Here is a 539,251-nt window from a genome sequence, read left to right on the forward strand (position 1 = left end):
TACAAGAGTCAGTGTTTACATTTTTTTACATTTTATTGTTACAAGGTGTGAGTGCATTGCATACTGCTACATATAGGGCTCTGTAGTGAGAAATGGTCAGAGTACCCTTGTCAGCACCAGGGTATAGTTAAAAGACCCCACAAAACACACAAGCATAATAACTGGACTTTGGAACAATGTGCACCATTGACCTGTACCACCTTACAATTGAATTATTTCTCCAGGAAGTCCCACAGGGCAACAAGTCACAGTGTGTCTTGTTGACAAATTGATATTGCACTACACAGAGGTACAACTTATTAGAAAGGTGGTCATAATGTTTTTGCTCAACATGCTCTTAATTCAAACATTATGTTTATATCATGAAATCAACACACACATACACACACACACACACACACACACACACATATATAGTACACCTGTTCTCTGATTAAACATGTACCACTGTTTTATCTTTTTGACTAGTTTTGGATTTTTGTACTGATTTGTACGGATAGGAAAGAGTGACAATATGGCAGAGACAATTCATTATCAGTGTCTTCTCAAAGTATTCTATTCTAAAAGGATGAAGCCAATTAACTACAGTATGGTCCAGTTGTCCTGGTTTATTTATCATGTCAATATCAATTATAATAATAGTTACAACTTGTGCACTGCCTTAACATGTAATGAAACCCAAAATTTGCTCATATCTGTATACTCCTCTTTACATACCAAGATAAATAGTGTGTGGTGTCCACTTTTAGTTTCAAACAAAGATTTAATTTGTGGTCACAATTGCCATGAATGTATGAACATTTCAATAGAGAACATAGTGTGGGTTAACGTCCAGAATTTTCAGTTTTCGTGAATGTCTAATATGTTGGATTGAATGTAGATGGATAAGGAAATCTGAAGTAGAAAAGGCCCCTAGTTTGAGGATACAAACAACTGAAGGATAAGACAGTTTTAAAACAAAAGCGGAAAAATAGTGGGTAGCAAAAAAGCAAACAGCCTATTCTAAATTATTTTGCAGAGGAACATATTTTGTTGCCAATTTCTCCAAGCGGAATCTCCCTTATTCAGCCTGGGTGGCTTATTCATCTCAAAACTCAAACTTTCTGCCGGAAGCATAGATGACAGTCGTGACAGTATTTTCCTTTCTTACAGGGAGCATTTGAATGCGCTTGACACAAACAAAATCAATACCCAAGTTTCTTTCTTATGCCTACATATCTCATATTTATTTGGCTGATGCTTTAAGTGCATTACATAATGTCAATTCTTACAAGGGCCGGTTTCCCCTGAGCAATTTAGGATTAAGTGCCTTGCTCGAGGGCACAACTGTGGCAGCTGGGGACTGAACCCTGAAATGTTTCTGGCTACTGCTTACTTAAACAATAAACAAATATGCATTTATGTAATGGGTGACAATCATGCCATTTCTTTTGATTTCACATATTGTAGTCTGTAGAGATTGCATTTAGTTTCAGCCAAGTGTTTAATTTTGTAAACAAACAGAGTTTGCAAAGTCCCTTTAGCAGTACCATTTGTTCTTCCTTTTTATGCATCAGGTGTTTTTTTTTCTGCCCACGGAATATCCCAAATCACTAGTAGCCTATTTGGTGCGAGCAGCACCTTCAGAGAGACAGCATGGATATCACAAGCAGATCTTGGAAAATGCTTGCACCTCTGTCTCTTCTCTGTCCTGCTGATCCTGTGCTCAGCTAAACAGGCTTTGGTTCTCTTGGGGTTCTGGATGTGCCAAGATGTACCGATTGTAAGAATTGTGTTCCCATAATAATCTAAAATTAAAACTCCTTGTAAAAGGGGGACACTGTGGCGCAAATGTACGCTGTAGGCGTATCACACTTCTTCATCGGAAACTTCATCTCCATAGAAAATTTGCCAGCGTAATAGGAGCATAATTGTCTAAAATTATTTCCTGTGTCTATCATGACTGCATTCCTGCTTCTTTACAGAGCTGTTAATGATGTTGATTGTTTCAAACAAAAAGTATCCTTCAGATAACAGTGCCAATGAAAGATGATTGATATGACCCATATCGATTGTGACATATATGATATTCTGTTGTCAAAATCTAAGCAGTAACTCGGAAAACTGAATAGTAGCCTTTCAAGCTGAGGCTGTCTCTTAGACAACCTGCAATAAATTGTCACAAATTAAGAATGAAAGTGTTACTCTATTTTTACCTCATTCAGTCAGAAAAATGTCCAATCACTAGGCTAGTAATTACAATGGAAACCTTTCTGCCACCTACATACCTTTTGTAGACCAGTTATTGACCTTTTAGCTTGTTGTTAACGTTTTGGCTTGAAGTTTGTTTTAACAAAAACAAAGAAAAATTCTATGACAAATTATAATGCTGAGAATCAAAAACTGATAATAGAAAACTACAGTATAATAACTTATATACAAAGTAATTAATTTGATAAATTAATATTTAATATATATTCATTTGATAAATTAATATTCATTTTTCACATTTGATGTTTTTAATGACTCTTTGAATGACCATTGATGGAAAGTAGTGTCCTACATGTTTTTGCAGAAATGTTTGTAATCTCTGCCAGCTGTTTTCATTCTCAGAGAAGGTCTACAGTGAACTACGTGCATACATGTTGTGACTCAAAACTTGCAACTCCTCTTTTTCCTGCACTCAGGTTCTGTGTCTGTGTAAAGGAATATGTTTAGCTCTATGTTTAGCAGTGGCTCTATAATTGGGGTCACCGATCCATCCAACACAGTGTAGGGTAGCGTTCTGAGAGTGTTCGTCTTAGCTGGCAATTTTGTGTCTTATCCCTGGTTTCCACCACACACTCCACCTACAAACACATGAAAATCATTATCACACACATAAATACTGAAGATTGAGCAATAATCCCAGCATGTTTCTCACATTGCTAGTGACAAAACACAAAATACAACTCTGATAACGCATGACAGCAGTAGTAGAAATGGCCCTGAAAGCAGTTCTTGTAGAAAAAGTCTAATTGAACACACTGGTATGTTTTGTTTGAGTGTGTGTAATGGGTTGTAATGGAATGCCTGTATCTTTAAAGTGAACCATCACATCAGTGCTGCAACGGATGCAATTTTAATTAGTGAGGAGGCTGGACTTTTGAAAGTTTGGTGTCTGTGATGGCAAGGTAAGCAGCAGGACTAAGGATGTTTGGATTGTTTGTCTCGCATTTTTGTTCCCTTGTTCGCTCCTTCCCGTTCTGTGCTCCTGTGGGTGGCAGCTTGTGTATATCAGTGGTTTTCTACAGAAGGTATACAGGGGGGAAATAAGTACTGAACGCGCCAACATTCTTTTCAGTAGGTCTACTTCCAGTGAGGCTATTCACATGAAATTTTCATCAGACGTTAGTATTAACTCAGGTCATCCACACATATAAAAAAATCCAAACATTAAAGTCTTTAAGTAGAGTTATGTGTAATAACGTGGAATAACAAAGGAAAAAAAGTATTGAACACAAGAAGAAGCAGTACACCAAGGCAAGGAACGAGCTGAAATCTGTAAGTAGTTAGAGAGTAATTATCCCTCCTATGTGTGCAAATAAAAAACAAGCTGGGTTAGTACCATAAAGCTTTTCCGTTACCAAGGTGTCACAGTAGAAACACATGTTGGGTAAAAGCAAAGAGCTCTCCCAAGACCTTCGCAACCTTATTGTTCATATCAATGGTTAACAGGTGCATTTCAAAATTTCAGAATCTTAAGCAGCATTGGGGCCATTATCTGCAACTAGAAGGAACAGCACTGCATCATCAACAGGCCATGCACAGGAGCTCCTCACAAGATTTCTGACCAGTGTGACAAAAGGATAGTTATATTAGAAGAGTAGCCGAGAGCCAAGGACTATAAGGAAAAAGCTCCGGAAAGACCACCACTACCATGGCCTCTATGCACGCTCACCCCACATAACTCATCCAGGTGGCGGAGTCGACATGTAAAATTCCAAACTTTACCCTCGCCCTACTACATGTGCTTGAAACAAACCACCCTATCGTGTGGTTTCTGATCCCCAAAATAGGGCCCAAAGTGTGTTCATACTGAACACATCCAAAGCTCTTGAGACCAGAGGCTGTATTCACAAAGAATCTTAAGGCTGAAAGTAGCTCCTAACTGGAGAATTTAGAAGAAACGGACCTGTCACTCATTATTGTAGGGGACGTTTTTGGCATCATTCCCGTGTTATAATCATCAGCTTCTGTGCGTCTGAGGGGGTTGTTGGGTAGCTAGAGACTGATGGGTGGTGACTGAAGCCAGTGTAGCCGCACCGTTCGTGATCACCATGTGGGGGAGGGGGGCAATAGCTTTTGATGGTGGGGGTGAGTGTTGCACTGAGAGTGAGGGGGGAGGTGTGGGTTGGGCAGGCAAGCAAGAGCAGTGTGGTGGACAGACCACTGCCATTGGAGCTGGAGCAGGGCAGTCAAACCTGTTGTAGAAGTGGTTCAGCTGGTTCGCCCTGTCCAGATCTCCCTCCACAGAGCTGCTGCTCTTCCTGAGGCCAGTGATGGTCTTCATTCCATCCCATACCTCCTTCATGTTGTTCTCCTGCAACCTCTGTTCCATCTTCCTTCTGTAATCCTCCTTAGCCTCTTTCAGCTTGGTTTTGAGGTCCCCCTGTACGCGCCTCAGCTCTGCCATGTCCCCCTCTCTAAACGCCATCTATTGAGAAGGGTCTTGGCATTGCTGGTTATCCAAGGCTTGTTATTTTGAAAGCAGCGTACAGTTCTCATGGGAACAACAATGTCCATACAGAAGTTCAGGTAGTCAGTTGTGCAATGTGTGTGACCTCCTCTAAGTCCTCTCCATTCTGTAACACACTCCAGTCAGTGGACTCAAAACAGTCTCTCAAAGCTTAGAGTGGAATGTGACACGACAGAATGTCGCGTAGTACCAGTGGATCACCACCGTTAGGCTAATGAACAAATACTATGCTTTGAATGTTTCATTGCGTGGGGGGGGGGGGTGCATACCATAGCATTCATTCCTGCAGGCGCCCCTGTCCAACCATTGTCATATTCCTTAATAAAAGTTGGTCTCAGCAGCTTTGTGAATAGGTTTTAAGAGAAAACTCAATTGTGATTTAGGAGTATTCTTAGAGGTACGATAAATGCTTTGTGAATACGGGCTCAGATCAGGAGATGTTTAAGGGCCTAATTCCACACCCACTCAACAATGGTTCAAAATGGATGCTTTCAGTGTAATAAAGTCAACTTTCCATACTGCTGCCTAGAAATTTCATCATACACATTAAACATCCTACCTGGATTACATGGACCGGTACCTAGTGGCGGAACTCTTTTAGCCAATTAGCTCATTAGTTGACACAAAAACAAAAAACAGCTGCTTAAAAATGACCTAAACCGTATTTATTTATAAATTAAATTAATTCTGGAAAATAAATATATGTACATACATAGTACAAATAAATCTAAATGGCAAATATTTGGTCTTTTCCACCACTGTACAAGAACAAGCCAATATTAAATGTAATTTGACACTAAAACTACACTTGAACTAACTTAAAATGTGAACCCATCTGAAACCAACTTCAAAAGCTGTAGTGCTTAAAAAGGTCTTACCTGGGTTTTAAAGAGATCTGCTTTGTCACTGTATCTCCTGTTACAAATATCCAACAACCTACAAGGATATCAGGGAGAAAAAATTGTTAGAGTAATAGTTATGTATATACAAGTGAGTAATGGAATATTGTGCCTAATGCAGTAACATTCTCTTCAAATGTTTCTCTTATTTTTCTGGTAAGAGAAAAAAGAAGAGAAGTCAGCTCCAGGCCCCAATTTGCTCTTGCTGAGGTATGCATAATGATGTATCTTACTTGATCAAACTGAAGGTGTCGATTATTTGTTATTATTATTATTATTATTATGAGTTGGCCTATTACCACTACCTGCTTTAAAAATAAAGTTGCTGGCCCCAGCCATGATGCGACTGGCTGGGGCACCTGCACCGTATGCCGGTGACCCGGGTTCGATTCCCGCCCCGTGGTGCTTTCCGGATCCCACTCCCGACTCTCTTTCCTACTCGCTTCCTGTCATTCTCCACTGTCTGTCATTAAAAGGCATAAAAAGGCCAAAAAAAAAAAAAATATTTTATAGCATAGCTAGATAGATAGATAGATACTTTATTGATCGGATGAAGGCACACCACCTCCAGCTGAACCTCTCAAAGACTGAACTGCTGGTCCTCCCAGCTAAACCTACCATACACCACGACATCAACATCAAATTTGACTCCCTGTCTGTTTCACCTACCAGGACTCCAGGAAATCTCCAGGAGTTGTTCTCGACAACCAACTAACCTTCTCAGATCATGTTGCCTCAGTCGCCCGGTCATGTTGTTTCGCACTCTACAACATACAGAAAATCAGGACTTACTTGACTCAAGATGCTACTCAACCTCTGGTTCAGGCAATAGTGATCTCACGACTTGACTACTGCAACACCCTCCTGACAGGTCTCCCAGCCTGCGCAGTGAAACCCCTTCAGATGATCCAGAACGCGGCGGCGCACCTGGTCTACAACCAACCCAAAAGGGCACGTTACCCCGCTGCTCATCCAGATACACTGGCTACCTATGGCGGCCCGTATCAAATTCAAGGCTCTAACGCTTGCCTACAAAGTAGTCTCTGGTTCTGCTCCCATCTACTTGAATGCCCTCATACAGACATACGCTACCTCCAGACCGCTGCGCTCCTCAGACGAACGACGTCTGGCTCTACCACCGCTCAGGCCAATCCAAACTTTTCTCATCTGTTGTTCCTCGTTGGTGGAACACACTACCAGTTCCTACAAGGGCAGGGACATCCCTCTCCATTTTCAAAAAACTCCTGAAGACCCAGCTCTTTAGAGAACATCTCCTCTCATAGCACCACTTACAACAAGTCTTGCTGATGCTAGCACTTACCTGCCGTCTTGAACTGACACTCAACTGTTTAAAAACAGCACTTACTGATGCACTTATTCTTACTATACTCTATAGTATATTGTCCTAAAATTGTTGAGAGAATTGCTTTAAAACTTAACTGTTACCATGTTGTTAGTCGCTTTGATTAAAAATGCGTCAGCCAAATGTAATGTAATGTAATGTAATAGATGATAAACTACACTGTAAAAAGTAAAACATTGCTGTTTTTCATTTGATATATTTTTTTTTCATTCCAATAGCCTAAAATTATTAGATTGTTATTAAATTTTGCAATTTGTATGTGTCTTTCAATCTATTTTCTTAGATTGATACAATATAAATTTATAACAATGAAATTCAAATTATATATTAGATCAAAGGACTTTTATTCAAAGCATGATTTGCACATGCGCACACATGAAAACTTGAGAGAAAGTTCTGGAAGAGACCGAAGGCAGTCGTGGTCGTTGAGGGTTATCTGCTGAACAGTGCGAACACGACATGTTTGTCAGGTAAGAGAGGAATAAACCAAAATTGCACATCTGCGTTATCCTTGCCCTTTATTTCAGCACACACACGATCATTTTTATAAGGTGACTAGTTCAGTTTTTATAAGGTGACTTCCTTTACTGATAGCCAGGTTAGCTAATGGCAGTGACCGTTAACATAAGCGTTTACAGGCTAGCGCGACCTATATAGCATAATGTAATGTGGAAACTTATTCAGCATTTAAATACTTGAATAACGTCATATCATTTTAATGAACAGACATGCAGATTAGAAGTTATTATAACGTTAATTTTGACATTAGCGGTATAGCGTCATGGCGCCATTTTACAGCTAACGTTAAATAATAGCAAGGAACATGCTAACGTTAACTTAACGTAAGGTTCGGACACTGTTAGAAAGGCCGCCATAACGTTCCTGCAGGCGCTGAAATTAAATGCAGCAGCAGTGGAGTGAGAATGAGACTTTGTGTGCCTCGTGTGCACAATTTATTAAATGTCAGTAGGTAGGGTGATTCATGCATGACATTCAATACTGATTGCACTGATTAGTTCTGAGTCTTCCTTATACAAGACATGCCTAATGTAATGCTCCTTATGTGATGAAAAGATGACAATTTCATAGTGGACTGGGAAGAACTAGGTCTAATTAATTATGTGCTGGTGAATTTGGCCATTTACTACCACATCCTAACAGATTTTAAATTTGAGTTGTGCTCCAATCCGCAAACTAAAGATACCTCTGTATTTCTGTATCATGTTTACTTAGTTATCCATTTATGTGGAAATGCAAAGACTGTCAGTTGTATGTTTAATGGTTGCTCTTACCAAACAAATCTATATGGAGCTTTCTACACGCATAGATGGAGAAAACACATCCCCTACACAATTAAGAGATTTCAACCCTGAAGCTATTCACAGATCTGAGAGCCCTCTTTTGGAGTTTGGAAAAAGGTGATGCTGAGCTAGGTGATGTACTATATGAAGATTAAACATTTGAAGAGCATACTGTAACAATGCTAACTATGTTGTTAACCATGTTACTTAGCTAACTTAGCTAATATGCTAACAATGCTAACTAGCTACAGTTGGGGGGAGTCATAGTTGATGACAACTGACAGTTGGAATGGCTGAACAGTTAAAAAGTTGAGTCATTTATTAAATTGTTTAACAGTGAATTATTGTAGTGAGGACTTTTATTTTGAAACAGTGTTGGGCAGAGGAAACAGTTGAACAAGATATGTAGTCTTAAGAGAGCCAGATTGTATGCTTAAAGCCTGAGACTGGCAGTTGCTGCAGGTGGCCTGAACACCTGGCACAGGATTCTAATTGCTTAATGGCCGTATTGTGATATCTTATTCCACTGCTTGGTTGAATTTTTTTATTCCGGTGTCTCTTTTTCAAGAGAGCCCTAGAATTTGTAACATTATGTTAGACAGCCAAACGCCAACGACTTTAGGTCTCTTCACACAAGTATGCTACATGATTATTGTACAAGTGGGTGCCATCTTGGGAAAACAGTCATGTGACAGTTCAGCTCATGTTGAAAATGACAAATTTGACTATTTCATGGAAAATATATGTTCATTTTTAATTTGATACCAGCAACATGTTGGGACGGGGATAACAACATGCTGGAAAAGTTGTGTAATGATAAAGAAAACCAAAGGAGGAATGTTTCACAACTAATTAGGGTATCTGGCAACACGATTGGGAATGAAAAAGAGCATCCCAGAGAGGCAGGGTCTCTTAGAAGTAAAGATGTAGGAGTATTCATTGTAAACCTGTGTGCACAAATTGTGTGTGTCATTGTATGGGCTCAGGAAAACCTCTGATAACCATTGTCTATGTGCACAGTTTGATACTCAATTCAAAAACTGCAGCCACAATTGTAACAGCTAAAATTGTATTGAGGCATGACACAGAAAATACCACCGTCTTATCTGGGCCTGAGCTTGTTTAAAATGGACTGAGGTAACATGGAAAAAGGTCCTGTGGTTAGACCAATCAAAATGTACCATTATTTTTGGAAGTCATGGACTCATCTGGGCTAAATAGGAGAGGGCCAAGTATCCAACTTGTTTTAGTGCTCACTTCGAAACCAAACATCTATGACGGTGTGGAGGAGCATTAGTGCCTAAAGCATGGGCATATTGCACATTTGGCAAAGCACAATCAATTCTGAATGATGTATACAGGTTTTAAATAACATATACTGCCATCCAGGCAATGTCTTTTCCAGGGAAGACCTTGAATATTTCAGGAAGACAATGCCAAAATGAATTCTGCACATATTTAAATAGTATTTCTCCATAGAAGAAGAGTCCAGGTGCTAAGATGGCCTGTCTGCAGTCCAGATTTGTCAAATGCATAATGGAATGAAAAACATGACTAAGAATGTCCCATACTGTTGAGCAACTGAAATCCCATATCGGGGAGTAAAGGGACAACATTTAATTCTCAAAACTCTAGCAAATGGTCTCCTCAGTTCCTAATTTACAGAATTTTGTTAAATGAAGAGGTGAAGTAGCACAGTGGTAAACATGCTCTTGTCCCAACGTTTTTTTAAACATGTTGCTGGTATCAAATTCAAAATTAACATATATTTTCCATGAAATACTCCAAATTTTTATTTTCAACATTTGATATGTTGTCTATGTCCTTTTTGCTGCTAAATTTGGGTTTACGAGACTTGTATATTGTCACATTCTGTTTTTATTTGCATTTTACACAACATCCCAACTTTTTCTGTTTTGGGGTTGTAGTTGGTAGCAATAAGACACCTGTGTTTTTGGGATCGGTACAGGATATTCTCTTGGCTGTGATTGCATGTGGCACTCAGCTTTAGTTTAGCTTTTATATGGCACTCAGCTTTAGCTTTATAGTATTATTACACAACTATTTAATGTGTATGAGACAAATGCTTTCTTTGTTTAATGACTGCATTGGTACACTTACCTAATATCTTCACGAGCTAGCATATCTAGCAATTTGGCCAATTCTCCAGGCCATTCACCAATATGTACTGTGAATCGGCTGACACGATCATCTAAGAACAAGGCCCGGTCCACACAATGTCTCACAAGGTCCAGCTCCATGTTAGCACTGCTGACAACTATTGTTACCCTATAGGAGAAACACAAAAGGAAAATATTTTATACATCACAACATACGCTAGGATTGACATCATTGAACTTAGCTTGATCCATGGATTCCAATAATAACACATTTTTGAAAATCGAGCATACTGTACAGGTTAAAGTTCTGTGTGTGAATGCACAACCTGTTGGTGGTGCTAGAGCGCTCGAGTTGTAGACATGAAACATGGTGAAATACCAGATAATTATATGGGCTACCATAGATTCCCATGACTGAAGAAAGATGATGCCTAATAATAATAAGAAGAAGGAGAAAAAGTAGAAGCACTATGGGTGCCTTCACAGCTTCTTTGCTTGGCCCCCAATAATATAGCTGCAAGTGTCATACAACAATTCACTACCATCTGATGTGTACAGTATGTCTGATGTAGGCACATGTGTATGCCTTATGTATGCACAAAAGAGTTTATACGCACTGGAAGCACATTTCTCTTTTTTCTACATCATGTCACTATGGCATAGACACACTTTTCACATGCATATAGCATTATGTAATGAAACATCTTGTGACATCTGGTCTTCATGATCTGATGCATAATAATACATAATTACCTCTCTGCAACTGCAAGCACTTCAAAATAGTGTGAAAATGCAAAACTCCTGCATTCCCTCCAATATGATTGACTTCGTGACTGCGTGGAGATACACTAATAAGTAAATGGTGTATTTTAATTGCGCCCTCTTAAGAAAAGACCAAGCGAGAGGTCACTGTTATGAGTTCCAGTGTCTGCTGTAGCTACGCGTTATATCCATGTTACCTTGGTTAGCAAATAAGGAGAAAGATCAAAAGATAACCCAATCGTTGTATATTGCAGTCATTTTGTAGATACAGTACACAACATCCTTTTGTGTGGAATCAGAAAAAAAACAAGTGATCACTTGATATGACTATAAGCTATCACCGTACTAAATTGGCTTTGCTGACTGCTTTGTAAGAAAATAATTTAAATCCATCATGCACCCATATGCACGTATGCGTCAGTCAAAACTTGCCGGAGGATTTTTCCGAAGCTTGCGACTGTGTAGGCACTGAAGGGAGCTTTACAGGTCAATAACTAATCACTGCTGTTAACTAGCAGTGGAGGACAGCTAGCTAACTTGCTAACGTTAGATAACGTAAGTCACACAGAATTGTGAGTTTTGGGGTTACAATAACAGCGTTTTTAGAATGTACAGTGTCTATTTTTTGCTAACTTTCACATAATCCAAGCATAAAAAAGGTAAATAAATGACGTTTATCTTAAATTACAGCCATCTAGGACCATCTATTTGATGATCTGATTTATTTTGAGAACAGTCTTTCTTTGCTCATTAGCATAACCACAGTTTGATTAGCTGGCACTTGTGCTGCTGCTTGAAACGTTATACATTTCTGAACTTTTGACTGGAGTAACATGAGCAAAGCGACGCCACACTCCCACAATTCTGTTCGGCAAAGCCTGATGTCAGCCGATGAAAAGTGAATGAGAAGCGTCAACGTCGAAGCCTCCACTGCATACATGTGACAAGGGCGATACAGTTGTGCAGAGTTGTCGCGGGAGAATGTGAAGATCTCCGGCCCAAAAGTGGAGGAGGTACATGCATTCCAAGGACCAGCGCGCAACAGAAAGACTGAAAACACAGTGGACTGTAAGTTCTGTGGGAAATTACGTGAGAAAAGCAAACTGAAATGCCAAGCATAAGAAGTGCAAAAAAATGTGGCAAACAAAAATCATTTTGCAGCAAAATGTAAAGCAAGTAAGCAGCAGGAAGAAAGGAAAAAGACAAAGGTGCACAATGTAGCAGAGTTTGAGAGCGATATACATTATGTTCTCAGTGTTACTGCAGAAGATATAAAGAATGTGAGTGCAGTGGACTCCAGTACAACGCCAGAACACACAGCTTTTTGCTGGCATGCTCTTATGAAAAAAAATTGTGAAATTCCAAATAGACTGTGGTGCTACTTGCAACATCATTCTGATTGATCTGCTTGATCCAAACACAAAACTGAGGCCACTGGGGAAATGTAAACTGAAACTGAGAAACCCAAGAAACCAGAAACTGTACCAGTTGGAATTCCAGGTGGTGGACAAAAGTAGTACTGTGCCACTACTAGGCAAAAGAGCCAGGGGGGCCATGAAACTGATCAAAATGCATTACAAGAACATTCTGGCAATTGACAGCATTGTCACAGCATCACCAGAAATTAAGCCTACGAAGGGCCATTGTCAAGTCAAGTCAAGTCAAGTTTATTTATTTAGCGCATTTCATACACAGAGGTCATTCAATGTGCTTTATATAAACAAAAGCAAACAGTAATAACAAATAAAAGCCTTGAAGGGCAATATAGTCAAAGAATAGTTCAAAAGGTAAAGATCATAATAAAAAGAAAACGCACAAGGTAAAATCATTTAAAAATAATGAATAATTAATACGACAAAAAAAGCAAAAAGTAGTAAAAAAGTAATAAAATATTGACTTAAAGTGTGTTGAAACATGATACCGAGTGTGAACGTATGTCTCATAGCTCATCTTGGCTTGTCCCCTGCACTCAGAAATCTGCCATCTTGAATTTAGCCACGATAAGTCGAGCGACGAGTACGAATGAACAGGTATGATAAGGGATCAGATTCCAAACATAATTCAGTAGAAATGCATGGATTTCAGTAAATTTGTGTGTCATCTGCATAGCTATGGTATAAAATCAAATTATTTTGGATTATTTGTCTAAGTGGGAGCATATAGAAGTTGAATAATATTGGCATCAAGATCGATCCCTAGGGAACACCACAGGTCGAGGACGTTGGTGTTGAGGTACAGTTTCCGATGGCAACAAAGAAGTTCTTTTATTGTGGATATGATTTCAGCCAGTTGATAACTAGGCCTGTAAATCCAACCCAGTGTTCTAGTCTGTGTAGTGAAATATTGTGATCAACAGTGTCAAATGCTGCACTAAGGTCCAGTAGCACTAGGACTGATGTTTTACCTGAATCTGTGTTGAAGCATATGTCATTGAAAACTTGAATGAGAGCTGTTTCAGTGCTGGGATTTGCCTGAAAACCAGACTGAAAGTAATCAAAATACCCATTTGATGTTAGGGAGGTGCTTAGTTGATTAAAGACTACTTTTTCAATAATTCTGCCAATAAAAGGTAAATTGGATATGGGCCTGTAATTGTTTAGTATGGAGGCATCCAGGTTATTCTTCTTGAGAAGTGGCTTTACAACAGCTGTTTTCATTGACTTAGGAAAAGTGCCAGACAGCAGTGATACATTTACAATTTGAAGGACTTCTGTCGCTATAAGGTGAAAAACAGTTTTGAAGGTAGGCAGGTTCTAAGACACATAAGTATAAGTATAAGTATAAGTATAAGTATTTATACGCTTTTGATCCCGTCAGGGAAATTTGGTCTCTGCATGTATCCCAATCTGTGAATTAGTGAAACACACTCAGCACACAGTGAGGTGAAGCACACACTAATCCCGGGGCAGTGAGCTGCCTGCTACAACAGCGGCGCTCGGGGAGTGAGGGGTTAGGTGCCTTGCTTCAGCCATTCCTACTGGTCGGGGTTCGAACCAGCAACCCTCCGGTTACAAGTCCGAAGTGCTAACCAGTAGGCCACGGCTGCCCCAAATGTGGAACATGTAGAAGAGCTGAGATTCTGTACACTCTCTTTTTAGGAGTTTAACCGCTGGATTTTGCTTCCATGGTGCTTTCTGTTTGTCCTTAACTTGAATTGTAATGGAGCAATGTCTTCCACAATGTTTGCCATTTTTGCATTAAAGTGATCAAATAAGTCGTCTACTGAGTCTGACAGTTGTCCTGACATCTGTGAAAGGGCTTGCTCAAAGAGAGCACTGGTCTGATCATTTATGATTCTCCTTTTTACCATCATAGCTCTGTTTTGAGTGTGTGGGGACATAGACACATGAAAGAACACACAGAAATGATCGGATAACGCCAAGTCTTTAACAGCTGTAGGGACATTGAGACCCTTTGTGATAACAAGGTCGAGGGTATGGCCGAGAGAGTGTGTTGGCCCCTATACATGCTGTGTTAGGGAGAAAGTATCGATTAGTGCCTTGGCATAATTGTTTTCAAGATTATCCACATGCAAGTTCAGATCCCCTGATCAGGGTTTCCGTTGTCCGGTAATTACCGGACATTGGCCGGAAAAAAAATGAAATGTCCGACAAAATTAAATCTCTCCGGTCAAATTGTCCGATTGAAATTGGCTAATAATCCCGTCCCCTAACGCAATCTGAATTTGAGAATAAGCCTTAATATGTAAGCCTATATTATACGTCCTCTGGCTATGTTTTTAAATGAACAGGCTCGTTTGAAAAGTAAGCTATTAAACAACACGCAACAAGCCTATGCTGCATTTCAAATAGGAAGCGCACGCTTAAAACGTCCATGTTAAACAACGAACAAATGTGTGAGGCGGTTCAAACATGGCCAGGCCCAGGCAGACTAGCCTTAAAAGTTGGATGATGATAAATTGGTAACGTCTGAAGCCTCAGATGTCCGGTCAGTTCCACCACCACCAGATAAAAAGCAGAAGTGTCGGGCATCTGTCGGAATCAGTGACATTGGAAGTGGAGTTGCAAGGGTTGCGGCCGCTCCAAGACACTGTCATTCTCCGTGTACACTGGACATGCAAAGTGTTCTTTACCCAAAGCATACAGTAGGCCTATGCGTTCTCTGTCTATGATCTGCAGGGTTAGGGCCTCCTCGACGAGGCGATTACTGGTCCGAGGCGATTACTGGTCCGAGGCGATTACTGGTAATTTATTGTTATCAAATAAAGAGGCATAGCATTAGGGGGTAGTGGTGTGAGCGCTCATTCTTGTGTGTGCGCATCTGTGTAAGTTAAACAGTCACCACTGGAGATAACGTGGGTAGCAGCAACAAACAACGTAGCCTTTTTAAAACAATGAACGAAGCGGACTCTTGCTGTCCATGAAAAAATACTGGCTAGATCTTGTTAGGCATGTTTAAGTTAGGCTAATGAACATGTTGCATTCTATACAGCCTGATTATGTCATTCTTTAAGCTACATAGCCTGTATCCAGTTTTCCTCAATTTGACTAATTAAGAAGGGATAATAGGATATTTGACCGGCATATCATCAAAATGTCCGGAAAACGAGACCTCTGCCGGTCACTTTGACCGGCACTTTTTTTTTTCTAGCGGAAACTCTGCCCCTGATATAATAAGACAGTCAAACTCTATGCAAATGAATGATAGCAGGTCACCTAGCTCTTAAAAAAAAACTTTTAGCTGAATGTTTTGGAGGCCACCTCTTTTATTTGCTGTGGTATCACTCAAAAAACTGAAATTTCGGGGAGCTGATTCGATGAGAGTAGTAGCACTGTTGATCTAACCATGTCTCAGTTAAAAGTAAAAAATCAAGGTTGTGTGTGCAAATCAGTTCATTAATTAAGAATGATTTGTTTGAAAGTGATCTGATATTTAGGAGTGCTAGTTTTGCTGTAAGTGTTGGGGAAATATGATCCACCGGGGAAATCTGAGGTTGTTGTGGTACAGGTAGGAGATTTGACTGGTTTACCCTGTAAGCTCAATGCATTTGTCTTCTATTACTTGTCAATACATGAATAGAGAATGTCATGGGCTTACTGGGTCCTGACATGTTCTCAGTACTACTGTCAGTACCATTTCTATTGCAGGGACCCTGTGAATATCATACAACACTGTCATCATATAATTGTCCCCTGCTGCTGCCATCAGTATTTTCCACTGCACATTCTGTGCTGCTGCTTAAGAGATCCTTTTGAACGGGGAGGGGGAGGGCAAAGGGGTGGAGGTGCCCTGGGCTTGGTGCTAAAGATCTTGGGCTAGTAAAACACTGCATGGCTACTGGTAGCAGTCTCTCTATTCTTGCAGGGAACATCATGTGCTTGGGTGGGGATGGTGATGGGTATTCAGGGGATCCTGCGGAGTTTGATTGGGTGGTGGGATGATGGGGTGGGGATGGTGATGGGAGTTTAGGGGGGTTTGTGTGGCCTGGGGAGTTTGATTGGGTGGGGAGGTGATTGGGTGTGGGTGGTGATGGGAAATCAAAGAGGTTGGGGTTGAATGTTGATCCAGAGTCTCTATATGCCTGCTGAGGTTCTGGGAAGTTTGTTGTGGACACTCCACTTTCAGCAGGTATTCCAGTAGTGTATTCCATGTTGTTGTGTCTTTGTGGTGGCAAGGAGTTGACGGAGGTGGGGAGGGGTATTGGTACTGGTGTTGCATAATGACCCTTCCTTTCTGATAGCCTCTCAGCAGCTTTGATAGGTGCTATCTCCTCATGCTCATTACATCCATTTGTTTGATGAGATTCCAGGGAGTTTGATGCCATCTTATCTTGTCCAGTGGACATGGCTTGGGCATTGTTGAGCAGGTTCTCCAAGGTCTGCATTTCAGTGGAGGCTAGCGGGTGGTTACCAGAGGGCCCCACAGCAGGAGGCGCTGGGTATATCTCTGTTTCATCTGTATATCTCTGCCTGTGCAGAGTGTTTTGGTTTAGCTGAGTTGTTGATTTCATTAGCTTGTTCCGTCTGCATGGCTACTGAGCGCTTATCAGAGGCTCGGCTCAAGGTTGGCAGAAAAAATGTTGGGTGTAGGTGATAGTTTTCGGTTAAGATCTTGGGATCCAGGTGTTTAAACTGAATAGTCTGGTACATACAAAGCTTCCCTATGCTGGGAGTGGGCCACTGATGAAAATTTGTATTCCAAGCTCATACCTGTATAGGGCCGAGAAAAGTTCCTTGAAATCTTCTTGGACATACAGCTGTTCTTTGTAAATGTCATTTGCTCCAACATGCACAATGATGCGCTTGATAGTTACATATTTTGACACCAGTTCTGCAAGTTTGATTTTTGTGACACAAAATTTGGGGAACAACATACAATCATCCTTTCCCCATTTAAAAGTCTCACAGCATGTAACAGATAAAGGCAGAGTATAGTTACATCTTCACTGGTGATTGCTGCCTTGAAGGAGAACTGCAGGACCTACAACGCAGGGGAATCATTGCACAAGTAGAGTGTATCACAAACTGGATTAATGGGATGGTAGTCGTCCAAAAGCAGACTGGAAAGCTACGGGTATGCATTGATCCGACACCTTTGAACGAGGCCCTGAAGCGCATTCACTTTCCACTTTAAAATACTGAGGACATACTCCCAGATCTGCCCAAAGCCAAAGTGTTTACAATACTGTATGAAGATGTCAAAAGCGGCTTCTGGCATGTCAAGTTAGATGAAGAGTCATTTGCTACACCATTCGGACGATACCAATGGCTGAGGCTTCCAATGAGAATAAGTCCAGCACCTGAAGTATTTCAGCAAAAGCTCACACAAGCGTTGAAGGATCTGTCGGGTCTGTACATCATTGCAGACAATGCACTGGACAAGGTGAGACACCAGACAAGGTGCAGCGTGATCATGATGAGAAGTTGAGACTCTTTCTCAATAGATGCAAACACAAGAACATCAAACTGAAAGCAGACAAGCTTAGACAAAAGGAGGCTACGTACATAGGACACATCCTCACGGTGGATGGACTTAAGATAGACCCAGAGAAGGTGCGTGCAATCGAACAAATGTCAAAACCTACAGATGTGAAATCTGTTCAGAGGCTGATGAATTACCTGGCCAAATTTTGACCTCATCTTTCAGACCAATGTCAGGCACTCAGCAAACTGACAAACAAAAACATAGAATGGAAATAACAGCATGAGGAAGCACTCTGCAAACTCAGAGACTATTTCCAACACTAGTACTGAAACACTACAGTCCAGATGAAGAACTGACTGCGTAGTGTGATGCCTCAGACACAGGTCTGGGCGTGGCACTGGTTCAGAGGGGTAAGTTCATAGCATTCACAAGAAGAGCACTCATAAAGAAAGAGGGGCTATGCCCAAATAGAAAGAACTCATAGCAGGAATTTTCAGTTTGGAGAAATTCCACCAGTACACTTATGGTCGCAAAGTAACTGTATAGAGTGATCACAAACCGTTAGAAAACATTGTGAGAGCTGATTACTAAGTGCTCCGAAGCAGCTTCAAAAAATGATGATGCACATACAAAAGTATGATGTTGATATTGTGTACTTACCAGCAAAAGACATGGTGTTAGCAGACACCTTGAGCCGAGCTTATCTTTCTGAGTGTTCGTCCTATGGCTCAGTGGAAGCAGAAATAGAGGCTGTTAATATGTTACAGCATGTGCCCATCTCAGCAGATTGCCTCAGTGTCATCCGTTCTGCAACAAAAGAGGGTGAGACACCGCAGGGTCTCATTGATACCATACAACTGGGATGGCCAAAGAACAAGACAAAAATGTCAAGTGATATTAGGCCATACTTTTCTTTCCAGGATGAGCTGAGCTACTAGGATGGAATAGTGTTCCAGGGCAAACGGGTTGTAATACCTGATGCACTAAGGAGAGACATCAGTTGCCGCTTACATTCCTCTCATCTTGGGGTAAAAGCATGCCTACAGAATGCTAGAGAGTGTGTATACTGGCTGGGCATAAATGACCAGATCAAGACTTATGTAGCCAAGCGCGATATTTGCAGGTCAGCAGATTATAAGCAACAAAAAGAAACACTGATCATACATGATATGCCTAACAGACCATGGGCTAAGGTACGGACAGATCTGTTTTCCTTTGATGGTAGGGACTCATCTCATCACTGTAAATTACTATTCAAATTTTTGGGAAATAGATTCTCTCTCAGACACAAAATCTACAACTGTGATAAGAAAACTGAAAGCCCACTTTGCAAGACAAGGTATCCCTAACATTGTCATCTCGGACAATGGACCACTGTACACCCCATATGAATTTCAATTCAGCCAACGTTGGGGATTCCTGCACATGACCTCGTCACCTGGCCACCCTCACAGCAACAGCAAAGCAGAATCAGCTGTCAAAACAGTCAAGAGGCTTTTGCTCAAAGCTAAAATGGCCAGACAGGATTCTTACCTTGCTCTTCTTGAACACTGTAATGTACTGTCACAAGGCCTGGACACCAGTCCAGTACAAATACTTCTCAGCCGCCGCACCAGAACACTGCTGCCCACAAAAGCAAGCCTTCTACAGCCAAAAGTGGAACAGGCGCAGAAGGGTCTGGAAAGTAACCAACAGCGCCAGTGTGCCTGCTACAACAGATCAGCCAGAGACCTAGATGCACTGAACCCAGGGGACTGTGTGCAAACAGCCACTTGAATCCCACACAGTCCGGAGACTAGGCAAGGTACTGAGGGTTGTAAATGCAAGAGTATACAATATTCAGGTGCAATCTGGCGGAGTCCTTAGGAGCAATAGGGAACACCTCAGGCATGTTGACAGGCAGGCTCTCAGTGAGCCTATGGATATAGAGACTGTTATGCCTCCACACACTGTCCCTGAGACATACAAAACCACAGACACAGGTGACAGACATACCTGGTGACAAGGACTCACCTGTGATCACTAGAGCTGTGGTGAAGCCATAACGCTACAAGGACTTTGTGACTTAATAATTAATACAACATAGAAAACAAAAAAGGGGAATGTTCATGTATGAAAAAAAATCAAGGTTGATTGAATGTATGAAAACAAAATCTAATGTTGATGTATACAACATGTTTCTTCCTGTTCACACTATAGCTTCTCTCAGACCTTACTGCTTTGGATTATGGGCTATGTAGTTGCTCTGGGTTAGTTATGTATTTTCATCATCATTATTATCAGGTTGAAATAATTAGCACAATCCATGATTGGTGTGGTGGTTTGTTTCATAAACATATATTGTTTTCTGAAATATAATAGCCTAATATTTTCAGAATGAATTCTGATCTAAAGTTATTGCAAAGATCCTTTTGAACTGTCAGTCAACATGCCAGCCAAATACATTTTCTAATTCAGTGGTAGACTGATTTGGTTACTGTTGCTATGTCTAACAACCTTTAGCTAACGTCACAAGTTGAGTTTAGCTCAAGTGAACAGCAGCCTGTTAAATGTGCTGTACAGTTTTTCTTGTATGTATGGAACCCTGGAGAGGTCATTGCAAGATATTTTTATTGTATATCCAGAAATCGTGCTTTCATTTTACTAAATTGTGCTATCAATTTAGTGAATTGTGTACTTAATTGTACGCACAATTTACTAAATCATGCACATGTGTTACTAAATAGTGCGCTCATTTCACTAAATTGTGCTCTCATTTAAATGTTTGACAAATTTGGGCACAATTTACTAAAAGCGCACAATCTAATAAAATGAGACCTCAATTTACTAAACGAGAGCACTAGTAAAACAAGCACATTATATATACAATCTAGTAAAATGAGACCACCATTTAATAAAAATGAGCGCACAATTTAATAAAATAAGTGAACATTCTCAATATATTCAAAAATATATTGCAATGACACCTCCCGGGTTCCGTACCTATGGAAGCCCATTTGCGCCACATAAAAAAAAAAAAAAGTCTGATCTATGATATCTCATTATTGTGAGATACTATCTCGTTATTCTGACATAGTATCTCATTATTCTGACATAGTATCTCGCTATTGTGAGATAGTATCTCGTTATTGTGAATTCTTAATGTAAGTTATTTACTTAGAACCACTGTATTGAGTGTTGTCAGAACCATGATGTTTACCAACACGTAATGTTCAGAAACGAATGGCATTTGTTGATGTTTATCAGCATTTTTCGTTGGTTTCCTTAATCAGTAGTTCAGGCGCCTCGAACAAACTCCAGAGCTAATGTTAGCCTGCTCCTGGTTTGCTAACGCGCATAATGTGTAGACTTGACGGAAACTGTATATACATTTCATATAGTCACAATGGGGTAATGATTTTGAATTTTTTTTTATGTGGCGCAAACGGGCTTCCATACGTACCTATGTTTGCCTCATGCAAGAAGAGTTTGACAGAGAGATAGCCTGGATGCAGATCATGAAAATCGTGGGCTATGTAATCCAAAATTATTTATTTCTAGTATACAATGTTAGCCAATAGCATGGTGAAAAGATATTCATTATCCTAATGTTAAACACGCTTGTTTGGTTGTAACCAATGTCTGTCATGAACCCAACTATAATGTTTTTTTTAATAATAAACAACATACCTTCTCTTTAGGCAATGGCAGGTCAAGTAGGACAAAATAGGCTACCCTACAATGCAAAATGTGAAAGAGACTCCAGGGTGCTTTGTGTTCACAATACACAGACTAGGCAAAACACGCTGCAGACTTCAAAGCAAACCGTGTCGAGACTACCTACCAAGGTGGTCTCAGTTCAATTCGCTTTAGGGGGTCTGAGTTCGGTTGGTGTGTTCACATAGGCCTATGCAGGAAAAAATGCTGAGTCATCAATCTGAGTTCGTTTAGAAGGCTGAAAGGGACCAAGTGTGATTCATCTCTTCACCTCAGTGCTGCTCGGAGACGTGTGTCGATCAATTTGAAACACTAGTCATACGTCAGCACAGGTGCTAAATGTAGCACTAATCATCTAAGCAGACTTCCATCTGCATGAAAACATTTAACTCACAAAGTAGAAAAAAGACGTTTTTATAAACAGAAATTATATTTTGTGTGGACATATTGTTAAAAACCCCAAAATGTATGTAATTGATTAGTCGACAGTGCATGGAGGCAGTGATTCGGAAACTGTGCCATCACAAACACTGGTGTGCTTGGGTGGGTAAGAGCCAGATGTGTTTAGTGTTGAAGTCTTTCTTCAATGAGTAAGACCTGTGTACTAGAGCCCGACCGATAAAGGATTTTGAAGGCCGATACCGATACAAATATTTGTTGATTTAAAAATCCGATATTCCGATATATATATATATATATATATATATGTTTTTTTTTTTTTTTCAGAAACGCGCAACAAAACATTAACAGATTTCCCTAACATTAGTTATTTGTAGTTATTTATGAGTATTGACTAAAATAATACGATAATGCATTTCAAAAACAAACTTGTTTATTTTTAAATAATATTGTCACAGAGGAACATCAAAATATATTAAAGTTCTGATAAATAAAATGTATAAAAATAGAAACTTAAGATATGAAACTTAGTCTTTTGAACAAAAACACAATAACAACAACAACCAAATCAAAGTTACCAGTATTAAAAGACTTAGTAAGCTTCATAAATATAACTTTGAACTAAGACTTAATAATTACAAAAAATAATGATGACATTATTATTATCATCATCATTTGTATTATCATTAAACAAGATAAAGGTTTGAGTGTGCGTGTGTAATAATTAGTCCCTATTGCCTTATAAGCTACCTTATAATTACAATGTCAGTTTGCTTATCCCTTTACCTGCACTTTTAAAATTATTTCCATCAAGCTACATCAAACCATTTTCAATCATTAGTTGCTGCCTGCCTTCTAAAACCTACTATTTAGTGATCTAAATCCATTATGTAACTTGTTAATGCTGCGGCTGAACGACAGTTTGAAACGCACACTTGGCGTCATTGGATTTCACACGTGTAAAAGAAAAGCTAACTTTTATGCACAAGCTACGTTTTGCACAAGCTACGTTTGATACTTTTTCTCTGTCTAAATGTTCACTCCTCGCACGTCTAACTTACATTTTACAATGCAGGGACTGTAACTACAGATATACTAGTTATAAATCATTACTTTATTTAGGCAGAATAAGTTCGTTGTGGTTTCCAAGCTCATTAATGTTAACGTTAGCGGTCTTCCACTGATATTCATGGCATTAGCTAGCTTTGTGGTTAGCTAGTCTATGATGAGCCCTAATTTAGCAATGGATAACGCCATACTGCAAATTGTAAAACATACGCTTTCAAAATAACAGGCCGGGGAGAGATGATACGTCTCACTGCTATAACTGTCACGCTATTAAAGAAATACATCTTCAGTCACATTGGCAAAAGTTAAAAGGACAGACAGTCAACTACACTGTAACAACGTAACGTAATTACTAGCTAATTCCACTTCACTCTCGGCTTATTTAACAGCAGAAAAACTGGACATTGTTTTCACAAATTTTGTCATGCTTATTTGAGTCAAGAGAACTGATGGGAATGTTCTTTTAATTGTTATTTCAAGCAATGTATGTCTCGTGACCAAATCACCATGAACATACTTCACTGATGATCTCACTCGCGGATAACTGGTTCTCTCTGCCCGACTCTGGCTGGATCAGCAGGTTGCAGGATGTGTGGCGCGTTATACACGAGTGTTGCCAGCAGGGACGGTGTAGAGTGCCCTCTGGTGGACAAACTATACAACGCCAACACTCATGACATGGTTGAAGGGTGTTTCGTCCGTTTTTATTTTATTTTTAAAATGTTCATTTATCGGCCATTATAAATGCCGATACTGATAGTTTGGAAAATGCCTAATATCGGCCCGCCGATAAATCGGTCGGCCTCTACTGTGTACGCTCTCTCTCCTGTGCGCATGAAAACTGTGTGCGTGTTGTAGATTTCTTTGTAGTAGCCTACTTTCTGCTTTCCTTTCGTGACCTCATCACTTCAGTATGTTATTGACTTTATATAGAGAGGGTTTAGAGAGAGATCCGTGTTTAGCTGTACCACTAAAACAATAGGCTTTGTCAGTATACTTCTAAAATTCTATTCAGGGCTACTTAAAACATTCGGGGCTGAAGCACCGGCAAAATGGCCTGTTGACGTCCATGGGTACAGTCCAACAATGGATTCTGGCATCTATCAAGACTGCTAAAAAGACTGAATTTTCCAGACTGATAGTCTTACCTTTTACCTTTAAGTTCTGGCAGCAGCCCAGCTATGATAGCTGCCAATCCCATGGCTCCCTCCATGTCAACCATGGATCGTTCATACTCCTGAAACCTCAGCATAGCGACCAGGGCATCTTCCTCTCTGTGTGAGAAATAAGATTGTCAATGTTTTTAGAGCAGTAATAGCTGGCAACAGTAGGTATACTGTATGTAGATAGAAATGTGTGAAGTATTTGTACATACATACAGTGGATAATTGTCATTGGATGAAAGATCGGCACCTTCAGCTTAATCTCTTAAAAACTGAGCTTCTGGTGTTTCCAGCTAAAACAGCTATTCCCCAACAGATTAACATCCATCTTGACTTACAGTACCCTCTAGAATTATTGGCACCTCTGCTAAAGTTGACTAAAAACCGGTATAAAAATTAATCTGATTTATTGTAATCTCACAATGAAAACAATTAGGAAAAATCCAACTTTGAACTTTGTATTCTTTCGTCAACTCAGACGAAATAAGCCACCGGATTTCAATAGAGGGGATGCATCCCCTCTAATAACTGTTTTTCATTAGCCTGGAAATCCAGACCCATCTAGAAATATTTAGGGTCTTAGCCTAGAAATCTAGACGCGCCCCTAGCGGCAGCAAATTACATTTTGCTGCCCCTAGACGCGCCCCTAGCTGCCAGGGCTAGTCTAGCAACTCTCCGTTGGTTTGTGAGCTCCAGAAAATTGAAACTTAATCAGGCCAATGAAATTGTATAGAGTCGTTAGGTGGGCTTACATGTAACATAATGATTGATGGCAGAGTTGCAACAGTTTGGCTTGAATTCCCTGCTACTTGAAAACAAATAAGATGGATGTTGCTGCTGGCGAACAGTATGACACGAGTTAAGCTTTTATTAAGTTGGCAAACGTTTGAACTAGCCAACTAGCTCCGCTGGTGGGAAACGCATGGGACTCATAGCGCTGCCGCTGTCCTATTGCGTGCAGAGGGAATTTGAAAGACAACTGATTATCCCGCCCCTCGGACTGAGCACTGCGAACGGTGAGTGCCCAGACCCTACATTTTAATGTGGGTCAGGCTATTAGGGTCTGGCTATGAGTAATGAAAATGGCCTAACTCGGGGCGGCACCTAGCATGCATTTGAAAATATCACTGGCAATTGGATAACACTACAACCAATTTTTACTGACTAATTCCGGACTTCGCCGTCACAGCGCTGTCATCATCTGTTAAGCTCGCCTCTGGCCCACCTATATCATATAGACTGATGTTATTGGTGCAGCTCTGCTCCAAGAGCATGAGCATCATTACTGATTGTCAGAGTGACTCGCTGAGCAAATTCAAATTGTGCTCTGGTGAGAACTCTGGATTTCCAGGGTAGTTTTTCATTACAGTTTTAACACTATCATTGCTAACAAATTACATTTCTAATTGAAGGCATGTATGATAAGTCAATAACTTGACCATGTGGATAAGTAGACCCATTTTATCCATTTGGTCCTGTGCAATCTCAGAAGCCTCACAAGCAATGATTGTCACCTTGGTAGCATCTGCTTTATCTACTCTGAGTTCATTCTTGTCACTAGAGCATAATGATGACATGATGATGACATACTCTACACTGGCATCTAAGTATAAGTATAAGTATATATACTTTTTTGATCCCGTGAGGGAAATTTGGTCTCTGCATTTAACCCAATTGGTGAATTAGTGAAACACAAACAGCACACAGTGAACACAGTGGGCCACGGCTGCTTGTCTGAATACAGCATGTCCTCTTTCCACAAGATCTACTTTTTCTAAAAAGAAAACCCTGTCATTCATGGCTCACTAACAGTATCCAAGTTCAAGTAGTTTATTGTCATGTACCAGGGCTCCAGACTAACTTTGTTCACTAGGAGCACAGTGGCCCCCAACTGAAAATTTTAGGGGCGCAACCAGAAAATTTTGCTAACCAAATATTTAATTTCCACTGTAATACTAATACATCGAGCTGGCTTTTGAATTTGGTGAATGGTAGTTCCTGCTTAGCAACAAAGTAGGCTGTATTTTGTGGGGGGGTATTGGTGTGTATGTGTGTGTGGGGGGTATGGTGTGTGTTTGGGGGATATAGTGTGTGAGTGTGTGTGAGGTGAGTGTGTGTGTTGGGGGGGGAAGGGGAGGTTGGTGTGCATGTGTGTTAGGGGGGATTGATGGGGTGTGTGGGGGAGGGGGATGGGTGTGTGTGTGTGTGTGTGGGGGGGGGGGGTTGAGGGGGTGGGTAATGGAGTGTGTGTGGTGGGGGAGGGGGGGGGGGGTGATAAAATGGTGTGTGTGTGTATGGGGGTTAGGTGGGGGGAGAGTAATGGGTGTGTGATGGGGACATTCAGGCCATCACAGATTACAAAACTACTAACTCCACCCCCCATGTCACCGACACCTCCCTGCCTGATGAGCTGAACCATTTCTATGGCCATTTCTATTTCTATTTGATAGGGACAACAAGGAGATGGAGGTCTGTCGATCAAGGCTGTGGTCTCTGCAGATCACCAGTGCCCCTCACACTCTTCACCACCGATGTGTGTGCGGCACTGAGCAGGACTAATGCACGTAAGGCTGCTGGTCCTGATGGTATCCCCGTACGCATACTCAGGGCCTGTGCTGTGCATCTGACTGATAACTGAATAATATCAGGATAGGATAGTTAGCATCCCATTGTTTACTAGCTGACACTAACTAGCAAGATGCTACCATTATGTTTATTTGTTATCTCGAACGGTTTTGTTGTAGTTTGTGTAACAAACACATGATTTGTGCATATTTTTTTTTCTCCTTGCCACCTTCAGTCTTTTCTCAAAGAAAGCTTGACGACTTGTTGAAAAATGTACAGCCACATGTCGAGCAGAGAAAAAAACAAGTTGCTGGATGTGTGAAGGGTGCTGTTACCAGTTGGCATACAAGCCATGTCAGGTTTTACTGCACCAAACTGCTGCTGGTTGTCTCTGTCATTACAGGTATTGGCAGCGTGGCCAGCGCACCTATCGGTGCTAACTGGCCTATGCATAAAGGGCACGGGCGTTCCCCTGCTGCGGGGCTGCTGTTTTTTGGGCCTTCGTGGGCTTTTTTGGATGGCCTAGTTTTCCTTTGTCTGTTTTTGCATCCACAAATTTCACTTCTCAGTCCATATCACACTCATGCACTTTCGCTGGTACACTGACTCCTTAAAATAATGACTTGGACATCTTTGTTCGTTTTTGATTAAGTTTTTTGTAAAATAAAATAAGTACAAGTTGACCCTTGTCCTCCTTTGTTCTGGTTATGGCCTTTGAGCCAGGCCGTAACACTATCCATAGATACAAATAATCAATTCTAACCAGCACCAAATCGGCCCTGCTCTACTCCAGGGCCAACCTGAGGCAGTCTGGGCCACAGTCCCAGTTCAGCCTTAATCATGGAAATCCAAGGTTTTACCCCATAGTGGAAATGGGCCATCTGTGTCTCTCTCCATTGAACTAGTAATAGTGATACAAGGCATCTTCCATCCAACTTTCTCTTCATCCATCTACTTCAAACCATTCATCCATCCATTCAACTATTTGTCTATCAACATTCATTAAATTATCTGTCTATCAACATCAATTATACCATGTCAACCTTGCAACCACCTTAGCAACCAACATGATTACCCTAGCAACCAGCATAGCAACTGCTTTATTTGGCATAGCAACCACCATATGTACTCTAGCAACAACCTAGCCACCACCACTATAATGTCAACTTAGCAACCACAATATTAACCAACATGACTACCATAGCAACCAGCACAGCAACCACCATATGTACCCCAGCAACAACCTATTAACCACCACTATAATGTCAGTGTGTAATGTGAACTGAGCAGCCACCATAGCAACCAACATGATTACCATAGCAACCATCTTAATTACCCTAGCAGCCAACACTATAATGTCAACCTTGCAACCACCATAGCAACCAATATGATCATCCTAGCAACCACTTTATTTGGCATAGCAACCACCATATGTACCATAGCAACACCCTAGTAACCATCTTAATTACCCTGACAACAACCTAGCAGCCACCACTACAATGTTAACCTAGCAACCACCATAGCAATCAAGATGATTACCCTATCATCCAGCATAGCAACTGCTTTATTTGGCATAGCAACCACCATATGTACCCTAGCAACAACCTAGCAACCACCATAGCAACCAACATGAGTACCCTAGCAACACCATTGTATTTATCTGCATGATCTGTTTTTACTCTGTAAGATACTTTACATAATATTTTTGGGTCAATGACGTATAAGGCCTTTGAGAGGCCCATTTTTAAAATACTTGAAATAATAATATATTTGGCTATTTTCTAAACATTTGGAGTGTAGTCTACACATGCATGTGTGTGAAAACTTCAAACAAAGATATTTTTACTACAGAATTGAATATGGTTGGTTACCCCACATGACAAGTGGTCGCCACACATGATGAAAAACAGCAGTCAATTAAGACTATTCAATGATTTTGATAGTTAAAACACATTTAATGAAATTTTATGAAGAATCAGCATATCCATTTCATTTGACACATTTCATAACATTAACAGTTTCCTCACTATTAGTCAGGATTAGGAGTGGGCGATATGGACAAAAAATAATATCTCGATATTTTTTGTGATTTTGACGATAACGATAATTAGTCTATCCTTTAAAAAAATTTGTAGAAGTCTGAATTACTTTACAGCTCATTATTTATGAATAGCATCAATACAATAATAACCAATAACCTATCCTGTGACTTTTTAACCAAATCAACCAATGCATTGTCACTCTATGACACATTTCCAATTTTGCCCACTTGTGTGGCAATGGCATGGTCTAGCCAGCTACATTAAAGAAGATGACTAGGCCTAACAGTTTCCCAAGAGAAAGTCTGAAGCTGAAGTTCCTTTCAAAAACCTTTACTTAGGATTCACTGTAAAACTAAGCAGACCAACAGAGTACATCTAAGTTATTTCCTTTGATGTTTTGTTTTAAGAGAAATCATGTAGGCTAGCATTCCAAGTTACAGAATAGAAACTAATGCATTAGCTTATGGCTAATGTATATGAGAAATCCCATAGAGATGCTAACGGTTAGCATAATCGATACACGTAGATATTTAGAGCGAACTTCCGTCCATTTACAAAAGGGTTACATGAGAAGAGTTCTTTTTTTACAACTGACTATTAAAATACTCAAAGGCAAATGTTTTCTCTCCATATAATACACAAAAATGTGACTGTATCATTAATGCTACGTGAACAGAAGTAGCTGCACAAAATCCCAAGTAGGTTACGTCTGGATCTCGCTACACAAAATTAACATTAGGCCTGCGTGTGACAACGTGGACCCACTAGCGATCATGTGACACTTGCTCTGCTGCAACGGGGCTTCTCTTGGATACACCTCCTGGATTTAGTGAATGTATGGGGTTTCAATGCGTGATTTTGAGTGTTTTTTTCCCCATAAGTAATTTAAATACTCGATAATGTAAATTTGCACATCGTTAAAACAACAATCACGATATTATCGCAGACGGTATATATCGCCCACCCCTAGTCAGGATATTAGGCAAGATAGTCAGCTCTTGATACAGGATCCGCATTGATCCGCTGCCTGTAGCGAGCAGTCTTTTCTTTGCTTGTTAGTGGGGCCATCTAGAAAAAAAGTATATTTAAACATACACAGAGTTAGAAAAGGAATTAGAAAAAGTAGAATGAATGCTTAATATTCACACATTTCTCTGATAAAAACATAATAATCAAAAAGAAGTAAGCTTAGTCCTCTCTGAAGTAGGATGGAAATTATTGAAATTTAGAAAAAATATGTGGTGAAATGTAGAAAGTTATTTAAAACAACTAAATGCATATAATGAATGAAAACATTTGCATACAGAAACTACAAATACATGATATGTGTTTTCTATCATTTAAGCAATCAGTGGCGGTCGCCCCACATGATGCTCGGTCGCCCCAGATGATGTTTTCAAGTTTAATCAAGTATAACAGGCTAATGCTTAGCTATAGAACCCAAGCTAGCTTCTTCTCACCACATATCACTGAAAAATTTATATTAAAAATAAAGATTTGCGTATAAAACTTATTATTTACAGTTTTAGGTTGGTCGCCCCACATGATATCAAAATGTGACGTATACACTGCAGCAGTTTTAAAGAGGATTTGTTTGTAAAAATGAGAGTGACTACTCACCAGCTAGTTGTCTCTGTGGGACCCTCACCATGAGGCTGGCTGATGCAACATCCTCTTTGAGATGATTGACAAAATAAAAGTCCCTTAATTGTATTTTCTTGATGGTCGCCCCAGATGATATTTCAGACAATGAACATCTTCGGACAAGATTTGTTTGTTTATTATGATTGAAATGTGTGTACAAATGTTTCATAACTTTGTCAATCAATGGAAAACAAGTTTAAAATTATGCCAAATAGGGTAAGGATTATATTTAAATTATTTTAGTTTGATTTAAAACCAGTTGTCCAAACAGAATTCAAGGCCGGACGGTCGCCCCACATGATGTTTTCACACTTCAGATGGCAGAAAATGACCAATAGCCAATTATTTTTAAAGAAATAAGAGTGGGCATATGTATAAGGGAGGTGGTAGACATACATGTTATAATTTTATTCATTTTAATGTTTATTAATTGGTAAAAAGTTCAGTCGGACAGAAAAAGCAAGCGTCACGTCTTTGACCCTTTTGCATTTTCATGCACTGGTAATTTCTTGGAATTGATTTTCTAGTTCTAACTAGTATTATTATTATTATTATTATTATTATTATGCTTAATGTAGGCTTTTCAACTTTAAATACACACACACACATTCTCATATATATGCTTATATATATATATATATATATATATATATATATATATATATATATATATATATATATATATATATATATATATATACATATATATATTAGGGCTGTCAAAATAATGTGTTAATTTCGATTAATTAATTACAGAAAGAAAAACGTGTTAAAAAATGATGCCTGATCAATCACATTTCGTAGTGACATTTGACCCAGTGCAGTCTGCCTACAGTGACTGAGGGTAGCAGATGAGAAAGCATTGCTTGGTCCTGTGAATGAAACATTTAGCCTACATTTAAAAAAATGCCCAGACCACAGGAGAATCATTCTCTATTATTTTCTGCAGTAGGCTAAGGAATTTCCGTTGCCTACCATAGTAGTTTGTCAAGTCTGAAGTATCACATCAATGCAAAGCAATCCGGAGGTAGGCTACCAGTTAGTACACCTCTTGATGATAATAATGCTAGATGCCATGGCCTTGTGCAAAGTTAACTTTGCAAACATATTGTTTAGGCTGCTTAGCCTACCCTATGACCGACTAACCAACTAACCGATGAACTCCCTTACTAAATCGACTAAATTTGTTGCACACTTGAAACAAAATGTCTTCACAAGTATGTTGAAGGTGGTTACATGTATTACCATTCCAATAACTTCACACATTACATTTCTGTTCGCACTTGTACTCTGCTTTTCTTTGTGTCGTTTTTTGTGTGAAATGATGAATGCGGATTTGTGGATCATCCAACATGATCCACAGTTACACAAGCGCTAGTTACACAAGCGTTAGTTTCTCGATGAAGAAGCAAGCCTAAGCATGACTAAAAATAGTTTGCTTCCGATGCATGAGTCATATTTTATAAGTTGACTAGAAGTACTATTAATGGTATAAGATTCAGTTTAACCACATCTAGAAAAAAATAAGATCGATAGTCAGTCAGACTGATATCCTGGTCATCTTGGCCAAATCCAACATAATATCAACATGGTCTTTCCATCTCTCACCTTGACTGCTTGTGAGAAACCTGGCTCCCATCCTTACAGATGGTCCAGAACACAGTGGCATGTCTGTTTTTTGATCAATCAAAAAGTACAGTACACTGCTCATTGGCCACGAGTAATGAAAATGGCCCAATTCGAGGGGCGGCACCAAGCATGCATTTGAAACTCTCACTGCACGCAGTTGGATAACTCTATGACCAATCACAACAATTCATCAGTGTCAGGGATGGACTGGGATGAAAAAAAAGGCTCTGGACTTTTTCCAAATAGTCCTTCTTCGGTGCACACACAACCCAGCTGTATCTGCATTATATGACTGTTTAAAAAAACTAGCTAATGTCAATGAAATGATTAAACACAACAGAAATACTGAAAAGCTATGCTAATCTGTTGCAGTAAGAGTTCATTGGAGAGCATGTTGCATTAATGGCAATATTGTAGCCTTTCCATTGTTCCTTGTGCCTATACAGCATTATTGAAAACATGATAATGTTGATAGTTTTTTATGATGATAATTGGCATTGTAGAACTAGTGATATATTTCATTAGGCCCAAGTGAAGCACATTAATTTTGAAAGCAAGACACCTCTTGGCAGATGAGCCATTGAGCCGGGCCGACAGGTGTTGGACATTCTGGACTTTTCAGAACATCCAGATGGCCAGTCTGGCCTTGCACTCAATTGTGGGTCGCTTAGGATAAGGTAAGGTAACTCATCTTGGTAACTCAAACTTTTCAAACACAGCTTTAATATTGCTTTCTCTATCACCTGTTGCATAAACAGTGGAAAGTCAGAGTAAATGACTGAATATGTAATACCTCACTGTGACAACTTTGTTCACAAGCTTCTTGGCAAGCTGGAAAGAGTTTGTCCCCATGGAATGTGCTACCAGATCTGAGGAGCAGAAGATTCGTCAATGATATCACATACAATGTAATATTCAAAATGGCCATGAAATCCTTAATTCAATTTAAATTGTTTTATTTAAAATGAATGTCAACGCTTGTACTAATATTCAATTTTATTCAAGTGTATTTATAGCAATTTATAGCGATTGTCTGAAGGTGCTTTGCACCGCCTAGAGCCTGAAGCCCCTAAGACGAGCACTACGATGACCGGGGCAAGGAAAAACATCCTTATAAGGAGGATCGGGAGCAGAACATCAGCTTGCTTGGGACCACCCAGGTAGAAAGATAGAGATATAACCCTATCTCTTCGGTAGAAGGAAAGTAGAGTTCATACACATACAGTGCCTATAAAAAGTACCCCCCCCCGCCCCTTGGATATTTCCACCAAGCAATTGCATAAATATTCACCCCCTTCAAGTCAGCATTGAGTAGATGTACCTTTGACCTCAATTAAAGCATCTGCGGGGAGTCTCCGTGGATAGGTCTCAATTAACACTCTGTAAAGCGCCATGAGGCATGTGTAATGTTTTAGCGCTCTATAAGTGAAATTAAATTGAAATTGAATTAGGCTTGCACATGTGGATACTGCAATTTTACTCAATTTTTCTTTGCAAAACTCAAGCTCTGCCAGGTTAGAGGGGGATTGGGTGTGAACAGCCCTTTTTAACTCCAGAACATTCAAACCATTTCTGTATAGTTTTCGCTGTAGGCTCATTGTTTTGCTGGAGAGTAAATCTTCCCCCAAGTCGTTTCTCTTGCAGACTTCAGATTGTCCTCCAAGATTTCCATATATTTTGCTGAATTAATTTTACTTTTACCTTTACAAGCCTTCCAGGTCCTGCTGTTGAGAAGTATCCCCACAGCATGATGCTACCACCACCATGCTTCAAATTAGGGATGGTGTGTTTTTGGTGATGTGCAGTGCGGTGTCTGACAAAAATAGCATCTAGTCTGATGGCCAAAAAGCTCAATTTCAATTTCAAAACAAACCTTCTTCCATTTGACCTTGGAGTCTCCCACATGTCTTTGGGCGATCTTTAGTCGAGATTTAATAAGAGCTTTGCCACTCACCCATAGAGCTTTGACTGGTTAAGAACTTGGGCAAAAGTCGCTGGGCCCCTGAAATCCTTCCATCCGTCTGTGAACAACGCTGCACTTCCAATGTCTGGTCAGAAAGATTGCTCAGGCCACTGGGTCTACTCTGCGGGAGATCTGCTGCTGACCTGCGAGCTACCATGCTAGCATTTAACTTTAGGTGTCTGGAGTCTGGATTGAGGAAGGAACTCCGATAACAATGAAGTAATGAAACAACAAACTGTCAAAGCCCACCGAGATCGCCCATGACTTCAGACTGTTCTGTGCTTCCAGTGCTCTCCAGACTGCCAGTAAATCCTCTGGGTTGGTCTGTTATATGGACACAGCTGTGCTCTGTTTCACACAAATCATCATTGCCCATGTGCATTTTTCAGCTGGTTGGATGCCAGCAATTGGACATTTTTTATATATATATAATTTTATTTATTTATTTTACTTTTTATTATTTGTTAATTTTGTTTGTCTGTCTGTCTTGTATGTCTTGATGACACGGTTACGCTGGCAATTACGCCGCTCTGTCTGGCATCTTTTGTCTTGTGTGTTAATGTCTTGTGTGGAGCGCTTTGGGTTGCACTTTTGTGAAATACGCTATATAAATAAAAGTGACTTAAGTATACTCTTTTGATCCTGTGAGGAAATTTGGTCTCTGCATTTATCCCAATCTGTGAATTAGTGAACTGATCTCACATTGTGTTCATGGGGAAAAGTTCCTACTGAAACCAGTGCGAAATTGAAAAAAGCTTTGTTTGAAATCAGAGACATTCCCCCGCCCTATTTTCCCCTGAATCCAGGCATATTCCTCTAGACTAACTATCCTATAACTCCCAAAAGTGACAAAAAAACTCCAAACTCTTATTATTTACATGTTGTGACTTGTGTAGTTACAATGTGCACAAATACCAATGTAAAAATGAAGCACAGTAATTTTAAGCAGATTACATACTTAGAACTATTGTAATGTTGGCGCAGCACCACTATCTTGGTGCAATCATTTGCATGCAGCACCTGAAAAGCCCTGTAGTAACTCGTTTCATATTTAGATGTTGCATGATGAGTGAACATATTAGGCTTAGGCTACTGAATACATCTTGCATGCCTGTTCTTTGCCACTTGTGAGTGTCCGACAGTGTGTGGTATGCTGTATCCTGTGCAAGAATGTTTTGGGGTATCATTAAAAAAAGAAATTTGAAAATGATGAAGAGGTTGAGTAAGATAGGCTTATGACGGATATAAGCTAAATAATTATTTAGGCTTATGACAGATAGATTAAGACACATGCTCCATATTATAAGTAAGTATACTGTAAGTATATATATACTCTTTTGATCCCGTGAGGGAAATTTGGTCTCTGCATTTATCCCAATCCGTGAATTAGTGAAACACACTCAGCACACAGTGAACATACAGTGAGACGAAGCACACACTAATCCCGGGCCGGCGCAGTGCTACAACAGCGGCACTCAAGGGCCTTGCTTAAGGGCACTTCAGCCGTTCCTACTGGTCGGGGTTCGAAGTCCAAAGCGCTAACCAGTAGGCCACGGCTGCCCCAACTAGCCGACTCAAAAACTTACAACAGCATCAGACATGGAAATATATAAAAAAGAAAATGCAAAAATCGGCTTCCATAGATACGGGAATCTAAAGAAATCAGGTCCTTGGATGTCCAAAAGAGCCTTTTGGGCTACCATTAGAGTTCTAGTTCTTGTCGGACTTAGCAATAGTGAATAAGGGGGCAGGACATAGTGAAGGGTCACTTGGATAGATCTAACCAATAAGATCAACGAAATATATGAATCCCATAGGGAATGTACAGTTGTGTTTATAAGTTTACACACCCCTGCTAAAGTTGATCTTAATGCCTTAATTTAAAAAATGCGGAAAAATCCAACCTTTAAGACACCAATTTTCTTGAATAATGTATCGTAAATAAATAAATGCTATTTATTTAAGTGAACACCAAAGTTTGACACCAAAAGAATGTGGTGACACATGAATAGAAAGTTAAAAGACTGGGGGTCCTGCTTTGCTTATTGAAATTGAATTTTGATACCTTTATGGCACAGACTTTGTAAACAAAATGTTAATACAAGTGTTGACATTTAACATAGTAAATAATTCACAAAGGATTGCATTACAACAACAAACACATGAACACATACCTCTGTAGAGCTTTCTGTTTGGGTTGCCATAGAGATCCTTAATTGGAGAGTCCGTTTTAAGAGATTGGAGTAAGAGGGGAAACTCCTCTGGTTCTACTCCCTGTTAGTTATGACATTATAAAGCAGAATTGTAATCATGATGAGCATAATTACATGTTCGACTGAACAGAATGACAGAAATGACATTTTGTATATCCTTCACACAATACTGTAGCACCTTTGTGTGATCCATGAAATTCTGAAAGATATTACCTGTACTTTTCTAATTTCCAAAATGTAAAATATCTCATGTGTTATATCAATCTATATCTCCATTATACATTTTATAAAAAATAAATGTTTTAGTTTTCATACCCGTAATGATAAGAAGCAAGCACACTTACTATGACTGATATGTTGGGATTTAGATGCTTGATTGCTGCAGCTGCACCTGCCAGGAGGCCACACTGCCCACCTGCAGGTATGATAACTGCATCCAGTTTGGGCACCTGCTCATAGATCTCCATACCCACTGTGCCCAGTCCTGCCAAGTACACTGCGCGGTCATCCCTACAGGAATGAATTAGAGATTATCACATCTTGCATTGTATAATGGTAGTATGTATCAGTGTGTGGTAGTGCGTGAATATGATGGGCTCACTCCTCAAGGCAAAGGTAACCATTCTCATTTGCCAAATGGTGCGCATGGTGCTGAGAGTCATGCGCTGTGCTGCCATATGAAATCACCATGGCCCCATATTCACGGTACATGCGTAGTCGAGACTGGGAGCTGTTCGCTGGCATGATGACAAACACAGGAATCCGCAGCTCAGCAGCATGATATGCAACTGCCAGGGAGAAGTTACAGTCTGTGGCCACAATAACACCTTTCCTCTGCTGATCCTGTGTGAAAAGAATGGGAAAATAATGCATAGAGGAGCAAGAATAATGACTTGTTCTGCACTTATCCAGTGCAGTATTACAGATGCAATATGATGGATTTGAGCCCACTTACAGTATCCTCCAGAATTATTGGCACCTTTGGTAAAGTTCACTAAAACTCGTTTGGTGATTTATTGTAATCTCACAATGAAAACAATGAGTGGTGTTCGTTGATGTTCCAAAACAAGTAGCGTAGTGAAATACAGTTTCTGTCGCGTTTTATTTGGCATTTTGTAAAATCTCATTGATTTCTGTTAGAAGACTCATTGCATGTTGATATTACTGCGCCACCGTCTATGCTTCAGGTTCAAATATTGAGCGGAAGTTTATACGCGGTTGTGAGGTGTCTGAAAAAATAGTTCCACAATAGCAAATAAGACGGCTGGAAATCATACATTGCGCCAATATATTTGATTTTAATAATCAACGAACACCACTAACCTCGGTGAGTTGCACAGTTTTGAAAACGAACGTTAAGGGTTGTTTTAGGACATGTTTGAGTAGTCAAAGGCGATTCAAAAGCGAGTCAGAAAAGTCGAGACAGGACCAATCGTCAACTCTAGTTCATCCAAAACAAACCAGAAAAGGGACTCAAAGTGCTAAATACCGGAATTTTCCTTTAAGTGCTCTCATAAAGTTTTATGTTACCCCTCGGCCGCTGCGTTCCTCCAAGGAATGCCATCTGGCACTGCCACCCTCACACCCACGGCAAACCAGACGTTTTTTCATCTGTGGTCCCCCGATGGTGGAACGTTTTGCCAAGTCCCAACTGAGCAGGGGCATCCCTCTCTATCTTCAAAAAATTCTTGAAGACACTACTCTGTTTCTGGTGTCTTCTTTTAGGTCTTTTAGTTTATTGAGGGGTTTGTTCACTTCCTGGTTTCCATGTGCTTTGTTCTACTTCCTGTCCCTATGTTTGTCATCTGTTCCTTTGTTTCTTTGTCCTTGTCCTTTTTTCTTTGGTCCTTGCTCACTCTTCGTTTCATCAGACCAGATGTTTTTACTTCTCATGGTCTGAGAATCATTCAGGAGCTTTTTGGCCTCTGCAGGGTTGCCAACTCTCACACATCTGGCGTGACACTCACGCTTTCAGCACCAATCTCACGCTCTCACACACACGCAAGAAATGTCACGCCAAATCCATTCTTTTTTTTTGTTTTGCAATCCGTTCATTTTTTGTTGATGACTAGACTAGACCACAGCATTTCTAAATGACAGGAGTTAGACCAACAGCAGGTAGGTCTAATATCTGCCTACAACGTTCTCAGCGCTGTTGTTGATTCGCTGACTACAGTATTTTAATCTGGTCCGCGACACCTTCACAGAATGCTGCTATTTAGATCTATGAGGCAGACGGACACAAAGTGTGGCCGCCCATTCTTCTCTGTTGAACTACTCATGAAGTAGCCTAGTCATCACACAGACATCACATGAAATAATTTTTTCTCATCTTTCATACGGTGCTATAGCCATTTGCATTTGCTGTGATAAACGGTTTGCGAGAAAATGTACTTTCAAGAAATAATCATATTACTCTACAGCTCTGCACTCATCTCAATTCATATAGGTGGAATGTCTCACAAACTTTTCGTTCAACACATGACCAACCATAAACCAGAATAAACAGCAGACCTTACCGGACACAAAGGTGCAATCCAATGCCCTGTACAATAAGCCGTTCCAGAGTAATCCGGTTTTGAAATGGTAGCAAATTTCTATATGGTTCCAACTTTGGGCCAACTTTGGGCTTTTAGTAGGATGTCCAGTTCACATTGGGAGGGGTTTCGTTATCAAACGTGGAGCGCATGGCGCAACAAGGTGTTCCTAGGTTTTTTAATCAGTCATATGGGTGGGTTTGGGGTGTAACATCATTTTAACATCAGTGATAACATGGGCCGAGGGAGACAGCATGTCTGCCTATTCGGGCAAGTATCTCCATCTGGCCAGGGCCGGGTTTTGTACACTGGTTGGCACCTGCCACGTTGGCATGATTGACGTTTCTATGTTTTAGTATAACAGGCTTTGTCTTAGGTTTTGACACGGAGACGGATCGAGGAAGCGACCCGAGGAGCATCTTCTGTCGGAAGGCTCAGCAGCCGCTTCTAATAACAACCACAACTGTTAGACTCTGCACAGTTTTACTGTTTGAGATTTAGCCTGTGTGCTGTTATTCATTGTTGTACCATCCATCTATATTGCTGATCCTGATCCCGCCGTCAAGCTTTATTGACCATCTTCAATACAGACATTAGAACTAAAACACAACGCAACAACCAGAGAATCTAACACTTTTAACCGTCATTACCAATTTGCAAATGATGGTGAATAACTACTCATTATGAGATGTACAGTATTTCGTAATATCTTTATTCTAATTATGTTTCCCATTGTAACTGTGCAATTTGTAATGCTTTGCATGGACGTGCGCTGGTGTGCGTTCATGAATGATAGAAGGATGGTGCGTGCACCTGCCAATATGACTGTTGACATGCGCTCTTAAAATAGCTTATGAACAACTCGCCATTGACTTCTGACCAGGTTTAGGTGGTGTATGATAGCGATTTTTAGACAACGCGCCAGGCCCCTCCCTAGGTTGTTAATTGCCACACCCCTGGGCGCAATGCTTAAAAAATAAACGTGCAAAATACCGAATTAAACTTTGCGGGTGAATAACAAACTTTACGCCATGCGCAGGTGCCCAAAATACAGCCCTAAGTGTCTTAAAACTGAGCTGTGCTTAAATACCTATATATCTGTAAATATTAAAATCAGAGGATATACAGCTCATGGCGAGTTTGTCTATGTAGCCATAATGATTTATTTTCACAAAATGCTAAGCATGCATGTATTTAAGTGTCTTAAAAAAAGTGTGCTTTAATTGATCAATGCATGATTTCATAACAGGCCAAATAGAAAATAAATGTTAAATGTTAAATATAGCCTAAATGTAATATTAAAATTAGATGATATAGGCTAAAAAAAGTTGAGTGGCTGGTAGATTTTGGAATCCGCCAGCCACAATGGTAGGTGGAAAAAATATTTTATTTCCATCCCTGATACATACGTACACTCATACACACATTCATATTTGTAAGTCTCAATCTGTCCATTTCATCATTTAAGGGGTTATTTGTAAAAAAGTTCTACCAGCTGGGCATGCCCGCGGACCCCCCTAGAATTGCTGAGCTACTATCTTTTTCAGGGGGGCCCTTTTATGTCTGTGCCCAGGGGCCCAGTGGCTCATAATCCTTCCATGCCACGGGGTAAAAACACTGGTCTTGTTTTCAAGTGCAATCAATAAATGAATTGTACAATTTGAAGAAACTTTTCCATTATATTAGTTTTTTTTTACATAAATCAGGGATTATACATAGCAAAAGAGTCAGGGGACAGACATTTTTTAAATTAGGTTTAGGGAAAATGTTTACACAAACTCACTATGACTTCACAAAATCTCACTCCAGCCAAACACCCAAAGTTGGCAACCCTGCCTCTGGCAAAAAAAGGCTTTCATCTGGCCACTGTACCATAAAGGCCTGATTGGAGGAGTGCTGCACGGATGGTTGTCCTTCTTTACACTCTCTTCTCAAAGGAACTCTGGATCTCATTCAGTTAAGAAATGTATCTAAAATCAAGCCTTTCCTGACATTTGTGGACTTCATAACTGCCTGCCTCCCTTTCCCACTTGCAATTGGTTAAAAATGCAGCAGCTCGCCTCCTAACCAGTGTTGTGTGTAACGCGTTACAAAGTAACGAGTTACAGTAACGTAACTACTTTTTCGAGTAAAAAGTAGTGTAACGCGTTACTACTGAAAATTTGGTAACGTAACGTAGTTCCTTTTTCATATCGGCGCAACGTTACTTTTCCCAGGGACAGATTTGACAGCGACGCTGCTTTCTCAGCTGCGTGCTTGCGCAATAGGCACAAGCTCCACACGGCAGCCTACGTGACAGAGGCTGGTAGCATGAAGTGCAATTATAGCTCCACACAGTACGTGACAGAGGCTGGTGGCAATGAAGAGCAATCATAGCAAGCGAGACACAGCCAACGCTAACTTCTGAGGGATGGAGGTAGCCTATTGACATTACTTCGAACTCGTTGAAACTAAGGGGAGGAATGTAAGTGTTAGTATGTGAGTTGTAGCCTAGCCTACACTGTCCCCTGATTTTGTCTACTGCCGTTAACTCAACTGCCAGCCTATTAATACGATTTGCACTAGCTTTGCACCAAATTTCGGAGGAGCGCCTGTTTAATGAAAGAGTATAAGGCTATAAAATAAGCCCTCATATATTTTGTGTTCACCTATATGCCTAAGATGTAGTAAGGCTATGTTATTTGATATTGTTACATAGGACTTTAGTGGTGGTGTTGAAGCCTATAAGCCCAATGTTTTCTTGTCAAGTGCTCTGTTTGTGGCATTTTTTATAATAAAGAGCACAAAAGAAATACCTGTTATGTCCTCCATAGTAGAACTTTATGTAGGCCTACACATTTAGGAACAGATATTGGGTTCTGCCCAAAGTTGACGTAACTCTTTATTCATTTAGGCTAGGCCTTTTTATTCAGTTATTCATCATCTTCTGTCCTTCGCACTACTTGTGTAGCGCACACATTCTCAGACCTGTCACCTGTCACTCATCATCGTAAGGGAGGTGTTTGGAATCATTCCCGCGTTACAATCATCAGCCAATCAAGGTGGTCACTTCAGTCAAGCTCGTGCATGAGTAATGACGTCATCCATAGCAACGAAGACTCACTCTTAGTTTAGGAGTTGTCATTTTTCCTTACTAAGAGTAGGTCTGAAAGGCTTTGTGAATAACTTTTAAGAGAAAACTCCTAGCTAAAATCTTTTAGTGCGATTTAGGAGTACTCCTAGTGGTAAGATAAACGGCTTTGTGAATACGGCCCCTGATCTTTTTCTACTAACTACCCACCCCACCCCACACACACATTAGACTGGCCCCGTCTCTACTAAATCCCATCTCAAACCCCACTTCTACTCTATAGCTTTTAACTCAGTTTAAGCTTTCTTTACCCCCCCCCCCCCCCCCACCACCACCACCACTACCATATTTTAGATTTTAGATTATTGCCTTGTATTTCTTTTTGTTCTGGTTTTGTTTGATTTTGTTTTTGGTTTCATTACAGTGCATGAAAATGCGCTATTCTGTTATCCAAAGTCTTCTTCTTCTTCCCACCAAATGTCTGCGTCTAATTCAGCTTCAACCGTTTAACATAGAAATTTCATTCATACTTTGTAACATAGGTCTTGAAAAGGACACTTGAGCAATGTATTTTTCACTTTTGTAAACTTTATACTTTTTGAGATATTAACAAAAAACAAGCTTATTTTTCCCCATAGACTTTGCATTGGCACTATGACATCACAATTGGGATAATTAAATTGATTTGCACCTGTATCAACGGGCAGCTGCTCAACTAGACCCAATCAAAGAGGCAGTTAAACTGATTGCACCTGTATCAACTGCTTTCTGCTCAACTAGGCCAACTCTCTCAGTGTCTCTCCATTCTACAAGGATATAAAGCACATTCCATCCAACTTTCTATCCATTCATCCTCTTCAAACCATTCACTCATCAATCCATTAAACTATCTATCAACATCCATTAAACAATCTGCCTATCAACATCCATTCAACTTTCTGTCTATTAACATCCATTACACTATCTACATTCAACTTTTAAACTATATACTCTGTCTCAGGCTTTAAGCATACAATCTCGCTCTCTTAAGACTACAGATCCTGTTCAACTATTTCCTCTGCCCACTGTTTTAAAATAAATGTTCTCACTACAATAATTCACTATTAAATAATTTAAACTACTCAATTATTTAACTGTTCAGCCATTTCAACTGTCAGTTGTCATGAAATATGATTGCCGCCAACTGTTTCCTCTGCCCACAACTGTTTCCAACTAGAAGTTTGTTTTGCATTTTATGTTAATAGCATTTTCATGCACTGGTAATTTCCTCGAAATTACATTTTCCAGTTACAGTGCATGCACTGTTCTGTTATCTGAAGTCATCTTCTTCTTATTATTATTATTTTTCTAACCAAAATTTCTAAGTTCTATGCTAAGTTAGCTAAATGTTGTTTACATTGTTAGCATAGTTAGCTAATTAGCAACATTAGTTAAAAAAAATTAACTTCAGCCATTCCAACTGTCAGTTAACTTGCATAACACTGTCAACTTTTATTAAGCTTTGCAACCACCATGTCTATCCTAGCATCACCTTAGTAACCACCTCTGCATTATCTATTTTAACTATACATGATATTTTACATCACAACTTTTGCATTTTCATGCACTGGTAATTCCTCGAAATTACATTTTCTAGTTTATCATTATTATTTTAATTTAGGATCTACTTTGTATTGTTATTACTATTATTTTATACTACTATTTTACTATCATTTTATTTTACAGGACTTTGGACATTGACTAATGACAACTTCAGTAAACATTAGTAATACAACAACACAAAATTTCACAATAACAAGTGGGATTGAAAGTAAACCTACAGCAGTCTTGTACAATGCTATGTACAGTAGACACAGTTCCACAAAAACCACAAGTTACAGAAGCTCAATGGAATCTAACATCCTTGCGCAATAAATATGACAAATTCCAACCCCTCTAAAAAACGTTACAAAAAGTCTGTCTGTGCTTAATGAATATTCCATAATAAACAGTTGAAGATGAATGGGGGGAAAAAGAAAAAAAAAGATTTTCTAGGGGTGGCAACAACAGTGGTATATAATTTTTGCTCTAATGCATAGTTGTTTCTTGATGAAGTAAAGGTTACATTTTTCCAATAATAATAATAGTGGAGGTGCATAAGATATTTACCATATTTGCTAGACTTGTAGTCTGTGCCGGCTATATTCAAAAATTGACAATGATTTAAAAAGAAGTTTGTGTGTAGCCTACCTATTCCATGTGCTTCATTAAACTAAAAAATATAACAGTTAAGTGATATAGCTTATTTCATCCAAGATGGCTTCATTGAGTTGTGTCGACTTTTCCAATCACTATGTTCTGTAAATAAATAAAACGAGTAGGCAATCTCTTAATCCTGGCTGGTGATGGCATAAGCCTATTTGGACACAAACAACTCTAGCTAGGTAGTCATTTGGCTGCTGATTCTGAAGCAGAGACTTGTCAATTTACCTGAAAGGTCAATACTTTATAACTGACTTACTGGTTTTAGGGAGGTAAGGAGGTGAAGTACTCCTCTCTCTTTCACAGATCCAGTATAGTTCAGGTGTTCCTTTTTCATGAAGATCTCCATGCCATATTGCTTGGACAACCTAGAGTACTGTAAGACAGAATAACATACTATGAGGCTTTTTTATTATGTCATTTGCTGCATTTGAAGTTATATGCTCAAGTGAGTTTAGAGAGGTTCAGATAGTAAGTGGCTCAAAAGCTGAAAGAAAAGCTTGTTTGACGTATTTGCTTGTATCACTGATATAATAGCATGCATGTTATGCTTTTCTCGTGGTCTTTAGATATAGGCTGCTTTTAGTTGTATTTACATTCATATTGTTAAGGGATCACAGTATAGTTGAATCAGAGGTTGACTTACTGTGCATGGCGTCTTTTGCACCCCTGGCTGAATTTTAAATGCTGCCATGCTAATCTCTTCAAAGCGAAGGTACTCGGCAGGAAGGTTGATTGTGGATGTGCACACACTGCCACACTTTTTGCTCGGCTTGACTGGGCACATTAGTTGTATCTCTGGTGCCTTCGCCACCTTAGATTCAGAAAATTTTACATCCCCATTGAGGTATTCCTCTGCACCAAAGTCCTTAAGACGTTCAGGACAAATGAGTGTAGGTCGACGGCCCACAGCACCATTGCTGACGGGGCATTTCTTCTCACAATGACCATCTTGGGCTGAGGTAGTTATTTTCTTGGGGCTTAAACGCTCTTCCTTGCTGTGATTGTGAGATTTTGAAATATAGAGATATTAAAATTTATGACACATATTTGCTAAATGCATATGCTTTGTGTAGACAACAATGTACACTATAGTATACACACAACCTTTACCTCTCAAAGTATTGTATCAAGTAACAAATAGCATGCTACTTTGACAGCCTGTAGAATGCATGAGAAAAAGGAGAATCTTGGGTATAAAGCATTATACCTAATTTAAAAATTAAATAATATACCATAAATGCTGTTGTAAAGTGACCCATATAATTGTGAGGAAATACAAAATCTACTGGGCTAACGAAAACTACACTACAAAAGAGGATGTCTGAATACACATGCTTAGTAGATCGGTGTCCTTCTATTGTCTAATTATATGAAGTTTAACTGCTTACAATACAGGATAACCCTTGCAACTAGTTGCTCATCATTCCAGAATTCATCATCATTCTAATTTAAAAATGTTTTACCATCGCTGGTCAATGAGGCTTTATACATTTAGTTACAAATGTATGTACAGCTGAGAGACAGCTGAGTTTGTATGTACATCGGTAGAGAACTACATTGTTAGCTCCGGTAAGTGAACCATTTGAGGAGCCTTATAGTCTATCTCAGAACACCATGGATGCTTGGACTTTTCAGTTGCCACTCTGAGAGATCTCTGGTTTCCTATCTTCAAAGTCTCACTTTCGTATCATTCATTTATTTTGACCTGTGTCTTAGAGACTGAATATTGTTACCACTTCCTCTACACATCAATGTACAGATCTTTGTTTTACCCGAACTGTCTGATCATGTTTTGTCTGGGTATCTGGATAGAAAGGCAATGATGGTACATAACCAAATTAAACACATCTACTATACAAGTCAATAAAAGAGTTTTGCACTCTGGAACTCAGTAATTGTTTTGGGGTACTATTAACAGAGATGTGTTGGCCTCTGGCCAGTACCCTTGAGGGGTTTGGGAGAGGTAAGATGTTCAGCAAAGGATACAACAGACTTGGTTTATACAGATATTTAGGAAGTGGTGGTTCTTATTCTTCAAATAAGAATAAGAAGAGAGGGAGGAAGAGGACACTGGGGAAAATGTACTAAAGAAACTAAAAAGGAGGTTTCTATGTTGATTATGTAATCTCTGGCAAACTATAAAACATTTAGATTTGGAGCAGAAGACAAGAGGAAAGGATTCTGTGTCTGTTTTCTCCCACCTTTGCCAGAAGGGGTCATACTCTTCATTGTCGCTGAATTCCACTCGCTTTGGTGACCCATCACCGATATAATTTGCATAGAAAATCTGAGCAGCGAAATTCATCCTGGAGTGCCGACTGTCCTGTTATACTGTTGTTGTCCTTGGATTTACACTGTGGTATGTTTCTCTGACTAACTGTCGTGTATGAGTACCACAGTTGCGAGCAGTTGGAGTGAACACACTTTCACTGTGTTGCCTCGGTCCCCGTGTAACACTATTTAAGGAGGGATTACTCATAGGTACTTGCTAGTCGGAGTCCTAGTCCAATTGGTCCTCTTGACTTCTATCCACAGATATTTTTATCCCAGACTTGGATTATACCCCGGTTTTACAACCTCTGACGTGTGTTAATCAGACTCTCTAAGGGGATAGATTGGGACTTAATGTTTATCTAAGGAACAATGACCTACAGCTACTGGCAGAAATGCAACAGGATCAAAGATGAGACCACTGAGGCTGGAGAACGTAGTACATACTGTAGATTTTGAGCAGAACCTGTAATTGAAATATCAAATCGGTTCATTAAAATATTGTCATGACTTTTATTACCTCCAAATCAGCTTAAAGTTCCAAACTTTTATTATTAACTTTATTAGTGACTTTTATTACCTCCAAATCAACTTAAAGATGTGAACTGACTTTTAAAGTTTATAAATCAATCTAGATCACATAGGCATTCTCAGTAGGATTTTTTTTCTCAATAATAAATCCAACAATACTACGTATTGTGGCAACATTAGATTAGTACAATAGATTTCCAGTAGTTTGTATCATCAACTGAAGCCCACATTCTAGCAATGCTTCGAAGGAACATATTGACAGGTTGCAAGTACACAGAGATAGCTGAAGGGGCAAAGCCACTGGAGCAGTTTTAGGATTAACAGGCTTAAAGGCCGTGCTTAAGGACAATGGCATTAGTTGTCCTTTGTATTCCCTTGTTATATTCAAACCTGATTCCTGAGTCTTCAATTGAACATTTCCTTAGCATCATTGCAATTTATCAGTTTCTGTTTTGTACTAAGCTCATTAATTTATAGTACACAATTCAACTAAAATGTCTTCAAATAAAGCTTATAGAACAAAAATTATTAATTTTCAAGGGGTCTAAATCTAGTTCTGTCTGTTCTGTTTAATTCAGTTACATGTTTTTAATTAGTTAATCATTTGGGATGTATTTATAGTATTGTGGTTTTTGAAAGAAAAAAATGGTGTAAAGGTCATGAAAGCAGTGCTGTTAAAGGAAAGTGACATCTATTTAGGAGTCTTACAGCAGACGAGCAGTTAGACAGCTTACAAGATTTCTCCAGACATGAGCAGGGTGAGATTTACTGAGGGGGGGGGGGGGGATCTCGCCCCTTCTGGTCTTCATATCCCCGTCTCTGCTTAATATGTATCCCCAATGGTGACAGCATTAGTAACCGATATAATCATAGTCCATAAACAGCAAATAGTCTTCCAGTCTGGGTGCACTGGAATACCCACAGGACGCCCCCCCCCCACCTCCCCCAGCATTCTAAATCAATTTTATGCACTTATTGTTATGTAGCATAGTCATATTATACACCATCTCAAAGCTTTGAGTCTTAGGAATCCATACATGACAACCTTGTTCATATTTGACATATGTCAAATAGGGCTGCAGCTATCGATTCTTTTTGAAATCGAGTATTCTAGTGATTATTTAATTGATTAATCAAGTAATCGGATACAAAATAATTTTGCGTTATTAACTCATTGAATGCCGAAAACGTAATATTACGTTTTTCCTTCCCATGCGTTGAGTGCCAAAAACGTAATATTACATTTTTAGTTTTTTTTTTAAAAATTACTCTAATACACCTTATATGTGATTTTGGGAACTCTGTGATGAATGGAAATGAAATATATGACGATCGAAAACTCATGAAAACGCACAATCTGGACATTTTATCTGGACATTTTATCATAACTCGGTTGCCGCTTTGGGTCGAATCAGTGATGCATGCACGTCAGCTCAAAACCAGGCCATTTTCGTGGGTCTATCACTAGGTGGCAGTCTCGCTAGGTCACTTCCTGGAAACTTTACAGGCAACACTTAATTTTTCATGAAAGACGTTATATCTCCATTTCTAGAAAAAAAAAACAGCGATTTTGATTAAAACTAGCTTGGGATTTCTCAGGAACAGAGGCGTGTAGAAATACACGGTTTGCACCAGAGCTTAAAGTCTCACCTTTCAAACGAGCCATTGTATGTGTTCATAGCTATAACACAGAATATGCTGTGGCTGTACAAAAATCATCAACAATGGTTGCTGGCACTCTAGGACAAAGCTTCCGAAAACAGCTTGGCATTCAATGAGTTAAGTGCAATGTATTAATAAGCACAACAAATGTCATGCTGTAAACTAGCCCTAGTCACTTAAAAGTAAATTACAGTGCAGTTATACTACCGAACAGTGCATTACAGTAGTATTTTCATGTTCAAAATACTGCATTTCTGCAATAAAGTACAGTAGGCTACTATGCAGTACTATGCAGTTTTTTCGTGTCTAAAATACTGCATTTCCAGCATTAGAACTGCACATATTTCCTCCTAAACTGCAGTTTTGATACTCAGAAAACTGCAGTTTTGACACATGAACTAATGCAGTTATTTTTTTGTAAGGGCAATAATGTCTGGGGTAGACCTATAACAAACATAAATCGGCACCTATGATGAATGGTACTTCAAGTATGTGTTATTTTAGATAGATTGCTGCTGGGCTATATGTCTTGGTTCATGTCAGTTAACAACTCATTGCCGTCATGGTGAAGCGCGTATCTCGCGGTTATGGAAATAGCATGCACCATAGACATAGTGTCCCGCCATAGACATTTAGCATTATAGGCTGTTTTGCATCCATTACAAACAAACATGCAATGTGAACGTCTGGGATTGGGGAGAGCACTAAATGCTCTACTGAATAAGCATAAAGTCAAACCTTTAAATGAAAAAAAAAACGCTAATGAAGTAAACTTCGTTTATCGCCTGTAACTCCATGATAACAGGACGTAACAGGAAGGCATTTGGCTGAGCAACGGAGGTTAATATGCTCTATATTTTGTCCAAATGATGTCTGTCTATCATCGTTGCACTCGGAGAAAAACAGGAATATTTCATTTGTCCCGCGTTTCTTCTACGGCTGCAAACGGGATTCACTCGCAGTTAACCAAATATTTCTTTATTAGGGCAGGGCAGGCATATTTCTGGCAAATAAATTATTTCTAAACCAGTCTGCTAAAGTCTGTAGTGAAGTCTGTCTAGGGTTTTCCAGGCTCCATTTCTTTTTACGAGATACCCTGCTCACCAGAGCCATCTGGCGGTTGTTTGGGTTGTTGCAGCGTTGATGCAGCGTCACTGGAAAAATACAAATTAAAGTCGTGTGATCCCGCTTGAGGTCACGTGCGGATACTCGAGTGAAGCTGGCCAATTTGAAGTAATGCCCACTGTATTTGGTGAGGTAGCCTAACCTAACGCCGGGTGCGTGTATGCGAGAGAGGGAGAGAGAGATGAGTGTGTGTGTGAGTTTTTTGGTGTATTGCTCACTTGCAATTTTTTTTTTTTTTTTAATGCGACAGGATAGTGGAGAGTGACAGGAAGTAAGTGGGAGGGAGAGTCGGGGTGGGATCCGGAAAGGACCACGGGGCGGGAACCGAACCCGGGTCGCCCCAGCCAGTTGCGTCACGGCTGGGGCCCTCACTTGCAATTTTACATGAATTAGTTTACTAATTAAGGTTTTCACAACTTTCACAACATATCGACTCATGACATTAGGTTACAGCCGCTACAAATACCATACATTCTTATTAGCTAATACATTAATTCAGCTAACATCTGGGCAGTTGGCTACTTTTCCGTAGCTCTCCCCAGCCCCCCTGGAAATGGGTTTTAAACCTCTGGACTACCTATGCACATTTGAACAATTTAGCAAAACATTCTTGCAATGGTTTCTAATTAAATTTGAAACAGATTCATTCCACTGTCATTCACTCTATGACTGTAAGACATTCTGAATATACCAAACGAGATTAAAAGATATGGCCGTTGTGCAATGCCAACCATGGAAGGCGAGGACATACAAATAATGGGTGTAAAAACATATATTGGTGACACCAATGAGAGACAGCATTGCCTGCGCTTAATTCAGTTTCAGTAGGATTGCGCAATTAAAGGAAGTACAGATAAGTAGGACAGTTGGGACAGTTCAAATTTATTTTATATTTTTATTTTACATTCATAACATATTTTCATTAGAAAAGATTGGTGACCTCCACCTCCTGCTCCTCCCCTGACGTCCCTGATAAGGTGGCCTAGTCTCAAGATTGGTCAATAGTTATAAACTTGCAGTGAAGTTAACCTTGTGTTAGTGTGTAAAATACCATTACTAGCATGCTAATTGTTCCTTAATAATAAACTGCTCCACTTCATCAATCACCTAACACATTAACTTTACATTGATGTTGTTTAAAAAACATAGATGATGAGACAATAGAAACAGCAAATATTAACATGATGCAATTCATAGCATGGTTAGGAGGACAGCAGCATGTGATTTGTGTGGTTATGCCCGGCTGCTTTGGGCCAAATTCAAGTTACCATGGTAAGTTACCATATTTAACCATTAAACGTTGGTTCTCCCTACATTTACCATTTAGCATTAACGTTGTGCTCACTTTTTTGATGGATTGAGGTTTGTACTCTGGCTGGGCCACTCTAAAATGTTGATATTATTCTCTGTTAACCATTTCTTGCCTTGTTTGGCTGTATGTTTTGGATCATTGTGTGGTTTAATGGTCCAATACAGGTCTCTCGGCAGACTGCCAGATCTACAGTATTCATCCAAAAATCTTAATGTAGCGCCTTGTCAGAGTGATGGCAAATAATCGTTCATTCCTCAAAACTCAGGTTGCTGTTAAAAAGGTGTGGTATAGAATCATTGTGGGGACATGGAGAGGCTTCTACCACATTGTCTTATAACCTACCTTTAGCCATGTCAGAACAAACAACATTAAATCAATATTTTCCAGGGGTATGAATCATTTTGTTCTGTATGCTGAAGATGCTGATACTATTTTGTTTCATCATGGTGTAGGTAATTTTTTTATGGCAAAGCATTTTTATGCTTATGTCAGCCAGTGTGTTTTCTGTCATTTGTTGGAGAAGCTTTAGGCTTATTTATTAGTGACCAGATCATGGTACCCTAAACTCACATTAACAGTCTACAGAGTATGCTCTCCCAGGTTGCATTGAGAATGTTCAACTGACTTTCCTGAGGGGTATTCCATCAACCTCGCTAAAGGCTAAACCTGGCTTATTTCGATAAGTCTCGCTAATTTTAGTGAGAGTTCCGTTCCATTAGTGTGGTTTATGTGAATCCCAGCTTGGTAACTATGGGAACTTATGCCACAGAACTAACCTGGTCCGTAGCAGGTTAACGTTCAAGCTTAATCAAGCTCTGTTGCAAAAAAATCCCATCAGTCGGAAAACGAGTCCAAAAAGATGGTTACATTAACTATTCTATTCAAGTAGTAGAGTAAGTAGAAACATTTTTTTCCGACAGTCACCAAGCATTGATTTACATATTCACTAATTCCAAAGAATTTATGAAAATTATGCAACTTAAAATGTTTAAACTTGACATGTGTTTTTTACCCTTTTTACCTAGGAATCTTGCTACTCTGCGTGTTCTCAGGTTCGCTTATAACCTTGATAATGGCATTTTTAGTTATACTCTTGAAAGACATGAAAGACATGTCCTACTATTGATAAAGGGTCATGCACATTTGGTAGCCTGTTCAGTGACAGTAAATAGGCTATGCCAGTGGGCTACATTATATATCTGATGCAAGCCAAAGGTATAATTATGTAGCCTGTATAGGCTACTAATAATTAAAATAGCTTCATGTGTTGATGATTGTTCATGAATGTAAAATCAACTGTGTGCTACACAGATTAAATATAAAAAAACAGATTAAAAGCATTTGCATTTTAGATAATTATATTTCACAAACACTCCTCCTGCTCAGACATTCTTGATATGGTGGCTCCTCTTTGTCACAAGCGTCCGAAATTTAAATCTCAAGTCTGGTTAGATGATGCCTCCCACTCACTCAGGCAGGCCTGCCGGAGAGCTGAAAGGAAATGGCTAAAAGACCGTCTTACAGTCTCCCATGACATTTTTAAATCTACTTTAGCATCCTTCCAGGCAGCCGCCAAAGCAGCCAGAGCTAAATACTTCTCTGATATTATTAATCAACATGCTAACAGACCCAAAATTCTGTTTCACACTATTAATCAAATCACCAACCCTCCACTCTCACCGGCTCCCTTCACAAGTATTGATGCTTGTGAAAAATTTAAGAAATTTTTCATTGATAAAATCGAAAACATCAGAGCACTGTTCTCTCCCCCTCCTCTGCCTTCCCCCCAGTTAAGGTGTCTTCAGGCCCTTTATTTACTTTCAGTCACTTTGCTGATGTATCGCTAGCAGATCTCAAGGACATAGTCCTCTGTATGAAACCCACATGGTGATGTTGTCCCCTCTCCTATCTTGAAAGATGCCTTTGATGTGTTGGGCCCTTCCATACAGCTAGTTATCAACTCCTGTTTGACATCTGGTGCTGTCCCTGCCTGCTTTAAGCATGCGGTGGTCCAACCCCTGCTTAAAAAGCCCAATCTGGATGCAAATTCTTTGAATAACTACCGCCCAATCTCTAAACTCCCTTTCCTTTCCAAGGTACTGGAGAAAGTAGTGCTGGCCCAGTTGCTTCCCTTCCTGACTGAGCATAACATCCTTGAGCCCTTCCAGTCAGGTTTTAGAACACTCCACAGTACTGAATCGGCTCTGCTAAAAGTCACCAACGATCTGCTTCTCGCTCTAGATTCAGGTCAAAATGCAATCCTGGTTCTATTGGACCTCAGCGCAGCGTTTGATACTGTGGACCACAACACCCTCCTTACCCGTCTTGAGGACTGGGTAGGTATAAAGGGGACAGCACTACTTTGGTTCAGCTCCTACCTCAGACACAGAACCTTCTCAGTATCCCTTGGTTTCTCCTCTTCCTCCTCAGCTCCTGTTTCCTATGGGGTCCCGCAAGGCTCCATTTTGGGCCCTTTACTGTTCTGTTTATACATGCTCCCCCTTGGTGACATCATCCGGCAATATGACATCTCTTTTCACTTCTATGCTGATGACACCCAGTTATACCTGCCCTTACGATCTGATAACTCCATTCAGCCTCTTCTAGATTGTCTCCAGGATATTAAGTGCTGGATGAATAATAACTTCCTTCAGCTAAATGATAATAAGACAGAGGTCATAATTTTTGGTCCTTCTAAAGCTAGACCCCTGATTGAAGGAAAATTAGCCAACCTTTTGTCAAGCCACATGCCAAAAATCTAGGTGTCATCCTTGATTCAGAGCTCTGTTTTAAAAGGCAGATTAGTTCTGTTATCAAGAGTCGCTTCCATCAGCTGAGAATTATTTCCCATCTCAAACCCTCTCTGTCTTCCATGGACTTAGAAACAGTAATTCATGCATTTGTTACATCCCGGTTAGATTATTGCAACTCCCTTTATCTTGGTCTCCCCCAGTCCCAACTTTCTCGTCTGCAATTGGTACAAAATGCAGCTGCTAGGATGCTTACTGGCACCAAGAAATACCAACACATCACCCCTGTTCTGGCCTCCTTACACTGGCTCCCCATTAGCTTTAGGGTCCACTTCAAAGTCCTTCTGATTGTTTATAAGGCATTACATAGGTTGGCTCCCTCATATATTTCAGACCTCCTCCATCCCCTCTCAGCATCCAGGTCCCTTAGATCTGCCGACAAGGGTCTTCTCTCTGTGGCCCGCACCTGCCTCAAGCAAAGAGGCGATAGAGCTTTTGCGGTAGCAGCCCCTCGTCTGTGGAATTGTCTGCCCCCAGATGTTAGACTGTCTCCCTCCATCACCACTTTTAAATCAAGACTAAAGACCCACCTTTACTCCTTGGCCTTCCCTGCTTCCTAGCTGTCCATCTCTCTCCTCTCTTCTTCATATTCAAGTGTCTTCTGTACTGTTGCTATTTATTTGTTTAGGGCTGTCTATTTGTCTATTGTATTTCTGTATTTGTCTTGCTTCTCTCTGTGCTTGCCTTTTATATTTTGCTTGTTCTGATTTGCTTTTATTTTTTTTATTTTTTAGCCATATCCTCTGTGCAGCACTTTGGTCAGTGGAAACTGTTTTAAATGTGCTCTATAAATTAAATTGACTTTACTATTTACTTTACTTTGGCAGAACTATGAGACTCATAGGAGACAATAGGCTATATTACGTTGATACCAATTTCTTTTATGACCACCTACACCTAGACAATAATTTGGAGTGAACCCTTTTAATCTAAGAACGTAGGCTATAGCCTATAATTTTGAATAGCCTATGCCAAGTTTGTTTTGAGTTTATACTATTTATTCACTTGTTTTGTTCAAGAGTGAAGACAAACTCGCAATTGATTTCAAACCTTGATCATTGTTGTTGAAATTTGCTTTCAGGTCTAATTTTTCCAATAAATGTAGGCAACTATCTAATTTTTTTCTCTTGATGTTCAATTTGATGACTTTCGATGACAATCCTGTACATTGTAAATCAAACAGAAATCCTGTAGTATTGCCTTAATTTTACAACATATATCCTCAGCTATGCAGCTAACTTGAGTTAATGGAATGACTTCAGCCCCAAGTGAAAGTCTACGCTAGTTCAAGCCAGGCTGTTTCTGTTAAGTGCCGCCTTCATTGACTGGGTTGATGGAATACCCCTCTGTTTGAGTAACAAAGCGACAATAATATTTATCAAGTAGAATGTTGTATTGAAAGTATGCCTATTCAGGAGTCTACAATAAACAAATAAACTATATTGGATATGGACTATAATAAAATGCATGCCAATTACTGCTGGTGTAAGACAGGAGTTTAGATGATCCAAATATGGAGGATGAGAATGGTTACACATACAGCACCCTCCACATTGACTGGCAACCATGGTACAATTCAGTGAAAAGATGTGTAGTATATAAAAAAACACCATTTGGTGATTTATGTTAATCTCAAAATGAAAACAATGAGTAAGAATCCAACTGAGAAAATAAATATTGGCAAAATGGAATTGAAGCTTGTTTTTAATGAAGAGTGTCCATGAACTTTCAACATGGAAAAGACAAAATTCAAATAAATGGGGAAGTGCTTTGACCTCTTTAAGTCAGGAGATTGTAATAAAATATAGGTATATGGGTAAAATGCCCATATTCAGTTATTAGTGGGTTTGATCAAGCAAGCCCACTATTGTTCTTCTTAAGTATACATGGGTTATTCTATAATTCAGGGTACATTTCAAGTGTAGAAAGAAACCAAAAAAATGTAATGAGTTTTTATAATTAAGACTTCAAGTATTTATTTTTAAAAAATTATGTAATAACAGAAACATCTGTCAACTCTGTTAGAGACAAATTACAGTATATATATTTAGCAAATGTGATACATTTTTAAATTATGCCTTCCCTATGATAACTTTTGTCTCTACAGTCACTATAGCACTTTGAATCTGATAAGATTGCTACTTTTTGTCCTGAAATAATAATAAAAGTTTCCAAGAGGTGCAAACAGAGTTGACGATAACAGAGTTGACATTTCACATCATTTTGTGGCTTAGCTCCACATTCTAACCTCAAACTAGTTACTGCATGGTATGTATAAAACCAGAATGGCTTTTAATCATATTATTGTTTTTTAAAAATTGAGTGAGAGTTTCACTCCAATAACGCAGAACAGAGTTGACAAATAATTTTGTCCATTTTGTTCAAATTAATGACGGAAGAAGCTTAACATATCTCACAGCCTTTCCAAAGTTTCCTGTCCGAGGAATTGACATCTCTCTGTGTAGGCATCATGCTTCATATTCAAAGTCTGTGTAGATTTTAAGCAGTTTTATAACAAAGTTTACAAGAACTTTGAGACGGACCAAAATTATATATTTTTTAAACTTAAATCTTGCATAATACAGATAATAATCATAATCAATAATAATTGCATAATCTCCAAAAAATAGATTGTTAGACTTGATAACATCATGTTTAGTCAAGTTGAATGCATGACTCTGTAGTCGGAGACAGTCAATAATATGGGGTGTATAAGTAATTTAGTTAATATTTTGTGAATAAATTGGGTCTAAAATAAATATAAAGCAATGTTACTGGTGAAATGGTGTTTTATTAGCATAATTGTTCAAAATTGATTCCATAAAGATTATTTTTTTTGATAATAACTAAATCTTTATCATGGAGACGGGAAATGTACCCTGAATTAAAGAATGACCCACATATTATTCTATCCACCCACTTTTTGTGCGGACTACTGCTCCTAGAGCGTTTGAGCTAGCAACATGGTTCCAACTCTAAATGTTCAGGCCCGAACCGGTGTATCCTGTTCAGTGATGCCAGTAACGCATTACTTAGTAACACGTTACTCTATTCTGACCTCTTTTTTCGGTAACGAGTAATCTAACATGCTACTATTTCCAAACCAGTAATCAGATTAAAGTTACTTATCCAAGTCACTGTGCTTTACTATTTTTGTCATATTCCTTAGTAAAAATATATAATATCTGCGGATTCAGTGTAGACAAATAACACCGAATGCTACAAGATATTCGCTTGCTCGGATCCGGTTAGGACACGCTGTAAGTCTTGATTGCTTGCACCTGGCAGAGTTCTAAGCCATATGGCAGCTGCCTAATTATGAAGCTGGGCTAGGCTGGGCTGTCTGTGTCTGTGAAGACGTGTGCATGTAACTTTTGACCCGTATGTCCGATTTTCAAAAATGAGGTACCATTGGAATCCTTGAATGAAGCAGAGTTCCGTGCCTAGCCAACACCAGTTGTAAAGGTCATGTAAAACATGTCCAATCTTTTTTTAAAAGCCAATCTATGTCAAACAGATCTTTGTAGATCCACAGTAGACCATGTACATGACCTGTATACACATGGTTTGGCTTTAACCCCAGCAAACAGCATAGCAACCACATTATTTAGCATAGTAACGACCATATCTACACTAGCAACGCCCTAGCAACCATCTTAATTACCCTAGCAACAGCCTAGCAACCACCACTATAATGTCAACCTAGCAACGAACCTGATTACCCTAGCAACCAGCATAGCAACCACGTTATTTAGCATAGCAACCACCATATGTCCTAGCAACGCCCTAGCAACCATCTTAATTACCCTAGCAACAACCTAGCCACCACCTCTATAATATCAACCTAGCAACCACCATAGCAACCAACATGATTACCCTAGCAACGACCATACCAACTGTTATTTTACATAGCAACCACCATATGTACCCTAGCAACGCCCTAGCAACCACCCTAATTACCCTAGCAACCACCACTATAATATCAACCTAGCAACCACCATAGAAACCAACATGATTACCCTAGCAACCACCACAGCAACCATGTTATTTTGCATACCAACCCCCATAAGCACCATAGCAACACCTTAGCAACCACCTTATTTACCCTAACAACGCCCTAGCAACTATGCTTATTACCCTATTTAATTAATTACCCTAGCAATAAACTACCAACCACCACTATAATGGGACCCAAACATGCATGATTAAGCAACCAGCATAGCAACCACTTTATTTATGTGTTTTGGCTTATTGGATGTTGCGTTAATGCAGACAACTTTTGATTTGTGTGCCCAATTTTCAAAAATGAAGTACTGTTGCAATCCTTTTGGCGACCTGCACCTGATCAAGCCCACTCTTGCAGCTCCTTGGAGATGCATTTCTAGTTTACAGCTAGAGTTGAATTATTACATTGCAAATTATGATGGTAAGAGAGACAACATGTCAGTCTCCAAAACTTCAGGGGTGGCCTTACTCTAATGGATGATCTAAAAGAGATGCCAGGGGAAAGACTTTCTTCTAATTTAATTAGAAGTGTAAATGACTGGAATTGCTAAATGCTCTTGGGATTTTGCCTGGAATCATGTTGTATGATCAGATAAAATTAAATGTAAAATAAAATGTAGCTTTTTATCTAAAAACCCTAAGGTGGATTTGGTGTAAATAGATGGATGGCTAGAGATGACTACTGAAAATAAATGTAATGCCTGATAAGTATGCTAGTGGGTCTCTGATGTTCTGGGGCTGTTTTCATTCTAAAGGCCCTGGTGATAAGATATCATGGTCACCATGATATACCTGGATATTTTAAATCAATCAAAATCCATCTGTCTCTGCCAAGAAAACAAAAGGAGTTATGATCGGATCATCCAGCAGGTCAATGAACCAAACCATGCATTCAGATCAACACAAAAATGGTTTACTGAATACAAAATGCTTCTGCCATTACCCCTTAGAAAAAGAAAAATGCAGAAGAACGAACCTAGGAATCTGTACAATCTGGAGAGATTATGTAGAGAGAAATGCCCTTAAATCTCTTTTTTGTATTCTCCAACTTTAAGGTATATCATAGGAGGCATTACAAAGTATAAAACACTGGGATTCCAATAATTGTGGCAAATGTGTCTTTGGTAAAGATATTTATTTCTATATGAGGTATCTTTTTTCTCAGAATAACTCTATATAATTTTACACAACTTCACCAGGGATGCCAATAAATGTGGAGGGCTCTGTATACATTTAGTATGTGTGCTCTGTGTTATGTTGACTATACAGTTCAGTTCCACACCAGCCTGGGCTTGAATCAGCAAACTTCCAGCACCACAGATTGGGAGGTGGGTGTGCTAGCAATGGAAATACAATAAATCTAAAAAAAACTTCAGAAGTGACCTCAATAATAGATTATTTGTAACCCAAAAGCCTTTCTTATCTAACAATTATATTCATTATATTAATTCCAGAAACATCTGTCTGTATGTGTATTTGTCTGTGTGTCTGTCTGTCTCATATCTCTAAAACCATTCGCCGGACTAATATTGATACTTGGCAGGTATCTTGCTAAGGGTAAAAGTGAATGCAGTGTCGAGTTTGATGTTGCTTGGATGAAAAATGTGGGTCATTGTCACTGCGTCATTCCATGACAAATCATCTAGAGGTTAACAGGTCACCCTCTCAGAAAATGTGAGAAAAAAAAGCCCACAGGTGATTCTATTGTGCTGAAATCCCAAATATTATGCCTGTCTCATCATATATAGTAAGTCTGAGCAGGTGCAAATCTGATTTGACACAGAATGACCCCATTGTATAAATGATAAATCACCAAAATATGATTTTTTATACTTCAACTTCACTGGGGGTGTTAATAAATGGAGGGTGCTATACAGTTGGCTTAAGCAACCTAGTATACAAATAATGTGGCATTACCCAAGATATTTTGGAAAGCAACTGTCATTTTCATAATGTACATATTGATCCTACCTTAATTAACCATATTTGGAGAGAACTAACTGCTAAGATGCATTACAAAACTTGTTGTAATGTCCTTCAGAGAGAAGACATAGCTTTGAAAATACATTGAAAAATACATTAAATTGGGGGAGCTGTGGAGCAACTGGCTACAGGGCCCACACCACATACAGCCCCAAGTGCCCACGACCGGCTCATTTCCCGTTGCCACCCTATCTCTCTTTCCCACTCGCTTTTTCTCCTCACTGTCCTGTCATAATAATTGCAAAAAAGCCCCCAAAATTCACTTCAATTGTTTTGGAGAGGCAAATGCTACCACAGTTAATTTCCTAACAATTAACTCAAAATGACCAATGGAAGGCAGAACATTATATGTACGATATGCGAGTACGAAATGCGAGATGCGGGACAAAGGCTCAGAAGGCTTTGAAGTACAACCCAAAGCAGCATAAAACTAAGCTAGGCTACCAGGCTATTTTACTTTTTGGAATAAAACAAAACATTTAACAGGGTTTATAACACTTCATTTCTTAATTTCAGTTTAATATCAGTCTCCCAAAGACCTTGTGTAGCTGATCAGCCCCTTAAGAAGACAATACCTTGTTTTCCCTAGATATTAAATAATTTATGTCATTATCTCAGGAAAATGTTTTGTTATCTCAAGATAATGACAAATTACCTATTAAATTTAATGTTAACATTTAGCATCTTAGGGCCTCCATATATCCAAACAAAGCCTATGTATGTATAGTGGTTACATGCATATCTCAACAATATTCCTATCAAATTCTTATAGAAAAAGCAGACAACTATATAAGCTACAATACTGTCAGGAGTGCAAATCTCTCCCATCTACACTGAGCTTGCACAGACTTGAGATTAAAACATTGATCATTTAAAAAAATAAAGAAAAAGAAAACATTGGGACTGCACACAGTGACTGCAAAGAAAGTGCATTGTTCAGATGCAAGGTGGACCTCATGCAGGTCACATAATTGAAATGTCTGTCTCAATATTGCTTAGTATGTGACCCCTTTACAAACATGTATTAGATTTTGATAAAAATACATCCAATTACAATGCAAAAAAGCAGGAAATCAATATTGACACACTAATACTAGGCTATCACTGCAAAAAAACTGTTCAACAGTTTAATAATTGAACTGCCATGCCTTTATAAAAAACAGGACCTCATTCTTTAAACCTAAAGCTGCATGGCACTACACCATAATATGTCATGCTGCCCAGGTGTTGGTATCCTGCATAGCACTTTATACTATTTTTGAATATACATCAAACTGTATTGCATAGAAATTCAAGCATACTGCTATAAATGGTCAGTGTGGGTTTCCGCCATAACATGATAATGCTACTGAGATAGGACATGTTATGTTAGTGCACTCTATACTCTACAGTTTGTCTACTGAGAAATTGGTAGGAGTGCTTCAGGCATAGAAAACACATGATTGGAAGGCTGGGTGGTGAACTGTGCAGGGTGCTAGCAGCTACCAGTAGAGGAACAAACAGATCCACAAATGTTGAGTTTGGAGGTCTCTGCCTCAGGTTCCAGTTCTGTCTCTTCATCCTCTGTGGCTCCCACATCTACATAATCATTTCCATCAGCTTCACCTTCTGGTCCACTTTCTGACAGATCCTCTTGCCTCTTCTTCAGCCTAAGGGAAATTACATATACACACATGCACAATTAGTTTTTGGAAAATGAAAAAAAATAGCTTCGTTGACACCAGACCCTTCTCAGTTGAGATTGAGAGTGGGTCTGGAAAGGGTTCATTGACTTCCAGCAGGGGCGTAACTAGCAGTGAAATTAAACTTAAATTGGTGCATTAAACTCTTACCAAATTGTTACCGAAGTGCAGCAATTTTGTAAACAAAGGTTTTAAATACAGTTGTTTACTCAGTTCCAAAGAAAATACATGTCCATGCGGCTTAGTGATTGTAATTATGTTTAGAGACATTGGAAATGGGCATCAATGGCCTCTTGACCAGACAGACCTGCAGAGCAAATCCCAAATTTGGCAAAGGTTTGTATGGTTAGAAAAAAATGGAAATGGAATGGAAAAATGGAAGGTTTTGGAAGGATTTGATTTTGCTTAGTTAATAAGTGCTTTTGCAGGGAGAAAGGCCCTCATTTTTCAACTGAGCGTAGAAACCAGCGTAGATCTGAGTGCAGAAATCATTTTCCAATGGGGTTTCACGTGTGACTCATGAAACCTTTGTATCACTCCAATTTCAGCATAAGAATAAACATTTGTTGGTAAATACATTCATTACAAAATCATACGACACCTGCCATTTGTCTGTTGAAAAAATAATTAATTTATGACTGTTGTGTTGTGCTTTCAAAACAGAAAGTAATTCTCTCCACATAGCCTATGGCTATCCTAAGCCATCAAATGTGTCAACATAACAGACTACATTATGGCAAGTAGGCTACAAATGTGCAGGAAAAGTCTTAGGTCCAAGATATTCCATGAATTCAACTCTTCCACTTTCTAATCTTAGGCTTTTACCTGGCATGCCCTCTAAATAATCTATTAGCAGTGAGGTCACTTTTGAAGATTTTTGGGGGGACTTGGGTTACCCCTTCTGTAACTCTCTGGTTCTTATGGAATTTTTTGAATATTACCATCCTCCATACTGTGTGTATAACCAGTGCCGCCGCTACCACCACGCGCATCACGCACTGTGTGTAGGGCACCAAGGGACAGAGGGGGCACCAAAATGTAGCCAATAAATGGCTTTACTGTAAATTGATTTTTAATCTTCTTAGATAATGTTTACAATGGTAATATACACCAACAGCATGCTACATAACAATACTTTTCGGGTTCTCTCTCAATCTCCATTAAGATCTAACTTCAATGTTATGCTAAATCCATTAATTGGGAATGCGTCTGAGCACACATGAGAGAGTGGCAGGTTCTGGCTGGCTTGTCATTGTTGATAATTGATAGCTACTTTTTAATATAAGAAAGGAAATCATGAAGGCAACAAAGACGAGGGTAGAGGAGATTGCAGAGTTATCCGATTCCCTCTAGCCCAGAGGTGGCCAAACTATACGGCCCACCAGCCGAATCCGGCCTACCGAGCTCATTTAACCATCCAAATGATTTCTAAACGGGTTTATTACGTTGAAATAGTTGCCAAGTTCCCCTTTAATTGGGAGCGTGCATGAGAGGGATAGAGAGAGTGAAAGGTTTTGACTGGCTTGTCATTGTTGATAATTGATATCTAATTTTTAATATAAGAAACTTTGAAAAGGAAATCATTAAGGCAACAAAGACGAGGCTGGAGGAGATTGCGCAGTTATCCAGTTCCCTCTAGCCTACTGGCCCGTTACAAACTGTGAGAGCCAGGGCATTTTGATATTTTGGCTGCATTCACTGTGATTTGGAAAATGGACAAAAATATAATGTGGTCTTTGCCTTTGTGTAATGGGACTGGTGAGCCTTGAAGTCAATAATAATTTGTTTCCCTTAAACTAAGCATTTACATGAACAGTATGCACAGTATGCCGAAACACATTCCACTCAGATAGGTGGCTACCAGGCTCATATAGCACTTTTAAACAGAAAATGTCTAGCTAGCTGTTTATACCAACTTAATGTCATGCCTATTGCTAATATTGTGCTAAATGTGGAGTTTGTGGACTAGCCATATTTGGATACTAGGAAATATTTGAATGGAGCTGGCAAAAAGATCATTATGAGAGTTGTGTAGACACTCTTAAAGTGACAGCGCACCAGGGCCGTAGTCACCATAGACATTGAGGGGGACATGTCCCCCCCAATATTCAAATACGACCAAAATGCCCCCCCCAATATACGGACATAGAAAAACAAAGAAAGAATAAAACGCTATACTAGGCCTACAGGAAACCAACACGCATCTGAAATGTAATCAAACGTAAATAACGCACAAATTAGTGACCTATGAGAGTAGCCTACACTCCTGAGTGGTTTGTCCTGCTGATTTTCCGTTTTCCGTGGCGTGCGCTATCAAAAGCTTCCATTTACTGCACCCTACTGCGGCGAGGTTGTGCTGTCAACAATATCGCAAAAGCTACCGGTATAATTTTCACAAAACTTCTTGGAAAGGTGTAGCACAGGCTAAGGAAATCCCATACATGTTTGGAGCCGATCAGATTGAAAGGGAACATTTTCCATATTGTAGCCTATTCTCGCTATGAAAGTAAAACATTCTATTTTAAATGATGAATTTGTGCAAGCCTGTGTCATTTCTTTCACGTCTTTCAACATAAAATAATGCATTCATATGCTAGTAGTAATGCCAGAAATTACCGTTTATAGGCCTCTTAGAAATGATTGTTGCATCTTGCATATTACTTAGATGCGCACTCAATCGCGCATCCATGCAGGCAAAACGTGATCAAATGTGGCGACGGCACACAAGTTGGAAAAAACGTTTACAATACGTGATAGCCTACAGTTAATGTAAATGGTGGACAATAACCAAAGAAAGGAATTTGCACCTCCAATCACCAATTAAAGGCTGTAGTAGGCCTAGTGTTTCTACATGTTGGCACAAAACATCATTTCTGTCAGAAGCCAGTCTATAATAATGCATACGGGGTAACATGAGGTGAGTCAGACAGAAGAGGGGCCTGTCTTAGTAGCCTATTCCTGAACCCTGTCCATTTCAAACTACGTTTTGTGTGATTAGCCGCCAGCATAATAAAATCTAAATTAAAAGACAAAATCTTATTAGGCTCCAAACCTATGAGTCTAAGCCTTAGTTTAAAAAAATCTTCAGGTGAAAAGTAATAAGTCAAAGAACCACATTCTGTGTAACATAGAGGTTATCATAAGATACTCTAGTTTGTCATTTCTTTTAAAGTATACATTTTGAACACAAATGGAGTCACGGGTCCAGGGATGGATTACTGAATGGGCTTACTGGGCCCAAGAGCTCAGGGGGCCCTGAAGCCCAAGCCTCTGTGTGAAGTTGCTTCTTCTCCACCCTTCTCTTTTCACAAAACTCACCGGGGGGGGGGGGGGGGGGATCTGTGTCCAGGGGTTCATAATCCATCCATGCCATGCCTATGTCCGTCAAAAGTTTGGAATAACCTAATTGACTGACCTAACGACTTGTGTCACGGGGTAGAAAAGTAAGGGAAAAAGGGGGGAGGGAACCAAAACAGGGAAACCTGGGTTTACATGGGGACTAAGTCTGGATGCACTCTTTGTTTACAAAGTGGGTTCAGGTGTGTAGCGGGAGAAAAACGGGTTGGTGATTGGTGCATGGGGTGTATGCATGGACTTTTAAGCCTCCAGTTGCAGTCGAGAGGAGGAGAGGGGGAACGCAGAGGCACAGGATAGCCGAGCCCCACAGAAGCGTGGCTGGACTGCAGACGGGCCTGTTCGTGAGTAGAGTCGGCAAGGATCTGCACCGGTTGCTCGACGAAGTTGGCTGGAATCCGCTCTTGTGAGCACTGCTACATCGGATTTCAGGGGGGTGAAAACGTTCACCCCTCGCAGAGTTAAGTTGCTGTTTTCTTCTGCTACGTGTGTGGTCATAACATAAAGGAATTATCATTGCCACTGCTAATCAGCTGCTTGTGACGAAGCGTTGACTCTGGTGCCGTAACTAAACATCCCCGTGACTGTAACAACTTTTCCGGCTACTAAGAACTTTGATCGTCCTGTGACTGAAACTAAAAAACCCTCTGATTGGACTACTGTAACCCCCCTCTCTACGACAGTGAAATTGTTTGTGCCTTGACTGAAACTTTGCTCTCCTGAAACCTATTGACTAAACTCCAGTGTCTAACTCCTCCCTCCGGTGTGACGGATATTGGCAGGTCTTAGACCCCGCCCTGTTTGGTGTGCCTGTGCTCTCTACTGCTCCTTCTCTATTCCCCATGAGCAGGTGTTGGTGCTCAGGTGTGCCTGATTGGCAGGATTATAAATCGCCTGCATCCACAACAGCGACCCGGCTTCCTCCTCCTGGCATTTGGCTTTCGTTGTCCTTCGGCTGTTAAACCCCTAGACTGATTTTGCATGACACTTTTGGTTTCCTTCCATTATACTGACTTGCACTACACCACGTCATCATTTAGTCTCTGTTAAATTTACCTTTATTTAATAAATTATCTTTATTATTATGGAATCAGCGTGTGGCCTCCCCATTAATGTTTCATGCATCGAGCCGGCATGTCACACCGGCCTCCACCGGCTTTGCTGCTCTGCCCTCGTTTGGAATGAACTGTGGTCCAGCGTCTGGCTGTCATATTGAACTAGCTAGTAGCCTAGCCCTCCCACGTAGTAGTCTCTTTTGTGGTGACTGTGATGTATATTGTGCAGTGATTATTATATAGAGGGGAGATGGGGTGTGCAACTGTTTGTGGTGGCTGTGAGCTATATATTGTGCAGTGATTAATATACACAGGAGGTGTTGTGTGCAATTACCTGTGGTTACTGTGTGCTGTGCTGTGACTTACTACTGGACTGGTAGGCTGGGCAAGCCAACCACCACCTAGCAGCTAATTATCTGCCCTGTTACAGCAGCGACCAACAGGAGGGGCACCGGCTCATGGGCTAACTCCACCCACGGCCAGTGGGGGAGAATCCGAGGCACGACAGCGGCCAGTCGTACCTCTTACTGTATATCTGCATTATTTGTTTTTACTCTATGATATTTATAATATCATATAGATATGATGCATAATATTTTTTGCATTTTCATGCACTGTATTTCCTTCAGGAAATGCTTTTCTAGTTACAGTGCATGAAAATGCACTGTACTGTTCTTCCTAGGCTTCTTTTTACAGTGCATGAAAATGCACTGTACTGTTATTCCAAGGCATTTTATTACAGTGCATGAAAATGCACTGTACTGTTCTTCCTAGGCAACAACTTCTTATTATTATTATTCCGCTTACCACTTTTTCCGTACGCTATTTCTCTTGAACAGTTTAACTTAGAAACTTCATTCAAACTTTGTAACGTAGGTATTCAAACGGACGAAGCTGCTATGTCTTTTCAACTTTGAAACTTTTTAAACTATTAAAGAAAAACTTTTTAAAAATCCCCATAGACTTAACATTGCCGATTGTGACATCATAATACGGCCGTTAAGCAATTAGAATCCTATGGCAGGTGTTCAGGCCACCTGGATCAACTGCCAGTCTCAGGCTTTAAGCATACAAACTGGCCCTATTAAGACTACACATCCTGTTCAACTGCTTCCTCTGCCAAAAACTGTTTCAAAATAAAAGTCCTCACTACAATATTTCACTGTTAAACAATTTAACCCTTTAAACTACTGAACTTTTTAACTGTTCAGCCATTGTAACTGTTACTTGTCATCAACTATGACTCCTACCCACTGTAGCTAGTTAGCATGGTTAGCATGGTTAGCATGTTAACATTGCTAACATTGTTAGCATTTTAAGCAAAGTTGCTAAAAATGATTAGCTAAGTAACATGGTTAGCATGCTAGTTAGCATAGTTAGCATAACTGCTAAAAATGATTAGCTAAGCTAGCTAAGTCACATGGTTAGCATAGATAACATGCTAGTTAGCATAGTTAGCATAACTACTAAAAATGATTAGCTAGGTTAGCTAAGTCACATGGTTAGCATAGTTAACATGCTATTTTTGCATTTTCATGCACTATATTTCCTTCAGGAAATGCTTTTCTAGTTCTTATTCTTCTTCTAACGCACTTAATGCAGCTTCAACCGTTTAACGTAGAAACTTCATTCAAACTATGTTACGTAGGTCTAAAGGCCCGTACACACCAAGTCCGATTTTTCGGACGAAATATTCGCACGAAATTACGCAGGCTATTAAACACATGTATTCTTATTAGTCTGTACACACCGAGGACGAAATTCGTTGCGATGAGAAAAACTTTCGCAATGGTCTCGTTTCATGCGAAATTTCGCATGCGAAAAAGAGCTGTTGACCAATCAAATAATGATTTCGCAGAGTTCTAATATGATGAAACAAATATAGAACGTCACTGAAGAAAAGGCTAAAAAATGGGTGAACAACTAATCAATCTTGTTTGTCAGTACCCTGTCCTATATGACAAAAGCCACCAAGATTATATAGATGTCAACCTCAAGGACAACATCTGGACGAAAATAGCAGAAGAACTGGGACATGACGATGGTAATGGTTGCCTAGCAATAACATACAAGTTGCCTCCTATGCTAGTTAACTAGCTAGGTTACAATAGCCAACTTAAACCAACCTGAAGTAATGTCCTGGCTATTGTTTCTGTTCATATTAAATTAAACCACAATATAGCTATGCATTTCCAGTTATCTCGTTACATTGCGAGATCGTGAGATACACCACTGATTTGTGTGCTGCAAAAATGTAGGCATCTAGCAGCTATAACGTTAGCTGATGATCCTCAAAACTAGCGATTTGTCTGCTCGAGCTCCCTGACCATTTCTCCTTGCAAGATGTTGTTTTATTATGCTTTCAGTCTCAGAAGTGAAGAAACTGTGGCGCAACCTTAGAGACACGTACATGCGGAATAAGAAAGAGAACCCAGGAACAAGTGGACAGGCAAGCAAAAAAAAGAAGAAGTGGAAATTTATGGATGCCATGTCATTCATTGAGTCGTCACTTGAACATAGAAGGTATCTCATGTTATGTTCTTTAACAACCAACCACTTGTTTGTAATGTTTACTCTAATTTATGTTATGTCATGGCCCCTTTGTTATTTTTTCTCAGTCGCTATGGATGATTTCTCGAATCATCATTAACGTTTGCACAACATTTAGGTTTAATAAGTTTGCAGTATTGCACCAGTAGAGGGCGCTCGCATTACAGAAATCAAGCCTGTTCCAGTAGCCTTAAATCCTGCCCTCTTTATTTTGTGCAGAACCAAACACTTCTGAGTATGTAATTTGGCTACAGTTAACTTAAGCACAGATTATTCCTACGCCAGGGTTATTAGTGAAATACAATTTAATTTTCATCATTTTCTAAGGGCATGTTTTGGGATTAATTGCTCATGTATTTTTGACACAGGGTTTCAAGTAACATTCAGGTTGAACAGAGAGAGGAGTCAGACATTGTGGACGTAGACGTTGTACAGACAGAAGGTGATGACTGTCAACCAACCCCTAAACGAAAGCGTAGCCAGGGTGCCACTGGTAGCAGCTTTATGGAGAGGTACTTGGAGAGGAAAGAGACAAGAGAGAAAGAGAGGGAGAAAGTACGTGAAGAGGAGAGAGACGCGATTTTTTTTGTTTTTGGCTAGCTTGGCTCCAGCTCTGAGGATGCTACCTGCAGAGAAACAGTCACTGGTTAAGATGAGGTTCCAACAAATTCTGCACGAGGCAGAATTTGGCCAGATGACCAGTATGCAACCACAGATTTTCAACGCTGGGCAGACACACATTTATGGGGAACATCACACATTTTCACAACCAGCCAACACATACATGAATTTGTGATTAAATAAATGAATGAGTTGAGAGTAAAATATTGTCATGTGAAATAATTTTCTGATCTTATTTATACTGTTACTGTTAATTGTGACTTGGGTTAGAGCATGGCAACATGACAGGGAGACCAATTGCAGATTGCATACAATAAGCACATTTATTACACAAAGAAATAAATTATTAACAAATCAAATATGAAGTATGCAACGGTGCATGATCACAGCAAGCCACGGTGCACTTTGTAATATTGGCTGCGTGTTTCCCCTGCAGGAGAGGAGAAATAGCGGCATAGTGTGTCCCGATTGTGCATGGCTAGGACAGGTCCACGGTTCCCTCGTAGAGGTGGGATGGGCTGCAAAGCAGGGCCCACAGCTACATCACCTTCCTCATGTTGCTCATCCTCTGCTGCTGCCTGGCCTGCATCTTGTCGTAGGTAGTTGCAGAGGACACATGTGGCCTTGATCACCTGCAGTAACAAAGAATAAGGTGTAATCAGTAAACTTGTCTAATGACTAACAAACATCTATTTTATTTTTAACTGATATACTGTGCAATATTTTACCTGGTCTACTGTATCCGGTGCCACCCGCAATCGCCGTTGGTATATCTCCCATCTCTGTGTTAAAATACCAAAGGCATTTTCCACCATCCGGCGGGCACTGGAGAGGCGGTAGTTAAAGATTCGCTGGTCTTCTGGTAAGCGTCTCCCTGGATATGGCTTCATGATGTACGTCCTCAGAGGGAATGCATCATCTGCCACTATCACATAGGGCAGATCTCCCAATTCTGGGGCACCAGGTAAGGCAGCAGGTGGAGGGACATGCAGTGTGCCTGCCTCAAGGCTTTTGCCTAGATTAGAATGAGCAAAAATTCCTCCATCGCTGTTGCTACCAAACGCTCCCACATCCACAGCAATGAAATTGTAGTTGTCATCAACTAGGGCTAGCAAAACCACTGAAAATGCGCCCTTGTAATTGAAGAATGATGATCCAGATCCAGCAGGCTTCTGGATACAGTGAGTCCCTGTTAAGTTTGGACGGGTTCCTTCAGGAATCACGCACCCCATTTTCTCAGCAGAAATGGCACAAACTGCAGTTGACACAAACAACCACAAGGTGTCACTTTGGAGTTCTGCCACTACTATTTTTGATACGACTTGACTTACTGCTTCCATGATGCATTTTCCAAGTCAGTAGAACAATCAGAGAAAGCTGAGCCATTACCAAACATATATGATAATACAATAGCGTGAGTTTATATATCTTATACCCTATTTGTCACGGTTACTTATAGATTTGATAGTGTAACGATAAGCGCATGAGACTTTCAGCGGGGACACGGGAACTTAAATTGATCACGGTAGTTTAAGCTTACACTTGACAAAACATTCTAATATGAAAATGTAGATGCAATTGTTGTAAGATGGTGCAGCTCCTTTAAGAAAGCACCGTGTGCAGGGATGGAGAGAGAGAAAGCGAGAGGGGATATGTGTTAGAACTTAGATGCGTGTGGAAAGTGCTGTTGAGACTAGAGCGAGTCATATTCAAAATAATGCAAAAAATAAATCCGCAGATAAAACCAATTATCCTCATTCATTGCAACCGCAGCATGCCTGCTTGCCGACGTTCAAGCGAAAAAGATATCAAAGCACCTTTTGCGTTTGAATGTAGCACGAATTTAAACAGCTTGACAAATGATTTAGCTAATTGATTATAGCCTGTACAGCAATTGTTGAACATTTACCTGTATCCCCTGTTAAAGTGTTCGCCTTTGTTACACTATTTGGTTTCATGATGTAGCCTATGATAAACACCATATGGCCAAATATGTGACTCAGCTAATGTTATAGGCTATACAATTTCCCCTCTTAAAGACTGGAAGAAGAAGCTGGTGTACCTTATTAGACTAGGCTACTATTAAAATGCACTGACGGTAGCCTTGGCTATGTGTAAAGTAAGCTATCGCATGATTTCATGCACGTAAGTTCATGCATCTGTCAAGTTCGTACAGGGCCTCGCACCCCCTTGCGACGGCCCTGCAGCTCCTCCTAAGACAGCGAGGAAAAAGTTAAAATACGCGATAAACCCGGGAAAAGTTGACAGGTTTGTTTCGGGCCCAGTGATTATTTGTGAAATTGTGCAAACGACAGCCTTTTCAAGGCATTTCAAGGAAGGAGTCGTAGCATGCAAGCTCCCAAATTGACCCAGTAGACAGAAGGCATCAATAGCCTAAATTGTTGGGACTGGGGAGGGTCATGCGTTTTTTCTCAATCACTTTGGAGGGTCATAGAAAAATGTCTTGCTGTGTGCGCCTGGAAAGACAATAAGATGCTTTCTGAATAGCACAGCGAAGACGGCTCTGGTCATCCCATACCCTTCCACCACTTCCTGTAGCCTACCATTATGACTTTGCCGTTTTGGGACATTAAGCTTTTTCACGTTAAGCCCCCCTCCCCCACCCCCTTCTTTCACAAGCAGTGGGGGAGCGCGGGGCACAAAGTAACACTTTTTGGTAGACAAAGGAGGGTTCTCCGCGCTTCTGTCGTTTGGCCACAATCCGGTGCAACCAGGCCAGGACAGATATTTTAGAGCAGGGGTGTCAAACTCATTTTCATAGAGCGCCACATCATTGAATTTATAGGTTACTGAGGGCCACATAATCGGCGAACATGTGCATGGTGCAACCATGAAATCGGTATTGCAGTATGGCTTATTCAAAATTGGTGTGTAATGGTCCACCACTTTAAAACAATGTGGCTGAAATAAAAAGCAAACAGCCTACAACAGTAACATTTTCAAATGCAACTTCTAGGCCTACAGTATTAGTTAACAACTGATCAATATGCATTCATGGACTGACATTGATGAGAATAAACTGCAGTCAATAATGTGCATAACAATGTCCATAACACATATCACCACTAAAATTAACTGTGGCTAAGAAAGGTACTGTGTGTGTGTGTGAGAGAGAGAGAGAGAGAGAGAGAGAGCTATGGTAGCCTACGTACACCCACCCACCCCCACCCCCGCAAAAACAAATTCACGTGTGTACAATATTTGTCCGTTTCCCGGTTTTAGGTCCGTGCATTGCAAAAAAAGGAGCCCACATAGCATAACAATATCCACATGCAATAATACAACAACAACGTCTACGATGACCTATTCATTTGGACAAATTGATACAGCCCTATAGCTAAAGTTACCTTTAGTTTTGTTCTAGCATACGGTGACGTCTGGCTTCAAACAGCTGTAATCTAATGTTCTGACAATTGCCTACCTTGTTCTTGCCCATCTGGAATAACTCCTCTAGCTTTGCTGTCTCCATCCTTTCTGTTTTCGTTGTTTAAACTTGTGATATCCATAACTAGTGAATTAGCCCAACATTGTGTGCTGATAACCATATATAGATAGCCGTGTAAAAGAAAACAACAAGTAGCCTAGTTATGTGCCTGCGTGCGTATTCTGTCTTTAAAGTTTAATAATGTTCTGCACCTTTTACTAAAGAATAAAGAAAATTAAGAAGACATCTGAGCTGCACCGGCGTCTCTCCTTCTCTCTAACACTTTTTGGCTTTGGCTAAATATTTCTAAAATCATTTGAGTTTCACTAGTCACATGTTTTAACAAGCAACACTTCTTATTGAACAAATAACAGACGTGTGTCAACCAATATAGCAACCAATAAGTTTAACCTAGCAACCAGCATAGCAACCACCACAACTTACCTAGCAACAGCCTAGCAACCACCTCATGTACCCTAGCAACAGCCTAGCAACCATGTCAAATACCCTAGCAACAGCCTAGCAACCACTTCCACAGTTATAACCTAGCAACCGATATAGCAACCAATAAGTTTAACCTAGCAACCAGCATAGCAACCACCACAACTAACATAGCAACAGCCTAGCAACCACCCCATGTACCCTAGCAACAGCTTAGCAACCATGTCAAATACCCTAGCAACAACCTAGCAACCATTTCCACAGTTACAACCTAGCAACCAACATAGCAACCAATGAGTTTAACCTAGCAACCAGCATAGCAACCACCACAACTAACCTAGCAACTGCCTAGCAACCACCTCATGTACCCTAGCAACAGCCTAGCACCCATGTCAAATACCCAAGCAACCACCACAACTTCATCCTATCAACCACCATAGCAACCAACAGGATTACCTAAGCAACCAGCAGAGCAACCACTTAATTTGGCATAAAACCAACATATTTACCCTAGCAACACTATTGCAACTATATCTGCATTATTTGTTTTTACTCTGTATGATATTTTACATCATATTCTTTGCATTTTCATGCACTGTATTTCCTTCAGGAAATGCTTTTCTAGTTATTATTATTCTTCTAACGCAGCTAATGCAGCTTCAACCGCTTAACGTAGAAACTTCATTCAAACATTGACGCGTAGGTCTTAATTAGGACATGTGGGCTTTGTATTTTTCATCTTTGTAACTTTTATACTTTTTAAACTATTAATTAAAAACTATCAATTTCCCCATTGACTTAACATTGCCCTTTATGACATCACAGCAATTAGAATCTTCTGCCAGGTGGCCAGGCCACCTGGATCAACTGTCAGTTTCTCAGGCTTTAAAGGTCCAGTATGTAGGAAATAATGGAAAATAAACTGTAACCATTCCAAAAATGATCACCATATGTTGTCAGAGTGAGGAAACACGATGAATTGAAGTAATGGCTTATTTGACAACATTATTCTAACCCGTGAAACCCCGTAAAACCCATGAAAAAAAAACAGTTACGGGGCGGAATCTCTTGGAATTTTCGTTTATGTTTTGAACGATTAATTGTAGAATATCGTATTAATAATGGGCTAGCGCGTCCTCCTATTTGGATTGCCAAATTAGCAAAGGCCAACTGTCAACAGCTGTCAGTTGTAGTCATGAACACCTACAAGAGGCAGGCAAATTTCCAAAATTAAAACAAGAAACAAATTAAGTGGACATCGGAGGAGCTTCCTGAGATGGTGACGTCTTCGTCAAACGAAGAATATCAAGTCTGATGCAGAGCTGGCCATATTTCTCCACAACAGGTAGCCTATGCTAAACTTAATCTGCATCGCTAACTTCAGCTAAATATGTTACGTTGGTTAGAGAGGAATTTTTTGTTTTCACTGTTTCCGTAATGTGTAGCTGGGTCATGGTTGGAGAAACGTTAAAGCAGCTGCAGGTCAACTAACGTTAGCTAAGTTTTCATTACATCTGGCAACCCAGAAGAGGCTCGCGTCTGGTAGTCTTGAGAACGTTCACCAGTGTTTTGATTTTGGCCAGCAGAACGTTCGGTAACAATCCTACAAATCGCACCTTTAAGCATACAGTATCATTCTATTAAGACTACATATTCTGTTCAACTTAAACTATCCACCTATTTAACTGTTCAGTCATTCCAACTATAATAAACCTCATCTACCTAGCAAATAATTTAACCATTTAAACTATCTACCTATTTAACTGCCCAGTCATTCCAACTATATTAAACCTCATCTACCTAGCAAATAACTTAACCTTTTAAACTATCCACCTATTTAATTGTTCAGTCATTCCAACTATATTAAACCTCATCTACCTAGCAAATAACTTAACCTTTTAAACTATCCACCTATTTAATTGTTCAGTCATTCCAACTATATTAAACCTCATCTACCTAGTTCAGTCATTCCAACTATATTAAACCTCATCTACCTAGCAAATAATCTAATATTTCCTTCAGGAAATGCTTTTCTAGTTTGGATAGCTCTTGTACTACATATTCTTCTACTGATGATGATGATGATTATGATGTTGATCTAAGTGAAACAGTCGTGAGGGACAAGATCACTGTCACTGCCGAAGTTCGCACTGGTGCTGTTGGTGCTGCTACGTACACCATTTCAGTAGCAGAAGCTTTGGGTGCAAACGAAACCAGTACGTGAGTAGCCCTAACACAATACCTAGCACTAGGCTACAGTTATCAGTGACGACCCTGCGTTATGGCCAGACACCGTAAGAGATGCAGAGCAAGTTGAAATCGTTAAAAAAAGGCCCTGTGCAATTAAGAACTTTGAATTCCCCAAAAATGCAGATAAACCACCCAGAAGATTCACGGTTGAACATTATTACATGATCATGAAAAATGGAGAAAAAATAGAAACAGAAAATGGCTAGTTTATTCGGTCAGTGCAGACGCTGTTTATTGTTTTGGATGTCGGCTTTTTGGAAGATCAAACACCTCACTTAGTTCGCACGCACACACTCACTCACTCTCTCTCTCTCTCCCTCTCTCTCTCTTCTACACTCTATTCTCCCTCTCTGTGTACACAGCCTACACAGACAGACTCTCATACATAGCTACAAAGAGTATATTCACACACAGAGACCCCAAACCCCTAGCCTTCTCTCTCTCTCACACACACACACTCACACACAGACACACACCATTCATAATTGTAATTAGCCTACTTTCAAAGGTTTTTACTAATGTTTTTTGATTGTCATCTTTGGCAATAAATATTTGTTGTATTTGAGTATGTCTCAGCGTCCCATTATTACAGAAAAAAAGTGTGTTTTAGTTTTAGGGTTGTGGTGTGTGTGTGTGTGTGTGTGGGGGGGGTCGGAGGGGCCTCGGGATCTTTTGCCCTGGGCCTCAAAGTGTCCAGGTCCGCCCCTGGAGAGAGATGCACATTTCATCAGTCATTACTTTGAGTTTGTCAACTAAACATGACAACATTAAGGTACATTGTACATTCTGTACTGGCGACAAAGTGCTGTCTAGCTAGACGTCACAAGTCTCCCGAAGTTTTGGGAGTCTCCCACATATTGATAGCGGCTTCCTGATGCCCACAAATTACATAAAATCTCCCGGAACCTAGAGCGAACAACAGCACGGAAGCCAGACCGGACTTCAAATCGCGTGTGCATATGAGTTTAACGCGCACACAATGAAGAGGGAGAGAGAGAGGAGTGGTGCGTTTGTGCCTGAAGCGGCATCCAAGACAGAGAGCATCCTGGTCTGTTTTGCTAAATCAACCAATCAGTTTTCAGTGTAAGTGTGCTTATATCTCTTTTCTCCCAAACTTAATTAATCAGTTCAGTCAGTGTATCTAGGAACAGGAGCGTCATGGCAGCGTCAGTGCCCCTCAAAAAGGAAGATTTAAGACCCATTTCACATCAGACTACACAAAAGTGTACCCAATTGTCTCATAAGATTAAAACATAATGATAGTCTTGCACACTGCACTGTTTGTAACAGCGACTTTAGCATTGTTCACAGCGGGTTAAATGATTGCAAAAGACTTGTTGAGGTGAGTTTAACAAGTGTAATTTCATTTGCATATTACTCAGGCCTATACAAGATGGCTAATTGCCAAGGCTACATGAAAAAAAAAAATCTACATATTTTACTATAACAATTTCTATCAATAGGCCTTCCTTATTTTGGTGTTGGTATTATTGAACAAACATCTGAATTTCAGTATCTAAGTAGGTTAGGTTGGGATTTATGCTATACATGGCTAACATTACTGTTAAAATGCACTTCCAGTATAGTGAGTATTGGCAAAACCGGTTATCATTTTTATGTTGAGGCGGTGGGGGTGTTGTCGGCAGCTGCTGAAAGTAACTAATAAAGTAACTTGTAATCTAACTTAGTTACTTTTAAAATCAAGTAATCAGTAAAGTAACTAATTTACTTTTTAAAGGAGTAATCAGTAATCAGATTACTTTTTCAAGGTAACTGTGGCAACACTGGTAGCAAGCACGCATTTTCACATCAAAGTACGCCACTACGACCTTTTACTTAAAACTAGGCAAAAAGGAGCAGACATCCAACTTCTCCGGAAACCTCCTTGAGCATGTACAGCGGGGGAAATAAGTATTGAACACCTTAACATTTTTTTCAGTAAGTATACTTCCACTATTTGCATGAAATTTTCACCAGACATTAACTTAGATAATCCACCTATATAAAAAAATCCAAACACTAAAGTCCATATGTAGAGTTATGTGTAATACTGAAGAATGACACAGGAAAAAAGTATTGAACACGTCTGCTGAAATTTCTTAAATACTTAGTGGAAAAGCCTTTATTCATAATGACAGCTTCAAGGCATTTCCTGTATGACGAAACTATTCTGGTGTGAGTTTGGCCCATTCTTTTAAACAGATAGTCCTTTAATATTGAAGATTCCAGGGCTTGTGAATCCTGATCTTTAGTTAATTGTTCAAGTTTTGAAGTGCATCTGTAACCAGTTGCACTGATATGTTTTGCAACAATAAGGTTGCAATGGTCTTGGGAGAGCTCTTTGCTTTTACCCATCATGAAATGTTTCTTGTGTGACTAACTACTTATAGATTCCAGTTTGTTCCTTGCCATTCCTTGCCTTTGTGTACTGCTTTTTCTTAGTGTGTTCAATACTTTTTCCCTGTGCCCATGGGCGGACTGGCCATCTGGCATACCGGGCATTTTCCCGGTGGGCCGACGCACCTTTTGGGCCGATAGAATAGGCTATAATTTAAGCATTTTGGCCAACGATCGGCCCAAAGGAAGGACAATCAGCGGCCCATTGGTTACATTTCAATATTGACACTGGACTGATCCAATAACAGCTCACGTCAGGCCCCACCCCTCCCATTTTGGCTCAGAGCCAGGATTCTGTGAGCGTATCAAAAGTTAATCGAAGTTGCCTACACGAAATTGCGGCGGGTGCCGGTAGTGACAATTTTGCAAAATTAACACCAATGTAGAAGCTTCAAAAATACAATATTGCAAGTAGGCTAGCATATGTCAGCAACATGTTGAAGTTCGTGGAGTTTGAATGAGGATGTAAGCAAGCATACAGAGCAAGGGACAGTGGGCAGGTGGAGAGTGCGAGCCTAGTTTAGGCTACATGATAAGAACTCAGTGGTGGAGCAGGTAGGCTGTGACATGCCATGCTGACTATGATGATTATGATGACTTATTAATTGCGATAATGTATATTATATGATTATATTATATGGTAGCCTACTGATAACATAGTAAGGCCGTGCTGTGATTATAATAACAAATAGCGCAACTTAAATTTTCTAAATGAATGATTTGCAAACCCGGACAGCAAAATAGTGTCAAATCGACGTTAATTGTTGGTCAGATTGATCAGTTTCTGTCAGATGCCCAAAATTCAACATCGATGGCATGAGTGGTGGTTGGTCTCTCAAAGTAGAGAAGGGTTCTATCTTGGAAGGGTTATCATGGTAAAGAAGGGCTAAAAGACTGTAGACTGACGGAAATGTAGTTTACAAAACGTCACGTCATGCACAAGCCTACTAAGCTACAGTATAGGCCTACGATAGGCTACTGGAAGACACTAAAGATAATTAGTTCATGTAGCTGTACTGTTCCAAAATGTACCAGCAATGTAGGTAGGTAGTATAGCCTACAGGAATAAAATATTTCCAGCAACAGCCCTGTTTATTTTGTGTTGTTTCAGTTGTCCCACAGTGGTAACTGGTATAAATTACATTAATGTCTAAACAATCTGGGTAATTTAACTCTTTACATAGGCTTCAGTCATTTTTGGTGCTGCTGTCAATTGTAGCCCATTGAATAATTTGAAATGATACTTTGAATTCAAGCAGAAACTCTTCTTTAATAATTGCTTGTTAGCCTACTTGAATATGGAGATCATATGCTCCATGCCTACCTCTGATCAGTCAGAGAGATAACCAATGAGGCCTACATCACTCTCCATGACAGCTAAAAATATATGCATATTTAAGGGTAATGCAAAGATTTTGCATTTAATTAGGTGTGCCCGACTGATTTGAGGGCCACTTGGGCCAAATATGCCTGGGCCGATTTTTGGTCCCAGTCCGCCCCTGCCTGTGCCATTCCACTTTTTTACTCATAACTCTACTTTTAGACATTAATGTTTGGATTTTTACTAATGTCCAGTGAAAATTTCATGTGAGTAGCCTCACTGGAAGTATACTTACTGAAAAAAAATGTTGACATGTTCAATACTTATTTTCCCCGCTGTAAATTAGAATCTCCCGCAAATCTATTTCATGCAAGGATGAAATACAGAGAGAAAGTGACAAGTGAGAATGACAGATATATACATGATATAGATATATCATGTATATATCTGATATAGACATGAACTGAACAATACTAGTTAGATATTATCCTGACTGTCATCAGGGCACCGTTTATTTTAACAATATCATCGCGCTATATCATTGGTATGAAAGAATATATTTATTATTATTATCTGAGGTGGCGGAACTGCGTTCATCCCTGTCCCCCCCCCCCCCCCCCCCCACTTTAACCCCTGCCTGTAGCACCCTGCAAGAAGAAAATAATAAATTCAAGCCACTTACTCTGTTTTCTTGATCCCTCTGCCCTGGTCAAATGACATTGAAGGGTTTGTTTACTATTAGTGCCATCAGAGAATGCTTCGGCTATTTCCAGAAGAATATTGTTGTAGTGACGTCATGGTAATTTTTCGTATATATGGCGAACCTGTGGCTCTTCTTGTGCGGCTCAGCTGATGTTCTCTTTTCCTTTCCTTGGATTTAAGAGTTTTCTATTTTTGAAATATATTTCTGATGAATCAAAATGCATTTCATTATTTCACTGTAGGCCTAGGCCTACTGCCAAAAGTTAGGCTATGCTTAAGTTAAAAATTATTTTACTGTCATGTGATGGATCTAGCCCAAAAAGAAACATAAGCAGGAAACCGTAGCCTAAGATAAGGAGGAACACAGGCCTTTCTACCAAATGTTTGTCTTTTTGTCGCATAATCTTTCTGGTAAAACTGTCAAGGTGTCTGTAACCAAAATAACACTGTAAAAAACATGTTCTACACATTAGTTTGGTACTTGGTATGCCAGACTTAACTGTTGCATACAGCTTCAAAAACCTGAACATTTCCCAAGAGTTTCCCAATGCCACTGACCTCCACAAGTAGGCTACAAGGTTAAGGTAGGCTATTTAAACATCAGCCCAAGAAGCCAACACGTTTTTTATTTTTGTTCATTTTCTTTTAGAAAATTAACAGAGCACTTGATGGTCACATTGGCACCATATTAGCTGGAACACTTCAACATTGCTCATTCAATCATTCAGTGACAGGGAATTTGTGATGTGTCAGACATTGTTGTTGCTACACTCGCTCCTGAAAATGGTAGTTTGTAGCATCTGTCACATGTCCCGCTTTATATGAAAAAGAGAAGAGCTATTTAGACTATAACCCTATGGGCTGTATTTTGGGCACCAGCGCATGGCGTAAAGTTAGTTTTCCACCCACGCAAAGTTTAATTCGGTATTTTGCATGTTTATTTTTTAAACATTGTGCCCAGGGCTGTGGCAATTAACAACCTAGGGAGGGGCCTGGCGCGTTGTCTAAAAATCGCTATCGTACACCACCTAAACCTGGTCAGAAGTCAATGGCGAGTTGTTCATATGCTATTTTAAGAGCGCATGTCAACAGTCATATTGGCAGGTGCACGCACCATCCTTCTATCATTCATGAACGCACACCAGCGCACGTCCATGCAAAGCATTACAAATTGCACGATTACAATGGGAAACATAATTAGAATAAAGATATTACGAAATTCTGTACATCTCATTATGAGTAGTTATTCACCATCATTTGCAAATTGGTAATGACGCTTAAAAGTGATTAGGGGAGAGGCGAGAGACACGTATGGAGCACAGCTGAAGACGCACTGTCACTAGATATAAGCAACTCCTCTGCAGGATAAATGTTGTTTTATTCAGTCATTTGAGCAACATTAGGGTAAGTGTTGCTTTTTCCAGCCTATGTTTTCGGTGGTAACCCATTGTCCGTCAATAGTGAAAGTAACTGCATATAACTGTCTTGTCGTTGACTGACTCCTTGGTGAAGTTAGTTTCACTTTGCCAATGAGTTCAAATAATAGACAAGTGCAAATGCAAAAGAAGGCTATGCTAGGTTTTAGTAAAGCATGGTTTAAGAATGACTATTCCATATGGTCTCGCAAGTAGCCTCCTTCAAATGCGCTGTTGAATGCCAAAATACCGATACATTTATTTGACATATCGCGCTTTGCGCCGTTAAAGGGAATGAGAGATGTCATTCTCATTGGTTTAAAATGATGTTACGCCCCAAACACACCCATATGACTGATTAAAAAACCTAGGAACACACCTTGTTGCGCCATGCGCTCCACTTTTGATAACGAAACCCCTCCCAATGTGAACTGGACATCCTACTAAATTTGAATAGACTTTTGACGAGTGACGATGCACTTTAGAATGTCATGATGGGGCCCTATGTCTCATTAGGCCTACAGTATAAGTTGCTGTTGCTGTTGTAGTGTGGGCATCTTTTTTGTTGTGCGGCTCTTTTGAGTGTTTTTTTGGCTCTTCATGCTGGACTGGTTGGCCACCCTTGGCCTATAGCCTCTCTCACTGAACTTGGCTCTCAAATGTTGCATTGCTTGGCAACGGGAGATGCCAAGGCTAAGATTTTAACTATTTAAGTGGGCGGAGGTAGCCTGGGAGAACCCAGATGAACCTGTTAGCAAATATGAATTTGGTCAGTCTGGCAAGGAGGCCATTGACACCCATTCCAGTTTTCCAAAAACCTATAAACCAATTACAATTACTTATCTGGCATGGGGCGGGCTTTATATGATGACAGATAGAGCAGTGTGTTCAATACAACCAATGCATGCACTAATGGCCAGGGCCGCGTTAACCTATTGGGCAGCATGGGCTGCAGACCAGGGCCTCGGCCAATGATATCAAACTTTTGAATGGAGTTGTCTTAAACCTGTAAGTAGCTTGTCTTACAAGGATACAACGATTGGATTTGTCACTTACATAGAGATACAGTACTTTGTAAAACATGTAGTGAAATGGCATTTAGCTGCTCAACTTTCTTGTGCAGAGGTATTACTGACCATTTATAAGTATACAGTAAAGAAAAAAGAACTTAATAGATTGAGAAAGAGGATAAAAAATTGTGTGGCAAGTCTCTGATGCTGCGTTCGGCAGAACATACCCCTCTCTGTACAGCACTGCAGACACGAGCTGTACAGTTCCCATACCAGGTGATGATGCTACCTGTTAGAACACTCTCCACTGCTGAAGAGTACTGAACACTGGTGTGCTGTTTTTAACAGTTGAGAAGTTAACAAATCCCCTCAATTAGCACCTGAACTTATTTCAACTAATAAATGCAATGAGCATCTTTCTTCAAAGGTAAGTGATCAAATCAGACCAAATATATCTTCTCAAATACTAACTCAACATCTGGAACTTCCAGTTCCAAAGGGAGGGAAGCCTAACTTGACTTAAGAGTTTAGATTGGACTATGAAACTATGGAAAGAACGGTACAGAATCTCAACTCTTCCACATAGCTTAGACACTCTGCCTACCAATTTCTTTAAAACTTTTTTTGGTAACACTTAAGAATAATGTATGGTAGTAAAGCATGTATATTACATTAGTTAATATAATAAGAATTAGTCTGTTGTGGAAGGCATTCAGCTAATTTCAGGTTCCGGAGAAGATTTCTACGTTGGCAATGGAGGTAATCATAAGGACATCAAAATGGGTTGTTGGATGTGAAAAACTGCAGAATGGCACTCGGCTACCTCCCATCCGAGCTTACATGGATGACATGACAACACTGACAATAACGGCTCTGTGTACCCATCGATTGTTAGCCAAGTTGAATGACAGTCTGAAATGGGCAAGGATGAAAGGGAAACCTAGAAAATGTAGAAGTGTATCTATTAAGAAGGGGAAGCTCGTGGAAGAAAAGTTTTACATTGATAAAGAGGTGATTCTACCTATTGTGGAAAAACCTGTAAAGAGTTTAGGCAGGTGGTACAATTCCACATTGAGTGACCGAGAACAGGTTGTGGAGCCTAAACAATTAATTATTGAGGCTACCCATTCCATCGATAAAACCTTCTTGTCTGGCAAGCTTAAGTTGTGGTGCTTACAGTTTGGGCTCTTGCTACACATCAAGTGGCCCACATCAAGGAAATGGCTTGGGGTGCGTTGTCTAAGTACTTCAGCATTATTTGGAAAGGGAATGTTGGAATTACCAATGATCAGCTTGGTGCTAGACCAGCTTAGAGATGCCTTTTTCACAGTCCAAGGATCCAGTCATCAGGAACGCTGCCCCTGCAATTAAAACAGGTCGAAAGTGGAGTCCACGAGAAGCAGTGAATCATGCTCAAGGTGCACTGCAACATCAGGATATTGTGCAGGTGCAGAATAGAAAGGGAATGGAAGAGCTGGGCTTGGACTTGGTACCAGTTGCAAAGCATTGGGCAAGTCCACAGCACAAGAGAAGATACAGATGATGACCAGCTTGGTTCATGAACAGAGCAAACTAAACGTTCCAACAGTGGAATCTCAAGTGAACCAAAGACAATGGATGAACTGGCATGGTGTTGAGAAGAGAAAAATCATCTGGAAGGAGCTATGAGCCATGGATGCTAACCAAATTAAATTTATTGTAGGAGCCACTTATGATGTTCTCCACAGAACCTCAGTCAATGGGTGGGTGAAGACGCAAGCTGTAAGCTATGTATGGGGCATGACTCTATATAGCATATTCTTTCTGGTGGTAAAACCAGCCTGACCCAAGGTCGCTACACCTGGAGACATAATCAGGTTTTAAAATTACTGTGGGTTAGCTTGAGAACAAGAGAGTTGAGATTAATTCTATGTCAGTGTAGCCAGTTGCATTCTGGCTCTGTCTGTCTCCTCCTGCTTCCCTTACACACTGGTCTCTGCTAACGAAGGGGGCGGGGCAGGCACGTAGCTTATCCATTCATTCAGATCCTGGTATTAGGCCATGGTATAAAGGAGCCTAGTAGGTCGGACTATCTTCCTCTCTGTCTCTCTCACGGTTTGTCCCTGGGTTTCACGCAGGAGCCTATCGCCAGGTATGTTGCAATTTGGCTGCATTGGTCAAGCTATTCATGCCTAGTCTTAATACTTTACCCTTTCCATCTGTAGCTCTGCGTCTCCCTTACTCTGCCGTGGCTGTATGGAACCTGACCTGTCCGTAGCATTAGATAACTCTTCCCTGCAGGTATGCATTTCAAAATATTTATTATCTCCCTTTATTAGCCTTACGAAGTCTTAATAAGTCTTAATTATGTATGCCTGCAGCTTATGACGACGGCACGGCATGTCTGTTTAAGCGTTCTTTAGGCCTACTGGCTAATCAGTGACTACAAGTGTTGGTATGTATGAATCCAGAATGTTGTAGCTTTTTGTGTGGCATTTGATACACTGCAGATCTAAGTGTTGACTATTTATGTTACAGGTAGCATGGCTTCGTCAAGTTTGCTTGTTTAGTGCGGTCACACTGCTGTCTTGTCCATAGTATTAGTTTTCACTCATTTTTGTGTTTACGTCATCACAGTTCCTCCGCGTTGCGGTAGTTGACCTGTTTGCGCTGCTCTTTGTGTTTGTTTGGGATTTCCCAGGCGGGTTGGTTTGTTTGTTTGCTGGTCTGTTTTGCTTTTACTTTTGCGTGTGTAACCATTTTTTTTAGTTTGTAGTGTATCTGCATGCCTAGCCTCTATCACAGCGAGGATTATTTCCCTGGCTCAATAGCTTTACATCCACAGTTTACATCTCTAATTTGTATAACCTACATGCTGGTGTTTGTGGTTACTGTGCATCTTTTGATCAGTTTATGTGTTAGCAGGCCTGTGGGTTATCTTTGGCGGGGGGTAGCTAGTCACCTGGTGGCGGGCTTGTGAACTTCACTTTGGAGTGTACTATGGAATGTCGGTGGTGGCTTGCTGTGACAGGGGTGTAACACTTTTCTGCAGTGAGAGTGCACGTGTGGACACCTTCCCTGATAGTCTGCTTCACCCCATCCAGGTAAGCCCCGCCTGCCAGTATAATTTTCTGTTTCATTTTTGTGCGTGCACCAATTCTGCGTGTGTTAGAATTGGTTTTGCTACTTAACTAATGTCATGCATCCTACACGACAGTAAAAGATACAATAAGAACACGATAATAAAGTAGATTTTTATATTTTTCTAACCCCTGCCAGTTATTTTCAGTTCCAGCAGCATATCACACCACACTCCCCTCTCCCCCTCCCCAACAGTGCTTTCAATAAACGGACATTTGGTTTGATTGGAATTCACGTGTCTGCCTTTTTGTATTTGAACCTGTGCATATTGATGACTAAACTGGTATCAGGATACTTGGTGTATTGTTCTGGGGTCCCTGGGCATTAGGTCCAGGGTGGCGTAGTCGACACAAACACTTTCCACGATTGATCCGGTCACATCAGGAAATGACAGGGGCTGTAGAAATTTGCTTGTGCATGAGGAGCAGAAAAGTAGCCATAGGGCAAATACAAGCAATGCAAGAAAACAGGGCAAAGCACAAGAATGGAAAAAACTTCTGGTGGATGTTGGAAGGCAACTGCAAGTTCCACATTGTATTGTCGTGATTACAAACTATTCCCTTTGAAGATGTGATTGAGGAACCCTTTGAAAGGAAGAAATCAAAGTATGGAGATAGGTGCTAGAGGCTTTGTAGCGAAGTCAGACACAACCCTTCTGCTAGACTGGTTTTTGAGAACGGTCATTGAAAGGAGCTGTAAAACAGTTATTGGATACTGCTGAAAAAGTCAGCCTATGGCTGAGGTGCTCACAGACTACTCGGGATCATGTTGTAGCCGGAATTGACTTTGTTGTTTTGTAGTAGTTGAGTTTGTAGTAGATGTAGTTTTTAGTAGTTGCAGTTTGTAGTAGATGTAGTTTTTAGTAGTTGCAGTTTGTAGTAGTTGTAGTTGGGTATGTTGCTGATAAGATCATAAATGGCCACAGCAACAAAGAGGAATGACTGAAGTATTTCTGATATTGCTTGGTATGTTTATGTTACTGGGATGCCAGATACCACTGGTGAGCCTTCTGGAGGTGTCGTGGGCCTAAATCAATGAAATGCCTATGAAGGAAGGTGTCTGCTTGATAACCCCATTGAAATGCTCTTGAAAGCTACTCTGTTCGTGATGTTTTTGTTAGTGATTTGTGATTTGTTAGTGATTTTGATTTTGACAGTAAATAGACTTGGTTGTTGACTGGCCACTGTGTGAAATCCCCAACCTATAGCACTAGGAATTTAACTGTGTATATTTGAAATGAACTAACTATGAATACATTACTGAATATTTATATCAAAACCAACCAGGGGTCCGTTAACCAAAAGCATATTTGCTCACTACGATAGCAACTACCTTGGTAGTGTCACTGCCAAATGTTAGTCCGTAGATTTGAGTTACATAGATTTGAGTCCTATTAGTACCCCGTCTGGTACAAATCTCAATGTATGCTATTCGTACCCCGGTGCACACAGCAATGTGTTCTATTAGTACCTTGTCTGGTACAAATATCAGTGTATGCTATTTGCACCCCTGTGCATTTAATCTGGAATATTGATCACACAATGTAATTTTTTTTTAAATTTAAAAAAAAAAAAAAAAAAAAACAAGCAACATGTTTTTTTTGTTGTTACATAACAGAGTGTGAATAGCTCAGCTGTGTAATATACACTCTGAATAAGGTATGCTGTTTGCATCAATGTACAGTTAAAAGTGGATGCTATTCGTACCCAGGTGTTCATAGTACTGCATGCTATTTACACCCTGGTGCAGGAACTAGTTAATTGTTGCAATCAAAACTTCCATTTGAGAACCGATTTCTTAAATTGCGCGCCTTCTCTCCAGAGACGTTGGTACACATGCACACTCACTCCGCCAAAACGCATCACACGGGAATCAAACCCCGGTCTCCCACGTGCCAGCCCTTGCCTGTGACCACTGCACTATCTGCTTCGACAAGAAGTCAAGGTTTGCAGGCAAACTTATAGTTTATAGGCCTGAACGTCATATTCACAAAATTTCTGTTAGCTAACAAACTGATGGCTGTATGTGTTCACTGAACAAAGATTATGAAAATAAAACACAACATTTCCATCTCAACTTTAATTTTAACAGATATTAGTCCTTAAACCGTTCAGAATTCTTCACTTTCTGCTGACGAAAAAACGAATGTCGGCCAACGCGAGCAACATGTTTTTGTTGTTATGTAACAGGGTGTGAATAGCCCAGTTGTGTGGCCAAGGCTATTCGTACCAGGGGTACGAATAGACACTCCGTTTTAATTTTGGAAAGTTAAAAAATAATGCAAATGAACAAAATAGCTATGTGTTTACATGTTCATAACTTAATAGGATAGCTGACGTTAGCTTTCAACTCACCAGAATAGCTTCCTTCAAATTAAGAACGTCCTCTTCGAAATCTTCCTTGCTTTTTCAATCACAATGTTTTGTACTTGTGACAGGAATCCTTCATTGCATCTAAGTAACTAATAATCATATGTCATAACTTTAAAATTAGACCATCTCCATCTAGCCTAGTCTCTGTAACCGCGAGCGGCGATTATGGCCCGAGCACCTATGGTTCTGCGACCTTTCGTAGCCTAATCCAACAATACACTTCTGTTCTGACTCACATGTGGCGTGTGAGTGTGTGTGTGAAATGCACACATCTGATATGGGTGCTATTTTATTTTGCAATATTTATACATTGAAAACACTTACTCACTTCCTGTTGAGTGTGATGTTTTACACTGACGGTATTCACTAGGTGACCCTAGACCATATGCAAGTATGTGTTGCTGTGGCCTAGAGGATGATGAAGCAGTTGAACATCCATGTCCAAGTGCTATGTCAGAACACAACGCCCATCAAGGCACATTATGGTGCTTGATATGAAAAACGAGAATGATGAAACATTTTTTCTGCCTTAACACCTAAACCAGTGTGGCTCAAATAAGATGTCTGTGTAGCGCTCAATTGTCATGTAGGCTATCTTGCATGTTCTATTAACAACTTTAAAACATTTACAAATCATATGTTAATCACTTAGAGACATATATAAATGTTTTGTTTATAACTAGACTGCATTTCCGGCGGGAACTGTGAAAGTGTGCTTTCCCTGTTCCGATAACCAACGTGAGCAGACAGTGGCATACGCTATGCTGAACCTGGCTTGATCCAGGCATTGTAACAGTGCCTTTCAGTGTTGGAGCAGTGGCAATACCTCAAAAGCTCTAGGAGATGGCTATTCAATTATTGGCTTGCGGGTTGAATGCGGTTTGTTGGATTTTACCTTTGGGCCTGCCTTCGAATTTAGCTTCTATGACAGATCAAATCAATAAAATAAAATTACAGCAGTGATTGGCTGCAAAAATAAATACGCGTCTTGCGCCTCTCAAACTGGGCTATCAGGTAACCTACAGAGGAATTGAAATTATGAAATATGACCAAGGCATTAAAAAGCTGCTTGTTTGTCAGGATAATTTTTCACTGATTTATTTTAAAAAATATGAGCTATGAGTGTGAATGCTATATATTCCATACCACAAATTATGTTTTACTGGTTTATTTGACAAATAATCTATATGGATTTGCTCTATAAAGACCTTATGTCTGTTTGGGATTGTTTTGTGAGCCTGGGGTTGTTTTGAGAGCCTATTGATGTAGCCTATCTCAGATGTATCTCAGAATAAAGGAATACTTCATATTACTCTAAACCACCGTCTGTAAATCAACTGTATACTACTGTCTACATTGCACTATATTTTTTGACCTGTCTCTGTATATTTCATCACCTTTCTATACTGTGCCTCACATTGCAACACAGCTCAGATCTTTGGTTGCTATGAAGGCCAATCGTTCTAAATGGATGGTTGCTATGGCCAAAGGCCAGTTCTATCTCTGCCGTTGTCAAGCGGGCATATCGTAGAATTCTGATTAACCTTATCTCATTTGAAACATCTCTATTTTACTTAGCCCACTTCCATACAGTGGGTCCCATTAAGAAGTGGCCACTTCATTCGCGCTTACCGTGATTCACACAGCAGCATTATTAAACTAGAAAAGCATTTCCTGAAGGAAATACAGTGCATGAAAATGCAAAAATATGATGTAAAATATTATACAGAGTAAAAACAAACTATATTGGTTGCTAGGTAGATGAGGTTTAATATAGTTGGAATGACTGAACAGTTAAATAGGTGGATAATTCATATAGTTAAATGATTTACTTGGTAGATAAGGTTTAATATAGTTGGAATGACTGAACAGTTAAATAGGTGGATAGTTTAAATGGTTAAATTATTTAGGTAGATAGTTGACGATAACTGACAGTTGGAATGGCTCTAATGTTTGCTAGCAGTTATGCTAACTATGTTAACAAGCATGCTAATATGCTAGCATGCTAACTATGATAACCATGTTACTTAGCTAACTTAGCTAATAATTTTTAGCAGTTTTGCTAAAAATGCTAACTAGCATGCTAGCGCTAGCATGCTAACATTGCTAACCACGTTACTTAGCTAATCGTTTTTAGCAGTTTTGCTAAAAATGCTAACTAGCATGTTAACATGCTATCATGCTAACTATGCTAACCACGTTACTTAGCTGACTTAGCTAATTGTTTTTAGCAGTTTTGCTAAAAATGCTAACTAGCATGCTAACATGCTAGTGTGCTAACTATGCTAACCACGTTACTTAGCTGACTTAGCTAATCATTTTTAGCAGTTTTGCTAAAAATGCTAACTAGCATGCTAACATGCTAGCATGCTAACTATGCTAACCACGTTACTTAGCTAACTTAGCTAATCGTTTTTAGCAGTTTTACTAAAAATGCTAACTAGCATGCTAACATGCTAGCATGCTAACTATGTGACTTAGCTAACTTAGCTAATCGTTTTAAGCAGTTTTGCTAAAAATGCTAACTAGCATGTTAACATGCTAGCATGCTAACTATGCTAACCATGTTACTTAGCTAACTTAGCTAACTAGCTACAGTGGGTAGGAGTCATAGTTGATGACAAGTAACAGTTACAATGGCTGAACAGTTAAAAAGTTCAGTAGTTTAAAGGGTTGAATTGTTTAACAGTGAAATATTGTAGTGAGGACTTTTATTTTGAAACAGATTTTGGCAGAGGAAGCAGTTGAACAGGATGTGTAGTCTTAATAGGGCCAGTTTGTATGCTTAAAGCCTGAGACTGGCAGTTGGTCCAGGTGGCCCGAACACCTGCCATAGGATTCTAATTGCTTAACGGCCGTATTGTGATGTCATAATCATAATGTTAAGTCAATGGGGAAATTTTGATTAGTTTTTAATTAATAGTTTAAAAAGTATAAAAGTTACAAAGTTGAAAAATACATAGCACCCATGTCCTAAGTAAGACCTACGTAACATAGTTTGAATGAAGTTTCTACGTTAAACGGTTGAAGCTGCATTAAATGCGTTAGAAGAAGAAGAAGAACTAGAAAAGCATTTGCTGAAGGAAATACAGTGCATGAAAATGCAAACAATATGATGTCAAATATTATACAGAGTAAAAACAAACTATATTGGTTGCTAGGTAGATGAGGTTTAATATAGTTGGAATGACTGAACAGTTAAATAGGTGGATAGTTTATATAGGTAAATGATTTACTTGGTAGATAAGGTTTAATATAGGTGGAATGATTGAACGGTTAAATAAGTGGATACTTTAAATGGTTAAATTATTTAGGTAGATAGTTGACGATAACTGACACTTGGAATGGCTCTAATGTTTGCTAGCAGTTATGCTAACTATGTTAACAAAGATAATAATGTTAACCAAGTTACTATGCTAACTAGCATGCTAACAATGTTAAAATGCTAAGTATGTTAACCATGTTACTTAGCTGACTTAGCTAATCATTTTAAGCAGTTTTGCTAAAAATGCTAACTAGCATGCTAACCATGTGACTTAGCTAACTTAGCTAATCATTTTAAGCAGTTTTGCTAAAAATGCTAACTACCATGCTAACATGCAAACTATGCTAACCATGTTACTTAGCTAACTTAGCTAATCATTTTAAGCAGTTTTGCTAAAAATGCTAACTAGCATGCTAACATGCTAACTATGCTAACCATGTGACTTAGCTAACTTAGCTAATCATTTTAAGCAGTTTTGCTAAAAATGCTAACTAGCATGCTAACATGCTAACTATGCTAACCATGTGACTTAGCTAACTTAGCTAACTAGCTACAGTGGGTAGGAGTCATAGTTGATGACAAGTAACAGTTACAATGGCTGAACAGTTAAAAAGTTCAGTAGTTTAAAGGGTTAAATTGTTTAACAGTGAAATATTGTAGTGAGGACTTTTATTTTGAAACAGTTTTTGGCAGAGGAAGCAGTTGAACAGGATGTGTAGTCTTAATAGGGCCAGTTTGTATGCTTAAAGCCTGAGACTGGCAGTTGGTCCAGGTGGCCCGAACACCTGCCATAGGATTCTAATTGCTTAACGGCCGTATTGTGATGTCATAATCATAATGTTAAGTCAATGGGGAAATTTTGATAGTTTTTAATTAATAGTTTAAAAAGTATAAAAGTTACAAAGTTGAAAAATACATAGCCCAATTGTCCTAAGTAAGACCTACGTAACAAAGTTTGAATGAAGTTTCTACGTTTAACGGTTGAAGCTGCATTAAACGCGTTAGAAGAAGAAAAATAAGAACTAGAAAAGCATTTCCTGAAGGAAATACAGTGCATGAAAATGCAAAAATATGATGTAAAATATCATACAGAGTAAAAACAAACTATATTGGTTGCTAAGTAGATGAGGTTTAATATAGTTGGAATGACTGAACAGTTAAATAGGTGGATAGTTTAAATGGTTAAATTATTTAGGTAGATAGTTGACGATAACTGACAGTTGGAATGGCTCTAATGTTTGCTAGTAGTTATGCTAACTATGTTAACAAAGATAATAATGTTAACAAAGTTACTATGCTAACTAGCATGCTAACATGCTAGCATGCTAACTATGCTAACCATTTTACTTAGCTAATCGTTTTTAGTAGTTTTGCTAAAAATGCTAACTAGCATGCTAACATGCTAGCGCTAGCATGCTAACTATGCTAACCACGTTACTTAGCCGACTTAGCTAATCGTTTTTAGCGGTTTTGCTAAAAATGCTAACTAGCATGCTAGCATGCTAACTATGCTAACCACGTTACTTAGCTGACTTAGCTAATCGTTTTTAGCAGTTTTGCTAAAAATGCTAACTACCATGCTAACATGCTAGCATGCTAACTATGCTAACCATGTGACTTAGCTAACTTAGCTAATCATTTTAAGCAGTTTTGTTAAAAATGCTAACTAGCATGCTAGCATGCTAGCATGCTAACTATGCTAACCATGTTACTTAGCTAACTTAGCTAACTAGCTACAGTGGGTAGGAGTCATAGTTGATGACAAGTAACAGTTACAATGGCTGAACAGTTAAAAAGTTCAGTAGTTTAAAGGGTTGAATTGTTTAACAGTGAAATATTGTAGTGAGGACTTTTATTTTGAAACAGTTTTTGGCAGAGGAAGCAGTTGAACAGGATGTGTAGTCTTAATAGGGCCAGTTTGTATGCTTAAAGCCTGAGACTGGCAGTTGGTCCAGGTGGCCCGAACACCTGCCATAGGATTCTAATTGCTTAACGGCCGTATTGTGATGTCATAATCATAATGTTAAGTCAATGGGGAAATTTTGATTAGTTTTTAATTAATAGTTTAAAAAGTATAAAAGTTACAAAGTTGAAAAATACATAGCACCCATGTCCTAAGTAAGACCTACGTAACATAGTTTGAATGAAGTTTCTACGTTAAACGGTTGAAGCTGCATTAAATGCGTTAGAAGAAGAAGAAGAACTAGAAAAGCATTTCCTGAAGGAAATACAGTGCATGAAAATGCAAAAAATATGATGTAAAATATCATACAGAGTAAAAACAAACTATATTGGTTGCTAGGTAGATAAGGTTTAATATAGTTGGAATGATTGAACGGTTAAATAGGTGGATAATTTGAACGGTTAAATAGGTGGATAATTTAAATGGTTAAATTATTTAGGTAGATAATTGACGATAACTGACAGTTGGAATGGCTCTAATGTTTGCTAGCAGTTAAAAGATAATAATGTTAACCAAGTTACTTAACTTAGTTAACTTAGCTAATGTTTTCATATTTAGTAGTTATGCTAACTAGCATGCTAACATGCTAACTATATTAACCATGTTACTTAGCTAACTTAGGTAATCATTTTTAGCAGTTATGCTAACTATGCTAACTAGCATGTTAGCATGCTAACTATGCTAACCATGTTACTTAGCTAACTTAGCTAATCATTTTTAGCAATTTTGCTAAAAATGCTAACTAGCATGCTAACATGCTAGCATGCTAACTATGCTAACCATGCTACTTAGCTAATCATTTTTAGCAGTTTTGCTAACTATGCTAACTAGCATGCTAACCACGTTACTTAGCTAACTATGCTAACTAGCATGCTAGTATGCTAACTATGCTAACCATGTGACTTAGCTAACTTAGCTAATCATTTTAAGCAGTTTTGCTAAAAATGCTAACTAACATGCTAACTATGCTAACCACGTTACTTAGCTAACATAGCTAATCATTTTTAGCAGTTTTGCTAAAAATGTTAACTAACATGCTAACATGCTAACTATGCTAACCACGTTACTTAGCTAACATAGCTAATCATTTTTAGCAGTTATGCTAACTATGCTAACTAGCATGCTAACATGCTAGCATGCTAACTATGCTAACCATGTGACTTAGCTAACTTAGCTAATCATTTTTAGCAGTTTTGCTAAAAATGTTAACTAACATGCTAACATGCTAACTATGCTAACCACGTTACTTAGCTAACATAGCTAATCATTTTTAGCAGTTATGCTAACTATGCTAACTAGCATGCTAACATGCTAGCATGCTAACTATGCTAACCATGTGACTTAGCTAACTTAGCTAACTAGCTACAGTGGGTAGGAGTCATAGTTGATGACAAGTAACAGTTACAATGGCTAAACAGTTAAAAAGTTCAGTAGTTTAAAGGGTTAAATTGTTTAACAGTAAAATATTATAGTGAGGACTTTTATTTTGAAACAGTTTTTGGCAGAGGAAGCAGTTGAACAGGATGTGTAGTCTTAATAGGGCCAGTTTGTATGCTTAAAGCCTGAGACTGGCAGTTGGTCCAGGTGGCCCGAACACCTGCCATAGGATTCTAATTGCTTAACGGCCGTATTGTGATGTCATAATCATAATGTTAAGTCAATGGGGAAATTTTGATTAGTTTTTAATTAATAGTTTAAAAAGTATAAAAGTTACAAAGTTGAAAAATACATAGCACCCATGTCCTAAGTAAGACCTACGTAACATAGTTTGAATGAAGTTTCTACGTTAAACGGTTGAAGCTGCATTAAGTGCGTTAGAAGAAGAATAATAATAAAATGCCTTGGAAGAACAGTACAGTGCATTTTCATGCACTGTAATAAGAAGAAGCCTAGGAAGAACAGTACAGTGCATTTTCATGCACTGTAATAAGAAATTTTGGAAGAACAGTATAGTGCATTTTCATGCACTATAATAAGAAGAAGCCTAGGAAGAACAGTACAGTGCATTTTCATGCACTGTAATAAGAAGAAGCCTAGGAAGAACAGTACAGTGCATTTTCATGCACTGTAATAATAATAAAATGCCTTGGAATAACAGTACAGTGCATTTTCATGCACTGTAATAATAAGAAGCCTAGGAAGAACAGTACAGTGCATTTCCATGCACTGTAATAAGAAGAATTCGGATAACAGTAGAGTGCATTTTCATGCACTCTAATAAGAAGCCTAGGAAGAACAGTACAGTGCATTTTCATGCACTGTAATAAGAAGCCTAGGAAGAACAGTACAGTGCATTTTCATGTAATAAGAAGCCTAGGAAGAACAGTACAGTGCATTTTCATGCACTGTAATTAATCTGTCACCATATACCTATGCCAGGGGCGCAGCTACCAATTTTTTGAGGGGTATGCAACAACAAATTGGCGCCCCCCCCCCCCCCCCCCCCCCCCCCCCCACCCAAAAAAAACCCCACAAACAACTAAAGTAAAACAAAAGGCCAATAATGTATTACATATTATTATTTTTTAAGAAATTCTGCCGATTTGAACTTGAAGTATTGTTAAATGTCGCATTGTCACTTTAGTGTTCGAGTGCAACAATGATTAGACATAGGCCTATATCATGTGGACAAAACATAGAACATATTAACCTACGTTGCTCAGCCAAATACTTTGCTGTTAGGTCCTTATCACGGAGTTACAGGCGATAAATGCGATGGTCAAAAGTAGCCTAAACGTCATAGCGGTTTATTTATTTATTGTAGGCCTATTATTAAAGTGTTGTTCTAAACATTTAGTTGTTGCATCTAAATGTTCAACTTCATGCTTATGCACTAGAGGCATACTAGGCGCTCTCCCCAATCCTAGACTTTCACGTTGCTTGTTTGTAATGGATGCAAAACAGCCCATTGCTGAATGTCTATGGAGGGACGAATGAAGCTGTCCTCCCGACCACCCCATGTAGGCTAGTAGCCTACTTGCACACATATGCACACAAAGTGCATAAATAAAGTGCATGCACACATATTCTCTCACGGGATCAAAATAGTATGCTTAGGCTATACCTGTGTTTCTAGCCTCCTATAGGCTACGTATTGCAGGTGAGACATGGAAAAGCAGTTTTAGAAAAATTAGTTTTGCCATGTTATCCTATGGAGAGTGACGCCCGTGGGTCATGAAGGGCAGTTATTTGGATGAGCAGTGGCCTTAACCACGTAAAACAGAGTGAAATAACATTTTGTATAGAAACATTATATCATTGGATAGGCCCTACATATATTTTTCTAGCTGTTTAGCCTAAACGGCATAGTATTTCCATAACCGCGAGACAGCACTTCACGATGACGGCAATGATAGTTAACAGACAAGACGCAATCTATCTGAATATCTGCAATCTATCTGAAATAACACCTATTTGAAGCCCATTTTTCATGTAACATATTGTGTATTAGTGTAGGCTACATAGCTTAAACTGTGTAGGCTATGTTTAAACCAGTGGTCCCCAAACTACGGCCCGCCACCTCATTTTGGGTGGCCCCCCAAAACATGTCCGTGGCATATAGCAACCGGCCCGCACAGTAGTACGACATCATCAAACTATAACCTCCGAAATTTCAACCATTCATTCTCAGTGCTCAAAGTATTCTAAAAGTGTATCAATGAATTGTTAATAACTAACTAACTTATATTCAAGTAATTTTTCTGGGACTTTCTGGGATAATTATTTTTATTTGTTCAAATGTTGAATGGTGGTCATTTCAGACCACTTCAGCACTTCATAAAATTCTCATAGTTTGAGAACTTTACATTTTCAGAGTTCAGAGTTCACACATTTTTAATGAAATATACTTTTGCGACTACCTGCTAATACTTTTGGGAATGCAAAAGTATTTTTATTAGTATTATTTAATTTGAGTTACATTTTACACTGATATGGCATGATGGCAATATAAACACAACTAACAATGGTATTAAATGGCAAAAGCCTATAGATTAAATGTAATGGAATATTCAACTAAGGTAGACTGCTGTTGTTCACAGCACTAAGCTATTTATGGTTACTGATATACTCCGAGTCTCTGGCCCTCTCTTACAGCCAGGCATAGTAAGCTGGCCCTCGGAAGAAAAAGTTTGGTTGGTTTACTGGTTTAAACACTGGTTTAATCACTGGTTTAAACAGTAGGGCCTATTGAGATTAAAGTCGACATTAAATTTCAACTTTATTCTCGAAATGTCGAGTTTAATGTCGACATGTCGACTTTAAAGTCAACATGTCGAGTTTAATCTCGCCATGGCAAAAATATTTTTTCTCTTCATGTGTGGCCCTAATACTCCGTCGTACATTTCCCCTTTCTTTTTCTATTTTAGCCCCCGGCAGCTTTTTTGCTTTATCCATCTTTTTCCATACACGAAAACTCACTACTCGTACCTGCTCACTCAGCGCTCACGACGCCCCCACTCCCTCTTCTATGTCAAAATTCTATGATAGAATCTTATGAGATAGGGCGCCTACTCTAGCCTGTTAGTCCTCTAAAATGTTATTTAACATTGAGGAAATGCAGAAATGATTTAGAAACGTACAACAGTAGCTACATATAGAATACACCAAATATATTATTATTATTATTATTATTATTATTATTATTATTTTTACCATTGCTTTGGCGCCCCCATGGTTCTGCGCCCCTATGCGCCGCATATAGCGCATACCCACTATTTGCGCCACTGGCCTATGCCTACGTTTGCAAAGAAAACATTTTAATTTGATTCACATGAAACGTTACATTTAATGTACATGTTGACAATGAGTAGGCTAGTTCTGGTTGTTGGTGGTGTTATTGCATCCTTTAGTTATGCCTACAATGCAAGTTCCCTCGCGATTGGAAGCTCCTGTAGACAATAGTAGACGCATTTCAAAACATCGCGTTAGGAGTCCTTGCCACTTCTTTTAAGCTGTCACAGACTTAGGTGCTACTTTTAGGGCTAAAGTGCTTCGTGAATTACTGTTAGTAAAAAAAATAGCAGTCCTAAAGTTACAAGTGACGAAGTTACGAGTGCAAGCATCTCGTATCAAATGACCATGGCATTACGCTAAACAACATAAATCCCAATTAGCAACATACATCTCCTCCCTATAGCTAGCCACACAAGAAATTAATGATACTAAATCTCTGCCTAGCATGCTTCTCCGCTTAGCATTCTAATAACAGAAGGGGCACATTTATGTTGACCACTACAACATGACTCATTATGTCTGTAACTCTATAAAACACTTACTTTCATAAAGGAAGCACACCATCCAGCACATACACATGGAAACCGATATTTTAGGTACTTGGCCACGAACTCAAACCGTGTCTCTCTGAAGCTCTGTTCTAGAATCTTTGCTCTGAAGGCTGCGTTGCTAGGCAACATCAAATAAATGAAACAAAAAGGTATTAAAAGTGTACGTGTGATTACGAATGGATGTGTGTGGTTTGCAATTAGAATAAACAAGAAATAACATTTCCAATAATTTCCCATGATAAATTACATAATATTTGCACCTTCCTTACTTGTGAAGCTCACACCGTATTTCAAGTACACTAGTGAAATGTAATACAACTTTGCCACCTAGCGTTCAGATGTAGGCTATTTAACATTAACGTGACATTGCTTGCTTATTCTTTCGTCAACTCCATGCTTTTAGGAAAACAATCTTTTTATCATAGTTCCCTCTTCAATGAGCGATTACCAGCTCGTTTTTGTAACAGAGATAGCTGTTTATTGTCCCTAGGTTTACAGAAACACCTATTCATATTAATACATAGCCTATGGAGTGCTGCCGACCACTGCTGATTACGGCCCAGAATGCCTTGCATGTCTTTACAACAAAACAACACAGTAAAGCCTAAATGCCCGTAAACATATGCATTTGCATACTTGTAACATTTTCAATAATACTCTCCCATCATGATATTTAACAATAATGAAAAATTTAATTTGAATACCGTCAATGTCAAAATAACTGTACTACGTCAGCAATAAATAGCTAATGTTCTCCTTACCATTTCAGTTCATAAGTCCATACTATCCCATGGCAGAGCAAGGATTTCATGATTGGGCAAGGTTGCCCGGAGACATTGTGCATACTTGGAAGGCATTGTGATAGATGTACCAGTACAACTGCAAATGTGGAACTCCAAATACGGGTGGGTGGTTTGCCAAATGCGGAAAACTTTTGGAATGTTTTCTTTTTTTTTTAGCTTATGCACCCTCACATTGGAGTCCCGAGTTCAAATACAAAATTTGGTATCGATATGTGACAGTGTTCCTGAGATATGGACAACTTCCTGTTTCGGAGCTTCGCCGCCGATTTCGTTTGGCTGTGATGGGCAAACGCTTTCGAAAATCTAAAATCCTTCTGGTAACTTTTGTGAGGCTTGGTCCAAGGATAATGTACGTCAAGCTTCGTGGCGTTCGGACCAAATTTGTGACCTGTGAAAATTTAGTTTCGCTTTCTGTTCAATCCAATATGGCGGACGAACGACACGCCCACCTGACGTCATCTTCGCGAGCAACTTACACCGGTACTGACCAGACGCTTTAAAGTTGGAACGTTGTCTCTGTCTCAAAGGGCCTAGGCGCTAGAGCTGACAAAAAATTAGAGAGATGGGAAAAATAAAACTTAAGAAGAACAATAAGTGTGCTGCTTTGCAAGCACACTTAATTAGTTTATTAACTAATGTATTATAAAAGCTTTAGATATGTTATTGTAAAGTGTTTTTCACCTCATAACAGTAGAAGTGCCTCACATTGTAAATGTATCATTGCTGTCTGGCACATTTCCTAAGTCCCTGAAAAAAGCTGTTAAAAAGCCACTTCTCAAGACCTGGATGCCTCTGTGCTAAACAATTACAGTCCCATATCCAATCTATTATTGGCAAAATTATCAACTAACCACCTTCTTAACATCAAATGGGTATTTTGACTACTTTCAATCAGGCTTTTGGGCAAATCACAGCACTGAAACAGCTCTTATTAAGGTAAAATGACCTACCTCTCAATACAGATGCAGGCAAAACATCTGTCCTAGTGCTATTGGACCTTAGTGCAGCATTTCACACTGTTGATCACAACATATTACTACACAGACTAGAACACTGGGTTGGAATTATATGTATATTGGGTCCAATAATATCTACAATAAAAGAGCTTCTTTGCTGCCATCGGCAACTGTACCTCAACACCAACATCCTTGACCTGTGGTGTTCCCCGGAGTCAATCTTGAGGCCACTATTATTCAACCTTTACATGCTCCAACTTGGACAAATCATCAAAAATAATTTTATTTCCTATCATAGCTATGCTGATGACACCCAAATGCACTTTGTGCTCTGTCGCCAAATGACTATGACCCCCTTGAATCTCTATGTCAGTGTATTGAGATGTTGAACAAAGAAAAAAACAGTATATTTGGTAAAAAAAGGAAAGACTTGCCACAAATCTTGGTGTCATAATTGACATTGATCTAAATCTCAGCAGCCATATGAAAGCAATAACTAAATCAGCTTATTACTACCTCAAAAATATTTCCAATCTTAGAGGTCTGATGTCAAAACATGACTCCAGAAAAACTAATTCATGCATTTATCTCCAGCAGGGTTGATTACGGCAATGGGCTTTTCACAGGCCTTCCTAAAAAGACTATCAAACAGATTCACATGATACAAAATGCAGCAGCTAGGGTTCTCACGAAAACTAAAAACTCCAACCACATTACTCCAATACTTAAGTCCATGCACTGGCTTCCAGTAAGTCACAGAATTAATTTAAAAGCACTACTGTTTGTTTATAAATCCCTAAATGGAACGGGTCCTAATTACGTATCAGACATGCTTCTTCAGTACAAAGCTCCCAGACCTCTCAGGTCTCAGAAACAAAACTTGTTAGTAAAACCCAGTTGCTATGCGGTTCAGCTCTGGAACCGACTTTCGGATGACATAAAAAAGGCCCCAACTGTAGACCGTTTTAAATGTAGACATAAAGGTGCTCTAAGCGATGCCACACATTTTTTAGGCTAAAACATTTTTTGTCACTTACAGCAAACATCACCTCACCATCTGCTAGCTGTCTGTATCCTGAATACACTGTAATAAACTCGATCTCTGTGGACAGCCCAGGCTCCAAAAACGGCAACAAAAAAACAACCTGGGCAAACCTAGCCCATAAACACATAACAAACTGTTCCAGCAAATCACAGATGAGATGCTCGTTTAGGAGAGTTTCAATTGCACAGGAGGGAGGTGGAGGAAGTAGCGAGCTAGCTCTCTGTTTTGTTTGAATGTCTACAGAAGTGACATTACCCAGCATCGCTTAGATGGAATGGATTGGATTGAATCCACTATCTTGAAATCTCCTGGCTTCTTCTTCTTATAACCTTTTCTTTTTACCTTTTCAAGAATGAATGCAACTCTAACCGCTTACAGCTGCATACAGTACAATCAGGCGCTCCCTAAACTATTCCTACACATCCTGTAATTAATCGCTTTTGAACCACACTGCTCAATTCTCTTCAAGACGGTGTCTGCTTCGTCCAACAAACTACGACGAAACAGACGTTTTCCTACCACATCCAATGTAAGTTACAATTAATTTGTATTTTTTCTATTCGAATGGAGTATTTATGTGAAGTATGTTTTTAACGACTCAGCTAGACAAGTAGCCTAAGCAAGCAAGCTGCCATTCTCTTTCAGTCGAACTACTCGGCGTTAACCAATGGGAATACATTCCACAATCACGTGATCGCAACTGAAGTCCTCTCACAGGTCCTGCATAGGTTCTGTTGGCGCAAAAACGGCTCGGCTATAATAAGCCGCCGCGGCCAACCACAATCACTCTTTCATTCTTCACCTCCCCTTGAGTTAAATCAATTGTTTAACTCAAGGGGAGGTGGAAAATGAGTGTAATTCCCAAAATGGTGGAATATCCCTTTAAGCATTAATGCATGTTAGCATTGTTTTCATTAAGGCTGAGTGTCCTGTGAAGCCAACAGTTTACATCATTCTCTGAAAATAATTTCATATCCAAACAAAATTGGTAATACAGGCCCATCTGAAATATTTCTGACTGATTTGATATTGAATTGAGGCCTTGTGAATCAGTGAAGATACCCAGCCCTAAACACAAAGGCAGTTGTTGAGACAAGTTAGGTGGAGTAACATAAAGGATGGAGAGACAAGAATGGCAGAGTCTGACAGCAAGCGATGTCTGAGGTGTTCATACTTCTCCCGATTGAAGATCACAAATTCTTGCTGCACAACTTCAAGGCACTCCTGAAGGTAGTCACTCTCCTGAACAGACAGCAAAAGACAGACGAAGTTAATCTGAGAGAGAGAGAGATGGAGAAGGCCGAAGACAGAGAAAGCAAATTACTCAGCATTGCTAAATAATTCATTTATTGACAATTAAGTACATCTCAATGTCAGGCTGCTGAGTAGGTTGGGACCCAAATGCATGACAAGAGGCTTGAGAATACATCCAAACACAATTTTACTTTCCAGAATCCAGGAAACATGGGCAACATGACAAAAACATAATGACGAACCAAAGACAAAGACAACCATAAGACCTTAAATACACAGGAAGGTAATTAAAGGACACAGACGATAGGGCACTAATCAGACTAATAACTTAACAAGACTCAGGTGAGGGGCGGAGACACGAGACAGGGAACAAAGCCACATGGCAATATAAACAAAGGAACACATGGCACAGGACACAGGAAGTAACAAAGACAACAGGAAGTAAACAAGAGAACACAGCAAACTACAAACTAAGAGTCACAAAAACCAAAACACAAACTCCAAACCGTGACAACATATCCATACAACCAATGCAAACAGTGTTGTGTCACAATACCAACATTTCTGTTTCAAAACTAAGGCACAAATATCTATATAGATATTTCCAATTCCTTTTTTTTTGATAGCATACCTTGAAAACATTTTGATGTGACAGATTAGATTATCATCTAGGAATAGATTGTAGGCTTTTACAAGTAATGTGAATACTGCAATTTTTTTTATAGAAGGTTAGTCACACAAGGGTGACGAGAATGTTGGAAAATTAACTCTCTGAAGAATGTCAATACATGGAATAGAGTACCAAAGCCATGACATGGTGTTGCCAAGGCATCAATTTCACTGTCACTGTTCACTGACAATCTAACTATAGTGGCAACCATAGCAGTGGATTTTTTAATCTATTTAAACTTTTCTATGAAGTTAGAATATTTTCATCCGTAAAAGAGACCTGCATTTAACTTAATAGCCTGTGTTCAAAATCCTTTAATTCACTGATGTGTCTTGGCTTTATTGAGTCATAACAGCCGTCAGCCTTTGATAAGACGTGAAAAAAAAATCTACTGGGATTTTGTTTATTAGTATTACACCTGACAGGAAATCTGTATTATGCTGAATTGCTTCCTAGTTGGTGAAACATGTTTAAACATGTTAGCTTACATTTAAAAACAACGCGTGAGGTATAAATTATGACATATGTCTACATGCAATGCCATTGATGCCACAAGTTTGTTTAGATCCAGTGAAACTTCCGTCATGGAAATGGTAGGTCACACTTTAGTACTCTTTTGTTGTGGAAATGTTCAAAACTGCCCTGCTGAAGTATTAACAAATCATATATAGAATTTGTAGCCTACCTACCAAAACAGAATGGTTCACATGAAGCTGCAAATAATGCAATTAGTGAACTAGGGTATTTTGCCAGATATGTAAAACCTTATGCAAGAAATCTTGGCTTTCTACTTGACCCTGATTTTAAATTGGAGAAACAGATTAATGCTGTTGTCAAGTCATCTTTTTACCACCTTAGAATCTTAAGTAAAGGCAAAACTATGTTTTCTTTCAAAGACTTTGAGATATTGATTCATGCCTTTATTTCATCCCGCCTGGACTACTGTAACTCCCTTTATTATGTTGTCACTCAGTCCACTCTATCCCGACTTCAGATGGTGCAAAATGCAGCTGCTCACCAAGTCTAGAAAGACACAACATATTTCTCCAGTTTTGAAATCTCTGCAATGGTTACCAGTGAAATTTAGAGCCTGAACTTTTTTCCCTGGGAGGTAAGCGGGCCCCTAAACCAATATATATATGCCCTGATCAACATAACTGTCAAGCGGGATCAAGGGGCGTGCTCCCCTGGGAGAACATTTTGATAAATAGTCCCTTAAATGATAGATTCTGGTGACTTCTGTGGATATAAATGGACATCATTCAGACATGAGCCATTATTCAGACATCATTCAGACAAGCCTATATTACAGTAGCATCTTTGTGTAGAGCACCAGAGCTCCTGGGACCCTGGGCCTGGTAGGCCTGTTCATTAATCCATCCCTGCTTTTAACTAGTCATTTACCTGAATACTTAGTGCTTGCATAGCATACATAGACTACAGATACTACAGCCATACGAAGAAAGTTCAGTGGGTGGCAATTATAATACTCCAAAGTAAACTAGGAATTGATTAGTAGCCTAACCATTGACTAAAGGGCATGAACAAGGAGACATTCATTTTTCTACAAAATATGCATCATTTATTTTAAATATTTTTGAAACAGTGCTGAGGCATTTGCAACATTAACCTTTTTGCTGGCAAGGTGCTGTTTTCACACTGACTGCCTGCATCCTCGTCATAAAATCGGACCAGTACATTTAGAATCTTATCCATGCTTTTGTCTGTGGCCTCATCCATGTTAAGTGAAAACAAGTTATTCTTAAGCTTGTCAGACAGATTTCTTTTAAATTCTGTCGAGATGCCGAAAGATGGCCCGCATGCTAAGGGCGAGTTTATCCTCACTAATTTCTGACACAAAGTGATGAGTGGATGAGCGATTGTAAACGACAGATCAAACTCGGCAATGAAGGAGCACAAGCAAATTTTTAAATCAGCCATGCGATCGGTTATTGAGGGTCGGATATCTGCTGTGGCTGTTGCCCCCGGCAAACTTGAGGTGTGTTGAATTGCTAGGACAGCTGCTTAGGGTCTAACTCATGCCGTGGCAGCACTTTATTCCCACTAGTTCCATATAATATTTTTCTTGCGCACAAAGTGCAAAAACATGCTCCTGGTTGCCGAAGTTTTACACTCCAAAGGGCTTTTCGTCTCTACCCACCTCCTCTATCCAAGACCAGCACCATTTATTCTTTATACCTTTATCGACAAATTTGGTGTCTTCCCTTGGCTTCATGACTCTGGCTACGTTTTGCGTTGCCAGTGTGGGAAACACATTCGTAGTGTATGGGAAACACAAAACAAATTTGCACGTGGAGTGACTGCTGAATTAATCTGATTGGCCAAAACCCAAGACCACCTCCTACCCTATTACCGATTGGCTTAAGTAGGCCTCTCAGATCTTGGGAATTTTGGGAATTTTTTTGCAGACATGTCGGTAGGCCTACGCCGGAAATCCGACGTGGCACTGGAGCGCTATCAGGCCTGTGTAATGGTGTGTGAGTGTGAGGGGGGTGTACCTGTATGTAGGGGGTGAGGGCAATTGACGAGAGATAGAGAGAATATATAGATAAATAAATAAACTAGATGTACCGCATAGTGGTACAAAATATGACCGCCGCTCAGTCCTGTACATCCGTTCCGTGAAAATAAATCACACTTCAATTTGTCTCCATATTTTACTCCATCCCCCACTCTTGAAACTTTTGTGTATGCTTGTTTGGCATGCCTGAGTGTGTGTGTGCGGCTGCACAGAAAGTAGCCTACTGGTGCTGAAAAGGTGAATAGATTGTAGAATAGCCAAAGAAGATGTAGCATTGTTATAAAACCTTTAAAATCTCTAAACAATCACAAGTAGGGCAGTTCATCACAGTTCATCCATTGCAACTGGATTGATGAAAGGTCACTTACACCTGTAGGCTACATTGTATTTGGGAAAAGCAAAAGGTATCAGCATAATGTTATTTATTTATTTATGAACAAAAACATCTCTGTCAGTTCCATGCCGTTTTCAACAGCTATCAAAAACAAAGGTCATTTTTGGATGGATGGAGTTTTTGTGAATGTTTCTTCTTCTACATAAGATTTTAGTCATCTTTAGTTCATGTAATACTTTATTGTCAATGCACAAATTAAGTAACAGTAGTCTGAAACGTTATTGTTAATGCACAAATTAAGTAACAGTAGTCTGAAACGAAATGCTGTTTTACATCTAACCAGTGGTGCAAATAACTGACATGTCCAAATGGGCCTTGATGAAATGCGTCGCTAGACTGTTCATACACATTTTAACGGGCCAAAGTTGAAGAGCTGTTGTCCGTTATTGTTCGTGCAAATATAGGCTGATTCATGTTCCCTTGCATTGTGTAACTGAGGTCCATGGCTAGTCTGGCTTTCACCAGACCAAGCTCAATCTTTTAACAAATCAAAAAATAAATAGCGGGCAGATCAGGCTGGGTTCACTCAGCCTAGTCCATAGGCACCCGATATTGTTTAATTTTCCGATTGAGATATCCACGCTCTGGCTATTCTAAATGCAAAAATGCATCAGGGAGTTATGACAAAACTGTAACTAACAAACTAGATCCTAATAGAAAGCTGTTAGCCTCCCTAAGCTACAGGTAGGCTTATAAGGTAGGCCTATTTACAACATAAATTGTCAATAGGCTATGCTGGCGACACAAATAAAATCTCCTTTGGAAAACAATGGCTTACACCTTACAGTATCAAGCGGACTTAAACTGCCATATCGTGGCGAAAAGTTGTAATAAAATTCACGCAGCTCCATGAGTCAAGGAAAGCGCGAATGAAGTAGCCACTTCTAAATGGGACCCACTACACAGTAGCTTCAGGTGTGTTGCTAAAGCAGCCATAGTGAAATTAAGGTGTCATTGTTTGGATACTTCACACACACATGCTTTTTAATTTCACAGACTGCAACTACCAAGCTGGAATCAAAGCACATCGATTCCCCTCTCACACCCTGCACGCACTTCAAACAAGTAAAAAGGCGTCTCAGTCTCACGCATGTATAGGCAAAACTGTATCAGACCGGTGTAACGTTGGTAAATCTTCCATTGCACAGAATGATTTTTGTAGCACGTGCAACAAATGACAGTCGAAAGATACAATTACAGTGCTGCTATCAATTTGCTTGGTATAACCGCATTTATAGTTTTCTACAAATGCAATCAATCAAATTGGCCTCCATCACTCAACCAACGCTAACGGTAACATTACCTAGGTCCTTATTGATATTAAAAGATTAACGTACCTGCAGTAAAAACCAAGCATGTCCGATAAACATCCTCAGATTTATTTCGGCTTCAAGAAGAAATGGGAATTACATTTCATGTGAACATCGTCCTATCCTTATTAGACGTTCTCTGCGGTAAACTACAGTCCTTGTAGGAAGCGTCCATTGTTTTTCCAACCCACTTTTAACTTCCAACAAAATTACGTCTCACTGCAACGATGCACCATTTAGTGGACAAACGACTACTTATCGCCAATACTGGAAATGCAGCCATGATGATGATGAATATTTATTTTGGCTTTCTTTTAATCCTACTGAATTTGTAATTATGTATCGGCCGTTCTAATACCGATAGTATGTGGGTGCCTGTGTGTGTGTGCATATGTATATGTGTGCACCGCCAGCTACAGGCCAATGAGTGTACAGTCACTAAATGTACACATAACCTAATTTTTTTAGACCCCCCCATGGATGAAATTCTACGAAACTTGCCATACCCCCAGAGAATGCCAGGTCAATCATACACATAAAATTTGGTGCAGTTCTGAACATCTTAACTGAAGATAGGGGCGATTAAAGCAGAATAATATTGCATTTTCATTTTTTACCGGGGGGGAGCAAATCACAAATGAGTGATTATGGGCCAGGTTGATGTGGGCCCTTGAGACCAACATACCATAAAAGATTCTTCATCCTCAGTGCCACGGTTCAGGTAGTTATTTAGGAAAAACTGCTTTTTATGCGGTTCGGGGGGCCCAGCACGGAGGGGGGGGGGGAGTGGCCCCTGGGGACGAAACAAACATTTTCCGTAAAAGTCTAGTGGGGCTACATACCCACCAAATTTCATGTGCCCCGGTGTTTCAGTGTCCCGGGTATCGTTGACCAAAAATTCAGGAAGTAGATGACGGGGAAAAAAAAAAAAATCCCTATATGACCGCTTCGCTAGCGGCGGTCATAATAAATTACAAATACAACAAACCCTGAGGAGGTGTAAGGTTGATTAGGTATGAGGAAGAGAATAACAGTTCAGCATCCTGGTGGCTTGTGGATAAAAACTGTCTCTGTATCTGGTGGTACAGGTCTGCATGCTCTTGTACCTTCTACCAGAGGCAGCAAGTGCGGTTCGAAACCGTAAAAACTAATTTTGTATGACATTAAAAAAATATGTTGATTGCTGTATACATTGATGTATTCCCCATTGCAATAAGCAGGAATGTGTTTTTGCACCCATTAATTTGTTTGTATTGAAATTAACATTCTACTTCCAGGTCATACCTTGAAAGACACCAATGATGGCACAATGAATCATGTGATGTTACCATCATAGTAACGATGGCCACACTGATTTTCTACCTCATTGGAATAAAAAAATCATAGTCTACTCTACAAAAATATATTTGAAAGTATTTGTACTGTAATAGACAACAGTATAAGTGAAATATAAGCACAAGGTTGCAAACACCAAATTAAATTGGTGTTAGAGCAGTTACAGTTGTTAGATACAATCATGGGCGTAGGTTTAGATGGGGACAATGGTGAATAGTCCCCATCAATATTTTGAGATGACAAAATTGTCCCCACCAATATTTGAATTTTTTAACTCGTTTGTACTATTTCGACTGATTCCAACGGCCAGGACGACAGTAAAACAAACTCTGTAATTTAATTGGCTGAAACCGAAGGGGGGTTCTCTGACACACACGTGTGAGTGTCAAAGCATAGAATACTTCGCTTTGTGGTGGCACTAGCAGACAAGCGAGCGGGTGAGTTGATGACAAGGTTAGAATAAGTTACCAGGGCTCTCTGCCAATACATACCCCAAAAAAGGCCAGGCTAAAACATTTTAATATTGCCTTTGCCTTTCAGCATGTACATTATTGACCCTTTTTGTGCTTTGTAGAACCACAGAAAAAAAGGGGCATACAAAGCTTTTTCATTAGGGCTACGGAGAGTTTTGGTGGCTGCTTAGACAGCTCACATCTCCTGCCTTAAATGGCCGATGGCCAAATTCACACCCCTCTGTTGATTTGCTCATGGAGTACTCTTTATACAGATGTCACATCACAGCACAGCATGTGAAACAGCAGAACCTACACTTTCCAATTATATTATTATTAGTGCTGCCACTAACAACTAATCTTTCGACTAATCTTTCGATTAGTCGACTAATCTAAACGACTATTTTTTTAAAAAAAATCAAGTGTTTGTTGTTTTGTTGTGTCCGTTTTATTTTGAACTCAACTAAAGGGAAAACATAAAATACATATCACCCTACTTTTGTTAGAAGCTGTAAGTAACTGTACTGTAAGTAAACTGTTAAAAAAACATTATGTATAAAAAAAAACACCCATTTAAAATGCTACCTTCATATCTAATGTCAGACCTTTGATAGACTTTATTTGTATGCCAGTGTTGCCATGGACATAGACAACTTCTTTGACCTGAGGCCCGGTCATGGCATACTTTGGGGTCATAGGGCCCACCTACATGAACCCACCCCCCATCAAAAAAAAATGTTACGCTGGTGCTGGTCCGCGCTGCCCATAGTTTGAGAAACGCTGGACTTTGAAAGGCGACAGGAGTTGAGGACTTTGCAAATGAGCCTAACATCAGCATGTTCAAAACAAGTACGCTACAGGTACTTTGTGCGTCTTACCACATAGGTTACCTTACCTCACTTTTTCAGTTGGCTTGAACACTAAAAAAATATGCGTCGTGACTTATTGACCATGGGAAATGACGCGCACCTTGATTGTTGATATCACGGGCGGCGGCATGTTCGTTTTAACGTTTTTTTTTGTATGAATGAATTACAGTAATGACACGCCGTTGCGTTGTCAACGTGAGACACTTCACTTCATTTATTTCAATTTCCACAATACTATATTAGTCAGAGTCTGGACTAGCGTAACCTACTAGCTTAGCTCCCCCCACTTAGCTCTGCCTGATAATGAATTGCGCTGAAAGCAGGCAGGCACGCAGCTTTGCGTTAACACTTGTGTGCATAGCGGGGTTTAAAACATGACTGCCAAAGTTTAACCCTTTCGTGCCCGTGCCGAACATTCCATTTTTGGTGCTGGATGACCTCCTTACACAAAAAACCTTATTTCTTGAGTATAATACATACCATCAATGGGATATACATACCATTGTAATCAGAAGGGTCAGTTCTATCAAATGATGTAAAATACATATGGTAATGTTGATATAGTAATGAACAGTCTTTGAAAATCCTCTCCAAATGTATACCGAAATTCGTTAAAATTGAATTTCATTCGCATAAAAATGAATTTTCATCATATTTCTATATGAGATAGAGAAAAATATAGAGTGTATGACATGTGCAGCAAGTTGTGGGCTATTTAACAAAAAAGACTGAATTGGAATATCATTAACCTTTCAAAAGTTATGATAAATTAAGTGATAAGTGTAAAAAAATGCAGGAAACGAGATTTAGAATGTTGACAGAATTCACATTCTCTTTCTCACCAAAAACATAAAAGTATGCATAAAAACTAATAATGAAGTCAGACACAATGGTTTAGATTTATTTGGTCCATAAGAATAAACCATTTATTTGTATATAAGCAAATGCTACAGTCAACAATAATGATATATAAAAGAAAAACATGTACCTTACCAGTAATACAGGAAGTAAGTATACTGTATATTTATTGAAGATCAATTCTGAAGAGACATAGAATACATTTGATTCAACAGATACAACTTCCTTATATAAATTAGTGTAATATGAAAATGATATACATCTATAAAATGTATTATTTATGAAAAGCTAGGAATACAATCAACTTCAACATCACTCAAAAATCAATGTGTCTAAACATTTGAAAGTGGATTACATAGAACAAGCCTGTTGAGAACAAACACATACACATATAAACACAAACTCACACACACACAGAGGAGGATAGGGAAAGGTGGGGTGGGGAACCTGAAGGTTAAACACAGAGGACCTATGACTCATAACGAAACGCATCCCCTTCTGTAGAATGTCAAATCTGACAGCAATTTTGTTTACCAAAAAAGCAGTCACCTACCGCTAAACTCCAGGCCATACAAGCTACTTTAGTGTTATTATGTATTGTTTTTATAACAAAGCCAACCATTTTTCTTTGGCTCCTGCTGTACAGGAATATGTACTTGATGAAAAGATGACAGTAGTAGTTGGAGCAGCTGAAGGCGAGGCTGAAATTTTGACGGAAATGCCTGCCAGCTGTTGTGATAGATTTTTGCCAAAATCTTTCTGGCTGTAGCTACCGAACCTAGGTTCAACACCAGATTCTGCATTGCCAAACTTGAAATAATAAGAAACTACTGAAACAGCAATGTCAATGGAGAAAAAGTGTACACAATATGTATTTCTCATTTGGTCAACGCTCCCTGATCCCTTCAGAGACTTGGTTCCCCAGTAGCAATGGATATTAGGGAGGGAAGTGAAGTCCCATGTCAATGATCAATCCCAGAAAACTGTGAAACTCTTCTGGGGTCTCTTCGTCCCATGCCCCTGCACTGTGTGTTTGCATACAACGGCCTACTAAGCACAACCTCCCACCCGTTCCGGTTGGTAAAACCACATATGCCTGGGACAACAACATAAAAATCAACATAACAAGTCTATTTCAGTGTTTTAGTGGCAGTCTACACCACCCTACGCACGCCACCTAAATCTATACCTTCTTCCTCCATCCTCACATGGTCTTCAACATTGTGAGCGCAAGCTCATCAGCAGTCAGCCACCTCTTCAGGCCTGCAAGGAGGTCTGTGTAGGTCTTGTCATCCTCCATCTGAAACAACAGTAAAATCATACAAATGTAATACATTTATTAATTAAAAAAATAAAATCACAAAACTACATATGTGTGCACATACATACACAAGAAGAGGTAGCCTAAACTATTGAAGCATTTTGAGTAACTCAAAAATATTTAGAAGTATGAAAAGTCATTTTATTACACATGGGTTTAGCTACCCTAAATCTGATTGCCTGGCTGGCATTAAGATAAAGACAGATTACATTTCACCTAGTAACTAACTGCTTAAATGCAATAATGACATTTCTGACATATGTGATTTCACATCATGTTTTCTATAAAACTACATATTGAGAAGAGTAGAATATCAAGTCATGCCATCTTAGAAAATGTTGAGACAAGCACGTCTGATGTTTGGCATTTAGAAGCAAGGTAAAACAGTTCACTACAAACTGCCTAGCGAGGTAACAACCCGATGAGAGGCAATACGTTAATTAGCACTACATTTCTGACAGAATCCGTGATTTCACATCTTGTTTTCTACAACTACATATTGAGAGGAGTAAAAATATCGCTCAACTTATTTCATGTAAGAGAACGCAACTTAGAAACGCGGCGCCCATTGATTTATTCAGCTTTGGTATGCTATACTGACTTGCCAATATAATGCTTACCTAACAAGCAAATTGGTACTAGAAAACAAACTTACTTACAGGTTATATACTAACAGGTTTTTAAATGAAATTGTCAAATGAAAATAACTGATATAAAAAGCAAACGAGAATACTGCAAGCAGTTCAGAGTAATGCAGCTAGCTAAAGTTACATGACGATGCACTTAGCCCCCGCTATGCCATAATGTTGACGCTGATGAGAAAGCATATTACTGTCAAATAACATGATTTTATGACTACAAATTAAGATTAACCATAACTAGAAACGATGTAAAATATATATTACCTCAGTTTATCCAGCTGTGTGGTTTCCAGTCGAGGTAAACTCCAACGAAGTGCAGGTGGCATCTGGCGGTCCATGTTAAAATGTACGACTGAAGTGAAAAGTTTTTTTCACGACTCATCTTCAAGTATCCAAAACATTTCGCGCCATAAACCCCTTAACCAATCATATCAAATTGAAGCTTATGTTGTCAGCATTACGGGGAAGATTTCAGAAATAAAATCAGTCATTGGACAGCTGAGATATTAGATGATTGGTCATCGTTAAAATTTTAACGAAATTAGAATGGTCGGGCTTGTAAGGGTTAACATCCAAAGACAGTCATTGTACTTTTCAAGAGTTAATAACATAGAGTTAATATAACATTACAGTGAGCCGTTTGAGACCAAAAATAAATAGGCGGTCAATAGTAAAACGACTCTTCGACTAAAAAAAATTGCCGTCGACTAATTTTCATGGTCGATTAGGTCGACTAATCGCGGCAGCACTAATTATTAGCGGCTAAACCATTGTTTCCCAATCTTGGAGTCTTATCTCACAATTGACCAGTATATTACATAAAATATACATTACATAAAAAAATATGAAAACCCCCATGTTAAGTAACTTATCAGATTCTTCATTACAATCTAGCTATGTAAAAATAAACTTAGAATCAAACTTGTTAACCATGATGATCTAATGTGGGTTAATGCTTGATCAATGTTCCAAACAAAGTAGCAAAACAACCAAGCAAGTTAGCAGTGTTTGGAATAACACGTTACAAAAGTAATGTAATTACTGTAAATGAAGTGGTCTTTTGTTTTTATACAATTTCGCCAACAACACTGCAATATCAGCAGAGGAAAAAAATTCTGCGCAAATAGTAGAATGTTATCTCCTGTTACTGGGTGAAGATTGGACCATACATTTGCGAGATGGACATAGGCCTATGCTCATTATTTACAGTTTGTCAGAGACAAGGATATGAAGAACATCATAGTTAAGTGCACTTTGTGTGCGACACCGAAAAATCTCTCTACCTCATGAAATAGCACAAGTAATTTAACAGTGGTGCCAAGCTAATCTTTTTGATTCTTGATAAAGCATAAACTATGCTCTTCTAATGTATGCCAGCTTTGTGCTGTGAAATCGAATAATGGGATATATTTATGCAAAAAAAGATTGTGTAGACTTGTTACGTCTTTAGGCTTTAGGTTAGGGCTCTCTATTGATTTTAATGAGTAGGCCTAAAGTTACAGTATTTCTATCTCAATTTACCAGACTTTGACCTTTTGTCTGTTTTTTCTGGCTATGATTGTTTGTTGTATTGGGTCATGAACCATCACTGCGCCTATTACATTCTACTGTTGTTAGCCTTAAGCCTAGCTTAGTCATTCATTATGCTATACCAAATTGCCCTCCACTGGATGTGTAATGAGCTGCATTGAGCGTAATAAGCTACATTAAAATGTCAAATCCATATTTTTAGTTATTTTGGTGAAAGTAACCTAAAAGTAACGCAGTAGTAGTGTAATGCCTTACAATTCAGAGACAGTAATATTATAATGTAACAAACTAGATGTACTGCATACATCCATTCCGCGAAAATAAATCACATTAATCAATTTGTCTCCATCTTCTACTCCATCCCCCACTCTTGAAACTTTTGTGTATGCTTGTTTGGCATGTGTGTTTGCGGGCCGCACAGAAAGTAGCCTACTGGCACTGCAAAGGTGAATAGATTTGTAGCACTTGCCAAAAAATGTGTAGCATTGTTATAAAACCTTTAAATCTCTAAACAATCACAAGTAGGGCAGTTCATCACAGTCCATCCATTGCAACTGGACTGATGCACCTGTAGGCTACATTGTATTTGGTAAAAGCGGAAGGTAGCGGCACAATGTATTTATTTTTTTATTATTAAACAAAACAATACCTGTCAGATCCATGCAGTTTTCAACAGCTATCAAGAAGAGAGGTCATGTCATGGATTTTTGTGAATGTTTGTTCTTCTACATATGCAAGAGTTTAGTCATCTAGTTCATATGATATTCAACTTTATTGTCAATGCACAAATTAAATACCAGTAGTCTAAAACAAAATGCAGTTTTACCCAGTGGTGCAAATAACTGACATGTCCAAAAGGGCCTTCATAAAATGTGTCTCTAGACTGTTCATACACATTTTAACGGGCCAAGTTGAAGAGCTGCTGTCCGTTATTGTTTGTGCAAATATAGGCTGATTCATGTTCCCTTGCATTTTGCAACTGTGAGGTCCATGGTTAGTCTGGCTTTCAGCAGACCAAGCTCAATCTTTTAAGAAATCGAAAAAGAAATTGCCGGCAGATCAGGCTGGGTTCACCCAGCTTAGTCCATGGTAGGTGCCCGATAGAAATATTGCTTAATTTTGCGATTGAGATATCCACGTACTGGCGCCCCCTCTGTGACATTCGCCCTGAGTTTCAGAGCTATTCTAAATGCAAAAATGCATAGAGGGAGTTATGACAAAACCGTGACTGTTAACAAACTATAAGCTATATAAGGTAGGCCCTATGCTAGGCCTATTAGCCTACACAACATACATTGTCACTAGGCTATGCTGGCGACCCAAATAAAATCTCCTTTGGGAACCAATGGCTTACAGTATCAAGCGGACTTAAGCTGCCACCTATTGGCGAAAAGTTAATAGTTTTGCATATCAGTAATACATTTCACGCAGCTGCGTGAATCACGGAAAGCGCAAATGAAGTGGACACTTCTAAATGGGACCCACTGTACAGTAGCTGAAGGTCTGTGGCTAAAGCAGCCATAATGAAAGTGTTATCATTGTTTGGATACTTCACACACACATGCTTTTAATCGCATAGACTACAACTACCAAGCTGGAATCAAAGCACATCGACTTCCCTCTCACACCCTAAACACGCACTTCGCACAAACAAAAAGTGTCTCAGTCTCATGGTATAGCCATAGGCAAAACTGTATCGGACCGGTGTAACGTTGGTACTAAATCATCCATCGCAAAGAATGATTTTTGTAGCACGTCCAATAAATATGTGTAGGTACAGCCCTGCCCTGGATACATTACATACATTAGTGTTTGGGGATGAATGTTGACTCATGCTTTTTGAGACTTTGAGCAGAAATGTCCCAGCCCGGTGTTTAGGATGCATCATAGACAGGTTATCTTTCAGGTACCGTATTTTCCGGACTATAAGTCACACTTTTTTTCATAGTTTGGCTGGCCCTGCATCTTATAGTCAGGTGCGACTTATATATGAAAAAAAAAATTTCTCTCGCTCTCATGGAGGTGGCCAGCCGAGTAGTTGTTCTGCTGCCAGCTTGTGCCAATATATCGCCCAAAATGCTTGATTGCATTGTATTCTCCACATTTTTAGCTACATTTTCATGTACCACATCAGCATTTTTGTTCAGTGAATCTTTTGTAAATTGCTTCACAATTAGCGCGGGCACTCGTCAGCAGCCTTCGGCTTGCCTCTTGCCACTATTCACTCCTTCGTCTTCATTAACATTTCCTGTAGAATTCTCAATATTTTTGGCCTCTATGTGTCCAGTTACATCTGTCTGTTCTTGGATTTTGTGAAATACATTTCTAAATATCACCTGCTTGCTGCAGCTTTGGTCTACACGTCCTATGAAAACCGGTCTGTGCACGTCTTTTTAAAACGCATCTTTTTCTCTCTCGTGGGCATTTAGTCTGCTGTCGGCTTGTCACTCCACATCGGCCAAAATGCTGGATTGCATTGCATTCTCCACATTTTTAGCTACATTTTCATGTACCACATCAACATTTTTGTTGTTTTGTTGTTGTGAATCTTTTGTAAATTGCTTTACAATTACTGTCGGGCCTATAGGCCGATCGTCTGGCTTGCGCTTTGGTCACATCCTTTTAAAACCGTCTTTTTCTCTCTCCTGAGCATTTAATCTGCTGCCAGCTTGTGACTCCACATGCTTGATTGCATTGTATTATCCACATTTTAGCTAAATTTTGGTGTAACACATGGCATTTTCTTTCAGTGAATCTTTTGCTTTACAATTAGGCCTATCCGGCCCTCTTCTTGGCTGCCTTCACTCCTTCTTCGTCTTCATTAACATTAATCTTTTTGGCCTGAATAGTCCAGTTACATAGTCTCTGTTTTTGGTTTTGGATTTAGTGAAATACATTTCTAAATAAATGTGACTTATAGTCCAGTGCGACTTATATATGTTTTTTCCTGTTCATGACGCATTTTTTGACTAATGTGACTTATACTCCAGAGTGACTTATAGTCCGGAAAATACGGTATGTATTTTCCATTAGAAAACCATCACGTTAGCGAACGTGTTGTGGCTAACTCACTTAGCTCCTGCTAGTAGCCTAGGTTATGGTCAGAAGACAATGAGATGACAGTTGAAAGATAGAATTAGCCTAGTGCTGTTATCAATTTGCTTGGTAGCCTATAACTGCATTTATTGTTTTCTACAAATACATTAAATTGGCCTCCATCACTCAACCAATGCTAATGGTAACATTATTTTACCTACGTCCTAGGCTATAACTTGTATAAGATTAACGTAGCCTACCTGCAGTAAAAACCAAGCATGTCCAATAAACATTCTCAGATTTATTTCGGTTTCAAGAAGAAATGGGAATTACATTTCATGTGGAAATCATCCTACCCTTATTAGACATTCTCTGCGGTAAACTACAGTGTTGTCCTTGTAGGAAGCGTCTATTGTCTTTCCAACCCACTTTAGATTAACTTCCAACAAAATTACGTCTCACTGCAACGATGCGCCATCTGGTGGACAAACGACTATGTGACGCCAATACTGGAAATGCAGCCAAATGAAGATGAATATTTGGTTTTCCTTTAATTTGTAATTATGTATCGGCTGTTCTAATTGCCGATACCGATGTGCGTGCCTGTGTGTGTGTATATGTGTGCACCACAGGCCAATGAGTGTACAGTCACTAAATGTACACATAACTTAATTTCTTTAGACCCCCCCCATGGATGAAATTCTACAAAACTGGCATACCCCCAGAGAATGTCAGGTTAATCATACACATAAAATTTGGTGCAGTTCGGAACATCTTAACTGAAGAGAGGGGCGATTAAAGCAGAATGATATTGCATTTTCATTTTTTACCGGGGGGGGGGGGGCGGGGGTGCAAATCACAAATGAGTGATTATGGGCTAGGTTGATGTGGGCCCTTGAGACCAACATACCATAATAATTTCTTCATTCTCGGTGCCACGGTTTAGGTATTTATTTAGGAAAAACTGCATTTTTTGGGTTTCGGGGGGCCCAGCGCGGGTGGGGGGGGGGGGGGGTGTGCTTGGAGTGGCCCCCGGGGACCAAACGATTTTTTTCCGTAAAAGTCTAGTACCCACCAAATTTCATGTGCCCCGGTGTGTCCCGGGTATCGTTGACCAATAATTCAGAAAGTAGATGACGGGGAAGAAAAACAACAAAAAAAAAACTTTGACAATACCTATATGACCGTTTCGCTATAGGGATGTTCCGATCAGATATTTGGATCGGATCGGCCGCCGATATTAGCAAAAAAATGCATATCAATATGGGATCGGCCTACACGGGAAAATCCCGATCCGGACTCCCAATCCAGTTTATTTTCAAAACTCCGGTCCGTGTTTTCCAGCGCACCGATGTAGGAAGGCTAATCCATTACAGTTTTTTTCAGCTTTTCCGCCCAAATCCGGTCCGCGTTTTTCAGCACACCTACATGTAGCGACCTGTCCAGCATCCCACTTGTCTGTGCTGTGCATGTTCCACTAAGAATTTAAAGTTAAAGTTATCGAGCAAACATTTCATGTCACAGTTGAATTAATAACCTATAGCCTAATGTTAACCGCGACCGCGAGTGTCCGCGAGATCCTCTTACATTATTAAGGCTCTTATGCATGTTGCTGCTGACAGCTTTGCCTGTCTAACGAATGTTATCTCCGCGATTTAAGATTGTTTGTGTAATGTATAGGCATGGCACGCACTTTAATTTCCCTATTTTTACAATCGGCTAGCCTAACAAACGCATTTCATTTCAAAAAGCAACCTGGTCAATCGCTAACAACTAAGTGCACCTAGGCCTACAACTCTACACATCCAAAAGGGTAGAAGCTTCCAGTATGCTATCATAACTTTTTTGTACCGTTTAGTCTGTGCATCGGCGCAGCCTACGGCGATGTGAATTAGTGACAGCTGTTGTCGCGGTAAACTTAAGCTCCTGTCTCTAAATAGTGTAGATAGGCCTACTTGCTATGTTGCTTGATTTTCTGTAATACTGTAAATGCAGCCTGTAGCCTAGGTTACTTCAGCAAACCCAGACCAGTTGTGGCATCAGTTTCGCTTTTAAAACGCAACAGTGAGAGGCTTTTTAGCGCATTCTCACTTATCATTGATGAGCACAGGAGCAGGCTGACACCTAAGCATGTTGAAATGATCACCTTTGTGAAGAAGAATCTCCCCATCATGCTCAGACTGCAGCCAGGGCAAACAGTAGAAACTGAAGGGAGTATGGAGATGGAGCAGTAAAGTGTGGAGGAGATAGCAATAGGCTACTGTAGAAGGCATGACAGTTATTTGGGGTGTTTTAGCCAATTCAATGTGTGTGTGGTAATTTGACTATTTTCTACTCAGGTTTTGTGTGTGTTGCTTTTATATATAATTTTATATTGTTTACAATATTGTTTACACTGATGGCTTTTTAAGCCTTGCTTACACTCTTGAGCAGAGCACTGATGCCAATTCAGTTTGTGTGGTTAATTGACTATTTATTTTCTACTCACACTTACAGCAGAGATGAGATGCACTCTATCTCACTCCCCTGGGCTAGACGGTTTATCATTCTGTTCATTCTGTTCATGTCTACAAATGAACTCTGGATCTTATTCATAGTGATCATTGGATCCTTGATTACCTGTCTAACCAAGGCCCTTCTTCCCGGATTACTCAGTTTGGCTGAGCGGTTGTTCCAAATCTTTAGCCTGGAAACCAGACTCTCTGACTTCGCAGAGAGTCTGGCCTAGATCCATAGGCAAACGTTTATTTCCGGGTGGGAGGGCACAGTTTGAGGTTTAAAATCATTGGAGTTCCTTTGAACCACTTTAAACCAATCACTAACAACCGGCGTTTCGTCATACAGAGAAGTTTCTCTGCATCACGCTCATAACAAGCAAGCGTGCATTTTATCAGCAAACAGTCACACGTTTAATCTGCGTAACTCTCGCCAAAATGCATTATATGGTGTTTTGTGAATGTACCCAAGTCAAACTTTCATATAAATGCATAAGTACGTCCAAAGCGCCACTTCTAAGCTTGTATGCGTTGTCGTTTTCGGGTGAAATGACCTTTTGAATGGGAATCCTATAGGGCCACTTTTTTGATACAATCGTGTCAAAATCGCTATTTTTCAAACACTAAGAAGGCTCAACACAACATGAAACTTTGATCGAAGTATCATCAGTGTCTCTACACATGAACTCGAGCATTGAGAACATTGTTGGTGTACACAGAGTTTACTAAAAGAAAGGTTTTGAACAACTCACTTGTTTTTTCTGCTCGCTGCCATCTTGCAAGGAGTGAGTTGTCCAAAATCTTTCTTTTTAGTAAACTATGTGTACACGAACAATGTTCTCACTTACAACTGTTAACAAATATGCTTGTAAGTAACTTAAAATGCTGCTTATTAACACTTACAAGCTGCATGTTAACAGCTAGTTAATGTTAGTAATGAATGTAATGTAATGTAAGTAATGAATTGTTAACTGCGTATTATACTAAAGCGTTACCAAATCATCTTTTGGAAATTGTTCTTAATGCCTTAAGTAAAAAAATGAGGAAATATCCAACCTTTAAGGACACCAATTTTATTTGTGAATGAATAATGTATCATGAATAAATAAATAAATGTTCTCCCTTAAAATACAGGGGTCATAAGTATTGTTACCCCTATGTTAAATTCCCATAGAGGCAGGCAGATTATTATTTTTAAAGCCCAGTTATTTCATGGATCCAGGATACTATGCATCCTGATAAAGTTCCCTTTGAAATTAAAATAGCCCCACATCATCACATACCCTTCACCTAACCAGTGTTGCCAGATACAGCTGATTATGTAAAGCCCACAACTCCTTAGAAAACCACCAAAATGCACACAGAACCACCAAAATACTTGAGTTAGCCTATTAGCTGGTTTAATTTGCATTGAGCTCAATGAGCATCAAACCAGCTAATAGGCTAACTGAAATAACAACATATTTTGGTCAATACTCAAGTATTTTGGTGGTTCTGTGTGCATTTTGGTGGTTTTCTAAGGAGTTGTGGGCTTTACATAATCAGCTGTATCTGGCAACACTGGTTGTTGGGATAGGAATGTTGTGATGGCTTGTTCCTTAAAATGGGCCTTACAGGACTAGTTAAAGACACACCTTATAGGTTTTACAAAAAGGTAAGGAGAAGCAAAATAGTGTAGGCTAAGTCAATTTTTTATATTTTGGATTCTTCAGAGTAGGGGCAGCCTTGGCCTACTGGTTAGTGCTTTGGACTTGGAGGGTTGCCGGTTCGAACCCCGACCAGTAGGCACGGCTGAAGTGCCTTTGAGCAAGGCACCTAACCCCTTACTGCTCCCCGAGCACCGCTGTTGTTGCAGGCAGCTCACTGGATTAGTGTGTGCTTCACCTCACTGTGTGTTCACTGTGTGCTGAGTGTGTTTCACTAATTCACGGATTGGGATAAATGCAGAAACCAAATTTCCCTCACCCTTCTCAATTGAGATTAAGATTGAGCTACGGCTTTCAGCAGGGGCGTAACAAGAAATGAAATTAAACTTAAATTGGTGCATTACCAAATCGTAGGTGCATTACCAAATCGTTTCAGAAGTGTAGCAATTTTATAAATTAAAGTTTTAAATGCAGTTTTACTCAATTCCAAAGAAAATACACGTCCATGCCGGATTATCAATTGTAATTGTGTGCCCGGGTTTTAGGAACATTGGAAATAGGCGTCAATGGCCACTTAGTCAGACGGACCTGCACAGCAAACCCCAAATTTGCCAAAGTTTCGTATGGATATTCCCAAGCTAGCTTTGTACACTTATGGAGTTCACTCAACCAGCTATATTTACCAATGTTATCAAATTGAAAATGTATTTCCTTTGTTTATATTCTCACTTGCATATATCGCACATTTCAAAAGATGCTGAAATTTTGCACACATGACCACTTCACTGATTGCTAGTGCCGTTTGCTAACTTGCGTCGCAACCCTCAAATCCATCACCCCTTCAGCTGCATCCTCGACCCTCTCGATCACCACCATGGACTGCAACACAGCCCCATTAGCAACCTCCCCTGCATCAGGAAATACAGGGCCCTCCTCTACCTCCCCCATCATATCAACGTATGTTTCCAGGAGCCAGGTAAAGAGGCAGCTGGAGAGTGTGTGTAAGCCCCAGGGTCCTGAAGGCCTGTGCAGAACAGCTAGGCGGGATTCTACAGTGCCTATTCAACACCAGCCTGTGTCAGGGGAAGGTTCCAGTGCTGTGGAAAACATCATGCCTTGTTCCAGTACCCAAGAAGTCTTCTCCATCAGTCCTCAATGATTACAGACCAGTGGCATTAACATCACACTGCATGGAAGTGCTGGAGAGATTGGTGTTGGCACACCTCAGACCTCAGGTGACCACCTCAATGGACCCACTGCAGTTTGCCTACCAACTTGAAGTTGGTGTTGAATATGCCATCATCATCACCTGCTTCAGCGAACCCACAACCACCTGGATGAAGCTGGTAGTGCAGTGAGAATAATGTTCTTCAACACCATACAACCTGTTTTGCTAAGAGAGAAGCTACAAAGGATGCAGGTGGAGACATCCATAACATCATAGATTGTTGATTACCTGACGGAAAGACCACAGTTTGTACGGATGGGAGGATGTGTGTCCGAGAAGGTGGTTAGCAGCACAGGAGCACCGCAGGGGACTGTACTCTCTCCTTTCCTCTTCACAATATACAGTGGGCAGTGCTTCGACTTAGCCAGCTTCACTCGTGGTCCGCACGCGGGATCACAAGACTTTAATTTGTATTTTTCCAGTGACGCTGCAACGACGCTGCAACAACCCAAACCGGTAGATGTCTCAAGTGAGCAGGGTGTCTCGTAAAAAGAAATGGAGCCTGGAAAACCCTACACAGACTTCACTTCAGACTTTAGAAGACTGGTTTAGAAATAATTTAATAGCTAGAAATATGCCTGCCCTGCCCTAATAAAGAAATATTTGGTTAACTGCGAGTGAATCCCGTTTGCAGCTGTAGAAGGACACGCAGAACAAATTAAACGCAGGACAAATTAAACATTCTGGTTTTCTCCGAGTGCAACGATGATAGACAGACATCATTTGGACAAAATATAGAGCATATTAACCTCTGTTGCTCAGCCAAATGCCTTTCTGTTACGTCCTGTTATCACGGAGTTACAGGCGATAAACGATTTTTGATGGTCACAAGTTTACTTCATTAGCAGTTTATTTTTTTTTTTCATTTAAAGGTTTGACTTCGTGCTTATTCAGTAGAGCATTTAGTGCTCTCCCCAATCCCAGACATATAGCCCAGCAGCAATCTAGGGACTGTTCATTATTTATTGAAGGGGCCACCGGAGGGATTTTGAGTGCTTCAGTCAAAAGTTGCATGACCCTCCCTTGCCTGCTAGAAATTGTTCAATGACCGTCCGACAGAATTGTTAAAAAAGACATGACCCTCCCCTGCCAATTGTCGCCGTCTTCCGCCCGCGCTGCTTTGCTGCTCTGCGTTTCGTTCATGTCAGTGACTGACGCGAGAGAAGCGGGGTCTGTGTTGTGTTGCTTTGCGTTCATTTATTTTCATTAGGCATGCCGTGCCGTGCCGTCCACAGGTCTTCAGTTCTGACAAAGCCGAAATTACTCCTTTTAAAACAATGAGTGCAGGAAGCGCGTTTGTATGGTTATATACACCCGACACTAATATTCAAAATGTTGAAAACTATTTCGGCATAGCCAAAGCAGTTTAATTAAATGGAATGTTAGTTGTAAACAAACAAGCTACTTGGTGGGCTTGGCCTCACAGATGCGCTCGTGCCTTAGATGGCAAGAAAAATCTTCACGATATAGGCCTATTAACCCTTAGAACCCTAAGCTGTTTTTAGGGTATTTTCACTACCTTTATTCATAAGGATTTATTCTGGTCATTGTAAGTGCCACACACACATATTATATATTGTTTTTTTCAGCAGAGTCTAGGCTATCCAGATCCGATCAGTTCATGTATTAGTACTGGCATTGATTTTATTTTGATTTTTAAAGAATTAAAATATAAAAATCATATTATAAAAATTATTATATTTTGACCTGTATCTCACCACAGCAAGCTCATAGCTCTACATGCATTTCATGTGTGTGTAGGGCAGACTGTCCTGAAACGGGCAAATATAATTGCCATGTTGGAGGGATACTCTGGGGCTGAGCAATTTACAGAAATATGTGGTGTGTGATTTACGGAAATAAATGCCATTTTTTATTTAGCAATGAAAAATGACCATTCTGTGCTCCATATCTGTGACACGAACTGATCTGACCTGACTTGACCCAAGTTTGCCTGTTAGCATGTGTGACTATGGTGTATGCACTCATGATGATTCTCAACTTTTTACTGCATTGCCATGAACAAAGTAAAGGCAAAAAAGGTGTTTCTTTGTTGAACAAATTGGGATGCAATGTGAGCCTTGAATTGGATGCCATGCAGGAATTTGCTAGGATCTCAAAACCGGATTATGAACATGTTTTGCCATAGAGAAACACAGGATAGAGTTGGATTATAAACATGCTTTGCCACAAAAACAGACAAAAACGTGGGGTAAGTCCAGCTATATGAAGTTATTATTTTGCTGTCACTTCATCAGTTTTATAACCCAGAAGGAACCATGGCATCAAATGATAGCTCTGTGTCTCCTCTTTCATCTGACATACGTGGCATATCTATCCGATCACGGGTCCGCGAGTAATTCAGACGAGAGTAATGGGTGTGCAGCGTTGGTTTGTGTACATGACGTTAATATTTTGCAGTCACTTCGTCTGTTTTTATAAGCCAGAAAGATCGATATCCATGATACCAATGGATAGCCCTGTTTCTCCTCTTTCATCTGATATGCTTGCCATATTTATGCGATCATGGGTTCGCGAGTAATTCAAACGAGAGTAATGGGTGCGCAGGTGAACGCAGAGAAGTATAGACTGTAAATATGATGCAATTTGATTTAATTTCATGATTTCTTTTAATTTTCATACTTGATCGTACAGACAAGTGCGTAGTCTCTTTGGAAAGCCCCACTTCTTCTCTGTCATGCAATAAAGGTTTCATCTCGTTGCGATGAACAGTCGCGGAGCAATGTAACAGAGAAGAAAGGGTGTGTTTTTTGACGCACTTTGCGTCAATCGGGTTCTAAGGGTTAACTGACCACCCGATTCACGTTGGCTAGGGGGCAGGGGAGCCATCAGACATTTGTGCCCAGTTAATCCGGCCCTGCCCCCAACAAATCCCACCTTCCCACCTCTGTGACAGCTTAAAAGAAGTCGAGAGGACTCCTAACTCACAGACCTATTCACAAACCTGCGGCATTCTGCCGTGTTTTGAAATCCTATGCAGCTACAGGAGCTTCCAATCGTGAGGAAGCAATTTTGCATTGTAGGCATAACTAACATGCAATAACGCCACCAACAACAACCAAAACTAGGCTAATCATTGTCAACATGTAAATTAAATGTAACATTATTGTGAATCAAATTAAAATGTTCTCTTTTGCAAACGTAGGCATAGTAACAGAATAATTTAATAATGTTACAAAGATACTACATCAATCAGTATGTTTCATTAGGCTACTAGGCTATTTGTTTTGCCTTACTCTTGATTCATTTAGGCTAGGCCTTTTTATTCAGGGGCCGTATTCACAAAGAATTTTAAGGCTAAAAGTAGGTCCTAACTGGCATTTTACACCTAAAAGTAGCACCTAAGTCTGGGACAGCTTAAAAGAAGTCGAGAGGACTCCTAACTCACTAAGACCTATTCATAAACAGCTTTTTGTGGCATTTTACGTTGCGATGTTTTGAAACGCGTAGCCTATGCGGCAACGGGAGCTTCCAATCGCGAGGGAACAATTTTGCATTCATAAAAGGGATGCAATAACGCCACCAACAACAACCAAAACTACTCATTGTTAACATGTAAATTAAATGTAACGTTTCATTGTGAATCAAATTAAAATGTTCTCTTTGCAAACGTAGGCATATGGTGATAGATTAATTTAATAATGTTGCAAAGGTACTGCATCAATCCATAGGCCTATGTTTCATTAGGCCACTAGGCTATTTGTTTTGCCTTACTCTCTATTCATAGCCTGGGTCTATTCATTTAGGCTAGGCCTTTTTATTCAGTTATTAATCATCTTCCGTCATTGCACTACTTGTGTAGCGCACGCATTCTTCGACCTGTCACCTGTCACTCATCATCAGAAGGTAGGTGTTTGGAATCATTCCTGCGTTACAATCGTCAGCCAATCAAGGTGGTCACTTCAGTCAAGCTCATGCATGAGTAATGACGTCATCCATAGCAACGAAGACTCACTCCTAGTTTAGGAGTTGTCATTTTTCTTTGCCAAGAGTAGGTCTGAAAGGCTTTGTGAATAACTTTTAAGAGACAAGCTAAAATCTTTTAGTGCGATTTAGGAGTAGCCTACTCCTAGTGGTAAGATAAAAGCCTTTGTGAATAGCCTACGGCCCCAGTTATCCATCATCTTCCGTCCTTGTGTAGTGCACGCATTCTGAGACCTGTCACTCATCATCGTAAGGGAGGTGGAATCATGCCCGCATTACAATCATCAGCCAATCAGCCAATCAAGGTGGTCACGCTTGCCTATTTACACAAATTAATGGTCGAATATTACTGATGATCATTGTTATTTAACATGCAGTGTGCGTAGGGCACCAAAAACATCTTGCTCGTAAAAAAGCACCATACCGCACATTGTGGCGGGTCTGTTATTTAACCTACTGACTGTAGGCTGCGCAAACCACAGGCCTTTATTTTGGGCAAGCCTGCATTCGAGGCCTTCTGTTGAAGAATTTTATATAAAGCCTGCACTAACAGTAATCCTCCTGCCCCTGATACCACAGCTGTGGATAGTGTGGAAAGTTCAAGTAATAACACAATCCAATGTGTCTCAATTGTCCCCCGCTGACCACCTCACACATTTCTCTAGATTTTGCAACGAACTTACATGACGCAATGCCATAAAATATGCCAGTTTTAGGACACAGAATAATGTTTGTAATGATACCAGTAGGCCTACGTTTAACAGTAACAAGTGTAATGAGCTATTCATTGTCGAAGGTCATGGTGAAGTGAAATTCTTACTTTGGAAAACAAACATTTGCCGATATCATCAGAATATTGCAACAGATTCTGTGTGTTCTGGACTGCAGGTAACTTGTTAAGCCAGTGGTTCTCAAACTTTTATTTCATTCCCCACTTTGATCAAGGGGCATGACTGATGATAGTGGAGATAACGTGTTATCCCGAGGCCTTTGCAAGTCAGCATCTCCGACGGTAGTCTACCCTATTAAAAATATACGTTTTCGATGTCCCAAACGGAGAGCCATACTTGGGAACATGATGAAGTTGGCTATCCAACTGTCGTGTGTTAAATTATTGATTAACTACTATCTTAATCTTGGAATATGGGGAGGGAAGTGGCACGTCTGCAGAAGTCAGCCAAATATGAATGTAATTCTGCGGCGTAAGCAGATGTATTTGTTTATTGTACAGAAAAATAAAAATGACATGTCAAGCAGTCAATTGACTACATTGCAGTCAAGAAGTAGGGCAAATTAACGTGGGTCATAGTTGTCTAGCCTGGGGGCATAGGGGGCAGCCGTGGCCCACTGGTTAGCACTCTGAACTTGTAACCGGAGGGTTGCCGGTTCGAGCCCCGACCAGTAGGCGCGGCTGAAGTGCCCTTGAGCAAGGCACCTAACCCCTCACTGCTCCCCGAGCGCCGCCGTTGAAGCAGGCAGCTCACTGCGCCGGGATTAGTGTGTGCTTCACCTCACTGTGTGTTCACTGTGTGCTGTTTGTGTTTCACTAATTCACCGATTGGGTTAAATGCAGAGACCAAATTTCCCTCACAGGATCAAAAAAGTATATATACTTATACTTAAAAACGTCGTTAGATAGTATTAAATCGCCAACAACATTGTTTTTGGGGGCAGCCATGGCCTACTGGTTAGCACTTCGGACCTGTAACCGGAGGGTTGCCGGTTCGAACCCCGACCAGTAGGCACGGCTAAAGTGCCCCTAGCAAGGCACCTAACCTAACATGGACTGTTAACACTCAATATGTTCTGAAGAAGTCCAGACAACGACTCTACTTCCTTCGTCAGCTAAGGAAATTCAAAGTTTCTACATCCATCATGAAGGCCTTTTACACTTCAGCGGTTGAGAGTGTTCTAACTGGTAGCATCATCACCTGGTATGGGAACTCCACAGTTAGAGATTGTAGTACTCTGCAGAGAGTAGTGCGCTCAGCTGAACGTACTATAAGAACTCAACTCCCTGCTCTACAAGATATCTATTCCAGAAGAGTACTCCTAAGAGCCCAAAAGATTCTGAAGGACTCTTCTCATCCTAACAATGGATTATTCCTACCGCTGAAATCAAGAAGACGCCTATGTAGTCACAAAGCCAGAACTGAGAGACTCAGGAGAAGTTTTTATCCCCAGGCCATCCGAACTCTGAACTCACACTATACTGACTTTGCACACATTCACTCCTCAGCACTCTCAAACATTTCCCAACTCTGAACTCACACTATACTGACTTTGCACTCATTCACTCCTCAGCACTCATGACCCCCCCCCCCCCACACACACACACACCCACACACACCTACAAGACTTTTAGCACTTTTACACTTTTACATCCCTCTCCCTATGCTACAGACCTTTTATTTATTTTCTTATTTCATCACACGTCAAAACACACACACACACACACACACACACACACACACACACACACACACACACACACACACACACACACATATCTGACTTTCTCCAACTTTTGCACACTTTTTATTTATTATTTTTGATTTCTCCTCCATCTACCCATGTCCTTGATTGCCTAGCCTTTCTTCCCCCCCACCCCACCCCACCCCCATCCCCAACACACACACTTACATCATCACTGTCATCACTTCACATACATACAGCACTCCTCTACATACTTGCTGCACACTGCCCCCCCCCCCCCCCACATACACAGCACATTGTCTTCAGGATCTTCTCCAACACACATCCTCTACATACTTACAGCACACTACACACACACTACACACACACACACACAGTCACTGCTCCACTCCCGCCCACACACACATCTTCACTGTCATCACTCACATACATTACATACAGTACTCTGCTTGCAATAGTAAGTCCCTGACCCCCCCCCCCCCCCCCCCCCCAACACACACACTTACATCATCACTGTCATCACTTCACATACATACAGCACACTGCTTGCTAAAGTAAGCCTCCTCTACATACTTGCTGCACACTGCCCCCCCCCCCCCCCCCCCCCCCACATACACAGCACATTGTCTTCAGGATCTTCTCCAACACACATCCTCTACATACTTACAGCACACTGCCCCCACCTACCCACCTACACACTACACACACACACACACACACAGTCACTGCTCCACTCCCCTCCCGCCCACACACACATCTTCACTGTCATCACTCACATACATTACATACAGTACTCTGCTTGCAATAGTAAGTCCCCCCCCCCCCCTACATACACAGCACATTATTTCATCAGGAAGCTTCTCCAACACACATCCCCAACATACTTACAGCACACTGCCCCCCCCCCCCCCCCCCCCCCCTCAATACACAGCACATTGTCTCATGAGGAAGCTTCTCCAACACACATATTGCACACTGCCCTCTCCCCACATACACAGCACACTATCCCATCTCCCCTGTCATCCCCCCAACACACACACCAAGACCCCTGGCAGTTGGGTTAGCCCCTTGAGCCGTGGATCTGCCCAAGGTTTCTTCCTTGGTAAGGGAGTTTTTCCTTGCCCCTGTTGCTCTTGGGTGCTCCTTGTTGGTGCCCCCCACCCAATCCCAATCCTCCCCCACCTTTTTTATGCAGCCCTTGCCACTTAATCTACTAAACCCCTCTTCTACTGCACTTTTTACCCCCCCCATTAATGCACAAATAGGCTGACACCAGACATAATTTCACTGCATTTCTTACTTCCAGTAACTATATGCATGTGACAATAAACTTCCTTGTATCCTTGTATCCTTGTAACCCCTCACTGCTCCCCGAGCGCCGCTATTGATGCAGGCAGTTCACTGCGCCGGGATTAATGTGTGCTTCACCTCACTGGTTGCTGTGTGTGTTTCACTAATTCACGGATTGGGATAAATGCAGAGACCAAATTTCCCTCACGGGATCAAAAAGGGAATATATACTTATACTTTTGCAGAAGCTACAGATTAATTCTTAACAGTTATTTCTCTACTGTCTCAATTATCACACAAGACACTGTTTTGATTTGCGTAGTTGCGTTACCCCCCAACACTGACAGCAAGATATTTTTCCGTTTTGTGGAGCGGCACCGGTAAGCTATCAAAAGCAGATTTCGATTTTCGCTACCACCGTGTAGTCAAGCCTTAAGCCATACCCAAGTAGCCATAATCGAGGTAATGTATGTGTAGAGACGAACATTTTCTGTTTATTTTTTCTCCCATTTTTCATGGTCATGTAATAATGTTCAACCGTGATCTTCTGAGTGGTTTATCTGCATTTTTGGGGAATTCAAAGTTCTTAATTTGCACAGGGCTTTTTTAACGATTTCAACTCGCTCTGCATCTCTTACGGTGTCTGGCCATAACGCAGGGTCGTCACTGATAACTGTAGTGCTAGGTATCGTGTTAGGGCTACTCACGTTACTGGTTTTGTTTGCACCCAAAGCTTCTGCTACTGAAATGGTGTCCGTAGCAGCACCACCAGCACCAGTGCGGACTTCGACAGTGTTTCACTTAGATCAACATCATAATCATCATCATCATCGTCATCAGTAGAAGAATATGTAGTGCAAGTTTGAGTTGCCGGTGGTGGTGCATCGGTGCCACTGCTGCTGCAGCTAGCATTAGCTACACCACCCAGCTCAGCAGATGTTGTTGCATCACTATCCAAATTACTTTCTTCTGTGGGATAAATTGGTTAATTTAGGCAATTTCTTTTCTGCTGCTGTCAATCGCTCAACTCCACACCTCACCAAGACCTCGTTCAGACTAGCTGCTGCTATGGTGACAGGAAGTGGACTTGCAGTCATTTGATTTTATGATGAGTTTATGAGCAATCATGAGGCAAAATATATATTTTTTTCTATCTTTATTATGGATTAGAATATATTGTTTGGATGCGGTGATCATTTATTTTAAAAAAATACAGGGATGACGAGGCCCCCTGGTGGCCGAGGCCCCAGGCAATTGCCTGACCATGCCTAATGGCAGGTCCGCCCCTGTGTACAGTGGCAGAGCGACGCACAGTGGCTGAAAGTGGTACTAAAGCTTCACGCAGCTTTACGCCTCGTAATGCGCGACTGAAGTGGCCATTTGAAAGCGATGCCCACTGTACACCTCAGACTTTCAGTACAACTCTGCAACCTGTCATCTGCAGAAATACTCTGATGACTCTGCAGTTGTAGGCTGTGTGAAGGATGGGGAGGATACTGAGTATAGAGAACTGCTGAACAGCTTTGTGGCGTGGTGTGGAAACAACCACCTACTCTTAAGAGTATGGCCAAGACCAAAGAGATGGTAGTGGACTTTAGGAGGGCTAGGACAAAGAACACTGTCTCCATCATGGGGAAAGGTGGAGGTAGTGGAAAACTTGAGGAAGCTTAGGTCTTTTAATGTGTGCAGCAGGATGTTGAACATGTTTTACCAGTCTGCTGTTTTTAGTACCATTTTCTTTGCAGCCATCTGCTGGGGCACCAGTATCAGGGCAAATGACACCAAAAAGCTCAACAAGTTGATTAAAAGAGCTGGCTCTGTAATTGGAAGTACACTTGAACCCCTAGAGTTAGTTGTTGAGAGAAGGATGTTGCAAAAGCTCCTTAACAATATGGAAAACACCTCACATCCACTGAACGAACTATTGGTCAAACAACAGAGTGTTTTCAGCTGGAGGTTGCTCCAACTTCACTGTACAAGGACTGTTATAGAAAATCCTTCCTGCCCACTGCCATAACTATTTACAACAACTCCCCTTTGTACCGTGAGAGAAAAATCTTATGCTGAGAGACAATGCAGTTCACAACCTTTTTAACAGAGACTATCCAACTTGTATATATTTAACTTGTATGTATGTATGTATATGTGTGATATATTTATATTAGGGCTGTCAATCGATTAAAAAATGTAATTTAATTAATTACACACTCTGTGATTAATTAATCTAAATTAATCGCATATATAATTTTTCCTGTGACAGTATTTGAAATATTTAAATTCAAATTGAATCATTGAATAATCAGCATTAGTGACATTAAAGTTCAACAACTCTTTTATTATTATTTTCACTGTTCAAATAATGGCCATAATAATCTTTGATATGACCTAATATGCTGAGAAAATAAATTCAAAAGTGCTTCGGGAAGAGGTTTTTTTTCACTACAAGGCATTTCAGGCCACAGATATAACCTAGGGGACACAATGAAAATAAATTAACACTCCCCTCAATGTCAACACTATTTCTTTGCATTGAACTCCAGTGATATTCAAATTCCTTGCTGCAGACATTGCAGAGGACTTTATTTTAATCAACACTTTATATTTTTAACACCATCAGGCCAATTTTTAAAAGTAAATGTTCCAATCAATGATCTAGGCAGACATTTTCTTCTCTCTCCTTAATTTTACAGTCTAATGGTTACTGACTAGAAGGTCATACGGAATCGATTAATCTGCACTATTTTTTTTAATCAGTTATTTCTCAAATGAATTAATCGAAATGTATATTATTATGACCGCCGCGCAGCGAAGCGGCGGTCATATAGGTTTAGTCAGATTTTTTTCTTTTTTTTTCTCTTTTTCGCATGTCCAAGTTTCCGTCAAGGATTCCTGGGACACTGTATGACCAGGGTACACGAAACTTGGTGGGCATGTAACCCCACATGGATAGCATGGAACCATCATTTTTCGTTTTGATCTGTAGCCCCCCCCGCTGGACTGGACCCCCCGAAAGGAGGGTAGGGCAGACACAGTTTTCTGTGAATATCTTGAGAACCGTAGGGCCTAGGATGACCAATTTTTTCCGTATGTTTGCCTCCAGGGGTCATCTTAACCCATTCCATGTGCACACATGTGCATAAACAGATACACACGCACACACATACATTCACAGTAATCATACGTATGACACATACTCACACAGTAGACATGTACGCATGCATGCACATGCACAAACACAGGCACATACGCAGGCACACAGGCACATACGCAGGCACACACACAAGCACGCACACACACACAAACACACACACACCCACACACATAAACATAAACATGTACACGCACACATGCACACAAGAATTTCTCAGAATTATGAACAGGCAAGATGGGGGTGGGGTTGTATAAAATGAATTTTACATGTGAAATCTATGAACTAATCATGTTTTGGTACTTGTTGTCTAGCAGATACCAGTGAGAATTGAGTGTGGATAATGTAATTTAGTGAGACAGTTAGAATCATATAGGCCTTTCAGCGTGATTTATTTTTGTGAAAAAAAAATGTGCTGGACTGGGCGGCGGTCATATTTTGTACCGCTCTGCGGTACATCTAGTTAATTGCTGCTGTAACACCATAATTTCCCTCTGGGGATGAATAAACTAATCTATCTATATCTATCTATCTATCTAACCTTGGTAGTTCGCTCCGTCATTCTTGGATTTGGTGTTTCTAGAAAGGGTAGTTCGAACTCTCAATCGCAAACAAGGACGCAAAGTTTGTTCGTTTGAACTACTGCCCCTGGGCAGTCGCACTTATGTCGTTCCTTGGTAGTTCCAGTTGGTGTCCGGAGCGCCTAACCAAAAATCACAACCGCCTAACCAAAAATTATGAAGTGGGTGTTCTCGTGACTCAATGATTGATCTATTCTGTAGCTTAATTTTGATTAAGAGACTGACTGACTCCTCTACTCCCCTCATTCTTGCTATTCATGTTAATTTGTGGATTCAATTGTTTTCAAGGATGTCATGTACCTATTGGCATTGGTCTCTTGATGTAGAGTAACCATATGCATAAATATTTATGGTCAAAATCTATTGTTGTGTCTCGTAGGCCTACTCTTACTCAGAAGTGAAAAGGAGAGATAGCATGCGAACTCCGGCCGAGTGCGCAGAGCACTGACGCGCTGCCATTAAGCCACGTGACAGTTAATAAAATTTGCGATACCCTGAAATTCGTTTAGGCTATATATTTTTCCCAACATAGATATTTAACAGAAATAATGACACATATTGGTCAGCTTAAGTAAAATGTTTTATATGCTTGCAATAGGTTTAGGTTTTTGCTGATGGCAATGACAACGGCAGCATTAATCACTCTGTTTAAATTAGAAAAATGTCGACATAGGCCGTGGCAGAGAATTTCTAGGGGGTGGGGTATTACACGTTGCCACTGCTTCCACCAATGATATGTATCGATGCATCATCAATAATGTTGTTGGAACTACGGTGTTCGAATGCCGGAGGTAGCGAATTGCGACACAGGTACGATGCTTTCTGGAAACAGGTGTAACACTCCTTGTTTGGTCGCAAGTTGCGTTGTACCACGGTAGTTGAGCAACGTCGTTACTAACTTTTCTAGAAACGAGCCCCTGATTGGTAGGACAAAGCAGGGTACAACATTTTGTCTCCAGCAAGAAACCCCAGTCTGCTCATTCAAATGTGAAGACTCATTAAAGTGTCAAACATAATACCACATGACTCACACCTCATCCCACCCCATTTCATTTCATCAAGTGGAGACAACACTCACTGATTGCGAGTCTTTGCTGTTGTCCCTTGATCTGTTTTTAGCCAGACGCTTTTTCTTCTTATGAAGAGGTCTCGACTCCAGAATCATCTCTTCAAGTTCAAAGGTTGGATCACAATGCAGGCGACCTTTCTGCAGAGGCAAAACACATAATCAGAATCCTATGACCAATAAACAGTTTGTGGAAAGCATATCCTCTCTATTGACACAAGACCATTTGAATTATACATTATGGCATTTAATATTTTTTTTCTTTTTTTTAATATATCAATAGTAATTTAGGTGCCACCATTACTGCTATCAGGTAACTCTTACCTGCCCAGAGCCTTTAACTGGTAATGTCTGAGGTGTGCACGGAGAAGTTAGCTTTAGATAGTTCCCATGTAGCAAAACCCATGCAGTCAACTTCTTAACAACATCAAAGGTCACAGTATCCGCTCAAAATCTGACTAAATAAGTATGTAGGGCAAAAAGTCAAAATTTCAGGCTACTTTGTTACCCACAGTTTGGTAGATGCAAGTATTCCATATCCCATATTTTTCCATGAAGAAAACAGTATACTCCCGGCACTACTATATTGATACAATATGCCTGCTTTTCTGTAGTTCAACCGCACCAGTCTATACACACACACACACATACAGTATATATATATACTGTATGCCATATTGGATGTGATCAAAAACATCCAAAACATTGTTTTCACTGGTCACTAATTTTGTCCATTCTTTTGGCACTTTGGCACAGATCTTCAGACTAAGCCTCACTAAGCCTCACAAAATACCAATACAGTCAATCAGCAACATATCTCAGCAACACTTTGATGTATTCCTGATTGTGAGGACACAGACTTTGCATCATTTTGTGTCTGGGGGGTTCTGCAATAAGCAGGAATGTGTTTTTGCAAATACCCAATGATTTGTTTGTATTGAAAACAACATTCTACTTCCAGGTCATACCTTACCAGGTCATATAGTACATTTCACGAAATTTGGAACAGATAATCTTCAGACTAAGCTTGTAAATAGTCCTAATATAAGGTATATCTATATTTCAAAGAGGAATACAAATAACTGGCGGATGACGCTGCTTTGTTTCTAAAAGATAAATATCAATTTGGACCAGCCATAGAACTGATTAATGAATTCTCCAAGGCTTCTGGTTAAAGAAATCAACGTAATGCTTGTTAATTTCACATGGAAAAATAAGAAACACTTAGAAGATACTGTCAGGACCCAGAAAAGAAGGAGGGTTTTAATTGTTAAATTTCATTGACTTAAATAATACATTTAAAGGTGCTCTAAGTGATGCTGGGTAACGTCAATTCTGTTGACTTTCAAACAAAACAGAGAGCTAACTCGCTACTTTCTCCCCCTCCCTCCCGTGCTGCTCCCGTGCAATTGAAACTCTCCTAAACCCTCCTTAACGCGCATCTCTCATTTGCTGGAACAGTTTGTTATGTTTTTATGGGCTAGGTTTGCCCAGGTTGTTTTTGTTTCCGTTTTGTTCAGCCTGGGCTGTCCACAGAGATCACACTTTTTTACAGTGTATTCAGGACACAGACAGCTAGCGGTTGGTTAGGTGATGTGAATGTCTAAAAAACGTATGGCATCGCTTAGAGCACCTTTAAGGTTAAATGGTTGAAGGAATGTCTCAAAGCTCCACAATCTATTTGTTTTTTATTTCTTATTTTATTTTATATAATATTTTTTTGAGGTCTTCACTTCTTACTCTCTTGTAATTATATAGTCTCGCCAAACTCCCGATAAAACATTCTGCATTTTTATCAACAAGCTCTCTGCATGGAAGTTATGTGACTCCCATAACTTTTCTCCACACAAAACAATTGTATGGAATAATGAAGACATAACAGTAAGTAATACATCTTTATTTAAGCAAAACATCTTTATTAAGGCCCCAGCTGTGGCGCAACTGGCTGAGGCACCTGCACCGTATGCCGGTAACCTGGGTTCGATTCCCGCCCCGTGGTCCTTTCCGGATCCCACCCCGACTCTCTCTCCCACTCACTTCCTGTCATTCTCTACTGTCCTATCTGATTAAAAGGCATAAAAAGCCCAAAAATATACTTAAAAAAAAAATGGATTGATAAAGGAATTATTTATTTATTTATTATTTATTTATTAATGATCTTTTGACACTGATGGAGCACTGCTGAGTCATGGATGCTTCCTTTATACCAAATTAGGGATACGATATTCTCGTCAAAGTAAAACTCTAAACTAGATAGATAGATAGATAGATAGATAGATACTTTATTGATCCTCAAGGGGAAATTCAAGAAGATTCAACTAGAAGAGAAGTTCAACTAGAAAAGAAGTATCCAGCTGTAGCCAGCATGACTGACGAGTCTGACTAAATTAGCTTAGAGGATGCCCCAGCCACTTTTAATTTTTGTGTAGCAGCATTTTGGATACCTGCTGGAAACAATAATACCAAAGGTCCTTGATTACTAACAAGATAGAGCATCATTCGTTACTATGGGAGCAAAACGGGACAGTTCTGGTCTGCATAAGTGGGATTGTCACCTTATGTCACTAAATAAACATTCTCTCTTAACAAGCAATAAGAGCAGATAAATATAATTGTGTTTACAGTGTTATTGTCTATAATCATGTATGATACCAATCGCATGACGATTTGGGAGGTTTCAGAGCTCATCTGCCATGTTGTCATCCTACGCTATCGGTTGCCATGGGCAACAGCGACACAAAGACAGTGACAGAGCAGGAAAGACGGCTTGAGAAGTTATCATGGTGTTTAAACTGAGAAATTAAAAGGAAGTTAAGAAGTTGCCTTGACTTTCCCCCCCATAGATATTGAGGAGTTAAGTTTACCATTTTAGAAAATCTGCTTAGATGATTGGTCACTGTTGTAAAGATCATGCTAGTAATCCTCACGGTTTCCTCATGAAAGTAGAAGCTAGCCAGACACAGCTGAACCAGAGAGGGTTAAAGCGGAGCGAGAGGCGCAAACGTTCGACAACTTCCGCGTTCGATTATTTCAAGGGGGAGGGGGGAAAATCCCCCTTTATGCAGACCAGAGTAAGCCCTCGCTGCACTAATGTCAATGGAGACTTGTGGAATTTTACCAATAAATTGGCCCTTATCAAAATAGATAATTTTTTCCAATAGGATTCTACAGGATTTCTTGATATTCCAATAGGATTTGTATGTTCATTGTTACAATCCTATAGGATTACAAACTTGTCCAATAGGATTGTAAAATTCCAATAGGATTTTTAAATAAGATCAACATTTCTTATAGGATTTTTACCCTGTTAAGTCCTGTAAACTTCAGGTTGTCTAATTCAATGCAATTAAAAAAAAACGTATGCAAAAGGGGTCCTCTTTATTTATTTATTTTTCTTTCTTTCTCTATTCTACACTGCTAGTTCTGTTCTACGTTTTATGTCATATGCCCATTTTCCTAAATTAATAATATCTGGGAAAGTTCAGAAAGGATTTTAATTTTCAGACGGCCAACCCAGGCCGAACAGATTTTGGTGGTGATCTGAACACCTGGAATTTATTGCATCAGTGACCCTTGGGCAGAGCTAAGTCTGCGCTCTCTGAGTGCTTTTCTAGTTTATTTATTATTAAAACAGTAGACTATTTCAAAGAATATCATGTTAAAACCTGATACCTTTGGTTAATAATGATTAAATCCTATTGGAATAAGTCCTATAGGAATAGAAATCCTATAGGAATAAAAATCCAATAGGATATATCGAGTTCTGTGCTTTTAAAAAATCCAATAGGATTCCTGTAGGATTTTTTTGTTCCAAAATATGATAGAAATCCTTTAGGATTAGTCCTATCAGAATCCTATGGGATTTTTTGGTAAGGTACTGCCAATACATTGCACATATATGTAAGCCTACATGTTGTGTTCTCTACAGATGGAGACGAGTCTCCGTGCAGAAGTATTGCATGCCAGGTTTCAAAAGTTACGATCTCAGTCCAATCGTTAGCAGCTCCATCACAGCAAGTTATGGTCCATCCTCAAAGGGAAATGACAGTGTTCGTTGTGCAATTGAAGCTACTCTTTCACAACGATCCATAAAAATAGTTTTAAAAATAGTTTTCATTTATGACACGGATCAGCACGAATGCACGCCAGCCAGAGGAAAAAAGCCGGAGGAAAAGAAGCGACATGTCAGACAAAAAGCGAAGTGTGGTCTGGAGTTATTTCTCCCCAATAGACAAACTGACGGCAAGGTGTCAAGTTTGTGATAAAATAGCAATTTATTTAAACATTTAAAGACGACGCACCCAGAGAGCCACACCGAACTTGGAAAAAGACAGGCTGCTGTCAGAGTCGAGTCTCCTACGCCACCCGCAGTCCGGCAGAAGACCCTGCACGAGAGTATACCAAAATTGGTCTTTTTTCTTTTTTTGAGAAATAAGAAAAGTGAAAATATGTACGTTTTTGTTTATTTTTTGTTTTTGTTTTCATATTTAATTTATTTCATTCATATTTATGTTATTTATTTTATTTTGTATTTTATTATGCATTGGCCATAATAAATTTTGTATAAATGGTCTGTAATTGACTTGTGATTTGTCTTAAATGTAATAATATTTTTTACTGACAAAAATTGCCAATAAGTATCGGTATCGATATCGATGAAAATGCAAGAAAAAGTATCAGTATCGTATCAAATTCTAAAAGTGTGGTATCGCCTATCCCTAGTAGCCTCATCTTTTTCCATGTGGGGAAACAAAAAAAACTGCAAGCCATGGTTTCTAAGGTTTCCATGACAATCAGTGTGACGCACTGGAGCAGTTTTTCCACACTGCAGTGTCTTCCAGGCATCTTAAAGTAGTGCAGAATCACAACAACTTCTTCTGCTAACAACACAGACAATGAACGCGTTCTAACCATAGGTTCTAGCGGGTATCCTGACAACATGGCGGATGCAGTGATATCGGGAGTGGGGCGCTGTGTCTTGACGACATCTCCTTATTCTCAATACAAGTGGATGGCTAGCTACAGCTATGCGCTAACAAGTTACTAGCAGTTAAGGGACTTCGCTTAAACTTAAAAGGAACCATATGTAAGATTGTGGCCAAAACTGGTACTGCAATCACTTTCAAATTACTGTAGAGCGTTGTATCCCCTCCCCCTCCCCCCTGACTCGAGGTTGCCAACCCGGAATGCTGAAACACTACTGACTTTGTGATTAGTAGATAGGTGGAGGGTCATTTTAAACAATATTGTTTTCAAACTGAAGAATGTGTCAATTTGAAGGAATGTGTCCCATAACATGTTGTTTTCTATATAAATTATTCATTCATATTGATGCAAATAACTTTCTTCAAAGACATACAATTGCTCCATATGCTTTTCTTCAAAGATTTTGATTGCTTCAGATACACCATATATATCTACTACTTAAAACAGCCATATGGATGGTCAATAATTTCACAATATTAATAAAGTACTGTAAACACAGTCCAAAGACGAGCACAGTAAAGAGTGTTTTTTTTTTTAATTAGTCTACCTTTTAGAGAATGTTAATTTTGCACAAATATGCAATACATTTCAATTTAATGGTCCTTGACTTGAACATTTAGTTTTGGCCCGGGGAAGAATTTGGCCACCCCTGCTCTTACTGAAATGTGGATTTAGACCAGAGAATACTGCCAGATCTGCACACCTGTTTTCCCGCCTGATGACTCTACCGTATCAGATTGTATTCCTGCATGCCTTAAGGATATTTCTCTGAGCATGTAGCCTCAATCACAAAATCATGTCGGTTTAACCTTTTTAACATTAGGTAGATCAGACCTTATCTGAGAAAATATGCCACACAACTTCTTGTATAAGCCATGATTCTTTCGAAACTAGATTTTTGCAATTCATTGTTAGCTGGCCTGTCTGCTTGTGTAGTGAGACCATTACAGGTGAATGCAGCAGCACTAAGAGAGGAGTTACATGTGTCTTCTTTAATACAAATCCCTCACTCTGGCCTGTAGGAGACTTGGCCATTAAGGACTTAGCCACACGCTAAAAGGCCACTTTCAAGACTCTTTTCCTCGATGGTTTCTTGTTGGTGAAATGAGTTGCCTAGTGGTTTAAAGACTCATCTCTTTAGCTTACATTTAATTAATTATTATTTTAAATGTATGGTTTGTATATTTATGTTTTTCATTATTATTGATATTTTATATTGTTATTGATATCATTGGTATCATACTTTTTTCCTTAGCGTAGACTTACCATTTTGTATAACAAAAAAACTGTAAATTTTTAACTTTAGTAATGTTCATATTCTGTAAGTCGCTTTGGACAAAAGCGTCTGCTAAGTAACCATGACCATAACCATCAAGACATCTCATGACGACCATGCTGGATTTTATATATATAAAAAAACTCCAAAGAGTTTACACAGGTAACAAATTTAGTCCGTTCTTAATGAAATTTGGCACAGACGATCTTCAGACCAACCCTCAAAAATTTAATACCGTTTTGATTTGCGAAAGCGTCCATTCAATACAGTCAATCAAAATCTGTGGCTAAGCAGCCAAACAAAACAGATTTCTCAGAAACACACTGATGTGTACCTAACTAACTTATTCATTTATCATATAAACAGACCTTACTGTTCTGTACTGACCAGGGGTGGATAGTAACGCGCTACAAGTAACGCACATGAGTAAAAACGGTACTTCTACTTTATTGAGGCAGTAATCTACTCTTTACTTTGTTACATTTTCAATTGCCTTTCGTTACAAGTACAAGTTTATTATCGGAGGAGAAAGTATCTCGAGGGATAAAAGTGCACCTCTCCCTCGGTGTACAATGGCGTGGGAGAAAAGAATCAGGGCTTCAGAATGCATTGCTATATTTTCCCGCGATTATAAAAGTAGCCTAATGACTGGCCTACCGGTATGTAGAATCAATCAGATCACGTTGTAGCCTACTACACGGAAGTAGATGTTCTATATATTCCATTCTATACAGTATGTTCTATCTAACAGCTCAGTTAACACAATGACGTCCTGCCAGCTGCTGCATCTTCTGGTGAGACAGCGTAGCAGTGAGATGAGTAGTATGACATGACGGAAATTTTCGCCTATATTATTTGTGGCCAGCATCGTTCAACAATCATGTTGGACAAGGAAGGTAGAAGCAAAGTAAAAGCCTCAGAAATTGAGCACACAAGTTTGAAAAAACCTAGCATTCGTTTATGTAGCCTCAATGTTGCAGGACATGACAAAGACGGTAGGCTGAGAAAACAGATAGCATACTCTGTCACTCTGTCCAAGTGGATATGCCTAGGCTATATGTAGCCTAAATGTAGGTCTACCCATAATATAGCCATTGTTTTTAGGTTACTGTATGTTCTGTATGGTGAAGTTATAACCAGACTTCTATCAATGCAAAGCAGAAGAATCAGCTGGCAATGGATTTAAAGTGACTGCTTTTCAACCCGTAGCCACTTAATGTATATTCTGGCTATGACAAGATAGCCTACACAAGTGTGTCAGATATTAAAGTAGGCCTATATTAAATAAACTATATTTGTAATGGGCTGTTAAAATATGTTTGCCTATATGATTAGCCTACAAAGAAGGAGAAAAGCAAATAGGCGTAAGGTTAGGGCTACTTTTAAAGGACCATCAAAAATATATATAAGTATAAGTATATAGACCCTTTCATCAATAAAAAAAAAAACAATGCTTGAACATTCTATTTGGGCCCCAATCTACTTCCTCTACATTAAGATAACATATGGAATGTTAAAAAGGAAGTCTTGTGGGGCCAACTATGATGCTGATAATAGAACTCTCTTGAAAGGGTCCATATACTTTTTTGATCCCGTGAGGGAAATTTGGTCTCTGCATTTAACCCAATCGGTAAATTAGTGAAACACAAACAGCACACAGTGAACACACAGTGAGGTGAAGCACACACTAATCCCGGCGCAGTGAGCTGCCTGCTTCAACGGCGGCGCTCGGGGAGCAGTCCGACCGACCTGCCGGTTGTAAACTTACGTTAACACAGACGATTTTTTTTTACTTAAATAAAACCCTGTGGCGTCATCTCTACACCATTGGTTTACGCACACACTATGGCTATACACACTATGGCTATACGCTTCGTTTCATTCACACAAACATCTCGACTCAACGCTTATTACTTGGCACGAAGCTCTGGAAGAACTGTGCCCAGATATTTTCCCATTCTTTCTCCCCTCTAGTCTAACGGTGACCGTGTTGAAGAATTGAAATTGGTTGTGGTCTATTCAGCATTTCTCAAAATATGGGCTTAACCCAGATTCGAACTCTTGGACATGGGGACTGATAACTGCTGCGTAAAGGCGGCTGTCATCAGCCGGCCTTAACGCACTGCGCCACAGAATTGACGGCGTGGGTGAATAGGGATAAATAACAATAGAGTACACAACTGTTTCACCAGCACATTTAAATGACTTGACTAAAACCGTGCATAACTGGAGGTACACCTGTATCTATCTGAGCAGTCTGTATGTCCTCATTTTGCGAATGCGAGGACGATATGAGTCTGTTGCATTTCGTTAGATGTCCAAGTCACGCATAATGTTTGAAAACCACTGGCTCGTAATCACAATAATTTAACACACGACAGTTGGATACTTCATCATGTTCTCATGCCTACATTTTGGTGAGTAGCATAGAGATCGTTAAAACAATAAAGTATGGCTCTCCGTTTGGGACATCGAAAACTTATATTTTTAATAGGGTAGACTACCGTCGGAGATGCTGACTTGCAAAGGCCTTGGTATAACACGTTATCTCCACTATCATCAGTCAATGCCCCCTTGATCAAAGTGGGGAATCAAAGAAAAAGTTTGAGAACCACTGGCTTAACAAGTTACCTGCAGTCCAGGACACACAGAATATTGCAACAGAAAGTTGCCTTTATAATCAACTACTATTTGTTCCAACAGCATTCAAACAAAGCCTTTATAAAAGTGAAAAAAAAAATATTCCATAAGAAGTAAAATAAAATACTGTTACTGTAGTAACTGTATCCCAAGCTTCAGCTCCCCACGTCTGTGACAGGCATACGTGACACCGCTAAATTCTCAGCTTGTTTATACCCCATGCTAGGCCCATCACTGTGGGGTGCGGTAGCCTACTCTCTACGATTTAAGTTAAGCAATATAACCATACAAATGTTTCAAAATTAGTAATTTCGGCTTTGTCTGAACTGGCCATTGTAGGCTACGTAAAAAATAAACAAGTAGGCCTATCCCCTTTCCAATGATATCGGCAAATGTTTGTTTTCGAAAGTAAGAATTTCACTTCACCATGCACCTTCAACAATGAATAGCTCATTACACTTATGTTAGGCCTACTGTTGAACGTACTGTAGGCCTAACTGGTATCATTACAAACATTATTCTGTGTCCTAAAAACTGGCATTTTATGGCATTGTGTCATGTAAGGTCGTTGCAAAATCTAGAGAAATGTTTGAGGTTGTCAGCGGGGGACAATTGAGACACACATTGGATTGTGTTATTACTTGAACATTCCACACTATCCACAGCTGTGGTATCGGGGGCAGGAGGATTACTGTTAGCGCAGGCTTTATATAAAATTCTTCAACAGAAAGCCTGCCTCGAATGCAAGCTTGCCCAAAATAAAGGCCTGTGGTTTGCGCAGCCTACAGTAAGTAGGTTAAATAACAGACCCGCCACAATGTGCGGTATGATGATTTTTTTACGAGCAAGATGTTTTTGGTGCCCTACGCGCAATGCATGTTCTTAAATAACAATGATCATCAGTAGCCTAATATTCGACCATTATTTTTGTGTAAATGGGCTATGCATTGGGTTAGACAACAGGGGCCATATTCACAAAGCCTTTTATCTTACCACTAGGAGTAGGCTACTCCTAAATAGCAATAAAAGATTTTAGCTTGGAGTTTCTCTTATTAAGTTATTCACAAAGCCTTTCAGACCTACTCTTAGTAAGGGAAAATGACAACTCCTGAACAGATTCTGGAGCTGAGCGCTCTAGAATCTTTGACTAAGAGTGAGTGAGTCTTCGTTGCTATGGATGACGTTATTACTCATGCACGAGCTTGAAAAATCGAAAATTTCATTTGTGAAATGTGATTCTGCATTTGTGGATCACCAACACACGCATTCTTCACTTTCCAAAGTTACGTGTTTTTGAGACGTTCTTCACATGAAAGTCACACAAATCCACACGTAAATAGGCCTACTTTAATTCACCGGCACACAGAAATCGCAATCCAGTAGATGGCGACATCCACAAATATTTCTTGACTTGCATTCGTGTTTTGACATCCACAAATAAAAAAATCACATTTGTAACTTGTAAATTGGTTTTCACAATTGTAGATGTGTATTTGTAAATGAAATGGCATTTGTAAAACTAAAAATTGCCTTTGTGAAATCTAATTTTGCATTTGTGGATCACCAGCACACACAGTTTTCGTTTTCACATTTGTGGATCAGCATTTGTGGATCACGTATTTTTGAGACAAACTTTGCGCAGAGAAGCCACCCAGATCCACAAGTAGCCTGCTGACACTTTCTAATCCAGTAGATGGCAGACCACAAAGACAGTCCCTAGATTGCTGCTGGGCTATATGTCTTGGTTCATGTCTGTTAACAACTCATTGCAGTCAAACGCGTAGCCTATCTCGCGGTTGCATCCATTACAAACAAACATGCAATGTGAACCTCTGGGATTGGGAAGAGCACTAAATGCTCTACTGAATAAGCACGAAGTCAAACCTTTAAATGAAAAACACTCTTTAATAATCAAAAAAATAAACCGCTAATGAAGTAAAGTTGTGACCATCAAAAATCGTTTATCGCCTGTAACTCCGTGATAACAGGACGTAACAGGAAGGCATTTGGCTTAGCAACGGAGGTTAATATGCCCTATATTTTGTCCAAATGATGTCTGTCTATCATCGTTGCACTCGGAGAAAACCAGAATGTTTAATTTGTCCTGCGTTTCTTGTACGGCTGCAAATGGGATTCACTCGCAGTTAACCAAATATTTCTTTATTAGGGCAAGGCAGGCATATTTCTGGCTATTAAATTATTTATAAACCAGTCTGCTAAAGTCTGTAGTGAAGTCTGTGTAGGGTTTTCCAGGCTCCATTTCTTTTTACGAGACACCCTGCTCACTTCAGACATCTACCGGTTGTTTGGGTTGTTGCAGCGTCGTTGCAGCGTCACTGGAAAAATACAAACTAAAGTCGCGTGATACCGTGTGATCCCGCACGCGGACTGCGAGTGAAGCTGGCCAAGTTGAAGCATTGCCCACTGTATGCTCTCCAGAACTCCATTTGGGTGGTGATGTAGTGTGAAATCAACTTTAAACAGAAATATCTCTGTGGTGATGTAATCTTTGTCTTGGCTAAGTTAACAATAAGGCATTTACAGGTAAGCACCTTATACATAAGTTATATCTTTGAGAGAGCTGAGAAAAGGTCTCTAGATTGTGCTTACATTAGGAACAAAGCCAGCATCCACTTTCTTCTCGCAGATAGCATCCCAGTCTATATCTGAGAGGTAGGGGGCAGTCTGCATTTGGGCCAGGCTAGAGAAGCGATGTTCAGGGTTCACAGTCAGCAGCTGAAAAAATTAAAAGAACAACAATAACAATAATAATAATAACTAGAAATGCATTTCCTGAAAGAAATACCTTTCCTGAAGGAAATATCTGTGCATGCAAAGTGGTTGCTAGAATGTTGCTATGGTATTGCTAGGGTAGTCATTGTGGTTGCTCATGCTGATTGCTTTGGTGGGTGCTAGATTGACATTATGCACAATCACATTGCAATGTCTTTTGGGATCGGTTCTCACTCAGTTGAGTTCACGGTCCTGCATTTAGGTCATTCAGCACAAACGAGATGAGCCGAGACATAGACACGCAACATGATTTACTCCCTCCCAAACATCTAACATAACTACCAAGACAACATTACTTGTACTTATGCTAGTACTTTCCCATTGCTAATATGGATTCCCATGAGGATAATCTAATTAATGCACTATAAAGTGCAATGGTTTATGGGGATCGGTTCATCATTTCAACCAGCCGAGAACCACAACAACTGTTTGATTACAGACACGCACCACATTATACAATGGTTAGGTCCGGTCGAACGATTTATTAATTTCTGATTGGACGAGAGGTATTCTATGAGTCATCAAGACTGGCAATATCTCAGGACATCCCCACTTAGGCGTTTTACAGCTCGTAACCACTTCACTCTTTTAACTGAACTGTCTGATGCGAACATTCCATTCATTCATAACAAAAGAACAGTGATTTTTGTCATATTTGAGTGAGAAAATGTTTAAATAGAGATTAATGTGAATGTTCCATTTAATATGAGACGATTGATTACCTGTGTCACTCAGTCTCCAGTCTCGTGCCTACGACCTAATCATAGCCATGGTGATATCTCCTACCAACCCCACTCTCACGCGTGCCATAATGCTTAATTATTACCAGTTTATATGCTGTCACAGCCTTTTATTTACAGAATATTGCATTGAAACATTACAATAACTTATGGAATTGGCTCAAAACCTGTTGATACAACATTCAACCAACAGTTTATTGAAATGAGATGGCCTAGGCATGAAGTATGCTCTGAGTCCAGAGCCGTATAGATTTTTCAAATTGTCTTGCTTTGCGAACATGTTCATGAAAGGCATACTAAGGACAGGAGAAGTTCAGTCATTCTAAACATCAGACTCCTACAGGATGTGCTGCCTAAAATAGCCTACACTGCACACAGACTTTGAGCAGCCCAGAGAAATCTATACATGTTAAATGTATGCAATAATACAAAATAATTGAGAACAATCATTCATTCGAATTACAAAATAATGAGTTAGTATTTACTCATCTATGCAAGTCCTTCCAACTTATGGTGATTGAGGTGACTTTTAGCTGCTGCTCTTTTTCTTATGGGCCCAGCTTTGCCCTAACCTGACAATAGCCAGATGAATGTCGTTCCGCTTAGCTCCGCCTAGCTTCACTCACATCCATCTGGGACCTCTTCCATTGAGAGTGATTTCTGCAACCGACTTTATGGTTCAGCCAATCAGGACGCAGGGCGGGAGTTTCATAGATGTGACATAGCGTAGAAGCGACTGTGAGACTGTTATTAGCGTCACGGGTTGGCTTCGATGTGAGTGGTTGAAGTAGCACATCAATAGATGACGGACAAGTGGCTTATTCAATCATATGCAAGCATTTTTTGATTAGGCCCAGCCTTCTGAAGCAACACTTCAATGGATCGGTTCCAGATGGATGAGTGGAGCTAGGCGGAGCGAAATTCATCTGGCTATTGTCAGGTTAGCTTTGCCCATGACCCATTTCAGATAATTTTATTGGCTACAAATTCTTTTTTTTTTTGACCTGCTATAACAAGTTGTCACTAACATGTCAGATAAGTTACTTTCAAGAGATGGTCATTTCAAAGGCAGTTGAATACTTGTATTCTGTGATTAGACTATTTCTTTCCCTGATTGTTAACATAATTTCAAAGCCGCATGAAGAGTTAAGGGCAACAACTGTAACAATTCACCCCAATATTCAAAAGAACTAATTGCTACCGAGGTCATGGGCGGATCTAATAAGCAACCTTAAGAAATCATAGGCCTACTAGCTCAATGCAGATGAAGGCCTCAGTTTAACTTAACTTAAACTGGCAGAAGTCAATGATATTGCCAGATTCAGGACAGTCTGCTCTACACACACATGTAAGGCAAGTCGAGCTGCCAGCTTGCAGTGGTGAGATACATGTCAAAATATAAGAATTTGTATAATACCCTTTTTGTATTTTTATTATTTAAAAATCTAAATTAAATCAATGCAAGTATTAATACATGAAATTGTGGCAGATTTGGGTAGCATAGACTCTGCTCAAAATATAGCATGTATGTATGGCACTTGCAATGACCAGGATAAATCCTTCTAACTAAAGGTAGTGAAAATGCCCTTAAAACAGTCTAGATAATCCACCCATATAAAAAATCCAAACATTAAAGTCTATAGGTAGAGTTATGTGTAATAAAACGGAATGACACAGGAAAAAAGTATTGAACACGCCTGCTGAAATTTCTTAAATACTTTGTGGAAAAGCCTTTATTCGTAATGACAGCTTCAAAGCATTTACTGTATGACTAAACTAATCAGTCACAGCATTCTGGTGTGATTTTGGCCCATTCTTTTAAACAGATAGTCTTTTAATATTGAAGATTCCAGGGGTCCCTCCTGTGAATCCTGATCTTTAGTTAACTTCCAAAAATGTTCAATTGGATTGAAGTCAGGGCCTTGATTTCCTTTGCTGAAACCAATTGAGAGTTTCCTTTGCTGAATGATTTGGATCATTGTCCTGCTGGAAGGTCTAGCCATGTCTCATCCTCATCATCCTGGTGGATGTAAAGATTCTCCTGGAACAAAATTACTCCATTCCTTCAACTGTATGACGTCTGCCAGCGCCATGAGATGAAAAAGAGCCCACACCATGATGCCACCACCTCCAAACCTCACTGTTGGTATGGTATTTAAGGTGATGCACAGTGCCATTTCTCCTCCAAATATGGTGTGTAGTATGACATCTGAAATACATTCTCTCAGTAAACTTTCAACGAGCTTTGACATGTTTTTCTTCAGCAATAGAGTCATGCGGGATGAGCGTGCATAGAGGCCATGGCGGTGGAGTGCATTACCTATGATTTTCTCTGTAACAATTGTACCTGTTGCCTCCAAGTCTTTCTGGAGCTTTATCTGAGTGGTCCTTGGCTCTTGGGCTACTCTTCTGACTATCCTTCTGACTTTCTGGTCAGAAATCTTGCAAGGAGCTCCTGTACATGGCCAGTTGATGATGTAGTGATGTTCCTTCCACTTGCAGATAATGGCTCCAATACTGCTTGCTGGATGATTCTGAAGTTTTGAAGTGCATCTGTAACCAGTTCCATTGATATGTTTTGCAACAATAAGGTTGCAAAGGTCTTGGGAGAGCTCTTTGCTTTTACCCATCATGAAATGTTTCTTGTGTGACACCTTGGTAACAAAAAACTAACCCAGCTTATATCAAATTTTACAGATAGGAGGGATAATTTATCTAACTACTTATAGATTCCAGTTTGTTCCTTGCCATTCCTTGCCCTTGTGTACTGCTTTTTCTTAGCGTGTTCAATACTTTTTCCCCTGTGCCATTCCACTTTTTTACTCATAACTCTACTTTTAGAGATTAATGTTTGGATTTTTATATATGTGTGGATTACCTAAATTAATACTAATGTCCAGTGACAATTTCATACCTCACTGGAAGTATACTTACTAAAAAAAATGTTGACGTGTTCAATACTTATTTTCCCCACTTATGTTATGTTACTTATTGCGGTAACACTTTATGGTAAGGGTACATGAATTCATGCATGAATTAATTCATGATTTATGTATTACTTCATTCCTTAACTCATTGAATGCCAAGCTGTTTTCGGAAGCTTTGTCCTAGAGTGCCAGCAATCTATACCATTGTTGATGATTTCTGTACAGCCACAGCATATTCTGTGTTACAGCTATGAATACATACAATGGCTTGTTTGAAAGGTGAGACTTTAAGCTCTCAGTGGGTGCAAACCATGTATTTCTACACGCCTCTGTTCCTGAGAAATCCCAAGCTAAACAGTGGCTAGTTTTCATCAAAATCACTGTTTTTTTTTTCTACAAATGGAGATATAACGTCTTTCATGAAATATGAAGTGTTGCCTGTAAAGTTTCCAGGAAGTGACCTAGCGAGACTGCCACCTAGTGATAGACCCACGAAAATGGCCTGGTTTTGAGCTGACGTGCATGCGTCACTGATTCGACCCAAAGCGGAAACCGAGTTATGATAAAATGTCCAGATAAAATGTTCAGATTGTGCATTTTCATAAGTTTTCATATATACGATCATCATATATTTCATTTCCATTCATCACAGAGTTCCCAAAATCACATATAAGGTGTGTTAGAGTGTCTAGTTTCGTAATTAAAAAAAAAAAAGCTAAAAACGTAATATTACGTTTTTGGCAATCAACGCATGGGAAGGGGCACTCAATGAGTTAATATCTCATGAATCTAGTGTTGTCACGATACCAAAATTATGACTTCGATACGATACCTGCCATAAATATCACGATGCTCGATACTGAAACGATACTACAGCGAAATCCTTAGATATCTGGAAAAGAAAGGACTCATACCTCCTCCAAGTGTATTGAGTCATTTGTGTTGAATTCGGTGCACTTTTGTAGTGTGAAGGTCAATTCTGGGTTCTAAACTTCCTACATAATTATTATTTTATAGTCAGTAAAATAATAGGCCTACTTTGTGTGATTAAGTCCTTTTATTTTTTGTTATAGTTCATTTACATTGTGTTGTGTTTTGCCAATACAGTAGCTTTAAATAGCCAAACTAGGCTAGATCAAGGTCAGTGTTGAAATTACTGCATGCAAATCACTGAATGCTATGCAGAGGGGCCTAATCTTTAGGCCATCTGATGTACAGTATAGGCTTCCCTAGGCCTTCCCGTGTTCATGGGATTTCTTTGACAGTTGCAAAGGGAAAAATGTGAGGATAGTCTTCTTTGCGCCCAGTGTACAAGTACGACGTTCCAACCACTCAGGTCTTCGTCAGATAGGCCTACACCATTACCTGTTGCAATATGTCTGTGTGCATTCCTACATTCCTACGTCTATTTCTTTGATAACATGATTTGCTACAACGTAACAATAAGCCGCTATTATTATTATTAGGACTCAACACGCTTTGGTGGTATTATATGCTGTGGGCTTTAATTAGCGCATTTCGGGTAGCCTATCCTACATCTGGGCAATACTTATTGAACAAATTGCAGTCTACATGCCATGACAAATATTACCAGCAGTACTGACCGAACATGAAATAGATTGTTTACAAGTTATGGTAATGTTATTCTGGCATGAACATTGCGCTTTCATCACGTTAGCACCCTATGATTACAGCTCATTATGTCTCGTCAAAATGATTACAGCTGATGAAGGAAGGTTCGCTTTATCCCAGAGAACCTTACTCGTTTCACTTAGGCTAGACTAAAACAGAAGAGAAGAACTTGGCACTAACCATGTAGTCGTGTTTTCTATAGCATATTCGTTAACCTGCCGTTCTTTGAACAAAAATGTTGTCTGCGAGGTGTTTAGCCAAGTTCCATGCGTAGCCTACTGCTTTTAAATGACTTTGAAACATATTTCACAAACGGGCCTCTGTGTACCTGATGGCTTGCCTTCACTATTCGCGATGTATCCGAAATAGTTGCAGATTTCACTTCACCTTTTGTTTTATCCACAAGGCCGAGGACGGTCGGCAAAGAACTACTGTATGTTGACGTTGGCTGCGCACTCACTCACTCACTCAGAGCTGCCTGCTTGACACGCCCACTTGCCTAGATGCATGCAAGGAGCAATGAGAGCAGCAGTTCACGCAGACACAGAACGTTAATTAGTATCGATTCTAAAAACGTCGGAAATCGTATCGTTTTTTGAGTGAAGGCATCGTGATACCTTTTTAGTATCGATACACCGTGCAACACTACATGAATCATCAGGAATTTACATGAGTTCATAGTCTGTCATTCATGACCTCATACATTAACAACACATCAACTAAAGCATTAAGTATGGTGAGCACATCATTATGATTTATGATTTATTAAGAATGATCATGATGATTTCTTTTTCTGCCAAAAATGTAGTCATCACTACTCAAATTCTGATTTGAACACAACTTGTGCAGTTCTCTAAACACATGCCAAAAATGTAGTCATCGCTACTCAAATTCTGATTTGAACACAACTTGTGCAGTTCTCTTAACACATGCCACATGGAATGAAGTAATGCATAAATCATGAATGAATTCATGATAATTCATGTACCCTTACCGTAAAGTGTTACCCAGAGAGGGTTAAACAGTCAAAACATATGTTTTCCCATGAAATTTGAAAGTGTAGACTGTTTACTGTCGAATTATGTGAAAATGTGAAATTCGACATTTTAACTTGTATGTTTGTTTATCATGGATTTTCTCAAAATAGCACCGAGCGCAAAGCGACTGGTTTTGCCTTGCAGGGTCACATTTGCTCGTGAAACTCTCCTTTAGAGGCACATTTCTCTAATTACAGACAAGGTAAGTGTTCCGTTCTTTGGTATTTCAGTCATTTATGTCGTCAAACATTATGTCATATAACGTTAGCGTTATGGGTCACAAATAGCTAAACTAACATTATAACGTTAGATAACGTTAACATTAGTGAAATAGTTGCTACGTTGATATTTATTATGTAAGGAAATCCACTGTTAATCAATGTTAATATGTCATCAAATTTACAATGACCGGTTAGCTGTAGGTTTCGATAGCTAACGACAATCAAACGTAACGTAACGTTGGCTCCCAGCTAAGCACTAACGTTACATTTGTTCATTACTAACCAGCAGCGTTTTAACTAGAACGTTAACATAAACCAGATACTATGGCTCTGGTCCTGTTCAACATCAGGCCACTTTCCACAGGTGTATAAAATCAAGCACCTAGAATAGATTATGAATGCAGACTGCATGTTGCTTGATTATACTGTGTGACGGGACCTGATGAAACCCATGATTCATGGGTTTCATTCATGGCATGAATACTCATTGTTGATGGTCATAACGTTATAGCTTCTACCTTTCACATTTTAGTTAAAGCTAACAAATATACTCCTGTTTTTATTTTACCAATTTTTTTACGTTGTAGCCTACACCGCTTGTTTGTGTATCAAATAGGCCAGGCTATGTTTTCATTCCCCTAGTCAAAAAAATGCTAAAGGATTCCAATAGAAACAATCCTATCATATTTTGGAACTGGGAATCCTATAGGATAATCCTACTATGACTCCTATAGGATTTTGGTTCCAAAATATGATAGAAATCATATAGGATTGTTTTCGTTCGAATCCTTTAGGATAATCCTAGTGTGAATCCTATAGGATAATCCTAGTGCGAATCCTATAGGATTTTGGTTCCAAAATATGATAGACATCCTGTAGGATTGTTTTTGTTCGATTCCTATAGGATAATTCTTGTACGACTCCTATAGGATTGTGGTTCCAAAATATGATAGGGATCATTGGAATCCTATAGGATAATCTTAATAATACTCCTATAGGATTTTGGTTCCATAGGGGTCCTATTGGAGTGTTTCTGTTGGAATCCAATAGGATAATCTCAGAGGTGTCAAAGTAGAAACAGTACAGGTGATTTCACTAATTATCTGATCCACCTGTCTTAAATGTTGTGCTAATTAGAATCAGCTAATTAAGTGAATGGTGGAAAAAAAAATGATGACAATTACGGATCATCATTCATTTAGTGTTGAGATGTTGTTCATTGAGTGAGATACAGTAAGATCCAAATAGCATAGCCAGAACAAATGAAACACATTTTAATTAAATGTAATCTACAAAGAGATCGTATCACAGTGAAAGCTCATATTTTGTCACTATAGCAAATAGCCTATATCGGTCCTTTGTCCAATACAGTTGCATTATCAGCCCTGACCAAAACCGTTCAGGAATTATTTATGCTAAAGTGGAACGTGCTTAATGTTTCATTCTCCCTCCTTTTCGGCCCGAATGAAACAGCATGAGAGAGCATGAACCATATTGTTTCTCCCGTTTTGTATTTGCCAAATTTGTCTACATTCAAATCACAGCCTACTTCCAGGCGCGCGGGAACATATTTTTGACTAGGGGTGCGGAATAACAAAATAATCATGGATGTCCGACGATTCCTCCCCCAGTATATGATTCGAATTTAGACAGCTAAATACGCCATTTCACCGCCATGTATGAGTAGGTCTAAGAGTGAGAAGTTTTATAATGCCCTGGGCAGCCACATTCCACTGCAACTATGCGCAGCACTTGCCACTCCGACTCATCAATAAAAATTGTGCGCGCACACACCAGTCCCATAGAAGCGCACTTGACTTTACATCATTAACCTATTTCAGTAGGTTATATAGCCAGAGAATGTCCGTAGACGGGCTCTGATATAGCCTAGTCTAAGGTAAATTCCTTTTCTGACTTCTTTCTCTTTATCGCCATGGCATTTAGCAGGGGCGCCAGCAGGAATTAATGCTATGGTACGCACACACACCCCCCCCCCCACCACCACCACCCCCGCAAAAAATGTTTCACTCGTGAACAATAGGCTATTTGTCCGTTTTAGGTCCGTGCATTGGTCAGTCAGCAAAAAAGTAGCCTACATAGCATAACATCCACGTGCAATAATACAACGACAACGTCTACAATGATTTGGACAACTTGATACAGCCCTATACAGGCTAAAGTTACCTTTAGTTTTGTTCTAGCGTAACGTGACGTCTGGCTTTAGTGCAGTCTAAGTTCTGACAAGCACACCAATTGCCTACCTTGTTCTTGTCCATCTGGAATAACTCCTAGCTTTGCTGCCTCCATCCTTTCTGTTTTCGTTGTTTAAACTTGTGATATCTATGATGAGTATTGAGTTAGTGAATTAGCTCAACATTGTGTGCTGATAACCGTATATAGATAGCTGAGTAAAAGAAAACAACAAGTAGCCTATTGCGTGCCTGCGTGCGTATTCTCTCTCCTGCTCAAACAAAATGTGTGCACGTTAATTTTGATAACGTGTTCACTAACTTTACGTAATAGAAAATGGTAAATAGCCTGGTGGCATGCAGCTAATGGGATACTGTGCATAGTTGGGAAGGAATGGTAGGCCAATTTGGTGTGAATACACGCACACACAAGGGAAATGTTCTCTCGCTGTTGAGTAGCCTGATGGTACGCACAGTGCGTAGGGACGTACACCTGAAGGCGCGCCTGGCATTTAGAATAAAGAATAACTTTAGCGAACCGTTCTGGTTTTGTTGCCAGCATAGCTTACCATCGGCCTATCCACAAATTTTAAACACAAGGGATGAATTTAACGATGACGAAGTAGGCATAGTTTATATTGGAAAAAAAGTTATACAATTTGGAACTCTAGCTTTTCCCGACCGCAGTCTTTTAATGCCATCTAATCATAACGTGCACGCCATACTTAAGCCCATATCACACCCAAGATTTGCCACGAGATGAGCAGCAACTTGATGCAACATTCTAAAACCTTGCAACTGTGACCAGGGCCCAGTTTCCCGATAACGACGGAGACACGCTCTTAAGAGGGTTTTCTACGATTCATCTTACGATCGTTCGTTTGGTTTTTCCGAATGTTTCCCGAACATGCTCGTAGCGTGAACGCGCGTGCACTGCTCTTAAGGGGAACTGTCAACGTTAATAGTTCTGGGCCCACTTCCCCGATAACGACGGAGACACGCTCTTAAGAGGGTTTTCTACGATTCATCTTACGATCGTTCGTTTGGTTTTCCCGACTGTTCCCCGAACATGCTCGTAGTGTGAACGCGCGTGCACTGCTCTTAAGGGGAACTGTCCACCGAAGCAGTGCTGAATATATCGCGACTCTGTTCGTAGGCGGAAGACACGTGTCTACGGAAGGAAGTGTCCTAAATAAAACAGTAATTTTCTTTCTGAAATTAATGCATATCTCCGTTACCACATCTCCTTTCACAACAGCATGCTAAATTAAAAAAATATTTTGGGATGAAATGTAGGTGATTTAATTAACCTTCGTTGTAATTGCTCACGTGAGATGACTTGTTTATATAATGGCCACAATCAACAAGGACGGTGTTGGAGAGAAGAAAAGCAGAGCTTCAGGCCCGATGAGGTGCGCCTCCTAATAGAGGAAATAGAGGCGCACAAAGGTGTTATATTTGACCGCTTCAAAGGTGCCCACACCAACCTGCAAAAGCAGAAGGTGTGGGCACAAATAGCGGAGAAGATGGCCGCTGTGTCGGGGACCAGGAGATCTGGAGCGGATCTCCGCAAAAAGTGGCAGGACTTTGCCAGTCTTGCAAAGAAAAAGGCAGCTGCAAATAGGCAACAAATAGCAGCAACAGGTGGAGGCAGCAGCTCTGCACCTCCCCTTACCCCCGAGGAGGAGATGGCCCTGGGTATCCTGGGGACAACTGCGTCCCTGGGGGGGTCGATGTGATGGGGGGCATACATCCACAGCCAGGGACCTCGACGGAGCCACCACCCCCATCCCAGGAACCCAGGAGCCCCCTCACTCCTGCTGCTGCTCCTGCTGCTGCCCCTGCTGCTACCAGCTGCCAGTGCAGCCACGACCTGGTGCAGCTGGAGAGGGAGAAGCTGGGCCTGCTGAGGGAGCTGTGTGGCCTGACCAGAGAGGCATCCAAAAGGGATGCCGAGTACCAGCAGCAGGTCCTGTACATAAAGAAGGCCAAGTTGGACCTGCTGGCTCGACAGGTGGCACTGGAGGAGGAGAAGTTGGCTCGGCCCACTATCTCTGTGCCTATCATCCTCCCTGAGCAGCAAGGTGATACGTAATTATTTAATGTATTGGGAATGTGTGAATGACACATCAGACATGAGCAAACTGTTTGGAGTGATTGGTCTTTACGTTGTGAATGTAATTTCACATGCATACTCTTCATCTCTTTCCAGGTGGTCCCAGTGAGCCCCACTATTAAATTGTGTATTGCACCACACACTGTGCCTTCCATGTCATCATTCCATATTCCAGAATATTACCTAGTTGTTAAGAGCCTACAAGGTGTAAGGACATCAGTGTGGAATGTTATGAGCAAATCACATTGAAATGTCTAAATGCTTAAAGGGTGCTAAATGCCTGCCCATTTCCACTGTGTCACATGTGAAACATCAGTCCTCAAAGCATACATTACTAATATACAGTTCCAGTAATCATTTAATGAAGTCTTCTTTGTTGCATGTGTCTGAGGGCATAAAGAACATGGCCAAACACTGCATGCAACACACAACCTTTACTACTTACATATCCATTATATTGCCTGGCATGTTCCAGTGGCCAGAGGAATTAGGCAAATGAGTCCTTTGCATACAATCATCATGAAGTGCCTTGATGTGAACCACACACAAGCCTAATGGCTCATCACAGTCACCTGTGCACTGGTGTGTGACCTGCTGTGGACATGAACCCTCACATATAAGCCAGTGTGTGTAATTACTCCTAATTGTTGTGTATCTGATGACATCCACATGATGCATCACAGCCTCAACACCAATCATCGTTAATCATCCACATGTTTTGCAGATTACTATATGGACCTATATATACAATGTAGGCTTGCAGAGCAAACCATGGCTGGAAGACAGCGAGTGCTCGCGCTCCGTGCGCAAGAGAGACAGAGAGAGAGAGAGAGAGGCAGAGGCGTCCCCGGAGTGGCCTTGTGCGACTTAACGCCGCACTTCGAGTAAATCACGATCCCCTCGAGGTGTACAATGATCGGGCGATCATTGATAGGTACAGGCTGCCGAGGGAGGTCATCCAGCAGCTCCTTGAGGCCACCAGCGAGGACCTGAGGCGCGCAACCAGGAGGAACTTTGCGCTCACAGCGCAAACGTAACTCCTGGCCGCCCTCAGGTTCTATGCAACAGGGAGCTTCCTGCAGGTCGTCGGCGATGGCCATGGCCTATCCAGGACGTCTGTATCACGGGCTGTGCAGGCAGTGACGGACTGCCTGCTGTGACTGGTGCCTCTACACGTTGGCTTCTCCACCAGAGAGGAGATGACGGCGATCCAGGGGCATTTCTTCCGGGAGCATCAGATTCCTCAGGTGGCCGGAGTGGTGGATGGCACATTAGTGCCCATACTGACACCCCACGATGATGGTCACATCTATATCTGCAGGAAGGGGTACGCGGCCATCAATTGCCAGCTGGTGTGTGACCACCGGGGCATCATCCTCGACGTCGTGGCGAGATGGCCGGGCAGCACGCACGACTCTTTTGTTTTCAGGGAGTCTGCTGTTGGTCGGGAGGCAACTGCGTCGAGGGGCGTCGCTGTCTGGTGACTTCTCGGCGACAGTGGGTACCCCCTCCGGCCATACCTCTTCACACCTGTGGTCAACCCTGAGGACGAGCATCAACGTGCCTATAATGAGGCCCATCGTCTGGCCAGAAGTGTGGTAGAACGCACCATCGGGCCGGGGGACTCCTCTTCAGTCCGGCGAAGGCCTGCGTGGTGATCTGTGTCACTGCAATGTTGCACAACATTGCAGTGCGGGCAGGGCTTCAGCCGGATGGGCCAGACGAAGAGGAGGAGGCTGAGGCTGATGAGGGGGGCCGTGATCCGGACGACCAGCCTCAGCACTACATGGCTGGTTTTGAGGCCCGCCGTGATGTGACTTTTTTTAATGTTTTGGGTTGCTCCTTTCCCCACAGTCACAGTGTCACCAATCACCACCAGCACACTTCGCATCCTCCCTATGTTGCTTTTGCCACTGCCCTTCCAACTTCTCTCCTACACCGTCTGCACAAATCTCTCCCTTCATATTTGGTTCTCCGTCACATTCTCCTGTTGCCTGTTTTGTGTTTGTTTCCATTTTTTATTTTATTTTTCATTTTATTTTTTATTTTATTTTTTACATATATATAATTATATATATTGGCCGATCGTAATATAGGACAATGTTTTTTTCCCTGCAACACACTATGACTTTAACAACATTGGTATGAATGATACCTGCACTAACCACCTAGGCCTACCTAAGAACATATATGAACTCACACAAGTGAAGTCAGTTTAGTTATGCAGCGGACTTTATTTGCTGACGTCTTCACGCACACGCCTCAGTGGAGTCACCAGTAGGAAGATCGGTGACATTACATAGACACATGTAATGTCACTGATCTTCCTGCGGGTGACTCCACTGAGGCATATGCGTTAAGACGCTCTTAGCCAGTAACGAGTACTCTGGAGCACTTGTAGATCTACGAGTGTTTTCACGACGCTCTTAAGCTACGATGGTTTCGGGACACAGTCGGCAAATCTTAAGACGTTCGTAAGAGGGACTTTACGACGCTCTTAGGCTTAAGATGCTTTCGGGGAAGTGGGCCCTGAAATATCCTCTGATTTGATGGTGATGTCAGGTGACTGCACGTCACAGCTATAGGCCTACCGTTCTACACATTAATTCACATAAATACGAAAATAGAAACACTTTGACATCTGCATGTAAGCATCCCAAGTAGGTTATATACCACACACAGACATAAATAATTGTAATTATTTAAGATTAGATTGTTGCACCATGCAATACTTTTTCGCTGTGTCACTTAAGAATACGTTTGAAGATAAGAAAGAAGTCGAGTAAGAAAGTGAGGAAATGTGTAGGCTTAGATTTTGATGCAGTAGGCCTACAGTCTAAACCACATGTTCCTTTCTCTGCTTGTACCCTTATAGGCCTAATAAAATATAGCCCTCACTTAGCAAAGATAATGGCAAACTATTCTGGCAACGTCTCGTTTCATAACTTGATTGCATTTTTGTCCGCTTTTCATCACATTATTATGACCATTAAATGTACGCTATGCTATTTTGCACGCTAAAATCTGATTCATCACAGGTAAACACAATAAAGAATGGGAACGTAAATTGGATTATGTATTCTAAGTTGTAATTCCTCTGTATGTCCTGTTGGTGACCTCAGTGAGAAGTACTGTTAAGACGCTCTTAGCCGGTAACGAGAACTCTGGAGCACTCGTAGATCTACGAGTGTTTTCACGACGCTCTTAAGCTACGATGGTTTCGGGAAACAGTCAGCAAATCTTAAGACGTCCGTAAGAAGGACTTTACGACGCTCTTAGGCTTAAGATGCTTTCGGGGAACTGGGCCCAGGGCCCAGTTTCCCGATAACGACGGAGACACGCTCTTAAGAGATCGTTCGTTTGGTTTTTCCGACTGTTTCCCGAACATGCTCGTAGCGTGAACGTGTGTGCACTGCTCTTAAGATGCTCTTAAGGGGAGCTGTCCACGTTAATAGTTCTGAAATATCCTCTGATTTGATGGTGATGTCAGGTGACTGCACGTCACAGCTATAGGACTATCGTTTAAACTTCGGATCTAGGCCTACACATTAATTCACATCAATACGAAAATAGAAACACTTTGACATCTGCATGTAAGCATCCCAAGTAGGTTATATACCATACACAGACATAAATAATCAGACCTCTCAAGTCTCACGCATTGAGTGTGAGACACACGCATTTCAATGACTTCACACGATCACACGCCACACATTGCATTTCTCACTCTGAGAAATTATTAACTTGCCCGCACAGAAATTTCTAAGGGCTATATTTTACAAACGTATCACAACGTTGCTGTCTGTGCGCTCATTCAGCTCAGAGAGCTGCTGTTCAGTTACTAACCTATGGGCCAATCAGAAAATAGGATTTCTCAACCAATCAGGAAATAGTTTTGTTTTGATGTGGGTCCGCAACGTGGAGACTGCTGGTCCGTGGAGTCGTGGAGTGAAATTAGGCGCGGTGCTTCGTCTGATAATTTGCTACGCAGTTGATCAAGATACCGCGGACCGACAAAAAAAGAAAACAAACGTTTCTGCTATCAATGTCATTAAACATGGAGCCATATAATAAAGTGGTAGTATGAGCGTTCATTCAATGCAGGCGTCTGCACGAGAGAAACTGAAACTAATCGATAACGTTGGTATCAAAGCTCCGCTTCAACCTGTTGAATGCTATTTAATTGTTTAACGACACTTAATAGAACAATGTTGATTTTTGGAACTTCCATAGAAACAGAGCAGAGACTGTATAGCACTGAGCATTGTATAGTCAAATTTGAATATAACGTGGCCAAAAGCTATTGTTAAAGATCAACAGATCAGTGATTTACGCCTATCTGCTTGCCAAAAAAGCTGGTATTGTGTTTCCTGAATCCTTACATTCAGGCATTCAAATTAAACTTCATTAAAAAACATGTATTTTTTTCTCCATTTCCTACCAATGTATGATGGTTGCATGAGGGAAACATCCCAAAACAATAGCACCCACATAATTGTTGCTGTTTTGAGAAGTATTTCTTTTCTTATGCAAGCATCATGTAACCATGCAAAAGCAATGAAACTAATTATATCTTACATTAGTAAAGCAGTCCTCTGATGTGCATGTCACAAAACATTTAAGTGAAAGTACATGTATAACAATATGGGCATAATAATGATTGTGATAATGATAATGACAATTTGATTTGGAGGGAGTGGGGTTGGGTACGTGTAGATGAGCTCTATGACCCCAAAGTCTGCCATGACTGGGCCTCAGGTCAAAGAAGTTTGAGAAAGGCTGGTCTACTGTACATAACCTGCATCAGATTGAGGTTTGCAGTGATGCGCCTGAAGGCACGGGTTGAGGACCCAGTCAGTTACGTCACAATATGCACATTTGTTTAAATTCATACCTACGTAATCACCATGACCAAAATTTTACTTTTTTTTTTTACTTTGAATCTTGGAAAAAAAAAAATATTGACCTACCTACCGACCCATTTTTTTTTTTTTTTTTGGCTGTTACTGCAAACAAGAATATTTTTAAGGATGGCCTCATGACTGTGAAAATGGCTGACATTGAACCATAGTGCTTTAAATGGGAGCCCCCAGTATCAGTCATCAAGGCATCAAAATCTGCCACAAACACTTACACAACATCACTCATAAACACACACACACACACATGGATAGAACCACCACTGTTCAAGAGACCATTTTGGGGCTAAATGTGCTGTTTCTCATTTGGTTGTTTTCTGTTTGTTTAGAGCAGAATGAGCCACTGCTGTTCAAAGGGCCCATTTGGGTGAAATTATTATTATAATTTATGTTATTATTATTTATTATTATTTACTATAGGGTTCTAGAATAAATAAAATAGTGTGTTTGAAATAATGGAATTTGTGCTCTCTCATGAAGCTGGGTCGATGGGACATGGGGAGGGTGGGTCTGTTGATGATCGGGGGGAGGGGGCGTGGCGCCACGAGTAGTTCAAGCAGATGTAGGACTTTCATGTACTTCAATCGGGGGGGGGGGCGTGGCACTGTGTCAATGCCACGCCCCCTCCCCCCTGAGAAACAAAGAATTAGTCCACACGTACAAAACCGATCTTTTTTTCCTCCGTCTTCCCTGAAACCGCATCAAGAATATTTGCGTCCAAACGGATCCATCTCAACACGACTCAACACGTTACTTCATACCCCAGGCCTATAGGTGGCACTGTTTCTTTACAGAAATTGACCAAAGTTTGTGCTTTACAAACAGACAGAATAAGCTATGACAAAATGGCTAGTGCAAGGAAACCAGAATTGTTTGTGTGGACTGATGGTGAACTGTCAACTGTAGTCAACTGTAAAACTAATAAACTTTATTTTACGGTTTGTGAAGGGTGCAGTCCCGTCCTTTATATGGCTAACGCAGGTAGGCCTACTAATCACCTTTACTTTCTTTGGTTGTAGTCCGTGATTCACATTAGTTTTGGCTATCACTAAACGCAAGGCTTACCCAAGTTCTAGGCTATTCTGTCGCCACATTTATAATATTGCTATAAAACCTTCGTTAGTAACAATACGTTGCCTGCATCAAATCAAATCGCGCATTTGCAATCAGTGTGCTACCATCGGCTTAACGTGAGTTCTAAGCGTCTTTGTATGCTTATATCTGATTTCACTCGACTGTGAATGCATGTATATATGTTGTAAGACATGTAAAATAAATGAATGACACTGGCACTACACACAAATTAATGTAGCCTGAACTTACACCGCACTTTCCTAATAACTTAAGTTCTCTCGCGTCACTGACAGTAGCTAGAATGCATTAAAAAAAAACGGGAAAAACAGTGTTCAGTCCACCAAGTCATAAGCTATCGGCGCTGCGCAGCACCAGTTGTGATATTTACGGAGTGTAATTGTAGGTAATGTCATGTATGAAAACTAGTATTGTTAGGCAATACTATAAGGCCAAGTCCAGGGCAGCTGAGGTGACATCATCGATACGCAAGCAGGATGTGCGGTTTCGCTGTCTAAACGAATTCAAACGGGCTACGGTTTCAGATTTCTCCACTCTGGGACCAGGTTTCAGAAAAGTGCGGTTTCGGGCAGTGCGTTTACAGGATTTGTTTGGACGCTCGGCCAAGACGAAGCAAAACCTCTGCGTTTAACCTAAAAAGCGTCTCCGTGTGGACGGGCCCAAAGTCTCACTCCTTGCAAACTTCAAAACTTGAGAGCCCTGTAAATAATTGTAATTATTTAAGATTAGATTGTTGCACCATGCAATAATTTTTCGCTGTGTCACTTAAGAACATGTTTGAAGATAAGAAAGAAGTCCAGTAAGAAACTGAGGAAATGTGTAGGCTTGGATTTTGATGCAGTACTAGGCCTACAGACTAAATCCTTTCTCTGCTTTTACCTCATAGGCCTAATAAAATATATCCCTCATGGCAAACTATTCTGGCAACGTCTCGTTTCATAACTGGATTGCATTTTTGTCCGCTTTTCATCACATTATTATGACCATTAAATGTAGGCTATACTATTTTGCACGCTAAAATCTGATTCATTAGGTAAACACAATAAAGAATGGGAACATTGGCTTATGTATTCTAAGTTGTAATTCCTCTGTATGTCCTGTTGGTGACCTCAGCGAGAAGTACTGTTAAGACGCTCTTAGCCGGTAACGAGAACTCTGGAGCACTCGTAGATCTACGAGTGTTTTCACGACGTTCTTAAGCTACGATGGTTTCGGGAAACAGTCGGCAAATCTTAAGACGTTCGTAAGAGGGACTTTACGACGCTCTTAGGCTTAAGATGCTTTCGGGAAACTGGGCCCAGGTCTCTACTGGAGACCGGTGTTACATGGCAACTGGCACCCATGTTAACTGGCTGCGTTGGTGATGTTTCACGAGTGATGACGTTTCTTTGACAGAAGAAATGTGCTTGCAGATTTGTCACTTTCTGATGGAAACTGGAGACGATCAAATACAAATATGCATGACATATTTAAATGTCAAAATTGTCTGTAGTACGCTACATGCACTGAATATGCCACCAAAAAAATACATACCTAAACAGCCTAATGACTCCACGTGGGTATCGAACCTGCTTCCTAAATGAAACTGCTTACATGATAACCATTCATCTACATACTTGTGCCACGAACCAGCTGATAAGTCACATTGAAATTTACTTGACTTAGTCTATACAATTGACCGATCCCAAGCCCCACCTCCCATTGTCAGTCCCATAGTTACTGTTGCTAAGTCGGACAAGTTTGCAGGAAAGTGTGTGAGAACGCGTGTTCAACGTGGGGACGCAGCACCCCCATTTAGCCTAGTGTAACAGTGTATGCTGGATTTCTGGGCGTCAAGTAATATTGATATATTCAAAAAACAGAGGCCAGAAAGGCCTTCAGTATGCGGAAGGACACATTCACAATGTCCGCTGTTATCAACAAGGTGGAACACCACAAATCGAGGACAAACCAATCCGGTGTTACGGATCTTAATGGGATGCACGTTAACTGGGGATAAACAATTAGCACGTTATCACGAGCAGGTAGTTTACCTTATTTGCTGCAGATGTGACTCTGATTCAATAAACAGGTCTGTGCAAACATATGGTGTTGACGTGCCATAACAAAATCTAACCATATTTCAAGGATTAATTGAAGATGGGACCAAGTGCTGCAGATCCAAGTTCCCACGCAACTTGGGAGAGTGGCTAGCCTATAAGCAGCTCATGTTGGGGAGGTGGAGAGATAGCTTCGCTTTGGTAGGCCGATAGCCTACTTATTATTTTGAATGGCTGCTTTAGAAGGAAGAGTTCAAATAAACATGATACAAGTGTATTGAAAAGAAACCACTAGATCTATCCGAGTTTAAACCTACCACGCACGACATATCTGCATGGCAGGCAGACGCTATCAAGAGCAATTGCAGACATGATTTGTCTTGCATAAGACTTCATTAGTGCCCGATTAGGCTAAATGTGGGCAATGTAGTAGGCCTTTGGCGATTTCGAGACTGCATAGCCTATACAGCAAAGCCTAGTTTTGAATCGGCACATGATTTGATCTTTAGAAGACTATCTCTCGTTCAGCCATCAATAATGCATTGCAGTAGGATATTGCGTTTGTTGAAAAAATGATCGTTAGCTTATTTCTTTGAACAGTATTCTATCCCAAGTTAAACATGGCAAGGTAGCCTGTGCCTAAAAGCTGAAAGTATTCTTGTTGTGTGTAAGGCGATACGTGATTGAGTAGGCTATGAGTATGAGTGTGCGAGTTCAGTTCCTACAAGGTATACTTTTTTTTCGTAAGCTTATGTTGTCGTTTTAACAGTGGAAACCAGGTTTAGTTATGTTTTTGTGTCTAGTTATGAACACAAATAAAGGGAACATTTTCGTACACACTCAGATTTATTTACTGAAAAGTAGCAGCCTATCCAAAGTTATGCAAAGTTAGGCCTGTGTGTGGTAGCGTTTCACACGGTCAGGATATCGGATGTCACTTCTACAAGTACCCAGGCATATATTTTAACCTTTTTGAGCTCTTTAGTTATTTAGTTACTTAGTCTATTTGCAAAAGAAGCATTATAGCATTCGCATTACCGGCGTATTGTCATACAGAATGGACACTAGAAAATTCAAAATTGACCGAGGTTGACCGAGGTCCTCCGAAGTCCTCATTGTGACATAGTAAAAGGGGGCGGGGCTTGGGATCGGTCAATTAGAAGAAGTCAGCTGATGATTGTAGCAAGTTAACACGGCTGATGGTGTTGTCTTGCTACAGCAGTTGCCTAAGCCAGTAGGTCTTCAAAGAATCATGGTTAAGTTTTCAAACATTTCACTGACTGCTGGTCAGGCTCTCTGTGGCCACCTAGTATGTGTAGCCTAAATTGAGGAAGCGTTGCTGGTCTAAAAAGAAATAATAATAATAAAAAAAACCTGTGAGCGGGAGGATTGAACCCATGTCGACTGTGTGAAAAAGTAATGTGGAAGCATTAACCCGTTGCGCCACAGGAGAAGCACTAACTTGCGTTTTAGGAAATAAAGTATCAAAAAAACATCAAACCCATGTTTACATGTCAGCAACATTAACGTTAATAGCCTATAAGCCTAAGAGTTTTGACTCTCCCTGTGTGCAAATTTTGTGTAAAATATGGACTTCTCCTGCCCATTGCAGTGTGCGTTTCAATGCCTGTGTTTCATGAACTGAATTCTTAAAAGAATAGGCTGGACAAAAGGATACACAATTAGGCAACACATTTTTATTTGATTTATTTGCTGACGTTCATGTGGCTCTACAGACACTTCAGGTAGGGGTGGCCACAGCCTAACCTCAGTGGAACGTTTGTAAACCTTAACCACGATACTTTGAAGGCCTACTAAATGGCTTGGGCAACGGTAGCATGATAACATGGTAGCCAGATAACATGAACAGCTATGTTAACTTGTTACAATTATAATAACGTTAGCTGACTTCTTTTAATCATACAACTAAAGTCAATTTCTGAGAGAGCTGTCAGCTAGTTTGTGGCGCAGGTGGATAGACGTCGGATTACCAAGTAAGCAGGTCAATCAATTTATTCGTGGTTCGATACCCACGTGGAGTTAATTTATGCTATTTAGGTGTTTTTTGGGTGGCATATTCATGGTCCAGTGCATGTAGTACTACATACAATTTTGACTTTTAAACATGTCATGCATATTTGTGTGTGTCTCTAGTGTATCAGAAAGTGACAAATCTGCAAGCGGCCACATCTGTCAAAGACTCGTCATCAATCATGAAACATCATCAACGCAGCCAGTTAACATGGGAGCCAGTTGCCATGTAACACCGGCCTTTAACCCAAACCTGTAGCCACGCCAGGCGTTTAAAAGAGACAGGCGTCTCTTAGGGACTCTGTGATTATTTGAAGTTTTACGGTAATCTAAGGACTAAGTATTTTAAGTAAGGAGGAATTAAGTTGGCACAACTAACACAGACCCATAATTATCAGTAAGGCACACTTAAGTTGGTACAACTTACAAAAACAAGTATTGAGCATGACAGAATTAGAAACCCACTTATGGTCACCCACGAGCCAATGTGACACCAAGTTGACCTTAGGCTAAATAAAAGTTATTTTAACATTTGTCTAAGTCAACTGTTACACACAGGAAGCTAATGTTATCCTCAGCTCATGTTAGCCATCTGTGCCATCAAACTTACCACATTAGATAAGGTTAACGTTAGCTGCTAGGTATCTAGCTAGGTAACGTATTAAGCAAAACTGCATTGTTAACTAGCAACATACCTTACAGTCTACAGTTCTCTCTACAGCCATTAGGTTAGAAGAATCTAATTTAACTTAACTTACATGACTTCTGAAAGAAAGTTAACTTACAGCGAATTTGGCTAAAAAGTTTGCGTTAGCTACAATGCTAATGCTATCCTTGCTAGTTTGAGCAGAACTCTTCACCTACATGTCATATATTGTATCTTAAGCCTTATCAAAACGTGTGAATATTTAAAGTTTAAAATATTACCACAAAGTTGGTAATAAAAAAAATCAGCTACATTACCTTTCTTATCTAGAAACATCCACCCAACTTTATCTGGACTGAGACGAATGTTATCAAACATGTGTTAAATAGCCTAATGAGCAGCAGCACCAACAGAATCTTTTACAATGCAGTGAAATTGGAATCCTATTGAAATAAAGAAATCCTGTACAAGTTCAAGCCAAAAATCCAATAAAGGCAACACAATCCAATAAGAAAGTTGGTTATCAAGATACTTAGTATCAGAATGATCCGTCCTTACTCATATGATTATCAACAGCAACAACAAACCCTTTGCCTACAAAGTTTTCGAAGTTGTTTACGTTTTATATTTAAGAAAATATGATTAGCTATCAACTATCCTTAAACTGAAAACAATAACCCGACAAACACGGGACGTCCCCCGGACCTTATGCCGACATTCACAACGTCCCCGATTGGTCCCGAACGTCATGTTCTCTAGCGGACGTTCCGGTGACCTTATTGACGTCTGGAGCAAGTTATCGTTTGGTTATTGCGTGACGTCCGGTGCAGGACTTTCTGGGACGTCACCGTCAGGTCCCTCGGATGACATTTGCATTTGGTCATTTCAAATACCTCCTAAGGACCCGACAATAACGTTATACCGGGGACATGGGGGGGACGTTTGTTTATTCACACATGGCAGCGGAGTTAAGAGCGCACTGGCTACCGCCTGCAGGACGGAGACATCACATCCATGCACGACTTCACGTTACACGTCTGGGGTATCTATCTAAAGTATCTATCTATCTAGTCTCTAGCAGTAGCTGCATTAGCCTACCATAGTCTAAGGCAACATATCATACAGTTTATGAAGTTGTGCGTCTATGAGCAAAGTAGAACCATATGTCTACTTTGCTCATAGACGCACAACTTCATAAACTGGGAAAAGGGTTGTTAACGTTAAACTCAAAATGTATGTGCTACATAATTCAGCATGTCTGCGATTGTATAACGTAACAAACTAGGGAAGGGATTTTATCAAATTCATGTTCGCTGATGTGATGCTTGGTGTAATGTTAGCAAAGTCACTGTTCTTAGCTTGTAGCTTAGCCTACAATGCGCATTTCTTCAGATAACTGTCATTACGTGATGCATGTATAGGCAGTGGTTTATTTAACGTAGTCACGTACTTATTATCTGTTTTATTTTCAGAAACACACACACACGGCCGAATTGGGACTGAACCGACTTTTGGATCTGAATACGATGCAATAAAACTAGAGAAATGTTAAAAACAGACCACGTAGCATTTGTTTAGGGTTGTCTAGCAACAGAAGTGACTACTTAATTTAAGTAAAGCAAGTGTAAAGCAAAACGATCTAGCTCTACATTGCCGAAGAATTAAGGATACTGCTTCTTCATGACTTGTTTAAATGTCTTTGTAATTTATTTGACGCATGCTCGCGTTTAAAAGTGTCACGCATAGCTGTCCCCGATGTTACAGCAGCTCCTTGTGGAAACACCAAAGAGTGCACATCCGATGAGATTTCTGACGAGGAGCAAGCTCTCTGCCTCACCAGAGCCTTACTGTTTATTAATAAAACAATGATATAGAATAGAAACATCTGGAATCTATTTATTTAATCTTAAAGTTGGCTACAAAGATCATTCATAGCCTAGAGAAAACAATACATTTGTCTTTATCTGCAATGTTCCAGGAAGATAGGCTTACATTTATAGGCTGTCCCTGTTTGATCACAGGTCCAAGAAAACGAGTGGATATAACGTCAATGCATTCTAGTTATGTTTCATGTAGCCTACTTTATTTCATGTTGAGTTTTGCTTCCCAGCATGCATTGCATATTTTTAGTATTTTTGGCTATTATTAGTTTTTAATATTTTGAAACAATATGGTCTGAACAATTTATCTTAGGCTAGCCTAGGCCTACTCTGATGATGTTTTGAACAATATGCTACGGGATATGCCCATTAAAACGTTGTATTAGTTTATTAAGAAAATGACACCGTAGATGTGAAAGCAGCACATCCTAGCCTGGTATAAATGTTCATGTCTACTCATCATTAGTGTAATGAATTCGGAGGATGTGATTTCATACATGCGTGAAAATATGAGGTGAGTGAAGTTGATTGTGTAGTTGTAGATCAAGTCATTAATTCGTGTTCATATTCCGTCTACCTCTCTCCTAGCAACGCTGAGACACCAAATCGCAGAAATATAAACGTTGCGCGCATAACGTCACGGTGACCATTACAGGACGTCCTTTGTCTTTTAGGTTCTAGACCAGACCAGTGGTGATGACCGTGTATGACATTATGCGTGTGCCTGTCTGTGTGCACACCTGTCAACCATACATCTCTGACAATGTTGCTGGCAACATGCCTACTAACATACATTCTTACAAACATGTGACCATATCTCAACATATCTGTGCACATACCATTTAAAACAACACCAAAGAACTTTCCCTCTGTCGTACGCATGTTATTTGTTTATCCAGCACCGCATCAGATGCAAGTCAAATTTGTAGTTTCTTATGTCTCATTCCATTGAACTACAGGTCCGCTACCCGATCTGGCAAACTTACATAGTGCGGTTATAGCCAATAGAGGGCCGCGAAGCGAATGCAGAAGTGCCCTGTTACAAGTTGATGAGGCCATCCTTAAAAATATTCTTGTTTGCAGTAACAGCCAAAAAAATAAAAAAAAATGGGTCGGTAGGTAGGTAAATATTTTTTTTTTCAAGATTCAAAGTAAAAAAAAAAAGTGCAATTTTGGTCATGGTGATTACGTAGGTATGAATTTAAACAAATGTGCATATTGTGACGTAACTGACTGGGTCCTCAACCCGTGCCTTCAGGCGCATCACTGCAAACCTCAATCTGATGCAGGTTATGTAGACCAGCCTTTCTCTTCTTTGACCTGAGGCCCAGTCATGGCAGACTTTGGGGTCATAGGGCTCATCTACACGTACCCAACCCCACACCCTCCAAATCAAATTGTCATTATCATTATCACAATCATTATTATGCCTATATTGTTGTATGCACTTTCACTTAAATGTTTTGTGACATGCACATCAGAGGACTGCTTTACTAATGTAAGATATAATTTGTTTCATTGCTTTTGCATGGTTGCATGATGCTTGCATAAGAAAAGAAATACTTCTCAAAACAGCAACAATTATATGGGTGCTATTGTTTTGGGATGTTTCCCTCATGCAATCATCATACATTGGTAGGAAATGGAGAAAAAAAATACATGTTTTTAATGAAGTTTAATTTGAATGTCTGAATGTAAGGATTCAGGAAACACAATACCAGCTTTTTTGGAGAGCAGGGGCCTGTAAGGGAGCTTAACCTACCCAGATGTAACCCAGGGTTACTTTGTTAAACCAGGGTTGACAAAACCTGGTTATCTTAAGTGGTGTTAATCGGTACTACGACGCTGATTATGAAGTTGATTTGTTGAGCCGGGGTTAACCTCATTGGAGTTTGTGCGCGTTCACATAAAAGGGGCGGGTTGCAGCGCAAGTCACCACTTTCAATGATGACGCGATCACCTTATTTTACGGATGAATTATTATGACAAGTTATGAGGAATTAAAACCCACTCTACGACAAAAATCAAATATGTGGGCAGTGAACAAAGCAAGGCTGTTGGCAATGTATTGCAGATCGGGTAGCCTAAATGCCTAAAAGTAAAGTTTTATTCCCACATGTTCTTCAAATATGTGTTACGGAGGATTAGTAGCTTGCGGAATGTCTGAAATGAGTTGAAATAATTAAATAGCCTATTTTGAGTTCATAGAAAGGCCTAATGATGCAACCCAATTCAGAAGTGGGCATATAGATTACAGTAATAAGGATAATTGAATGTTTAAGTAGCCCCCATTGACTGATTTAGTGTATGCCTAATACTGTGAACATTTCAGATGCAACACCATTGCCAAACGCACATGGCAGCAGGTGAAAATGAAACACAAAAACATTATTCAGAATAGTAGGTTTATATAGTTATAGCTTGCATTAATATTTCTTAATTATGAAAACATGTAGGCCTAGCTTATAGCCTTGGCCTCTGTTTTACAGCTAACAAGAAAAAGGTGTCTTTGAACACTACTGTAGGAGGAAAGGCACCAGCGTGTTTTACAGTAGCAGAAGAGTTGGCCATCGCAAATAATAGTGGAAGGCCGATTATGGAGGGGGTTGAGGGAGGCATTCGGTCGGATTCTGGTGCTGTGGAAATGTGTAGCCTTTATGTGCAGGGCACAGTAATATGACATTCAATTCAACAAGTTTGTTAAAATTGTGATTTTAATTTATTAGGCCTACTGTAGGCTATGTCCGATTTATTTTAGGCTATATCTTGCTCAGATTTTCAGCATACTGTAGGCCTATGTCCGATTTATTTTCGGACATACAGTATTCTTGCATCACCGATGGAATACATGAATGTCCACGTACGGGCATTGCTATGAGACGTCTTCCTAGATCATCTGACAAAGATAACGAATTCCCTTGGCTGACAATATATATTTTCATAGAGAATATCGTCCGGGTAGGCTATATATATTTTCTGTCGGTCTCTAAAACCCCTCGCCCTGCGAAGAGAGTCCCTCACGATTTGTGCTCCAATGTCGTATGGATCATCCAGGTACGCCGACATGTCTCGGGAGAAATTGTTAGTGGAGGGGTGGTACTTATAAAGGGTGTGGTTAACGGAAACCTCGGGTTAACCAAGAACATAACCTGCTCGGAGCAGGTTTGAAATGCAGCGTAAATTGCCATGGCAGCATACCTCGGTTAAAACCTATCCATCTTTCGTAGTACGGGTTAATCGAGAAGTTACGCCACACGTGATCAAGTTACTCTCCAAGTTACCCAGATAAGCCAATAACCCCGCTTTGTAGTACAGGCCCCAGATAGGCGTAAATCACTCATCTGTTGATCTCTAACAGATAGAAAGAAGGCTACAATAGCTTTTGGCCACGTTATATTCAAATTTGACTATACAATACTCAGTGCTATACAGTCTCTGTCTCTCTGTCTCTCTGTCTCAGTCTCTCTATTAAGTGTCGTTAAACAATTAAATAGCATTCAACAGGTTGAAGTAGAGCTTTGATACCAACGTTATCGATTAGTTTCAGTTTCTCTCGCGCAGACGCCTGCATTGAATAAACGCTCATACCACCACTTTATTGTATGGCTCCATGTTTAATGACATCGATAGCAGAAACATTTGTTTTCGGTCCACGATATCTTGATCAACTGCGCAGCAAATTATCAGACGAAGCACCGGGCCTAATTTCACTCCATGACTCCGCTGCCAGCAGTCTCCACGTTGCGGACCCATATTTTGGGTGGGAGATGTTTGTGCATGTGAATGAAATGAAGCGTAGGCCATAGTGTGACATGCGTAAACCAATGGTGTAGAGATGACGCCACAGGGTTTTATTTAAGAGAGCCTACGTTTGTATGTAGGCAATTTATATTCACAATACTTAGGCCTACGAAAATAAATAGTATTAAAAACAGTATTAGTAAAAAAAATCGGTCGGTCTTGACGCAAGTTTACAACCGGCAAGTCGGTCGGACTAAAAGGGGAAAAAAAAAATATTTGGGTCGGTTCTAAATTGACAGGGTCGGTCGGGTTACGGCAAACGAAAATATTTTTAAGGATGGCCTGAACGACTGAAACGATTTTGAAAACATTATTTTAAGGTACAAAAAACTCTTTGGTGTTGCTTTAACCATACTGAGACTTATCCGAGATCTACACTGAGACATTCTGAGAACTGTATTGTTGTGTGAGGACTATACTGATTAACTATATGGAACTTGTATACCTGTGAATCATATTTGTCAACCATTCATACCTTTGAATCATACCTGTGCTGTAACATCTGTGAAACTTAGCTGTGCTGTTAGAACTCATCTGAAGGGCTGACTCTTTTATTCTTCAGTATATATCACCATCAATGTGACCTATTACCATTAACTGAGGCCTCTAGGTGTTGCTGCCAGTTCAGAATTAAAACTGATAAATAGATCTGTCTAGGATGATATGATTGGCATCATCAAGTTCTGTAAGAATGCAAATTCAGTAGACATCTGGTTTCTCCCTTATCATTATTGGTTAACTTGATTTATTTAGATTTTTTACAGTTACAAAATCCATGCAAAGATAGAATCAGTAAATATCCGTATGCATGTAAGATATACATATGCAATTTAGATTGACAATACAGTCAAATACCAAAAATAAAACAAAATCAATAAAGAAAGACAATATTATCTGATTTAGACCTAGATAATTTGACAGTGTCAGGAAGGACACCAAACAAGGCCGCGACGGGGCATGGCTCTAATTGTATCTGCAGCACGTCTAAGACAGAAGAAAATACAGAACATCAGTATGTATACAAAGAGGGTCATGTCCAAAACATATGCACCAAAGTGCCACGGTCCTGACGGCATCCATCACAAATTGGATCTGTGTTGGGATAAACACGGGATAGTCTGGCCTTGGTCCAGTACACACGATGTAAAAGCTTACATTGAATCACCCCATGCCTAGCACACACTGAAGATGAGTGGACACGGCCAAGAATAGACCCCTAGGCCAGTGTCAAATCCATCCCCAGATCTTGGGACCAGAGGGTGAAAAGGGATTGGTCAGGAGGAGAACCTAGAGATAGTATAACTCTAAACAGTGTGGATACCAGCCCCTTGATTAAGAGGGGCAACTTAAAAATCCTATCAATAGAAATATCTGCAGGCATATTAGGAAAATCTGTGTATATCTTTCTATAAAAGTGTCGTACTTGTAAGCACTTAAAAAAATGAGTACGGGGAAGCTCACATTTCTCAACTAGCTGTTCAAATGAGGCAAATACACAATCTACAAACAAGTCCCTAATTATGACTAGGCCCTTCTGGTGCCACAGCCTGAAACCACCATGCTCCATAGAAGGAGGGAACAGTGGGTTGTAGCTAAGCGGCATGTGGAGAGATGGAGTTTTGATTCCCAAATATTTACAGAACTGTTTCCAAGTACGCAATGTGGATGTGACAAGTGTGTTCTTTCTACTGTTAGAGTTTTTTAATAGAGGTGAGCAGGTGACTAGTGCATATAAAGTGTCAGGTGCACTTGAAAGGGTCTCCATCCGACACCAAGCCGGGGATTTCTCTTGATCTGCCCGCATCCAGTACATGACTATTTGCAGGTTGGCTGCCCAGTAATAAAATAAAATTTGGGTAAAGCCATCCCTCCATCATTTTTAGATTTTTGTAGGAATGTCTTGCGTAGCCTTGGGACCCACTTGTTCCAAATGAATTGTGATATTACCACATCCAAGCGGTGAAAGAAAGATTTAGGGATAAACACTGGGATACACTGAAAGAAATAGAGAAATTTAGGGAGGATATTCATTTTTACTGAGTTTATTCTACCAGCTAGCGATAAGGGCAGTAATGACCAGCGATTGAGGTCATCCCTAACACGTGAAAGTAGAGTTTCAAAGTTTATCTTGAGGAGATTATTAAATTTAGGAGAAATTGCTACGCCCAGGTATTTAAAGCCATCTTTTGCCACTTTAAACGGAAGTTGTGACAGTGAACTCAAGGGGGTAGTTTGGTTAACAGGAAAGACTTCACTTTTGTCAAGATTGAGTTTATATCCTGATATAGCTCCAAAGCGTGTTAAGGTCTCAAGAATATGTGGCATAGACTCAATTGGCTGCGAAATATATAAAAGGAGGTCATCCGCATATAAAGAAACTTTTTGTTGTATGCCATAGTGATACGATACCCTTAAAAGTCGTTAGGTTGCGGAGTGCAATAGCCAGCGGTTCAATTGCCACTGCAAAAAGGAGGGGAGAAAGGGGACAGCCCTGCCTAGTACCTCTAAACAGTGGAAAGCATTCAGAGAAATTACTATTTGTGTAGACTGAGGCCAGAGGAGAGGAGTAAAGAAGCCGCACCCACGCAAGTTCTGATGTTCTGTCTCATTCATGAGTTTCGATAAAAACATGTTCTTCCTCTTTTCATGTTCTTTCTAGATCATGAGCATCGATAAAGACATATTCTTCTTTTCTGTTGCTCCTCTTCATGATCTTCCTCTCCTCATGTTCTTCCTCTCTTCATGATTTTCCTCTACTCGTGTTCCTCCTCGTCATATTCTTCCTCGTTCATGAGTTTCTTCCTCTTTTTCATACTGTTCCTCTTTTGCTCATGTTTCTCTCTTTATAATGTGCATAATGTTTCTCTTTTCATTTTGGGTTTTGATGAGGGCATGTTGATGTACATGTTGTGAATTAATAGGTTGGCTGTCAGCACAGGGTGAGGGTGAAGTGCCAGCTGGTCGAAAACAAAAAACAGAAGAGCATTTAACACAATACCATAAAAGTACCTGAGAGCCCAGACACGCAAGCAGTTGCAATATGGCAGAGGCGTGAGCATATATTTTAATGCAGAAAGGGGACGTGGTTTCCACCATTGTAAAACGCCCTCTGAGTGCTGATTGGCTGAGCAGCGTTTTGGTGACGTCCCAGGGAGGAGGCGCTCCGGGGACAGCCAAGGGCGTACTGTATATACAGTGGGCATTGCTTCAATTTGGCCAGCTTCCCTCGCTGTCTGCTTTCCACTTTACTTTAATTTGTATTTTTCCAGTGACGCTGCAACGACCCAAACAACCGGCAGATGTCTCTTGTGAGCAGGGTGTCTCGTAAAAATAAATGGAGCCTGGAAAACCCTACACAGACTTCACTACAGACTTTAGCAGACTGGTTTAGAAATAATTTAATAGCCAGAAATATGCCTGCCCTGCCCTAATAAAAAAATATTTGGTTAACTGCGAGTGAATCCCGTTTGCAGCCGTAGAAGAAACGCAGGACAACATTCCGGTTTTCTCCTAGTGCAATGATGATAGACAGACATCATTTGGACAAAATATAGAGCATATTAACCTGCGTTGCTCAGCCAAATGCCTTCCTGTTAGGTCCTGTTATCACGGAGTTACAGGCGATAAACGATTTTTGATGGTCACAAGTTTACTTCATTAGCGGTTTATTTTTTTGATTATTAAAGAGTGTCTTTCATTTAAAGGTTTGACTTTGTGCTTATTCAGTAGAGCATTTAGTGATCTCCCCAATCCCAGACGTTCACATTGCATGTTTGTTTGTAATGGATGCAACCGCGACGCGTTTGACGGCAATGAGTTGTTAACAGACATGAACCAAGACATATAGCCCAGCAGCAATCTAGGGACTGTTCGTTATTTATAGAAGGGGCCACCGGAGGGATTTTCAGTGCTTCATTAAAAAGTTGCATGGCCCTCTCTTGTCTGCTAGAAATTGTTCAATGACCCTCCGACATGAAAAAAGACACGACCCTCCCCTGCCAATTGTCGCTGTCTTCCGCCCGTGCAGCTTTGCGCCACGAAGACACACTGTGATAACGTTCTTAGATCAATCTTTCCCGGGAGCTTGCATGCTACCAGTCCTTCCTTTTCAAATGTGTTGCACCTGTTTGCACAATTTCACAAATAATCATATGTGATTAATAATGTGACAAATAATCCCTGTGCACGGGGACCGAAACAATGCATGCCAACTTTTTCCGTGTTTATCACGTATTTTAACTTTCCCCCCGCTGTCTTGCCGTTTTAATATTTTCTCGTAGAATATACCATATTTTAATACTCTCATAACTCTCATAGGCCCTGCCATCGGGCCTGTCTCTGTGTTGCCCTGTTGCTACCCCTTTGCCCTTACAATGAAACAGATGTCTTCAAATCATCGTTTTCCTTGCTTGAAGGCGAACTTAGAGTGATGTTAACCTATTTAAGTTTAACGGCGTGATTGTCGTGAGAGCAAGATTCATTGGCACTTGCATGTTTGGCCGTATGTCTACGTGCGCACCTGCCTACCATCAGGCTACTCAGCTACTAGAGAATATTCACAAGTTGGCCTACCATAACTTACCAACTCTGCACTGTAGACCCTAAACTGGCTATTTATATTTTTCTGTGAAATAAGCAAATGTATTTGTTCAACTTTATGAAGCAGAATTACGCACTAGGCTACTTGGAACGCAACATATTTTTGTTTGCGCAGGAGAGAGAATGACAGCGATTAACAAATTGCACTTGTTGCTGTTTACCAAAAAATACTATATATTTTTGCAAACAACAAAAACAGAAAGGATGGAGACAGCAAAGCTAGAGATTGGGCAGGAACAAGGTCAATTGGTAGATATGCTTGTCAAAACGTTAGGAGCTGGATGTGGATGAATGAAGCACAAGTATGCTTTACTAATGTTAAGCATGCACGCTGTTTAACGTTACACGGTATACTAAAAGTAAGCCAAAGGTAAATGTAGCCTTTTTAGGGCTGTGTAGTTGACCAAATTACTGTAATATAGGCTGTTAGGCGTGAATAAAGTAGGCTACTTTGTTGCTACAACCCTTTCGACGTTAATGGGGACGATGTTGACATTTTCCCCTATTTTGGGTGAGAAACATCTCCCTTATTTTCAATGTTCAATGTTGACAGCTATTGAACGAAAGAGAACGTAATATGGCGCCAGAAATCACATTCCCTCTAGTGCCTATGTCCCTCAGTCCCCATTGAGTCTCTACGAAAGCCGCAGCGTGAGGCCTTTATCTTGCTACTCTGCAAGAAAGAAGGAAATGAGGGGTAAACGTGGTGTGCAGAGAGGGGTGCCCGAAGTGTGAAGACTGAAACTGAGAGCTACATGGAAAAATATGCACCTAGGCAACTTTGAAATGTTGCTGTTTTCATGATTATAAAATTTGGGTGACCCCCCCTCCTACACTAAAAAAAAGTTGGGTGACCCTCCCCTCAACAAAGAATAAAATGACCCTCCCCTATTTTCCTCCAGTGGTCCATTCCATAAATACCGAACGGTCCCCTGTCTGCTAAATGTAATGTAATGTAAAATAACACATACTTACAATGAGTGCAAGCCGCGCGTTTGTATGCTTATATTGCTTGACAGGGGGGATCCCAAGCAGCTTTCAGCCATAAGGCTACTTTGAGAACATTTCCTAATTCACCCGACACTAATATTCAAAATGTTTTTGTGGCATTTCGCCATGTTTTGAAATCCTATGCGGCTACAGGAGCTTCCAATCGTGAGGAAGCAATTTTGCATTGTAGGCATAACTAACATGCAATAATGCCACCAACAACAACCAAAACTAGGCTACTCATTGTCAACATATAAATTAAATGTAACATTATTGTGTCAAATTAAAATGTTCTCTTTTGCAAACGTAGGCATAGGCATAGTAACAGATTAATTTAATAATGTTACAAAGATACTACATCAATCCGTATGTTTCATTAGGCTACTAGGCTATTTGTTTTGCCTTACTCTTGATTCATTTAGGCTAGGCCTTTTTATTCAGTTATTCAGCATCTTCCGTCCTTGTCTAGCACACGCATTCTCAGACCTGTCACCTGCCACTCATCATCGTAAGGGAGGTGTTTGGAATCAGACCCTTCATCTTATCCATGACAAATGCATAGTCCTGTAGAATAGAGTATTGTTAGAATACTATTGAGCTGTGGAGATTAGCGCACTAGAATACTACTGTTAGAATACTGTTGGGTTGTGGAGGTTAGCACACTATAATAGGGTATTGTTAGAATACTATTAGGTTGTGGAGGTTAGCACCAGTGTGCGATTTGTAGGGGGGATGGTGAGGATTTCCCCCCCTCTGGTTTTCCTATCCCTACCTCTGCTAAATTATTTTTATCCCCGGTGGGGACAACATTTATCCCCCTCTGCCCTTCATATTGATTAATGCTACTTCATATAAGTAAAGTGCTGCAATGTGAGAACAGTCTAGTAGGCTAGCCTATATAATAATCTGACATCAGAAACGTACCGTCACCGTCAGCACTCATGCTGCTGTGCTGGCACAGTGGCTGCGTGATAACTTAATTTGGCCTTGATCGTGCAGGACATTTCAGAATGTCGAGTGTGTAATCCATCATAAATGGCTAGTTTCAATGGAAAAGTTGGCTGGACAAATGAAAGAATACGAGAAGGATTCAGTGAAGCATATAGTCATATTTTAGAACCCTTAAAATTAGAAAACTGATGCAACTGAGATGGAGGACAACTGCACGTAGAGTAGAACGTAAAAGCCTATTGTCCGAAGGAACTTACATTAAATGAGGAGATATTTGCTGAATGTCACAAAAAGTGTTACAGAAATTGCTTGGCATCGCTTATTCAATGGCTCTCTATCGAAACACCTGTAGTTTGCGGAGGACGAACGAGAAAGCACTTGTTTGATAAATCAGCCAGTAGCCTAGGCTAGGCCTAGTAGACAAATAACATTCAGAAATAATCTGTACTGCAAAAACGAATGTTGGTGGGTATTTAAACTATCTAGCGGGTGTTTCAACAGCTGCAAGAAATAGAAGCTTCATGGTCTTTATGTTCTGGTTCGTAAGTTATTTTCATGAAACTTCAAGTTGCCCTATAACTTTACTCTCTAAACTCTTCACTGCACTGTAGCCAATTAACTGACAGTATGATAGTAGGCTATTTATTTTCTGTAGGCTACAATAAACACATTTATTTTTTCAACTTTTGCAATATTACGCACTTGGCTACTGAACGCAAATCAGCAGGAGAGAGAATGCACGTAGCCTACACAACTAACACTGTTAGCCAATTCACTAACTTAAGACTTCAGTGCCATCATATACAACGTTTTTTTGCACAACAAATACAGAAAGGATGGAGGCAGCAAAAGTAGAGGAGTAATTTCAGATGGGGCAAGAACAAGGTGAATTTGTATGCTTGTCAAAACGTAGTCCTACCCTGCATTAGAGGAGCTGATCATCATACCAAACACACACGCTGTTTAAAGTCATACACATACACACGGTAAACTAAAACTAAAATGTTACAAAGGTGGCAAAATTAATATAGGCTATTATTAGCCATGACATTACTAGGCTATGAATTGTTCGTTCATTTTTTTTAATTTTTTTTTTTGGGGGGGGGGGGGTTACAAACGTATTCAAAATCATCCCCCCCTCTGGTTTTTACACAAATCGCATCCTGGTTAGCACACTATAACGTTACAGCACAGGGTAATCCTAATTTTATGCATCACATTTATTCCAATCCAACTCAAAAGTTTTGAACAACACAAAGTGAAGGTTTTATCCAGATCAAAACCAAGAATAGATTATGTGATCTAATCCAATTTCAGGATCCTTGTTTCTCTTTGAACAAGCCATTTTCAAGATTTGATCCAATCCGATAGCCGAAATCCGGTAACTGAAATCCGATAACCGAAATCCGATCACGTTTCTTTTGAACAATTGGGCCCGAACAATCAAAGTATACATAAAACTAAAAAGCTATGCTACCTCATGTTCGTTTTGCTCGGACCCCGCAAATCACCGCTTGCGGTTATATTTATTATTATTTTTCCCGTCTTCCTAATTTTTTGTCAGCTCTGGCGCCTAGGCCCTTTGAGACAGAGACACCATTCCAACTTTAAAACGTTTGGTCAGTACCGGTGTAAGTTGCTCGCGAAGATCTTGACTTCAACGTCAGGTGGGCGTGTTGTTCGTCCGCCATATTTGACTGAACAGAAAGCGAAACTAAATTTTCACAGGTCACAAATTTGGTCTGAACGCCACGCAACTTGACGTACATTATCCTTGGACCAAGCCTCACAAAAGTTACCAGAAGGATTTTTGATTTTCGAAAGCGTTTGCCCGTCACAGCCAAACGAAATCGGCGGCGAAGCTCCGAAACAGGAAGTCGTCCATATCTCAGGAACACGGTCACATATCGATACCAAATTTTGTATTTGAACTCAGGACTCCAATGTGAGGGTGCATAAGCTAAAAAAAAAAGAAAACATTCCAAAAGTTTCCATCATTTGGCAAACCACCCATCCATATTTGGTAACTATCACCTTTCACATTTGCAGTTGTACTGCTATCACAATGCCTTCCAAGTATGCACAATGTCTCTGGGCAGCCTTGCCAAATCATGGGATCCTTGCTCTGCCATGGAACAGTATGGACTTACAAACTGTAATAGCAAGGAGAACAGTAGCTATATATAGCTTACATAATAGAGTTGTTTTCACATTGACGGTATTCAAAGTAAATTTTTCCTTATTGTTAAATATCATGATGGGAGAGTATTATTAAAAATGTTACAAGTATGCAAATTCATATGTTTACGGGAAATTAGGTTTTACTGGGTTGTTTTGTTGTAAAGACATGCAAGGCATTCTGGGCCATGTAATAGACAAACAGTGGTCAGCAGCGTTAACTTGATTTCCATGCATATTAATATGAATAGGTGTTTCTGTAAACCTAGGGACAATAAACAGCCATCTCTGTTACAAAAACGATATTGTTAACGTTCAAAAACGATATTGAACGACCCACTGTATGGAAGTGGGCTGCCTGATTTACAAACGGTGGTTTAGAGTAATATGAAGTATTCCTTTATTCTGAGAACCATCTGAGATAGGCTCTCAAAACAACCCCAGGCTCACAAAACAATCCCAAACAGACATAAGGTCTTTATAGAGCAAATACATATAGATTATTTGTCAAATAAACCAGTAAAACATAATTTGTCGGATGGAATATATAACATTCACACTCATAGCTCATATTTTTTAAAATAAATCAGTGAAAAAGTATCCTGACAAACAAGCAGCTTTTTAATGCCTTGGTCATATTTCATAATTTCAATTCCTCTGTAGGTTACCTGATAGCCCAGTTTGAGAGGCGCAAGACGCATGACATTATTTTTGCAGCCAATCACTGCTGTCATTTTATTTTATTGATTTGATCTCAGTCATACCATTCACGCATTCAACCCGCATTCAACCCGCAAGCCAATAGTTGAATAGCCCTCTCCTAGAGCTTTTGAGATATTGCCACTGCTCCAACACTGAAAGGCACTGTTACAATGCCTGGATCAAGCCAGGTTCAGCATAGCGTATGCCACTGTCTGCTCACGTTGGTGACCGGACCAGGGCAAGCACACTTTCGCAGTTCCCGCCGGAAATGCAGTCTAGTTGTTTTTAACAATCTCTATGCTACTCACCAAAATGTAGGCATGGGAACATGATGAAGTATCCAACTGTTGTGTGTTAAATTATTGTGATTACGAGCCAGTGGTTTTCAAACATTATGCGTGACTCGGACATCTAACAAAATGCTACAGGCTCATATCGTCCTCGCATTCGCAAAATGAGGACATAGGCTACAGACTGCTCAGATAACAGGTGTAGCTACCTCCAGTTTTGCACGGTTTTAGTCAAGTTATAGGTCATAGTTGTCTAAGCCTCTAATGCGTAGCCTGTTAAAAACGTCGCTAGATAGTATTAAATTGCCAACAACATTGTTTTCTGCAGAAGCCTACGCAAGGCTACAGATTAATTCTGAACAGTTATTTCTCTACTGGTTCATTATCACACAAGACACTGTTTTGATTTGCGTAGTTGCGTTACCCCCAACACTGACAATAACGTAGATGTACAGTGGCAGAGCGACGCACAGTGGCTGAAAGTGGTACTAAAGTTTCACGCAGCTTCACACCGCGTAAAGCGCGACTGAAGTGGCCATTTGAAAGCAACACCCACTGTAAGGTAGAGCACAGCCAGCGGAGAGTCGGATCAATCTCAGCGAGGGTACCAGCTGGTAACATTGCCTTCACCCTATTGCTTGACAGCTCAGTTCAGCCATTGTTTGGATTGTGTTTTCATTGCAATACAGTGAATAAAAGATCAACAGTTTTAAGAGAACTCTGTCTGCGTGGTCTCCTTCGGACGCTTGATTCCAGAGTGCTAATTGGTGTTTTCAGAAGGTTGATTGATTCCAGAGTGCTAATTGGGGTTTTCAAAAGGTTGACTGATTCCAGAGTGCTATTTGCTACAAAGTCTAGGAGAGTGAAATTTTCCACGACAACTGCTAGCGCGCTGATGAGTTTAGCAGCCCGAGTCAGCACTGTAGCCTCTGTCCATCTTCAGAACTAGTACATGTTGTGTTTTTTTAGGAACCGCCCGAATTAAACGGCCGTGGACGAGTTAGACCAGAGAATGTCTAGACCTACGTAACATTATTCCTAGAAGTAACATGTGTCATAAGAAAACAAGTTAGGCATTCTCTTTAACAGTCTATATTGTGGGTATACCAACCTACTAAGGATATTGTTTTTACATTGAACTGAAACTTTCCATATTTAGTAGAGTCAGATTTATTAGGTTAACAGGGGTTCTATAATCAATTGTTATATTCCCAACAGAGTGCGGAAAGCTTCACGATTTCCTTTGGCCACTTCCAGTTCCCTCTTTGATTCTGAAAAGTGACTTCATTACAGTAGGAGGGTGAAGAGACTGTGGTCAGGGATGACTGGGGTTAACGAGGATCCCCTTGGTCTTTCTCCTGCAGCGCTGGCTGTAAAGGTCCTGAATAGTTGGTAACTCAGTCCTTGTAATGCGCTGTGCGTCAAGATGTCAAGGGTTGCCACCTCTGCTCTGTAAGCTGTCTCATCATTACTCGTGATACAGCCGATTATGATGGTGTCATCAGCAAACTTAATGATGGTGTTTGAGGTGTGAGTTGCCATACAGTCATGAGTGTACAACGAGTACAGCAGGGTACACACATCCCTGTGGGGCACCAATGCTGAGGGTTAGAGTGGAGGAGGTGATGTTACCCAGCCGTACCGCCTGTGTCCTGTCAGTCAGGAAGTCAAGGATCCAACTGCACAGGGAGGAACTGGAGTGGGTCTAATGTAGAAGACAGGGAGGATGTAATATGATCTTTAACTAACCGCTCAAAGCACTTCATAACAACAAAGGTGAGAGCTACAGGAAAATCTTGCATATCGTACCTTTACTGTGCTATAAATGTGGCACAGACAAACAATGCTAGAGTTTGTGGATTAGCCATATATTGAATGGAGCTGGCAAAAGGTCATTATAAGAACCGTGTAGACTCTTAAAGCCCTTAAAGTCACAGTACACCATTTGTCCAGGCTGCACCAGGCTGTTTTTGTTGCAGGTTTTGGAGCCTGGGCTGTCTACAGAGACCATGTTTTTTACAGTGTATTCAGGGGACAGGCAACGAGCATATTGTGAGGATATGTTTGCTGTATGTGACAAAAAATGTTTTTAGCTTAGAAACCGTGTAACATCGCTCAGAGCACCTTTAAAGAGCATCAAAAGTGGTGGTATTTAAAGCAAATGACTTTTGTTATCATTGAAATGTAAAAAATACATTATTATCCGTTACCGTTATTATCATTTTTATTGGGGGGGGGGGGGGGGGGGGTATGGGGGACTTTAATATTTGGTTTACTAATGTCCGGTGAATTTTTTTTCAGTAACATATGGGGTAACGCTTTAGAATAACATGTGCTTATTAGGTATTAACAGTGCATAATAAGCAGTTAACAATTCATTACTAACAGTTAGTTAACTGTTGTTATCCTTTTATTAACATTAACTAACTGTTAACATGCAGCTTGTAAGTGTTAATAAGCAGCGGCCATTTTTTGGCGGTCATTTCAGAGTTTGAGATTTGCATTTGAAGGAGAAAATAATCGTGTTTCTGGTTCACGGTAGCTTTGTGGCCATGCACCAAACTCTCTTTTTTCAACAATGCCAAGGTAAAAACGTTTTCCCATTTTAAGGGTTAGGGCCAATGAACAAATGCAACCACATGGAGTGTAGTCCATAGACTGTGCTTTATGTCGATAGGAAATGGCAATGCACTTTTATTCTCCATAGAGTATTAGAATCGTAATTGGGTTATATGTGTATGGCAGGATTTGTCTGGAAATCATGTTTGCACCTGTCACTGTTCATTTCCTATTCCTTAACCAGTTTCTCTACTCACCTTCCTCAGCAATGACACCAAGTCCTTTGGCCAGGTTGGACAGTACTGCACACTAACCGTACTAAAGAGCTGCATTAGAGACTCCACTGAATCACTGGCATGGATTTCATAAGGTCTCTGTAATAAAGACAGTGTGAGTGATTAAGAGTGTGTAGCACAGCAGACAGTTAAACAATGAGAGAGATGGTGGCAATTGGTCTTACCCATCCTCTGAGAACCTCAAAGGCTGTCACACCTAGAGACCACCAGTCTACTTCAAAGGCGTAGCCAGTCCCTCCACTCACAAAAGACCTGAAGATCTCAGGGGCTGAATTAATCCAAATGGGAAAAAACATATTTAGAGTATGAATATGAAGTCACAGAACAACAGTATTGTATGTAGATCACAACTGACCCATGTAGGGCTTGGTTCCAGCTAAAGCTGTAGCTCTTTCTTCATCTTTGATGATAGTAGCAATGTTGAAATCTGTTAAATGAGCATGCCCTGAGAGACAAGAAAGAGAGAGAGGGAGAGAGAGAGAGAGAAAGGGTATGTTCAGACTTCTTTTTCCACTTTTGCAGTTTTTAAAAAAAATGCCATCGTTGTTCCAAAAAGCAGCTGGACCACAGGTCTCAGTTATCCGCTTGTGATTGGTCAGCTGTAAAAAAACAATGTGACGTAGGGTGTTTTTCCGCTAGAAGTTGAACATTTCTCAACTTTAAAAGCAGCCCTGAGCTACAGAAAAAAGAGACCTGCAATCACGTTTTAAAAGAAGCCGAGGACTTTTTTGAAAACACAGTCTACTCCATAGGATTATAATGTAAAATGGACACCAGCAGCTGCAAAAAATATGCCTAGTCTGCATGTACCCTAAATATGCTAAGATTAAAATAAATATATTGCAAGTTTACTAGACAAGTGCTATTTTTGAGATATGTGCATCCTAGAGGCATTTTTAGTAAAAGTTGGGAACAGGACTTTTTAACATAATTAAGGTGTGCTGAATCCAGTTAGCCCTATTCCCAAGCTGAATTTTTAGTTTTTGACCATCTAATTAACATAAACAAAATGGAAGCCAAAATGGCGATTTTGGACACTTTCTTTGGGTGGACGTCATTATACCATGTAAATGAATTGACCGATCGCAAAACCCCGCCCATCGAACGCAGATGAGCCAATGGCAGTCCAGTAGCTCCGCACATGTAGACATACTCCTTCAACTTCAGTTTACGGCTCCATAGAAATGCCTTAGGAGTTTTATGGGATTTTATAGTGATTTGAGTTGAAAAGCACGGCCAAACGACATGTGGGATTAAGGCAACACCGACACACAGAATAATGCCTTTCACTCCTGATTACATTTAATTTAATTATGTTAAAGGAGAATTCCGGTGTGATATTGACCTAAAATGTGTTGAAACATGATACTGAGTGTGAACGTATGTCTCATAGCTCACCTCGGCTTGTCCTCTGCACTCAGAAATCTGGCGCTAGTTAGCCGATGCTACCAACAGTTTTTCGATGGGGGTGCGACTTTAGGTCAATATCACATAAACTTGAGCAACGGAGATGTATATATGGATTTCTATGCAACGTCACGAAAACATGCGTGCGCAACCAAGAGGCAGAAAGCACCATAGAACAGCATAGAGCAATGCAAAAGAGCAAAAGAATAAAATGAGTTTTTGTGCTGAAAACTGCACCAATTCGAAATCACAATGGTTAGAGAATGTTAAATATGTTCAATATCCCTAACGGAATGCATGTCTTCGCCAAAAATTACGTTATGTTATATTAATAATGCAAATGAACGGCAAACTTTGAAATATAGTCTGATGATGAGATGTTATTATCATTGAGACAACAGGGGTATACACAAAAATCCGATTGTATCTTACAGCAGCCGACTATTTAGGTTAAGTTTATAACGTTGTGGACGGCCACCAAGCGTCTTCTGCCCCACGGCTGCGAGTGCATCTAGTTTTGTTAGTAAACGGGAAACCCGTGTATAGTGCTTTGGATCATGTTGTAGGCTACTTTAAGGGGAGATGGAATCGCCCTTTATTGAGCGCATCACAGCACGGGTCTTAACCTGCTTTATCATGGACCTGGCTGGGAAATGTGACAGGCCCATAAATCTGAAGCACTTCACACACGTTGTGGCACGTGGTATTATCTTGTAAATTAGTTTAGTTGAATTATGAAGTAGAAATTGTGGTCTAAAAGGAAAGATAGAAATAATAACCTGGTTAAAAGGAAAGATAGAAATAATAACCTGGTTGGCATAAATTACACAAACATATTGTGTAACATAAATAACACAAATCACTTACTTTACACAAATATGCATACATATGACATCTCTGTGTAATGTACTAAATATTTCCTCAACTCAACAAATTCTCAGGCAAGACTCTGTTACCATACTGCCCTCTACAGGTCAAACACAAGTAATTTACGTATGCAGGATTAAAGGGACACCAGGCAACGTTTTCGTGTTAATTAATCATCTTCGTAAGTCGGTATATGGTTAAATGATTCATTACGGGGCGAAAAAAGGCTCTCTCGCCCGCCCCTACTGCCTGTAGGAAGAATATCCCACTTGCAAGTTCGGTGTATCCTACCCGCCGACCGAAGCAGGATCAGTTTACAGCACAGAGGCAGGCTAACGAAACGCTAGAGATTGTTGCAAACGTGTGTATAATGGCAGAGCCGGCGAAGAAGCAGCGAAAACCCTTGACGGAAGACGCAAAGAAAAGGAAAAGAGCTTCAGCCTGAGCGAGGGGGAGTTTCGTAGAGAAAAAGCATCAAGCCTGCCTGGTGCCCCTTTAAATGCACATTGCTAGTCGTACACTTAAGGTGCTAATGGGCAACATCATGCTTACAAAGAAATGATTCACGAAGATAACAGCTACTACATTAACATATGAATTGGATTACCCATTTACTATAAAAATTGGAAGCATTTGGATGCAAATGATTAATGTTAGACTTCGAATACAATTCGATTAAGCAGATATAGGCATCATCTCCATTTACACATGGCTATTGGCTAACCAACAGGATTATATTACAAACGAACTTTCTACAGCATGGAATGCTTTCAAAGACCAACGGAATCAACTTACAGTTCATCATGGACGCACAATATCGATTTGGAATGAAAGGTCAGTAAATGATAATGTTATAAACTGCTAGGCTAATTTATTACTATGAAGACTTAATGGCCAGCAACAACTTCGGAGATCCTCCACTTGCTGAATCACCCGCGAACATATGAACTTGCACGTCATGCACATGCGCAACTGCAGGGCCTTCTGTCGCTGTCAGTGGCCTTTCTAACAGGAGTCGGCATTCGCCTGATGCTGCAAAACAGTACATCTTGAACAGTACAAACTGAAAAACAGTAGACTAACAGTCAATAAAAGTGGACTGTCAGAGCAGCACAACATTAAAGCCATGGTGAGTGTCCTGTTCGCTCTTAAACTTTCCCTCAGTTGGAGCATCTACCTAGCCACTTTGTAAATGTGTTAGAATTTGTACTTTAAAGAACATTTTGAGCGATCACATAGCCTACGTGCAATGTTGCGATATTAACAGTATGTGCAATTTGCTTTTGAGCAAATTGCACATACTGAGCATCTTACAAGAACATTTTGAAATGAATGGACAGACACAGTGAAGCCTAGTGTAGCCTAGGCTTGCTAGTGGTGATGGTCTGTAAGCCTATATAGGCTACTTGTAGCCTAGAAATCTAGACGCGCCCCTAGCGGCAAATTACATTTGCTGCCAGGGCTAGTCTAGCAACTCTCCGTTGGCTTGTGAGCTCCAGAAATCGAAACTCAATCAGGCCAATGAAATCGTGTATAGAGTCGTTAGGTGGGCTTAACATAATGATTGATGGCAGAGTTGCAACGGTTTGGCTTGAATTCCCTGCTACTTGAAAACAAATAAGATGGATGTTGCTGTTGGCGAACAGTGTGACACGAGTTAAGCTTTTATGAAGTTGGCAAACGTTTGAACTAGCCAACTAGCTCCGCTGGTGGGAAACGCATGGGACTCATAGCGCTGCCGCTGTCCTATTGCATGCAGAGGGAATTTGAAAGACAACTGATTATCCCGCCCCTCGGACTGAGCACTGAGAACGGTGAGTGCCCAGACCCTACATTTTAATGTGGGTCTGGCTCGTCAGGCTAGGCCTCTTGTATTGTAGCCTATGCAACGCTATTCTATTACAATTCTATTATTCTAAATGTTGTGTGCTAGTCTATTCAACGCTATAGGCTATGACCGCTATGCTCTTGCACAGTGAAGCCTAGTGTAGCCTAGGCTTGCTAGTGGTGATGGTCTGTAATAGCCTATTTAGGCTACTTGTATTATAGCCTACGCTATTCTATTAAAAAAATATTCTAAATGTTGTGTGCTAGTCTATTTAACACTATAGGCTATGACCGCTATGCACTTATTGCGCTATTTCTTCCGCTATGCGCTTCTTGCACTATTTTCCCCATCATATTGTTTCAGTTATCCAAAAGGCTTGAAGGAAGCTTATACCATTGTCCAATGTCAAGACCCTTCTTAATAGGAAAAAGATGGCGTACAGAGAGGGGGACATGGCAGAGCTGAGGTGCGTGCAAGGGGAACTCAAAGTCAAGCTGAAGGAGGCTAAGGAGGACTACAGAAGGAAGGTGGAACAGAAGTTGCAGGAAAACAACATGAAGGAGTCATAATAATAACTAGAAAATGTAATTTCGAGGAAATTACCAGTGCATGAAAATATAAACATACTGTATATTAACATAAAATGCCAAACAAACTTTTATTTGGAAACAGTTGGCAGGAGTCATAGTTGATAACAACTGACAGTTGAAATGGCTGAACAGTTAACTAGTTTAAATAGTTCAATTATTTAATAGTGAATTATTGTAGTGAGGACATGCATTTTGAAACAATTGTGGGCAGAGGAAATAAGAGTCTTAAGAGAGCCAGATTGTATGCTTAAAGCCTGAGACAGAGTATATAGTTTAAAAGTTGAATGTAGATAGTGTAATGGATGTTGATAGACAGAAACTTGAATGGATGTTGATAGGCAGATTGTTTAATGGATGTTGATGTATAGTTTAATGGGTGGATGAGTGAATGGTTTGAAGAGGATGAATGGATAGAAAGTTGGATGGAATGTGCCTTATATCCTTGTAGAATGGAGAGACACAGAAAGTTGGCCTAGTGTAGAATTCTGGGGTATTCTTACTGTATTTTGATGTGTTCATATGTTACTTCTGTGTGTAGTATACAACAGGGAGAGGTCCATATTATTGTACATAACTGTGCCTTAGGCCTGTGTACCAGCAGGAAGGTCATACAGGCCGATGTTTAAGAACATCCGAGGAACATCAGTGATAACATGGGCAGAGGGAGACGGCATGTCTGCCTATTCAGGCTAGTATCTCCATCTGGCCAGGGCCGGGTTGTGTACACTGGTTGGCACCTGCCACGTTGGCATGATTGACGTTTGTATGTTTTAGTATAACAGGCTTTTTCTTAGGTTTTGACTTGGAGATGGATCGAGGAAGCGACCCGAGGAGCATCTTCTGTCGGAAGGCTCAGCAGCCGCTTCTAATAACAACCACAACTGTTAGACTCTGCACAGTTTTACTGTTTGAGACTTAGCCTGTGTTCTGTTATTCATTGTTGTACCATCTACAATAAATCATCATCTAATCGCCGATCCTGATCCCGCCGTCAAGCTTTATTGACCATCTTCAATACAGACATTAGAACTAAAACACAACGCAACAACCAGAGAATCCAACATTTGGTGCCGTGACCCTTCTCGCAAAAGGAGAAGAAACACGACAACATTTGGTTATCATGACCCGACCGCAAGAGGAGAGGGAAGACGAACATCCAACGGGTTCAAAGAGACTTCGGGGGCAGATTTTGGATTTTGAACATCTGTAAGAAGAGTCCATCTTGGCACCCTGATTGACGTGACTGAATCCCAGCTGGAAGCCTGCCAAGAGGGGAAACACTGCTGCACTGCGCACCCTGCATGCAGTGAAGACATTCTGACCAGGTGAAAGCAAAAAGTCTTTACTCCTTTATGCGGGAAAAAGAACCAAAGTAAAGCTAATTTATTAGATAAATTAGAAATTAAAAGCTGCACATTAATGAGAGTATTGAAGTTTGTGTCATTAAGAGTTTTGACAAGTAACATACCAATATCAATGATTGATGAGCTCTAGATGTCATTTGATATAAGAAGTTTTCTGGAAAAAAGTAAAAGGTCAAAGTGTACACATATTTTGGGTAATTGGATAGATTTGTGAACGAATTAAAAGAAGTAATCGATTAACTACGGACAAGCTTGGGGGATTAAATCTTTTCTTTTTCTGTACTGCCATTACATGTTAAGCTGTGTGAGTTTTATGAGATAAATGCTGTGCGTGTGCCAATGAGAAAACAGGAGTCATTATTTGCTGAGTGAACTGTGTGGTTGTTTCTCAACGGTCTTTGTTTAGTTTAATGGCCTAGGACTAAACTTAGTGCTACAGTGATACGGAAAGAAGACGAAATCACCAGAGTGGGGTGTTTTGGTTGTGCAGTATTTGAAAAGTGGGATGGGGTTTCCACCTATGTTTTTTTTGTTGACTTCGTCAACTGTGAATTTAACGAAAGATCGTTAAAGGTGTGAGTGAGACATTCATTTTTATCGTTGTCCAGCCGTTTTGGGAGAAAAGAAACAGTCTGAGTTAAGTGGAACTGACACTGGTAAAATTTATTGTTGTGGCTTCATGCTGTGAGTAAAATAACTTACCAAGTGTCAGGTTACGGAGCGAGAGAGATAGAGAGAGAGTGTTTCCTTTTCCCTGGCGGGAGCAGCTAGCGTGTGTGTGTGAGTGTGGAAAAAATAAAAATAAGAGAGAGACAACTTGTGAACAATTGAGAGGCGAAAAAATTACTAACCAAATTTTGAAAGTGCAACGTTGTCACTATATCACTACCACATCACGGAATATTTAAGAATATATTTAAAAGGATCACGTCACTGCATGAAACACATAGTACAATTAATATTTAATGATTTGATATTAGCACAATCCAGATATGGTTCTTGGTAGGAAAACTAAGTTGCAGGCCTTAGCTGAGATACAAGACTATGTGTCAGATTGGATGGCAGTGAAATTACAATTGGGCAAATTTGAGAAAAAATTACAAAGGAAAATAGAGAAGTTGGAATTAGAGATCCGAGACAGGATTTGGAGAACAGAGATGGACAGACGTGATTTGGAGGAACAACTCATGGAAGCGGATGTGTTGCCAGAACAGAGTGGAATGAGGCGAAGAGGAGTAGTCTCAGAGGCCCACTCAACGGGGGAGGAGCCAACTCCTCCCATACACACCGGCACCTATTGTGGGCGGGGGTCGCAACAGGCAACCAAGCACCCGCCTCAATCCGACTCTGCCTGACTTGGACTCAACAGCGCCATATGCCATGGTGAAGACATCTAGAAGTGCAGTGGACATTGATAAAGACAGCTTCATTGGACAGAATGCTGCTGTTATGGGAACCCCACATGGGCCAAGAAACAGCACCCCACCTGACCAACAGCCAGCAGGTGACACAAAACAAATCATTCTGGCCCCATCAGCAGCCACTGCTTTCTACAATCCACAAAGACAAGGAAGAACATCTGCAACCAACCATCATCAAACTGCTCCACTCCAGTATGGCTATCCACAGCCACTAGCCATAGCTTCAGTACCCCCCCCCCCCCCCCCCCCCCCCTCCTCCATTGTTGTTACCAATGCCACTGGCTACAAGCCCTTACCCACCTGTCAACTCTTTCCCTACCCCACCACCACCACCCCTACCCCCACCTGTCAACTCTTTACCTCACCCACCCCCACCTCCCTCACCCCCACCTGCACCAGTAAATGATGGGGCATCTACATCAAATGCTGCCCAGGGAGCGACTGCTCCGGTAACAAGGCCAAAGACAAAGAAAACCAGGCCAGCGATGGAGGACTGGGATGCCTGGGATGAGTCAGCTGACGAGGCACTCATATGTGCTGTGCGCACAGTAGCCACCACCGACGGCGTGTCTGTGCTTTACCAACCAGAAGGAACTGACAACACCCTCTATGCTACTGCCTTGCTTGAAATTGAATTCATGATTGATACTGGTGCTGAACTTAAAGTCTTTTCATCCGACCTATTGAAGAAACACGAAATACCTCTGTCAGGCATCATCAATACAGCTGGTGGACCAACCGGAAAAAAATTCAGTCTGAAGCAGACAGCCCCAGTCACCATAGCCATTGGAGAAGGAGATGGAGAAGTCTTGTGGAACCTGAGAAGGCTAAAAAGAGAGGATCTCCTGGAACATCCTGCATGGGCTAAGGGAAGGAATGACTGTGGACTGTTGGAAATGGAACCTGTCAGACTGACTGGAAAACCACCTCCATGTGTGAAACAATGTCCCATCAAGAACGGACAGATTGTGGCAGAATTGTTGGATGCAATGCAGCTGCCAGAGGAACTGGCAGTGATCAAAGTAAAGGCACATACAAGGCAAGACACCATTGAAGCAAGAGGCAATGCAATGGCGGATGCGGTGTCAAGAACAGCCGCAAGAAAAAGAGAGGGAGGAGATAACGAAACGACTAACGAGAATGGACACGGAAATGGAAACACGGACGGATCTAACGGTAACAGGAACATTTTTGAAAATGACAACGAGAAATGCATGATGAGAGTGACAAAGAAGGTCAAGGAAACATCTGAAGAGGGAAAACGGGAAAGTTTGGCCAACATCATTGACATGCAGAACAGCTCGAGCCGAGAAGAGAAATGGATTTGGATTGAAAATGCGGCGAAGCTCCATGATGACAACTTGTGGAGGTTTGGAACACGAACAGTGGCTCCAGAAAGTCTTCTACCATATCTGACGGCGCAAATTCATTCACTTGGACATGTGGGAGTGGAGAAGATAAGGAACAGATTCATACAGGTCTGGTGGTCACCGAAGTTCACAGCAACGGCCACAGACATCGTCAAGTGGTGTGTCATCTGTCGGCAAAACAATCACGACAAGAAGGTTAAGTTGCCAATGCTGAAGACACCAGCTCCACCAGGACTATTCAGAGTTCTCCAGATAGATTACATCACTCTTCCCAAGTGCAAAGGCTACCGAGAGATGTTCTGGTTGTCCTGTGCAAGTTCTCCAGGTGGATTGAGGCATTCCCTGCACGATCTGGAATTGCACTACACACTGCCAAAGTCCTTGTGAAAGACATCATTCCCCGATGTGGATTGCCATAACATAGTCGGCAGTGAAGGTCCAGGGTGAGAGAAATGTGGATACATGCAAGCCATTTGCAAACTAATAGAACCGCCTGAAACATGACGCGCTTGGGTAGGGTACGAATTCTATCTGAGTTTCCGCCGATCTTCTTTTAGGGGTGAGGTGTGAACTAGAGGGGGGAAGATTCACGGGAGACTTTTTTGACAGGGAATTTATGACGTCGGGAGAAATGAAAGGTTAGGGATCCGAGAGTAGAATCTTTCTTTGAGAACCCGAGCATGCTCAGAGTGCTGTGGTAGTGGACTCTTCTTGACACAAACTCATGTTATGAAAAATTATAGACTTAGATAAGTCTTATAATTGATTTTGATGATTAAATATGTGTAATTACTGATATATGAAATGTTTAATCTGAGGATACAATTACAATTGCCGATTTTTGAGAATGATTACAGTTAAGCTAGATCAAGAGGGGGGAGTAATCCTATAGTCCTGGTTCTAAAGGTGGGTTTCTGGGGACACCCGTAAGGGAGCTGAACACGCAGCAACGGGTTAACCGGGGACTCACTGGGGGACCAGGGTTGGGAGGATGCTACACCCCTATAATAGATTATATACTGTTGTTTTCATGACTATCCTTCAACTGATACTGCTCTTTCTTTTCACTTCACATGTGCCTATGAGGTTGCCGGGAGCCACAGACAACATCTGGGACAGAGACTTTGCCTTTGAACTGAACTGTTGCCGGCCGGTTTCCTAAACTTCCAAAAGACTTTGTTTTCCTTTTCTTTTGACTCTTAGAATGTGAGATAATCATCAGCAACATAATCAGTGTTTAAGTTTTCTTTCAAGGTGCCTGCACTTCTTTTCCTTTCCTTAAAGTGCCTGAGAGGTAATGCTTGGTTTGTTATCTGTTCTTTAGACCACATCAGACTCCTGTTTATTTGTTTTGTATGATCTATAAAAATCTGTGTTTTTGATTGATCAAGAGGGGGGACTGTAGAATTCTGGGGTATTCTTACTGTATTCTGATGTGTTCATATGTTACTTCTGTGTGTAGTATACAACAGGGAGAGGTCCATATTATTGTACATAACTGTGCCTTAGGCCTGTGTACCAGCAGGAAGGTCATACAGGCCGATGTTTAAGAACATCCGAGGAACATCAGTGATAACATGGGCAGAGGGAGACGGCATGTCTGCCTATTCAGGCTAGTATCTCCATCTGGCCAGGGCCGGGTTGTGTACACTGGTTGGCAGACGTTTGTATGTTTTAGTATAACAGGCTTTGTCTTAGGTTGACGCACTCTACAAGAAAGGGCAGAGCAGGCTGTACTTCCTGAGGAGGCTGCGCTCCTTCAATGTGTGCAGCAAGCTCCTCAGGATGTTCTACCAGTCTGTTGTTGCCAGCGTCCTCTTCTATGCAGTGATATGTTGGGGAGGAAGCACAAAGAAGAAGGATGCGGGGTGACTTGACAGGCTGGTAAGGAAAGCTGGCTCTGCAGTGGGAGCTGAACTGGAGAGCATCACTTCAATATCTGACAAAAGGACCCTGAACAAACTGATCAACATCTTGGACAATGAGTGTCATCCACTCCACAGCACTATTGTTAAGCAGAAGAGCCTGATCAGCTGGAGACTTCGCTCACTGCCTTGCGCAACAGACAGACCGAGGAAGTAATTCATCCCCAGGGCCATTGAACTGTTCAATGCATCACTTAAGGGAAGAGGAGAAATAGACTTCTCCGCATAGTCTGTCTGCCTCTTCACCACCTCCATGTCTTGAACTGTCTGTCCACTAGCCACTTTACCATTGTCTTCTGCCTCACTGTTTGCGTGCTTTATTAGCACATATGCACAACCCCTCCCTCTATGCCACAGCCGAACTGTGACCACACTTATACCTTTTTTAATATAGTTATTTATACATAGATATATAGACTTTATTCTTGCACTGTTGCACTGTTTGACTTACTCGTTTGACTTACTCATTTGCACCATCACCATGACACTCATTCACAAAGAGCACCTTACCTTACCTTATACACAGAGGACCTCAGGCTCAGTCCTGTGAATAATGATATATTCTTATAAGAATAATAGTATATTCTTTATCTTCTACAGTCCTTATTGCTTAGTTGTGTTTTTTATATTATATACTTTTAATTACTTTTTCTGCTGTTAGTGAATGTATGTGCATGTTGTCTGTATGCTACTGTGACCTTGAATTTCCCCTAGGGATCAATAAAGTATCTATCTATCTACCTTATGTAGCTTAGAAAAGCTAACAGCTTTCTATTAGGATCTTTGTTAACACTCCCTCTATGCATTTTTGCATTTAGAATAGCTCTGAAACTGGGGGGACGAACACGTCGCAAAGGGTACGCCAGAGCGTGTATATCTCAATCGCAAAATTAAACAATATTTATATTGGGCGCCTACCATAGACTAGGCTGGGTGAACCCAGTCTGATCTGCCTGCGATTTCTTTTTCGATTAATTAAAAGATTGAGCTTGGTGTGGTGAAAGCCAGACTAACCATGGACCTCAGTTGAAAAATGCAAGGGAACATGAATCAGCCTATTTGCATGAACAATAACGGACAACAGCTCAACTTCGCCCGTTAAAATGTGTATGAACAGTCTAGCGACGCATTTCATGAAGGCCCTTTTGGACATGTCAGTCAGACGCGGCTCGTTCACTTGGGCAGGAGGGGCAGAGCCCTACTAAAGATTCATCCACTAGAAAAGTAGATCCACAAAATATTTTTTTTTTAAATAAAATGTTGTTTGTTTATTATTGTAATCAGTGGCAAAGTACTCAAACATGTTACATTTTTGTATGATTTGCAAAGAAATTTCGCAAAGATCTTGATCATATCCGTAGTTGTTGTAGGCCTACTGTAACGTTACATTTAATTTCTGGTAGGACAGTGACGTCACTGCCCTAAAGAAATTGAACAGCGCCTGCTGTTTGTCTATGTAAATCTGTCGACCGATAATGGAACTGCAGCTAGAGCGCGGTTAGTAGAAGGTCGGGTGGGCAGATCATGCCACTGCCCACCCTATACGACGTCAGAACTTACTGCCTACTGTACTGTAGTAGCCTATGCCTACTGTATTAGTCCGCACAAAGTTTGATGAGGTCAGGCAGACAGTTGAAAAATGGCAAGTGAACAGCGTGTGTGCAATAGTGTGGAGTTTTTCTTAAAAGACTTGAGTTTGTAGTTAAATTAGCTATCAAAGACCTAGGACCTGATCAGCCCGACATTAACATCGTATACCAACAAACAAAGGACAAGAGTCGGTCATTTAATCGGACATTTTCACGTTCGTGGTAGGCCATATTTCTGATAAGAAGCTCTGATTGTCCTGAACGCAATAAAATGTTCTGTTTTCCATGCTTGCTTTTACGATCTTCTGGAGGACAAGGGGATGTTTGGAGTAGGCTAGTGTAAGTGTGTGTGACATGAAACATTTATCAGAGAAGGCAAAAAACATGAGGCTAGCATCTGAGTTGTGCAAATTAGCCATGCTGGGGAAAGCTAATATTGCAGCACAACTCGATGAGGGCTACAGTGTAAGTGCGAAATTGTGTACGAGTTTGTTCACCTGAGAGTGACACAGATAAAGTAAGACTGATTGCACAGACATTTGATGGGGCTAGTGTCATGAGAGGAGTGCGTAAGAAAGTGCAAGACGTGTACCCTAATTGCTATGCACATCAATTGAACCAGGTGATGGAAAAGGCTGCGTCAGCAGCATCCTCAGTGCGTATCTTCTTCTCGGATTTTTATGGTTTCTCCGCTTTTTTCACAAGATCTCCGAAAAGATTTAAAAGCTTATTTTGGAGTGTTTCAAAATAATTGAAACATCTGGGGATATTAATACAATCTCAGTTAGAGAGGCTAAAGGGTTTTCTTGAATGCTCTTAGATCCCGAGTTTTTATTCCTTAGACCTGTTCTACAGAATATTTACCTTTTTAATGAATAGCCTACTTTTAATTTACTTTTTAAAGTTGAGCCGGCTCTTGAACACAATAATTTCGTTACTTATCATTTCTTTTATGAGTAGGCCTACATGACCATAAACAACGTGAGCTTGACTATGAGAGCTGAGTGGTGTAAGGCGGCGTGAAGCCTACACTTGGAGCTCCAGTGGAATTTTGAAGTTCTCCACTGATCTGAGCTAATGAGCTGATTACCGGTACCTAGCCTACATTGTAGGTTTATTTGTCTGGAATCTCAACATTTTAAACTTCACTTCTTATGAATAAAATAACATTAAGTAGGCTAACCATAGGTTAATAATGCATTAACAAAGCGGTATTTTGACCGCAAGTGGTAACATTATTGGATTCCATTCCAGATTTCGCTCATAGCCTAGCCATAGAAAGAAAGAGCCGTAAAAATGAACAAAATCTCTGTGGACCGCTCTTAGTGTGCGTCCAGCTGCCGGTGACCTATAACTATGCCAATTTTTTTTTCTAAACTTGATCATCAGACTCTGCCCCGCCTATTTGTCAACCCAGGAGCCGCTACTGATGTCAGTTATTTGCACTACTGGTTAGATGTAAAACTGCATTTTGTTTTAGACTACTGGTACTTCATTTGTGCATTGACAATACAATACAATATGTAGAAGAAATTCACAAAAATCCATGGCATGACCTCTCTTCTGTTGAAAACTGCATGGAACTGACAGGGATTGTTTTGTTTATTAATAGATAAATAAATAAATAAAACATTATGCTGATACCTTCTGCTTTTCCCAAATACAATGTAGCCTACAGATGTACATGACCTTTCATCAGTCCAGTTGCGATAGATGAACTGTGATGAACTGCCCTACTTATGATTGTTTAGAGATTTTAAAGGTTTTTAAACAATGCTACACATTTTTTGGCTAGTGCTACAAATCTATTCACCTTTGCAGCGCCAGTAGGCTACTTTCTGTGCGGCTTTCATCCGCTTTCATTCATTCATGGAACGTGTGCTGTGCTGTAATGGAAACCTTATTCCATATAGCCAAAGAGGTCTACGATAGTCTAAATTTAATTATTTGTTATTATTATGCATGATTTACTTTTTTATAAAATGCATAGGCTGATGCCTATTGCTGATGCAGCAACAATTGTGTTTAAATGTAGGTTACTGCTTCAGCCTCTGGCAAGCTCAGAAGGGGGCGGCAAGCGACTGGTAGCTTGAGAGCGACGTGTTGGAGACTCATGGTGTAGGACAATGACTTTTCATTGGCAACAATATTAAACCAACCAACAATATAAACTATTAAGAAGAGCTCTTTTATGAGTTAAATCGAAACAATGTAGGCAATTATTACTGTCCTTTATTTGTCTGAATCTGAGGCCCGGCTATAAATAGAATCCTGGCCATAATTTGAGGATTTAGGTATGCACGTGTGTTTCAGGCATAGTGCAAGCACTGATCACTGACAGAACTTGTGCATTTGAGAGTGCTCTCTTGCGGCTGTAGACGGTAATGTTTCATATAGGGTTCAAGTCAGTTAATATGAATTAACATTTAAAAACATGTTCAATTATATATATTTTCACATATAAGTCACACCTGACTATAAGTCGCAGGACCAGGCAAACTATGAAAAAAAGTGACTTATAGTCTGGAAAATATGGTACCAAGATGTGCATCAAAAGTGGATGAAAAACATAAACCGAGATGGCTTCAAGCCAAACAAGAATTACTGACACATTATAGTACGAGTTCACTGCCTGTGAAAGCCTCACAACACCTTTTAGTGTGATGAGCTCATCTGCGATGGCATGCAGTATCTGGCTAATCCATCCAGAGCTCATGTTTTTCTGACCTTCAATCAGTGCCCTGTAGTTTGCGTTCTGAAGCTCATGACATGCCATAAGATTAATAAAATAATCCTGAATACCTGTAAGAACATGTATTTTACTACTACAACTGGTCGTGGCTAATAGTTATTTGTAACATGTGAAGCTTGTGAACATATTAGCAACACAGCTAGTAATGGCAGCGTTCGGTTTTATTGTCGTCATCAATTAATACACGCTTAATACATTATGTTGTCAATAAATTACCTTCATCGGTAAGTTTTGGCCACAGCCTGACATTTTCTTTCATGAGCAAGATCTCCTATTAGACATTCTCTGACAGGATGCTTCCATTGAAAAGCCATTAGAGGGCACCGGCAAGTGTCACACCGTCACATTCCGCAGGCACACAGTAATGGCAGCAGGCAAGATGGTGGTGTCCATAAAGTTTGCGGCGGATTTGTGTATAGAATGCATTCTAGTTGTTGTTGTCTAATTATTAAGTTGACAGCTATTTAGAATGATAAAAGAACATACAATTACAACATTTGTCACACATTGCATTACAGATCTGGATTGTGATTCCAATACAGTTTACAAACAGACTGCAAACACTTTCAGCTTGGATTTGGACAGCCTTACCTTGTTCATCCAGTAGGATATTATCAGGTTTGATATCCCTGAAAGGAAGAGATATGTAGTGTCAGGATGAATACAGTGTGCTTCCTCCCTTTCAAATGTTCACCAATATTGAATAGGTGCAGTAATTTTAACTGGAAATTAGGTTTGAAATATAGGCCATTCTGAGATCACTAAACTGGCTGAACTTTTCATCACTAACATGCTCTTGTCCAATCTGTAGTCCAATTGTAAAAAACTGTTTTAGCTATACCTCATATGCATTGTTACGTCCAAAGATCTAAACTATCTTAGTTTAAAAACAAATGTTTCTGGAAAGTTTGATCACACACTAAAAGATGGAAGGAAAAAAACAAAGAGACAATTTTATTCAATTAAAAGAGAATTTAATATTGATCATATTGAAATCCCAGTTAAAGCAGAAATCTGGTGAATTTTCACCTAGATCTGCTTCTCGAATTCACTCTAGGGGCATGTCCATGAGCCCCCATGCACATGCCCCCAGAGTTGCCGTATTTCTCCTTTAATATCTGGTCCAAAATATTTGACATCAGAATTGTACCTATTATTTTATATAGAAGTGAAATATTGGGTTTTGACAGAAGGGACAAACATTAGAAGCCCTCCAAGCCAAATTCTGTAGAAAATGTATAAAGTTTTGTGTTTCATGTTTTTTTTTTTTTTTTCGCACCACAGCAAAATAGCCTAGTGGAGGGCAAGAGGAGGAATCGAGTCCATGGATTGTAATGGGAGCCACAGCTGGCTAATTATACGACAGAAATACACATTGATATGGTCAGAAGAAAAAATATACGTGCCTCATGTTATGTCACAAGAATGCAGCGTCGTCATCGCAGACGTGGGCATTTGCGGCTTTGGCCATGGATTTCGCAACGCCTCTTTAGATGAAGTAGTAGAATAATTATCACAGAAGCTATAGTGTATATTTAGATCATTCAAATCTTTAAATTTGGGGTAAGGTTGGTAAAGCCTACTTTAGTTTAGGTTTGCATCTGGTTTATGGTCAGCGACAAGGATGTCTTTAATGAACAACGTCAACAAAAATAGAATTATTATACAATATATAAGAGCAGCCTTCAAAAACAATGTTTTACATCATGCAATGTCTGAACGAACAGTTGGTCAAAGTTGGATACTTTGCATTGCCTCTTATAAAAAGAGGATTTGCAACATTGAAACACTGTCACGCCAACCAATAGCAATGCTATTCGTTTTTTATTGAATTCAAATGATAAATGCATCACCGGCACATCCGGGAACTTTGCAGTACGTTTCCGCCCCCTTTTGGGGGGAAAGCAGACAGTTGGATTGAATGGAAACCTATGGCACTGCATCGACGTAGGGAATGAAAAAGGGCTTATACTTAAATCTTTCAGCAAACATGAATAAAAATACTTATCTGGAATGTTGTCCCTATCGTCCTACTTTTAAGCGGGCCTACCTACAGGAATACAATTGGGCTACAGATTTTCTACAGGAATAGCATGTTTTGAAAAGGCACTAGTTTGTATTCATTTAAAAAGACACTATGTAAAACTACTTTTTAATAACTCAAAAATAAAGCATGTAAGCAATTTAAATAAATAAATGAAAAATAAGCCGGCATAGCATACAATCTGGCATACTGATCGCATGATGAAATTGCAGTGGATATTTTACAAAAACTATTTATTAAGAATAATATCCAACATGTTCTTCACCTAAAACAGGCTCACATTTTAGACACATAGAAATATATTTAGAAACAACTGAACTACATTTAAACTGGCTTTAAACAAGTCTACCTACAGTGCAAAACACAAAAGATAATATATATATATATATATATATATATTTTTTTTTTTTTTTTTTTTTTTAAATGTCCTTGATATACTTGATCAGGAGCCAGACCATAATCCACTTGCTATTTTTGTGAAATAGCTCCATTAGTTTAATCAAAAGGTCTCGAAAAAGTTGACAAACTCTTTTAAATACCCTGAGCATGTCCGCATGCATCAAGGCATCAACTGGATGATAAATGAGTGCAATTCACACATGTATGCATGAATTACCATAGGAAATGAATGTGGATAATGTTTGGCCCATGTTGCACATTAAAGGAGTAGTGATACATAAATTACTTTTTCTAAAAAAAGAAAGAAAGAAAAAATAAAAGGGAAATATGAGATGGTCAAAAACAAGTTAAAGGAAGCGATGTCATACGTTTTGTAGGTTAAACATTTTTTTGTCACAGCAAACATCATCTCACCATCCACTAGCTGCCTGTGTCCTGAATACACTGTAAAAAAACACAATCTCTGTGGACAACCCAGGCTCCAAAAACAGCCACAAAACAACTTGGGCAAACCTTGCCCATAAAAACATAACAAACTGTTCCAGCAAGCCACCGACGAGATGCGCGTTTAGGAGAGTTTCAATTGCACGGGAGGGAGGGGGAGGAAGTAGCAAGCTAGCTTTCTGTTTTGTTTGAACGCCAACAGAAGTGACATTACCCAGCATCACTTAGAGCACCTTTAATTGAAGAATTCATGGATTGCTGGATGAATGATTACTGGATGATGAAATTCATTTATTGCAAAGATCCTACTGGTCGGTTACAAGTCCGAAGTGCTAACCAGTAGACCATGGCTGCCCCAAACACTGCCCCAAATTTTCCACAATTTCCGCTTAAACTATACACTGTCTTCATGCCCTGTGGCATCAGAGAAATTTACAGACACAAAAGACAGAAACTGAAATACTCTCTGGACTCCGAGGATTCAGGAAATGTATGCTTTACCCATACTACTTCATTGTGGGGAAAAAACATGGAAAAAAAGTTGTACACACACAAATAGAACTATTGTTATTAAAATTTTCATTTAGGCTAGGTCTATATTTTATTGTTTGTAACTGATCTGATTGAATTTGATGGAGAATTACACTCTTTTTACATTATAAATGGTGTGCAACCATACAGAAACAACATTTTTCACATGGCAATATTATACTGTACATATTTTTAGGGCCCTATTTTCCGACCTGGCGCATGGCGGGAAACAGGTTATTATTCCTGCGCAAAGTTTATTCGTATTTTGCACTTCTCTTTTTTTGAGCAACATGCCCAGGGGTGTGGCAGTTAACGACGCATTACGCCACTGACCAAGAGAAACCTGGTCAGAAGTTCATGGCGAGTTAATATGTTATTTTAAGAGTGCATTATCAACAGTGATATGGGCGGGTGCACAATGCACCATGCTTCTCTCATCCACAAACACGCACCAGCGCACATCCATGCAAAACATTATAAATTACACGATCACCATGGGAAACAGAATTAGAATAAAGATTTTACGAAATACATCTCACAATGAGTAGTTATTCACCATCATTTGCAAATTGGTAATGACAGAGAGGCAAATATGAGCTGAACAGCTAAAGACGTCATCAGATGTAGGCAACCCCTCTGCAGGATTATCGCCATTCGAACATATTGGCTATGTTTTCGATGGCAACCCATTGTCAGTCAATAGTGAAAGTAATTAACTGTGTATAACTGTTACGGCGAGCACAATGTGTGTAGGCTATAGGCTACTCTGCTAGGTTTTAGTAAAGCATGGTTTAGTGAAATAACTGTTCCATAGGGTCTGGCGTGCAAGCAATTTCCTTCAAATGTGCCGCTGACTATGAAAATACCGATGCGCTGTTTAAAGTTGCACCCCTATCTGTTTAAGGGAATGACAGATGTGTGCCAAAAAACACACCCATGACTGATTAGGTCCGCGGAACAAAAAACATGCTATAGGCTACGAAGCAACTGCATAGGCTTTCTCTGTCTATGATCTATGGTCTATGATCTTCAAACTATGAGCCTCCTTGATGAGTAGATTGGTGGTCCACTGAGCCACGAATTTAGGTCTATATGAAATGTCCCACAACTTTTTTTCCATGATTTCAGTTGCTCAACAGTATGGGGTATTCTTAGTCATGTTTTTCATTATGCACCTAATTTGACAAATCTGGACTGCAGACAGGCCATTTTAGTACATGGACTCTTCCTCTATGGATAAATACTATTTAAATATGTGCAGAATTCATTTTGCCATTGTTTTCCTGAAATATGCAAGGTCTTCCCTGGAATAGATATAGCCTGGATGGCAGTATATGTTGCTCAAAACCTGTATACATCTTTCAGAATTGATTGTGCTTTGCCAAATGTGCAAGATGCCCACGCTGTAGGCACTAATGCTCCTCCACAACGTCATAGATGTTGGGTTTGGAACTGAGCACTAAAACAAGTTGGATAGGTTGAATACTTGGATAGGCCCTCTCTTCTTTAGCCCAGATGAGTCCATGATTTCCAAAAAGAATGGCAAATTTTGATTGGTCTACCCACAGTACCTTTTCCCATGTTACCTCAGTCCATTTTAAACAAGCTCAGGCCCAGATAAGATGGTGGTATTTTCTGTATCGTGTCTCAATACAAATTTGGCTGTTTTTGAATTGAGTATCAAACTGTGTACATAGACAATGGTTATCAGAGGTTGTCTTGAGCCCATACAATGACAGGTGTGGAAACAGGTCTGGTGTTGATGCAGTGCCATCTGAGGTCGATGTCCAAAAGACCACAACCATCCAATGCATTTTTCAGCTCCATCCCTTGTTTGCAAAGATTTCTCTGGATTCCCTGAATGTTTCAATAATATTATGTCCTGTAGATAATGAACATCCCAAATACTTCACAATTTCATCTTAAGAAGCATTACAATTACACTGTTTCATCATTTGTGCACACAGGTTTACTTCTAAGAGACCCTGCCTCTCTGGGATACTCTTTTTCATACCCAGTCAAGTTGCCAGTTACCCTAATTAGTTGAGAAACATTCCTCTTTTTGTTTTCTTCATCAGGGGCAGCCGTGGCCTTTAGGGGCAGCTGTGGCCTACTGGTTAGCGCTTCGGACTTGTAACCGGAGGGTTGCCGGTTCGAATCCCGACCAGTAGGCACGGCTGTAGTGACCTTGAGCAAGGCACCTAACCCCTCACTGCTCCCCGAGCGCCGCTGTTGTTGCAGGCAGCTCACTGTGCCGGGATTAGTGTGTGCTTCACCTCACTGTGTGTTCACTGTGGGCTGAGTGTGTTTCACTAATTCACGGATTGATTGATTGAAACCTTTATTTAACATTCTCGGGATTACATTGAGGGCAACCCTCTTTTTCAATGCAGCCGAGATACAACAAGGGCATGAGCCAGTCGAGGCTGTGGGTAGTCTGACCAATAACAACAATAAAAAACCAGGCTAAACTAGAATATGCATAGATATACATTCTTACATCACACATATCATGTCAACACAGACACACACACAAACCTGCATACATACCCACAAGCTATAGTACAAGCATATTCACAAGCTATAGCAAATGTGGATAGAAACACACGTATATCTATACACACTTTATAAGGAAGACAATAAAATAAATAAGTAAATAAAACCAGAATTAGTAAAGATAGAATTTAGAGAAAACAGTTACAAACTGGAGTGGGGAGGTTTGAGATCAAAGCCTTAAATTGCTCTAAAGGTATTAATAACTCGAGTTCCAGGACATGGGGGCATCAAAGCAGAAAGCTGACTTACCCAGCTCGGTGCGAGCATTGGGAACTGTCAGTAAGAAATAACTGCTGGAGCGGGTCTGATAAGCACTTGAGTGGCAATTTAATAATAAGGAGATGTAGGACGGGAGTTTACCTATGATGACTTTATAAATAAACTGAATCCAGTGTTTAAAGTGTCTCTCAGTAAGCGAGGGCCAGCCAATTGTGGCATACAATGTTGTTAGATTTTAGTGGTTTTCTGTATGTCATTCTTTTGGTTCTTTGTTTAATACTGCAGAAACTGCGGGGACAGGATGTTTATTGTAAGCAGACATAATGTTGTCACCTTACAATAGCAAATGGTGTACCTAACTAATTGTTCCCCTACAAGACGTCTTAATTGAATAAGGCTATATCACTGCCTGTTTCCCCCCCTCCAATTTGACTTCAGACGTGAATGTATATTCTGGTCTTATAATTATCCAGAAGTTTCCCAGATCTTGGCTTCAGTTTCTTACCTTGGCTTCACCTTGCAACACTGTGCTGTGCTGTGCGTACAACAGGGTTACCAGAACTCTGTTGTTACATCCAGAATAAAGAACTATTCTTTCGCAAGCCAGCCTCAAGTTTTACCTGCTCTTAACTACACTGGAATCTACTCGGTCAACTGTGTCTCCATTTGGAATTAAGGAGACAATTTTAATAGCATTCTTCAACGTGCAGTGGTGGGTGTTGTAAGAAGCACTTGTGGCAAACCTGATTGCTGAGTGGTATATAACGTCTAGGATTTTGAGAGAAGACATAGAGGCATTCCTATAAATGATGTCGCCATAGTCTAGAACAGGCATGAAAACGGACTCAATAATCCTTTTCCGACAGGATAGGGGGAGGGAAGATTTGTGCTGATAGAGAAACCCAATCTTTTGTCTCAGCTGCTTTGCAAGGCAGTCAATGTGAAAAGAGAAATTACGTTTCTCATCTATCCAGATGCCCAGGTATTTGTACACAGGAACCTGTTCGATGTTACTATCACTTAAGGTTTTCAGGTGGAGAACACTGGGGTCTATGCCTTTTCCTTTGGAAAAAAGCATGAATTTAGTTTGGTTGGGATTCAAGACTAGTTTGAGGCTCAAAAGAGACTCTTGCAAGGCATTAAAAGCCAGTTGCAGGCTATCAATTGCTAAATTGATAGTATCTGCTGTACAATACAGGATTGTGTCATCGACATAAAGATGGACATTACAGTTGTTAAGAGAAGAGGCTATGTCATTAATGAAAATAGTAAATAGGGCTGGCCCTAAAACAGAGCCTTGTCAGAGAACAGAGAAAGTCAGACTTAGTGATTCCTGTTTTTACACATTGAAACCTGTTGCTAAGATAGCTCCAGAACCAATTACGAGCATTAGAGTCAAAATCAATATCTATTCGTTTTTGCAAGAGTAAGACATTATCAACGGTATCAAAAGCTTTCGTCAGATCTACAAAAAGAGCAGCAGTGTTTTTTTCTGTCTAAAGCAGATATTATATCATTTAAGACCAGGGTTGCAGCGGTGATTGTGCTGTGTTGAGCTCTAAAACCAGACTGGTGGGGAACTAAAACAGAGTGCCCTGTAAGAAACGCCTTTAATTGATTATTTGCCAATGATTCTAAGATTTTTGGACAGGGTAGTTTGGAGATAGATTTTTATCCCCACGTCCCCATGTAGGGGAGTTACATGAGCCATCTTCCAAACTTGGGGGAAAGTAGCAGAAGAAAGAGAGATTAAAAATAAAAATTAAAAATAAAAAGTTTGTTTTTCTGCGATAAAAGGGGCAGATACCTTTAAAAGAAATGGGTCCAGGTTGTCTTCACCAGTGGAACACCTACAATTCATGGCATTAAGTGCTCTAAGGACTTCAGCAACAGTAATGGGTAATAAGGAGAACTGGTCAGTATAGTCTAAGGCGTTCTACATACTCGACGCACCCGACCGGTAGCGCGACACCGTGACGTCAAAATGACGTAGATCTTGCTGGCGCGCCAGGATTTTAGCCAGGTAGCGTGAGGTAGCGCACCACTCATTTTTTTTCATACGAGCGCGACAAAGCGGAAACAGGAAGATGGACTAGTTCGAGGGCAAGCGAGAGTTGCAGTGTTTTGTTACAGTCGTGAATTTGTAATAGTTTGCTGGATAAGTTAATAAAGTTACCAGCGAGAGTTGCAACACATGGAATTAAGAGGAAAGAATAGAAATGATTTATTTTCAAACAAAGGATATCTATTAAGGCCTGAACAAAATCTCTTTCCACTTCAGGAAATTACACAAACTCAGCCAGCTGCTAGCTAGCTAGCCAGCTAACTAAACTGTTTAAATTATTAAAATTTCCCTCGAGATGACTAAAGTATCTATCTATCTATCTATCTATCTATCTATCTATCTATCTATCTATCTACCTGTGCACACACCTTGGAAACTAGATGATAATGATGGTGGTAGTTGTGAATAGTAGCATCCAAAGTCTGAAGTACCATCACAGAGGCTAGCTAATAGCAGAGCCCATTTACATTCTCTGCTACTAGTGTTTCTTAATGCAGCTTCTTCTGCTGTGTAACGTAGTTAGCGTTAATCTTTTCACAACAGCGACACCTCTGTTCAGGAGAATATTGCAACTAGTGTCGTGACCACGACGTGCGAGTATAAATGGTTACGCCGCTTCTGTGACGTCACATTGTCGCGCTACAGGTCGGGTGCGTCGAGTATGTGGCGCACTTAAGGAGTCGATATTGAGAGAGAGAGAGGGCATCATCAGAGCTGGGATGAAGGTTAAAAGGACCAGATAAATTCTCATTAAAAATGAGCCCAGCTACTGAAAAGTGCTTGTTAAAGGCTGAGCAAATATCAATAGGCTCAACAAGAGTACAGGTATCAGAGATCACAGAGGTGGGAATAGAGATTGTACTACCATTTAAACACTCGAATGATTTCCAGAGAAGCGTAGGATTTGAGGAGGAACTGGAGAGCATACTAAGATGGTAATTAGATTTATCTTGTCTCACCATAGCTGAGAATTTATTTCTAATTTGCCTAAAATATATCCAGTCAGAAGCTGCATTAGTGCGCCTTGCGTGTGCCCAAGCTTTATTCCTGGCAATAAGCAAGGTAGATAGTTCTGATGTAAACCAAGGGTTTGATCTGTTCTTCACCCTAAACTTTTTAAGGGGGCATGAGTATTGGCAATAGAGTTAAAAGTAGTTATAAAACAATCCAGAGCTATTGATATTGCTATTATACAGGTCATTTATAAAAGCCTGTTCATTGAAGTGTCTCAGGGACCTTTTAATGACAAAACGAGACGGTGCTTTTTTGAGATGGGTATCTCTGATGCAAACAATGGGGCAGTGATCACTGACCCCTGGGTCAAAGACCCCAGTTGCAGTAATTTTATCAGGTCTATTAGAGAAAATTAAGTCTATAGTAGTTGACTTGGAGGGGTTTAGGAGGTTAGGTCTTGTAGGTTCAGAGATGAGTTGGGTGAGATTAAGGCTAGTGGCGACCTCTTTCAAGTGACCTGAGGCAGCCGAGGACCAGTCAATATTAAAATCCCCTAAAATAATAGTTTCACTTTCAGCATAGGAGGATATTAGGTCAGCCAACTGATCAAGTGACTTGATAGTGGCTGAGGGTGGTCTATAAACCCCTATAATAACCAAGGCATTGTTATTCTGCCCATAAAAGACTTTTAGAGCAATAAACTCAAAGCTATTTTTCACTGAGACTGAATAAAGGGAATGTGAACTAAAACAAGACTTCGTATAGACAGCAACACCACCACCTCTACTAGGTCTATCAATTCTAAAAATATTAAAATCATTCAATGCCACCTCTGAGTCATTTATGTCACTCTTCAGCCAGGTCTCGGAGAGGACCAAGATATCAGGATCAGCTTGGGAGACAAGAAGCTTTACATGGTCCAGTTTCTGTGGGTTAAGCAGGCTTCTAATAGCCTGACGAGCCAGACCCACATTAAAATGTAGGGCAGGGGTCTCAAACTCAAATGAGCTGGGGGCCACTTCTTCCAATGTCATCTGATAGGAGGGCCGGCTATTTCTGAAAATGCAATGTTCTTTTTTTCAAATACCACACAAAACTGCAAACAGAAAGTGCAAGTGTTTTTATCTAGTTTAGATAAAAACACTTGCAGACACCTGTGCTAGCAACCTTAGCTTATAAATATAATAATGATAAAATAAATATTAATACAAATCATAAAACAAACAAAAAGCATAAAAACGGGTATGTGTGTGTTTCACACCAAATAAAAATATTTTCCTCTCATAACTTTTCTAAACCTGGCAAACTAGGCGTCAGGGTTAAGAAAGCAACACCATTGGATTTTTATATCAAAATTTCAAAAGGCCATGGCTTGAAAGTGGTCAGAGATAAAGTCCTACTGTAAATGTAAAAATCTTTGAGTATAAACAAAAGTTTATGAAGGGGGTAAATGTACCCATCACTGGATGGCAAGCACCTCAAATTATGCACCTTTCAGTAAATACTGGATGAACATATTTGAGCAGGTTTACTTTCCTTTTTTTATATTACCCACATAACAAATTAACAGGAAAACACCTAAGATGTATATGGTTTAGTGATGTATTACTAAATCACAAGGCCTACAATAGAGTATTCTGGTCAAATCAGTTCCTATCGCGGGTAATCTGAGTACGCAGAAGTTCGCATCATATTGCGGGTAGGGTTGCCACCTGTGTCTGACAAAAATCCTGGACATTTTGACCATCCAATCGACTTTTTTGTTTGTAAGCAACGGCGCCTTTCGCACATCTAACCCAAGATAAAAACCGTCATTCTAAGCGACAATTGTATAGCTAAAATTAGTAAGAATGACAATTTCTAGTTATTTGTTTAGTTAATTGCTTTATTTAATAGCAGACCTTTATTATTTTGTTATATTTTCAACAGTTTTTAGTTGTGGACACTTGGGGGCAGTATTGAGAAAAAAGGGGGAATACATAATTAGGTTCTGCTTTTTTGCTTATGTGGAATAAACTTTCCTTTCTCTGTCTCTCCTTGTCCCACACACTCTCCGTCTCCACCTTACCATTTCTAATGAACCTCCACGGTGCGTGCCCCCACCACCACCACCCATGTTATGCTACGTCATTTTTGTAGAGCCAATAAGGCTGTGCATACGTTTATGGATGTAGGCACGCTTTAGTTAAACTGAAATACACATGTTGCGCATCATGTACAAAATTCTGGGACATTCAGTGTCCAGGATTTTTATTTTTATTGTCCTGGACAGACCATGAAAATCCTGGACAAGTGGCAACCCTAATTGCGGGTGACTTTGTAGTTCTTTAGAGCCCTGTTTCTACTAGCCCTGCTGTCTGCACCACGTCCATTACGGACACTTTCATCACGATTACCACTGCAACCTCCAAGCTATGTTGGGCAGAGGGTCGAAATAAGCATGGTATGCTTAGTGGACACCGTCGTATACACGTAAAGACGCACCTCCATTCACAGACGCACTGTAACTATCACTGTCAATAGACGATCGATCATAATCTCCAAAAGGATATTCTCCTTCAGAATCAGAATAGGTGAATAACATAGCCTACCTAAGACTTCATCACACGTGAACGTTTTTCAACATTAGGTGTAGGCCTATTTCTGCTTCAATTTGTGCAAAACTATGGCCTGCATCGCTTCCGCGTCATTACAAATGCACGTCTTTGTGTTTCTCGCGTGTAATACAAGTATTTCCTGAAAACTTTGCGCAGCGATTTTGGGTTTGAATCAAGCTCTGGATGTCTAGCACATAGTGGAGCAGAGTAGGCTACAAATGAGATTTGTCACCGTACTTGGATCTATCGTCTATTTTAATCAGTATCGTTGTTTGTCGCAATTAAAAATAGCCTCAAGGGCTATTACATTATTATTTTGACATACGTCGCGGGCCGAAATTGGGCCGGATTTGGCCCGTGGGCCGGGTGTTTGAGACCCCTGATGTAGGGTCTGGGCACTCACCTTTCGCAGTACTCAGTCTGAGGGGGCGGGATAATCGGTTGTCTTTCAAACAGCGCTAGTCCCATGCGTTTCCCACCAGCGGAGCTAGTTGGCTAGTTCAAACTTTTGCCAACTTAATAAAAGCTAAACTCGTGTCACACTGTTCGCCAACAGCAACATTATCTTATTTGTTTTCAAGTAGCAGGGAATTCAAGCCAAACCGTTGCAACTCTGCCATCAATCATTCTGTTAAGCCCGCCTAACGACTCTATACACAATTTGATTGGCCTGATAGAAGTTTAATTTTGGAGCTCACAAGCCAACGGAGAGTTGCTAGACTAGCCCTGGCAGCAAATGTAATTTGCTGCTGCTAGGGTGCGTCTAGATTTCTAGGCTAGGCTTCTAATGTTCCAATGAATAAGACCAAGGCCTTTTCTAGCACTAAATGCCAGAGGGTAAATTAAGGGAGAGTCAGGAGGCTGATTAGAGGAGTTTGAAAGAGGTGCAGGTAGTGATAAGGGGGAGAGAAGGGGGGCACAAGTGGAGTGAGTCATAAGCCAAAGGCTATAAAATGTATCAAATTTGACAGTAATTGCATGACACCTGCCTTACTCAGACAAATACCATCTCGCTCATACAGATCAGGTCGGGTCCAAAAATAATCAAAATTTCCTATAAAATTATAACCAGCTGCCAGACAAAAAGTACGCAGCCACTGGTGGAGGCTGAAGAGACGTCTGAAACATTCTGAGCCTTTTGACGGAGATGGAATGGGACCAGAGAATATACAACTCTTTCCTAAGTTCTGGATGGTACAGCAAAGCATTTCAAAGTCCTGGTGCAGCTTTTCAGACTGTCTATCCATGACGTCATTTACCCCAGCATGAATAATGACATGTTTAACTGAGGGGTGTTGATCTATAAGCAGGGGAATGATGTTAATGAAATCCCCAACCTTACCATTATTAAAGGAGAATTCCGGTGTGATATTGAAACATGATACCGAGTGTGAACGTATGTCTCATAGCCCATCTCGGCTTGTCCCCTGCACTCCAAAATCTGGCGCTAGTTAGCCGATGCTACCAACAGCTTTTTCAATAGTGGTGCTTCGGCATTGGGCTAGCCATGCAAATAAATCACTGTTTTACACCATTTATGAGGCTCAATGTATCTCCACACTTCATTGGTAGACTTCCGAGGGCCCTGACATTTAAAACGAGACATTGAGAACTTTGAAAAAGCAAAAAAAGACACAGTTAAATGCACCTCTAATACGCTAGGATTTAAAGACGTCATGAATCATTCACCTTCTTTATCCAAATGCAAGCAGGGTGCGATTGGTCAGAAAAAAAAAAAACAATTAACATTCCGGATATAGAGTCAGTCTTTTCCATTCAAGGCTACGATTTTGCTGTGAGGATGACAAGCAGGTGTAGTGCACATCTGTTTCTCTTGCTCCCGTATCTCGGTCCGTTCATGTCCTCCTGCCTTAATTAATCCCAAAAATCGCTAGGCCACCTGAAATATTGGCTGATTGAACAACGTTATGCCCATGCATTAGCTATAGCGTCAGTTGTGCACAAAATAACATAGCCTAATGAGCATGGTGCCTTCTTCAAACTCTTACCTTCTTTTGCCTTGGCTTTGTGCGTGTTACTGAGTGATGTTTGTGGACATTGTTTTACAAACAGCCAAGTTTTAGCCTATTTAATATTTGCCACTATGTTCACTCTATATCCTGAACAGAGAAGCTGAAGAAGCTAGCCTAGAAATCTAGACGCGCCCCTAGCGCCCAGGGCTAGTCTAGCAACTCTCCGTTGGTTTGTGAGCTCGAAAATTAAACTTCTATCAGGCCAATCAAATTGTGTATAGAGTCGTTAGGCGGGCTTAACATAATGATTGATGGCAGAGTTGCAACGGTTTGGCTTGAATTCCTTGCTACTTGAAAACAAATAAGATGGATGTTGCTGTTGGCGAACAGTGTGACACGAGTTAAGCTTTTATTAAGTTGGCAAACGTTTGAACTAGCCAACTAGCTTCGCTGGTGGGAAACGCATGGGACTCATAGCGCTGCCGCTGTCCTATTGCATGCAGAGGGAATTTGAAAGACAACTGATTATCGCGCCCCTCGGACTGAGCACTGCGGACGGTGAGTGCCCAGACCCTACATTTGAATGTGGGTCTGGCTCGTCAGGCTATGAAGAAGCAGTAATAAAGCCAATTTATGTAGGCCTATTTGTGTAATTCTTTGCACAGTGCTGTCTAAGCATTCAGTGAACAGAGTAGGCTACCCAATATATTGCAGACGCGCACCTGAACAGCAGTCGTTTTGGATGCGTATAGCCTAGTTTCAAGCAAAAAATACGCCACCCAATGTCAGTATATGTTCTTACTTTAACTTTCACGAGTTGAGTCATACCTCTCCTGTGTTGGTACGTGCACTCAAACGCTCTGGTGCGGCACGAATGTGTTAGCATGTTGCTATGCTAGCGGGCTCAGACGTAGCCAGACGTAGAAGTAATCAAAAACATCCACGTTTTCCCGACTTAAATACAGTTGCACAAGTAGTTGATAAAAATGTCTACGGTCACACAACATGAAACGTGGCGATTTTCCAAGCGAATAAACAGGAGAACTACAATGTGTGGCGCAATAGCACTTGGGAGTACTTCGACCTAGCGTAGTAATATTAATTAACACCTAATTGTAGATCCTATCCACCACAGAGTTTAGAATCCATGCTTGATCGACCCCTCAGCCTCCCCCTCCCCTCTGAGCAAGAGAGGCACACACACTAGAGATGCGCTGATGGGCTATTATTTCAACCATAACTGCATAGCAAAACTTATCATCCATCAGCCATCCATCAGCACCAAAGATTTTTGACCAATTTTCCAAACCGCACCCACCCACCCATCCGCTGGTTGTTTTAATGTATATGGGTGATGCAGCGCTGCTGACGTGAGGCTAGAAATCTCTTGCCTGTTCTAGAAAGACTGATCCAATGCAGCAAATATATTAAAAGGCTAAAGTCCTACATTGGCTATGCTGTAGCCTATCCCCAGAATATCAGCAGCAAACTCAGTCTCTGTCTGCAATTAGAAGTGAATGCTATTTGTACCTAACCTGACTCTCGCCTAGCTCCACTCATGCATCTGGGACCAATCCATTGGAGTGTTGCTTCAGAAGGCTGGGCCTAATCAAAAAATGCTTGCATATGATTGAATAAGCCACTTGTCCGTCATCTATTATCCGTCATCCCTCAGCCTTTTATTGGCCTGACTTTTGCACTATTATATTGACTGTCTATTGTATGCACAATTGCACAATTTAAACCAAATTTTGCTGCTCTTATTTCTTCATTGTATGTGTCTTCTTATTTACTTTTTATATACGACATTACTCAATTGGTCAGTCTGCCGTTCCCTCTTTCCCTGTTCCTCCAACAACGGTTTATTCGCTTTCTGCTTCTTTTCGCTGGCTCTGCCATGACAAATGCCTGAGAAACTCCTGAGGGTGTGAATAGCTCAGCTGTGTGGACTATGCTATTCGTACCAGGGGTGCAAAAAGACACTCTGAATAAGCTATGCTGTTTGCATCACTGTATAATTAGAAGTGGATGCTATTTGTACCCTGGTGTATATAGTAATGTGTGCTATTTACACCCTGGTGTGTGAACTAGCTAATTGTCGCAATCAAAACTTCCGTTTGAGAACTGATTTCTTCTTCAAATTGTGCGCCTTCTCTATAGAGCAATGTTGGCAATGTCTGTCTCCTGCTGAATGTATAGTGTGTTTTACTAAGTGTACTGTCTACTTGTATTGTCCCTGTATATGTTGTTTTTATGTCTATGTTCTCTTGTATACTCTCTCTGTTTGATGTTTTTATGCTACTCTTATGTGTATGTCCTCTTGTCTTATTGGACAGTGTCCTTGGGTGACTTGAAAGGCGCTTTAAATAAAATTTAGTATTATTATTATTATTAGAGATGTTGGTACACATGCACACTTACACTTCTACTTATCTCTGCCAAAACGCTTTACACAGGAATCGAACCCCAGTCTCCCACGTATTAAACCATGACATTCACCACTGACCTATCTACTTCCATGCCCAGATAAGAGTTTGCAGGCAAACTTACTGTATCGTTCATATGCCTGAGCGTCATAATCACAAAATTTCTGTTAACTAACAAACTGATGGTGGTATGTATTAACAAAGATTATGCAAATATAATACAACTTTCCACCTAAAACTGAATTTGAACAGATATTAGTACCGAAACCTTTCAGAATTCTTTACTTTCTGCTGACAAAAAAAATAATGTCCACCATGATTTCTAGGCACGTGAGGAACGTGATTTTGTTGTTATGTCACAGGGTGTGAATAGCTCAGCTGTGTGGCCAAGGCTATTCGTACCAGGGGTGCAAATAGACACCCCATAAATTAAAATAGCAAACAACCTACTGTACCTGTAATAAATACTGTATGTGCAAATGCCGTCATGATCTGAGAGCAATTGTCAATATGTTTTTATTATTATTTTATTATTATTGGGCGCCTAGATGCTTTAAATGCTGACAATGTGCCATATGTCTTCGACCAACAAGCTGCTTGTCTCAAAGTTATGGCTCTACAATGTAGCAGTATGTTTTTAAATAGCCTTTTTTGTGAAGAATGTCCCACAGAAATGGTGCCTATGTGCTCTGCTATGTAGCTAGCTAGTATCCCTAGCATGTGTAAGCAGGTAGGCTTAAAAAGGGAATTTGAGGAGTTCTCGCTAATAATGTGCATTACAAATAGTCAGGCATGGATTCACGCACAGGCATTAAAAGCTGCAGTCTAGGGGCCCCATCTGTGCCAGGGCCCCTGGATTGGTCATCAATGAAAAAAAAGCAATGAATGAACTATTAAGCAGCTGATTGGATAGAAATGGCAAAGTTCATGAGGTAAATTAGTTTCCAAATTATATGCCATAATTCACTGGTAGGTAGGTTACCACAGCAAAATGTTGGAAAGATAATAGCCCATGAAAGTGGAACACAAAAAAGAAAAGTACGAAGACAAAGGGCACAGCACCAAAATATACTTAAAAAGATTCCTAAATTGGCAGGATATTTCAACACTGCTTCAACACAGTGTTTGAGTAGACCACATGAGAAAGAGGCAGAGAACTGTCATGCAAGGGATGCTAACAATGCATCCCATAAACCCCATAATCACAACAGTGTTTCCCATACATTGACTAATCTGTGGCGGGGCGCCACAAAATAAAAATCGACCGCCACAGATTAGTATTCTATGTTTAATTTAATTTAAATTAAATATAAGGTCAAATCCTTGCATTGCCATTGAGCTGCGCTTTTTACGCACGCAGCCTTTCCTTGTCCCGCCCCGCTCTCTCTCGTAGCCCGCTGCCACTCCTCTGCATGTGCATTTAACAAAATATTCACGATTGTTGAAGGATTGTTGTTGCCACATAGAAGCATTGCATAGAAGACGTCTGGCTAAATTGCTATTAAATCCGCTTAGCATCGTGACCATGCTGCACAAATTCGTTCAAAACTGCTGCATTGAAGTGAACTCTGCTAAGGTCTTATCACAACATAGTAGGCTACATTGAAGAGACTAAACTAAGTTAAGTTATGAAATCAAGCAGTATCTCAAAGCTAACGTTAGAATACTGTTTGGATGTCGAATTTAGCATGCTTAGCCTACTTACAGCTGCTTGTCAATTTTGTTGAAGGGCTCATTTTATTGACTCTGACACTGAATGTTTGCAAAATCCCGATGTAAATGGAAAAGTGTTTTCCAAAATTCAAAAGTGCTTGTCCCAAGGAGAAGTATGTGAATCTTTATTTTAACTATGTAGAAAACTATGAATTGCATCCACACATCAGCAGCCTTTCAACTGTGTTACAATTCGCCTTATTCAGCGGCCATTACGAGTCTGAGGGGTACACTTGCCATTACACCTCAGTCCAGCAGATGGTGGTGGTAATGCACTCCGTTTGCAAACTGCTGAATAACAATTCACTGAAGAAGAACAGGCCAGTGAACCCTTCTTTAATCGGTGAGATTTTTTTGGCAGTTTGCAAACGGAGTGCATTACCACCACCATCTGCTGGACTGAGGTGTAATGGCAAGTGTACCCCTCAGCCCCCCCCCCCCCCCCCCTTGTCCAAGTCAGCTACCGCCACAAATTGAATCCAATTCTGTGGGAAACACTGCACAATATTGTATTATTCTGAAGGTCAACAGTCAGAATATTAATGTTCATGTTCATAATCTGGTAAGAACACTAGCCGTGCCAACGACAGCGACAATGTTCATGCCTCAAATTCAGCTCATTCCGAGGAAGAGCGACTGTTTATGACTTTGTCTGTAACAATACTAGCAGGGAGCGCTCTTTTTCAAAACTGTGACTGGATTGGATTTTACTCTCTGAGAAGAAAAACTTCTAAAGGTAGAAATATGTAGCCTAGGCTATGTTCATAACTGCTGTGGCATTATTGCATTTGATGTTGATAATTATATACTGCTAGCATATGAGATCATGTGGTTTTGTTTTATGTTGTTGCTGTAAGAAAATTGCTGTTTTTAAAGGATGCTGCCTGATGTGAGTAGGCCTATTTGGTGTTCACTTGTTATAAGGACGTTGTCTTATGCAATGATATGTTTGGTGGTTCAATGGCTGCTATGTTAGTATGTTACTTTATGTGTTAACTTTGCTCTGTAAGGCTGTTGGCCCATGACCACCCGCCTCTGCAAGCAGTGCATTACTTCCCACCCCTGCATACGTGTCACACTTAAGCGGAAAACTTCAGGTGGTATATGCAACCGGGCATGGTCTTTTATTACTGTAATTAGTTTTTCATTCTTTTACCCTTTTAATTCCTTTCAGTCTTGTCCATATCACAATGTATTTACCTAGACTGCTTTTAAAAATTTAAATACAAATAAAAGTTCACTTGACTTGACGTAGGTCAGATAACCTCTTTTTATACATACTTTACTTCTAATGACTTTTAAAGAGTTATCAACTTCCAAGAAATAAAAATGTACAGTAAGTGCATATACCTGTGGATGATGTGTTGGCTCTGCAGATAATCAAGGGCTAGTGTCATCTCACAGAGGTAGACCTTCACTGCATCCTCACTGAACTGCACATTCTGCTGCAGATGGTAGCGCAAATCCCCACCCAGCAGTAAATCCACCACCATGAACATATCTTCTTCATCTTGAAATGAGTACCTGTGACAGAGGACCATGGCAAAGCACACACACATTCATGCATGTGTACAAAGACAAACACAGACACACCAAAAAACTTTGTCATGGACATGCATTTAAACAAGATTTTTCCTGATCCTTTAACACATAACCACACAAAAAGGGCTCAATTGAATGGTTGGTTACTTCGTAGCAGGGACGTGCACTGGGGGGTTGCTCAGTTCATTCACTTCCATTCAGGCACCGAAAGTGAAAGTCAGTAGGGGAAGGGCACTCTGTTTACGTGGCTGCATCGCTGCACGCGACACCGGCACCTGAGCTGAGCCTGCATGAGCGGCCCTAGAAGGAGATTGTCGCGGTTGTCGGGTGAGACGACTCAACGTTGTCGGAAAAGGTGGGGTTTTTTCAGGTCAGAGCAACTGTCCCTCAAATTTCCTGTGCACGTCCCTGCTTCGTAGCCTTGTGAAGAGACTATATTTCTACTCTGTTACATCTTCTAATTTACGGGGCATATGATCCCCCTGCCTGTCAACCTCCATTTATTTAAAGGACTACCACAACCCACACAAGATAAAACGTGCACAAAATGTGTGCATTCGTAAACCCAAATGCGTGAACTAATGCACATCTGTGAAATATTTTCTCACACATAAAATTATATAGATTGCTATGATCATTTTATTACACGAGCACAAGTCAATCAATACAACTGCTTGAATCTGCTGCTACGAGTCTCAGCTGTTGTCTTCCTGACAGATTACCATGTCCATGCACCATGTCTGGCTGAGACAAATGTAGCCAAAAGGATTCATATGTGCAGAGCCTGTCTGCGTATGCATGAAAAAATGTGATTTCGTTAGAGTTGCTGCTTCTGGTTTCGGCCGTATTAACCCAAAATGTAGAAAATAATAGCCTAATTTAGAGATCTTTTGTCTCAATACTGATTATGAAGTTGTGACATATTACCAAGCGGCAACATTCTAATCTGAACAATGAAGCCTACCTGGAAGTTCGAAAAACTGCAATACATCGAAAATCCGCTAGGGACTGGTCCCAAAAGTGAGCAAATGTTAAAATGTCCGTTTTCACAGCGTATACATGTTTTTAAAGCCTGGTCCCATGGACTTTTATTGTACTTTTCGGTAGTTACCCAGTGCCTGACAACTGTGAGGGGGGTGAATTTCATTAGTTTAGATCACATTTAGATATAAAATATATGAAGAATTAAGGGCTTGATTGATGGCTGACGTCGAGGCATACAGCAGCAGACGTTGCCAGCTGAGTGGAAACCCTGAAACTTTGACGTCTCAGCCATGATTCTACACAAAGTTACCACATCCTTTCTGAACATCTTTATTCAAAAAGCTGACATAAAATGGTTTGTTAAGCTATTAATTGAAGCCTACTAACCGACACTTTCAGAAGACTTCGTTCCAGTTTTTTCAGGTAAGTGACATTCATTCCACTACTATTTCACGTAGCACTAGATACTAGCATTATTTAGCATCGAGTGGTGGGCACTAACGTTAGGGTACGTTAGCGTCAAATCACCTTAAATAAGTTAATGTCAAAAATGATGACCGAACGGCAGAAGCACACACATACATTTAGTTAACTTTAGTGAAAAGTTAACGTTAGTGAAAACCATTGTGCTCCCGTTATGAGTTAGCTTAACGTTGGTCATACTAGCCAGGTGTGAGTAAATGATCAGACAGCTGTAAAAAGTTAACATTAGTTCACAAACATACTGGGGCAATAAAGCATGTTCTCGTCAAAAAACCTTTTGTAAATATGCTCTGTGGGAATGCTTAGTCCATTGACAATTTATACAGTCTTTGGGTTGTCACGTTTAAGATAAAAAATGTTTGTTCATGTGATAACTTCAGCCGAAGCATTAAAAGGCTTGTTGTCGGCTAGCTGAGGCAAAATTGTGAACCGCTATGAACCATTATACTTTGAACATGGAGCTGTGATAACACCAAGGGCGCGGGAAGGGGGGTGCTGAGGGTGCTGCAGCACCCCCTGCTGGCAGGAGATAGATTTTTAAAATTTGTTATATAGCCTATATTTTTAAATAATTACTAATTCGCTGTCTGTCATTATTTATATTTGTGTATGTGAAATGATGAGTCAAATAGCAAAAAAGGGTTATGGATTGGTTGGAATATAGGCTACTATAGTACTACTACTAGTTAGAGATCAACGTGAACGTGAGTCAGTTACTGTAAGAACCGTAGCGTGGTTTCAGCTATGTGATAGCCAGAGAATGTCTAATCTGTAAACGGGCTCTGGTGGTAGCGATCAAGTGTGTAGGCCTACGATTGATATAGGCCTACATATTCTATGCGATTTACACGTTCAAAAAAGCATGGATAAACTGAAAGAAACTTTAATTGTGTTGTACAGTTTTGCAAAATTAATAAATTATAGCTAGTGAAATAATTTCACTAGTCGCAAATAGAAATTATTAGGACACATTCTTGCTGTGTAGACGACACACTTTAGGCTATTCAGGAATTATTTGCGAGATCATTGCAGCCTGATTATTAGCCTATATTTAAAGCCAAACATCTCTGGTGTGGTTTTGATGATCAGAAAAGTAATTTTCCTTAGCTATACTGAAATAGGCTAATGATGTCAAGTGCGCTTCTGTGGGGTTAGGGTGGGTGCAGTGGAGTCGGAGTGCTGTCGCGGAACATTGGAATTTGTGGCTGCCCAGGACGTAGATAGATAGATATAGTTTATTGATCCCTAAAACTTCTCTCTATCACCCGCACACCGCACTAAAATGATGTATTTAGCAGTCAAAATCCGAAACATGTCCAGGAGGGGAAAAATCGTCAGACATCCATTATTTTTGTTATTCAGCACCCCTGGTCAAAAATAGGTTCCCGCGCGCCTGGATAACACGTGATAGCTAGTCACCATAACTGGTGTTAGTTATAACTGACGTTTGAAAGTCTTATTGATGCCATTTATTTGTTAAACACAAATTTGAACGAACACTTCTTGTCTATGCAAAGTTTCCCTGTAGGAAAGGGCTGGAGAGGGCTCTGGACTCCTAACTTCAATTCTCGTCTGTGCAGTCGACACTCAGAAGCATCACTTCAGCACTGATTCCATGGTTCTTTGACATTTTTCATACATTTAAATGGAGCAACTACTACTACGATGTCTGGAATATACAACTACTGGTTGTATATCCCAGACATCGTTACCATATACTAAACAAACATGAATGCATTTCAGACATTTAGAGTGGCTTTGTGAGCAGTCCAGGGCACATCTGTGCAATAACTATCAAAATAATTATCATTAGCATCTTTTGATAAGTCACACAGGGAAAGTAGTTGTATTATGCCTTCAAATCAGCAGGTTTTGGTTGTATACAGATTGCATAATTAAACAATATAGCACCAGTGGCTGGCTACTGTTTGACTGGACCTTGGCCTAACTGTTAATAACTACCTCGATAGGGTGTAGATATGAGCTTACACTGTTTCACTGAAAACACAAAAATACAAGAAATAGTTATTCTACATTACTTTAAATACACCGCATTTGTTTTTGCTTATTGCCCGCATAAACAGGGCATGTGCAATAGTTGAATACACGTGTCCTGTCCCCATTCAGCTAAGTGTTCTGTGAGTTTGTTGTTCATTATAAATATTGGGAGTGAGTCTGCAAATCTTACTTCGTTGTTGTCATATATTGCCTCCACAATCTATGATTGCCACATAAAAAATAAAAAAAATTTGCTTATTTGTGAGCACTTGTTCATAGTTTGCAGTAAGTTCAAAGATGTGACATATGCCAATATTTCTGTTTGCAGATCTGGAACAGTTTGAAATCCTACCAGATGGGGCACAAGTAATTGTTGAGCAGTGGCAGCTTCTGACTTCTAGGACTTTGTTCACCAGCAGAGCCCTTGATCACCACCTTTATTTACAGCATTTGCATCTGTCAGTCTTTAAAGTGATCTAATATGTATTGACTATGTATAGCTTACTACATTTTAGTTTTTGTTATTTTAGTTTCACAAATTCAGTGGTTACCTGTAATGCTCAAAGTATACAAGTAAAAATTCACCTTTACTTCTGCATCTGGGTCTTCAATTCAACCTACTGACTGAAGCTGAATGATTTGTATAAATGTTTTTGAGAGCACAGGCAAAATTGGTTTGGCATGAGTTTTAAAGGGACACCAGGCAAGCCTGATGCTTTTTCTCTACGAAACTCCCCCTCGCTCGGTCTGAAGTTCTTTTCCTTTTCTTTGCATCTTCCGTCAAGGGTTTTCGCTGCTTCTTCGCCGGCTCTGCTATTATACACACGTTTGCAACAATCGCTAGCGTTTCGTTAGCCTCCCTCTGTGCTGTGGATGCAGGATGGAAACTGATCCTGCTTCGGTCGCCGGGTACGATACACTGAACTTGCAAACGGGATATTCTTCCTACAGGCAGTAGGGGCGGACGAGAGAGTCTTCATTCGCCCTGTAATGAGTCATTTAACCATATACCGACTTACGAAGATGAGTAATTAACACAAAAACGTTGCCTGGTGTCCCTTTAATGTAATTCACAGTTCACAGAAAAGTTCCATAAACATTTCCAAATGCAAGTTCAGTGCCATCAACAGTAAGTTTGCTTTCTGAAAGCAAATGGGTTTGGCATAAGTAAAGGGTAGGTGTAACAGTCCATCAATAGACATAAAGTGAAATGTACTGTATAGTCTCAATGGGTTCAATATCACCACACCCCAGCCAAACCACTTCACCTGGACCTCTAGTCCCAGGTTAGAGCCCATGGACCTTCTTGCTGCCTTCTCCCCATGGTGAACTGCCAAAACAGAAAGGTAAACATTTCATTAGTCATACCTATATATCTTACAAGTTTATACAATAAAACACAATAATGCAAACCAACAATACTTGTTGTAATCAACAAAAGTACAGTTGTTGTACAATGCTGTAGTACTGTTGTGCGATTTGAAATGGGTCTTTAGTGACAAAGTACACTAATATTGGCATTGTTATGCCAAACACCAGACACTGTAACTGGATTTAACGTTTTGATAATAGCCAATAAGGGGGGATAAGGCAAGCTAACCGAACATGAACGTTGGATCGTGAAATGGCCACCGATGACCAATTTCAAAGTCATCTAAGCTACCACTGACAACTTTAGAGCAATATAGCGATTTCAAAACGATATTAAGAGTTAATCAAAATAATTAATGATGTACACCCTACTAAGATTTTGTTATCAATTCACACCACATGTTGACAGAATAGGCTACAGCGAGCTGGCTGATGTTATCGTAAATTAACGTTATCATATGCATAGCATATGAGATGGGTAACGTAATCACAAAACAATAAAGGCAAAGATACATTTTTGTCAGTATGAGTTGCTGAACCTATAACGCTAAACTGCTAAGTTACTCTACGTGCGTTGGTGAACCTATAACACTAAACTGCTAAATAACTGCTAAATTACGTTATTTTACTGTAACTTAAGCAAGGGAGGGATAGCTAACGTTAGTTTATTTTACCTAGAAGCTAGAAGCTGCAAAAGCTCTTCATTCTCAACTTTTCAACTGTTCACCCGAATATTACCTTTTTAGCATACAAAATTATAAAGTGTCTGAACATGAACTTCACGTTAGCAGATTAAACTTACCAGCAAATTATGTTACAGCAAAGTCTGTGCCAGTCCATCTTGTAGTAGGCCTAAAGTTAGATAGTTGAGGTTGCTTGGCTGACGACGAGGCGGGTCCACCGGCTGGCCCAGTCTCAAACAAAGCCCCCGCCCTTTTACCCATATATGGATTGGCCAAGATGTGGGCGGGGTTAGGATTTCCCAAGATGGCGCCGCCCATACCCCCCATAAACGGCTTCATAACCGTTCTTCAGAAAATCTATGAGTCACAGACGCTTTGTCCATATTTTTTACAGTCTATGCATATTACCTATAGCCTACTGCAGAAATGTTTATAGCCTATTGCTTAAGATGGCCATCGCCAACCTGTCCCGGTGAAATAACTTTCATTTGGAGCAACGTTCAATATTGCTGATGCCATTTAAGACAAAATGTAAAGAAATCAGATGGTATTAAAAAAATGTAATTACAGTGCATGAAAATGCACTGTACTGTTCTTCCTAGGCTTCTTATTACAGTGCATGAAAATACACTGTACTGTTCTTCCTAGGCTTTTTATTACAGTGCATGAAAATGCACTGTACTGTTCTTCCAAGGCTTCCAAGGTTCTTCCTAGGCTTCTTATTCTTCCTTCTAACGCAGCTTCAACCGTTTAACGTAGAAACTTCATTCAAACTTTGTTACGTAGGTCTTACTTGTGACACCCGGGCTTTGTATTTTTCATCTTTGTAACTTTTATACTTTTTAAACTATTAATTAAAAACTACTCAAAATTTCCCCATAGACTTAACATTGGGCTGATGACATCACAATAGAGCCTAACAATAGAGGCATAACTGCTAAAAATGATTAGCTTAGTTAGCTGAGTCTCATGGTTAGCATGTTAGCATTGATAACATCGTTAGCATAACTGCTAAAAATGATTAGCTAAGTTAGCTAAGTCACATGGTTAATATAGTTAGCATTGTTAGTATAGTTATAAGCATTTTTTTAAAACATTAGCTAAGTAACTTGGTTAGCATTAGTATCTTTGTTAACATAGTTAACATAACTGCTAGCAAACATTAGAGCCATTCCAACTGTCAGTTATCGTCAACTATCTACCTAAATAATTTAACCATTTAAACTATCCACCTATCCAGTCATTCCAACTACATTAAACCTCATCTACTTAGCAACCAATATAGTTTGTTTTTACTCTATGATATTTTACATCATATTTTTGCACATCACATATTTTCATGCACTGTATTTCCTTCAGGAAATGCTTTTCTAGTTACAGTGCATGAACATGCACTGTACTGTTCTTCCTAGGCTTTTTATTACAGTGCATGAAACTGTTCTTCCAAGGCTTCTTCTTCTTCTAACACGTTTAATGCAGCTTCAACCGTTTAACGTAGAAACTTCATTCAAACTATGTTACGTAGGTCTTACTTAGGACAAGAGTGCTATGTATTTTTCAGCTTTGTAACTTTTATACTTATACTTTTTAAACTATTAATTAAAAACTGTTCAAAATTTCCCCATAGACCATTCCATCTATATGGACAGATTCCATATAGAGCCGTTAAGCAATTAGAATCCTATGCCAGGTGGTCAGGCCACCTGGATCAACTGCCAGTCTCAGGCTTTAAGCATACAAACTGGCTCTATTAAGACTACACACCCTGTTCAACTGCTTTCTCTGCCAAAAACTGTTTAAAAATAAAAGTCCTCACTACAATATTTCACTGTTAAACAATTTAACCTTTTAAACTACTGAACTTATTAACTGTTCAGCCATTGTAACTGTTACTTGTCATCAACTATAACTCCTACCCACTGTAGCTAGTTAGCATGTTAACATTGTTAGCATGCTAGTTAGCATAGCTAGCATAACTACTAAAAATGATTAGCTAAGTCACATAGTTAGCATTGTTAGCATGCTAGTTAACAGAGTTAGCATAACTACTAAAAATGATAAGCTAAGTTAGCTAAGTCACATGGTTAACATAGTTAGCATGCTAGTTAGCATAGATAGCATTTTGATAAAACTATTAGAAAACATTAGCTAAGTTAACTAAGTTAGCATGCTCTGAAAATGATAACCAAAATGATTTTTCAGACTTGTGAGGTCTGCTGTTCAGACCCTGAAGGGATTTGTTTTCTGTTCATTGCTTTTTGTGAGAGTGTTTCTACTTATCTCAGTAAGGAAAATAAATCAAGAGCCTATGTTGAGTACAAATATGTCTTCTGAAGGCTTAAACAGAGCCCAGCCAAAAACTCCAATAAAATTTGTATCAACTTTGAGGGACAGCTATGACCATGCAGGATTATCCAGACCAAACGTGACGATTTTGCTACCTACTATTCCTATTTATGTACCAGCATGCAAAATTTGAGCCTTCTACATGGTTTAGTTCTTGCGCTGTGGGCTTGTGAACTTTGACAAAAAAAAGAGGCCGAACAAAATCGACACCCCCCTCCCCCTGTAAAACTGGCTGTATCTTGGAAAGTATTGATCTTACATAAGAGTAATTTTACAGTGTGTCTCCTGGGTAACATAGGTACACCTGGTAATTTTTTCAGAATTTTTTGAGACCTAAGTGCGTGGGCCCTGGTTGAATTGACGTGGAATGACCCAACAGGGAAAATCAAAAACACAATACCCGTGCACTATTAGGCTAAGTTGCTATCACTAGAGCTCAGGTATTTACACTTCAGTCTAATTTATGTCTTCTTGCCATTATTACATTGACATTTGTAGGCCTACAGTGATGTTTTGTTTAATTACTTGCTGTTTACTTAGTGTTTTGTATGTCTTCCAGAGCACATCCTCATGTCTGGCTACACAGCTTTCTAGCCTACATTAGGTCATCACGTTAGAAGCAAAGGTTTGTGATCTAACTTTTATTGTTGTGCTAGTTAGTTTCTAGAAGTCTTTTTCTAGTAGGCTAATACAGGTTCTTATGTGCTCGTCAGTGTTTGGGAAAGTCAATTCATGGGTTTCTTCAGGTCACTTTCCACAGGTGTATAAAATCAAGCACCTCGATTATGAATGCAGACTGCATGGTGCTTGATTAATACACCTGTGTAAATGGACCTGATGAAACCCATGAATTGCATAACAGATAGAATTGATATTACCGAATGTCTTCTTGTGGGTGTGCTACTTAGTACATCATACACCTTACCACAGTCATTAAAATATTTTTGTTTCCATTGTGCCAGTACAGTTTTGTGTGAGATAGTGAATGTCCTGTGTACTATTAGTATCTTGTAACTTGACAGTAATACACATTTATTTACTTTAGATACCCAAACAGAATACTTCATGAAAAGTATGAGTTGATACAAGCACTTCGGATACACCATGGGCATGGGGGCCTGCTACCTCTACTCCCATCAAGCCTGTTCATCCAAGGCCAGCTAGAAGACCTAGGATTGATCAAGAGGTCTCGAGGCATGTTGTAGGCTTGAGTTATTGTCAATCAAAGCTGGGGTGCCTGACGGACTAAGTACCTTTTTGGAATCTCGCCCCAGACAACACAAATCAACCTCACAAAAGAGTTAGAGGAAACCGTGGAAGGGTGGAAGGAGGCGGACACCACTCTCAGTCACTACCAATCACAAGGAGCCAGTTGAAGCATCGGCAGTAATCAATAACCGATTATAAAAAATTGTGCAGATTAATCGATTCCGTATGACCTTTGACTCTGAGCCGTTCTAGTCAGTAACCATTAGACTGTAAAATGAAAGAGAGAGAAGAAAATGTGCTGCCTAGATCATTGATTGGAACATTTACTTTTAAAAAAATGGCCTGATGGTGTTAAAAATATAAAGTGTTGATTAAAATAAAGTCCTCTGCAATGTCTACCAGAGTTGCAACGGTTCAGCGTGAGTTGCAACGGTTCAGCGTGAATTCCCTGCTACTTGAAAACAAAGAAGATGGATGTTGCTGTTGGCGAACAGCGTGACACGAGTTAAGCTTTTTTAAGTTGGCAAAAGTTTGAACAACTAGCCAACTAGCTCCGCAGGTGGGAAAACGCATGGGACTCGTGAGCTGTAGCCAGTGTTGGGAGTAACACGTTACAAAAGTAATGTAATTACTGTAATATATTGCTGTTTGCAGTAACGCGGTAATGTAAGGCATTACAAAAAAATGGGTAATATTTTACTCGGTACAAACTTCAGTAATGCGCGTTACAATGCATTTTAACTCGAAATTAAGTGGTGTTTTGTTTTGATGCATATTCGTAAACAGAGGAGAAAAAATCTGCGCAAAATAGTAGAAGGTTATCTCCTGATACTGGTTGAAGATGACTGTGGCTGCAGCAGACTCGAAGTCGGACTCTATATGCGGGATGGACATAAGCCTACGCTTATTATTTTCAGCTTATCAGAGACAAGGATATGAAGAACATAATAATTATGTGCACTTTGTATGCGTAACCGAAAGATCTCTCTATGCCTCGCAAAATAGCACAAGTAATTTAATGAAACATCTAAAGTGGTGCCACGCTAATCTTGTTGATTCTTGATAAAACACAAACTATGCTGTTGTAGTGCATGTCAGCTTTGAGCTGTGAACTTGAATTAAAGAGAATATAAAGGGATAGAAATGCAGAAAAAAGATTGTGTAGCCTGGCAGTGCCACCGCTCCCACCACGCGCATCACGCACTTTGCTTAGGGCACCAAAGGACAGAGGTGGCACCCAAATGTAGCCAATGAATAGTAGCTTTACTGCAAACTGTGTTTTACTCTTCATCAATAATGTTTACAATGTCAAAAAGTATCAAACTTGCATGTAACATGGTGTTGGTGCATTTTGACATTGTTTTCTCAATATCCACCACGTAGTACTAGTAGAATGGAATTGGTCGGTCTTCAATAATTCATTTTCCAAGCATTCACATGAAGCACATGATATGCCGAGTCGACTGAAACGCATTCCATTCAGATAGCTAGGTGGATACCAGGCTCATAATTCAGTTTTATTTGCAAAAACAAATGTGAAGCAACATGTCATTGCAGACTTCCATTTCCAAAGCAATGAAGGCTGCTTATAACAACTTAACATTGTGCTATCAAGGTAACTCAAACAAACAAGGCTTGTAAACAAGAGCTGGCAAAAGGGCATTATGAGAAAACGATCAATGTTCTTAAACTGACAGTGCACCATTTATAAGTAAAACAGCATTTCTTCAGAAATTAATGTTTAAAAACACACATTAATGGTCTGTAAATAATAGGCCTTTTATTTTACTTTAGGTGTTATCATGTAAATGTCACTCACTCAAAGCCACTCACTTAGGGCACCGAAATGGCCAGCATCTTGACTTTGTCTTTATTAAGCTTTGATTTACAATATAGTAGCCTCTTTATGGATTTTAATGAGTAGGCCTAGGCCTTAAAGTTACAGTACCAGACTTTGACCTTTTGTCGGTTTTTAACAAAATTCTGACTATGATTGTTCCTTTTATTGCATCATGAGCACTGCGCCTATTGCATTCTACTGTTGATAGCTTTAAGCCTAGCTCAGTCATTATGCTATACCACATCTCCCTCCATTGGAAGAGCAATGAGCTGCATTGAGCATAATAAACTGCATTTAAAATGGCAAATCCATATTTCTAGATATTTTGGTGAAAGTAACTGAAAAGTAATGCAATAGTAGTGTAATGCCATACCATTCAGAGACAGTAATATTATAATGTAAGAAATTACTTTGAAATGACAGTAATAAGTAATAAATAATACATTACGATTTTGAAGTAACTTGCCCAACACTGGTTGTAGCGCTATCCTATTGCGTGCAGAGGGAATTTGAAAGACAACCGTTTTCCCGCACCTCGGATTGAGCACTGCGAATGGTGAGTCCCCAGACCCTACATCTTGATGTGGGTCTGGCTCGTCAGGCTAGAATTTTTATACTTCTTCGATACTTTTTAAAAAATGCATTTGATTTGGGGGCCCCCACCACCTTGATGTCATCAGTAATATTGAATATACTGTAGTGTGATCATTCACACCAGTGGCCATCCTAGATTCTGCTTGTCTCTCTCGACACACACACACGGAAAATGATGGCTTATGTCATATGTTTCTATTTCATATATTTTGAAATTCATATATAGTGTATTTACAGTACCCTCCAGAATTATTGGCACCTCTGCTAAAGTTGACTAAAAGGAATATAAAATCATCTTTTGGAAATTGATTTTAATGACTTAAAAAAATAGGCTAGGGTAATAAGCATTGTTGCTAGGGTAATTAGGATGGTTGCTAGGCTACATATTGGGGTTGCTATGCTAAATAACATGGTTGCTATGGTGGTCGCTGGGTGTTGCTATGGTAATTAGGATGGTTGCTAGGGTGTTACTAGAATACATATGGTGGTTTCTATGCTAAATAATGTGGTTGCTATGCTGGTTGCTAGGGTAATCATGTCGGTTGCTATGCTAAATAATGCAGTTGCTATGCTGGTTGCTAGGGTCAAAGGCAAACCATGTGTATACAGGTTCGCCCGGCAAGGGCGTAGGTTTGGTCTGAGCTTTGGTGGGGACCCCCCCCCCCCACAAAAAATAAATAAATAAATAAATAAATAATTAAGTAATGTATGATGCGTGCCTGACTTTAACTTTGTATTATGCATTACCTACTGATGCATATGCAGTAAAACATTTAGTCAAAACATCATGCAGTAGCGGTCCGTGACAATAAAAAATAGAGGGGCTTTAGTGCCAAATTGCTAGCCACGCCCACATGTTATGTTTTTCTAATAGGCCTAGGCCTACTAATTAGCCGATGTAAGATACATTCAATCCTACCTGGAATTGGGCCTATTAGTAATCAAGAAGGCTTCTAATAAACATAGATGGTGAGTAGCCTACACCTCTATAAACATGTCAGCCAGCAGCAACATAATACAATGCAATATATCAATAATGGTAACCCCAGTGTGTGCTACAGAACCATCAACAAACAAAGTCTGAAAATTGTAGCCTATATAGGCTGCACAAAGTTGACATAGCCTACTTAAGAGGAAGAGAAAAAAATATGAGATGTGAGGAACTGTTTTAGATAGAAATGTTTGTTGCTGAAACAAAACATTAGTCCAAATAACTTTTCTTTTCAAAACTATTGTTTCAGTTTATTAACCATAGCGCAGCACTTCGCAGAAAACCAGTGCAGAAAACAAGCGCATGAAAACAAAATCGGCTGAGGAGCATAGAAAACTAGACAGTAAAGATATTTTATTTTAGAAACTCCTGTTTCAGTTTATCACGGTATCATCCTACCAACCAGCGCAGAAAACTAAATCGTCTGAAGCGCACAGAAAACTAAAAGGAACATTTTGGCATGGCATGCTTCTTGGGAGCTAAAACAAACGTAGCCCATTGAAAGGCAAGATTAATTAGCCTAAATAGCCAACCAAAACAAGTCAAATATGAGCCTACAGGCCTAAGCCACACTGAGTTGTCAGATCACAGTTCCATCCTCCTTTCACCTCATTTATAAAGGAACTTGGCACGGCGATCTTTCAAATACGCAAATCTCTCGATCACAGTTTTATTGAAATCGGGGATAACACGTGTCAGCTTTTCAATTGACAACATTGCCAATGAATTTAGTCTGTCCTGTGTCATGGTGTTTCTAAGAAACGTCTTGATTCGTTTAAGTGTGGAAAAGCAGCACTCAGACTCCACGGTTGTCATGGGCGTAGTGATCAGAATACGAAGTAGCTTCGAAGTTTCAGAAAACACATCCTGCAAGTTGTTGTTATTAAAAAACTGAAACAATGCTATTGCGCTGCTGCATGTTCTGAAGTCAGGGTTCTCGTATATGAGAGAAAGCTCTGTTTGCAGACGTGGTTTGCTCAACATTGAATATGCATCAACTGCCTTTCCCAATACTGTTGTGGGGAAGTCTTTTGAGTATTCAGGAAAACGCTCACTGTCAAACAAAACAGCTGCGGCCAAGTGCCCAGTAAAAGCAAATCTATCCCTTGCATTGACAATCACTGTGTCGCACACCTCATTTCTTACTCTCTGCAAATTTGTAGCGTTTCCTCGTCTAGGCCCTGCATCAATATATCGTGCACAAATTGAAGGCACGGAGTCGCAAACTTTTGAAATAGAGCTTACAAAGTTTTCTGTTATTGTGTGTGTATGTACAGCATCAATATTTCTCCTCTGAAGTTGCGCAAAGAGTGTGTCTACACGGGACAGGATGCTATGGAACAACTCTAGGAAGTAAAGAAATGATTTATCCTCCAGCATTCGACAGAAACCTTTTGCCTCTCTGATTGAGATTGTATCAAAGTCTGGAGAGGCTTGAATAGTGTCAAAGCATTCGAGCAAAAGATCCTTGTTCTCATACACTGTACTAACTGCACGACTATAGAAGTTCCATCGCATCTGAGATGCCCGGGGCAACCTCCTTGCTAATGCCGTCCAAAGTAGCGCTTCTCTTCGGAGAGTGTGAGAAATAGGCCGAAAAGCCACTGATGTCAGAAAAGAAGCATCGCACAGGTGTAATCGATGAAATAGCCTGTTGCCTCACCAAATTCAACTGCTGTGCGTAACAGTGTAAGAAATGAGCATTTGGATAAATGTCCTGAATTTTCATCCTCACTCCACCTGGCTCCTCGCATTACACTCGCCCCATCAAATGTCTGCGCTATCAGCCTATCCCTGTCCGTCTCCTTATCAGGTGAACAAACCACATTCAGCTGTTCCAGCAGTAGCCTACTTTTGAGATGGCCTCTGCAGTGGTGCCTCCAGCAATTGCCTTGAAACAAAAAAAACTCTCCTGCACTGTGTTGGCTGCATCTATATTACGAAATACAACAACGTGCTGGCAATGAGTTGACACATCGGTCGTTTCATCGGCCTGTATTGCCATGAATTCTGTGTTTTTCAGGTCCTGTATAATGTGTTCCTGCATAATGTCCAGCATACAGTCCAGTAGTTCATTCTGAATATGGTTGGACGTACCTTTGAACACCGTTGCTTTCTCTAAGCTCCCGCATTGCACTGTCCAATGATGCGACAAAATCTACGAGGCCAAGGAAGACACCATTGTCTGATGATTCAGACTCGTCATGCCCTCTAAGAGACAGCTCGAATGCTCCACAGAATTGTATGCAATCTATGAGCTCTGACAGAATATGTCGATTTTGGTCTACCTCCTTATTGTGATTCCGCACACTTACATGGTAGCCATCGTCAAGCTGTGCAGCTATATTAACTTGACCTAACATGGCTAGTTTCATAGCACACTGTAAATGTGCTTTGCTTGACTCATGTTTCTTGGATCATTCTGAAAAGTGCTTCACATCACTCACACCAGTAGTCCATATATCCCCTTGTCCTGAACTTGACCGGAACAGGCATGTAAAACAGAATACTGCATATTCCTTGTTGAGCAACCACTTAGCCACTTCTTTTTCTGATACCAGGTTCGGGAAAAGGTCCTGGTGTAAATCTTCCCTCTGTCATTAGTTTTCTGTTATTTTAACGTCTGGTCTGTCTGGGCCAAGGTTCTTGAATGCTAACTTCTCCTCTACTTTCAGATGTCAAATGGATTTTTAATAATGAACTCTACAGTGTTTGACACAGCAGGTGCTTGCCATTTTGTTTATCTGATTATGTAGGCTACGTTAATGTGGTGGACTAATGTGTGAGTGTTACAGTGCAACAAAATATGACCGTGGGGGCAGACTCATTTCTGCCCATATGAGCCGCTGTTAGCGCTGACTGCAGTTCCGACAGAGTAATACCATAAATCTACTGACGAACGCGGTTGTTGAGCTGTCTTGTCCCAATACAGCACGGCGAATCAAACTAAGAATATCTTTTAAAACTCATGTAAACTTTCAAGGATCAGAAATAGTTTAAAAAAATGCACAGAAACATGATAATAATACATAATACAACTAGAAAAGCATTTCCTGAAGGAAATACAGTGCATGCAAAGTTGTTGCTGGGTTGGTTGCTAGGGTAATTATAGTGGTTGCTATGCTATAAAGTGGTTGCTAGGCTGTTGCTAGGGTAATTATAGTGGTTGCTATGCTATAAAATTGGTTGCAAGGTTGTTGCTAGGGTACTTAAGGTGTTTGCTAGGCTGTTGCTAAGGTAATTATAGTGGTTGCTATGCTATAAAATTGGTTGCTAGGTTGTTGCTAGGGTACTTAAGGTGGTTGCTAGGGTACTTAAGTGGTTGCTACACTGTTGCTAGGGTAATTATAGTGGTTGATATGCTATAAAAGTGGTTGCTAGGTTGTTGCTAGGCTATTTAAGGTGGTTGCTAGGCTGTTGCTAGTGGTTGCTATGCTATAAAAGTGGTTGCTACGCTGTTGCTAGGGTAATTATAGTGGTTGCTATGCTATAAAAGTGGTTGCTAGGTTGTTGCTAGGGTATTTAAGGTGGTTGCTAGGCTGTTGCTAGGATAATGATAGTGGTTGCTATGCTATAAAAGTGGTTGCTAGGTTGTTGCTAGGGTAATTATAGTGGTTGCTAGGTTGTTGCTAAGGTACTTAAGGTGGTTGCTAGGCTGTTGCTATGGTAATTTTAGTGGTTGATATGCTATAAAAGTGGTTGCTAGGTTGTTGCTAGGGTATTTAAGGTGGTTGCTAGGCTGTTGCTTGGATAATGAAAGTGGTTGCTATGCTATAAAAGTGGTTGCTAGGTTGTTGCTAGGGTAATTATAGTGGTTGCTAGGTTGTTGCTAGGGTACTTAAGGTGGTTGCTAGGTTGTTGCTAGGGTACTTAAGTGGTTGCTACACTGTTGCTAGGGTAATTATAGTGGTTGCTATGCTATAAAAGTGGTTGCTAGGTTGTTGTTAGGGTATATAAGGTGGTTGCTAGGCTGTTGAAATGTGTAAATAGTAAAAAAAAAGTAAGAATAGTTAAAAGTTATTGAAATTGGGAGAAATAGATAGATAGATAGAGAAAGTGAGAGAAAGTGAAGAAAAAGAAGTGAAAGAAAGTTGGGATGAGAAGTGAGCTATTCAGTTGAATGGAGAGGGACACAGAGAAGAGGTTCCATTCAAGTTGCTGCAGGCAGTCAGTGAGAGAGCACAGGTGCATTCTATTTCCTTAATAGCCTATTATGATGTCATAAAGGCAATGTTAAGTCTATGGAGAATTTTAAGTTTAGTTTCTTTAATATCTCAAAAAGTAAAAGTCGTAGAAATATGAAAAGTCATAGAACGAAAATTTAGAGCAAGAGCTACGTGACGAAATTTGAACCAAGTAATAATAACTAGAAATGCAATTCCAAGGAATTACCAGTGCATGAAAATGCTAAAGTTGTGATGTAAAATATCATGTATAGTTAAAACAGATAATACAGAGATGGTTACAACGGTGATGCTAGGAAAGACATGGCGGTTGCATAGCTTAATAAAAGTTGATAGTTTAAAAGTAGACTGTTTAAAAGCTGAATGTAGATAGTTTAAAAGTTGTTGATAGACAGTAGATAGTTTAAAAGTTGTTGATAGACAGCTAGTTTAATAGATAGTTTAATGATAGTTTAAAAGTAGACCATTTAAAAGTTGAAGGAAAATAGTTTAAAAGTTGTTGACAGACTGGAAGTTTAATGAATGTTGATATTCAAATAGTTTAATGGCTGTGTATAGGTACATATTTGACGATAACTGAAAGTTGGAATGGCTCTAATGTTTGCTAGCAGTTATGCTAAGATTTTTAACTATGCTAACCATGCTACTTAGCTAATGTTTTATAGCAGTGCTAGCAATGTTAACCTGCTAACCATGCTACTTAGCTAATGTTTTCTAGCAGTTTAATGAATGTTGATATTCAAATAGTTTAATGGCTGTGTATAGGTAGATATTTGACGATAACTAAAAGTTGGAATGGCTCTAATGTTTGCTAGCAGTTATGCTAAGATTTTTAACTATGCTAACCATGCTACTTAGCTAATGTTTTATAGCAGTGCTAGCAATGTTAACCTGCTAACCATGCTACTTAGCTAATGTTTTCTAGCAGTTTAATGAATGTTGATATTCAAATAGTTTAATGGCTGTGTATAGGTAGATATTTGACGATAACTAAAAGTTGGAATGGCTCTAATGTTTGCTAGCAGTTATGCTAAGATTTGTAATTCTGCTAACCATGCTACTTAGCTAATGTTTTATAGCAGTGCTAGCAATGCTAACCTGCTAACCATGCTACTTAGCTAATGTTTTCTAGCAGTTTAATGAATGTTGATATTCAAATAGTTTAATGGCTGTGTATAGGTAGATATTTGACGATAACTAAAAGTTGGAATGGCTCTAATGTTTGCTAGCAGTTATGCTAAGATTTGTAATTCTGCTAACCATGCTACTTAGCTAATGTTTTATAGTAGTGCTAACAATGTTAACATGCTAACCATGCTACTTAGCTAACTTAACTAACATTTTCTAGCAGTTTTGTTAAACATGCTAATTATGTTAGAAATGCTAACATGCTAACTATGTTAACCATGTGATTTAGTTAACCAAGCTTATCATTTTTAGTAGTTATGCTAACTAGCATGCTAACTTTGTTAACCATGTTACTTAGCTAACTTAGCTAATATGTTTTAGCAGTTATGCTAACTATGCTAACCATGTTACTTAGCTAACCTAACTAATCATTTTTAGCAGTTTTGCTAAAAAAATGCTAACAATGCTAACATGCTAACTTTGCTAACCATGCTAACTAGCTACAGTGGGTAGGAGTCATAGTTGATGAAAAGTGTTGACAGTTGATGACAAGTTAAAAGTTGTTGATAGACAGCTAGTGAATGTATATAGTTTAAAAGTTTAAAAGTTGAATGTAGATAGTTTAAAAGTTGTTGATAGACAGCTAGTTTAATAGATAGATAGATAGTTTAATGATCGTTTAAAAGTAGACCGTTTAAAAGTTGAATGTAAAAAGTTCAGTAGTTTAATGGGTTACATTGTTTAACAGTGGATTATTGTAGTGAGGACTTTTATTTTGAAACAGTTTTGGGCAGAGGAAACAGTCGAATAGGATGTGTAGTCTTAATTGACCCAGATTGTATGCTTAAAGCCTGAGGCTGCAGGTGGCCTGAACACCTGCCATAGGATTCTAATTGCTTAACGGCCGTATTATGATGTCACAATCGGCAATGTTAAGTCTATGGGGATTTTTAAAAAGTTTTTCTTTAATAGTTTAAAAAGTATAAAAGTTTCAAAGTTGAAAAGACATAGCAACCCGATCTGTTTGAAGACCTATGTTACAAAGTTTGAATGAAGTTTCTAAGTTAAACTGTTCAAGAGAAATTGCGTGCGGAAAAAGTGGTAAGCGGAATAATAATAAGAAGAAGCCTAGGAAGAACAGTACAGTGCATTTTCATGCACTGTAATAAGTCAGAAGAAGCCCGTGGAATAACAATACAGTGCATTTGCACGCACTGTAATAAGTCGGAAGAAGCCCGAGGAATAACGATACAGTGCATTTGCATGCACTGTAATAATAATAAGTCAGAAGAAGCCTGTGGAATAACAATACAGTGCATTTGCATGCACTGTAATTAATATAAGTATGAATTGACATGCAACAATTATTTATTGAGGAGTAACTACTTTTTTGGGTGGATGATTTTTTTAGTAGGGCGTTGCCCTACCTGCCCATATGAACCGCCCGTGGCTGACACCATGTCAAATTTACCTGTAGCCCTGAATCTTCCCTATCTGAACAACAACCTGGCTGGGGTTCCTCTGTCACTTTATAAATAAAATATTGATGTCATGAGCAGTGACATAGCACGACTCAAATCTCGAAGAAGACCAGTAGTATTCACTAGGTCTATAACTAGCCTATAACTAGCTAACACTAAAAAATCAATTAACCACCATGTCCTTAGGGACTGTTTGTTATTTATTGAAGGGGCCACTGGAGGAAAATAGGGGAGGGTCATGTCTTTTTATTCTTTGTTGAGTGGAGGGTCATCCAACTTTTTTTGTCTGGGGGGGGGGGTCACCCAACTTTTGTATTCATGAAAACAGCAAAAAATCAAAGTTTGATTGTTGATTTCTGTCGCCATATAACGTTCTCTTTCGTTCCATAGCTGTCAACATTGAACACTGAAAATAAGGGAGATTTCCTGGGTTTCTCACCCAAAATACGGGAATGGGGTTGGAGCAACAACTTGGAGTGAATATACAAACAGGGGAAATTCTTTGTCTACTCGTAGCTGAGTAGCCTGATAGGTATGGCGATAGAAAAGTGTACTCGAGCGATAAAACATGCATATGGGCGTATTATATTATTTCACACTCGTAAATATTCACTGCGAGCGCGCAAATACTCTCTGCGCGCACCCAACCCACATTTAGAGGAAACTGCTCCCCGAGCGAGGAAAAATATGCTGCGAGCGAGGAGGAATCTGACCAGCGCTCACTCGAAAATCACTCAGCTCTCTCGAAGTTGATTTCTGCTCGCGCGAAGTGAATTTCTGCTCTACTTGGGGGCGGTAACCAGGTTTGGTACTAGCTCTGCTGTGATTGGCCGTGTTTGAAGAGTGAAATTTGATTGACAGCCCTCCTCAGTCGAAGAAGACAACCAGAGACGAATCTTCGAGACAGACAACAACGGCATCTGGCAGTGGGCAGAGGTTTCTTCAGGTAAGAATCCCGTGGCTGAATTTGGGCATTTGTGATGACCGAAAAACTGTGGCTTGTGTCTGTATGTTTCTGAGAAATATGTTAGTGTAGCTTAACTTCAACATTCGTCTTCTTTGTATAGTCTAGAACGTTATTAAGTAATGTTAACCGCTAGCGACTAGGTAACGTTAACTTTAGTTAAGCTTAGAAGCTAGCTCCATGTCTGGCTGGCTGCTGGCAACAATTAGAAGGTCATTAGGCTAACTGAACTATTGTAAGGTGAACGTGCATATTCTGTTTGTTAAATTAGAGAAAGAAACATTTCTGAGAAATATGTTAGTGTAGCTTAACATCAACATTAGCCGTAGTCTAGAACGTTATTACTTAGTCTGTAATGTTAACCGTAGCTAACGCTAGCGACTATAATGTTAACTTTGAGATTTGATTGACAGATCTCCTTTCAGAAAGCCCGGGAAGTTCCTGAAAGGCGTTTCAACTCTGCGGCTGAGCAGGCATTTTTCAGGTAGGATAACCTGGATTGAATCAAGTATTTGCAATAGATGAAAATATGTTTCTGAGAAATATTTTGTGTAGTGAAGTAAACTTAATAATCACCATTAGTCTTTGTGCATTCTATCTAGCTAACGTTAACGTTTCAGGTCTTTAGGCTAACTGAACTATAGGTGTACCTGATTCCATGGTACTTTGACATTTTTCATAAAAAATGTTTTTAAATGGAGCAACCTACTGGATTCAGTAGGCCTAGCTGTCTATTCCAGACATGGTTAGCATTCTGATCAAACATGAATGCATTTCAGACATTTAGAGTGGCCTTTTATTGTGAGCAGTCCAGGGCACATCTGTGCAATACTTGTCATTACATCTTTTCATAAGTCACACATGGAAAGTAGTTGTATTATGCTTTTAAATCAACAGGTTTTGGCTGGATACAGATTGGATAATTAAAGAATATGGCATCAGTGACTGGCTATTGATTGACTGGACCTTGGCCTAACTGTTAATAACTACCTCAATAGGGTGTAGATACGAACTTACACTGTTCCACTGAAAACACAAAAATACAAGAAATGGTTATTCTACAGAACTTTGAATACACCAAATTTGGTTTTGCTTATTGCCTGCATAAACAGGACATGTGCAATAGTTCATTATAAATATTAGGAACATTTCTTTATCTTAATTTGTGAGCACTTGTTCATAGTTTGCAGTAAGTTCAAAGATGTGACATATACAAATAATTCTGTTTTCAGATCTGGAACATTTTGAAATCCTACCAGATGAGGCACAAGTCATTGAGCAGTGGCAGCTTCCGACTTCAAGGACTTTGTTCACCAGCAGACCCCTTGATGATTACCTTTATTTACAGCATTTGCATCTGTCAGTCTTTAAAGTGATCTAATATGTATTGACTATGTACTAGCTTAGTACATATTAGTTGTTGTTATTTTAGTTTCACAAATTCAGTGGTTACCTGTAATGCTCAAGATATACAAGTAAAAAAATCACCTTTACTTCTGCATCTGGGTCTTCAATTCAACCTACTGACTGAAGCTGACGGATTTGTATAAATGTTTTTGAGAGCACAGGCAAATTGGTTTGGCATGAGTTTTAATGTAATTCACAGTTCAGAAAAGTTCCAACATTTCCAAGTGCAAGTTCAGTGCCATCAACAGTAAGTTTGTTTTCTGATATTTAAAGAACAGAAATGGGTTTGGCATAATTAAAGGGTAGGTAACAGTCCACCAATAGACATTTGAACAAACAAACAGTAAATATCAGATTTAACTAATTGAGAGCAGTGGGAGTTAAGAGGGGCTCAAACATTCACGGCATAGGAGATACAATTCCCTAGCGGTCATGTCCGGGTCACTCTGGTCAAGGAGGGCCTGAACATCTTTCCTTTGTTCTTCGCTCACCGGACAGTCAATGTGAGGGACCACCATCACTCCTTCTGCCTCACCATTGTGGTCCATGGCAACATCCCAGTCGATGTCTGGCTCCTCAATGTCCTAGAAGAGAAGAAGCAGAATTTTACAGGCTGATAGTCTATCCTTCCAGAATAGGCATCTGACATAATAGTACTTGTTTGCATAGAACGATCAATTAATGTGTTTTTTCCAATTTAACAAACAGAATATGCACGTTAACCCTACAATAGTTCAGTTAGCCTAATGACCTTCTAATTGTTGCCAGCAGCCAGCCAGACATGGAGCTAGCTTCTAAGCTTAACTAAAGTTAACGTTAGCTAGTCGCTAGCGGTTAGCATTACTTAATAACGTTCTAGACTACTACAAAGAAGACGAATGTTGAAGTTAAGCTATACTAACATATTTCTCAGAAACATACTCAGATGAAATTTGACACAAGCCACAGTTTTTCGGTTATAACAAATGCCCGAATTCAGCCACGGGATTCTTACCTGAAGAAACCTCTGCCCACTGCCAGATGCCGTTGTTGTCTGTCTCGAAGATTCGTCTCTGGTTGTCTTCTTCGACTGAGGAGGGCTGTCAATCAAATTTCACTCTTCAAACACGGCCAATCACAGCAGAGCTAGTACCAAACCTGGTTACCGCCCCCAAGTAGAGCAGAAATTCACTTTGCGCGAGCAGAAATCAACTTCGAGAGAGCTGAGTGATTTTCGAGTGAGCGCTGGTCAGATTCCTCCTCGCTCGCAGCATATTTTTCCTCGCTCAGGAAGCAGTTTCCTCTGAGTGCGTGCGCGCAGAGAGTATTTGCGCGCTCGCAGTGAATATTTACGAGTGTGAAATAATATAATACGCCCGTATGCATGTTTTATCGCTCGAGTGCTTTATGGCACTTTTCTATCGCCATAATAGGCAGGTGCGCACGTAGACATACGGCCGAACACTGCAAGCGCCAATGAGTCGTGCTCTCACGACAACCACGCCGTTAACTTAAATAGGTTAACATCACATTACCGAAGCTGACATTATCCAAAACTCCATTTCTCCGACGAGCGGCAATTTAGGAGCTTGCATGCTGCACTCCTTCCTTCTCAAATGACTTGGAAAAAGCTGTTTGCACAATTTCACAAATAATCACAGGGACCGAAACATACCTTACATGCCAACTTTTTTCGGGTTTATCACGTATTTTAACTTTCCCCCCACTGTCTTGCCGTTTTAATATTTTCCGGTAGAATAGGCCCATCCCATAATACTCTCATAACATTAGTCCTGCCATCTGGCCTGTCTCTGTGTTGTCCTGTTGTTCCCCCCTATGCCCTTCCAGCGAAACATATGTCTTCAAATCATCGTTTTGCTTGCTTGAATGCGAACTTAGAACAAAAAGTTGGCATGTAAGGTATGTTTCGGTCCCTGTGATTATTTGTGAAATTGTGCAAACAGCTTTTTCCAAGTCATTTGAGAAGGAAGGAGTGCAGCATGCAAGCTCCTAAATTGCCGCTCGTCGGAGAAATGGAGTTTTGGATAATGTCAGCTTCGGTAATGTCAGCTTGGATAATGGCAGCTTTACAATGACTGAGGAAGCCTAGAGACGAGTCCATAGCAACCAGTTCATGTGTTGAATTTGTTATTACCCATTGTCCTTTGTTGAATGGTCTCAATGTTTTATTGTTTTATTTCATGTGAATACTATTTACTAGAGAAGTAACTTTCAAGTAGGCTAATGCAGTTATGCCTATGTCAGTGTGTTTTCATAGCGCTAAGGAGCGCGGGCGGAAGACATTGACAATTGGCCGGGGAAGTCTTTTTTTTTAAATACTGTTGGAGGGTCATTGAAAAACGTATTGCAGGCAAGGGAGGGTCATGCAACTTTTGCCTGAAGCATCAAAAATCCCTCCGGTGGCTCCTTTCATAAATAACAAACAGTCCCTTATTCAAGTTCACCTGCTGCTATGAGTGACCCTGCCACGCCACTGCTGTCTGATGAAGGGAGCGGCTGGGTTGCTTTTTCTGTCATCTGACAAAGTAACAAATCGATTGCCATTATGAGTGAGAAAACGGTTGCAAACAATGTTTTGCATTCATGTTCTATCTCCACCACGTCAAGCCCATAATGCATTTGTTTTCACTGACATCCTCGTGTTTTTGCCATTTTCCTTCATTTCAGCAAACATTTATAGCATTGCTGATTAAAAGCATGTTGTTTTAGTACACAAATGTGCTATCGCGATATAGCTGGTATTTGGTCGATTCCAACGTCCATTTAATAGGCTATACATAATAGGCTAGCACTGTCAACTAAATGTGTAAAAGTTTCTGGCATTTCTATGCCTTGAACTAGCACATAATATTATGACTTAGGCCTACACTTTGTTTCTTGAAATAGCTTGTGTCCTCCACCTTTCTTTTCTTGCCCGACATCCTCGAATCGACAGCCAAGCAGAGATTGTAGAGCTAAGATCTTTGCAGCCAAGTGTGCCAAAAACTCCCGTTTCAACCTGAATATTGGTGGGGACATTTCAGTCATTATTTGATATTGGTGTGGGCACGTCCTTTCGGACCCCACGCAAATCTACGCCCATGTCGCACGGTCACATCTTCAGACATCCCAAGTCTCCCGGAAGTTCCGGGAGTCTCCCGCATATTGATAGCGGCTCCCCAAGGGGGCAGGCGAATTCCCGGAAGTAGAAGAATCGACGTAGGCTGGAGGGACCACCTCTCTGCTAACTCCCATAGAAGTCCATTCATTCTAGGATTTTTTTGAAATACCATAACTTCATATAACATATATCCTGTGCCGATATTGTAGCTTCTGTGTAATCCACATAAACACTACAAAGGCAAAACAGACTCCACTACCTCGTCCGTAACGTTGGTTACCCGTAAGAAGAATGGTTAGCTTGTTCGGTTGGAGGGAAGCTAGCTTTGACGTAATCTCTCTTTCGCGCCGTAGGGAGATAACCGTATTGTTTGGATAAGAAGCTCAGTCCACCTTACTATGACGGTAACTCATAAGCAAACCCTAGCATACACGACCGTATGTTAAGGTAAAGCATTACACAGAGGCAACCTAATAATAATAAAAAAGTAAACCTAATTTTTTTTAAAAACGGCACTAATCATTACAGAGGTTTTCGATGGATTGACCGTAGGTCGGAAAAGTGGAAAGAAGATTAGCTTCAAGGCTATAACTTTTTTGTTTTGTTGACTGTTTTTGAAGATGATCATGTATGGTAGCTTCAACATTAACACGACTTGGTGAGGATGATATTAATAATAATACATAAATAAATGTTTAACTTTGATGACTTTGAAGGCGAAGGAAGTGTGAGAAGAATTTCTGTGTATCTATCATATGAGTTACAAGATTCAGTTCGATGGCTAACGTCACGAAGTTAAGTGTGAGTCTGCGCAGTACTGGGGGGACCAACTGAAAAATCGTTCTATTTGACTCAGTGCCCTCCCATTGAAAACGACGGAGTCTGTTCGTCCATTTCTTTTACTGTCTATGCGGCTCCCTGACGCCCGCAAATTAGATAAAATCTCCCGGAATCTAGAGTGAGCGATCAAGAGCGCGCATGCGAGACCGCGTGTGCATCTGAGTGTAGCGCGCACACGAGGGGAGAGAGAGAGAGAGGTCGTGCGTGTGTGTGTGAGCGCATCAAAGACAGAGAGCATCCTGATTGGCCTGTTTCGCTAAATCAACCAAGCAGTTTTCAGTGTAGGCGGGCTTTTATGTCTTTTCTCCCGAACTTAATTAATCAGTTCAGTAGAAACAGGAGCGTCATGTCAGTGCCTCAAAAAAAGGAAAATGTAAGACCCATTTCAAAGTGTAGGCTACCCTTGTCTCATAAGAGTAAAACATAATAATGGACCTAGTCTTGCACGCTGCACTGTTTGTAAACAGTGACTTTAGCATTGCCCACAGCGGGTTAAATGATTGCAAAAGACATGTTGAGGTGAGTTTAACAAGTGTCAATTCATGTGCATATTATTCAGGCCTATAGCCTACTAGATGGCTAGTTGCCAAGGCTACATGAAAAGACCAAACTACCAAAATCTACATATTTTATTTTCACAATTTCTATCTATAGGCCTTCCTTATTTGTTGTACTGACATTATTGCATAGGCTAAAGTTTTTTTTTTTTTTTTTGGGGGGGGGGGGGCTTCGTGATGCCTCCTCCCTGAAATGACTTTTTGCAAGTTGGGATGTCTGCATCTTTAAAGCCAATCCATGTGTATACAGGTCATGTTTTTAGTTCACCTGCTGCCAGTGTACAGACCCCTTGTTCATAGACAGCAGGTCACTACTCGTACCATTAAAAAGTGGTCTACAGAGTCTGAGGAGGCTCTGCGTGACTGTTTTGAGAGGATTAACTGGGACATTTTTTTATGAAACATACAGGGACGGTATCGATAATCTTACTGTCTGCATTACAGATTATATTGTGTGTGTTGTCTGTGTTGAGAAAACTGTATCCAGTAAAACTGTATGTTTTTGCAAACAATAAACCCTGGATTATCCCCAGCATAAAAGTTCTCCTCAGGGAGAAAAAAAGAGCATGTCTGGAAATAGGTATGAACTGAGGACTGTGCAGAGGGAGCTGAGGAGGGAGATTAGGAGGAAAACTGAGGAGCAGCTATTACAAAAGGATGTCTGTGGGGTGTGGAGAAGTCTTCAGTCTATGTCTGGCCATAAAAAATACCACTCCCCTGGCCATCAGGGGGCAGTAGTGGGCAAATGACTTGAATTCTTTTTTTCTGCCATCAGTGTCCCTCACTGCTCCCACAGTTGACAACACTGGCCCAAAGTCCCTCCTCCCTTTCTGTCCCCATCCCTGTATCACTCTCGTTCCCTCGAGTCTCACCCTCCAACTCTCATCTAACCTGCTTCAGGATATCCTTCACCCCGACACAGGTGACACGGCCCTTTGGGGTACAGGGAGTGCTTTTAAGGACAATTTTTAATTCTGTAGTGGCGTCAACCATTTTTTACAGAGTGGTTTGTTGGGGGGGCGGGGGGGGTCTCAGCTGCGAACAGAAAAAAGATAAATAAGATTATTAAGAAGGCAAGTGCTGTGGTAGGGTATGAGCTGGACTCAGTAGAGGTGGTGGGAGAAAGGAGGATGCTAGCAAAACTGAGATCCATGTTGGGGAATGAGCAACATACTACAGTATGTGTGAGACTGGCAGCTTTGAGTAGCTGTTTTAGGCTACGTTTATACATGGCCGGCTATTTTCATAAACAGACATTTCACCCTCTCCGTTTTCAAAAATAACATAGTGCACACCTGTCAGTTTTCAGAGAAGTTTTCCAGTGTATGCCGTCAAGAACATGCCAAACCTGTCGGTGGCAGTGTAAGGAGAAGCTCAATCCCACGTTAGCCAATAAAAATCCCGAAAATAACAACAGAAACAAATCACTTCCTATTTCTCTTTTGAACTGTATTTGCAAATACAAACAGGCCAAAAGCGTTTCCACAAATGTAAAAATGAGTATCACCTTTATGACATCCATGATCAGTAGCCAAACAAACTGTAAACATAGGGCACTCACATGACATTAAGCATTTTCTGGAGTGTAATGTGACGTTTGAGAACCTAAAACCCTGTTTCTCCCAGTTGACATGACAACACATAACTGGCGTTATCAGAAATCTCCACTTTGGCCGGAAATTTTAGAAATAATCATTTTCTGTGATAAAAACGGGGTTTTCGTGTAAATGAGAGGCCAAAAAATGCAGGGAAATATCTGCGTCTTCCCTTTGTGTAAACAGGCTGCTTCATCCCACATGTGTGAAGGAGAGATATCGTAAGTCCTTCATTCCAACTACTGTTAGACTGCACAACATGGGCTGCCCCAATAGATCACAATGCAGAAATGTTAAGAAATGTTTAAATGTGTTTTGCAAATTCCCGGATTCTGCTGAATGCCCTTATCTTTTAAATGATTCACTATTTACCTGTATTTATTACCCAGTAACGTAATGTAGGATGTGCAGTTATTTATTTATCTTCTTCCTCTTAAATCCTGCCAGGGCCCTAGGTATTGGTATAGGTATAGGTATGCCCTTCCCGCTGTGAAATCTCTATTTTAATTGTGTGTTTCCAATGGCATGGAACTCAGCTTCATCCAAGGATTCCAAAGTATCATACAGGTCAAAAGTTACATGCACACACCTTCACAGACACAGACAGACAGCCCAGCCCAGCCCAGCCCAGCTTCATAATTAGGCAGCTGCCAGATGGTCACAATCAAGACTTAAGCCCACCACACACGGCCGGCGATGCAATAGTCAAACGCGACGGTGGAATAACTGATTAATTTTGATTAATTAATTTGAGAAAAAATAACTGATTAAAAAAAATAATGCAGATTAATCGATTCTGTATGACCTTTGACCCTGAGCTGATGTAGTCAGTAACCATTAGACTGTAAAATTAAGAAGAGAGAATAAAATGTGCAGCCTAGATCATTGATTGGAACATTTAAAAAAGAGCCTGATGGTGTTGATAAAAATGTCCATATCACCTGAGTTCATCAACTCTAAAGTCGCACATCAATGCAAAGTAGTGAGGGGAGTGTTTATTTATTTTCATTGTGTCCCCAAGTTAAACAATTGAGTTTTACCTTTCCCCAGTTCATCCAGCCGTTCTCTGAGTCTGACAGTAACACTTTTAGAAGCTCATTGAATCAGATTAGACCGTTAGTTTACAGGAGAGAGAGAACGGCTGGATGAACTGGGGGAAAGTAAAACTCAATTGTTTAACTCAAGGGGAGGTGGAAAATGAGTGTATTTCCCCTAATGGTGGAATATCCCTTTAAGAAGAACAATAGTGGGCTTGCTAGATCAAGGGTAATGGGGTGTGTGTGGGGGGGGGGGGGGGGGGGGGGGTGAAATGGTGTGTATGTGGCAGAGGAGGCTTCTATAAGACTACTTCATCAAAAAAAGTAAAAAACAAAACACACAAAAAAATCTTACAATAATCCCAATTTTACTCCTTTGAAAAAGAAATAGTCACTAACACGAGCTGTTCCTGAAATCAATTCTGTGAGTGACAACAGCGCCATCGATCACCCGCGGTGGAACAGAGAATTACAGTGAATCAGACTGCTTCACCAACTTTTCGTTTTGCTTCACTACCATAGATATCTTTCCCCATTGACTTCAATGTAAATGGAGTGAAACCCCAGGCGGCTCGTTGATTTTTCCTGTTTCAATTGATCCTTATGGCAGATAAGTCCCACCCGTGAAGCAAATGCCAAGTGGATGTTTAGTTTTGCAGAGAAGGAAGGCAGTGGCAGAAACAAACTGGTTGGTCAAAAGTTAAATGCCAGAGCAGCAGTCATGGTATAATTTCTTAATGTGAATTTCTTAAGTGAACGCTGCATATGCGCAGCTTATTCTTTGTTATATGCATAACGGTTCAATCTAGTGTCAAGGAGCTGGTATCCCAGAGGCAAGAATGTATCTCTTAATAGGCTACTGAATTTGACATTGCTTAGAGCCTCTAATAGTTTATATATATATATATATATATATATATATATATATATATATATATACACTCTTTTGATGCCGTGAGGTAAATTTGGTCTCTGCATTTATCCCAATCTGTGAATTAGTGAAACACACTTAGCACACAGTGAACACAAAGTGAGGTACAGCACACACTAATCCCAACGCAGTGAGCTGCCTGCTATAACAGCGGCGCTCGGGGAGCAGTGAGGAGTTAGGTGCCTTGCTCAAGGGCACTTCAGCCGTTCCCACTCGTCGGGGCTCGAACCGGCAACCCTCCGGTTATAGGTCCGGAGTGCTAACCAGTGGGCCACAGCTGCCCAGGTTGTTGTTTCAAGATGTTGTGGACATCAACAACTTGTCATTAATACACTGCAAAAACTGCTTATCTAATACAGTCTAACCAAGTGTTATTCATCTTATATCATGATCAGAAAATATAGTTGGTATTGTTTTCAGTATATAGAGACTTACCTAGTCACTAATTAGTGCTAAAGTGGAGATGCTCTTTTTTGGGGGCATGACCATAGATAGCCTAGTCTTTGCAAACAATATGTCTAACAAAAATAAGCAAACTTATAATAATAATAATAATAATACATAAACCTTGTTTACTGTCTTGTCCAGTATTACTGTAGGCCTACTACACCTCATGTGTGGCCTGTACTTTGAGATGGTAGTAAACAGGTCTTGATTTCTCAACAAATTACTGTCTAGCTCTCTGACTAATCAAACAACATAGCTTTTGTTTATGCCATTGTAGACAGTTAAATGTAATCATGTGTCTTATACATGCACCAACTTTGGGCAGGTGTGTTAGGCGCAATGTCATTTCCGGGGGGGTCATAATTTCATACCACCAGGGGGGGTAATGGAGTGTGTGGGGGAGGGTGGTGTACCTGTGTGTGTGTGGAGAGGGGGTATGTTGTGTGTTTGGGTGGGGGGGTGGGTTGTTATGTAAGGGATAACGGCCGCCTCACAGCGGGGGGGAGTTGCCTCCGCCCAAGTCCATTAATTCCGTATAACTGGACACACCTCGAAGGCCGTTATCCCGCTTATCACCCGGTTGCCACTGTAAAGCAAAGGAAACACGCAGTTCCGTTTAAAAAGAAGCTCACTAGTTCAGCTTGTTGTAGGCTACAACTTTCGTTTGCCCTATAACAGCGATATCATGGACACTTAGGTTGTTTACAGTTGATTCCATTGTTGTGAAGCCTCCCTCCAGGCTCAACCATCGTCCTACTATCGTTGTTATAGTTACCATTCATAAGCATTGATATGGAACGGCGATTAAACTTTTTTTTTTACCAGATCTACTTCATAGGTGTCCCGTTATTCAGAATTAAAAGCCACCCCGCCAGCCAATCAGAAAAGAGTATTTCTTCTCCGGGTGATAAATGACCTTATTCGGGTTATGGCATCTGGAATAAGGTGTTTACATGACTCATCCATAATCGGAATATTGCCATTATTCCAAAATAAAACCGGAAAATGGTGTGTATGGAATCGTAGTCATTAGTTTGTTCTCCACTCCCTGTATCCACCTGCAAACTTAAGATAGAGTGATAGAGCATTCCTCTAGAACACTTTCCTGGATGAAATGAACTCCACCACATTCACCTGTTCACCACCTATGCCTATGACATTTAGGCTACCATAGCTTAGGATTTTGCCCTCCTGTGATTTTATTCTTAATTGTTTTGTAAAGCTACCTTGTATACTTTGACAGGCTATATCAATCTAAGTTGTTGGCTTATTTCACATGATAAACATACCTAGTTTTCTTATTCAGCTGTATGTCTGAGCTTCAGGTGTAACCATACTATACCTTTAGCCTCAGTTTAACAGTCCTGGCTGAGTTTTTTGTGAAAATAAGTCATAACAGCATTTTGTCTGCACATTTGCATCTGCAGCAAGTATTGCAACATATAAAGTTGTGTTTGACTAAACTTAGTAGCCCCATCAATTTCTCTGGTCACTAGCTGCCCACTACTGTTTTACAACAGAGTAAAGTGCGGGGGAAAAGCACAATTGGGTATCATTACTGGCAAATGCATCAGAGCTTGAGAAAGTTATACATCTATAATAATAATAATAAAGCTTTATTTGTATAGCACCTTTCATACACAGAATGCAGCTCAAAGTGCTTTACATTTGAAGCATGTAACACAATCTAGACTGGATTACTGTAATTTTACATTTACAATTAACAAATTAATTTAAATTTACAGCTAGTGCAGATTGCAACTACCAGATTACTGACCAGAATGAGGAAGAAAGAGCACATCACCCCAGTGTTAACAACCTTGCACTGGCTCCCAGTGCATTACAGAATCCAGTGGCATACATGGTTTTTAAAGCTTTAAGTGATCATGCTCCAGCATATGTGGTGCGCATACACTCTCTCGAAATCTTTAATGTCTGTGCCTTAAAGGTCCAGTATGTAGGAAATAATGGAAAATAAACTGTAACCATTCCAAAAATAATCACCATATGTTGTCAGAGAGTAAGGAAACACGATGAATTGAAGTAATGGCTTATTTGACAACATTACTCTAACCTGTAAAACCCCGTAAAACCCATGAAAAAAAATGAGTTACGGGGCGGAATGTCTTGGAATTTTCGTTTATGTTTTAATCCATCATAAATGCATCAAATTCAAGTCTCTAACGCTTGCCTACAAAGTAGTCTCCGGTTCTGCTCCCACCTACTTGAATGCCCTCATACAGACTTACACTACCTCCAGACCGCTGCGCTCCTCTGACGAACGACGTCTAGCTCTACCACCGGTACGCTCAAGCCAATCCAAACTTTTCTCATCTGTTGTTCCTCGTTGGTGGAACACACTGCCAGTTCCTACAAGGACAGGGACATCCTTTTCCACTTTCAAAAAACTCCTGAAGACCCAGCTCTTTAGAGAACATCTACTCTCATAGCAACACTTACAACAAGTCTTACTGATCCTAGCACTCACCAGCCGTTTTAAACTGACAAGTAACTGTTAAAAACAGCACTCACCGACGCACTTATTCTTACTGTACTCTAATGTTTTTTTTAAACTGTCCTAAAATTGTGAGAATTGTTCTAAAAACTTACTGTTTACCATGTTGTTAGTCGCTTTGGTTAAAAAGCGTCAGCCAAATGTAATGTAATGTAATGTAATGTAATGTTTTGAACGATTCATTCTAGAATAGCGTATTAATAATGGGCTAGCGCGTCCTCCTATTTGGGTTGCCAAATTAGCAAAGGCCAACTGTCAACAGCTGTCAGTTGTAGTCATGAACGCCTACGAGAGGCAGGCAATTTTCCAAAATTTAAACAAGAAACAAATTAAGTGGACATCGGAGGAGCTTCCTGAGATGGTGACGTCTTCGTCAAACGAAGAATATCACGTCTGACGCAGAGCTGGCCATATTTCTCCACAACAGGTAGCCTAGGCTAAACTTCATCTGCATCGCTAATTTCAGCTAAATATGTTACGTTGGTTAGAGAGGTATTTTTTGTTTTCACTGTTTCCGTAATGTGTAGCTGGGTCATGGTTGGAGAAACGTTAAAGCAGCTGCAGGTCAACTAACATTAGCTAAGTCTTAATTACATCTGGCAACCCAGAAGAGGCTCACGTCTGGTAGTCTTGAGAACGTTCACCAGTGTTTTGATTTTGGCCTGCAGAACGTTCGGTAACAATCCTACAAATCGCACCTTTAATGACTGTTTTGACTGTCCTATCTTGGCTTACAAAAAGAGAACTGTGCCTTCTCTATCGTTGCACCTTGGTTTTAAATGTATTATATGAATAAAAACCTACCTAACCTACTTTAAACATACACAACTAATGACTGAGTAAGACTTAGGAAAGGCATACAATGCCAATGTGATCTGATTTTTTGGAAAGTCAGACTACAGGTAGAGGTCACTTGGTACTGTGTAACCTAAAGAGCTGCGTAGAGCTGTACTGAAATAATCAGGCCAGGATGACAAATTATCTCAGGGAAATAGAGGTAGGGTGAGAAAAAAGGGGGAGACTGGATATTTGTTTGAAAGTTGACAGTGCCCTACATAGACTTTGAAACTGGACTTTATCACAAGACACATCTAATTCCCATCAGTGTTTCTCTCCATCTCTTGCTGTGTATGTATCTGTAAAACCCAATCCCCATCCCACATACCCCACCCCCTCTCTCTCACACACACACACACACACAGCATCATCTCTCTGCTGGCCTTATTTTTGCAGGTTCACACTTTCTGACCTTGAATTTTGGCAAAGTTGCTGGAAACTGGGACTATTTCTACCTTTAGTGGAATCATTCAAACTCTGAAGTATAAAAACTGTACATGCAGATCAATGTGATGATTCAATGTTCTTTAACTTGAAATAGAAATTTCACAGGATGATAAGTCCTCTGACTGTGGTAATAGTTAACAATCATGGGTTCCTCTCAACAAATGACAGAGGATCTAAATGAAGTTATTTAAATGTAATTTAAAACTGTCAAAGACAAAATCACTTCACTATCTGACAAAAGGACCCTGAACAAACTGATCAACATCTTGGACAATGAGTGTCACCCACTCCACAGCACTATTGTTAAGCAGAAGAGCCTGATCAGCTGGAGACTTCGCTCACTGCCTTGCACAACTGACAGACTGAGAAAGTCATTTGTCCCCAGGGCCATTGAACTGTTCAATGCCTCACTTAAGGGAAGAGGAGTGATAGACTTCTCTGCATAGTCTGTCTGCCTCTTCACCCCCTCCATGTTTGGTACTGTCTGTCCACTAGCCACTTGTACCACTGTCTTTATGCCTCACTGTTTGCGTGCTATATTAGCACATTAGCACATATGCATAACCCCCCCTCCATGCCACAGCCGAACTGTGGCCACACTTATACATTTTCTTAAATAGTTAAATATATAGATATATAGACTTTACTTTACTTTATTTCTGCATTGTTGCACTGTTGGACTTACTCATTTGCACTATCACCATTGCACTACCACCATGACACTCATTCACACAGAGCACCTTAGAGCACCTTATCATACCTTACTATGCACAGAGAATCACAGGCTCAGTCCCTGCCTCAGTCATTGCAAGCGCCTCTGATTGATTAATCACCACTATGTGGATACTGTTTTTAGAATTGATTTAGATTAAGTGTTAGCATAATTTGTATTTTTGTAATTTGTATTTTAGTATATTTTTTATATATTGTATTAAGTGTTAGTTAGTATAATTTGTATTTTAGTATATTTAGCATATTATTTATCTTCTACTGTCCTTACTGCTTAGTTGTGTTTTTATATTATATACTTTAATTACTCTTTCTGCTGTTAAAGAATGTGTTTGTGTTGTATGTATGCTGCTGAGACCTTGAATTTCCCCTGGGGATCAATAAAGTATCTATCTATCAGATCTGAAAGACCAACAAAACTTTTTGATAAAACAGCATGTCTGCTTGATAAAAATTGAAAGCAAATCCCCATTATGTCTCACTGGTAAAATAGTATGAGAAATGGCTGTTCTAGTCACACAGACAACTTGTATAAATTGGAACTGCTTTCAGTGAAGTGTGCTCACGAGTTGTTCACCTTCTGTCATTACTAGATGCTCTTGTTCACACTAAAACCAGTGGCAGTCCTAGCTTGTATGATGCCCTGAAAAGTTTCGGAGGCAATTCATGGTGTGATTGACTTTAATCTAGTAATTGCGTAGTTGTCCACTTCCCCGCTCCAGTCGGGAGACCTGACGTACTGTAAACCTACCGACCTCTCTTACTTCTTCTTCTCAACAACCACTGTGTGTAAGACCTCAGCAGCTAGCACAAGCGCCTGCACAGAATATAGGGCGTCCAGTCCCCACAAGGTGACATACGATTAACTGAATTAAAAATACACTCGCCACCACAACACTTTGAACTGCTGATTTTTTTTTTTTTAAATTCAGGTGAATATAGCTGCAATTTCTATTTTTAGCTTCTTTCTCGATGGCAGTGCTGTAGGAGCCGGCTCCACATGACAGGGCGCAACATACTGCAGCAGCGTCCCCACAGTTTGAGGATTCCTATTTCCTACTATCTCAAATAGGAGAAACCAGTAATCTTTGTGCACACTGTTAGGAACTGTATTGCATGTCAAGCCCAAATAAGAATGTCTATGGCAGGTGATATACTGCATAATATATATATATGCAGCAGTATATATATATAAAAAAAGATTGCTAATGGCCCACAAGCTGCTCTTGGCCCGTCTCTGCTGGCTACTGTTATGGAAATAAGCCGTCATTGATTCAGTGGATTATAGGGAGGGGAGTGACGGTGTTTTTTAGCACGTCTTCTGAAGCGCAAAAGTCAGCCTCATATGAGGGGGATGGTAGGCTCCAGCACTGGGGTTGGTGGCTCCCATCTGAAACAGTTTTTAAGTTAGGTACAACAGCACATTATTTTGGTGGTCCCAAAATTATTTTATCCCAAAAAGTATTTTTTGAAATAGGCTTGAAACTAGAATATACGCATCCAAAACGACTGCTGTTCGGGTGCGTGTCCGCAATATATTGGGTAGCCTACTCTGTTCACTGAATGCTTAAGGCTGTGATATGCTCCTCCGTCACATTTGCGCGTGTGGAAGACGTGCATCATTTTTGATGCTTACACGAAGCATACTCCAATTTCTGTTGTTCTGAATGCACGTTAAATCATTAAGGTTAGCGCCTGCGCACTACGGGTTAACTGTGATACTCTGCCCCACCAACTGGGGGCGGTACGTCGAGCCTGAAAGTAGGACACAACCACCAAAGAAGCCTGAAACGCCTGAAGAAAAAAGAACGTGGGATGTGCGAGCACTGAACGAAGGTAGAGCTAGGGAAGGAGTGTTCCACACGTAAGTGCAAAAGATGCGGCTGTTAGATGAGGAGAAGCACCACGAGTACTTTCGCCTGTCTGCTGGGAAGTTTGATAAGTTGGCCCATCGCATCGCTCCATTTAATCATCCACCAGAACACACACAGCACACCTGTTGTTATAGCTGAGAGACTTGCTTAAAGCTTACTTGCTTATTAGACTACTTATGTGACTCGGTGCCGCAAGGGCAGCTCGGGCAGCAATGTTGGTGCGATACAAAGTAAAGACATTTTTCTAAACACAGCAGTGCCCTGGTAAGAAAGAGTTGTGCGTACAGATGTCCTCAATTAAATTTGTATTGAGTCTTCACACCTGCCTCATACAAAAAAGTATGAACCAAAAACCAAAACCATGAACCAAAATAATGACGTGTCAATAAAAGTTTTGAAGTAGCCTAACTCTTTGTGTTCATAATGTTAATGTCTCACTGTGATAATGGGTGCATCTAGAGCGAGAGATAGCCTAGCCTCACATTCCTTCAATTATTATTATGATAACGCATTATCCGGTGTTGACAGGCGAGTTTCGAGATTTGAGTTCAGCATTGTTCAGGAGGAGGTGATAATGAGTGCACCTGGGAGAGGTAGGCTACATTCCTTTTATTATTATTATCATTATTGATAACACATTATATAGGAACAGGCGAGAATGCATCTCGATCAACAGTGTTACTGAGTTTCGCCAGGGCCTTGTAGATAGATACATTTATATGGTTCTGGGTTTCGCGATTTGATTTCAGCATTGTTCAGTAATAGGTGCTAGGCTACGCTCATTTTTAAAAGATACATTTAATCCAAAGTCAAGTCAGCTCTCTATGCAGGGAGTAGGCTGTCACTTTTTATTCGAACATGACGTGAAATATCTGTAGTCAAACTATAAATAGGCTAAACTATTTGTTTTTTAGTGCCATGTGTAGCGCATTTCTACAGTCTATGATTAGTTTGTTTTTTTATTTTATTGTTTGCCATCTCATCCAGTGCTCTATGATCCAGTGCTCATGACCAAATCAAGCCAATAATAGCCAGTAGCCTAGCCACAATAATGACTGGAGCCAGAGCCCATGCAGCCACCATTTCGAAAATGGAAGATAACGCACAGAACGGTCAGCCTGAGCGGACAATTACGTCCCCAACTAATCTAAAATGTGATGTCTTGAAATATTTTGTATAGCTAATGCATGGGGATAACGTTCAATCAGCCAATATTTCAGGTGGCCTAGCGATTTTTGAGATTAATTAGAAAGTTTGCTGATCACCACAGCTTGCATCTAAATCTGTAGGCATTTTGGTAGGCCCATTGAGTCGGGCACCCTGCTTGACAAATTATGCACTCAGTCTCCCCAAAATAAACACAGGCAAGAGGACATGAACGGACCGAGATAGGGGAGCGAGAGAAACAGATGTGCGCTACACCTGCTTGTCATCCTCACAGCAGAACCGTAGCCTTGAATGGAAAAGACTGACTCTAGAATCCGGCCTTTCTGCAGCTTACAGTATCAATCACACTACCGCTTGCAACGCCAATGAATGCAGTCCGCCGCCCTGTTTACCGGCAATGCTACAGAGGACTTAAGCTGCCATCTCGTGGCGAAAAGTTACACAAAAGTAATACATTTCACGCAGCTGCATGAATCACAGGAAGTGTGAATGAAGTGCCCACTTCTAATATAAATGGGACCCACTGTAGCATATAACTGTCGTGCCCCCCCCACCCCCCAATTATCTTCCAATTATTTTGCTGTCCATCAACCTGTGCATCTCATAAATGAGGTTATAATGCATTGGGTGTTGTTTCGAACTTCAGTATCAACTTATTCAGCCAAAGAAACACAATCTTGATATTCTCAGAAGTTAATTTGCTCTGCCAATGCGTGTGCTATTTTTAGCTCATAGGTTCGGGCCAGCTTTGGTAAAACGGAGTTCGAGGAGATGGAGGGAAAATGACACTCTGCAAGCTCTTATTATATGTGCTATGCAACCCCAAAATACTGATGTATGCAAGTTAACACAAAGAACCTTGAATCATTTTCAAACTGTCCACCACATATGTTGAATTTTGTTCATTGATTTATTTGCTTTAGCATACAGTTAGCTATCAATAGGGAACATAGTCTTCCTAACTTACTAACCCCGCCTTCATAACTGTTGCTACTTGCTATTGCTATTGTAACTGTTGCTACTTGGTTTGACTGTAGATGTAGTAAGCATTAAAACTCCTAATTCTGATCCTTGAAAAACACCTCAGTCAACAAGTAGGCACAGTAGAAGGGGTAACATTGGTAACTTTGCCGTTCATATTACCTATGCTAGCTTTTGAAAACAAATTGCTAATCGTGACATTATGGGAACAGCACCAGCATTGCAATGGGCATGTTACCTAAGGTTGAATTCCAATCACGGGTCCTTATGCTGTATTCCCTATACCCACTGCACAGGGTGTAGATTCACAGGGAACTTGATTTCTAAAATTAGAAACGCAATTCCAAGGAATTACCAGTGCATGAAAATGCAAAAGTTGTGATGTAAAATATCATGTATAGTTAAAATAGATAATATAGAGATGGTTACTACGGTGATGCTAGGGTAGACATGGTGGTTGCATAGCTTAATAAAAGTTGAGTTTAAAAGTAGACCGTTTAAAAGTTGAATGTAGATAGTTTAAAAGTTGTTGATAGACAGCTAGTTTAATAGATAGATAGTTTAATGACAGTTTAAGAGTAGACTGTTTAAAAGTTCAATGTAAATAGTTTAAAAGTTGTTGACATACAACAGAAATGTTAATGAATGTTGATATTCAAATAGTTTAATGGCTGTGTATAGGTAGATATTTGACGATAACTAAAAGTTGGAATGGCTCTAATGTTTGCTAGCTGTTATGCTAACAATTTTAACTATGCTAACAATGTTAACTATGCTACTTAGCTAACTTAACTAATGTTTTCTAGCAGTTTTGCTAAAAATGCTAACTATGCTAACAATAATAACATGCTAACTAGGTTAACCATACTACTTAGCTAACTTAACTAATGTTTTCTAGCAGTTTTGCTAAAAATGTTAACTATACTAACATGTTAACTATGCTAACCATGCTACTTAGCTAATGTTTTCTAACAGTTTTGCTAAAATGCTAACAATGTTAATTATGCTAACTATGCTAACCATGCTACTTAGCTAATGTTTTGTTAAAAATGTTAACATGCTAACTATGCTAACTAGCTACAGTGGGTAGGAGTCATAGTTGATGACAAGTGACAGTTACAAGGATACAAGGAAATTTATTGTCACATGCATATAGTTACTGGAAGTAAGAAATGCAGTGAAATTATGTCTGGGATAGTGTGCTGTGTATGTGGGGAGAGGGCAGTGTGAAATATGTGTGTTGGAGAAGCTTCCTCATGAGACAATGTGCTGTGTATGGGGGGGGGGGGGGGGGGGGGGGTCAGTGTGCTGTAAGTATGTTGGGGATGTGTGTTGGAGAAGCTTCCTGATGAAATAATGTGCTGTGTATGTAGGGGAGAGGGGGGGCGGGGTCTAGGCATTACAAAGGCTGAACAGTTAAAAAGTGCAGTAGTTTAAAGGGTTAAATTGTTTAACAGTGAATTATTGTAGTGGGGACTTTTATTTTGAAACAGTTTTAGGCAGAGGAAACAGTTGAATAGGATGTGTAGTCTTATTTGACCCAGATTGTATGCTTAAAGCCTGAGACTGCAGGTGGCCTGAACATCTGGCATAGGATTCTAATTGCTTAATAGCCGTATTGTGATGTCACAATCACAATGTTAAGTCTATGGGGATTTTTAAAAAGTTTTTAATTAATAGTTTAAAAAGTATAAAAGTTACAAAGTTGAAAAGACATAGCAACCTCATCCGTTTGAAGACCTACGTTACAAAGTATGAATGAAGTTTCTAAGTTAAACTGTTCAAGAGAAATTGCGTACGGAAAAAGTGGTAAGCGGAAACTCCCCGACGCACAGCGGAGTTGCCTCCGCCCAAGTCCATTAATTCCGTATAACAGGACACCTCGAAGGCCGTTATCCCGCTTGCAGAACCGGACAGTAACTGAGTACACTGAATACATCACCTTCAGCTTTCCGTCAAAGTCAACTCCATGGTCAGATTTAGATAAGAGACGAAACCATGGACGAAACAATGGATGAAGACGCAGCAGGTCTATCCCGGGAACGCCAACCTGTGGCCCCACCTCGCCAGACTATTTCAATTTTCTGAACAAGTTAATGATAGTTTTTGCTTTAAGTGTTTCAATTACAAAATAATATTTTGTATTTGAAATACATATTTTAAATACATGTATTAGAAATACTGCCCATCCCTGGCAACATGGTAAAAAGATGAAAATGACTTGATTTTACTTTCAATTCCTTTTACATTCTCCAAGGTATTAACATTTTTCATAACTCCATGTAGGACGTTTCTGTACATAAATGTAAGCACTGTGTCAGTAGTAATATTTAGAATATTTAGAAAATGTAGGCTACTCTTGTACTCTTGATACTCAAGTACTTTTAAAAACAAGTACTTCAGTACTTTTACTTAAGTAGACATCTGACTGTTGCCACTATAGGCAATAGTATGCCTTTAACACGCAAAGGAAACAAGCGGTTCCATTTAAAAAGAAGCCGACTTGTAGAACTTTCTTTGGCCCTAACAGTGATCGCATGGACAGTTCGCTTGTTTACAGTTGATTCTTGCGAAGCCTGCTTTCAGGCTCAACCGTCGTCCTACTATGGTTGTTATAGTTACCATTCATAAGCATTGATATGGAACAATGATTAAACTTTTTTTACCAGATCTAATTCATAGGTGTCCTGTTATTTAGAATTAATAGCCACCCACCAGCCAATCAGAAAAGAGTATTTCTTCTCTCCGGGCGATAATGGTATGTAACATACAGTTATGAATTGGGGGGTTTCCACTACAGGAACTCCGGGATAGTTTCTGTGTGTCTCCACTGTTGGAACCCCTCTTTAAGAAAAGGTTCCAAGATTTTCTACAGGAGTGAAACAAGTACCTACCTAAGCCTGGCCAGAGACTTTATAATGAGGAGACAGCACTCAAAAAATTCTCCATAGAGATGCATGGGGTTCGTTTGTAACGCCAGTTGTCTACACATATATCTCACATATCCCGCCCCTTCCGCGGCAAAAAAGTCGACATGTGAATACGTTGTGCCAATCATGTGGTGTTGTGAATACATCGTATCAATCATGTGTTGTGATCTCGCTGCTGGAGCAAGGTTGGTGTCGTGAAATCTTGCGCACGCCGAAATAGATGCCTGATAAGTGCCCCAAAAGCATTGCAATATGGCAGCTGAGTGGAGGGACGTGCCTAAAAGGACTTTGGCCTGGCAGTCTAACGTGTCAAAGGCAACATTAATGTGACAGGTCTATGAAGGCCATGTACAAAGGCTGCCCTTGTTCACAACATTTCCCTAGAGTTGGTGCACTGGGAAAATCATGTCTGTTGTACTGAATGGCTGGTCGGCGGAGAGGACGGGCGTACAGGTGGCGTTGGCTCTGGAAGGGGAAGCGCTACAATTATTAGAAGACCTGCCGCCGGCAGAGGAAGCAAGCTGGACCGCAATCGAAGCCGCTCTGCAACGACGATTCGGCCAGAGAATTTTCACCAGCGATGTTAGAGAGCAACTTGCTTCCAGACAGCGACACAAGGACGAGAAACTGGGCAAGTTCACGGCTGACCTGCAGCTGTATTGCCGGCGGGGCTACCCAACGTACAGCCAGAGTCTACATGAAGAGATGGCACTGGAAGCGTTCGTGAGAGGCATCCACCCACAGTGGCTGAGAGAACACCTTCGCCTGAGCGCCCACAGCTTGCTGTACGCGGCACTCGCGGAAGCCAAACGAGTGGAAAACATCTTCCGCACATCAAGTGAATACTTCGAGACAAAGGCTTGACCTCCTTTTTACATCCTGATAACAACCATCATAGCAACCACTACCTTAATGTCAACCTATCAACTGCCTTAGCAATCAACATCAATACCGTAGCAACCAGCATAGCAACCACAATGACCATCCTTGTAACAGTCTAGCAATCATCCTAGTGTAGGAAGAAATTGTAACCTTAAGGAGATGTGTGTGCAGGGGTATAAGTGTCCTGTCTATATTTACAAAAAATAAATGTAATTAAATGTATTAAATTTATTCAGTTACATTTCTGGTCTTTGTTTGTGAGGAAGTTATTCATAGAAATATACAAGTGGACAGAAATTGAGATGATATGTTTCTGACATCTACGGTATTCCTTTTTCAAAGTGTTTTGGAAATAAGTGCTGGATCTGTTGAGATAGAGGAGGCCCTGAGAGGGAGGTGCCATCTTCGCTAATAGGGTTAGGCGCCGAAACACGTTCTAATATGGCACCGGTGCCGACGCAAACGGTAGTAACGGCATCGAATAACAACGTGGATTTCGGTGCTTAAATTGCGTTTTATTTTTTATACGAGGCATCACTGCATTTTATGCGCCATCTCTAACGTCTTGCTCTGATAGCAACACATACAGATACAGTTAGCTAACATAAACACTGGATGTATAAACCAGAGGGGTGCACCCCATAGGCGAGTGGACAGTGTTTGACAGCTTGCGTGAGCCCAAGTAGCTTACTTTAAAGCGATATCGCGAGCTCCTGTCAATATCTAGCAGTGGGCCTAACTACACACAAGTAAAAGGCTATGAAACAACATCAACAGTAGCCTATACACATTATCCATGCTAATGCGCTAACTGGCATTTATTTGAAATGTTATCAGCAAAGTTGTAAGGTGAAAACTTTATTTCACGGTGTGTTCTAAACAACATAATGGCGTATTAATCTTTCATATGCATGAGGCCCATATAGCATCACAATGAATATGAAGATCATGTTAAAAGTTAGCTGGCAATAGGGTTGGGCACCGAAACACGGTTCTAATATAACTGCATCGAATAACAAAGTGGATTTCGGTGCCTCATTTCGGTGCTTAAATAGCGTTTTTTTTTTTTTTTTTTTTTTTTTAATAGGCATCGCTGCATGTCATGCGCCATCTCTAACGTCTTGCTCTGATAGCAACACATCCAGATACAGTTACCCAACACAAACACTGGATGTATAAACCAGAGGGGTGCACTAGGAGAGTGGATGGACAGTGTTTGACAGCTTGTGTGAGCCCAAGTAGCTTACTTTAAAGCGATATCACGAGCTCCTGTCAAAATCTAGCAGTGGGCCTAACTACACACAAGCAAAAGGCTATGAAACAACATCAACAGTAGGCCTATGTTACACAATATCCTTGCTAATGCGCTAACTGGCATTTATTTAAAATGTTATCAGCAAAGTTATAAGGTGAAAACTTTATTTCAAAGTGTGTTCTAAACAACATAATGGCATGATATTAATCTTTCATGTGCATGAGGCCCATATAGCAATGAATATGAAGATTATGTTAAAAGTTAGCTGGCAAAAACATAAATATGTAGGTTACATACCTGATGTCACTGTCACTGAGCTGTCAAAGAGGCTACGAAACCATCTCCGTACGTTATCGCTAATTAAACTCAGCTGACTGGTGTTAGCGCATATCCCATAGTTGCTGTTAAAATGGCTAGCAGGCTAGCGTTGGGAATCTAAACACTTCAACACCGACATGTAGCCTAACATGTTCAAAACTATTGCGTGTTATGGGGGAAGACATGAAACTTCTTGAAGCATTTGGGAACACACTGAATTAACTGGAAAGTAGAGTCCCTGTAGATTAGCTTGCTTGCAAATGCCGTTGTCCATGACCTGGCAGTTTTATGGCAAGCGGTTTTAACATACCTTATGGCAAAACGCCCACACTGGGTAAACTTGAAAGCAGAGCTTTAGCCTACCATTGTGTGTGCATGCATGGCAAGCTGTTTTAACATTTAAATGTATTATTCGTAGGAGCAATGAGATATTGTAAATTGAATATGCCAGTTCAATTTCATGTTCAAATTTGTCTTATCAACAATAAAAAAAAGCAATTCATGCTTTAGACCATTTTAATTTAAAACATTTTAAAAACAAAGTACCGGTTCAGGCACCGTTTCGGCACCAGCACCGTTTTAAAAGTATCGATTTAGCACCGGTATCGGATAAAACCCAAATGATACCCAACCCTAGCTGGCAAAAACATAAAGGTTCCATACTTGAGGTCACTGAGCTGTCTAAGAGGCTACGAATCCATCTCCGTACGTTATCGCTAATTAAACTCAGCTGACTGGTGTTAGCTCTTAGCCATAGTTGCTGTTAAAATGCCTACTAGGCTAGCGCTGGGAATCTAAACACTTCAACACCGACATGTAGCCTAGCATGCTCAAAACTATTGCTTGTTATGGGTTAAGACATGACATTTCTTTAAGCATTTGGGAACACACCGAATTAACTGGAAAGTAGAGTCCCCTGTTAGATTAGCTTGCTTGCAAATGACGTTGTCCATGACCTGGCAGTTTTATGGCAAGCGGTTTTAACATACCTATGGCAAACCGCCTACACTGGGTAAACTTGAAAGCAGAGCTTAGCCTACCATTGTGTGTGCATGCATGCCGTTTTAACATTTAAATGTATTATTCGTAGGAGCAATGAGATATTCAATTTACTATCAATATAACAGATCAATTTCATGTTCAAATGTGTCTCATCAATAAAAAAAAAAAAGCAATTCATGCTTTAGACCATTTTAATTTAAAACATTTTAAAAACATAGTACTGGTTCAAGCACCGTTTCGGCACCGGCACCATTTTAAAAGTATCGATTTAGCACCGGTATCGGATAAAACCCAAACGATGCCCAACCCTATTCGCTAAGAAGGTTGGCGCCTTCCCTTTTAGTTTAATAGGGTTAGGTCAAAGTTTGGAGAAATGCCACAGATGTCGGTTGTTAACCCTTTGCAGACTGTGGCGAACATTCCATTTTTTCATACTCGATGGCCTTATGGCACAAAAAGGCTTATTGTATGATTATGCTACATGACAAAGATACAATATACCCACCACTCTAATCAGGAGAAATAGCCCTTCCAAATGGTACAAAATATAATTAATAAGTTTGAGGAGAACATACATAATTTTTAAAAAATATCTTTAAAATTCAACCCCAAAACACGAAAATATCAGTTTGTCAAGATTAATCTAATTTTTCTCCCAATTTCTATTGTATATAGAGAAAAACATAAGAGTGTATGGGAGTTTCACAATTTTGTCCTCTACTGAATGATAAAAACAGAATCAATGTGTCACCTTTTGTTCAAAAGTTACGATAAATTTATTGGACCTTTGCAGACGGCACGAAACATTCCGTTTTTTCATACTTGATGCCCTTGTGAGACAAAAAGGCTTATTGTGTGGCCATGCTACATGACAGAGATAAGATATACCCACCATTGTAATCAGGAGAACTAGCCCTTTAAAATGGTACATATCATAGTTAATAAGTTTGAGGGTAACACACAATGTTTTTAAACAAAATCTTCAAAATTCAACATCAAAAAACATGAAAATACCAATTTGTCAAGATGAATCTTTCTTTTCACCTAATGTCTGTTGTAGATATAGTGTCCAAAGGATAGCCAGTGTTGTGTTCTCCTCAGTGAAAAAAAAAAAACAGAATCAATGTATCACCTTTGGTTCAGAAGTTATGATTAATTTACTCATAACAATAACAAGTTTTAATTTCCCGGTTTGGCATCTGACCTAAAAATACAGATATAATGGTCATGTAAAAAAAATAAGCTGTTTTACCATCAAAACAAGCTCAATATGGGATGTCTTACTGTACTCTGAAGAGGCTAAATCAATTGTGGGGAGGACAGATAAAGGCTGAAAGACAGACTAGCTGATTGTAACTGCTTCTCCGTGTGCTTCATTCTACTATGAAAACAAGAATAGAGACACTGGCACATGTGTTAGGTTTACGAAAGGGGAAATAAATCATTTTATTTAGAAAAGTCTTAAACAATGTGATTAAATAACCAGGAACAACAACTTAATTAAATAACCAGGAACAAAAACTTAAAATAACAAACATATGTTTACAAACATGCAGTAACTATTAGAACTACAAGAATGACAAGACAACAGTATAACAAAGATCAACAAATCTTACATGGTGAACAAAACATCAATTCATACTAACATTCACACACATATATATAAACAATTAAAACGTTAGAAGAAATTCAATACATTTAACAATCATACAGCATATAATTCGATACAATATATAATTATCCATATCATTTGCCCCACACATAAGGTGATACACTAACGCCACATTCACACCAGATCCGTGGTGTGTGCATTGTCACAGCTGTGGCATGGTTGTTTGTGTATGTGTCCATCTAAGCCTAGCAGACGATGGGGTGTAAATGCTGTTGGTGTCTCTGTCTGTGTTGGAAGGATAGGCAAAGTGTATGCTTTCTACCTGACATGGGACTTGACCAAACTCAAAATAAAGAAATTGTCAGATAAGAAATATAGAAATTGAATTACAAATCTAACCAAACTATTATCACTATAATCCCTCTCATTATTATTATAAGCAACACTCTTATCACAACCAGAAATGTGCTTGCGCCCAGATGGACGCACACACACACACAAACATGCTTACCCAGCTGAGGATGATGGAAGATTATCTCCTCCTGTAGCACATCATTGTCTTCTTCATCCAGAAGCTACCCATCCATGTCCCATGTCCATGCCATCTTGGTCCTTGGGGTCATATTTGCCATCAGCAGTCGGCTGCTTTCACCCCAGTTGCACATACTTCTCTCCCTCCATCTAAAATAACAAATCACAGGTCTGATAGTGAATAGTTTGTTTAGTTTTATTTTACATTACTTCCACATAATCTTAATGACTCTTTTCACTAAAAGCATGACTCTTTTCACTAAAAGTATTATTGTCACTGGAGGACTCCAATATTGCTTGGAGAGGTAACATTAGTCTCAGAGCTCACTACAGTAAGTGTTATTGCCTTGGCTAAACCATACATAGCATACCAGCTTACAAGCAAAAATTGATTTATTAACATGAGTCAGAAGATATGACAGAAAACATCTAAACAGCGTATGCATACACATCGTGCATAGGCTACTGCAGTTGCGTAAAGACAAAACACCCCCTTAGAAAATAATGTGTTGACGAGTAGGCTTGGGTGTATGAGCTCCCATCATAGTTAGCCACCCAAAAACCTCATAATCGTAGCAGCCAACCTTACAGCCTAAAAGCTAAACAATACTAAGACACATTTATAACAAATCTTCAGTCATGTATTCATGAAAACAGCAGTCAATGAATAAAATCTTTACGTTACACCATCGGTGATCAACACAGTCTTCACGTCGGTAACGTAACATTAACGTTGTCATTCATGTCAGATGTTTCTATCTAAGTAACTTGGCTACAAACAACTGTAAATTGTGCTATACATGAAGAAATGAAAGGTTTATTTGACAATAAAATACCGATTAGGTCTACTTGACATAAAGTTGGCAGTCATGAAGCACGGGAGTGAACTTTATCGCGACTACGCGTCAAGGACATGTTGCAGCCTCTCCTGATGCTAACGTTACCTAACTTAGCTAGTTTTCTATCAGATGACAAGCAAGCAACATCGTTCAAAATAGAACAAATCGTTAAAGTTTCAGTCTTAGTAGGTCTGTAATCTTGGTTGACATATAGTAGCCCCCCAAAAGTTTGCTAAAGATTATGGTGTGCTAAAATACCAGCGGTCATCAGCTGAAGTGAACACACACACGCATTGTTACGGCCATGCATACAAGGTCTAATTACCAGCAAAATAACTTTTAAAAACATAGTAATAGTAATAAGTAATAACATGGATAACAAGTAATAATAACATAAAAATACTTGTTTTTACCTCAGATGATCCAGTAGTTTCTCCTTTAGACGACGTCAAGATCAACGATGCATAGTGCTTCCTGCTGTTTTTCCTCTAGTGGAGGGAGACGTCAACTTTTGATTTTTCCTTCACGTAGTAAAAGAAATTCGCGCCACAAATCCCTTAACCAATCATATCGCCAGAAAGCCTATGATGTGACGTTTTTGAGGAAGTTTTCAGTAATAAAATTGGTTGGGGTAGAGTTGGTAAGTCCCGCCCTTTCCGCTATCCCCGCTGGACCTCTAGATTGAAAAATCGTTAATGCAAGTTAATGTGAGAAAATAATTATTTTCTGGTCCCGTTTGAATTTTGCCATGAATGTGAACATATGTTGTCTGTGAATTTTTAATATAAAATTTCGTGTAAAGAATGCTACAATTGAGCGGGTAGAAGGTTGATGCTGTTAAACTTTGCGTGAGAGCACTTTGTGGACTACAACTTTCCGCTAGACGACAGATCACTAGTTTCCCATAACAACCATCAGTTGGTCGAGATGTAGAGGGTTATTAAGATCGACTTTGAACACAGTGAACCATACAACTTTACAATCACACTGTATCGTAGTGTTAATGTGTTGAGTGAAGCTAGACATGTTTCAAATATTTTTGTTACCATGTGTGTTTATTCCTGCCGTTACAAAAACTAGCATCTCAGTTAATGTTAGCGATTAGAGCTAGCTCACACAGGCGACATGTAGTCTTTTCCACAACTGATACCCGAAGAATCATATAATATACTGTCAAACTCGTAACATGAAAAATTATATTAAAAATTCACAGACGACATATGTTCACATTCATGGCACAAATCAAACGGGACCAGAAAATAATTATTTTCTCACATTCACTTGCATTGACGATTTTTCAATCTAGAGGTCCAGCGGAAAGGGCGGGACTTACCAGCTCTATGGCGGAGTTATTAGACTGAACGTCATCGGTACTGGGGTACCGAAATTAGAATGGGCCGTCTGCAAAGGGTTAAGGGATACAACCTTGTGTTCACTGCTGAGGAGTTGGGTGATGTTGTCATGGAATGATTGACATACCACAAATGGAGATGTATGCTGGACTGATGGGTATAAGATGTGTGGCTCCTAAGGATGGGCATGATTAATCGACGATCAATAGTTGATCATTAAGAATTTCATCGGTCACGTTAATTTGTTGTCAAATAAACTAATGCAGGTTGCGTTACATAGTGTGTCTTGAAGCAATGAAATGAATTTCACTGTGTGGTAGCAATTAAACATTATACCACCCAGGGACAATATTTGACGCTATAGGCTACTCAGTTACCTTTTGATTTATGAAGAGTTCACGGTGAAGTGTGGCGTGGGACCATTTTATCGTTTAAAAAAACGATAACGTTAGTTCACTGCAAACACTGCAATGTAATAATCGATGAAATAAGAGCTCTTCTTAATATTTTATATTGTTGGTTGGTTTAATACCTTGTTGTTAATGAAAAGTCGTTGTCCTACACCATGGGTCTCCAACACGTCGCTCTCAAGCTCAGTCACTTGCCATCCCCTTCTGAGCTTGCCAGAGGCTGAAGCAGTAGGCCTAGGCTACGAGTACTACATTTAAACACAATTGTTGCCACGACTGGAGGCATTCCAGCCTACGAATTTAATAAAGTAAATCAAACTCAATTTAGGCTACTTGGCTACGCAATAAGGTTTCCATTACAGCACAGTGCACATCAAAAGTGGAGCGCATGGCGCAACAAGGTTTTTTAATCACTCATATGGGTGTGTTTGGGGCGTAACATCATTTTAAACCAATGAGAATGACATCCGTCATTCCCTTTAACGGCGCAAAACGCGATATGTCAAATAAATGCATCGGTATTTTGGCATTCAACGGCACATTTGAAGGAGGCTGCTTGCGAGACCGCATAAAATAGTCATTCTTAAACCATGCATTACTAAAACCTAGCATAGCCTTCACGCATTTGCGCATCTATTATTTGAACTCATTGGCAAAGTGAAACTAACTTCACCAAGGTGTCAGTCAACGAAGACAGTTTTATGCAGTTACTTTCACTATTGACTGACATGGGTTACCATCGAAAACATAGGCTGGAAAAAGCAACACTTACCCTAATATTGCTCAAATGACTGAATAAAACAACATTTATCCTGCAGAGGAGTTGCTTATATCTCGTGACAGTGCGTCTTCAGTTGTGCTCCATACGTGTCTCTCGCCTCTCCCCTAATCACTTTTAACCGTCATTACCAATTTGCAAATGATGGTGAATAACTACTCATCATGAAATGTACAGTATTTCGTAATATCTTTATTCTAATTATGTTTCCCATTGTAATCGGGCAATTTGTAATGCTTTGCATGGACGTGCGCTGGTGTGCGTTCATGAATGATAGAAGGATGGTGCGTGCACCTGCCAATATGACTGTTGACATGCGCTCTTAAAATAGCATATGACTAACAACTCGCCATTGACTTCTGACCAGGCTTAGGTGGTGTACGATAGCGATTTTTAGACAACGCGACAGGCCCCTCCCTAGGTTGTTAATTGCCACACCCCTGGGCGCAATGTTTAAAAAATAAACGTGCAAAATACCAAATTAAACTTTCCGCGGGTGAAAAACGAGTTTTACGCCATGCGCTGGTGCCCAAAATACAGCCCATTGTCTTTTAAGAAAATGCAGTCCATTTTTCGGTTCCAGCAGCCAACAACCTCAGAACTGACCCTTCAGGCCTCTCAGGAGGATATCCACCCACTTCAAAGACAGCAGGAACGCACAAAGCCTATGGCAGGGCATTCAGGCCCTCACGGACTACAAGCCTGCGCCACAGAGCTGTGAGAGCAACATCCCTCTGCTCAACAACCTGAACCGCTTCTTTGCTCGCTTTGAAGCACAAAACAGCACCTGCCCACAGAAGACCCATCCCCCTCTACATGAGCAGCCCCTGTGCCTCTCTGCCGACAGCGTGAAGAGGACACTTGCTGCTATCAACACCCGTAAGGCAACAGGTCCAGACAACATCCCAGGTCGTGCGCTGAAGGACTGCGCAGGGGAGCTTAAGGATGTCTTCACAGACATCTTTAACACTTCCCTGAAGCAAGCCATCGTCCCATCATCAGCTGTAAGGATGCTGAACTCTCTCCCTCCTCTCCCCCCTCCACCCTCAGCTACATAACATCCTGGACATTGGACCCACAATGGCCGCCTGCACTACTCCACTTGCACACTTGCACACTTGTACACTTTACAACTTGTTGTTGTCCTGAAAACACAACACTTCTGCTGCTCTTACATAACTTGCACCACTATGCCACTTTCTTTCTTACTTAGGTCAAACAGAACTACCCAGGCCTTTTATTGGCCTGACTTTGCACTAGTATTTTATTGACTGTCTATGCACAATTTCAACCAAATTTTGCTGCTCTTATTTTTTTCATTATTATATGTGCCCTCTTATTTACTTATTTACTTACTTTTTTGTTTACTTGAATGTTATGTTTGTCTGTGGACTTAAATTGGTAAAATATGTCTTGTCTTCACCGTGGGATAGTGAGAAACGTAATTTCGATCTCTTTGTATGTCTGGAACATGTGAAGAAATTGACAATAAAGCTGACTTTGACTTTGAGGAGGCGCAGGCCTTCTAACCTAGCGACCACCATAGCAACCAGCATGATTGCCCTAGCAACCAGCATAGCAACCACGTTATTTATGCGTTTTAGCTTATTGGATGTTGCGTTAATGCAGATAACTTTTGATCCGTGTGCCCAATTTTCATAAATGAGGTACCGTTGGAATCCTTGGATGAGGCCGAGTTCCATTAAGGCGAGACACTACAGGTGAATAGGGTAAATTTTTAAAATAATAGACATCACCATGAAACTTACACAGTTGATTACTTACACAAGTATGAACAAAAAATGTATTACAAGTTTTTGAAATTTGAATGTTTAATTATGCAAATTAGGCATTATCTCATTAAATATGCGCAAATTTGCATATATTTTCGGTAGATAGATCTGAACATATGATAAAGCCAGGTACAAAATTATTTTTTCATTTTGTTTGCATACAAGATGAAAATAAAATTACAGAGGGATTTCAGGATATCTGCTTTCATTACCTAGGAAATCAGAATATACTGTCCATAGCCTTAAAAAATCGATTTTTGCCATATATTTTTGATTAAAATGTCACATAAATCAGGCCAGGAATGATTTATTAACAAATCCCTCTGTAAATATCTTCAGAATACTGCTAAGTGTATATCTGGAAAGTTTGGTGTACATAGGTGCTACATAGGCTGAGATGTTTCTACTGGAAAATGAGAAAAACACCTAAATGTGTAAATCGGGCTTTGTTGTTGTAGTAATGTGAAAGACTACATGCTAAGGTAGCAAATTAGCCCAAAATCTCGAAATTGACCAGTGCATGAAAAAACGATGTTTTCACCTGCCGTGTCTCGCCTTAACCTGACCCTAGCCAGATGAATTTCGTTCCGCTTAGCTCCGCCTAGCTTCACTCACATCCATCTGGGACCTCTTCCATTGAGAGTGATTTCTGCAACCGACTTTATGGTTCAGCCAATCAGGACGCAGGGCGGGAGTTTCATAGATGTGACATAGCGTAGAAGCGACTGTGACACTGTTATTAGCGTCACGGGTTGGCTTCGATGTGAGTGGTTGAAGTCGCACGTCAATAGATGACGGACAAGTGGCTTATTCAATCATATGCAAGCATTTTTTGATTAGGTCCTGCCTTCTGATGGAAGGCTGCTTCAATGGATCGGTTCCAGATGGATGAGTGGAGCTAGGCAGAGCGAAATTCATCTGGCTAGGGTCAGGTTAGAGTTCCATGCCCCTGATCAAACCCACTCTTGCAGTTCCTCGGAACCGCAATTCTAGTTATTACAGTGCATGAAAATGCACTGTTCTGTTATCCGAAGTCTTCTTCTTATTACAGTGCATGAAAATGCACTGTAATGTTCTTCCTAGGCAACTTCTACTTATTATTCCGCTTACCACTTTTTCCGTACGCAATTTCTCTTGAACAGTTTAACTTAGAAACTTCATTCAAACTTTGTAACGTAGGTCTTCAAACAGATCGGGTTGGTATGACTTTTCAACTTTGAAACTTTTATACTTTTTAAACTATTAAAGAAAAACTTTTTAAAAATCCCCATAGACTTAACATTGCCGATTGTGACATCATAATACGGCCGTTAAGCAATTAGAATCCTATGGCAGGTGTTCAGGCCACCTGGATCAACTGCCAGTCTCAGGCTTTAAGCATACAAACTGGCCCTATTAAGACTACACATCCTGTTCAATTGCTTCCTCTGCCAAAAACTGTTTCAAAATAAAAGTCCTCACTACAATATTTCATTATTAAACAATTTAACCCTTTAAACTACTGAACTTTTTAACTGTTCAGCCATTGTAACTGTTACTTGTCATCGACTATGACTCCTACCCACTGTAGCTAGTTAGCATGTTAGCATGCTAGTTCACATTTTAGCAAAACTGCTAAAAATGATTAGCTAAGTAACATGGTTAGCATGTTAGCATGCTAGTTCACATTTTAGCAAAACTGCTAAAAATGATTAGCTAAGTTAGCATGCTAGTTAGCATAACTACTAAAAATGATTAGCTAGGTTAGCTAAGTCACATGGTTAGCATAGTTAGCATGCTAGTTAGCATAACTACTAAAAATGATTAGTTAGGTTAGCTAAGTCACATAATTAGCATAGTTGGGATGTTAACATTGTTAGCCTGTTAGTTAGCATAGTTAACATAACTACTAAAAATGATTAGCTAGGATAGCTAAGTCACATAATTAGTATAGTTAGCATGTTAACATTGTTAACATGCTAGTTAGCATAGTTAGCATAACTACTAAAAATGATAAGCTAGGTTAGCTAAGTCACATGGTTAACATAGCATTGCTAACATAGTTAGCATGTTTAGCAAAACTACTAGAAAACATTAGTTAAGTTAGCTAAGTAGCATTGCTAGCATAGTTAGCAAAACTGCTAGAAAACATTAGTTAAGTTAGCTAAGTAGCATTGCTAGCATAGTTAGCATGTTTAGCAAAACTGCTAGAAAACATTAGCTAAGTTAACTAAGTAACATGGTTAGCATGTTAGCATTGCTAACACTGCTATAAAACATTAGCTAAGTAACATGGTTAGCATAGTTAAAAATCTTAGCATAACTGCTAGCAAACATTAGAGCCATTCCAACTTTCAGTTATCGTCAAATATCTACCTATACACAGCCATTAAACTATTTGAATATTAACATTCATTAAACTTCCAGTCTGTCAACAACTTTTAAACTATTTACCTTCAACTTTTAAACAGTCTACTTTTAAACTATCTATTAAACTATCATTAAACTATCTATTAAACTAGCTGCCTATCAACAACTTTTAAACTATCTACTGTCTATCAACAACTTTTAAACTATCTACGTTCAGCTTTTAAACAGTCTACTTTTAAACTATCAACTTTTATTAAGCTATGCAACCACCATGTCTATCCTAGCATCACCGTAGTAACCATCTCTGTATTATCTGTTTTAACTATACATGATATTTTACATCACAACTTTAGCATTTTCATGCACTGGTAATTCCTTGGAATTGCATTTCTAGTTATTATTATTATTACAGTGCATGAAAATGCACTGTTTTGTTATCCGAAGTCTTCTTCTTCTTCTTCTTCTTCTTCCCACCAAATTTCTGCGTCTAATTCAGCTTTAACCGTTTAACGTTCAAACTTTGTAACGTATGTCTTGAAAAGGACACGTGGGGAATGTATTTTTCACTTTTGTAAACTTTATACTTTTTGAGATATTAATAAAAAACAATCTTATTTTTCCCCATAGACTTATCATGGGCTGATGACATCACAATGGGCTAATTAACTTGATTTGCACCTGTATCAACTTCCAGCTGCTCACTACTAGGACCCATCAAAGGGCCAGTTAAACTGATTGCACCTGTATCAACTGCTTTCTGCTTAACTAGGCCAACTCTCTCTGTGTTTCTCCATTCTACAAGGATATAAGGCACATTCCATCCAACTTTCTATCCATTCATCCTCTTCAAACCATTCACTCATCCACCCATTAAACTATCCACCAACATCCATTAAACAATCTGCCTATCAACATCCATTCAACTTTCTGTCTATCAACATCCATTACACTATCTAAATTCAACTTTTAAACTATATACTCTGTCTCAGGCTTTAAGCATACAATCTGGCTCTATTAAGATTCTGTTCCTATTTCCTCTGCCCACAACTGTTTCAAAATAAATGTCCTCACTACAATAATTCACTATTAAATAATTTAACTATTTAAACTACTCAACTATTTAACTGTTAAGACATTTCAACTGCCAGTTGTTATCAACTATGACTCCTGCCAACTGTTTCCAAATAAAAGTTTGTTTTGCATTTTATGTTAATATACAGTATATTTATATTTTCATGCACTGGTAATTTCCTCGAAATTACATTTTCTAGTTATTACAGTGCATGAAAATGCACTGTACTGTTCTTCCTAGGCTTCTTCTTCTTATTCTTATTATTTTTCTTACGCACTTAATGCAACTTCAACCGTTTAACGTAGAAACTTCATTCAAACTATGTTACATAGGTCTTACTTAGGACATGTGTGCTATGTATTTTTCAGCTTTGTAACTTTTATACTTTTTAAACTATTAACCCTTTAGGCGCCAGAGGTTTTTTTCCGAAACAATCAATTTTGACATCTTCATTTCAAAAGGCTATATCTTAAAAGTGATAAGAGATAGAGACTTTCTGTAAATTAGAGAAATATTAAGGATGACCCAAAGTTTATGTAGAGATTAAATGTTTATATCTAATTTGCATATTATGACGTCATATGGTGGCGGCCATTTTGGATTATAGAATTTTCATGAAAAGTCGCATGTTTGAATGATAAAATGCACCACTTCTTTCCCCCCAAAATGTCCCTCACCTTCTGTATGCTATATTGCACAATACTGAATGCTCAGGTAAATAGTAAGTAGTGAACAAACTGTGTAAATCATTACTAATAAATGGCCGAAACAAACCAAATGCATGTAGCGGTAGACTGGCCTTTTGCTGTAGAGATTTTCCATTTACTACATACAGTAGGCACTCTGATTCCATGTATGGGGCACATATAGATTATTCAGATGACACACAAACACAAGTAGACAAGACCTGTTTAGTTCAAAAGCTCATTTGCCACGGCAAGGCACAGATCAGGAGTGAGATGACGAGACAAGACAAGAGACAATGTTAGTATTGTTTTTCTTTTTGTTGTTTTTGATGTTTTTTTTCTTAGCTGACAAAGAGACACACATCACAAGGACATGAACACACAAAAAGGAACACATAGTGTATGTCCTAAATGATCAGGGAAATAGATAGCAAATCAACAGTGTAAATCATTACTAATAAATGGCTGACATTTTTTTTTTTTTATGTAGCAGGCCTTTTGCTGTAGAGATAATGACTCCCTATCCATACAGGGCCGGCATTCCCATTATCTTGTGATAGACTATGCATGACCTAATGTGTGTGTGTGTGTGTGTGTGTGTGTGGGAGAGGGAGAGGGAGAGAGCGTGTCACCACCTTCACCATGCGAGCAGCATGGCCAGATCTGCCTCGCGCGCGCCGAGTGGAGAGAATTTGCGCAGCTCGGACTAGGCCTACGGTCATTCTCATTGCGACTCCCCACACTGCCACTACGTTCCCCCCTAACTCTCCTATGAGCACTTCGACCTCGTCTAACATACCCAGTCGCATTAGACAAAGGCTCCACCACGTTACTGTCGCCGCGATTGTGGAGAGGCAAAAGACAGAAGCTAGCGCTATTAGGCTACCTCCAGCCTTGTTCGCCACACCACTAACACCCTGCTAACTTCCTGATGAACGCTCCGAACCCGTGAAACATTATTCCCACCAGTGACATTGGGCAAACGATTCAACGTTTGTGCTTGGTGTAAGCTAAACTATGGAGTAAACTCTCACTTTGTCCAGCTGCATCATTGAAGGCAGGGACGCATCTGAAGCCTCACTAAACGAATCACCGTCATTTCCTGAAGGCAGATATTCCCCTTCAGAATCAGGGTCCGCGAATAGAAGACCCAACACTTCATTTCAGGTAAACTTTTTTGATGCCATTAGACGATAATCTAATGCAAATACTCGCTAACGTTGACAATATCGCTCTGACTAAGTGGCTCACACGCACACTAGCTCCGGTATTGCACGTACTAATTCAATGTGCTGTAGCTCAAAAGTTTTGTTTAAACCATGACCTTTTTCGGACTCGGGGATGACGTATGACATGTTTGCCACCTAGTGGAGTGGATGTCGAACGAAATATGACACCCTATTTGACTAAATCGGCCGTTTTATTCAGTACCGCATCTTGTCGAGTAAACTCGACAGTGGCGCCTAGAGGGTTAATTAAAAACTAATCAAAATTTCCCCATTGACTTAACATTATGATTATGACATCACAATACGGCCGTTAAGCAATTAGAATCCTATGGCAGGTGTTCAGGCCACCTGCAGTCTCAGGCTTTAAGCATACAAACTGGCCCTATTAAGACTACACATCCTGTTCAACTGCTTCCTCTGCCAAAAACTGTTTCAAAATAAAAGTCCTCACTACAATATTTCACTGTTAAACAATTTAACCCTTTAAACTACTGAACTTTTTAACTGTTCAGCCATTGTAACTGTTACTTGTCATCAACTATGACTCCTACCCACTGTAGCTAGTTAGCATAGTTAGCATGCTAACATAGTTAGCATGCTAGCATGTTAGCATGCTAGTTAGCATTTTTAACAAAACTGCTAAAAATGATTAGCTAAGTTAGCTGAGTAACGTGGTTAGCATAGTTAGCATGTTAGCATGCTAGTTAGCATTTTTAGCAAAACTGCTAAAAATTATTAGCTAAGTTAGCTAAGTAACATGGTTAACATAGTTAGCATGCTAACATGCTAGTTAGCATAATTAGCAAAACTGTTAAAAATTATTAGCTAAGTTAGCTAATAATTAGCATTTTTAGCAAAAAAACTTGGTTAACATTATTATCTTTGATAACATAGTAGCATAACTGCTAGCAAACATTAGGGCCATTCCAACTGTCAGTTATCGCCAATTATCTACCTAAATAATTTAACTATTTAAAATATCCACCTATTTAACCATTCAATCATTCTAACTATATTAAACCTTATCTACCAAGCAAATCATTTAACTATATAAACTATCCACCTATTTAACTGTTCAGTCATTCCAACTATATTAAACCTCATCTACCTAGTTCAGTCATTCCAACTATATTAAACCTCATCTACCTAGTTCAGTCATTTGAACTACATTAAACCTCATCATGTTGGTTGCCAATTAGCACATCATCTGTTTTAACAATATATTTCACACCATATGTTTTGCATTTTCATGCACTGGTAATTCCCTGGAATTGCGTTTTCTAGTTATTATTATAACCTTTTCTTTTTACCTTTTCAAGAATGAATGCGACTCTAACCGCTTAATGTACAGACATGTTGAAATAACCGTTCTGAAGGTCTGGAGTGGGGCAAGAGAGTTATTATTTCAGATTTTTTAACAATTGATACTTTTTGAGAAATAGGGGATTAAAAAGGTTAAAAAGCTCATTCCCCCCCCCCCCATAGACTTGATTGGCTGTGATGTCATAATGGCCTAAAGCCAGCTGCGCTCGTTAAGCTCCCAGAGTAGTTACCGGGCTCAGAACACTGGCACAGGTATCACCTGTGAATCCAACTGTCTCAGCTTCTAATGCATACAATCTGGCGCTCTCTAAAACTACACATCCTGTAATTAACTGGTGCGCATGCACAGTAGCTTTCTCCTAGCGTCATTGACAGTACAGACCCCTTTACGCCATCCTCTTGGAGAAAGTTTACGCTCTTGGTTTCTGCTTCTGGACGAAACAGACATTTTCCTACCACACCCAATATAAGTTACAATTAATTTGTGGTTTTTATTCGAATGGAGTGTGTGAAGTCTGTTTAAAACGACTCAGCTAGTTATCTTCTAATCAAGCAAGCAAGCTGGCGTTAACATAAACGTTACTTGTTAGCAACAAACTCGTAGTTTAGCTGCTACGTCTAGAGAGGACGTTAAGTTTAACTCTAGCTAATTTGATAATATTGGTATTATGTCGAGTAAGTTCATAACTTTATTAAGCGATAACCAAGGATTCAGTAGGTAAGTTATTTTATGTTAGCTAAGACCTCGGGAATGTTTTAGGGTTGTGTGCAGTGGCGGCGGTAGTGCTAAGCCATCACACTCAAACAGCCTAAACCAGACATACCTAGGCCTAGCCAAATTTATCCTGGCTGTAGATAAAGCAGGATATGAATTTCCCAACATTTTGCCAGATTAGGCTAATAGTGGTTTACTGAGGTTTAATATCAATTGAAATACCATTGAAATCATACATCCTACAATAAATATTAAATTACAGTGATCAGTGTGCGGTGATTTTTGATCTTTCACTCTTGGATTATACTTACCTGCCTCACCTGCACCTGTTCAACTGAAGGTTTGTGCACAGGGACACCTATGGACTTTGATTACCATTGAAATCACGTTGATCTTTAGTTTGGTTGTAATTTCAACATTGTTTCAATATTCATTTTAGTGGAAATACCATTGAAATCCCGCTGATCTGTAGTTAGAATTTCAACGTTGAACGCTTCAATATTAATGAAGGGTGCAAAAGTTATGTAGAATCAATGTTGCAGTGCGACGTTGATTCAATGATTTTAACGTTGACAAAGTAGCCTAATGTTGATTTAACATAGATTCAATGACTAATTGCTATCTGGGTGCAGAATGAGCAGTCATCAACACCAACTGAAGGCCCGTTTTGCAGGTAGCCTATTGCATTGCATACAATTAGGCTTTCTCTGAAGGCCAGCTTTCGTGCTTATGCCACAACTTCAGAACGGCTTGACATAGGCTACATGCTTCAAATTTGGTGTGAACATTTGTATGGACCCAATGATGGAAGTCAAATGTCAAGGTCAAACCCACCTTGAGTGTGATATCTCAACGCCACACACACAAGGTTTTTTGGTAAGAGGGTTTGTATGAACTCAACGATTAAGCGATTCAATTTTTTTATTTTTTTTAGGAATCTCCCCACCAACATTTAGCCAGCAGCTTTCCATCCACTATTGTAATTCCTCTGGCATTACAGTTCTAGTTTAAGTAATAATTCAAAAGAATCCATAGATTCCAGTGATTTTAGTAAAGCTAAGGAGGGTTTACTGAAATCATTGGAACCTATGGCCTCGAGGGGCTAATTGTTACACAGATCATAGTCAGCTGACTAGGCGTAACCCAGTGTGCCGCGCATCATTTAAACACTAACAAAAACAATCAGAACAGGGCTTGCGATCAATTGAGGCTGATCTAGTCTGGAAAATGCCTTTTTGAAATAATGTGCTACAAGTATACTCCCCAAAAAGACATGCAAAGACAGGAATGAATGTATCAGTCCATGCTCAGTAGTTACTTCTCCTACCTCTGATACATGCATACTTCTTCCACAATCTGTTTTACAACACATGCAGAACACAAAAAGTATTAAGTGAAAAACACAAGATAGTCACCAGAGATTTACTAAAAAAACATGTTCAATTTCCTGTAGGATCTCTAGCTCTCTAAAGACGTTTCGGACCTCATCTCGCTCTATGCACTGGTGTTTGTTCATATACTTCATGGCATACATCTTCTCTGTGTCCTTCTTCTGAACAATGCATACCTGTGAAGAAGACATAAAAGTGGCATTAAAATCACAACCCACATGATATGGTCTTCTATGGCCAAGATAGGCTGCTAAAGTTAGCAAGCTAGCTATCTTTTCTAACACCACTTTGTAACTAAAGATGTGAGTCATTAAAGAGGAACTAGCAAACAAATTTGGCTAGTCTGTGTGTTTAACTGCAAGCTCATCTGTCAATTAACAGTTAGTCCATTAACTAGGACTGCAACACAATTATTTTTCATAGTTGATTAATCTGTTTCAGAGAATTGTGAAAAAATGGGTAACACCTCCTTTGACATCCACTAATTACTAAGTATTTACCTAGTAAATATGTGGTAAATTACAGTATATTTATTTGTAATTACCACAGGTAACATGAAGGTAAATACAGGAAAACTATGTGAAATCCTAAGAAACATCTCAACTATTACCCATGTAATATAAAGCATTATTGGGTAATTACTGAAAGTAATATTAACATGGCTAGTAAACCAATTTCTAGGCTTTTGCCCAAATTTGCACTGTGGCCTATAATCAAATGCTTGACCTCTTTGGAAAGCTGATACCCTGAAGTTTCTTAAGAAGCCATCAGACGGGCCCGAGCATGTGTGGCTCTGTCATGAACAATTTGTTCCGGCTTGCAAAAAAGTTCCGGATGACATAATAATCATATTCCGATCTCACATTCAGGCGGGGATCACATTAGCTAGCGGCAAGCGGCAGGTTTCCTATTGTTCTCTACGGTTCGGCAGCAGAACGGTGGCAACGTTGGCGAAACGCTAGCATTGAGCAAGCTGACAAAAAGTATTCAATTGACAAACCGTTTGTGTTGCTTAGGAACGAGACAAAACTTATTATGGTCTGAGCGTTGCGTTATGTTTGCCGCTGCCGCTTGCCGCTGGCTAATTTGATCCTCGCCTAAATGTTTCTCATAGAATATTGGTGTTGTTGCTATGACGGCTGCTGTCACGGGATGATCCATTTACCCCTTTGTGACTACCGAATCCTACTGAGGTAAACGTGCGAAGGAGTCCTTCAGCAAAAAGGGGTTGCATGGCTTGCTTGGCAGCACGCTTTGCGTTACAGGAGAAGGCCTACCTACCTAGAATAGTGTTAATTGTGTCACCTATTTTTAATTTAGTCATAGTCTTAGTCTTGTGACGAAATGTCCTTTTTAGTCTTTGTCATATTTAGTCATTCAAATATAATTTTTGTTGACTAAAAGTCTCGTCATTTTAGTCTAGTTTTAGTCAAAAGAAAACTAAAGGTATCTTAGTCTTTTTTAGTCTTTTTTTTATAACAAATTATTTCTGATTACCATTTGAGTCAAATAGTGTTTCACACATCTCAATTTTCCAACAATATTGTGTGTCCACAGGGCTACTCGTCTGTTATAATTACTCATTCTGATTTTTTGTCAGTCAGTATGTTTACATGCACAGGTAAGTCGAGCTACAGTTATAGCTCGGCTGGGATTTGACCATAGACAGTAAAAGATTTGACTGGACCACTGTCATATTCGTAGACCAGTGTTTCTCAAAGTGTGGTCCGGGGATCACTGGTGGTCCGCAAGCTATCCCAAGTGGTCCGCGAGCAGACGTGGTAAAATATAATATAGATGAGTTGTTTACCAAATAACTTCTAGTTAAATCCAAACAGTTCTGCAACACTGTCTATGTAAGATATGCCAGTTTAAATCATACAGAATGAATCCTCTGACACAATAAGCTGTTGCGTATGAACTCATTCGGAATATTTTGAAAATGTAACAGCTAGATATTCTGTCTTCTCATTTTGTAGACGAACATGAAGGGAGATTTTATCTTTTATTTCATGCAAAACATTTTAGTCTCGTCTTTTTTCGTCAACAATAATGCATCTTAAGATAGTCTTAGTCAAAAAAAGTTGCAAATTAATCTGGTTATTACGGCCTGGCAGCAATTCCACAATGTGTGCATTTGACTGTAACATTTGCCATGCTTGTTACTTGGTGACTTTTGTTGTTTGCTAGTCGTGTTGATAGGTTAATGTTAGTCTGTTTTTAAGACAATCTAAACTGTTTGAATAAGAAATAAAGTTTCTTAGTTTGTGTTACCAGGGATGGGTACAAATACATCAAAATGTATTTCCAAATAAAATACCAAATACCCACCTTAAAAATGTATCAAAATAAGCTACAAAATACAGCAGCCAAAAAATGTATCAAAATAAAATACTGTATTTTATCAAAATACTACAAAATACTTCTTTCTAAAAGCCTTTTTCGTCTATCTCTTCACTTGTACACTACCTGGAAAAACATCTGAAAGCAATAGACTCCTTCCATAATCAATCAACAGATGAGATATGCTGACCCCTCATGTTAGACATCCCAATATAAACCTCTGCCAGGGTTGGAGCCAGAGAGCAACCGGTGGGGGGGGGGGGGGGGTTGTCATGAGCACTGACAGGGGGTCACCTCACGCCACTTTTATCAGTTATTTTTCCAAAATTGCCATATAATAAAGAGCATCCTTCAAGCCTTTTGGATAACTGAAACTATATGATCATGGGAGAAAATAGTGCAAGACCATAGCGGTCATAGCCTATAGTGTTTAATAGACTAGCACATAGCGTTTAATAGAATAGTTGCATAGGCTATAATACAAGTAAATAGACTATAGTCATAAATAAACAGACTCACCACTAGCAGGCCTAGGCTACAGTTGAGTGCAAAATCTCATCATCACTGTGTCTTTCCATTCATTTCAAAATGTTCTTGTAAGATCCTGCTCAAAAGTCAGTACTGATAATATTGCAACACTGAACATAGGCTATGTGATCGCTCAAACTGTTCTTTAAAGTACAGAACTAACTAACACATTTACAAAGTGGCTAGGTAGAGGCACCAAATGTGATGGAAAGATTAAGAGCGAACAGGACACTCAGGCATGGCTTTTAGTATTTTGTGCTGCTCTGACAGTCCACTTTTATTGACTGTTAGTCTACTGTATTTGAGTTTGAGATGTACTATTTTGCAGCGACAGGCTACGAATGCCGACTCCACAACTGTCACACTTCCCAGCCAGGCCATGATAGGCTTTTTGTCAATGCATCCAAAAATTTCTCCCTCTGGATAAAGCAGGTTAAGACCTGTACCGTGTTGTGCTCACTAAAGGGCGATTCCATCTCCCCTATTGAAGTAGCCCTGAGAAATGTTCGGTAACTCATGGAACACTTCCTTAAGTACAGTATACTGACAGTATTTACTCTGTTAGTGTAATAGATTGCCCTATGAATCTGTGACAATAACTCAAAGACAAACAATCCAAATGGATGACTTATTTAGGTAGTATTTTAACCTAACTATTTCTACCACACTTATGGTGAGTTACAGTTGAATAATTTTGTATACACCTGAAACTGGTGTGTGCACAACCTCTATCAATGTAAATACAAAAAAAAAAAGAAAATCAGGTTGTCACATTAATACCATCCTATCAGTTAAGCCAATTAGAAGCCAATAATTCTGACATTATTAATCATTTCATATTTAAAATGTGCAAAATTGGAAATGTCCTTGTTTGAGGTATCTTGTCAAGTTACCAGAGCACTGAAATATTTCACAGGTCAGAGAACTGTAACTGTAAAACACAAAAAAGAAAGGAAAATAGCAAACTCACTCGTGTTGCGATCTAAGCTTGTGAACTCAAGTCCTTGTGCTGTCCATGTGTGAGCAAAGGAGTGTGTGTAACCTAAGCTAGTCGTGTCTCCTCAGCTGATGCCTTTAAGCACAACTAACTTCTCAAACAGTGTTGCATTCAGACGACGCCTATGGGGCCTGTTAATCAGTCCAGCAAAGGAAAATAAACGCTCTCCTGGAGCAGAGGGGCTTGACCATGTGAGGGTGCCACAGACAGACAGAGACAGAGATTTTGTGCTTTATAGATGGTTAGATAGATGTCTTCACAGTGTTTCACAGAAAGTATTTTACAGTATTTTGAAAATACAAAAATACACAACACTGAAGTATTTTGATACAAAATACGAAGGCATTTTCATCATCTCAATAAAATACAAATTACAAAATAGTATTTTGTATTTGAAATATGTATTTTAAAGGAACCGTATGTAGGATTTTGGCCAAAACTGGTACTACAATCACTTTCAAAATACTGTAGAGCGGTGTACACCGCAGATGTGGTAACTAGAGCAGAGCTGGCAACCCAGATGCCGAAACACTACTGACTTTGTGATTACTAGATAGGTGGAGGGTGGCGGATCAGGCTAAAACACAAATATGTAAACATCAACATCAGTTGAGGGCTGCAACTTTTTTAAATGACAATATCCTGGCCGGACTACTGTTGTCAGTGATATAAGTATTTGAAATTAGCATGATTTCCTAATGTCTAGTGATAAATCAGGGCCATTTTATGATTAATTGAATTACATTTCTTACATACGGTTCCTTTAAATACATGTATTAGAAATACTGCCCATCCCTGTGTGTTACTAGACTATTTGACAAACAAGAAAGGGCAAAGATGTCTTGATTTTGAATGAAATAGTTAAAAACCCCTCGGGATGAATAAAGTATCTGTCTGTCCATCCATCTATCTATCCATCCAGCCATTCTAAAAGAAAAAATAGCAAATTATAATAGAGCTATTCGGAATGAGAGAAGGAACCACTTCTCTAAGGTAATTGCTGAAAACAGTGGAAACTAGGGTGTTGTTCTCTACCATTGATAGGCTATTGCATCAAACACCTTTTGATACACTCAGTCAGGCATCCTCTCTAAGATGCGAAGAATTTGCAGACTTCTTCAAAAACAAAGTCATTTCTATAAGGGAGGCTATTGGTAACACAAGTAATATGTTTGATAGTACACCCAAAAACAGCCCCCCAAAATTAAGGTCCTTTAGCACTATTACTCAATCTGAGCTTGGTAAAATTATAGCTCAAACCGGCTCCTCAACATGTGTGTTAGATCCAATCCCTACTAGATTCCTCAAAAAAGTATATGATAGCTTAGCTCCCTTTATTCTCAAGGTAATAAATATCTCATTAGAAACAGGTATATTTCCAACTGCTTTTAAAACCACTGTTGTGAAACCTTTACTAAAAAAGTCAACCATACCATAAGTCAACCAATCTGAGCACCTACAGGCCTATATCAAATCTACCGTTCCTGAGCAAAGTACTTGAAAAAGTTGTTTGTAATCAGTTAAATACCTTCCTCAACGGAAACAGTATCCTTGAAAAATTCCAATCAGGTTTTAGATCAAATCACAGCACAGAAACGGCTCTAGTAAAAATAGTCAATGATCTCAGACTGGCTACTGACTCAAACAAAGTCTCAATCCTTATTCTTCTGGATTTGAGTGCGGCATTTGACACCATTGATCATAGCATCCTAATTCACCGCCTTGCGAAGTGGGTGGGTCTCTCTGATAATGCTCTAAACTGGTTTCAAACCTACATTACTGGCAGAGATTTTTATATCAGTCTAGGAGATCATGTATCTGAAAAACATGACTTGCCTTTTGGTGTGGCCCAGGGGAGCTGCCTTGGTCCCCTGCTATTTTTCCTATATATGCTTCCATTGGGAAACGTCATAAGTCAGCATAATGTAAACTTCCACAGCTACGCAGATGATACCCAATTGTATATTTCTGTGGAGCCAACTAACCCAGATGGCCTTGGCTCCCTCACTGCATGCCTAACCTCCATTAATCAGTGGATGAGCAAAAAAATGTTGAAACTAAATGATGACAAAACAGAGGTACTTTTGGTTGGACCAAAACTAAAGCGAGATATTGTTCTTAGTAATCTGGGGAACTCGGCGCACTAGGTCAAACCAAAAGTAACAAGCCTCGGTGTCATCTTAGATGCAGAGTTAAGTTTTAAGCCCCATATCAGTAAAGTTACTCAGACAGCCTATTTCCACTTGAGAAACATTGCCAAAGCGCGGCCCTTTTTAACTCAACAAGATGCAGAAAAACTAATTCACGCCTTTATCACTAGCAGGTTAGACTACTACAATGCACTTTTCACTGGTCTTCCCAAAAAACATCTAAAGAAATTGGCACTCATACAGAACTCTGCCGCTAGACTTTTAACTAAGACTAAGAAGAGAGAACACATCACCCCTGTGTTGGCTGAACTGCACTGGCTTCCTATTTCCTATAGAATTGATTTTAGGGTTATGCTAATTACTTACAAAGCTCTGAATGGCATAGCACCTTCATATATCTCTGAGCTTTTAATATCTTATCAACCACAAAGGAAACTTAGATCATCCAATTCTAATCTTTTAATCGTACCCAAAGTGCTCCACAAACAAAGTGGAGAAGCTGCTTTTATCCATTATGCCCCCAAACTATGGAACACCCTGCCTCTGTACATCAAGCAGGCGAGTTCAGTAAATATTTTTAAAAAAGATCTGAAAACATACCTGTACAGGAAAGCTTTTAGTTAACTCATCTTATCCTGTCGACTACTTTTTCAGATCTGCTGCTATTGGAGGGCGCAGCCAGCCAGAAGCAGATGGGCTCCCCCTATTAAGTCAGGTTCTGCTCAAGGTTTCTTCCTGGAATATGGGAGTTTTTCCTTGCCACAGTTGCCATATGGCGTGCTTGTGGGGGGTAAGAGGGTTAAGGCTGCCAGTCTTATGACATGTCATTTTCTATATTTTTGATATGTTGCTGAGTGGATCATAAACGGCCCCTAGCAATGAAGAAAAGTGATTGATAATGACTGACTGACTATTATTGTGTTACATGCTTCAAATGTAAAGCACTTTGAGCTGCATTCTGTGTATGAAAGGTGCTATACAAATAAAGCTTATTATTATTATTATTATTATTATTATTATTATTATTATTATCCAGACTGCCCATAATCAATGCTGGCTTGCAAGCTGGTATGCCTTACATTTAATCTTAGCTAAGTTTTTTATCACACACTTGTGAGCTCATGCCTCATGCCATCAGTCCTCAAGTGAGCATGCTTTTCGTGAGAAGTCTTATGGTGTAAATTAAGATTATGTGGATGTGGAATATATTATAATAATATTATTATATGTGGTATAATTAAGCCCTATGATTTATTAACATTATGTTTTTATCTTCAATTACACTACCCTATACCATCCATAGTATTCTATTTATACTTATAAATGTACATACTGTAATTGCACTTATACATATATATTCTACAGCTGTTGACTGTTACTACACTGCACATATATGTACTGTACATCTCTGTCTATATATCTGTTCATACTGAATATTCATATTTATTATGTTTTTATAATATAACTATTAATACACTGCATACTGTATATCTATATTATTTTTGCTACTCATATAATGTTACTGCACATATCCGTACGTTGTTCATACACAGTTCACACTGTATATCCATATCTATTCTGTTCTTATAAGGCTACTACTAATACATTGCACATATTTATATTTAATTTATATTACTGTAAACCATAACACTTTCTTAACTGTATACTACTGTTTGTACCTCTACACTGCACTGTACCTGTATGTGCTCTGCACAATGACAATAAAGTTGAATCTAATCTAATCTTCATTATTTTAGAAGGAAAGAGAGAATAATGATTAAGCACAGCTGGTGGAGACACATAATGAGGCAACCTGATGAGCTCCAGGATATTGGCAAACATGACCTCAAGGACCATGAAGGGATGGACATTGAAAAGAAATACCTGGATAGGCATGCACATTTCAGGTCCCTGACAGATTGAAAGTGTAGGTGCTTCTCTGACACTGTCCTATTACTTCTACACCGACATAGGGAGACACCAGCTCTAATAGCATTTACAGCCTGATGACTGCCTTGAATTAACATGTATGTGTCATTTAAAGCCCCACTAAAGAGTATTTAGATTTACCTTAAAAAACTTTTCCAAAAACATTTTGATGGCACAAACTTTTAATAGGGCATATGAAGTTGCTGTTTGGGTAGGAACACTGCACTACATTGGTGCTGCTTTAAATGTGCAGTGAAACAGTTGTGCACTTTATCGTCATTTACCCTCTATTCACACAAGCATGTTGTCAGCTTTGTGGTACTTTGGGTTACCCAAAAGCATAGTAGCAACTATAGTCTGTTTCGTAGTTACAGGAACGTAGTTATAGGAACAGTCCACTTCTAAAAACTGTTTTTTCATTTGCATTCGCACTGGCCATAGGAACTGATAGGAGGGCATAAGGAGTGACACGTCGTCACTTGCTACAGGGTTTAAAATAGGCACCCACTCGCCTTGCCAAATGCGAGTAGATTAACTAACTAGCCTACATTTCGAAATGATTTGAATGACCCTCACTGTCAACTGTCTCTTCAAGCATTCCGTGGTCGGGACGAATGTAACAGGCATGATGGACTAATGAAGCCAGCAGTTTCTCACAACTTCAATATTTTACAATAAGATAAGATATTAAGTACCATTCTTATTGTAAAAAAAAAAATATTTTACAATAAGAATGGTACTTAATTTTTTTTTAATTTGAGATAGATTGCTGTTGGGTTATACGTTTTAGTGAGTGGAAATATCATGCATATGAATGATTTTGCTATTTGTATAGCTATAACAGGAAGTGTTCCCATGTATTCAATTACAAAAACTTTATTTATCCCCGAGGGGCAATTTTCTCTAGTGACATATAAGACATAACACAACATATAAGACAGGACAAAAGAAAGAACAGGACAGACAGGAGTGTAAGGGGGGGAGGATTAATCCCAGGAGATGGAGGAGGAGGGGGCTGGGAGCTTATTCAAGTTCAAAAGGCTAATAGCCTGATTTATATCATGTTTGTACTGTACAACATATTATTTCACTATGTTTATACATGGGTTAGGCCACTGCACATCCAAATAAGTGCCCTTTACGACCCACAGCCTGCCAGTCTCCATAGGTTAACATGGCAAACTCTGTCTCCTACCTAACATATTTCTTAAACTGCTTTTCCATGTCCCAACCCCTTAAATGATAGAAATTAATTAACAGAGATCAACGACAGGGCAAATGAAACTGAAACGATGGAGAAGTTTAACTAGCTCTAACATTAGCGTGTTGCATTCGTGGTTAGTATAGGCCCACGTTCAGGTGAATTGCAACAGAAAGTGATGTATCGTTTGCAAAGCAGACATTATGGTTATGTTTGATTTGAGTTTATTCACAATACCACTTCAAACATTACAATAATCCAGTAGGGGTACAGAATCAATTGGGTAGAGTGAATGGGTCCCCCAAAGAAAGCTATAAAAGCTTATATGTGGGGGCCCCGGCCCATGGTTCATGAAAGGGTAGTGGTACAGACAATGGTATACACAGTTACCACCTGTAACCAGATGGTGATGAATAAATGCACGCAAAGCGCATCAAAACACATACTATATACAGTGTATATACTTAACATTACATACACATACAATCATACACATACATCCCAATAGTCCATGAGGAAACAGTTTTATATTAGATATAGGGTAGTAGGAAATTATTTTTTAGTTGTCTTTTGAAGTTGGAGATAGAGTTAACTCCGTTAATTGTTATTGTAGAATAAGTGGGTTCCTGATGTGAACAAATTCATGTTCAAAAAGCAAAAATTATTTTATGAAATATTTTGGAGAAATTTACAAAATCATTTATATATAGGATGAATAAGAGAGGCCCCAAAATGGAACCCTGGGGGACCCCAAAGAATATGGGCTTACAGGTAGAGTTATGATCATTGACATGGACATACTGTTCCCTCTCGTATAGATAACTTCTGAACCATTCAAGTACTAGACCTCTGATACCATAGTGATGCAATTTATCCAACAAAATCCACACTGGCCTGTTTGGGCGGGCCTGAGCCCCTAAGGCCCGCCCTTGACGATGACGTTGGGGAACAAGAAGATAGCCACTGAGTCTATTGTATACTACTTTCTCCATTACTTTAGAGAAAGTGGGTAGGATTGATATGGGCCGGTAGTTGCTCATATAATTTCTGTCACCCGATTTAAAAATTGGAATCATCTTATACATTTTTGTCATTTTAGGTACAGTGCCAGTAAGTAAATAAAGGTTGAAGAAAATGAGCCAGTGGCTCTACAATGATGTTATGTCATTGCACAAGACTGTTCACCATCCATTTGCGTCCGGACTGGAGCAGAATGCGTTCTGCATGCCGTCCATTCTCATTAATAAAGTCTCTGACAGTAGTATATTTCCGTATTTTGCAGGCAATGCAGATTTTAAATACGGTACGGTTTGAAAGTGGGTTTGTCTTATGAGTTAGACCAATCACGTAGACCTAGGTCACTAAGGTTTCCTATGCGAGAAAAGGGAAAAGACTCTGCCCTGAGTTAGGAGCTGAAAGAGTTATAGGAACTGCGGTCAGAGGAACTTAATAATCCCCAAATTGGTCGGTTCCGAAACCGATAAAAAATGGGTTCTAGGAACGTTATCTTCTAGAAACTGCAAAAATCCCTCTGGTTCAAAAGGGACTTATGTTAGCAACTTACATGGTTGGAACTACCGTATGTAAGTATGACAACTGTTTGATAGTTGATATGATAGTTTGAACTATGGTGGTGCAGCTTATATATGCATCGTTAAAGGGATATTCCACCATTTGGGGAATTAAACTCATTTTCCACATCCTCTTGGTAAAAATCAATTGTTTAACTCTTTCTCCAGTTCATCCAGCCGTTCTCTGTGTCTGGTGATTCTACTTTTAGGTCTAGCCTAGCATAGATCATTGAATCGGATTAGACCATTAGTATCTAGCCTGCTAGCATCACGTTTAAAAGTGACTGAGATTTCCGGTAATTTTCCTATTTAAAACTTGTCTCCTCTCAAGTTAGAAAGTGTAATAAGACCAACGGAAAATGAAATGTGGCGATTTTCTAGGCTGATTTGACATGGAACTATACTCTCATTCCAGTGTAATAATCAAAGAACACCATGGGCGCAGCAGCACAATGATATCATGCAGCACCTGAAAATAGTCCCCGTAGGCTAACTTCTAGCAACAAGGTTGAGCTGCAGCAGACGAATTGGTTAGTGACTGGATTATTATGCCTAAATGAGAGTATAGTTCTTGGAAAACATATCAGGACCCCCCAAATTCCCTAAATTCAATATGGCTGCTGTCCGAAAAGGGGTTTTGGCTACAAATTTTTAACCAAATGCGCTACAAATGAGGATGCTGTGTCTATTTTATGTTAATTGACCACAGGAAGTCCTTTGGCATATTTATATGTATGCTTATGTAAGTCTGGAACCTGTATTCATTTCAAGACTGATTGAAAATCCTTTTTTTACCACAACTTTGAAGGTTGTTCTCAATGTTGATTAATTTCCTTATAAAAGTAAAATGCTTTCAGTGTACCACAAGTGAATACATTTTGAAGTGTAATCATATAAGAAAGAATAAGACAATTATTATTGCAAGGCAATATTTATATTATGTCAAATTGTTAAAAGAATAATATAGTCAATTTGTCCAAAACTCTTAAAGGTTTGCTTAGCATAACAAAAAAACAGCAATAACATAAAAATACAACAGTGAATTGTCATGGTCTCTCTCATGGTTTCTCTCACAATTGTAGTCATAAGAACAAAACACTTGTAGAAAAAAGTACACCTGGTTAAGAAGGAAGTTGGAAGAAAGGAAGTAGTTGGCTAAACACTGTTGTTGGTCGTCTTCTGACATTTGCATACCATCCAGAGGTGGGTGTGGAGGATGCCTTAATCTACCTGCTTCATAGAACACACTCTCACCTGGACAGGGCTGGCAGCATTGTGAGGATCATGTTCTTTGATTTCTCAAGTGCTTTTAACACCATACAGCCTATGCTGCTACATGAGAAGCTGCGAAGGATGCAGGTAGACACCTCCATATCTTCATGGATTACTGATTACCTGACTGACAGACCACAGGTTGTGAGAATGAAAAGGTGTGTGCCGTCTCCTTTTCTTTTCACACTGTACATCTCAGACTTCCAGTACAACTCTGAGTCATGTCACCTGCAGAAGTTCTCAGACAATTCTGCAGTTGTGGGGTGTGTCAGTGATGGTGAGGAGACGGAGTCAGGCAACTGGTGGACCACTTTGTGACATGGTGAAGAAAAAAACACCTTGTTTTGAATGTGGCTAAGACAAGGGGAATGGTGGTGGACTTTAGCAGGGCCAGGCCTGAGCTAAATACCATTTCAATACTGGGTGAGGAAGTAGAAGTTGTTGAGAACTACAAATATTTGCAGGGTTGTTATACTGTAGACAATAAACTGGATTGGATGTACAACACTGAGGCTGTATACAAGAAGGGTCAGATCAGACTTAATGTGTGCAGCAAAATGTTGCAGATGTTTTATCAAAGTTGGGGCAATGGCTTTACAGCCAGGGACACTAAGAAACTGGATAAAATCATAAGGAAGGCTGACTTTCTGTTGGGGAAAGCTCTAGAGCCCCTGGAGTTGGTGGTGGAGAGAATGCTGCACAAACTGTCAATTATATTGGACAATACCTCACATCCACTATACAACTTACTGGTCAAACAAAAAAGTGTTTTCAGTTGGAGGCTACGCCAACTAAGCTGTAAGAAGGACAGATACAGAAATACTTTTTTACCCACAGCAATAGCACTTAATAATGACCCCCCCCCTCCCCCTGAGCAGAGAGAGAGCAATAATATTTTTTGAATAATTTATGTATGTATGTATGTATGTATGTATGTATGTATGTATGTAGGCCTATGCTTGTGAATACTGTGTTTGTCTGGTCTGCTGGAACACTGTAATTTCCCTTTGGGGATGAATAAAGTATATCCATCCATCCATCCATCTATCTATCCATCTATCTATCCATCCATCTATCTATCTCTCTGTCTTCATCTTTCACCATTGCTGTCCATCTTGCTCACAAGCATGGAGTAGCACTAAACAGCTGCTCCACCACATTTCATACAGTCAACTAGTATTCTCAATATTTGCTCAAAATTGCCCAAATCTATGCTGGAATTCTGAATCTCCCTCATATATGCCTTCCCTACATTCTCAATTAGAGAATTGGTGGGAATATCTGGAAAGTATGAATAATCAGGTAGTTGCTTTGTAACTGGGGTCTAAACATGTGTGTTTGTCATGCTAAAAAATACATAGACATTAAGTTTTCATCTGTAGCTTATTTGGTTCAACAGTTGTAGTCAAAATCCTTTTTTAACAGTAGCCAGATTGGATTTGGGGACTTTGAGGGTCTACACCCAATTATAAATATAAATATTTTTTGTCTTTCAAAAGCCAGAAAAGGTGAAATTATAAATATAAATATTTTTTGTCTTTCAAAAGCCAGAAAAGGTGAAATATTTATCAACTTTGCATTTGTATCTCATCTGGTTCAAATTATACACCCATACACTTTTCTCCTCTCATCTACACGGACGCAGCAGTTCCCATTTCTGCAAACCATACATAATATTACCACATGAGGGAAATCATTGTGGTGTCCATGAAGATGTGAAAAAATAGGCATAAATAATGGATGTGTTGATGACATAAATGAGGAAATATTAGAGGACTTAAGGAGACGTGATGTTGAACTGCATGGATGCCATTTAACTCAAATGCCCCAGTAGCACAGGAGAGGAGAGCTTATCTGACAGAAGAGATGATAGATAGATAGATAGATAGATAGATAGATAGATAGATAGATACTTTATTGATCCCCAAGGGGATGAATCCCCAAGATGCATCGTCTATAGTGAGGTAAGCAAAGTAATCTCAGTCTAATGTTGGACTACATTGCAAGAATATCACCATGCATTTATAACCTCATGATTCAGTGAGAGTGAGCCCAAAACATTGGAAAGTATGTCTTTGTGACATTTCTGTATTCTGTATACATCTGTTATTTGTTGCCAGCAAGCTTAGCCTTCCCGGTCTTCTGATGTCATTGTAGCGCTTGCGGCACTGACGAGAACGTCGGTCTCCTCGGCTGTGAAGCTCCTGGCGTGCGCCTGGCAAATCCACCATTATAATAGCAATCATGGAACAAGCGCGTGTGCTTTTAAAGGAAATGTGAGATGACGCTCTGATTGGTTTACTGCATGTTACGCCCCAAAACTACACCTATGAGTAATGTAGCTACTTCAGACCGACCCATTTTAGATTTGTGTCGGGTGCAAGTGTCATTTATCCCGGCAGTATAACAGCAACTGCACCAGAGATCCGCCTACAAAGCTACTTGCGTTTGTGTTTGATACTTGTGTTTCAGATCGTTAAAATAGGGGCCTTAAGAGTGTTATATGAGATATAGAGATATAGATCTCCTTGAACTATGTATAGCAGTGATCTAGTGTGTGCTTTCCTCTTCTGGGTAAGTGGATATGTTGAATAAATTCAGGCATGATCTGAGTGAGGTGTACATTGTTGAAATTTCCAGCCACAATAAGGGTAGCCCCCAGGTGCTGGTGTTGTTGCCTATTTATCACTTCCTGCAGCTCCAATACAGCAAAGTCTATACTGGCTTGTGGAGGGATGTAGACAACTGTTATGATTGAACTCACGGGGCAGGTAGAAAGGTTGACACGTGATGGTCAGATGTTCCAGGTGAGGTGAGCAGGACAGGGAGAGAACAATAATTTTCCTTGGGTAAGCACCATCATGAGGCAGGCTCCTCCATAGATTTGCCTGACTCCTCCATCCTGTCAGAACGGGCAGTAGAGAAGAACTCAGCTGGAGTGACTCCACAGTCCAGTACAAGTGGAGTAAGCCATGTCTCAATAAAATAGAATGTTGCCGTCTCTGAAATTCCTCTGGAAATATATCCTCGGCCTGAGATCATCCATCTTATTCTCAAAAGACTGGACATTGGAGGGTGCTAGGCAGAGGAGGCCTGTGTGCTATTTGGAGCCTGTGTGTCTATTTGGAGCCGCAGCTTGTATTCCTCTGTTTTTTTTTATTCCTTCAACTCTGAGGTACAGTCACTTCTCCATCCAGTGTAATCCCACTGTATCACAAAGTATCTCAGAGCGCCAGGACCGCCTTTCTCTCAATCAACTGCCAACCACAGGCAGGCTCGGTGTGATGAAGCACTGACAACCGACTTATTGGCAGCATGCATCAATGGACAGGTAGTTCTTCAATTACAACTCTGCCTTAAACCTCAGACGCAGCAGGTCATAACGATAATATATATATGCATAAGGATATTATATTTCAACAAAGGATAGCATCCACCTGTATTCCTGTGTCCTTACCAGAGATAGTAAAATTACACACTTTCCATATTCAAGTAGAAGTACAGATACCTCTGTAAAAAAGACTCTAGTAAAAGTATAAGTAGTGATTCAACTTCTTTACTCAAGTAAAAGTAACAAAGTACAGGCTCTGAAATGTACTTAAAGTTTAAAAGTAAATAGTATCCTAGCCTTTTTGAAGGACTATTTTACCTGTTGTTTCTGCCAAAGAACTGTAGCCTACAATGACAACAGTAACTCCTTAACAACTATTTCATCAGCCGTCATCTCAAAATGCACTCAGATAGGTCAGTCACTTACTGATGTGAAAGAGACGTTAAACTTAGCAAATATCGTAACACGTGGCAAGCTAAAAATCACAAAGTGTTATGCTAATGCTGGGAACAGCAAGATTGCATATTTATAGTTAGCCATATAATGTGACAGACTTAGGTTAATATTTCACCAGGTCCGAGGGCTAGAGGGATGTGTTAGCATTAGACTATACGATGTCCTAAATTGGAGACCCAATGTAAGTTCTGGATGTAAAGAAAATTAAGCTAACTCCATTAAAGCATACGTGATATTTTCAGTTTCACACCCACTCTTGGCTGCACACATTTTATTTCAGGAAAAAATATAATCGATGTTGCCAGGGTTGGAATTTCACGACGGCCATGGCTGTCATTGCCCCTTGCATTGTCCATGATGCCCCTCGGAGGTTCAGAGGTCAATGTGGCCTTGGTGTCCCCTTCTTTCAATATTATGCTTTGCATCCGACTAATAGCAATTTTTATTTAGCCTATGGCCTGTCAAAATAATCTTAGCATTCACAGTGCAAATTAATTTAGTCTTTTACACAATGGAGAAAGTGACAGCGCACGCAAGAAAGTGCGTCCAAATTCACCCATTCTTCTCTGTTGAACTACTCGCGAAGTAGCCTACTCATCACACAGGCAAATGAACATCTCTGGTGTGTGCGCCTGCTTGCCTGCATGTGTGTCTTTATGTGTGTATGCAGGGACGGATTAAACAGATATGGCCCCCTGTGCACAATATCAAAAAAGGCCCCCTTCTCCCCCTGACTGTGCAGCCAGCGCGTCTCTATTTGCTGTCGCTGTGCAGGCTCCATGGTGCACAATTTCACACAATGAAAATGTAGCACAATATGTCATATATTATAACCCAGGCCCACACAGAAATTAATTCCAGCAGCTGTTTTTATTATTAGGCTGTAATCTCCCTTTGCTGTCCAAACAGTCTACAGTGGGCAGTGCTTCGACTTGGCCAGCTTCACTCGCGGTCCGCGCGTGGGATCACGCGGTATCACGCAAATTTAATTTGTATTTTTCCAGTGAGACCCTGCAACAACCCAAACAACCGGTAGATGGCTCAAGTGAGCAGGGTGTCTCGTAAAAAGAAATGGAGCCTGGAAAGCCCTACACAGACTTCACTACAGACTTTAGCAGACTGGTTTAGAAATAATGTAATAGCCAGAAATATGCCTGCCCTGCCCTAATAAATAAATATTTGGTTAACTGCGAGTGAATCCCGTTTGCAGCCGTAGAGACGCAGGACAAATGAAACATTCTGGTTTTCTCCGAGTGCAACGATGATAGACAGACATCATTTGGACAAAATATAGAGTATTAACCTCCGTTGCTCAGCCAAATGCCTTCCTGTTACGTCCTGTTATCACGGAGTTACAGGCGATAAACGATTTTTGATGGTCACAAGTTTACTTCATTAGGGACTGTTCGTTATTTATTTAAGGGGCTACCGGAGGAGTTTTGGGAGCATTAGTCCAAAAAGACGTGACCCTCCCTCACCAGCAATACATTTTTCTATGACCCTCCAAAGTGATTATGAAAAAATCACTGTCAACTTTTTCCGGGTTTATCGCCTACTGTATTTTAACGTTTTCACATATTTGGCCATAAGCCGTTTATCATAGGCTATCACGAAACCAAACTACAAAGGCGAACACTTTAACAGGGGGAATTAATTGGGCATGAATCATGCTGAACGCTATTTCGCTACCTTAGAATAATAAGGTTCTATCTGCGTTTTGAGTAGGTACAACCGGGACGATTGAAACGGGGACGAATGAAACATTCCGGTTTTCTCCGAGTGAAACGATGATAGACAGTCATCATTTGGACAAAACATGGAGCATATTAACCTCCGTTGCTCAGCCAAATGCCTTCCTGTTACGTCCTGGTATCACGGAGTTACAAGCATAAACGATTTTTGATGGTCACAAGTTTACTTCATTAGCGGTTTATTTTTTTGGATCATTAAAGAGTGTTTTTCATTTAAAGGTTTGACTTCGTGCTTATTCAGTAGAGCATTTAGTGCTCTCCCCAATCCCAGACGTTCACATTGCATGTTTGTTTGTAATGGATGCAACTGCGAGATAGGCTATGCGTTTGACAATGAGTTGTTAACAGAACCAAGACATATAGCCCAGCAGCAATCTAGGGACTGATCGTTATTTATTGAAGGGGCCACCGGAGGAATTTTGAGTGCTTCAGTTGGAAGTTGCATGACCCTCTCTTGCCTGCTAGAAATTGTTCAATGACCCTCCGACAGAATTGTTAAAAAAGACATGACCCTCCCCTGCCAATTGTCTTCCGCCCCCGCCACAGCCACACACTTTGTGATAACGTTCTTAAATCAATCTTTCCCGTGAGCTTGCATACCAGTCCTTCCTTTTCAAATGTGTTGCGCCTGTTTGCACAATTTCACAAATAATCATATGTGATTAATAGTATGACAAATAATCCCTGTGCACGGGGACCGAAACAATGCATGCCAACTTTTTCCGTGTTTATCACGTATTTTAACTTTCCCCGCTGTCTTGCCGTTTTAATGTTTTCCCATAGAATATCCCATATTTTAATACTCTCATAACAGCCCTGCCATCGGGCCTGCCTATGTGTTGCCCTGTTGCTACCCCTTGCCCTTCCAACGAAACAGATGTCTTCAAATCATCGTTTTCTTTGCTTGAAGGCGAACTTAGAGTGATGTTAACCTATAACGAACAGTTTAACGGCACGATTGTCGCGAGAGCACGATTCATTGGCGCTTGCATGTTCAGCCTTATGTCTACGTGCGCACCTGAGGCTACTCAGCTACTAGAGAAAGAATTTCCCCTGTCTGTATGTTCACTGCAAGTTGGCCTACCATAACTTACCAACTCTGTACTGTAGACTGGCTATTTATATTTTTCTGTGAAATAAGCAAATGTATTTGTTCAACTTTATGAAGCAGAATTACGCATAGGGTACTTGGAACATAATACATTTGCAAAGGAAAGATGAATGTTGCTAGTGACAAAATATTAACTTTCAGTGTTTTACGATGTCTTTGTCATGGGGAAGTGTTTTTCCCCATGCATTTATTCCAGGTTACTGTCAGTGACTGCCGTGAGAGAAGCGGGTTCTGTGTTTCGTTCATGTCAGTGACTGACGCGAGAGAAGCGGGGTCTGTGTTGTGTTTTGTTGCGTTGCGTTAATTTATTTTCATTGGGCATACCGTGCCGTGCCGTCCACAGCTCTTCAGTTCTGACAAAGCCAAAATTACTCCTTTTGAAACAATGAGTGCAGGAAGCGCGTTTGTATGGTTATATTGCTTGACGGGGGGGGTCCCAAGCAGCTTTCAGCCATAAGGCTACTTTGAGAACATTTCAATTCACCCGACACTAATATTCAAAATGTTGAAAACTATGTCGGCATAGCCTGTAAAGCAGTTTAATTAAATGGAATGTTAGTTGTAAACAAACGAGCTACTTGGTGAGGCTTGGCCTCACAGATGCGCTCGTGCCTTAGATGGCAGGAAAAATCTTCACGATAGGCCTATTAACTAACCACCCGATTCACGTTGGCTGGGGGGAAGGGGGGCCATCAGACAATTGTGCCCAGTTAATCCAGCCCTTCCCCCCAAAAATCACACCTTCCCACCTCTGACAGTTTAAAAGAAGTCAAGAGGACTCCTTACTCACAGACCTATTCACAAACCTGCGGTTTTGAAATCCTATGCAGCTACAGGAGCTTCCAATCGCGAGGAAGCAATTTTGCATTGTAGGCATAACTAACATGCAATAACGCCGCCAACAACAACCAAAACTAGGCTAATCATTGTCAACATGTAAATTAAATGTAACATTATTGTGAATCAAATTAAAATGTTCTCTTTTGCAAACGTAGGCATAGTAACAGAATAATTTAATAATGTTACAAAGATACTACATCAATCCGTATGTTTCATTGGGCTACTAGGCTATTTGTTTTGCCTTGATTCATTTAGGCTAGGCCTTTTTATTCAGGGGCCGTATTCACAAAGAATTTTAAGGCTAAAAGTAGCTCCTAACTGGCGAATTTAGGAGCAACTCCTAAAAATAATAGGCGTGTCACTCCTAACTTTAGGACTCCTAATTTTTTCACAAAAAGTAATTCACGAAGCATTTTAGACCTAAAAGTAGCACCTAAGTCTGGGACAGCTTAAAAGAAGTCGAGAGGACTCCTAACTCACTAAGACCTATTCATAAACAGCTTTTTTGTGGCATTTTACGTTGCGATGTTTTGAAATAGCCTATGCGCAACAGGAGCTTCCAATCGCGAGGGAACAATTTTGCATTCATAAAAGGGATGCAATAACGCCACCAACAACAACCAAAACTACTCATTGTTAACATGTAAATGAAATGTAACGTTTCATTGTGAATCAAATTAAAATGTTCTCCTCTTTGCAAACGTAGCCTAGGGATATGGTGACAGTTTAATTTAATAATGTTGCAAAGGTAGGCTACTGCATCAATCCATAGGCCTATGTTTCATTAGGCTACTAAGCTATCTGTTTTGCCTTACTCTTTATTCATTTAGGCTAGGCCTTTTTATTCAGTTATTAATCATCTTCCGTTCTTCGCACTACTTGTGTAGCGCACGCATTCTCCGACCTGTCACCTGTCAGTCATCATCGGAAGAGAGGTGTTTGGAATTCCCGCGTTACAATCGTCAGCCAATCAAGGTGGTCACTTCAGTCAAGCTCGTGCATGAGTAATGACATCATCCATAGCCACGAAGACTCACTCCTAGTTTAGGAGTTGTCTGAAAGGCTTTGTGAATAACTTTTAAGAGAAAACTCCAATCTAAAATCTGTAAGTGCGATTTAGGAGTAGCCTACTCCTAGTAGTAAGATAAAAGCCTTTGTGAATAGCCTACGGCCCCAGTTATTCATCATCTTCCGTCCTTGTGTAGCGCACGCATTCTGAGACCTGTCACTCATCATCGTAAGGGAGGTGTTTGGAATCATGCCCGCCAGCCCGCGTTACAATCATCAGCCAATCAGCCAATCAAGGTGGTCACGCTTGCCCATTTACCCAAATTAATGGTCGAATATTACTGATGATCATTGTTATTTAAGAACATGCAGTGTGCGTAGGGTACCAAAAACATCTTGTTCGTAAAAAAGCATCATAACGCACATTCTGGCGGGTCTGTTATTTACTGTAGGCTGTGCAAACCACATGCCTTTATTTTGGGCAAGCCTGCATTCATTCATTCTTTCAACCTTTATTTATTCTCGGAGGGTCATTGAGGGAAGCCCTCATTTTCAATGAAGCCGAAATTACAGAAGCGAAGCAAAGCGCTCCACAAACAAGACAACATTCGAGGCCTTCTGTTGAAGAATTTTATATAAAGCCTGCGCTGACAGTAATCCTCCTGCCCCTGATAGGCCTACCACAGCTGTGGATAGTGTGGAATGTTCAAGTAATAACACAATCCAATGTGTGTCTCAATTGTCCCCCGCTGACCACCTCACACATTTCTCTAGATTTTGCAACGAACTTACATGACACAATGTCATAAAATATGCCAGTTTTAGGACACAGAATAATGTTTGTAATGATACCAGGTAGGCCAGGTATTGTCGAAGGTGCATGGTGAAGTGAAATTCTTACTTTGGAAAACAAACATTTGCCGATATCATCGCCGATCATCAGAATATTGCAACAGATTCTGTGTTCTGGACTGTAGGTAACTTGTTAAGCCAGTGGTTCTCAAACTTTTATTTCATTCCCCACTTTGATCAAGGGGCATGACTGATGATAGTGGAGATAACGTGTTATCCCGAGGCTTTTGCAAGTCAGCATCTTCGACGGTAGTCTATTAAAAATATACGTTTTCGATGTCACAAACGGAGAGCCATACTTTATTGTTTTTAACGATCTCTATGCTACTCACAAAAATGTAGGCATGGGGACATGATGAAGTAGGTTATCCAACTGTCGTGTGTTAAATTATTGTGATTACGAGCCAGTGGTTTTCAAACATTATGCGTGACTCGGACATCTAACTAAATGCAACAGGCTCATATCGTCCTCGCATTCGCAAAATGAGGACCAGTGTTTTGTCAAATTGCAAATAGCTATTCGTTTTAACTATTTTTTTATGATAGTAGCCTATACAAAAAGCACTTCATACTATCTTAATCTTGGAATATGGGGAGGGAAGTGGCGCGTCTGCAGTCAGCCAAATATGAATGTAATTCTGTGGCATTAAGCAGATGTAATTGTTTATTGTACAGAACAATAAAAATGACATGTCAAGCAGTCAATTGACTATTGCAGTCAAGAAGTAGGGCAAATTAATTTACGAAACCAAAACGTGGGTCATAGTTGTCTAAGCCTCTATTGCGTAACCTGTTAAAAACGTCGCCAGATAGTATTAAATCGGCAACAACATTGTTTTCTGCAGAAGCCTACAGATTAATTCTGAACAGTTATTTCTCTACTGGCTCAATTATCACACCACTGTTTTGATTTGCGTAGTTGCGTTAACCCCAACACTGACAATAATGTAGACAGCAAATTTCGATTTCGATTTTCGTGTAGTCAAGCCTTAAGCCATACCCAAGTAGCCTAAATCGAGGTCATGTTTAATTATGCATGATTTATTTTGTTATTGAATTCGTAGGCTGGGATTACTCTCGGCAACAATTATGTAAGGGACGGCAGGCAGAGCGATGTACAGTGGCAGAGCGACGCACAGTGGCTGAAAGTGGTACTAAAGCTTCACGCAGCTTCACGCCGCGTAATGCGCGAATGAAGTGGTCATTTGAAAGCGATGCCCACTGTACAGTAAGGGTTCCCAACATTTTTCATTAAACGGACCGGTAGCAAGGACGTTGATAGTATTTTGTGAGAGGTGGTGCTGATCATACTACGGGGGGTTCGGGGGTGTCTCCCCCGGGAAAATGTCGAAATTCTGGCTGTTAAATACACCCTTTTAACGCAGTTTGGAAGGGGCATTCAAACTTTAACAGAGCAAGCAGGGCCCGTTTTCTGTCTGACTCAGGTGACGTGAACATTGGCTACCTGCATGATAAGGTTTTCACTTTACTGCTGCTTGACACTACCTTGCATGGAGAAATATTTCACGTTAACAGTGGAGATGTTAGCAAAACTATAGCGTTTGGTAAATGGAGATACAGATCATCTCCCTAATTCATTTCTTTGCGCAACAGCACCACATTATGCGCTCACTCCAGCGAGACGAGTGAAATAAATGTAGGCCTATTTTAAATCTGTCATAGGCATTGCCATAGGCTATTTGCTACAATATAAGCTACTGTTAGGCCTACAACAAGTCAAGATTTATTAGGCTATCCAATCGCTATGCTGTTTTCATGAACATTGCAGGAATCCACTTCATTCACCTACCCACGAGTGGTTCAGTTTGTCAGTTTCACTTTCGCAAACACGCATACACATTGAATGAGCACTCATAGCCTACCACTTCCATCTAATGTTATGCCTCTACATTTTATGAATTAAGAAGTATTTATTGATCAGGAAAAAAAATAGTTTATTTTTCTTTTCGGTCCGCTACATAACACCATTCAGTTGTGCCACAAATTAACAGACAGAAGCACCGGGCATAATCTAGCCTAAATTCATGGATATTTTTTTTTTTAATCCGAGGGCCCCCATTGGCTCAGGGCCCCTGTGCACGTGCACACTTGGCACAAGCCATGATCCGTCCCTGTGTGTATGTGAGTGGGTGTGTTTATGGCATACATACATACACCAAATTTGGTGGGTGTATGTAACTCCCAAAAACAAACAACATTTGCATTAATATGCCATTAGCCACACCCACAGGAAGTGAGGTAATTGAGATTTTGTGCGTTTTGGACATGATCAATTTTTACGCACTTCTCCTAGACGATTGATCCGATACATGTCAAAGTTGGTTTATATGATGCCAAGAGGCTGTTGATTCTAAATTGCGAAGCTTTTTTTGATATGTTGTAATTTGACGAAATGGCAAAATTCTGAATTTTAACACCCTTCCACATAAACAATAAATGTGTCATAATTCACCATGCATCGCTTGACACGTTTTAAATTTCACAGGTCATTGAATACCATGGTAATGATGATATGCACATGCCCATAATGCATATTTGGCATAGCGCCACCACCTGGCAACAGAAAGAATGGCAATTACACTGATGTCACATGATCAATTTGAACATACTCCTCCTAGACAGTTTGTCAGATTCATGTGAAATTTGGCAAATATGATGGCAAGATGATGTTGATGTGAAATTGTGAAGGGATTTTTGATATTTTGTAATAAGTTATGATTTTAATTTCTCACCACATAAACAGGAAATGTGTCATAAAGTCAAAGTGCATTGAATGAACAGTCTAAAACGTCTCAGGTTAATAGATATTATGATTATGATGACACCCAATGGGTCTGCCTGGCATAGCGCCACCACCTGGCCAAGCAGGAAATGTGCCAGAAATGGACAATGCCTTACGTGATTGATCTGAAACTTTATAAAATATTGGATATTATGAGTGTGATGACATTCACATATGGAATTCACATGCCTAGCATAGTGCCACCATCTGGCCAATCAGGAAATGTGCCAAAAATGCTCAATGCTTTGACTGACTGAAATTTTACACAAAATTAGATATCATGATGATGATATTCATATGTCTTATTAACATGCCTTGCATAGCACCACCAATTGGCAAGAGAAGGAATGTGTTCTTTCCACTTGGATGGATGGTTGTATATCACAATCAGATGCATTAGATTAATCAGATTATGTGTATGACATCCAAACACCCAATATGCCTGTCTGGCTTAGCGCCACCAGCTGGCCAAAGTCAGAATAGTTTTTGGAATTTATTAACAAAATATTAATTAAATATCATTATTTCGATGATATTCACATGTGTAATTTCCATTCCTGACATAGCGCCACCATCTGGCAAACCAAACAGTGGATCAGAAATGTTCTTTGCTTAAAATGAATGGTCTGAAATTTCTCAGGTTAATATATATTATGATTATCATGACACCCAATGGGCCTGCCCTGCATTGTGCCCCCACCTGGCCAAGCAAGTAAATGTGCCAGAAAATAAAATGCAAAAATGAATAGCACACGCATCAAATATGTACATTTCACAAACGCATCACGTTGGTGCTTTGTTGGATTCCGAAATGTCACGGGTTGCGGCCCGCAGGTGCTCGGGCCCGCCATTGCCGCTTGTGGCTATATTTTATACTTGGTCTTTACAAAAAGTTGCTGTGAAATAAGGCATTTTCAGCCAATTTGAAAAAACCCCGCGACAATCTGAAAATGGCCCGCGAAATCCTGGAGGGATTGGTTAATGGCTGAATCTCTATGTCAGATCTAAGCCTGAAACCTCAAAGACCCCTTTGCAGACCGCGCCAAACATTCCATTTTTTCATACTCGATGCTCATATTCGATGACAAATTGACTCATTCATATCAATTTGTGAAGATGAATCTTACTTTTCACCTAATGTCTATTGTAGATATAGTATGTGAAAGATACACAGTGTTGTGTTCTCCTCAGTGAAAAAAAACAGAATCAATTTATCACCTTTGGTTCAGAAGTTATGATTAATTTACTTATAACTGCAAGTCGCAGTAACAATTAGAATTTTTAAAGAGTAGGATTTTTTCATTTCCTGGTTTGACATCTGACCCAAAAATACACAGATGGTGATAATGGTCATGTAACACAAATAAGATGTTTTACCATCAAAACAAGATGCATAGCTCAATATGGGATGTCTTACTGTAGTCTGAAGAGGCTAAATCAATTGTGGGAAGAACAGGCTGAAATACAGACTAGCTGATGGTAACTGCTTCTCCGTGTGCTTAATTCTACTATGAAAACAAGAATATAGAGACACTGGCACATGTGTTAGGTTTACAAAGTAAATCATTTTATTTAGAAAAGTCTTTAACAATTTAATTAAATAACCAGGAACAACAATTTCAGGTAAATAACTATGGAGTTACATTTGTTCCACTTTTATGAGCGAGCAGTAGCACAATTTGAGCGCAGAAAAATATTTTGAGCGAGCACACAGATTATATTTTGAGGAAAAATGAAACTCGAGCACAAAAAAACTTTGTAGTTGAGCAAACAGGAATCTATGTTGCCACTGACACTAGTAAATGACGCTAGGCATTGTTGACTTCAGCAGCCAGAATTGGACTTCAGCCCCTGAATTTTTTGACTGGTTGACAATTGTGGAACAAACGTAACACTGTCGACAGTTTTGAGTGCGCACACAGATGAAGTTGAGCGAGCGCGACAGATATATCCTGAGCGAGCGGAGGAACAGTTTATGTGAGCACGTACAGTGAAACTGAAAGAAAGGGGGCTGATGTTGCACATACATACTGACATTTGTGGAGCACAACATAGATTCCTGTTTGCTTAACTACAAGTTTTTTTTGTACTCGAGTTTCATTTTTCCTCAAAATATAATTTGTGTGCTCGCTCAAAATATTTTTCTGCGATCAAATTGTGCTACTGCTCGCTCATAAAAGTGGAACAAATTTAACTCCATAAATAACATAAACATATGTTTACAAACAAGCTGTAACTATTAGAACTACAAGAATGACAAGACACAGCATAACAAAGATCAACAAAATACTTTAACATGGTGAACTAAAACATCAATTCATATTAACATTCACACACATACAGTATAAACAATTAAAACATTAGAAGAAATTCAGTACATTTAACAACCATACAGCATATAATTTGATACATAATATCAAATTATAGAATATAGAATTATCGATATCATTTTCCCTACACATAAGGTGATACACTAATGGCACATTCACACCAAATCCGTGGTGTGTGTGTTGTCACAGCTGTGGCATGGTTGTGTGTGTGTGTGTGTGCGTGTGTGTGTGTGTGTGTGTGTGTGTGTGTGTGTGTGTGTGTGTGTGAGTGAATGTCCATCTAAGCCTAGCAGACGATGAGGTGTAAATGCTATTGGAGTTGGTGTCTCTGTCTGTGTCTGTGTTAGAAGGATAGGCAAAGTGTATGCTTTCTATCTGACATGGGACTTGACCAAACTCAAAATAAAGAAATTGTCAGATAAAAAAGTAGAAATTGAATTACAAATCTAACCAAACTATATCACTATAATCCCTGTCATTATTGTTATAAGCAACACTCTTATCACAACCAGAAATGTGCATCGCCCAGTTGGGCGCGCACACACACAAACATGCTTACCCAGATGAGGATGATGGGAGATTACTCTCCTCCTCTAGCACATCATTGTCTTCCTCTTCATCCAGAAGCTACCCATCCATGTCCCATGTCCATGCCATCGTGGTCCTCTCCCTCCATCTAAAATAACAAAAATCACAGGTCTGATAGTGAATAGGTTGTTTAGTTTTATTTTACATTACTTCCACATACTCTTAAATCACCACAAATTATGACTCTTTTCACTAAAAGTATGGTCACTGGAGGACTCCAATATTGCTTGGAGAGGTAACATTAGTCTCAGAGCTCACTACTAAGTGTTATTGCCTTGGCTAAACCATACATAGAATACCAGCTTACAAGCAAACATTGATTCATAAACATTAGTCAGGAGATATGACAGAAGACATCTAAACAGCATATGCATATACATACACACCGTGCATTTTACTGCAGTTGCGTGAAGACAAAACACCCCCTTAGAAAATAATGTGTCGACGAGTAGACTTGGGTATATGAGCTCCCATCATAGTTAGCCACCCAAAAACCTCATAATCTTAGCAGACAACCTGACAGCCTAAAAACTAAACAATACTAAGACATTTATAACAAATCTTTAGTCATGTATTCATGAAAACAGCAGTCAATTAATAAAATCCTTGCACGTTACACCATCGGTGATCAACACAATCTTCACGTCGGTAATGTAACATTAACGTTGTCATTCATGTCAGGTGTTTCTAGCTTGGCTACAAACAACTGTAAATTGTGCTACATATTTCGACGTAATGACAGGACTATGCGTCAAGGACATGTTGCAGCCTTTTCTGGTGCTAACATTACCTAACTTTCAGCTAGTTTTCTGTATCATCACATGACAAGCAAGCAAAAATGACTGAAAATAATGCATTTACTAAAGATTACAGTGTGCTAAAATACCAGCTTATCTTTGTCAGCTGAACACACACACACACACACACACACACACACACACACACACACACACACACACACACACACACACACACACACATTATATTACGGCCATGCATACACGGTGTAATTACCATCAAAAATAATTTTTAAAAACGACTTTGAAGTAATAACATGGATAACAAGTAATTATAACATAAAAAGACTTGTTTTTACCTCAGATGATCCAGTAGTTTCTCCTTTAGACGACGTCAAGATGAATGATGCATGGTGCTTCCTGCTGTTTTTCCTCTAGTGGAGGGAGGCGTCAACTCTTGATTTTTCCTTCATGTAGTAAAAGAAATTCGGGCACAAATCCCTTAACCAATCATATCGCCAGAAAGCCTTTGAGGAAGTTCAATTGATAAAATTGCTTGGGGTATGGCAGAGTTATTAGACTGAACGTCATCGGTACTGGGGTACCGAATCTAGAGCGTGTGGTCTGCAAAGGGTTAACTGATATCCATTTATAATACTGCCTTCACGCTGACTGTAAACTCAGAGGACCCGACTTAAAAAATCCTGATCTCCGAAAAAAGTGTGTTCATGACATCAGGTCGGAAAACAAATACAGGAAACGCATAAATAAGTTATAAGAATTGCTTACTATGGTTGAGGAAGAAGGAAAATGTCTCAGCGAGTGTTTCTTTCTGTAGTGTTCATTTTGTGATAAATTACCTTGCCTTTTTGTAATGAGAGTGAGACTTGCCTCTTGTGTTGTTGCAAGGGAGCCCACCGTGGTTGGAGAATATGATAGTGACGGCAAGTCGGATACTTCAGGGCACAAGACTTCTGCACGAGTCTCTGAGCAAAAAATCTGACCCGATTTGTGACTGAGTTTGAGAGGCTATAATGGTTCAACATGCTAATAACAGGAATAGGACATCACCTGTGACATATTGTTAAATTGACAACACCAAAAATGTGTAGCCTCCCTTTGGATAACTGTGTGTTTCACGTCACAAAATTATGATTTGTTATTAATTTTCTTGGGTAAAAAGTGCATAAATGCCGACTTATGGAAAGGGCATGGAAAGGGTGAGAGTGAGCCCTCATGCACTTCACAATTTCACATTGGGACAGCACTAAGCCCTCAGACTTTCATGGGAATGCACATCAAAGTCTGTGAGGGGGGACATTGAGATTCAGCCACTCTGTGTAAGCAGAAAATTTACCTGGGGAACATACAGTAGGACCCTGGGAACATAGGACCCTAGGAAGATAGGAACCTGGGAATATAGTTATGCTCCCCCACAATATCATGAATGAAATGTTAAAGAGAAAGTCTGAAGAGAAAGTCTGATCTGTATTACATGTGGAGTAACTGATTATGGATATCAATTACTTGACAGTTTCAAGATATTTCTGAGAAAATTGTAGGTTCTTCTTTTGTGGGGAAGTGTATCAACAAATGTGTGCACATTTGTACGCTATATGAGCTTGTGCTGACGGCCCAGTACTCACAGGCGAATGGACAAAAGTCCTACAGAGCACATTCAGTTAGACCTCATTCTGCATTTGTATTCAAGAAGTTTTGAGCAAGCAGTACAGAAGACAGAGCTGGTGTCATGCCAATTCATCAGCACAAAACAGCTAAATAAAGACAAATGAACCTATATCATATGTATATATTTTGTTAATGGAAGCATGGAAGAGTAGAATCAGCTTGAATTGGTGACATGTGTGTTTTGACATATGCGAATGGAGAGAAGCCACTAAGACTGCAGTCAAATTAAGGGCACTATGTCAGTAAAGTAAGGTTTAATTAAAATAAGAGTTGGAGTGATTATGGTTCCTTTCTCACCTTTCCAAAGCTCCCTTTCCCAATGGCACGGAGAATTTGAAAATGGTCAAAATTCACTGCAAAGAAAAAAGGAGAGACTGTTATCCAATGCAGACACACATTTGGTGATTTGCTAAATACTGTCTATCCATGCTTTATTGTAGTTCTCGGACCTCAGTCCTCAGTTTTTAGTTTTTACTCAATATGTGTGGTCAACATCTGCTCAGAGATAAAGCTGGTCATTGTGGAACAGGTCATATGGGCTTGAAAATCAAACAGGATATGGACAACAAATAAGATAGAAGGGTATATATTATGCATGCCATGTGGTGTTGCCATCTACCAATTTAAGAAATTAAAGCATGTCTCCTAAGTCCCCCATCCCCTACTTCTGCAATAGCAGCATTATGCAGTTAATAAAATGTAAGAGTTAGGTCTGGTCGAAGGATTTATTCTTTTTTGATTGGACAAGAGACATTATAGAAGTAAAGATATCATAAGAAATATACACATTAAAACATGGCCGGATCTAGAATAGGGCTGGGAGGGACAATGCCCCCCCCCCCCCCCCCCCAAAAAAAAAAAATTCTTCTGCCCCACCTAATTGGTCAATTTTATTTGACAGGTATTGAATCTGCCAATCACACTTTTCTAATTAGCCCAGGCTGAATTTTGAGGCTGGTTGGATGGTATAAATATTGGAGCAGCAACGTACCCTATTCCACACTGTGTGCATAGCACTTGCTGTTACATACTTCAGTAGAGAGGGTTATCATATTTCCATAGAGGTTATAGGCCCTACTAGATAGGCTATAATATAGATTCTTACTGGTTTTAACTGTAGTGTTACTGTTTGTATAATTCTTGTTTTGAATAAGGTTCGTTTTTTAGCTAATGTGCATTTTAGCTTTCTAAGCCAGTTAGTTTGTTAACATTGGTCATTTAATTCCTTAACTGTGTTATAAGCAGGGTGGGAATTTTACAGCGGCCACGTCATTGCTATTTTGAAAAACGGAGGTTCACAGGCCACTGTCATAGATAGTAAGGCCACTGTGGCCTTGGTGCCCCTTTCTTTCGATATTCTGCTTTGTGTCCGACTAGCGATTTTTATTTAGCCTATGGCCTGTCAAATTAAGCTTAGCGTTCACAACGCAAATTAATTTAAGTATTTTACGCAGTGGAGAAAGTGACAGCGCACGGCAAGAAAGAAAGTGCGTCCAAATTCACCCATTCTTTGCTGAACTACTCCCGAAGTAGACTACTCCTCACACAGATATCACATGCATCACATCTCATGAAAGAGCTTTTTCTCAGCTTTTAAACGATGTTGTTGTTGTTGTGGTAAACGGTTCGCGAGAAAAGTAATTTAATTTAATCATATTACATTCCCCGCCATCTCCCTACCCATTCATCTCGGTGGAATACTTCACAAACTTTTCCCTCAACACATGACAAACCATATATCAGAAGAAACAGCAGACCTTACCGAACACAAAGGTGCATTCCCCTGTACAGTTAGCCATTCCAGAGTAATCCGTTTTTACATTTGCAGCAATGTCTAATGTCTCCAACTTTGGGCTTCAGGTTTCACAGTGTGTTTAAATTGTTCAATACATGATTTCATAACAGGCCAAATAAATGTTACAAATATCACCTCGAGCCTATATCTGTAAATATTAAAATCAGCTGACTAAGAGTTTGTCAAAGTAACCTTGAAAAAAAAAATGATCACAAACTGCTAAACATAGACTATTTCAGTTTCTTAAAGCTGAACTGTGCTTAAATTGTTCAACAATACATGATTTCATAACAGGCCAAATAGAAAATAAATCAAAGTTAAAGTCTGCTTTATTGTCAATTTCTTCACGTCAAGACATACAAAGAGATCGAAATTACGTTTCCCACTATCCCACGGTGGAGACCAGACATATTTTACCAATTAGGTCCACAGAAAAACATAACATTCAAGTAAACAATATAAAAAAGTAAAAATAAGAAGAAGGCACATACAATGAAAAAAATAAGAGCAGCAAAATTTGAGTTGAAATTGTGCAATTGTGCATACAGTAGACAGTCAATATAATAGTGGAAAAGTCAGGCCAATAAATGGCTGAGGTAGTTCTGTTTGACCTAAGTATGCAAGTGGCATAGTGGTGCAAGTTATGTAAGAGCAGCAGAAGTGTGTTCAGGACAACAGGACAACAACAACAAGTTGCAAAGTGTGCAAGTGTACAAGTGGAGTAGTGCAAATGTTAACTATAGTCTAGATATCTGATTAAAATCAGTTCTATGATTTACAGTTCTATGTAATATGTCATGTTTCATTTCATACCTTGATGCAGGTAATAAATGAAATACAAATATGTGCAGTGTTCCTATTAGCAGTTACCTTACCAGAATAAATATGGCTATGTAATATGAACAATGTATGAACAACATGTACAGATATGTGCAGTGACAGTACTACTTGAACTTAAAAGCTATTAAATAAGGGTTTTAAGGTGAAAAGTAATGCATTTGTAGGTGAAACTGAGCGGGCTATTCATTGTGCCCACCCCATTTCTATTTGCCCCCCCCAATCTGAGCAGCCTAGATCCGGGCCTGCATTAAAATGTGAGTGATGAAGATGCAAAGACAGGTAAGTGCACAAATTAATGTGCACAAATAGCCCTTTTAAATTTGAGAGTTGAGAGTAACAGTATCCATTGCTTGGCAGCATTTGGCGGAAAATACTCAAGTTGAAACTATTTTTTTTGGAACCTCGAATGAATAAACTAAATCAAAACTAGATGTACCACATAGCGGTACAAAATATGACCAACACTCAGTCCTGCACATTCTCTCCGCAAAAATAAATGACACTAGTCAATATTATGTCCCCTACTCTTGCAGCTTTTGCATGTATATGAGTGTGTGGATATATGTGTTTGCTTTTGTGTTTGTGCTTCTGTGTGTGTGTGTGTGTGTGTATGTGTATGTGTATATGTGTTGTGCGTGTTCCTTGTGAGTGTGTGTGGGGGGGTAATGGGGTGTGCATATGTGTGAGTGTGTTTATGTGCATTTGTATGTGTATGTGTCCGATCACGGACGGGTGATGAATCAAAATCAATGGTTCCGTGTCATCTTTATGGGACTACATGCATACATCTTTCAAAGTCCCTGGAAGCATTGAAAAAATACTGGGAAATAAAACCATAATAAACTAAAGACACAATCTTGAATCTTTAAACTCATTTATTAAGAACAATACGACATTTGTAGTTGTGGGACTGGTAACGTTGGTAAAAGTATCCCCACGGCTGTCAAAACTCACAAGTTGTTTTGAGGTATATGGGGATGTGTATGCTAAAATGGTTGAATTATACATTTCACTAGCCTGGAAAACCAGACCCAAAAATCTAGAAAGATTTAGGGTCTGGCTATGAGTAATGAAAATGGTCCAACTCGAGGGGCAGCATCAAGCATGTATTTCAAAATATCACTGCACGCAATTGGATAACACTACGACCAATGTTTACTGACTGATTCCGGACTTCGACGTTGCAGCATTGTCGTCATCTGTTTAGCTCGCCTCTGGCCCGCCTATATCAGATACACCGATGTGATTGGTGCAGCTCAGCTCCAAGGGCATGGGTAATGAGCATCATTACTGATTGCCAGAGTACGGAGCCCCTAAGGGGACATGAGCAAAATAAAATCTAAAGTTTAGTTTCATGTGCTCACGTGAAACTTTCATGTGCTCACATGAAACTTTTATGTGAAAAGGTTTTGCGTGCGCACACGAAACCTTAATTTGCTCACATGAAAGTTTCACGTGAGCACATGAAACTAAACTTTACTTTTTTTTTGCTCATGTCCCCTTATAGTAGAGGTCCTGGGTAAGATTTGTATGCACTTCATTTAGCAGAGAATATCTCAACTGTTATAGACTAATATGACCCCATTGAACAACGTGGGATGTGTGCCAAAATCTCTACCCAGGACGAAAGTCCTGAAAATGATGACACAGATGACACTATTATCACACTATGAACAGATGACACTATTATCACACTACAGGTGAATTGGACTTTTTTCCCTTTATAGATATCCCCATACATTTCTACCAGACTAATCTTCATATTAAGATAAATACTTTTTGTATTACACTTTGCCTAAAAAATAAAATATGCATACATATAAACCCTTGAAGCTACAGATTTTCTGAGGTGATCACAATGTTCACAGTGACCATAATTATAAGGTCTTAGAAGAATGTAAGCATTCTGATTTGATAAAGAAAATGGCTAAAAAACAGTCAACCTATTACATACAGTGGGTCCCAGTTAAGTTTGGACGGGTTCCTTCATGAATCATGCACCCCATTTTCTCAGCAGAAATGGCACAAACTGCAGTTGACACAAACAACCACAAGGTGTCACTTGGGAGTTCTGCCACTACTATTTTTGATGCGACTTGACTTAACTGCTTCCATGACGCAGTGAGCCATTACCAAACATATATGATAATACAATAGCGTAAGTTTATATATCTTATACCCTATTTGTCACGGTTACTTATAGATTTGATAGTGTAACGATAAGCGCATGAGACTTTCAGCAGGGGCACGGGAACTTAAATTGATCACGGTAGTTTAAGCTTACACTTAAACAGACAAAACATTCTAATATGAAAATGTAGATGCAATTGTTGTAAAATGGTGCAGCTCCTTTAAGAAAGCCCCGTGCGCAGGGATGGAGAGAGAGAAAGCGAGAGGGGATATGTGTGTTAGAACTTAGATGCGTGTGGAAAAAGTAGACGTGCTGTTGAGACTGGAGCAAGTCATATTCAAAATAATGCAAAAAATAAATCCGCAGATAAAACCAATTATCCTCATTCATTGCAACCGCAGCATGCCTGCTTGCCGACGTTCAAACGAAAAAGATATCAAAGCACCTTTTGCGTTTGAATGTAGCACAAACATTTTTTTTAAACAGCTGGACAAATGATTTAGCTAATTGATTATAGCCTGTACACCAGCAATTGTTGAACATTTACCTGTACAAGTGCATTGACAGTAGCCCAGCCTAACAAGCATGTTGCATGTTGTAGGCCTACTGTAGAAATTTCACTTAAATTGCAACCGCAACATGCCTGCTTGCCGACATTCAAACGACAACGAAAAATATCAACAAGAGGGTTGAGTCTGAATGACACGGAGTTCAGACTCGTATTGCTTCTCATAACCATCTATAAAAAAAGTTTTCTTTTATTTTTGAGCACGTCCGAATCCCAGGACATGGGATGACATAACACACACTGGACCTTATAATAGGCTCGAGATATAATTCCAAAGGGGGCAGATATGGGCCTACTGCACTTAGGCCTAAAACTTAAAAAGATTGAACGAAGCTTCCCGAAATTTGAAATTCCGATCAGTGACTGGCATCGGGTGAACGAAGCTTTTCGAAGTTGAACAGGCTAGGCTATTAAAAACTATTTGCGCACCTCAATGTCACAAGAGAGAAAGGGCTCTTCCTTCTATGAATTGAAAAAGACGTTAGGCTACCTGCAAACTGGCCTATGATTTCATTGCTGAGTTTGCGGCAAAGCAAGACAATGTTTTTTTTCCTGAGTCAGGATATGGCGAGTCAGTGTCATTTATTTGTCCAATTTTAGCCTACAGACCAGTTTCTATAGTGCACATCTTATCAACAGTTTGAATGTCGTGTGTGTTTCTGCTCATTGACAAATACCGTTCAGCACAATGATTCATGCCCAATTAATTTCCCCTGTTAAAGTGTTCGCCTTTGTTACACTATTTGGTTTCGTGATGTAGCCTATGATAAACACCATATGGCCAAATATGTGACTCAGCTAATGTTACAGGCTATACAATTTCCCCTCTTAAAGACAAGCTGGTGTAGCTTATTAGACTAGGCTACTATTAAAATATATAATGTTTAGCGTTGATGTTTTTAAGTAGTAAACTTATTCACGTTCAATTGCAAGACAGTATGCCTAAAAAAAGATCCCCTTCTTATACCGTATGCACCCTCATCTTCCCTCACGCACCGCACGCGTGCACATCATAGACAGTAAAAGATATGGACAGAGTCATCACGTAGACGTCAATCGAGGCGGGTGAAGCAAATTTCAACCGTTTCCTGTTGGTCGACGAGGCTTTCTGCGCAGGCTCAGGGGACGTAAATGTAACATAGGCACATAGTCTGACTTGTGTAACTCTTGTGATAGCTGCGCCGAGAGTTTGGGTATGTAGCCACTTACTTCGTTACCACCATGTCTACATTACTGTTCTAAATGTCCTAGTTGTTCGTAGATAAATGTGACTTAATATAAACAGCACTCGCCACATTCATAGCCTAGGCTACTGTCAATCCATCAAAACTTCGCTGAAATGTTGTGCTCCGATGCTTTCGTTCTTATCCAGAGAATACGGTTATTTTGCTCCTGTGCGACGCTTTCACCCGCTCTGGCTGTATGCTTATTACGTCACTTTAGCATTGATTTCGGAAAAAAGTTTATTACTCAGTCTGTAAGTCATTTACGAGGTTATGACGCCAATCACATAATGTTGTATTACTCCGGAAATAGAAAAAGTTCATATAAAGGCTTAAAACGCTTCAGCTGTAACGTTATTTGATGTCAAAGTGGCGCCAAAATTGAATGGGGATGGCTAGGTGAACTGGTCTACTATTTAGCCTCAGATCCGCCATAGTGTCTACACTCTCCGAACGTTCGCCTGCCCCCTTGGTGCACACACACACACACAGGTTGCTAGGTTACCATAGCAAATAGGCTCACCCCAGAAATTATTTTTAGTAGCCTAATGGTACAATTATTTGTTAGTAGCCTAATGGTAAAATTATTTGTTAGTAGCCTAATGGTAAATGCTGCAGGTGTAGAAATTTACATAAAACAGATATTTACTTTAATGTCAGGTCGAGATTACATCATGGAACTTAAATTGCTTTCCCTCTTCTCCCTCCCAGCACTTCACAACATAGTATGGACAGCTAAGTCATGCACAAGAGGCTGCAATTTTACAGGAGAGCATTTTGAACATTATTTAATTGTTGGCACTGGCACTTATAAACACTAAATGGGTAAATTGCAATAAATGGGCTTAGTTTTGGAGCCAAATGTTGGAGCTAGAATAGGCCTAAATACCTCTGTGCCAATTGCTTGATCATTTTACAGCCATGTCATTTTCGTTATGCATTATTTGTTTTGGTTGTTTAAAAATGCAAAAAAAAAAATATCCGATTAATCGATCGATAAAGTGCTAGATTAATCGATTACAAAAGGAATCGATAGCTGCAGCCCTACTGTTAAGGCACTCGATAGGCTATATGGTAACGAGCTGTGTGCGCCTGGAAAGACAATAGAAGATGCTTTCAGACAGCGAAGACGGCTCTGGTCATCCCATACCCTCCCCCCACTTCCTAGCCTACCATTATGACTTGTTGCCGTTTTGGGACATTAAGCTTTTTCACGTTAAGCCCCCCACCCCACCGCCTTCTTTCACAAGCAGTGGGGGAGCGCGGGGCACAAAGTAACACTTTTTGGTAGACAAAGTCAGGACAAATATTTTAGAGAGAAGGAGAGATGCCGGTGCAGCTCAGATGTCTTCTTAATTTTCTTTATTCTTTAGTAAAAGGTGCAGAACATTATTCAACTTTGACTAACGTTTCGATGTGTCGATGTTTTTGACTAACAAACATCGAAACGTTAGTCAAAGTTTAGTTGATCTGCACCTTTTACTAAATAATAAAGAAAATTAAGAAGACATCTGAGCTGCACCGGCGTCTCTCCATCTCCAACACTTTTTGGCTTTGGCTAAATATTTCTAAAATCATTTGAGTTTCACTAGTCACATGTTTTAACAAGCAACACTTGTTATTGAACTAATAACAGACGTGTGTCGAAAATTGACTTTATTTTCCATACGGAGAAATAACATGCAGAGTCTAACCAAGGTCAATCTTGCCAAAAAAGCCAAGTAGTGCAAAACATCACAAAACTAACTAAACTAACACGCGCATATTTTTGTAGGCTATTGCAATCATTGTAGCATATAGTTGTAAGAGCGCGTAACAGTCGTTTTACTCCCCGTATGCGCTCATCATAAAGAACGTTTAACATGTCCCCAAAACAGCTATCAATTAATCACCAAACGTCTTATAAACAAGTCTTGCCAGGAGCAACACCTTGCAAAAAATTATAACAATAGGTCTAGGCCTTTATATGGCTCGCTCCTGCCAACGCTATCTGCTTTGAGTAGGCCTATTGGGTACTGTAGCCTACACTGGTTGCTGTGGACAGTCTTGAGTGACCGAATTCGTTTTCCTTTGTCATATGACTGTCATTTTGTTAACATTACTGTTAAGGAGATGCTGTAGGCAAAGGCTATATTTCAACCTTGTTAGTGTAGTAAAAAAAATCAGAACTATTCACAAGGTTTCTGGGCAGCATATTTATGTTCTGTTAGCAAGCAAACTTCTCATGACTGCCGACAAAAGTAGCCTACTGCCAGCTGACGAAGCTCTCATTTTAAAACATTACTGAGAGACACTGTACAATCAAGAAATCTTGCCACTGAATCCAAAACTATATTTAACATTATGTACAAATCTTATAGGCTACAGTGGACTAGCATGTTGCAGGGGCTGCTAAAAACACAGAGAAACGCACTGAAAACTCGGCCAATCACAGCCCTTGCTGTCGAATGCTCCGTCCGGTTCGACCGTGGAACGCCACAGCGGACTATGCTGCCCCCAAGCGGCTGTAGTTGTACTTACATTTCACCCAGCTGCGTGAATCACCTTGATGGTGAATGAAGTGTCAATTCTTAACTGGGACCCACTGTATCACGGGCGAAATGTCAGACTACAAGGCAGCATCATACAACCTACGGAAGACCATTAAAGAGGCCAAGCGGCACTATAGGGACAGAGTGGAAGCCGACTTCAATGAGGGTGATCCAGCTCGTGTATGGAAAGGACTGAGAACCATCACAGGCTTTGAAAGCAAGTCTCCTTCAGTGATGAAAGTGAGTAACTCCCTTGCCAATGAGTTAAATGCTTTTTATGCACGATTTGAAGACTCTTCAACTCTTCACCCTTACTAATAGAAGCGGATGAGAACAATAGTGAGGAAACTCCATTCACTGTCTCCAAGTATGATGTGAGAAACATGTTTTAGAAGGCGAAGTGCAGGAAAGCTGCAGGACCAGATGGCATATCTGGAAGGGTACTGAAATCCTGCGCTAACCAGCTAGCCCCTGTTTCAGGGCTCGAAATTAACTTTTTTTCTCAGTGTCCCGCAGCTGTCCCGAATTCTACTTGCACTGTCCCAGACTTAATCACCAGTGTCCCAAATTCAAGTTCTCGTTTTTTCCCATTCTACATAATAAACAGCATAATAATCAGTAACTTGCACCATTTAATTTACTCATTTTGGTCTACCATGTAAGTTCTGAACACTTAATGTATTAAACACCATTTTATTAACATTAATCAGAGGTTGCGCTTTTGACTTTTTTTGAGGTTGCAATAGACGTTCTAATTTTCCGTCGTTTTGACGGACAGGGTTATTAAACATTCCGTCGATAATCTATTTTCACGTGTCTTTAATTTCAATGTCAGTTTGGTGTGATGTCATGGCCACAAATGTCAGTGAAAACAATAAGTAGCGTGGGAAATTACCACAAAGCTGTCAGATAGACTACTCTCCGGTATTCGTTTATTTTCTCAAGAATAGTATAGCTTAGAACTGCCACAGCGAAATGTCAAATGCTAACTTAAATAACTGTTTTCATAGTTATAGGCTACCTTGCAACACTATCGTTTTGTCAAATCGCAGTTGGAGTAGGCTATTTAGCTCAGCATGGTATTGGTGACGTTTCGTCTGTCACTGACAGAAAACACGCAGCGTTTTGAGAGAGGACTGTCATCTCGTTTTTTTTAGAACACCTTAGGCCTACACTATCAGTCAAAAATGTTCACAATGTCATGAAAACAAATGGCTTTTCCTAGCCTACCTGCCTGCTAGTTAGGTAAGTTAACCTAGGAATATCGGAAAGTGACCCATTAGGCATACCGCCCGTGCCCTATTTTTGTGTCGGCCTATGTGTCACTTATTCATTTTTATACAAAACCAAGACGGCGGGTTCCTAAGGAAACGCAAGCACCCATCCCATGTGGGTATCTTATAGCCTACTGTATTTGTACCAAATATGACATTGTAGCCAACAGTGATTCAAAGAGCAATAAACAGTGTTGTAAGGCTGCGTGTACAAAACCGCTTCTGCAGATCAGCTGGCTAACGCTGCTTTTGCCAGCTGCTCGTTACACCAGGTCAAATTTTGTATAGGCCTAATTTTATTCAGATGAGAAAGATACGTTTAGATTCCCATGTGAACAGTTTAGGAAAAAAATACCTATTTTGAAATTTGCTTTGCCATTTTTTCTACTGTCCCAGAGTTGTCCCAGACATCATTCTATTATGTCCCGCAAGCATTTTTTATGGTCCCCGGGACGTCGGGACATCGTTAATTTCGAGCCCTGCCCTGTTTACACACATTTTCAACACGTCATTGGCTCAAGCTACCGTTGCAGCATGCTTTAAGAAGTCCACTATTGTACCTGTGCCAAAAGCCCATCATGCCTAAATGACTACCGCCCAGTGGCCCTGACATCAACAGTGATGAAGTGCTTTGAAAAGCTTGTGAAGAATTTCATTTGCTCGTCTTTACCAAGCTCCTTCGACCCCCTCCTGTTTGCCTATAGAACCAACAGGTCAAGAGATGATGCCATCTCCAACCTCCTGCACACCACCCTAAACCACCTGGAGGGAGGAAAGGGGAAGTATGTGAGAATGCTGTTTATTGACTATAGTTCAGCATTCAATACGATAGTCCCCCACACTCTGGTTACAAAGATGAAGGCTCTTGGATTAAACAACACCATTTGCAAATTAATTCACAGCTTCCTCACTGACCACTCACAGGTGGTCAGGGTGGGTGGTCTGACATCTGATACCTTAACCATCAGCACAGGTGCCCCCCCCCCCCGGGCTGTGTTTTGAGTCCTCTGCTGTATAACTACACCCATGACTGCAGAGCCAGCAGCAGTCACACCTCCATCATTACATTTGCAGATGACACAGTGGTGGTGGGCCTGATCAGCAACAACAATGAACAGGCCTATCTGAACCAGGTGGATGAGGTATCACAGTGGTGCCAGTCCAACAACCTCACTTTGAATGTCAGCAAAACAAAGGAAATGGTGGTGGACTACAGGAAACAACAGAACCGAGCTTACACTTCACTTAAGATCAGTGGGCTGCCAGTGGAGAGAGTCACAAGCTTCAAACACCTGGGAGTACACCTCACTGACGATCTAACATGGACTGTTAACACCCAGCACACACTGAGGAAATCTAGGCAAAGACTGTACTTCCTACGTCAGCTGAGGAAGTTCAAAGTATCAGCACCCATCTTGAAGGCCTTTTAGTCCTCAGTTGTGGAGAGTGTCCTGACAAGTAGCATCATCACTTGGTATGGGAACTGTACAGCCCGTGACTGCAGTGCCCTACAGAGAGTGGTGCGATCTATCGCACGTACCTTCAGAGCACCTCTCCCTACCCTGCAGGAGACCTACAAGAAAAGACTATGTACCAGGGCCCAAAGTATTGTAAAGGACTCGTCACATCCTGATCATGGACTTTTCAAAAGACTGAGGTCAGGCAAATGTCTCTGCTGCTACAAGACCAGAACAGAGAGACTGAGGAGGAGCTTCTATCCTCAAGCAATCCGTATCCTGAACACACACAAGACTATATAAACGTTTTTTGTTTTGCTTTCTTACACACTTGCACATGGACTGTACACACACTGCACTTTTTATTTTCTCTTGCTATTTATTAAAATATTTGTTGATCTTTCTTTCTTCACACTTGCACAGAAAAAGCTGAACACCAAACGAAATTTCACTACATGCTTTACGTTAGTATTGCTATGTATGTGACAAATAAACCTCCTTGTATCCTTGTTGTATCCTTGGTTATTCCTTTGCTGTTTCTGGGTTTTTGCCGGATTTGGGCTCGCATTTTTCACTACACAGCTCCCCCTGCAGCGATAGCAAGTGACTGCTACGCTAAACCCCACTAGCTAGCGAGCTAGCCATCAAGAAACCAAGCTAAACACATACAGGGCTCACAATAAAATGGTCGAGCAAACACATGGTTCAAGAGACTATCAAACCACATTACAAAGACAAAGTTTACGCAAGGGTAGGCTACTTACAATTTCAACAGCAACAAAGCCAAGTCAGCGTCCGTTTTGAAGTCTTCAGAGTCTCTCACTTGACGCCATTCCTCAAAAGCTCGTCCTATGTTCACTCGTGTCTGGTGTCTTTTTTTGTCAAACTCTTGTTCTTCTTTTCTTCTTCTGTTCCTCCGACAGTCAATTCTTGGGTCTCTTATTTGTCGATTGATCCATGATGAATGCAACAATTGCCTTGCAACTGGCTGTTTATATCTAGCCGGTCCCATGTTTGGGGGTGTGTCTGCCGTAAAGCATTTTCAAAACTATAATCTGACTACATTTGATTTGACGCGATTGGATACTTCCGCTGAGTCACATCCGGATTTCCACGGAGAAGCGATAGGGGGAGACGAAGCACCCACCAAATGACCCAGAAAGTGTTGTAGAACCATCAAAACGACTCTCAACCTGCATAATTAAGGTCATTTTTGCTAAAATTGTTGCATAGTGCTTCTTTAAATAAATAGTGGAGAATAAAAGGAGAGAAATAAGCAATATTACACCATTTGCCCTCATAGCGCACACACACTTTATGAATTCAGGGACCTGATGGCCCAGGGAAAGAAACTGTTTATAAGTCTATTTGTCCTGCTCTTGAAGCACCTGTATCTCTTGCCAGAGGGCAGGAGGTTGAACAGGTGCTGTCCTGGGTCTGAGGGGTCGGCAGTGATTGCCCCAGCTCTCCTGAGACACCGCATGCTGCCGAGGTCTTCTAGCAAGGGTAGGGGACTTCCAGTGATGTGTTGTGCCATCTTTATGACCCTCTGCAGGTTCTTTCTGTCCGCCACAGTGCAGTTGGCACACCAAGCCGTAATGCAGTACGTAAGGACACTCTCAATAGCGCTGCGGTAAAATGCCACTAACAGTTTCTCCTCCAGATTGTTCTATTCTGAGTATCCTCAGGAAGTCCTTTTTTACCACCGCGGATGTGTTGACAGTCCATGACAGGTCCTCGACTAAGTGTGTCGCAAGAAATTTAAAGGAGGACACCCGTTAAACACAGTCCCCATTAATGCACAGTGGGGCTGGTTCCCCCCTGTGTTTCCTGAAGTCTATGACCATCTCCTTAGTTTTGCTGGTGTTGAGCAGCAGGTTGTGGTCAGAGCACCAACCTGCCAGCTTATTGACCTCGTCTCTGTATGCAGTCTCATTCCTTCCACTGATGAGGCCGATGACCGTAGTGTCATCGGCAAATTTAATGATGGTATTGGAGGGGTGGATGGGTATGCAGTCATGGGAGTGCAGGAGAGGGCTCAGCACACAGCCCTGGGGAGAACCTGTGCTAAGGGTCAGGGTGGAGGAGCAGATGGTGCCTACCTTTACCGTTAGAGGGCGGTCAGTCAAGAAGTTCTTGATCCAGGCACAGATGGAGGGGGGAGAGCAATGTTGGTCAGCTTGTCCATCAGGATGTCAGGGATAATGGTGTTGAATGCCGAGCTGTAGTCTATGAACAGCATCCTGACGTAGCTCCCTGGCTGCTCGAGGTGGCTGAGTGCTGTGTGAAGAGCTGTAGCGATGGCGTCCTCTGTAGGCAAACTGATGTGGGTCCAGGTTTGAGGGGAGATGGGACTTGAAGTGGTGTAGGATGAGCCTCTCAAAGCATTTCATGACTACTGATGTTAAGGCAATAGGTCTGTAGTCATTGGGGCACTTTGGGGCAGGAGTCTTTGGGACAGGGATGATGGTACAGTAGCTGACTTAAGGCACAGGAGGATGGTAGCCTGTGACAGTGAGAGGTTGAACAACCTGGTCACGACTCCCACTAGCTGGTCAGCACAGGTGCAGAGTACTTTCCCGAGTACACCATCCGGACCGGCTACTTTCCTGGTGTTCACGGTCTTCAGCACATGCCTCACCTGATGTTCCTGGAGTGTGAGTGGGCTGTGACTGGAGGTCTGTGGTGGCCGTGCGGCTGTGTGTGAAGCCTTTGTCTCGAAGCGGGAAAAGAAAGTGTTCAATTCTTCAGCCAGCGATGCGTCAGCGACGGTAGTGGCGGGTGTGGAGCCTTTGTAGTTGGTGATGCTCTGTAGCCCCTGCCACAGGGTTTCTGTTGGTGAGATGGTCCTCCACTTTCCGCTTATAAGCCACCTTGGCAGTTTTGACGCCTCTCAGCAGCTTTGCCCTCGCCACGCTGTACTGTTCTTTGTCACCTGACTTGAAGGCAGAGTTCCGGGTTCTCAGGAGTGTCCAGACATCCGAGGTCATCCAAGGTTTTTGGTTGGGGTAAATATGAATGCGCTTCTCCACAGTAACACTGTCAGTGCAATTCTTGATGTAGAAACAAACAGTCTCTGTGTGCTCCTGTAAATCGAGATGTTCAAATATGCTCCACTCAGTGCGCTCAAAGCAATCTTGAAGCTGAGAGAGTTCCTTCAGGCCAGATGTTCTGCATTTGTTTATGGTTGCGTACAGCTGAGAGAGCGCTGTGCTAACATTTACATCTGGTGGGATATACACAGCAGTGATGATCACCGTTGTGAGCTCTCTGGGCAAGTAAAAGGGTCTACACTGTACAGACATTACTTCCAGATCAGGGGAGCAGTGATGTGTGTATGACCCTGAACATGAAATATATAGCCTACATGTATACTTAGCATTTTGTGATCATTAACCTGTTGAGGAGTACGATCACAAATATGTGATTAGAACGTTCCTTGAACCGAGAGTTCCGCATTATGACGCGACAATTAGGCTACACTCGGGGACTTTTCTGCCAAGAAAATGTTTCCAAAATAACTTAACAAGGAATTTTCATTTGTAACATAGTTTTTATTGAATATACATTACATGTGTTGCAGTTATGTATGGTCTTACATCTTTAACTGTCAGTGATGAAGTTATCCAACATTACCGATGACGTACCGTCACTTGCCCAGCCAAAACACCGACACAAAACAGTTTGTAAGATCGATCTCAAACATTCACAGCTAAAATCCAGTGTCGCGTTGTAAGTAATTATATACAAAACATTACCGATGTACAAGGACATAAGAAAGCTTCAGTTTCCGGAGCGTTCACTGAAATGCAAGCAACGAGCTAAAGGCTAATAGGGCGCCGCCATCTTTGTTTACATATCGTAAAAAGCTAAGATAGCTGCGCCAAGGGGGTATAAAAACCGGAATACATGTACTTTTAGCGACAGCAAATTGTGTGACAAATAAAATAACAAATAAAGCATTATCCCACACAATACTTGTATGTGTCATACCTTAATCGTTAGCAAATCAAGTTAGCAACATGTTCATTCATTTACCTCAGAGCTTATAGAACGAAATCGTTCATTCGCGATTAAGATTTTTTTAGCAGACACAAAGCACTCGTTAAAATTACGTGTAAAATGGCAAATAGGGGACTTACAGATGACCAGGTCATGGAGATGCTCTTTTCTGACGATGTCCCAATAGTTCCTATAAGTTCAGAGAGTAAGTCTGACTCTGATGAGGAGTTAATACCTCAGTTTGTGGAAGAAGTCTTGGTACCTATTCCGACGGATGAAGTGCCTCCAATCGAGGAACTAAGATGGCAGGAAGCCAATGCCAGCTATGTGCCAGGTGAATTTCATTTTGATGGCTCTAGGAGTGGTGTTCAGGCAGACCTGCCTCCGACCATATCAGAGGGAGAATGTTTCAAACGGTTTATGTCGGAGGAGCTGGTGGGCAAGATAGCTAATGAGACAAACAGATTTGCAGATCAGCTCAAGCAGAGGGTTGGTGTTCAAGGGAAACTTCAAAAATGGGTGAACACAACAGTGGCAGAACTCTACATGTTCTTTGTGACCATCCTTCTCATGGCAACAGTGAAGAAAAAGGCCCTGAAAGATTACTGGAGCACAAACATCATGTATTCGACCTCCTTTTTTTTCACTCTGTTTTCCCAAGATCGTTTTCTGCTTCTTCTGCATTCCCTCCACTTCGTTGACAACACCATCTTGGACCACACTAACCCTCTTGTCAAAATCATACCCATATTCTCCTACTTGACCACACAGTTCAAGAAAGTTTTTGTGCCATTCCAAAACCTATGTATAGATGAGTCACTGATGTTATGGAAGGGCAGGCTTAGATTTCGCCAATACATCCCGTCGAAAAGGCACAGGTTTGGAATCAAATTTTTCATCCTTTGTGATGTGGAAACTAGCTATGTGCAAGACCTCATTATCTACACTGGCGCTACAACAGACATTGATAATATTGATGGCCTGGGTGTGTCTGGCTCTGTGGTTGTGTCAATGTTGAAAGATTATCTAGGACAATTGGTACAGTAGTCCAACATTGTTTTTATATTTAATGAAGCGTGGGACAGGAGCCTGTGGGACTGTGAGGGCAAAGCGAAAGGGAATGCCTACTTTCAGTAAAGCAACGATGGCTGACTCAGGAAAGGTGGACATCATCACAGGACAGAGGAAGATGAAGCCCTCCTGTGTCCTTGATTACAATAAACAATAAATATGGGGGCTGTGGACCGCTTTGACATGCGCAACAGCTTCGTGGAATGCACAAGAAAAACCTTGAAATGGTACAAAAAAGTGTTTTTTCACTTTCACCTGTTGGGGCAGTACCACACTCCACGGCATGCCTCCACCGCTGGGCGCCCATCAATGGACAATCCACTCCGCCTCACAGCACGCCATTTCCCCTCTGAAGTGCTGCAGACAGATGCCCAAGGAAAAAGCACAAGGCGGCACTGCAAGGTCTGCCAACACGGCATGCGAAGGCCCCGGCAGAGGAAGCTCACTCGTGTCTTCTGTGCTCCATGCAACACTGCATTGTGTGCAACTCCATGCTTTGCAGAGTTTCACAACCTGAAATATTATTAAAAATACAGTTATCATATTGATCATTAACATTAATTGTAGTATTATAGTTCATCATTTTAATTAAACTATAAGAAGTCAATCCTATATATAAATAATCCTGTATATATCCTACACATAGCCTACTATATAAATCGTCCTAGTGAGCTCGGGCTTTTAAACCTATCCACTGTGTCCATGTCTACCTTTCTCCTTACAGTGTCGACTCCTTTACAATATACCATATAAATCATCCTACGTGTTGTAATTCAATTTCGACAGTTGAGGACAAAGTAACATGTAGACCTACTGCATAGCCTACATTGCCTCGGTTCCTTGCTTTAGTCTACGTTACTTAGTAGCAGGCTACGGTTACTTTGTAGCAAGCTAGGCTACTTGCTAGGTCAGCTGTCAACATTCAACATTGAAAATAAGGGAGTACTACACTAACTAAACGAGAATATATTCACACGGGAAGACTGGGGGAAAGTTAAAATAGGCCACGTGAGAAAACGTACAGCACATTGCAACATTAACGTTAGCCATCTAAGATATAGTGGAACAAAATATGGAAATAGACTTACCATTTCATCATCTATGCCTGCTGTTACTTTGGTTTTTGTGAGTTGATGATAGCCTACTCCACAATTTGACATCCACAATCTTCAATGAGGAAAGTCTTTCCGAAATACTAAGCTATCAAACAACACGTGTTGTGAGAAAATTATCTGACGCGTGCAGTTCATGAAGCATGCATGAGTAAACAACAAACAAAGTTGTTCGTGGTTGGTCACGTGATTGGTGTCTTGGTCAGAGGTTACAGGATTTTGCAATTATATTATGTTATATTATATAAGATGTAAAGATAATGTGTGTGTTCTACAAGTTCAAAATGATAATAGTGTTGATATCTCATTAATACACCTGGGTAAATCTAAACATATGCTATTGCCGTCAGCTGTTCTTTTTAAATATCGCGTTATCTTGCAAATTGCAGCCTGGCAGATATTCTTGGTTTGATCAGTGATCCCGAATAGAATGGTGAATTTATTAAGCAAAAATAATTTCGTGAGCCAGACTTTCACAGCGAAACGTGGGAATATTCTTAATTGCCCTACAAAGAACACTGAAACTATAGAACGTTCGAGTAGAATTCTAGAAGGAGCCAGTAAAATAATTCACTCTCAGGGGAACGGCATTGTCTTAAAGAATTCACTCCTCAACAGGTTAAGGCTGCTTTTGACAAATTAGTCATGAGCTGTATATCCTCTGATTTTTATATACAGATATCTAGGCGATATTTGTAACATTTATTTCGTATTTGGCCGGTTATGAAATCATGTACTCATGTAATCATGTAGTGGGTATCAGTTAAGTTTGGACGGGTTCCTGCATGAATCACACATCCCATTTTCTCGCAGAAATGGCACAAACTGCAGTTGACCCAAACAACCACCAGGTGGCTCTTGGGAGTTCTGCCACTACTATTTTTGATGCGACTTGACTTACTGCTTCCATGACGCATCCAGTTTCCAAGTCAGTAGAACAATCAGAGACAGTTGAGCCATTACCAAACATATATGATAATACAATAGCGTGAGTTTATATATCTCATCAGGGGCGTCGCCAGCCGATTTTGCCAGGGCTTCAGCCCCGAATGTTTCGAGTGTAGCCCCGAATGTATTTTGCAAAGTTGACTAACACATATAAAACCATTTTTCGGATCATGCATTGGAACTGTGAGAAGAGATGGACCTTCCTTCATGCAGCAGATCTAACTTGAACGTTACCTTAGACTACCATCATTTGAAACGTAGGCTGCTTAGAGCGCGCGCATGCACGAGAGAGAGCGAGAGAGACAGAGTCAGTCAGTTCCAGGGTTGGGCATGTCATTGTTTGCATTTCCTATTTAGTATAAGAAAGTTATAAGGAAATAATAAAGGCAACAAGGCAGAGGCGCCAGAACGAGTTTCAAAGTGCAGCCCAAAATCGTGTGCGCTTTATTTTTTCTTTCTTGTGCAAACAAAATGTGTGGAAATAGCCTGCGTAATTCTGCTTCATAAAGTTGAACAAACACATGTGGTAATTTTATAGATAAATAGAAATAGCCTACTGTCATGCAGTTTATGGGGTAAGCCAACTTGGAGTGAACTTACACACAGGAGATTCTTTCTCTAGTTGTAGCTGAGCAGAGTTGGGTGTAACATGTCATTAATCACGTTACAGTTCCTATAGTGTGCGAGCGAAGATATTCAGAATTCTGGGAGGGCGACAAGAATATTGGCAAAAAAATAGAATTCATCGGAGTAGGCTGTTTGTTACCTTACTACTGAGTGGGAAACAGTGCACAACTAACTAGCTAATGACTAGTCTGCCACAAAAATATGTTAGGCTATAGGCTACAAGCTAGGACTGCCACTGTTTTCAGTGTGAAGTGCATCTAGTATAATTAATTACAGAAGGAACGCAACTCGCAAGCGCACTTCACTCAAAGCAGTTCAATGTTTTGCAAGTTGTGTGCGTGTCACCATTCAACATTGTGAAGGAGGGTGCGCGAGATGGGCAGCAGCGCTTCCATAAAGGTCTCATTCAAAATGTCCTGTTACAATTACAGCCGCTTCTGATTGTTGAATATTTAGAAAGTAGCCTACATGACGGCATTTTTGAGCTAGTGAGAGAGTCAGATTTTTGGCTTCTGGTAGTAACTTGCTAATTAACTAAAGCAAGACTTGAGCGATATCACAAATTTGAAAGGAAAAATATGAAGGCAACAAAAGTGGCGGGCGAGGCTAGAGTTGGAGGGATATTGTGTCCTGCTGTAAAGGACGAGCCCAATCGCCTATTTCTCAGTTGTGTAATAAAAGCAGTATCATCATGCAGTGGCCGAAGTTTGCCAGGGCAGATAAAGGGCATGAATAAAAAAGGCAAAAAACGTCCTTTGCCAAACTCAAAATTTAAATAAGAATTTTATCTTAACGAAACAACTCTAAATATCAAAGTGGGATAGGTTGGAATATTGTAGAAATGTCACTTAAATTGCAACCGCAACATGCCTGCTTGCCGATGTTCAAACGACAACTAAAAATATATCAGTCGGTAGGCTATATGGTAACGAGCTGTGTGCGCCTGGAAAGACGATAGAAGATATGCTTTCTAAATAGCACAAATGTTCTTCCCAATCGTTTCCATAAAATAGGCTCAAAGACAGAAAACTAAGTCTTATGATGACATAATGGTATAGTCTGTTTTCCATTTAGGATGCGCGGGTGAGGGATAAGGCTTTCATGGTGGACCACGCACTTTTCCTTGTGTCAGGAACTTAGTAGGCCTAACACTTTTTGGCTTTGGCTAAATATTTTTTAAATCATTTGAGTTTCACTAGTCATATGTTTTAACAAGCAACATTTGTTATAAGATAAGATAGCTCCTGCTATGTGTTGACTACATGTTTCAAAACGGTGTTCATTTATAGCCTACAAGACGATTATTAGATGATACAAGATAAGATCAGTAATCGAAAGACAAGTAGCCTACCACCTATTTACTTTGATGCCTTCAAAAGACGTTTTGCTGTAGATCTACGTGAAATCACGTCCATACTGACTGAAAATTTGTGGAACACCGTCTCATAGTAATGTGGTTAACTGACCAATAGCATGCCCCGATCAACCCTCTGCAACTAGGAAAAAAGTCCATGTTACATTTAACCCCGCTCCCCTGCAGCTTTCTGAAGCGGTGTTTCTGAAGCTAATGTAACAACAAATACCACCTTAACGTGAAAAAGCTTAACGTAGCTTATGTCCCAAAACGGCAACAAGTAATTTTACTCGACGTTAAGAACGTTTAACGTGTCCCAAAAACAGCTATCAATTAATCACCAAACGTCTTATAAACAAGTCTTGCCAGGAGCAACACCTTGCAAAAAATTATAACAATAGGCCTATGCCTAATAATGGTTGGAATGGAAAGATGCAAGTTATGTTTTAAAAACAAATGCTCCCGTTACCCCCAGCCTAAGCCTATTCAGAACACCTCATCGACTGTCTGTAGTAGGCTACAACTTTGATTCAATAAAAAGATTTCTAAAGAAAAACGTCGCATCATTAGTCCTTCCTGGATTCGAACTCAGTACTGCCTGAGAGACCAGACCTGCTCTGGAGACACGTGCGGTTGAGTATTGGGTAGGACTGTACACTGGTTGCTTTGGCACAGCCTTGAGTGACCGAATTCGTTTTCCTTTGTCATATGAATTCTGTCATTTTATTAACATTACTGTTAAGGAGATGCTGTAGGCAAAGGCTATATTTCAACCTCGTTAGTGTATTAAAAAAAGAAGAACTATTCACGAGGTTTCTGGGCAGCATATTTATGTTCAGTTAGCAAGCAAACTTCTCATGATAGCCGACAAAGTAGCCTACTGCCAGCTGACGAAGTTCTCATTTTAAAACTGAGAACTTAATTACTGAGAGACAGAGGCACTGCACAATCAAGAAATCCTGCCACTGAATCCAAAACTATGTTTGACATTATGTACAAAGCTTATAGGCTACAGTGGACTAGCATGTTGCAGGGGCTGCTAAAAACACAGAGAAACAACACACTGAAAACTCGGCCAATCACAGCCCTTGCTGTCGAACGCTCCATCCGGTTCAACCGCGGAACACCACAGCGGACTTACACAATTTAAACAAATTGTGAAACTTAAAGCCCAAAGTTGGAGGCATGTAGAAATTTGCTGGAAATTCAAAACCAGATTACTATTGTACAAGGGAATGCTTTACTCCTTTGTGTTCGGTAAGGTCGCTTGTTTATTCTGATATTTGGTTTGTCATGTGTTGAGTGAAAGTTTGTGAAATATTCCACCAAGATGAATGTGTGGGGAGATGGGCGCATAACTGTATGTAGAATAATATGATTAAATTAAAGTTACTTTTCTTGCGAACTGTTTACAGCCTTTTTCATGTGATGTGATAGGCTATAAGTGATGTCTGTGTGATTAGTAAGCTACTTCACCAGTAGTTCAACAGAGAAGAATGGGTGAATTTGGACGCACTTTGTATCTATCTGCCCTACAGTGCTAAATAGCAGCATCACAGTGTTCTGTGAAGATGTCAATGTAGATGTTCATGTAGATGTAGTAGTATGCAGCCGGGTCCCAATCTGTTAGCAAATTAATCATCCCATAGGCCTACGTAAACTATGGCAAACTAATTTGGTGTTAACTCTAGCGTTAGGCAAGGCTATCTCATCATAACATTTACACTACGCTAGGGTAGTGTTTAATGAATTACTTCTCGGATTAATGTGAGAGAATCGGGTAAATTAACTTTAACATTACCAACAACACATTATCAAGTCACAGAAAACATTACTTCACTACAGCAACACAAGGGAATGGATAATTTTCAGCTGACATTAAACTATTACTTCCCAAAGTTACCTAATACCTACATTTCTTGCCTTGTCTTCTGGCTGTCATGGGCATCGTGGCTACCGTATACAAGATATCTTGTGTGACGGCACATTTTCTAACATGGCAACATATTAGACAATAACGCTTTTTGAATCTTAGAACTACCCCCATAACAGTCATATTTGAAGGCAGCATCGATGTATCCTTGAAGCTGCCTAATTCCCACAAATCTATGCGGCAACATCTGAAACAGCTGTCAAAAGTAAACAAAAGATGGCGGATGACACTCGTAACAGCTTTTGATTGTGTTGAAATTTGTTTGCCATTGTTTTGCTTAGATTTGTCAAAATCTAGCGAGTAATAAACAATGTATTTCAGCCTGGCTCTGCTCACTTTGTGCGTCTGACCTAAGTCTGGCCAGAGTGTGCATGCGCTCCCATTACCGCAGGGATATATTTCGTTCTCAAACTTGGGTCCTGAATTTTTTATTGAGTTCAAAATGTTGTAATTTGTTGTAAATCTAAAAAGGCAGTTTGTGAAATGTACATCTTTTTTGGCAATTCATACTGCCTGTCAAAAGTGAACAGCATATTTCTAAATTTCATTACATTTCAATTTCATCAGGTCCCTCTCCACCTGCAACTGCAGTTTTTGTTCCTAGCAAGGAAAGCTGCATGGGATGGTTATGTCTCAAATTAACTCTTAAGTTGGTCATATTGCCTCGCTGCCACTTCTTTTTTAACAAAGTTGACATACCGCTTCATTGACGTTCATGTGTTCTCTCTCATTTGGCTTAAAGCCAAAATATTCACACACCAGAGCTGTGCAATTGAGCATTGAAACCAACTTCATTCAGCCTTATTCTTCCAAACCTTCTGGCTGAAATCATGCAATCATGGCAAAACAATCTCAAACAACACGTCTTCACGTCACTGATCGTTCTGTGTGGAGATTCACAAGCTACCTGTGGGGCCATGGAATGGCTGATTATGTCAACACAGCACAAACTGAAAGCAGAGGACCCTCAATTAGCGTGACTGCAGAGAGATGTCATGGCATGGCGCATGAATGGTTTGTTGAGATTTAAGACACATCTTAAACACGGACATCTACAATGTATGATGAAGACCAATGCTGTGAATGTGAACACTGTTGTGCAATATCTAGGCCTAGTCTAGGACTATCAAATATTCAAAATGATGCTGCACCGTCTCAGATTTTGATCAATGGGTCCTAAACCAAGGCCTGTGAAATATTTTTGTGCAAATCTTATGTCCGCTTATCTTTTTCAGACCCTGAAATTCATTCATTTTTACAGCTTGAAAACATGTGCCATGTTTGGGCATTAATATCTTGACAAATATTTTCCCTAGCCTCCTCACATTTTCTAGGGTGGACCAACTCATAAAAAGCATGTGTACACAATTTAATGCATGTGTAACAATTTAATGCATGTACTAAATATTTCCTGACTTTTAAAAAGTCCCTAGATTTCGGAAAAATGTGCATTAAGTGTGATATTGAGGGTATTAAAAAATATTTTTGTATCAGGGACGAGCAAGAGGAGGAGTATAAAAGTATATATACTCTTTTGATCCCGTGAGGGAAATTTGGTCTGTGTATTTATCCCAATCCGTAAATTAGTAAAACACAAACAGCACACAGTGAACACTCAGGGCCAGATGTAAGTACATTTGCGAACGTAGCTTTATCAGCGACATGGACAAACAGCAGATTGTGAACGTTGTCAGACCAAAGTTTCCGTCGTATTTATCAATCGTTCAATCCTTAGTGTAAACTGTGCCTTTCTCTGCCTTTCTCCGCCCATAAACGCAATTTACGAACGTCCACAACTGAATACAAACAAGCGCCTACATACAAACGCAGTTGAATGAAGTTAACTGATGACAACATTAAAAAGAATCAAACGTTTAGCGATCATGAAATAATACCATACATGATAAGATGTCAACAAGCAGGGAGATAATGAAGATCAGTAGTTCTACTCAAACTACTTGTGCACGTAGGCTATGGAAGATTTGTCAAATCTAGCAAGTAGGAAAGTTTAAGTGAATGACATGAAAGTGAAAGTAAGACATTCAAGGCCAACGAAAGTTAATGTTGCTTTTGATTAGCCTGGCGGGCCATCCTATATCATTGAAATGTATAGTCTGGAATCGAACCATTTACCTCGCTTAATCCAAGGGGTGGGCAGAGAATTGTCTTTCAAACTGCCTAGGCATGCAATAGGCCAGCGCTACGACCATATCCGTATCCGGTCGGCAAAACGGCAAATACATCCTTCTTCGAAAGGAATTACATTGCATACAGTGCATTGTGTTGCTCAACTTTCAAAGAAAAGCACAAGTCCAACTCCTCCAAAGTTGACGCCAACGCCGATTCAAACAACCGCTCTTCGTTAGCCATAGCCACCTTCCTTGTTGTTCACCGTCACAGGACTGTCGTTATCCTGTTAAGCCCGCCTTAAGACTCTCTAACAAAATAGAGCGCTGCGATTGGATGAAGTCCACGGTGTCAGCCAATAGAAATCCCTATGGTTTGATACTAGACGTACAGGCTGAGCAAATTAATTTGCCACCACTAGGGTGCGTCTAGATTTCTAGGCTAGCTTTTGATAGTACAAAGACTTACAAAACTGGTGCTCTAAATAGCGATTCTGTTGTCTTTGAAAGGTTCTCTTATTGACGCATTGAACTGCAATTTGGATTAACACCTGCTTTTACAAGGCGGAAGTATTTAGGCACAGAATAGACGTGCACTTTAAGGAGCAGTCTTTGTACATACCGCGGAATACATAATTAGGCGCTCTTTACTCTTCCCCTCCCATATTTTTACGCTAAACTCCCACTCTCCCCTGGATCCTCCCATGAATGCATATGCATGACATGAAAAACGCAATCTGCCACTTTCAGGTCCCGCGACAGGCAGTTTGCGTTTTTACATCATTGCGGCCTGTTTGTACATATCTCGCAATGATTTTACACACACATTGCGAAACAAATACGCCTTAACCCTCTAGGCGCCACGGTCGACTTTTGTCAACAAGATGCGGTACTGAATAAAACGGCCGATTTAGTCAAATAGGGTGTCATATTTCGTTCGACCTCTACTCCACTAGATGGCAGACATATCATACGTCATCCCCGAGTCCAAAAAAGGGCATGCTTTAAACAAAACCTTCGCGCTACAGCGCATTGAATCAGTGCGTGCAATACCGGAGCTAGTGTGCGTGTGAGCCACTTTATCAGAGCGATCTTGTCAACGTCAGCGAGTATTTGCATTAGATTATCGTCTAATGGCATCAAAAAAGTTTACCCGAAATGAAGTGTTGGGTCTTCTATTCGTGGACCCTGATTCTGAAAGGGAATATCTGCCTTCAGAAAATGACGGTGATTCGTTTAGTGAGGCTTCAGATGCGTCCGTGCCTTGCAATGATGCAGCTGGACAAAGTGAGAGTTTACTCCATAGTTTAGCTTACACCAAGCACAAACATTGAATCGTTTGCCCAATGTCACTGGTGGGAATAATGTTTTACGGGTTCGGAGTGTTCATCGGGAAATTAGCAGGCTGTTAGTGGTGTGGCGAACGAGGCTGGAGGTAGCCTAATGTCCATGTAGCGCTAGCTTCTGTCTTCTGAACGTGTGCCTCTCCGCAATCGCGGCGACAGTAACGTGGTGGAGCTTTTGTCTAATGCCACTGGGTATGTTGGAACGTAGAGGCAATGTGGGGAGTCGCAATGAGAATGACAGTAGGCCTAGTCCGAGCTGCGCAAATTCTCTCCACTCGACGTGAGCGCGAGGCAGATCTGGCCATGCTGCTCGCAACAGGAGCAGAGGTGGTGACACGGGGCAGGAGAGCTATTAGGCCATGCATAGCCTATCACAAGATGATGGGAATGCCGGCCCTGTATGGATTAGGATATGGATATGGATAGTCATTATCTCTACAGCAAAAGGCCTGCTACATTAGGGCTGAACGATTTATTGCATTTGCGATAATATCGCGATATGATGAAACACGATTTTCAAACCGCAAAGGCTGCAATTTGTAATATGTGACGTCACCAAAACGCATTTATACTTGCGCTTGCCGATGCGCCACCGACTCTTCTCACCGACCACTGAAGAAGCAAAAAACGTAAACAAGAGGACCAGCTAACAGTGTCAAGAAAGGTCTGATCAGTAGAGCTACTTTGGTTAAAAATAAACCTCTTCATTACCTTTTGCTCGAACCTGCCATGTCCCTGGTTCTAGTTCATAATTCCCCTGTGTTGTTACTAGGGGTGAACTTTTGATTTTGGAAAAAAATCTAATTGCGATTTTTCTCACCAATATTGCGATTGCGATGCGATTATTTTTAAGCTCTTTATCTTCTGTCTTATTCAACAAAGACAAGCAATATATTATTCTATAGTATGACCAACACAAAATTAGATAAATTAAACATAAACTGTTCCTGGAGCCCAGGCCTATGTTATGATGGCATTAGGTCATTGAATAAGATTGATGAATGAAATATTTTTTCAATCATTCATCAATCTTATTCAATGACCTAATGCCATCATAACATAGGCCTGGGCTCCAGGAAAGAACAGTTTATGTTTAACTTATCTAATTTTGTGTTGGTCATACTATAGAATAATATATTGCTTGTCTTTGTTGAATAAGACAGAAGATAATTTTAGTGGGCAGCCGTGGCCCACTGGTTAGCACTCTGGACTTGTAACCGGAGGGTTGCCGGTTCGAGCCCCGACCAGTGGGCCGCGGCTGAAGTGCCCTTGAGCAAGGCACCTAACCCCTCACTGCTCCCCGAGCGCCGCCGTTGAAGCAGGCAGCTCACTGCGCCGGGATTAGTGTGTGCTTCACCTCACTGTGTGTTCACTGTGTGCTGTTTGTGTTTCACTAATTCACCGATTGGGTTAAATGCAGAGACCAAATTTCCCTCACGGGATCAAAAAAGTATATATACTTATGCTTAAAAATAATCGCATATCGCATCGCAATCTTGGTGAGAAAAATCGCAATTAGATTTTTTTCCAAAATCGTTCACCCCTAGCTTTAATCCTTTTTACCTTAGTTACTACCAGTCGTTGTATTTTTCCTGCCCTGAATCGCGATTGAGTACGCATCTAATGTAACAGCGGTGTCTCTGCGGAGACATCCACTCTCCATGTTTCATTTTTGCTGTTGTTGCTAGCAAACTAATAGGCTACGATATGGGAAATACTTTCAATACGATCAGCTCCAGAAATGAATTGGTTGTCCTTAGCCTGTGCTACACCTTTCCACCAAGAGATGTTGACAGATAGATAGATAGATAGATAGATAGATAGTTTATTGATCCCCAGGGGAAATTCAAGGTCTCAGCAGCATACATACAACAACACAAACACATTCTTTAACATGCGAGGCACATGGAAGCTCTTGATAGCGCATGCCACTAACGTCTATAAAAAACATATATTTATGGAATAAAACTAGACAGGTACCTCAGATTAGCATTGCTATTTATTGTTAAACTGCAATTTTCTGCAGCCAGTGGAGGGCATTTAGCCTACTATGCTTCTGGACAATATTGTGCGTCTCCCCTAATTCTGAAGCAATGGCACCCTAAATGAAGAGGAAACACTGAGAAGAAAGTTAATGTTTTAAATAGGCTACATCAATACAAATATATAATATGTGAAGTGAAACTGGACGGGCCTAATAACCTCTGACTAGTTTTAGGCTACTTATCGTTAAATTGCAATGTGAGCGGAAGCCAGCAGGGGAGGATACGTCGGCAAGATTATTAAAAAAGCAACTGCTGTGCCTCTGCCCTGATTGTGATACTGTGGCGGTATTAATATGGATGTGGATAAAGCATGGTGCTCTTTTAAATGTTTGTTTTTAGAAGTTGTACACAAATTAGCCCCATTTAAAGTAGTAAAGAATTAAACAGAGGACAGAACCCTGGATAAATGATGATATTCTTGAGGCAATTAGGATGAGAAATAAGAAGTATGACACATTTAAGAGAAATAAGGATGATCAGAATTGGGCAGAGTACAAAAAGGTGAGAAATGAAGTGGGTAGATTAGTGGTCATTGCTAAAAAGGCCTATTTCAATGAGAAAATTGTGGAATATAAAAATGATCCAAGTAAGTTATGGAAGTCCCTCAAGCAGCTTGGCTACAGTAACAGGTTGAAAACAAAAACCAGTCACATAACTTTTGATCTCGGGAATAATGTTACAGTAGAAAAGGTGACAGTGACAGATAGTTTTAACAACTACTTCTCATCAGTTGCTAGTAAACTGGTGGAAAAACTACCTGACCAGTCAGGGCAGTACGGTGAAAGTCACATCCTTGACTTTTATTCTCAGCAAGAGGTCAGAGTAGAAGGCTTCTCTTTTGAAAAGGTGTCAGAGGCAGTTGTACTCAAGAAGGAACGGGTGTTGTATGTAGAAGGGCAAAATGACAAAAGACTACAAATATAACTGGGAAGTTTGCCCATTAGGGCCTTTGCTATAAAGATTGATACCGTTGACCATGGCATTTTGGTACAAAAATAAAAAACAATTGGTTTTAATGACTTAGCAGTCAGATGGGTGAGTTCTTATCTGAAGATGGATATTGAGGAAAAAAATCTCTCAACCACAATGCATAGACTGTGGGGTCCCTCAAGGGAGTGTCTTGGGCCCACTTTTTTTCCTTCTATATATAAATGACCTTAAGTCTGTATGTTCATGTGAACTTTTTTTATATGCAGATGATTCTGCGTTATTGGTTTCACATAAAGATAAGAACATAGTTGAAAGAACTCTCAGTGTAGAACTATTGAATGTCAGCATGCAGGTGGATGTCAGACAATAGGCTATCGCTTCATCTAGGGAAAACGGAAGCCATACTGTTTGGGTCAAAGATAAATCTAAAAAGATCCCCTGGTTTTAGTTGGAGATAATGAGATCATTGTAAAGGACTCAGGTAGTTACCTTGGTTGTGTGCTGGACTGCCACCTGTCTGGAGTGGGCCAAGCGCAAAAGATACTTGCCAAGGTTAATCAAAGAGTACGTTTCTTGGCCAGAATCTCAAGGTTTCTGGACAGGAAAGTGATGCTAACCCTGGCAAGTGCTCTAATTCAGCCTTATTTTGACTGTGCATGCTGTTCATGGTACAATGGTGTCTTAAAGCACCTGAAACATAGGCTTCAGACTGCTCAAAATAAGGTTATACGGATTATTTTGAACCTCCCCATGAGAGCTCATCTTGACACTTCTCATTTTGAGACTACCTGACCAGTCAGGGCAGTACGGTGAAAGTCACATCCTTGACTTTTATTCTCAGCAAGAGGTCAGAGTAGAAGGCTTCTCTTTTGAAAAGGTGTCAGAGGCAGTTGTACTCAAGAAGCTTAAAAACCTAAATATCTCTAAAGCCACTGGCTTTGACAATATTCCATCTAGATTCTTAAGAGATGCTGCTGAGGTTATCACCCCATGTATCATCCATATCATAAACATGTCTATAGTGCAAGGACGTTTCCCAAATGATCTCAAGCTTGCCAGAGTGATTCCACTTTATGAGAAAGAAAGTAAACTAGACCATGGAAACTATAGACCTGTTTCTATTCTGTGTAGTCTGTCAAAGATAATTGAAAGGATCATTTTTGAACAGATTGACAAGTATCTAGCATCACACAATCTACTCTATGAATTCCAGTCTGGCTTTCGTAAATCACATTGCACCGACACTTGTTTACAGGAGGGAAGTAGATAAAGGTAATTTTTGTGGTATGGTCATGCTAGACCTACAGAAGGCCTTTTTTTTGAGAACAATGTCTCTTCTGCCAGGGAGTCCTGGTCAAGATGGCAGCAATTATTTGAAAGACAAAGAAAATACACCTGAAACATAGGCTTCAGACTGCTCAAAATAAGGTTATACGGATTATTTTGAACCTCCCCATGAGAGCTCATCTTGACACTTCTCATTTTGAGACTATTGGGTGGTTAAAAGTAGAAGACAGAGTCTCTCAGATTCACCTGTGCATGGTACATAAGATTGTACATGGGGATGTCCCCAAATATTTAATCAATTATTTTAACAGAGTGAGAGATGTTCACAGCTACTCTACCAGGGGCAGCTCTACTGATTTTGTACCCCTTAGAGCAGGGGTGTCCAAACTAAGGCCCGCGGGCCAAATGCGGCCCGCCACGCACTTTAATCCGGCCTGCCGAGCATTTATTAGTTTATCATAGATCCGGCCCACCACGCACTTTAATCCGGCCTGCTGAGCATTTAATTAGGTTATCATAGGCTCGCAATTTTTTTCCAGCGATAGACGACGTTGTGGTTAACTTTAGGCTACTGCAAACTGCTTTACACTCTTCTTAGGGAACGTTTACAATGTCAATGTCAAAACAGCTTGTTACATCGAGATAAATAGTATCTCCAATGCAGCAGATCTAACTACGTTAAGCTACTCCATTTAGTTGGAAACGCATTTGAGCGTGCACGAGAGGGTGAGAGCGCGGCAGGTTCCAGCTGGCTTGTCATTGTTGATATTAATATCTCCTTTTTTATAACTTTTAAAAGGAAATCGTGATGGCAACAGTAGACTACTGACCATTTATAAACTGTGAGAGGGCACAGTCATAGGCACAGCACTAGCCATAGGCTATATTTGAGTGGAGCTGGCAAAGAGTCTTAAAGTGACAGTGCACCATTTATAAATTAATTAAACAGCATCAAATTATATATATTATTTTTTTTGTGTGGCCCGCCGGCCAATTTTCAAAACCCAATCTGGCCCTTGAGAGAAACATTTTGGACACCCCTGCCCTAGAGTTAAGAGTAATTTAGGTAAGGAGTCCTTTTTGTATGTAACAACAAGCCTGTGGATAAGGTTGCCAGGAAATATAAAGATGGTCAGAAGTTGAGGAGGTTTTAAGCTGGCACTGAAAAAATGGCTTAGATATTGTTTTTATTACTGTATTGTCTAGATCAGGGGTTCTCAAGTTTTGATTGGTGAGGGCCAATTCAGGAACCCAACATTGAACTGAGGGCCGCCAAAGGGGCGGGGGGAGAAAAAGAAAAAAAAACCTGGAAAAAAATCCCATTTGTAATCATTTTAATGACCAGGTTGCATCTCTACAGTTTATATTTATTGCATTAAACACATTTTAATTCATAACTGAGGCTAAAAAACGTAATATTAAGTTTTTCCTTAATATTATGTCTCGTTTTAAATGTCAGGGCCCTCGGAAGTCTACCAATGAAGTGTGGAGATATATTGAGCCTCGTAAATGGTGTAAAACAGTGATTTATTTGCATGGCTAATTGAACCATTGAAAAAGCTGTTGGTAGCATTGGCTAACTAGCGCCAGATTTTGGAGTGCAGGGGACAAGCCGAGATTGGCTATGAGACATACGTTCACACTCGGTATCATGTTTCAACACACTTTAGGTCAATATCACACCGGAATTCTCCTTTAAGTTTGTAGCTTTTTTTTTTTATTACGAAACTAGACACTCTAACACATCTTATATGTGATTTGGGGAACTCTGTGATGAATGGAAATGAAATATATGACGATCGAAAACTCATGAAAACGCAAGATCTGGACATTTTATCTGGACGTTTGATCTTAACTCGGCTTTTGATGGTTGCTGCTTTGTTTCGAATCAGTCACTGATTAGCCGATCAGTGACATGCACACCAGGTCAAAATCAGGTCATTTATTTTCGTGGGTTTATCACTAGGTGGCAGGTCTCGTTAGATCTCTTCCCAGAAACTTTGCAGGCAACACTTCTCAGGTCATACAGTAAAAGACGCAATATCTCCATTTCTAGAAAAAAAAAAAGGGATTTTGATGAAAACTAGCCACTGTTTAGCTTGGGATTTCTCAGGAACAGAGGCGTGTAGAAATACACGGTTTGCACCCACTGAGAGCTTAAAGTCTCACCTTTCAAATGAGCCATTGTATGTGTTCATAGCGAACACAGAATATGCTGTGGCTGTACAAAAATCATCAACAATGGTCTAGATTGCTGGCACTCTAGGACAAAGCTTCCGAAAACAGCTTGGCATTCAAGGAGTTAAGAAAAATTGCAATGCACACACAATCCCTGGGGTTCTCTACCCTCAACAGACAAATTTGGGATATAACAGTTCTGGTTGCAGTCCATTTCAAGTACAAACTTATTTAGAACAAACAGTCTCAGTGTGCCTTGCTTCTTATCAGCACAGGCCTTATTCAGGGCCAATTCCAGCTACCAAAGCACCACAAGAAAAACCTGATGACCACGAAACACCACTAAACGGAGATTCATTCTTTTCAAAGCACACAGTATAGTTGTACAGTTTTAACAGTTTTACAGATGTTATCAGATGTTATCGCGGGCCGCCAGAAATGTTTACTTTAAGAACCTATGGTCTAGATGGATTTATACAACAATTGGGTTCTATGGAACTATTTATTTGTTTCTGATTGGCCGAGTGACGTTCCATGAGTTGGAATATCCCTGGACATTTCAACTCAGACTCAGCACAGCTAATAATAAATCACTCCGCGATACAATGCGAAGATTTGACACCCAGCTCTCCACTATTTCAAGCAATGGGTTACTCCTTAGCAAACCATAACGAAGCAGTGCTTCACCACATCTGTGGATTAAGCCACACAGTCAACTCAATGTAAGTAAGATAAACGAGGATGCTAATTGTTCTCAGCATTGCCAGCATTGTGTATAATATGATTGTCACTTGGAGGAGACTTGTAGATAACTAACGTTAGCATAATTAGCTAACCGCTGCTAACGTGCTAGCATCGTCACGTCAGGCTGTGCACAGTAGTGTAACATTTATTCACTATACATTAATAAAGTTCAGTGGTTCTGCAATGTAGACTATGTTTCCGTTTTTTTGCAGTACCATGTCCCTTACATGACATGGCCCAGTGTCCTTGTAACATGCATGCAGCAAACCTAGATATGAATGTGATTTCCACATTTCTTTCAAGAAGACATGTAAACCACAAAGACCCGTAACGAGGGGTCTGGAATGTTGGTTACCTAGCAACCAAGACGCTGTCTCTTGAAAAGGGAACTATTTTTTGATGCGTAAGAACGATGTCGAAATTAACATTTTTAAACAATAATGGGGTGTTTTCAGATTATTTAGTTTGTGGTAGAATTGTTGTATAAAAGCAATATAGCACTCGTGATCGTGGGATTGGTCATGGATATTCCCACGGGTGTTGTTCGGCCGTAGCCACGAGGCTGGAGGCCGAGTCTCACTCTCACTCGTGCTATATTGCTTAAGTATTTAATATATGTATGGATCCTATAATATATTTAATATGTATGCCATCTGCTCTGCTTTTGTCTGATTTCACACAGAATGACCCCAAAAGTAAAGTGACACACTCACACACGCGCGTGTTGAAGTGAAGCTTGTCAACATTGTCTCCTCTATTTTTCTACATTATCAACCAAACTCAAACCCCCTCCTGCTTCTCCGAAATTACCGGTTTGGAAATATTTTGTGGTTCATTCATTCATGTCAGTTAACACTAGCTTATTCAACTTAACAAGTGATAAGTTGTACAGTCCAAAATTACTTTAAGACATAAAATGAACATTACCAGTGCAATATTCCATGAACATTAACATTGTGTCTCATTCATGTCTATGTTCTGTTTAGTCACAGTAGGAACTAACCTAAGTCAAGTTTGTAGTAAACAACTTAAGAAATGCAATAGTAATATAATTTAAAAAAAGATCGAAAAAAGATGGAATGGAATCATGACCAAAATAAAAAATTAAACCGAATCAAGGATTTGGAGAATTGTGATACCCCTATCGTACAATAAGCAAGTCGATATCGAACTTATCAAATTTATCGATAATTGAACATTCTTGGCCACACTTTCCCGTAACTCTTCCTTCCATCCAAGCTCTAGTAACACCAGAGGCAGAAAAAGCATGAGGAAATGTCTTTCCTCTTCAGAAGACAGTGGGGCAGTTACTACTACTGGCAGTGGTGATGGAGCAAACAGAGTGTCCTCACACATTTGCCCTAGCCAAGTAATTCCCCAGTAAAAACTCTACCTCAAGCCTAGACAGAGACAAACATCCACCAAAAATATGCTGTACCTCCGGGAATACACAGTCTTCTCAATACCACATTTCAACCCATGAATATCTATGCTTCCTACCAGGCCATCACACTGAGGTTAATTAATGGAACTGGCACAGCATGTGATCGCAGCGCACACATTCAAATAAATTACACCAGTCTTATATGTTTTGTTCATTGAGCGTAAACATAGTAGCTGTGCACCCGGTGTAGCCCCGGCTGTGACCAGGCTTTCTGCAGTAAAAGCACACTATAGGTCAGGCTGCCGTGGACGCAGGGGGATGTAACAGTCATGGTGTGCACCTATTTTGATGTGTAACATTTTGCAAAATGGAAACATAATACAAATGTGGAGACTGTTAAATCTGTGCAGACATACACTAAGACAATGGTTCTCAAACTTTTTCCGTTATTCCCCACTTTGGGGTTGTCAAAATTTCAAGCCCCACCTGACCTTATCACCCCAGGAAACGTTAAAATATTATTTTCGTATTTTGGTTACACTTTACATTTCCTGTCTCGGTCCTCTGGATCTGATGTTGTTTTCATTTATATTATATTTAGGCCTGTTTATCACGCCTGTGTTTGTGTAGCTATTTTGTTTTGAATGGATGATCTTCCTTGTCAAAAAATAAAGGCGTTATAAAGATATGCGCAAAAAGACTCATTTCCCATGTTTGTCACACCCCACTTGTCATGTCTGTATTGTCCACTAGTGGGGCCCACCCCACACTTTGAGAACCACTGTAACAAATAAAGCCCAATAGTACTCTTTCTCACAACATGTTTTAAACACTCATGGCAGGAAGGTTTACAGAGTTTAAACTATGTTCATTCATCCTGGATGTTTCATCCACCCACCACTGCCATTGATCAACTGTTCTTCAGATTATACTTGAACATTACATACATACATACATACATACATGTCTTTGAATGCAATAACGGAAATGAGGAGAGATGTAGGTTGTACATCACAAAATACCGCAATCTAGTATGATCACTTAAAATCCTCAGTGTTTCATTTGTCCCTGCCCTATAATTTGTCAGACCTTCTGTCAATCACCAATATGTTTATATTGCAGTGCTTCAAAACCCCAAACCAGTGGCCAGTTGACCAATCAAATGTACACCCATTATAAAGAAACAGAGCCCAAAGCACATGTTTCACCAGTAGGGACCACTGTTTGTGTATGATTTAATCAGTTAGTCAATAGAATACCACGTAACACTGGCAAGCAATCAATCATATATCGGCCTATAACACGAAGTTCAAATCTAATAATATATTTTTTCACTTTTGTGGGGGGTTTTATTTTTATTTTATGAAGCACAACTTAATCTGCTTAAACTGACAGGTTAAAGCAGCCTATTTTCATGGCTCTCATTAATTAGAAAGGTATAAGGTGAAGATGCATTTTAAATCATAGCCTACACTAAATGTAAAACTGTTGTAACTAGACCTATATGCTACCGATTTACAAAACATGTTTAGCTTACTGCCATAAGAAGGTGCCCCGACCTCCCAACGATACAAATTAAGCTAAATTAATACATAAAACCCTGCTAAATAAAACTGTCAGTGAGGGATGAACAGGAACGACAGCTCCATCGAATTTAGAATTTCTGTGCAAGGAATTTCTGCACAAAAACAAGAACTGACAAGCAAATTAACTGTTCATAGGCTGCGTAGGCTACCAGAGTTTCAATTACAAGTAGTTCTAGCCAACGAGCAATTTGGGAAAAGAACGTTGGAGTGAGCTCCAATAGCCACTGTAGGCTACTGCAAATACAGTATACTACACCCCATACATATTTCAATGTTACTTTTAGGCTACTGCAGGCTACGCAGACGGGTGAAACTGACGTGCAAGCGCATTCGTGCAAGCGAAATAGTCCACAATGGTTTCAACATCCCGTAAAAAGACCGCAGGCTTTAGACAAATAAACTATTGCTGTGTCGATCTAGACGGTAGCTTTTAAATAGACGTGAAATGATATCCTTCCACGCGTAATTGCCACAATCACGCGCATATGGTTGAAACCTTAAGCTGATCGACCAGTGAAACTAGCACATGATCGATACAATAGTGCAACAACAGTGACAGCGAGAAATACTCACCATCTTCCTTATCATCGAACACTGGCCTTTTGGCAGAGGCACTAGCCCCCATCCTCTTCTTCCACTTTCCCCAATGAAACATTTGCGCACAAGATGAGATAGCATTCCTCGCAAAATATGGCACGATTGTTACTTAACGCCGCACGCCCAGTGTCGGCATTGTATCATTCCTTGCTCTGATTGTGCTTTCATGAATTCATTTTCATCCAACAAAATTTGCATCGATGGTGCAAACTCGACTTTCACATACGAGTTTGGCTCCCGTGTCCTTGCTTCGCTTGGCTGACTTCTGCGAGAAGTAGGTCTCTGCTTACCATGCGTTGCAACACACTTTGCCGCCGCCCCTCCACGAGTAATGAAGTGCCAGTCGCGAAAGTAGCCTATTTTGTCTCTACCACATATTACATCAGTTAAAAACACTGTGTAACTGACTAAGCCTTGGGTCACGATTTTTATATAATTGCCATTAGATCGAGTCAAAATGCCTACCATTAGAATATTTCGAAAATAATACGAATAAAACGAGGAAAAGTCTATAACAAATATAGCCAAATGACAATCACCAAAATTGGAGGAAGTTGGCTAATCTACAGTTTCAGCAAGGCCTACATAATCTAAACCTTAAACCTACATGTAGCCTAATCCTAAAGCACCTGCTCAGTCTTCTATCAATATCACAGTCTTATATTCACTGCTCATATTTTTGTGTGACTGCAAATATAGCCAGCCCCACACTTGGCTGCACACTTCAGTTATGGCCCACTTCTTGCTGGGTCCTTAGCCAAAACCTGGCCCAAACACTGAAAACTGAGACTAAACTAGAAAATGTAATTCCGAGGAATTAACAGTGCATGAAAATGCAAATATATAAACATAAAATGCATACAGTCGGGGGCAGTCATATTTGATGACAACTGACAGTTTGAATGGCTAAACCAGGGGTTCTCAAAGTTTTGATTGGTGAGGGCAAATTCAGGAACCCAACATTGAACTGAGGGCCACCAAAGGGGCGGGGGGAGAAAAAGAAAAAAAAAACCTGGAAAAAAAATCCCATTTGTAATCATTTTAATGACCAGGTTGCATCTCTACAGTTTATATTTATTGCATTAAACACATTTTAATTCATAACTGAGGCTAAAAAACGTAATATTAAGTTTTTCCTTCCCATGCGTTGAGTGCCAAAAACGTAATATTAAGTTTTTGGCTTTTTTTTTTAATTACGAAACTAGACACTCTAACACACCTTATATGTGATTTGGGGAACTCTGTGATGAATGGAAATGAAATATATGACAATCGAAAACTCATGACATTTTATCTGGACGTTTGATCTTAACTCGGCTTTTGATGGTTGCCGCTTTGTTTCGAATCAGTCACTGATTAGCCTATCAGTGACATGCACACCAGGTCAAAATCAGGTCATTTATTTTCGTGGGTTTATCACTAGGTGGCAGGTCTCGTTAGATCTCTTCCCAGAAACTTTGCAGGCAACACTTCTCAGGTCATACAGTAAAAGACGCAATATCTCCATTTCTAGAAAAAAAAAAAAGGGATTTTGATGAAAACTAGCCACTGTTTAGCTTGGGATTTCTCAGGAACAGAGTCGTATAGAAATACACGGTTTGCACCCACTGAGAGCTTAAAGTCTCACCTTTCAAACGAGCCATTGTATGTGTTCATAGCTATAACACAGAATATGCTGTGGCTGTACAAAATTCATCAACAATGGTCTAGATTGCTGGCACTCTAGGACAAAGCTTCCGAAAACAGCTTGGCATTCAATGATTTAAGAAAAATTGCAATGCACACACAATCCCTGGGGTTCTCTACCCTCAACAGACAAATTTGGGATATAACAGTTCTGGTTGCAGTCCATTTCAAGTACAAACTTATTTAGAAATATAGCTGCAAGCAGCAATGTGGGGGCCAAGCAGTTAAGCAGGAGTTGGGATTGGATTGGATTGGACTGAACTGGACTTGACTGTGATGTGTTAGATTGGATTGCATTGGACTTGTTTGAATTGGACTGGACTGGATTCGAAGGTCACCGAATTTATTGTGTGTTCTCAAGATGTACTCCTAAGTCCACATACCAAGTTTGGTTTAAAGTGGTGAAAGTGTTGATAATTATAGCACCCCTAGTGGTGAAAGCACACCAAATTAATTGTGCATCCTCAGGATGTAGTCCCAAGTCCACATACCAAGTTTGGTTGCAATAGGTGGAAGTGTTGCTAATCATAGAGCCCCTAGTGGTCAAACGTCACTAAATCTATTGTGGGTCCTTAGGATGTGTTCACGAATCATTGTACCAAGTTTGGTGTCAATACGAGAAAGTCTTCCTAATAATAGCGCCCCTAGTGGTCAAAGTACACCAAATGTATTGTGCGTCCTCAGGATCGGGTCCCGAGTCCATATACCAAGTTTGGTTTTGATACGTAAAGGCGTTACTGAGATACGAGCAAATTTCCTGTATCTCTAGCGCCCCCCTAATGGTTGAAGGTCACCAAATGTATTGTGTGTCCTCAGGATTGGGTCCCAAGTCCATATACCAAGTTTGGTTTCCATATGTGAATGCATTGCTGAGATATGAGCCTACTTCCTGTGATTATAGCGCCCCCTAGTGGTCAAAAGACTCCAAATTTATTGTGTGTCCTCAGGATGGGGTCTCAAGTCCATGTACCAAGTTTGGTTTAGATATGTGTAAGCATTGCTGAGATATGAGCCTACTTCCTGTAATTATAGCGCCACACTGTGGTCAAAATTTACCAAATTTCTTGAGCCTCCTCCTAAATGGGTCCTGAGCCCATGTAACAAGTTTGGTTTTGATATGTGAAAGCATTGCTGAGATATCCCTTCACTTCCTGTTTGGTGGCTTCGCCGCCAAGTTTGATTGGCTGTTACAGGCGAACGGTTTTAGGTTTGAAGACAAAAAGGGATAACTTTTTTTAGGCTTGGACTGAAGATTATGTGTGTCAAGTTTGGTGTCAATCGGACAAACGTTGTGATTAAATCCATGGCGGAAAATCCATCATGGCGGAAAATGACGTCATAGGGTGCGTTGAACTCGGCTTGGTCCAAGGATTCCAACGATACCTCATATTTGACAATCGAGCCAACGGGTCAAAAGTTATTTGTATGAACGCACGTCCAACTTTGGCCTGTTGGTGGCGCTAGAGTGCTCGAGGGACTGTGCCTAATTTGTGTGCCAAATTTTACAACTTTTTATCAGACGGTTCTATGGGCTGCCATAGACTTCCATGACGGAATAATAATAAATATAGCTGCAAGCAGCAATGTGGGGGCCAAGCAGTTGAGCAGGAGTTGTCATGGCAACCCAATGTTGTTACATTATACACACACCCAATTAACCCCCTGTCCCATACACACACATATACACAGATAAACCTCCTCTCCCACACACCCCAATAACCCCCCACACATATGCAAACCTCAAACATCACCAAATCTATTGTGCGTCTTCAGGTTGTAGTCACGAGTCCACATATCAAGTTTGGTGTCGATACAAGAAAGTGTTGATAATTATAGCGCCCCTAGTGGTCAAAGCTCACTAAATATGCTGTGCTTCTTCAGGATGTGTTCCCGAGTCCATGTACCAAGTTTGGTGTTGATACGAGAAAGTTTTGCTAATTATAGCACCCCTAGTGGTCAAAGGTCACTACATTTATTGTCCTTATTCAGGATGTGGTCCCGAGTCCAGGTACCAAGTTTGGTGTTGATACGAGAAAGTGGTGTAAATTATAGCACCCCTAGTGGTCAAACGTCGCTAAAATTATTGTATGTCCTCAGGATGTGGTCCCAAGTCAATGAGCCAAGTTTGATTTCGATACATGAAAGCATTGCTGAAATATGAGCCCACTTCCTGTGATTATAGCGCCACATAGTGGTCAAAATTTAGCGTCCTCCTGATTGGGTCCTGAGCCCATATACCTAGTTTGGTTTTGATACGTGAAAGCCTTGGTGAGATATCACTTCACCGCCAAACTTGATTGGTCGTGACGGGCGACGGGTTTTGAATATGGTTCTAAAAAGCAATGCATTTGTGAATCATGGTCTGAAGATCATCTGCATCAAGTTTCGTGAAAATCGAACAAACTTTGCCAACTTTGATGCCTTTTAAGTTTTTTTGATGACATCCAATATGGCGGTTGGATCAATTACGTTGACATCACATGTTGGCATGTGTCGGCCTAAGGACCTGTCAAGGTATTAATAGATATCACTAATATGTTTTAATTCCAAACACATGACCCGTTACAGGTTAAAATGTAATTTTGCTAGTTATAGCGCCACCTATAGGTCAAAAGTCATCAAATATATTGAGCCTCCTCCTAATTGGGTCCTGAGACTATGTACTGAGATTGGTGTTGATACGCGAAAGCCTTGCTTCGCCGCCAAACTTAATTGGTTGTGACGGGCGACGGGTTTTGAATATGGCTCCTAAAAGCAATGCATTTATGAGTCATGGTCTGAAGATCATCTGCGTCAAGTTTCGTGAAAATCGGACAAACTTTGTGACCTTTGATGCCTTTTAAGTGTTTTTGATGAAATACAATATGGCGGAAGATCCAACATGGCGGAAATTGACGTCAATCGCCCTAGTGGTCAAAGGTTGCTAAATTTTTTGTGTGTCCTTAGGATTTGGTCCTGAGTCCATGAACCAAGATTGGTTTTGACATGTGAAAGCATTGCTGAGATATGACCTAATCTTCTGTTACTCTAGCACCGCCCTAGTGGTTGAAGGTCACCAAATTTATTTTGTGTCCTCAGGATAAGGTCCCAAGTCCATATACTAAGTTTGGTTTCAATACTTGAAAGCATTGCTGAAATATGAGCCCACTTCCTGTGATAATAGCGCCACCTAGTGGTCAAAGGTCATCAAATTTATTGAGCTTCTTCCTAATTGGGTCCTGAGACCATGTACTGAGTTTGGTGTTGATACACGAAAGTCTTGCTGACATCACTTCACTTCCTGTTTGGCGGCTTCACCGCCAAACTTGATTGGTCATGACGGGTGATGGGTTTTGAATATGGCTCCAAAAAGCAATGCATTTGTGAGTCATGGTCTGAAGATCATCTGCGTCAAGTTTCGTGAAAATCGGATAAACTTTGTGACCTTTGATGCCTTTTAAGTGTTTTTCATGACATCCAATATGGCGGTTGGATCATTTATGTTGACGTCACATGTTGGCATGTGGCGGCCTAAGGACCTCTCAAGGTATTAACAGATATTACTAATATGCTTTAATTCCAAACACATGACCCGTTACAGGCTAAAACGTAATTTTGCTAATTATAGCGCCACCTATAGGTCAAAAGTCATCATATTTAATGAGCCTCCTCCTAATTGGGTCCTGAGACCCTGTACTGAGTTTGGTGTTGATACACGAAAGCCTTGCTGAGATCATTTCACTTCCTGTTTAGCGGCTTCACTGCCAAACTTGATTGGTCATGACTGGTGATGGGTTTTGAATATGGCTCCAAAAAGCAATGCATTTGTGAGTCATGGTCTGAAGATCATCTGCGTCAAGTTTCGTGAAAATCGGACAAACTTTGTGAACTTTGATGCCTTTTAAGTGTTTTTGATGACATCCAATATGGCGGAAGATCCAACATGGCGGAAATTGACGTCATGGGGTGCGTCGAGTTCGGTCTCATCCAAGGTTTCCAAATATACCTTAATGTTCAAAATGTGGTGTACGGTAAGTGCATAGATGTAATACAACATTTTAAATGTTGGTGGCGCTAGAGCACTTCAGGTGCAGACATCAAACTTTCTGAAATTAAACATATGCCTGTAACGAATCAATGTGCCAAATTTCTCAACTTTTTACTGTATGGTTCAATGGCAAATGAGCGTTTCGTTATAATAATAATAAGAAGAATACGTAGAATCACTATGGGTTGCCTCGCAGCTTCGCTGCTTGGCCCCCAATAATAGGAAAACGTAGAAACACAATGGGTGCCTTCGCAGCTTTGCTGCTTGGCCCCCAACAAACAGTCTCAGTGTGCCTTGCTTCTTATCAGCATAGGCCTTATTCAGGGCCAATTCCAGCTACCAAAGCACCACAAGAAAAACCTGACGACCACGAAACACCACTAAACGGAGATTCATTCTTTTCAAAGCACACAGTACAGTTGTACAGTTTTAACAGTTTTACAGATGTTATCAGATGTTATCGCGGGCCGCTAGAAATGTTTCCGCGGGCCGCCATTGGCCCCCGGGCCGCACTTTGAGAACCTATGGGCTAAACAGTCAAATAGTTGAGTAGATTAAATAGTTTTAAATTACTTAAATAGTGAATTATTTTAGTGAGGACTTTTGAAACAATTGTGGGCAGAGGAAACAGTTGGCAGAAGTCACACTTGATGACAACTGACAGTTTGAATGGCTGACCAGTTAAATAGTTGGATAGTTTACATTGTTAAACTATTTAATAGGGAATTATTGTAGTGAGGACTTTTATTTTGAAACACTTTTAGGCAGAGAAAACAGTTGGCGGGAGTCATAGTTGATGACAAGTGACAGTTGGAATGGCTGACCAGTTCAGGTTAGTGGTGTTGCGTGGGTCAACCCGTTACCCACGGACACCCGGGCGGGTGCGGGTAAGCTTGATCAGAAAATATTGCGGGTGTGGGCGGGGCGGGTAACAAATTGACAAAGCACTTCTTCTCACAAAGTTTTCACTTAGTTATTAATATTGTAGGCTACAGAAAATGAAGTGCAACAAACCTTCTTGCAATCTCTCTTAACTGCATAAAACAGGTAGGTAAGATATGATTAGTCTACAAGACCTTCCATCTTCTCTTCCCCTCTCCCTCTCACACAGGCGCGTGACAGAGGGTGCGCTGCAACCTGCATTCCTGCAACAAGCAGCCGTGGGCATGATGTAGCCTATTACTTGTGTTTTACCTTTAAATACATCAATTAAAAATTAAGGATCTTTCAGTTTGTTTATTTATTTAGTAGGCCTAGCCTATGTCCATGAAGCTAGATTCAGATTCAATTAATCCAACATGCTAACAACTCTTTGTTGAAGCATATAGCCTACAGTGCAAATTCTTCTTGTTTCAGTGTTAATAAGAAAGCATTGTCTCTACCTCAGTATGAACTACAAAGGATAGCCTAGGCTAAAAGCACATTTTTTTTTTTGTCGGGTCAGGTTGGGGTCGTTAATCAGCGCATATTTTTGAGGGTCGGGTGGGTGCGGATCGACTCTCCTGATGGGTCGGGTGGGTGCGCATGTTAAAAAACCTATTGAGTAATTGAGGTTTAAATAGTTCAATTATTTAATAGGGCAATTCCATGCAAAGGTCATCCTTACCATGGAAAAAAAGTTGTGCATACGCAAATAGAACTTCATTTAGGTCTATATTTTATTGTTTGTAACTGATCTGATTGATTTTGATGGAGAATTACACTCTTTTTACATCATAAATATGGTGTGCAACCATACAGAAACAACATTTTTCACATGGTAATATTATACATATTTAAAAAGTGGATAAATGGACCCAAGGTTCAAACAAATTGTGTCATTTAACAAATTCCAGATTGACAAGGGAATGGTAGAGTAATGTCTATGCTCAGCTTGCCTTAAGAGCACAACTCCTTACATTTGTAAGGCTTTTGTTTTTTAAGTGTTTTTGTGCTGCTTGCAAACCGCAGTGCTTGGTTACTACTAGATTGTATGCTAGCTTGAAGTTGTGTGTGAGTTGATGTGGCTTTGGTGAAGCTGTCTGGATCGACATCTATGTGAAAATTGTCATTTGCCTTGGTCTCCTGCCCTGCTAGTTAGTCTGACTATTTATATATCTGTTTTATTGGTGAAATCAATGGCGTGGCCATCAGACATTATGAAATAGGCAACAAGCAGTAGTAGCAGCATAGGGCAATACATTTTCTGACTTTTATGTTTAACATCATGGTTTACAAAAACGAAAAATACATTCCTCAAGTGACCTACGTTACAAAGTTTGAACAAATTTGGAAACGGATAGTAGACAATATATACAGCTCTGGAAACAATGAATAGACCACTGCATATTGCTGAGGGACATTCAAATGAGTTGACGGTCATGTTCAAATGTATATCTATTACACCATGGCGATTGCTGCTCTTTGGAAGAGAGGAAGCTCTGACAAAAATGGTCAGGGTTGGGTAGTAACGGATTACATATAATCTATATTACGTAATCAGATTACAAAAATCAAGTAACTATAATCAGTCCAGATTACAATAAAAAATTGTGTAATCAGATTACAGTTACATTGTTGGGGATTACCTGATTACATTGTATCATGCAAACAATGCAACTTTTTTATGATAGCCTAGCTATCGTTCACCTTTTAGACTTTTTTAAGATATAGTTAAGAACAAAATTATTCATACCCCTGGCAAATATTGATTTTCTCTTGAACAATATGTTTGTTCTTACTTAAAATTACACTTGCACATGCCAAAAGGTTGCAAGACAATATGGTAAAAACATGGAATAAAAAAAAGTGTGTATCTTTTTTATCATTTTTATGAAAAATTGTGTGTTCAAAATTATTCATACTATTTTTAAACAATCACTGGAAACATCTTTATTTACCACCACAGCTCTCAAAATGGTTCATAATACCCACCTTCATGTCTCCACAATGATTGTAGACTGCACCTTTTTAGCAGCAATCTGGGTTTTGAGGCAGGAACGATTATTTGTCATCACTTTGGCCTTGTGCTCACTTTTTTGACGGATTGAGGTCCACTCTAAAATGTTAATATTGTTCTTTGTTAACCATTTCTTGCCTTGTTTGGCTGTATGTTTTGGATCATTGTGTGGTTTAATGTTCAAATGCTGCCTTTTGGGGCAGCCATGGCCCAAAAGATATACTTACTTACTAACTTACATACTATTGGGGCAGGTCTCTCGGCACACTGCCTGATCTTTTCCTCCTAATCTTAATGTAACCTCTTGTTTTAGTGTTACTGTTTACTTTGAGAAAGTCACCAGGTCCCCCTGGTTGAAAAACATCCCAAAATAATCATTTTCTCACCCCCACAATTGAAATGGAGATGGTGTCATTTGGGTTTAATGCTTCCCTTTTTTATGCCAATCTCAGGCCATGTCCCTGGGTCAAAAAAATCCAGCGAAAGCTAAATTCTTTGTCCAGGTGTGCCCTTATAGGTTAAGCTGAGTTGTGCATGTTTGGAGAAGAGTGGAGAAAAATAGAATGAGAATTATTTAATCAATTCTGTGGTGGTGTCTTTTACTTAATGGGCATATTTACTGAAGTAATCTAAAAGTAATCCTAAAGTAATCAGATTACGTTACATGCTTTTGGTAATCCAACTGATTACGTTACTGATTACAAAAATTACCATGTAATTTGTAGTCAGTAATGGATTACATTTCAAAGTAATCTGACCCAACCCTGAAAATGGTCCATTATTAAATGAATATTATTAAGGTGCTATATTGTTGTTTGAGGGCAAAAGTTATCCCCAAACCCAGATTAGACCAAACAGTATAGAGTTCTGAGACATTGCAGCTGGCTTGGCTACATTTTACCAGTTCACTTTGTGGGAAGTTTAAATAGGCTATTTGGGAGCCTACAGCTATTTCTCTGTGACTATTCTGTATGTTCATCTGCCTTGCTGTTTTATTTTGAATCTCCCCTGATAGGGAAGACTATGAAATTGCTTTTAAAATTCAAATAAACATTAGCATAGCCAGGCTACTTTATGTGTGGATCAATCTCAGCACCCATTCCAGTAGGTTTGCAATGTGCATGTCTTTGAAATCATTCCTACAATAAATATTATGCTTTAATGAGTGATAACTTGTTAAAGTGAGTAACTTTTCATTACCAAGACATTGCAAGAAAACAACCAGAGAGTAATTTCTTACCTATTCATGCTTAATATGGTAAAGTGTAACTAGCACCATTGGATTCCTTGACCCTTACAGTGTGGGTTTAGCAGTAAAAATCACCATTTCAGTTTATTCAGAAGTCGAGATATTACAATTTTAAATTTTATGGTGGCCATTTTTTAAACTTCAATATGGCTGCCATATAGACATCTGATCAAATGCAAACATTGATTTTCTGACTCCTTATACAATAACCTTTCCAAAAATGTATAGTTTACCTAATCCCCCAAAAATTCCCACAAAGGTTAAAATCTGAATATAAGAAACCTGGCTATTATCAACAACAACAAAATCAATTGTGGAACAATTGTGGTAATAAAACACCCTTTCACCAATAACAATGCTTTATATTTATTTTAGACCCAATTTATCCACAAAATATTAACTATATTACTTCTCACCCCATGTCTCCGACTACAGAGTCATGCATTCAGCTTGACTAAACATGATGTTATCAAGTTTAACAATCTATGTTTTGGAGATTAATTTACTAACTAATTTATTAATCAGTTATAATGTCTATTTTCTGTATTATGCAAGATTTAAGTTTTAAAAAATATAATTTTGGTCCGTCTCAAAGTTCTTGTTGACTCTATTAACTCTGTTATAAAACTCCTTAAAATCCACACAGACTTTGAATATATAAGCATGACGCCTCCACAGAGAGATGTCAATTCCTCTGACAGGAAACTTTGGAAAGGCAGTGAGATATGTTAAGCTTCTTCTCTCATTAATTTGAACAAAATGTTGAGGATACACCAACAGTAGATTCATTATTCGTCAACTCTGTTATTGCTTTATTGGAGTGAATCTCTAACTCAATTAAAAAAAAAACAATAATATGATTAAAAGCCATGAAATTCTGGTTTTATACATATCATGCAGTAACTAGTTTGAGGTTAGGATGTGGAGCTAAGCCACAAAATGATGGGAAATGTCAACTGTGTTATCGTCAACTCTCTTAATTCTGTGTTAATTCTGCATAGATTAATGATAACAGAGTTGACAATGATGTGCTGTCAACTCTGTTTTCAATAGCATTTAATAAGAGTGTCAACTCTGTTAATTTAAGATTTTGCTCTTAAAATGATGACTAAATTTGTTTCAAATGTATATCAGAAGATGTGTTACAACTAATATTTTTACCACATGATTTCTTTTTTAAAATTATATGTGTAAAAGCTACCTTTTTGTAGAAAAGATGTAGCCTGGTCGTTACCATCCTACGTACTTCCGGCCAAAATTTGATTTAGGTCTCGCACGTAGTCTGGCCCAACCCACATTATACGGCTCGCATGTAGCTGAGCCATTCAGCGAACAGTTGAGTGATGACGCGGAACTTGCCTGCCGAGTTGCTTGTAGTCCAGCGAAGCTTGTAGTTCAACAGCATAGCAAGGCGACGGAGGAAGAGACGCTAGAAGCTATCCGCAAAGATGTCTCAACTCTTGAGGGCATCACGCAATTAAAGCAGGAACAAGAGGCTTGTCTTGTCAATTTTATAAATGGCAAGGACGTCGTAGCTCTCCTTCCAACTGGCTTTGGGAAAAGTTTGATTTATCAGATGGTGATGACTAAACCTAAACGCACAAGTGTACTACATGCATCAGTACATGTTTTCATATAAAGGTTTGCTGCTAGTTATTCTCCCCCCTATTCTAAAAAAACTACCTTTACAAAATCAATGCGGCAATGTTACTTAAGGAATGGAATGTTAGCTACTAGCTAGCCTACCGAGCGGGGCTCAAGGCGAGGCGGTTGGTGTCTTGACGTGAGCTAGCCGGTTACCGAGCGGGGCTCAAGGCAAGGCTGCTGTGATTGTGCTTGACTGGGACTAGCGGTTACCGAGCTGGGCTCAAGGTAAACCGTTCCGTGTTTGTGTTTGACAGACTGAGGCTAGCCTGTGGCCGAGCTGGACTCAAGGCAAGGCTACCGTGCTTGTGGACAGTAACGTTAGCCAGTCACCGAACGTGGCTCAAGGTGAGGCTGCGTTGTTTTATGCCGAACAACTGTTAGTTTAACCGAGCAAGCTCCAGGTTAAATAACACGTAGGTCGTCAGTACAATCCAACTTATCCGAGAGTGTAGTCTGAACAGCCCGTGGAGGATGAAGTAAGCTCCATAGCTCCGACGAAGTCACCGGGCTGCGTAGAACAACAATCGTCTGATAAGCGGCGAGAAGAGATAAGAGGAAAACTGGCGTGTGACAAGAGCTGATATAATCTCGGTGACGTGACGCTTTTGGTATACAACTCTCGGTCTGTGGCTGGCACAACAGAGATATATCCACTACGAAGAGACTGCCCTGGCAGTCAGGTAGCCTACAAACTAGCCAACGGTCTGTTTACTACTGAGAGCAGAAGTGAGAAGCGTAAGAGCCTGAACGTTGGTACATTGGTTAACCCTTAAAGGACAATTCCGGCGCAAAATGAACCTAGGGGTTAATAACACGTGTACAGAGTTCGTCCATTCTCTGAGATTTATTTTCATGCTGAGCGAATGTGACCAGTTTTATTGCAAACCGCTAATTAGCGTTTAACGCTAGCCTTAGGGGCACACGTACCAGTAAAAAGAAATCGCTATTTTTATACCACTAACAAGGCTCAAAATAGCACCACACTTACACGGTAGCATAATGAGGGTCTCTACATGTAAACCGAAGCATTGAGAACTTTGTAAGTGTACAGGTAGTTTATTAAAAAAGAAACACATTACTGTTCACGTCTGGTTGACATATACAAGCAGGCGCCATCTTGGGAAACTGGGATGTGAAGGAAATCTCGCGTGAATCTCATAACGTTGTTGCAGGAAGAAAACACTGAGCAGACGAGAGAAGCACCATCTTTGTAAGCACTACACGCAATAGGAGACACAAGAGATGGCAGGTTATTTGGACGAGGATATAGAGGATGAACCCTTTTGGTTTGATGGACGTCCTTACCTTTTCGAGCCGGAATATACCGACGAAGAGCTGCAGGAGCTCCGTGAAAGGGCTACGAGAGAGAGAGAGCTACCTGAAGTCAATGCCGCAACACAGCCTCGTGGTTCGGGAAACTGGCGGTGTACCTGCGGACATTGTGAAGCTATGGCCACCGAAGAGGAGTGCCTGTGTTGCATGGAGTGGGACCTGATGCGTCGCGACGGCGACTCCCAAGAGACACAGTGTTTTGTGGAGTCTGAAGATTTCCCCTCCTTGATAAACAGGGCTGTAGTTGAAACTTTTTTTCATGTCCCAAAAAGAAATTGGAGGCGGCCAAACCGGAGGGACCAGATGGACAGTTATCCACTAAGTAAGTACACTAGACAAGTTATGTTACATTGGAGCTATTATTTCTGATATAATTGAGCAAATTACGTTTGATTTTAGTTCACATCGCCAGCTGTAAGTGTTGATAATTGATCTGCATGAATGACCGAAAAACCTCTTGCCCTCCCCCTCCCTGCAGGCAGTGCAGACTTGTGGCTTACCGGGTGGTTCTGGAGTGGGGACTGAAAGGAGAGGTTCTTGGACCCAGACAAAGAAGAGTTCTGCCAAACTGTGTTGTTACAGCTATAAGAAATAAGTATCCCTCTCCCAGCGGAACTTACCAAGGTTTCCAGGAGGCAGAAGAAGCTTCAAGGATTCTATAATATGTTATGTAAATAGCCTGAATGTTTCATACAGTGCAAATAATGTACATAATGTTCATACCACCGATTTAAAATAAGAACAAAATACAAACACCAGTTTTTGTCTCCAAAAACTATATACAAAAAAGATGTTTTCAATGTGATAAGTTTCACAAATTCAGGATTGCTTGAAGTGTGACAATCTTCGTGACAGCATCTCTGATTTGTCTGGCCTTGGTACTAGGGCTATATTTGTCAATAAACGCCTTTGGCGTGGTGGAGGACGCGGCCTAGGCTCAAGAGTCCGTTCCTGCCTCATCCTCAAAACATCTTCCATGAGGTCTTTTGTAAAAGCCTGTGATGTTTTTTCGTAGATGGGTTTGGCCACCCACTGGCGGCTTGCTTTGGTGTAGGTGTACTTGAATCGAGTGTCTCCTAACAACCACAAAAGTATTGATAAATCAATTATTTCCCACAATGTAAGTTACCATAATCACCTGTTCCACTACAATAAATGTTACTACTGGTTGAGCCTGAAAATCTAACTTACAACTCTACTAATCAATACACAATTTGGTACAGTACAGTAGAGTAACAGATTCAGAGGCAAATGTTTATTTTGTTACCTTCTTGAGTTTTTTTCCTGTTGCCTGCCAAGATTCCAATTGTGGTCCATGATGGCTAGTTCAGTGCGGGCCCTCATTGTGTCATAAGCGTAGTGCAGCCGCTTTGGTGCATACTTCAGTGTAACATTGTGATACACTTCAAGCGATCCTGCAAGTGTCCAATTCAAATACATTACTAAAAAATAAATAGCAATATAGATTGTTGATAGATGGGTTACAAAGTTGAAGTGTACTACAATAGCTATTATTCCTGTGTCATTAGTGCAATTGTACAGGAGAACAGTGCTACTAATTTTCACAGCTGTGAACTTTGTCATGGTTTTGGGACTTTTTGGCGGCCTCTGGTGGTAATTTGTTTTAACACATGCTTTGTTAGCCTTAATTCTATGTTATTCATTTCACCTGGGTCCTGTATCTCTGTCATGTGACCTGACCATGTGGTATTTAAGCTCTGCTCCTGCCATGCCCTTTGCTTAGCCTTTGTTTGACATTGCTTTGTTACACTGCCTAGGCCTAGCCTTGCTACTGAACGCTGTTTTGCGTCACTCTGTTACTTTTGGACTTTTGGACTGTGTTTTGGATTATTCTCTTGGATTGCCCCTGTATGGAATACTGTTTGGACTAAAACTCCACTTTGTGGAAAAACTGAACTTTGTTAAGGTACGGTTGCAAAGTTGCCTCTGTTTGGATTTTTCTCTCCTTTGTTGGATTTTGTGATTTCCTGTGTGTTTTGGAAAAGAAGCTTCATGTTGGAATGAAGAAGAGTTACTGTCTACATAGTCTCTGCACTTGAGTCAACCCAACTGCTGATGGCTCATTAGGTAAAGAGTCAGTACTTGGATCCAGAGGCCTGGGTTCAATCCCTGAGCGTGACAAACTTCCTATCCTTTTGAGAATAAAATGATCAACTTCTAAGAAACAATTTGATTAGCGTGAGGGCATACCTGTATGTTTGAAAAGCGACATTTGCCTTAGATCACGAAGGAGAGTTTTATCCATAATGATGCCCTTCAAGGCACGGAAAGCCGGAGAATCATGTTTCAGCCATATTTTCCACATTTGCTCCTCCTCTGTGAAAGATGGGTGTTGACATTGGTTTTCTAAGCCGCCATCCTTCTCCCATCTATGAACACCACAAATGTGGTACTGCAGTGATGTCCAACGCTGCACACATTCCTGATAAACAAAATAGAGTCGACTGTCGACAGGCATGTCCAGTAGATTTTAAGTTGGCTGGCTCGTGTCGCCATCCTTTTCTTCTCAATTGCTGTACCACACTTGTGGCAGGCCTTGAAGAGCTCCAGCAAGTTGGACTCGTCCACTATCCACTTTCTTCCTGTCCATCCATTGTTTGTCCCTTGGTCAGAAGCAGAGCCTGAACCTGATTCTTGGCTGGAAGGAGTAGTGTCACTCAATGGCTGAAAGCTGACATCAGCAGGATCTTCCATCTCCATCTCCCCAAAGCTAACACTTAGGTCATGGACAGATGCTCCTGAACCTTCCGCCATGTCTTCCTGTTTGTGACATTACATAGTTAGATAATTTCAGAAAATAACCAAGCTTTTACTTCTGAATGTAATATCAACATTATCGCCAAGGGTACTTGAAAAATATACAGGAAGCCAATCAAAGTGTGACAGCTCCACTGCCTGCCTGGGTAGGGCTCCAATGTAGTATTGATTCTGCACCCATATCCTGGTAATTTAAAAAAACAGTGTTACTTCATTGTTGCCATGGGTGAATGTCAACAGTACTTGAATATAAACTTAGATAGTTAGTTTATTGATCCCCCCAAGGGGAAATTCAAGAAAAAACTTGATGCAAAGCTTACCTCTGACAGCTGCCATGTTGCATGCCGTGTGACATACATTCCAGAGGATGTTGGTGTTGTACGTGGCCTTACTGAAGCATGCTCAGGAGTTGATAGCAAAAGTCTGAAGGCAGGTGGTGGACCGGACCTCCTTGACACACTGCTTCTACACCATCTGCATGCTGGAGCCAGGTGGTCAAGAGCGTGCAGATTAGCTTTGGCATGTTAGCATACGCCATTTTCAAGTATGGCGCCGCATGGAGCATTTGGAACCAGCTCCATGCACGAAAATCCGTGTTGGGCACGAGCTCTCATGCGCGTACATGTTGGTGGGCGGGTACCTATCCGGCGGCTACAGCCAAACATTATTCAGTGCGTATTTCTTGAGGAGCCTATGAGAAGACGTGTATATTATGGTTATTTATGCATCATATGACAAATAAAGAAAGTGTATTGATCTTGTTTCGTTGTTGTTTGTCCCGAACAAAAATAGCCTAAACATGATTAAATACAATAAATTACACAACAGCGGCATAAAGCCCTTGTCTCGTTACACCATGGTCACGTTGCTGTCAACCAATAGCCGCCCCCTTTTGAGCTTGCCAGAGGTCAGTAGGCTACTACATTGAAACACAATTATTGCCGCGAGGCATTCCAGCCTACAAATTTAATAAAAGTAAACCATGCATAATTTAAAAAAATTGGCTCAATTTAGGTTACTTCGCTACGCAATAAGGTTTCCATTAGAGCACAGCGCACGTTCAATGAATGAGTGAAAGGGACTGCCTTGTCTCACAATAAACAGCTGGAAATTCCAACACTTTTTCAACTACACGAAACTTTACAGTGATCATCAAATACCCCGTAGATTTAAGTGCCCATCAGTCTCAACATTTAACAATATATTAAAAGTCCAAAAGTAAATTAAATCCCATACCAAAACCGAAAATCGTCTGCTTTTGATAGCCTAGTATGCCGCTCCAAACAAAACGCATGTCTCACAATAAAATGCACAATGTAAGAAATAAAGTTCTGCCTCGAATAAGCCTACCCCAAATAAATACCTGTGCTTTGCGAAGCCTAAGTAAATAGCAGACCCCGGACATAATGTAGGATTTACGGAAAGTATGCAATCATACGATGCTGGAAGTCTACTGTGCCTCTGACTCCGCTGCCTCATTTGGATGGTAGCCTAACTCGACAGGTGAGGTCAGGCAGACCGCTCTTAGTTAGAGCCGCTGTTATCCAATGAAATTAAGTTGCGCTTCAGGGCGACTCCACTGGACTCCACGCGCATTCCCGAGCAACTTTTTCTTCTTCTTGTTACGTGGCAAGCAAAGTATGTGCATTATCGCCACCCTCTTACTGGAGGACGACTCAGAATATCCAATAAAAATCGACGTTGGTTCATGCGTCATTTCCAGCTTTAGAACTTGGTGCATGGTCAGAGCCGACTGGCGCTGGATCCGAGCCCCAGTGTTCAAGATGGCGTTGACTATGAATTGGCTGGATTTACTAGCCTAGCCTCCGCCATTCATTTGTATGGAGGGCGGGACTTAGTCACTCTCCAGTTATATATAATACCTCCATGGTTGGAGCCTCTTTGTGGTAGACTGTGGGAGTGCAGCTAGGTCTGACATCATTTGTTGAGCAGAGGGTTCAGAACCACTTGCCTAAAATGTAGAAAAGTACATTGATCAGTACACATATCTGAATGCACTTACTAACTTACAATATGTACGCCACACATAACAAGATAAGAAAAAGTTGAAAAAGTACACAACTTATTTCAGGATAAAGTAATGGCATGCTTGGTATAAATGCTGCTGTTTATCGTCATAGGATTTTGACCAGCGGTCCCAAATTAGACCAACCAACCATCCCCCACCCGCAAACCAATGACCCATCCCCCACAAACTACAAACCAACCTCAGCCGCACTCTTATCAGAACAAAGCCAGGTTAGCACAGCTGGAAAACTACTGAAAGAACCAATTCCTCTGTCCACGTTCCCCCGTTTATTTACACAGAGGCAATGGAAATGCAATCAACTAAATGTACAGTTTTAATGAAGGTATACATACAGCTTTACTACAAAAAGGCTTGACTTTAGCAACAGCAAGCAAATAAAGTTTAGTGTTGCTATCTTATACGATTACGGTCCAGTAGATCTATGACCAAACAAATTCACACATTACCTCATTCAGATTATCAGCAACAGGTCTCTCGGCTCTCGGTATAGCACTTTTCTTTAGGTGATTTTTTTTGGGAGGATTGGAGGCTCTTCTGGTTATGATAAAGTCGTCCTTGTAGAAATGGTTACTCCAGACGCGGTAGTCCTTCTCTCGCAGCATTGTTACCGGTGTTTCGACATCTATGTGTAATACTACCAACCACTGCTTCAACGTATAGCTGTGCTGCAGAGGAAGTCTGTGAAAACTTTTTTTCCAGATTATAGTGCTTCATTTTCTTACCGCAGCCGGGAAAAGCACAAACACGAACCATTGTCTTCTCTTCTCTTCTCTGCACTATGCGCATCTTCCTTCTTTGCACACATCACGTCACGTGTACAACACCTCTTCATGCAACAACGTTACACGCGACATTCACGCGAGATTTCCTTCACATCCCAGAGTTCCGTTTTTCCCAAGATGGCGCCTGCTTGTATATGTCAACCAGGAGGTATGTTTGGAGTAGAAATCGACTAACCGCAAAAAGCACACTGGAGAAGGCGGTAAGAGTTCTTTTAGCTGAGGCTATTCAAGCAGGACACAACTGTTTTCGAACGGTTGGTATGCACAAAAACAAAAAGTCCTTTTGATGAAGTTACATAGGTTACATAGGTAGTTTTTGTTGTTGTTGTTGTTCGTAGATGATAATAGGGGCTGAAAATTGAAAACTTGGGCTCAGCCACGAAATACCTCGACTGTACTCGATGCCATTTTTTTTGGTTTGCTTTTTGTGCTATATGTTACTCTCATCATGCCATCTTCTGAGCATAGTGTAAAGCGCCCGAAGTCGACGACGACACAAAGACTACAAACGGTAACCAAACTCCATCTACTGCCACTGTTTCTGAGCATAACTACACCTGCTCCAGCACCCGCAACAAGAGTCCGGAGCTGTTACCCATCCCAGACAATGACCCTGACACTACCGCCAGACCAGATGGGAAGAGACTCAAAGGTGACTTAACACTCACAGACTTGCAATATAACATTGCAGCTATAATAAATGAGTGTGCTGATAACTTAGAGAGCATGATCAATCATAACACCGTGAGTATCGATGCCTTAAAAAAGTCAATTGACTTCATATTTACTGAAATTGGTGATTTGAAAACCGACATGTTATCAGTGAAGAATACATGCAAAATCAACGTTCAACGGCTCTCGGAGTTAGAGCTGCAAGTCAATGAAGCCGAAAGGTATCAACGGAGATGGAACTTAAGACTGCACGGCATCCCGGAAAGCATGCACGAAAACATCAAAGAGAAAGTTATCGACATCTGCAGTGCTGTTGTCGAAGAGTCTCGGGAAAATGTTAAAGAAAATGTGGACATTGTTCATCGGGGTTTAGTAGATTAAGTGGCAAGGGCTGCATAAGAAAGGTGGGGGAGGATTGGGATTTGGGGGGGGGGGGGGGGGGGGGGGGCACCAACAAGGAGCACCCAAGAGCAACAGGGGCAAGGAAAAACTCCCTTACCAAGGAAGAAATCTTGGGCAGATCCACGGCTCAAGGGGCTAACCCAACTGCCAGGGGTCTTGGTGTGTGTGTTGGGGGGATGACAGGGGAGATGGGATAGTGTGCTGTGTATGTGGGGAGAGGGCAGTGTGCAATATGTGTGTTGGAGAAGCTTCCTCATGAGACAATGTGCTGTGTATTTGGGGGGGGGGGGGGGTCAGTGTGCTGTAAGTATGTTGAGGATGTGTGTTGGAGAAATGAAGGTGTCATTGTTTAGATACTTCACACACACGTGCTTTTTAATTTCACAGACTACAACTACCAAGCTGGAATCAAAGCACATCGATTCCCCTCTCACACCCTGCACGCACTTAAAACAAATAAACAGGCGTCTCAGTCTCACGCATGTATAGGCAAAACTGTATCAGACCGGTGTAACATTGGTAAATCTTCCATTGCACAGAATGATTTTTGTATCACGTGCAACAAATGACAGTCGAAAGATACAATTACAGTGCTGCAATCAATTTGCTTGGTATAACCGCATTTATAGTTTTCTACAAATGCAATCAATCAAATTGGCCTCCATCACTCAACCAATGCTAACGGTAACATTACCTAGGTCCTTATTGATATTATAAGATTAACGTACCTGCAGTAAAAACCAAGCATGTCCGATACACATCCTCAGATTTATTTCGGCTTCAAGAAGAAATGGGAATTACATTTCATGTGAACATCATCCTATCCTTATTAGACGTTCTCTGCGGTAAACTACAGTCCTTGTAGGAAGCGTCCATTGTTTTTCCAACCAACTTTTAACTTCCAACAAAATTACGTCTCACTGCAACGATGCGCCATCTAGTGGACAAACGACTACTTATCGCCAATACTGGAAATGCAGCCATGATGATGATGATGAATATTTATTTTGGCTTTCTTTTAATCCTACTGAATTTGTAATTATGTATCGGCCGTTCTAATACCGATAGTATGTGCGTGTCTGTGTGTGCATGTGTATATGTGTGCTCCGCCATATACAGGCCAATGAGTGTACAGTCACTAAATGTACACATAACCTAATTTTTTTAGACCCCCCCATGGATGAAATTCTACGAAACTTGGCATACCCCCAGATAATGCCAGGTCAATCATACACATAAATTTTGGTGCAGTTCTGAACATCTTAACTGAAGATAGGGGCGATTAAAGCAGAATAATATTGCATTTTCATTTTTTACCGGGGGGTGCAAATCACAAATGAGTGATTATGGGCCAGGTTGATGTGGGCCATTGAGACCAACATACCATAAAAGATTCTTCATCCTCAGTGCCACGGTTCAGGTAGTTATTTAGGAAAAACTGCTTTTTTGCGGTTCGGGGAGCCCAGCACGGGGGGGAAGTGGCCCCCGGGGACGAAACGAAATTTTTCCATAAAAGTCTAGTGGGGTTACATACCCACCAAATTGTGTCCCGGTGGTTCGGTGTCCCGGGTATCGTTGAAAATTCAGGAAGTAGATGACGGGGGAAAAAAAAAAAAACTTTGACTTTCATAATAAACCACAAATGTGTAATAATAATTCACTTCAACTGAGAAGTTAACAAAAAATATTCCACTATTCCACAAGTTAACAAAAACAGAAAGAAAGAAAGAAAGACCGCCTTTGAAATGTAGCCTATCCCACACTTCCACAAACAGGCATATTGACTAATGTACAGTATAGGCTACATGTTTTTTGCATGGGTAGGCTATATTGTTTTTTGCATGGGTAGGCTATATTGTTGTTTGGTGATTTAGCCTGCTCCTTTACTACACCCTTATCTGAGCAAACAAGGCATACGGGTTTATTATGTAGGGTAATTGCTCTTTCTTACATTAAATAACTTTAATTTATTCTCTCTACTTGTCCCTGTAGTCATGGCCTCCTCATCACTAATTTCGGGCTCATCATTTTCACTGGTCGACTGGTTGATCTGCTGCTCAGTCTCTCCTGGCCTCTTTCTACCATCCATCCTTCCTGATGCTTGTGTCTACTGTAGGGCCGGCTTGGCTATCCATATCTGAGAAAACTTTTTGGAAAAAACGGGCTATATGGACCCAACCAACTCTTTTTGAGAGGGGAGAACTCCCTCGCGTAGGCTACAACCCATGCAGAGGCATTGCATTGGTGTCATGCACAGAATGCGGAACGTCTCCTACTTTAAGAAAAGATAGACTAACGTGACAAATGTCAATATTTTTTTCCTCGACGGCCCAAAAGTGAAGCGGCCCAAAAGTGAAGCGGCCCACCAGTCTTACTCTTCTTGGACTGAAGACAAGTCCTGCGAAGCTAAATAGTAGCCTTTCTCAGGCCGCTGAGGCAGGTAGCGGAGTGTTTAGCTTCACAAAAGCTGCCAATGTACAGAAACCTTTCTTGCAAATATGGCCACGGGTGTATATGACGTTCTCTTCACCACTATCCTGTTCACCGAGTTCACCACTATCGTCGGGGTGGTCGTCTATGATAACAGGAGGTCCTCCAGTAGGTGCTAGTGCTTTCATGGCGGTTTCAGTTGTGTGTCCTCCTTTAGCAACAAACAAGCGCTGAAATAGAGCGTGCAGCGTGCGTAATGAAATCTAGGAGCAGTGATTCGCAAAACCTCCCTTATTTGCAGTCGCACACATTTCTTCAAATTTTTTGTTTTAGTAACGAGTAACGAAGATGCTTAGTGGAAATATAACGGAGTAAAAGTATACATTTTATCTAGAAAATGTAGTGGAGTAAAAGTGAAAGTTGACATAAATTTAAATAGCGAAGTAAATTACAGATACGTGAAATTTCTACTTAAGTACAGTAACGAAGTATTTGTACTTTACAACACTGCGTACTCCTAAACAGGTTAAATGTAAAAAATCCAGTGTGCTTGAGGGTGATCAAGCATGAGACGCTTGTAGTGACGGGGCCTGTAGTTCTGTGTGCATGGTGAGGTGTAGACTGATGGCCGTTGGCTGAGGCCATTGTTGCCGCACTGCTCGTGGTCACCATGTGGAGGAGAGGTGCGATAGCCTGATCTGCAGTGATGGTGGAGGGGGGAGGGGAGGGGGAGTGCATCTGGGGTCTGTGTGTCTGATGGCTGTTGACTGAAGTCGTTGTCACCTCAATGTTCGTGGTCGCCATGTGGGGGAGGGGTGCAATATCCAGTGATGGTGGGGGTGAGTGTTGCACTGGTAATGAGGTGGGGTGGGGGCTGGGGGATGACCACCTCCTTGATGTTCCTGTCAAGGAGGTTGCCAGAGTCTTGGACAGCTCAACAGGCACAGGCAAGGAGGCATCAGGCGGGGGCAGGGCGTGGGGTGATGGGGGCTTAGTTCGCTGGATGTCCCCGAGATACAGAGCTGGAGAGACTGGGAGAGCAGTACTTGGAGCTGGTGCAGGGCAATCGAACCTGTTGTAAAAGTGGTTCATCTGGTTCGCCCTGTCCAGGTCTCCCTCCACAGAGCTGCTGCTCTTCTTAAGGCCAGTGATGGATTTCATACAGTCCCACACCTCCTTCATGTTGTTTTCTTGCAACTTCTGTTCCATCTTCCTTCTCAGCTCTGCCATGTCTCCCTCTTTAAATGCCATCTTTTTCCTATTGAGAAGGGTCTTGACATTACTGGTTATCCAAGGCTTGTTATTTGGATAGCAGCGTACAGTCCTTGTGGGAACAACAATGTCCATACAGAAGTTCAGATAGTCAGTAGTGCAATGTGTGACCTCCTCTAAGTCCTCTCCATTCAGTAGCACACTCCAGTCAGTGGACTCAAAGCAGTCTCTCAAAGCCTCATCCGCTTCTGGTGTCCACTTCCTGAAGGTGCGCGTGGCAACTGGTAGCCTCTGAACTTTTGGCTTGTACATTGGCTGGAGATGAATGAGGTTATGGTCCGACTTCCCCAGTGGGGGAAGGGGGGTGGCACTGTAAGCATCCCTTCACGTTTGCATACATCCATGTGCTGAGTTTCGAGCCTAGTGACTGTAGAGTGAATGACGTCACACGCTGTGTCCGGGAGGGCTTGAGGCGGAACGTAAACACAAACAACAATGGCGTGCGAGAACTCCCTCGGCATGTAGTATGGTCGTAGACTGACCGCTAGTCACTCCACATCCTTACAGCATACAGTCTCCTTCACTGTAACATGTCCGGGATTGCACCATCTGTTGTTTATGTATAGCACCAGTCCTCCTCCCTTCTTTTTGCCAGAAAGTTTATTGTCTCTGTCCAAACGAGCTACACTGAAGCCGGGCAGCTCAACGTTAGCCGGGGGGATATGGCTTGTTAGCCACGTCTCCGTAAAGCATAGCAAACTACAATCCTTGTACAACTTCTGATTTCTTACCAGGGCAGCCAGTTCGTCAGTCTTGTTGGCCAGTGAGTTCACGTTTCCCATAACCATCGCAGGAACTGAGGGCTTGTGTTGCCACTTCTTCTCCCGACGCCTAGTCCTCAATTTAACTCCCGCTCTGCACCTCTGAAAGCACCACAGCTCCTCTGGGATGTTTACGTGAACCCTACCAGCATTCCGTTGTATTGCAAGCAGCTGATTCCTTGTGTACACAAGTTTGCTGCCGCTGTAGCATTGTAATAGATCCATATCCATAGGATAGAATGAAAACACTCCTCAAAGTGCGTAATCCAAAAAAGTTGCTTAGTAAAAAGTAAACAAAAGACAGTAAAAAAACCACAAAGACACAGAGCTACCTCGCCATGCTGCCACTCTCGTCGGCACCGGAACCGGAAGTGTCCTGGGTATGCTGTGACACGAAAGTGGCTCTGTTTCAGTGTTGCTGTATCACCATGGTGTCTTATGCTGTCAACCAAACCTGGTCGGGAGCAGGTTATGTGCTTAGTATGTGCAAGTTATAGCTCAAATCGTGTAAAACTTCCGCCCACTGACCAATCAATTATCTTGAAAAACGAAGTTATCTCACGTGTAGGACTTTGTCATATATCTTACAGGTGGAGCTCCGTCTCTACAAACATGTAAGGCCCGTCTTTTGCCCAAACCTTATGCATTTCTAAAGAATGCCTTTTTGCATTCAATTTACATGTGTGGATGCCTGTGTTTGATCTGTATTGTCTTAGCTGGCCATGGCCAAAGATCCCCAACACCCGCTCATGCATAAAGTGACCATTTGCTCCTTGTTCTGGCCCCTCTACTGAGAGATAACTCAGTCCTGGGCCTACTTGATGTCTTCTGGTGAGATAGGCCAACCTCATTATCATACAGTATTGCTCTGTAAATATGTGTTGTGAATAATACATTCATGTTTGGTCTTGAATTAATACTTGTAATGTGGGCAACAGTCTGATTATGGTTTTGGGGTTCTCTTCTCTTCTTCTGTCTTCTTTCCCATCTTGGGGCTTCTTTTCCCATCTTCTCTTCTTTTCCACCTTGGACCTCTTCTCTGGGTCTCTCTCTTTTCCCCTCTCTCTCTCTCTTCCTCTCTCTCTCTGTCTCCCTTTGTCTTTCTCTCTCTCTCTCTCTCCCCCTTTCTCTATCTCTGGGTTTGTATTGTTTTATCTGGTGTATCTGTTATCTTTAACTTGTCAAGTTTACCTCTGTGAATTGGTTAAGTTTCCTTTGTTACCATTTGCTACTTTGTTACAGTAGACCCTGTGAGTTTACTTGTACATTCAACTGAAGTGATATTGGTTACATTTACCTTTAAGACTTAATGCCTATTAAATTGTTAATTTGCCTACCAATAGTATATCTTCAATTCTCGTAGTGTGCCATGCCATTCTCCTCCATAGCTGATAAACTAGTTACTTGGTAATTGATTGGTGATACAAATTATTAATCAAATGGAGTCAGATTAACGAGTATGTAATAATATCATTGCCATTTAACTCTTCACCCTATTTGTCCACAAAAGCTCTTTCAAGTGAGGATATAGCTCGACGTCTATATGTTTCCGAGGCTATATATATTTATATATATCATTTCGGAAGGCTTCTTACAAACATTTTGGATCTCAAATGCGCTTTAAAGGGACACCAGGCAACGTTTTCGTGTTAATTAATCATCTTCGTAAGTCGGTATATGGTTAAATGACTCATTATGGGGCGAATGAAGGCTCTCTCGCCCGCCCCTACTGCCTGTAGGAAGAATATCCCACTTGCAAGTTCGGTGTATCCTACCCGCCGACCGAAGCAGGATCAGTTTACAGCACAGAGGCAGGCTAACGAAACGCTAGAGATTGTTGCAAACGTGTGTCTAATGGCAGAGCCGGCGAAGAAGCAGCGAAAACCCTTGACGGAAGACGCAAAGAAAAGGAAAAGAGCTTCAGACCGAGCGAGGGGGAGTTTCGTAGAGAAAAAGCATCAGGCTTGCCTGGTGTGCCTTTAATAGTGTTGTGCGTGCAAATATGCCACTATGGACATGCACACCATACAACATCTGATGACAATCGATTTATTTGATGTTATAGGCTAGACACTGAGAACGCGCACAGATCTGAACTGAAAGCCTAGTTTGACAAATATATCATGTATCATGTACGTAACTGCTATCATAGTATCACTTAACTAAAGAGTCAAGGCTTTGTGTAGCCTGGATATATCTAGATAGCCTAGATATGTCTAACGTGCTTCGTAGTATACCCCACTCATGTCCAAGAAAACAGCATAGAGACTGGCTAGATCTTTAAATTGACACTAGTTAAGCATGTTTAAGTTAGGCTAATGAACATGTTGCATTCTATGCGGCCCGATTATGTCATTCTTTAAGTTACATAGCCTGTCTCCAGTTTTCCTCAACTTGACTAATAAAGAAGGGATAATAGGATATTTGACCAGCATATCATCAAAATGTCCGGAAAACAAAAGCTCTGCCGGTCACTTTGACCAGCACCATTTTCTTCAAGTGGAAACTCTGGTTGAGACAATACAGAAATACAAGATTAAAGAAGGGACTGTGAAGGGACATACATTAGAAAATACTATTTAGAGTCAGGTGTTTTGGTAAAAAATGTAGAAAATATCAGGCTTTTGAAAATATATCAACATAACTCCTCCCTAATCAAACACAAAATATAGACAGGAAGAAATCTGTAATGAATAGTTTATGTAGGTGTTACTGAAGTGGATATTTCTCCTCCACAGTGTACGGAAACCTAATTTTGAGAAAACACCCTTTAAAGATTATAGTGAAAGGAAATACATTTTTCAGCAGAAACCACTATTAACAGACAAGTCATTGATTTTGAAATCTGTAAATAGACAATACGTACCCAAAACCACAACTCAAGAGACAGATGTAGAAGAGAAAGCCCTATTCTACTCAATTTACTTAGAGTGTTGGGCACAACTTTGGCCTTTAATCTCGAAAATATATATGTTCCACTCCATCTACGACGGTAGACTTTTAGCATATGATTCAGGGGGGTATTAGGACCAATAAAAACTTTGAGACATTTCTGTTGCAAATTGTTTGTCTTTTTGGGCTAGACTGGGCCCAGTTTCCCGATAACGATGGCATGGGCGGACTGGCCATCTGGCATACCGGGCATTTTCCCGGTGGGCCGACGCACCTTTTGGGCCGATATAGAATAGGCTATATATATAATTTACTGTAATCATTTTGGCCAACAATCGGCCCAAAGGAAGGACAATCAGCGGCCCATTGGTTACATTTCCATATTGGCACTTGATCCAATAACAGCTCACGTCAGGCCCCACCCCTCGCATTTTGGCTCAGAGCCAAGATTCTGTGAGGCATTAAAAGTTAATCGAAGTTGCCTACACGAAATTGCGGCGGGTGCCGGTAGTGACAATAATGCAAAAGTAACACCAATGTAGAAGCTTCAAAAATACAATATTGCAAGTAGGCTAGCAGATGTCAGCAACATGTTGAAGTTCGTTGAGTTTGAACGAGGTAAGCAAGCATACAGAGCAGAGGGACAGTGAGCAGGTGGTGGAGAGTGTAGAGAGGCTACTGTACGTGATAAGAACTTAGTGGTGGAGCAGGTAGGCTATGTGTGACATGCCATGCTGACGATGATGATTATGATAACTTATTAATTGCGATAATGTATGATATGGTAATGATAATTATAGTAGGCTGATAACAATAGTAGGCTAAGGCCGTGCTGTGATTATAATAACAAATAGCGCAACTTAAATGTTCTAAATGAATGATTTGCAAACCCGGATAGCAAAAGTATCAAATCAATGTTAATTGTTGGTCAGATTGATCAGTTTCCGTCAGACGCCCAAAATTCAACATCAATGGCATGAGTGGTGGTTGGTCTCTCAAAGTAGAGCGTCGAAAGGGTTCTATCTTGGAAGGGTTATCATGGTAAAGATGGGCTAAAAGACTGTAGACTGACGGAAATGTAGGCTACAAAACATTAAGTCATATTCATGCACAAGCCAACTAAGCTATATATACAGTGACTTATACGATAGGCTACTGAAAGACATTAAAGATATGTACATGTAGTTAATGTAGCTATACTGTTCCAAAATGTACCAGCAATGTAGGTAGGTAGTATAGCCTACAGGAATAAAATATTTCCAGCAACAGCCCTGTTTATTTCGTGTGGTTTCAGTTGTCCTACAGTGATTAATGTCTACGACAATCTAGGAAATTTAATTCTTTACACATAGGCTTCAGTAACTGTTTGGTGCTGCTGTCAGTTGAGCCTTATATAGTTTAAATGTAGCCTATTGAATAATTTGAAATGATACTTTGAATTCAAGCAGATCAATCTTCTTTAACAATTGCTTTTATAGCCTACTTGAATATGGAGATCATGTGCTCCATGGCTACCTCTGAACAGTCAGAGTGATAGCCAATGAGGCCTACATCACTTTCAGTGCAGTTGAAAATATATGTATATTTAAGGGTAATGCAAAGATTTTGTATTTAATTAGGTGTGCCCGACCGATTTGAGGGCCGCTTGGGCCAAATATGCCAGGGCCGATTTTTGGTCCCAGTCTGCCCCTGGGCCCACTTCCCCGAAAGCATCTTAAGCCTAAGAGCGTCGTAAAGTCCCTCTTACGAACGTCTTAAGATTTGCCGACTGTTTCCCGAAACCATCGTAGCTTAAGAGCATCGTGAAAACACTCATAGATCTACGAGTGCTCCAGAGTACTCGTTACCGGCTAAGAGCGTCTTAACAGTACTTCTCACTGAGGTCACCAACAGGACATACAGAGGAATTACAACTTAGAATACATAATCCAATTTACGTTCCCATTCTTTATTGTGTTTACTTGTGTTGAATCAGATTTTAGCGTGCAAAATAGCCTACATTTAATGGTCATAATAATGTGATGAAAAGCGGACAAAAATGCAATCAAGTTATGAAACGAGACGTTGCCAGAATAGTTTGACATTATCTTTGCTAAGTGAATATTTTATTAGGCCTATGAGGTAAAAAGCAGAGAAAGCAACATGTGGTTTAGTCTGTAGCCTACTGCATCAAAATCTAAGCCTACACATTTCCTCTCTTTCTTACTCGACTTCTTTCTTATCTTCAAACGTGTTCTTAAGTGGCACCGCGAAAAATTGTTGCATGGTGCAACAATCTAATCTTAAAATAATTACAATTATTTATGTCTCTGTGTGGTATATAACCTACATGCAGATGTCAAAGTGTTTCTATTTTCGTATTAATGTGAATTAATGTGTAGATCCGAAGTTTAAATGGTAGGCCTATAGCTGTGACGTGCAGTCACCTGACATCACCGTCAAATCAGAGGATATTTCAGAACTATTAACGTGGACAGTTCCCCTTAAGAGCATCTTAAGAGCAGTGCATGCGCGTTCACGCTACGAGCATGTTCGGGAAACAGTCGGAAAAACCAAACGAACGATCGTAAGATGAATCGTAGAAAACCCTCTTAAGAGCGTGTCTCCGTCGTTATCGGGGAAGTGGGCCCTGAACGATGGAGACACGCTCTTACGAGGGTTTTCTACGATTCATCTTACGATCGTTCGTTTGGTTTTTCCCGAACATGCTCGTAGCGTGAACATGCGTGCACTACTCTTAAGATGCTCTTAAGGGGAGCTGTCCACGTTAATAGTTCTGAAATATCCTCTGATTTGACGGTGATGTCAGGTGACTGCACGTCACAGCTATAGGCCTACCATTTAAACTTCAGATCTACACATTAATTCACATCAATACGAAAATAGAAACACTTTGATATCTGCATGTAAGCATCCCAAGTAGGTTATATACCACACAGAGACATAAATAATTGTAATTATTTTAAGATTAGATTGTTGCACCATGCAATAATTTTTCGCGGTGTCAAGAACACGTTTGAAGATAAGAAAGAAGTCGAGTAAAAAAGAGAGGAAATGTGTAGGCTTAGATTTTGATGCAGTAGGCTACAGACTAAACCACATGTTGCTTTCTCTGCTTTTTACCTCATAGGCCTAATAAAATAAAGCGTTCACTTAGCAAAGATAATGTCAAACTATTCTGGCAACGTCTCGTTTAATAACTTGATTGCATTTTTGTCCGCTTTTCATCACATTATTATGACCATTAAATGTAGGCTATTTTGCACGCTAAAATCTGATTCATCACAGGTAAACACAATAAAGAATGGGAACGTAAATTGGATTATGTATTCTAAGTTGTAATTCCTCTGTATGTCCTGTTGGTGACCTCAGTGAGAAGTACTGTTAAGACGCTCTTAGCCGGTAACGAGTACTCTGGAGCACTCGTACTGTAGATCTACGAGTGTTTTCACGACGCTCTTAAGCTACGATGGTTTCGGGAAACAGTCGGCAAGTCTTAAGACGTTCGTAAGAGGGACTTTACGACGCTCTTAGGCTTAAGATGCTTTCGGGGAACTGGGCCCTGACCTAGCCCATATGTGATTTGCATTTGCAAAAACATGCCGCTTTAATTGCAATTATATATTCGGTTGAGATATTCTGAACTGGACCAAATTCCATGTGTATGATCACCCTGACAGTCTCTGGGGGTATGCCAAGTTTCATGGAATTCCATCTATGGGGGGCCATACACTAAATTCATTTATTTGTAAATTTAGTGACTGTACACCCCTTGGCCTGTAGATGGTGGTGTTGAGTGAAGGGTTGCTGGTAAGGGATGTTGTGGATGTTGAAATGTACCCCCCCCCCCACACACACACACACACCATTACACCTCCTCACCAACCCCCCCTTCCACACACACACACACACTCGTAAACTGCTACAGGTACACCCCCCCCCACACACATATACCACACCCCATTACCACCTCACCCACACACACAACATTACAACTTACCCTTACACACACACACACACAAACACACACACCACCCTCCACACACAGACACACATCACACATTCATACACTGCCACAGGTTCAACCCCCCCCAACACACACGCACACACACACAAGATTCAGCTCAGTCTGAGTAGCCCCCTGGTTTTCTTAATACAATGGGTACCTTCGCTGCTTGGCCTCCAATAAGGTGATTATTACATTTTTACAATTTGTTAACCCAGCCGATAACGTAATAACCATCCAATAATGTAAAAACGTATTACATTATTGGCAAAAAAATATTACGTTATTGGTTCAGATATGTTATTACATTATAGGCAAGTTATTACATTATTGGATTTATTATATTAACATGATTATATTGTTGGCCCATTACTAAAGTGTCACCCATTTCTTTTTAATTCAATTAAATTTCAATTTATTGTGCTATAGAGCGCCAAAACATTCCACATATATCATGGCGTTTTACAGAGTGAAGACAATCAGAGAAAAAAAGAAAAGAAAAGAAGGCCCATGGGTAACAGGGGCAAAGTTTTTGATTGCCCCTCTAAGTGTCACCAATCATCACTTTATTAATCCTGCCATTTTTGGCCCCTTTATTGCCTGCTCCTCAAACAATTTTCCGCTTGTCTCTGGACAAATCTCAGCACACTTTTCTTTCACCATGCCTTTATAGAGGGGTCGCCTTATAACTTTGCTTTTATTGTTCCCTGGCCCCATTTCAAATTACTCTAAACCACTAAGCCTACTATAATTAGTAACGTTTTTTTTTTTTAACAAGGCTACAGCCTGCACCAACCAACAATACAATAATTGGCCACTACATTAGGTCAACATAAATGTGTTGTCTTAACACCCAACTGATAACTCCACTGAGTCATTTGTGTTAGGGATCTGTTAGCTGTCTACGAGTCCAGAGCAGACATACATTTAGAAGTGTTTTCACAACGTTCTTAAGGGATAATCGTTTAAATGGTCCAAAAGTGTAAAACATTTGTAAGAGGGACTTTACCAACTTGAACTTATAATGTTTTCAGGATACTCAGCCCAGGGTGATCTGAAGAGAAAGTATCAAATCCCTTGCTTTGCCCTTGCTTTGTCTTTTTATTGTCCAATTTGATGGAATGTCATTGGATAATTCTTTGAGCTATTTATATGAGCTATTTTTGTTATAATAATAATAATAATAATAATAATAATAATAATAATAATAATAATACATTTGCTTCCTTTCCTTGTTTCCTCATGGTCAGACATTTCCAAAGGATTGTTTTTATATCTCTTTTCATTCAAATTTACCAGAGGTGTCTATAAATGTGGAGGCCACAGTATGTGTTGATAAACCCTCTCAGCTTTCTTTGTAAGTAATTGAAGTTGTCCTAAAAATACAAATACAAATAATCCCTCAGAAATCTGCTGTGATTTTTACATACTGTGGTTGTGACACAATAAGTAGCCTATAATGATTGTGGCAAGTGGTCCTGACAGCTGCCCTTTATGTTGCCTACATTTACAACATTTAAAAGAATGTCTGATGAACTAAAAAAGCATAAAAAGTCACAATCTTACCCATATAATGTAATATGTAGGCCTACATACATGTATTAACTTTAAAGGAAAATAGTTGAAATAATAATATAAATAATATCAGTAATATAAATTAAACAGATGAGGGTTATTGTTGTTAAAATGCATTCTATTATTATTCCTCCATAACACATAGATGCCTCCCATTTGGCCTGTTAAACGTTGTAGCCAATTCAAAACTTATTTAGAAAATGTGTTTGCGTTGGTTAACAGTAAGGTGTAAATTGACAGCGTGAAGTAAACACTTTCCTTATTCCCACTTTCACGTTCGAATGTCCAATGCTGTATGCCTATTTAACACTCGATTATAAAGTTTAACAAGCACTTAGAGTTCTTCTAATTGGTGTCAAAACACTTCTCAAACAAACCGCTATTTGCTTAAGCCTATCTCTGATCCTATTCTGACAAATCTACTTCGATCTCTTTCGCACATTCCTATATTTTGACATATGTTTTCTAAAATGTTTGTTTGATTCTGTCGTTCTAAGAATACCACGGGGTTACATAGGCTAAAATGAGGCTTAGGATAATATCTTTGTATCTTAGAAAAATATTTAGGCGTAGGTTAACACGTCATCTCGTGGTTTAAATATTGTAGCTTATGTCCACCAGATGTCTCCCAAAGACTAGGCTATGTCCCAATAGGCTCTGGTTTCTATATTTTTTTTACCTCGAAAAGGTAGACTACAGCATTAAGCCCGTCCTTAACGTAATAGTTTCATAGCCTTTTTATTTGAATGCCAAAATAATTATTTTGATAAGTTCTCATCTTTGCCCTAAACAGGAACAAAAAATGAAACTCTGGTTGTGTTTTTGTTTGTTTGCTTTCTTAGCTATAAAAGCGTATGCACACGATAGGCCTAGGCTATTCAACTGAGAACTTAAAAATATACGTTTATAAGTTTGCCCAACCAGAAATTCCGTTGTTTGTGATAGATGCGTTAAGCCTATGATTTAATGTAACTTCATACAAAAAAAAAAAAAAAAACAGTTAAATGGTTCCTATACTGCCCTAGCTGGAAAGACTCAATTGTTAAAAAATGTCTCTTGAATCTCTCCGTCTTATTGTGTATAAATAAAGTTTTATTTTTAAGTTTAGGCTGCTGACTAGGCCTAGGGCCTATGTGGTAGGCCTAGGCTATTTTGTAGAGACCCACTTAATTTCTCTGACAGAGCCCATTGCCTAGGTCCATTTGACATGCTTTATAGCCTACCGTCAATGTTACTTCAGCGTTTCACTGTGTTATTAGGAAACTACATTTTTGTTATTATTAAGAAGACGAACAAGAGAAGGATTAAGAGCTTTTAACGAATTCGCCTAGGATATGATTTTTTTTATCTGCGCGCGGAAACCAAAGGGGTCGAACTTTGCTCCCTCCTTGCCAAGGGAAATAGCCGACTGAAAGAAACTACCGAAGCCAGTGTAGAGTATTTAAAGCGCAATGCATGACTATATTTTATTCTAGCTGTTTATTACGATATTTAGCCTATTTGTGTTTTATGTCTTAGTTGCACGTTGGCTACTGTCTTTTCTGTAGCCATGCAGCAGACTGTTTGGTAGGCCTGCATTGCTGGTATCTCTTAACCCACAACCACACCTGGCAACGTGACAAAAACAAGATTTGATTGTAGTCTACAAACAGACTGACCAAAACACGTGGGCTACAACGTTGAAACAGTCTATTCCCCATGGTCAAAGAAGCCCGATCAAAATATGCCCTATAGTCCTTCTATCGGATTATTGTCGCTCCATATTTTCCATAAAAAGATCAGTTATTATCAGCACTTAAACAACACCTGATATCGCTTCCATAAACCTACCCTATGTCTAGAGCGTCCCAGTATTTACCGTCCAATCAAAGGCCACTATAACTTAACATTATCCAATGGAGAGTAAGCACATGCAGGCTGGACCGATATCACTGTAGCCTACTCTCTCCCGACTCATTCATAGCAATAGACGATTTAGCACGCAGTTCTGCTCAACCACAATACGACATTAGGCATCGTCTTACCTATACTTCAATGCATTCCTGTGCTGCTCTCATGATCTCGGATACTTTCGCAAACCGCCAGCCATTGGTCAGGCTGTGATATGAGCACAAAAAGTTTATTTGTTTTACTTTTTCCGTTCTGGTGTTTCAGATAGTCTTAGGCGTATGGGGTAGCCTAAATTGCCCAATAGTTCACTTTGCGTAGCCTATGTAGCCTACATTCAAAGCGTTTTTCTTTGACTTTGTTCATAAAGTAAATCTCCTTAATAACCTACTTACAAATGTTATCTGTTGGGCAGATGGAAGCTAATCGACAGACTGCTTTCGTAGTAGGCAGTACGCCACTGGCAGCGCTGCATAACATGACCGAGATGAAGACTTCTTTATTCCCCTACTCCTTACAAAATCCCACGGGGTTTAAAGCACCCCCGCTCACCAGCATGAACGCCCAGATTGCCCTGGGAACACCACATGGAATTAGTGACATCCTGGGAAGACCCATCACCGCAGCAGGGCAACTGCTATCGGGTTTTCCAAGGATAAATGGATTGGCCACCTCTGCTGGAATGTACTTTAATCCCGTGTCTCGTTATACGAAACCACTGACGGAGCTACCAGGAAGAGCACCCATCTTCTGGTCAGGAGTCATGCAGACCACCCCTTGGAGGGATTCACGGGTGACATGTCCAGGTAAGTTGTATTCCCTGAAAGTAGCGGAGCCGACATCATGTGAATAGGCTACTTGAGGTCAAGATGCCAGTGCTTATACTAGCCTACAGTTTTTTAGAAAGATAATGTTGACTAAATGTGTGCATACATTTGAGTTTCCTTGTCTGTAGGGTTTTATAATGTCAAGAAAGACCTTGACAAAACCACAATCATAGACCTACTTTGATCTCAAATTGTAAAACGCATTAAGATCAATAGCCTTCCACATGTACTGTAGGTCTACTATGCAACCGAACCCCTTAATGTAATCCCTTATAATGCTTTAGGCTATAGACTGACTTATGTCTTTCAGATTTGCCCCTTAATGTTAGTCTTTAAAAGTAATTATGCCTATACTTCTCATCTTTAATTAATATGGATATTGTGTATTGCGGCTCTCAGTTTGGAAACATGCTACTTTTATTTTGTCATCATAGCCTACCTACATTGTTAAGTAGCCTAGACAGCTAAACCTGTTGATTGGCCCTTAATTACATGGAGTTGTGATTAATAAATTTACGGTGAAAACTGGTCAATGCCCAAATAACTGAGTAGCCTATAGGGTAAGGTGAACTAAGCCATTCCTAAATGGAGCGTTTTTTTATTTTGTGAATTGCCCTGCTACTAGAACACATCTGACTCAACATTAAAATGTCTTTTTAGCTCAAGCTAATATGCTGCTGGACAAGGATGGCAAGAAGAAGCACTCAAGACCAACATTTTCAGGACAACAGATATTTGCTTTGGAGAAAACTTTCGAACAGACTAAGTACCTTGCCGGTCCAGAGAGGGCTCGTCTCGCTTATTCCTTGGGCATGACAGAAAGTCAAGTAAAGGTGAAAATAGTACGATTATTATTAACATTATGCTACACATTCTTTGTGTAGGTAGGTATGGCAAATATATGCACAAGTTTCAGGACACTTAGAATATAATTGTCTATCTTCTCATTTATTTATTTATTTATTTAAAGAAAAGATATTAGAGGATTCTTTGACGCAATATTTCAAGGACTCGGTTATTTCAGATAATTCATTTCAAGTAGCCTACATGTTCGATAACTTTTTCAACGTGTCATGTTAATGTCGCTATGTTTTGCTATTCAAACGCAGGCCTAGGCTATATTTTTATTCGAAACAAAGAAATTCCTCCGTGACCTCAAACTTTTGAACAGGCTATGTGACTTTTCCTGCTTTTGGCTATTCTATATGTTGGAGAAAGCCTGAGACCTGTTTTAAAGAAGCTGCTAGCCTACGCCTATTTTCTGAACCCCCATGAGCCTATGAAACATAATGCAGCCTAACTATTTTTTTAAATAGAGTAGCCTTGGCTAATTTTGAAATTTACATCTAAACGAAAGTAGGCCTAAAGACATTAAAACCCCTTAATGTTATTTCAAATGTTAGGGATAGCCTATATGTCCGAATTTTAGTCAGAATTGGACTTTTGGACATTTTGTATGCCGTTGATTCATGGGTTAATTGTAAAAATATGGATGGGCTATGGACATTTAAGGCCTACGTAACATATAGCCTAACAATGATTGCCATGCAATTTGGGCATTAAGTCACATCAATAATGATAATGAATAGGGGAGTGTCTGGACGAACAACACAAGCCATTATTTTGTGAACAACCACATAGGCTATCATATGTCTTGGGACAAATAGGGCAATAGTTAGGCTACATGCACGGACGTAGCGTTTCATGTAGCCTAGGCCTTAAACACTCCGAGAAAAGGCGAGTGTTTTGTCTAGCGTTTCATTTGTAGGCCTACTGGCTCTCCCCTGACCTTAACATTACATAGTCTAGCCTACAGCCACATGAACGCCTCCACTTTTTCACCTATTTCTTAGAACTAGCATTAATTTCACTTTCAGTTATTTAAGGTGTCATTCACTTTGCAGCGAATGCCTGCGCTAATAACACTATTTCTGTATCAGGTTTGGTTTCAAAACAGGAGAACCAAATGGCGAAAAAGACATGCTGCAGAAATGGCAACTGCCAAAAAGAAACAGGACTCTGAAACGGAGAAAATGAATGAGACTTCGGACATCGAGGACGATGATGAGTACAACAAGCCTCTGGACCCAAACTCAGATGATGAGAAAATTACTAGACTGCTGAAAAAACACAAGACTACCTCGCATCAGCCCATGCCGCAATAACTCGAAAACGTGGTAGCAACGTCCTGAATAATCCGATTTAAACAGGGTATGCTATAGGCTAAAATATACAGAAATATGTATGTGTGTGTTTATATATATATATATATATATATATATATATATAGAGAGAGAGAGAGAGAGAGAGAGAGAGAGAATGTGAATACATGTGTACAGTTTTTTACAATGATGCTTTCATTACCAGCAGCCCATAGGCAATGAGAGAATTCTAAAACCAAAAGAGCTATCTGTAAGAGTCTAGTCATGTAGTCTGTCTAACATGAGTTATGCGTAGCCTGCCTCTTGACTATTTGTGTTAACTTTAAAATCCTTGGCTGTGCTAAGCTAAATAATGTGTATAAGTATTTTAACAATGTTAGTTTTCACAGAAGTGAATTCTACTCTCATTTCAAGCCTGCAGTGTGCCAACTCCACAACAGGACTGCATATGGATTGTTGAATAGAAAAAGTAACAGGCTAGAGCTTTGTATCACAAATAAATTATTTAACAACTTTTTTATGATATCCAGCTGGTGTGCCATTAATTACTTGCCCATGTCATTTTTTCGTAACATGTGGGGCCATTGTTTCTCATTATTATTATTATTATTATTATTATTATTATTATTATTATTATTATTATTATTGTTGTTATTCTCATTAATATTATTGTCAGATTTGAAATGGAGCAAAGTGATAACATGTTAAAGTGGAAAGTACTTTCACTTTCATCATCCTAACATATGAAGACATAATACAAGACATTCAACATTAAAAAATTAAGGTTTTCCACTAGTTTATGTGATTTGATGAAATAATCAGCTACTACACAAGGACACGCGATTAGATTCAAGATATGTATTCGTTAAAGACTAAAATCCACCTGCATGGTTGCCTTTGCGATTTACATTAACCTGCCTGTTGTGTTTTGGTCCAATTAGATGTCTAAAAATTATATCTATTAATCATACTGTTATGAGATTTGTCCACATAGGGCATTTGAACACACAACATATGTTTTGATAATGTTTTTTATTTATTTAAATGCTTTATTTAACTTGACCATAAAACATGAATGGGTGAAGAATAAGGGTGTTTTCACACATAGTCCTTTTTAAAAGAACCAAACTCAGTCCACTCGACCACAAAAACTATAGATCTGTCTCTTTATCTCAAAGATTTTCGAAAAAGTAGTTTTTACCCAAGAGTCATCTTATTTAAATACTTTTACTATCCATGACAAGTTTCAGTCGAGCCAATCATCCTCACTGTTGACTCTGGTTCCTATGGAATTTTAGTTCTACTTGATCTCAGTGTGGCGTTTGACATAATTGATCATGATTAAAAAAAAAACTAGGGGTGCACCGAATCCAAGGTTCGGTTTCAGGCGAATCTTCAACCTTTTGATGGGGTTCGAATTCTCCTGAACCTTGTTTTATCAACCAAACTGAATCCTGCGCAGTGTTTCCGCTGCTGCTAGAATATGAGTGCCGTCGCAATGGGCTATGCAACTATCCATCTCATTGCAAGAGAATTATCTCCTATGATCCAAAATAGACGTTATATCCAGGTTTTTGAACTTGTATTTTAACTAATGACATAGAAAACATAATGAACTGCATCCACATATCAGTTGCCTAAAACTGTGAGACTCAGCCCTTTCACAGACAATCTTAAAGTAACAGGCGCTCAATTAGCCTCTCTCACAGTCTTAAAGTGGCAGGGAATTAGACCACCAATACAATGTAGCCTAATAATATCACAAATAAGTGTAACAGTTTAGTTTACAGGCTGGAAGTGTAATTAATTGTAAACAATATTTTTTGTGTTGTTCCCAGGCCTAGAATTTCTCCATTTTAGGGTCACGATTTTTTTATATATATATTTATTGAAGGAATCAATGCAGTTATACAGGATAACAATACAAGAGCTTTCCCTCAGGGTTTTCTGACATTTTCAGCAACAGAACAACAAAAGCCTACCAAACCTATGCCACATCCACCCCCCACCCCTCTCAGAAAACAAAAAACTAAAAAAGAAAAGCCAGCCAGAGAGAATAATTAAATAATGACAGTCAACATACTCTAGTGCACAAGATAAATTCAGGAAAGAGAGAGAGAAAAGCCGCACACTCAATGCTAGGGGTGTCACCCTGGGCATTATTTGTCTCACACGCTTCTGCCCATTTGACCAGCAGAGGTTGCCATATTTTTGGAAGATTCTTTCTTTGTTAGAAATCTTATAGCTGAGTCTTTCCATGTGTAATACATTGCCTAACTCTCTAAGCCACTGCTGATTTCCACTGTGAGGCGTCTGGCCAATAGAGTAGGCTACAGAGGGACATGGCTTGCCCTTTATAGTTTGTGATGTTGGGATTAAACACCACTGAACCAAAGATGGCAAGGAGTGGGTCAGGTGCAATACTTTTGTGAAAGGCCTTTGAAATATAGTGAAATATAAGAGACCCGAAAAGAGTTAATTTATAACGAGTTTGCCATGGAGCCTGGCTTTAGAGTAATGAAGCCTGTGGACAACTTTAAATTGTATTAAGGAATGTCTGGAGTTTATAGAGCTGCTATGAATTCTATCCAGAACTCCCTCCCAAACCGTTCTACCAATCTCCATGTTAAGTTCCTGCTCCTAATCGTTCTTCATCTTTTCAGTGGACACTCCTTTGTGGGCCAGTAGGATACCATACAGGGAGGATACTGTGCTTCTGCTTCCTGGTATAAGGCCTTGAAGACTGTCCAGTGTGTTGTGTTAGGGCATTTGTTTGTAGTGTGGTATATGAGTGCTGATGTAATGCCTAATCTGTAAGAACCTGAATAAGTGTTGGAGGTGTTGAAATGACATTATGGTTTCCTTCAAGGTACAGGTCCTGTATGAAAAATATTTTTGGCTTTCCAGATGGAAACTGGATCCATCATTCTTAAGGAGGGAAGTATAATTGGATTTTTTTTTTATATAAAGGTGTCTTTATTTGCTGGGTTATTAAGGAGTGCTGGGAGGGTGGTAGCACCACATGTAGATAATTTAATCTGAAGCCAAGAGGGTACATCTTGATTGTAGTGGGCCATTGGCAAACCATTACGCCAGTAAAGTAGTACATTCAAATTGGTGGCCCAGTAGTAAAGCTTAAAAAAAATTGACCCAGGGTCTTTTTCTGCATGAAAACACATCAAATAAGCCATAAAGACAGTATTTTTCATTGATCATCGTTGATCCACTACAGAGCCTTCCCTGGTATACGCTATTGCCCCAAATTGCAAACAGCGGATTAGCTAGGGGCGGTGAGCGAAACGCTCCCCCCAAAAAAATTGTAACCAGTTTTTTAACCAAAACATCACCAAACCTCATCAGTAGCTTGCTCAGGGTCCCTACACATATAATGTAACCTACATCTGTCCTGTGTTAGCATATGTATGTGATATTATTTGTCTTTATTAGACATGATTCTGTCAATTTATAACATGTTCAAAGACATGTCATGTTCATAATTAGATAACGTGAGATGACAATGTTGTATTACATTTCACATCTAAATATGGTGAAATCAATAGAATTATGGTATAGAAATGTGAGCTTCACACAAGCATTAATGCAAGTAAGGTGCATTATTATGTCATTTATAACCACACACATAGACACTTTTATACCTAAATATTAGATTAGATAGATTAGATTATATTAGATTAGATTAGATTCAACTTTATTGTCATTGTGCAGAGTACAACGTACAAAGACAATGAAATGCAGTTTGTGTCTAACAGAAGTACAAAAAAAGCAGAAAAGTGCAGCAAGAAATATAGTGCAGTGTAGACAGTAGTATACAGTTGTGTGATCGGGATGGCTTTGCAGTGATGGAAATAGGAGACAGTGTTGATGTTTCAATCAATCAATCAATCAATCACTAAACTTCAAAACTATATTAAAATTAACTTTGACATTTCTCTTCAATTATAGGATAAGCTTCTAAGCGTTAAGAGTCTTAGGCCTATTAGCAGGGGCAATCAATGCTCACCTCAGACAATTCTACCTCCTTCTGCTCTCAATCATATTCCCACCAGAGAATTTAACTCTCCAGCCTAAACCATTGCACAATTCAATAAATCAATTAGCTATATAAATATACATTTTCTATATCAAGATTCACAATAACATTCAATACCATAAGACGAGAGTCGCAGCTGCCTTGCAAGGACTCTATGGGACTCATAGTCTCCCAGCTCAAAGTAATTTTGTTTTAACAAGTAATAAGCCAACTCTTGGATGGTGTTGTATTCATATTTTAAGGTGGTGATTGTTTCAACCAGTGGCATACTTGGAGTTATTCTTATATAAATCTTCTTGAAAAGAAAGCTCATGTTCAAAATCTTTGAGTCTACTGCCTTCCGTTATCCTTTTACTGGAAACATAAGCTATGACATGTCCCCTGATGGCAGCCTTTAGCATTTCCCACAGGATGGAGTAATTGACATCGCCTGTATCATTGTATGTGATAAAACGTGAAATCTGTTCTTGTAGGAAGTTAGTGAACTGTTCATCTGAAAGTAGTGTGGGGTCAAGGCGCCACTGATTACCTTAAAACTTTAAATAATAGCCCGGGCTTTTATTTTCCCAAATCGCCAAACTGCACTGGCTTGTATTTGAGAGAGGTGTCTATATGAGACAGGCCTTTAATTCCCTTCACACAAAACTTTTCCTCTGCAAAGATTACATTTTTATCGAATCAATTATATCAAACACACTGAGGGCCCTATCGTGCACTCAAGCGCAACTGACTATGTATTTTGGCGCTTTTGTCTTTCCTGTTTTGCATTCAGCCCATATTTGAATTTTCCCTCCACAGGCACACGTCGGTAAATTAGGGAATGGAATTACGCCCGCGGGGGCAGTTCAGCGGAAAGAGGAGGCGTGTTCCGGCGCAAACATTCCCTGTTGATATTTTGCCGTTTCAGAAAACAATTCCGCCACAGACCAGGAAAATCGTGGTCTAAAGTCAGTGGCGCAAATTCAAAAGCTTTTTTAAGGGTGCATGCATGGCCACAGGGGCGCCTGCAAGAATGAATGCTATGCACACCGATCTACAGACACCGTGCACACACGGAAGCATTCAAAGCCTTGATAATATTTGTCCGCTTCCCGGTTTTGTTCGTGCATTGGTCACCTAAAAAGTAGCCTATATAGTACAAAATCTACATACAATATCTTTACAACAACAACGCCTAATTACGACCTATTCATTTGGACAACTTTATACAGCCCTATAAAGGCTAAAGTTACCTTTAGTTTACCGTTGTGTATGGCTTTAAACATCGTGTGCATTTTAACATCAACCTAAGCATTATTCCAGCTGCGCTTTTTATTATTTATTTTTTTATTCATATGTTATTATGCTGTATAGCCTATTCATGTCATTGTTATCCTATGTAGGCTACACTATTATTACCATCAAGGACATGAATGAATTTATAGAGGAAAGGAACATTTGGCAAGAACATGTTTATGCAAAGAAAGAGCTTTATTTAAACAAACACACAACTATGTGCAAAGCGAGGATCTGCCACCACAACATATGGGTAGCTCACGAGCAGCCCAAAAGCTACAACTCCGTGAACTGGCTGTTTGCCGCCTCGGGGCTGTAGCTAGGATGCAATTCATGAACTTCTGGCACTTCTGGATAAGTTTTTGATTTTTGGCAGGGTGTTAGGTATAGGCCTAAGGTTTTCAAAAATCCATGGATACAAGTTGGGGTGGCCCCCCTAGTGGCAGTTATCCATAAAATCCAAAATGGCCCCCGCCGAAAAGAGAAAAGGTTATATCTCAGCTTCCTTTAGTCTTAAATTGTTGTATAATGTATTTTCTCTTTCACCTTGTTTGATACAAGGAATCCCATTTTGATATGTTCTTCTTATTTTAAGTCCATTTCCATGTAGTATCATAGTCATATTTAGCTCATAAACTGTCATGTGATAAACTGTCATGTTCAAACTATCTCTGAAAAAGTCACAATGAAATATTCAAGGCCCTAGACCCATATTTTTACCTCCAAGGTAGAGTAGGCCTATGCTTTTCTTTGTTGATTGGACAGGTCACTATCACTATAGTGTCAAAAATCACATGTTGTGACCAAAAGGACCATTGTTGAGGCCTTAAATAAACACAACTTCCGAACTATGCCACAGTGAAAAGTTATATGAGGCTTTTCACCATGTTAAGGATCAATATTACATTTTAGTAGCCTAGAAATCTAGACGCAACCTAGCGGCTAGTCTAGCAACTCTCCGTTGGCTTGTGTTGTGAGCTCGAAAAATTAAACTTCTATCAGGCCAATTAAATAGTGTATAGAGTCGTTAGGCAGGCTTAACATAATTATTGATGGCAGAGTTGCAACGGTTTGGCTTGAATTCCCTGCTACTTGAAAACAAAGAAGATGGATGTTGCTGTTTATGGCAAGCCGATTGAGCATTTATTCAGATATCTTGATATCAGGCATAATTGTCATGTACATGTAAGCATTTAAGCATTTTTGTCAACTAGTTAACTAGTGAGCCATGTTTGTGTGAACTAGTTAACTAGTGAGGGCCAAAATATGCACACTAGTTAACTAGTGGGAGCCAAAAGGCTCACTAGTTAACTAGTGAACACATTTTAGCTTCACTAGTTAACTAGTGAGAGCCAGAAATGTCTACTAGTTAACTAGTAAAGGGCAAAATGCTCACTAGTTAACTAGTGAAGACACAAATGCCCACTAGTTAACTAGTGAGGTCTAAAAAGTGTCACTAGTTTACTAGTGTGCACCAAAACACCCACTAGTGAACTAGTGATGGCAATTTCCATTTGACTAGTTAACTAGTGAGGTGCAAAAGTGTCACTAGTTTACTAGTGTGCCCCAAAATGCCCACTTGCCCAGTCGATTGCCAAGTGTGCTCTGGAAATTCACAATTTCGTCGCCATTTAAAGTATTTAAAGTCGCCATAGTCCAGTATTTCTTTTGAAATTGAAATGTTTTTTTTTTTTTTTTTTTTTAAACGGCGACGAAATTGTGAATTTCCAGAGCACACTTGGCAATCGACTCCTACAGCAGCAAAGATGGCAACATTTCCGGAAAGGTACTGGCTTGATGAAATTCATTCTGGACTCTCTATCCGACCACATAAAGACCTCGGGATACTTCGGTTTGGCTTTAGGGACCCTCTACTCACTACCACGTAAGTGCAATATTGTTTGGAACTGTAGAAGAGGTATAAAAATAGCGTTTTGTAGCGGCAAAATAATATGCCCTTCTCACTTCCACGCTAGCTTTGACTAAAAACGGTAACATCGAACTTTCTCAAAACACATCCGAATGACATGATTTGGATGTCAACTCAACGTATGTACTCCCAATCATCCGTAAATCGATCTAAAGTGCATTTTACTCCGGATAATTCCTTTAACTAGTGCGCAATGTCGCACTTGCATGCAAATGAAGAAGGCGGAACAAGGATTTTGATTGGTCCAACTAGTTAACTAGTGGGCCTTTGTGTCTTCACTAGTTAACTAGTGAGCAGTTCTGCCTTCACTAGTTTACATTTAAGTGTCACACTGAAGCCACTAGTTTACTAGCTAGAGCTCCTTTGGCCAGCATGTTAACTTGTGTGCCACATGCAAATGTTGTGGGTGGGATTTCGTGAAATTCTGCACTGTGATTGGTTGTCATGTTCTATTTGGACATAGGGAGCCAATAGAAAGCCTCAATTTCCAGAATTCCCCGCCTCCTAATTTGAATTCTGCGCCACTAGTTGACTAGTGTGAATTTTGTCTTGAACTAGTTTACTAGTATACATTTATGACCTCACTAGTTAACTAGTTTGGACAAAGGATGCATCAACTAGTTAACTAGTGAGCCTACTGCCATCACCTAGCTAGCTAGTAAGCCATTTATGGTTCACTAGTAAACTAGTGACATTGACCTACTGCAACTAGTTAAATAGTGAGGTGTTTTGCCTTCACTAGTAAACATGTGCACATTTTTGGCTGTCACTAGTTAACTAGTGAGACCCAAAAGCCTTCAACTAGCTGACTGGTATGCATTTTGGTCTTTACTAGTTAACTAGTGGACATTTCTGGCTCTTTCTAGTTAACTAGTGAAGCTAAAATGTGTTCACTAGTTAACTAGTGGGCATTTATGCTGTCACTAGTTAACTAGTGTGCACAAACATGGCTCACTAGTTAACTAGTTGACAAAAATGGCTTGCATGTTGGCCTGATATCAAGATATCAGAATAAATGCTCAAGCGGCTGGCCAAATTACATAGAAGTTAACAAGTGGGAATTTGACATTCAGTAGTCAGCTAGTAAACATTTTTGTACCTTACTAGTTGACTAGTAATATATAGAAGTCTTTAGTTCTGAATTTGTGTTTATTTAAGGCCTCAACAATGGTCCTTTTGGTCACAACATGTGATTTTTGACACTATAGTGATCTGTCCAATCAACAAAGAAAAGCATACCTTGGAGGTAAAATATGGGTCTAGGGGCCTGAGTAATATTTCAATGTGACTTCTTCAGAGATATTAACAGTTTATGAGCTAAATATGACTATGATACTAGATTTAACATGGAAATGGACTTAAAATAAGAAGAACATATCAAAATTTGATTCCTTGTATCAAACAAAGTAGATGCAAAATTTGATTCCTTGTATCAAACAAAGTTGCTGCTCTTATTTTTTTCATTATTATATGTGCCCTCTTATTTACTTACTTTTTTGTTTACTTGAATGTTATGTTTGTCTGTGGACTTAAATTGGTAAAATATGTCTTGTCTTCACCGTGGGATAGTGAGAAACGTAATTTCGATCTCTTTGTATGTCTGGAACATGTGAAGAAATTGACAATAAAGCTGACTTTGACTTTGACTTTGACTTTGAGAAAATACATTATACAACAATTTAAGACTAAAGGAAGCCGAGATATAAACTTTTCTCTTTTCGGCGGGGGTCATTTTGGTTTTTATGGATAACTACCACTAGGGGGACCACCCCAACTTGTATCCATGGATTTTTGAAAACCTTTTTTCCTTCCCAGCTGCTGTAAGTAACTGGCGGTGTCGGCTCTAACCAGGACTGCAGCGTGGCACAGAGTTCAGAGAGCTCTGGGCTACGAAAGGAAGGCGATCGTACAATCCATTCAGACACCCAGCCAACAAGCCGTCTTCATCAGACATCAGGTCTAAGGTGGCGGACTTCCAAAGTTCCACCTCGTCCTCTGCTAGCACACTGTCTTGATTCCAGCAGCTGTAAAAAACAATTAATAAAGACAATCAGTACTGTGCGATGCACTGCGTATGGACACGACACATCTATCAATGCACCTGGAAAATAGTCACCAAAAAAAGTCTTACCCTCTTTCTTCTCGATCGACTCAAAAATACACTTTAATAAAGCAACACTTACACTGGTTCTGCTCACTTGTTCTTTTGCAAGGCTACTAGGCTACTCTTAGCTTTGGTTTTAGGCCAGGGTACTTTTAGCTTAGCTAGCAGTCATCGAACATATCCTTAACGCAAGCTTGGGATTGTGCACCCGTCTTCTCTTCTTAGAGTTAGTTTCTCCCGCACAGCCAACCGGTCCTCTATGGACAGCAACCTGGAGTTTATACCGAATTGCTTGAATGACTTGCAGACAGCTCAGAGCAAAGAAGAGGTCACGGCCCCATTAAGATGTTAAAATGTACAGTTAAGATCGGTATCTATTAACGTAGCCTATCTATTTTCTTATAGCCTACAGCAGAATGAAAGCATAGTCTATTCTTTAAATCTTACCATTGCTCCGGTTTGTAGCGCCTACGTGTGTCTCCGAGTGAACTCTGGTAGGCTACGGCTGGCTACCGCGGCTCTGATTTCCCGACAGCAGATGTCCATTCTCCTGGTGAGACAAGTAACCACTCGTCTGGCAATAGATCCAACGCTCACCATTGCTCCAAGCAAAGGGAAGTGCTCCTTTAAAGGTCCCCTCAGAGCCCGTCTACGGACAGCCTCCCCACTCTCTATTAATCCCATACAAACAGAATTTGGCTGCAGTTCACCAGAGTTCACCTAGATGGCGATCGTGGGCGAGTCCAAAATACATGGGGTCCTATGGAGCTACATGGCTACATTTATTGTTTTCACCTATTTAACAACTGAAACCCTCAGATTTTATTTTATTTTTCGCAAAATGGATATGGATTATCAATCAAAAATGAAATAATCCGGGAGTCAGGTCCTTTCGTTTGCCTAGGTTGGGTCGTTGTTGCCCATAACACGCTAGCATTGATGCTATGCTATGCTATGATCATGCTAATGAATGACGTCATTGACACGTTTGAAAGGCTTTTTAGAACAATTAAGTGACTTTAAAAAATATAATACTCAACCAAGTGTCACACTGAAGCCACTAGTTTACTAGCTAGAGCTCCTTTGGCCAGCATGTTAACTTGTGTGCCACATGCAAATGTTGTGGGTGGGATTTCGTGAAATTCTGCACTGTGATTGGTTGTCATGTTCTATTTGGACATAGGGAGCCAATAGAAAGCCTCAATTTCCAGAATTCCCCGCCTCCTAATTTGAATTCTGCGCCACTAGTTGACTAGTGTGAATTTTGTCTTGAACTAGTTTACTAGTATACATTTATGACCTCACTAGTTAACTAGTTTGGACAAAGGATGCATCAACTAGTTAACTAGTGAGCCTACTGCCATCACCTAGCTAGCTAGTAAGCCATTTATGGTTCACTAGTAAACTAGTGACATTGACCTACTGCAACTAGTTAAATAGTGAGGTGTTTTGCCTTCACTAGTAAACATGTGCACATTTTTGGCTGTCACTAGTTAACTAGTGAGACCCAAAAGCCTTCAACTAGCTGACTGGTATGCATTTTGGTCTTTACTAGTTAACTAGTGGACATTTCTGGCTCTTTCTAGTTAACTAGTGAAGCTAAAATGTGTTCACTAGTTAACTAGTGGGCATTTATGCTGTCACTAGTTAACTAGTGTGCACAAACATGGCTCACTAGTTAACTAGTTGACAAAAATGGCTTGCATGTTGGCCTGATATCAAGATATCAGAATAAATGCTCAAGCGGCTGGCCAAATTACATAGAAGTTAACAAGTGGGAATTTGACATTCAGTAGTCAGCTAGTTATTTTATTTTTCGCAAAATGGATATGGATTATCAATCAAAAATGAAATAATCCGGGAGTCAGGTCCTTTCGTTTGCCTAGGTTGGGTCGTTGTTGCCCATAACACGCTAGCATTGATGCTATGCTATGCTATGATCATGCTAATGAATGACGTCATTGACACGTTTGAAAGGCTTTTTAGAACAATTAAGTGACTTTAAAAAATATAATACTCAACCAAGTGTATTGTCTTTACCTCTCCTTTCGAATACAATATTCAAATTACTTGAAAAAAAATGATATCCCGAGAAAAGTGGATTTTGAGGGGTACAGCTCCATAGACCTCCATTCATTCTGGACTCGCCCGCGAGCGCCCCTAGATGCAGTACCACACCGGAAGCATTCCGAGAGTGAAGGTTCTCCCCTTATTAGACATTCTCTGGTCCCCTCTTCTAGAAGGAATGAGCGCCAACGATCGCGTTGTTTATGAACCACATTCACATCCACATGAAGTAGTAGCCTACTCAAACTGTAGGCTAGCCTTTCTGTTCTGAATTTGCCGCCGCACACTGACTGTTGTTTATCCTATCAGCTGTTCTGGTGGAAGCGTGACGGGCGGGAGGAAGTGTCTCCCCTGCTGGCATGGAGGCGTAACGGTTGGACTTAGTTTATATATATATATATATATATATATATATATATATATATATATATATATAAATAGATATTTTCATTTAACAAAAATATATGCAGGTCTGCAGTTCTGCATGTATTTTTGTCGAATGAAGATGATGGTGATAAAGACAATCATTTATATATTTGCCTCTGAAATTCTCATTGTGTTGGTGTGACGGGAAAATCCGAATCTAAACTTGAGTCTATCGACTGTTTTAAGTCAGGTTACTAGTGATGGATTTTATCGTTCGTTCTCATGACACAGTTCGCATCGTCAGTTCGCCAAGATGATTCGTTCTGAATCGTTCGTTCGTTCAGTCGCTTTTCCGGTACAGCGTAGTTCAGCGGTGAATCATGGAATGCAGGTTCTCAGCTCCTCGTTTGTGCAAACGGTCAACACAACACTATAATTGTAGTGGCAAATATCTGCAACTTCATGATAATGTGTACTTTTAGACAAAGCAGCAGTAGCTAATGTGTTCATTCACCTTGACATTAAATTGACATATTGAAGGTAAATAGAGTAGACTACAGCTAGATCAGCTTTTTAAAAAATGTGTTCATTCTTAAAGGAACAAAGACCCAGTTGGCTATGCCAACACACATGTTTAAAGGCTTGGCAGGAAGATTATATTGATGAAAAGGTTTCAAGTCCCTATTTTGCCTAGGCTACAGAGCCATAATCACTCTTCTAGCCAAGAACGAGTGACTGACTGAACAAGAACGACAGACCGAAGTGAAACAGTTGGGGGGTCTTGGCGTGAGAACAAACGAATGAACGAACAAACGAGACATTTATTAATCTGGTATGACACAGAAAATACAAAGACAGTGTGGTGGATTTCTATGACTTACAGGGATGCATGTATGTTTTTTATAAACGTTGATATTACTGCAATTATTATGAGACTTCAAGGCCTGCACACATATTAAGCAGACCAGACCAGGTGTCAAAGAGTGGGGTGAATGAGTGCACAGTGACACTGGGCCTAGACGGTCAAGAGCAAGAGGATGAGGTAATGGTAACTGGAAAAAAACAGAATCAGACAGTTTTGCATATAATTTTTATGCATGATATGACAAGGGGTCCCACCAATATCAGTAACCTTGGTGGATGCTGATAGGCCAACAGGTGTCTTTCGAGGGTGGCGAGAAGGCCCAACTTCAAGGTTAAGGAGTATAAAAGATAGGCCGCAGCCATTTTGATTTTAGATCTCATCGGGGGCCGCCATCTGATGACATCTCACCTCACCCTATTGCTTGACACCTGGTCTGAACATTGTTTAGACTGGATTATCACTGCAATACGGTGAATAAAGATTCAGCAGTCTTCAGAGATCTCCTGTCTATTCTGTCTCCTTAGGACGCTTTGTCCCAGAGTGCTAATTAGTAATAGTCAAGTGATAAATTGCTAGTGGATTCGAAAGTGGACTAGTTTTTCCACTACAACAGCATGCATTTACCATTAGACAGATATTTAAATGTAAATGCCAATATTGAAATGTAAAATGGAATTGTTAATGTTAACCATTATCGTTATTATTTATCGTATGCTCTCCCACTAGTCTCACTAGCCCATTTGTTTTTTTTTTTCATGGAAACGGTTGCTATGCTTTCATGCCCCTCATTGTCTAATTCGATGAGAACGTTTTAGAAACAATACAGACAACAGCATACAATTGGTTTAGCTCTCGCCTTAGGAAGCTGGGCCATAGGCATTCACAGCAGCACTAGGTTAGTGTGATTTAGCAACGAACAAAAGAACGAACAAGAACTGGAAAGGCGAATCAGTTCAGGTCGTTTGCGACCGACCCACCTCTACAGGTTACATTATTGGAGCTGGCAGGGAACAGACATGTCATACCCAGCATCATTTCTGCCTGTTGAGCGTATTGCTGGGAGTTGTGTGGTTAACACATCCACTGTTTAAGCAAGACCAAAGGCCACAGTCATGCCAGCATGCACAGTTCACTCCCCCTGGTACCCTGATTTGCATTTGTATAGCTCACAGCATTTTCATTTACATGTTAAAGCTCCTCCCCTAGAATTAGGAGGAGGGGGGTCATGGGCGGACGACTGCCAAGCAAGGCCCACGTCAATTTTTGACAATTCGTGGCAGTTTTCGGCATTGCCTGCAAACTGCCGTTGAATAGCCGTAGCTGAACTTCCAGGTTAACGGCTGAAAATCACACTTTTCATGCAGTGGCTAAGGTTTTAGGGCAGCCGTGGCCTACTGGTTAGCGCTTCAGACTTCGGTTCGAACCCCGACCAGTAGGCACGGCTGAAGTGCCCTTGAGCAAGGCACCTAACCCCTCACCGCTCCCCGAGCGCCGCTGTTGTTGCAGGCAGCTCACTGCGCCGGGATTAGTATGTGCTTCACCGCACTGTGTGTACACTGTTTGCTGTGTGTGTTTCACTAATTCACGGATTAATGTCACGGATAAATGCAGACCAAATTTCCCTCACCTAACCAGTAAACCAATAATCGCTTATTAGGTGCTGATAACCAGCAACAATAGATAGCAAAAGAAAGCAGCAAGTAGCTTGGCTGCAATTTCTTTAGTTGCTGCGTCCATGCATCATTATTCTCTCTCCTGCTCAAACAAGTTGTGCGTGCATCAAGTTGATGATAACGTGTTTACAAACTCTACTTTACAGAAAATATTGTAAATAGCCTACTGTCATGCAGCACTTACCCCCCTCGAAATTGCACACCGCCTACTAACAATGGCCCTGTTTCCAAATACTTGATACAAATACAATACAAATACCAAATGCTTGGCCATAATGTAGTGTGCTGCACAACACACACTTTGCTCCTCTCATCTATACGGACAGTGGTAGTTCCCATTTCTGCAAACCATACATAATTACAAGGGAAAATATTACCACACGAAGGAAATCATTGTGGTGCCCATTAAGATGTGAAAAAATAGGCATAAATCTAGCGTACACATTTCCACGAATCATGGATGAGAAGACCCTTTCCTTAACCTAGCCGAGGTCAATCTGTTAACCGATAATGTGATGAACTCATTACACTCAACCCTAGACTCTGTAGCACCACTCAAAAAGAAAATAAGAAAACAAGTAAGATGTGCTCCATGGTATACCACACAGACTAAAACCCTCAAACAAAAATCGCGTAAACTAGAACAAAAATGGCGCAGCACTAAAATGGAAGTCTTTCACCAAGCATGGAGTGTATCACTTACAAAAAAGCCCTCAATGAGGCCAAGTCAGCCTGCTATTCCTTGCTGATTGAAGAAAATAAAAATAATACAACATTTCTCTTTATCACAATCTCCCGCCTGATGAAGAGCCATAACGAAGTGAAGTGAACTTTTTCAATGTCAAAATTGAAACAATTAGACATAAGATTAATAACCAATCAGTTTTACCAAATATACTGTACACACTCCATTGCTAAACATAATAGAATCACAGATGATAATAGAATAGATAATAGAATCACAAACAACATTTAATTCATTTACACCTATCGACATATTAGACCTCACTTCCACAATTTCCTCATCAAAATCTACAACTAGTCTACTAGACCCTATTCCTACTCACCTTCTTAAGATTCTTCTCCTCTTCCTGCATAATGCTTTGCTCCAGATTATAAATAATTCAATGCTATTAGGGCATGTACCACAAGTTATCTGTTATTAAACCATCCCTCAAAAAACCTAGCCTTGACCCTAACAACCTGGCCAACTATAAGCTTATATCTAATCTCCCTTTCATGTCAAAAATACTAGAAAAATATAAAAAATAATCCAAACAAAGTGGTGCCTTCTTACATATGAACAAAATCCAGGAATTATATCAGTCTGGCTTCAGAGCTCGGAGGTGAGCATCCGTGGAGCATAAGGTGCGGGTTGGTTGGTAAGGGGTCAGGAGGCTTGAAAGATAAGAGGGTGCAATATTATATTGGGCTTTGAAGACAAGAAGGATGATTTTGAATTGAATACGGTATTTTACAGGGAGCCAGTGTAGTTGATGGAGGATGGGAGTGATATGTTGCCAGGGCCTGGTACGGGTGAGAACTCTTGCAGCGGAATTTTGTATGTATTGTAGCCTGTCTAATCTCTTTGCGGAAACACCAAAGACCAGGGCATTGCAGTAGTCAAGTCTGGATGTTATGAAAGCATGAATGAGAGTCTCAGCAGTGGTGGGGGGGACGGGCAGATTTTAGAAATGTTTTTGAGGTGGAAGAAGGCTGTTTTAGTAATGTATTTGATGTGAGAGTCAAAGGAAGAGTCAATTATGACACCAAGGTTCTTGACTTCAGAGGTAGTGGTGGTGAAGTAGCCATGTATGGATAACTGATTTTTTGAGCTTTTTCAGTACAGATGGTGTGACAATTAGTATGGCTTCAGTCTTGTCATGGTTTAATTTGAGAAAGTTCTGTGTTATCCAGTTGCTTATGGCATTGCGACAGGTGATCAGATTGGAGGGAGGGAGTGTTTGGGAGGGCTTAGTGTGAATATAGATTTGTGTGTCATCAGCATAGCAGTGGAAGTTTCAATCATTGTTACGGCCAGTAGGCCAGAGGTACTGGTTGGACCCCGAAGTAGGACACAAACAAAAATGGTAACGGGTTACAACTGTAATTTAATGTTCAGTGGAAAACAAGAACCGCTTCAAGCAAACAGCAGGCAATGGCAGAGCACAATTGAAAGTCAATGAGTGAGCACAACACACAAGGTCCAGGGCAAACAATCCAAAGAGAGAGTGATTTAGATACACATAGTGGCAGCAAAAAGATTCCCTTTATTGTGACTTCATGTGGTCTCCCATCCAGTAATTGACCAAGGGCATGCTGCTTAGCTTTTGACAAAGACTGAAAACAGGTAACACAGCAAGCCACAAACTTTAAAGACTACATCTCCAATACGAAGCATTTGACAGATTTGTTTCACCCTAAACAGCTCTGAGGTGTCGGAATTGTTTCAAAGCTTTGGAACAATTCGGCACAATTGCTTCGAACGTTTCAGTGTTTCATAAAGCCTCGCTTTGCTCATCCCTAGTAATTCCACAGGGAAAGAGTAGCAGAGCAGCAGTAACATCCAGATGACATAGCAAGATAACGCCGCACTGAAGGATTCCATGAGCCCAGCCTAAATACTGTGCCTGATTAAGTAATCAGACACAGGTGTGCTGAGCAGCAGAGCAGGGAGACAGGAGATGCAGTAGGTCAGCAGCAAAACATGGCATGAAGTTGACCACCTGGGAATGGAGCACCTTAAAAGTGCCGCCAGCCAGGTAGGTGGAGGAAAACCCGGCTCAGGATCTGGAAGGTCCTGGACGATTCGTGACAACCATACTGACGTAAAATATGACCAAGGGGGAGGATGCAAATGACGAAGAGACGAAATGAATGATGACACTTCCCATAGGCCATGAGCAGTCAGGTGTTCTTGGAGTTGTGTGGCTACAGTGCGCTCAAGGACTTTGGAAATAAATGGCAGATTGGAGATGGGATGGTAGTTTTTGAGATCATCAGTAGCTGCTCCAGATTTTTTAAGAAGAACAGGAGTGATAGCTACAGTTTTGAGAGAGTGAGGAACAGAACTAGTGACAACAGATTAATTTATAATGTGAACGAGGAGGGGGTCTTGACCAGTGGGATAGGCATAGGGTCCAGGAGGCATGTAGGGTCCAGGAGGCAGGTAGATGACCTAGCCTTAGTGGGAAGGTCATGGACAAAGTGCTCGTCCACAGGTGTAAAAGCAGGACTGGACTGGTAATGCAAGGGTAGTGGGGGCATCACTCAGTGTAGCAGCAGTGGGGCGTTATTGAAGATGCCTATAGATGGTGCCAATTTTGTTTTGGAAAAAATCAAGAAAGTCATAGCAAAGATCAGTTGAAGGGGTCAGTAGAAAGGGTTTGTTAGGCTGGAGTAGTTTGTTGACTGTGGAGAAGAGGGCTCTAGGGTTATTCTGACCTCTGGCAATGATGGTGGAGTAATGCACAGATTTAGCCTCATTAAGAGCCTCCTTGTAGGCCAGTACATTGTCTTTATCCTGTGCATAAACAGTTAGGTCAGTCCTTCTGATAAGTCGCTCCAGTTGGCAGCCAGCAGCCTTCATTTTGTGCAGCTCATGTGTAAACCATGGAGCAGAGCATAGAAAGGAGAGGGGGGCAAGGTTATTTAACGTGTCAGATAGATGACATTTGCCGATAATGTAATTTCTGAACCAATGTAAGTTATTACATTATTGGCTGGTTATTACGTTATCGGCTTGGTTGGTAAAAAAAACTATAAAAATGTAATAACTGCAGCCAATAATGTAATAACATACTGATATCACTTCATTTAAGAGGGGTGGAGTTAATAGTTTTATAATCTGTGATGGCTTGGATGCCTTGCCACATGTGTCAGGGGTCAGAGTTTTTATTGAAATGATCCTCAATCTTTAGCTTGTGGTTGTGCTTGGCCTTTTTGATGCCCCTTTTTAGATTAGCCCTGGATGAGCTATAGGCTTGAGCATCACCAGATCTGAATGCGATGTCTCATGCCTTCAGCAGGAGTCTGACCTCGCTGTTCATCTATGGCTTCTGATTAGGGAAAGTCGTAATCCGTTTGAGGGTGGTGACACTGTTGATGTTGGAGTTGATACAGTCCAAAACAGAGGAGGCATATGAATCAATGTCCGTGTAGAAGTCATGGATGGCCAGAGTTTATATAGATGTCAGGATTGCAGGAACCGATGTCTAAAAGTTTCTGTCGGGTGTGCGATATGTACGCTAAATTGTTTTTACAGAAAATACTTAAATAAACAAGCATATTACCAGTAATTTGCAAAATCCAGAGAGACACAGAGCATTGCAATGTATGCGCGATGCCATCTTGTGAGCATTTCTTTAAAATTACTGATTTATTATAAAGTAATGTAATAAATACATGGATATGGTCAACACATAAATACAATATGGTTATGGGATTTTGCAGACGCCTTTGTCCAAAGCGACACACACATACAAAAACAACATAATTTTAAATTTAACAGGGAACAGATTAGAATGTTGGTTAAACTATAATAAGGAGAATTGCAATAGTAAACAACAATGTCGATTCAATCAATAGCTTAATGAAATAAGCAATGAAAATAAGGGGAAAAGCAATAATAAACATTATTATACGGCTCTTCACAATGCAAGTAGAATGATCCATTGACTTGAATGGGATTTCCGAAAGTTCTAGCGGTCATTATTTCTTGGGAAAGGACCTCTGAAAACAAGAATGACCGCTGTCAATGGCAACGGAGTTTGTGCTTGGAACTTCATTCAAAAGTGAAAGCAGACGGTTGATCAGCTGTGTTCTAAAGAATGTTTGATTCAAGTTCAGCGTGTGTTGCGAACTATTTGTTTCTCAGCAAAAGCCACAACGAAACGGTAACAAATAAGTGTAAAGAGACATATCATGGAGTTTATTTTTTCGTTTTGGCAAGTAGCCGTATAATAAGCGGGATAATGTATAGAACGCCGGTCATCATGGGAAAATAAGTCCCTTCAGGGCAGGGTCCCTTCATAATTCTAAATTTTGAACTAAGTTCACAGTTCCAAAAAATGAACTAGTTCATAGTTATTTTTTTTTTCATATATTGCTCAATTATTGCCATACTGTAGAACCACAGACAGCATTTTATCAGTTTTAACACTGAAACTGTGCATCAGATTTCATCTTCATATCCAGTTTTGAATCCTTATCCAACCAGGGTTTACATTAGCATTGAGGGGACAGCATTTTTCTCATTGTTGCTTTAATGCTTTGTTGCTGTCCATTCACTTCACACTAGCAGCTGCAGCTTTCACCCCTACAGTATATTCTCAAAAACATCAGGAAAAATGTGCTGCTTGAATGATCTTTTTTATGAGGAATTATTAAAAGAAAAACAGGAAAGTAGTCATTAAGGTGCAAATGTTTTTTAATTTTAATAATTTCCATTTCAAATTCCATTTCAGTACATACTAAACAGAAATACTGGAATCCTGGAAAATTATACCAGGCAGGTTTAACAAACAAGTTACATGAATAGTAAAACCCTCAAGACCATTTTACTAACACAAACTGAGGGACCAGGTGCAAAACAAAGTGCAAAACATTTAAACATTATCAAGTCACTTTTCATTTGTTTGGCCATTGAATAAGTAAAAAAAAAAACAATAACTTAAAAGAGTCAGAGTCCAAGGCCATGGACAGTGCTTCTACTTTCTGTCCAGTGAGTGAAAATACCTTAACTGAATAATTATCTGTCACTGGTTACAGTCCACATAAATAACTAAAATAATAATAATACTAATTAATGAAAAGTATGGAGGGCCAAGGACAGTGGTATTTTCTGTCCAGCCCAAAAATCCCTTATCTGAATGAAGATCCTCGGTCACAGTGGTCTCTCCCTGGTGGATCTGCTGTTTTTTGCTTCCTGTAAAAACAAGATATGCCCTGTTATTTTTATGCAGCTCACCTCTGCACATCAATATAGTCATCTCCATAGGCAATACATTGTACTTCTACAGCCCAATAAACAGATCACAACCATATTTAATATACCTTCAAATCTTTTTGTTGGCATTCAAGATCAGCTGCTTCTCAAAGTTGGCATCTCCCAGCTGGTTTCTCCTCGGTCTGAATGAGATAACAAGACATTTTAACATCATGATTATTATGGCAAAAATGGTAACACTTAATCTGTATTAAAGCAATTGTGAACTGCACAATCACTGACATAATTTGACATAATTTGTATAGCCTATTTAAAACCCAAATTAGAATAATATCACCAAGAACTATGATTGAGGCTGGGTATTTACTGTGCTTATTACCAAATAATAATAATTATGTAATATAATCACACTTTATTCTTACCTGAATATTAGACCACCGATGCTAAAGAGCCTCTCTACTGGAGCGCTTGAGGGCAGGGCAGTGTTGTGTTTTATGAACAGCCTTCTGAGCTTTGGAAACTGCATGAATTCATCAAACCCATCTGTGGTTGGGGCATCCAAATAGGTGTCCACTTCAGATTTTTGAAAAACCTGAGGATTTTTGTTAAATCTGAAGAATGATGCTGCAGGATCTTTCTTGTCACTTTTACCACTTGACCTGAGTCTCTTGCAGCTGAGTCATCAGAGTTGAGGGTTTTACATTCTCTTTTCAGCATCAATCTGTACTGCATGCGTTTCTCAGCATAGCGGAGAGTATGTGGTCCCTCTTCTCCAGAAGACCTGCCAGCCTTGTGCTCAGTGACTCCAAGATACTCTTTATGAGGGGTCAGCATGTAATGAGACCCTCTGCTGCAGTGGGCTTTTTGCTCTCATCCAACAGGTCATTCATATCACATTGCAGCTGCACAATGGTTGGAGCCAGGTAGCCAAGAAAGATGTTCTTCTCTGCTTGGAGGATGTTTAGTGCAAGTGCTAATGGCCTCATCACATCCACAAACTTGTGTATGAAGTTGACTTCCTGTGGAGAGAATCGGCGAAAGCCAAACTCATCACTCACAGTGTGCAAAATCAGCTCGTCATGTAGGGGAGGGGCATCATTTTCAGGGGTTACCTCAGCCACGTTCATTTCTGCCTTGGTAGTTAGTGTTGCTATGCGAGATAGTCGCTCCCTGGCAAGAAATGCTAAATTCCATCTTGTGTCATTTGGCACAACAAAGCCAATCCCAAGCTTTTCCTCCACAACATCAGAAGCCTTTGTACTTCGCTTAACCAGGTTCCACAGAGCAGATGCTTTTGCAAAAACAGCCCTCGACATTGTTTTGTAGCGTTTTTCAGTTACCTTTTCCGAATCTTTGGCCACTAGATTCAAGGTGTGGGCCATGCACCTTCTGTGTGGGGGGAGAGAGGGATGATCCAGATCTGAGAGAGGCTCAGGCTCCATCTGGTCATCCTCATCTGAGCTCTCATTGGCGGCAGAAAAGGCTGACACTGGTTCACTGTCATCTTCACTTTCAGTTTCAACTGTCTCTGGCACTTCAGTATCAATAACAACATCCATCCCAAAACAGTTGAACGCTTTGACAAAATTTGCTGCATTGTCTGTTACTGTACACACAACCTTGTTGTGGATTTTGAATTCTTTATTAACATCTGACAATAATCTTGCCAACACAACATGTGTATGTGCTCCTTTAATCAACCGACATGTCAGTACTGCAGAGTGTCTCTTAGACACGTCAGTTTTGTTTAGCCAGTGGATAGTGATGCCCATAAATGCCTTGTTCACAGCTGACCAGCAATCTGCTGTTGTGCACACAGCATCGATCTCAGACAGTTTACTTTTAAGTTCAGATATGTTTTCTTTAAATTTTTTATTTAACAGTGTTTGTACTTGTTTTCTTGATGGCACCTGTCTGGATGGCTGCAACCCCTTAACTAAGTTCATGAACGCTGGGCTTTCCACTTTGCTCAAAGGCTGCCGGTCTCCAACAATAAACTGCACCACCAGGTTGTTCAGCTGCGGCTGGGAGATGACAACGGAGCCGCTACTGTACGCAGTTATTGGAATTTGGCTCGAGGATCTGTCCTGACTGTCTTTTTGTTTTTTTAGTTGCTTGCACATACCTTGAGAGGCTGGCCGGGTGCTTTAGTTCTATATGCTGTTTCAGATTTTCTTTGGATGTTACTGAAGTGCGGATTTTTTTACTGAAAGCCGGCGGGCAAAGTTTGCAGAGAAATGTAAGATTGTTCCCATCATCCTCACCGACCACCTGGTCATAAAACTGTTTTAAGTTTTCATACTGCTGCTTTGTCACCTCCACGGTCGCCTCCATGCTGCTGTGGCTTCCACGCTGCATTTTGTTTTGATGACGCGTGCGGCTGTAGGCTACGACATTGCTAGCTGGTGTTGGCAGATTGGGTGTTTTTCCTGTTACATATTAAGGCCTGTTTCCGGTGTGATTTAACCGGGGTTTCGCCTGGAGGGCTCTATAGAAATTTGGCAACCTATTGAACGAAGTTGAACTGAGAGTGCGTGCCGTTCACAAACACCAGAATGAACGGGTTCACAATAACGTTTATCAGGCAGTAATACAGTACGTTCAGTTCACGTTCGCCCAAAAAATGAACGAGTTCAATAAACGCGTTCAGGCACAACACTGTCGCCAGACTCAGAACGGCTGGATGAACTGGAGAAAGGTAAAAATCAATTCTTTAACTCAAAGGGAGGTGGAAAATGAGTGTAATTCCCCAAATGGTGGAATATCCCTTTAAGGAGAATATCAATAATAAACAATAATGTCAAATTAATCAACAGCCTAATGGAAATAAAACAATATTATAAAAACCATAACGCATAAGAAGCGCTTAAAGAACTAAGTGCATATTGAACAGGAATGTCTTTAGACCCCTATTAAACGACCCAAAACTACCAAAGAAATGGAGAGCACTGGGCAACTCATTCCACCAACATGGAACCACTGAGGAAAAGAGTCTTGAATTAGACCTAGTGTTTAAGACTGGTCGACATAACAGACGCTCATCAGAAGACCGCAGTGGGCGGTTAGGGATGTACGCCTTGATTATTGAGTTAAAATAACTAGGAGCAGATCCAGTCAGTGTCCTATAGGCCAAAGTGAGAAATTTACATTTAATTTTAGCTACTATAGGGAGCCAATGGAGGGTAACTAGGAGAGGAGTTACATGTGTCCTCTTTGGCTGATTGAAGACCAGGCGTGCTCCAGCATTCTGAATCAGCTGTAATGATCTTATTACACAAGCGGGTAAGCCAGCTAATAGTGAATTACAATAGTCCATCTTGGAGATGACCATGGTTTGAACAAGAAGTTGTGTGGAATCTTGTGTCAGATAAGGTCTGATCTTCCTAATGTTGTAAAGCATAAACCGACATGATTTTGCAATAGAAGCTACATGCTCAGAGAAGTTAAGTCGGTCTTCAATTACAACGCCCAAGTTATGTGCCGATCTAGTTGGGGTCAGTGAAGTTTAGTCAAGCTGGATGTTAATCTGTTGGGGAATAGTTGTTTTAGCTGGAAACACCAAAAACTCAGTTGAGTGTCATCTGCGTAACAGTGATAGTCAAATCCATGGGAGCGAATGGTCTCACCTAAGGAAGTGGTGTAAATAGAGAAAAGCAAGGGTCCTAATACTGATCCCTGAGGCACACCTGTGGTAAGGTCATGAGACTTAGATATCTGTCCCTGCCAAGACACGTTGAAAGAACGCCCTTTAAGGTAAGATTCAAACCAGTCAAGAGCTTTTCCAGAAATTCCCAGTTCAGATAGTATAGAAATGAGAATGTCATGGTTAACAGTATCAAAGGCTGTAAATAAATCTAGTAGAATTAATACTGATGACTGAACAGAGCTACTCTCAATGCTTCAGTCACAGACAGAAGAGCAGTTTCGGTAGAATGACCACTCTTGAAACCAGACTGCAAAGGGTCTAGTAGATTATTCTGATGAAGAAAGTCACATACTTGCTTGAAGACCACCTTCTCCAAAACCTTTGACAAGAAATGAAGAAGGGAGACAGGTCTGTAGTTCTTCACCTCAGTTGGATTAAGTGTACTTTTCTTTAGCAGAGGTGTAACCCTAGCCTGTTTAAAAGAATAAGGAACTATTCCAGAACAGAGTGAAGCATTAAATACATGTGTGACTGCCGGAAGAACAGCGGGTGTGATAGACTGTAGAAGAGTGGACGGGACAGGATCCAGTGGGCATGTTGTTGGATGACATCGCTGAAGCAATTGAGAGACTGCTTCTTCATCAAGAGGAGAGAAAGAGTCAAATGATGCTGTCATACTAACACAAGGCAAAGCCCTCCTTATAGGTTCATCAAATTGAGCACTTATTTTAGCAACAATACATTGCATAAAACACTGAGGTTTATAAACAATGTGGCTAATTCCCAGCATGTGTGTGTGGGGGTGGGGGTAGTTGGGTGTGAGTGGAGGGAGTGTATCTGTATTTGTGTGTGTGTGTGTGTGTGTGTAGAGGGGGGGGCACTGTTCTCTCAAGTTGTTCTTATATTATACAACAACCCACCCTTTCTTATAATTATGAAGCTAAAAGATTATGTACCAACATTATGGAAGTGTTATATATTGATATATACTGTACAGTTCAGAGTTGCACAACCCTCAGTTTAATTAAATATTACATTTTTCATGGAGAAAGGTCATTTTCTTTGTGAATCCCCTATCCTCAAAGATACCGTGAATTCATACATACAACATTTGAGTAACTGTGTGTGTTTGCAAACATAGATGTGTTCAATTTCTGTGCCTAAGGAGCAAAATGCAGGTCGGAGGTAATTCTAGCCATCAAATCAAAAAAATAGTTGTAGTTGAGAGTAGGGGTGATTTTATGTGTGCTGTCAGGTCTTTAAGCAGCTAATGGACAATAATTACCATGTGCCATGGAAGTGTGACACTTTATATCCAATAAAACTAGATGTACCGCATAGCGGTACAAAATATGACCGCCGCTCAGTCCTGTACATCCATTCAGCGAAAATAAATCATATTAATGAATTTGTCTCCATCTTCTACTCCATCCCCCACTCTTGAAACTTTTGTGTATGCTTGATTGGAATGTGTGTTTGCGGCCGCACACAAAGTAGCCTACTGGCGCTGCAAAGGTGAATAGATTTGTAGCACTTGCCAAAAAAATTGTAGCATTGTTATAAAACCTTTAAAATATTTAAACAATCACAAGTAGGGCAGTTCATCACAGTCCATCCATTGCAACTGGACTGATGAAAGGTACACCTGTAGGCTACATTGTATTTGGGAAAAGCAGAAGGTAGCAGCATAATTTATTTATTTATTATTAAACAAAACAATCCCTGTCAGTTCCATGCAGTTTTCAACAGCTATCAAGAAGAGAGGTCATGTCATGGATTTTTGTGAATGTTTCTTCTTCTACATATGCATAAGTTTAGTCATCTAGTTCATATGATATTCAGCTTTATTGTTAATGCACAAATTAAATACCAGTAGTCTACAACAAAATGCAGTTTTACCCAGTGGTGCAAATAACTGACATGTCCAAAAGGGCCTTCATGAAATGCGTTGCTAGACTGTTCATTCACATTTTAACGGGCCAAGTTGAAGAGCTACTGTCCGTTATTGTTTGTGCAAATAATATGCTGATTCATGTTTCCTTGCATTTTGCAACTATGAGGTCCATGGTTAGTCTGGCTTTTGCCAGACCAAGCTCAATCTTTTAAGAAATCGAAAAGAATCGCCGGCAGATCAGGCTGAGTTCACCCAGCCTAGTCCATGGTAGGCGCCCGATAGAAATATTGTTTAATTTTGCGATTGAGATATCCACGCACTGGCGTCCCCCCTGCGACGTGTTCGCCCCCGGTTTCAGAGCTATTCTAAATGCAAAAATGCATAGAGGGAGTTATGACAAAACCGTGACTGTTAACAAACTATAAGCTATATAAAGTAGGCCCTATGCTAGGCCTATTACACAACATAAATTGTCACTAGGCTATGCTGGCGACCCAAATAAAATCTCCTTTGGGAACCAATGGCGTTTTGCATATCAGTAGTAATACATTTCACGCAGCTGTGTGAAACAAGGAAAGCGACACTTCTAAATGGAACCCAACCCACTGTACAGTAGCTCAAGGTCTGTGGCTAAAGCAGCCATAATGAAAGCGTTATTATTGTTTGGATACTTCACACACACGTGTTTTTTAATCGCATAGACTACTACTACCAAGCTGGAATCAAAGCACATCGACTCCCCTCTCACACCCTAAACACGCACTTCGAACAAACAGTCTCAGTCTCACGGTATAGCCATAGGCAAAACTGTATTGGACCGGTGTAACGTTGGTACTAAATCATCCATCGCAAATAATGATTTTTGTAGCACGTGCAACAAATATGTGTAGGTACAGCCCTGCCCTGGATACATCTCTCAACATGCGCTCTAAAACATTTGGTTTAAATGGATGTAGATCACTCGTATCACGGGTGCGTTAATAAATCTACATTGCGGCGAGTTGACACAAATTATTCACTTTGACAAATTTATGTAGTTTCAGTCCTAGTTACTTTACTTTGAGCCATGCTCTTCCCTACTTGAATCACCTTTGAAAATAGTGGATTGAAGTAGCCTATATGGGTGTTTAGGAATGAATGTTGACTCAGATGCTTTTTAAGACTTTGAGCTAAATGTCCCAGCCCGGTGTTTAGGATGCATCATAGACATCTTTCAGGTAGCCTATATTTTCCATTAGAAAACCATCACGTAGCGAACGTGTTGTGGCTAACTCACTTAGCTCCTGTTAGCAGCCTAGGTTATGGTCAGCAAATGAGATGACAGTCGAAAGATGCAATTAGTGCTGTTATCAATTTTCTTGGTAGCCTATAACCGCATTTATGGTTTTCTACAAATACATCAATAATCAAATTGGCCTCCATCACTCAACCAATACAAATACAAAAACACATTATTTTACCTACTCTAGGCTATTGATATAACTTAAGATTAACGTAGCCTACCTGCAGTAAAAACCAAGCATGTCCGATAAACATTCTCAGATTTATTTCGGCTTCAAGAAGAAATGGGAATTACATGTCATGCAGAAATCATCCTACCCTTATTAGACAGTCTTGTCCTTGTAGGAAGTGTAGTGTCTTTCCAACCCACTTTAGATTAACTTCCAACAAAATTACGTCTCACAACGATGCACCATCTGGTGGACAAACGACTACGTGACGCCAATACTGGAAATGCAGCCAAATTATTATGATGAATATTTTTGGTTTTCCTTTAATCCTACTGAATTTATAATTATGTATCGGCCGTTGTAATTGCTGATACTGATGGTATGTGCGTACCTGTGTGTGTGTGTGTGCGTGTGGATATGTGTGCACCACCATCTACAGGCCAATGAGTGTACAGTCACTAAATGTACACATGTTTTTGATTACTTCTACGCTTAGTTACGGCAAAGCCCGCTAGCATAGCAACATGCTAACACAGTCCAGCCGCGCACCAGAGCATTTGAGTGCACGTACCGACACAGGAGAGTTATGACTCAACTCGTGAAAGTTAAGGTAAGAACATTACTACTGACATTGGGTGGCGTGTTCCTTTAACCCAGCCGATAATGGAATAACCAGCCAATAATGTAATAGCTTACTACATTATTGGCAAAAAGTTATCACATTATTGGTTCAGACATTTTATTACATTACATTCTTAGATTATTTGCTTTATTGCATTCAAATTATGGAGTGTCTATTTACACCCCTGATACAAATAGCCTTGGCCACACAGCTGGGGTCTCATTTATAAAAGTGTTGCTTAGAAACCATCCTTCATTTGATCTTAGATCATTTCTGAAATGATCGTACGTGTGATTCAGAGAACACAAACGTACGCACAAAAAAACGTGCGTACGCCACCCTTCCAGATGTGCCCATTATAAATCACAAATGAACATCAACTTGTGTGCAGCCGGATGGTTTTAGGTCTTCGCCTTGTAAACACCCCCTCATCAATATCATTAGCATATGTTTTAATGAAATCAATGGCCTAAAAGCTGTAGCCTATGTAAATATTTTATACAGTTTTATGCCAAACCATGAAACATTAAGCTGCGTCCAAAAACGTCTTTAAAAATCTTCTGATATTGATCATGCATATGGCAAAGAAAGACATGAGATCGTTGGTCTTGGAATTTTGAAAATGCATCGCACTTAGACCTCAGATTACTTGCAGTACCCCGGCATTACCACAAGGAAATGGTCGTACGTCAAGTTTGAACCTGACGTGGAGATAAGCACTTTTCCACGTCAAAGACGGTTTTTATAAATCTGAGCGCTGGCATGGATTTGAGCGTACGCACGGTCTAAGACCAAATCTGTGCGTAAGAACGCTTTATAAATGAGGCCCCAGAGCTATTCACACCTTGTGACATAACAACAAAAAGACGTTGCTCACGTGCACAAAAAACATGGCGGACATTCATTTTTTCATCAGCAGAAAGTATTTATCTAAGAATTCTGAAAGGTTTCGGCACTAATATCAAGTTCAAATTAAGTTTTAGATTGAAAAGTTGTGTTTTATTTTCATAATCTTCATTCAGTGAACACATACAACCCTCAGTTTGTTAGTTAACAGACATTTTGTGAATATGATGTTCACTGCAAACACCCTTCTAGTTGTGGAAGTGGATAGTGCAGTGGTCACAGACATGGCTTAGAATGTGGGAGACCAGTGTTCAATTCCTGCATGATGCATTTTGGCAGAGTGAGTGCGCACATGTACCAACGTCTCTGGAGAGAAGGCGCGCAATTTGAACAAGAAATCGGTTCTCAAACTAAAGTTTTGATTGCAACAATTAGCTAGTTCATGCACCAGGGTGTAAATAGCATGCAGTACTATAAACACCTGGGTACAAATAGCATCCACTTCTAACTGTACATTGATGCAAACAGCATACCTTATTCAGAGTCTATTACATAGCTGAGCTATTTACACCCTGTGACGTAACAACAAAAACATGCTGAAGACTTCGAAGAAGACTTCGGTTAACAGAACAGTGCTTTTTCATGCACTGTAATTAACAGGTTAAAATGTGTAATGTGAGTTATCACATTCCATGTAAAAAAGCCTAGCTGTCACTCTTAATTTCTTGAAACTATATAAACCCTATAATGTCATCAAAGTAGATCTCATATTGTCATAGATAGAGTGGTAAAAATCAGTGTCCAGTCCCAGAGGAGAGGAACATTCAAAATAAGATTTGTCCTAGACAACTCAATTTAACATTAATATGATATTTAATCAATTTTCCCGTATACGTTTTTATTTAATCTGCTAAGAAAAAATAGCCTAGAAATCTAGACGCACCCTAGCGGTAGCAAATGTAATTTGCAGCCAGGGTCGTCTAGCAACTCTCCGTTGGCTTACGAGCTGGAAAAACCAAACTTCGGTCAGGCCAATCACATCGTGTATAGAGTCAGTGGGCTGGCTTAACATAATGATGACAGAGTTGCGACAGTTCCTTGTAAATTCCCTGCTACTTGAAAAAAGAGAAGATGGCTGCTGCTGGCGAGCAGCAGTCTTTCGGCTTTGGCCGCGACTCTTCCTAAAAGACTTTCCTAAAAAAATAAAGATGTGTTTTGCTGACCGTATACGACAAAAGTTTGATCTACCAACTAGCTCCGCTGGTGGGAAAATGCATCCTATTGCATGCAGAGGGAATTTGAAAGACAACAGTTTATCTCGCCCCTCGGATTGAGCCCTGCCAATGGTATGTTCCCAGACCCAACATCTTGATGTGGGTCTGGCTCATCAGGCTAAAGAAAAATAACCTTTCTCTCTTCATAACTTTTATTCCCACTTGCTGCACAGTTTATGACTATTAAGGCCTGTGGCCTGGATTGCACCACTCAGTGAAAATGTAAAAAAAGCTTTCACAATAGGTATAATTAATTATAAAATACACCAGTTAGCATGATAGAAAACGTGTACCATTGCCAACTGTACTGATGTTAGAGTTTTCAGGGTTTATGAATTAATTCGTAGCATTTGTTGTAGCTTGTTAGTTTTACACCAAAACTCCTTAGTGTTGTTTTACATAAATGTATGTCCTTTAATTCTTGTGACTCTGTGTATTATCTGACAAACCTGATACCCAGAGATTACCCCTATTTGTTATAAAGGAAACAACATAGTGGTGCTAGACTCATTGATTAATGTCTGTGATTAGCATACATTGTGCACAAACTTATCTCCTAAAGCAAACTTGGCCTGGGGGTGTGAGAGCCGGAGGCCACTGGGTCCTATCAGCTCTTTATTGCTAACTGTAAGACTAATTACACTAATTAATGAGGCCATGCTGATAGAATATAACAATAGCCTACCATGTGTGCTGCCTAAAGACTAAAGGTTTGATAATAATTCACCATGAAACTTTAGCAGAATGTTGTGAAAATAATAAATACATTACTGAATGTTGCGTGAAAACGCTAATGGAATCTGATTCTCACATAAACTGAAAATTAATATTTATAGCCTGATTTATTTAGACATTTGACATTTTATTGGTTCTTATGCTTTACTGAGTAAAGAAGGACTAAAGGAGTTCCTCTATTCATGCTGGTTTGGGAATGGCCTTAAGTTACCTCACTCAAGGGAAGTGGATCTAGGTGCAAGCTTTTTTCCCCTTTGTTCCATATAATTAACACATCTGAACTTGGAGTCACCATGTTCTTCTCACAGAGGTTAGCTCCAAGTCTCCAGCATTATCTTGTTCTACATAATGGCATACTAAATGCAAAGTCAGTCAGTCACAATTCAATCAGACAGTTAAAAAGTGTTGAAAGAAAGTGGAATATGGGCATGTGAACAAGATATAGCAACTAAGAGGATCTAACATGAAATAGGTCTCATTAGTGGCAAATACTACATCACATAATTTGAAAATGACTAAATTCGATACATACTAGCTACAGTTTCAGTTCTCAAAAAACCCTTCACATTTTAATAGGACTGGAAAACCTACAAGACCTACTACAGGACATTGATAAAAGAAACATGCTCCAAGTGGAAAGCCACACCCTTATTACTGTTTGCTGTTGCCATGGAAAGCCATAGAAAAACTGAGGATCTAGAACATGAACACACAAGCACATATGCATGCTTGCATGCGCGTGCGCGCACACACACACGCACGCACGCACACGCACACACACACAGAGCTGTCAAATAAGTTATAAAGGTCATCTAAGTACATCTAGGCTTATCAGTACTGTTCTCTCAATAGTAAGGAAAGGACCCAATGAGAGGTTCATTGTCCAGACTGGCCATAGTCTGCTATTATTCTGACCACTGCGCAGCGAAGCGGTGGTCATATAGGTTTAGTCAGATTTTTTTTCTTTTTTTTCTTTTTCGCATGTTCAATTTTCCGTCAAGGATTCCCGGGACACTGAAAGACCAGGGTGCATGAAACTTGGTGGGCAAGTAGCCCCACAAGGATAGCATGGAACCATTGTTTTTCGTTTTGATCTGTAGCCCCCCCGCTGGACTGGACACCCCGCTTTCTGTGAATATCTCGAGAACCGTAGGGTTTAGGAGGACTACCTTTTTTTTTGTATGTCGATCTTAAGGGGCCATGTCAACCCATTCCATAACCACTCATTTCATGTAAAGCGCTACCTAGTTAAAAATTAAAAAGCAAAAAATTAGGTGTTGTAATCACAATATCTCTGGCTGACATAGTCAAAACTGCACAAAATTGAAAGTGTAGGATCATTATCATACCCTCTGAATGCATGCCAAGTTTCGGGGACTTTCGTTCATGGGGGGGCATACAATAAATTAATTTATGTGTACATTTAGTGACCGTACACCAAAAGAGTTTTCTGTAAATATATCTTGAGAACCGTAGGGCCTAGGATGACCAATTGTTTGCATATGTTTGCCTCCGGGGGTCATGTTAACCCATTCCATATGTACACATGTGCATAAACAGATATTCACACACACACATACATACAGTAATCATACGTATGACACATACACACACAGTAGACATATGTACGCATGCATGCACATGCACACACACAGGCACACCCACAAGCACATGCACACACACATAAACACGTACACGCACACATGCACACAATTCAAGAATTTCTCAGAATTATGAACAGGCAAGATGGAGATATTATTAAACAACACTTAACATATTTCAATATAAGTTGTCATATGCTCTTAATTAGGGCTGTAACTATCGAATCTTTTTGGAATCGAGTATTCTATTATTTCATTGATTAATCGAGTAATTAGATAAGTGCGTTATTAAGTGTAATTTATTAATATGCACAACAAATGTCATGCTGTAAACCAGCCCTAGTCACTTCAAAGTAAATTAATATGTTTTATGTAGATTTGTGCATCTGCAGCATTTACCATTACTACCAAATTGCAGTTTTTACAGTGTTATACTACAATCCAGTGCTGTACTTTAGTATTTTCATGTCTAAAATAGCCTACTGCATTTCTGCGGTAAAGTACAGTAGGCTACTATGCAGTACAATACAATTTTGTTGTGTCTAAATACTGTATTTCCTGCATAAGAACTGCAAATATTTCCTCAATATAATAATAACTAGATGTACCGCATAGCGGTACAAAATATGACCGCCGCTCAGTCATGTACATCTGTTCCGCGAAAATAAATCACACTTCAATTTGTCTCCATATTTTACTCCATCCCCCACTCTTGAAACTTTTGTGTATGTTTGTTTGGCATGCCTGAGTGTGTGTGTGCGGCTGCACAGAAAGTAGCCTACTGGTGCTGAAAAGGTGAATAGATTGTAGAATAGCCAAAGAAGATGTAGCATTGTTATAAAACCTTTAAAATCTCTAAACAATCACAAGTAGGGCAGTTCATCACAGTTCATCCATTGCAACTGGATTGATGAAAGGTCACTTACACCTGTAGGCTACATTGTATTTGGGAAAAGCAAAAGGTATCAGCATAATGTTATTTATTTATTTATGTATTTTTAAACAAAAACATCTCTGTCAGTTCCATGCCGTTTTCAACAGCTATCAAAAACAAAGGTCATTTTTGGATGGATGGATTTTTTGTGAATGTTTCTTCTTCTACATAAGATTTTAGTCATCTTTAGTTCATGTAATACTTTATTGTCAATGCACAAATTTAAATTAAGTAACAGTAGTCTGAAACGTTATTGTTAATGCACAAATTAAGTAACAGTAGCCTAGTCTGAAACGAAATGCTGTTTTACATCTAACCAGTGGTGCAAATAACTGACATGTCCAAATGGGCCTTGATGAAATGCGTCGCTAGACTGTTCATACACATTTTATCGGGCCAAAGTTGAAGAGCTTTTGTCCGTTATTGTTAGTGCAAATATAGGCTGATTCATGTTCCCTTGCATTGTTTAACTGAGGTCCATGGCTAGTCTGGCTTTCATCAGACCAAGCTCAATCTTTTAAGAAATCAAAAAATAAATAGCAGGCAGATCAGGCTGGGTTCACCCAGCCTAGTCCATAGGCACCCGATATTGTTTAATTTTCCGATTGAGATATACACGCTCTGGCTATTCTAAATGCAAAAATGCATCAGGGATTTATGACAAAACGGTAACTAACAAACTAGATCCTAATAGAAAGCTGTTAGCTTCCCTAAGCTACAGGTAGGATTATAAGGTAGGCCTATTTACAACATAAATTGTCAATAGGCTATGCTGGCGACACAAATAAAATCTCCTTTGGAAACCAATGGCTTACGCCTTACAGTATCAAGCGGACTTAAACTGTCATATCGTGGCGAAAAGTTGTAATAACATTCACGCAGCTCCATGAGTCAAGGAAAGCGCGAATGAAGTAGCCACTTCTAAATGGGACCCACTACACAGTAGCTTAAGGTGTTTTGCTAAAGCAGCCATAATGAAATGAAGGTGTCATTGTTTGGATACTTCACACACACATGCTTTTTAATTTCACAGACTACAACTACCAAGCTGTAATCAAAGCACATCGATTCCCCTCTCACACCCTGCACACACTTAAAACAAAATAAACAGGCGTTTCAGTCTCACGCATGTAGGCAAAACTGTATCAGACCGGTGTAACGTTGGTAAATCTTCCATTGCACAGAATGATTTTGTAGCACGTGCAATAAATGACAGTCGAAAGATACAAACAGTGCTGCTATACATTTGCTTGGTATAACCGCATTTATAGTTTTCTACAAATGCAATAAATCAAATGCCTCCATCACTCAACCAACGCTAACGGTAACATTACCTAGGTCCTTATTGATATTACAAGATTAACGTACCTGCAGTAAAAACCAAGCATGTCCGATAAACATCCTATCCTTATTAGATGTTCGCTGCGGTAAATTACAGTCCTTGTATGAAGCGTCCATTGTTTTTTCCAACCCACTTTTAACTTCCAACAAAATTACGTCTCACTGCAACGATGCGCCATCTAGTGGACAAACGACTACTTCTCGCCAATACTGAAAATGCAGCCATGATGATGATGATGAATATTTATTTTGGCTTTCTTTTAATCCTACTGAATTTGTAATTATGTATCGGCCGTTCTAATACCGATAGTATGTGGGTGCCTGTGTGTGTGCATGTGTATATGTGTGCACCGCCATTTACAGGCCAATGAGTGTACAGTCACTAAATGTACACATAACCTAATTTTTTTAGACCCCCCCATGGATGAAATTCTACGAAACTTGGCATACCCCCGGAGAATGCCAGGTCAATCATACACATACAATTTGGTGCAGTTCTGAACATCTTAACTGAAGATAGGGGCGATTAAAGCAGAATAATATTGCATTTTCATTTTTTACCGGGGGGTGGGGGTGCAAATCACAAATGAGTGATTATGAGCCAGGTTGATGTGGGCCCTTGAGACCAACATACCATAAAAGATTCTTCTCTGGAAGTATTTTCTGAGAGGGGGTCGGATGATGTAAGTGGGGATCTGGGGGTTTCTCCCCAGGAAAAAAAATGAATTTTGACTGCTAAAAACACCATTTTAATGCAGTTTTCGGAGGGACAGAATACCAACAGAGAAAGCAGTGCCCGTCTTCTGTCTGAACATTGCCCACCTGCAATAGGCTATCACTTCACTGCTTGACACTACCCCACATGGAGAAATGTTGCATGTTAAAGCGATGGTTCGGAGTAATTTAACCCTAGGGTCCTTTGCAGCATGACCCCGAGCCAAACACCCTCCCAGAACCTTTTTTCCCTTGGTCGACCCTGGTCGAGTAGCGCTGTCAGAAACTAATGACGTTCTGCAGTCGTAATGGAACCAACTTTTATCTCATTGAGTGTCAAAAACGTAATATTACGTTTTTCCTTCCCATGCGTTGAGTGCCAAAAAACGTAATATTTTTTTATTGCAAAACTAGACACTCTAACACACCTTATATGTGATTTTGGGAACTCTGTGATGAATGGAAATTAAATATATGACGATCGAAAACTCATGAAAACGCACAATCTGGACATTTTATCTGGACATTTAATCTTAAAACTCTGCTTTTGATGGTTGCCGCTTTGGGTTGAATCAGTGACACATGCACGTCAGGTCAAAACCAGGCCATTTTCGTGGGTTTATCACTAGGTGGCAGTCTCGCCAGGTCTCGCTAGGTCACTTCCCGGAAACTTTACAGGCAACACTTTCATCAACACATATTTCATCAAAGACGCTACATCTCCATTTCTAGAAATAAAACAGGGATTTTGATGAAAACTAGCCACTATTTAGCTTGGGATTTCTTAGGAACAGAGGCATGTAGAAATAAACGGTTTGTACCCACTGAGAGCTTAAAGTCTCACCTTTCAAACAAGCCATAGTATGTGTCCATAGCTATAACATAGAATACGCTGTGGCTCTACAAAAATCGTCAACAATGATCAAGATTGCTGGCACTCTGGGCCAAAGCTTCCGAAAACAGCGCAGCATTCAATGAGTTAAGGAGTTTATTTAAATAACACTTGCCTCTGCATCTGCTACTATACCGCTGCGTCGATGTTTCTTCCGTGATTTGGGAAAAGCCTGTAAAAGTCCTGGCAGGAAGCGATTACATCAACGTTTTTTGGTATATCCAGTTTTTAATATTTTTTTTCCGAAGTGTTTACAACTGGACTACGAAAAAAAAATATTAGTGCATTCCTGGATCTACATCCTTATGCATGCTTCCTGCCAGGACTTTTACGGGCTTTTCCCAAATCACGGAAGAAACGTCTACGCAGCGGTATAGTAGCAGATGCAGAGGCAAGTGTTAAATAAACTCCTTAAAACTCCTGGTGCACTTACAAACTTTCTAATGTCTCGTTATTGGACTAAAAGTCATAGTTGTACTACTGTAGAAGTTTCGTACCATTCAGGGCATTATTAGTGGGGTAATTTACGAGATAAAAGTTGGTTCCATTACGACTGCAGAACATCATTAGTTTCTGTCAGCGCTACTCGACCTGGGTTCGACCAAGGGAAAAAAGGTTCTGGGAGGGTGTTTGCTTACAATAGCTTACAATATCAATCACACTGCCGCTTGCAACACCTCTGAATGCAGTCCGATGCCCTGTTTACCGGCAAAGCTATAGCGGACTTAAGCTGTCATCTTGTGGCGAAAAGTTGTAATACATTTCACGCAGCTGCGTGAATCATGGAAAGCGGAATGAAGTGGCCACTTCTAAATAGGACCCACTGTACACACATACACACAAACACAAACTCACACCCACTCACACACACACACACACACACACAGAGGAGGATAGGGAAAGGTAAGGGTGGGGAACCTGAAGGTTGAACACAGTAGGGCTATGACTCATTACTAAACACATCCCCTTCTGCAGAATTCCAAATCTGACAGTAATTTTGTTTACCAATAAAACAAATTCGCCTACCGTTACACTCCAGGGCCATACAAGCTACTCTAGTTTTATTATGTAAGTTTTTTATAACAAAATCAAGAATGTGTGAATGTGTTTCTGTGGCTCCTGCTGTACAGGAATATGTACTTAATGGAAAGACGACAGAGTAGTAATTGTAGCAGCTGAAGGCGAGGCTGAAATTTCGACGGAAATGCCTCCCAGCTGTTTTGATAGATTTTGGCTGTAGCTACCAAACCTAGGTTAAACACCAGATTCTGCATTGTATTGCCAATCTTGAAATAATAAGAAACTACTGACAACGGCAATGTGTTTTATGGTATTCTGCGTTTGTTGGAGTACACAATATGTACTTATCATTTGGCTCATCTCTACAGAGACTTGGTTCCCCAGTAGCAATGGATATTAGGGAGGGAAGTGAACCCCATGTAAATGATCAATCCCAGAAACCTGTGGAACTCTTCTGGGGTCTCTTCGTCCCATTCCCCTGCACTGTTTGTCTAAGTGAGTCTAAACGGTTCTCATAACGTCCTTTTGCCAGCTATTGCTCACGAAGGATAAGGCTGATAGGCCTACTCTAGCCATTCTGTTTGCAGTTTGCCATTAAAAGTTGAGTAGGCTATGAGCATGGAAGCCACCTAGCTATCTGAATGGAATAAGCTATGTCTCAATCGGTATATGCTTAACAAACGCTAGTTAGTCTGTTAATATGAATATTTGCAAGCCTCCACAGACATCATCACTTTAAATCCTACCTGTTGCCTTTCACCGTCCACCTATTTAACTGCTGTCGCATTCCTTGACATGTCATCTCCTTTTCCCTCTTTCTTTTTGCTGTATCCATCTTTTTCCATAGACAGCTCTTCTATGTCAAAATTCTATGATGGAATCTTATGAGATAGGGCGCCTACACTAGCCTGTTAGTCCTCTAAAATGTTATGGTAACACTTTCTATGAAGGTTGTATTTATAATGCCCTATGAATGCATTCATAATGTTTTATAAGGTGTCTATAAAGCATTGTAATGCTCATTATTACCATCTATATGTATTCACAAGTCATCATAACCAACTTCATGATGCATTATGACAGCTAATTATGAATGATTATAATTTTAATCTGAATAATGCATTATAAATATGTCAAGATCTGCCTACTCACTTGTCTTATGATGCATCATAACCAGTGTTGTAATGTAACGGAGTACAAATACTTCGTTACTTTACTTCGCTATTTAAATTTATGTCAACTTTCACTTTTACTCCACTACATTTTCTAGATAAAATGTATACTTTTACTCCGTTATATTTCCACTAAGCATCTTCGTTACTCGTTACTAAAACAAAAAATTCGAAGAAATGTGTGCGACTGCAATAAGGGAGGTTTTGCGAATCACTGCTCCTAGATTTCATTACGCACGCTCCGCACGCTGCGCGCTCTATTTCAGCGCTTGTTTGTTGCTAAAGGAGGACGCACAACTGAAACCGCCATGGAAGCACTAGCACCTACTGGAGGAGCTCCCGTTATCATAGACGACCACCCCGACGATAGTGGTGAACTCGGTGAACAGGGTAGTGGTGAAGAGAACGTCATATACACCCGTGGCCGTATTTGCAAGAAAGGTTTCTGTACATTGACAGCTTCTGTGAAGCTAAACACTCCGCTACCTGCCTCAGCGGCCTGAGAAAGGCTATTTAGCATCGCAGGACTTGTCTTCAGTCCAAGAAGAGTAAAACTGAATCAGGCTGGATTAGGTAATCGGGAGAATCAGGAGAATTCCCGGTGGGCCGCTTCACTTTTGGGCCGGCCGAGGAAAAAAAATATTGACATTTGTCACGTTAGTCTATCTTTTCTTAAAGTAGAACATGTTCTGCATTCTGTGCATGACACCAATGCAATGCCTCTGCATGGGTTGTATCCTACGCGAGGGAGTTCTCCCCTCTCAAAAAGAGTTGGTTGGGTCCATATAGCCCGTTTTTTCCAAAAAGTTTTCTCAGATATGGATAGCCGAGCCGGCCCTACAGTAGACACAAGCATCAGGAAGGATGGATGGTAGAAAGAGGCCGGGAGAGACTGAGCAGCAGATAAACCAGTCGACCAGTGAAAATGATGAGCCCGAAATTAGTGATGAGGAGGCCATGACTACAGGGACAAGTAGAGAGGATAAATTAAAGTTATTTAATGTAAGAAAGAGCAATTACCCTACATGATAAACCTGTGTGCCTTGTTTGCTCAGATAGGGGTGTAGTAAAGGAGCAGGCTAAATCACCAAACAACAATATAGCCTACCCATGCAAAAAACAATATAGCCTACCCATGCAAAAAACATGTAGCCTATACTGTACATTAGTCAATATGCCTGTTTGTGGAAGTGTGGGATAGGCTACATTTCAAAGGCTGTCTTTCTTTCTTTCTTTCTTTCTGTTTTTGTTAACTTGTGGAATAGTGGAATATTTTTTGTTAACTTCTCAGTTGAAGTGAATTATTATTACACATTTGTGGTTTATTATTATTATTACACATTTGTTGAACCATGGTACTAATAAAAACTACAGGATAGTAAGAGCTGAAATGTTTTTTTTTATTAATAAATTTAATTAATTTATCCAATTTCCACCACTATGTAAAACGTTGGCCAGTCTTGGGCCTGAAACTCCCAGGCACTGAATTCTGGCAACTTTGAAAACAAGCTTCTTTTGAAGATGAACACCTTTTCAGTTTCAACTAATGACTGGCATTAGTAGCTGCTGGACATAGGTGGCCTGTGTGTGTGTGTGTGTGTGTGAGAGTGAGATGGTGACCTGGGGAGTAAGCCCTAGAAATGCTCATACCACATGACCAAAATGTTCTCCCTACCAGCAGGTCATTTTTTTTTTTAAAGAAATAAGTTATTTATTTTTCATTTTTACCTGAAGTTCATACAAAAGTGAAATTTCTGTTTCTGTTTTTTTCTTTGACGTCAGCTCTAAAAATATTCTGTTTGTTCTTTGAACTTAAGAGAATTGTGCCTGAAAAGTCCTAGAAAATAATGTGATTTTAAGTGAGATTAAGAAGATATGGGAACCCTGAATATGCTTTATGCTTTACTATAAGAAGGCCAAAATAAAGTTCACAATAAAAGTTCAAAATAAAACCGCTTGCTTTTTACTTTTTACTTTTAATTCAAATACTTAAGTATATTAAATATCAGAAAATTACTTTTGATACTTAAGTCCTGTATATATCAGATACTATATCAGATAAGACTTTTACTTAAGTAATATTCTAAAAGCTAACTTTCACTTCTACCAAAGTCTTTTTCTAGTATGATACTTGTACTTTTACTCAAGTATTGCTTTCTAGTACTTTATACAACACTGATCATAACTACTTTGCTTTGCTAAATGCATATAGTGATGCATACAGAGTCTACTATAGTCCTATATATCTATAGCTATAAGTATATGTAATAAAGTTATAATAATTTATACATCTCCCTATAGCACACAATTATAAACACCTATGCAATATCATCAGTACACAGCTTCATTACTTGAGTAAAAGTACAGATACCCCTTGCTAAATTTTACTCAAGTACAAGTACTTTGGTATGCTATACTGTACAAGTAAATTTTACTCAAGTACAAGTACTTTGGTATGCTATACTGACTTGCCAATATAATGCTTACCTAACAAGCAAATAGAAAACAAACTTACTTACAGGTAGTAACAGGTTTTTAAATTAAATTGTCAAATAAAAGTAACTGACATCAAAAGCAAGTATGGAAAAGAGATATATATACCCCTATATGTTCAGTACGAAAGTCATTTAGAGCTGCTGACAGGAAATGGCGTAAATCCAGAGATGCCAATGATCTCAGTAACTACCTGTCTTTGCTATTTTCTTTTTCATTCACAGTTACACTTGCAAAAAAGGCATTTAATCAGAACAAAATTGAGAGCGGCACTGACAGTAGAAAACATGGTAACACTTTACTTGACAGTATCGACATTAGAGTGACATGACACTGTCATGAACACATGTCACTGTCATGACACATGAAACCTAACACCTAACCTCTAACCCTAACTCTAAACCTAACCCTAACTTGTTATGACAAAAACCGAATGTCACTTAATAACAGAAGCGTTATTTCATAAACATTTATGACTTGTTTATGACACGTTCATGAAAGTGTCATGTCACTCTTATGTCGACACTGTCAAATAACCCTAACATCAGAACCAATCGAGCATTCCCATGGCAATAACCCAATTAACCAAAATTTAGAAAGAGACACAAGATATATATATACATACAGTACAGGCCAAACGTTTGGACACACCTTCACACCTTCTCATTTCAATTTATTTTCATGACTATTTACATTGTAGATTCTCACTGAAGGCATCAAAACTATGAATGAATGCAAAGTTATTTGGCCCACAGATGAATATTTGTCAAGTTATGGCTTGCTGAATATGGTATTAAATTAAAAAAAGCAACTTTGAAGAAACTAGAATACATATTTCAGTTATTTCACACTTTTTTGTTAAGTACATAATTCCACATGTTCTAAATAGTTTTGATGAATCTACAATGTGAATAGTCATGAAAATAAAGGAAACACATTGAATGAGAAGGTGTGTCCAAACTTTTGGCCTGTACTGTACATACATAAAATATGTGGAAAGTACTCACCATTTAATTATTATGTGTAGGGAAGTGCAATATACTTACTTTTTTTACTTTTTTAACTGTGTACTATTATTGATGTATGTTTATGTGTATGTATGTCTTATCTGTGTCAGAGTAACATTGCCATAGATGTTTGGTGTTTGTGTGTATTGTTGTGTTTTAATGTGCTGTAACACAAATTGCCTCTCGAGGACATTAAAGTGTTTTAAGTCTAAGTCTAAGAGATATATGAACTCAGTTCCTGTTTGGCAGCTTTGCTACCCCTGATCTAAGGCCTTACAATCTACCACTCCCTTGCAGACTGTGAATTTGAGCTCTTTGTTTTCTGTTAGTATATGTATGAAGTAGTGGGTCTTTGGGTGTTTTGCAACAGCAATGTCTTTGTTTAACAAATGAATGCACAATTACCCTTTTCAGGCGCATTAGAGATAGAACGAGAGGTCAAACATGGTGTGGTAAGACTGACTGTTCCAATGCATGTGCCTTGATAAAGGCAGTTGAATACTGCATCAGGGATGACTCAATCAAGGCAGATAATGACATACAGTAATCAGGAGTAAATTGATTAAGTAGAATGACAAATTCATCTGCATGTCTTCATTTGCACTACTTTCCATGTTTGACATATACAGTGCCCTACAGAATAATTGGCACCCCTGGTAAAGTTGACTAAACCAGTAATAATAATAATACAAAAAAAAACATATTTTGGTGTGAACATTTTTCATTCAACTTCTTTTTCACTAAGGTATGAAAATACTGTAAAGAGACAGAGAGGTTAAATCCAATAACCATTTTCCAACATGGGAAAGACAAGAGTATACACTAAATTTAAATAAAAGGATAGTGTGACATTTGTAAATCAGGGAAGGGCTATAAAACTAGGCACTTGAAAACGCCCATATTTATAGTTGAAACAATAACTAAAAGGTTCTTATCAACTGAAATTGTGACAATAAAGGTTCTTATCAACTGAAATTGGACATAGAGCCATGTTCAGTGGCAGACTCAGACTTCTTGAAGGGCAGGGGTGGAAAAAAAAAGAAAAAAAAAGGGCATCTATCTCACAACATGAGGGCGCCTATCTCACAACATCTCATGACATGCCTCCTCCCAGAAGAAATTTAAATATATATAATATATATATCATTTTACTGGGATTTGTTCATAGTGACACAGTGCTATCTGAGAGGGAAATTCATGATTTTTTGTTTTCTTCCATCAGAAATGCACCTACTGTATATGGAGCATCAAGTGTATCCCATTGTAAAGAAACCTATTTATCTCATATTTTCCACTGCAGGGGCATCCATTAGGATACGTCCCTAAATTGATACAAGTAGGAACACCCTTTACTTCACTGCATCACATTTTATCCACTAGTTCTCAACCTTTTTTGGTTCTCAACCTTTTTTCAGTGATGTACCCCCTGTGAAATATTTTTTCAGCCAAGTATCCCCTAACCAGTGCAAAGCATTTTTAGTTGAGAAAAAAAGACTTAAAACAGAGCACTGTGCCATCAGTGTCTAATTTATTAAACTTTGGAACTAATAAACACATACACATACAACTTATATTTTCCTGAAATATTTATTAAATAATTGGGTAACGCTTTAGAATAACATGTGCTTATTATGTATTAACAGTGCATAATAAGCAGTTAACAATTCATTACTAACAGTTAGTTAACTGTTAACATGCAGCTTTTTAAGTTACTTACAAGCATATTTGTTAACAGTTAACATGCAGCTTGTTAATGCTTGTTAATGGTGTATAAGACAAAGAGGTGGATAACTAATACGCTTATAAGACCTTTCTTACCTATTTGTAGTACATTTTGCAGCCCCCCAATCTAAAGTGAGGACCATGTAGCCTATTCTACAAGCCCAACCTTCTATCTCTATATATCTACTGCATCTATCTAGTTTGTTTAAGCTGTGAGAAATGCACCTTCAAAATTGCTGCAGCGAGCAGGAATTGAACCCCGGTCTCCTGTGGCAAAGAGTGAAGTGCTACTGACTGAGCCATGTTCCTGTCTTTGAATGTAATGATCATCTTGATTCTATATTCTGTTAATGTTCTATATCATACCAGTTATGCCTTTTACAAATATGTTTCTGATAAAAAAAAAAGTGGCGTTTAATTTCCATAATCTTTGTTCAGTGAACAGTCAGTTTGTCAGCAGTCTAAGGGTGTGTTCGAAACGGGTAAAGTTGCTGCCTTTTAAGATATCTAACTGGGGAGCAAGGCAGCAAGTGCGGTTCGAAACCGAAAAAACAAATTCTGCTGCCTTTTAAGATATCTTAGAATTCCCAAATAATGGTCATTTTTGAAGGCAGCATCGATGCACACTTCATGCTGCCTCCTGCCCATAATCCCTTGCGGCAACATCTGAAACAGCTGTAAAAGGTAAACAAACATGGCGGATGACATCGGTAATGGCTGCTGAATCTGTTTAAAATGTCATTTGTGTGATCTTATTTTGCTTAGATTTGCAGATTACAGATTAGAAATAAACAATTTACTATCTGATTATGCCATTGTTGTAACCATTAATAGCGTCTGGTCTGATATATCTGCCGGCCGTAAAACTAATTTATACCGTTAGCCGTAAGCTAATTTAGTTTAACGTCAGGCCTTTGCTAATGTCATACCGTAGTGTTAACCAAAGATTCTAGAGTGCTACGCTCATTTTTAAAAGATGCATTTAATCCAAAGTCATGTCTAGTGAGACAGCTCTCTATGTAGGGAGGGAGGCAGTAGGCAGCTGTCTCCCGTTTGGAACACACCCTCAAGATATTATCAGAGGGGGTTAATCAAGGATCTTTGATATTATGCCAGCTTTGTTTATAGTTTGGTTACATAGCAACCGAGAGTTAAAGACGACAAGTGGGTGCGTTCAATGTCGCAAACATAGGCGAATGTTCGCGATTGATTTGAAACCTTTGCCTTGAACAGAGGCTAACATTTGTGGTCTGTTGCTGCATCAATATCAATGGGAGACTTGAGGAATTTTACCAAAAATTGGTCATTATGTCTCTCTGGATTTGTTGAGGGTTTTTGGGGAAAATTTGTAAACAAAATAACTTAATATCAGACCATGCTACTGTCAGTTACTGTCCAGTTGCTAGCGAGTTAGCTAGCCGCCTATCTAAGGTAACATTTTAAATGGAGAAGTGTAATTTCTTTAAAATGACAACTAGATGAATAACATTACTGACATTAGTTAAAGTGGATAGTTTATACTCAAGTGAACTTGCAACAGTATATTAAGTTTAAGCAAAGCTCCTCAACTGCTAGTCACTTGTCAGCGCATAGCTGTGAACAGAATGAACAATTTCATCAATACTGTTGCAGTAAAGTAGCCTAGTTTAGCTCAGTTAGTAGCAAATCACTCTATGACTCAGGAGACCAGGGTTCAATTCCTGCTCACCGCAGCAATTTTGAAGGTGCATTTCGCACAGCTAAACCAAGCTAGATAGATGCAGTAGAGATAGAAGGTTGGGCTTGTGGAGCTATAGGCTACATGGTCCTTGCTTTAGATTGGGGGGCTGCAAAATTTACTACAAATAAATAAGAAAGGTCTTATAAGCGTATTAGTTATCCACCTCTTTGTCTTATACAACATTAACAAGCATTAACAAGCTGCATGTTAGCTGTTAACAAATATGCTTGTAAGTCACTTAAAAGGCTGCTTATTAACACTTACAAGCGGCATGTTAACCGTTAGTTAATGTTATTAAAGGATAACAACAGTTAACTAACTGTTAGTAATAAATTGTTAACTGCTTATTATGCACTGTTAATACCTAATAAGCACATGTTATTCTAAAGCGTTACCGTTTCTTTGTCGAACAAATTGGGATGCAGTGTGAGCCTTGAATTGAATGCCATGCAGGAATTTGCTAGGATCTCAAAACCGGATTATGAACATTCTTTGCCATAGAGAAACACACAATAGCGTTGGATTATAAACATGCTTTGCCACAAAAACAGACAAAAACGTGAGGTAAGTCGAGCTATATGAAGTAATTATTTTGCTGTCACTTCGTCTGTTTTATAACCCAGAAGGATGTACTGGTATCAAATGATAGCTCTGTGTCTCCTCTTTCATCTGACATGTGTGACATATCTATCCGATCACAGGTCCGCGAGTAATTCAAACGAGAGTAATGGGTGTGTAGTTGGTTTTTGTACATGACATTATTATTTTGCAGTCACTTTGTCTGTTTTCATAAGCCAGAAGGATCGACATACTTGGTACCAATGGCCCTGTGTCTCCTCTTTCATCTGATATGCTTGCCATATCTATCCGTTCACGGGTTCGCGAGTAATTCAAACGAGAGTAATAGGTGCGCAGGTGAACGCAGAGACTGTAAATATGATGTAATTTGATTTAATTTCATGATTTTTTTTAATCTTCATACTTTAACGTACAGACAAGTGCGTGGTCTCGTTGGAAAGCCCCACTTCTGCTCTGTCACACAATAAAGGCTTCTTGCTGCTATGAACAGTTGGGGAGGGAGCAATGTAACAGAGAAGAAAGGGTGTGTTTTTTGACGCACTTTGTGCCAATCGGCTTCTAAGGGTTAAAATCTCACATATCCCCTGGAGTGCCTTCACGTACCCCCAGTTTGAGAACCACTGCACTAGAGGAGCACCTATACTACATTGGCACTTCTTTATGTTTTCTCACATGTTGCACAATATAAAGGGTTGCATTCTACTGCATTCTGTACTGGAAATGACACCCTTTGGAACACTGGCATGTAGGGGTAGCATAGAGGGCACTCCATAATGGCACCCTTTTCCAATGGAAGGACACACATAGGTAATTCAAAGTATAGATCATTGTAAGGGGCACCTTATAGGATCTTCCATTACGTTTACAACACTAAAAGGGCACTCATTACGACACATTCTTGAAACTTATTTTTGAAGTGGCACTGAAACATTTTTGTCATGTAAAGGTCAGCCAATAGGACATGAGTAAAACAAATTCTAAACTTTAGTTTCATGTGCTCACGTGAAACTTTCACGTGCTCCGTACTTTTGAGGGCACTTCAATGCGTTTATTTCAACCATGGGGGCACCAGGGTCACGCCAGTAGCCATGTTTATCTTGCCCCCAAACACAGTGAGGAGGATGGTAAAAGAGGCGAAATATTGCAAATTGGGTTTGGCATACGTAGAAGAATGATACTGAAAATAACCTCATGCCTAATGAGATTTATGGAGGTCTGTGATATTGTGTGGCTGTTTTTATTCCAAAGGCACTGGTAACCTTAGTAAGATGCATGGTATCATTAGCTCCAAGAAAAACCTGAACATGCTCAATGAAAATCTGCCAATCTCTGCCAAGACATTAAAAGTAGGTTATGGTTGGATCGATGTCATCAGGTCAAGATCTAAGAAACAAAAAAGGTTTACTGAACACAAAATCAAGTTTCTGCCATTGTAATCTCAGTCCCCTGATCTAAACTCCATAAAATAATAACAGTGGGTTGAGTCAAAGAGGAGAATGCACAAATGAGGACCTATAATCTGGAGAGATCTGGACTGAGTTTAGACCAGGAAAAGACAGGGACTATGTAACTGAACACATAAAGGCCAAAGAGATTGAGAATTCTACCTTGAATGTTAATGAGGACGAAGGAGTGAATGGTGGCAAAGCTGAGGCGAGACAGGTAATAATGAGGGCCCGACGGTAATTGTAAAGCAATTTACAAAAGATTCACTGAACAAAAATGTTGATGTGGTACATGAAAATGAGTGCAATGCAATCAAGCATTGTTGCCGATGTGGAGGCACAAGCCGGCAGCAGTGCAAATTCTCGGCAGGCTACCTTCGAGAGAGAAAAAAAGATGATATTTTAAAAGAATGTGCGAACAATGCTATAATAAGGACCAACACCAAGAACAGACATTTAATCTGGAAAGGCAAGTTATTCAACTACACAATAGCACACAGAACAACAGGCTGAATTAAATAGGTATCCGGTAGAATTCTAGGTATGTTAACATAACACAGTTATTCAGCTACACACTTAAGCCAGCTTGATGTTGGCCAGCTTCCCTGTGATGGACCTGGACCAACTTTCTTATGATGGGCCTGGACCAACTTCACTGTGATGGACCTGGACCAGCTTCACTGTGATGGACCTGGACTAGCTTCACTGTGATGGACCTGGACCAACTTCCCTGTGATGTACCTGGACAAACTTCCCTTTATAGGGCGGCAGGTTAAGTCCATATTCCAGGACAATCGTTCACTTTGTGATACAAGCACCAAAATTGGCATGAATAATCACTAGAACCTACTTTTTGAGGAAAGCACATTAGCCACCTGAAAATCAAACATGGCGGCCTTTTTTCAAGATGGCTGCCACATCAAATGTAAGAAAAACGTTTTTTTTTGCTGTAGAACTTTAATGGCTGGGCATATTTACATGATCTAGACATCAATGTGTATGTATTTTAACATGGCAAAATAAATGGTGCAAAGAAAGAAATCTATTTCAGGGCTAGTTTCCAAGATGGCGGCCAGAAATAGTTAGACTGCACTGAAAATCGTTTATTGAAGCTCACTCTCGAATATCGTTGATCCTCTTTCTCACTCGAATATAATTTATTCTCTCTTTTGAATATCGATCAAGGTCATACAAAGTTGGGAAGACTGGTGTGAGAGGAGGCAGATGAAGAGTCCACGGTTTAAATTCTGGGAGCTTGTGATGTCAATGCAATTGGTGATGTTCTCTTTGATCAGGTCTTTCAGAGAAGCAAACTTCACTTTGTATTGTCAATCATTTTCTGCACTCATCCCCTTCTTCATTGCAAACAATAATGTCAACTATGCTGGATGGCTTTCCAAACACCTTAGAGACCTGGTCTCTTTACAACAAACACATCCTCAGTTGGCCAATGAATTTCAGCAAGGGAACTTTGTGGTCCACAAGACCAACAGAGTTTTCCGGATTGGCTTTTGATCAAGCCCATGAACAGGCCAATGCAATTGTCAAAGGTGATGGTGGTGCCATTGGAATTAACTGAGAACCCATCAGCCCTAATGTGTGTCTGACAAAACCAAAGTACCACCTAACTGGAAAAGCTTCCTGCGAGACAATGACAACAAGACTGAACTTTTTGGGTTTCTAGCTTACCTAATTGTGACTTGGTGTCCAGACAATGTGGTGATTGTGACCAAAGAAGAAAATGTTCTCTGCATAAACCTGACAGCCTGGAAGGCCTATCTCCTTGCAACCATGAAGAGGCTGACACTAGAATCTGGTAACACTCCATAATAAGGTGCCATAATAAATAGCAAACAAGTAATTATCTAACCCTTTGTTAATATTTGTTAATTGTTACTAACATATCTATTTGGCACAAGTTAATAGTTTTTTCATCATCAATTAAATATTTGTTGTTTGCATAAAATCTGTATGTTAATGTTTTAGCAAATCTATAAAGTAGTTGAATGGGCTATATTACATGCATGATTCCTATACCATCACTGTCAGCCCTACTAGCAAGGGAGACGTGCGACATGGAATGTTCAGGTGCACAGAACGAGTTTATTAATATTCTGAGACTCACTAAACACTCACAGACGTAGACCATACGGATGTAATGCATAAACATAATGCTAAACTAAATGTACATTCATTTCCTGCTAGACTGAATTGCACTTTCCATGAGCACTAAGCTAAACTACACTGAATGCATGGAAAGTTGCTAGCGGAGTTTACAGCTAGTCACGATAGACTCGTGTGTATGAACTCGTGGTCATAATGAAAACATTAATAAACGTTCTCTAAGTTGCTAGAATTGCACCCAAATCCTAACAATACATGTAAAGTAATATAATACAGGTGGTATATCGAAGTTTTCAACTTAAACAACATTTTACAGTTACAAAATTAAAACAAAGTGGAGAGTGCTCTATACAGTCAACCTACCCTATGCAAAGCATACCGCTTCTGATCAGCTATGGCAACAATACAAGGACAAAACGCAGCAGAGCTGCAGTATACCATTTCTCCAAAGGGGGCTCCAAAAACACCAATCTCAATAAAGCTGCTTAATTACGGCGAAAATCACATGCAAACACTAAACTATAGGTCTGTGAATAGAGTCGACTTCTTTTAAGCTGTCACAGCTGGTGGGAAGGTATGATTTGTTGGGCCAGTCAACGTCAATCGGTCAGTTAATAGGCCTGTATCGTGAAGATTTTTCTTGCCATCTAAGGCACGGGCGCATCTGTGAGGCCAAGCCTCACCAAGTAGCCCGTTTGTTTACAACTAACATTACATTTAATTAAACTGCTTATAGGCTATGCCGAAATAGTTTTCAACATTTTGAATATTAGTGGAAATGTTCTCAAAGTAGCCTTATGGCTGAAAGCTGCTTGGGATCCCCCCCCCTGTCAAGCATACCATACAAACGCGCGCACTCGTTGTTTCAAAAGGAGTAGCCTAATTTCGGCTTTGCCAGAACTGAGCTGTGGACGACACGGCACAGCATGCCCAATTGAAAATAAATTAACGCAACGCAACACAACACAGACCCCGCTTCTCTCGCGTCAGTCACTGACAGTAACCTAGAATAAATGCATGGGGAAAAACACTTCCCCATGACAAAGACATTGTAAAACACTGAAAGTTAATATTTTGTCACTATAACATACAGCTGTCCTTTGTCAAATGTGTTATGTTCCAAGTAGCCTAGTGCGTAATTCTGCTTCATAAAGTTGAACAAATACATTTGCTTATTTCACAGAAAAATATAAATAGCCAATTAGGGTCTACAGTGCAGAGTTGGTAAGTTATAGGCCAACTTGGAGTGAACATACAAACAGGGGAAATTCTTTCTCTAGTAGCTGAGTAGCCTCAGGTGCGCACGTAGACATATGGCCGAACATGCAAGCGCCAATGAATCGTGCTCTGACCACAATCACGCCGTTAAACTTAAATAGGTTAACATCACTCTAAGTTCGCCTTTAAGCAAGGAAAACGATGATTTGAAGACATCTGTTTCGTTGGAAGGGCAATGGGTAGCAACAGGGCAACACAGAGACAGGCCCGATGGCAGGGCTGTTATGAGAGTATTAAAATATGGGATTTCTACGGGAAAACATTAAAACGGCAAGACAGCGGGGGGAAGTTAAAATACGTGAGAAACACGGAAAAAGTTGGCATGCACAGGGATTATTTGACATATTATTAATCACATATGATTATTTGTGCCTACGGGAAAGATTGATTTAAGAACATTATCACAGTGTGTGGCTGTGGCGCAAAGCAGCGCGGGCGGAAGACAGCGACAATTGGCAGGGGAGGGTCATGTCTTTTTTAACAATTCTGTCGGAGGGTCATTGAACAATTTCTAGCAGGCAAGGGAGGGTCATGCAACTTTTGACTGAAGCACTCAAAATTCCTCCGGTGGCCCCTTCAATAAATAACGAACAGTCCCTAGATTGCTGCTGGGCTATATGTAAGTATAAGTATATATAAGAATCAGTGAATTATTGAAACACAAACAGCACACAGTGAACACACAGTTAGATGAAGCACACACTAATCCCGGCGCAGTGAGCTGCCTGCATCAACAGTGGCGCTCAGGGAGCAGTGAGGGGTTAGGTGCCTTGCTCAAGGGCACTTCAGCCATTCCTACTGGTCGGGGTTCAAACCGGCAACCCTCCGGTTACAAGTCCAAAGCTCTAACCAGTAGGCCACGGTGTGTACAAATACTTTATTTATGAAAATTAACATAGGAGCAATGCTTTACAAATGATGAACATAGCATTTTGTAATAGTTTGCAACTGGTTTATAATGGGGAAATTATTTCATTTATAAGCGGTTATTTCATTATTTATTAAGTATAAATCATGTACTTACAAACATATTTTTGGATAGGCTTATTACAAGGATACAAGGATACAAGGATACAAGGATACAAGGAAGTTTATTGTCACATGCATATAGTTACTGGAAGTAAGAAATGCAGTGAAATTATGTCTGGTGTCAGCCTATTTGTGCATTAATGGGGGGGGGGGGGGGGTGCAGTAGAAGAGGGGTTTAGTAGATTAAGTGGCAAGGGCTGCATAAAAAAGGTGGGGGAGGATTGGGATTGGGTGGGGGGCACCAACAAGGAGCACCCAAGAGCAACAGGGGCAAGGAAAAACTCCCTTACCAAGGAAGAAACCTTGGGCAGATCCACGGCTCAAGGGGCTGACCCAACTGCCAGGGGTCTTGGTGTGTGTGTTGGGGGGATGACAGGGGAGATGGGATAGTGTGCTGTGTATGTGGGGAGAGGGCAGTGTGCAATATGTGTGTTGGAGAAGCTTCATCATGAGACAATGTGCTGTGTATTGGGGGGGGGGGGGGGCAGTGTGCTGTAAGTATGTTGGGGATGTGTGTTGGAGAAGCTTCCTGATGAAATAATGTGCTGTGTATGTAGGGGGGGGGGGGGGGGGCAGGGACTTACTATTGCAAGCAGAGTACTGTATGTAATGTATGTGAGTGATGACAGTGAAGATGTGTGTGTGGGCGGGAGGGGAGTGGAGCAGTGACTGTGTGTGTGTGTGTAGTGTGTGTGTGGGTAGGTGGGGGCAGTGTGCTGTAAGTATGTAGAGGATGTGTGTTGGAGAAGATCCTGAAGACAATGTGCTGTGTATGTGGGGGGGGGGCAGTGTGCAGCAAGTATGTAGAGGAGGCTTATTTACTATGAACAAACCATTGGCCTACCAGGGGTCTGAGTATGCACAAGACCAGTCGCTCCATTGTCTATAACAGTCTTGAGATTTGCTTTATTAAAGTCCCCTGCAATAATGTGGACGACATTCAATCACGACATTCATGCACATAGATGCAGAGCCCCCCCTCCTCTGGTCTACAACCCAAAAGGGCTCATGTTACCCCACTGCTCATACAGCTACACTGGCTACCTATGGCTGCTCGCATCAAATTCAAGTCTCTAACGCTTGCCTACAAAGTAGTCTCCGGTTCTGCTCCAACTTACCTGAATGCCCTCATACAGGCATATGCTACCTCCAGACCATTGCACTCCACAGACGAACAACGTGTAGCCCTGCCAAAATCTCATTTGTACTCTTGACCACTAGTTGGCAGACACCCAGAGCTTCGATTCAAGCTCAAACTTTTTTTTCAAAATTTTCAGGAAGCTCGCGAAAAACACGCGAGAAACACACGAAGAAGACGTGCATTTCCTCCATAACGCGGAAGCGATGCAGGCCATAGTTTTGCACAAATTGAAGCAAAAATACACCAAATGTTGAAAAAAAAAATCACGTGTGATGAAGTCTTGGATCTGTTATTCACCTATTCTGATTCTGAAGGAGAATATCTGCCTTTTGGAGAATATGATCGATCGTCTATTGACTGATAGTCACAGAGCGTCTGTGAATGGAGGTGCGTCTTTTTCAACAGTGTCCACTAAGCATACCATGCTTATTTCGACCCTCTGCCCAACATAGCTGGAGGTGCCAGTGACAGTAGTGATGATAGTGTCCTTAATGGACGTGGTATAGACAGCAGGGGTTGTAAAAATAGGGCTCTGAAGAACTTCAAAGTCACCCGCGATATGGAACTGATTTGACCAGGCTACTTTATTGTATAGTAGCATAGGGTTTGTGATTATAGTAATGGTTTACTATTGTTGGTTTACATGTGACTGTTTTCCTGTTCATTTGTTATGTCGGTGAAATGGCAAAAAAAGAAAGTAAAACAGCTCAAATATGTTCAACATCTAGTATTTACTGAAATGTGCATAATTCACGGTGGTTGCCATCCAGTGACGTCATAATATACCAATTAGATGAGTAAATTTACCCCCTTCATAAACTTCTGGTTATACTCAATGATTTCCACATTTACAGTAGGACTTTATCTCTGACCACTTGCAAGCCATGGCCTTTTGAAATTTTGATGTAAAAATCCAATTTATATTTTTTAAACCCTGGCGGCTGAGTCCTGAACTCCTGACCCAGCTCTTCAGAGAACATTTCCTTTCGTAGCACTACTTACAACTAGTTTTGCACTTACCACCTGACTAGAACTGACTCTCGATAAAAACAGCACTCACTGATGAACTTATTCTTATTGCACTACACTTTTTTTTTAAATTGTCCTAGAATTGTTTAGAGAATTGCTTTAAAAAGCTTAAACTGTTCACCATGTTGTTAGTCGCTTTGGTTAAAAATGCGTCAGCCAAATGTAATGTAATGTAAAAAGAAGGCACAAATAGGGAGAGCTCTGAGCCGCTGTGACTGTGCGCACCGCCTTCTTTCCACATTTGTTTCCAATTGTTTCTATGTTTGTGCAATTGCAACCCCTTTTTCGATACATTATAAATATCTCATCTAATGTTCGTGTGAAACATTTACACCACTGCTTAGATTTAATTATCAACATCCTACTTGTTAGTATTCTGTCTATGAGTTTGTGTGTGTGTGTGTGTGTGTGTGTGTGTGTGTGTGTGTGTGTGTGTGAGAGAGAGAGAGCTCCTCAGAAAGGTTGGAAGATTTAAGACAAATTATATAATGGATCAGGAGTCTTAATTTCCTGGTCACAGTCTAGTTAAACACACAGCGTTATGATCCTAACAAAACAAACTACCTCTCCAAAACGATAAATGTTCCTTGGCAAAACCCAGCATAGCATCCTCCATCAACCAGCTGACTTGTAGGGACCTGACAGAAATTTAATGTAGAGGAAGCTCTTGGAAAATAATGATTGTGTTTTGAGAGGAGTAATCATTGGTTTGGACATGATTGAATGTGTCCATGGCTATTGACTTTTCATATGATTAATAGGTTTGTTTAGTCGATATTCCCATCCAAATTGTTTAATTAATTATCCTTGTGGCTGTCAACCTAGCAGGATGGAGTGCCATGATGGCGATTGGGGAAGATTAAATTTTCTGGGCCCAGTGTGTGATGTTGGTTGTGGGACTTAGAGCATCAAGGGAAATTGATGTGATATAAAGGGATGAAGACCAATGGTAAATAACCAGGTAGGACTGGTCCGTCACCCTGCTTTTAACTATCCCCAACCATTCCACCGACAGACATACACTTGCAAACATACTTGAACATACACACACACTTCAACACATAAACGTGTGGTTGACATATTAGGGTGAAGATATTAGGCATGGAAATCACTGAGTCCTGTTGTACTGACTCTTACATTCCCAGAAATATGTATGGTCATTTAGATTTTGTATTGGATTTATTAATTTGTTGTATTAGTGACTAAAATGGTCATATGTGTGATGGGTATAATTTTCTTATGTGAGTCAATCTGTTCCATTGAGATTTCTATGATGATTTATACCCAAAAATATTTTTTATTGTCATCATTTCTTAATGTCACTCCAAATGATATGGCGTCATGCCATATGATAAATCACATCACATAACAATCAGATATTGCAAAACCGTGTATTAAATGCATTTCACAAACAACCAAACACAGTTTAAGGCTATAGGTAAATCACATATAGGATTACAGGGAGGCTACACAGGGCATGTAACTAAAACGTTCCCAGCGTGTAGCATACTGCAACAATTAGATTCCACTATAATCGATGGAACTGGCTGCACCAGGCGTGATAGCAATGTGTACCTTAAAACAAAATTAGACCAGTCTTCTAAAACTAGTCTTATGCTACACGAACAGAGTGCTTCAAATGCAGAGATGGTATAGACTCCCTGTCACAGTTAAAAATCACAAAAGTGTAAAACAGCATGCCACTAAACATTGTGTAGCACTTGGGTTCCCTGAGTTTTTCTATTCTTGATGGTAGACATCAGTCTAAATGTTTGTAGTTACCCTTGTAGAATTCTGGGGTATTCTCACTGTATTCTGATGTGTTCATATGTTCTTCTTCATATACTTCTGTGTGTAGTATACAACAGGGAGAGGTCCATATTATTGTACATAACTGTGCCTTAGGCCTGTGTACCAGCAAGAAGGTCATACAGGCCGATGTTTAGGAACATCCGAGGAACATCAGTGATAACATGGGTCGAGGGAGACAGCATGTCGGCCTGTTCGGGCTAGTATCTCCATCTGGCTAGAGCCGTTTTTTGTACACTGGTTGGCACCTGCCACGTTGGCATGATTGACGTTTGTATGTTTTAGTATAACAGGCTTTGTCTTAGGTTTTGACACGGAGACGGATCGAGGAAGCGACCCGAGGAGCATCTTCTGTCGGAAGGCTCAGCAGCCGCTTCTAATAACAACCACAACTGTTAGACTCTGCACAGTTTTACTGTTTGAGACTTAGCCTGTGTTCTGTTATTCATTGTTGTACCATCTACAATAAATCATCATCTAATCGCCGATCCTGATCCCGCCGTCAAGCTTTATTGACCATCTTCAATACAGACATTAGAACTAAAACACAACGCAACAACCAGAGAATCCAACACCCTTCTCTTCATATCTGTTCAAAGATATGAATTCAACAATGTATTCAAATATTTAAAAAAAACATATCCTGCATTATAATCAGATTAAATTATTGGAAATACTTATAGTAATAAAGACAGCATTCATATTACTGATGTCTTTAAACCCAGGATTTATTTTCACAGAGTACGTCAAATATTTAGCTTTTGCATCCAAGGCTGTAGTGAGTGAGTGTGTGTGGGGGTGAGTTCTGTGTGTGGGTGATTCACCATACATGTAGTAGGTGTACATCTTAAAGAAGCCCTATGCAACAATTTTAGCAAAAATGACCTTAATTATGCAGGTTGAGAGTCGTTCTGATGGTTCTACAACACTTTTTGGGTCGTTTGGTGGGTGCTTCGTCTCCCCCTAGTGCTTCTCCGCGGAAGAAACGAATATGCAACTTTCTGGTCCCGGACAGAAGAAATCCGGATGTGACTCAGCGGAAGGCCTCGAAAATGTAGTCAGATTGTAGTTCCTAAGAAGACTGCAAAATGGACTCCGACTTGGCTTTGTTGCTGCTGAAATTGTAAGTAGCCTACCCTTGGGTGAACTTTGTTTTTGTAATGTGGTTTGATAGTCTCTTGAACAATGTGTTTGCTCGACCGCTTTATTGTGAGCCCTGTATGTGTTTAGCTTGGTTTCTTGATGGCTAGCTCGCTAGCTAGTGGGGGTTTAGTGTATAGTCACTTGCTGCCGAAGCTGCAGGGGGAGCTTCATTTTCATGAAAAATGCGAGCCCAAATCAGGCGAAAACTCAGAAACAGCGAAGGAATAACCAGACTTGCATAGGGCTTCTTTAAATAACAAGTGTTAAAACATGTTAAATATGACAAAATATACATTAAACGAATGAGAAATCCCTGTCAACACAATATGATTTGGTGTCACACCATATGAGGTTACATGCACTAAGCACAATAATGAGTCATGAGGTTATATATTTGCACCCTGAATAAAACAGAATGTTATGATTTGCAAATCATGTTAACCCTCTATTTAATTGAGAATAGTTCAAAGACAATCTTTTAAATAAATAAATAAATGACTTGACTTATCAACTGTTAAAGGAGAAAATTTTTATTGTTGTTTGGAAAATATATGTTCAATTTGAATTTGATACCATAACACCTCTCAAAAAAGTTGGGACAGGGTCATTTTTGCCACTGTGTTGCTCCACCTTTAACAACATCCTGTAAATGTTTGGTAACTGAGGAGACTATCTGCTAGAGTTGGGAATGAGATTGAGAATTAAATGTTTTGCCTGTTTTAGGATTTCAGTCTGGGGTCTTCTTAACCATGTTTCTCATTCCATGATGCACCCAGTGTGACAGGTCTAGTCAGGCCATTTTACCACCTATACTCTTCTGTTATGGAGCAATACTTATAATATATTCAGAATGAAGTCCGCCATTGTTTTCCTGAAATATTCAAGGTCTTCCCTGAAAAGGACGTTGTCCGGATGGCAGTATATGTTGCTCAAAACCTGTGTATATCATTCAGAATTTATTGTGCTTTGCCAGATGTAAAAGGTGCCCATACCATTGACACTAATGCACCTCCATACCATCACAGATGCTGGGTTTGGAAATAAGCACTATAACAAGTTGGATAAGCTGGATAGGTAGACACTCCCTTTCCTCTTTAGCCCAAAGGAGTTCATAATTTCCAAGAAAGAATTAGACATTTTGATTGGTCTAACCACAGGACTGTTTTCCACTTTACCTCAGTCAATTTTAAAAGAGCTCAGACCCAGATAAGACAGTGGCATTTCTGTATCATGTCTAAATACAATTTCTTCTTTTGCCTGAGCCCATTTTCTTTACAGAAACAGGTTTAGTTTTAATGCAGTGCCATCTGAGGTCCAAAAGACCATCGCCATCCAATATTGTTTTTCAGCTCTGTCCCTTGTTTTCAAAGATTTGTTTGGATTCTCTGAATATTTGAATGCTATTATGTACTGTAGATGAGAGAATTCCCAAATTCGTCGCAATTTCATGTTAAGAAGCATTATTCTTATATTGTTTTATTATTTGCCCACATAGGTTTACATTGATTGATGAATACAAGGATTTTATTTGTCACATACATAGATATACTTTGTAAAACATGTAGTAAAATGGCATTTAGCGGCTCAACTTTCCTGTATTAGTATTTAAGTATAAGTAAGTATAAGTATATATACTCTTTTGATCCCCTGAGAGAAATTTGGTCTCTGCATTTATCCCAATCCGTGAATTAGTGAAACACACTCAGCACACAGTGAACACACAGTGAGGTAAAGCACACACTAATCCCGGCCTGCAGCAACACCGGCGCTCGGCGAGCAGTGAGGAGTTAGGTGCCTTGCTCAAGGGCACTTCAGCCGTGCCTACTGGTCGGGGTTCGGACCGGCAACCCTCCGGTTACAAGTCGGTTACAAGTCCAAAGCGCTAACCAGTAGGCCACGGCTGCCCCATTTATAAAGTATAAAGAAGAAAGATTTAGAAGAATTTAATACATAGATTGAGAGAGAAAGGGGTAAAAATTGCAGTATGTGTAAGTGCAGTGTGGCAAGTCCATGAGTGTCTTATATATATTCATGGCTTGAGGAAAGAAACGGTGCAGTTCCCATACCAGGTGATGATGCTACCTGTTAGAACACTCTCCACGGCTGAAGAGTAGAAGGCCTTTAAGATTGATGTTGACACTTTGAATTTCTGTAGCTGATGTAGCAAGTACAGTCTTTGTCTGGATTTCTTTTGAGTGTGCTGGGTGTCGGGCCAGTTCTGCGCATTTCGACCAAAATATGTCTGGCATTAGCCTGACGTTGTCATACTCAAATTCTGGTCAGAATATGAGTCTGATACTGCTCCATTGGGACGTAATTATGGGGCGTGTTTCAAGCGATACAGGGGGAAATGCCTCTGCACTCAATTGGATAGACCTAACCAATCAGAGCAACAAAATAGCTTACCATGAGATGTAGAAAGAACACACAAACTATCCTTCTTCTCCACAAATGCCTTAACATTGTTTTCTGGTCTTTTGTAAAAATTATTGTGCCGTCAATATCTCCTACAACCAGGGTTCCTACGCAGTATGGAAAACCTGGAAAAGTATGGAATTTGATTTTAGTAATTTCCAGGTCTGGATAAGTATGGGAAAAAGAAACAAGGGTATAGAGAAATATTTGTGTTTCCAGACTATTGCATCTACAGTACTAATCACTTCACTCAGGTCATAATGAACCATTCCTACTGTTGTGTAGCTTAACTGTCAGTCCACATTATCAAGATACAATTGAATGGGGGTCCTCAGAAAAAAAATTCTCCCACAAGGGGACCCTGGTACCAAAACCAAATTGGGAACCCCTGTTCTATGCAAGTACCCTACACCATTGTGCACTGGTATGTTTGCGTAGCTCTGCTATTTTCGGCTAAAACACTGGTAGACGTTTTTGATTTTGTAAAAGATACCAAGACATGGGTACTGCATTATCTGATAAACTGTTATTGCAAACAAATAATATTGTTTATGGTGATTTCTGAGGCCTCTACCAGCAGTGCACTAGTCTCCAACATATGTAGGCTATGCTGTATCTACAGAGAACTAAAAATGTGAGTGCACCTTCCAACACAGCACTTCCCCCAACGAAAAGTATCCAAGGGCTACCAAGTTAATAATAAACATTATTATACAGCTCTTCACAATGCTAGTAGAACGCTCCATTGACAATGTCTAGAATATGGTCAGAAAAATGTACTGTGGCCCCAGCCGCAGGAAATGTGTAGGAAGCCTGTACAACACTCATTAGCGAAATCTAAGAGATGCTTAGTAAGGTAGGCTATTAGGAAAAAACTGATAGCCTATATCCCCTCCGTCCCTGTATGTGTTTAGCTTGGTTTCTTGATGACTAGCTCGCTAGCTAGTGGGTGTTTAGCTTAGCAGTCATTTGCTACCGAAGCTGCAGGGGGAGCTATGTCGTGAAAAATACGAGCCCAAATCAGGCGAAAACCCAGAAACAGCGAAGGAATAACCAGACCTGCATAGGGCTTCTTTAATATACATTTCAGCCATACAGATATTTAAACACACAGAGAAAAACCCCACACGACATCAGCTCTCCCAAATTTCAGTTTTTTGAGTGCTACCACTGGCGCCTTAAAGGAATTATCCGGAGTAAAATGCACTTTAGATCAATTTATGGATGATTGGGAGTACATACGTTGAGTTGACATCAAAATCATGTCATTCGGATGTGTTTTGAGAAAGTTTCATCAAGCTTCATCAAGGCGTACAGTTCTGAGCAGCGGGAAACGGCGCCGTGTTCATTAAGGCCATTGTCTTAGAGGAACAACCAGTCTCATTCCAGTTCCCAATTGCCAGAGCTGGAAACTGAGGATGACCTGGACACCGCGCCACCATCCCTCAGGTTAAGGCCACTGAGGACTCCCGGTGTACAGGAGGACACTACACTGGTGCAATCTGCCCTCAACTTGTTCCAGTTATTTTTCTCTCTGGTAGTGGTCAACATACTGTGCATCAACACGAACAAGTATGCTACGCAAAACGCTGCGGACAAAAGTTACATGTGGAATGATGTGAAAATGTAGAAGAGTTCTACAACTTTGTGGAGCTGCTGCTGTATACCTCGCTGGTGAAGCTGCCAAGTATCCAGGACTACTGGAGGCGGGACAGTGTTGTCAGTGTGCCTTTTCCTGCATCCCTCATGACGTGAATCGGTTTCCAGTCACTGATGTGGAACATCCACATGAGTGATCCAGAGAAGGACCAGGAGAATGATGGGAAGAAGAACACTCTGGAGCATGACCGACTTTTCCGAGTCAGACCACTCATGGATGAGATCCGTGCTGCTTGCATAAAACCGTGCCTGGGTTGAATTTCCTTACTCAGTATTGAATGAAAAATCACCCGTGATTGGTTCGCAGATTTGTCACCATTGGTCATCCTGGGTCTTTTTTTTTTTTTTCATATTCCTATGATATTATGTTATAGCCTATTATTATCCTACATAGGCTACTAGGCTACTATTATTACCATCAAGGACACGAATGAATTTATTGAGGAAAGGGTAATTTGCCAGGAACATGTATATTCCAAGAAAGAGCTTTATTGCTAGCAATTATGCTAATAATGCTAACTATGTTAGCAATGCTAACAATATTAACTATTCTAACCATGTTACTTAGCCAACCTAGCTAATGTTTTCTAGCAGGTATGTTAACAATGCTGACATGCTAACTATGCTAACCATGTTACTTAGCTAACTTAGCTAATGTTTGCTAGCAGTTATGCTAATAAGTTAACCATGTTACTTAGCTAAGTTGCTAGGCTGTTGCTAGGGTGCTTGAGGTGGTTGCTAGGCTGTTGCTAGGGTAGTTATGCTGGTTGCTAGGGTAAACATGTTGGTTGCTAGTTTGTCATCATGGAAGTGGTTGATAGGTTGTTGCTAGGGTAATTGAGGTGGTTGCTAGGCTGTTGCTAGGGTATTTGACATGGTTGCTAGGTTGTTACTAGGGTACTTGAGGTGGTTGCTAGGCTGTTACTAGGTTATTTGTGGTGGTTGCTATGCTGGTTGCTAGGTTGTAACTGTGGAAGGGGTTGCTAGGCTGTTGCTAGGATACTTGAGGTGGTTGCTATGTTGGTTGCTAGGTAGGTGGTGGTTTAACCCTTTAGGCGCCAGAGGTTTTTTTCATCTTCATTTCAAAAGGCTATTTCTTAAAAGTGATAAGAGATAGAGACTTTCTGTAAATTAGAGAAATATTAAGGATGACCCAACGTTTATGTAGAGATTAAATGTATATATCTAATTTGCATATTATGACGTCATATGGTGGCGGCCATCTTGGATTATAGAATTTTCATGAAAAGTTGCATGTTTGAATGATAAAATGCACCACTTCTTTCCCCCCAAAATGTCCCTCACCTTCTGTATGCTATATTGCACAATACTGAATGCTCAGGTAAATAGTAAGTAGTGAACAAACTGTGTAAATCATTACTAATAAATGGCAGAAACAAACCAAATGCATGTAGCGGTAGACTGGCCTTTTGCTGTAGAGATTTTCCATTTACTACATACAGTAGGCACTCTGATTCCATGTATGGGGCACATATATATTATTCAGATGACACACAAACACAAGTAGACAATACCTGTTTAGTTCAAAAGCTCATTTGCCACGGCAAGGCACAGATCAGGAGTGAGATGACGAGACAAGACAAGAGACAATGTTAGTATTTTTTTTCTTTTTGTTGTTTTTGTTGAGGACATGGACATGAACACACAAAAAGGAACACATAGTGTATGTCCTAAATGATCAGGGAAATAGATAGCAAATCAACAGTGTAAATCATTACTAATAAATGGCTGACATTTTTTTTTTTATGTAGCAGGCCTTTTGCTGTAGAGATAATGACTCCCTATCCCTATCCATACAGGGCCGGCATTCCCATCATCTTGTGATAGACTATGCATGACCTAATGGCTCCACTGCCCCGTGTCACCACCTCCACCATGCGAGCAGCATGGCCAGATCTGCCTCACGCGCGCCAAGTGGAGAGAATTTGCGCAGCTCGGACTAGGCCTACTGTCATTCTCATTGCGACTCCCCACACTGCCTCTACGTTCCCCCCTAACTGTCCTATGAGCACTTCGACCTCGTCTAACATACCCAGTGGCATTAGACAAAGGCTCCACCACGTTACTGTCGCCGCGATTGCGGAGAGGCACACGTTCAGAAGACAGAAGCTAGCGCTACATGGACATTACCTCCAGCCTCGTTCGCCACATCACTAACACCCTGCTAACTTCCCAATGAACACTCCGACCCCGTGAAACTTTATTCCCACCACTGACATTGGGCAAACAATTCAACGTTTGTGCTTGGTGTAAGCTAACTCTCACTTTGTCCAGCTGCATCATTGCAAGGCAGGGACGCATCTGAAGCCTCACTAAACAAATCACCGTCATTTTCTGAAGGCAGATATTCCCCATCAGAATCAGGGTCCGCGAATAGAAGACCCAACACTTCATTTCGGGTAAACTTTTTTGATGCCATTAGACGATAATCTAATGCAAATACTCGCTGACGTTGACAATATCGCTCTGATAAACTGGCTCACACGCACACTAGCTCCGGTATTGCACGCACTGATTCAATGCGCTGTAGCTCAAAAGTTTTGTTTAAAGCATGACCTTTTTCGGACTCGGGGATGACGTATGACATGTCTGCCATCTAGTGGAGTGGAGGTCGAACGAAATATGACACCTTATTTGACTAAATCGGCCGTTTTATTCCGTACCGCATCTTGTTGAGTAAACTCCACCGTGGCGCCTAGAGGGTTAATATAGTTGGAATGGCTGAACAGTTAAATAGGTGGATAGTTTAAATGGTTAAATTGTTTAACAGTGAATTTTTGTGATGGGACTTTTAATTTGAAACAGTTGTGGATAGAGGAAGCAGTGGAACAGGATCTGTAGTCTTAAGAGAATGAGATTGTATGCTTACAGTTTTTTCTGATTGCTTAAGCACATTTTTTGTAACTATGGCTTTTTTTGCAAAACTCTACACAAATGGCAAAACCTCTCACCCAATCAGCAAAACATTGTAGTTCTCTTGCAAAAGCTAACACACCTTGTTTAACTCTTCACACCTTCGTAAAAATGGTGTTTTCGTATCTAACAGTAAACACAAGCCATCACAATAGTAAGCACACAATGTGCCAACAACACACTGATGGTATGAATAAAAAACACATCTGGCTTTTGCTTTCTCTGTGCACAAGGTAGACTATGTCAGTTTGAGGTCATACTTTTGTCATAGTTCTGTAAACATACAGGGATCCCAACTTCAAGTATTAGTGTTTATTTACACACATCAAAACAAACACAAGTGTGTTTTTCCAAGTCAAAACACAAAATAGCATTTCACTGAGACAAAACAAATCAGTCTACATCGGGTCGTCTCTCTCAAAATTCTGTCTACATCACATGCAATGTCCTAGTCCAAGGCACCGGGAAAAATATATTCTGGAATGACGTATCCAGGCCACATGTAGACTGTTTTTTTGTCTGTTTTTTTCTCTTCTCACTCTTCCTGCTCACTCCATCGTACCCATTGTACATTACCTGTGGCTTATTTATAGTGCTTAGGCTGATTGCAAAGTGAACTAATTATCTAAAACAGTTTTCACATGAGAAAGTGTGCCAGAGAGTTGGCAAAATAGTGTAAATAATAGCCATTGTGCCTACAGTTGTGCAAAGTGTGTGTTACAAAATTGCAAACTGAGTGCAAAGCAGTGTTTGTGCTTTTAGTTTTGCGAACTCAGTGAGTGGTTTTTTCATTTGTGTGTAGAGTTTTGCAAAAAAAGCCATAGTTACAAAAAATGTGTTTAAGCATTCAGAAAAAACTGTAAAAGACCAGTATGTAGGAAATAATGGAAAATAAATTGTAACCATTCCAAAAATTATCACCATATGTTGTTAGAGAGTAAGGAAACACAATGAATTGAAGTAATGGCTTATTTGACAACATTACTATAACCCGTAAAACCCATGAAAAATCTCTTGGAATTTTCATTTATGTTTTGAACGATTATTTCTTGAATAGCGTATTAATAATGGGCTGGCGTGTCCTCCTATTTGTGTTGCCAAATTAGCAATGGCCAACTGTCTGAGATGGTGACGTCTTCGTCAAAACGAAGAATATCACGTCTGACGCAGAGCTGGCCATATTTCTCCACGACAGGTAGCCTAGGCTAAACTTCATCTGCATCTCTAACTTCAGCTAAATATGTTACGTTGGTTAGAGAGGTATTTTTTGTTTTCACTGTTTCCGTAATGTGTAGCTGGGTCATGGTTGGAGAAACATTAAAGCAGCTGCAGGTCAACTAACGTTAGCTAAGTCTTCATTACATCTGGCAACCCAGAAGAGGCTCGCGTCTGGTAGTCTTGAGAACGTTCACCAGTGTTTTGATTTTGGCCTACAGTATATAGTATATATAGTATATATACTTTTTTTTGATCCCGTGAGGGAAATTTGGTCTCTGCATTTAACCCAATCGGTGAATTAGTGAAACACACTGCACACAGTGAACACACAGTGAGGTGAAGCACACACTAATTCCGGCGCAGTGAGCTGCCTGCTTTAACGGCGGCGCTCGGGGAGCAGTGAGGGGTTAGGTGCCTTGCTCAAGGGCACTTCAGCCGCGGCCCACTGGTCGGGGCTCGAACCGGTAACCCTCCGGTTACAAGTCCAGAGTGACAGAACGTTCGGTAACAATCCTACAAATCGCTCCTTTAAAGCCTGAGAAACTGACAGTTGGTGCAGGTGGCCTGGCCACCTGGCCCAGGATTCTAATTGCTTAATGGCCCTATTGTGATGTCATCAGCCCAATGTTAAGTCTATGGGGAAATCAATCGTTTTTAATTAATAGTTTAAAAAGTATAAAAGTTACAAAGATGAAAAGTACAAAGCACACATGTCCTAAGTAAGACCTAAGTAACATAGTTTGAATGAAGTTTCTACGTTAAACGGTTAGGAAGCTAGGAAGAACAGTACAGTGCATTTTCATGCGCTGTAATTAAACAAGGAATGAGAAAATAGTAAAAGTTATGTACATGCAATGGCGTCATGACTTGCAGACAGCTCCGAGCAAAGAGGAGGTCATGGCTGCGGCCTCATTATGAGGCAAGGTTAGTCTGTGAAAACAAAATGTACGGCACATTTTTGACTGGACTCTCATTACGGAATTCCTTCGCCGGCACCCCATTCCACCCAAGGGGACGTGTCAGTACTTAGTACTGAGGGACTCTGGACGCTCTGCTGGACTGTTTGTGTATTGTCTGACATCTTATGTTTTGATGCCATGTGCCTTTGTTGTGGCCTGAATCCCACCTCCAACTTGCCACTCCCTGTTTTTCCCACCACTTTCTGCCCACACCTGTGCTGTTCATCAGTCTGCATATTATCTGTATTGATTTCTCCTGTCCGTTGTTTGTTCTCACCCAATGATCTATCTCCTTTGTCTAGACCGCTAAAGTTCAGTTTATTTTCTGTTCTTTGTCTGGTTGTAACTGATTTTGGTGAGGATAACTGTGTCTGTCAAAGTTGTATTTCTGGTCTTCTGTGGATACTCTGCCTGGATCTTTTGTGCTTTCCTGTTTTTGGATACTCTGCCTGTTTTTGCCTGAACTTTTGTGTTTTTGCCTGTGTTTTGGATACTCAGCCTGGATCTTTTGTGCTTTGCCTTTTTGTGTTTGGACTGTATCTTGTGCTTTGCTCTGTTGCTGTCTGGCTGCAACAATAAAACTGAACTACACAAGTTTTGGTCTACACAAGTTTTGGTCCTAGCCTGCAAGTCCTACTGTAACACTACAACCAGACTAAGATGGACCCAGCAGACCCAACCCAGATAGCAAACATACACTGGGACGGAACTAGGCCACACCTACCACAACGTCCTGCATGGATCTGCATAATGGACCCGATCCGGCGTCCACATCGGTCCAAAATTGGTTTGGATCCGTTTGAAGGATCTGGTGCCAATAAGGGCTAAGACTGGCCCAGTTCCGTATGATGGTCTGTGTTACTGACGTGTTCCAGATCTGCTTATCATATGCAATACGGGTCCGCTTATTGTGTGTGGTACGGACCCGTTTATCAGATATCAGCCGGCTTTATTTTGACATGTGTGATTGGTAATTAATTATCCAGAAAAATCTGTTTGCTACACATTTGCTAACAGGTTCGTTATCAGGTTCACCCAGGCTAAAGTTCGTAAAGTTATCCCAACAGCTCAACTACTAATAAACATAGGCTACAAACACAATAGGGGGATAAAAACTTTACACATAGGCTAAGTGTTTTTATTCAACAACCTGGCTGTAGAAGTGCAATCCCAGACAAAGTTTAAGTCGTGTTAATTCCACTGTTCCCATCGATATTCAGGCTGTCTTCCTCAGTCATCTCCATGGTCAATCTGAAACAACACAAAATAAACATTAGCCATATTCCTTTTTGAAAAAGTCACAATTACACTTGTTTTTTTATCATCAGTGATCCTGTTAGCGTTATCACTGTTTTTCCAAAATAGTTATTGTGATGGCTGTTTTGGTCAAGCTAAGCTAGTATATTGCTGGAAAATAATAGTATAGGCCTAACCTTACAGTAAAGTTATCAATCGCTCGGCTGCTTGTTGTTTCTGAATAAACCAACAGAGATAAAAAGCAGATAACCTACCTTGAAAAGTTGGGCTGCGTCCTAGTCCAACCCCAGGCTGGGAAATCATGTCAAAAGATTGATAGTGAGCAAACCAAAGATCCTTGATTAACGTTACTGCATGAGGATAACTCTGTGTCTGTCAAAGTTGTATTTCTGGTCTTCTGTGAATACTCTGCCTGGATCTTTTGTGCTTTCCTGTTTTTGCCTGAACTTGTTTTTTCCTGTGTTTTAGATACTCAGCCTGGATCTTTTGTGCTTTGTCCTTTTTGGAACTTTTCGTGTTTGGACTGTATCTCTTGTTCTTTGCTCTGTTGCTGTCTGGCTCCAACCAGAGCCATAGAAAAAGAGAGTTGCGACACTCTTTAAAGTCGCCGCCAAGCGGTCACGTGGTTCACGTACACTTCAACAGTTCCAAACAGCTCTTTGTGTGTCATGTTATTTCAATGGGATAGACAGCAGCGAGTGCGTTATTGAACGGGAAACATTACAACAAACCAAAAACGAGTGTTATTACGTGTTAGCATGCTTGCATTATAGTGTCAATTATATATTGCGAGTATAATTAGTTTGCAACATCGATCTAAAATATGTTCTTTGGTAGTTCTAACATTGAACGTTTGTTTCCTTGCTGGACATTCCTACATTTGCCTGTATCACGCTATACTTTACTTACATTGTCAAAACGTAGGCTATGCATTTTGTATCCTTTTTGTGTGTGGACATTAGATCCAGTGTCCTTTTCAGTTCGTTTGGTGAGATGAAGATGAAGGTGTGTCGCCCCCCCCCCCCCCCCAAATCTACCACACAACTTTGATCATTGTAAAACTAGCAATAAACGTCTATCAAATATATAAATATTGGCATTCAGTAGCCTAATAGCCTAAAAGTTTGTTCAATGCATTAAATCTGTTCAGTTATTTTAGAGAAATAGCATAAAGGTGGCCACCACACAGCCTTGGTAACATTTTAAGACTAAGCCATAAGCATGTCAAAAACACATAGGCTAAATAAGAATCAATAACAACTTAAATGTTGATTAATACTGCAAGATCAGACACCCACTGTTTCAATAACACACTTGTAACTCAATAAGCAATCAACTATTTCAATAAAATACTTATAACTTATATTTCAGCCGGCTGGTGAGACTATGAAAAGGATGACTGATACATGTTTTCAATAGAATTTTTATTACGTTTTCAATGTGTGTTTAAAACAAGAACAGGAACAAATGCAAAAAAGACTGGGAGGAAGGTATGGTGACACTGCAACATAAAAAGGAGGTCTGACACTCATTTTAGGTTTCCAAAAAATAAAAAGATTTCAGTTTCAAGTTTGAACAACACTTGTGTGTGAACACAAAAGACAATGGATGGGTAGCCCTCCGACTCTGTAGACCTATAAGAGGGACATGGTAAGGAGGATGCAACATTTGGCTGGAGTCGGGAGTATTATGGGAGGTGTGGAAGATGCTGGATCAACACAACTCCGTTTGTGTAAGGGCCCCATCGTGTGGACCTCAAACCTAAAAAATGATCTTATCTGACCATTCCAGTCATATATCGCACACCCTTCTTGTCCTCTGCATCCTTGGTCCTGGATAAGCAGAACAGGCACAGTGGAGAATGGAGGGAGAGAACAGGGGCCTGTCCTACGAAGCGGGGTTACTGGCTTATCTGGGTAACTTCGAGAGTAACTTGATCACGTGTGGCGTAACTTCCCGATTAACCCGTACTACGAAAGGTGGATAGGTTTTAACAGAGGTATGCTGCCATGGCAATTTACGCTGCATCTCAAACCTGCTATGACCAGGTTATGTTCTTGGTTAACCCGAGGTTTCTGTTAACCACACCCTTTATAAGTACCACCCCTCCACTAACAATTTCTCCCGAGACATGTCGGCGTACCTGGATGATCCATATGACATTGGAGCGCAAATCGTGAGGCACTCTCTTCGCAGGGCGAGGGGTTTTAGAGACCGCCAGAAAATATATATAGCCTACCCGGATGATATTCTCTATGAAGATATAGATTGTCAGCCGAGGGAATTCGTTATCTTTGTCAGATGATCTAGGAAGACGTCTCATAGCAATGCCCGTACGTGGACATTCATGTATTCAATCGGTGATGCAAGAATACTGTATGTCCGAAAATAAATCGGACATAGGCCTACAGTATGCTGAACATCTGAGCAAGAATAGCCTAAAATAAATCGGACATAGCCTACAGTAGGCCTAATAAATAAAAATCACCATTTTAACAAACTTGTTGAATTGAATGTCATATTAGCCTACTGTACCCTGCACATAAAGGCTACACATTTCCACAGCACCAGAATCCGACCGAATGCCTCCCTCAACCCCCTCCATAATCGGCCTTCCACTATTATTTGCGATGGCCAACTCCTCTGCTACTGTAAAACACTCTGGTGCCTTTCCTCCTACAGTAGGCCTAGTGTTCGAAGACACCTGTTTCTTGTTAGCTGTAAAACAGAGGCCAAGTGAAGGCTATAAGCTAGGCCTACATGTTTTCATAATTAAGAAATATTAATGCAATTTATAACTATATAAACCTACTATTCTGAATAATGTTTTTGTGTATCATTTTCACCTGCTACCATGTGCGTTTGGCAATGGTGTTGCATCTGAAATGTTCACAGGATTAGGCACACTAAATTAGTCAATGGGGGCTACTTAAACATTCAATTATCCTTATTACTGTAATCTATATGCCCACTTCTGAATTGGGTTGCATCTGTAGGCCTTTCTATGAACTCAAAATAAGCTACTAATCCTCCGTAACACATATTTGAAGAACATGTGGGAATAAAACTTTACTTTTAGGCATTTAGGCTACCCGATCTGCAATACGTTGCCAACAGCCTTGCTTTGTTCACTGCCGACGTATTTAATTTTTGTCGTAGAGTGGGTTTTAATTCCTCATAACTTGGCATAATAATTGTGCATTCCTCATCCGTAAAATAAGGTGATCGCGTCATCATTGAAAGTGGTGACTTGCACTGCAACCCGCCCCTTTTATGTGAACGCGCACAAACTCCAATTAGGTTAACCCCGGCTCAACAAATCAACTTCATAATCAGCGTCGTAGTACCGATTAACACCACTTAAGATAACCAGGTTTTGTCAACCCTGGTTTAACAAAGTAACCCTGGGTTAGATCTGGGTAGGTTAAGCTCCCTTCGTAGTACAGGCCCCAGAGCAGGTAACACTCAGTGTATACTTGGGACAACACATTAAGTAAGTAGCAGAAACCTAAGCAAGAGGCCATCTCCAGCAAGAGGCCAGCAAGAGTTTTACATACCCATACACAGCCAACCATTTGCAAGGCTGGTTGGGGGTGCCACAAGTCCAAATAAATATAACAATAACATTAAGAATGATTTTGTTGGGGATTACTTTCAGAGTGATCTATGCCCTATTAACCTGACTACACTTTTCAGTTATCCAAAAAAAGACATTTGTCCTACTTACAAAGATCACTGACCTAATGAAAGGCAATGCCCTCTTGTCACGTCAGTCTCTTCCATGCAAACTTCGCTATGTATTTGACAAATTACTTGGCAGATAAAGCAATCAAAATTATTACACCAAGAACACCAACACGAAATACTGAAAACTAAATGAACTGAAACCGATCATCAGTTGGAGCAAAAACTCCTAATGTGGGGTACTATACGCTATACTGTCCCACGACCATGCTCGTGCCACACTCGCCTACTGCTTGTGCCACTGTCCCGTTTGGAACAGTGATAGTGGCACAGGACTGGGCTGGCAAAGGACACAAGAGCCACACACCAGTAACAACAACAATAACTTATAATAGTCTAGGTTTTGCTCCTACTGCTTCCCCTGAAATTCATAACTGAAATCCCCTCGTTCACGAGTCGTGGACGCTAGCCTACTTCATGTCATGTTCAGCCCACGGTTCAGTTCATAACGCCATAAAACTCGCCATCTAGCAAGCTAGTCTATATCAGGTTTAAAGACAATAATCACATTCATTTCATCCATTTTTCATCTGAAGAGCGTTAATCACAAACCCATTGATAACTAGCACATCTGAATATAGAGTTACCATGCTGTATGAAATTTATTTTATCAAGATAAAGTTTGTGTGTCGTGGGTGGCTATGGACAATGGTGTATTGGGCTTGAGTACTGGGTACTGATGTTATATGGTGTATATCCTGTTTAATGTTTACTGGCTGATCGTTGATATAATGACCATTTTGTGTATGATGGACTGTATGGTGACTCGCGATGGGACTGTTGCTTTTGTGTTGATGAACTAAACTGCGATCGTGTGGGACACCTGACTAATTGCCAATGATGTACGATTGCTTGATGGGCCTGAAATGAGCTCTGGAAAGGGATAGGTTCTCCCTCTCCATAAAAAGGGCATTTTGAAATGATGGGGGGGAGGGATCGCCGGCTGACTGGGGACGTGCGACGCCGCTGGCTGTGTGGACCTACTGGCAGACGGCCAAAGGAGCAACGCCGTGGTGACTCAATGATTCAACGCGAGCTAAGTATTTTAAAAAGGGATGTGATTGTTGCGATATTGTGCATTTGTACCTGTGTGAAGAGCCGCGGTGCACAGCGGCTTGTGTCTGATTACAGCTGTTTTGCAGCGGGGAAGTGTTGCTGGAGGAGGCCAACAGCTGACGAGGGGCTACACATTGGGAGAGGTGTGTGGACAGCGACGGGTGATCCGATCAACATCTTGGACCTGCGACAAACAGCACGTGATCTAAAAAGCTTTTCCAGCGCTCTCTATTCCGAGGAAAAGGGAAGTCCTTCTTAATCGCTTGATATTTAGCTCGTAACCTCTGCCTAATGCTCGGTGAAGGCGACGACTAAGCCACTGTTTGTTTGTTCCGCTTTAGCCGTGGGGGCGGAGCCTGAACCACTACGCCTGCAGCCGTCGACAAGGGAGCGTTCGCTGAGGCCGGAACTGCACAACGCGGCCCATTGTCCTCACTGGAGGCTGGACTGTGAACTTGGGTTGGTGGCCTAAATTGACTGAACATTGTATTTGGCTGCCCCGAGCTTGGACTGTTTCTTTTGTACTGGTCGGTGGGGACAGCCGACCAGTACGGACAATTTTTACTAAGGGACTGTGGGCAGGGGACTTGTGGGCTACTGGGGGGTGTTTCAGAACCAGCTGCTGCTTAGGTTGGGGGCTTCCCCATCCCCCCCCCCCCCCTTTTGTGTGGATTGTGTCACTAGTGTGCATTGCTATTTGAACTGAGTTGGTTGGCTGAATTTGAACTGATTGCGTGATTATTGCTGTGATCTCCTGAAGTGTCTCCTATGGGTGAATGCACTGTGTGTGTGGGGGGGGGGGGTGTTCAACCTGCCTAGCCTAGTGACTGTTAGCCGGGTGTGTGACTGCCCCTAGTGGTGCCATTTTCTATCAGTCTGCTGACCTCCAGTCCTGTGTGCCTTTGTATAAATAAATAAAATAACAATCTAAATTAAACTTTGTTGCATGTGTCTTGGGTGGATCTGAGGCCTGTGTTCTGGGGAAGTTGTAGCCCCTCGTTCACGACATGTGTTCCCCCTCATAGCATGTCTAATGTTAACACTGTATGTGAATGAGCTGACTGCTAGCTAACGTAAGCTAGTAAGCTAACGCAATCAGGTTTGAAAAATATAGCATTATAAATGTAACGGGTAGATCAAGCGTACTACATGTCCCAAGATCCCTGCCTATACTCCGCCTTCACCTGGCTGCGAGGCTTACCTGACGTAGGGCATTCGTCTTTTTAAATGAATGACCCCGCGAAAGCTCACCTGTGCTGTCTTGCTGGGAGAATTGTTTGGTGTCGGCGTTTGGTGTCTGCTTTTTCGTTGCTGTCCCTCCGAACTCATCCTTTGTGTCGTTTCAGTCAACGCGTCTTTGGTATGTGTTACTTATTTTATCAGTATAAACAGACATTCACACTGGCGGGATGTTAATCCTGGTAATCACAACCAGTATTGCAGTATTGCTTTACCTCTGTCGTGGTGACTGATTCAGTGACGCATAGCTTTCACGTTGTATTTTGTTGCAGCTCAACCGTGTGTTTTTGCAACTAGCGAGTGCGGTTGTGCCGGTAGCGCGACTCATCTCTGTAGCCTACGGCCTGGCTGTCTTACTGTGGTGATCCTAAGTTCCCGAACCTGGTAGGCATTTGTTTAGAATGTATTGTTGGTTGCCTACCCTTTGTCTAGTCACCCCAGATGCGCACTATATTCACTGAATAGTTTTACTGCTTGTATGAGCTCTTTAGAGAACATCTACTCTCATAGCAACACTTACAACAAGTCTTACTGATCCTAGCACTCACCAGCCGTTAAACTGACAAGTAACTGTTAAAATACAGCACTCACCGACGCACTTATTCTTACTGTACTCTAATGTGTTTTTTTTAAACTGTCCTAAAATTGTGAGAATTGTTCTAAAACTTACTGTTTACCATGTTGTTAGTCGCTTTGGTTAAAAAAGCGTCAGCCAAATGTAATGTAATGTAATGTATGATTATGTTTAAATAGCTCTTTTGAATGTTGTATGTCACTTGTAATTGATTATGTATTCAACTACTCATTTGGTATTGAACGCATACCTGACTAGTGGCATGTTTGTTTTTAGAAATGCTTCCAGTGTGCAGGTTCTGAATATAACTATATTGGACTTGTTAGATATGTATTAATGTAATTCTGTGCTGGTCTATTTCAGGAGGTGTGCCGTTTCTCCGCACCCTCGAACGTCACCATAAAGCGGTCAATCACTGTTTTCCCCTGGCCACTTTGTAACAGTGCACCCAAAGGTTGTTATTTTGTTTTGTGTAAAATTGTATGTTTTGTTTGGGTTTTCTTTGTGTAGCTCTACTGTATAGTTGTCCTGCTCTTTGTGTTGCGGGCTGAGTCACCTGTCCGTGATATCCAGACCTGACCTCTTCAATTATCCCCCTCCCCCTGCATTAGCCTATTCACAGTGTGTGTGTGTGCATACATCAGCTTGCCCATTTTGGGGTGTATTACACTAGTTATAGTATCAAGAAGTTACTGGGTTCATTGGGTGCCCATTTTGGGGTGTATCACCATTGTGAGTAGAAAAGTAGTTTTTCCCATTTAAACGCTTATGGAATAGTTTCTTCTAGTGTGTGTGAATTGCTTTGCAGTCCAATAGACCCCTCTCCCCTGTGTTCAGTCTGGGTACTACGCCTTATGCCTCCACTTCGTTGTGGTTGGCCTGATACCCGCATCCGCCCCTCAGCAGTGGCTATAGTAGAGAGCTGCCCCGTTTTGTTTTGTTTCCCTTGCCTGCCACTAGGGTGGGAAATGAATTTTTTTCTTATTTTCTTTACAACGTTTGAATGTCTGTGTGGAGTGCCTGTTACTGTCTAATTATTGTGAGAAAATCAACCCCCAGAACCTTGAAAATAATAGTGGTTGCAAATAAAATCTATTTTTGTATTTTGGTAAATCAGCCTCTGTCTAGTCATTCAGTTGTCTACCCTAGGCGGGACATTCTGTTACTAAGGCAAAGTTACATAAACATAATAAAAACCTGTTGACAACCAACCTATCATCTAAAGTTGCCCTACTACAATAGGCTAACCAAATGTGTTTTGTCTGAAATTCATTATTGACGTAGGAACATTATCTTTAAGCTAGCCTCTCTCCACATCAAGGTTTGCAGGCTAACTTTTGGCTTTAAAAAATATCAATTAAACAAGCAGCACAAAAACCTCAAAGAACAATACCAGTATCTACTAGTGCAGTTGGTATAGGAAATGCATATGCCAATTGAAAAAACATTGTACCTTCGTCTACTTACCACTGACAATATCAGGCAGAAAGCAATGGAAGTGAATGGGGCTAAAGCCGTGAATGTCAAAGTTAGGAACTTTTGAGCTCTGCATAACGCCGAAGTAGCCCTGAAAAAGCGCCGCCATTGTTTCCTATGGAAGTCTATGGGAGTGTCGCCACTCTGTTTTTCTACCGCTCTGGCTCCAACAATAAAACTGAACTATGCAAGTTTCAAGGTCTGCATTTGGGTCCTTGCCTGCAAGTCCTAACATATATATGTGTGTGTGTTTTTGTTAATAATTTATACTTTATTTACAAAATAAATCGGACAAATTTCTTTAAAAAATTATGTTTTTTGCTCATTTTTGTGTGTATAGTTGGGTAAAATGAAATGCCATTACTGTAATCATATTGCTGGTAAATCTGAATTCATAATGGTAAGCAGGCATTTACTTATGATGTGTCAATGTTGAATTGTATTTCACTAAAATTAAGAACTAAGAATTTGACGGTCACAACAGCACTATCCAGTGCATGTAAACAAACAGAAACATATAAGTAAAATATATATATTTTTAAAATGTATAAAGCCTTATCAGTCATCAGCCACATCATTGCAGCAAGGAGTCTGATGGCCATTGGAAAAAAGTGTGAGAAACTATGCAGTTTTGACAATTTCTTTGCTGTTTTCTCGCTTTTTGCTCACAGGTTTCAGCTTCAGAGTATGGACCCTTTCAAGAGAGTTCCATTATCAGCATCATAGTTGGCCCCACAAGACTTCCTTTTTAACATTCCATATGTTATCTTAATGCAGAGGAAGTAGATTGGGGCCCAAATAGAACGTTCAAGCATTGTTTTTGTTTTTGTTGAAAGGGTCTATATTTTTATGACACTCCTCAATCTGTCAGTCTGCCGTTTCCTCTTTCCCTGTTCCTCCGACAACGATTTACTCACTTTCTGCTTCTTTTCGCTGGCTCTGCCATGACACATGTCTGAGAAACTCCATCGCTACCTTGTTCTAGCCAGTGCCTGGCGTGTATGTGTGTAGTGCAGTAAAGCAATTTTGCGGACCAGGGTTTAAATCACATCTAATTTGTCAATCTTATTTATTCATAAATTGCTTTCGGGAAATTCATCTCCAAAGCCAGGCCTGAGAGCTAAAGTGAAGTATAAATAGTACTCCCTTTAGATTGGGGCCTGCAAAACAACTTACAAACCGTTAAGAAACATGTAATACATATGTTAGTTACTTTCTGATACTCCATTTATTATGATATTTCTAAATGACGTACTATACGTTTGTACATTTTTTTATTCACAAAACGAAAAAATATCTTAATTTGCTGTCTACGTTATTGTCCATGAAGGCATATCTGGCAAGTTGTTATTTTATGAAGACGTAAATACTGTAGTTGCTTTGCTTTCATTAATGGTTTCACTATAGTCAAGTTTGCAAGAAGGAGACATAACGAGTGAGCATGCCACACTATCCAGGGACGCGCTCACACAGCTGTGGTAGCGGGGGCAGGAGAACAACTGTTAGCGCAGGCTTTATATAAAATTCTTCAACAGAAGCCTTATGAAATAAAGGCCTGCCTCGAATGCATGCTTGCCCAAAATAAAGGCCTGTGGTTTGCGCAGCCTACATTAAGTAGGCTAAATAACAGACCCGCCACAATATGCAGTATGATGATTTTTTACGAGTAAGATGTTTTTGGTGCCCTACGCGCACTGCATGTTCTTAGATAACAATGAAATATCATCAGTAATATTCGACCATTATTTTGTGTAAATGGGCTATGCATTGGGTTAGACACCAGGGGCCATATTCCCAAAGCCTTTTATCTTACCACTAGGAGTACTCCTAAATCGCACTAAAAGATTTTAGCTAGGAGTTTTCTCTTAAAAGTTATTCACAAAGCCTTTCAGACCTACTCTTAGTAAGGAAAAATGACAATTCCGTCAAGAGTGAGTCTTCGTTGCTATGGATGACGTCATTACTCGAGCTTGACTGAAGTGACCACCTTGATTGGCTGATGATTGTAACGCGGGAATGATTCCAAACACCTCCCTTACGATGATGAGTGACAGGTGACAGGTCTGAGAAATGAACTCCTAAATGAATCAAGAGTAAGGCAAAACAAATAGCCTAGTAGCCTAATAAAACATACGGATTGATGCAGTAGCCTATCTTTGTAACATTATTAAATTAATCTGTCACCATAGCCTATGCCTATGCCTACGTTTGCAAAGAGGAGAACATTTTAATTTTATTCACAATAATGTTACATTTAATTTACATGTTGACAACGAGTAGCCTAGTTTTGGTTGTTGTTGGTGGCGTTATTGCATCAGTTAGTTATGCCAATGCAAAATTGTTTCCTCGTGATTGGAAGCTCCTGTAGCCGCATAGGATTTCAAAACATCGCGACGTGAAATGCCACAAAAAGCAGTTTGTGAATAGGTCTTAGTGAGTTAGGAGTCCTCTCGACTTCTTTTAAGCTGTCCCAGAGGTGGAAAGGTGCGATTTGTTGGGTGCAGGGCCGAATTAATAATTCATAGACCCCTGGGCACAAATGTCTGGTGGGCCCCCTGCCCCCCAGCCAACGTGAATCGGGCGGTCAGTTAATAGGCCTATAACGTGAAGATTTGTCTTGCCATCTAAGGCACGAGCACATCTGTGAGGCCAAGCCTCACCAAGTAGCCCGTTTGTTTTTTAGGAAATGTTCTCAAAGTAGCCTTATGGCTGAAAGCTGCTTGGGATCCCCCCTGTCAAGCAATATAACCATACAAATGCGCGGCCTGCTCACTCATTGTCTCAAAAGGAGTATGCTAATTTCGGCTTTGTCGGAACTGGCCATTGTAGGCTACGTAAAAATAAACTTCCAAAACTAACAAAAATTATTTAGCTTCTTTCAGTTAATTGACGTGATGCGCGTCATTGACATAGGCTAATGTGCAAATAATAGGCTATAGCCTAGATATTCGAATATATTTAAATGTGTTTATTTCAGAGGGAAAATTTTAACGAATGTGTATGATAGCACCTGATTGAGGCATTACAAATTACAATGCTGCTTATTGTTTGTCTGTTTCCCTGTGGTTTGTTTTACAAATATGAAATACGACTGAAGTTGGATGTTAATGATAGTTAGCCCATCACTTGATTGAGGCATTAAAATGCTGCTTATTGTTTGTCAGGATAGTTTTCACTGGTTTATTTCACAAATAATCTGGACCTGCTCTATAAGCACCTTATGTCTGTTTGTTTTGAGAGCCTATTTATGTATCTCAGAATAAAGGAATGTCCACCACATCCAGTATTTCTGAATATCTTTAACTGAACTCATTAAATGTAGCTGGATACTTATGAACGCATGTATGAATGCATGTATATGAAATGACTATTGTGGCTATATGGGCCTCTCTCTCAATCTCTCTCTCTCTCTCTCTCTCTCTCTCTATATATATATATATATATATATATATATATATATATATATATATAGTTATTATTATTCCGCTTACCACTTTTTCTGTACGCAATTTCTCTTGAACAGTTTAACTTAGAAACTTCATTCAAACTTTGTAACGTAGGTCTTCAAACAGATCAGGTTGGTATGTCTTTTCAACTTTGAAACTTTTATACTTTTTAAACTATTAAAGAAAAAAAATCCCCATAGACTTAACATTGCTGACTGTGACATCATAATACGACTGACTGTGACATCATAATAGACTTAACATTGCTGACTGTGACAACATAATACATAATATATCATAATAGCAATTAGAATCCTATGACAGGTGTTCAGGCCAGCTGGATCAACTGCCAGTCTCAGGCTTTAAGCATACAAACTGGCCTTATTAAGACTACACATCCTGTTCAACTGCTTCCTCTGCCAAAAAACTGTTTCAAAATAAAAGTCCTCACTACAATATTTCACTGTTAAACAATTTAACCCTTTAAACTACTGAACTTTTCAACTGTTCAGCCATTGTAACTGTTACTTGTCATCAACTATGACTCCTACCCACTGTAGCTAGTTAGCATGTTTAGCATAGTTAGCATGTTAGCATAGTTCACATGTTAGCATTGTTAACATGCTAGTTAGCATTTTTAGCAAAACTGCTAAAAATGATTAGCTAAGTAACATGGTTAGCATAGTTAGCATGTAAGCATTGTTAGCATGTTAGTTAGCATAACTACTAAAAATGATTAGCTAGGTTAGCTAAGTCACATAATTAACATCTACATAATACTACCATGCTACTTAGCTAACTTAACTAATGTTTTCTAGCATTGTTAGCATGCTAGTTAGCATAACTACTAAAAATGATAAGATAGGTTAGCTAAGTCACATGGTTAACATAGTTAGCATGTTAGCATTACTAACATAGTTAGCATGTTTAGCAAAACTGCTAGAAAACATTAGTTAAGTTAGCTAAGTAGAATGGTTAACATAGTTAGCATGTTTATCAAAACTGCTAGAAAATGTTAGCTAAGTAGCATGGTTATCATGTTAGCATTGCTAGCACTGCTATAAAACATTAGCTAAGTAGCATGGTTAGCATAGTTAAAAATCTTAGCATAACTGCTAACAAACATCAGAGCCATTCCAACTTTCAGTTATCGTCAAATATCTACCTATACACAGCCATTACACTATTTGAATATCAACATTCATTAAACTGCTAGAAAACGTTAGCTAAGTAGCATGGTTAGCATAGTTAAAAATCTTAGCATAACTGCTAGCAAACATTAGAGCCATTCCAACTTTCAGTTATCGTCAAATATCTACCTATACACAGCCATTAAACTATTTGAATATCAACATTCATTAAACTTCCAGTCTGTCAACAACTTTTAAACTATTTACCTTCAACTTTTAAACGGTCTACTTTTAAACTATCATTAAACTATCTATTAAACTAGCTGTCTATCAACAACTTTTAAACTATCTACTGTCTATAAACAACTTTTAAACTATCTACATTCAGCTTTTAAACAGTCTACTTTTAAACTATCAACTTTTATTAAGCTATGCAACCGCCATGTCTATCCTAGCATCACCGTAGTAACCATCTCTGTATTATCTGTTTTAACTATACATGATATTTTACATCACAACTTTAGCATTTTCATGCACTGGTAATTCCTTGGAATTGCATTTCTAGTTCTTCTTCTAACGCTTTTTGTGCGTTTAATACAGCTTCAACCGTTTAACTTAGAAACTTCATTCAAACTGCGTTGCGTAGGTCTTACTTATGTGACTTCAGCTATGTATTTTCAACTTTGTAACTTTTATACTTTTTAAACTATTAATTAAAAACTACCAAAATTTCCCTATTGACTTAACATTAGATTATGGTTCGAACCCCGACCAGTAGGCTGGAACGGCTGAAGTGCCCTTGAGCAAGGCACCTAACCCCTCACTGCTCCCCGAGCGCCACTGTTGTTGCAGGCAGCTCACTGCACCGGGATTAGTGTGTGCTTCACTTCACTGTGCGTTCCCTGTGTGCTCAGTTTTTTCTGAGCTTTTTCAGGAACTATATGGTGGGGCAGCCGTGGCCTACTGGTTAGCGCTCAAGACTTGTAACTGGAGGGTTGCCGGTTCGAACCCCGACCAGTAGGCTGGAACAGCTGAAGTGCCCTTGAGCCAAAACCTAACCCCTCACTGCTCCCCGAGCGCCGCTGTTGTTGCAGGCAGCTCACTGCGCCGGGATTAGTGTGTGCTTCACTTCACTGTGTGCTGAGTGTGTTTCACTAATTCACAGATTGGGATTAATGCAGAGACCAAATTTCCCTCACAGGATCAAAAGAGTATATATACTTATACTTATTGGCAAACTCACCCTGTATGCTTTGCTGTGCGTGTGTGCAGAATAAAACTTCAGCAGTATCCATGTTCATTTTGGGTCTATTTTTGGGTTAATAATCAACACAACGCAGAAGTCTACCCAGTTATATATGCATGCACAAAACAAAAGTTGTGTTTGTGTATGTGTAAAGTAAAGTACGCAAAAACGTATGCACAAATTCTCTTGACATACAGTATGGCTTTGGGGGCATCTCATGTTTTTTCCTCCTTACAAGTAGGAAGCATGGGATAAAATGTCCCATGCCCCTAAACTGGGATAAAATGTCAAATTTGTCAAATGTTTCTGTAATTAGGTGACAAGACAATAGTTTAGCAGTGGATAGATGTATGCAGACCTATTCTTGCCCATGGACTATTTTACTTTAACTACCTAAATAGACAAACACAACCACCACATTGCTGTAGACATGTTTCATGTATTTATGACAGTGGTGTGAAAATTAATTATGCTTTCCAACTATAGGGTGACCCCGAGAGCCATTCTTGCATGAAACAAACTGTGTAAACAACTATGTATGAAACAGTCATTAGCATCTATATGATGAACATTTCCATGTTACTGCCATTTCCCAATTCCCCCCAGGGCCAACGCTTGAATGGGTGATTCCATCATGGAGGTCTCCTTTGAGGCCACCCTATACCCAGCCATAGCCTAATAAAAGGGCCCTGACATATAATGATGATGCTTCCTATTTACGTTGCATCCCATTTAAACATTTGGGAAACCTCTCTAAAAAATGTCCCTCACTACTAGAAACTTTATACACCCTATACACTACCCTCAAACTGGCCTGAATGCATTTATTCTTCCCTGGATAATGGACAAGCCACAAATCATGATGGACAATGTGTGTGTGTGTGTGTGTGTGTGTGTGTGTGTGTGTGTGTGTGTGTGTGTATCTGCAGCTAGGATTTAAGTCTAAGTGTGGAGAATGGAACACATCTGAAACACAAGGAACACACCCATACAAATGCATCACTTTGACCCAGTTGACCTCCCAAGACCCAAGACTTCATGCACAACCATGTGCTTGAAAATAACTCAAGGAAACCACATATAATTTGCTAATGTGATGTTATCTCATTAATTCTCTCCAAATTAAGTAAATCTACTATATACACCAACATTACAGCATTTTATATCTGATTTGCAACATTATGGGTCCACTTTCAGATATGATAGACATTGACTTGTGTATCTTACTTTATAAATTAGGGCCTACTTGAATCTTGTTGTCTAGGTTGCACTCTCACAAAAATGTTTTTTTAGAATTAAAGTAATATATTTTACAAAGCCTATTCAAAATAGTTGATGTGAAACAGTACAAATGTTACATTTTATTTAAGAATCTTTTTTTCCCCAGAATGAATAAACTTATTACTTTTTCTGCATAATGCATAAAAATAGCCTCAGGCCAAATACTTTTGAAAGCATGGTAGTCCACAACTAAAATAAATAGGCTTACTAGATAGAGTATAAGAGCAGGCATTACTACACGTCACTGATCCTAATGGAATAGTGAGCCAGGGGATGGGAGATGGGGGGATGGGTTAATCTAGAGACACTGGTGCCAGACAATGCCCTCATCCCTAGTGTCATGCCATCCATTGCTGGTGTGCTCACTGCCAGCAGCTTTCAATGACTGTGCTTCAAAACCCTCTTGTTACATTGAGGGCAAAATAGAGGCCAGAGTTGTTCTTCATTTCTCTTGAAGTGAAATTAACAACAGACACTTCTTGACAACTGCTGTCACAACCCACAACCCCACACGTACCATTTCCATGAACTGCTAAGAATATCAATTTCCCAGTGGCATGCAGTGCACTGTATTTCTAAGCCAGTTCTTCTGTACGACACTTCACATAATACATGACACTAACAAATCTAATATGTGCTGTGCTACTCATAAATCATTTAGTGGGGAGACATTATTTTAATGCTGTCATTGCAAAGAATCTATCACATACACACTCCTCTACATAGGCCACTGTACATTGTTGCACCCACACCAGCATTGTCTCTTTAAAATACTGTATACAAGCACTTTATATAAGACATAGCTTTAGTGAATTCATTCAGTGATTCAGATTAGCTTCAAAATGTAATGTCTTCGCCAATGCAACACTTTTCCACCAAATTCCACTTTTCCACAGACAAACCACACATTACATAGCCCAATTTAGAGTAGCCTAATCTCCTTGACACATGTAATAATCACCTCATTCAAACAAGTGTATACTTAGCTACTGTATTACAAAAAACAAAATCAGCTAAAGAGCATGCATCAACACACAAACTACCATGGCAATAACAACAGCACACATACACAAACTCACCAAACACATTCAATAGTAAGTATAGCTCCAATTTGGAGGAGGCATCATATCATTGCTTATGAATAAACATTTTTAATGTGAAGTACCTAGAGTATTTAAAAAAAATAAAAGCTTTTGTTTGCATTGATGTTACTGAGACTGACAGTAGCTACACCAAGTTTTTCATAAAGTATTTTGTTGTGCAGGTTCACAGTTGGCTCATTGCTCATGATTAAACATCTTGGTGTACAAGATTTAACAATTCCCAAAGGGAAATTCAAACTTCCAGTCGCTCAGCACCACAATGGTACAAATATAACAAAAACAGTAGGAAAGCACATACAAATATAAATATGTTATATAGGTAGTTATTGAATAAAAAATAAAATGTAGGATAGTGTGGTTTATGTATAAATATTTCTGCAAAGATGCACTATGAGGAAATAGCATCACGAGGTTAATCAATAAATACCACTATGCTATCCTGTAGTACTACTTAGTCAATCAGTCCAGTCCATGCACTGTGTGCACGTTCTTTGCTCCTCAGTCCTCCTCCCTCTCCCCCACAAGTGTACTCGTACAGGCTGATGGCACGAGGGACAAAGGACTTTTTTAGTCTCTCTGTGCAACACTCTGGGAGAAGTACAGGCTGTTGCTGAACAGGCTTCACTGGTGGATGATAGCGGTGTGCAGAGGATGGCTGGCATCATCAAAGATGGTCAGTAGTTTATTCAGTGTCTTTTTTTTGCCACCAGGGAAATAATTTGACCAGTTTTGTTTTTCCTGAGCTGGCAAAGAGCTTAACAAAGTCCTCCAAAATCAAATACAAATCAGCAAACACTTCTTAACTAAATGCTTACATATTTGTTTATGAAACAGGTATGAAATAAACCCCAATTAAAGACTAACCTTTAATCTAAACTATTGCCTAATGTCTTTAAAAACTGGCTTGGTGGTTAAGCCAGCTATCTACCAATGAGGTAGGGTCTATGAAAGCATAACATTCATAATGTTACAGACCCTAAGACCAATTAAATCCCATTTCTCTGATTTAGGCCCTGTTCCATTTCTCATTCTTCCTCTTCTTCTACCCCTTGTCCCTCGAAACAGAGTGGCAAGACATAGGGGTGAGAATATTCCCCTTAGAAATGGGACACCACAAGCGTACCATACGGGACAGCTGGGCCGATTAAAACATTTTTAATTAAACATAATTTGCAAAGAGACCGTACCACACTGAAAGATAATATTTTGTCACTAGCAACCTACTCTGTCAAATGTCAGCTCTGAACGAAACCATTTAGGAAAAGCAAATGTGGAATGTGTGCAATGCTTCATTCATCCCTCCTGGTTGGGACGAATGAAAAAGGCATGGGGGACAAAAGTAACATGTTGAGAAGGCATTCGACCGTGTATGCTGATGATGTTTTGATTTTTGTGGTATCCTGATATTTATGTTGTACTTACCTGCAGTACCACCCCGCACCACAGGAGGTACAGTTGACCTTCAGGGTCACTGGATAATGAGTTACAGTTTTTTCTGATTGCTTAAGCACATTTTTTGTAACTATGGCTTTTTTTGCAAAACTCTACACACAAATGGCAAAACCTCTCACCCAATCAGCAAAACATTGTAGTTCTCTTGCAAAAGCTAACACACCTTGCTTAACTCTTCACACCTTCGTAAAAATGGTGTTTTCGTATCTAACAGTAAACACAAGCCACCACAATAGTAAGCACACAATGTGCCAGCAACACACTGACGGTATGAATAAAAAACAAATCTGGCCACCAAACTTCAAGTATTAGTGTTTATTTACACACATCAAAACAAACACAAGTGTGTTTTTCCAAGTCAAAACACAAAATAGCATTTCACTGAGACTACAAACAAATCCGTCTACATCGAGTCGTCTCTCTCAAAATTCTGTCTACATCACATGCAATGTCCTAGTCCAAGGCACCGGGAAAAATATATTCTGGAATGACGTATCCAGGCCTGACAAGACAATATCCCCACATGTAGACTGTTTTTTTGTCTGTAAAAGGGCTATTTCTTTCTCTTCTCACTCTTCCTGCTCACTCCATTGTACCCATTGTACATTACCTGTGGCTTATTTATAGTGCTTAGGCTGATTGCAAAGTGAACTAATTATCTAAAACAGTTTTCACATGAGAAAGTGTGCCAGAGAGTTGGCAAAATAGTGTAAATAATAGCCATTGTGCCTACAGTTGTGCAAAGTGTGTGTTACAAAATTGCTAACTGAGTGCAAAGCAGTGTTTGTGCTTTTAGTTTTGTGAACTCAGTGAGTGGTTTTGCCATTTGTGTGTAGAGTTTTGCAAAAAAAGCCATAGTTACAAAAAATGTGTTTAAGCATTCAGAAAAAAACTGTAATGAATACACCAGAGTGTTAACTTCTGTTATGAAATAAATAATGACTATAATTATCGTGAGTGATTCATGATCATTAAAATACTGAAGTTACCACAATTTTCATGACTGAACCTGAGATATCCACCTCTAGCCTCATCGACAGCAAGTTCAGTGCTTTTTCAGGTTATAAAACTTAAATAAGTCTGAGGCCATGCCCCTGGGTAGCTTAAAGGATCAGAGTATTTGACAGAATGTATAAAACAATTTTGTTCCATTGCCTGAACGCATCAGATTAGATTTAGAGAAACGGAATACACTTTCTTGGCTTGGCCATGTGGCTATTTTAAAGATGAATATCCTCCTTAGACTGCTTTATCCCATTCAGATTCCAGTTGTTTTTCCACATGAAACCATAAAAAGTTTGAATGGCTGGTTCAGCTCCTTTATATGGGCTAGGAAGAAACCCCACATCAAGCTAGCAACACTATACCTCCAATCCTCAGAGGGTGAACTTGACCTCCCTGACATTAGAAAATACCAGCTTTGCGCACACCTCTACTTCATTACTGACTGGATGCGCAAAGACCCCACATCCCTTTGGTTAGACCTCTTGTTAACCTGTTATTTACAAGGAAACCAAAATCTGTAATGAATATATGCCAAAATCCTATTACGGTCTATACTGTTAAGGCATGGTATATTGTTAGAAAATTAGAGGGTACAAGTTAATTTATATCTTTACACCAATATGTGACAGCTCTGATTTTTTGCCAGGATCCTGGTTTTCAGGTTTGGGCCAATAAAGGGTTTTCCAGATTATGTGATTTGATGGATGGATCTATACTTTGATAGCCTGGAAAATCCAGACCTTCATTGCTCTTTGCCAGAGTGTCTCGCAGAGACAATTCCATTGTGCTCTCGCGAGAACTCTGGATTTCCAGGGTAATACTTTGATGTCCTTCAGTCAGTTGTCTGAGAAATATGATATTTAGAAAAATGAGTTTTTCCATTATTTTACAAATAAGGGACTTCATAAAAAGAAATACCATGGTTCTCTCTAATCAAAGTACTTCATGCATACAGTAGAACAATACCCTTTCTCACTACAAATGGGCCATCCCATAGTTTTTTTTTTCTATGGACTGCTGAAAGAGTACAGCACTGCAGGCACTTTGCATTTAAAGGAAACATGGGAGATGGAACTAAATCAAGAGATTTCAGATGATGAATGGGACAAGGAATGGTGAAATGTGAGAACTTTGAGTATCTGTGAGTCAAAGCAATAAAGTAGAACATTTTACACAGAGTCCATATATCTCCATCTCAACAACACAAAATTAATGCTGACCTTTTTCCTCTAGGCCCCAAATGCAAAATAGAGATAGGCAGTCTTACTCATTGTTTATGGTCCTGCAGGAATATACAATATATATATAATATACAGATTGGGGGCAGCCGTGGCCTACTGGTTAGTGCTTCAGACTTGTAACCGGAGGGTTGCCTGTTCAAACCCCGACCAGTAGGGACAGCTGAAGTGCCCTTGAGCAAGGCACCTAACTGTAGAAACTGTACAACATGTTAACTTTATGTGCTAGAAAATGTATTTTCTTAAACTGGATAACAGATAAAGTTCCCTCTAGACTACAATGGAATAATGTTGTAATGTCATACATGGACTGAATATTGCAAACATTACACGAGGATTTACATAGAATTGGAATGTGTGGGATGTGTAACTACCTGTCATTTATTTTTCGTGTCTATAATTTCTGAGTCATCTGCTGTATGTTTCTGTGTCTGTGAGCCGAGTTGTAGTGTAGCCTGATGTTTTTGTTTTGCTGTTTGTTTGTTATTGTATCTGTGTGCTATGACGGAGTATTAGGGCTGCACATGAAGAAAAAAATATTTTTGCCATGATGAGAATAAAGTTGAAATATCATGTCAAATTTAATCTTGACGTGTCAACGTTAACCTTGACATTTTCATTATTTGTATGTGCGGTGGCCTTACACATGTAAAAACAGAGTGAAATAACATTTTATCCATTTAAATGGCATAGTGCATGGTATTTCCATAACCGCGAGATATACGCTTCATGGTGACGGCAATGAGTTGTGGAAAAAAGCGCACTATAAGAAAAGTTTTGTACCCTCAGCAATCACTGCACTAAACAAACTCCTGTGACAGACAATCATCCATCCCCCCTATTCTTTTGTGTTTTATGTTGTCTGCACTGTCCACCTTTTTGCTTGTATGGTGTTAAGGAGGGAGGGAACTGGGGGGGTATGGGGTGTGTCATGTTATATGTTATATGTATGAGGCTGTGTATATCCTGCATGGAATGTAATAATGATATGTGTGAAAAAGAATATCCTTATAGGACAATAAAGACTCTATACTATACTATACTAACACACCAAGACGTAGCAGCAATCTAACTGAATTAACATCTTTTTGAAGTAGGCTAGCCTACAGTAGGCCGACCATTCATGATTGTCACATATTAAAGTTGTGGGAAGTGAACATAGCTTAAACTGTATGTTTAAACTGTATTTCAAGTTTAATCAAGGATCTTTGGTTTTACGGTATTTTAAATTTTAGTATGTTCACTTCACTGTAAATCACTGCATAAGTATTCCTTGATTAAGGGGGGAAATTTAGGAGGAATTGGAAAAGTAAGGTTTAAATTCAGCAGGCACACACATACACATTTCAAATAAAAAACTACTTAATTATAGAAGGGTTTTAAGGTCAAAGGCATTTAAAAGGGAGGAAATAAAGGGGTTTTGCTTCATGGTGATAACATTTCTCATTTAAAGTGATTTTATCTTACAGCAAAAATTATATAACATAATGACTATAGGCCTATCTCAATAATATTTCCATTTTTAAGATTAGTACAATGTACAGGTCATGCTCTGTTTGCTGTATTATTTATGAAATGGTAGAGTTAGACAGACAGACAGACAAGCAAGGTTTAGCAATAACTGCTATCTAGGCACCTGCAGATTGTGTCTGATTCAGCCACACAGTGGTCCATCTGGTCCCAGATGCTTGCTTAATAGGGTTATTTTAGGGGCCTCAGATGGATGGTGAATCCGAGTGGTTTCATCTACTAAAAGAAGGCATAAATCAAGACTGTGGAAGCAGGGATGAAGTGGGGGTTATCACCAGACGGCCTCCCTCTTGAGAGCTTTGCATTAAAGCATTAGTGAAATTAATTCATCTTTCATAAAAGGCTTGAGCTGTATCTGTGATCTATAACAACCAATTTCTCAGTGTTAGGCCTGAGGTGGATTGTATGAGTAGAGGGTCTAGACATACAACACAAATCTGCCCCTTTAAATGACTTAACATTATCTGGAGTGCTGCTGTCTACAGCATCATCCTACATTCATAAACCAAGAAAGAACATGTAATAAATCAGTAAATCATTTTTTTTTCTGCTTGGTCACAATGCCAATGAATTCACAATATATTCAATGGCTATATATATATATATTATATATTATATTATAATATAATATATATCACTCAGTTACCATAGTAAACAATATCCAAAATGATTTGTGTAAATGATGTGTGCTGTGTCCATTGCTACTATTGCTTGTCTGCTAGAAAAGGAGTTTTTCTGATGCTACATCAAATTGAAATTAGATTGGGTACAATAATATTAAACTAGTATGCATGCCAAATGTGTGTTTTTCTCTGAAATTCAATTGTTTTACTAATACTTATTTACTGTTTATTATTTATTAATTGTTCATTTTGATGTTAATATAATGCTTATTGATGTCATTGTAAGTCACTGTGGACAAAAAAGTATCTGCTAAGAACCAAAAACATAAATTATCCAGTACCATTATTAGTAAATATGTGGCCATATTTTCAATGGTAGGCAAAGTGCAAAGTCTATCAACAAGCAGTTCTCATGAACTAAAGCTATTGTGTAGCATTTTGGAGCATTGAGCTGACTTCAGTGTTTGTGGTTAAGGTTTTGCTTATCTTTTAAATTAGTCATTTTATTAGCAAACTTATTTTGCCTAGTTATTAAATTAGTTTGGTTAGGACTTTGTACTTTGCTCACCACAGAAATTATAAGCCACAGTCTTAAGTGCTTTACAGAGTAAAATATTTAAACCACCTAGGGCAAGAACCCAGTGGTGGTGTCAAGGGAAAACTCCATTTTAAATGGTATAGGCCTATTAATAAATTAACATAGATCCCGTTCAGATCTTGGAAATTCATGTTATGTCATCTGTTTTTGTTGTCTTATGTCTTTGGTATTATTTTCATTTGTCTCTGGAATGAATTAAGCAAAGCAGTAACTATGACCCAAGCTGAAACTCTTCAGCCTTTACTTTTGAGGAAACTTCTTCCTAAACCACTACTTATGTGTCTGATTTGACCTCTTTTTCTATCACATTATATCACAACTTCATGACTATGTAAGCTGTAACTGTACTGTAAACTGTAAACATTAAATTAGCATAAACTGGGTACGTTATGCAAATGCTCCACCTGCAGGTCAGATTGTGTACAGTTAAATTATTTTGGAAGACTTTGAGAGAAATCTACATGTATGAATGGAAAACCAGATGACATTGTATAATGCCTTCAAGTGAGACATCTTTATCCCTACTCGTAAAAACCAACCATATTACTTAAACAAAATATCTCACATCTTATCTTTGGTGGGTCCTGATGTATGTCAGTCAAAAGCAGAAATATTTCCCAGGCATTTTAATATCCGTATTAATGAACTCATGATTTGTCCTGTGGTGTGTGTGTCTCCTTTCTGTCCTTCACTGGGGTGAATGGTGTTAATGCTGACACTAGTGTAATGGGCATACGTTAATTAGAGTGAGGAGAAAAGTATGTGCCCTTTGACACTGGTTTCTGATGAGGTCATGACTAACTGCCCAATAACTTGTACAGATCATTACTACCACAGAAATTCTCATGAAATAAATTCTAATATTTATAAGTTATTACAATTATATCTCCCAATATTCTCTATGCACATATATCTAGTATACTGTACATCTAAAACATGTACTACTGGATATGGTATAAGTGAAAAGTGTAGGTTAAAAGTGTTACATTTAGAGATGTTGAGTTGCTTTTGTTTTGTTAAGATATCAGTCATATAAAATACCAAAATATATCACTGAAATATAACTGAGAGAAAATGGAAGAAAATTCCTAAGAATAATGTCATATGGGACACAATTCTTAATCAGCCTAATCTAAATAATAGAATCTTATACATTTCATACATTGTACTGATTTTTTCTGTGGGACCTATATTTTCCCAACCTATTTATCTTTGTTTGGTACATATAATGTAAATAGATTTCTTAATAATATGATCATTTATTGACTCCCACCTCTTCGTGAGATAAACTCAGAATTCAGCATGAGCTAAAATCTGCCTCAATGGGATTATATTGTTACGTTTTACAGAACAATATGTCACTTTACAAGTTTGTGGGGACTGAAGGCAATCTCTCAAGCGAGAAGAGCAAAAGAACCATCCATGGGATTTGATTCAGTTCACTAACCACTTGTCTATCAGCTTAAAAAGCTGCCTCTCTCAGGCCATAAAAAGTGAAAACTCTACAGGCCTCAACAACAACCTGCTGTAAGCAGAGAGGAATATGTGAAGGGTTCACATGCTAAATTGTGAAGATGGACAAGGCCTAACGACATACGGTAGCCTAACGTAAACATAATGTAAAGTAGAAAGGTGATTTCAGGGCAACAAAAAGGATTATGTGAATGGGCGTGGGATACCCCATTCATCTTAAACCTAAGATAGAGGCCATAGTTTGGGAAAGCCATCAGAATTGTAATGGTTTTATTTATTTTTTTACTTAAGCACAAGGAAAGCCATGTGTCATTATATTGATTTGATTAAAAATTAAACATGCTGATTTTTCAAAAGTAAAAACATGAGGTTCTGTAAAATAGGTCACCCAACAGGAGGCAATAAAGAATGAATGAGCAGATAAGGTAAAGTAGCCTAAAGGAGCCCCTCTTGCTGTCTACACAGAAGTATTTATATGGCATCAGGTAGTCTAATAATTTAAATAATCAATGTTCATGCTAAAAACAAGTGACACAATTTTTTTTACGTATAGTACATGATATGATACTGAGACATATCTACTCTGTATGGTAATAGATGCCTCTTTGTTCCTTCCCTATGCCCCAGCATACCATTTGAATAACTGTTTATATTCGGCCTTCTGGAATTAATCTATTTACTTCAAAATGACGGCTACTAAACATTAATTGTATGGAGACGTGTTGAAAGCGGTCTTTTTCTTGTGGTTGTAGAATGTACAGTGTTTGTCTTAGTATATTTTACATAGTTATAAAGTGGACTCTCATAAGCAGTACTTAATTTCTGTTGGTAAAATGGACTCTATTAAATGCTGCACTTGGGCCAAGGGGAGGCAGGGGAAATGACTAATCATCATAATTGCAGACAGAAAGACAATAACGTGCCATAAAAGTGAGTCTTTATAGCCTGCTCTGGCAATGTTACATCTTATCTCAAATCATACCACATGCACTGCAGTGAGTAGACAGGGTGTGAGTAGAGCTAAACAGTTTTCTATATGAAAATCATAATATAAAAATGTATTTGTTTTGCTTTTATGTGTAAAACATGTAATTTTACAAGCTGACCCCTAAATAGATTTTCTTACATTTTACTTGAGAAATGACCCATAAAAACAGTCATTTTGCACTGTGCCTTGACTTCTGTTTCTTCCAGAATAGCATAGGTCATTCCCTTGGGTGCTATCAAGAACATTTTCTTAACATAGGAGTATCACTAGTGTTTCAGGGGTCGGTATATGAAAGTGGATTGCCTTTTTTGCTACACAAAATTACACTCACTGCTGTGTGTTCTCTACGGTACTCTCCAGCAAGGATGTGCACAAACATTCTGAGGGCAAGGCTCGCGAGGGCATTTTTATTATTTTTTTCTATACAAAATGTTAATAAATAAGCTCACTTTATAACTCTCAACCAAAAGACAACAGAGAAAATAATAGTAATAACAGTTTTTAATTTATTTTTAAAACCAGCAACTGTTGGAGCAGATCTTATATCCATAGGGAGTTGGTTCCAGCAGTGGGCACCATAGTGGCTAAATACCATTTCACCCTGTCTAGTTTTGACCCTGACCTAGTAGGTTTATATTGTGAAAACATGTCTGCAAAATATGTTGGCCTCAGGCAATTTAGTGTCTTACAATGAGTAGCACTTTAAATTAAACTAGAAATGTAATGCCAGAGGAATTACAACAGTGGATGGAAAGCTGCTGGTTTAATATTGGGGAGATTCCTGAAAAAAAAAAACATTGAATCACTTAATCTTTGAGTTCATACAAACCCTCTTACCAAAAAACCTCTGTCTGTGTGTCTGGCGTTCTTTAGATATCACACTCATCGCTGGTCTTTGGAGTTCGCTTGTTGCGATATAGTTTTTGCGCATAGTTAGCTCATCTGTTCTTCATGCAGGGGAGGGGCGAGTGTGGTGTGTGATTTGTGGTGTGTGATTTACGGAAATAAATGCCATTTTTTATTTAGTGATGAAAAATGACCTTTCTGCGCTCCATATCTGTGACACGAACTGATCTGACCTGACTTGACCCGAGGTTGCGTGTTAGCCTGCGTGTATGCACTCATAATGATTCTCAACTTTTTACTGCGTTGTCATGAACAAAGTAAAGGCAAAAAAGGTGTTTCTTTGTTGAACAAATTGGGATGCAATGTGAGCCTCGAATTGGATGCCATGCAGGAATTTGCTAGGATCTCACGCTCACGGAACTGGACGCAGAGGTCAAAAGAGGAGACCCAAGGTCTAACAAGAACCAAGGAGCAGGACCGGAGCACACAATGCTTTAAGTGATTTTTATTAGCCTAGTGCAAACCGACTAACGTTTCGACGCCCATGCGTCTTCTTCAGAGTCAAACAGTCAATGGCAATGATGTACAGATTTTAAAGAGCCAGAAATTTACCATCATTCAAGGCATTGGTTACTGGCCTAGGTGGGTGTGGTACTCAGATGTAGACAGAAAGGGAAAAAAACAAAAAACAAAACACCAAAAGGAAACAATATACAATACAATAAACAATATACTTTTTGTATAGGTGACATGTAAGTGCACATGATCAAATCAAGAAAACAGGTCATTTTCTATTTTTATGTTTTGCCTGGTTGAAACACCTCATTCATCTGTCACCCATCTGATGAAGTTAGAGTGGTAGGCCCGCCCCACCTGGTTAATGTTACTATGCCCAACAACCTGTAGTTCGTACAGTAGCTCAAATCCAAAGTGACAACTGAACAACCTGTCTCATATGTTTGCCATATGCAAGAGGAGTTTGACAGAGAGATAATAGATGCAGATCATGAAAAATGGTGAGCAATGTAATCCAAAGTTTGCTGATTTCTAAATTGTCAGTGACCAATAGCTTGGATGAAGATATATTCATTATTATACAACAATTGGGTTCTATGGAACTATTTATTGGTTTCTGATTGGCCGAGAGACGTTCCATGAGTTGGAATATCCCTGAACATTTCAACTCAGACTTTGCACAGCTAATAATAAATCACTCCGCGATACAATGCGAAGATTTGACACAATGTTCTCATCCCAGCTCTCCACTATTTTAAGCAATGGGTTCCTTAGCAAACCATAACGACGAAACAGTGCTTCACCACATCTGTGGATTAAGCTACACAGTCAACTCAATGTAAGTAAGATAAACGAGGATGCTAATTGTTCTCAGCATTGCCAGCATTGTGTAGGGCCTATAATATGATTGTCACTTGGAGGAGACTTGTAGAAAACTAACGTTAGCATAGTTAGCTAACCGCTGCTAACGTGCTAGCATCGTGTCAGAAAAACATATGGGGCTGTGCACAGTAGTGTAACATTTATTCACCATAAATTAATAAAGTTGAGTGGTTCTGCAATGTAGCCTATGTTTCCGTTTTTTTGCAGTACCATGTCCCTTACATAACATGACCCAGTGTCCTTGTAACATGCATGCAGCAAAGCTAGATATGAATGTGATTTCAGCCCGACTTTCAACATTTCTTTCAAGAAGACACGTAAACCACAAAGACCCGTAAAGAGGGATCTGGAATGTTGGTTACCTAGCAACCAAGACGCTGTCTATTGAAAAGGGAACTGTTTTTTGATGCGTAAGAACAATGTCGAAATTAACATTTTTAAACAATATTGGGGTGTTTTCAGATTATTTAGTTTGTGGTAGAATTGTTGTATAAAAGCAATATAGCACTCGTGATCGTGGGATTGGTCATGGATATTTCCACGGCTGTTGTTGCCTGCGCCACTCGGCCTCCGGCCTCGTGGCTACGGCCGAACAACACCCGTGGAAATATCCATGACCAACCCCACTCTCACTCGTGCTATATTGCTTAATTATACAACAATTGGGTTCTATGGAACTATTTATTGGTTGCCTAACGTTAGAACAAACTTGTTTGGCTGTAGCCAAATTACTAATGTCTAAGCCTAATAATAATAGCTTTTATAGTAAACATCATGCCTTCTCTTTTGGCAATGGCAAGTCAAGGAGGATAAAATAATAATAATAATAATAATAATAATAATAATCTTTATTTGTATAGCACCTTTCATACACAGAATGCAGCTCAGTGCTTTACATTTGAAGCATGTAACACAATAATAGTCAGTCAGTCATTATCATTCACTTTTCTTCATTGCTAGGGGCCGTTTATGATCCACTCAGCAACATATCAAAAATATAGAAAAATAACATGTCATAAGACTGGCAGCCTTAACCCTTTACCCCCCATAAGCACGCCATATGGCAACTGTGGCAAGGAAAATATTCCAGGAAGAAACCTTGAGCAGAACCTGACTTAATAGGGGGAGCCCATCTGCTTCTGACTGGCTGCGCCCTCCAATGGCAGCAGATGTAGAATAATCTGAAAAAGTAGTCTACAGGATAAGATGAGTTCACTAAAAGCTTTCCTGTACAGATATGTTTTCAGATCTTTTTAAAAAATATTTATAAAAGTGTGAAAACACCCGAAAATAAACCTTTTGTGTGCATATCCCTCTCAAAAGACCTTCCCATCACTAAAGTGTATATTATCATCACCAGAGAAATCTAGAACCTAAAATGAAAAGAAAAAAGTCAAAATAACATGTACAGTACATGTGCTCTTTTGAATCACTTTTGACAAATAGGCCTGAATAAAATACTGTCAGCAGCAGGATCTGATGATGACATCACAACAAGGTAGCAACTTCAGTATTCAACTTTAGCTGAACACACAACAGATCATGGCACTTGTGTTACAAATGTGTTTACTCTACCTCTCTCTGCATTGTATTATGTAACCAGACCTGGGTCTCTTCTTGCCCTCATCTTTGATATTGAAAAGAAAAGAAAATCAGGCAAAGGTCAAGCAAGTCCAGCTCCCCAGTGGCGGGATAACAAAAGAGGCAGAGGAGGGGGTAACATCACAACTTAAGGGGTCACTAGCATGGGGAAAATTGTGTCACACACAAACCATACCCCCTGCCCTTCTACTTTCCCTCTGCTTGTGCATAGGTATGGGACAATTCTTATGCACACACGAAATTGAATTGGAAATAGGGAAATAACTTTGGTGGGGAAATTCAGGGTTACTCTCTTACATATGCTAATATAAAATGTTCCATTTTTTTGCATGATAAAGGTTATTGGGTCTGCACTTATTGGGTCTGCACCATAGTTCTTTCCTAACAGGGCTATTGCAATTCATAGTTAGCTGGCCTACTATGGTTAATCTTCATTGGCTTCCTATAACAGCCAAACTTAAATAAAATCCCTTGCTCTGGCCTATACTTACTGGATCTGCAATTTGCTATTTAAATCCTCGTCCACTGTGGTCCTCTGATGAGCGTTTGCTGTGTTGACCATTCATTAACGCTAAAAAGTCAGAGTCAAGACTCATTTACTCAGTTATTCTTCGTTGGTGGAATGAGTTGCCTTATGTTCTACACTCTTGTGATAGTTTTGGAAATTTTGAAAAAATATTTAAAGACCCAACTGTTCTTGGTTTGTATGTTTAAGTTGTTTGTTTGTACAGTATGAAAACTCATTATTTTAATTGTATTTGATATTGTTATTATTACTTTTATTATTATGCTTAATGTAGGCTTTTCAACTTTAAACTATTATCTTTAACTAATGTGATGTTGATATAGGCTACTGTAAGTCACTTTGGACCAAAGTGTCTGCCAAATGCCATACACAAAAACATATATATATATATATATATATATATATATATATATATATATATATATATATATATATATATATATATATATATATATATATATATAATGATAAACAGTCCATTGTTGAGGGAATATACAGAGCATGGAAGTATTAAAGAGGGCATGGAGGGCATGCCAGTGAAAAGTGGTGTCTACAGATCTCAAGCTGGATTTCAATGAAGTATCAACACTTTCGCCATTATTCTCCATATAATTGCAGTAAATATGTTTTTGACATTACTTTGTATACCTTATACCTCTCTTTCTGAACAAATTATTACAACTCCCTGATTTTCTGACATAATTTAAAGTGAGGCATCCATAAGGCTTTCATGAGATAGTTCCTGAGCACTCATAGTTAACTGTGGAAGCCCTTCAACTCTGGCCAAGAGAGAAGTTTTGTAAGATACTCAAGATGTAATTAGATGGAAAGAATTAAGGACCTGAATCTAACTAAAGAGCATAACATCTAATCTAATTACATTGGCCTTTAATGAATCTATAATTAGGAGAGGAGTGCTGCACACAAACTAAGCATTGTGAAGTGAACTTCTGCATAGGCCATGCTAACTGAAACCGCCTTTGTATGTGATTAAAGTCCAGTTGGAAAAAATTACATTCTGAAATATGGTTATGTTTACGTTATGTCTTTATAGAAGAGCATCTCAATCTACCAAAGGGGTTCACTGTAAACCAGGTGGGCCTTGAATGATACCCATTCACCGAAGATAAATAAACAACAGTCTGTACTATCAGACCACTCATTATCAGCATAGGACCCGTGATTTAGGTTTTAAGTTTTTCAATCATTCACATGCTTTCATCAAAGACTTGTTAAAAGTTCCCTTTTCAAGGCATGTTCTCCAGACCAGGACGTGTCAGACTTCATGATACACACACATACACACACACAGACGCAAGTTTTTTTTTACGATTGCTAACATACTTTTGTCTAATCTGTAGTTACGTTTTCAAAACTCTAAATACAATTAGTACAACATCTGTCTATAGTGGACTATCTTTAACAGAATTCATGTTGATTTCACACAATATATAGTCAGTGAACACATCTCTAGAATGCTTAGGCTACATTTTCTTTACAGACAAGTTTACCCAATACCACAATTATGTATCTTTCTGGTCTTATTTTCAAATGCTTAATAGAGCCTCAACTTCCACAATAACAGATGTTCAAAATCTGTACTGAAATAGGTGATAAGCATTGGTGAAAAAACAGATTGTTGAATGACTGAGAAATGGTTGGTGTACTGTTGATTATGTAAAATAGATTAACCATAGCTGATTACCATCTCAATTGGACCATCTCATTACCATCTCATAGCCTGATGTACTTTCACTGTAATTACATGGACATCAACAAAACTGTAAAAAGGGACATTTTGGGTGGATTTTGTTCAATGTGAAGAACAACAAAGTGGAACAGAGAGAGAAAATGGTGTGAGTTTGACCAGAAAGGTTAGGAGGAGAGGAGTAAGGTGGTAGTGTTGGGAGAGTACTCTGTTTTTAGTTTTTAGACTTTTGGATCCAAATGTCATTTAGGCCTATGTTGGACAGGCCTATCGCTGGCAGCTTTAATGTTGCTATTATAGTAAGTATAGGTAAATGCTTATTATGACCGCCGCTAGCGAAGCGGTCATATAGGGATTGTCAATTTTTTTTTTTTTTTTTTTTCCCCCCGTCATCTACTTCCTGAATTTTTGGTCAACGATTCCCGGGACACCGAACCACCGGGACACATGAAATTTGGTGGGTATGTAGCCCCACTAGACTTTTACGGAAAAATTTAGTTTCGTCCCTGGGGTCCACTCCCCCCCCGTGCTGGGCCCCCCGAACCGCAAAAAAAGCAGTTTTTCCTAAATAACTACCTGAACCGTGGCACCGAGGATGAAGAATCTTTTATGGTATGTTGGTCTCAAGGGCACACATCAATCTGGCCCATAATCACTCATTTGTGATTTGCACCCCCCCCCCCGGTAAAAAAATGAAAATGCAATATTATTCTGCTTTAATCGCCCCTATCTTCAGTTAAGATGTTCAGAACTGCACCAAATTTTATTTGTATGATTGACCTGGATCTAGCGACGCATTTCATCAAGGCCCATTTGGACATGTCAGTTATTTGCACCACTAGATGTAAAACAGCATTTCGTTTCAGACTACTGTTACTTAATTTGTGCATTAACAATAACGTTTCAGACTACTGTTACTTAATTTGTGCATTGACAATAAAGTATTACATGAACTAAAGATGACTAAAATCTTATGTAGAAGAAGAAACATTCACAAAAAATCCATCCATCCAAAAATGACCTTTGTTTTTGATAGCTGTTGAAAACGGCACGGAACTGACAGAGATGTTTTTGTTTATAAATAAATAAATAAATAAATAAATAACATTATGCTGATACCTTTTGCTTTTCCCAAATACAATGTAGCCTACAGGTGTAAGTGACCTTTCATCAATCCAGTTGCAATGGATGAACTGTGATGAACTGCCCTACTTGTGATTGTTTAGAGATGTTAAAGGTTTTATAACAATGCTACATCTTCTTTGGCTATTCTACAATCTATTCACCTTTTCAGCACCAGTAGGCTACTCTCTGTGCAGCCGCACACACACACTCAGGCATGCCAAACAAGCATACACAAAAGTTTCAAGAGTGGGGGATGGAGTAAAATATGGAGACAAATTGAAGTGTGATTTATTTTCGCGGAACGGATGTACAGGACTGTAATATATAACTGTAGCCTAAATATTATATTCCAGCATTTCTGTCACTAGGCCTACTATTGTTTTTCTAGTATGGCCTAAGGACAAATTCTTTCATGTGTGTAAGGCAGTGTTGGGCAAGTTACTTCAAAATCGAAATGAATGCATTACTTATTACTGTCATTTCAAAGTAATTTGTTACATTATAATATTACTGTCTCTGAATTGTAAGGCATTACACTACTATTGCATTATTTTTAAGTTACTTTCACCAAAATATCTGAAAATGTGGATTTGCCATTCTAAATGCAGTTTATTAGGCTTAATCATAGTCAGAATTTTGTTAAAACCCGACAAAAGGTTAAAGTCTGGTAAATTGTGATATAAATAAATAGAGAGCCTACTATATTGTAAATCAAAGCTTAAAGAAACTGTATGTAAGATTGTGGCCAAAACTGGTACTGCAATCACTTTCAAACTACTGTAGCGATGTATCCCCTTCCCCTCCCCTCTGACTGGCAGAGCTGGCAACACGGATGCCGAAACACTACTGACTTTGTGATTAGTAGATAGGTGGAGGGTTGCGCATCAGGCCAAAACACAACATGACAACATCAACATCAGTTGAGGGCTGCAACTCCACTTTTTAAATGACAATATCCTGGCCAGACTACTGTTGTCAGTGATATAAGTATTTGAAATAACATGATTTCTTAATATCTAGTGACATATCAGAGCCATTTATGATTAATTGAAATACATTTCTTACATACGGTTCCTTTAATAAAGACATGTCAAGATGGTGGCCTACTGACCATTTTGGTGCCCTAAGTGAGTGGTTTTGAGTGAGTGACATTTAAATGATAACTCAAAAACACTAAAGTAAAATAAAAGGTATATTATTTACAGATCATTACTGTGTGTTTTTAAACATTCCTGCTGTTTTCTTATAAATGATGCACTGTCACTTTAAGAGCATTGATCTTTACGTTATCATAATGCCTTTTTGCCAGCTCTTGTTTACAGGCCTTGTTTGTTGAGTTACATTGATAGCACAATATTAACAATAATATGCACAATGTTAAGTTGTTTTAAGCAGCCTTCATTGCTTTGGAAAGTATGCAATAACATGTTGCATTTCGTTTTGCAAATAAAAGTGAATTATGAGCCTGGTATCCACCTAGCTATCTGAATGGATTATTTTTTTGTCAACTCGGCATATCATGTGCTTCATGTAAATGCTTGGAAAACGAATTATTGAAGACCCACCAATTCCATTCTAGCACTATGTGGTGGAGATTGAGAGAACCCAAAAAGTATCAAACTTGCATGTACCATGGTGATAGTGCATTCTGACATTGTAAACGTTATTGATGAAGAGTGAAATGCAGTTTGCAGTAAAGCTACTATTCGTTGGTTAGGCTACATGTGGGTGCCCCCTCTGTCCTTTGGTGCCCTACGCAAAGTGTGTGATGCGCGTGGTGGGAGCGGTGGCACTGCCAGGCTACACAATCTTTTTTCTGCATTTCTATCTCTTTATTCTCTTTAAGTTCAATTGTGAATTCAAGTTCACAGCTCAAAGCTGACATGCACTAGAAGTTTGTGTTTAATCAAGAATCAAAAAGATTAGCGTGGCACCACTTTAGATGTTTCATTAAATGACTTGTGCTATTTCGCGAGGCATAGTGAGATCTTTCGGTTTCGCACAAAGTGCAGTAACTATTATGTTCTTCATATCCTTGTCTCTGAGCGTAGCCTAGGCTTATGTCCATCCCGCAAATAGAGTCCGCTGCAGCCACAGTCATCTTCAACCAGTATCAGGAGATAACGTTCTACTATTTTGCGTGGATTTTTTCTCCTCTGTTGTTCTCGCGGTGGTGTTTGCGAATATGTATCAAAACAAAACACTGCTTCATTTTTGGTTAAAATGCATTGTAACGTGCGTTACTGAAGTTTGTACCGAGTGAAATATTACCCTTTTTTTTTTTGTAATGCCTTACATTACCGCGTTACCGCAAACAGCAATATATTACAGTAATTACATTACTTTTGTAATGGATTACTCCCAACACTGGTGTAAGGGTGCATAAGGGTGTGTAAGTCAAAAAAGCATATAACTACACACTCTTCAGCCTGCTTCATTTACACTCGAGGGAGTTACACGTTTTGGGAGGAGCACCCCCAAAATCTGGCCATTTCGTATATATACAACTTTTGTGGACATTCTGCCACTGACTTAAGCACCTTTCCAGCTACGCGCTCCCGAAGGCTGTATTAAGGTCGAGCGCCACTATACAAGGTGAAACAGCATATGCTCGATGTCGGTTGTAGCCATAGTTCTAAATACATGTAGGTTACACAGAACGTTACAAATTAACATTACAGTATCAAATTCGGTGCTTAATATGCTGATACAGCTTTATGTTTTTCCCCATTACAGTGTCACACGGTGGCATATTTTCCGACATTCATTGAATGAAAGTGAACGCACATCTACAAAAAATAAAACTATGGGTAGCCTATAAGGCTGAGCCAACATATGAAAAAAATAAAGAGATACCCACACACTGTTATATAAGCTCTGAGAGTGTTTTATTAGGCTACAACATTTCGACCAGAGCTCTTTGTCAGGCTACATTGTTAAAATGGAAAACCCTGTTATTATCACCCACTTTGGATATTGGAGCTTACCGCTGTGCATCTTCAGTTTTAACGTGAAGTCATAATCCCATAGTCTACTTCGTTTGAATCTGTCAATTTCTTTCCAACTTGACCAAAGTCATCCTCACATTTGCACAGACATCTATTGTCAAGCAGCATAGTTGAAATTCTCCTGTCTCTTGATTAATTTGTAGAATTGTTATGCCAGTCTCCCTACTGTATTTGAAGCTGCAGGTTTCAGTCTACAGAATCATTAGCATAAATAATTGATATTCTTAAAAGCAGCAGCCATTGAAACGTTCTTTCTCAACACTGAGTTTTTAATTTATGAATCTACACACCTCAAACACGTCTTGACTCTTTGTAACAAACCTCAAAGCAAAAGTGAAATTTAAATTCTTTGTTAGGCTATGTGATGACACCATTTTGTTGTAGGCCGTTCTTTATTCAGTTCACCATACTTATATTTTCAAAATTGACTGGTTTGTGTTCTTTCTGGATTTAAATGGCATTCAGAAGGTCAATGAGAAAGTCCACGTTCCACGTTTTCATATCAACTTAAGTTAAGTTTGTGCGTTGTGGATGTGACAGAATAGGAGAATATGCCTAACTGAAAGGTGCGTAACCAGGCCCGTCGCTAGAAGGCAAGCAAACCAAGCAATTGCTTGGGGCCCCGAGCTGGCCAGGGGCCCCAAGACAACGACTGGTTAAGAATAAAATGCAACGACAAACTGTGAGCGCCCCTTTGATAGTCAATGCAGTAAAGTGCAACGACACTGTTACCGGCAATACCGGGATTCCCCTCAAGGGGGACCCTCTCAGTAGTCGCTGACAGCAGCCAGCCAGCCAGGTTTGTGGTCTCTGCTGCTGCCGCGAAAATATAAAACCTCGGCAGTCATAATGAAGCAGAGTTATGCGTCCGGAAGCCAGAAGAGAAAGGAAGAGGATGACAAGAAAAAACAAGATAGTGGTAAGTGATAAATTACACTGGATAAAATAGCTCTACTTGTCTTGTACAAATGGTGTAGGCCTAATGTCGCAGCAGGAAGGCTAGCCTAGCAAAAAATGTTTATGTTAACTACCTGCCTTACGGCCCATGCTGCTTGTAACAAACTAGAACAGTTAGCGCAACTTTTTTCCCCCGAACGGACGGAATATGGTTACATACTGTAATATGTTTATTAACGGGATAAGGAAGACGCAGATCTGTTCCAGAATCACTGTTTATCGTCTTTAGTGACATAACATTGCTATAGCTTTGTAATAGGTTTTGATGAAAGTGGCATAGCTTCCCTGCTATACTAACTATTCGACCGTGATAATCTATTTACCAAATGGGGGTTAGGAAAACCACACGATAAATTCCGTGCATCAAAGCAGACTGGAACTTTCATGTCTAGTAGTATTAATGCACGCTAGCTGTTTACTGTCTTTAAAGCACCAGGTGCGTCTGTCTTATTCTCAAACAGCAGAATGCTAAATGCTACAAGTAGGCTACAAGTAGGCCTGGTCAATGTATAACATTAGCTTGGGATGTTTTTACAGTAAGCATTGGTAGTTGTGAAGGGCAGCTGCCTCCCTTCTAAATATCAAAATATGGAAATGCTAACATATCTTTTCTTTCTCCCTCAAGGTGCTTTGCTTAAATGTATCAGCCCTCAGGCTCTTCCTAAGGATACCTCCACTGATGAAGATGGCCTGAAAGGTTAATCTTATGTGTGTGTGTGTACTTGTAGTTATGTTGGATTTTTAAATTGCTATACTGTACAACCTGCACTCTTTATAGTTTGAACAATGCATCCTTTTTCTGCATAAGATGGCAGTGTTTTATTTTCTCACTTTGTGAGAACTGAAAAATGTTAATGTGAGTGTGTGTGTGTGTTTAAGTATCTAGGATTTAGTTATTGTGTACTTTTTTACATTTATATTGGATTTTATGTTACGGTGGTGTTTTTGCAAATGTTCAAATGTTCAAAATGTTCAAAACTAATGCACAGTATATATATGCAACTGCAGTATTTGCACTGTCAAAATTTTGTATTTATATAAACTGTGGGTGAACTTAAACTCTATGGCTATGCGGTGGTTCCTGTAGGCTTTGCGTGCAGTGTGTGTGGGGGGGCCTCCATGTCCATTTTGCTTGGGGCCCCCAAATTCCTTGAAACGGCCCTGTGCGTAACTGAAGTTCGTAAAAAAGGACCTATGTGCAATTTACGCGCAAATGTGAGAATTTGCCCCTATATGAATAGCAATTAGTAACAGCTTAAATTTTAAAAGTAAGTTTGATCAATGCATTCAATCTGTTCAGTTCTTTTGAAGAAATAGCCTAAAGGTGGCCACTATAAGCTATAAACATGTGTCAAAAATACACAAATAACAATCAATAACATCTTAAATGTTAAAAGTAGGGCTGTCAATCGATTAAAAAAAAAATAATCGAATTAATTACATACTCTGTGATTAATTAATCTAAATGAATCGCATATATGATTTTTGCTGTGAAAGTATTTTAAATATTTAAATTCAAATGAATCATTGAATAATCAGCATTAGTGACATTAAAGTTCAAAAACTCTTATTATTATTTTAATAATGGCCATAATAATCTATGATATGACCTAATATGCGGAGGAAATAAATTCAAAAGTGCTTCGGGAAGAAGTTTTTTTTTATCACATACATTGCAGAGGACTTCATTTTAATCAACACTTTATTTTTATCAACACCATCAAGCCGTTTTTGAAAAGTAAATGTTCCAATCAATGATCTAGGCAGCACATTTTCTTCTCTCTCCTTCATTTTACAGTCTAATGGTTACTGACTACAACAGCTCGGGGTCAAAGGTCATACAGAATCGATTAATCTGCGTTATTTTTTTTTCCAGTTATTTTTTTCTCAAATTAATTAATCAAAGTTATTTTGACAGCCCTAGTTTAAAATAAGTTTGATCAATAGTGCAAAATAAGACACCAACTGTTTCCATAAAACATTTATAACTCATATTTCAGCCAGCATAAAAAGGATGACTGATACATGTTTCAACAGATTTTTTTTATTAAGTTTTCAATATGTGTACAAGAACAGGAACACACACACACAAGAATAGGAGGGAGGTATGGTGAGAATGCAACAAAAAAGGAGGCCTGACACAATTTAGGTTTTCAAAAAATAAAAAAGGTTTTGTTATAAAATGCAACCACAAATCAGAAAACAGAACTTTGAAGTATGTATGTTTTAGGTTGAATAGTTTTTGAGTGTTCATGCTTTCATCACATGCTATTTAATCTCTGTTCAGATGGAAAGCATTGATAGCTAGAATGTAAAAAATATAATGAAATACAGTATTTCATTTTGAGGCCTTCATTTATGGCAGACGCCTCCAATCTGCAGATAGCTTTACAGGAGGCTAATCAACTAATTGAAGGCCTACAGAAAGAAATTGCCACCTTGAAAGACTGTGTTGATATGCTGACCGAGGACCATGAGAGACTGAAAGATGGTAAAGCCAATTTTAGGACATTTCTAAAACAAACAAAACAAAACAATTGAAGGCAATAATGGTTGTACCCTGGACAATCCAAAGAATTTGAATTGTCTCTGTGAGACACTCTGGCAATGAGTAATGATGCACGTTACTTTTGCCACTTCTGATATAGGCGGGCCAAAGGCGAGCTAAACAGATGACAGTTAGTTAGCCAATTGCGTCGAAGTCCAGAATCAGTCAGTAAACATTGGTCGTATTGTCTTATCCAATTGCGTGCGGTGAGATTTTCAAATACACGCTTGGTGCCGCCCCTCGAGTTGGGCCATTACATTATTCGTGGCCAGACCCTTAATCTTTCTACAAACCTTATTTAGCCTATTTGCGGCCCGTTGTGTAGGCCTAGGCCTAGCCTATAAATGCAGTTGCATCCATTTGGCTTGGGGTGTGACAGGTCAATCATTTGGCCTCTTCATGACAGGTTCAGTGTGTGTTACGATCGCGCCCCCCTGCCCCACCCCTCAAGTGGATTTGTCCAAGCAGCCGCTAGTTCGAGTGCATGGTAGCCTAGGCTGTGTAAGTTCCCTCCGCTGGCTGGTGTTCACATTATCGCAGTTTAACCGTAAACAGCAATCAGAGGTCTAGTTTTATTCCATAAATATATTGTTTTTATAGACGTAGTTGCACGCGCTACTGCACCATGTAGGCTATAGTGCGGTTCTGTCAACATAAAAAAACTACGGGTAGCCTACAATTTTCGCACAACTTGGTGGAAAAGTGTAGCACAAGTTAAAGAAAACCCATTCATTTTTGGAGCTGATCCTACTCAAAAGGAACTTCAAAGTATTTCCCATATAGTAGGCCTAGCCTTTTAGCTCACAACGACAGTGAAAGTGAAACTTGGAAAGTGGTCTCTCCACCGAGTGTTACATTAGATGCACAATCAATTGCGAGTCGATGCAGGTAAAAAGTAGGCTATCAACTGGTAGGTTAGTAACGAACGGTTTAGTATACACTTGTGGTGATAGCCTACAGTTAATGTGAATCGCGGACTATAACCAAAGTAAAGGAGAAGATTTGCACCAAATAAAGGCTGTGTTTGTGTTTCTACAACATGTTGGCACAAAACGTAATTTCTGTCAACTATGACGATGTCCATGTTCAGTAGCCTATATTTTTCATTTAGTCAAGCAGTGACATGTGGTTTAATGCATTGGTTCTCAAAGTGGGGTCTGCAGCACATTGTCAGGGGGTCCCTGACAAAGTTTGCTACAAAATATGAAATTGTCTTATATGGCGAAAAATGCTACAGTATCAGTATTTGCCCAATTGATCTGCTGATACATTACATCAAAACACTTTACTATTAATTAACCGCCAACAAAATGAAAGTTATGTGAAGCAAACACTATGTGTTCAATACAATAGGCCTACATTTGACAAAGAAACAACAATCCTTTAAAAAAAAAATACTGTCAAAATTTGCTAACATGACTATTGTGGTATTGGCCCTCTATGTTTTTAAAATCCATATAACATGAGCATCTAACAGAAAAAAAAGCTATACATGATTAACTTAAGTTTTATGTGTTGCGATTTTGAGGGGTCCTTGGAGAATTTTTCACTCCATGAGGGGTCTCCGGCCCACAAAAGTTTGAGAACCCCTGGTTTAATGCATGGGGTAACATGACGTGAGACACACAGAAGATAAGCCTGTCTTTAGTAGCCTATCCCTGAATCCTGTTGCTCTCAAATCACTTTAAAGAGAGAGACCCCCGGACCCCCGTGTTATTGTGATTAGGTCCAAATCTAAATGTTTGGGTTCAGTTTATGAAGTGTATTTATTTATTTTTATTTATTTATTTATATTTTTTTTGGGGGGGGGGGGTCGTCGATCCAGTGGTGGGCCGATCCAGGAGAAAATTGCCAGGGCCGAATTTTGCTCCCAGTCCGACCCTGAGCGCACATGCACGAGCATTACACTCCACCCTCTCTCCTCCCTCAATCACACTCATTTTAATATGCTAACTAGAAGGACATTCGAGAGCGCAGACCTCCGCAAAGACAAAATAGCCTATCCCGCAATGAAAACTCATCTGTGGATCCATTCATACTCAAACCTGTTGCAAAGTTTAATAATTGAAATCATCAAATGAATAAAAAACTTTATTTCCAGCGAATGCGAGGTAGAAGTGCTTATCTGACGAAATGGCAAGAATCTTACGTCTTTATCATCTGTAATTAATAACAAAAAAACAGTAGTGGCAGAGCGTGGCAGTGGCTAGGCTATAGGAGACCGTGGCAGAATTATTGGTCAGTCTGCAAGTAGGTGACAGGGTTCGCATAACTGGGTTTGAATGCATTTGGACCATTACAACATAACTGCATTTATTAAAAAAATCATTAAATCAATCGTACCACGCATCGTGCACCCGAATGGAATAAACTAAGTTGATCCAGGCCACCTCGCCACAACATTACGATTTCTGGATCATATCCCTATATTTGCACACAAGTGTGACAATAATGCGAATGCTTACTAGAGGAAAGTCAAAGTAGCCATGCAGTCAATCAGGAAAATATCTTATATTCGCGCTTAGTCAGCCTATCTATTCACATGCATGATCCTGTCCCATATGTATTTCTTTTAAAATGAAAACTATCGAAGATATGAAGGGAAAACACTTGGCAAATGTTAAGGCATTGGCGAATGCATGAAGCCGACCCCATTTATCACAGGTTTTGTGGAAAGCTCTTCAAAATCTGATTGATAAGCCAGTCATCAACAATCGCGTAACCAAATATCGGCGCTGTGTAGGCTGTTTCACATTCCCTTTTAATTCTTATCCTCTAATAAGTCTACAGTTGTCACTATAGACAGGTTGTTGCATAACTTTGCGCATGTTGCATGTCCAAATATAGAAACATAGGCCTACTTTCGAAGTGTTTTTAATAACCCACATTTCACAATATACTGTGCAAATAAAGGCCTAGACTCTCGATCAACTAATGTTGTTGCGCTGCATTGCCTCTAAGTGTCGCCAACTGACGATACACATTGGAAATGTGCGTACGCCAGACATGAAGTTTGCGTGGAGGACCGCACATTCTCACGTTCAAGTCAGTCTTATTACATCCGGACGTGAGCGTGAGAAATGGCGTACGCAGCATTTTTGTGTCTACGCAAGCTTTGTACATGAGGCCCCTGATCACTCCATCCAACACTACAATTTGGTACTTTTTTCTCCCTGGCTTTTGCCTCTGGATGAGTTTGGCTGTGTTGTGTTATTTCTGTGTTTTGTATATCCCTTTCTGTTTTTAGGCCATTTGTATAACTTTTTTTTCTTAGTTTACTTGTACAGCACTTTGGTCAACTTTGGTCAAACCTAAACCTAACCCTTAAATGAATTATTTAAAACACTCAGAGCTAGCGTTAAGAGCAAGGATAGTTTAAAGGAACCATATGTAAGATTGTGTCCAAAACTGGTACTGCAATCACTTTCAAATTACTGTAGAGCAGTGTATCCCCTCCCCCTGCCCCCTGACTGGCAGAGCTGGCAACACGGATGCCGAAACACTACTGACTTTGTGATTAGTAGATAGGTGGAGGGTGGTGTATCAGGCCAAAACACAACATGACAACATCAACATCAGTTGAGGGCTGCAACTTTTCCCAATGTCTAGTGACATATCAGGGCCATTTTATGAATAATTGAAATACATTTCTTACGGTTCCTTTTAAGCAATTTGCAGAGACCTGCAGGAGCTTCTGTGAGCAGGAGCCCACTGCCACAGTCATCATTAAAAAGAAGGATGAGGGAACCTTGCTCGATGTCTACAAAAATGAAGTAGTTTGTGTTTTTGTCATCTTTAATGCCACATCAATCGAAGAACCTATTCACCACTTTAGTTGAGGGGCCACAAACATGATTAACTCATGAGAAACTAACTTTTAATTCATATAATTTCACAGTTTTGCCATCATTAATATCATGCCATTCATCAGTGTTAAAGAAGGACCTATTCACCACTTTAGCTGATGGGCCACAAACATGATGAATACATGAGAAGCTAATGTTTAGTTAATAGGGCTGGGACAACGCGTCGACGCAATCGATGACGTCGACGCAAAGTGTGCTGCTTAATATTTCAAATTTTACACCTTCAGTGTTTACCATACGTTGACGTTGTGGCTGGGCGCCACAAATCAAAACCGGCCAGCACACATTGATGTTCTATGTTGTACTATTTAAATTAAAGATAAGATAAAATAATTTCATTGAGCTGCACTTTTTACTCACGCAGCCTTTCCTCGGCCCCGCCCGCTCTCTCTCGTAACGAGCCCGCTGCTCCTCTGCATGTGCATTTAACCAGAGGCCGTTTACGAGACATTCTCTGATTTAACAAAATATTCACGATTGTTGAAGGATTGTTGTTGCCACATAGAAGCACTGCATAGAACACACTGGGCTATTTATTGCTATTAAATCCGCTTAGCATCGTGACCATGCTGCGCAAATTTGTTCAAAACTGCTGCATTAAAGTTAAAGTAAACTCTGCTAAGGTCTTATCACAACATAGTACATTGAGGAGACTAAACTAAGTTAAGTTACAGTATGCAATCAATCGGTATCTCAAAGCTAACGTTAGAATACTGTTTGGATGTCAAGTTTGCATGCTTACTTACAGCTGCTTGTATTTCGATACTCAGAGCTCATTTTATAATTGACTCTCAATGTTTGCAAAATCCCGATGTAAATGGAAAGGTGTTTTCCAAGACTCAAAAGTGCTTGTCCCAAGGAGAAGTACGGACTGTTATTTGAACTAACTACGTAATGAATTGCATCCACACATTAGCAGCCTTTTAACTGTGTTATGTTAATTGCAAGGATTCCCTCACAAACGTCTTAAAATGACTCAATTAGACATACACTAGCCTACTGAACTTTATTGAATGCTACCTCTGACTAAGGGCCTGTCCACACGGAGACGCTTTTTAGGTTAAACGCAGAGGTTTTGATTCGTCTTGGCCGAGCGTCCAAACGAATCCTGTAAACGCACTGGCCGAAACCGCACTTTTCTGAAACCTGGTCCCAGAGTGGAGAAATCTGAAACCGTAGCCCGTTTGAGTTCGTTTAGACAGCGAAACCGCACATCCTGCTTGCGTATCGATGATGTCATCGCCACACCTCAGCTGCCCTGGACTTGCACTTATAGTATTGCCTAACAATACTAGTTTTCATACATGACATTACCTACGATTACACTCCGTTAAGATAAATATCACAACTGATGCTGCGCAGCGCCGATAGCTTATGACTTGGTGGACTGAACACTGTTTTTCCTGGTGTTTTTTTATGCATTCTATACTGTCAGTGACGCGAGAGAACTTAAGTTATTAGGAAAGTGCGGTGTAAGTATAGGCTATATTAATTTGTGCGTAGTGCCAGTGTCATTCATTTATTTTACATGTCTTACAACATATATACATGCATTCACAGTCGAGTGAAATCAGATATAAGCATACAAAGATGCTTAGAACTCACGTTAAGTAGCACACTGAATGCGAATGCACGATTTGATGCAGGCAAAAGTATTGACTGTTACTAACGAAGGTTTTACAGCAATATTATAAATGTGGCGGCAGAATAGCCTAGAACTTGGGTAAGCCTTGCGTTTAGTAGCCTAATTGCAGTGATAGCCAAAACTAATGTGAATCACGGACTATCCTACAACCAAAGAAAGTAAAGGTGATTAGTAGGCCTACCTGCGTTAGCCAAATAAAGGACGGGACTGCACCCTTCACAAACCGTAAAACAAAGTTTATTAGTTTTACAGTTGGCTACAGTTGACAGTTCACCATCAGTCCACACAAACAATTCTGGTTTCCTTGCACTAGCCATTTCGCCGTAGCCTATTCTGTCTGTTTTTTAAGCGCAAGTTTTGCAAGTTTGGTGAATTTCTGTAAAGACACAGTGCCACCTATAGGCCTGGGGTATGAAGTAACGTGTTGAGTCATGTTGAGATGGATCTGTTTGGACGCAAATATTCTTGATACGGTTCCAGGGAAGACGGAGGACAAAAAGATCGGTTTGGTACGTGTGGACTAGGCCTAAGAATGCATTACTTTGCACTTGTATAGTCTTTTATTTTGGAATCTTAAGAGCAATAAACAAACATTGCAATGTTAAAGAATTCATGTTTAATTAATTCAGATATGTAAATAAACATGAATAAGTTGCTATTAGTCAATTAATGAGGAGATAATCGATAATCGAATCGAATCGAAATTGAATCGGACTGAAAAAATGAATCGTTAGATTAATCAATGCATCGAAAAAATAATCGCTAGATTAATCGTTTAAAAAATAATAGTTTATCCCAGCCCTATTAGTTAATGATGATGTGCATGCATGACATAATATGAACTCTTGTATTATTCCCCTAATAATTCAAGAAGTCTTACATGCATGAATTCATGATAATTCATGTACAATAAGGCTGAATTGAATGCCATGAATAGTTACTGTAATGACCACATTTGTGACAGAAAAAGAAATCGTAAACCATAATTCATAATGATGTACCCACCATACTTAATGCTTTAGTTGATATGTTGTTCATGCATGAGGTCATGAATGACATATGGTGAACTCATGTAAATTCCTGATGATTCATGAGATATTAAGGCATGAAGTAATGCATAAATCATGAATGAATTAATACATGAATTCATGATGATTCATGTACCCTTACCGTAAAGAGTTACCAAATTATATTATTTTGCATTTCAAAATTGTTTTAAGTCCATATTAATAACAAAAGCATGTTTACCAGTGCATCTTGAATGGAAATCAAATGCAAAGAAAGTTATGTTCTAAACACACCAACATTTTGGGAAATTAGCTTATTCAACAACAGATGTGTTGGGATTCACCCAGGCTGTTAAATAAGTTGATAAAATCCAGATTTTCATTCAACAAAATGTGCAGTATTTGCTATTTTTTCCTTGTAGGCCTACAAAGGGACTGGTTTTGGTCTCAGGGATATTGCAATATGGATGGTACCATATTCGGCCCAGGGGGACCCGGGCTCAAGTCCGACCCAAGTCATTTCCCAATCCCACCCCATATCTCTCTCCCCACTCACTTCCTGTCAGTCTCTCACGGTTGTGTCAAAATAAATGTAAAAAAGCACAACAATATATTTAAAATATATATACTGTACTATATATATATATATATATATATATATATATATATATATATATATATATATATATATATATATATATATATATAACACTCTCTAACTGAGGACTGCACCTCATGATATACAGTGTTGTGATGGTTTGAAGGTGTGTTGGGGAAAGGAGAAAATGGCATTATTATATATATTTGTTCATTTTGTGATGAAAAATTTGGGAGCATTTGGCTTTGGTGGAAGTCTGATTATCTGTCTTATATACTTAGCATTCCATGTTTGGGGCAAACATATTTGTAAATGATTAGGCCCTTCTTAAATTGTCTAAATTTACAGAATAACATTTGAACGGGGTACTGTGTTTCCAGTTGCTAAATACATATTCATTCTGGATATTGCCTTATCCAAATAAATTGATAGTTCATGTAGGGTATGTTTTTACACCAATATGCATTATTTGGAAATGAGATCCAAGACTTCAGAGCATCTTGCTTAATTATCTGCTCTTTCAGATGACCTGCACGAACACTAATATGCACTACCAATATCCTCATGTGAAATGGAAAGACCAAAAAAAGTGTTTCAGTGACCTCACACTTATGCAGGTAATTAGAATTAATGTGAAGTGTATATTACATTCTCTAATCATGTCACAGGACCTCAATTTGAACTGGCAGTAGACTGTCTCTCACCAGTGGCCTCATCCACCCTCACTCTCATCCAAAGCTGATCAATGTAGTCATTAATCACCACCTCGGTAAAGGGCCTTCTTAATGCATTACTGGCAATGAAACCTTGTGGCAGTTGTCTTCCCACACATGTGATGTACAAGTTAGTCTGCCTGCTTACATTGAGTGTATACTCAAACAGACATGAAAGTATCTTAAATATAGGGTGTATTTTAGGGCAAGTATCAATGAGTCATTAAATGAAGATACATTTTGTTGTTTGGCCCATATTCTTTCTTAGTAAGGAAGAGCTGAACACAAGCAACTCAAACATCTGACCAGAGTAATACTGAGAGAGAATAATGCAGTGGGTAAACCAGAGAGGTGGGACTAAGCGAGGCAACTGTCAACACAATTTATTGACAGTGTGTGTGTGTGCTTCGATGGGGAGAGGGTTAATGTAGTAGAGGACGAAAAATCCTTCAGTGGGTGTTTATTTGCTCTGAACATGTGAGGTGATCAATATTTTTAATTTGGGTTGGAGTTATTATTTTTCACATCACTACTAGAGAGCAAACTAAAGTGCCCCATATTTTAGTTCTAAAATGATCGATATGACAGACTCACCTTCACTCCAGCACTCTCTAACTGAGGACTGCACCTCATGATATACAGTGTTGTGATGGTTTGAAGTGGGGGTGAAGGTGTGTTGGGGAAAGGAGAAAATGGCATTATTATCTATGTAGGGTGGCTCTCAAGAGACAGAGCTGATTTATTCTTTATCCAGCATTTCTACTGCCACCACTAAACCAATCCAGGGCAATGAACTGTGACCTGGGGGCTGCTGCTGACATCTAGTGCAAGAAATGTTCATGTAAAAAGTAAATAGTGTGCCAGTCAAGGGCAGGAATCATTGGGAGGATTGGGGTTAAAATATAAGACACAATAAATTTCAATATTTGAAGTGGTAAGCTGCAAATCCTGACTAACATGGTTGCCATTTTTAGTTGTATTTGTTTAAAGGTGCCATGTGTAAGAATTGAGGTAAAAATATCCAAAAAATGAGCTACACACATACAAAAATGAGAAGAAATAAGGGTGATTACGTCATTAAAAAAATGACAAGGTATAGTGCTGCAGAGACATCAACCTGAATTAGCATGCTAAATTACTAGCCACAGCCCGACAGGTGTCATAATACCAGTTTCGGCCATGGGAGGCGGTATGCGGGCAACATAACTGCCAGCCAAACTGCAATACACGTGTCTCGGTTGTTACTCTAGGGTAGACCAACTCACTTTCTGGAGGTGTACTGCCCCCATCTTTTATGGAATGTGGAGTATGAATTGATTTTTTGGCGGACATTACACATGACACCTTTAAGGTCACCAAAGAATGCATTTGTTATGTACTTATAGGGCCCTAGCACTGGAAGTGCATGTTATGGCCTGCACTGAAGGTGCAAAACCCAATTGTTTCTGTAAGGATTATCACTGTGGTGGGCGGGGCTCGCCACATACTGTTCTCTCTCAAAGGGGCTGATTCTTATATCCTCTTTGGAATGCAACTCCTCCTAGCAATTTGGTCGTATCACAATTTTGCTGTAATCTATGTGCTCCTCTTAGTAGCCTGTAATAGTAATGTATACACATTTTAAAAAATAAAAATATCAAATAATTCCAGAAACAAAACATGATCCCCGGAGACAGCTTAGACAAACCAGTTAGATAACACTCTATCACAATGAGATACTCACCTTGGAAGTCAAGAACATTGCCAGGGGATGTCTAGACTGACGCATGACTGAGGGCTTGCCCAACACACAGCTAAACGACCAATCACAATCAATCAAGGGGACTTCAAATTACATGCACTGCGCTCGCCACTAGGTTCCTCTTGGTTGAGGTAATGTCCCAAAAGATTTTTGTTATGCTTGCCGCTGGGCTCAGCGCAAAATACATATGATTTACAGCACACTGCAGTCAATGCTCAACATGGATTCCAACCTCTTGGACAGGTGACTGTAAGCTGCACACCGTATCACCAGCCTTAACGCACTGTGCCACATATGGGGTGCAGGAGTGAATAGAGGGTAAATAACAATAGAGTACACCAGTACATTTAAATGGCAAATGTTTAAAAGTTAATTCAAAGCAGTCATTCATTTACAAGGTCAGCCTACAGTATATGGAAAATATCAGGACATTCACATATAGGCGATCTGATAGGCTGAAAGTGCATCACTTCAATATCTGACAAAAGGACCCTAAACAAACTGATCAACATCTTGGACAATGAATGTCATCCGCTCTACAGCACTATCAAAAACCAAAAGAGCTTGATCAGCTGGAGACTTCGCTCACTGCCATGCACAACTGAAAGGCTGAGGAAGTAATTTGTTCCTAGGGCCATTGAACTGTTGAATGCCTCACTAAAGGGAAGAGGAGAGATATACTTCTCTGCTTAGTCTGTCTGCCTCTCCACCCTCTCCATGTTTGAGTACTGACTGCCCACTACTGCTTTACTACTGTTTTACTACTGTTTTACTAATGTACACAGCCTAATGTTTTCACTACTGTTTTACTGCTACACTGTTTTTCATGCTATATTAGCACACATGATCAATGGCTGCGGTCAGGCTTCTGCTACAATACTGAATGAATGAATGGCTATAACCCTATTACCTCAACCTGTTCTTTCACTGAAATAGTTTTTTTATTTTACCTTGTCTACATTATACTTTACTCTCCTATTTGTCTATATTATTTATGCTGGTCTCTAGACCTTACTCTTGCACTGTTGGACTAATGTTGGACTACTTTTTGCACCTTCACCATGACACTCACTCTCTTGAGCACCTTGCCATGCACACATAACTAAAGGACTATGGTTGGACTACTTTTTGCACCTTCACCATGACACTCACTCCCTTTAGCACCTTACCAGTCCCGGCCCTGTCACTACAAGCGTCTTATACTTGATTACCCTCAAGCACATTGGACCTTCTTAATTTAATTTATATAGTGTATTTAGTATTTATTTTTGTTAGTTTTCTTATCTTTCTTACCTTCCACTGTCTTTATTGTACAGTGGAGTTTAGTTATATGTTCATACTTATACTTACGTTTACCATTTCTGCTGTAAGTGCATGTTGTGTGTGATGTCTGTATGCTACTGAGACCCTTGAATTTCCCCATGGGGATCAATAAAGTATCTATCTATCTATCTATCTATTGGCCCTGTCTAGGTTTGTGTGATAAACCACAATCCTTGTTGATACAAGTACCAATGTTTGTCTAGAAAGTTTAAAAATCACATTAAGATTTTCGCCATGGGCAGTAAAAGACTTGGTCAGCGATTTTCGCTGAGAAAGTTTCAAACTTTACCATAACAGACTTTCAACCAATCAGCCATCACTGTGGGATTGTGGGATTGTTCAGGATTATGGGTAATGAAGTACTTATCCAAGACATCGCTAATAAAAGACATTTATCTCAGAACAATGTTGGTGCCCCATGAACTTTTGCCGTCTATATGAGCATATACAATCGCTTAATACAGCCGTAGCTGGTTTTAAGTCTACCATGTAAGGTTCCGTTTTTATGGCGTATACCCCAATTGTCAATGGAATGAAATTGTATTGGATTCTTACTTCCGGAATCGGCTGTAGGCGGGACTGTGATGGTCTATTGTGCATATTTAATCAATTCTCTTACCGCATAAATGTACAACATAGTGTACAGCCAACGTTTGCACCAGTGTGATATGACAAGTGGCCACCTGGAAAGACTGCAATGTCTTTTGGTTGATTCTGAACGGTGCTGGTCATAAATTCCCCATACACTTTCGCAAACGTCCTCCACATCTATCTATCTATCTATCTATCTATCTATCTACTGGAATGGTGTTTCTTCCTACTATCGTCCTATTTTTAAAGAAGGCCTGTGGGCATTGGACTATGGGTTTTCTACAGGAATTTTGAATAGGAACTGCAATAGTTATAATACATTCACAATATACAAACTAGGCTGCTTCATTTGTGAGCCTGTGAGATCAGCTACAGTTAACTTGTTTCTATCCTGTGCATGGAGCTTGAAAAATGTTCTGCTTTTCTGCAGGTAGATTTCTCGGTTTTGCATCCAGAGTCCTCCAGCAAGTTAGCAGAGAAATGGAACCTGTTATTTTCTGCATGGCCAGGAAGGAGAGGACTGCAGACCTTGTCATGAACATAGACAACCTCTCAGCAGGTATTTTGGTAACACTTTATAATAACTACACACAATTCATCATTTATTAAGCCTTTGTTACTTATTAGTTAATGGTTTGTTCATCATTAGTAATTTCTTGTTCTTGTACATAATTTATCATCAGTAAAGCATTTGTTCACACAGCTATACATGGTTTGTTCATAGTAAATAAGCCTATCCAAAAAATATGTTTGTAAGTACATGATTTATACTTAATAAATAATGGAACAATCACTTATAAATTAAATAATTTTCCCATTATAAACCAGTTGCAAACTATTACAAAATGCTTTGTTCATCATTTGTAAAGCATTGCTCCTATGTTAATTCTCATAAATAAAATATTTGTGCACACAGTTATAAATGGTTTGTTCATAGTAAATAAGCCTATATCTAAAATATGTTTATACATTATTGTTAATACTAATGATGTATATGAGCATGTCATATGATCATATGAGTATGTCAGCAGATGACTTTGCAACATTTTTCACTGAAAAAGTTGCTAAAATAAGTGCTCAATTTGATGCTCCTATAAGGAGGGCTTTGCCTTGTGTTAGTATTAGTATTAATTGTGTTAGTAGGACCGCATTATTGGACTCTTTCTCTCCTCTTGATAAGGAAGCAGTCTCTCAATTGCTTCAGCGAAGTCGTCCAACAACATGCCCATTAGATCCTGTCCCGTCCACTCTTCTACAGTCTATCTCACCCGCTGTTCTACCAGCAATCACCATAGTACAGCGGCTAAGGCCAGATTTTTACCTGAATCGTTCAGTTTTTGCAGAAAGCACGAAACTTGGTACAGGTATAGTACTACCCCTAGTGATCAAAAATTGAAATGGACCCCAACACATAGCGCCCCCTAGTGGCCCCTATCTTGACTTCAAATATGGCCACCAAAATATGCCCTTTTTTCTACATTTATAATGCTATGCTGCTTTTAACACATAATATGACGCGTCTATAGCCATCTTTCAGCATTATGAAATACATAATGAGACAATCATGCATAATTAAAATGGCAGACATGTTGGATTTTAAGGAAGTAGCCATACATTCTGACACTGAGTCAAAAACTGGGGTGCGTTTAGGCTATGTGTGAAGTTTCGACTGTGTGACTAAACCCTGCACTTGCCTGGGCTCAATCCTTCTAATTTGCCCCCTAGAGGTTGGCATGCTAGCAAGGAGGCTAAAACCCATGGATGCTAGCGTCTGTCAAGTCTCTTAAAGAAACTATGCTGCCTTTTGGGAAATGAGTGTTTTTGTCTTCTATCCTAGAGTTACATAAATTAGTACATACACCCAGTCAAAGTTAGATAAATTAGTACATAACCAGTCCAACACATCCTACTGTCCTACAGCCTAATCCAATTGAGGTGGGTGGGGCCAATTAGCATATGCTAAAGTTTCTTTTAAGGCTCATAGTGATTGTTTGAAAAGATCCATTTTGTTTTATTGTAGTTTAACATTTTGCATCCCATAAAATTGTCTGTCAATGAAGCTAATTTAAATATGTAATACCTTATGAGTTTAGCTCCCTCCTGACCCATTAGGGCTCATGTAGTCAGTGAACCAGCACTTTTAGGACACTGGCTAGTGCGTTCAGCGCCCAGTCCTTGGGTGTGCTTTGTGGTGGAAACACCAAAAGCTCAAGACAGGTAAAGTTGAGTATTGTCCGCATAGCAGTGATAATCAAATTCATGGGAGCGAATGGTCTCACCCAAGGAAGTGTGTAAATAGAGAAAAGTAGAGGCCCTAATACTGATCCCTGAGGCACACCTGTGGTGAAGTCATGTGCCCTTTAAGGTAGGATTTAAACCAGTCAAGGACTTTCCTAGACATCCCAGTTCAGATAGTGTAGAAAGGAGAATGTCATGGTTAACAGTATCGAAGGCTGCAGATAAGTCTAGTAGAATGAATACTAATGACTTAGCAACTTAGATGAAGACTTACAGGGTTCCCGCGGGTCCTTAAAAAGTCTTAAAATGTCTTAAATACAACTTTCGGTTTTTAAGGCCTAGAAAAGTCGGTAACACTTTATTTGAAGGGGTCTACACAAGGGTGACATGTAACTGTCATAAGAATGACATGACACATGTCATGCACATTAATGACACATTATTGATGTTTATGACTGTTGTCATAATGTGTCATTTGGTTTTTGGAATGTCAAGTTGACATTGTTTGGGTGTCATCATTATGACAACTTGACATTAGCCAAGAAGACATTATTAGACGGGTCTTTGTCATGACAACTTGACATTAGCCAATAAAATGTAACCCGTTTACAATATTGTCATGACGACTTCACAATAGCCAAGAAAGAAATGCAAGGTATTTGGCATGATATTGTCATGACGACTTGACATATAACTGTGTTTGGCCTGACTTATCTTCTAGGTTTGTGAAGTGAAGGGCCTGAACAATTGACTGTCATGACACCATTATAAGTGTGTAATGAATACTTTCCTTAACCTCAACTACAGTGGTACAGTTTTGATTTGTCATTAAGCTGTCACAAAGAACTATTACACACCAAAATAGTTTCCTGACAGTGTCATGAATTGTCATGACAACTTGACATAATTGTTTAATTATTACATGAACAAGTTCATATAACTGTGTTTGGCCTGACTTATCTTCTAGGTTTGTGAAGTGATGGGCTTGAACAATTGGCTGTCATGACACCATTATAAATTGGTCATGAATAATTTTCTTGACCTCAACTACAGTGGTATAGTTTTGACTTGTCATTAAGCTGTCACAAAGAACTATTACACACCAAAATAGTTTCCTGGCAGTGTCATGAATATTTTTACCTTTGACCTAAAGTACAGTGAACCATCTGAGATGTTTCCTGAACATGTCATTAAGTGTCATTACACTATCATGTAGGTCCTATTTCTGTACATTTTACATTTCTGGAACATTGAGTCTAATTTCAACTATAATGACAACAAATACCATACTCAGTCATGATAAAAGAGTTTATTTCAGCAATGCATTTTGCAAACCATAATACATGACATGACATGTTACCATGCCAGCTAACCTAACTGTGCACGTGGAACATGCATTAAACTATTCACATACTAGTCTTTAAGCACCATTTCATTGCCATAATTTCTGCAGCTTTTTCAAATCATGCACGAGTCTACCCAACACACCATTACGATGGCGGATTCCTAACCAGTAGTACCATTCAATCATGTGTTTTGAGGGACTGAGGGGTTCGATTCCCCCTGAGACGTCATATTTGTTTTTTGTATGTCTGTGTAAGGGGCACTTATTATAATGTAAAGTGAAGTGCTACCTTTCTAAGCAACTTTTCACAAGAGGAGTAGACAAATGAAAGTACCAAAATAGTTTACCCAGAACATATAGCCCGCATTTATTAAACATCAAATATCAAACAGTATGACCTTGTTTCTCTTTTCTGTCCTTTTAGTTGTGAAAATCAGTATTTCTCTTAATTTTCAACCTTTTTACACAAGTTGAGAAAAATAAAGTAAAATGACCTCAGAGCTCTGATAAAATAACCCTAAAATAATAAACCAAAGTCCATCTACCCGGGTAGTATGTTTTTTTTTTTTTTAAGTGGTGAGATCTCACGCTTATCTGTAAGCTACGATGAAATGAAGAAATGGTGAGTAGAAGCAGTTCGTGTCGCAGGCAAGATGGTCATTTGCGCCCTCTGCTCTTCTGCCTCCCGTGTCCAATGCCAAATTTGTCCAATGGAACACTCTCTCAAATTATGCAAAAAAAAACAACAATTTAATTCAATTACTCTCTCGATACATTTTACCAGATCTGGAAATATAACTCATATTCATGAACTGTAGTAGCTTATTTTTATTTGTAATCGATACATTCACTACATACATGAAACGTCAGCACTAGCATACCACGTAGTAACATGGCTTCAACATAGCATCAAATAGCACTTCAAATCATTAAACTCGTGTTCAACTCCGATTGGTTTTTAGCTTATGCAGTATCATCAATACATTTCCACACAACGCATTAAACAACTGAGTTAAGCAAAATAAAACTTTTACGTGCTTAACTCATTAAACACATCCATCACGCCATGTCTGCTAGTAACATAAATGACGAACACGCGTAAAACACTCACCGGAGAAAACTCATAGCTGCTACAAGTAAGTTAAATTGTTTAACAGTGAAATATTGTAGTGAGGACTTTTATTTTAAAACAGTTTTTTGGCAGAGGAAGCAGTTGAACAGGATGTGTAGTCTTAATACGGCCAGTTTGTATGCTTAAAGCCTGAGACTGGCAGTTGATCCAGGTGGCCTGAACACCTGCCATAGGATTCTAATTGCTTAACGGCCGTATGATGTCACAACATTATGATGTCACAATCAGCAATGGTTGGTCCGTTTGAATACCTACGTTACAAAGTTTGAACGAAGTTTCTAAGTTAAACTGTTCAAGAGAAATTGTGTACGGAAAAAGTGGTAAGCGGAATAATAATAATAAGTTGTTGTTGTTGTTGCCTTGGAAGAACAGTAAAGTGCATTTTCATGCACTGTAATAATGTAATCCTATTAGTAGGCTATTTTCGAGTGGGTTACATCTGCAATGCACGTTCAATATGTTGAGTATATCTAATTTATAATGGTGTCATGACAGCCAATTGTTCAGGCTCATCACTTCATAAACATAGAAGATAAGTCAGGCCAAACACAGTTATATGTCAAGTTGTCATGACAATATCATGGCAAGGAAAGTATTTATGACACAATTATAATGGTGTCATGACAATCAATTATTCTGGCCCACCACTTCACAAACCTAGAAGAAGAGTCAGGCCAAACACACTTTCTTGGCTAATGTCAAGTTGTCATGACAACGGTTTACATTTTCTTGGCTAATGTCAAGTTGTCATGACAGAGACAACCTCAAATAATGTCATCTTGGCTAATGTCAAGATGTTTTAATGATGACACCCAAACAATGTCAACTTGACATTCCAAAAACCGAATGACACATTATGACAACAGTTATAAACATCAATAATGTGTAATTAATGTACATGACATGTGTCATGTCATTCTTATGATGGTTACATGTCACCCTTGTGTAGACCCCTTCAAATAAAGTGTTACCGAAAAGTCTTAAATTGTCTGGAATGTCTTGAATTTTCGAAAAGGAGGTATTAAATTTGTGTATGGGACCGCCAGCGAGTGTGAGAGAGCGAGTAAAATGTCTCCATCTGGTTTCGTGTATTTTTTTAAACGGAAATGTATAAGTGACTGGCTACTGAAGGAAGTGTAGTGGTTGCAGAGTGAAGACGTTTTTACGGGTCGTTAAAGGTGTGAAAATGGTAAGAATATGTAAAAATATGCCTTACGTTTTCGTGGTATAGCCGAGGCCTGAGAGATACGTAGGCCTAGGTAGCCTACGCGAGCGGTAGAGTGAGCGGGAGAAAGAGCTGGGTAAGCCAGTTAGCGATCCCAGGAAATCAGACTGCGGACTGCGGTCTTCATAATTATGAGGTTTACTATGAAGTTTACAGTTCAACTAAACATTTTCAACTTCAAAAGTAAATCACATTTCTGGGATAATACCTAGACTGTATGAAATAAAACATGAATTCCCTCTTTTTATATCCTTCACATTCCTGTGCTACCTCTACTTTTAAGTCTATGTGTGGTCATCAAATAGACTGCTATGTTTACTTACTCACATGTTACTTGTATCGACTAAAGTTTAACAACATGACAGAAAAATGAACTTTTGATTAAAGAACAGTGTCATCCATTATCACTTATCATGAACACATCAAAATCGGTTATGGCACTGTTAATAAATACTTCATGGTTGAACTGTAAAAGATCCATAAGTTGACAGTGTTACTATGAACTATCATACTGAATTTTACAGTAAAACCATCAAATTACCACAAACAAATTGAATACCAGCACTCTTTTTATGGAAGCCATAGCTATGTAGCTATGACACCATGTGTGCAGGAAGACCATCTTACTAAATTTAGCTCTAATATTCTCAGGGTCCTTAACTCTATAGCACCTGCCAAGGTTAAAAGTAAACCTAAAACACCATGGAGGAATATCACAACAGTAGCAAATCAGAAGAGAGAATGTAGGAAAGCTGAACGTAAATGGAGAAATACTAAGCTTGAGTTACGTAGGGCCAGGCAATCTTCATTGATTGTAACATTATTAACACATTAATAACTCCTGTGCTCTTTTTGCCATTGTTGATAAGTTAACAAATTCCCCAACATAACAGAGCTACCTCAAGATTTCAAGTCAACAAAATTTTTTAATGACGTTGGTTCTTTTTTTCCATCACAAAATTGAAAATATTCACCACAGTTCACCACAGGCCTAGACAAAATGTAGCCTCCTTATCTGTATTTACTGCTATTGATGGCCAAACCCTTGAAAAAACTGTGCTGCAACTTAGTTTTATCTACCTGCTGTCTTGACGCTCTGCCTAGCCTTCTTTAAAAGTGTTTTCAGCTGTTTGGCATTTGAGCTTTTGTAAATTGTGAACCGTTCTCACCTCATTTTCCTACTGTAAAAAATGACACAGTAGGAATGCATGAAAAAAATGAGGCAACTTATTACACGTAAAAATATTAGGGGAAAAAATAACCCTATTATTTTTAAGAATATAGACTTGTTCATAGACAAATCATGGAAATTTACTTAAATTATTCATGTATACAAAAACAAATTGTGTAAAATATCTCAATGCAATTAAGCATATTCAAAATAAATCAAGGAAATTTCCCTGATTTTTTCTGGTTAATATCGCATGATAAAATCACGTGTAATATAGTTGCCTCACTTATTTTGAGCAGTTATGCATGTTTTAAATAAGTCTATTACTATACATTTTAAAGGATGTGGTGTATATACACAATTAGAGAGTCAGTATTTCATTTAACAGCATTTATTCAGTGTAAATTAAACCTGACGTTGAGAAAAAACAACAACAATAGCTTGGGCATTTAAAAAAAAACATTTAAAAATATTCAGATGAATGACAGAGATTTAACAAACATATCATCTTCATCAACATCTACACAAAATCCTCCAACTCTCCGCAAAAAAGCAAGCCAAACTGAGTAATCCTGGGACAAAGGGGCCTTGGTCAGACAGGTAACCAAGGACCCAATGGTGACTATGAATGAGATCCAGAGTTCCTTTAAGATGAGAGAAGTGTAAAGAAGGACAAACATCAGTTCAAAATTGTTTTTACACAACAATTCTACCAAATTTAGGTTTTTCTTGTCACGCTGCAGGCAAGTTGTGTGAGAGGCTATATGTGCATGTCACAGGGTGGGAACTAAAATGGCCTCTGGAATTCCATGGGGACTGGTTTTGGGGTGGAACACTATTAGGCCAAGATGGCAGCCCCCTTAAGCACACAGTGTTTACAAATCAGACACAGGTGTGTAGCGGGAATGGTTTTGGGTGATTGGCACTTGAGGTGTAGATTAATTAGACACAGGTGTGTAGCGGGAACGGTGGGTTCGGTGATTGGTACTTTGGGGGGGGACTGGGCTTTTTCTAGGGTGGCCACTCTCAGTCGTGGCGAAGTAGCCTTTGGAGAAGGACGTGACAAGCAGCGGAGCTGGAGTCCCAAAGAGAGGGCGAGCTACAGACGACACGACAGCAGCGTGTGAACGCTGAGTGTGAGCCGCGGCCAAAGACTTCACTCGCCTCCAGTTATCAAGCCTTCCGGGCAAGTCAGCCGGTCTGTCCAGACGCTGTTGAATCTGCTGGGGACCTTGGAGTCAGAACAGCAGAATAGGTGGGTGGAACACCTCCCAGCATTGCTCCATGCCTACAATAACTCTGTTCATGCAACTACAGGCTATGCACCCAGCTATTTGATGTTCGGCAGACACGTACGGTTACCTTTGGATCTACTCCTGGGGACCACGCCATCAGATGGGGTGAGTGGCGTCTCCGAATGGGTGATGCAACACCACGAGCGGCTCCGATATGCATACAGCAAAGTGTCCGAGAAATTGGGGGTGGCTGCGGAGAGGAATCGAAGCCACTATGACAAGACGGCGCGGGAGGCCCCATTGCTACCTGGAGAACGTGTGTTGGTCTGGGACAACCGGAGGCAAGGGAAAGGGAAATTGAGCGACCGATGGGAATCCCAGCCCTATGTTGTGCGATCTCGCCAAGCTGACAGACCTGTCTATGTTGTGAGACCAGAAGGGAAGCCGGGCCCAGAGCGGGTACTACATCGAAACCTACTGCGGCCATGTCCACATTATCCCCATGCTAGGGAGGGGGCTGCAGAGAAACAGCAAAACTCCTCCCTGCCTCAAATGGGGTGGGCGTGGGCACAGGTGGGGCCGAACCAACCACCTGGAGGGCTAGAATCTGGCCCAGAGCTCCGGCGATCCCAGAGGCACACACAGGGGAGACCACCTGAGAGGTATGGAAACTGGGGATCGTAACCTTTAGTTCTCGGGACTAGAACTAATCTAGCGGGGGAGAGTGTCACAGGGTGGGAACTAAAATGGCCTCTGGAATTCCATGGGGACTGGTTTTGGGGTGGAACACTATTAGGCCAAGATGGCAGCCCCCTTAAGCACACAGTGTTTACAAATCAGACACAGGTGTGTAGCGGGAATGGTTTTGGGTGATTGGCACTTGAGGTGTAGATTAATTAGACACAGGTGTGTAGCGGGAACGGTGGGTTCGGTGATTGGTACTTTGGGGGGGGACTGGGCTTTTTCTAGGGTGGCCACTCTCAGTCGTGGCGAAGTAGCCTTTGGAGAAGGACGTGACAAGCAGCGGAGCTGGAGTCCCAAAGAGAGGGCGAGCTACAGACGACACGACAGCAGCGTGTGAACGCTGAGTGTGAGCCGCGGCCAAAGACTTCACTCGCCTCCAGTTATCAAGCCTTCCGGGCAAGTCGGCCGGTCTGTCCAGGCGCTGTCCAGGCCGATATCCGAGGGGTGGAGACGTCCACCCCTCACAGAGCTAAGTACCCGTTTTCTGCCTACCCTCTGCTTGTTGCTGTGCGGTGATTACTGCTATTGTTCCTGAGCCTACCCTCTCTTCTCCTGCATTAGAGGCGGCTCACTCGCCGGTTTCCAAGTGAGCTACGGACTACACGCCTCCAGTTATCAAGTGAGCTACGGTCTACACGCCTCCAGTTATCAAGTGAGCTACGGTCTACACGCCTCCAGTTATCAAGTGAGCTACGGACTACACGCGACTACACGCCTCCAGTTATCAAGTGAGCTACGGACTACACTCGACTACACGCCTCCAGTTATCAAGTGAGCTACGGACTACACGCCTCCAGTTATCAAGCGAGCTACGGACTATACGCCTCCAGTTAGCAAGTGAGCTACGGACTACACGCCTCCAGTTATCAAGTGAAGCTACGGCTTACAACTCGCCTCCAGTTATCAAGTAGGCTACAGACTTCGCTCGTCCCCTGTTCAACGGCGGCCGACTGTGTGTTCAAGCGTCATTGGATGTCAGAGGGGTGGAAGCGTCCGCCCCTCGCAGAGCTAAGTATTTGTTAATTGCCTCCTGAATGCCCTTTGCTGGGCCATAGACTTTTCTATAACTCTGGTGCTACTGCACTGCATTATTGACTGTCCCTACCTAGCAGCTCCTATCCCCTGGGCCCCCCTTGACTGCATTTTTGGTGCTGTTTAGAACTGTGTTGGACTGGTTGCACTCCCTGCCTAGCGCCACCCGGCTGCGGCCTTTGTGTCCTTACCTCTCTGCTCCTGCTGTCTGCCCGTTGCAGCTGACTACCTCATGAACTGTAGCTAAACTCCACCCTCCCCCCCCCCCCCCCCCTTTGCCTATAGCCCGAGTCCAAGTCGTATAATAGCCGTGTGGTGTGGATTGCAGTGGTTGGATTTCTGTGCTTATGATCGGCCTTATGTAACGGGTGATGAACTGTGTGTATTTTGGTGCAGTGAATTGTGTTTTTGTTACTCGGATGGGCTGGGGTCTATAGGAGGGATTTAGCTGCGTTCACTAAGTAGCCTCTGTTCTGCCACCAAACAGCTGCCACTGGGACGCAGGTCTGCTGACGGCGGGACCTGTTTCGATCGGAGGAGCCGACCACTGGGCAAAGTTGCTTCCGCTGACTTGGCCGCCGGCTCGTTGGGGGTGCTGGACATTCGAACACTGGGAGGGGAGCTCATTTGGTCGATGGGACTTTTAGCATTTAGCTCCTTTTATATGTAACTTAATAAAATACTGGTTTTTAATATAATTCTCGGACTCTTGGCATTATTGAGGAGTAGAGTGTTCTCCCCACTGCTAGAGATTGGGTTAAGGAGGCAATAGCGCCCTCCGCCTGTGACATGCACAATAATGCTTCTACTTTGTTTTTTCACATTACAAAACAAAACATACCCATGCATTTCAACAATGTGGCTGACCAGGATATATGATGCCGTCTTGTGCAGTGTGTCACGGTGCTCAATCTCTTATACTCCTCCATTGTTTCCTCTCCCCCTGAACTCTTCTCCAGAACCTCCTGGACCATCTATGGGTAAAAGAGAAACAATAACGGTGATACACTTGTAAAGAGAACTTACCTGCACCCTCGAAAAACACAGGAGATGTATTAAAGTGTAACTCAAGAGTACAAACAACCTAGGGTATATTTATGATAGTGTGGTAGCAAAATTGTGTTAATTGGTGGAGTTTTGAGCAAGACCGCAACACTGAATGGGCATAGGCTACAGTGAAAGCTAAGGGGGCAGCAAGCATGTTGAAAAAACAAACGCTATTTTAAACCACTGGCAGTGCTCAAAATATGATTACACTTGGTAGTGTGGTGAGGGTCTCTACAGACAAACTAAAGTGTTATAAACTTTTAAAAGTGTACAGGGAGATTATAACAAGACCTGTATCTGAAGGAAGAAAATTGCCTAGATTCGTGTTCTGTTAACGTCAAATGAGCGGGCGCGTTCGATCTTGCAGCACTGGATCTGCAAGCAGATCTGGCTGAATCTAAAAAGCATGCCTTACGTTCAGCCAGATCTGTGTAGTGCTGCAAGATTGAACGTGCCCGTTGATTTGACACTACCGGAACACGAAGCCAGGCTTCGGCATTTGGAGGACAGACAAGGATTTCTCCTAGTGAGATTTTAATTTTAATTGCTCACCCATTTGGCCTTTTCTGCTGCATCCCCTATGGCAGAGATTGATGTCCCTTGTTTGAAGAGGACCTCTCCATATCACTTGAAGAAATTAGAGTAGAAGAACCTGCTGGCACAAATTCTGCAAAAACACAAAATTGGAATCTTAAAGGGTTGCTTTAAGAATTTAAGAAATTCAGTTTCCAATTTTAGTTAATTTAATTCAACTAAAGGGTAACAAAATCTTTTTTTACCTTACCCACTGGCCAAGTGATCTGATATCAGATACATGCAAACATGGATTTTAAATTTATTAGCTAAGCTCACATAAAACCTTACCTTCTTCAATGAAACTTTCATAAGAAAAACCAGGATGCAGTTTGAGGTACTTGTTTTAGTCCACGGTACTGGACTTTGATGAGCATTTTGCCAACCCTTAAAACAAACAAAATCCATAATTATATAAACACAAGAACCACAATTGACTATCAGCAGTATATCAACTAACTTAAAGGAGAATTCCGGTGTGATATTGACCTAAAGTGTGTTGAAACATGATACCGAGTGTGAATGTTTGTCTCATAGCCCATCTCAGCTTGTCCCCTGCACTCCAAAATCTGGCGCTAGTTAGCAGATGCTACCAACAGCTTTTTTAATGGTGGTGCTTCGGCATCGGGCTAGCCATGCAAATAAATCACTGTTTTACACCATTTACGAGGCTCAATGTATCTCCACACTTCATTGGTAGACTTCCGAGGGCCCTGACATTTAAAACGAGACATTGAGAACTTTGAAAAAGCACTGGTAATTTACTTACAAGACGATTTATACAGACAGTATCTTCATGAAGTTTAGCGTTTGCAGCCATTCGTTACAAAAAGATTAAGACGTCGTCGACTCCAATAATATATTAATGTCAGTTTAGAGTGTCCCAAGTATTACAAATGATTATAAACTTGGCCATTTCAAATTGATAAGGTTATAATATAACCTACCGAAGTTAAGGTTAGCTTGCTGGTTAGTTTACCAACCATCTGAGTAGCAGCTAGCTTCTACAGCTAACGTTAGCGACCTTGCTACTGTTAAGCTAACTTCACCAATATTTCCTAGTAGGTCAAACACGTTGGTATGAAAATATATACCTGTGATGTGACATTACTTAATTCTATATTTGTAGTAGTTTTCATGCTAGCTTTCACAAGTAGCAGGAACAAAATACTTTACCTTTTACTATTCCATGCTGAACTTCAATGGCGTCCGTCTTTGAGGCATTCTTTTCAAAATCTCAACTGAAGGACGTTTTTCAGATGTTCAAAATATTTGAGGAAAAGGCTGCACATTTATCAGCGAGAAATTGTGCAACTTCCCACAATTCTTTTAGGGAACATTTTCTCTGAATATTTTTCTCGCAAATGTAGTTGATTTATTTGGGGGGAAACATAATAGTTATTTTTTTAAGGCGACTGCTTCAAGAAATTAAGTCATACTTTTTTTTTGTGTAATTTCCTTGGCACCAGGATTCATTTTTCACAGTGGCAGCACTTAAGACTGCAGTTATCAAACCTCTCCTGTTGTGTTTGCTGTCAAATGTCACCGATTGACAATTATTTCCAAAAATATTGTTACCTTATCCTGACTACCATGAGGTGCCATGACTTAACACAGGGCATCTGAACACACAAAACAATTTTTGATAATTTTCATGACAATTTGAGTGTTTTATTTAACACCCATGTGTATTCCCGGTCTCAAATATGACCGGCCATTAGAAATTAATCTGTGAGAAAATGGTCAGTGTATAAAATTGAGTCCAGACACATACTTGTTGATTGATTAGATGGACTGTGTGCTTCTGTACATTAAAACACACACACAAACACACCCTCACTCTCCTTCTTTGCTTCTATGCCAGCCCCCACTGGAACCTTTCCCCAATAGAATCTTCCCCTTTCTGACTTGCATGAGCTCAGGTCAATGAGGCCTACAGGCCATAAACAGCAAATGGAAGTTCAATAGGTTATATATTTAGAACACACGTTCATACAAAGGTCTATCACACCATTAGATGATAATATATGTTCTACTATGGATTTATAACAAGTTATAATGCAGCACACAAAATTAGTAAACATGAAACGAACATAACAGGAGGGTTAAAAAAAGAAACCTGGATTAATCTATACTTAACAATTACAGGCCTATTTCAAGCATCCCCTTTATAGATAAGGTTATTGAAAAAGTAGTTTTCAATGACAACCTCCAGTCAGGCTTTCCTCAATATCATGCTGAAGCAGCCCTAGTCAAGGTCGTAAATGGCATTCACCTGAATGCAGACTCTGGTAAAATACAGTACATACATTTAATAAATTCAAGTCCTACCTAGTAGACAAGGACTACTTTGTTTCTATCAGCACCTATGTATCAGAGAAAACCACCATGCCATATGGGGTTCCACAGGGATCTATTCTTGGGCCCCTTAACCTGTACCTGTTTAACCTGTACATGCTCCCTCTTGGACAAAGTACAAGGTAGCTTATCTATGCAGATGACACCCAGGTCTACCTTGCTCTCTCACCAAATGATGTTGGTCCCATTGAGTCACTGGGCCAATCCCACAGACTATGGTGCACATTCTTGCAAAATTTGTAAGGGCTTAGGGCTGTCCCAATGCCTCATTTCAAAAAGCGTGAGGGTTTGAGTATACACACTTACTGAGCCCCTTTCCATGAGTCTGCATTGGACCTCAAAGCGTTTACCGCGGAGACCAGGGAAATCCAGAAATTACAAAGGTAAACAACACGACACACATGCATAGTGCACGTGTCAGCAACGTCTTTGTTATTAACCATTGTGAAGTGCTGTCCCAATTTCATTTATACCTATTTGAGCCCATGTGGTCTCACACACTCACTCACTTAGCACCTGAGATCAATTAAGTCTGTGAGTCCTTAGTCCTCAGGGCTCACTTTGGGATTGGCCCATTGTGTCTGTGTCTTGAAAAAGTGAATTGCTGGATGCAACATAATTTCTTACAATTAAATAAAGACAAGACAGAGTTCTGTTTTGGAATTGAGATTGAAACTCAGCACCTATTTGGAATCTAGAGCACTTCAAACCAGAACCTGTGTCAAAAACCTTGGTGTAACAATGGATGGAGATCTTAATTTCAATGAGCACATCGAACCAATAACTAAATCAGCATTTTGGTACCTTAGAAATATAGACAAGATTTGTGCCTAAGCAGGATTTGGAAACGAATCCATGCCTTCATATCATGCAGGGTTGTTTATTGCAATACTTTCCTCACTGGCCTCCCCCAAAAGTCTATCAGACAGCTCCAACTAATACAAAATGCAGCAGCCAGAACAAAGAAAGGAGATCACATCACCCCAATCATCAGGTCCTTGCACTGGCTCTCTTAGATCTACTGACGCTGGTCTGCTTATAGTGCCCAAGGTCAAAACTAGGTTGAAATGGCATTTAGCCATATGGTGCCCACTGCTGGAGATGCCTAGAGATCAGATTTGAGTAAAAATTAGACTCTAATATTTTCTACTGCCTTAGATTAATCTGATGTCTTTAGGTTGAGTTATAAAGTGAATTTATTATTATTATTATTATTATTATTATTATTATTATTATTATGTCTTTATAGTACTGTTTATATTAGGCTACTGTTTACATTATTGTGGGCTACATATTAATCTTGTGTCATTAGCCTACATGTAAAGCACATTAGATGACCACTGTGCATGATAATGCACCACCTTCTTTGTATATCGCATTGCACTTTTTTGCACTTCTGGTTAGACACAAACTGCATTTCGTTGTCTCTGCACTTGTACTCTGCACAATGACAAAGTTTAATCTAATCTATTGTGCTATTGACCCCTTGCAAGTGATGTCACGTTTTGTTCGCGCCACAGCAAAATAGCCTAGTGGATGGCAAGAACACGAATCAAATCAATGGGTTGTAATGGGACATATCGCACAGCTAGGAGATTATAGTGAGATTTAACCGTAGTAATGCCCTTCCACGACTGTTGGCTTATTGTTTGGAATACAACAACATCCCATGTTCTTGCATAGATATATTTTGGTTTGTTTTCTTTGTGTTTCGGGAGTATTTCAACCACAATTGCATGCTTATCTCCTCAGTGTATGAAGCACAGCAGCGTTTGCTATAGCAACCATAGACTCTGAACAGGACGGCAGATAGCACTTAGGCAAAGTCTTTGGCAAGATCTGAATGTAAACAGATAATACCGTTCAAGTTTTTTTATTTCCTATTTCTTTCAATTCTTTAACTTAAGACATGTAGGCCTAAGAAGTAAGTTTATTCGCTGGGCAACGTACAAACTGACGAGTTACATTAGCCCTAGCACTATGAGCTACAATAAACGTTAGCTAGAATAGCTAGCTTCTAAGTGTGGCAGCTAAGTTATTATTTCATGTTCTGTTATGACATTCTTAACGTTTTGACTATGTTACAACTGATAAAAGCAAGACAAATAAAGTAACCAAATCGCTTTGCAATATTTTAGTCTAGAAATACTTATGGGTGTTCATTTACCATAATGTTAATTACAGTAGCCTAACGTTATGACCTAACGTTATCTCCACTTGCTGTTACCACCAGTTTTATTAACTTTACATTTGCGATCATGACCCATTTCATCTAACAACACCACTGGCATCTTTCCTTGACTATCAGACCCCAAACAGCAATACATTGAACTACAAAGATGTTATAGTAATGGTGTTCAGTTCATCATAATCATTATGACATAATGTAATTTGCCGTCCATCTCCTATCTTTTTGCCGTCCAGCATGGAGCCGTCACGTGACTTAAGTCACGTGTCTGCAAGGGGTGAATAAATAAATTTACAAACTAGAACCTTAGAATGTAGGCTTCTAAACAAAGGATGTATGGCATTAGGTTAATTTATGCCTATCAAATATTAGCCTAAATAATTAAATGTCAGATACTTTTTAATAATTATAGTTGCCAATTAAACTATTTTAGCTTCCTTAGTTCTAACCAACGTGTCAGCTGCTTTTGGCGCCAAAAACTTGACGCTGTCATCAGACAACCAAGGGAGACGTTGAATGAAAGATTCTTTGAAGATGACACTGGTTAGATCTCCTCCAAGGTTGAACTTATTTTTCAAAGCTGAGTTGACAGAGGAGGTGAATAGAGATTACATTGGATAACCAGTCACACGAGATTTAAGGGTAAGTGTAGTTTGTCTTTTTATGTTTGTAACGTTAGCTAATAATAATAGAAAATATGAACCACCATCTTCTTGGCTAACATTAGCTATCTGCTAACATTAGCTAGCTAGCTAGTTAACCAGAGCTTTGCTGAGGAGCTAGGGTGAACGTAGACCTAGTTTAGAAATAATTCGGCACCTTTTTGTCCCTTCATGCTACAAATAACTTACTATTAATACAGTAAGATCTAGCTCTATCTAGCTAGAGCTATGTGTAATGTCAATGTTTAACGTGATGTTAGTGGCTAATGGCTACCTTTAACATTAGCAGTTAAGCATAAGGGAGGTTTGGAAGAAAACGGCCGTAGTCTCTCATTTGGCAACATGACAAGTGGGTGTGATAATTACCTAACTTGTAGCTATTTTCTTGATTAATGCAATTTACTTCCTGCATTTCAGAGTCTTTACTTTTAAGATGAAGAAATAAAGAAAGCCTTCTCTGCCTCACAGAGGACTTGCTGGGGGGTTCGTGGGCATCAAGATCCCTGTGGAACTAGATTCTGAAGGTGGGCTTAGCACATTTCTGTTTTCAACATATATATAATATATTGCAACTTGGCATGTGTGATGTGTTACATTGCCCCTAATCTTTTGAATTAATTTCTGTAATCTCTTTATATATACATATTGCCAAAAGTATTGGGTCACTTGCCTTGACTCGCATATGAATTTAAGTGACATCCCATTTTTAATTCATAGGGTTTAATATGACGTCGGTCCACCCTTTGCAGCTATAGCAGTTTCAACTCTTCTGGGAAGGCTTTCCACAAGGTTTAGGAGTGTGTTTATGGGATTTGACTATTCTTCCAGAAGCGCATTTGTGAGGTCACACTGATGTTGGACGAGAAGGCCTGGCTCTCAGACTCCGCTCTAATTCATCTCAAAGGTGCTCTATAGGGTTGAGGCATATGCGAATCAAGGCAGGTGACCCAATACTTTTGGCAATATAGTGTATAGGGTTGTTTTGTTACTGTAGGACAGGGATCACCAAATGGCGGACCGCGGTCCGAGTCCGGACCGTGACGTGATCCTATCCGGACCCAGACCATAATAGCCTAATTTAGATTTTCACGTAAGATTTCAAAGCTGCGCTAAATGTTTCGTTGGTTAGGATAACAGCATTTACTTCAGGAGCTTCAGGAACCATCATTTCGCTTGCTGCTACTCAGCCAGTGAAATCTGTGAATTCTGATAAAGTCGAGTCAGTGAGTAAAGTAGCCTACTATGGGGAAGAGACTGATAGCCTGAAACAAGCGAGGAGAGGAGACGGGACGAGAAACAATCAGATGGATATCTAAGTTAACGATAAGTAAGTTATTTTCAAATCATCGATTGCTCAAAGAGGAGAAAGCTAGACAGCGAGAACAGAGCTTTATATAACGATACGGGGGCAATACCACGCAAAACTGTCACGTCCGTAACGCCAACTAAATATGGATGTGACAGTTTTGCGCATAATTGCCCTGGACCTCTTCTAGTCTGAGAAAGGCGATTTTTAAAAGCGCCAATTTGAAGCACCTCTACTAGACAAAGCATATATTTTGAGCAAGCATAGGGTAGGCTAGGCCCATTTAACAGTGAATTGAGACCACAGAATATTTTACGATTTAAGAAGGCAATATGATTGATCCACCACAAATCTAGTTAAGCCTACATGCATTCACTGCCCAACAACGTGATGTTCCTCGGTTTCCAGGATTTCGGGTCAACATAAAAAAAAAACTAAAAAAAATAAATTAAACTTGCTGATTAATGGGTTCAAGGAACCAGCCTTGTCTCAGCTCAAATTTTATTTTAAGTTCACGTTAAGATCTTAAAAATAGCCAAGGCTACTCAGTTTTTCTCCCCAATCACTCTTATCTTGCCTTATTTATCCTCATTTCGAATGTTGCCTTTTAAGCTACTTATTTTATTTCACATTAAACATTAGGCCTAGGCCTACAATCTTCTATTTCTTGAATTTCCCCTTGGGGATCAATAAAGTATCTATTTATCTATCTATCTATCTACAACTAGGCTCCATCCATCCATCCTAATATTATATATATACAGTGGCGATTCTAGACATTTTTAACAAGGGTGGCACTAGTGAGGCACTGATTAATTCAAGGGTGGCATGAGGCAAAACATCCAGATTCAGAAACAGGCTCAAGATGTGAAATTAGCACAAATACATTAGGGAAACCAGATGCAAACACCATACTCATAAATTGAAGGACAAAAAAACACAAATACCTTACTCTCACATAAAATGTCTTTGTATTTGAATAAAATGTAATACAAACATATTAAATTATCTAATTATCTAAGTTGTCTGTCACTGGGCTATGCTGTTCTAAAACAAATTCCATCATGGGGACATTAAAATATAATCAATTTTATTATATTACTGTAAATGAAGATATGCAAAATATACTCATCCAAGACATTTCCCCCACTCTATGGCCATCTATTTTTGTAGCTGTTACAATAATTTGACCTGCTTTTTTGTCTATTTGTTTATTTTCTCAAGAAACGTGAGGTTGGTATGAAGGAGTGTATTGTGTATGTGAGCAATTTCATCTTCCTGAATCTCAATATTATGATCACAACAAGTCTGGGCAAATTATTAATTAAATTTTCACGTGGGGTAACTTGTTGCAGGGCATCCATAACCGGTTCCATGTCTTCCGATTAGATGATTAATCATCAGTCTCAAAAAACTTGAGGTTGGTATGAAGAAGTGTATTGTGTACTGTATGTGAGCAAACATTGTGCAACATATGTGAGAGTAAGGTATTTGTGTTTTTTTGCAGGGCAACCACATAACCGGTTCCATGTGTTTGAATTGGATGACTTCCATGTGTTTGAATTGGATGACTAAAGTTGTCAAGAAACTTATCTGCCTAAATCTCAATATTCTGATCACAACAACTCTGGGCAAATTACAAGTCAGCACCAGTGCTGCATTCATTGTTTTGCACTTTTATAATCACATCACCAAAAGTAGGTTATTGGTTTTACCAAAAGAATTTGGCACTATTTTTAAACTACAAACCTATAAAGTATTTTGATACAAAATATGATGTCATTTTTTCCAACTAAATAAAATAAAAATGACAACATACTATTTTGTATTTTACATACATGTATCAGACATACTGCCTATCCCTGGCTGTTGGCTGCAGCAACTCAAGCTAGGTAGTACTGATTGTTTTGTGTTTGTTTTGTGTTTATGTTAGTTTTGATCCAATTTGACAGCTTTGCTATGTTGCCCACCCAAAATTTCTAGCCCACCCAAATATAGTAGCCTAGCCTAGGTTAGAACCAGCCCTGCCCTGCATGGAGACATATTTTACGATAATAATGAAGAAAATGTTAGCAAAACCTCATTCATCTATTTGCGCAACAGCCCACATTCAATCCAGCGAGACAAGTAAAATAAATGTTTTTTTTTAAAGCTGTCATCGTCATAGGCACAATATTTAGGCTACCTCTTTAAAGCCTACACAAAGTTGCGTATTAAGGAGTATTTCCTGATCGGGGAAACCTTTCGTTCCGCAGTTCAATTGTGCCGCAGGACAATAAAGGCAAGCGTGTTTGCCACTTACATTTCTGACGTCTGACACTTCACACTGCTGCAAGTGCATCAAGAAAGGTCCCGCCTTACACCATGTTAATGGCCAATCGTAGACTAGGATTTGGGGTGGCCAATCGAATCTCAAGGGTGGCCTGTGCCACCCGGAGCCACCGCTCTGGCTCCGCCCCTGTATATATATTATACATACATACATATACATAGCCTAAACATTATGATGCTCCGGACCTTTGCTTGAGGAAATTTTCCGTAACTGGACCTCGCTGAAGATTAATTGAATACCCCTGCTGTAGGAGATTTCATGTGCTACCTAGATGGGTGCATGTACACTCTCTGTAGGAGGTTTACATTGTAAACATCTTGTAAATGTTCAAGCATAAGCTATCACAGAGAAGCTGAGACTACAGTGTCTTCCTAGCATTCGCCATTGTGATGTTTATTCTGTTAAACAATGAAAATATCGATACCTGAATTGAAAATGTTATACAATGTCACTCGCCCCTTAAACATTTCTCTCTCTCTCTCTCTCTCTCTCTCTTTTTCTCACCCCCCCACACACATCTCTCTCTCTCTCTCTCTCTCTAATACATACCTCCCTCAAACACATCTTGTTCTTTCACACGTGTCTCTCTCTCTCACATACAAACACACTCCCCTCTCTCACACATACACATACCCTCTACAGTGTTTCCCCTAGAAATGTTTCCAGTAGCAGTGCTGTTACGTGCCAGAAGTTGTAATCAAGCCATGGTAGGGGGCTTATTTTTTTAAATCTATGGATGAAAATATTTTGGCTGTAGCTTCTTTAGAATTTTAACCATCCACACAGGTGGAATAGTTATGATGATGCAGTAAGAAAGTATGAAGTGGTCACCTGTGTTGTTAGCTAGTTAATCTAATTATAATGTAATGGCCATCTATGCTATTAACAGTCCCTCCAGGATTTTGCGATCGCAACAATTAATGCAAATTCGACAAATCCCCTCAAATTCTGTGTGACCTTGCAATTTTGTCCAAACACCGCAACTTGTCCGCAAATTTGACCAATCATTGTGAAATTTCACCTACCACAACAGTCCCTTGCGCAGAATATTGAGCCAGATGCCAAACTCATTTTTGCAGACATGAGAGACCGCCAGAGACTTGTTCGTTCCTCTGCCGTTTCGATGACAATAAATAGAAGGCTAACATTAATGGTCTGCTAACTTGCATCTCTCAACCTGGTGTTGCTAGGCTGTGAAAGTAAGTTCATATAGGACTACTTGGTTTACTTACATTTCAGTAGGCTATCCAACCCATTGGCAAACTTTTACATCTAAAGATGTCCTTGTTACACAAACTAGACTGACAAGCTCATATCACATTTGTTTGTGAGTCTAGTTTGTGTAATGCTTACCAAAATCATAGAAATGAATACCATTACAAGACACTTATCTCTTCTATGATCCAAGAAAGATTTCATGCATCCACATATCCTAATGCACTATGCAAAAAGTTATTTCCGCTCTTACCCAAAAACAGTGAGATTCACTCAGATATTTAATTAGGCTACTCTCACGTCCTTAAAGTGACAGGCACTCAATTAGTGGCCCAACTGTAGCTGTCATCTCCACTGTTATATCTGAATAAAAGGCCTTAATAATAATAAAGATTTATTGCTTGAATGATGGTTTTGTTTGTTAATTGAGGCTTTGTGTTATTGGGGGCCACGCAGCGAAGCTGTGTAGGCACCTATTGTGTTTGTATGTTTTCTTCCCTATTATTCCGCCATGGGAGTCTGGCAGCCCATAGAACCGTTTGGTAAAAAGTTATGAAATTTGGCACACTGATTGGGGACAGTCCAATGAATCATTTCACCAAATCAAGTTTCATGCCGGCACCTCTAGCGGCACCAACAGGCCAAAGTTGGATGTGCGTTCATGCGCATAACTTTTGACCCATTGGCCTGATTTTCAAAAATGAGGTATCTTTGGAATCCTTGGACCAAGCCGAGTTCTACACATCCTATGCCGTCAATTTCCGCCATGATGGATTTTCCGCCATATTGGATTTGATCAAAAGTGAAACTAAATTTTCACAGGTCACAAATTTTATCTAATCGTCACCAAACTTGACACACATTATTTTCAGACCATGCCTTATCAATGCATTACTTTCTGGAGCAATTGACAAAAGCATGCGTCTGTAACAGCCAATCGAAATTGGTAGCGAAGCCGCCAAACAGGAAGTGAGCTCATATCTTGGAAACCCTTTCAGGCATCAAAATCAAACATGGTACACGGACTAAGGGTCAAATTAGGAGAATGCTCAAGAAATTTGGTGACCTTTGACCTCTTAGCAAAAGTGCATTTTGGCTTGAAACTATTGATGTGTTTGGAATTAAAACTTACTAGTGGTGTCTGTTAATACTGTGGGAGGTCTGAAAGATGACAAATGGCAACTTCTGATGTCACTGTAATCGATCTAGCTGCCATCTTGGATTTTGTCGGAAACACAAAAACATTTTCACAGGTTACGCATTTGATCTGATCTTCACCAAAATTGGCACAGACCATCTTCACAGAATGCCTTATTAGTGCATTACTTTCTGAAGCAATTGACAAAATTGTTTGCTCGTGACAGCCAATCGAAATAGGTGGCAACACTGCTAAACAGGAAGTGAACTTAAATTCTAACCAATCTTCGGTTGTTTGACATGAAACTTGCTGTGACTGCTTATAGCCATATATCTGATGTAACAACATTGAGTTGCATGGCAACTCCAGCTTGTTTGCTTGGCCCCCTCATTGCTGCTTGCAGCTATATTTGGGGGCCAAGCAGCGAAGCTGCGAGGCAACCCATAGTGATTCTATGTTTTCTTCCCTATTATTATTACGCTTCCGCCATTGAAGTCTATGGCAGCCTATAGAACCGACTGGTGAAAAGTTGTGAAATTTGGCACACTGATTGGGGACAGGCCAATAATTAATTGCACCAAGTTTCATGCCGGCACCTCCAGCGCTCTAGCACCACCAACAGGCCAAAGTTGGACGTGCGTTCACGCACGTAACTTTTGACCTGTTGATCCGATTTTGAAAAATGAGGTACCGTTGGAATCCTTGGACCAAGCCGAGTTCAACGCATCCTATGACGTCATTTTCCGCCATGATGGATTTTCCGCCATTTTGGATTTCATCAAAATCACTTAAAACGTATCAGAGATCACACATTTTGTCCGATCGACACCAAACTTCATAGATATCATCTACAGACCATGCCTCATTAATGCATTGCTTTTTGTCTTCGGCACTAAAACCGTTCGCGCCTAACAGCCAATCGAAATTTGCGGCGAAGCCTCCAAACAGGAAGTGAGCTCATATCTCAGCAACCCATTCATCTATCATAACCAGACTTAGTCCATGGACTCAGGACCCAATCAGGGGGACGCTCAAGAAATCTGGTGACCTTTGACCTCTAGGGGGCGCTGTAATTAAGAAACATGCCTTTTGGCCTGTAGCAGCAGTTGTGCTTAGAATTAAAACGCACTAGTGGTGTCTGGTACTACTGTTGATGGTCCTTAGGCCGACCCAGGCCAACTTGTGATGTCATCGTAATTGATTCGGCCGCCATATTGGATTTAATCAAAAACACGAACAAGTTTTCACAGTTCACAAATTTCATCTGATTTTCACCAAAATTGGCACAGACCATCCTCAGACCATACCTTATGACTGCCTAATTTTCTGGAATTATTGACAGAAGCATTGGCCCGTAACGGGCAATCGAAATTTGCGGTGAAGCCGCCAAACAGGAAGTGAGCTCATATCTCAGCAACGCTTTCATGTATCAAAACCAAACGTAGTACATGCACCTTTGAGCCCATCGGGAGGACACTCAAGAAATCTGGTGACCTTTGACCTCTAGGGGGCTCTGTAATTGACAAAAATGCATTTTGGCCAGTAGTTGCTAATGTGCATTATTCTGCAATGGAAGTCAATGGCAGCCCATAGAACCGTCTGGTAAAAAGTTGTAAAATTTTGCACACTGATTGGGGACAGCCCAATAATTAATTTCACCAAGTTTCATGCCGGCACCTCAAACGCAGTAGCGCCACCAACAGGCCAAAGACGTAACTTTTGACCCGTTGACCCGAATGTCAAAATGAGATCATTGGAATCCTTGGGCCAAACCGAGTTCAACACACCCAATGACGTTAATTTTTGACCACTATGTTTAAATCACAGCAAGTGTGATCATATCTCAGTCAATCTTTTATTTTTGATGAGAAACTGATGACAGCAAGTTCCATCCAGTTCATTCTAATGCGTGCGTGCGAGAGTGGGGCGGGTGGGATGGGCAGGGGCGGTTGTGGCGGTGGGCTGGCTGGGGGAGGGGGCGGCGACACTCAGCCCTGGTTCAGCTCCACAAAATCAGTTATGTTTTGATGTAAAACTTGACCTTGTAACTCAGCCAATCTTGAGTTGTTTGGCATGGAACTTTCTGTGACTGCTTAAGGCTATATGTCTGATGCAACGGCATTGACTTACATGGCAAATCTGGCCTGCTGAACTACCTGCTTGGCCCCCTCATTGCTGCTTGCAGCTATATTGATTCTATGTGTTCTTATTATTATTATTATAACGAAACACTCATTTGCCATTGAACCATACAGTAAAAAGTTGGGAAATTTGGCACATTGATTCGGTATAGTCATATGATTAATTTCACTAAGTTTCATGTCAAGTGCTCTAGCGTCCCCAATGTGTCAGATTTTGCATTACATCTATGCGCTTAAAGTTTCAACCATACAAATTGAGGTATACTTGGAATCCTTGGATGAGACTGAACTCAACTCAACCCCATGACGTCAATTTCCGCCACGTTGGATTTTCCGCCATATTGGATTTAATCAAAAACACTTAAAAGGAATCAAAGGTCATAAAGTTTGTCCGATTTTGACAAAACTTGGCGCAGATGATTGTCAGACCATGACTCACAAACGCATTGCTTTTTGGAGCCATATTCAAAACCTGTTGCCTGTCACGACCAATCAAGTTTGGCGGCAAAGCCGCCAAACAGGAAGTGAAGTAATATTTCAGTAAAGCTTTAATGTATCAAAACCAAACTCAGTACATGGGCTCAAGACCCAATAAGGAGGAGGCTCGATAAATTTGATGACTTTTGACCTATAGGTGGCGCTATAATGAGCAAAATTACATTTTGGCCTGTAACGGGTAATGTGTTTGAAATTAAAACTTGCTATTGGTGTCTGTTAATGTTAATGTTAATGTACTAATGGTGTCTGTGGGAGATCCTAAGGCCGACAGATGTGAATTTGTGATGTCAACGTAATTGATCCGGCTGCCATATTGGATTTAATCAAAAACACCTAAAAGTTTTCAAAGGTCACAAAGTTTATCCGATTTTCACGAAACTTGACGTCAGATGATCGTCAGATGATCGTCAGACCATGACTCATAAACGCATTCCTTTTTGGAGCCATATTCAAAACCTGTCGCCCGTCACGACCAATCAAGTTTGGTGGCGAAGCCGCCAAACAGGAAGTGAAGTGATATCTAAGCAAGGCTTTTGCGTATCAACACCAAACTCAGTACATGGTCTCAGGACCCAATTAGGAGAAGGCTCAAGAAATTTGGTGCATTTTGACCTCTGAATGTCGCTATAATCACAGGAAGTATAGTCATATTTCAGCAACGCTTTGACATAGATAAACCAAAGTCTGTACATGGGGTCAGGACCCAATAAGGATGAGGCTGAATAAATGTAATGACCTTTGACAACTAGGGGGCGCTATAATCACAGGAAGTGGGCTCATATTTAAGCAATGCTTTCACGTATCGAAACCAAACTTAGTATATGGACTCAGGACAACATCCTAAGGAGGCACAATAATTTTAGCAACCTTTGACCACTAGGGGTGCTATAATTTGCAACACTTTCTCGTATCGACACCAAACTTGGTAAATGGACTCCGGACCATATCCTGAAGACGCTCAATATATTTAGTGACCACTAGAGGCGCTATAATTATAAACACTTTCTCGTATCAACACCAAACTTGATATGTGGACTCGTGACTACAACCTGAGGACGCACAATAAATTTGGTGATGTTTGAGGTGTGCTTATGTGTGGGGAGCTATTGGGTTGTGTGGGGGAGGAAGTTTATCTGTGTTTATATCTGTGTGTGGGACGGGGGGTTAATTGGGTGTGTATAATGTAGCAAAATTGGGTTGTCATGACAACTCCTGCTCAACTGATTGGCCCCCTCATTGCTGCTTGCAGCTATATTTAATAGTGTTTTTTCTCTCTCTCTTCTCTTTCCCAAGGTGTTTCTATTCCATCAACCCAGCGAATAGATCTACAGTGGAGGAGACAAACACATCTGTCTTCATATGTACCACAGAGTTCTCACCCCAATTCTGATGTCATGATGTCTGATTATTGACTAAGCTCAGTAAGATTTTACTTTGAGTTCTTTATCTGGTTAGTTCTTCAAGGTAAAGAGTTTAAGATATATTTTTGTTTACATTCCATTGTTACTGAGTGCTTTTTGCCAATGCCAGTTTGTAGTACACTAATGTCTGTAAACTCTTTCCCTAGAATTTACAGAGGTTTTGCTCCAATAAAGTCTTTTTGGTTAAAAAAAAAAAAAATTTGTGACAACTCTAGACAACTCTAGAGTGTGACAACTCTAGACAACTCTAGATCTGTATATGAACAGATGATGAAACATACTTGTATAGAAGGCTGGTATTTCAGATCTATACTATACTTGAGTCTTTAAACCATTGCAATATTCAGATATTGCTTTTGCATAAATAGTTATTAATGCATCCAAAGACATTATATCGTAAATAATTGTTGAGGAGTATCTACAAACAAATTCAATTAAATAACACTCCTATAATGAGGCTTTTACAGTGAAATAATGTTGCTTGTTTAATATTTTTTCAGTAAAATTGAATGGGATTTGATGTACAAGAAGTGGCAACTTGATATAAATTTTACTGGAATTTTTTTTATATAGTCATGCTAATTTAGCAGAAATCCAAAGTTGTATATGCAGGTTCAAAATGTTAAATTTACAAGTTGTTTTGTAAAGATTATTACAGTTGTGCTTTTTTACCGACTTTCTGGCAACACAGTAGGCTTATTTTTTCCTGCAAAAAATACAGGAATTTTTTTCAAGGGCTATATATTTTTGTAGTAGAACTGTGAATGCTGAACCGTGAAATATTCACAAGTTGATGTTTTCACCATGAACTTTGACAGTTAATTTCAAAGTAATTTCGACCAAATTACCACGAACTGCAATGAACTTTCATAGTAGAATTGTAAACATGGATGATTGTTATACAGTGAACTTTAACAGATCAACCATGAAGTATTTTATAGTTTTAATATGAAATTTCACAGATCATATTTATACATTTTCATAGTAGAACTGTGAATGCTGAACTGTGAAACATTCACAAGTTGATGTTGTCACTGTGAACTATGACAGTTAATTTCAAATTAATTTCGACCAAATTACCACGAACTGCAATGAACTTTCATAGTAGAATTGTAAACATGGATGATTGTTTTAAAGTGAACTTTAATAGTTTAACCATTAAGTATTTTACAGTTTTAATATGAAATTTCACATATCATATTTATACATTTTCATAGTAGAACTGTGAATGCTGAACCGTGAAACATTCACAAGTTGATGTTTTCACCATGAACTTTGACAGTTAATTTCAAAGTAATTTCGACCAAATTACCACGAAAGGCAATGAACTTTCATAGTAAAATTGTAAACATGGATGATTGTTTACAGTGAACTTTAACAGTTCAACCATGAAGTACTTTACAGTTTTAATATGAAGTTTTACAGTTCATTTTTACCTGGGATAGGGTGGCCATACGTTCGGATTTAGACCGGACAGTTTAAAAGTCCTGTCCAGCGCAGCCTCAAGCCGGACGCTCATTTGTCCTCCTTTTTGGAGTTGCGCTGGGCTTCTAGATTCTTTGGTCGGACACAGCATCGTTTCACAAACTATGGACGCGAAGACTGCTGGTTATATTATTCGTGGTGCTTCTGTCACTCATCTGATAATTTGCTGCGCATTTTATGAAGGAACCACGGACCGACAGAAAAAGAAAACAAACGTTTTCTCAATCAGGAGGAAATACACATTAAGTCTATCTGTTTGCATCTCTCCAGCGTGTTTTGCAGGCTTCGCCTAAGTAAATATCTGTCTAAGTTATAATAGCCTACCTGTAATATCGGTCTGCAGCTTGCTTGCCAGCCTTTCCCAGTAGGCCTACTTCGCAAAAGTTGTGAAAAATAACCGCATATTTTTTTTGAATGTCGGCGACTGGCTATATAAAAGAAACGCATCTGTAAGTGTGTTCATATTACGTGCGTGATTGAGATGAAACCAGCAGTTGTTCAGCAGGAACATGCGAGGAGGGGGTTTAACTTTTCCCATACATTTTTTTAAAACAAGTCAATGGTTTACAATGTTTCAGTCAAGCTTTGGTTGGTTTAAATACAACTGCAAATGTATTACCTTTGATTTGCTGTGCTGCATATGGGACAATAGATGCCTAAGTTAGTAGGCCTATTAGAATATTTAAATAGCTTAGTCTACCTTTGAAAAAATAAGGGAATCCAGACCAGTACACATGTTTGGCAAGTAGCCTAGGCCAGAGGCTCCCAAACTGTGAGGCGCGCCTCCCCTGCGGGGCGCCAAATAATTTGAGGGGAGGCGCGGAAGGTTGATTCAAAAAAGAAGGAAAAACGTTTATTTCATGTTAGAACTATCTATGTTTTTTTTTTCAATGATTATGTAATTGTCAACATTATAAAACTGAAATAAATCATAGAAGAGATGTATACTAAATCTTTGGGATAGTGGAAAGTATTATTGATCCCTATCCTGAGTGAGAATGTATTGTGCCAAACTTCATAACGTAATTTAGCAACAGTGCCGCCAGCCGAGCTAGCTGCAAGTTACCAGTGAACGGTAACTTGCAGCTTGGAGCTTGAGCTCCAAGCGGATTTGTACACGCAGCCTTACAACACTGTTTACAGCTCTTCGAGTCACGGTAAAATGTATTTTTTGGTACATAGCTAATTTAGATACACTTATGGTGTGGGTGCTTGCGTTTCTTTAGGAATCCGACAGCTTGGTTTGTATATAAATGAATAAGTGACACATACACGTAAGAGGTTGGACATAGGCTACATGACGGTAATATGTGACGTTCCGATAGCTAACAGATTTGTCACATTTTATCGCTGCACGAGCCTAATATGGGCAACAAAGCCAAACGTCGAAAATATGATGAAAACTCATTGCATTGCATAGCATAGTATAGCACCGATTTAAGTGGCTTAACTGAAGTGAATATCATTAATTTTCAAATAATTGTCTCACATTGATGGAGTTTGGGAACCCATGGCCTAGGCTACTACAGACACAGGTGAAGAACAGTCAGCCTCAGCCAGTAGCACAACCATATATGTACAGCCAGCTTCAAAAGCAAGCAGTCCAGGCCCTAAAATTGGGCATTGAATAGCTGTGAAGGTAATTCACACACAATTATTTTCTTTCACCAAAATATATTTGGTAACTTCTGTAGACATCCCAAATGGGGTGGGTGTTAAAATAAAAAAAAAAATAGTAGAAAAAGCCAGTAGCACAACCATATATGTACAGCCAGCTTCAAAAGCAAGCAGTCCAGGCCCTAAAATTGGGCATTGAATAGCTGTGAAGGTAATTCACACACAATTATTTTCTTTCACCAAAATATATTTGGTAACTTCTGTAGACATCCCAAATGGGGTGGGTGTTAAAATAAAAAAGAAATAGTAGAAAAGTTTCTACTATAGTAGAAAAAACAAGTTTTAAGTTGTATCTTTTTGCTGTGGTATAGTATTAATTTTTCCATTTAGATGTCTTGAAAAGGTCTTAAAAGTCTTTAAATTTGCACTTGGGAAATGTGCAGATACCCTGGACTTAGCTACTCTCAAAGCTTCGGTCACAGACATAAAAGCAGTTTCAGTAGAATGACTCTTGAAAACAGACTGCATAGGGTCTAGCAGGTTGTTCTGATATAAGTCCAAGACTTGCTTGAAGACCACCAAAAACTTTGACAAGAAAGGAAGAAGGGAGATAGGTCTGTAAAAACAGGAATGGTTTTAGAGGTGGTGGCAAATTATACAATAATTCATCTTTATCCTCTTTGACTGATTTTTCTCTAGTTTCACATTTGGCTAGGGTCAGCATAAGCCAGTACCTGGAGCCTACAAACGTTGCACAGGTAGTTCAACTCCTCCAGAATGGCACACTAATACGTTCCATTGTCAGAAGGATTGCTGTGTCTCCCAGCGCAGTCTCAAGAGCATGTAGGAGATTCCAGGAGACAGGCCCGATGGCCTCTGGAAGGACCTATGCTCACTGCCCAGCACCGTGCAGCTCAATTGGCATTTGCCATAGAATACAAAATTGGCAGGTTCACCATTGACGCCCTGTGCTTTTCACAAATGAGACCAGGTTCACCCTGAGCACATGTGACGTCTGAAAATGTCTTGGAGAATGTAATGCTGCCTGCAACATTATTCAGCATGACTGGTTTGGTGGTGGGCCAGTGATGGTCTGGGGAGGGATATCCTTGGAAGGACGCACACACCTCTACGGGCAAGACAACTGCACCCTCACTGCTCTTAGGCATCAGGATGAAAACTTCAGACCCATTGTCTGACCCTGTATTGGTGCAGTGGGCCCTGGGTTCCTCCTGGTGCACAGCAATGGCTGGACACATGTAGTGAGAATGTGCAGGCAGTTCCTGGAGGATGAAGGCATTGATACCATTGACTGTCCCCCCACACTCCCCTGACTTAAATCCGATTGAACACATGTTGGGAGATTATATTTTGGTCCATCCAACAGGTTGCACCACCGACTCTCAGGGAGCTCAGTGATGGCCATGTCCACATCTGGGAGCAGATCCCCCAGGACATCATCTGCTGTTTCATTAGGAGCATGCCCCGCTGCCATCAAGCATGTCAGGGCCATATGAACTACTAAGTACCATCATGAGTGGCTGTGCTGATATTCAAGCAAAATGGACGAGCTTGCCGCGTCATTTTTTCCACTTAGATTCTCGGGGTCTTTGAATTCAGTCCTCTGTGGATTGATCATTTTCATTCCCAAATAACAAATTGGCATCCTTTTGTTCCTAACATATTACCATAGTCCATATCAGTTTGAATCCTACCTCACAGGATGCTCGTTTAACGTATCATGGCTTGGACAGCTGTCTGCACCTTAGCCTCCCACCATAGGGGTCCCCCTGGGCTCAGTACTGGGTCCCCTTCTCTTTGCTATCCACACCACTTCTTTGGGACAGATTATCCATTCGCACAGCTTTTCATACCACTGCTATGCAGATGACACACAGCTTTATCTGTTCTTTCCACCTGATGACCCCTTGGTCTCGGCACGGATCTCGGATTGCCTCTCAGACATATCTACATGGATGAAGGCACACCACCTCCAGCTAAACCTCTCAAAAACCAAACTGCTGATCCTCCCAGCTAAACCTACTGCTCCCACCTACTCGAATGCCTTCATACAGGCATATATGCTACCCCCTGACCGTTGCGCTCTTCAGACAAACATTGTCTAGCTCTGCCACCGGTACGCTCAGGTCAATCCAAACTTTTTTCATCTGTTGTTACTCATTGGTAGAACGCGCTACTAGAGCAGGGACATCCCTCTCCATCTTCAAAAAAACTCCTGAAGACCCAGCTTTTCAGAGAATATCTCCTCTCATAGCACTACTTACAACTAGCTAATTCTAACACTTACCACCTGACTTGACTATATAAAAACAGCACTCACTGATGCACTTTTCCCTATTTTACTCTACCTTTTTAAATTGCCAGGTTGTAAGTCGCTTTGGCTAACAATGCGTCAGCCAAATGTAATGTAATGTAGATATCCAGCGTGATGTTTTTTCCCCATTGAGATCTGATGTGTTTTATTTTTGAAAGTGTATAATTTTTGAGCAGTGTATAGTAAGAGTTAAGGTTTGCTCAGAAAGAGAAGGTAGAATAAGAATGTATTGATGATGTAGGTAGTTACTTCAATTAACCAAAATATAGAATAATTGGCTTATTTTCTGACACATAGTGGCCATATTGGAATCTTACCAGATTATACTTGATGCCTTGTATATTATTAAGGTTGTCATGTGATAAAATGATTGTTCAAACTTTGAAATTGTTTTTGAATGATATTTCTATCATGAATAACAATAGAGATGGTCTATATTTTCACATTTGGTATCCACCATATTGGATTTCAAAATGGCCAACATCAAGTTTGTTTGGAAATCATGTCAATAGCTTCCTTGACCCTAAAAATTGAGTGTTAGAAGAACTTAAAATACTTTTTTTATCTTGTTCAATTTTGAAGTTGTATCAACAATTCTATTAAGAATGGTAGCCATATTTGAATTCAAGATGGCGGCCACTAGGGGGCACTATGAGTTGGGGTCCATTTCAATTTTTGATCACTAGGGGTAGTATAACTGTGCCAAGTTTCATGCTTTCTGCAAAAACTGAACGATTCCGGTGCTTAACCGCTGTACTACCAGGGCCAGGTTAAGTCATCTGGGGCCCGGGGCAGAGGCCCCCCCTATTATTATTACAGTGCATGAAAATGCACTGTACTGTTCTTCCTAGGCAACAACAACAACTTATTCTTATTACAGTGCATGAAAATGCACTGTACTGTTCTTCCTAGGCAACTTCTTCTTATTATTACAGTGCATGAAAATGCACTGTACTGTTCCAAGGCAACAACATCAACTACTTCTTATTATTATTCCGCTTACCACTTTTTCCGTACGCAATTTCTCTTGAACAGTTTAACTTAGAAACTTCGTTCAAACTTTGTAACGTAGGTCTTCAAACGGACCAAGCTGCTATGTCTTTTCAACTTTGAAACTTTTATACTTTTTAAACTGTTAAAGAAAAACTTTTTAAAAATCCCCATAGACTTAACATTGCCGATTATGACATCATAATACGGCCATTAAGCAATTAGAATCCTATGGCAGGTGTTCAGGCCACCTGCAGCCTCAGGCTTTAAGCATACAATCTGGGTCAATTAAGACTACACATCCTATTCAACTGTTTCCTCTGCCCAAAACTGTTTCAAAATAAAAGTCCTCACTACAATAATCCACTGTTAAACAATGTAACCCATTAAACTACTGGACTTTCTACATTCAACTTTTAAACGGTCTACTTTTAAACTATCATTAAACTATCTATCTATTAAACTAGCTGTCTATCAACAACTTTTAAACTATCTACATTCAACTTTTAAACTATATACATTCAACTTTTAAACAGTCTACTTTTAAACTATTATTAAACTATCTATTAAACTAGCTGTCTATCAACAACTTTTAACTTGTCATCAACTATGTCAACACTTGTCATCAACTATGACTCCTACCCACTGTAGCTAGTTAGCATGGTTAGCATAGTTAGCATGTTACATTGTTAGCATTTTTAACAAAACTGCTAAAAATGATTAGCTAGGTTAGCTAAGTCACATGGTCAGCATAGTTAGCATGCTAGTTAGCATAGTCACATGGTTAGCATAGTTAGCATGTTAGTTAGCATAGTTAACATAACTACTAAAAATGATTAGCTAGGTTAGCTAAGTCACGTGGTTAGAATAGTTAGCATGCTAGTTAACATAGTTAGCATTGTTAGCATAGTTATCATTATAGTTTTGACTAAACTATTAGAAAACATTAGCTAAGTTAGCTAAGTAATATGGTTAGCATAGTTAACATTGTTAGTATAACTGCTAAAAATGAATAGCTAAGTCACATGGTTAGCATAGTTAGCATTGTTAGAATAACTGCTAAAAATGAATAGCTAAGTCACATGGTTAGCGTGTTAGGATTCTTAGTATTTTAGCATAACTGTTATAAATTATTAGCTAAGTTAGCTAAGTTACATAGTTAGCATTGTTAACATAGTTAAAAGCATTAACATTATTAACATAAAAAAAACTGCTAGAAAACATTAGCTAAATTAACTAAGTTAAGTAACTTGGTTAACATTATTATCTTTGTTAACATAGTTAGTATAACTGCTAGAAAACATTAGAGCCATTCCAACTGTCAGTTATCGTCAACTATCTACCTAAATAATTTAATCTTACACTATCTACCTATCTATTTAACTGTTCAGTCATTCCAACTATATTAAACCTCATCTACCAAGCAACCAATATAGTTTGTTTTTACTCTGTATGATATTTTACATCACAACTTTAGCATTTTCATGCACTGGTAATTCCTTGGAATTGCATTTCTAGTTATTATCAATATACTAAATGTAAATGTAAAGGGCTAAATGTACCTGGTGTACATGAAAGGTGTTTCTTCTACTACTCTTCCTCAACAAATTATGTTGGATTCTAAAGTGGTAAATGAGAAAATGGAGATTTGTAATGCTTTTAATGATCACTTTATCAAATGTGGTACTCTATTTGATCAATTGAATAATGTGGATA

At 40.0% G+C, this 539,251-nt stretch overlaps 3 protein-coding genes and 6 long non-coding RNA genes across 12 annotated transcripts; 5 read left to right on the forward strand and 4 right to left on the reverse strand.

The window, feature by feature from the left end:
* Positions 1-2,500: 2,500 nt before the first annotated feature.
* Positions 2,501-46,678, reverse strand: LOC121685480 (serine racemase). Its single transcript, XM_042066044.1, has 11 exons — positions 46,482-46,678; positions 44,924-45,275; positions 44,537-44,653; positions 37,031-37,272; positions 36,774-36,939; positions 36,391-36,490; positions 33,047-33,122; positions 24,359-24,484; positions 10,402-10,569; positions 5,596-5,653; positions 2,501-2,828 (listed from the first exon to the last, which is right to left on the reverse strand). The coding sequence occupies exons 1-11, from the start codon at positions 46,583-46,585 to the stop codon at positions 2,730-2,732; spliced, it is 1,608 nt and encodes a 535-aa protein (XP_041921978.1). The 5' UTR covers positions 46,586-46,678; the 3' UTR covers positions 2,501-2,729.
* Positions 46,679-60,640: 13,962 nt separating this feature from the next.
* Positions 60,641-349,264, reverse strand: LOC121685489 (serine/threonine-protein kinase 32C-like). 4 transcript variants are annotated; one of them, XM_042066054.1, is made up of 12 exons: positions 348,924-349,264; positions 312,156-312,211; positions 282,396-282,547; positions 220,993-221,166; positions 202,313-202,350; positions 186,964-187,053; positions 186,773-186,876; positions 186,570-186,686; positions 146,591-146,716; positions 135,091-135,219; positions 102,206-102,273; positions 60,641-61,628 (listed from the first exon to the last, which is right to left on the reverse strand). In XM_042066054.1, the coding sequence occupies exons 1-12, from the start codon at positions 349,003-349,005 to the stop codon at positions 61,454-61,456; spliced, it is 1,311 nt and encodes a 436-aa protein (XP_041921988.1). In that variant the 5' UTR covers positions 349,006-349,264; the 3' UTR covers positions 60,641-61,453. The 4 variants fall into 4 exon arrangements, with proteins under 4 accessions (XP_041921988.1, XP_041921990.1, XP_041921991.1 ...); XM_042066056.1 differs by lacking the exon at positions 348,924-349,264 and adding an exon at positions 325,522-325,525; XM_042066055.1 differs by lacking the exon at positions 60,641-61,628 and adding an exon at positions 83,504-83,583.
* LOC121685512 lies at positions 268,462-270,228 on the reverse strand. The gene is made up of 2 exons (XR_006023370.1): positions 269,687-270,228; positions 268,462-268,584 (listed from the first exon to the last, which is right to left on the reverse strand). It is a non-coding gene; the product is annotated as an uncharacterized LOC121685512 (long non-coding RNA).
* LOC121685518 lies at positions 321,422-336,191 on the forward strand. Its single transcript, XR_006023377.1, has 3 exons — positions 321,422-321,504; positions 326,624-326,635; positions 336,181-336,191. It is a non-coding gene; the product is annotated as an uncharacterized LOC121685518 (long non-coding RNA).
* Positions 349,265-373,585: 24,321 nt separating the features above from the next.
* Positions 373,586-388,884, forward strand: LOC121685520. The gene is made up of 3 exons (XR_006023379.1): positions 373,586-373,778; positions 386,806-386,809; positions 388,874-388,884. It is a non-coding gene; the product is annotated as an uncharacterized LOC121685520 (long non-coding RNA).
* nkx6.2 (NK6 homeobox 2) lies at positions 383,433-386,401 on the forward strand. The gene is made up of 4 exons (XM_042066087.1): positions 383,433-383,537; positions 383,749-384,139; positions 384,821-384,993; positions 386,101-386,401. The coding sequence occupies exons 1-4, from the start codon at positions 383,481-383,483 to the stop codon at positions 386,323-386,325; spliced, it is 846 nt and encodes a 281-aa protein (XP_041922021.1). The 5' UTR covers positions 383,433-383,480; the 3' UTR covers positions 386,326-386,401.
* A 70,755-nt stretch (positions 388,885-459,639) lies between the features above and the next one.
* Positions 459,640-461,462, forward strand: LOC121685807. Its single transcript, XR_006023445.1, has 3 exons — positions 459,640-459,863; positions 460,015-460,126; positions 460,680-461,462. It is a non-coding gene; the product is annotated as an uncharacterized LOC121685807 (long non-coding RNA).
* A 28,084-nt stretch (positions 461,463-489,546) lies between these two features.
* Positions 489,547-496,168, forward strand: LOC121685309. Its single transcript, XR_006023328.1, has 3 exons — positions 489,547-489,634; positions 495,324-495,326; positions 496,158-496,168. It is a non-coding gene; the product is annotated as an uncharacterized LOC121685309 (long non-coding RNA).
* A 19,694-nt stretch (positions 496,169-515,862) lies between these two features.
* LOC121685410 lies at positions 515,863-517,207 on the reverse strand. Its single transcript, XR_006023353.1, has 3 exons — positions 517,026-517,207; positions 516,141-516,236; positions 515,863-515,943 (listed from the first exon to the last, which is right to left on the reverse strand). It is a non-coding gene; the product is annotated as an uncharacterized LOC121685410 (long non-coding RNA).
* Positions 517,208-539,251: the final 22,044 nt, after the last annotated feature.

This window comes from Alosa sapidissima, chromosome 16 (genome assembly GCF_018492685.1).
Source record: "Alosa sapidissima isolate fAloSap1 chromosome 16, fAloSap1.pri, whole genome shotgun sequence".
NCBI lineage: Eukaryota > Metazoa > Chordata > Actinopteri > Clupeiformes > Clupeidae > Alosa > Alosa sapidissima.

Coding starts and splice junctions, on each gene's coding strand:
- LOC121685480 (XM_042066044.1), bottom strand. CDS start 46,585: ATGAATTTCGCTGCTCAGATTTTCTATGCAAATTATATCGGTGATGGG. Junction 36,491..36,773: donor ATCCCAACATATCAGTCATA/GTAAGTGTGCTT, acceptor CATAACTAACAG/GGAGTAGAACCAGAGGAGTT. Junction 33,123..36,390: donor AAACAGAAAGCTCTACAGAG/GTATGTGTTCAT, acceptor TCTGCTCCTCAG/ATCTGGTAGCACATTCCATG.
- LOC121685489 (XM_042066054.1), bottom strand. CDS start 349,005: ATGTTTCATTGGGGAAAGTGGAAGAAGAGGATGGGGGCTAGTGCCTCT. Junction 282,548..312,155: donor GGAAAGGGAGCTTTGGAAAG/GTGAGAAAGGAA, acceptor TCTTCTTCACAG/GTATGCATTGTTCAGAAGAA. Junction 221,167..282,395: donor GTTTTTTTAGTAAATCTCTG/GTGACTATCTTG, acceptor CCTCTGTCACAG/GTACTCATTTCAAGATGAAG.
- nkx6.2 (XM_042066087.1), top strand. CDS start 383,481: ATGCATTCCTGTGCTGCTCTCATGATCTCGGATACTTTCGCAAACCGC. Junction 383,538..383,748: donor TCGCAAACCGCCAGCCATTG/GTCAGGCTGTGA, acceptor TCTGTTGGGCAG/ATGGAAGCTAATCGACAGAC. Junction 384,994..386,100: donor TGACAGAAAGTCAAGTAAAG/GTGAAAATAGTA, acceptor TTTCTGTATCAG/GTTTGGTTTCAAAACAGGAG.